Source organism: Callospermophilus lateralis, chromosome 11 (assembly GCF_048772815.1).
Source record: "Callospermophilus lateralis isolate mCalLat2 chromosome 11, mCalLat2.hap1, whole genome shotgun sequence".
NCBI classification, from domain to species: Eukaryota; Metazoa; Chordata; class Mammalia; order Rodentia; family Sciuridae; genus Callospermophilus; species Callospermophilus lateralis.
In genome coordinates, this window is record NC_135315.1 from 35,942,374 (window position 1) to 36,519,089 (window position 576,716).

General features: G+C 39.1%; 7 protein-coding genes, 1 non-coding gene and 2 pseudogenes across 37 annotated transcripts; 3 read left to right on the top strand and 7 right to left on the bottom strand.

Annotated features, from left to right (window-relative positions):
* Positions 1–14,817: 14,817 nt before the first annotated feature.
* Acaca (acetyl-CoA carboxylase alpha) lies at positions 14,818–285,926 on the bottom strand. 6 transcript variants are annotated; one of them, XM_076871147.1, is made up of 56 exons: positions 285,672–285,926; positions 232,166–232,212; positions 229,769–230,021; positions 198,613–198,745; positions 196,624–196,762; positions 188,421–188,530; positions 187,110–187,191; positions 186,078–186,176; positions 184,702–184,808; positions 181,378–181,488; positions 175,135–175,344; positions 170,595–170,765; positions 169,174–169,335; positions 168,714–168,877; positions 164,913–165,063; positions 163,935–164,038; positions 160,774–160,855; positions 160,155–160,300; positions 159,063–159,213; positions 157,631–157,765; positions 157,187–157,333; positions 156,236–156,424; positions 155,447–155,547; positions 154,518–154,606; positions 150,407–150,531; positions 143,616–143,729; positions 142,288–142,401; positions 141,175–141,264; positions 139,451–139,569; positions 129,195–129,218; positions 126,420–126,563; positions 125,534–125,630; positions 124,280–124,387; positions 119,716–119,772; positions 119,402–119,446; positions 112,554–112,595; positions 111,102–111,317; positions 110,181–110,336; positions 107,208–107,411; positions 101,958–102,113; positions 100,023–100,169; positions 84,198–84,467; positions 81,734–81,831; positions 77,075–77,195; positions 76,300–76,410; positions 58,079–58,222; positions 57,386–57,506; positions 54,338–54,434; positions 50,947–51,043; positions 48,649–48,784; positions 41,651–41,828; positions 39,776–39,888; positions 27,925–28,079; positions 27,109–27,279; positions 19,337–19,473; positions 14,818–17,126 (listed from the first exon to the last, which is right to left on the bottom strand). In XM_076871147.1, the coding sequence occupies exons 1-56, from the start codon at positions 285,707–285,709 to the stop codon at positions 17,003–17,005; spliced, it is 7,152 nt and encodes a 2,383-aa protein (XP_076727262.1). In that variant the 5' UTR covers positions 285,710–285,926; the 3' UTR covers positions 14,818–17,002. The 6 variants fall into 6 exon arrangements, with proteins under 6 accessions (XP_076727262.1, XP_076727266.1, XP_076727265.1 ...); XM_076871151.1 differs by lacking the exon at positions 285,672–285,926 and adding an exon at positions 245,784–245,867; XM_076871150.1 differs by lacking the exon at positions 285,672–285,926 and adding an exon at positions 239,716–239,794.
* Positions 257,251–270,021, top strand: C11H17orf78 (chromosome 11 C17orf78 homolog). 3 transcript variants are annotated; one of them, XM_076871755.1, is made up of 7 exons: positions 257,251–257,308; positions 258,456–258,526; positions 258,991–259,255; positions 264,870–265,022; positions 266,263–266,387; positions 267,290–267,412; positions 269,944–270,021. In XM_076871755.1, the coding sequence occupies exons 1-7, from the start codon at positions 257,251–257,253 to the stop codon at positions 270,019–270,021; spliced, it is 873 nt and encodes a 290-aa protein (XP_076727870.1). The 3 variants fall into 3 exon arrangements, with proteins under 3 accessions (XP_076727870.1, XP_076727871.1, XP_076727872.1); XM_076871756.1 differs by having other exon boundaries at positions 258,456–258,518; positions 258,980–259,249; XM_076871757.1 differs by lacking the exons at positions 264,870–265,022; positions 266,263–266,387; positions 269,944–270,021 and having other exon boundaries at positions 267,290–267,378.
* A 403-nt stretch (positions 285,927–286,329) lies between the features above and the next one.
* On the top strand, positions 286,330–346,950 carry Tada2a (transcriptional adaptor 2A). 2 transcript variants are annotated; one of them, XM_076869759.1, is made up of 16 exons: positions 286,330–286,425; positions 289,222–289,347; positions 296,378–296,484; positions 297,402–297,461; positions 305,575–305,666; positions 307,850–308,007; positions 309,860–309,948; positions 311,242–311,314; positions 321,819–321,882; positions 323,949–323,992; positions 328,390–328,500; positions 330,074–330,145; positions 332,369–332,501; positions 333,448–333,491; positions 335,957–336,030; positions 345,924–346,950. In XM_076869759.1, exons 2-16 carry the CDS (start codon positions 289,323–289,325, stop codon positions 345,960–345,962), a joined length of 1,185 nt encoding a protein of 394 aa, XP_076725874.1. In that variant the 5' UTR covers positions 286,330–286,425; positions 289,222–289,322; the 3' UTR covers positions 345,963–346,950. The 2 variants fall into 2 exon arrangements, with proteins under 2 accessions (XP_076725874.1, XP_076725873.1); XM_076869758.1 differs by lacking the exon at positions 345,924–346,950 and adding an exon at positions 338,448–339,313.
* A 5,419-nt stretch (positions 346,951–352,369) lies between these two features.
* On the top strand, positions 352,370–371,444 carry Dusp14 (dual specificity phosphatase 14). 7 transcript variants are annotated; one of them, XM_076869662.1, is made up of 5 exons: positions 353,974–354,062; positions 362,765–362,872; positions 363,508–363,573; positions 369,042–369,133; positions 370,153–371,444. In XM_076869662.1, exon 5 carries the CDS (start codon positions 370,244–370,246, stop codon positions 370,838–370,840), a length of 597 nt encoding a protein of 198 aa, XP_076725777.1. In that variant the 5' UTR covers positions 353,974–354,062; positions 362,765–362,872; positions 363,508–363,573; positions 369,042–369,133; positions 370,153–370,243; the 3' UTR covers positions 370,841–371,444. The 7 variants fall into 7 exon arrangements, with proteins under 7 accessions (XP_076725775.1, XP_076725776.1, XP_076725777.1 ...); XM_076869664.1 differs by lacking the exon at positions 363,508–363,573; XM_076869665.1 differs by lacking the exon at positions 362,765–362,872 and having other exon boundaries at positions 354,045–354,062.
* A 3,434-nt stretch (positions 371,445–374,878) lies between these two features.
* Positions 374,879–445,366, bottom strand: Synrg (synergin gamma). 10 transcript variants are annotated; one of them, XM_076869653.1, is made up of 23 exons: positions 445,275–445,366; positions 438,522–438,562; positions 434,626–434,744; positions 431,399–431,529; positions 430,452–430,557; positions 429,315–429,426; positions 425,924–426,133; positions 424,699–424,932; positions 423,206–423,283; positions 420,023–420,219; positions 419,014–419,262; positions 415,446–415,579; positions 412,555–412,673; positions 412,071–412,133; positions 405,977–406,924; positions 395,240–395,833; positions 393,546–393,709; positions 392,211–392,264; positions 391,603–391,699; positions 389,196–389,344; positions 378,440–378,550; positions 378,066–378,101; positions 374,879–376,580 (listed from the first exon to the last, which is right to left on the bottom strand). In XM_076869653.1, exons 1-23 carry the CDS (start codon positions 445,349–445,351, stop codon positions 376,449–376,451), a joined length of 4,155 nt encoding a protein of 1,384 aa, XP_076725768.1. In that variant the 5' UTR covers positions 445,352–445,366; the 3' UTR covers positions 374,879–376,448. The 10 variants fall into 10 exon arrangements, with proteins under 10 accessions (XP_076725768.1, XP_076725765.1, XP_076725767.1 ...); XM_076869650.1 differs by having other exon boundaries at positions 425,831–426,133; XM_076869652.1 differs by having other exon boundaries at positions 434,626–434,747.
* LOC143411125 (U2 spliceosomal RNA) lies at positions 385,065–385,245 on the bottom strand (annotated as a pseudogene).
* Positions 417,004–418,208, bottom strand: LOC143410431 (glycosaminoglycan xylosylkinase pseudogene; annotated as a pseudogene).
* Positions 445,367–448,146: 2,780 nt separating the features above from the next.
* On the bottom strand, positions 448,147–471,040 carry Ddx52 (DExD-box helicase 52). Of its 2 annotated transcripts, none has more exons than XM_076869977.1 (15): positions 470,932–471,040; positions 469,653–469,851; positions 464,370–464,500; positions 463,169–463,354; positions 461,596–461,739; positions 460,804–460,915; positions 459,422–459,494; positions 458,714–458,917; positions 457,313–457,403; positions 455,243–455,365; positions 454,980–455,130; positions 454,751–454,826; positions 453,996–454,067; positions 451,738–451,830; positions 448,147–448,589 (listed from the first exon to the last, which is right to left on the bottom strand). In XM_076869977.1, exons 1-15 carry the CDS (start codon positions 471,016–471,018, stop codon positions 448,529–448,531), a joined length of 1,803 nt encoding a protein of 600 aa, XP_076726092.1. In that variant the 5' UTR covers positions 471,019–471,040; the 3' UTR covers positions 448,147–448,528. The 2 variants fall into 2 exon arrangements, with proteins under 2 accessions (XP_076726092.1, XP_076726093.1); XM_076869978.1 differs by having other exon boundaries at positions 469,653–469,817; positions 470,932–471,033.
* Positions 471,041–501,777: 30,737 nt separating this feature from the next.
* LOC143411150 (U5 spliceosomal RNA) lies at positions 501,778–501,897 on the bottom strand. The gene has a single exon (XR_013092842.1). It is a non-coding gene; the product is annotated as a U5 spliceosomal RNA (small nuclear RNA).
* A 9,501-nt stretch (positions 501,898–511,398) lies between these two features.
* On the bottom strand, positions 511,399–562,666 carry Hnf1b (HNF1 homeobox B). Of its 6 annotated transcripts, none has more exons than XM_076870364.1 (9): positions 562,323–562,666; positions 557,554–557,753; positions 552,302–552,488; positions 550,637–550,872; positions 531,851–532,011; positions 526,574–526,706; positions 522,690–522,884; positions 519,868–519,986; positions 511,491–511,511 (listed from the first exon to the last, which is right to left on the bottom strand). In XM_076870364.1, exons 1-9 carry the CDS (start codon positions 562,664–562,666, stop codon positions 511,491–511,493), a joined length of 1,596 nt encoding a protein of 531 aa, XP_076726479.1. The 6 variants fall into 6 exon arrangements, with proteins under 6 accessions (XP_076726477.1, XP_076726480.1, XP_076726479.1 ...); XM_076870363.1 differs by having other exon boundaries at positions 526,574–526,709; XM_076870361.1 differs by having other exon boundaries at positions 552,302–552,566.
* Between the last annotated feature and the right edge of the window lie 14,050 nt (positions 562,667–576,716).

The following is a 576,716-nucleotide window of genomic DNA, read 5'->3' on the forward strand; positions in this document are numbered from 1 at the left end:
TCACTTAGCCTAAGGATGTTGGGACACACACAAAACAGCCAGCAAGTAACTCTTCACGTGGAACTTTCTGGGAGCCTGATGCACACCCACATTTCCAAAAGACAGAAGTCGCTCTCCATCTGATGGGGGAAAGGCTTGAACAGGTACTTCAAAATATGTGAAGTCCAGCAAGTTTAATTAAAATGAGTTAAAAACAGGAGAGATGAAAAAGAAGAACTGACAGGCTTTCACTGAAGGGAGCTTGCATTTTAAAATGCAGAGGGCCACCCTCCTTCCAGCCAAGAATAAATTGGAAACTATTTTAATTGACACGGATACTGCAATTCAACTGTTACTAGAAAGACAGATTAGTTGATTGATTTGCATTTTAATAAAACTAATACTTTACATTTTGGTAGCTAATGCTGATTTTTAAATGAGTTGAGAACAGTTATCAAGAGTTTCAATCCTGAGCCTTTTTTCAGTGTTGACTGAAGCATTCCTCTCTTTTGTGTGGAGTTTGCTGATTTTATTTTTGCCCAGCTGACTGCTTCACACACCCTGCTCAAACCACAGGCCTCTAAGATCTACAGGGACAGGGGCTACCCTCAGCCGAGTCGGGGACCCAGCTGAAGGATGCGCCATGCGACACAGGCGAGGCAGAAAGGCTGGCTTCTTGTCTTACTTTATTTTTACCTTAAAAATCACAGACAGGTGGAAAAAAAACAAAAATAATCCCACCACCCTGAAACGACCACTTATTATTCTCCTTTTAGTGCTTCACCATCCTCTGCCAGGTATAGGTACCATCAGAGCAGACAGTCCTGGTGAGTCCCGTGGGGAGAAGACGGGGAGCAGTTAGGTAGAGGCTGGGGGGCTCGTTGATGGTTATGGGTGGTTTTGAAGGCTGGGACTGAACCCAGGGCCTTGCATGCTGGCATGCACTCCACCCCCCCCACTGTAACTCCCAGCCCCCAAACTTGGTTTTCACTTTTGGCTTTTTTGAAAAATTTGAACTACCCTTTTAGAAACAATAAAAACAGAATAACACATGTCTGGGGCTCCATGTTTAGCATGCAAAAGGCCCTGGGGTCAGTCCCAGCACTGCGAAAACTAAGAAATCATAAAAACAAAATACCCTTGCAGCCATGCCTGCCCCTCCCACTCTCACTCCCGTCACACACATGGCACATGGGTGCTGCCAATGGACATGGCACTCTATGGTTTAATATCAGTAGCACAGTGAAAGACAAACCACGAGGCAGACATACCAGATACACTGTGTACAGACACCATCTTGCAATTGCTAATAATTCCACTCAGAGGACATATCACCAATGTTTAACCAAATTCCCCTGTTGCTGAACATTTGAATTATTTTCAGATTTTTGCTGTTATCATTAATGCTACAAGGAAACATTTGTGCATTAAAGCTTATTTATTGCATTTGTTGAAATTTGGTGGGTGTGTACATATACCACTGGGGATTGAACCCAGGGGTGCTCTACCATGAATATGTTTCCAGCCCTTTTTTTAATTTTTTTTTTTTTTAATTTTGAGATGGGACTGGCCTTAAACTTGGGATCCTTTGCCTTAACCTCCCAAGTAGCTGGGATTATAGGTGTGCACTACAGTGCCTGACTTTTGGGTGGGGGGGAACTTTTGGTTTTCTTGGTATATTTTAGGAGTCAAGTGAACCAAGTGAAAGCGTTTAGATATTTTTTTTAACATTTATTTTTTAGTTGTAGTTGGACACAATATCTTTATTTTATTGATTTATATGTGGTGCTGAGGATCGAACCCAGGGCCCCGCACGTGCTAGGCAAGCACTCTACTGCTCAGCCCCAGCCCCAGCCCCAGCCCCATATATATTCTTTTTAAAAAATATATTTTTAGTTGTGGGCTAGGGTTGTGGCTCAGTGGTAGAGCGCTCACCTAGCATGTGCGCAGCCCTGGGTTCGATCTTCAGCACCACATATAAATCAATAAAATAAAGATACTGTGTCCAACTACAACTAAAAATTTTTTTTTAATAAAAATAAAATAAATGTTTTTAGTTGTACACGGACATAATATCTTTATTTCTTTATTTTCATGTGGTGCTGGGGTTGAACCCAGTGCTCCACATGTGCTAGGCAAGTGCTCCACCACTGAGCTACAGCCCCTGCCCGAGTCTCAATATTCCTAAGGCCCATATCATCGCGCTTGTTCTGGTTCTCCTCTGCATTTGCCTGGGCAGGCGGCTCTGCAACCGAGGTTGTCAGGAAGCAGAGAGGAGACGGGTCTGGGTTTTGATCCAAGGGTTTATTTCTTGCTCCCCAGGGAACCCTTCAAATCAGCATCCTCCTGTGGGAGGATTAAAGAGCTGCCTGTGCTGAGCTTTGAGATGCTCCACTGAGAGAAGGTGGATAAATGGAAAGTGACACCATCATCCCCGTCCCCGGCCCCCAGACTTCCGGCTGCTAGATCGCCTATAATTTGCTTTCCTTTCCATTCTCTGGTTTTAACACCTCCGTCCTGGGGATTCCCAGGCAGGTTTTCCTCATCCCAGAGGACTTAAGAGTTCCTCTGGGTGGTTCTGTGCTTTGCATTTGGTGTATAGACATTTCTGTCAAGGACACCATCCGGGATCCATTATTGAACATCATTTGGAAGGCCTACGTGTCAGTAGAGGTCCCTGGGAAAGCGAGTAGCCACCGGCCTAGCAGACTGGCATCCCCAGTTTAGAAAAACGACTTCCCTCCCAGGATACACAGGGGGACCCTGCAGGATGCTGGAACGGGGCAGGAGCGTGTGGTGAGACCCCCAAAGTAAGGAAGCAAAAGCAAAAGTAGACAAATGGATTAAACTGAAAAGCTTCTGCACAGCAAAGGAAACAACAGGGTGAAGAGACAACCTGGAGGGGTTGGTTTGGTTGGTTTTGAGATGGGGTTTCACCATGGTCTTAACTCCTGGGCCCAAGTGATCTCCTTCCTCCCAAGTAGCTGGGACTGGGGGAACAAACCAACACATGCCACCAGGGCTCAATATCTAGAATACATAAGGCACTTAATAGCAATAATTATGATCCGATTGAAAAATGGGTGTGTGTAGCTCTGTGGTAGAGCAAGGGCTTAGCATGTCTGAGGCCCTGGGTTCAATCCACAACACACACAGGCAAAATGAAGGCAGTAGACCTCAGCAGGCATTTCTCAAGGGAGAACATGCAGATGGCCAACAGTCATGAATAATGCTCAACTCAGCAGGGAAGTGCAAACCAAAACCGCCATGAGATGCCGCCTCCTCCATGCAGAACTGTTAGAAAGAGGTGACAGTGCTGGTGTGGATGTGGAGAAAGGGAGCCCTGGCCTCTAGCTGGGGAGAATGAAATCAGGATGCCACTGTAGAAAAGTATGGAGCTTCCTTTAAAAATGGAAAATAAAACCCCCATCTGGTGTACATCCAAAGGAGGGGAAAGCAGCATCCAGGAAGCCAGCTGCCCTCCGGGTTCCTCGCCGCTCTACTCAGCTAACTGTGGAAACGTAAGGGTCCATCAACAGAAGAGTGGTGGACAATGTGTTGGAGTCCAGTGGAACACTATTCAGTCATAAAAAGGACAAAACCCTGTCACTTGTGACAACATGGATGAAGCTGAAGGCCATTGTGTTAAGTAAAATTAGCCAGACACAGAAACACAAGGACCACGTGACCTCTCTCAGGGAATCTGTCAAAGCGGACCCCATGGAAGCTGGGGACAGAAGCTGGCTGAAGAGGCTGGAAGGGGAGGGGGGAAGGAGGGACAGAGAGAGGTTCCAGCAACAGATGCCAAGTCACAGGAGCAAGAAACTCCCGTGTGCTCTTGCTCTGGAGGGTCACTGGTGATGACGGGAGGGCACTGTGGATGGCAAAAAGCCACAAGGATTTTGAATGTTTTCACCACAAAGAAATGAGGCACGTTTGAGAAGAGAGTTGTTCCCCGATTTGAAAGTTCCACAGGCACCGCACCCGTGCACAGAAGCACCTCACGAGGCCCCGCGGGTGTGGACAACTCCTCTGTGTCAATGGAGAGAAAGGTCAATTAAAGCAGAATCACCGAAAGGTACAAAAAGAAGTTTCCTTTTCGAGGTGGAGGCTCCCGGGTCACACGCCCGCTGGCCCTCCCCGACGCTGCTGCCCTTCCTGTGGCCGTTTCACGCAGAGGAAGCTGAGCGGGGCTCGGGATTAAGCCGAATGTGACGCTCCTTATGGGCCTTGGTGCTGTTCCCCAGGACGGAGCAGTCACTCTGTATGTGGAACGTTGATGCCAAGATCGGTGTCACCCCTGGGCCAGGCTCAGCCTGGGAGACTGGTCCAGCCTCATCCCAAACCATGAGCCTCTTTCCCGCGTCTCGGTCGGTGCCTCTGCTGTCGCACGCCCGGGGTGGGGGTGGGGTGGGGTGCTGCCGGAATTCAACGGAGCTGGTCCCCGTGAGCCGGGACGTTTGTTTCTAAACCTCCCTCCTCCTTCTCTGCCTCGTCTTACTTCCTCTTTCTCCCTCACATTCCAAAAATAATTGCCACTGATCCGCCGAGTCCATTAACTCATTGTCCCCTCGGCGCGGGTCCGGGCCGCGGCACATGCGCACAGGTCAACGTGTCCGGCGGCTCCTGGCCCCGCGCCCGCCCGCCGCGGCCCTGACCTGGCCCCTGCGCCCAGGTGTCTGTGGATTTCCTTTGCCTTCCTCGCGGGTGCGTGGGGCTTCCCAGCGGGTCACTGCCTCAGCGGCATTTACATTCCTGCGGAGTTGCCTGGGTTTATTCCCCTGGTTCGGGGTCCTCGGAGTTCACTTGCTGAGGTCAAGGACACTGAATTCTCAGGAAAGAAAATTTAAAAGAATGTGGGAGGAAAACAAGAAAGCCCATCCCAATCACTGATAGGATAGGAGAAGAATGTAAGGTCCCCAGCAGACAATGGGACAGTGACACAGAAAGCTGCGGCCTTCCACCCTCTTTATGACGGGATTGGAAACGAGTGTCACACCCCCTGCCCCCGCAGGCCCGCAGCAGAGCCGCAGCTGCTTCTCTTTGCGATTTGCCTTTCCCAAGTTAGGTAGGTGCCGTGTGATCCAGGGCCAGGTTCTGCTAGTCCTGGACAGGCCTCGAGACATCTGGGTAGAGGACAGGAGTGAATGAAAGGCAGAGAAGTAGAGACAATAAACCTGCTAGGGTGTCACCTTAGGGTCCTCTTTAGGAACTGAGCTAACCCAGTTTGGGGGTTACCCCTCCTCAACAGCTATTTCTAGGCAAAGGCAGCTTCTGAGACTTGAGTTTAGCCCAGGTGTGAACTATTTGCCTGTTACTTACCCCTGCTACTTGACAGGCGCAGGCTGAGGCCTAGCGCAGGACTGTTGGGCAGGTGACCCAGTCTCTAGGATGGCTGCTGCTGCCCTCCTCCTCCTCTGCAGGTTCCTGTGTACTCTAACCTGGGTCTCCCCGAAGCCATTGGAGTTGCCCCTGTTAGTCCTACTGCTACTCCCGGGGACTGTGTGATTTTGTTGCTGTTCTTGTTTCGCAGGGCTGGGAACTGAGCCCAGGACACCTCGCATGCAAGGCAAGTCCTCTACTACTGAGCTACAGTTCCTATTTTTATTTTGGGTCTTTCTATGTTGCTGAGGCTGACCTTGAACTTGACCAGGTCCTTCTGCCTCAGCCTCCAGAGTCATTGGGATTATAGGAGTGAGCCCCGGTGCCTGACTCTGGAAGCCCAGTTCTAAACCTGTTTTCAGATGTGGCATAACCTTCGCAAGGTTCTGGTTCCCCAAGGCAAGAGCTCGGCCTGGCAGGACAGCAGCGGCCCTGGTGCTCTGGGCACCCGTCCTGGGCTTTCAGCTCTGGCTCTGAGAGACCAGCCTCCAGGAATGCCAGATGCATTAGCATGTCGCTGTCCTGGTACCCAGCACGAAGCAATTAGCCTGCTGCTCTAGTTTCCGTCTTTCCATGAAGAGTGCAGCTCTAAGTCTTGGTTCCTTTGCCCGTGTGGCCAGTCACCTTCCTTTGTCCTGGGGGAGACCAGGGGAGGCCGGGAGGCACTTCTTCTAACATGAGGGGCATAAGGACATCCAGACCAGAGCTCTCCCAGGGAACTTTCCAGGATGCTGGGATTGTGATCCTGTCGTTCTGGGCTACCCCATATGGCAGTCAGTAGCCAGGTGGGGCTTTCAGGCCCTTGCAGTGGCTAGTAGCTACGGTGCTGGACAGTTCAGCTCCATCTGGCTACTGCCTAACCTTCTGCAAGGCAGAGTGAACGTCACAGTCAAAACCAGGGTAAACCATCAACAGATGGGGGAGTAGGACTCCAGCTGCCCCTGGGCTGCAGGTCCCTGCTGTTGCGCTCCTGTGCTGTCCCAGCAGGCTCTGCTTTTGACCGAGATGGACCTGCATGTAACTTGTCCCCACCGGCTTCTCAGCCCCAAGGCCTGGGGTAAGTGAAGGAGCCCTGACCTTCTCCTGAGGGATTAGGCTGGGAACTGACTCCCTGGTGGCGTGAAATTGTTTTCCAGTTTGACTCTTGTGTCCTTTAAAGTTGTAGCTCTGCACTTGGTTTGAAGAGCTAAATGTAAGGCTAATAGGGAACACTCTAAATGTGATAACTCCAAGTTCATATTGTTTGAAGAGATAAGCAGAAAGGGGCAGGTGCTTTTGAATCCACTTATCAGTGTGTTAGCAGCCTCCTCGCCCGGCCCCCCACCCAGGTGCTGTGATGTTCCCTGAGGATCTTGGAATTGGAGGCTCCCAGGCTGTGGGCCACGCTTTCATCTGCTCACCTTGCTAAGGAGGTCAGGGCTTTGTTCCCTGCGGGAGCACGGGGAGGAAAGGGGACGCCCGCCGGGCTGGGCAGGGGGGCTGGTCTGGTGGGCAAGTCCCCCATGTTTGGAGGCCTCAATCCTTTGGAGTCCTGTGGAGAGTTTATGTTTTAAGGTCACATCCCAATCTTCAAGGAGGAGGGTGAGGGGACGAATAGAAGCCCTAGTTCTCGGTTATATAATTAAACCAAGATTTTCCTTCCTGGAGGAACAAAAAGAGGCCAAGGACGGCCTAATTGAAACCTCAGGATTGCTTCTCTGCGTGGCCTGAGCAAGTGGGCCAGCTCCAGCCCCCAGGAGCCAGAGGCCCCTGGTTTGGTCTCTGAGGGCCACAGGCTGGCGGGTCTGTCTGGCAGGGAGCCTTTGGGTGCCTGTCTTTAGGGCAAACTCTTGTTCTCTGGTCCAAAGTCAGGCCCAGACGTGGCCTCGTCTCTGTCACTGCCCACTCCTGTGGTCCTCACAGTTCTGTCTCCTCCAAGAAAACAGCAGTGCCCGCAGCTCACACGGACTGCTCTCAAGTGCCGCCCAAAGTGTGCGTCTCTTTATTTACAAGGATGTGAGCCAGGCTGCCTCTTCTGAAGTCGTTCATTACAAATAAGTGATGATAAAACAGTGATGCTTTATTAATTGCGGATATGGCTGCTAATTAGAACCCAGGCGCGCGTTCTTTATACCTGTTTGTACACTTGCTCCCGAGCAAAGGGCTTCTCATCTCTCCTTGCCTCCTCCCCAACCCCAGAAGAGAATTTCAACTTTAAGACAAACAACTTCATTTACAAGTGTGTCTCTAATTAGCTGCAGAATTAGGAAAGCTGAGTTTTCCCCCATAGATCGGCTAAACCCTCGAGGGAGACTGGTGGAATAGAGAGAATCGCATTTCCAATTATTTTGTTGAATTGCTAATTTAGTTATTGTGCCTGGTGTAATTGTGATGGGTATTGGGTGTGCAATTCAATTTGTTTTAAATATTTGTGGGAAGGCTGATCAGTAATGGAGCTGACCTATTTTATGGCCCAAATTGAGAAAAAAAGACTAAAACACAACAGCCATAAAGATATAGTTTGTTTCCATTTTTATTTTGATCTCTCTCATCCCTCTTAAGACCATTGATGCAACAAAAGGATTAAATTAAAAGATGACAGCCCTTTGATCTTCTCCCTTTGAAAGCTTCTCGGTCCTTGGTAGTTTAATATGCAGATGTTTTAGGGTAGGGTTTCCATGCATTGCTGGGGGTAAGTTTCTGCCTCCCAAAATTGCATATTTGGTTGCGCCTAGGAGTGACCTGGGGTGCTGGGCTTGCAGCAGTTTGTGAAGCAGCAGGGGCAGCCTCTTCAGCACAGGGTGCATGGTCCTCGCAGCCACGGAAGATGTCGGAGCCCAGGACCTGTGTGAAGAGGCATTGTTCCTCCAAGTGACTCCTCACACAGGGGTGGGTGACCAGCTGAGCGGGGTTTCTGTACAAATGTCTGCTCCTTGTTGGGTTGAGCCTGCAAAGTTGTGACTAGGGTTAGGCATGAGGGTCCCTCCCTGCCAGCTACTCCAGCTACTCTAGCTACTCCAGCTGGAAGCTGAGCAGGAATTTCCCTCTTCAGCCAGTGTCTGCCTGGAGGGAGGATTCAGTTGACATTCCTACTATGGGTCTGGGCTTGGGGCAGGCCTGTGGCTTCCAGGAAGAGGAAGGGACAGGGCTCCACTGGGACTTGAAGTCATAGAAGTAGAGTACTCGGTTATTGTGAAACATGTGCGAGTGCCAGGAGTCGTCATGGTCAAGGTTGCTTGCGGGTGTCCTGAGCCCTTCAATTTCAGCGCATCCCTGGGCCCTGCCCAGCCTCTTAGACATGCCCAGGCTGGGTTGGGCTGGATCAGAGGGTGGCAGAGCAGATTTTGAGGAAAAGGTAATAATAAAAATGGATCAGAGGAGCAGCTGTTGTCCTGAATTTGATCCTAAGAGGATTCCTTTTGTAACTCGATTAGCTTACAAAGGTGCCAGGGTCAATTTCTGTACTTGACTGCTGAGTGGAAATGTAAGCTTCATTATTCTCAGGTAAGCAGTCAGCGGGGCCTGCAGGAGGATCTTCAGACAGGAAGATCTTCTCCTTTAGCCAGCTTTTCAAGACAACTGGGAGGGAGCATTTGAGGGACACACTCCTGGTGCTGAGGAGAAGGCCCTGGAGAGGAGCTGGGTGTGGAAGGAAGAGGCGGAGCTGGTGGATGGGGCACTGCAGGGCGTTGGCCTTGGCCTTGGTAGGTCGTTGTCCTGCCCCTTGCATTTATATTTGACAGCTTCAGCTTCGTTACTGAGGTATAATTTACATACCATAAAATTCACCACCATAAACACACAGTTTGGCGCTTTTCAGCACATTTGTGGAGTGGTGCTGCCAGCAGGGCGCTGCACCTGTAGGACAGTCCGTCACCTGGAGTTCGACCGCTGGTTTGCAGTAAATCTCACTTCCAGGCCTGGGTTGTAACTTACCTGCTTCCTGTACTTGTAGATTTGCTCTTTTTTTTTTTTTTTTTTTTTAAATAACTTTATTTTGTTTATTATTATTTTTTAATGTGGTGCTGGGGATCGAACCCATTGCTTCAGACATAGGAGGCAGTGTTCTACCATTGAGCCACAACCCCAGCCCTAGATTTGCTTTTTCTCAATGTTTCATATAAAAATCGTACAATATGTTGTCTTTGTGCCTGGCTTTAGTTTCAGATGAGGCTCGTCTGTGTTCCAGCATGTTTCTGGTAGTTGGGTCCCTTTTATTGCAGATGAGTCTCCCATCGCGTGGGTGATGCCCTGCTGCGTTCCTCACAGATGGACAAGTTATTGGATTTCTTCCGAATTGTGGCCATGATGTATAAAGCTGATAGAGTCTTCGTGAAACATGTTTGCAATTCTCTTGGATACATACGTTGGCATGGGACTGCTGGATATGTAAGTTAATGGCATTAAAATTTCTAAGAAATTGTGGAATGTAGCTGGGACCAGTGACTCACACCTGTAATTCCAGCAGCTCAGGAGGCTGAATAGGAGGATGGCAAGTTTGAGGCCAGCCTCGACAACTTGGTGAGGTCTTATACAACTTAGTGAGATCCTGTCTCAAAAAGGGCTGGGGATGTGGCTTAATAAGTAAGCCTGGGTTCAATTCCTTGTACAAAAAAAAAAAAAAAGAAAGAAAGAAGGAAAAAAGAAATTGCCAAATGTGCCACTGGCAATTGAGGTTCCGGTTTCTCCACATCCCTCCTAATACTTCTTGTCGTCTGTCTTCTGATGATAGCCATCCAGGTGGGGAATCTCATTGTGCCTTCAATTCCCATTTCCCCGATGACTAATGATGCTGAACATCTGCATCGTGTTGGATTTCCAGACACTTTTTATGCTACTGTTGAGATGATCATGTGGGTTTTATCCCTTACTCTATTAATATGGTGTATTCCATTAATTGATTTTGGATGTTAAACTAACTTTGTACTCTGGGGACAAATCCCTCTGGCTATGGTGTAATCTTATTTATTTATTTATTTTTTATGTTGCTGGATTCCATTTGCTAATATTTGCTAAGGATTTTTGCATCTATGTTCATGAGAGATTCTGGTCTGTAGTTCTGTGATGTCTTTGTCTTTTGTATCAGGATAACACCGGCCTCATGGAATGGACCGAGTGTTCCCTCCCTGTCTCCTGAGCTGTGAAGAATGGTTTTTCTTCTTTCAGTATTTGACAGGGTGGTCAACGGTGAAGCTTTCTGGGACCTGCCTTTTCTTCATGGGAAGATTTTTAATGTTAATTTAACTTAATTTAACGGTTTGGGTCTATATTTAACAGTTTGAGTCTATTCAGATTTTGTTTCTTCTTGATTGAGTTTTGGTAAATTTGTGTCTTTCTAGAAACTTCTTCTATCTAAGTTGTAATCTGGTAGTATAAGGTGGCTCCTCATAATCTTTATCAGGTTGTTCCTTTGTAATCCTTTTACTTTTGGTAGGGTCACTAGTGTTTTCTTTTTCATTCCTGACTTTGGGAATTTGGGTCTTCTCCCTTTTCTGCTTGTTTGTTGACTCTGTTGATCTTTTTTAAAGAGATAACTTTTGGTTTTATCAACATTTCTCTATTGTTTACTGTTTTCTCTTTCATTAGTTTCCACTCTAATCTTTGTATTTTCCTTCCTTCTGCTTGCTTTGGGTTGTTTGTTCTTTTTGTATCTTAGGGTAGAAATTTAAATTACTGATCCAGGTCCAGGCCAGTTATTATTGAACCTAGTTCTCCTTTCTATTGTCAATTTTTGCTTTGTGTATTTTGGGGATCTGTTGTTGGATGTGTGTACATTTATAATTGATATAGCTTTTATCATTATAAATGTTCCTCTTTGTCTCTAGTGATATTTAACATTTTTCCAATATCAATATAGCCCCTCCAACTCTTTTGGTTACAGTTTGCATGGTATTTGGTTTTCTGTACTTTTATTTTTATGTATTTTTTTTTCTTGTACTTTATCTTTTAACCCATTTGTGTCTTTGAATTTAAAGTGTGTTTCTTGTAGACAGAATATGGTTGGATTTTCTTTTTTTTTTCATCTAGTCTGACAGTCTCTGCCTATTCATTGGAATTAGTCATTTCAAATTTAACAAATGTATTTTCATTTGTTTGGTGCTGGGGATTGAACCCCGGGGTACTCTGTCACTGAGGTACATCCCCAGCCCTAGTTTTTAATTTTGAGATAGGATCTCATTAAGTTGCTGAGGCTGGGCTTGAACTTGGGATCCTCCTGCCTCGGCCTCCTGATCACTGGGATTACAGGTGTGCCTGGCTTGGCTCTTACTTTTTATGGGTCTTCTTGCTTTTCCTCTTCATGTGCTCAGGGGTTCACAATTTGTGAGGGTTGAGAGCTCAGTAAAACCCTCTGTGGCTTTCTCACTTCTTATTTCTGCTAACTTTCTGGGTAGGCTGCTGGTTTGTTGCTTAAGCCAGCCCCGATCACCACAGCAGGCTGGCTGGGCCTCCCTGGGTGCTTGCCGCTGAGCTATTAGTTACTCCTAAGCATTGGGCATGGGATGTTGCTATCGATTCTGTTTCATCCGGGATCCCAGATTATAATTTTTTTTTAGAGCTAGAAGAGAGTTTCGGAGTCTTCTCCTTCTGCGCTTGGTAACCTCCCAGGGAAAGCAGGATTCCAGAAAGCCCTTGAGTTCCTCAGGTCCCCAGCAGGACAGGTTTGGAGGGCAGCCTTCTCAGCTGGCTGTTGCCCCCCAGTGGCATTTGTGTTTAGTGACCTTGTTAACTCAAGGCCTAGACAAGGCCTAGACCCTGCCCTCACCACTGGAAGGTTCTCTGACAACCCCCTGTGACAAAGGTACACCCGGGTGAGAATAGGTCCCCAGTAAGGAAGGACAAAGCATGCAGAGAACTGCGATGGGTTGAGGACTTGCTGGTTACACCTGGCACTTGATTCATGCCAACTAATGTGATTTTTCAAAAAGCCCCATAGTGGTTTCTTAATTATCCACATTTCACAGAGGAGGAGTCAGGAACTTCCCCCAGGACAAGAGAGACCGGAGTAAGGGGCAGGAGAGCCCAGCTCAGACTTGCTCCGAGGTCTGCCCTTTGAAGTGCCCATTAAAGGGCCTGTTAGGATGGGCAAGTTGCACTTGGTTCCTCCTGACTTGAGGCCTGGACTTCTATGATGGCTTCCATCTCTCCTCACCCGCAATCCTTACTGCTTACTTTAGAACAGTCATTATTGAATCAGGATGTTTGGGACTCATTCAGTCCCCTCTGAGCTGCGGTCTGTCCCATCTCCTTATAGTTCCTAGTGGGCTAAGCCCACTGTGTTCCCAAGTCCTCAGGGACAGAGGCTCCACTGTCTAACCCCAGAGAGTCCTTATTTGGAGCTGTCCTATAGCCATTCTTATTAGCTGCCCCCTGGAGCTGTTTCTGGCCATCAAAAGGAGCCAGTCACTTCTGGAGTTAGTGACATGAAGACAGCAGCATGGTGAGCTCTTGTCACCTGACTGACAGGATTTCTGGAGTATTGAAAGTAGCTGATAATCACCCTCCATTATTTCTATGCTTCCTGTGGGTGGCCAGGACCTACTGGTTGACTGCCCCAACTTTGGGACAATACACATGTAAGAGAGCTGAGCTTGGACCCAGGCTTCTTAGCACCCAATGTGGATGGTGTTCTTTTTCTGTAATCAGGCTGCAACCTACATCTCAGTACAGTGCCTCCCCATCCATGCCCACAAATCATGAGAGGTCTCTCGCTCTGCGGGACAAACCCCTCTCCTTGACTGGCATTTAAGGATCTTCATGGGATCACTGATGCTGATGAGTCTGTCACTCCTCCAAATGGCTGCTCTGCTCCCATTCAATACCCCAGGGGCCCTTGACTCCCTGCAGATGCCAGCTCCCGGGCCTGGAGCCTGCTGGCCGCCACTTCTGATAACTGCAGCCCTCGGCTCTCTGTGCTACTCAGTGGGCCTCAGTGCATCCTGCTTCCTGTGGACCCGGCAGCATTGGCCCTCTGATGCCAGGTCCCGAGAAACCAGCTGCTGGGCTTCCCTCCCAGATTAGCGCCTCTCAGCCTCAGAGAGCCCTCCCTGGATGGCCACTAGCTGTTTGCATTCATCACAGTGCTCTTGGTTTCTGGTTAGGGAACTAGAGTTGTCTAGGACTGGATCCCTGAACCCTCGGGCTTTCCTTTATTGCCCCAAAGGAGTGCCAATGGGAATTTTAATTTCCTTATTTTAAAAACTGGAGAAGCTGGGCACGGTGGCACATGTCTGTAATTCCATCAGCTCAGGAGACTGAGGCAGGAGGATTGAGAGTTCAAAGCCAGCCTCAGCAAAGCGAAGTGCTAAGCAACTTGGTGAGACCCTGTCTTTAAATAAAAATACAAAAAAGGGCTGGGGAAGTGGCTCAGGGGTTAAGTGCCCCTGGGTTCAATCCTAGTACAAAACAAAAACAAAATGAAGCAAAAACTGGTGCAGTGTCACTTCCTAGCAGAAGAAAGCACTATCCCTGTCGGTCAAACAAGTTCCTAAGAGCCCAGGCCTGTGGTGTGGTCTGGTTCTCGCTTGGCTGGGGGAGGAGGCCAAGGCCTCTCTGCTGGCCAGGACTCCTGCCCTGTCTACTGAGTGCAGCAGCTGGAGGCAGAGAAACAGTGTCCCTGTGTCTGCCTTTTAAAGAATAGCTGACTTACAGTGATTCAACCTGATACTTTCGAAACTTCAACATCTCATTTCATCTTGGAAGAAGCCATTCTCTGCTTTACTACACATTCCAAAGACAGAGACAAACAGGGCACTGAGTTTAATAATCAGCCAGGGCCAGTGATCCCCCCAGCTTTCTCGTGGCATGTACCTTTCTTTGCAGATGTTCAGGGATTGATGCTCATTCCTGCTTCAACTATACGGACTCACAGCATTTACAGAGGGAACCGAGACCGAAGGCCGAAGGCACAGTTGAGTGTTCTGCTCCCGGTGCCCCAAGTGCCTAGACTTCAAAATCCAATAAGTTCTCCAGTACTAAGAAAACTTAAAACCTCTCCTTCCGAGTCTCTAACAAGGGCCAAGAAGCCCAGACTTTACAACAGACTGTTTCAAAAGACCCAACTTCCTGCCTGTTAGGACGGGAGTTCTAGGGACTGGGCTCCAGGCCCAAAGGCTCTTGGGCTGCGGTGGGCTCTGGAGCGGTTATCCTCACTGCACAGGCCAAGCGCCTTCTTCCCTGCCCTCAGCTGATTCTCTTTTGGGGGGGACCCCCACCGAGGCCCCTGTCCAGCTCTCAGCAGGCAGGGTTTTCTATGGAAACTAAAGAGCTGCTTCTCAGCTGGGCATTGGCGGCCTGGCGGATTCTACCTTCATTCAGGCAGAGACAGGTGGCAAGGCCAGCCCTTTGTGGCCTCCCCTGTTCATCCTTGTGTAAGGCTGGAGACAAAGGGTGTTGGGCGTCGCACCCCATCACTGAGCCCCCGTTACAGCCCTGCTGGAGGTGGAACATATGGGTGGCTGGGCGTGGATTGAAATGACAAACTGTGGCTCTTCTACAAATGTTGAAGGTTTATTTCAACAAAATGTGAAAAGAGTTCATTTGACTGAAGCTCCTCACGTGGCGGCGGTGTGTCCACCGACTCCTCGCCAAGAGGGGAGCAGGCTGCATTGTGAACAGAGAAAGGTAACACGGCAAGCTCGGTTCCAGCGAGTCCTGGTCACTACATCATTTTTTCTCCTGCCTCAGTAACCCCTCGTATCATGGGCTGTGGGAACATCCGACTGCTCACTTCTGCCTCTCCAAACAGACAATCCCTGTCCTGGGGAAGGGGGAGTAGGCACTACAGAGTTCTGGAGAGGAACCTTGTTCATTAAATGTGTCATAATCGGGTGGGACAAGGGGTGCTCAATGAGCACAACCCATGCCCACCCCCCACAGGACAGGCATCCAGGGGAGGAAACGATTTTCTCTCACCTGTGGGCATGTGGGATTTGACTTATTACAGAAAAGTGCAGAGGGATAATCTGGTCAGAGATGAATCCAGTTCTTACTTACAAGTGAGCAAATAACTAGCAAAAGTGCAAGCTTCTTCCTGGACTGGGAATTATCCTCCATTTTTTTCCTGCCCTTCTTGGAAAGTACCAAACACCTATACCTTCAGCCGAGCAGCCTGAGGCCGACTCTTGGAGGGGGCCCACTGCTATCCAGCCCTGTAGTGTTCCTCAGCAATCTAGAATTGCTACGTTCCACCGTCTCTGTGTACAAGGAGAAGAGGGGGGAGGCGGAACCCTTTCTTGTGTGTGAATTACAGGGTTAAGGCTCAAAACTGTAGCTTGTTCAGAAGTATTCATATCCCTGCTTCTACTGCATCTTAGTGATTTCCTCCTTGGTCGTCAGTGACAAATGCAATTAGCTGAGCTGTAGGAAGTGATGCCACCCCAGCCCTGATCACCTGCCACTCTTGCTTTAGGAAAACCAATGGGGGAATCAGTAAGCTCTTTTCTTGGATAAACTGGTTGTTGAAAATATGTTCTCTCTGCCACCCCTGTGGAGGCCCCTGCTGCTGGCTGGGGAAGGACCAGAAAGCCTGGGGGACAGCAGCACCATGAGTGAGTTGTGAGGGATCTTAAGGTCTTGTGGAGTCCGTGTTCCCTGGAAGCCTTCAAACACCAGGAAGGCCAGTGCCTGGTGCTGGGAGCACAGCTGCCCCCGGGGCCTCCCAGCATCTGTGGGAAGGCCTGCTGCTGTGTACATTCAGGGAAGGAGACGAGGCCCAGGGAGGACAGAAATGTCAGCTGCTAGGAGAGATGCCCCAGAAATAGGGATGAGCAGTGCTACAGGCACCACGGTGAGCTTCTTGCAACTGTCAAAGCTCCAGGCTTAACAGTGACAACCTTCCAGGTCCTAAGGAGAGCGACGTCTCCCTTCATGGCTACTCTTCCTGCAGCATGAGTGTGCATCGGGCAGAGGCTGGGCCTTTCACACCCTGACCTCACAGCTCCTAGGTACATGAGCTAGGTGAGAGGTGGCAGGTCAGCCACCGTCCATGTGTACTAAGAGAAGTTAATTTAGGGGCCTCAACCTTAGGTTAAGATTCACCATCTTGTCTATTTTCTTTTGCTCTTGGATCATGGTTTCCCCTCATCTTTGAGTTCTGATAAAGCTTGAAGCAATTTCATGCTCTGGCCTTTCTCCATAAGCAGAAATCTTGGTGTAGTTAAATGGGGACTGGTTCCTCTCCAGTGCCTACTGTGTGCTGGGCAGAATGTGGGGTGATAAACAATGGACTTGAGGTTTCCTTCTCTCCTGGGCCCCAGCCCTCCTCTGCTGCCTGTGGCTGAGGCTCATGAGGCTGGGGGACTGCTAACTGCCTGAAAACTCCTCATACATCCCTGTGCTGGGGTCAAGGGGCTATCGGGGCAGTGTAGTAAGAGCTCATGGTACCTGCTGTACCCTTCATTGCCTTCTGAGTCCTGTGCAGGGAGAGAGGACTGTTGACACAGCTGGGGTAATAAATACTGAACGGCGGGGTGGTTGTGACTGGGCTTTGTGATCCTATATCCCAGATGTCATGCATAACCTGAAACATTCAAGGGGAAGCAAAATGCCACTTTGTCTCCAGTGCTGGGTCTCCTGTGCCTTCTCATTACAGTGGATTCAGTTGTAAGAGGCAGCTGTAGCCCTTTTCTCCAGAGGCAGGGCAGGGATGGGCAGGAAGCTCTTCCTACGTGGAAGGGGAATCCATCGTGGAGAGGATCCGTACGACTTCTGCTCGCTGAGTAGGTGAGATGTGCTGGGTCATGTGGACGATGGAATCCATGGCAACCTCGGGATTGGCCTGTACCAAGCTGAAGCAGATTGAGGACGGTGAAAAGTGTCTCAACTGGGGCAGCTTTAGAACTGTCAGGCAAACATGCTAACATGGCCCACTGGCTTGCTTTCCTACATTAAAATGTCCTCAACAAGTCCAGCAACTTGGAAGGCTGAGGTAGGAGGATTGCAAATTCAAGGCCAGCCTTAGCAACTTAGCAAGACACTGTCTGAAAATGAAAAGGGCTGGGGTATATATAGAGCACCCCTAGGTTCAATCCCCAGTAATGACAAAAAACAAAAACAAAAACAAAAACACAAACAAACAAAAAACAAACCCATCAAAACAAAAACAGAACAAAAAACAAAAACCCTCCAACTCTGGGCTGGGGCTGTAGCTCAGTGGCAGAGTGCTTGCCTAGCACACGTAAGGCACTGGACTCAATCCTCAGCACCACATAAAAATAAAATAAAGGCATCTGTCCATCTACAACCATAAAACAACAAGTAGAGCACTTGCCTAGTAGGTATGAGGTCCTGAGTTCTATTTCTAATACCACAAACCAAACCCAAACCACCAGTATTGACAGAAATCTACATGAAAGGGGTGCCCTGGCTAAATCAGGGACAATATGGCAGCAAAACAAATACAGTGATAAATTAGTGAAAACACAAATTATTTTCTCTATACCAATAATGAATTTCTTTATAAAAATCTGAGTGCTGACTCATCATTGGGAAGGGTGGCTGACACTGGAAAGTTATCATTTTGCAACTTCATTGTAAAGACTGGTTCATGCAAGAATCACCAGTGGACATTAAGTCTAAGGGAAAATTTTGATGGGGAGCAAGACATTTGTATGACCTTCAAAAGTGTCTTTCCATAGACTGCTCATTAAGTGCAAGGAGGGAAAATCAGTAATTATACAGTGGAGAAATTGAGTAAGATCTTGACCAGGTGATGGAAATCAAATCAAATCAGGAGTGGCAGATGAACACTGTGTGCCTCCAGATGGGGACTCTGTGAAGGCCACATCACATAACCACATTAGGCAATCTCAAAATGAGCAATGGACTACAAATGGTAAATTTCTTTTCAATGCTGGAGATGAAATCCAGGACTATGCACCTGCTGGGCCAGAACCCTCCCACCACACATCCCAGCTCAGATGGCAGGCTGAAGATAAAGTTTTTAAATTAATGTCAAATTTTCTATACCTATGTACAAGAATATCTCAGCTAGGCACGGTAGCACATGCCTGTAATCCCAGTGGCTCCTGAGGCTGAGGCAGGATTGCAAGTTCAAAGCCAGTCTCAGCAACTTAGTGAGACTCTGTCTCAAAATAAACAAAAACGGGGTGTGTGTGTGGGGGGGTGGATGGTGTTTGGATCGTGGCTCAGTAGTAAAGCACTTGACTAGCTTGTGTGAGGCACTGGGTTAGATGCTCAGCACCATGTATAATAAATAAAAATAAATCTCTATCAACAACTAAAGGAAAAAAAAAAAAAAAAAAAAAAACGGCTGGTTAAGGGGTTAAGTGGCCCTGGGCTCAATTCCTGGTACCAAACAAACAAAACTCTATTGTTAGCACACAAATGATAAAAGCAAATGGGGCAATGTAAGTTATAGGTAAATTTAGGAGCAGATATATAGAGGGGTGTTTTCTAAAACTAAGAACAGTTTGGTAACTTTTCCACAATTAAATATTTCCAAATATTATGAAAATGCCCAAGTAGGTACCATACAGTTAGCTTTCCTTCCTCCCAAAATTTTTATCTGGTTCGAGTCTGTGTATTCAGAACTAACAGGTGTGTGCAACCAAACTAAGCTTTTATCCAGTTGAGATTACTAAGTGCCCCTGGGAACCAGAGAAAGAAATGTGCCTCAGGGCTGTATTGTATAGCAGTCTCCAACATCAAGAGGCCACAAAAATCGGGACATCATGTCATGATTTGTTCTGAACTTTCTATTCCAAAGAAACTAGTCCCTCTAGTGGGGCACTGTGGTGCATGCCTGTAATCCCAGCGGCTTAGGAGGCTGAGGCAGGAGGATTGCAAGTTCAAAACCAGACTCAGCAACCTAGTGAGGTCCTAAGCAATTCAGTGAGACCCTATCTCTAAATAAAAATTTAAAAAGGGCTGGGGATGTGGCCCAGTTTTTAAACGCCCCTGTGTTCAATCCCCCACTGAAAAAAGGAAAAAAAAAATAGCCCTTGTAGTTCAGGTAAGTCTCCCTTGCTGGTCTCACCTGCGGATCTGCTTGAGCACGTAGTCTCTGCTGATGTATTTGATGTTTTCCTCTATCACTGATCGAACACCATCTTCTTCGGTCAGTTGTTTCTCCAGCCATTCCACCAGGTCCTTATTATTGTCCCACACATAAGCCTGCAAACAGTGACTCTTAGTGAAACACTGGGATCAGGCCAGGCCCCATCACCTGATCTGTTACTGGAAAGTTTACTCCTAAAGCTTGCTTAGTGTAAAAAATGCTGGCCATTGTAATAGGAGGAGACAGGGGAGTTGCACTTCCTGTTTCTCTCCTGTGAGCTGCACAGACACATTCAGATCCTCCAGCTGGGCTCTCCCAGGGCATCAGGATTCACCCCACACTGTTGCCAGATTTAGGGTAGCTACCTATGCTACAAAGGCTAAGAGATTCAATAACCTGACAGGTTTGAGAGAAATAGTTAATAGCTCACATGGCTTAGTAAAGTGTGACTGAGAAGTTAGGGTAGTTTGGTTAATTTTTTTTTTCTTTTGGAGAAACTGAAACATAGTTCCCAAAGTGTGTCTCGGGTCCCATTGAGGCCTGGCAAGTGAGGCCCTGAACTGTGCCTTGGTCCTGCTATGGAAGCCTCCTGCAGTCCAGCCACTGTTTCACTGAGACCCTGGAGGAAGTCTCACTGCTACAGAAGAGCCACCAGGACAGAAACCTGCCCCCATCTTACTAGCTATGAGAGTATGAAAAAGGGTTAGGAAGTCTACAACCCTGAAAGACTCAGTAAACCACTGCCTGTCTCCTGTTTTTCAAGATCATTTAGCTGAGTATTTCCTAGGTAGTTGACTACATAATAATTCAGGAGTGTGTTGGAAGCCTAATAGCCTTCTCCTTGCTCTCTTCTCCTCTCATTTTCTTTACAAATCATTTAGGAATCGTTTTGTTAATGGTTTCCGGAAAACCAAGTACCACCATTAGGGCTCATTCATATTTATGTCATTTTGTTTGGGTAATTAAACACAAAGCTCGTCATTTAAAGGTGCGCTATCCTTCTCTGTTATCACTAACGAAGTCAAAGTCAGAATGACAATGAGTTTTGCTGTAATTTAATAGGTGGGTACAGTGGAAACTAGAGGCTTCTTCGGGGATTGCCATGTGACGAGAGGAAACCTGGACACAGGCAAGGACACAAGAGGCACCACTGCAACCAGAGGGCCTGTGAAGACACCGAGGGAACATTCCCATCACACCCTCCAAGAGGCCTCCGCAGCAGGAAAGTGGGCACTGGGCTGTTTTCAACCTGGTTCATGCCTTTAAAAACATGGTGTTAACCGTCTGTGGTGGCGCACACCTGTAATATCAGCTACTGGGGAAGCTGAGGCAGGAGGATCCCAAGTTGGAGGCCAGCCTGGACAATTGGCAAGGCCTCATTTCAAAATAAAATGACAAGGGCTGAGGACATGGCCCAGTGGTGGAGCACTTGCCTAGCATGCATGAGGCCCTTGGTTCAATCCCCGGCATGGCAAAACAAATGAACAAACGAAAAACCCTAAAAAATGTAGTTCTTTTCAGACTCTCACTTCCTAGTCCTAACAGCTGGCAAGTTAGCTGTGATTGGTTATTATGTGCCACTTCACTGACTTTGGTGTCTCTAAAAACCTGTAAGGAATCCTTTACACATGAAGGATGCACTCCCAGGACTAGACACCAGCAGTGAGCTTTTTCTTGCGCTCTGTCCATTTCCTTTTCTGGCTCCAGATCTGCCCATCTCTACCTGTCATCACTGACAGATCAGCTCTTCTTCAGCTGGGATGGTGCCTCGTGACAGTGTGAACCTGAGGGAGCCAGACCACTTCTCTATGCCTCACAAAGGACTGAAGGTGTTTTGTTTGTTGGTGTGTGTGTGTGTGTGTGTGTGTGTGTGTGTGTGTGTACTGGGGATTGAACCCAGCCCTTTTTTTATTTTGAGGCAGGGCCTTGCTAAATTGCTGAGGCTGGCTGGGATTACAGGAATGGGCCATGGTGCCCTGTTCAACAGCATCTCTTGAGGCTCAGTGGCAGGGAAGTGTTTTGCTCCTAAGGAAAGGAAGTGCCACATCAATTACTACTACCAAGGGGGAGATGGGTAGCACTGTTTCCCCCATGTGTGGTTGTCTTAACTCATGAGTTCTGGGATAAGGAGCCATATGGGGACAGACACACCTGGAGTCCAGACTCCAATCACTGCCATCTAAACTTCCACATTTCCATTTTTTTTTTTTTTTTTTTTTTTTTTTGGTGCTGGGGTTTTGAACCCAGGGCCTTGTGCTTGTGAGGCAAGCACTCTACCAACTGAGCTATATCCCCAGCCCTTCCACATTTCCATTTCTATCACTGGTAAAGTAGATTTCTCCATAGTTCCAAGATTTATACCTTCCCCTACTTAAAACGATTTGCGGGGAGGGAAAAATAAAACAATGGATGCTTCTTGGATTTCAGGATGGGGGAAAAAAAACCAACTAGATTTACCCAAGAATCCCAAAGCCTTTAGTTTAGGAGAATATTTAATACTCTTATTAATCATTTTTAATCCGTTTGCTTTTAATTAAGAAACAGCATGATGCTTTCCTATCAACATATGCCAGGGAGCAGATTAATTGTGGCTTAAGATAACTCTCCTTGATTGGTGTAATGTATTAGCTAACGAGATGCCTGCTTCTAACGATGCTCAGACACTACTTTGGAAAGCCAGCTACCCTCTAGAGAAAACTCTTCTGCCTTCCCCTCCTGCAGCCACAGAATATGCTAGGTGTTTAAACACTTAAGAAAGTTCCCAGACAAGATTAGAGCAGCACATTCTAAGTTTTACAGTTGCTTGAAAATATGGGCCCTATATATGGAACTGCTGTTCATGTAAATAGGTTCACTGGATGATAGCTGCCAAGCCCTAACCCCGATAAAATGTAGGTCACAGCCCAGAGTGCACAAAGGCAAAAGGGCTGCAAGTCCTAATCCATGTGTTTAGTACGAATAAACGAATGCACCTCCATGCACCTCCATGGCACTGGTTTTCAGACCTGGGAGGGCTTCATATGCTGTTGTGAGCTAACATGTCCCAGCTGGGTTCTCTGTGGAGTTTACAACTCCTTGTCTGGCCTCTTTAGAATGTCTTAAGACATTCTAGCCATCTAGGACAGGGATTCCAGTTCCAGGAAAAAAGCTATCATCACTTCTCTCTTTAGAATTAGGAAAATGTGACTGATATTCCCAGTATTTCAGTGTTATTTTTTAGTTATAGGTAAACACAATATCTTTATTTTATTTTATTTTTACAAGGTGCTGAGGATTGAACCCAGTGCCTCACACATGCTAGGTGAGCACTCTACCACTGAGCCGCAACTCGAGCCCTCAGTGTGGATTTTAAATAAATGTGAAATGATGGGTGGCTAACCTTATGATGGGCCTGCACTTATATGTCACCTGCCTGATATGCCAATCAGACATTTTAATACCAATAAAGACACTTTCTGTCTGAAACAATGGAGGAGTATCTTAGGCTCTACTTAGCCTCACTATTATATGTAATAATCTAGCTTACAAAAATCTACATAACCTGTTTGGAAAGTTTGGTTTCTAAAAGCTGTTACGCCTGATGTCCGCAATGGTATAGCAGGGCCAAGGAGTGAGCCCTGATCACTACACACTACAAAGAACTCACCTTGTGAGCTTTTTAGAGACACCTCCAGCTGGGGAAGTTCCTTGCAGTTCTCACCTAGATTCACCTAGGAGCCACCCAGTGCAGTGGGGTGCGATGACACACACATCCCTGAGCAAGTGCATATTTTGGAAAGACATTTCAATATGCCTCAACTTATAAGCCTTACCTATACAAGAAGCAACGTGATTTTTTCAGAGGCTCTGGAGTACAGCAGCAAAAGGCCACATGGGCCAGAGTGGCTTGCTGGACTCCCATCTCCTGAGAGCCACCTTGCCCCAGGCCCATGATAGGGCCAAAGCAGCACTTTCCTGGTTGTGCCTTACCTCCTCCCTTTCTGCTCCTACACAAAAAGTATGATTAAGTGACTCTATCAATGGTGCTTTTTCCTGTTATCCTCACAAAGGCTACCTATCTGGAGCTCTGGAATATGGGTAAGTGAGTAGCCATCTGGAAAGTAACAGTACCTGAAGGCACTAAGCTGTGGGAACATGACAGCCAGCCAAATCAGAGTTTTCACCCAGCATCCCTACTGCCCATTAACACTGTGAAGTCACACACCTCTGTTGTTACTTTCAGCTTCTAATACACTGTGCTGAGGCCACTGTGCTCTGTGCTTATGTAGTCTGAACTTACTGAGCCTTGTGAATCGTGAATGTCACTCCCATTTTACATATGAGGAAATGGAGATTCAAATAATATGCCTAGCAGTAAATGGCAAAGCTGTGTTCCCAAAGGTTTGTAAGATTCCAAAACCCACATTCTTCTCCTTGTTCTAATCCCAATTTCTACTACTGAAGGGGAGGACCAATCAGCCTGTTTGAAAAACTATGTACCTCAAATTGTGAAAGTAAGAAATCAAGACAGAAAACATGCCCTTGAAACAAATGTGCACCACACACTTACAAACCAATTTAAACCACTGTTCTTGTTTTCAGGGAGCTGTAGTGGTGCTTTGCTTCCGCCTGCAGTGAACCATAAACTTTACCGTTTCCTACAATAGGACTGTCCCAGTGGATCCAAACAGAATCCTATAATTCATGGTAACGGATACCTCTAAGAGAAACAAAAGAATCACACTTCTCAGTTATATAACATCAGTGTCTTTAATTTTTTGTCCTCGAATCTCCTTTTTCAGGATTAAGATTAAAAAAACAAATTCTCTAGGAAAAAAGAACACACGGCATGGCTAGTAGATGCCTATCACTACATGTCCTTCCCCACCGGTCACCACAGTAAGGATTAGAGGGTCACTTCTTGGTGCAAAGCGAGGGTCTAGACTTAGACACTTTCTGCACTTGAGAGACACAGCATATTAGACACTTTCTGCAACTTGAGAGACACAGTATATAAAATCTGTCACTGTTTGAAGAACCAAAAAAAAAAAAAAAAAAAAAGGTCTTAAGCGATTTCCTAACAAGAAGCAGATTCTACAGCAGCCCTTCAGAGGCGGCCTGGTGGCTTCTGAACACTGCAACACTCTCTTCTCTCAAGGGCGCTGCAGATTTTATCACCCACCCCACACTAAACTAGGTCCTGCTGAGCCTGCAGAATATGGAAGGAGGTTTCAAAGCCATATGCCCTGACTTCAGAGGATCACCCGTCCTTACTGTCTCTCCTTGCTGTCCCCTGGATGGAGAATTCTGGAGGATGCTGTCTTTTGTACACTGGAACAAGAATTGAGAAATTGTCTCAATTCTTGGTATGATTGGTTCCCAGTGCTCAGCCTCTTCTGGGCTATGAGACTGGAGGTGTCTCCTGTACTTGTTCTAGCCGGGAGCCTGTGCACATATAGTCAACTGTTCTCTCCACTGGTAAGAGATGGCAATGACCTGTTTCTTCAGACACACTATCCCCTGGGAGCAGGATGCTAAGGAGCAAGCGAGGGGCCTATCTACTCACTTCACGCTTGGGGGGGGAAACTATTCCTTCTCCTCATCCTTGTGCCTACTGAGGCTGTGCACGTCCATTAGTGACTAATGCGGTAGGAAGCGACTCGGGCCTCTCCTGGCCACACACACACACACTCCATTTACCTAGCCGGCCACTCTTAACTGGAGAACAACCTCTTATTTTACACTTGCGTGACTTTCAATGCCAACTTCCACTAGAAACTGCCAGTAGCCACTGACAAAATTGTCTCACTCAATTATGATGCCACAGGCTGACCTTAACCTGAACCAAATGTCGGAGAAGGCTGCGCTCCCCTGCTGCGTATCTGAAATATTTATCCAAAGAAGCTTTTCAGTCGTAAAGAAATAGGCAGACTTAACACAAAGGTGAATCTTAGAAGCACCCTACTGCACTGGCTTTAAAACCAACAGTGAATCCTGGAGTTCCTTGCTGAGAATGATTAGCAGATGCTTCAGGCGACATTTTCCAGAAAGAAGCCAGAGTGCCCCTTTTTGTAGGCCAAAACCCTTCAAGCCACCACCCTCGGGCAGCCAGCCCTCCATCAATGCTCTAACCTGGTAGTCACCAAAGGTTTTGATTACAGAGCTAACAGAAAGATAGAAAAGTATATTTTGAGCACATACTATCAATATTCTGATAAAATATATACCAACACAATTTAATCCATATACTAACTGTTAGCTGCTAATAAAGGTTAACTTTTTTTTGTGTGCGGTGTTGGGGAATAAACACAGGGCCTTGTGTATGCTAGGCAAGCAATAGACCACTGAGCTACAACTGCAGTCCCCACTTTCTTTTCTTTTTTTGGTACTGGGATTGAACCCAGGGGTGCTTAACCACTGAGTCACATCCCTACCCCTTTATAATAATTTTTTGAGATAGGGCCTTATTAAGTTGCTACTGCTGGCTTTGAACTTGCAATCCTCCTGCTTCAGCCTTAAGTCACTGGGATTACAGGTGTGCACCACTGTACCCAGATTTAGCTTTTTATTCCCATCCTATTGTGCCCTATCTTACACACATTGTTATTCCAGGGCCAAATGCAAGTGTGTCTGCTATGTCATCCTGGCCTCCAACCTGTCCCATCCCTAATCACGAGACAAGAGCACCAGGAATGCCATCCCAGGGGCCTGCTTTATGGCATGCATACTTCCTATGGAATCACCCTGAGAAGATGCTAGATTCCCAGTTCCTTACATGCAGGCTGGACATTCCCTCCCATCTCTCACTTAATCAGATCTTTCCTTGTAGTCTGTAGCATCTCCTCCTATCACATTCTATTAGCCTTCCTGCTTCTACCCCTCTTCTATTCCATCCTCCACAGCTCCCCAAGTAGTGTTTCTAAAACAGAAATCAGAGCATATCATTCTGCTGCTTAAAATATCTTAGTAGCTTCCCACAGACCTCAGGATAAAGTCTAGATTCCTCAATAGTATTCAGGGCCTTGTGATCAGCACCCTAACCCCAACCCTTCTTATCCAGCACTTGATCTCTGAACCATACTGAAATATTTGCTGTATGCATGCATACTGCTTTTGCTATCATGCACTGGAACATTCTTTTCCTACCCCACCCCCGCCACCAATCCAACCTCTCCCTCTGGTCCATTCCCACTTTATTTTTGAGTCTCTCCTGAGATATTACTTTCTCCAGAAGTATTCTCTGTCTCTCCTCCTTCCCCAAGGTTGGATGTCTTCTCTTTGACTATGCTATCTGCTGTGTTTAGTGCAGGACCTCTTGACTCATCTGACTCCCCCAAGAGAGAAGATCTGTGTGGGACTTGGGGATATAGCTCAGTTGATAGAGTGCTTGCCTCACATGCACAAGGCCCTGGGTTCTCAAGCCCCAGCACCAACAAAAAAATAACAATAAAAACAAGGCCCTGGGTTCAATCCCTAGCACAAACAACAACAAAAAAAACTGGTGTGGACAGGGTCCTACTGGTGTCTAGGAATGTTGTGAGTGTTCATAAAGATTTGCTGAATGACTGCATGAGCTGCAAAATATGTCCTCTCACCTCTTCTAATAAGATGTCAGGAATGTTATTGGCTATGTGTGTATGGGAAAAAGGACTTAGGCCTCTAGGATTCCTTTCCATTCCTGCCCTTCAAAGCCTATAGATTCTTACATGAAGAGCCTGCAACCCTCACGTGGGGATGAGAAGCACATGAAGGCTCCTCTGGTGACCACCTACCTTCACTGTTCCTTCCACTTCCACAAACCAACGCCTTAACATGGCCTGAATCTGGCCATCGGTTAGCTCAGGGTTGGCATTGTGGATTTTCTTCTTGACCAGGTCCTCCAACAGGAGACGTCTCAGCCGCCAGTAAAAGAAGGTTCGGGATGTTTTCCAATCCAGGATATCCTATATACAGATAAGAGTAAGCTTACTCAACACAACCCTAATCTCTGTTCAGCACTCGGTCTAGAGGGAACACCAAGAGGCATAAAAACCTACTCTTGGGCTGGGATGTAGCTCAGTGGCAAAGCATCTGTCTTGCATTCACAAAGCCCTGGGTTCGCCCTGCTGACTGCAGCATGGTACACAGCTTTGGGCCTGGCAACTGCTCAGCCCACACATCACTGAGAGGTTCTGGGGAAAAGACTGGAAATTCCCAGATAGCCAGAGAGAGAGAAACTGGTTTTGAGAAAACTGCTCAGATGACTTGCATGCACCTCAAAGATGAATTAACTGCTGTGGAAACCTGATTCTATAGTAACCCATAGCCAGAGGACCATAGGTAACTGTCACCAGTGAAGGCACACGTGCCTCAGTTTCCCACCAGTGAAATGAACCTGGCGACCTGAGGAATCCATGGAAACCTAAATCATACTTTGCTTTGGGATGACAATAGAAAAAGGAAAAGTTAAAAAAAAAAAAAAAAGGAACTCATTTGCACAAGCTCTTTTAGTCTGGCCCTAACAGCTCCCTGCTTGCGGGCCTGGGAGCATGGCACACTTACTTGTGGGTCTCTGACAAATAGGGAGAAGTGGCAACCATTGTACTTACGTTAATAACACCCTTCTCCTGCATCCGGCCTGGTGTGTCGTGCAAGTCAGCAAACTGCACGGCTACCTGGTGGTAAATGGGAATCAGGAATTCCTCCCGCTCCTTCAACTTGTTTTCCAGCTCCTTCCGCTCAGCTGGGCTTAGCTCGGGGGTGCCTGCAATTAGAGAAACCTGCCTGTCACACTCTGTGGTGATCAGGAATCTGCACAGAAGCAGCCGCAGTCCTGGGAAGCTCAACGTCACCCTGCCTTCTTTCCTCTGGGATCTGGCTCTCCACTGTCTTCATGACCTCTTTGCTGTATAACATGACTCTATAAGATGCCTGCCCTGTCTTTACTTTGCCACAGGAAGCCCAAATGCCACCTTTTCTCTATGGAGGTCACAAGTATGAAAGCAGTGATGGCAGCCTGGTTCCCAGGCCTCTCTCTGAGCAGGTGCAAACAACCACAAAGAGGCCTGCACCTCTCATCAGCTCGCTGACTAGCAGCCAGGCCCCTCCATCCCCCACAGGCCACGACCTCACCTATCCTTGCTGACCAGTGTCAGAGCAGACAGACTATTCTGATTGTGGGGTGTGACAAGACAGCTCTCCCAGTGTTCAGAGCATAAACCAGCAGCTCTAGTTTTCCCACGTCCACACTGGTAAGTAACTGAATAACTGCTGAAGTTGTAAGCTACAGCATCCTACAGTTTCTAATCTTAGGTTTGGAATGCTTAACCTCAAATTAGTAAAATCCAATCTAATTAGAGCCAGATCCGTGTGTCTTGGGTCAGTTCAGTGGATTAGCCTCTGGCCTCCCACCTGGACTGCTACTGACTGAGACAACCCCTGACCAGAGTGACAAAGACATTAGTTCTTGGGTTAAAAAAGAAGGAAGAGGAAAAAACAAAAAGGCAGTTCACAAACCCCAGTTGGATTACTGAGCATATAAATCCATAGTCCCCTCACTTAACAGAGAGGAGACTAGAATTCCTTATAACAAGGAGACCACCCCCTCCAATCAATAGTGTCCTAGTAGAGGTGTTGCTATGTTGGACTTTTCTTCCTAATTACTTTCAGAATGGGATTTGCAATCAATACTGAAAATTTAGCTGCCTGCCTAGTAAGGAGGAGTAAGTCTAGCTGAAGGAGCAATAGGTGACAGCCCCTGGTGTTGGGGACAACCTGATGTGCTTTGTCACAAAAGCTGACAACTACATGAGCACAGGTGACGTGATGCAGAAGAGAAAGGTCTATTGCAAGCATGCCTGTTTCAGAACAGGCCTTGTTTTTAATGCTACCATGAATCATAAGCCATAAACAGCCTTGGGCCGCTGAGTGCGCCGTAAGTATTCTACATGAACGGTGCTAACAGAACAGGGATGTACTCATAGCTTCTTTTTATGAATTTTTTGGATGCTCAATTCTCCCTCCTCTCCCCTTTTAAAAACCCATTAGTATTTTAAAACTATCAAAGGGGGGCTGGGGATATAGCTCAGTTGGTAGAGTGTTTGCCTCGCATGCACAAGGCCCTGGATTCAATTCCTAGTACCACTACCAAAAAACAAAACAAAACAAAAAAACTGTGATGAAGGGTTGAAGGGTGCCAGAAAACTATCTTTTCTTCAGCTTTCACACAATGGATACTTCAAAAGCCTTCCTTTCAAAACAGGTAAATAGAATGACCACACTGAGCTCCACACCACAGGTTAACACCATGACCATTCATTCCAGTGTGGCCCTGCCTGGAGAGCTGACTGGAAGTGGGTGACAGGTGTCTTCTGAGATGAGCCTTTCTTAGTTAGAATGCCCTTGATAGGGAAGCAAATGTGTTTCCTTCTCCACTGAGAAGAACCAAGACCTCATTGGAGAAATGGCTGATTACAGGGCTGCAGCAGGAAAAATATGAGCCCAGAACATGTGTCAAAAAGCAAGGAAGCAGTTGGTTGAGAAATGTAAGAAGGATGCAGATGCCAGTTTGAATATGTTCTGCTGGCTAAATCAGATGGTTTGAACACTAAAATAATAATAATTGTGAGAATATCTATGAAGTAAGAATCTTCATATAAATAATTAAATGGTGGAGAAAGGAAGAGGAATGTTCTCCCTTTCAGTAGAATAATAATTAAAACAGAAGGAATGATGAAATTAGAAAATTACCACTTTATAACCATCATAGTAATTGATTCTGCTAAGACTCATCAATGGATACTAAAACTAGTGAGGGACAGTTTGATGAGGAACAGAGTCTTCATAAAGTCTTAAAGTATCTCTTTACAAATCACTTATTAAGAAAAGGAAAATGGGCTGGGAGAATGGCGCATGCCTGTAATCTCAGTAACTCAGGAGGCTAAGACAGGAGGATTGCAAGTTTGAGGCCAGTCTCAGCAACTTAGTGGGAAAGCTGGTAAAATTTTAATATGAATCATGGATTAGATAATAGTATGGTATCAATGTTTATAGTTCCTGATTTTGATAAATGCATTACAGCTATGTAAGAGAAAGTTGTGTTCTTAGAAACACACACTAAATACTTATGGATAAAGGAACATGAGGTCTACAGATTATTCTGTAATGTTTCAAAGAAAATGTGTGTGACAAGTGAGAGTGAACACATGCACATGCTCATGAGCATGCACAAGTGATAAAGTGAATGGGGCAAGATGTTAAAAATAGGTGGATTTGAGAAAGACACCAGAAGTTGCTCTGTATTATTCTTGTCACTTATGAAATTCTATCAAATGAAAAGTTCTAAAAAATCAGCAAAGCTTGGGGAGAGGGGCAGTTCCTAGCTGTTTAATGCAGATAATCAATAATCAAAGTTAGAGACCTGAGGATGTGGCTCAGTGGTAGAGCATCTGTCTGGCATATGCAAGTCCCCAGGTTCAATCTTCAGCACTTAAAAAAAAAATATTTGCAGGGTACTAGACAACATTGTACATACTTTAAATCTGTTAGCTCATTTAATTGTCACAATAATTTTATGGGATTGGCATTCTCATTGTCCCCATCTTACAGATGAAAAAACAGGCACTGAGAATTTATGTAACCTGCCAAGGTCACAAAGCGAGAAGTGACAGAGCCAGGACTCAAATGAAGTTTGGCCCCCAAAGTTTTTCAACATCATATCACGATCTCTACTTGCTCACTTGCGGTGGAAGAACAGCACTGCAGGAGTAGCACCCTTTCCATTTCAGAAAAGGCTTAATGATGCTGGCCAGACTCCTGTCTGATAAAGCTGACTCTCCATCTTAGTCCCATTCCATAAAGGAGGCCAGGACAATATCTCCAATAATTCCCACCCTCTTGGTAGGTCAGATGCAATGCTCTATGCAGGCCTTAGACTTAAGTAGCTTCTCTTATTACTGCAGATTAAGAATTAATACAACAGCAGCCTTGCTGGGGGCCAAGAGATGGCAGTATGAGGGTCATGGCGAAACAGGGAGTTTCAAGCCTTTTCAGCATTCTTGCTCTGCATAAACAATTGACACTGAGCTTAAAGGCACATATATATGTATGTAGATTAGATATAGCACCATTTATTGAATGTTTACTGTATTGCATTCAAATCTTTCAGGAACACATATATCTCATTAGTTACAACACACAATTCAGACCTAGGTCTGGTCACCTGTTAACATTGTCTTCAAGCTAGACATCTCAATATAACTAAACATGTTCCATGTTGCTACACATGTCATCTGTGATCCTGATAAGAACCTAATCGTATGAGGTATCTATTTTACAAGCAAGAAAATGGAGGCACTGAAATGTACAGTGACTCCCAGAGACATGTGCCACATGCCTATAATCTCAGTGACTTGGAAGGCTGAGGTAGGAGAGTTGCAAGTTCAAGACTAGCCTCAGTAATTTAGTGAGGCTCTCAGCAACTTAGTGAGACCCTGACTTAAAAGGACTGGGAGTATGCGGTAAAGTACCCCTGGGTTCAATCCCCAGTATTGCAAAAAAAATAAATAAATAAAAATAAAAATAATAATAACAACAACAACAACAACAACAAACTATATTAAAACTTTGAAAGAATAACAAACACCTCTAATGCTCTGGCCCACTTTACTATTATTTTTTTAGTTGTCGACAGACCTTCATTTTGTTTATTTATTTATTTACATATATGCAATGCCGAGAATCGAACCCAGTGCCTCATACATGCTAGGCAAGCACTCTGCCGCTGAGCCATACCCCCAGCCTGCTCTGGCCCTCTTGAAACTAGGAAGATCACAGAGCATTTCCCAAAGGCTACCTTGTTTATTTCTTTCAGAGATGCCTCTGATCACAGCTGAAGACCTACCTCAGACAGCAGAATAAAGCAAAGACAGAAGTAGAAAATGTATGTGTTTCAAAATGTATATAAGAAAGCCAAGAATTTGTGTGCTTTGTTTTAGGGGAAAAATGGTTTTTTAAAAATTTTTGTTTTCTAAAAACAAAAGGCTGCTCTTCAGCTAGCTAGTTATACCCTCGTGTTGCGCACTGAGGGCCCCTCTCTCCTTGTACAGCAAAGCAGCCAGCCCCGGTAATGATTTAGGGGAGATTAACAAATATGTCAATGTCTATTTTCTGCTTAATTTAAAAGCGGCGTCTATAAAGATTTTTGACTTCTGAACCCTGTTCTCCTGAAAGAAAGAAGGTAAGAATGAGGAGGGGGATAAAGAGTGATTATCCTATCATTGATCGTTTGTCAGGAGCATTTCTTATTCACTGGACTATTGTAAAAAGCTAAGCTCTCGATCAATCCTGTAAGCTCCCTGTACAATTAAATATCTTGGAATGGTTTTCTTTCTTTTCCAGCCAGATTGCAGGGCCTCAGGGTTTTTAGGAAACCAAGTCGGTGTGTATGCCTGTGTGTGTGTGTGTGTGTGTGTGCGCACGCGCGCGCACATATGTGTAAGAATATGCTACAGAGAGGAAAAGCCATTCTTCCCTAGAATCCTACTTCAGGCAAAGGCTAAAATGAGAGAAGAAAGGTGGATTGCTCCTATCCTTTCCTATCAACATAAGAAGTCACCATGAAATCCTCAAAATGAAAACCTATCATTAAAATTTTTTAAATGTAAAGAGCTAAACACAGAAGAGGCATCCATCACAAAGCTGATCAAGTATGATGAGCCAACACTGAGATATTACTATGCTGGTACTTTAGTACTTTTCATCTTATTTAATCCTCACATCAACCTTAAAGATCACTACCTTATAGATGAGGAAACAGACACAAAAAAGTACTTTGTCCAAGGCCATGAAGCCAGGAAGTGTAGAGCTGGGACTTGGGCCTAGGTAGTCTGGTTTAAGAGCCCAGGTTCCTTAAACAAAACTTCTTAAACTGACCTGCAAGTCCCCCAAACACAGCAGCCCAGTTAGGTGTGCCTTGAGTCAGAATATAAGGCAGAGCCAAATCTCCTCCATGGGGTCAAAGCTGGAGAAGAAATTCCTGGAGTAGCTGATTTCCACAATAGGAGGTGTTTTTACCAGCCCTGAAACTGAGGGAGGGGAGGGAGCCACCCCAACCTACATACAAGCAGACCTTGTCCTAGGGAGCAGCATCTAAGGGAGGTGAAACTTAAAATAAAAATCAGACTGGTAAACTAAAATTCTCAGTTCAGTCAAAGGCACTAGGTGACCTTGTAAGTATCTTTCCTTCTCTGAGCTCAGTTCTTCATTTATGTAACAACAATCCTAATCTAGCAAACAGGGAAAAGGTTTTATAAAAAAAAAAAAAAAGTAACATTAAAGTGTTTTTAAAACCATTCTTAACTTTTCTTTAAGTTAAACTATGAAGCCTATGTAAATTTAAACCTAATTTTAACTTTTATGGGCCCTTCTTCTTTCCCTTAAAAAAGCGATTTGCTTTGATTAGTTAAATATATATGACACTAGAGCTAAGAATTAGACCACCTTCTGCATAAAGCACCCAAATGTCTCAGATATTAAAACATACATCCATACCTCAACCTTCAGACTGAAAAATCAACATAAAAAAAGACTGGAATCTTATTAAGATTCAAAAGTACAAACATAAGTAGCTGTTTAAAAGATCTATGTAATCACATTTTCTATGTTGAAAGAAATTTCTCTACAAAGATAGTAAGAGTGTAAAAAAAAATCCTGCAAAACTACTTCTATATCCATAACAGGTGTGCCTTTCTTTACACAAAAGCATTCTTGAAAAACTGCGTAAATCAGATCCTGTTTTAAATGCCTTAAGGGAGCTATTTAGAAGGGACCCTGCAGTGAATCCTTTGGTAAAGCAAATAATCCTTTTGTAATGGGAATAATTTCTCCCAATGTATCTAGTTTTTTTCAAATCCCATTTTCATATATCTGCTTTTCTTCAAAGGGGGCCATACCTATCTAAATACAACTGCATTTGCATATTGATTTTAACAGCAATCTTCTTGAGGGATGTTTAACTCTAAAGTTCCTTGCAATATTGTTAGTGCTTTGCTGTTCATATTTAAAAAATCATTACAGTAAACCCGGAGATTTCCAACTAGAAATAAAAACATTCATTACTCCCTCTTCATTCTTACCCCTGTGCCCTCACACAAACATATCCATACAAAGAACTCAGAAACAGCACAGGATTCTCTAAGTTCTGGAAGAGACCTGCCTCTACAATCTTTATTATTTCCCTTCCCTAATTTGCTCTCCCTAAATGTGACAGATAAGAATACAGGTATCTGAGTCAGTTGAGATTGAGTGGGGAATAGGGTCTCAGACATTTTCTGACGATAGCTTTCAGGCAGGGAGAAACTTGGGTTCACTCTAACAAAATGCTTGCCAAGTCTGGGGCCTAACACAATTGGGAATCACTGCTTCCTGGAAGGGACATGCCCAGGTGCTTTTATAAATACAATCAGATTAAGGGATCCGACTCCAAAGACCACTGTCTTCTTCCTAGAAAATGTTGTCACCATCACACTAAATTACCTCAAGCAAAAGAGCTTTTGAATTTAAGTGAGGAGGTGGGTTTTCAGCTGTTGCCAACTTAGGGCAGGAGGCAGGATCCCCCACCTACCCTCATGAGAAAACTTATGTTGTTTTTCATCAGCTTCCTAGCCACAGAGGCCACAGTGGCAGTTAGGACACCGCAAAGTAGGTGAGAGGCCACTTTCAAGGCATGTATATTGGAACTTCTTTCTGTCCTCATCTCAGCTTTCCATGCAAGGGCACCACTTTTTGCCCCAAACAAAATGGCTCTTTTTAACTTATACCTTGAATATGGATGCAAGAGATGGAAAAACATTCATGGTTCAGTTGAACCCCCTGAGTCTTCGGCCTCACATATGCTAGGTAAGCGCTCTACTGCTGAGCCACAACCCCAGCTCCCCAATAGTCCTTTCTTAACTGCTAAAAAGAAGGCCTATAAGGAAGATTTTTACAGACATGTGTGTCCCCATCTGCTGCCACAAACTCCATCTGTGCCCAGGCAAGGACCAAATAAGGGCCAACAGCAGTGCTCAGCTGGTACTGCTGTGGCTTGCATCACCATCAGGGCTGGTTCTGTGTGGCCATAGTTGAGGAACTACATGGTGGGCTGCCCAGCTGTCCATGATGGAGAAAAGGTTCCCCTAACAGACTCTTTTGCCAGGTCCTCTCTGTATTGAGGGAGAGGGACAGTGGGGAAGTTAAAACTGTTCCATTCTCCTCTCCATCTAAATTGATTTATCATTTCTCTCTGAACACAAGAGGAGGGTAAAGATCCAGGAGAGGAGCTGGGGTCAGGCACTCGAGAGGCCAGACTAGCACAGCAGTCCTTTTCCATAGCCATCCCCCTGCTCTGGGCACTGTGAGAAGTAGAAGGATTATAGTGAGAATACAAAAAGGCCTTGGAGGGCTAGGGCTTTATTTCCAGGAAGGAATTTAATTTCCTTAAGGCAACCAAAATAGTGGGATTGTAACCTCTCTGTAATGACTCTACCAAGTCCTGATTCTGAGAATCCAGTCAGAACCAGTTGAGCTCTGGAGCGTGGACTTAGTTTACTTGTCTTTTTGAAGTAATTCTTCCCTTTAATGTCAATCAAAAACCAACGTAGGGGCTGGGGATGTGGCTCATATGGTGGTGCGCTCGCCTGGCATGCGTGCGGCCCGGGTTCGATCCTCAGCACCACATACAAAGAAGGATGTTGTATCTGCCGAAAACTAAAAAATAAATAATAGAATTTTCTCTCTCTTTAAAAAACAAAAAACAAAAAACAAACAACAACAACAAAAAACAATGTATGGGGCTGGGGCTGCATCTCAGTGGCATAGTGCTCGCCTAGCATGCGTGGGGCACTGGGTTTGATCCTCAGCATCAAAATAAAATAAAATAAAGGAATTGTGTAAAAAATAAATATTAAAAAAAGAAACCAATGTATGCACTATTTTCACACTGTTAAAATCACAGACCTTTCACACTGTTAAAATCACAGACCTGCAAACTAGTAATTTACCACCTTTTTACCCAAACCAGGCACACAAAATGGCAAAAGGTCATTTTAAAAAATGTATAGGAGGGGCTGGGGATATGGCTCAAGCGGTAGCGCGCTCGCCTGGCATGCGTGCGGCCCGGGTTCGATCCTCAGCACCACATACAAACAAAGATGTTGTATCCGCCGATGACTAAAAAATAAATATTAAAATTGTCTCTCTCTCTCTCTCCTCTCTCACTCTCTCTTTAAAAAAAAAAATGTACAGTAGGTGGTGGAGCTATAGCTCAGTGGTAGAGCGCTTGCTTTGCATGTGTGAGGCACTGGGTTTGATCCTCAACACCACATAAACAAATAAAATAAAGTCACACTGTCTATCTATAACTAGCTCCCCCCCAAAAAAAAAATTTAAATGTGCAGAACCAAAATAAACAAATAAGTAATAAGTAAATAAAAATTCTGGAAGAAATGAAGATAACTGTTCAGAAATTAAATATTATTCACTATCCTTAGAGAAAAAAATCATAATTATGTTTTTGAACACAATCAGTTATGTACTGGTTTGTCAAAGAGATCGGTGAGTGCTCCCCAGCGTAGAGGTTGATTTGGGAAGAGATCAGGAATATAAGATAAAATCCACTTCTACAGGCTTTCTCCTTAAATCAGATTTTCTCAGTGCAATTGGCTTTAGATCACAAAGGGAAAAAATCCCCATTTAATTTAGATCAGGCTCAGTATTCAGCTGAGGTAAAATCTGAGGAAATCTTGAGAAGAGCAGAACATAGGGAAAGAGAATTTTATTCTGGGATTTTATATGTCTTTATTTTATTTCTTGGAAAATTCATTTAACCTCTCTTTTGCCTCAATTTCCCAATTTTGAAAATAAAGTCATTTTCTCCCACTTTGTGAAAAGGCATTTTGACAGTCTTTGGTTACAGGCATCGTGAAAGGAGATAAAAATCATTGTGAACCCCAAAAGAACTGAGTTCATAGTATGTTCTGGTGCATGTGTGCTAATCTGCTCTGTCATCAACATACCTTGGTGTATGATTCCTCAAAAACTGCAAATGCCAGAGAGTTGGACCCACTTTTGTATTTTTTAATGTGGGCCCAAGCCACAGAGAATTTTTAATACCAAATACGGCCATCACTGTTCCTTATTATGATTGAAAAGAAATAATGCCAACCTCCATGTTTGAAAAATGCTTTGAGATTCAAAGCAAAGGCACATTCATCTGATCCTCACATTAGCTAGGTGGGAGTGTTATCCCCACTTTATAGATGAAGAAACTGATATTCAGAGAAGTTCAACAATTTTCCTGCAAGCAACATATCCAAGACTTGCACATAGTTATTTCTATTCCAAATCCAATGCTCATGTTCCCAAGCTGCCCTGGGCCAAAGCCTGCTTCGCTTTCGAAGACTACAGATTCCTTCTTGAGTACCACTTTGGTCAAGGTTAAACAAATATGATTTTCTTTAGTGTGGATAAGAAATTGATAATGAGATGATTTGTAACAAATGATTAAATGGCCATCACTTGGGAATCTCCTCCCTCTCCCCTTTGTGTGCCTCAAAAGTTAAGAGGTGCTGGGTGAAGATGGGAGCAATATCACTTCACTTGAAGAGAAAGAAGCTTCAGCCCCACACCCCTCACAGTTCAGTTGTTCTGCAAACAGATGTAGAAAGGATCCCTCTTCCCACCACCCAGTTACTCTGAAGGGATGATAACAGCCATTGGGGGGTTAAAAAGAGGCAGTGAACCCCCAGTTAATGAGTAGGAATTCAGCAGGCAGTGTAAGATAAATGGAGCTCTCTCTGCTTCTGCTAGAGTCAGCATGAACTGCGGCCCTGCGGCTTGTTTGTGGCAAATGGAGTGCGCGAAATATCAAAGGGCAGTGATCCAGAAGAAGACCGACTTTGACAAATTTTAAATTGGCCAGAAAGAAAACCAGGAGAAAAAAAAAAGGAAAAAAAAAACAGAAAGAAAGAAAGAAAAAAAGAAAAGAAATTCTGTAATTCACTGTGTCCTGCAATTGCGGCACTGCTGTCTTTGTACAGAATTAGTGGTAGAAACAGCAGCAACGATCGCTGGATGCTGGGAGCAATTATGAGCCATCTAAGTGAGATGCTTATCAGTGGCTGAAGCTTTTAGAGCTCTCTCTATGTACAGTTGTAAGTAACTTGCTCTGGAGCTGCAGTTACTTTAATTAAAGTGTATGGGGTTGGTCAGAAGTAATTATCCTGTTTGGAAAAGAAAGGGGAAAAAAAAAAAACACCTCAACAATTCTGGGTGGCAATAGATTTTCGAAACAACTTTGCCAATTTCTTCTTGTATGTGTGCATTTCCCATAAACGGATCAAGCTGCAGTAGGTTAGAGTTACTGGTGGCAGTTACCTAAAGGCAAACAATGGGGCAGAAACAGAATTTATTGTAACCCAAGTCACCATGTTAGGCAAGCAGCCTGGCTCCAGGTTCCAACTGCCTGGACAGGCAGTCTTCACACTACAGGCAAACATGGCAGTTTTTTCTGTCCCTAGATGGGGAGACATGGAGTCCACCAATAGTATTTAGTAATTAAATTACTCTTTGGAACAAAAATGAGCTAACATCTCTCTTTTGCTCCTTGTATTCACTGAGATTCACTATATTTTAAAGGTACTCTTTCTGTTCCTTTAGAAAAACCAAACCCAAACAGCCAACAAAAGAACCCTAAGCGATTACCTTTACTACCATAGCAAGGGGCACAATGGGAGACCTGAGCAGAAAAGCAGTTTTTTATACTCGTTTAGACTCTAGACTCAACGTAGGGTTCCCATAGTTTAGTCCTATTGAAGTCACGAGTGCCTTCTAAAATCTCTGAAAATAAACAAACACAGAGTAATGTCTGGAAGCATCAAGTGCGGACACTCCCGGGGTGATAGCTATGGCAGTCACTGTTTGGAAGCACACAGTGCACAACCTTTACTTCCATTTCTCTAGCCCAGGATGACCCCAGAACATTGCCTAAGTAGAGACTCCAGCTTTTCTATACATGACACTGACTCTCACATCCCTCAAAAAAGAGACAGGCTGTCCAAAGAGTCAAGCAGACCAGGACATATTTAAATCCCACATATTCTCTGCCTGATTAGCCTGCCCCCAACAGCAACAGCTAGCTGGGCATTCTCAGTAAGAATGTCCTAGAAAGGTGGGCTACTTGTAACTGTGAGAAAATATCGAAAAGAAAAATCGTGTGACTTTTGCTTTTTTTAGAGCCCACTTTCCCTCCTATTACACACACTATTTCATTCTACCAGGGTTCTTACCATATAGAGGACAGTAAATAAAGATTATCATGAATTTGATCAAATGCTTCAGTGCCTCCTCCCCTGGCCTATGAATGCACTCATTACAAATCAGCTGAATGGCTCATTGATTTGCCAGGAGGACAAGCAGACATACCCAATCGCTCAGCCAAGCGGATGTAGACTGGGTCCACCCTACGCATGGTTTTCACCAGATCCTTTTTGCGGAATTTGATTTCTACTGTCCCTTCTGGCTCCAGAACTGATCCCCTGGATCAGAAAGAAAGAAAACAAAACAGAAATAGAGGCACTTTAAAGGAAAGACACAACAGAATGAGGCCAGTTACAATTTGTGGACCAGGAAATAGCTTCATTATGGTTTTGCCCACCCATGGTTCACAAAAGTCACTCCAGGGAGAAAGGAAAGCACCAGAGAAGTATCTAAGTGAGGTATGAGGAAGGCCTGGCAAAAAAGCAATTAAAATAATTCTCAATAGCTGCAAGTTGACTTCCATTTTAAAAGGAGAATACAGATTCCACCAACGATAGCTGATAAGGGTGACAGGAATCACAGTATTTTCAAGGGTGGGGGGTGGGGAGATGCTGTAGGCACAGAGGTAGGGCAACCACTTCCAGCACTTAGGCTGAATAAGTTAGGGGTTGATGTTGATCACCCTACACCACAGCTGTCAGTCTGCTAGTAGGACTTGGATCAGACAGTAGGCCAGGCAAAGCAGTAGGTAAAACATTCTTCCCACTGCTATGAGAATGTGCAAAGTGAAAGGTCTCAGGGTTGCCTTTAGTGAATACCAGTGGGAATACTAACGGTGTTCTATCACCAGTAACTTTGTTCTAAACACCTTTAAAAAAGAGATTTTAATATTTTATAAAAAATTAGAGCCGATGCCTTCTATGCATGGCATAGTTCTAAGTGCTTATCTATAAATCCTCACAATATTTTGCTTAGTGAATATCCACTGTGATGTAAGATGTTGCTATTATTCGCCTTTTACAGGTGAGAAAACTATAGTACAGGAAGTTAAGAGACTTGCCTAAACCTGGAAAGTGAAAGGATTGGACTCTCTAGAGTCTGAAGAACAACTATCTCTGATCTGAGATCTGATTAGGGCCTAGCTTAGGCTGTAAAAATAAACCCCTCAATGTAGAACACTAGCCTAAGGATTTGATGATAAAACTACTGGTATTTTCCTAAACAGCTTTTGAATTAGAAGGCTGAATTTTTTAGAAAAAGGGAGTAAGAGATGCTCTAATAAAATGATTGGATGTAATAATGCACATAGAAAATGTAAAGGAGATGGGCTGTGGAATTCACCTCCTTAAGAAAGGGTTGAGAACACATTATGAAAGGATGCTGGGTTTGATCTGTTTTACTTAAATAGTTTCAGGAACTACCTCTCAACAAACTTGGGCTTCTCTCTTGAAGTTTTTTGGGTGCTACAAATACTGTGTTCTCCAGCCTTCTGGAATGCCAGAGCAGAGACTTAGGCTCCAAAGGAATGAAGAAGCTTTGGTTTGGAATCATAGATGAGGGTGCTGTGGTGCACATCAGTGACCAGCCAGCTCATTCAACAGATAATGAGAAACAGCCCAGGAAGTGTGAAGACTGCTCTGTTTCCTGATCGTCAACCCCTAGAACTTCAGATTTACAGGCCAGTCTTTCCAGGTCAACTCACTCTAAGTCCCCTCTGCCACACACCTAAAAAAGAGACGGTGAGTAGGCACATCTGAATAACAAGTGGGAGGAGAAATTTCTCTGAGTTTGGAGGTGCTGGAAGGGAGGACTAAGTAAAAGAATCTGGGATGGGGGGATTATACTGAGAAAGCCTGACTCTAGCCTGGTTTCCTTCTCATGCCAGCAAACACTATTTAGAAAGCCTATTTTTCTGTCCTTGGAGTCCTTTGGGAATGGACAGATTCAATGAAGTTTCCTTGGTTATAATTTTCTTCAGGAGGAAGCCAACAGCTAGAGGATCCTGAGAGAAAGTGAATAGAAATCAGGAAGGCACACTACCTGCTTTCTCGGTCAGCATACATCTCCATGTGCCGGGGGTTGATGGTGGGGTCAATCACAACCCAAGAGCCACCCCGCAGCTCGGCCTGGGGAGGAATGTAAACCATCACAGGTTGGGAGCACTCCCGCAAGCTGTCCACGATGTAAGCGCCAAACTTCAGCACTTGATCGTACATATCTGCAGAGAATGAGACAAATTAGAAATCATGAAACTTATCTTCCCCAAAGTAGTGCTGCCAAACGTAGTTCACACCATGGTATGTGCAGAAAAAAAAAAAATTGTTACTGCACACTGTGTCTCTAAGAGAGGCTGCTCACTGCTGGAGGTGACAGGTTCCAGACACCTCATGTCCTGTGTGGCCACCTTGAAGACTAACGGGATTGGTTTCTTTCCCTGTATCCCTCTGGAGGATCCTCCAAAGTATAAGAGAGAATTGTACTGTTTTTCATAAGACAGTGTACAAGCCCTCCAGACAGCATATCCATTTTACATCATCCCTGAATTTCTGTTCTCAGGTTTCACCACATTAATTCATACTTGCTCTACAAACGTTGAGTATTTTTCATGTCAATATGTGATCTCTCCCACTACATTAAGTTTTCTGAAGGAAGGAACTATTCTAGCTCTTTTCAATTCCTCTCATGATTCTTAGCATACGATGAGCTCTTAAAATGTGCAGCTAGTGGAAATGGATCCTTCAAAAATTTATCTTTGAAAACTATTTTTCATCTTTGTATCCCCAGTATCCTACCCAGTGCCTAGAACACAGTTAGTGCTCAATAAGTACCTGCTGAATGAATAAGGGAATGAATAAGCATATAACATACTCTGGAAAAAATGTAACAAGAAAGAAAAACAAATTAATTCTTTAATAGTTGAATTTTTATAGCATATCAATGAGAGAAAATTAAATATAAATGTATAGAAAATATCACACAGCCACATAAAGTGCCTAGTTAACTCTTCATTCTGCTAAAGAATACTTTAAAATCTCCCGAAGGCCAATAGCAGCCTGAAGAAAAGGACTGCTAGTGCATAAATAAAGTGAGCCCTTGGAAAGCTGGATGCGCTTATTTATTACCCAAACTTTTTCTTTTGGAAGGCAATTAGGATTGAACCCAGGGTCTCACACATGCTACGCAAGTGCTCTACCACTGAACTACATCCCCAACCCTTTTATATTTTTTGAGACAAGGTCTCACTAAATTGACTAGGCTGGCTTGGAACTTGTGATCCTCCTGCCTCAGTTTACCGAATAGCTGGGATTACAGACGTGCCACTATGTCTGGCTTATTTCCCAACTTTTTTATGGACCACTATCCATTTCCCAGTTCCCTAAAGTATTGCTAAAGTCTTAGGTTTATGATTCCAGGTGTTTAATGGGTATTTCAGTAGAGCCACAATGGATCTTTTCTAAACACCAAATAACAGGTTTAACTGAATTCAAACTTTCCTATCAAAGAGAGGATCTCAATTTGGAATAAATCAATTCTGGAAATCCAAGGCAAAGAAGCATTTTTCAGGAAGTTAAGAGCAAGCCAAATAGAAATTGCTTTCATTGTAGTTACTGGCAAATTAAACTGCCACCTTCCCCAAAGTAAAAATGACTCTATATACAAACTATCAATGTGCACAGTCCACTCCATGGCACATGCCTTTCTCCATTACCCCAATCTGGGTTGTAAAGGCTCCAGAAATTTCAAGTTGCCCAGGAAACATACCCTACTCTACATGGAATGTGTATGGTTATATACTCTGTATATATGATCAGAGCAAAGACATTTATTCCTTTGGGAGGAAAGTAAAGACCAAAAAAATTTATTGCTAATTATACAACTGCTGTATGAAGAGCAGGGAATAAAGGACTTTAAGCGCTTTACGCTAATTCTGTGGTTATGAAAATAATTGCTCAGTTCAAATTATTTTAACTAAATTAATTCTTTAGTGGATATTTTAACCAGTGCTACATAATAAAATAATTGTCTAATTAGCAGTACATTTTTCAGTGCTGCCAAGAGTACAGTTTCAGAACAAGTAACAGAAAGGAGTGGCCCTTGTCAGTATTGTGCAGAGAAGAAATGGAAGGTGTAGATAAAAGGTGAAAACAAAATAATAGAAGAAGATTGCACAAAAAGTCATTCTACCTGCAAAAGGAAGAAAAAAAAGTTACAAGTAAACGAAGACAAAGCTTCCAGCCTCTTTATTCATTTATGTTTGTTAAAAACATATCTAGCTGGCATGGTGGCACATGTCTCTAATCCCAGTAACTCTAATCCCAGTAACTCGAGAGGCTGAGACAGGAGGATTATAAATTCAAAGGGCCAGCCTCAACAATTTGGGGAGGCCCAAACAACTGAGTGTGATCCTATTTCAAAAAATGAAAAAGAGCTGGGGATGTAGCTCAGTAACTAAGTGTACCAGGTTCAATCCCCAGTACCAAAAAACAAACATATCTATACTAAAATTTATCTCTGTATTGTGTTGAACAGATCTAACTCCTAAAAGGGGAAGACTTTTCTTAAAATTTATTTTCCTTTCTTCCCTCCCCATCCCTGCCTTTTTTTTTTGGGGGGGGGGGGGATACTGGGGATTAACCTAGGAGTGCTCTACCAATGAGCTATCTCCCCAGTCTTTTTTTTTTTTTTTTTTAAATTGAGATAGGATTTCACTAGCTAGCCTAGACTGGCCTCCAATTTCAGATCTTCCTGCCTTAGCCTCCTGAGTAGCTGGGATTACAGGCTCATTCACTTAATTAAAAAAATAAAGAAAGAAAGAAACCCAGTTGATTTCATGCTATATGGAAATAGTTTAGAATGAAGTTGAATGTATGTATATTTTTCGTTTGTGTGTAATGATTTTGGTTCCTCTTTTTTGACATCATAGCTAGCTTACTGTGTACCAGGGATCATGACGGCACATACACATATGAATCATTCAGTCATAAGAACATCATCTAATTTATATATCCAAATTATAGGTGAGTAAATGGAAGCTTAGTTAAATAAGAGTTATGTGGCAGAGAGAAGACTGAAACTCAGGTCTTTCTGGTTCTAAAGTCCACATTCTACTACCTAATTTTTACTCAGGTTCTTATTGTTAGGAAAAGAGCACCAGGTTGATCTCACCTGGAACACCAACAGACCCACAATGCAAACATCAACACCTGCATCAACATAAAGCAGGCTATTAAAATATAAACAAACAAACTCTACAAATCAATACGCTTACACTGAACTCCAGGTATCCCAAACCACATATTTTGAAAGGCAGGTTGAAATACTTGGTAACAATCTGACATAAAATTGTCTAAAATCCCTTCCTATTTAACAGACAGAGTGAAGACACAGTCAAGAGTAGCAGGGGAGGGGATCCCCAAGGGTTTACACTAGAAATCAATCTAGGGAATTTCAAAGCTATGCATATGTTGTCAGTTCTCAGGCCCTGAGAAATGCAACTGGAATGGAATATACTGATAGGTTCTTCACCAGAGAGGCAGGAGCTTAGAGTTTTCTAGCATTCTGGGTAAATAAAGCACATTTGCATGAATGGTGATCACAAATAGCCTTTGGAGCATGTTCTCAGCATCCAGGCACCAAACCTGCCTAAGGCTTTCATTGTTACACAACATGGATAAACTGTGGCAGCCACATGTACCAAACAAGGAAGCAGAGTGGACTGAAAATGCTTCCACAGTGCCCCACACTCTCAAAACTGGAATAGATCTTGTTGGTTTGGGCAAGATTATCTGTTAGAAGCTGAAGGTAAATAGTAGGCATACACAAGCTGAATATACATAATGTCTCTCACGAGTTCATTATGGCCAGCAGACACTGTATTTCAACATCCAAATAATCAGAGACTTTAAAATAGACTTCATTCCAGTTAAAGTTTTCAATAAATGTGTTTTTTTATTGTTATTTATAACCTGTCCCAGGAAAAAAATAATAAGTATAACATGAAAAGCCAACTGAGAGTGACCCTGTAGCACCAGCAGTGAGGCGGCTTAATATCACTGGGATTTGCATCCTATCAAGCTATTCATGCTGAGGCTGGGACCCTGGTGCTAATTTCTAGTAAATTTCACGCTTGATGTCTCCCTGTTGTGGGTCATTGCCGGTTCGTCTAAATAAACTGCTTCCAAATGGCTCTTCCATCTAAATATTCAGCCAGTTTTTATAATTTAATTTTGCATTATGCTGAATAGCCTTCCGGCCAGATAGAGCTCATTGGAAAAAAAGCACCAATACCATCTTGACAAGCTTTTATTTATTTATTTATATTTTTACTGCTCGAATTAGACCTCCTAGGCCGACTAGTAAAGAGTTTTTTTTTTCCCCTCCACTAATGTCAATTTTCAGCATAGCAAGAGCTGTCTCTAATCTTTTCCTACTCATTACACACAATTTTGGAGTCATTTTACCCACAGTGCAGTCGGCTCCTGGCTGTGTGTTTGTGTGCACTGAGGGATGGCATAATTGTTTATTTTCCCTCCCTGCATAATCCCTAGCCAGTATTGAAACCAAAACTGCAAACATCTCCCCAAGGGATGTGGAGAATGACAAGAGGCTCTCAGTTTAGGTCCCTTTACATGAGATAATATGCAGGAAACATCCTGACCTGTATGTAAATATGAACGGTGCTGTCCTCCCCCTCCTACTTCCACATAGATCTCTATCTTCCCTAAAGCTTATCTGTCTTATGTGATGTGTAAACAGACTCATTAGTACCAAAATTCAGAAGACAAAACTGGTCCTGCTCTATATTAAGCCAAGAACTCATTTCTGACCAAGGGCAGGAAAGAAAAGGGAACAGGCACTTGTTATTTAACAGGTACAGAGTGTAAGTTGGGGATGATTAAAAAGTTTAGGATATACTAATGCTGGTTACACAATCTTGTGAATGTATTTAATGCTACTGAACTGCATACTTACAAATGGTAAATTGATAAATATTATGCAATATATATTTTACCACAATAAAATATAATATTTCTGAGCTCTTGAAATTTCTTTTCACAATAATCAAGGATATCCCCAAAGGAAGGGGGAAGCAGGTGGGTCATAACTTTCTCCAGAATGTTCTAGGATCTGGTTCTGGTTCTGGGCTTGCAGATCAGCCAACTGAGTTTTAAGAAGTAGTCTACAATACTACATCACTATATTACTCTCCCAAGTGTCACTGTTTAGCTAAACCATCTTGGGAAATTCACTTACCCTCCATCCCAATTTATGTAAAACATGGATAACAATATAAGTTACCCCTTAGCAGTGCTGGTTGTGATGACCGTGCCCCATGCATGCTAGGCAAGTGCTCCACCTCTGAGCCACAACTCCAGCCCCACTCAGTGAATCTTAATTGTTGTTGTTCTTATTGTCACAGGGCTAGCAGCCAATCTGGGCCTGAGCCAAAAGATGTAGCAGAGTTGAAGCTTTTCCTAGAAGTGACACTTCTGAAACTTTTGAACTCTGAACTCTAGTTAGCATATCATCTCCAGGCTGACTCATCAAGATTGCATTTTCAGCACTGCTTCCCGGTCAGGGCTTAACATACATCTTACAGTCAAGGAAGTGGAGATGGAGTGAAATCTGACACTATGTGAACCTCAAATATAGCAATGAAAGGGGTGTTAGGTCTCCCTCCCACTGGCTTCCACATGGTATTATCCCCTTTTGAACACCCTGCCATTGTGTTTATAGTTATCACTTTGCCATTCTGCCCAGGACATTTTTCCTGACTTCTTGAGGTAAAATCTGTTTCTTACTTATTTTTGTTAGCTCTGAGGAGGTTGACATAGTTCCTTGCACTCAGAAACTCAGTAAAGATATGTAGGATTGACTTGTTTAACCTACACTCTCAATGTCTCACAGTATTTCCACTGATTTATTATCTTGGTCAAAAAAATAATTCACCTTCACAGTTTAAAAAAGTACACAATTTATATGTATAGTCAAATCTCCCCCAAGAAAAGCACAAAAACACAAAATGTGGTAGTTCTCTAGCAAATAAGAATTTTTTCAAATTAAAATCAACCAAACAAAAATTAACCTAGTCTACATTTTACGAGGCAAGCCTGATCATACAGGGCTCTTTCCTAGCCAGGCAAGGGAAAATCACTGGGAAAATGATAAATACCTCTAACCACATGGCTGATGATCTATAAAAGGGGAACTTCCCTAGGTGTGTCAGCTCCTTCCTCCCATTCTCCTAATCCTTCTACTATTTCTGAATCTTGAGATGAATGAGATTTGTACCCATCAGCATACTCTCTCAGCCTCCAGATGTATATAGAGTCTGCCCTTAGCCAGGCCATGGATCTCTGCATTGGAGAGGACACTTTACCACTATAAGAGATGGAGTGTTTTCTTTGGCCCTCCATGTACTGTCCATAGTGGCTTTGCTCATTGGAAGTTTCTCATTTAATGGTGATATGGACTTCCTAATCACTAAGCAATTCCCATAGCACAGAGTAGAGCCTTTATAATAATGGTCTAATCTGCTAGAGCCACTGGCCCAGGGCTGTTGGTGGATAATAATAAAATGTATCACAAATTACCACAAAGAACAGCCTCTGGTACAGAATTTGTTCATTTTCTTCTAGTTTGTGCTAATTTCAGTATCTATCTTAGTCAGTATACAACATTAGAAAGTAATATGAATGAAGAACATGCCCAGAAAGAGGGACAGGGACAAGTACAATCCTACTTTCTAGGACCATCAGAACGGTACAATATCTACCTATGAAAGCAAAATCTACAACAGTAGCCCACCTTGGTAACTAACAGATTATTCTGTAATTTGGTAAGGAACAATAAAACATACCATATTTTTCCATTTGAATTGCAATTCAGAAGGTATCTTAGAGTAGCATAATCCCTCAAAAGCCTAGGATGATGGGCTGTCACCATACCCCCAGAATCTGCAGAATCTACTCCCTCCCCATGTCACGTGGTATCCAGTAATCAGTGTTGTCCCTCTAGCCCACAACCAAGTTAGTCACCTTTCATTCCACCAGAGAAGCCTCTCCAGTTGGCAAAGACCATCAAGGGCAGCCCTTCGCGGTTGAAGTCCTTGATAGCCTGATAGGTCTTAAACGCAGAATCTGGGAACCAAACCTGGCCAGCTTGCTGAATTATCTATTGGGGAAAGTCAAAAAAAGAACATGAAATTAACAACAGGGCTGGGGTTGTAGCTCAGTGGTAGAGCACTTGCCTGGCATGTGTGAGGCCCTGGGTTTGATCCTCAGCACCACATATAAATAAATAAACAAAAGATTCATTGACAACTTAAAAAAAATTAATAACAGAGCTTAAAGGAGAACTTCTCCAAGGTGAACAAGATTTTATGTATTAAAAAATGAAAAGTCAAGCTGAATGGGGTGGCATATGCCTGTAATTCCAGCTATTTGGAAGGATGAGGCAACAAGATCACAAATTCGAGGCTAGCCTTGGCAATTGAGTGAGACCCTGTCTCAAAATAAAATAAAAAATGAGGATGCTGGGAATATAGCTCAGAGGTAGAACACATGTGCAAGGTCCTGGATTCAAACTCAGCACTGCAAAATAAACAAACCTGAAAATTCAATCAAACCAAATGAAAACTAGTTTATTGGGGCTGGGGATGTGGCTCAAGTGGTAGTGCACTTGCCTGGCACGTGTGCGGCCCGGGTTCGATCCTCAGCACCACATACAAAACAAAGATGTTGTGCCCGCCGAAAACTAAAAAATAAATATATATAAAAAAAATTCTCTCTCTCTTAAAAAAAAAAAAAAAAAAAAAGAAAACTAGTTTATCAAGATCATTTTTTTGGGGGGTGGGGGTGTATTATAGATTGAACCCAGGGGTGTCAAACACTGAGCCACATTCCCAGCCCTTTTTATTTTTTGAGACAGGGTCTCGCTGAGTGGCTTAGGTCTTCAATAAGTTGCTGAGGCTGGCCTTTAAACTTGAGATCCTCTTGCCTCAGCTTCCCAAGTCACTGGGATTATAGGCATGCACCATCTCTTCAGTCTCAACATTAACAGAGTAGTATTTACTTAAGTAAGAAGAGAAGAACTCCCACAATACAGGAGGGGAACTGATAGCAGTATACCCACAAGACCACTTTTGAAGAGAAAAAGAAAGGATCCTGGACCTTTTAAATATTCTTCTTTTTGAGTGTTCCTTAGAAAAAAGGGGGAAACCTAACTTTTACTAATGAGAGAATATAGGCCTAGGAACCAACCCCCATTCATATTTCTGTTATTTATTTATTTTTTAAGGCAGATCTGGTAATGGAACCCAAGGTCTCATGCATGCTACGTAAGTGCTCTACCACTGAGCCACATCCCTAGCGCTCATTCAATCTTCTTGAAGGCAACTTGAAATTGGGCACCATGGCACATGCCTGTAATCACAGAGACTCAGGAAGTTGAGGCAAGAGGATCCTAATTTCAAGGCCTCAGCAACTCAACAAGATCCTATATCAAAATAAAAAATAATTAAAAAATGGACTGGGGATGCAGCTGAGTGGTTAAAAAAAAAGAGGGGTAGTGAGTGGGGGGGTTGTGGTGTCCATGCCTGGAGATAGGGCAGACTGCATTATCAGTTCTAATTGTAGCTCTTCCATGTGTGTGTTCAGAGAATCTACAACAGATGAGCTTCAGTGCTATCTCAGTTGCCTTTCTGTAACAGCATCTCTCCAACAAAATCAGAACATTTTCTGATTTCGGTAAGAACAATGTAAAGGCCTATTTCATTTGGGGGACAGAACTTGGCTTGTTGTCTATCTAGAGTCATCTTAAAAGTGAACACACGAGGGCTGGGGGTATGGCTCAGTTGGTAGAGTGCTTGCCTTGCATGTACAAGGCCCTGAGTTTGATCCCCAGCACTTAAAAAAAAAAAAAAAAAGTGAACACATGAGTCAGGCATAGGAATGCACACCGATAATCCTGGCAATTTGGGAGGCTGAGGCAGGAGGATTGCAAGTTCAATGCTAGCCTCGGCAACTCAGTGAAGTCCTAAGCAACTCAGCAAGACCTTGACTCAAAAAACAAAAAGGGCTGGGGATTTGGGTTAATTATTAAGCACCCTTGGGTTCAGTCTCCAATACCAAAAAAAAAAAAAAAAAAAAAAAAAAAAAAAAAAAAAAAAACCCAAAAAAGAAACACACACACACACACACACAAACACATGATGGTCTAAAATCATTCAAGGCTGCTGCTGCCCTTTCCCTTTAAAATTGTCCCTAGTGTATCCACAGGCACTGAAGAGAAACAAGATCTAAGCACAGGCACACAATGTACTCTAGGTGACCCACCTTGGCTTCAGAATCCAGGTTTGCAGGATCAGCTGGGATACTTAGTTCTACTGTTCGAGTTTCTACGGCAACTACTCCCACAGGTATTCCTCCTAGCCTGGTAAAAAATGAGCCACATCAGAACCCAATGCATGTCGAGATTATAGCTAGTCGTTTGTTTATTTTCCAATCCCACATCATCACTGGGACTAAAACTAGAAGCAAATCAGACGGCAGAGGGAATCTAACTTCTAGGGGCTAAATGTGAGAATATGGATTTAGTATTTATTCTGTAAATATGGTGGGAAACTATCCTTGGAATCACTACTATTCTGGATAGCCCCAACAGGGTTGTAACAAGGGGATCTTCTATATTTAGACTCATTTCAGTGCACATACAAATTTACCTCTGTGGTTACCAAATGAAGTTTCTCTATTCACTCTAAAGCATCTCTTGGTGAATATGGAGGGAAATGGTCTGGAAGGTAGTAGGAATCTGAAACTTTTGGTAACTTTTCATGAGTCCTGGTCCTGTGAAAATACAACTATAGTTTTCTTTTCTTTTTTTGGTGGTACTTGACCCCCAGGGCCTTGTACATGCTAGGCAACTACTCTGTCCCTGAGCTACATCTGAAGCTCTTTTAATTTTTGTTTTGAGATGGGGCCTCACAAAATTGCCCAGGTTCACCTTGAACTCATGATTCTCCTGCTTCAGCCCCCTGAGTAACTGGGATTACAGGTATGTACCACCATGGCTGGTAGAGCTGTAGTTTTTATGGAATATGAATAATGAGGGTGCAAGATTTGAGGGTACAGAAGGTTTTACCACTGGGTGTGTCAGTGGGGATTATGTGTAGATGTGTCATGAGAATGATGAAAAATATGTACAAAGAGTAGGGAAGTGGTTTAAATGGGCCCTTAAGTTTTTCTTTCACGGGAAAAGAACAATGGGACAGGGACAATTTCAGAAATCATTCTGAATCTACACTGGAGACATATATTTAATCTCAAAGCTAAGTTAATTAAAAACCTGTTCAGGTACTCAATGTTTCTACATTTATACTCCATGAGATGCTCTAAACTTAGTCTTCATAAAGATTTCCTAGGAAAATCAGAGAGCAGGAGAGGAGAGGGGCAGAGATAGGGGAAGGAAGAGAGATTGAGGGAAGGGAGAATACAGAAATGCAAAGACAGGGTGAGTCTTTACTCTGGAAAATGTGATTCAATCTTCACTCTCAGTTGCATTACTTGGGCCTAGGGCTGGGATGGGCTAGTCTCTTGTTCCCCACACCATCTCCATAACAAACTTTTCCATGAAGGATGGTCTTGGGTTGTTACATTGGCTACTGGAAATGGATTCTCGTCATCACAACAGGCCTAATGGGGGACTGAGTGGAGACCACCCACCCCCTTGTCACTTGCCCGCACTGAATCAGAATCAAAAGCCCTCTAGACAACCAGACAACGAGCAGGAGGTACACAGGAGGGCTTAGAAATATTTCTGCTCACAATGATTAACAATCCAACTGGAAACTTGTAATTGCAAAAGCCACCCTAAATCGGTAACTTATAACTTATATATTAGGGCCCATGTGACCTAATAAAGAACATCTTTATCCGAGTATTACAGTTATTTATTGAACTTGAAAACAGCTCAGAACAACTTCTGTTTTCTATTATACTTCATATAAATTTTATCAGGCTAGCACATGAAGATGCTACATCTTGTTTTATAGTGTGTCCCTGGACAAGGTGCCATGGAATAATAAAAGACAATTTACAGCCAATAGCACACGTATTCCAAACATACATACCAAAGATGAGTTTTGGCAGCACTTACAGTAACAATCCCAGAAGAATACATTTATATTTATTTCTCGAAATGCCATTGCTTTTGAAAGAAGCTAGCTGTACTTGTGTTTTATATACTTGTGAGTATGTGCATGTTTGGAGTAAGAAACCCAAAACTCATCAGATGGAAAGAAAGGAAGAAGTCAGAGGCAGTGTCAGAATAAACAATGGCAGAGTTAACCACAGCCAAGCTTGACTGATCTTGGTTGCAGAATGATTCCCATTCTTCCAATCATAAGTGTAAAGCATTGTTCTCTTATTTCCCAAGGGAAAATCTTAAAGACCTTAACAAAGGCTTGATTTTGTGAGGCTTACAATCTGTCATGTTTTCAATAGATAGGAAAACTGAAGCAGAACAGATAAGAGACAAATTCTCAAAAAAGTTGGCCCTAGTGTGACATGAGGACTCTTTGTAATGAGCTGATAGGTCCTGGGTAGTAGGACACAAACTCTCATGCATGCCCCACAACTGCCTCCCCAGTGGGAATTTTAATGGCACAGAAAATAATCCTCACTGGGACCCAGAAGCCCAGGGTGTGGTAAAAGACCTGAGATGCAAAAGAAAACGAACGGCTAGTTTCTGTGAGTTTCCATCTGAGCTAACTCAGACCCGAATCCTATTCAGAGTCACAGTGGAAGACCCTGTCTGTGGGATTTGCCATCTGATGGCTCCCTGTCACTGGCAGCATGAGGCGTGCTGACCTGCTGTACTAAGCAAACCACAAAGCCTAGAATTATTTTCAAGGCTAGAATCTAAATCTCAACCCAATGTGGCATGTTTGAGAATCTTGAGCAGGTGCCACTTTTCACCAAGATAAGGAAAACTGATTGCCCCCGAGAGGAAGGTGAGCTCCAGATGCAGGTCCCTCGGGCAGCATGTCTCCACAGTGCAGAACTAGATTAAGATCAGCCTTGGCAGGTGCTCGTTATACTGAGAGCTGCAGATTATTTCACACAGAGCTTGCTGTTGAGTGAAGCACTTCTTAGAGTGGGTATTAAAATTTAATAGAAACTTCAATTTCCCACTTATAAAACCTGGGTATTCCAGCAATCTATACCAGCTTATTTTACTCATTCCTGTTTCAGGTAAACTTTTTTTTGAGGGGGGAGGGGGTACAATTCAAATCTGATTATAATCCAATATAGTACATAAGTCACTTAAGTAATCTTGATGCCATGATGGAACTTCTCTCAGGTTACATAAGAAGCAGATGAGTCTCTGATTCACTTGTCACCTGTTCCTAAAAGAAAGTAGTCTATGGGGGAGGGGAAGACATTGGTAGGCTATGGCTATTGTAGTTGGGCATTACACCCCCCAAAGAGTTTTCCTTGCCATCATTATTAAAAGGAAATATTGTCAGAATCAGCCTTTATATTAAATGCATCACTGGAGTGACACTCTAGAGCCAGTTAGAATACTTTGGGCCTGGTTATAATCCAATATTCTTAGAAAGTTTTGATGAAGAGAACATTACTGATAAAAATCTATATGGCCATGGCCCTTTTGTTTCTTATTTTCAGTTGGAAGAAAAGAGAGCTTCCAAAATAAAAGAGCTCTTACCTGGCTCTACCAACCACCACAGTCTGTGCCCATGGCTGCATAATCTCTGAGAAAGATCCATAGTCAAAAAATCCACTCAACCACTGACCCTTCTGGGCTACAGAAGGAAAAAAAAGAATAAAGACAGTCAATCCATTGACAGTGCGCTGGAACTGATGAATTTAAGGTGGGATCTGGGGGATTATTTGGGGAAGTTTGTTGTTGTTTCTAACCATATTATAATAGATGGAAGCATTAGGCAGCCGAATGTTCATCTGCCTTCAGACATCATCTCCTATTTCATTTGCTAGTCTGCATAAAAAGAATCATTTATCAGCAAAAGCACCATTTATTGTTAAACGATGGGGTTCAGCTAGCACAGAGAGTTTACATGCTTTTAAATAAATAACTTGGCTTTTTTTAAGATACCACAAGCATTTGTCAAAAGGCAGCCAAATCATTAAAGATGTTTTAAAAAATGTCTATTTCTATTTTGAAACTCGTCTTACAATTTTGTTTGATTCCATTGACTTTCTTTTAATGGAAAGATGAAAGCAGTCGAATAAGTATTAATGATCAGATGAGGACCCAAATTTGAGGAAAAGAAAAGGGATTCAGTGTTTCTGCTAGAAAAGTAAGACAGATCCAAAGTATAATTTTTCTACAAGAAAGGGTCATGACCACATACTCTTGACAGAGCAAAAACATAATGGTTCAGATGCATAATGCTTAATGCCATTAACCTCCCTTGCACAGAAAATTCCCTTCATTGGCAAGACATGTACTTTCAATATCCTAGTTTAAAAACTTTCGTTCCACAGGTATAAATGTTTGACCAAGGCCCTAGGAAAGCTTCTGCAAATAACTGTTTCCTAGTTTGCCCTCTCAGCTCATGGTTTCTCTGTGATTCTTCTAATTTGAACACAGCCCTCCACCCTGTAAAAACCCAAGTCCAAAACCAATTAAAAGTGAAGATCCGAGCAAGCTAACCTCTGCTGACTTAAACAGGATGGAGAGTGTTTTATCAAGACTAAACTTGTAATTACTGTGTTCTACATTCCTTGCCTCTATGGCCCCAGTGTAAAATGTGATCATCCATTTCAAAATTATCTCTCCATCGTGAGCCCAAAGCCGATCGTTTAGATTCTGGTCTCGTGTTGGGCGTCAGTTTGAAGAATATCATGGCACTATCTTCTCTAATAAATGACTTTAACTTTTCACCTAGAAGATATCTGCTTTAACTTATCACAGAGAATCATCTGCTTTCTTTAACGCTTCCACTAAATTAAAATCTGAAGTCACTCGATTTGGGAGCGAGTGTTAGCTACACAGAGACAGCAGGATGAATTACTGGGGAGTCGATGAAAAAATATTATACAAAAAAATAGAAAACTTAGTTTATCACAAATTTCATTTTATTCTCTGGTTCTCATTAATAATGACGGGGATAACCCCTATCTACACCCACACTTCTGTTCACACCATGAATGAGGGGAATGATGAAGGTTCTAATCCAAATTTTAACTTTACATGCCCAGATCATTTTATAATTCTTACTTTAATAATGATTAGGAAGTACAGAATTAATTTCAAGTGAAAAAATCTGCAACTTCCCCTCCCTTCTTTGATATTGAGGATTGAACCCAGGGGTGTTGTAGAACATTTTACCTCTCTAGCCCTTTTCATTTTGAGATGGAATCTCATTAAATTACTGATGTTGTCATTGAACTTGAGATCTTCCTGTCACAGCCTTCACTGGAATTACAGGCATGTGCCACCATGCCTGGTTGAAAATGTTTACTTTTTAAAATAAACCTTCTTGCCTAATCATAGCAACAAAAAAGCTGACTAAAACACCTGAAAATGCTAATCTATTGTTCCTATTTCAACCTCCCAATATAATTTTCTGTCATTATTTATCTTTATTTTTAAACATGTTGCAGCTCTTTATATTTTTATTTTTTATTTTTTTGGTACTGGGGATTGAACTCAGGGGCACTCGACCACTGAGCCACATCCCCAGCCCTATTTTGTATTTTATTTAGAGACAGGGTCTCACTGAATTGCTTAGTGCCTCTCTGTTTCTGAGGCTGGCTTTGAACTCACGATCCTCCTGCCTCAGCCTCCAGAGTCGCTGGGATTACAGGCATGCGCCACTGCACCAGGCTTAAACTTTATTTTAATTACTATAAAAATAAAATAAAAAACCCTCTTGCCTTATATGTTGATTAGGGTAGAGTGAACTCTTGGTTATTGTAGTTGGGCTTCACAGTCCCCACAGTGCAGATAAGACAGTCAGACATAGAACTTCGAAGCCTGTTAAGATGGTTCCCTTGATTTCTCAGGAGAACTTTTGCTGAGACTTGTTCTGATTTTCAGGAGAAAAGAGGCTCACCTCATTTCCATAAAAGTCCTGAATTTTAAGGCTGATAGGTGTGCTAGGCACATACTTCTTATCATAATCATGTATAAAAATAAGAGGCAAGGAGAAAACTACTATAGTGATTTTTCTGCCAGTGTAAGAAATTTTTTATTAAGATTAATAAGAAAAGGCATTGAAATCAACATTAACTGTTGATTTTTCTAGAATATCTACAGTCAGGTGTAAGATGAAGCCTGAGCTCTAAAGTAATAGCTGTGTGGCCTTATACAGATCATTCAACTTCTCTGAGATTGTAAAATGGTGAACTTTCATTCTCATTCTCTCTCAAATAATGTATACATGAATTTCTTTCTATCTGATCCAGCTTTAGTGTGTACTCTTTCTCCTTCCTTCCTTCCTCTTTTCTTTTTTGCAGTACTGGGGACTGAACCAAGGGATGCTCTACTACTGAGCTACATCCCCAGCCCTTACTAGTTTCTGACACGAGGTCACTAAATTGCTGAGGCTGGCCTCAGACTTGCAATTCTTTGGCCTCAGCCTCTCTAGTAGCAGGGATTACAGGTGTGTGCTACTGCACCTGGCTTGGCTGCTTTCTTAGTCACATGCTTTTGTGTAGGAATTGTGATTGAAAGAAGATTAAAAGTTTGAGAGCCAGGGCACCACAGAGTCTTCAAACATATACATACTTGGGTGAGGACGACCTGCTAACATCCATCGAGGATCATATGGAGCCTTTGTGGGAACAAACTCAATGATTCTATCTATAGGATCCTTGGAGTTCAGGAGAGGAACTGAACTGTGCACGCTCTAAAGGGAGATTGGGAGAGAAAGAGCACAGCCATCAGTGAAAAACCATCTTATGCTCCAACTCAGCAACAGCTACAGACAAAAGATAGCAGGTTCCACATTCAGAAATTAGACGCATTGGTCCCAATCACCATCCAGAAGCATCCTAGTTATGTGCCAGGCACAGAGGAACATGCACAGGTCTTAATCTCATTTAGAAGTCTGGCACAAAGTGGTGCATTTTGACTCTTGATTTCAGTGTGCCCACGCTTTCTGGGAAGCTCTCCAGAGAATGAATGACTATTACAAAAGGAGAAAACCCAACAATGAGTAGGAAACCTTAATATGCTGGAATCTGAGTCTAGAAAGGACATGAAGGCATTCTTGGCTGGAAAATACCAGAAACAGGCCTAATGAAATCCAGAGACATTTTAAAGGTAGAAGGCAAAAGATGTGTTTGAGAAAAAGAAATCAAGAGCTCTCAGAGAAATATTTCATAATAAAAAATTCCTCTGCCTTAAAGACGAGACTTCAAACATAGAGACAATGAGCCATGTTAGAAATGGCAGGTTCTGCTAGAAGGAAGGACTCACCTTGGGCATGTATGACAGCCAGTGCAGGACAGTGAAAACTCCTTCAAAGTCATCACAAACGGTACAGTGGGTTACCCCGTTGTTGTGCATGATCTGGATGCCCCCAAGCTGGTTATTGGAGGTGTAAACTTCTCGTCCAAGGACCTGGAGAAATGAACAAGAGAAAGGACATTTGTCTCTAAAAAAGTAAAGACATAGTTTATTTCATAATTCTCACTGAAATAGGTTCTTTTCATCACAAGACAGAGATCCCAGACTCTGTGAGTTGTTCTGAGTGACTACCAGGATCTTCTTCCTAAAAAGAAAACTCAGAAAACAAAAAAGAGTTTTAAACAATCACATGTACGGTTGCAATTTAAAATTCAGCAAGCTTTTCTCTCTATCAGCGACCATAGACAGGTAGAAGGCAAAAGATGTCTTTGAGAAAAATAAATAGCATTCTTGGAGTCTGACTTGAAACTGCAGTGATGGGTAGGCTGGGACCCTGAGGCACAGGCCATGTGTAGGTCTGGCAGAGTTGTTATGCACATAAACAAAAAAGATAGCATGCCTGTCTTTTGACAAGCCGCAGTTAAAGAAACCCTATGGGGGTCTGGGTTCCTCATTTGTTTCCTAAAGGATTACCTTTTTCTTCACATTTGATTTTGTTTTTTTCTTTTTCTTCTTTCCCTAGTGCTGAATATTGAACCCAGGAACCTTGTACATGCTAGGCAAGTGCTCTATCAACAAACTACATCACCAGTTCCCTTGTGTTTGATTTTTAAAGCAGGTTCCCACTGAAAAGCCCTAAAGGGGGCAAAAATCCTGAAGCAACCAATGATACAAACACAAACCCCTGAGTTTCAAATCCTCTTTGTGTGCTGGGTGCAGGACTATGATTTATTCCCAAGCCTGCTTCCCCTCTGCCTTTCCCTTCCAAGGCTGTAGGAAATTCTGGGCCTCATTCTCTGTCTCTCTGGAGGAGTTTAACCCTTGTCAGGTCAAAGGGCACCTGCAATTGCAAACCACAAAGTTTCCTTTAAAGAAGAAAAAGGGGAAAAAAATTCTTGGACTTAGAAATTGTAGGGTTCTTTTCTCCTTGAAGATCGGTTAATAATTTCTTTCAGGGAGGGAGGTTTTCTGACCCAGCAGATGGAAGCTGGGCGGCCTGATCACTGACTATTGCAAACTGCTCAGTGTATAGTAATTGCCAGTCATCTAGGGTAGCCCTGGAGAGCTCTAAACAGTTGTGGAGCACTTACTGTATTTTCCCTTTTCTTTTCCCTTTCTCCTCCTCCTTTAAAAAATAACGACAACACAAAATTTCTTCCTTACTAACTTTTATTCATTTTCAGTCTCTGGGGAGAACCTAATAAATTGAGGGCTGGCAAATTGTACCTGTATATTCCCAATTGGCCCCTTCTTGTTAGGAGCTTTGAGAGGTTCCACTGCGTGCTGGGTCAGCCCCTATATCAAGACCTTCCCAAGGCTGTGGAAGTTGGTGACCAAAGTAATAACCTCACTGTGACCCAGCTGGCCTTGCTTCCATTTAACTTCAGCTAGGAAGGGCATTAGAGACTTTTCTGAAAGGAATATGGAAAGCAAAATTGCTCTCAGATTACTGCTTTCCTTGATAAGGAAGCACAGAGAACAAGCCTTTACAGGCAGCCCCAAGCTGAGCAAGCTGCTGGCAGCTCCTTTGAAGGAGCCCCATGAACAGGGGAGAACATATCTGACCACTGGGCTCCCATCCTCCCCTCAGTCCATCTTTAATCTCAGCCCAGGCGCTGCGGCTCTTTTCTCATTCTCCTGCTGTCTCTTTCCATTTGCCCTCTCTCTGACTGATACACTGATCTCTCGGTCACTCGGCTTTCTGCTCCACTGAGTCCATATTACTAATAACACCTCCGCCACGGCCAGTTTACCTCATGAAGGCAGGAGCACATCATTACAAAATAAACTCATAACTTTGACATTCTAGCAAATACACGCCGTTTGTTATTTTTATGGCTTTAGTCTTTCTAACAGGCAGAGGGCATTACATACCTGTTTCATTTATATCTTTAAATGTGCGCACACATGCACACTCACACATGCATCAGGAAACAAAACAGAAGAGAAAAATCAAACAAAACAAATATCCAAAGCAGTCAGTTGATGGGAGATCTTGGTGGAGGCAGAAAACCTGTCACTCAGGGAGGCCACGCTCTGATCTGGCTCTAGTTTTATGGTCGTCATAAACCCGATGGCCCACAACTGGTCCTTCTGGGACAGACTGCCTCTCTGCTAGAAGTCATTCAGTGTGATCAGCAGTATTTTTAATTATTAAAATAAAATTGGAAAGGGGGAAAAGGAATAAAAAGGAGACACTGTACTGACCCTGAATATCTGATATTCACAATCTATGTCAGGAGCCAACTACTCCTTGTTGCCTGTAAGAGAGGTGCCATTTTCTGCTAAGAAACACTATTTTCTGTCCAATCTCTAGTATTTGATAATGTCCAATCAGTAATGGGCCAGCGAAGGACAAAGCTTAGAAAAAAGGACTGAAGCAGACCAAGAGCTGCTTCATGGTTTAAATGCACCATTCTCAGACATCTTGGCCCCCTCACTTCAAACGATAGGAAAGCATTCAGAACCAGGCTACTCCCAGAGACCTTCTGCCACTTATCCATTCTACTGCTGAGTTACACTCCCAGCAACTCTATCTTATGTTTTTACAACAGGAGACAAACTTGAAACAGCAAGATTCAATAACATAGCACATCTTCCTTTAGCAAGCTAAAACTCAAGCTGATGCTTTGGCATTGTTCTGAAAAAGCAGCGGTATTTCTGTTTCTTCTCCTCCGGGTTCTGAAGAAACCCAACTAGGGTTTAACACAACCAAGAACATTAATTCTGGGCTAAAGAAATATTTGCCATGTGTGAAGATTCATTTAATTTGGAAATGAAAGAGAAAAACTATAGGATAGAGTAACAGACTATCTAATAGCTCTCTGACCAGCCTTATTTAGGAAAACGAAGGTGGGGTGGAGAACAACACACAGAAATGAAATCTGTCCACTTACAAATGCCAACAATCACAGATACTTAACAATCAGCAAGGGGAAAGCAGTGCCGAGGGCTCATCTTCAAAGGCTGGAGGTTTTGGAGTACGCACAGTAGGATGAGAGTGCACACAATGGCTCCTGATTTATAGGGGTCGTTGCTGACTCAAGTGGTTTTAATGATTTTAGAATACCTCACAACAAAAGCTCCTACCAAGGAAGCAGAATCTGGGCTAGGACAAAATTCATTCTGCCTAACTCTGAAATGATGATGCCAGAACAGTCACGCAGACCCTAATCGACACCCAGGAAGATAAGGTGGCCCAACACAAAGAACCACTGTTTTATTCCTCAGTAAGTTGTCTTACCAACCATCTACAGAATAATCTGGGGTCAACAGCCCACATCACATTTTCATGAACTAGGTGGGTTTCATTTGTCACTCTTTTAAACTTTGACATAGACATTTCTATATTAGTTGAGTTGCTTGCCGGAGTTTTCAAATTATTCCTCTCATATTTTCTATTTGAAATAAATTTTAATTTATCTGCCCCCAAGCATCACTATTAAACATAGGAGCCATTCAAACAGAGGAGATGCTCCCAAGGCCCTCTTTGTTCCCTTCCTGATCTAAGTGGAAGAAAACACCATCTTGAGGTTCTCTGCTAAAGGGTACCCAGGCCACAGAACTGATACGGGCTGAACTTGAGAGAAGAAAAGATCTTTACCCAGCCTCTCCATAAATGTAAGCCTCATCCAGTGTTTCATTCATTGCAGCTGGCAGACTTGAGAATTAAGGGCACCACATAAAAGCTACTGATTAGCCGAGAGGCAATTGTTAAAGGCTCCACCAAAGATGCCACAGAGCCTTTAGAAATGTTCAGATGTGTAAAAGGTACAAATGAATGCAGTCATACACACATGCTAAGACCTCTGCTGCTGTTGCTGCTTATCTAGAGACATTGCAGACAGCTCAGGTTTACCACAGCTGACAGGCAATGAAAACAGTCTAATATACCGCCTGCTCTCGCCCTTAAATCCCTTTTTGGAGATCAAGATAAACATGTTCTTCCCTTCCCCAGTACTCCAGACATTTGACTGAAGTGGCGAAGCATTGTGAGGTTTTGTGCAAATGAAATCACTATGTCACTGAATGAGCGTAGTATTTACTTGTCAGGATATTTGTCAGCACAGGCATTGAGATACACGAGTTTCAAAGATGCAACTTAGCTCAATCTTTAAAAAATTGCTCTTATCCTGATACACACATTAAGACCTTTAGACTTATATACAAATATTTGCAATCATGTGCTAAGATGTGAAAAATAATGATGTATAAACAATGGAATAAAAGAGAAAAGCTACTGCTGCTTTCCCCTCTTTTAAACAACCTCAGTGGGTTAGAACATCTTGTATTTAAAGAATCAGAGCACAAAATTCCTCCTGCACCCGTGAATTCAGCTATGCAAGCTTTGCTGCAATCCTCATTAGGACACTTCCATTCTCAAGAGAATTTCAGGAGGGTTTTTTGGTAAATTTGCTGAGTTATCATCACTGGACTTCATCCAGGATTCTAGGTATTAAAGTCACTCTGAGATCCATCAGGTTATTGATAAAGGTTTGGCTAAGGCAAACAGAGAGATAGACAATGAGAAAGAATGGGTGGAAGTAGGGGAAAAGTGATAAGATGGGAACAAAAGAGGTGGAAGAATGAAGTGTGGGGGGAGGAAGGGGAAGGGAAAAAAATGTAACAGCTCATCTACTCAGTGCTGCTAACATCCTCTTCCTTGACCTGAGAGGACTACATTTTTAAAAGCTGACAAGTAATTCAATCTCCAATTAACAATTTTAAATGGTGTAGCACATACTGTGTAAATGTTTCACCAGGAATACATCTAAGGGTGAATGGAATTAAATCTCCAGGGAAACGGGACCAGTGCCTTCATGATCAAAAATATTTGGGTGTTCCAAAATACAAAGCCATAGGGTTACAACTTTTTCTCCCTTCTTTATTACTACTGCTGTCAATGGCAAACTGGAGCATCGGTTGGCAGTTGGTAAATTAGACTTGGGGATATAGAAAAGGCTTAGTGCCATTCGTTGGCAGAGGAGGGAAAAGTCCCTGACTTGAGCCACAGTTGGATTCAAGATCATCCTACAAGACCAAAAATCTTTCTATAAGTAGTATATTACGAAGCAATCAGATTTGCTGAAGAATATATTGGGTCAAAGGGACTGTGCTACCACTGTAGGGAAAAAAAAATTTTTAGCCAAAAAGAGAATGAGATATAAGCCAGAAATAACACTGGATGACCTCTGTTTACTGAAGTGTAGGCCTCATTGGAGAACAAAGGAATGAGTTAGATGGCAGAAGGATGATGGGCATTGAAGGTAGAGTGGGTAAGGAACAGAGACTCATTTTTAATGTAAAGAGGAAGGGAAGAGCCACATGATAGTTTGCTTGTCAAATGTAGGAGAAAAACATGTAGGCTTCTGTAGAAAAAGCCAAATGCCAAAAGCAATCACTAATCACATCCTGAGATCCATCAACTGCTAATTTAGCTAGGAACTTGGAAATACTGATAATAAATGAATTCCAAATATAGAAATATTTAACATTTTAAATAGTTTGGTTTGCTGAGGTATAATCTACATATAGCAAAAATGTCCACTTCAAGGTTTATGGTTCCATAAATGCTGAAAACACATATAATCATATGTCAACCACCACAATCAAGACAACATCTTCATCATCCCCCAAAGTTCCCTATGTTCCTTTGTAATCCATCCTTTCCTTCTACTCTAACAACCACATATCTGCTTCTGGCCCCAACAACTTTACCTTTCTAGAATGTCACATAAGATGTAGACTTCTAAGTTTAGCTCATTTAGTTAACACAATGCATCAGATCTTTTCACACTGATGCAAGTGTCAGAAGTTCCTTTTTTATTGCTAAGTAGTGTTGCATTTTATGGAAATACCACAGTGCACTCACCTGTTAGGGAATATATGGAGGGATTATGAAGAAAGCTGATATAGACATTCATATACAGGTATTTATTGAGGGGGGCAATGCTGGGGACTGAACCCAGGAGCTCTCTACCACTGAGGTATATCACCAGCTCTTTTTTTTTTTTTTTAATTTTGAGACAGGTTCTCGCTGAGTTGCCAGGCTGGTCTTGAATCTGCAATCCTCCTGCCTCAGCCTCCTGATTAGATGGGATTACAGGTGCGGGTCACCGCACCAAGCTCATGTACAGGTTGTATAGATGTATATTACTATTTCTTTTTTTAAATGTTATTTTTAGTTATAAATGACAGTAGAATATATTTTGAAGTATAACTTCTCATTCTTGAGGTTGAACATGATGTGATTTTCACTGGTTTTGTACTCATAAATGAATATAGGAAAGTTATGCCTGATTCATTCTACTGTGTTTCCTATTCCCATCCTCCCTTTCTCCCCTTTATTCCCCTTTGACATTGTCATTTCTATTGGGTAAATATATAGGAATAGAATTACCAGGTTAAATGATAAGCAAAAATCTAACTCCATAAAAGACTCCCTGTCCCCCAAAAAAGAACACATCCTTTTGAAGTGGCTGTACCATTCTGGATTCCTACCAATAATGTGGGAGAGTTCTGGCTGCCCTGAATCCTCATCAGCACATGGAATTTTTCAGTTAAAAATGAATGAATGAATAAATAAATAAATAAATATTTAGGGCTGGATATGTAGCTCAGTGGAAGAATGCTTGCCTTGCATGAATCCAACCCCCAGCATTGCAAAACAACAACAAAAAAACAAACAAAAACCTGTAATAATTTGCTTGAAAAAAATTCTAGTGGTATCAAACTGATTTTTTCATTTGCATTTCCCTAATGAATGATGATAAATATCTTCTCATTTGCTTATTTACTATCCTTATATCTTCTTTTGTGAAGTGTCTTCAAATTTCTTGCCCAAGTTTCTAATTATTGAATTTTTTCTTATTGAATTCTGCATGTATTCTGAATACGTCTTTTTATCAAATGTTTTCTAAAGATAGAAATTTTAAAAAGAAATTCCTGTTTTCAGTCATTTCCCTATTATTTTTTCTAAATAGGTTGGTGGTGGAGGTGGGTAGCTGTGTGAGTGGTCAGGCACCAGAGTTCAGAGCTTGCTGGGGCTTGGCTTCTTGGCAAGTAGCTCTGATCCTTCATCTCTGTGCCCTTCTTGTGTTTTCTCTTTTATATCTGGTGGGCAGCAGTTTTTCCCCTTAAATTTTAAGCTCCATGAAAGCAGGAATTATCTTTTTATCTCTATAACATAAGAACAGATTTACATATGACAGGTATGCAGTAAATGCATGTGAATTACCACAGATTTTAAAACTGGTAGTTAATATGCTCTCTAAAAACTCAACTTTGACTTATATTTTCAGCAAGTTGAATTACCATAAACAAAGAATCCTTCATATTAGTGTTACAATGTGTATCAGCGTACTTAAGAAAAACAAGTGGTTTAAGACGGGTGTTTTGTTTGCTTTTTTTTACTTGGGCTACAATTAAGATTGTAACTCTATGTACTCTGAAGTCACATTATATTAGGGCTGCTCTACTGAGCTGCGTAAACTTGCTTTATCTGTGGAAAAGGGGTATATCAATGGGTCAGATAAAAATGAAGATATTCATAAATCGATTATCCCAATGATTTTGACTTCTCATCTTATGCTGTTGGTTAAATTTGGGTGGGTTCTTTTTCTTAATAACACTGATATCTCAATTTCTCAGGTATGCATACCATTTTAAAGGGCTTAAATCCTAGACACTGAGACATTATTAAAATTAGGAGCCAGTCAAGAATCTACCAGAAAAACTTTAAGCCTAGGCATGCTAGGTAATCTGTAGTTCAATCTAAAAAGCTCTTAAAGCTTCTCCTTTCATAATTCAACACTCCTGACTGTGTACATTAGCTGATTAGTCTGTGTGAGCATGGCCACTCTGAATGAGAGGGGACACAGCTAGATTTGGATCCATGCACAGGGGACCTTTCCTAGAATGATGAACAGCCAGGAGTCAGGTTTCTAAACAGACTCGTTTCCTGAGCCTTTATCATATTCACACAGCAGTCTGCAAAGCGAGGGCCCAGGACTGTCTTCCTCCTAGAAGAGACTGGAGTCCTTGCATTTCTAATCTACCAACGTGTGCAGTTCTTGCACTTTTAATTTATGAGAGTTTAGGGGGGACCTCTCTGACTTGGGAACATATTGGCTTGGTCTAATGCTTGGAGATTATTAAACTTGGAGCTATGCTCCACTATCAAGTCTACAGATCTTTTATTTAGAAGATATGGTGCTCTAAATGCACAAAGAGCTCCCTGTCACCTTCACATTAAAGCCCCTAGTGCCTGGTAAATGGAATTATATAGCTGTCATCTCCTTTCCCCAAAGTTTTAAGAGTACAATGGGCTCATTTTTTCACACTCCATCCCAGCTTCAGAACTAAGAGACCTACTTTGTATTGATTTAAGGTCTCAGAAATAAATAAACCTGCTTCACTGCTGTGATTCACAACAAATTCATGATACACTATTGCATGATATATTTCAAGCTCTTGCTCTGGCTCTCTTTTTCCTCTGGTGAGTGATGGGGGAGGTGGGAGGTAGTAGGGAGCTGCAAAGCTGACAGCCTGATGGTTATTGGAGATGGCTGCTGACTGCAAATCTAAGGGCAGACACTGTTGGAGGAGTATGGGAATTTTTTTTTTTTTTTTAAACTGGGGATCAGGGGTGAGAAGCTAATTCACTTGAGTTTCAGGCTGGGGCTGGGGAAGAAGAAAGATTGAAGGGAGAAGAGAGGGTTGATGGAGTAGCAAGCTTCAAGTCAACACTGATCTGCAAAGACAGAGTTATGAACATGTGTAGAAAGAGAAAAGTGAAGGAAATCCACCATATGAAGGCACAACATATGACCGACTGGAAAATGAAGAAGCTGAGGAAATAGATCTGCTAAGGCACCATGCTCACATAACTAAGTGGGCACTTAGCTTGAGTTCAGGGACAATGCTTCAGTAGAGGAACAAAGTGCAGAGACCCTGTGTGCCACAGAATGTATGAGGTAGAGACATTTCTTCATTCTAATATTCAAGACACCTCAGAATCCTGCAGGTTTACATAGATACTCTGGAGAAAGGGTACAGATATATTGGAGTTCACACAGAGGAGTGAGCCAGAGGCAGCTCACTAAGATGACAGGGTAATGAATTCTAGCAGTTTAGCTTCTGTTTGTGTAACCCTCAGAGCTTTAGTACCTTTGGTGATTCTTCCAAATTTTGGGCCCAATGAGTTTCAGCTGGTACTCCAAAAGACCTATCATTCCACCATATTATCAGGATCCTAACTTTGGACAAGGCAGGTGATGGAAAAGCAGCAGATAATTGGCCTTAAAGAGTTTTGCATAAGGCTGGGACTATGGCTCAGCAGTAGTATACTTGCCTTGCATGTGTGAGGCACTGGGTTCAATTCTCAGCACCATGTATAAATAAATAAAATAAAGATCTATAAACAACTAAGGGAAAAATAGTAAAAAAAAAAAAAAAAGGTTTTGCATAATCCTGTATAGCGGACCCCTACGGTTCCATAACATATTTCAAAGTAGAACTAAGGACTGGGAATGCAGCTCAGTGACAGAGTGCTTGCCTAGCATGAGTAAGGGCTGGTACCCACAAAATCCCCAGTACCACAAAAACAAAAAACACAAAACTAAGTTTTAACTGTTTTTCTTTTAACTTCTACTTAGTTTATACTTTTAACTAGCAAGAATGTCATTTATAACTCTAATCTCTTTTCTAGCTTGAATAGCATTTTCATTTTAACTACTTTAAAAAAAATTTTTTTAGTTGTTAATTGACCTTTATTTACTTATATGTAGTGTTAAGAATCAAATCCAGTGCCTCACACATGCTAGGCATCCAACTGAGCCACAACCTTAGCCCTTAACTACATCTGTTTTTAGTTTTGCTGGGTGTGGTGGCAAATACTTGTAATCCCAGTGATTCGGGAGGCTGAGGCAGAAGAATCACAAGTTTGAGGCCAGCCATAGCAACTTAGTGAGGCCCTAAGCAACTAAGTGAGACATTGTCTCAAAATAAAAAAAAATAAAAAGGACTGGGGATGTGGGGATGTAATTTAGGGGTAAAATACCCCTGGGTTCAATCCCTAGTACAAAAAAAAAAAAAAAAAAGATAAAACCAGATCAGTCTCTGGAGGTAAAAGTACATGGGAGAGACTCTGGTTCCATTCAATTTCCTATAGGTTATGTCATAAAATTAGGGGTTCTTTTTTGATTTTGAACACTATTTATAGGAGCAATCAGTCTGGCTGTACAGTAAAATAGACTTTGGCCAAATATAAGGAAGAATTTTATATATAAGAAAGGGATAAATTTACTTAAGAAGTCCTGAACTCCTCTGTAGCCAAGTTTTACAAGCATGATAGAATGAATATTTGACAATAGTGTCAGAGAAAATTTAAGAAATGGTTGGAAGTTAGACTTTTGAGCATTCTTATACTCTCCATAATTACAATTCTATCTTCATTTGCATTGTGAACAACATATAGCATTTATTCTTCTGTAATCTGGATTAAAAAAAAAAGATAAATTTTATTTTATTATGCTCTGCAGCTTCCATTCCTAATCTCACTAATACGCAACAATTTCACATATAGCTATATGTAACACTGCCAATATATTAACACCATAATATGTACTATCTTTTTTTTTTTTTTTAAACTCCCCTCCCTCAATTTATCCTCTCTGTGCCCCAGCCCAACATGGTTCCCTGGCTATAGATCAATACACACTTCAGAGGAACTAGAAATTAAAGAGAGTTTAAGATTAAGAGATCCTCTCGTCTTCCATTTTAAGGCAGGAAATGTATTATGCTTCCCATTTTACACAGAGAAAACTGACACCTAAACAGACTAAAGCCCAAAATTGCTTACCTAGTAAATGGCAAGGAGGAGATTGATCAAGTTTATTGTTGTTGCTTTTTTTTTTTTTTAACCTAAAGATTCTTTAACTTTAAAAAGTTTGAGAACATTTATAATAGGTCATCCAACCTGATCATTCCTGAGTGTATTCAATACCCCAAGCAGAGCCTCCAGAGCTTTCACTTTATCTAGGAGCCATGAACTGGAACATGTAGGTTCTCCCAAGACTTCAGGCTCTAAGCCATTACAGTGGCCACTGCCACCACTGCCACCACCACCACCATCACCACCAACACACACACACACACACACACACACACACACACACACACACACACTCTGCTCTCTTCATGTCAGATGCAACTTCTATAATTGAGCTATGAATGGCAATGCCACCTTGCAAGATCTCCAAACCAGCACACTCAGGACCAGGCTGCTGGCACATCACCAACACTCACTAACAGAATCAAACATACCCTGTATGGTTTTCTGCTGAATCTGAAGAATATCAAATGAAAAACAAATACAACCTCCAAATGGGGTCAGATTTACCCATATTTTATATATGTGTGTGTGTAGGGGGGTGGTGATGCTTGAAAACTAAGGAGATCTGCTCACTGCAATTTTTTCTGAGAATTCATTCATACTGTTAAAGCATTCTTACTCAGAAGGGAAGTTAAAAGGCCCTCTTTAGAAAGAAAAGTGATCCCATCTGGAGCTACGGGAGTACAGGGACTGTCTATTGCGAAAATAGGTAGTTAGGGACTTTTAAAAATGCAAATTGCTGGACTGATCCTTAGAGTGATTATGGGCTATTGTATCAACAAGTCCTTGGGGACTCTTGTAGACAGATGACTGACACATATACTACCCTATCATGACCGAACATGGTGCCTCTTACATTAATGTGTGTTGATTGTCTTTAGATAACATCTATTGGGAAAGTCAATACATGAATGTACTGCTACAGTGAAGGCTGCCATCTAACATTTTCTTGAAGGAATTTTTGCCTTCAGAGAGTCAGTAAGTATATAGAATATTGTGTTTTTATTTCTTTTCCAGGACCTGGATAATGAAGTCCAATGAGAAAGGACCCTAATGTACTTCAGAGAAGACTACAACAGTGTCAGTGTTTTCCTATATTGACTCATTTAATCTCCACTCTAATCCTTGTAGATAGATATTATTATCACATCCCCCCTTCCACAATCATTTTATAGTTACTAAACTGCAACCCACAGAGGTTAAGTAAACTGACCAAGATTATACAATTGGTAGGTCACACAGCCAGGAACTAAACCCAGCAGCCTGGCTGTAGAGTCCAGGCTTTCAACCTCCTTAAGTAACATGAAAGTGAGAGTGTTGCCCACCCCATGTGAGAGCTGGGTAAACTCCCCTTCCCTTCTTGAGTCCCTTACATGTGTGGCACAGAGTCAAGGGTGAACACAGGGACTGTACAGTAGAAGCCCCTGGTGTAACAAAAGGACCCACTCATGGAGTAACTCTGGTACCATCCCTGATAGAGTAAAATGTGACAACTTCATAGTTCATGTTACACAGCTACATATAAATATGTCCATGGAAGCCAAGAAGGATTGAGAGAGACGTGACTTCCTTGTGTTAAGTCTCGAAAGCCAGGTTAGCAGAATTAGACCCCTTAAAGGACTAAGAGCCCTAGCCGAATCCAGCACGTAACTTCTTTTTTTCCTGGCAGATTCAGTGAAAACAGAAGCCTGATCTCATTAAAGGGGATGGGATCATAGGATCACACCCCCCTTCACAAAAAGAGAAGCTTCTGTTTCTCTTTAAAATGTTTACCACAAGGAAGTCACATATCACCTCCTAGCACCCACATCATATCAGTCACTGGCAGAAGCCTTACATTCATAAGCAGTTATTGTCCATAGAATACGCATAAACTGCAAATTCTGATTTCTGTATACAGGGAGTGGGCTCTCAAGAAGTCTGGTGCAATGGCTGAGAGCCAGAAGCTCTAGTCTGTAACAGTGTTCCCGTACAACACAGGACTTTCCAGTCTCATTGCCACCTGACACTATGCTAAACATATAAAATAGAAAGTGAGGAGGTGGAGTGGTACCCTGATTTAAGAATTTATGACTCTGCAAAGGACCTCATCTTCTTAAGGACCCATCTTATCAATACCCTGAGTACATAGGTTACTGTCTTTGTGAGGCCAGAATGACTCCTTACACACAGGGCAATTTGCCACACCCATAAGTTCTATTCTTTCACTCTGTGAGGCATTCTGAGAACTCTGTCACCTGCATATAGTTCTGGAGTTAGAAACCTATGGTCTACTTCCTTGAGAGGCATGAACAGCAAGCCCTTAGAAACTTCACTCTCACGACATATTTTTTTCCCTTATTACATTTGGTCAAAAAGAAAATGACCACATTGTCTTCTCGCTGTAGACTTTGTGAACCCTAAGAGCCCTTTCTGCCATAAAACTTAGGGATATTATTCATGTTCTGACTCTGATCTTGTCTCTGTCAATTCTGTTTTACTCTTCATGTCTATAAAATGGCTCTGATACAACTGGCTTAACCCAGAAGATAACAAGGAATCAGACAAATAGTCTTGATTTTGAGGCTATTATAAAGCTTTGGGAGGCCTCTAATGCCCAGCCACTGCCTTTAGTTTCAATCTCAAATCTGCATGACATCATTCAAGAAAATCCAGAAACTGTACTTCTCCTCCAGTTGGAAATATTCTGGACTTTACAAATAACTACAGGCAACAAAGGAAGACAGATGCAAAAAGAAAATATAAATACTGAAATCAGGAAGGGAGAGGGATAAAAATACAAATGTGGGAAGCACTTTCTACTTTTGGAACAAAGGATATAGTGCCCATAAAGAAAACATGTATAGTAAAACTGCTGAGAGTTGGGGGAAAATCCAGGGAACTATTGCAATATGTATATTTTATGTGTAGATTACTAATAGTGGCTATAAAAAAAAAAAGGAAGGAAGTTTTTAAAAAATAAGTTCTTGAAAGCAAAAGGGAGGACAATGTAAACTGATTAAAACCAGGTAACCTTAATCATGCATGTGCTGAGATACAATGTAGCCATAAAAGCTTGAAGAGCACATGTGATGTACTAAGTAGGGAATGTGTGTCTTTTCAGCTTCATATTAAAGGAACAAACAATTTACATGTTGTTACATTAGGTGAGTATGATATGTGGAGTGTCAATCCTTTCTCTTCAAATCAAATTAGGCTAAGTCAGACCAGTGATGAGGTTGGAGGGTGTGGGGAGGGTTAGGGAAGAGTAGGGAGAAAGAAAGTTTTTAAAAAAATCTCTGCCTCAGCAAAAGTTTTCATTAAAATTTTAGACAAATGATCCCTGTGTCCTTCTCTCTTGCTGCCTGGGGCTCCATGCTATTTCTATGCAAATAACAACCTCGTGGTTTATATCTTATTATTTCCACCGGAGCTGCAGCGACATGACCTGAGACGTGTAAGAGGTGGGATTGTGGGGTGGGGGGGAAATTGGAGAGGAGACAGGAAGAGAAAGAGAGAGAGAGAGAGGGAGAAAGGGAGAGAGAGATGAAGTGGGTGTTCACTCAAGTGTGAAAAAATATTGTCAGGAGTGAGCGTCAAGAACAAAAAAAATTGCAGGGATAACGTGTTTATTTCAGTCCTCCCACCCCCAGCCTCCCACCCCCCCCCTTGCAAACCAGCACCTTTTAAAATTCATTGGGCATCAGGCGATCATGCACAATCCATCTGCTTTCACTTTATCATTTGCATTTCATGCCTCCTGGCTTTTGATGTGCTGATACTTTGATGCAGTCAGGAGACGCGCATTATCATTATTTCAATTTTCAAAGGGGTCAACGGGATCGGCACTTGCACACACAAGATTTTTTTTCCTACAACCTCTGTGCACTCCCCCCTTCTTATTCTTCACCTCAATGTTTAACATAAAGGATGAAGACTCAAAAAGGTGGGGGTCAAATGTTTACAGTCTGAGACCATATATAAGCTTGCATGCACTGCATACATTTCCACTTTACACAGGTACACACATACTATGAGCAAAATGATCAAGTCTAAGAAAGGAGCCTCTACAGTATTTCAAACACACAAAGACTTTCTCACACATGGACATTCAGGGAGGAACATAGAGAAAGAGAGGAATCTATAAGCAAGACACAGAAACAAAGAGAGAGATCAGCACTTACACAGAAAGGCGTGCACTCAGAGGGACTTGCACACACTCACAGTAAGCGAGACAGATAACTACAGAAAGAAAGGCAAAGAGACTACAAAGACATCAGCACATATGAAAACAGAATATGCACAAGTGGTGAGTCAGAGGAAGCAATCTCAGCATGGTAGCTCCCAAATAGTTTCCTTTTTCATACAAGGTAATAAGCAAAGGGGCTGAATGGATATTCCTTAGTGAATCTGCATAAAATCAGTGTCTTCTAACAACATGACTATACTTAAGAGGTGCTGACATGAGACAGTGAAGCAGGCAAAGCAAGATTAGGTAACCTCTACTAGTGATCACTCCCTTCAGCTAAAAATGATCATGTCCTTCTGAAAATGAGCACTGTTTGGTAAGTTACAACAGCAGCTTTACTTGTCTTTCTCTTTGCAACAAGGCAAGCATGCCTGTAGGCGAGGAAGAAGGTGAATATGTTGAATTTGATCAGAACAATCCAACCAGATTTTATGGGCAAAACAAAACAAAACCTAATACTTTTCTTTAAACCACAACTGGCAATTTTTTAGACCAAAAACAAAACCAAAAATCCCAAAACAAAACCCAACAACTTTTACTTTTTGTAATATTCCTTGTACAAAACATAGAATCTGGGTGTGTGTGTGGGGGGGAGGGGGGACAATGTAATGATATATATTTTAGAGATTAACACTCTTTATGAAAACATCATGGAAATACAGGTGTCATTTGAAAATCCTATCCTCATAGGTAATGGTACCTAAAGCTCTCTTCAACATTTATCAATATCTCATGCTAAGAAGGTATCCGAAAGAGCAACTTAAAAAAAAATTCGAGATTCTCAGCACTTTTCCTCACTGCAATAATCTTTAGTAGTGGCAGTTTATAATCTTCATTTCTAGGATAGAATCCAAAAAGAGGAAGATGGCCAAGTACACTATTATTAGCACTACTCTGCCTTTCCTTGGAGAGAAATGCAAACTCAAAGAATCAGAGTTCATATGACAGCAGAGAACAACAAGATGATCATATCAAACAATTCTGCTAATTTCTGACATATCCAAAATTTAATTGGACTAATGGAATTATCAACTATTCTAAATGGATATGATAGGACAGGATACTTAGTCCCTATCTTTCCTCTTGAAACTCAGGGCTTGATAAAAGTTCCTGTAAGCCTGATTAAACACAATATTCAACATAATTTAGTATGTGTATAATATCTACAAACTCAATCACCAAACCATGTGAGAGGGGACAGGGAAATGAAATTTCAATGAGGACCAACAAGCCAGGTACAGTGGCACATGCCTGTAATCTATAATCCCAGTTACAAAGTAGGCTGAGCTGGGAGGATCATGAGTTCAAGGCCTGTCTGGGCAATTCAATAAGAATTTGTCTAAAAAACCCCCAAAACCAGGACCAATACTTTGTGCTAATTTTATTAAGTACTTTTACTTGTGTATTCTCATTTGAGCACTACAACATTACTTTTTTTGATACTAGGGTCTGAACGGTAGCTTTACTACTAAGTTATATCCCTGGTCCTTCTTACTTTTTATTTTGAGACACAGTCTCGCTAAAATGCTGAGGCTGTCCTTGAACATTTATTCCTCCTGCCTCAGCCTTCTGAGTTGCTGGGATTACAAATCTGCTCCACCTTGCCCAGCTTCTACTACATTACTTAAAGTTATAAATTATAATTTGCCTCCTTTTGTTTTGTATAGCACTAAGGCTTGAAAGTGGGGGTGCTCTACCTCTGAGCTATACTCCTAGTCCTTTTTTTTTGAGGCAGGGTAATACTAAGTTGCCAAGACTGGTTTGAAACTTATGATTCTCCTGCCTTAGTCTCCTAAAAAATTGGGATTACAAGAATGAGCCACCATACTTGGCTTTATAATACCTCTTTGACAGCTAATAAAGAAAGCTAAGGAGCTAAAAGTTTATATAAGTTGCATGAGAACAACAAGCCTCTCACTATTTCATTATGCATTTTTAGTTCTCAAAAGAAAACAAGTTTTCTATGCCTACAAAGAAGTAAGAACTGCATTGTCCCTTGTATATTCAGATCATCTCAGACAATTTTCACTTTTGCAAGCAGCAGTCTCATCATCCATTTTTTTTTTTTTTTTTTTTTTTCTGCCTTTAGAAAAGTCCCTGTGAGCTTGGTTTAAAAATACAAAGTCTTTCTTTGGAAGGAAAGATAAATGTCTACGTTATATCCTTTCCCAGCAACCCATCCACCTATCTTCCCACTCAATATTTACTGAGTACTTACTTTATATACAAGAGAACACTATAAGTGCCCTCTTTTTCTTTTTTAGAGGTTTATCGACAGATTTCTCAAACCATTAGAATTAGATATCCTAAACACCTAGGCCAGTGCCTAGTCCACACTATAGACCTGAAATGGGAACAAATACAACTAGAACTAAAGATAGCTCCATGCATGAGAATAGTTCCCACATGCCTTATTCGTAGTAACATAGGTAAGAAGAAGTAAGGGGCTGTGGGCCAGAAGAAAAGCATTCAATTAATTCTGTCTTTCTAGAGACAGACTAGAATGTAAGTTCTTTGAAACAGAGGTTATACAGTTAGGCTGGAACAATGCTTGAAAGACAGTAGCTACTCAAAGTATCTGTTAAATGAAATGAATGAATAAAAAAGCAAGCAAGTCAATGGGTAAGTATAATGGAGGAAGATATAAACTAAGGAATTCATGAATAGAATGACCCCATTAATAAAGATGATGATGATGATGATGATGATGATGATGATGATATATTTTTTGTGGTACTGCTGGGGATTGCACCCAGGGATACTCTACCACTTTCTTATTTTGAGACAGAGTCTCACTAAGTTGCTGAGACTGGCCTCAAATTTGAGATCTTTTTGCCTCAGTCTCCTGAGTAGCTGGGATTATAGGCATGTGCTCAATAAAGGTCTGGAATTTTGAATTCATGATAAGCTTCAAACTTCATATACTCCTCCCAAGCCCTAGAAACTTACTTTGTTGAGGGCACTAGCTCCTGTCAGAATTAAGTGAGAATTCTCAACCTGGATGGTTCTCTGTCCCAGCCGTACAAGATAAGCACCAATCCCAATGGCCCGGCATGTCACCTTAAAAAAGAATAAATTATGCATGTCACATATTTATGTCCTATCCCAAGCTTTAAGAACTAAGGAAAAGATAAAATGTGTAAAATCCACATGAACAGAAATAAAGGTTGCATTTTATGAAGTCTGTTTGACTAATAATACAAAAAACACACTTTCAATCAAAGAAGAGACAAAATCAATTCAATATTTCAAATATTAGAAACTTTAAGGATCATAGTATCTTGCCCATTTCAGAGATGTCTGGCATCTCCACTACAGGTATGAGCAAAAAAAGTACAAGGAAGAGAAGAAATTTAAGTTGTTAAAAGTCTGACAGGATATTTAGAGAAATAAGAACTTAAACTAAAGGCTAAAATAAACCTAGGTTTACTTGGGAAATAATTTATATTATTTCATTAATTTACATTATCCTAAGTTCCCATTATTTTGCATAATTAAAATAACATTTGCAAGCAATGCTTTTATCTGGGACTGAATAGTAGTAATGGGGCACAAATAACCTAACTACCCAGTGAGTTTTTTAAAAATTTCATATTCTGTGGGGTAGGGATATAGCTAAGCTGGAAAGCACTTGTCTATCATTCTGGAGGCCCTGAGTTCAATTCCTAGCACCATAAATAAATAAATAAACTAATTAATTAATTTACATTCTGTGAGGATTTACCAGGCTGATGGTGATGATCTCATCGTAGGCCAATGAGGATTCTCCAGCAATCATTCCAGATCCTCGAAGGTTCTCTGCTCCAAGTCCCTCTTCTTTCCCAATAATATCTGTTATCTTATACCTAGTAGATAAGAGTCATGCCAATGTATTAAGATTAAACATAGTAACACAACCTATTAAACAAATATTACCATTAAAAGGCTGATAAAAGCATATTGAAAATTTATATTTAACACAAGACCTTTATACACTTTCTTTTATATTCTTCATATGTTTTTCCTTCTTAGCTTGGTTCTTATCTTATTGGAAGCAGTATGGTAGAATATAAAACACAAAATCTGGAATTAAGCAGATAGATGCAAATTCTTGCTCTGATAGAGTGGTATGCCTCAGGATAATAGTAACTTCTGTAAAATGGGGACAGTAGTACCTATCCCTAAGGGTTGACAACAAGAAAAGGGCTTGACACATGGTGATAATCTCATTAAAGGCCAATAATGACTCTCCAATCATTCCAGAACCTCAAAGGTTCACTGCTGAAAGAACATTCAAAAGCTACAAGATGGCCCTCAGATTTTAAAGCCCTTTCTTTCTTTAAAGCAGGGTCAATGTATATCTCTAACTGTCCTCAAATCAACAATTTTACATAAGAATTAAAAAATTAAGCCAGGCATGTTAGCACATGCCTATTATCCCAGCAACTCTGGAGGCTGAGGCAGGAGTATCACACGTTCAAGACCAGTCTGGGCTACTTAGTGAGACCCTATCTCAAAATTAAAAAAAAAAAAATGAAAAGGGCTGGGGATATAGCTCAGTAGAGTACCCTTGGGTTCAATCCCCAGTACCACCACCACCACCAAAAAAAAAAAAAAAAAATCCAAATAGAGGGGTATGAGAATGCTTGAGCTAGTTTCTCAAATCAAAACTCCTTTTCTTTTCCAAGATAGGGATGCAAGGAAAGACCAAAACAGCATACTCCCATTCCTGCTCATTCTCAATACCAAGTGCATATGTAAGAGTTCCTGGCTATAGTTCTCCAGGGGGGAAGGCAGAATACAAGTAGAAGTGAAATGCTGTCCCAGTTGTCCAGAAAGCATCCTATGGATCTTTCCATAGGAAGATGGCCAAGTTGTCCAGAAAGCATCCTATGGATCTACTGGGAATACTCATTTGTCTTTCTTCCTGGTAGGGGGAAGTCCCAGTTGTCCAGAAAGCATCCTATGGATCTACTGGGAATACTCATTTGTCTTTCTTCCTGGTAGGGGATTAGGAGTGATACTTAATAATGGGAAATGCAACTAATAAAGGAAAGGAAAAATACAAAGTTGGAAGTAGAGACGGGCATGTGTTATTTACTATTCCACATCTATCCAGAGGCTTGGCAAAATTTTTTAAATGGAAATAATAAATAAATATTCCATAGTGATTCTTAAACTACTTTCCCCCATTGCCATATTCCTCTGCTCTCTTTTTTTCTGTCTGCCCTCCATCAATTCTCTTCCTTTGCTCTTATTGTTCATCTATGATGCTGCAGCTCTGCTTTCCAGATTTCTCTAGTTTTTTATTTTTAGCTTCTCCTATTTCAATAATTCCCCAATTCTTCCTTTTGTTCTTTATCTAGACCATGGATTCTAGAGTTATATAACAGATGAAGCTAATCTTCCTTAAGAGGCCAATGAACCACATTAATTTGAGGAAGGAGTAATACATTCTTTTTTAAGGTCCACATGCCATATAGTCATCAAGTACTGATGGGCCCAGTCAGCCCTTCCTGTGAAGCATATCCTCTCATAAGGGCTGCATATTGCTTCACAAGTATTCATGATGTGATAAGTGGCATCTTCTTCTACTACATTATGAGAAAAAAAGAATATACACTTCCCAGTTTCTGCTCTCTGACCTGAGTCTTCTACCATCTAGGGCTACCATTCTTTAAAGTATTACTAAATTTTAATGTTATAATAAAAAACTTTGTATAACAGTGTTTTATAATTAACAAAACATTCATATGATTTTTGATCCTCACAACAGTCCAGTGTGACAGGTAATATCACTGCCATTATTACAGATAATGATGATGATGATGATGATAATAATAATAATAATAATAACAACAACAACCCACAATAACAACAACAACAACCCACCACTAACACCACCACCAGGATTTTTGATTGATTACTATATGCTCAGCACTGAGCTAAGGGCCTTAGTTTACCTGATCTTCCTTTTTCAGATGAGGAATCCCAGAATAAAGTAATGACTTGTTTTGTAACAAAAGCAATGTACAAAACAAACAGCTTTCATTAGGCATGGAGGTGCACACCTATAATTCCAGTGGCTTGGGAGGCTGAGGCAGGAGGATCACAAGCTCAAAGGCCAGCCTCAGCAACTTAGTGAGGCCCTAAGCAACTCAGTGAGACTCTGTCTCTAAATAAAATACAACAATAACAAAAAAGGGCTGGGGATGTGGCTCAGTGATTAAGTGCCCCTAGGTTCAATCCTTGGCACCAAAATAAATAAATAAAATAAACACGAAGAAACTGGCCACATGTGTCCCAAGATGGCCAAGCCACCATAGTGAACCTCTAGGGGCACTGAAGAATATTTTCAATTTGAGAGAAACACGTGATATTTGTCAGATCCCACATGAATAACTAGCTTTAGGTTGTTTGCAATTTAACACCAAATAGTGCTAAATTTCTTTTGACAATGTCCTATCTTTACAAAGCCAGGTTTTTGCAGTTTCTGTGGGAAAAGCAAGCTCTACACAAAAGTCAATGAAGAATAAGAAAAGTGAGTGGCTATAGCTAAGCTGACTCTAAGGTTTGAGATATAATACAGACACAAATATCCTATAGTAAGTAAATGGTTTAAAAATGAAGTAATTTTTTCAATTCATGTGTATTATTTTATTCAAATTATTATTAAGTTGTTAGGACAGGAACACTTATGAAGTTGTTAGGGTTTAACTAGAAATATTTATTTAACAGAAATATTATGTGTATCTTTTAGATTAGGGGTGATGTGAAAAAATTACTGAGATGCAAAGGGTGCCATGAACCAGGAAAGCTTGGGAACTTCTGGAATAAATTATATGAAAACTATAAACCTTTTGAAAATACACTTGAATAAATGAAAAAAATATACCATACTTCTTTTTTGGTTAGAGTTAATACTGAGGATGTCGCCTTCACAAATTAGTGTGTGGACCTAATGCAATCTGAATTAAAATCATTATGGAAAGATTTGGGGAATTAAAAAAAATAATAAAGAAGGAAAAGAGGACTAGGTGTGTAGTTCAGTGGTGGACCAGTGCTTGCCTCTTGTGCATGAGGTACTAGGTTCAATCCCCAGCAAAACACACACACACACACACACACACACACACACACGAGTCTACATTTAAAAGGCAAAAACAGATAATATGATTTGAGAAAGTGTGTAAGTATGAGGAAATATGTGCCACTAGAATAGTTAAAACAGTATGGCATTAACCCAAGAGTAAACAGAACAAAAAATAAGAACACATAAATTATTCAATAAATAGTATTGGAGCAATTAACATTCTAGAAAATACTTGCAGAGAGATTATAAAAATGTTCAGCTTCACTGGTAATTAAAACTACAAGTTAAAATAACAATTGGTGTTTTTATCCTACTTTATTAATTGACAGTAATCAATGCTGGCAAGGGCAGAGAAAAATTAAAAGAAAGAAAACAGAGGAAACAAGCACTATCACATACTGCTGATTAGGAATTCAGATCTTGGAAGGGCAATCGGAGATTATTTTTAAAAACCCTTAAAGATGGAGATTTTTTATTTTATTTTTCTTTTAATGTACTAGGGATTAAACCCAGGACCGTGCACATGCTGCTAGGGAGGCACTCTGCCACAGAGCTACATCCCCAGCTCCAAAATGGACTTTTTGACCAGTAATTCCATTTCTAGAAATTAATCCAAAAAGAACAATTGGAGATATCCCTAAGTTAATATTAAAAAATTTTCAGCCTAAGGATATAATTGTGAAAAATTAGAAATAGCTTGAATTTTCAAATATGATTTGTTCATTGTGATGAAATACTATGCAACCATGAAATTTCATATTTTCAAATAATATTTTAAGAATGTAAGAAATTTCCCCCAAATAACTTTTTAGTGAAAAGAGTTTAAAAGAAACTCCTATTATAATCCCAATTACATAGAAAAAAAGGTAGAGATGTAAAATGACAGTAAAAATATAACAAATTCAAAGTTGTGGTCTCAGGGTATGATTGTGTCTACTTTTCATTTTTTTCTTCCTGTTTCCATGTTTCAATTTTTTTAAATGAATAGGTATTGTAAATAACATTTCCAAACCTCAAACAATAACAAGGTCTGTCAGCTAGTAAGTGGTAGAGCCAGGATTCAAACCTATGACATCTAGGTTGTTTAAAAGGTATTTTTCAGGGCTGGGGTTGTAGCTCAGGTATAGCGCTTGCCTAGCATGTGTGAGTCACTGGGTTCAATACTCGGCACAACATTCAAAAAAAAAAAAAAAAAGCATTATTCAGTGCTCAGTGCTCTCCAAGGTCACGACTACCAGAACAATAAGGAAAAATTATCATATTCTCCTTTCTTTAGTCATGACCAAATTATTCTGATACATAAATACCTACCTGGATTCTCCTTCATCCTCCACATGTTCACAATGGACAGAGTTGAGAGCACTGACTCTCTTATAATCTTGAGGGGTCAGATATAAATACTTGTATCCCTGTAAAGCACAAGTAGTTTTAAACTCATTATTTGCCACTGTGACACAACCAGAAGATACAGCAAAGTGTGCATAATGAGCTTGTTCCAAAGGTAACTTTGAATTGCTACATCACTTCTTGGAGTTACTGTCTGATTTGATGCCAGCCACAGATGGTTCTTTGAAAGACGAAAGTGCCTATTTTTTTATTCACTGTCCTGAAACAAGATACTCCCTTACTGCAACTCCATGTATATTTTATTTTCAACAGGCTAATAGGTAATTTTTGGATCTTCAGTGATACCTTTATTAAAGATATCAATATAAAGTTAAAGAATTATGCGAACTACTATTCTTCACTCTCTCAACTCCATGGTATCATCAAAATATATGAGATCACAGATCTAAGAGATTCAGAATTAAAATCAGAAGCTTATGTGGTACTAATGGTGAACACTGAACACATGCCTCCTGCTTTTTTCAATAACTCCAAATTCCTATTTACATTTAAAAAATTAACATTTTATAATTGATTTATTTGTATACATACATATATACACTCACATACAAAGCAGAGACGTGGCATGTGTTTAACATGCCATGTGTGTACAATTCAGTAGTTTTTAGTATATTCATACATTATGCAACCATCACCATAATTTTCAGAATACTTTCACCACCACCACCCCTAAAACCCATAACTGTTGGTGGTCACTACCAATTTCCCTCCATTCTTAAAACAAATTTAATTGAACTATATTTTTTAAGCAATAAAATCTGTCAACTGTTCCACAATCAAAATACAGAATACTTTCATTATTCTCTGAAACAGTTAAAGGTAAACAGGTAAAGATATGAAAGGCAGCAAAGGAAACTGAAAGAGGAGGCAGGAAGGTAGAAAGACAAAAAGGGGACTCAGGGATACTGGAAGCAGAGAAGAAAGTATTTCAAGAATGAAAGAGAAACCAACTGTGTCACATGCTGCTGAATCATCAAATAACTAAGATGAGGACAACGAATTCACTGAAGAATTCAGCAATATGCAATCACGGGTGACCTTGATAAAAGCAGCTACAGTAGAATGGTGAGGGGCAATGGTCACTAAAGAAGGAACAAGAGAAGAGTATATGGAAAACTCTTAAAAAGTGCTGCTCTAAAGGGAAGGAGAAAATGAAGTAGGGATAGTCAGTGGAAGGATAAGTATCTGTATGCTAAAGGGGTAGATCCAGTAGAGAAGGAAAGTGGGGATGCAGGGGAGAGGCATGAGACGTGCTTATTAACATCCTTAAGTTGGCAAGAAGGGACATCAAGGGTACAAGAGGAAGGAAGGTCCTAGATTAGAGCAGGGATTTTTCTTTTTTTTGTTCAATCCTCAGTACCAGGAAGAAAAAAAAAAAAAAAAAGAATGAAAGGAGGATAAAGAACAGAAAAAATGGTGGTAGGTCCTGGTGGGTTTAAAGGATTGTTGGACTCAAGAGAACTAGAGAAAGTGAGTTGGAAAGAAAGAATGAGGGTGGAAAACAAAGTGATGCTTGAAACTGAAATTATGGGGAATGAGAGGCTGAACTAGGGTGGAGGAGAGGAACCAGAGAAGGAGAGAAACTCTAGGATCCAAGGAGCCAGATTATAGGAAGGACTGTCTACGTAGATAGAGCAATCACCAAGAATTATCACATGACTAAAGTACTGGAGAAAGCAACAATAAGCCAGGAACTAAAACATATAAAGAATGAGAGGCTGTGACGAAAGGGTGGAGAAACACTGTAATAAGGAGCAGTGATAGTATGGCATAGTCTGATGTCGTGAGACTCAAAGTGGAGAGTTTTCCTGGAAAAAGGAGAATAAAAGGACTCAAAATAGCAATGAGGATCAAAGAAGACAGTATTCCCCCTCCAGGCTCAGTAGCAGAGTAGAGAGAAATCAGTCAGTACTTAAGAAGGTTATAGGGGAAGTGGTATCTTTAGAAAAGAAATAGGTTTCAAGTAGAACCAGGGAGGTTAGAGAAGAAGCTGAAGGTATAATGAATTTTGTTCATGACTGGCTGTAAGTCCTAAAAACCACAGTGGAATAGTTTTAAGATGTATGTTTTGGGTTTGGCATGTCTCATGCTAAATGCATTCCAATGATCTCATCTAATGTTCAAGCAACAGCAATCTGTTTTAAAGCTGAAGGAAAAACCAGGTGAGCATACTGAAAACACAGTTAGACACAACGTCCTAATATGGTATCTTAAGGAATTTTCATCAGTAATTTTGTTTATATTTAGTCATCATCATAAGTACAGACTTTCAAACTTAAACCATTTCCTTTCCCCTACCCCTCACATGTACTCACACATGTGCATAACAATACAGTATTTTGAAATATTATCTCTTCTTAGTCCGTACCTTATAAGGATCCTCAGGGTCTACCCAGGCCACATGAAACATATGACGAATTTCTTCTGCCAATCCAATTCTTGCTCCACTATTGGCTGCTACAAAGATGCGTGGGATACCCTCTGCCCTGGCAAGTTCAGAAGCTCTTAGAAATAGCAAGTCCTCCTGGGGCCCAAAGGACCCAATTCGGTATGTAATGTCATTGCCAATAACAATAATATCCCTGCCTTCTGGATATTCAGGACTTTTAAGGCTCATTTTCCAAGCTACCATGCCAATCTGCAAAGATATAAACAAATAAATAAACACAAGCTTCTTACATGCAGAATTTTTTCTCAGGTTCCTTGAAGGTATGACAGTATACCTAGGACTCATCCTTCATGTAAAAATAGGCAGTGCTAAAGAGCCAAACTCCCTGTTGAAAGCCAGAAAAAAAATTAAAAAAAAAAAAAAAAAATCCTCCAGTATACTACTCCCTATAGACTTTGCTAGGAATGGGTGGTTTATAATTTATTCCAAAGTGGTCTCAATTCCTTCTTTGGGCCTACTCAAAGGTAGAAAAAAACAAAGTCTACCTACACTCAAGATACGTGTGGAAGAATGTCTTGGCAGTGGTAATTAAATCCAGAATTCCCATTTTACTAACTTGTGTACTGAGCCATTGTTTCTAGTTTTAGTGAGATTCATTCCAAGAAACCTTTAACTCATGAAGGGAGCAGAAGGAGAACCACCTCTCATGGACTGTACAACTTTTGTGTCCTTTTACTGTCCTCTACCATTTGACAGGAATAGAAACATTCCTTATTGGCTTATTCCAGGTAGGCACCGTTTCTGCAAGAATTTACTGTGACTCAGCAATGTATTCTTAAGAGCAATTCTTGTTGCTTTATTCCAATATCAGAAAACTAAAGGATGCACAGAACTAATCTCTTGCTATACTATGATACATGTAAATCTCTGTTCTGTTTAGTAGCATCTGATCACCACACAATAAGTGATAATGGCTTAAAAGGCAGAGTGACATGTCTCTTCCCAAACCCTCACCACCCTCTCCTTTTTCAATCCCTTCCTATATGAGAACTAGTCAATCCTTCTACTTGTTATCTGCTAGTTCCATTTCTTTGCTATTCACTTACAATCCAGTTACAGCTGCTGTTTTTCATGTCTGCCTGTCTGTTTCCCATATACCTGGATAAATAACGCTTTTCATCCCTCCCCCTTTCTAGCTCATGCTTCCTTCCCTGCCCCCAACACTCACCCCCCAAAACAAAGCCAACCAGATGAGTATTCCTGGTCCTGCCTAATGGAGCCCAGCCACATCTGCAGCCTTGGTCCCTCATCCCCAGGCTGCTGCATATCACCTCATTGGGGAGCTGGCCATCAAGAAGGGCCATTAACAGATGTAAATAGCAGCATCCCTGGAAAGCCACATGCATCACCCAGACTCAACCGGGCCAGTGATCATAAGCTCTGAGTACACATTTCTCAATCCAATTGCACATCCACGGTAATCAGGCTGGTTGAAGCTTTCCACACAGCTATTTGTGATTCTCAGCATTAAGAAATATATATGTGAAACACCCACAGATAAATATAAGCTATTTAATATATCATACCATTGGCCAAACACAAATCAAAATGGATATAATACACCGGAAAAAATCCAATCGCCTTCTGAGATATTACTCTATCTGCTCATTAAAGACAGATAAGGGAAGGAGAAACACATCACCCAAAAGATAGCACAGAGAAACCCCAAATATCAGGATAATTTTGGCTGTGGTTCTTAAGAAGATAGTTAATACAATGACTGTATGGAGAGGAATATTTTCTCTGCTTTCTACGTGTGCTGCTTTAGCCCAACCACTCTTTTGTTTTTCAAGAAAGAAAAGCTATTTTCTGTCTATTTTCCTCTAAATGCATTTGTAGTTAGGAAGATTGGGTTTTACACCAAATTTTGTGATATATTACCCTTAGCCACCTAGGCCAGAAGCAGCTTAGATGCAAGCCCTAAAGAATCTACTTCAGCATTTGCGTGCTAATGTAAATACTGTGACAATGTGGCATTGGGCAGGCAAATAATACTCTTATCTTTCGTTATTATCTGGGGACTCTAACTGTGTCACTTGGGCAGTCAGTTCAGCAATTGGCCAGGTCATTATGCTTACAATATTGACTTCTAATTAGGTGTCAACATAGCAGCACCAAGAACACACTATTCTTTATCAATGTCTTTCTGAAGTATGTTCTTTATCATCCCCCTGCCCCCACTGCCTTAAAAAGCACTATTATAGAATGGATACTATTATCCCAATCTTTGTACAGCAAGATTCCTTACTAGAAGAGATTCAGTTTTGAGCCAGCACAACGGATAAACATCTAAGAAAGAATCTGTTGTTCAATTTACATTAAAATTTGGATTTCACTGCTAATTGAACAGTAAGGCATATAATGATGAATATGGGCTTTGGAGTCAACCAAACTTAGATCTAAATCTAAGCTCTATTGCTTATTAACTCTGACACCTGGGAACATTATTTAACTTTTATTGAACTTCAATGTCCTCGGATGCAAAGTAAAGGAAATAATACCCATGGGTTTGATAAACAGACTATCAGAAACAGAATTCTATTATATTAACTTTAACATAAAGTTTACCCTTTTTTCTCCTCTCAACCTGTCCATATTCTATCTAATCCAAAAGGTTGGTTCAAATCCCAATTCCTCAGTAAAGCTTCCCAAGCACAAAGTAACCTTTCTCTTTTCCAGTCTCTTAAACTAAGACCTTCATGCAGAGAACCCATTTGATAATTAATTCATATACTACCTAGGACTTCTGTTAGCTCATCATCTTGAACCCTTATATCTCCTCCTCTAGTGCCTTGCAGGATCCCTGAACGTAATGTGGGAGTAATGAACACTGCATCTATGACTGATATCTGGAGATATAGTATCACAGTCCTAAATATCATTAAACTTTTTTTCTTTACTAGCTATTATTAACTGAACATCTATTATATGCTACACTGTACTACAAGTTGACAATACTGAGAGTGGTTAAGAGTTTCAGTAGAGGAGTCAAACTGTCTGGCATAAATCCGTTTTATGCTAGCTGTAAAATTTTAGTCAAGTCAATCTTTAATAACCTCACTTTTCCCAATTATAAAATGGAGATGGTAATACCTTTCTGAAGGGACTATTGTGACAAACACCACATTAAATTATATAAAACCCTATTATTGGGCTGGGGTTGTAGCTTAGTGGTAGAGCACTTGTCTAGCATGTGTGAGGCACTGGGTTCAATTCTCAGCACCATGTATAAATAAATGCAATAAGGTTCATTGACAACAAAAATGTTTTCTTTTTTTTTTGACCCTATTATTATTGCCGGGTGCAGTGGTGCACACCTGTAAACCCAGTGGCTCAGGAGGCCGAGGCAGGAGGATTGTGAGCTCAAAACCAGCCCTAGCAACAGGGAGGTGCTAAGCAACTCACTGAGACCCTGTCTCTAAATAAAATACCAAAAAAAAGGGCTGGGGATGTGGTTCAGTGGTTGAGTGCCCCTGTGTTTAATCCCCAGCACCACCACTGCAGAAAAAAACCCCTATTATCTTAAAGGTAGTTGTTATTGCCATGAGGAAATTGAGGCACTGGGTAATTAAGTAACTTGTTCTTATAGCTAGTATGAGTTGCATATAATGGTGAATGTGGGCTTTGGAAACATTCCTTATTGCCTTATTCCAGGTAGGCACTGTTTCTGCAAGAATTTATTGAACTGCATCCACAGAAGGAACCCCACCCCCACCTTCTTTTTGAAATAGGGTCTTGCTAAGTTGCTCAGGTTGGCTGGCCTTGAACTTGCAATCTGTCTGCCATCCTCCTGCCTCAGTAGTTGGGATTACAGGTTGTGCACACCTGTGCCTATGCCTGTGCCTGAATTGTTCATTTTTTAAAGTAAAGTTCACAGAAAAAGAAGTGATATTTCTTTACTAGTTAAGGAAATATTTTCCAGACTAGTGCTACTGCCTTTAGCTAAACACAATATGGAAGGTGAACATCAATTATAGCACCATACAAATGTCATGATAACCACATTTTTGGAAGGAAGTAAATGGGATAGTGAGTCACTGTAGTGTCTATATAGTCTTACAAAGTGATGGCTGTGAATAGCATTCTAACACATCAAACTGTAATACTGAATTAGAAGATGTAATACTGAATTAGAAGAAGGAGGACACAAAATTGCATGCAAAATTGTGAGAGGCAAAATAGTCTTGTAGTACAGAGTACAGACTCTGGAGCCAGATTCTGAGATTCTCAGTCTGAATCTAATAAAACAGTGAGTCAGTCAGTTACTAGTCATATAACCCTAGATAAGATACTAACCTTTCTGTGCTTCAGTTTCTTCAAAATGAGGTAATAACAATTTTCTATATAAGTTTGGTGTGAGGATTAAATGTATACTAAGTCCAAGAATGGCAAACACACATAGTAAATGCACAGTATGTTTTAAAAACTTTATCTAAAAACATGCTAGTGCGTACTAGTAAAATGAGATAATAGTTATTCAGATGATAAAATTGTGTATGTTTTTCATTTTCCAAACTTTCTCTAATGTGTTTATATTGCATTGATGACATCAATGGTTTTTTCCCTCTACTAAACTACATTCCCATCCTCTTTTTTTTATATTTTATTCTCAGACAGGGGTCTCACTAAGTTGCTGAGGCTGACCTTGAACTTACAATCTTTCTCATCTACTTTTTTTTTTTTTAAGTTGTAGATGAACACAATACCTTCAATTATTTTATTTGATTATTTTTTTTGTGGTGCCAGGGATCAAATCCAGTACCTCACGCATACTAGGCAAGCAGTCTACCACTGAGCCACAACTCTGGCCCCCCTCTCATTTACTTTTTTTTTTTTTTAAAGAACCATTTTTCTTCAGTTGTTGATGAATGCTTATTTTATTTACTTATTCATATGTGGTACTGAGAATCAAACCTAGTGCCTCACACATACAAGGCAAGTGCTCTACCACTGAGCTACAACTCCAGCCCCTTTCTCATTTAGTTTTTAATTCACAAAAATTTAAAGTGAGACAGGCATGGTGACTTACACCTGCAACCCCAGAAACTTGGGAAGCTGAGGCAGGATCACAAATTTGAAGCCAGCCTCAAGAACTAGTGAGAGCCGATTCTCAAAAATAAAACATAAAAAAGGGCTGAGGATATAGCTCAAGCAGTAGAGCATCCCTAGGTTCCATCCCTAGTAACACACCCACACACACACACAGTGTGAAAATATTACCAAGTACCTTTTCACTGAATGACAGGTACCTGGTAGTTTATATTATTAATCCTACTTTGGTACATATTTGAGTATTTCCACAATAAAAAAACATTTTTGCTGGGCATGGTGGCACATGCTTATAATCTCAGTGACTTGGGAGGCTGAGGTAGGAAGATTCCAAGTTTAAGGTCAGCCTCATTAACTGATTGAGACCCTATCTCAAAATAAACAATAAAAAGGACTGAAGATGTAGCTCAGTGGTAATATGCAGCTGGGTTCAATCCTCAGTAGCAAAAAAAAAAGTATTTTTAAGGGGGGAAAAAATCTCATCAGCTTAAGGAATTTCCTATGTTTAATTCTCAATTTTAGTTATCATATGTATGTCAAAAAGAGAAAAATAAATATATGAAAATTAAAAGAATACCAATAACTATCTTAAGGGAATGCACAGCGACACACACTTGTAATACTAGCTACTTGGAGGCTTAGGTAGGAGAATGCAAGTTCAAGGTCAGCTTTAGTAACTTAGTGAGATCTTTGTTTCAAAATAAAATATATTTTTAAAAGTAAGAGCATTTAGCTTAGTGATAAAGTGTCCCCACCCCCACCCTACCCCAGCTTTAATCTCTAGTACGAGGAAAAGAAAAAGAAAAAGAAAATGACTATCTTAGGGCTCAGAGTGTAGCTCAGTGGTAGAATGCTTGCCTTGCATATACAAAGCCCTGGGTTCATTCTCTAGCACTGGGGGAGAAACAAAAAAACTATCTTAGTATGTTGGGCTATCATTTCATTTTTTAAAAAGAAATGCTCTGCAATGATGTGGTAGAATGTATATATAGGTTTATACAATATTAATATCCTTACCTGAGAAGTAACTGCTTCAGTGTTTTTCTGCTCTGATGGTTAAATACATATTTATACTTTTTAAGTCAATATTTGTACAATAGACAAGAACAGTGCCTATCAGCTAAATACATATTTAGGACTGTACCACATGTATTACAAACATGTACTAAAATCGAAAGCTTATATTTATACAGAGCCTTTCATGTTGAAGGGGGCTAAAGAGCTTTACAAACATATGTACATAAAGGACGTTTGCACTGATAGGCAGGCAAGGTATCAATTCGTCCACTCCCCTATTTCTTCCAGCAGTCCTCTATAGGAACACATGGTGTCAACAGATGCTGGTCTATAACAGCTGCAAAGACACGTAACACAATAATCCAGTTGCGATGCACAGTCACTGAAAGGAGGATTGCAACTTTGGAATAGCAACTGCTCTCCTCCAATGCAGAAGCACCACAGCCATTTCCAGCTTTGTGTTTTTAAATTATTCTCTACCAAATTCAACTAATCACTTGACAAAATTGAATTTGATACTGGAAGTGGTTTCTGAATGCAAAACACTTTCTGCCTGATGATGAACACTAGGTTGAAAAAATACTCCCCCCGGCCCTTGTTAGATTTAGGGGGAAAAAAGGGCAGGGGTGGGATCACAACATTCAGGATCAGAATATTCAAAATATTCTAAGAATAGCTTTGTTTCAGAGGATTTGGTATTACTTCGAAGACAGGCATATTTCTTCCCCCTCCATCTAATTAGGACACCATAAGTTTTTCAGTCAAATTATATAGAGGAGTCTATGTTATATAAACAATGAAGATTTTATATTGCAAAAATTCTGCAATCACTATAAAAGTATAGTGTCACAAGTGTGACAATGTGATTAGGAATGTGACATTCATTGATTTCACCTAAGCCCAAGCTGCCTTGTATAGTAACTGAAGAATAACAACCAAGGGAAATCCCTTCATTGAATTCCGTTTTTTCTGTCTTCTCTTTCCTGCCCACATTTCTACTCAAATGAAACCTGATAAAAATGACACTCCACTACTCAGGGATAAGGACTGACCAGCTAAGGAAGCAACAAAAGGGCAATCTGTAGCCTGTCTGAGCTAGTGGGTGGGTTTGTGATCTACTGAGTTTCAGACTCGGGTTTCTTGATACTGGCAGCACCAGAATCTTCCCTGATCACTTTCTCTCATTAGAACTGACTATCCCAGTGGTCCTTTCAGTAAGTACTTACTGAAAACTGTCTTTGCATTAATATTGTCATGGATAAGTTTTAAAATATTTTATTTCAGATAAATTTTCATAACAGGTCATTTCAACTCACAGGTTTCTTAAGGGGTATCAAGCTAAGTTAATTGTTTTAAAGTGAAAAAGGGAAGAGAAAAAAGCTACAGTGATCAAACTAAGGATTAGAAGAAATAAGTATTTGTTTTCCTTATACAAGTACTGAGAAAAAAAATATTTCTCTGGCCACATTCCAATCCTGGAATAAATACACTCAAGTGAGGGAGGTGGGAGGAGGGAGGAGAAAGCAAGCAGAAGAGAACAGTCTTATTTAACTGTTTTTATGTGGGTAAAATGATTTGTGCCACAGTATTTCCATAAGAAGTGGGACCATTATTTTCCTGTAGAAACACATTTGGTTTGAAAAGTATCACTGGACAGGACGTGAAAATCAAACCAAATGAATTATTCACAACCTCCGATCAGAGGTGATCATTATTTCTGATGCTCCAAACAGTGATTAGGATTCTGCCCTGAGATGTCATTTTCTCGCTGAGTAACACCAGCGATACAGAAAGGCATTATCTATCTATCCATATATGTATTTTTTCTCCTGGGAGGACCTTGGTTTAATGTTACTATAACAGACACTAAAAACATGATAATATTAACATTTATTCTGGTGGTACCCATAAATGCCATTAGTCTGACACAAAGTGTCAACACTAATCATGACCCAAAATTAACACCAAAATTGACATCAACATTAATTGTACTATCGGTGTGAATAGAATGCGCAAGCACCACAGGAACTTTGTGGATTCAGTTGCTATAAAATAAAATAACAACGTTAAGCTCAACAAGGAAATTTGAAGGGAAAGCTAAGGGGCAACACATGACTGGATTTTGTTTTTTGTGGGTGTAAGATGCATCCATGGACTCTAGCGATGCTGTAGAAGAGAACATCATTGCCACAGTTGCCTTTCTTCTATCTCCACAATGTAAATTCTATCTCCACACTGTAAGTTCTGTCAGTAGCAACAAATGTCTTTCCATACAGATTTAAATACAGGGTAGACTGTGGCTGAAATGTTATTTTCTATGCTAAAAGTCTAAAACTTGAGTGATTTTTGGCAAAGCCTTCAGTAGCTATTGTTCTAATTCTGCTAATGCCAAGAAGATGACCACCCTAAAGAGCCCTGGGGCAGCAATACAAAAAAATTCTAGTATGTCATAACTGAAATGGATTTAGGTATTATTTGCAACATAAAAATGAGAAAACTAAAACCCACAGAACAAAATGTGACTTTTTCCCCCTTTTGTATTTTGTATGGAATATTAAATCTTCACAAAACTATAAAAAAATAATTGCCATAGAAATTTTAACTCATGTTAGTCTCATAATAAAACATACAATGAAATACCATAAAATACTGTATAGGTTTTAAAAGATAAATTTTTAAGCCATAAGGTAATGTAACATTTAACTTCATGTGTTCTATTTGCGAAAACCAGGTTGAAAAAAATACCAACACCTTTGTATACTACACTATCTGTCAGATAGAGCATGTTCCATTACCTAGTGCTATATAATCACACAAAAGAGCTCAAAACAATTTTCTTCTTCTTCTTTTTTTTTTTAGTTGTCAATGAACTTTATTCATATGCGGTGCTGAGAATTGAACCCAGTGCCTCATACATGCTAGGTAAGCCCTCTACCACTGAGCCACAACCCTAGTCCCAAACAATTTTCTTTTCTTTTTAAATATTTATTTATTTATTTTAGGTGTAAATGAACACAACACAATACCTTTATTTTTATGTGGTGCTGAGGGATCAAACCCGGGTCCCACCTGCGCTAGGCGAGCGCTCTATCACTAAGCCACAATCCCAGCCCCCAAAACAATTTTCTTAATCATCGAAAAAACTTTTTGTCATGCTGGGGTGATTAAAAAATGGCTGAAGAGACTTAGCCCCTCTAAGATATGGTAAGAGGGTAAGAAAAGTATAATTTTTAGAACAAAAAAAGAATTTATTCTGGTGGTAATTTTTGCCAACATTACCAAAGATTAGAAATAATAATTTTGAAATAATGATTATTCCTGAACACCCAGTAATTTAATAAGCATACCAATTATTATTATTATTTTTTAAACATGCACACAGAAGCCAGTGGTATTTGTGAAATGAGACACAGGATTAATTTGTTGATCTGGAAATTAACCAAGTTGGCCTACATAGTTCTAGAGCCTTGCCCATTAATCATATGAAGGAATGTTGAACTCTGGTGCTCCACGCTACACCTCATCCTCTGGTGTCATCTATTGTTGTCCTGATGTTCATTATTGCTTCTACTTGGAGCTGTAAAGTTTTTTGACATAGGGTACTATGTCACATCCTTTTCCAGTAAAACCTTAAAGCTTAAGACATGTATGAAAATGCTGGCAAGTACATTCTTTATTTAAGGGTTATTTCTAGGACTTGTTTTTTGGGAAAAAAAAAATAGGAGTCCTCCACAAGGACTACTCTAGTGAGCCAATGGACAATTTCAGATTTTCAAAATTGATCAAGTTCACTGAAGCTTAGTTGCTAACAATGAAGTGAGTCAAAACCAACTAATCAACCTGATGAGAAATCTCCAACAGTAATAACAGTCATTCAGAAAGAATTCTGAGAAGACCATATGCATCCCAAAAGAACAGTGTTAGAATTTCATGAGAAGCAATTCCATGGTAGGAAGACATATTTTTTCAAAATTAGCTTCAAAATTTCATCTCCTGCATGCTAGGCAGATACTCTATCACTGAGCCACATTCCTAGCCCTTTTTTGTTTGTATATTTTCTTTAGCCTCAAAATTTTTCTAATGAAGGATCCAAATGAAAGATAACTTCAGACAATTACTTGTAATCAAATATACTAACTCAGAATGAGGCTAAAATAAAAAAACAGTATAATGTCTTTAAAAAAAAATCTCATCATAATACTGCATATCTTTCTCTATACTTAGAATTCCTATCTTGCTATGCCTAAAAAGATTCAAAATTGTTTTTTTGAAGCCCTTAATGAACAATAAGGCAAGCACAAATTATGACTGTTTATGTATAACTAGTGGTATGGGACCCTTTTCTGCTGAGGAACTCAAAGCACTTACAAACTTCCTCCTGTCTTCAAGGATAGACTGGTGGCTGTTAGACGGTCCCTGATCAGTGCATAGATTGTGCTCATCTTTTTTTAGACCTGCTTTTCTTAGATCTATTTCAGAGCTCACCTTCAGCATACTATAATTCAAATATGCTGCTTTTCTAACACATATCTGAAAAGATTGACACTGACTTAATTTTCATACCTAGCACAAGAAGTTAAACTAATTTCAAAAGAATGAAACAAAAGCCCAGTAAAACACATCCAAATTAGCTTCACATTTATGAAGCTATTTTGGGGTTAAGCTGAGTAAAACAATGTTCAAAAAATCTAGTGTTCAGCTAGAAAAATATTTGGTCCTATGTTCATGAGCAATAGTCAACCCTTTCTTTGCTCAAACCCACAAGCATATACATGTTCTCTCCAGGCAGTTTTAGACCATAATGGGTTCCACTAGGATCCGAGTCCAGGATAACCTATGCAATTCCTCTGAGAGTATGGAAAATGTCAACCAAGTGAATTAAGACAGAGGGTTATGGTGGTTTTTCTAAAATAAGAGGTCCTTTGGGTTAAGAGGTCCAGCCTAAGAACTGTCAGAATAGATCTACTAATTAATTTCTTCTAATCTTTTAGGCTTATTTAAGCTTAACAACTTCCTTTCCCTACCCAATTTCTAAATTTTTTTCACTCAATTAAAAATTTCAAAGGATTATAGCAACATGTAAGTGAGAAGCACAGTAAGATTTGTTCAAGCTGGTCGCTGATGTAGAGGTATTTGTCATATCTCTTTTTATTTTTCTGTATTGTTTAAAATATCTTATAATCAAAAAATAAATAGACATGATGCTTCAATGGTACCAGACACTGTGAACAATTGAACAACAATTAAATATAGTTACTGGTAGGGTTGACCAGTTCCAGAACTGAATTCCTAATCCCTACTATCCCCGCAATTTCATCCCCGAGAAAATAAAGCAGAACTGAAACCAACAGTCATGATGGCAGCTAGTCTTTAAACTTAAATTTACACTACTTTATTTCCTCTTCTTAAAAGAATGTTTAAAGTCCTGATGTTGGTTCAACACATCTCCAACTAAAGAGGTAAAACTGCAATTATATACTGTAGGAACATTTGGAAAAGCCTACCATGCCAAGTGAAAGAAAAGGAAAGACACAAGTGGCTTTGCTTCACCAAACAGGGCGATTCAAGAGGCTTGTTTGAATGCTAAATTGCTGAGAAGGAAAAACCCTGACACCTAGTGCCCAGATGAAAAAAATGAAGCCTCCGAGCCACCACAGTTCTTAAGTGTGGTAGTGCGTAATGCCGAGGGAACCATCAAATTGCATTCAATTTGGAATATACTTTCCTCCCAGAAAAATTTTCTGAAAAAAATTTTTATGCCACATGAGAGTTCCAATCTCTGACTTCCTTTTTTGGAAATATATACTGTACCAATTATTATAACTGCTTCTAAACACTACGTTTTCTCATCTCAGTTTTTCATTATGACAGAAGTGATAGGAGGGAATGATAAAAAGCCAATGTTCTGAAATGGTAAGGAAAACAGGGATCTAATTTCTACAAGTACTAAAATACTATCAAATCTACCTCTCTATCATATCTTTCATCATTGCCTGATTTAGATTCCTGATATAGTTCACAGAGCTGCTACACAAATATAAAATAACAAAGTGCTAATAACTTACTTGCATAAGAATGCAAACTCAAAAAAGAATTTTCTTTATCTCACCAGGCAAAGTTAAGTTGTTCTCTGTCAAGTCCGTTACAGCCCTTGGCTTGATCTCAGCCTGAGCTTTTTAATAACAGGATTTGGTGCGAAGAGCAGCTACACTGGATTGCGAACTGTTACTCAAAATGTTCCCACCTACAATTATAGCTTCCACCAAATGATCAAAACAGGTTAGCAAACTGGCAGGAAAATGAAAACAACTCCTCCGAAATAGAGAAGCAGTAACGTAGAATTGTTGGATAGCTACATTTTTTTCTGAATCCAGGCTCAACAACACACATTCATCTATAAATAATGCTATTACTATACATCAATAGCAGGTAGAAACAAAATCAGTTTAGTCTACATTGCAGTCACATTTTCCTCTTTAAACTATTATGAAAATTCTGGCAACTCATCTTTAGAACTCTAATTTAATAGCTTTGGTTGAAAATTATTTTTTATTCCTATCCCAAATTCATACTAAATGTAATGCCATTCAAATATGGCAATGAGAAAGATGTATTCTCCTATGTATTTTGTCATGCATTAGGCAGCATTCCTTTAGTCACATCTTACTTTATGGGGAAAGGAGTACTAGGAAAATAGAAAGAAAGCTAACATGAGATCAGAAAAGCTCTCTTTCTCCTGCTTCTAACACAGGCTCCAATGTTCAAAATGCAGGTCACATCGCTGCTGAAATAGCCAATATTCTTCCTCAAATGGCAAACAAGTTACCTAAAACTAAATGGAACTGAATTGGTCCAAATCCTGGTCCCATCACCATTTCACCTATTTACTGTCCTGGAACAAAAAATAGGGAAGAAAGCATTTCATTTCATGGAGAAACTCTGCAAGAATCTCTTGTTTTACCCTTATTCCTTATATCCATGCACTAGCTTTTAAACTCAGAAACTCCCATCCTTCAAGGTAATACAATACCACCCACAGTGATGACCTGGTAGAGCCATCACCTTTGGAGAACACCACATTATCATGATTTAATGTCTATGTAGCATCAATGCATTTACATTGAGCCTTGGCTCTCAGAACATTAACAGGTCAATTTTTTATTCCTTTTTTAATAAAACTATTTCTCAAGGCTCTGTTCAGATGCCCATTCTCTTTGGGACAGGACAGATTTGCTCCAAATCTCATCAGCATGAGCTCTTTTAGTTCCCCTCACATCATTCTTGGGGTAATATGTAGAGTGCCAGACTCATGACAAACTTGTCTCTTTGGCCAAAGAAAATTAAACTGCAATGGCTGAAAGTCAACGTGCTTTGATAAAACTGGGCTCAGTATGAGGAAATACATCCTATTGACACCTCGTCATTTCTTAGGCACAGCTGTCCCTCAGAGTTCTGACTGCTGAAACTCCATCCTTAGATTGGTCAGTCTCTCAGTGGACAAGCTCCATTGTATGCTCAAGCTATTGGTAGCAGAGTCTGATACTAATACCCTAACCTCATTCCTGTCGTGCAGTGCCCTATAATCTAGCTAAGGCAACTGACTTCACCAGCCATCCTGGGCATTAGTCACTAACTGCTTACAAAAGAACACCAGTCTTACTCCTCCTGAGCTCAAAGGCTCAGAAACAGCAAGCTAACACTCAGCCTCAATCCTAGTCAATCATTTGAAGAAAAGGAAAAGAGAACAAAGAAAATAGGCAACTAAGGAGAGAAAGTATAAAATAAGAAGAAAGTGAGAGCCGACCAAAAAAAAAAAAAAAAAAAAAAGCAAAACAACATTTGAACAAACAATATTAAAGCACTGGGCAAAGGAAAGAAAGTGATGGCTATACTAGATTAATACTTATAGCCATAGTACCATGTAGCTGTTTAAGGCATAGGCAGCCCTTTAACATCAAGGTTTGTTAGGTCTTAAAAGGGTTAAAACAAACCTTTAATTTTTTTTTTATTCGTGTGTGTGTGTGTGTGTGTGTGTGTGTATGTGTGAGTGTGTGTGTGTGGTCTTTGGGTACAGAGTCCCGTATAATAAGACTATTTGTATTCATACTGGCAGAGTAAACACTACATGTTCATGCCCAGGCAGCTCTGTGCTTGTAATTTCAGCAAGAACAGAGCTCTGTCCCTCTGGGACTTCACTATTCCCCCAGTCTCCATTCGCTCAAACACAGAATGAGAGCAGAGAGAAAGCAGGAGAGAAAGATCATGGCAAGAGGTTTCACATAGCACTGCAGCTAGCTTTCACGTGGCCAAAAATCTCATTTTGTGTTTTAATTACATTAGTTAAAACCGTTTTGCTTCCAGCCCCATGTTCACAAGGGTGCCTTCCATTCCTGAACAGCGATTCAGTGAATCGGAATTTACGTCTGGCACAATGAAGCTTTTCTTTGCTGCTGAAAGGCTCACTGGGCAGATGCTACACATAGTAGCACAAATCTCTGCTTCAACTTTGTTTGTTGATGAGTATATATCTATTCTTATCAAAATTCTATGCATCCTCTCTCCCCATCCTCTTGTCTTTGCTATCTGTCGAGGTACTAGATCAGTAGAACTCCTAAAAGCCTAATATTCTGCATCTGGTCCAATGCTTAACACTAAATCATCTGATCATGGCTGTTCCTAGTATACTACTGAAAGAATCAAACACTTCATAAATAGAGGGCAAAAATTTTTTAAAGATTCTGAATAAAATGGAAAAAAGGTCTGCATATTATCTCCAGTGGTCTACCCAGTCTGTCTATGGCAGACACCCAGGTAAAGTGTACTTTTTCTAAGGAATGAGACTTATCTATGAATTATATCTAAAGCTGAAATAAAAATATCTCCATTTTTATGTTTGTTACTATTTTTATAATTGCTACAACTGTGCTTTAGAAGCATAGTTAAAACTGGAGGAATATCAACACATAGAGAAAGGCATAAAGGTATAAGGCAGAATATGACTTTACATCATTATTAAAATGTCACTATACAAGAAAGGAAGCCAAGGCTAGAAAACACATCTTAGATTAACTATCAATAAATGGGTTCTATGTTTCTTTTACGTTTAAATCCCTGGTTCTGACCAAGCCCCTTTAAGAAGAACATATTTGTTATGCTCATAACAGCACCAGACCAAATAAGCTGAGCATGGAAAAAATGCATAATTATTATGCAAATAAGTAAAAAATAAGGCAAAACAATATTTAAATGTTTTTGTTACAAAACAAACTCAAAATACAAATATTTATAAAGGGAAAGTAATCTCTTTTTATGTACCTATCACCTAATTTCAATTATCAACTCGTGACCAATCTTATTTCATCTATACTCCCACCTGCATCTCTCTTCATTTTAAATCAAATCCTGGACATCAGATCACTTCACCGGTAAATATTTTAGCATGTATGTCTAGCAGGAAGTAATACTCTTTTTAAAAAACCAAAATTGTAATAATGTTATCATACCCAATAATTTAATAATTCCTTGACATCTATCTAGTGTTCTCTCGCTAAAAAAACGTACCAGGACAACTAGGTTGCCTACACTGGTTGGATCTTAATACCATATAATGATCACTCCCATGAAAAGCTGGTACTAGTGGGCACAGATATAGAAAAGGAGAAGGTTTCAACTACTTGCCTCATTTCCTCCTGGAAGCCTGTTCATGTGGACCAGCTGACCTTGATCATCCAACACCAGTTCAGTATACGTCAGCATGTCAGAAGGCAGAGGAGGTGATGGGAGGAATGCTTGAGTGGACATGGACTCCCAGAGTTTGATCAGGGACTGGCAGAGGAGAGAAGTTTGATAATAATAACATTAACCTTTCAATATGGACAAAAATAATTATTAAGATGTCATCAATCTGGTTTCATTTTCTTTTCCAAGTGTTTTGCAGAGACTCTAAACATCAGACTAAACCTTCCAGCTCCCATTCTCAGTCAATATAGATTTATATAATTGTTTTTTACATAATACTTTTTACATGTCAAAAGTCAGGAACTTTTCAACAAATTCAAACTATTGAGCAAATCTGAATCAGTAATAAAGCATTAATACACGTAAAAGACCTGACACTACCCAGGAAAATTAAAATAAAAACTAAGTTGCATTGCTACCTTTAAAAAAAGGTGGGGGAAGAATGCTAGAGAAACCTGGAAATAGAAGAATATCCATGAAAGCAGGACATGATGCTCAGCTAAAACGAACAAAATCCAGGGAAGTCAGAGTAAGGTTTCCACTAGAGGTTCAGTAGAAACCTCTTTATAATATTTTTCATAGCTACAGGTCCCTACACAGGAATTAGCTCACTAAGACATGCATGGCTTTTTGTAAGTGTACAGATCAACAGTGCTCAAATTTGAGAAAACAAACACAATTATCCCTTTAAAAACAATTATGATTTTCATTTCCATCTTCCTATACAAATAAAACAAATCCTTTATGAAGTGAGAACCAGGTTAGTTCTTTCTTTGCTTGCCTCAAAGCAATAACTAAGGCCCAAATGACTCATATATACCTACATGTCCTAATCATTATGCTGATGTCTATCATATAGGAAAAATTACACAGAATAAGATTTCTATTTATAGCACTGATGTTGGGAAACAGAACCAACACTCAGCTTTCAAGCTAACAATGCTACAAAAGGAAAATAATGAGCGAAGGTAGCTATGTTTCAAGAGATAGGGCTTGTACACAAATGGTTGCATAAAGGTAATCTCTTCTATTTGTGAATAATACAGGAATTATAGACAGACTATTTACCAAGTCTACATATATTACTTTGTTAAAACTCAAATGTGGCGATACTGGTAGTATTGACTAGGAGACTTGGAAATCTATATTCATAGAATTTTTTTTTTTTTAAAGACAAATTCAGTATTCTTTTGAAACCTTATTCTTTATCTGTTGCATTTTCTGCTGGTGATATACTTTTCTTGCCTTCTATTGATGGAAGAAAAATCTGCAGCATAGAAGTGATTCACCATACAGATCAAGGGAATTTATTTTCATATAGAGGATGAAATTCATAATGTCATATTTTCTCATGCTAGTTTTTATTCAGCTATAATAAATCTCCCACAAAAGAACTTATAAACTGTGTACCATGAACTCTATATCCACTTGTCTATGCTATCTATATTGATTCTCATCATATTAGCTTAGGCTATCAGCTAGGGACCTGAGTTATCCTGGAAAATAGGAAAATGAGAACTAGAGTTCCATACCTCTTTTTTAATATCCCTAATTTGAACACAGACTTAGGAAATACATATGTAACTTCTCACACAGGTCACTGTAAACTATCATCACAGTCCTGTGGTCTTGGTTCACTCTCTTCTATCCAAGAGAGACTTCTATTCACATCATTCTTCCTGTTAATTCATAAAGAATCATCCAAAATCTGAGTTGGCAGTCACTGAATTTCAAATGAGATAGAAATGAGAAGTGTCAAGATATTTCCTGCTCTTTGAGAGTGTTCTTTTCTAGTCAAAGTTGCATCTGATGGAAATTCAGGAAAACCTTGCCTTTTGGAACATGTCATAACCCCATCCCTTTAGCCACCTTTACCTGCCGAAACATCTCTGGGATATCATAAATATATGTTGTTCCTAAGGACTGAGCCTGAAACCTCTTTGATTGAAGCAGGTCTTTGGTCACATATGGAGTATTGATTAACATTCCATGTAGTGGTCCCTGTTTGTCTCCATATGCCTGAAACATGATCTGCAAGAAAAAACAGAATGGCATCGCAGGTTAAAAGACAGAGGGAAAAGAAAAAAAGAAATCAAATAGCTGCCTAGAGGGTTTTTCCCCACAAATATTATTTCTTGAAAAACATTTTTGGTGGGCTGAGCACCTGAGACATGTCTCTTAACATTGGGTACTTGGTGTTCCCAATTCTCTACAGGTTAACTAACTCCAAAAAAGTTAATATATAATAGGCTACTACTCTTGTTTTTGGATTATTTGAAATCAATAAGAAAACACAGCATAAATTTCACATCTCAGAGACAGACTGATGAAGCTTGCCTTCTGAAGTGATTTGAATCCCATATGCTCAGAAATGAAGTAATTAGTAAGTAGTCTGAGCAATTCTAGTATTTAAGTTGAAAAGCAGCTATGCACTGAAGATAATTCTTATTATTAGGCCAGATCAAGGTTCTACCAATTCATTGTACTTTAGTCCATTTGATTAGAAGGTGCTTCATAAGTACTATTGGCCACACAAAAGCTTCAAAGATTTCTGCCAGAAGTGGATTTCACCCATCTAGATAGTTAATTCTTGTTAGCCCATATAATAAAATAACTATTTTAAACTATATATATAATTTCTCCCCAGTATACTGTCTATCACTAGTAACTCTTACAATATCTATATTGTCACATAATGAAACCACCACAGCAGTTTTTAATCATTTTAACTCAAATATTTCTAGAAGAGTACTCCATACTCTATATTTAGCTAGTTTTATTTGCTTATGAATATTTATAAGGGTTGTCATTATTTCAATTCAATTAATATTTATTGAGTGCTCATAGATTGTATAACACTGAACTAGGCACTTTATATATGAATTTGTACATATATAGATTCCCAATCCAATGAATACCAATGGAGACTGAGATGAAAGGGTATGTATACACCCACATATGCATCGGGGCCTTAAGGAAGAGCACAAGTCTACTAATGAATAGATTTGTGGACCTGATATACAAGTATAGGAATGGAATTAAGTACTTTCTAAAACCCTAGGGATAATGATTCCATAGTCCCTTACGTCAGAGGAACAGGAATGCTCTGCTGACTTATCCATTAGGTCCTGTTTTGGGCAAAACTTGTCTCAGGGTGCTTAACGGCTCTCAGACAAGCTCCCAGTCCTTTTCCACAAATTGATGGGAAAAGTCACCATGTGAGAAAAAGAATTAATAATGTCTTAGGAATTTAAGAGTAGAAATAGTAAAATTTTAAAAGATTCAAACTTAAGTAAGGCTAGATTCAGAGGCAGTCAGTCAAATCAAAATAAGAAAAAGGAATTTTTGTAACTAAATTTCTTGTCTATTAAGAGAGACAAGACCTCAGGATTTGAGACTCAGCTTTTTCCATGTTCTGGGATAAAGTTAGATTGGCCACAGGTAAGCAACAGAACTTTGCACTGAGGAAGGGAGCTAGAGAAAGCTACTGCTACAAATTTAAAATGGTAAAACCACTTTGGCAGTTTGTCAGTTTCTTATAATGTTAAGTATAAACTTACTATGAATAGCAATTATACTCATATATTTACCTAAGAGAAAGTTACACAAAAATTTATAAATTAATGTTCGTAGCAGCTTTATTGCTTGAAGTGCATTTCATCCTTTTATAATTGGGAAATAAAACTTCATATATCCTTCCACAGTGGAGAATAGATAAAAAAAATTCTTTGTAGATCCACAAAATGGAATACTACTCAGCAATGAAAAGGAACATGCATATAATCCAGGTAACACCAATGAATCTCAAAAACATTATGCTGAGCACAAGAATCCAGACACAAAATAGCAGATTTTGTCTGATTTCATTTTTATGAAATTCTAGGACAGGCAAAACGAATCTATAATAATGGAAAGCAGATCAGTGGTTACTAAGGCTGCAATTGGTACTCTACCTTTGACTGCAAAGGATAATTAGAGAACTCTGTGAGATAAGGAAATGGTCTCTATAATGACTGTGATGGCATCACACAAGTGTATACAACTATTGGAATGAACTGAATTGTACATAAAAAATGAGTCTGTCACATTATATGTAAATTATACCTCATAACATGGTTTCAAAATGTTATTTCTTCTCTTATGCAACACATTAGGAATCAATTCACTTATGCAATGGATTACCCAAATCTCTTTTCCCTACTATGACTACATGGCATCATTATTCATTACAACCTATACCACAAAGACTATACAAGAGAAGTGAAACAAAATGAAACAAGTAAGTCAGCCTTACTTCTTAATGGAAAAATGAGTAAATGATGTGCTAGGGCCAGAGGATGATCATAATGGATAGTAATGGAAGACTCTAAATGACCAGCTATTTACGCTAGTTTATTTTTTACTATAATGAACCCGGTAATTAAAACTTGGTAAAGAGTATGTTTTACAAGTTCACAAAAAATATGTATACATTTTACATAAAATACATCTTTCACCAGAGGGCATCAATGGGCTTCTCTTAGCTGGGTGTGGTAGTGAATGCCTGTAAACCCAGCAACTTGGGAGGTGAAGCAGAATGAACACAGTTTTAAGTAAAACCCTGTTGTAAAATAAAATTAACCAGAAAAGGGCTGGGCACAGGGCAGGGTGTTGGGTGGAGGCATGGCCTGGGGATGTACCTCAGCGGTAGAGCGCCTTTGATTTCGATCCCCAGTACTGCAAATAAAAAAGAGAGAGAAACAAAAATTGAAAGGTAAAAAAATCAGTGGCCAGATGCAATGGTGCACAACTGTAATCCAGTGGCCTGGGGACCTGAGATAGGAGGATCACAAGTTCAAAGCCAGCCTCACCAAATTAGCAAGGTCCTAAAGCAACTCAGTGAGACTGTCTCTAAATAAAATATAAATAAAAGTCTGGGGACGTGGCTCACTGGTTAAGCACCACTGGGTTCAATCCCTGGTATCCCCTCCCCGCCAAAAAATCAGTAATCCCAGCTACAAGAGGCCGAGGCAGGAGGATTGCAAGTTCAAGACCAACCTGGAATAGCTAGCTTATCTATCTATCTATCTATCCATTTATTTTTGTATTTATCTATTTAGGTGCCAGGGATTGAACCCAGGGACACTTAACTACTGAACCATACCCCAGCCCTTTCTATTTTTTATTTTGAGACGGAATCTTGCTGAGTTGCTTAGGGCCTTAGTAAATTACTGAGGCTGGCCTCAAATTTGCAATCCTCCTGCCTCAGTTTCCAGAGCTGCTGGGATTATAGGCATGTACCACCGTGTACAGTTTCAACTTGGGCAATTTAGTAAGAATAAAAAAGGGGCTAGGATGTAGTGTAGTAGGTAGAATATTTACCTCGTGAGGCTCTGGGTTCAAGCCCCAGTGATACAAAAGGAAAGGAAAAGGGTTTGGCAATAAGCACCAACTAGGCACTTGGGAGCACTGGAACTGGGTGAAGGCTGCTCCTTCTGTCAGTTCCTACCTCCAGCTTTGGGCTCACAAACTGGTACAAATGACACAGTGATTCTTGAACTTTCAACTGAAGAACCTGATAAAGACCTCTTTCTTCAGGGCTTCTTAAATATGCAGGGCCCCTGATAAAAGGGCTCTCCTCTCAAGTTGAGGGAGTCAACTCATTCTTTCAGATGCCTAGCAAGTGCTTACTTTGTGCCTGATATAACACCATGCCCTGATTGAAGACATCAGTACCTTTCATGATCCTGTGTTGCCACTAACCAGCTTAAGGGAAATCTAAAAGCTTTCTAATAAAATAAAGGGGAAAAAAGTAGTTATGAAGAACAAACATATTTATCAAAACATTAAAATCTCAAGTGGCCATCTTATTCTTCATAAGAATAGGCCTGCCTCAAAGCCACTGTAGAAGTTAATTAAAAATATCCTGCCCATGGAAAGCTTTGACTGAAAATGTCCTTAAGGTTGTCCTGAAAAACATCAAATGCAGCAAAAATCACTGAATACTCTTTCTCTTGCTCACCCCTTGTGCTCTTGTGCACTCTGTTTTAACTGTTCACTTCTCACAGGATAGATTTCTCTGGTCATCTAACTGGGAATCAAAGAACAACATGAAAGGTCACTATAAAAATTGTCGAAACTGAGATTTTAAAAATGCATCTTGAAAAGACTGGCAAAAAATGTCTTTTCCTACCTCTATTCCCAGTTTGAAAAGGACATAGATAAAAACATAATCTCTTCCAAGCACCCAAATACATAGAACAGACTAAAGCCCTGTTTATATATTCTGTAGCAAGTTCATCCTTTTATTAGAAGGAATCTACTTCCCAAGTTCAGGCCAAAGCCCTAAAAATAATGTCCTAGTTCTTAAGAAGATGTGAGCAATAGTGAAGCTACCTACACCCAATATCATAGAAAATGGCCCAAATATTTAGAAACTAAACAGTTCAAACAATTCAAGTGAATTCTTTGTTACCACATAATCAGTCTGCATTACATTCCACTTCTGCATTTTCAATTTTTCAATCTGAAAAAAATGGTTTAAAGTTTGATACTTTGTTCCTATATAGATATATAACACTCTGAACTCTTGAAGGAAAAAATGTGTGTGTGTGTGTGTGTGTGTGTGTGTGTGTATAAGCGGAATAATATAATGGATAAATAAAGTTAATACTTAATACTATTCATGTTATTTTACTAAATTGAAATTTTTCTTCCATAAGATAGGAGAAGTGGGTGACATTCTCACAATTCTCCTTTCCTCAGTTGTCAATAAGCGGTCTAACTACATAGGAAACAGGAAGTTCAAATTAGACCAGAGAAGACTAGATTGCTAAAGTAGCTTAAGAGCCCTTTAAAAAAACAGAGCTCTAAACTGAAGAATTATGCCTGGAGTCAGGTCCACTTGGCATATTTGTGCTCACCAATATGTGACAAAGGGTTGAGGGCTTTATAATATCCTTGACTGAGAACAGGGGCACTTCGTATAAGGCAAATATTTTCCAAATTTCACAACAGTTAAGCTAAAGAGAATAACTCCATTGATAAACCAATGGGGTTTGTGAGCTTGAGTCTTCTATTACAAGAACAAGTGGCTCATTTGTAGGACCAAATCAAAACTCAGAGAAGCCTGCTTGACTACTGTACCTGTGCTGTCCTGGAGTCAGTCACTTCCTTGTATAGGCTGATGTCCAAGTAATAGCCAGATTCGTTTGTCAGGAAGAGGCGGATGGGAATTGCTTTTCCAGTTGGTGTCAGGCGAATGTTGATTTTCAGTTCTGCCTGGAGGACGCGCAATTTCCACAGCCGACTTCCATAGCGCATTACCATGCTCCGCACAGATTCCTCAATCTGACACAGATACATCACCAAGAACAAAACTTAAATACCTTGTAACTAAGAACCTGTTTCAGGTCTGTCCGTCTTTCGGAAAGGAGGAATGGAAAAAAGATGCTGTTTTATGGAGATCTGTATACCATATACATTTCTTACACAAAGTGGGCAGATGTTTCTCCCTAAAAACTATTCTTGCTTAGAACAAGACAGGGACAATTTCATGCTGGTCTGGGATGAGAGCGGTTTTCTCTAACTCACGCCATCCAAATCAGTATAACTCCTTCCCCTTTTCCAATTATATTCGTACTCTATATCTAAGATCTGCAATATCTAAAATTAAAAGCTACAGGATTTAAGAGAAAGCACCAAATAAGAATAAAATCCCTAGTTAAATAGCTATTAAGTAGCATTTATATGCATGGTAACTATGTTTCATTGCACTTACAGGACCTTAAATCAACATAGCAATTACCACCATGAGCTTTTTTCCATACAATTTTATTAAACTTTATAATATATGTCTCTTGCTAAATTGCAGAAATTAAAGAAAGGCAATTTGTAGGTGGTGCTAGAATGTTCTCTCCTAAACATTAGAGCTCTGAAGTTTGGTCACTGTCAAGTCCAACTGGGATTTAAGGAGAAGGGACAAATGTTTCTTAGTTTTTCTAAACTTTAAACCAAGGCAGCTTAACACTTAGTTTTCATAGTTACAAGAGTTATTTTAACTGAATGGACTTAAAGGCAATTTTGTTATTGACACGCTAATGCAAAACTTTGTTTCCAATAGGCAATAGGCTCTTTCCTAGCAAGCAGCTAGGCCAGACTACTCAAATTTAATCTTTTCTTAACTATCTTTCTAAAATGCTTTATCAACATCCTAGAACAGCTCAAGATTATCTCACATCTCCCTTCTCTTGTGGTAGACTTAGGTAGTATGTGCTATCCTACAGCTTATTTCTCTAACACAGAATTTTAACTCAAAATAGATTTTAAGAAGTTAACTTCTCATCCTCACACTTGTTTGCTAACCAAGAGATATTTATCCATTATTTTCTTTAGGGAACAAAAGCCAACAATCTCTATGTACAAAAAATTGACAGCTATCTGATTAGAAAAGCAGAGCTGGGGCATATGGGTGTTAAGAGTTAGAGGCTGAAAAGTAAATATTAAAAATTCATTGAGAAAAGTCAAGCAAAATCTAAAAATATATATAGTTACCCAGTATCCAGGTCATGATGAAGCATTCTGGCTTCATCAGTCCCAAAATACTTAGGGCAAATATATACATATATTAGAGGAATACATAAATATACATATATTAGGAGAAATAATAATAATTATATATATTACTATATATATATATATATATATATATATATTTTTTTTTTTCCCCCCCAGTGGCTAAGTGCCCCATGGGTTCAATTTCCCCAGTGGGAGGGTGTGTGTGTGTGTGTGTGTGTGTGTGTGTGTGTGTATACACATACACCATGGGGCACTGAACCACAGAGCCACATCTCCAGCCCTTTATTTTTAGACAGGGTCTTACTAAGTTGCTTATGGCCTCACTAAATGGCTGAGTCTAGCTTTGAACTTGCAAACTTCCTGCCTCAGGCTCCAGAGCTCCTGGGATTTTTAGGCATGTGCCACCATGCCTGGCCTAGGAGAAATTCTGCTTAAACTACATGATGAGGTTTGAGCCCTATCGTTGGCTTTCCTAACAGAAAATAGTAACCCGTTGTTAGCTTCAAGTTTTCAAGAAAAAAAGTAAAGAATTGTTTCTCAGTTCTTAGATAATAAGTTCAAAACCAAAAGTTCGGCTGGGGTTGTGGTTCAGTGGTAGAGCACTTATTTAGTATGCATGAGGCATTGGGTTGCATCCTTGGCACCACATAAAAATAAACAAATAAAATAAAGGTAAAAAAAGCAAAAGTCTATGCCTATAATTGGCCTTGAGAAAGGAGATACTTGGTTATCCTATCCGAATTTCAGTCTCATACAGAGTCAGAGGGAGCAAAATAGAGAGCAGTCTGTCTTACACACCTAGGATAAAAAGGTCAAGTACAGAACTGTCTTGTTTTCTTTCCTTAAATTATACTGAATGCATTTTAGAATAGAGCCTTGGGGAAGAAACTAGACATAATATATATATAATACATGTGAAATTTCTTTCTTCTTTTTTTTTTTTTTGTTAGGGACACGATATCTTTATTTATTTTTAAGTGGTACTGAGGATCGAACCCAGTGCCTCTCATGTGTGAGACAAGCGCTCTACCACTGAGCTACAGCCCCAGCCCCTACATGTGATATTTCTTATCAGCCAAATTCTCCTGTGGTAAACTACTAAAGAGAAATAGGTTAGCTATTTTGGGAAGGTGTCTTATCCTGGTAAGGCCACTAGGTAAGTATGTTAAACCACAGAAACAGTGCACTAAATGTCTAATAATAGCAAAATTATTTCACACGAGAAATTCTAGAAGATACTATAAAATAGAACTACTATCACAGAAAATATAAAACTTGTCCTAATAGAGGAAAAGAATTTTCATACTTTTATAAATGATAAGCAAGCAAACACCATGCCACCTTCAATACTGAGGGTTTTCTTAATGCCTATAGCAAAATTTTGCCACTGTCTTGGAAACTTAGTCTTTCAAGTAGTGTGTAAACTTAAAAGGCTCAAACCACTGAACAAGAACACCTGTTTCCAAGTCCAAGGAAGATATATATGAATGAATCTTTTTGCTTATGTTCGGAGTCCTGGCAGAGAAGCTATGAGAAACGTACCTTTGACGGGTCCATGATGACTGTAGGCACAAAGTTGAGGAAGATGTGGTTACAGTCTGTGCGAACATTTGTATTGTTAAAAGCAACTTCCAACTCATCCATGGCTTCCAGGAGCAGACGCTCCCCTTCATTTTGTAGATACTCAAAAGAAGCTTCCTATACAGAAAGAAAATCACCATCATTAATGTGTTTTCAAAGAAACAACAAATAAATGGCTATTATAACTACTTAACAGCAGTATGTCATAAATCATAAGGCTCAAGGTGAAGACATTATTTGTTTTTCTCCCTAGAGTCCATCTAGTGATCATAGGCAGCAGGGGCATGCAAAGGCCACAGAGTCCTTGCCAGCACTTTCTCTTGCCTCTTAGTGTATCGTTTCCTTCCAACACGTGGAAATGCTGGGCACCCCCAGAGCTGTAACACCAACAGGATTATAATTCATACATGTCAAACAAATTGTTTAGAACAGAAATCTGCTTAGAAATGAGAAGCTGAAGAAAACTCATGGCTATGCAATACAATAATAACTACACACCAGGAAGTCCTTGCTATATTAGACACTACCCATTCTGCTAGACAGGTTTATGGTGGGATTACTTCTTTACTAACTCTTGTCCTTATTCTCTATTATCACTCAACTCTCCCTTTGATTTTTCTCTTAGCACACTTTTCTTTTTCTCAAGTGAGTGCTATCATGTTTCCATTACCAAGAAAAATCAGATTAAATAAAAATAAGCCTTTATTATTTGTAATATTTACTTTTGTGAAAGAAATGACTCTCAGACACCTGCTGGTTATTGGAGAGTGAAAGGAAATAGAACAAGAGCCTGATTCAAACAATGAAAACATGATTTTGAACCTTTCTTATTTCTCTACCCCTTCCCTCAGGGATAACTTCCCATTGAAGTACAGCACCTACCTTGGTGACCAGATCGGAATGTCTGATGATTGCACGAACAAAGAACCTGTAATCTGTCACTTCTGTGCCAACTTCTACCTTAGCTGCCCCAAGATATAGGTGCATCTTGTGGTTAGCACATGGAATGGCAGTGAGGTCAAAATTTCTCATCCGGTTCAGCTCTAACTGGAAAGCTAGAGCAGGTTCCAGGTGACGATAGATTCGGTCCTCCTCAAACTGATCACAAGAATCAGACAAAAAATAGCTCACAAGAGGTAGTTATAAGATTATGATTACATAGGTAAAAGAGATGCTTGAAAATAGCAATGAAGGTATGATGCGCTAATAAGCAAAAGAAAATGAGCTACATACAAGGTATTGCTAAGGTTACTGCTGTAGCTTAGGTAAGATTAGGCACTAAGGTACCCATGCACTTAACTTTTCAACATATATGCTTTTACAAGTGGTGATGCTCCCCATTAAAAACAAAGACACTGGGCATATTGGTCATGTATATAATCCCAGCAACTTGAGAGCCTGAGGTAGAAGGATTGAAAACTCATGGCCAGCCTCAGCAACTTAGCAAGGCCCTAAGCAACTTAATGAGACCTTGTCTCAAAATAAAAAATAAAAAGCTGAAGATGTGGCTCAGTGGTTAAGGACTCGTATGTTCACTCCCAGGTACTAAAGAACCCAAAATGAACAAACAAAAAGTTACAAACAAGCAAAAATTTCAATTCCCTTGGAACTCCTATGGCATTTAATGTTATAACTCATTTTTTAACCTTAACTACAAACTGCTTCACATTAACATTTATTCACATGCTGATGTTTTAGGTTTACCCAAAAAGTCTAAAATGCTAAAGGACAGAACTTAAATCTTACCATTTATGACACACTACAACGAACACAGTAAATGCTCAATAAATAAACATCATTTTTCAAAAAAGGTATTTGGCTTTGGAACCTAATATATCCACAGATATATAATTATGCATCTTTTTCAAAAGTTTTATTAGTACATTTACTGTGTGTTTGCTTGAAACTAAATTGTTTTTCCAGAGTACATGTCAACTGAGTGAACAGTGAGCCAGCACCAAAAATATAGGCTGGTAACAAGAAGAAACCTACATAGTATGAACTACTATACTTTAAAATTGAAAAACAAATGCATGGGAACAAGAGTTGAACATAAGTTGTGACAAGAATAATTCTACAATGCAGTATTATTTAATATCACATCGTTAGGATTGTTTTGAAGGATAGGGATGATTTTGAAAGTTATTGTTTTCTTTGGGTAGCTCAACACATTTGATTGTTTTCTAAATCAAACTCTTTCTGAAGGGAGTGTGCTTTAGTTCTAAAACACATGTAAACAAAGAGAAACACAAGTTCAATCAGAGAAAGAATAGGAAAGATAAGAAAACAGGAAAAAAAAATTCAAAGGGTAGGAATCTAGCAATCAGTCCTTACCTTATCCCTTGCTCGGAATGTGAAAAACTTAGGGAATTCTCTCTGTTAAAGAAGTGGGTAAAATGTGTCAGTCCTTCATAGATGTGGCCCTCCAGAAACAAACAGTATAGAAGAAGCTGGGCATCTAGAACAGTTTTCCAGAAAACGTGCTCCTCATCTAAGCCTAGTCCACAGAATGTGAATAGTCCTCTGAGTAATCATCACTTTGACCTCACTTTCAAATTTGAGAATTACCACATTACCTAAGTTTAGATATCTAAAGTATCTCCTGTCTCCAAAGTAAAAAATTTATAATGTTTTCATGTCTCAAACTAAAACTTTCTGGGTGTTGTCTTGGCAAAATCTGGCAAATAAAACCAACATTATCCTTATGCTGCAGACACTGCAATAATAGTTACTAGAATGATTTCCCATGTTTCTCCTAAACAAACTCTTAAAGCAAACTAGCCAGACAGCATAGAATCTTCAGTCCGTGGTGTTTTTTTCCCCCTACATTCATTCTCAAGTCAATAATGTCAAGAGTATGAAAAATATTTCAAGACAAAGAAAACCATTAGATACTACTTTGGACACTACCACTCTATAGGAAAGAAAGGGTAGAACTAGTGAACTTATAATCATTAGGTCTTAACGCTCTTTTGCAGAGCATTACAAAAGAAAGCAACCAATTTACTAGAACCTTATTAATTAACAAAGATGAATTCAATTAGTAGAGTTCATTAGTTTCTGAAATTTAACTTATTAACACCAAATACCCCTGTTTCTCGGATGGAAAGCTCTACTAGCAGTGTTGGAATCAAGTCGTTACTATTTGCCTCGATAGGAGGTTTCATTAGGCATCTTCTTCATTATGAGTGCAATATAATCAAACACTTATTGGTACAAGGCAAAGAGACCAGGACTAGCTGCCTACATATCCTTCAGTGGGCTTTAGGAGCCATGAAGAAAAGATGTACTGAAAATCTTCTAGATGGCAGTCACTCTCATATGTTATCCCAGTGAATGTTTACAACAACCTCAAGGGAGTCTTTATGACCCCCATTTTACAGATGAGCAAGTATTGGTTTAAGTGATATGCCCAGGATCATAGAACATAAACTTGGGTCTCTCTGATGCAACAGCCATACCCTTCCACCTCTCAAGTGCAGGGCATCATTACTCTATTCTTCTTATAATCCAAACATCTCCTTAGAAGATTTAGCTTCATGAGACAACAAAACAAAACAACAGAACAACAAAAAGACCCCCTAGAAAACTCAGTCTTTGTTTGGTGGAGAGGAGGCAGAAAACAAACAAACAAAGCAAAACTTGTGCTAAAAACTTGTGGTTTATGAATTTACTGAAAACTTGAATACTTTCCACAGGTATTACACTGTATCCTTACCTTGCACAGTTAATACTCCTTTTCATATTTTTCTCGGTGTTTTAACTATAAAAGTGATTTTAACATACTTCTACAAGTGCATTTACTATGCCCAGGGATATCACTTGTCCAGAGTTGGGTCTTTAAAAGCCCTTTGAAGGTGGATTTTACACAGAACTGATCTTTTACTAATGACATTTTGTTCTAAATAATTCTCTGATGTTCTCCCCTCCCCCTGCCCCAGTGACAGTGAAGCACATGGGGATAACTTCAAGGTGAAGCAGGAATACATTCAGCTGAGTTGTCAGTAGATTTCATGCTCATGGATTTATATAATCTAATTTTGGCTTTATTCTAGTGAAGTTTAGCTTTCAGTGTATTACCTAGAAAGTAACACATGTCAAAAAGGATGGGTAACAAAATCTTTCCATGGAACCAACTCCCTGAAAGAAAAGTCATCAAGGAGAGTGACAATATAATTTTTAAGTATATATTTTTCTATTCTGCCTGAACTATTATTAGCTAATTAAAATATTTATTTAGTATATCATTTATCCAATTGTACACATTATTACATTTTCCTTCAAACACAAAACCATTTTCCTTCAGAAACAATACCAATAAAAAATGCTTTCTTTTCCACTAAACAAATTAAGAAAATTTATAGTAAATAGCAGGCACAAAAGCAAATGGTTTGAATGGAAATACTTTTATTGCAAATAATGAAAGAAAATGATTTTGGTGGAGGATGAACTATGTGTAGGTGACAAGACTGAGCAAATGTTTAAAAAAAACAATTTCATTAAAGTTAGCTAAAAAAAAAGACATCATGAGATGATATAAAAGCAAACTTTTTTTTTTTTCAAACATGTGAGCAAATTTTTAGCTCCACAGTAAATTTAAATATTGAACATTCAAAAAGGGGTGTGGTAAGAACTTTCATGTAATGGGAAAGCAGGACTATTGAGAAATTCTTTGGGAGACCAGAAGTCTGAAGACTTTTATAGAAAGTCACTCAAAACAAAACAAAACAAAAACAACAAAACAAAACAACAACAAAAAAAACCACCACCACAGAACCACAGAAAAGAAATCCAAAATTCTGATCCTTCATCTCACCTCATCTTCATACTGCCAATTTTTCCACTAACAGCACTCATGCTTATTCCATCACTAATGTAATTGCTTTGCAGGCATTCTACTAGTGTTATGGGCAAATATTATAATTGAATGTACACAAAGAAAAACCCTCTTAGTGTTCTGGTACCAAAAACAAAAGAATGCAACATTTCTCAGGAAGAAATTATACCCCTGCTGTGTTCTAATCAGCCAACCATCATCAAGACAATCAAAATAATTTGCCTAAATTAGCCAATCAAGACACCCTGCAAATCAGAGAATGTGAAAACCTGCAACAGAAAACATCATAGCTGATTATGATACTAATAATCGTGTTAAAAACCTAATGAGATGAAGAAATTGGGAGCTTGCTGGTGCAATTCTCTTTTACCTCAACATGCTGAGAACTAATTATATAGACTGTAATTAAAACAAAAACCCATACCAAACCCTCTGAAAACTCATAGTTGGTCCACTAGCAAACAGAACTACCTTTTTGGAAAGAAAGGTTAAAAGGAAGGAAAGAAGGAAGAACAGACAGACATATACACATAAATACATGAATTATGAAACTTGACAACTGTTCGTGAGCTCATCCCTCAAAACTTAAATAATCCAAAACATTTAATTTTAAAGTGGGAGTCACTCATATAACAATCATGAAACTACAATTATTTCTTGGGAGATGCGCAACAATTTAAAAAATCTCATGAAATCTTACATGTAAGAAAGGGAAAAAAAAAACCATTTTATTAACAGATGCAAAACTGCTTGATTAGAATCTTTTCACAATTTTTGGACATAATGTTTTGATTTAAGTCGCAAAGGAAAGGAAGAAATCCTGAAAATATGCATTTTAGTCTCCTTAAAAAGCACTTTGCTGGAGCTGAGGATGTAGTTCAGTGATACAGCACCTGCCTAGCACAGTGAGGCACTGGGTTTGATTCGTAGCACCACATAAAAATAAATAAATAAAATAAAGGCATTGTGTCCAAAGCACTTTGCTAATTTGTAGCCAAGCATATTCCACCATGCAGTAGTGCATGCCTATAATCCCAGCAATTGGGAGGCTGAGGCAGGAGGGCCACAAGTTCAAGGCCAGCCTGGGTGATTTAGCAAGAACCTGTCTCAATATAAAAATTAAAAAAGGGATGGGGAATGTAGCTCAGTGGTAAAGAGCCCAAGGATTTAAAAAAAAAAAAATTATATCTCTCCCCCAAAAACATGATATCTCCCAAATTTGTACCCTCTGCTACACTTTTTAGAATTCCAGACCAGAAATGTGAGTGAAACTAACAGAGAGTGAGTTGGTGAATTTTAACTAACAACACTGTAGAGCTACATTTTAGACAGCTGCAGAAAATAGCTACAAAAATTCAAGGAGCCTCTTTTGCTTTGAAGGATACTTCTTTACTTCTTTTTAATACAATAATTTATATATATATGAATAGAGTTAAAACTTTCTGTTTAAATATCCATTTTAAGCAGCTATGTTTTAAAGTCCCATTACGAGTATTTGATTCAATTAGGTGGTTATGGAAATGGACTGACACTGAACTTCCTTATAGCCGGTGAGCACTGCCATCTCAGAACAAGTCCCCACTTAGAGTAAAGCTAGCTAGAGTGGCTGGCTTTCTGGGGACTATGGTGACTATACAGTACTAGAAATGCTTAGAGACAGCACTGATATCTGAATAAACATCTCAAAATATACACACTCTCCAGGAACTTCTCTTCTGGTCCTCGTTTGCCTTGTTCTAGTTCTGAAGCAGTCTGAAAGACCATGACTATGAAACAGCATAGCTTGCTTCATTCCATAACAACATTGAACAAAACTTGGTAACCTTCCTTCTCTCCTTGCCCCCTCACGTGTGCATTCTCTCTTCTCTTCAATAATATAGGGATTTCACAGTGTAGAACAGGTAGGCTGCATACATCACAGTGGATTACCAAGAAGCCAGAGAGATCAAGGGATTCATTTCTAACACTCCTGGAAAGCTTCCTATTTTTCACACTACACTAACTATGGCCAAGCACATATCAAATGACATGACAGAGGCTAAGCATCCTTCATGAATGGCAAGCTACCACCAACAGACAAATTCACAGGAGCACTATGATAGCAAGCCCTGGATTTGTACAGTTTCTGCCAAGGCTTCCTGGCCATTGTAGAACCTGGATAGAGTTCAGTAATAATTGCCCTTGTCCCCTGTGAAATCACTAACCATTTCTAAGGAACATAACATAAAGCACCCCAACTACTCGAACATTCAATTCTTTAAAGCAAATCTAGTCTACACTTAAACCTTAATGTTCTCTATGCTCTAAAGCAGACTTTCCTACACTCAGGACAAATCAAGTCACTTGATAATTTCACTGATTTCCCACTCAATGCCACTATAAATAGGAACAGTGATTGCCAGGCAAGACCTCCTGCTGATCTCATTTCCTAACAGATTTTGCCTAAACATGTCCCCATTGAACAGAAATCCAGAAATATTAGGACACTGGGGAGGAAACGTCTTAGAGCTGTTAAACATACTCTAGGACATGACATAGATTCAGAAAGATAAGATTCAGTTTTTATTTTGTGTGTTTCACACCTAAAATAATTTTTTAAAATGTTAGTGAGAACGAGTAATTTTAAGTTAAAAAATTTAGTGAACTGTTGTAACTGATCATGGAATGCTTATTATAGGAAACCAGTTAGTATACTAGAGACATGAAGACTCCATCTGCACTATTAACAAAAAGGAAAAGAATTTTACAAATTCAGCATCATTCCCCAAAATAATATGCTATTATTCCAAACTCAGTGATAAAAAGAAAAAGCACACTAACATTTAAGAACCTTGATCGATACTTTTCCAAAATCCAGGGATGACTATGGTATGTTTATCTTAGCTCTGACCAGTCACAGTGTTTATTCATGGGCTTTCATATTCTGTCCTCAAATATCAATTTTATTTTCTAAGCTCCTGATTTTTCTTCCTAAAGCCCCAGGGTTCTCTTTAAGCTCCTCATACTTCTCCAGTGACTTCAGTTTCCTATCTAAAGTTATTGATTGATATATATCTGCACTCTTCTTGATTTCCTGACATCAATAACACAAGGGAGCTGTATAGTCCACAACATTTCCTAAAGCATTTCAGAAAATCCTAGCTCTTTAGTTTGCAGGGTAGGCTCTCTTGGTTCTCTACAGACTAGTTCAGCAAGGTGAATTGTAAGAGGAGAAACAAAATGTCAAGTGTTAGAGACTTAATAAACAAAAGGGCAATAAAAGCAATCACACATAGGTCCTTGAATTTAGAAAGTCTTTTCAAGAATCTCAAATGTTATCTTCATTATTACAAATGAGTAGGGCTTGAAAACTAGATTATCTTAATTGCTAAAACAAAACAAACAGAAAAGCAAAATGAAATAAAATTTTTCATCAGGAAAATTGAGACTTCCTAACATCCTCTGGAATCTTTCTTAGCTACATTAGAATTAACTTTTAGTGAGATATTTTGACTATAATTAGTCATTTTGAGAATGACATCTTGACTGTGAACTAGATCTTTCACTTTACTGCTGTTATCATACTAGGTTTGATCACATGGGTATACTACAGTTGAGATACCAGGCTATTAATTTAGTTGTCTTTCACATAAAACTTTAATTTCATAAATATTAAAAGTCAATTCAAGGGCTGGGACTGTAGCTCAGTGGCACAGCACCGCATAGAATTTATGAGGCCCTGGTTTGATCCTTAGCACCACATAAAAATCAAACAATAAAGAAATGCTGTCCATCTACAACTACAAAGAAAAAATTTTTTTAAAGTCAATTCAGTTAAATGGAACTATAAACAAAAGAATACTTAATTTTTATTTATTTCCTATTCTTAGAATTAACATAAGATAAAAATAAAAACTTTGGCTCTGCTACAGCATTTTTAATAATAAATCACTATTCTTCAGAAGTGAGATTTCTTGATAATAGAACTTGAATCCATATTTGGTAGAAGCCAAAATCTCAAAGTACAACCGATTATTTTTGATTATTGATTCACTATGTGCACAGAAGAAATTATTAGTTCCTACTTCTACCTTATTCATCTGAAGAAAATCATACGCTCATCCTTAACTATTTCTCAGAGATACATTAAGAATTCATTATAAGATGTTTTAAAAAAAGGAAAAAAACTTTTGCTGGAACACTTGATAGAAGGATTGAATATTCATCATAATACTTTCTAAATGAAGAAAGACCAAACATCAGCAGTCTAAACCCTTCTAAATAACTCAGATATATTCTGTTTCAGTTATTGGTGGCAAACAGATAAAACAGTAAGTTGTCTTTCATAATTGTTCCTTTTACTTACATGAAATCTCTGATCCACCTCACAGTTGACCTGCTTTCTAAAATCCTTTCAAGTAAGACAGAAAGAAAAAAAACAATAGAAACCACCAATTAGTAATAACATTTTAAATGAACTGAGTAATAAGTAATGAGTTAGAAAGTCCTTCCCAGAATCTCAAATGTTTTGTCTAATGTTTATTAAAATTTAAATTTATATGAAAAGTTATTTCTCTGCATAAATTCTGTAAGTAAGCATATTACTACAATCCCACTTTATTTTAAAAATTATGGTAAGAGCACAAGAAATACACATACAATTTCCATGTCAATCAATACCTTTTGTGCAACCAGAAAAGTAAGGCGTCGGATTCCATGCTCAACCAAGGTAGCTTTCTATGAACAAACACATAAAATAAGATAGATGACATCTCCATTCAACCTAAATTTTACCCTGTTCAATTCTTGTAACACTCTGTTTGGGTTAAGCACCCTATTTGGATATTTGTAATCTCAGCTCTGAATCTTCAAACTTGCAAATAAACAGATTTTAACATGGCTCCTGTGGCTAAGTCTTAAGGAATAGGTTTTATATTGATTTGCAAAAAAATTGAAAGAAAACTTTGTGGAAGAGAAAAGGTTATATGAAGTCACCTAAGTTCTGTCAGAATTGCTTCACACCAAAATAAGCCTACAATTCATGTTTTTAGAAATTAAAGTACTGGTTGTGTATTTAAATGTGAAGATTAATACTACTGATGTATAAGCTAAATGAAATCAAGTAGATGAAAATAAAGAACTTTCTATGAAACAGAAAATAGGTTCTAAACTTTTATTTAGAATATAGATATTACCTACCATTAGATATAGCATTTCTAGAATCTAACAAATCCTAACCTTTCAGTTCTTCTACAACAATTCCCCCTTACTTTACATGGAGTGATTTTTTTTTAAAGGTTATCTTTAAAATTTATTGAAAACAATGTTTAACAGGCTTTTAAATTTAAGGAGCATTCATATCTCCACTTGGCATAGGCAAATGGTATATTAGGAGTAAACAAAGACTAGAAATTTCAAGATAGCCTCTTAAGAGAGTCTTGGACCTCTGGAAATTAGCCTCTCTCTATCCTTTACTATTCACTTACCTCAAAAAGGAAAGAAACAGAGTATGAATTAAATGAAAGACATGCTTTTAAGAGTACTAAAAAGGGGCTACATGGCAACATATAGAAAAAACGATCCCACCAATTGAATGACTTGAGAGAATATATTAATAGTACAAACAGAAAAATACATGGCCTTTTACAACCTACATCCAGACTTAAGTTTGATAACATTTCTTGCTATAACTCTAACCAAGAGATATGTTCAAAAGCCAATTATTTTTTTTAATTTGTTCTAATTAGTTATACATGACAGTAGAATGTGTTTTGACAAGTCAATTCTTAATTTTCATTTTTTTTTTAAAATCCAAATTTGCTTCCCCCCCGCTTTTTTTTAAATCCAAATTTGCTTCCCCTTATAAAGAAGCATGTTTCTGGGTCATTTTCTCGTATTTCTCTATTTCTTCTACGGTATTGCTGAGTAATAAAATTGACTTTACTAACAGTACAAGCAAAAAATACAGGAAAAATAAATTTTATATATATAAATTCTAACAATAAATTCCTAGGTCAAATATAAGTTTTGATCCAACCACACTTAAAAATATTCCATACTGTCATCATACTCCTTAGCATAAATAACCAAATACTGACACTACAATAAGGAAAAAACTGTGTAGAAAGAAAAGGGGTGTGGTGGTAACCAGGTACAGAAGCATTCCTTCTGACACCAACAAAGAATTCCACTATAGTCAGGTCCTTCAAAGGCAAGCATCAATAGCTATGTTCTGGCAAGGGAAGAAAATAACTTTAATAATGCCATGATTTAAAATCAAAATTGTTATTGCTTTTAAAATTCCACAAGTGGCTGACAATAACAGCAGAGCAACAGGATTCTGATTACATTGTAATAATGTGGGTCTCACAGCAAGTCCACAGCTATTACCCAGCGATTAGGCGTCAGCACCTGGAGAAACTCCATTTACACTGACTGCTTCAATCTCCTCCACAAGTCATTTACAAATATATGATCCTAATTTCTATGAGAGAAAAAAGGACATGCTGGGACTAGAAGATTATTTGGACAATTTGGATCAACCTATTTGATAGTTTAATGCGTACGTTAAAAAAAAAAAACTTTCTAAACTGCTATGAGCATGATCATGAAGTGAAAAACAAAACTAGTTATCACTTCAGCTTTCTTTTCTTAAATTGCTTTTCCTTCCCTTTCTTCTTTCATATATATATTTTAAATAAGAAGATGAAAATGCCAAATATTTCTAGATAAACACAATACCTGATGCAGTTAATAGCTTCTCTTGGCCTGGAATGTCAGCACAGTCTGACCCTTCTGAATAACCTTAGGCAAAGACTAGATTTCTCTGTGTCACAGCTTATAAGTCAAATAAAGGAAAAAATAATCCCTTATTGCCTATTCATGTTAAATAAATCTGTATATTTTATAAATAATTAAATAAAGACACTACCTCTTTAAATCTGTGTGATGACATACAATATTTAGATCTGAAGGTGATAAATAATCTAAAGTTGTGGTCAATTATGGAAAAAAATCAAATACAGGCAATCAGTGCTTCAAAACCTGGGAAGAAATTTTCATAGATTTATTTCATGAAGCAGTAGTGGCAGCCACCATATACAACTTTGGATTCTTCCACTAAAGGTCACTGGCCTCACTGGCCTTATGTGGTCACTGACCAAGAACAAGAAGGAAGGTAAATTGCTCTTCTAAAGAAAAATTCCCAGGCATGTCACCTACTTTTCTTTCTCTGAAAGTACCTTTTACTCATGTCAGCCACTGCAATCCTTGATAGCATAGCTAGTCTATGTGCCCTGAGAGTATTATGGAGTAAATGCTGATGCATGTTAATTACAAAGTTTCCATCTTTTCCCTAGGTATCTACCATTAGAATTACATGATTTGAATGCCAGTGGCACTAATTGTTTATACTGCTGAATTAAGTTTTAAAAACATCTATTGAATTTTTTCTCTAAAACAAGCACTGTAGACTAAGTGCTATCCATTCAAAGAGAACACATGGGTCCGGCCATTAAAGGCAGTTTTGTATTTGTTTTTTTTGCAGTACTGGGGGTTGAATAAGGGCCTCACGCATGCTAGACAAAACAGTTTACCACCGAGCTACACCAAACTAAAGGCAATTTAAGAGGGTGCTTTGGCATTTATGACATACCATAACGAAATGTTAACTGTAGGGAGTGGGGTGTATGTAGTTCAGTAGTAGAACATTTGCCTACTATGTGTGAAATTCTAGGTTTAATCCTCAGCACCATACAACAAAATTAACTACAGATTATCGTTTTCAGCATGCCTATCCTGTCCCCTCAATTTCACTATAAGAATCTTTATAGATAAAAACCATTCTTATTTATTTATTTATTTTTTAGTTGTAGATGGACACAATACCTTTTATGAATTTATTTTTATGTGGTGCTGAGGATCGATCCTAGGGTCTCGCATGTGCTAGATGAGTGCTCTACCACTGAGCTACCACCCAAGCCCAAATAAAAACTATTCTTATTGCTAATAAATATATGGTAATGAGTAATTCAAGGAGTTACTCAGAGTTAATGAGTTATTCAGAAGTCCTCACCAAAGAGGTAAAATTTGAGACAGTTCTTATGCAGAAGGGAGAAAGGGAGGAAAAAACTTTCTAGGTGAGAGGTGAAGGAAAATAATGAGACTTTAAGTTCAGACTATGGAGTTTATAAATGTGAGATATCAAACTGATATAAATTGAAAGGAGGATGGAAGCATAACCAATATTTTTGAAGGAAAGAAGAGAAAGACAGAGAAGGGATTTGTGTTGTGTTTGGGCTTACACATGTGGAATTAGGAAACAAAAGAGGCTGGGCATGGTGGCACATGCCTATAATCCTAGCTGCTTGGGAGGCTGAGGCAGGAGGATCATGAGTTCAAAGCCAGCATCAGCAAAAAGTTAGGCACTAAGCAACTGGGTTAGATCATGTCTCTAAATAAAATACAAAACAGGACTGGAGATGAAGCTCAGTGGTTGAGAGCCCCCCGAGTTCAATCCCCAGTACCTGCACCCCAAAAAATGTACTTAAAAAAAAAAAGACATAAAATATTAAGGAGGTGACTGGAATTTTAAGACTAGAAAGCTTAAATTTTAGGAACATAATTTTCCTTAAAAACATTTCAAATATTTGTTGACACAAAAAGATATTCATAGCCATAGCCAGGTGCAGTGGTGCACACCTGTAATCCCTGCAGCTTGGGAGCCTGAGGCAGGAGGATAGCGAGTTCAAAGCCAGCCTCAGCAAAAACGAGGTGCTGAGCAACTCAGTGAGACCCTGTTTCTTAATAAAATACAAAATAGGGCTGCAGATGTGGCTCAATGGCTGAGTACCCCTGAGTTCAATCCCCAGTCCCCCCACCCTCCAAATTTCTTTAGAATTTTATCCTTATAGGCAGAACTAGCCACAATTCTGATGGTTATGATAAAAGATATAGCCATTATAAATGATAAACCTTACAAGTAGCAACGGATAAAAGGATGGTTTTTGTCAGGCACAGTGTTGCACACTCATAATTCCAGTAAATAATGAGGAGTTTGAGGTCAGTCTTAGCAATTTAGTGCCACCCTATCTTTAAAAACTAAAAAAAAAAAGGTTCAGAGGTAGAACACTTGCCTAGCATGTGCTAGGCCCTAGGTTCAATCCCCATTCTGGTGCGGGGTGGGGGATGCCTTTGACAACCAGCAGGAAGGGCCACCACCAGCTTTGCTTAATCAAGGACTTACATTTTGTTGGGTAAACTCTCTGAACATGGCTGCCAGCCTGTCGTCCTCAATATCACCATCAGTCTTGATAGCCACATTCAAAATGTGAATTGGTTCATCCCTGGGGACCTGGAACCCAAGAACACAAACAAAAGAAATGACGACACTAACAGAGAAGCAGGAATAAGTTATAGTACCTGGCAGAATAACATAAAAAGAAGTCCACCTCCACAGGTTGTTCTGGTTTTCTAATCAGTAGGAATAAGCAAACAGAAGTACTGCCTAACAGCCACAGAAGAAACTAAATAAAACACATAAAAGATAAGCCAGCAAAGGTATTAGCTTGAATTAGCTTTATCTTGACTTGACATGAACTTGAAGATCACCATGTCTCAACTTTTTCACTACTAAAATGGGAGTTAAACCATTTTATTTGCCACCATTCTTCAATGAATGTGAAGAGAAATGAGTGAAAGAAACCATCTGACCATATTCTCACATAAAATATCTCCTTATGGTTCATCCAACACTGGAAGTATCAAACTATGGGAAAACAATGTTGTAGGTGAAGAACAGAACAATGTGTTTACTAAGAAATGAAAAGAAGAGATTTCATCAAAGTACAAAGTTTTAAACAAATATCTATTTTTCTGCAGTCTAAAAATCTACTATTCCCTGAGGACTATAATAACACCAAGATGAAAAGATACAAACCATAACTGAGTAAAAATTCAGCAATCAAGGTTCAAATCTTTAAAACAACATGCAGAGACCGAGAGGCAGCTGCAATGGACATAGCTGAGTCCATTCGACACTCTGGGTTCTAAGATTAATTAGTATTTCTTTAAATTAAGAATTTAGCCAGGCACAGTAATACATGCCAGTAACTGCAGTTAATACAGAGGATGAGGCAGGTGGATTGAAAGTTTGAGGCCAACCTGAAGAACTTAGAGAGATCCTGTCTCAAAAACAAAAAGGGCTGGGGAAGTAGTTCAGTAGTGAGCACCCCTGGGTTCAATCCCCAGTACCACAAAAAAAGGAAAAAAAAAAAATCATGACCTGTTTCCAAAAATACTTCAATGAGGCATATTAAATTAAAAAATGTAAAGTAGGGTTAAAAAGTAAGTTCTTCTCTATTATATCCCAAAGTCAGAAAGATAGTACACAGTACAAGTCCTGTGTCTCCATATGTTCCAAAGTCAGAAAGATAGTATATAGTACAAGTCCTGTGTCTGAAAGAACAAAGCAGTCTCCCAAAGGGGTTACTCACTGTACCTTGTCTTCATCATATAGAGATGTATGGCCTGCCTCTGGGAATGTGGGACTTTGGGGTGGGGAGTCGGAGAAGCAGCCCATCACATCATCAAATATTCTGAAAAATACAGAGAAACACCCACCATGAAAATCTGAGTGGCAGAAAACCTAAGTGGCAGGAAACTAATGCTACCATTGGCAGCTCAGTCTAAAAGAATAATCTATGCTGCCCTGTGCTCAATAGTCAACTGAATAGAATCACCAGTGGCTAGAGATGACATGCAAAATTTCACCAAGTGGCAGAAATTAGGAGGATAGATTGTTTAAACTTTAATAAACCATATATATATTTTCTTTTTAAAAAAGAAAGATCTAGTGCTTTTTTGGTTTTGTTTTGTTTTGTTTTTGTTTCGCTATATGTAAGATATGAGCACTGCTGTCATCATCAGTCTTAAAGTAACAGAAAGAGCCTGGGACTAGAGCAGTGACAGACCAATGTAATTACCCCTCCCCCTAGGGTAATGCATCAGTATACATCAAGAGATAGATGCTGAATGCATTTAATCAAAAGATGTATCGTCTCTGGTGGGGCTCACTCTAGTGTTGTGTTTAATTTCTCCTGACATTTCACTCATCACAGAGCAGACAGCTTCTTCTGTTAGCTTCTAAGGAAAAGATGATTTTTGTTTGTTTCTTTTTCTTCTTTTCTGACCAGGCTCATACTACAAGCAGAGGCTTGTAGAGTCTGAATGAGAGATGGAAATGAAAGGATATATATTTCTCTGAAGGCATATACAATAAGGGTGATACCTCTTTAACTAGTTCAGGCCATTCTGAGGAAGGTGAGACCCCAAAATAGACAGATTCATGGCTCCCCTTATACAAACACAGTTCCACAATATCTTACCTGACAAAATCTTCAAAAGTCCGAAAAGAGACCATTCCACCCATCCGCTGACATGGTGGTGTGAAAGAGTTGTCCAACAGCACATCGCTGACACTAGCTACATGAGTCATGCCATAGTGGTTGAGGTTGGAGGAGAAGGACATTCTAAATGGCAATTCAATTGAGTTCATTAGACAAGGAGGGTAGGAATGGGATTGGGAGGTAACAACAGGGAAAAGAAGATAGGAGAAAACTCTGAAGTAGGGTCAGGTTGCAGAGCAGATATGGTTTTTTGCCCACTATAGACAAGGTTGTTTTGTTAGATTCATGTTTCATTTGAATTTCCCCAAACAAACTAAATTTTCATCATTCAAAGTTTCTTTAAATAGAAATGTTAAGTCGTGTCAGGAATTTCACAGCATGACATGTCTGATGAATGAATACCACATAGGGGTTAAAAACCATCCTGCATCTTCCCCCTCCCCAAACATTCCCTCCATTAAAAGGAAATATGCAAACTGAGTAATTATGCAACACTTAAGGCATTTTTTTCTCTAGGAACTGTGATAGGTTAAGTATTCACAGATGTATAGATAGGTAAACACATGTATATAAAATAAGAATTCTAATTAAGAAGAATAAAATGGTTTAGTAAATCATTACAAAAAAGCATTATTTATGGTACAGAAACACGTCTGTCTATAAAATGAACTTTACTGAGGTATTTACCTTTTACTTTAATGGGCTGATAGGGATAGTTAGAATTATAGTCCTCTCTTTTTAAAAGAGAGACATTTTTTAACCCCAAATTGCAAAATTTCCTTTTTATATTTAAACAATTCTATACCAAAGCAAAAATATCTTCATTGAGAGCTCTTAATAATTTCCAGCAAGATAAGAAAAGCAGAGCATGGGTCTCAAAGTGTGTGTAAGCATGACAAATAGTTGCTAAATGAAGATGCTTGAAGAGAACTGAACTGATTTGTTCAATCTAAACTGTAATGAATCTGAATATTCCTTGATGCACCTCAGAAGTATGCACTGATAAATAATACTGCAAGGTATTTCTGAATGCCCAGTCAATCAGGACAGCCTGTTAGGAAGAACCAAGCTAAAGGATGCCTCCAGGATTTGCCTGACATGTTACTGACATACTGATCTGAAGCAAGTTCAGAGTGAGGCCATGGCACCTGTACTGTGGGGAACTGCCCCAAATCTCCTTAAAGTATACCACCTGCAGTGCTGCAGGAGGAAGAAAGCCAGCAACGTGAGCTTGAGACCTGGGTATTTACTGCACCCTATTGCAAATCATACTTGTAAAAGGCAATGGAATTCTTTATAGGATGGAAATGCTGCTCACACAGACTATAGAGACTGACACTCCTGGCTTTCATTCCTTTGGTAAATGATGACTACGGAAAGGTATGTCATCTTTTGACAATACTAGGGAATAGAAAGGCAGAGTGGGAGAGGAAACCATGGATACCATGAGTGAAACAAACAAATGAAACACACATCAAGCAAGTCTTACACATGGCACTCACTAGAAACTGGGATTATGAGCTGTATTAACCCAGAAATGCTATCATTCTGTTCTTTTCTAGGATCACCAAATATATTTACTAAAGGAGCAACTTTCTGAGGTATTTTTCTACCTGTGTGGTATTAGACAGAAAAGATATAAGGGTTCCCGATAACATTTAAATGGAATGCCCTCTACAAAATCAACAGGCTGTGTTTGTAGCAAACATAGGGTTAATATCTTTTACCCTAGACTGAACCCCATGGGAAATATATACTATTCAGTTTCCCTTCACTACTATGCTCCTGGGCCAGCACAGCTAAGGGCAGGCAGAATGAACCAAGTTCACTCTCTAAGGGGAGACTGGAGGATCCTATAAAAACACTGCCTTTCTTCTCCACATCTCAACTGAACTCTAAAAGCTATGATCAGTTTTGATTACTTAGTATTCTAAAGGGAGAGGTACAAAATAAATGTAAACCTATAATTATTTTCACATCTAACATTATCTACAAAGAGTTCACTGCCTTCGCACTTTGTAGATTCAACTCCAAGCAGAACTGCTATTCTCTCAAACTTGCATTGTGTTACCTTGCTTGGCTCAAAAGGCAGGAGGAACACAAAGTAAACACTAAAGTCACTTGTGTTATATTGGCCTGGAAACCTCTTCACAGGGCTGAACATATCAAAACCTAAATATATTTTTCCAATGTTCATCTTATTATAGGTTTAAAATTAAAACTTGACTTTCAAATCATTATAAAACTAATATTTCAGAAAATATTAGCTAACAAACTCATAAAACATGAAATCAACTATATCTAGATTTGTAATCCTCTTAAAGGAGGAACAAATTAGAGCAACTAAAAATTGAAAAGACTGTGAACAATTTGCAGATAGGAGTACCCTTAATGGTTTCTCCTCAAAGTCCCAACTAGACAGAGAATTCAGCAAAAGATGTTTTCAGTAAAGCTGAACATCAGGCAGACAAACTCCCTATCACATACAGTTAAATAGGAGTTTTTCCATACTGATGCATTCAAGTATTGCTTTTAGAACAGCTGAAGAAAAGCTGAAGACATGTTTTCCAAACAGAAATAGTAATTTAGTCTGTCCAAAGGGGAGCTCAGGACTCTCTAGCAGAAGATAACACATTAACTTGTCAAGTGTAGCATTATTTTTCCTGGTTTCGCTTTCTAAGTTATAAGAAAAAAAAAAAAAAAAGAGAGAGAGAGAGGTGCTTTTAATTGGAAAAGAAACTAAACATACGGTACCTGTTTAGCGTGGGGATGTTCCCTCTGTAATTAAACAACCACAGTTAGTTACTGATAGGTTAGTGAAAGCCATAATAAAAGAATTGTCAGAGTAGATACAGACCAGTCACAAGGAGCTCCGGTTTGGCAGCTCTAGCATTCAGCAGACATAATTAAGTGCTCATTACCCTTCAACCCCCAGGGTGCCTCCAAAGAGGCATGCCTCCTGACCTACCTCTCCACAGCAGCTGTTGAGGAAAGGGTCAAAATGTATTTGCCATGGAGTTTTCAAAATAACTCTATTATAAAACAATCATTCATAGTATTGGTAAAACACAGACTAATGAAAATTAATTCAAGCTATATGATATGGTATGTTGTCTTAAGCTGCAACATGAAATACAATTCTTGACAAGATTCTTAAAGACTCATTTCTTGTTTCTATTATTAAAGGTGTAATAAGAGAAGTTGATTACACAGTTTCTCCTACACCTTAATTGTTTTTCTACAATTTGTAATGGACCTACAAATGCTCTTCTAAAGAAAAGAATCCAGTGATCTGAGTTTCCAGTTTTTCAGTCATATTCTTAATTCTGTGGGGAGAGGAATGGAGGGTACCCTGTGCCATAGGAGCTTAAACTGAAAATCATGATAAGTGATTCTATCACTAGAGTGGTATAATTGGTTAAAATTAATTAATACTTTTTAATTAAATGAATTTAGGGTAATAATTATTTTTAAAAAAATATTAGCTTAAGAACTCTAGGACTCTTCGTAAATAAAACCCTACTGAAAATTGACTAGTCCTAGAACTTTCTCATAAAGAATAAGCCAAAATCATCAAAGAAGGACTAGAATAAGAATGGGAAATAAGGCAAGTCTCTCGTGTTCTCTTTGCCACTATTTCTTAAAATCTTAATGTCAGTCATTTCCCCAACTGATAAAGAATCAAATAAAAATACTTATTTTCAATGTTAAATGGGCAAAGTTATACTTACCACCCACAATTTCGGGGCAATAAAAAGTGGTTGATTGGTTGCTATCTTAACCTTACATTCTTTGATCAGCATTTAATCATTGTTGGAGTTTTCTGGCACACAGAGGACTTAATGGGCAGAACATAGTGGGTGGTGCTGATGATATGTGGGAAGGAGGATAGAGGGAGGAAAGTGATGCACTTGCCATGGCAGTGAAAGGAGCAGAACAGACTGAGCTGGCTATATAAATAAAATGCTGTGACATATCACTGCACACAAACTGTATACCTCATGTGATTTGTGGGTAGCAATGCTCTTTGCATCAAACCTGTTATCACAGAGTGAATTCATAAGGCAGCAAGAGCAAACTCCCAAGTACAAAAACCTGAACCTCTCCTACCTGGATTCCTTGAGCTTCACTCAGGAGAATGGGTCTTATTTTATAAGAAATTCTTAGTCATCATAACACACTGGGCCCTCATAAATACAAGAAAAGTATGCAAAGATTCTAGATGAAAGGGAGGTGTAACTGAACAAAAAACTAAAACTGCAGGTGGTAATGAGACTATAGAAAAGTGTTCCTTTTAAGATGCAAAAGATTCTAAATAATGGGGCTATTTGCACAGTCTCTTACCATGAACCTCAGTTCAGAAAGAACCCTACAACCAAAGCAATTTCAGGGAACATTCATGCAGGTTTCTGGAGTTTAGAAACCAGTAGCATCTCAACTGCTAACCAATTTCTTAAACTAATAAAAAGGTCTTACTGCTTCTATAGCTACATTTTAATTCCTTTGGGAGTCTTCACAGGATGATGGCCAAGTTTTCCTGAGAAAAGGGCCTAAATTGAAAAGAACACCACCAAGAAAAAGCCAGCCCTTCTACATCATCAAGTATCCAGCTCTCAGAGGGAGCCCCCTGCTGCTTTGTTATAGGAATTATGCACCATACACACAGTATGAGGTTAAAAAAAAAAAAAAAAAAACAACTACTAAAACGCCTAGTATCTACAATCTTTAAAGGGATGGCCTCAAAATCAATCATGTAAGAGGTAAATTTAGAGCTGGCTTATCCTCTTTGGTAGAATGAAAATTAGTGTGGTCAGAGCAGAGATGACTAGAGAAGGAAGGATAAACTGTTTATATAACAGGTAAATGCTTAACTGTGTCCATATTGCTCACTTATATATTTTATTATCCTACACAGGCAATTTTTTTTTCCACCTACACTGGCTCTTTTATCATTTTAACAATATGACAAATTCAGCACACTGCATACTACGGTATTACATCAGAAGGGTAGATCCATAGTTTGTGCAAAGATGAGTAAAATATTCCATTTATGTGGCTAAAAATAAAATAAAATCTACCATGTTTCACAGTATACTCCTCATGCAAAAGCAGCAAAAGTGCTCCATCTCTATTAGGCAATCAACTGTATTTTTAAGTATTTAAATGAAATATAAATTCACTTCCCAAATCTGCTATTTGGATTATTTAAAGCACTTATTATGATGAATCTTCTCATGTTTTAAAATATTGCAATCACTTTCCTTCTAGTAAATTAGCTCCATTTTACAGATATGATAACTGAGAAATCAAAGTGAATGCTTTCCAAGGACATGTTCAACATGGTGTCAACAAACCAGCACCTAGACCTGGCATTTTCTCATCCCTGCTCCTGAAGTTAGCATTCCACATCAATATGGACTTTAAAGAAGGACAAGAGAAATCCTTTGAATTCTAAGGTTCTTGGCATTAAGTCACCTCTGATTTTATTGATCTGCCTTGCCCAGCATGGCTAGAAAGCCTGCTTCAATATGAATGCAAAGTCGGAGTTGCAGCCTGCTAGCTGAACCTTCTTTAATTTAAGAAACACTGACTTCTCTGGCAGTCACAAGTTCTCTGAGCCTTTTTACCATCCCTTCCAACTGAATTTCATTTTGCTTGAGTCTAGCTGGCCCTACATAAATCTTTTATTATATAAAAATGCTCCCTATTCTTTTGCCTTCTAACTTGAAGAAGAAAAAAAGAGACCTATATGAAAATGATGAGGATGCATGCAAACAAGCAGTGGTTACATCAAGCTGTGACTGAGAGCCAGTATAGGGCAAATCTTTTGAAATCAGGCAGCAAAGCAGAATCAGAAGAGGTCGGCTGAATAACCTACTAGCAGTTACTAACAGCAGTACCATAGGAGAAAGAGCAATTTGACTGGCTGTGACCAGTGGTGGTCTCCTTGTGTGACTGTATCTGCAGGAGAATCCAAATCAAGAGCTGTAAAACACATCTGAAACATGTATTTCTATTGGCACACCCCCATCCCCATATACACTTGAAGTTCAGATGCCCAGATTCTGCTGCAAAGTATTAGTTTACAATAAAATGATTGTTGCTTCATTCATTTGCAGCCCCTACAAAGCCCCCCTCTTTGCTCTGCTGGAAGATTTCGCTCTTTCTGAAATAAGCACGCCAACAGGGTTACAGCATATTACGGCTGCCTGCCGTATAATTAGCTACAAACCCACAGCACAAAACTACAGGGATTTACAGGTGCCCTGGATTCTGCTTTTCCTTCCCCCCTGGAATCAGCTAGTCTTCCTTGACAAGAAGGGACCTTGGGCTACCCTAATGATATATTGAGAGTTTTAAACTCAACTCTCCAATCTTACAAGTCTAAAGTGCCAAAATAACACAGCAGAGACTAGAGGCTGAGCCATGGATCCAGGAAAGCACTTTGGTAAGCACTTAAACCTGCTGAGAATCTTCTCTTCTGCCAGATGTTTGCATCTTATCAGCAGACTACCCTGAATCACAGAAGCAAACACTGTAGGACTTTATTTATTTATAGCTCATTCTGCCCAGCTAACTACAACCAAGTGTTCCCATTGCTTAAAAAAATAAAAAATTGCTACAAGTTGGATGACTTTTGAGTGTCTTAGTACTATCCAAAGAAGGGTCTAATCTCTGGATGTCAAAGATTATCAGAATTCTCAAGAATGGCAGCAGGCTGCTGATTAGTCATGTGAAAGGCTTCTGATTTCTAACCTTCCTCACAAATGAAAAGAAGGTCTAGAGGCCATCCACCGACAGCTGAACACTGAAAATGCCAGGCAGCCTAAATCCAGCCATGACCAAAATATGTGTTATCAGGGGAGAACACAGGCAACCTCTTCTGGATAAAAGGCAAGAGAAAAGGAAAGTACTTGAATTAAAACATAAAACAGAAGGCCAAATTCTCAAGGAGCAAATAGCAAAGAAGGTACAATGCAATCCAACATAACCAAAGTGTGGATTTCCATCTAAGAAGTGGAAATGAACACCAACAGATCCTTACCCATTATATATGTACAGAAATGTACAACAACATATTCTTCCCATCTCCTGCATCAATTTTGACGTTCCTTATTTGAATCATACATTCAAAGTTTTTTTTAAATAACCCATGTTTGTTAGTTTGTGTTACACATAAAAATCATTTGGAGTATTAAATTTTTTACTCCCAGACTCTCAAAATACACAGAGCCATATGCATAGCCACAGTGTTTATGGGGCAATTTACCTTACATGTTTGTATAAAACAGCTATATTTTAGAGTGCTAAATTCATAGGATGACTGAAATACTTATTTGTTTCCAGATTATTCTGAGGCATTTAATATGCCCAAAGCTAAGTGAAATCCTGAATGTCAAATGATTCAGTAAACTGTCAAAAACAAAGGCATTCAGGATGCTGCCTCAGTGTAACAAGCTTTTGCCTTTCTAGCATCAGTGAGTAATACTAGGGGGAAAAAGACACAACATACCCTGGGTTCTAAACCCTGAGACTCACTATTAAAGGAAAGAGAAAAGGGAATGTTGAATCATATAATTTAACCTTCAGGATTAATCCATAAAAAACTAGCTGAACTCACTAAAGAGTTGGGCTTATGGAATCTTAGACAAGAGAATTAGGTCCTAGAAGTAGACAAGTTGTCCTGAATGTTCCTGCACCAAGAAAATGACTGAAGAAACTTACATGTCTCCTTAAAGAACAATTGCTAACTGGCTATAAGTCATCTTACAAAAAAAAAAAAACATCCTCTCCCTTCAAAAGATTTCATGTATAATAGAACATAACTTTTAAATGCTAAGAAGGTAAAAAAGGAAACACATAAAAATATACACATGTGTCACACATATATACAGGCTTCTAACTAATATTATTCTTTTTAAAAAAATATTTATTTTTTGGTTAGACACAATACCTTTATTTTGTTTATTTATTTATTTTTATGTGGTGTTAAGGATCCAACCCAGGGCCTCATGCATGCTAGGCGAGCGCTCTACCGCTGAGCCACAACCCCAGTCCATATTATTCTTTCTCTTTCAGACAGGAGCTAAGAATGTAACCCAAGGCTTCACACATGCTAGGCAAGTGCTCTACCACTGAGCTATACCACCAGCCCAGGTTTCTAACTATTCTTAAACTGCTGTTCAAGTGAAGGGAATTTAGGAAGAGGTGGATAAATCCAGACCAGGAGCTTCCCTGAGTGAAGTTCTGATAGGATCCTCTGATGAAGAACACCCAGGAATACCAAATAAGTTATAACTACAGTTCCCAGAAAAAAATTTAAAGTCTTGGGGTAGAAGGTCAAGAAGATAACATACTCTGACAGAAGAATGCCTAGCAAGAAGAAGAAGGAAGAGGAGGAGGAGGAGGAAGAAGAGGAGAAGGAGGAGGAGGGATTTATGGAGATTAAAAATAAGCTAATAATCAGTCTTTTAAGAAAATATTGAGAGAAATGCTAGAAAAAAATACAAAGTATACAAAAAAAATATAAAGTAACATAAAGTCCTACCATAGATTATTAAAATAAAAAGTTACCAAACATGCTGGCTACACAGTAATTGCCTGAATGTGCTAAAAGGAGGTTGGTTATCTTCTACCTTCTTAGAGCTGCCATACTCATTTGCAAATGTATTTTGACTACTTCTTTAAAAATTGAAACAAGTACTAATGAGATATAGGTCTTTTGTCCAAAAGGCATCTAATCTACAAAACAGATTATAGTATTTTTCTCAGTTGGAGTTAACAGACCAAACATTCTTTGGAAAGAATACAATTTTTTAACCAACTTTTTAGCATCATCCTTTCTGGCAGTTGATCTTCACATTCCTAGCTAGGTGTTCATTTGAAGTAGACGAAATTTGTCATTAGAAGTATCTTTGTAAGCTGTAATGTGAAAGCAAGATGACAATCTCTTACTGTGTATGGGGTCACCTGGTGGAATTCCAGTTTTGTCATTTGTTTTTGGCTAGTTATTTGATCCCCATGGGTTGGGATGAAATATAGCTTTCTATCTGCAAATTGACAGGAGCAGAGTATTTTTTCAGGAAAATTCTTTAGATGCTTGTTCTCTTATTCTCACAGAATAATTTTTAAAACATGCAGTATAGTAACTAATAGTATTAGGTTGGATAATTCCTATAACTACCAAGACAAGCAAGAATAAGAGGGTTTTTTATTTGTTTGTTTTTCCCCTCTTCTACCATTAACAAAACAGAAGACTCAATGTGATTGCCCTAATTAATTTTTGGTCTAGATTTGAGCAGAGCAACATGGCAATAACTAGCCATGTGACTAGTCTGTACTGAGATATGCTATAAATTATGTATAAAATATCTCATTGATCATTTTTACTTTATACTGAAATGGTGTTTTGCAAATATTGGGTTAAATAAATGCTATTAAAATTAATGATGTTTCTTTTACTCTTTTAAATGTGGTCAATAGAAAATTTAAAATTACATATGTGGCTTGCATTAGATTTCTACTGGACAGTGTTGGTCTAGAAGTAGTGAATTCTCAATTACAGTGTTATCAAAATTATTAAAGGTGTTCTGCAAAAAAGTGGTCACATGGACTCTAATACAAAATGAATCAGATTTTGGCAGCCAGGACCCTAATACATGTATTTTCAAAATACTCTTCAAATAATTTCGAGACTCATTAGAATAGAAAGGAATAAAAAAAAAAAAAAATGGAGTTGGCATATGTGGGAGCTAAAGAGGAAAAAGGAAAAGAAATGTGGGGGAATCTTATGAAAATCAAAGAAAGAGCAGTAGAACAGAGGAAAAGAATAGGAGTAGGAGGTGGGGAGGGAGGAGGGAAGTGCTAGGGAGCCAAACTGGCCAAATTCTATTGTTAAGTTGTGTGCACATACTAATATGTAATAACAAATCCCACAATTATGTCCAACTGTAATGCACCAATAAAAAAGGTGGAAAAAATGGAGTTGTAAAAATAGAAAAGTACTTTATTCAAAAGTAACTAAACCTTTTTTAAAGTGAGTAGATCCATTTATATGATAAGGAATTTGGTCTTTTTCCTTGGTTACTGGGAGAGAGACTCTAAACACTTAGAATTTCTAAGTGTCTTTGTTATCCATGAGCTTCTTGGAATCACACATGAGTATATGCTAACAGATGAGATCAGCTCACCCAGAATGGTAGCTGGTCACTAGAAAGACCAACTATGTGATTAGAGGGTTGGGACTTTGAGTCAGTCTGACCTCTGGGAGGGGAGATTTGAGTTTAATCATGTAGACCATGACTTAATCAATCATGCCTATGAAACTAAACCTTGATAAAAACTTGACATTGAATTTCCACAGAGGTTCTTCGTCAGTGAACACATAGATGTACTGAGAAGGTGATGCATTCTGATTCCATAAAGAACAAGGAGGCTGTGTTTGAGGATCCCCCCAACCCAGACTTCCTCCTGTGTATCTCTTCATTCATTTGGTCCTGAACTATATAATCTCCATAATAAAATGATAAGGCTTAAAGTTATGTTATTCTAGGGAATTACTGAATTGGGGGGATTATGGGAACCTCCATCTTTGTAGCCAGTTGGTTAAAAGTGCAGGTGACTAGGGAACTCAACTTGTGGATCCTTTGAACTTTGGGCAGTTTTGTAGAAACTGAGCCCTTAACTTGTGGCATGTGATCTAACTCTAAATTATATTTGCAAGCAAATACAGAGTCTTAGAAAACTAAATTCAAGCAGCAAATCTGTACTAACTGTCTGAATAAACTATCTTTTAAAACTGGATATATATATATTTGGGGGGAAGGGTACTGGGGAATTGAACTCAGGGATGCTTTACCACCAAGCCACATCACATTCCCCAGCCCTTTTTATGTTTTAATTTTGAGACAGAGTCTTGCTAAGTTGCTGAGGGCCTCACTTAATTGCTGAGGCTGGCTTTGAACCTGTGATCTTCCTGCTGTAATCTCCCAATGGGGTATATTATTTTCTGATCAAATCTGATTATCTAATCCTAAATTACCAAAAATACTATAGATCTTAAAAAACAAAACAAAAAAAATAGGATTAAAGCAATTTTAGATTTTTCTGGCTTTCAAAAAGATTATTTTACCTTTTCTTATTTTGCATTCATCTTTACCTTCACACCTACATAAATAATAATGATAATGATAATATTCCAGCAGCTTTAAAATTACTAACATTTGCCAGTGGGAGGCTGATGCAGGAGAATTACAAGTTCAAGGTCAGCTTCAGTAATTTAGTGAGATCCTGTCTTAAAATTAAAAAATAAAATAAAGCTGGAGATGTAGATCAGTGGTAAAGCACCCCTGGGTTCAATCCCCAGTACCCTTCCCTCAAAAAAGAAAAATAAAATTACAAAACTAACCAGAGAAGACTTTAGAGACTACAGAAAACAGGATTGATTAAGTCTGGTCTTTATCTATAAGGGTGTGTACATCTCAGATGTGAGGGATGAGGATATATGTTTTGAAACCATATCAGGATGAAATTCATACTCTTGATATGCAAAGATAAGACTTTTTTTTAACAAAGCACTTAAGAATTTCCTTCATTTTTTTTAGTCAACTTTTCCTCACCAAGCTGGACACACAGTCTCAAATAAAAAAAAAATTAAGACAGGGAGTACAATTCAGAAAGACAGGGGAGCAATGAGGAGGGAAGGAAATCAGAGGCGGCCCTGCAGGCTGACTACAAATCACTGCCCAAAGGGAAGAGGCAATAGAAAGCAGGAAGAAAGGGAGATTGTCTTGAGAATTATAAAGAGCATTAGTATAGCATGTAGTTCTCTACAATTATTCAAGGAATGCAGGAAAAGAAAGAAGACTGAGTGCTGAGCCCATGTGTGCCATGAGTACTTCCCGGCTCGCTGAAGGACAACCATTCGTTTCTAGAAAATGAGATTCTGAAATCCATGGAGGCAAAAATGTACCGAGAGATGCTTGCTAAATCAAGGATATATGCTTTTCTCTGCCAGTCATCAGGCATTTCTGAGGTAGAGAAGTAAAAGGATCTTCTGAGACAAAGAAGAGAGATACTTTTCTGAAGATGCCTCTGCTCATCTGCTGATCTCTGCTGGATCAACAGTGGCATCCAGTGGCCAAAAGTCTCAGCACAGACTTCTTTGTCTCCAGAAAGGCTCTATTGCTTTGGGTGAAGTGGCAATTCAGAACAAAACCATTTCTGGTGTCTATAACTAAGGATCCCCAAAGACATCGTACTTTGTAATACCAAGCGAAGAACCAAAGGCCATAAAGAAGAAATGAAGAGGGGCAGGTTAAGATTGGCTGTGTATTTATATTTCCTGTGGCATTACTGAAAAAAAAAAAAAAAAAGAAAAGAAATTATAGGAAGGGATAAGCATATATATGTGGAGTTAAAAATATCTAGGTATAGTTTTTAAGAATGAGGGATAAGACAAATAAGTATTTTAATTTTAAAAACAAAGCAATACCAAAACAAATGTTCATATGTACATTTTAAAGGTCTTCAGAAGGGAAGAGTAACAGAATTAGCATGGCCAATTAAGTTTGGTTCTGAAGTGTGATTTCTTTAAAAAACTGATGGGATTACAACTGCTAAATTCAAGTATTTTTAGGGGATAAAATAAAACTGGCTCTTGTACAACTTTGACCCATAGCAAACATATAAAAAGGCAAAGCAATTCCACTCAAGGTATATTTTTGTGATTTTTCTGGAAAAGCTCCAACAAGAAATATACTAGTAAAAAGAAAAAGAAAAAAAAAAAAGGAAGAAATTATTTCTTCAATGACATAATACAAGCAAGAATGAATGGAGTAATCCTAAACTTTTATCTTAACTAGAATAGGCAACAAATCTGTTCAAATCTGTTCATTTTTCACTCTAAATTTCTGGCTAAAAAACACAATGGAACTGCCATACTCATTGCTCCTCTAACTCTCCTGATAGGCCTCCGGCTGGCTTAGGCACACATACCAACTCAAACTCACCTGTTTGGATGTGATGTGGGCAGCATGAATTGAAACTCCACCACACAGGTGTTGTCCTTAAGCTGGCGGTGTTGTACGCTGTTAAGTTCATAGGCAATGTAAGCCCTTCGAACATACACCTGGCAAAAAGTAATCCTCTGTAAATAAACTTCAAAAATAGAAATAAAGAGAATGGCTAAGCCAAAAAAAAAGAGAGTCTTGAAAAAGAAGAAGGTTATGAAGAACGTGGTGGCCTGTGGCGAGACAGGTCCAAAGAGTCTATACAAACATACTTGCTTTAATTAATAAAGATGGAATTTTAAAACTATATCCATGAATATAAATGAAAATAAAAGTTGGTTGCCTCTGCTGGACACCTCTAAGTGCCTGGTAAACCTTTCACACTAACCTAAATTCTGGAGAAGGCTTGATCTTTAAGAGCATTATAGAATCATGACCACTGATTTATTAAGCATGATCATTTCAACAGAAGACAAAAGCAAGCAGTGAGAAAAATAAGAGGTGTTCATTCTGTGCTACTTAGGAGTGAAGACAGAAGATGGAAGCAGGTGCAGTACAGCTCAACTCTTTTACTATCAAATATCTTGTTTTTTGTTTGTTTGTTTGTTTTGTTTTGTTTTACCCTACTGCCCCAAATCAATTTTGGATTATTTAGATTCTCAACTTTAGGCAAAAGCAATGAGGTATAATTTGACATTTAATATCTCAAACACACTAACTTAAGAGTTAAAGAAACTGCAACAGACTACATCTCAGCAAAAACAGTCCATCCTCATGTACATTCAATTTGCCATGCACATAAAATGCTACATGGGATTCTGTCATCATCTGAGGCATGAAAGGAGGTTTCTCATTAAGTGATATGAAAGCCCTGAAAAAAACACTTAGATATTTCAAGTCTCTTTTATTTACTGAGTAGTAGAGTTTACATTTTACCCTCAATACAAATAAAAAGAGCTAGTAACACTCTATGATGATGTTTTATTACATAAAATCATCTAAAATGCTCCTTTTCCCAGCTTAAAAATATCCACTTGGAAATTTTAAGGTAGTATTCAGAGCTTGCAATTTTTGTACTTAATGAGGTAGAAGTGTACTCTAGTGGAAACAGAAAAGTGTGTGGAGTCAGATTGACCTGAGTTCAAATGCACACGCCTCCACTTGTGATTTTTGGACAAGTCACATAACCTCTCAGAATTTCACTTTGTTTTATTTCATAAATGTAAATGAGAAAAAAATAAAATACATTACACTCTATTAAATGCTATTTCTTTCTTTTCTATGAGGCAATATTTTATAAGAGCTGCTAAATAATTAAAAATATAACTCAATGCATTTTAATTTGGTTCAAATCACAAAATGATAAAGTTAACACATTTTGATCAGCCACATATATTCTTTCACTTATTGTGTTATGGGGAATCCTAATTCATTATGAAATGTGAGAATTCAAATACCTGGAAAATAAAGACTACTAAAAAGTGCTGGCAGATATTTTCCCGTGGCTGGAAATCACCAGAAACAGGTGATTAGTTCAGATGAAATACTTGAGCAACAAGTACTTTTTTCAGAGGAAAAGAGGACCCTTAAGAACCAACCCTATGAAGTGGGAATGTAGCTCAGTGGTAGGGAAAGTGAAAAAGAACTGTCGTGATAGTCAAACAAACAGAAGACATCAGCTAGAAACCAAGGAGGAGATCTGTCAAAGGACCATGAACACTCACCTCCAGAGCTGCCATCCTCACTACCTGGTTGCTATGATAGAAGAAGTTTGGTAGGACATCAAAAATAGATGTTTCAGATAGGATGAGTTTCTAGAAGGTACAAAGACATGCTTAACCCCTTACATCCAAAAGTGAACAATTTCAGTAAACAATATTTAGCATTTGAAGCATTTAGTGAAACCTAAAAATTCTGTCTATGAATGAATGCTATGTATGAATATAAACCTCTCTGAGTTTCAGTTTCCTCAGGGACAAAATGAGAAAAATACTACTTATCCTTATAGGGCTGTTGAGAACATTATATGGGTTAACATATATGAAACTCTTAGAATAATATACTAAAAGCATTAGTTGTAAGATAATATAGGTGTTTATAACTATTACTATTCTTTCTGACACATATCTATCTGTATTTCACTTCCTAAATATTGTGTCAATGCCTCACTATGGTAAAGCCTAAATTTGAACACCATTGAAACCCTAGATTTCAACTATGAATCAAATAGGAAAACAATCTTTTTCTTCTCTAGGTTCTCCAGGAAGAAATCTTACACAAATTCTAAAGATTCCTTTGATCAGATATAATTTAAAAGTATCTTAGCTTCTAAGTAGAAAAATAGAAGTCACTCCAGGAAAAATGATGTTGTTTAAAAAATAGTAAAGGCCTTCCAATTAGTAGTAAAATTAGCCAATAATCTCTTACAAAATTGGCTCTTTATATAGCTTAATGGTAAGCATTAAAATAAAATTAAAATTAAATGATATTTAAATAGCTTTGTCTCTAGAGTAACAACCATCTATGTATACATATGACTCAAATATCAGAAATCAAACAATGTTACCACTTAATTCTGACCTAGAATACTTTCTAGGTAAAAGGACAAGAGATAAAGATTTTAATAGGACACAAGGCAGGCCTATTAAGCTAAACCATTTTTAATCTAATGGCATTTTTATGAAAAAATATTTATAAGTATAAATGATTTTTAAAAGTCAAGGTATGAAATTTCATTACATAGAAAATCAAAATTGATTGATCCATTACTTAATTGAACTATGCTTGTGAATAAAGGGGACAAGAGTGCAGAGTGGTAAGAAAGTTATTATATATACCTGCAGGTTCTCAATGCAAAACTGATGTCCATACATGTCAATAGCCGATAAGAAGATAGACTCTACTTGGTTATGGCGAAGTTCATATGATGGCAAATGGGAGGCAATAAGAACCTTGAGTGAGAACAAAATAAGAGGCATAAGTTCCTGAGGGAGTGATTATTCTAGGCTCCTATTAGGTAGCTCTGATACAAAAGCAATAAATATAAATCTAAGTGCAGGCATCAAAGATAAAACAGAGACTGAGTAAAACAACTTCTAGGTCCTGTAACATAAAGTCAATGCCACCAAATACTGAATCTTAGTTGACTCTCACCATGATTTGCGTTGTGGGCAATTTCCCATGGGGGGTCGGGGGAAGGGAGAGAAAACAGCTTCAATCAAGTTCCATCAGTGCATGTGATTTACCATTGCAAAGCTGCTAGTCCTGGGGACTGCATGACTAGCTGTTAATTGGGAATCAGGTCTGGCAGGGAGCAGCTGTGGGGAAGGTAGATGCAGCATATCTAGCCTTTAGCAACTCGAAGCAGAAAGACTAGGAAAAGCTGCTTTGACAGCCCCAGGTACTCAGCACCAAGGAGAAGGTATCAGGAAGTAACACCAATGCATGTGACGGGCAGAGAGAGTGAAAGCAGTGTCACAAACAAGCAGGGACACGGTAGGACCTGAATACCCTCAGCAGGTCACTGAGAGGTTCAATAACTTTGAGTAGTTCAGTGACATGGATACAATTGTAGAGAAAGCAGAAGGTCACTGAACAGCTTCAAATGCTGCTTCCTTGTCAATGCCCATGCAATGAAACACAAAAGGGAGCACCAACTCTCTGCTTCCCCGCTGAAACCTTTTGGAATGGAAATGAACACTACAGGGTGAAGCTAACTGGACTTCTCTGGGGTTGTTCTGATTGCTGGTGCCTAAGATTCATTTCATTATCTTTCTGCTTTCCACACTTGATTATTTCTTATGCTCTTAAAAGTTCTCATCTGCTTCTAAGCTCCCTTTGGGAAGTAAGAAATATTGATTTCCTTCCCCCAGTTTCTTTCTCTCCTCCTGACCCTGGTTTACTATCATAGGGCTACTAGGGAGGTGGGGAACAACACCAGGATTTTATAATGGGAAAAGGAATCCTATTTTAGACAGTCAACATAAATCCTTTCCTTTCTCTTTAAAAAAACATATACCACATGAAAACATTGGTCTAAGGGCATGTGACATACACAGAAAATTGCATGATCTTTGTAAGTTACTGAGTAAAAGCTAATTGTGTCTAGAACTGCCCAAACTATGAAAACTATCCCTCCTTTAAGATAAACCACAATTGTCCTTACCTGGCGTGCCCGAAGTGCTACTTTAGCATTGGTGGTCTTACTCAGTTGAGTTAACTCTGTGAGGATATTCAGCAGCTCATCAGTGAGAGTAGGGTCCCGGCCACACAACTGATCCTAATTATTAATGTAAAAAAGAACATGAACATCTACATTAAATAAAAAAGGAACCTCAATGGACAGGACTTTGAAATAAAGGAATGAAAACAAAATAAACAAAATTGGATTAATAAAATGCAAACTCCCTATTATTTTTATCCTAAATAATGTGGTAAAAATTAACCCAAAGGAAGTTGCTCCTAAGGAGAAGCAATCCAAATCTCACAATCATTCAGATTCAAAATTCTTAATGTATTTCTTTATAAATTAACATCATAATTTTAATATGCAGAAGAAATCATCAGAGACCACTCAAAGAGGTCAAGGGGATTCTGAATAAGAAATAACAAATGATGTCTCAAAGTTTCAAGAGGTTTTAAATAATGTAGAGACTAAAGACCTTTCTATTTCCTCTCTCATTTTGGAAAAGAAGGTAGGATAAAGCAAAAGGAACCATCCTGGTAGTTCTAATTCCACAAACCAAATGTTCAGCCCCTTGCCCCCATCCCAAGGATGCAAAACAGAAACACAAGAACAAATTATTCATTTATAAACACATGCTAACTAAAAACACCATCTCATATTCTGGCAATTCTGCATTCAAAATCAGGTATCCTGTTCTTGAACCAATAATCATTCCATGAATTTAAATATGGTGAATTCTTAGCTGGACTAGATTCAGTTTATTTGGTATAGGATCCTCCCCTCTAAAAATTATAAAAGGTTAAGAAAAAAATCCCTATTATATTCTGAAATATTTCCACTGGAAACCAGTAGAATATCAGTTTATTCCCCAAATTCATCCATTATCCATGTTATTTTCATCAAAGCTGAAAAAACTAAGGATGCTGCTTTTATAAATGTCTGCCTTTTGGATTTTACAAAATTATGGGTGTAGCATTTCTTAATACAACACATATAAGTATTGTTCCTTCTGCGTGGACTTTAAAGTGATTACATTTATGTTTTAGAACTCTTCTACTACTATCAAGGAGACATGAAAGACTTTTTTTTTTCTTCCTTCAGAGCTGGGAATTAATTCAGGGCCTTGTGCAAGTGCCTACTACTGGGACATTCCCCATCCTGTTACTGGTTTTTCCTCCCTCTGCCACCTCCCATCATCCCTTTTCTTCAAGAATCTCTATTTCATATCCATCCTTCCCCACCTTAGGGGTATTCTGATTAGTACTTTATCACAACAGTATAAAAAAAAGCATAGAACTTTGGCCTTTGGGGCAGACATGCATGTCCCAAAATTTTCCAAAAACTCTATTATGTTTTACATAATGAAAAAGATACTTTCGGAATACTTAACCCTATTATGCTGAGAAGATTTCTCCAACTTTTTGTGTGTGTGTGAAAAAAAATGATTCCAAACATGGAATTCTCCTTCCTCAAATAATTAACCAGAGATCTGCTCCAACTGTCCAGGGTCATAAAACCCATGATTTATAGTTAAGGAAGTTCAAATATTGTTTTTTATCCACATAAGTGTGAAAAACAAAAACTGCTATTAAAGATAAGTCCAGGATTCAGTTGAACATACTAAAGGACTTGTTTCACCTATCCTAGATAGGCATAAAAGCAAGAAGTGGGGAGAAAATGTAACAAAGTCTTATCTTTTGCTGAGAACAAAATAGAATTTCAAGGGAATATATATAAATGGCCAGAGACAAGACCATAAACAGACAGAAGGAAAGAACAGATAGATAACAACGGATACAGAAACCATTTACCTATTCAAATCCTCCTTTCTTATTATTCCTAATAGAGAAACATTATCCTTTCTGAGGTACTTTCTTCATTGATCAGAATGACTCAGGAGATCTCAAAACATGTATGTCCTGGGCAATACCAAAACCCAGCTAACTCTGCAAATAGCCAGACCAAAGTTTCAACATTAATAACCAAAGCCAATGTGGCAAAATAAGAACACTATAGTTACCTTTCAACCTGTATCAGACTTGATAGAAATGAGTTTCCATTGAAGGAAATCTGGGTTGAACTTTAAAGACTAACTAAAATAAAGGGGAAAAAATGAAGTTGTCCTCTTACTTAACTATTGATCATGTTCCAACTTTAAAAAAAAAATTTTTTTTTTTTTTTTTTAAAAGATGCAGTGGTACACATCTGTTATCACAGTTACTTGGGAGTCTGAGTGAGGAGGATTGCAAGCTTTAGCAATTTAGTGAGACCCTGTCTCAAAATAAAAAATTAAAAAGGGTTGAGAATGTAGCTCAGTGGTAAAACTTCCCTGGATTCAATCCCCCATACAAAAAAAAAAGTAAAACATACAAAATCATTTTCTCATTTCATCTTTCCATTATGAAAAAAAGAAAGTAAGAAAGGATAGGGAAAAAGAAAGTATCTATAAGAAAAGTGAACAATGGAGATTAGGAAAAATTGAAAGTAAAGTCATTACTCATTCATGACGACAGGCTGACAATCTTCCTGGGCTTCTTGTGATAAAGCAGAGAAACCAGACCTTTCTGGGATGTGTGAAAAAAATCAACACAATATGAATAAACCACTACTTACATTAATTCATCCAGACTTCGAAGTTTTCCGTTCAAATATGATTTTTCTCCACTGTCATCATTAATACTCAGAAAAAGACTGGTGCCTGAACACTATATGTAAAATAACTTTCTCAACTGTCCAAAGACTTGTCCTTGACCTTTCTTTTCTAAAAAGAAACCACCAGTGTTCACAACTACTCATCCTCAGGGAGCTCATGACCCTCTATCCTAGACAAAGGGTTCCTGTGGGCAACTGAACAAATCAACATCACCATGTAATCCTGGTAAACATTTTGTAACACTACCAAAGCACAATTATATCAGCAGATGTGTTTCCTCAAAATAAAATATATCATTTAAAGAACCAACCCGCTGATTTGGGGGTTATACCTCATTTGCAAAAATCTGTAGAACAAAGTGAAAATTACTATTCAGCAAGAGTTAAGACTGGTACAACACAGATATTTCTTATTTTTATTCTCATTGTCATTGGTTGCTAACTATGGGGAATATGCTGGATTTGCAAAAATATAATAGATATGCTTAACTATCAAAACCAGTCAGTTATTCAGATTGACAGAAAAGCCCAAATGAGCCTAACTTGATCTTAGCATCTTAGACATTAAATACTTCTGAGGAAGTATTTTCAAAATGGGAAGAACGTGACCTTACATGTAATACCCAAGACATAAACTACTGCCCTAATTCCAACATCAACAAGCAACTGGTAACTTCTTCCAATCACGATTGAACTTTTTGACATTCTAAAGATGTTATAGGATAGGTTTAACAATAAATTGTTAGCTACATCCTTATTCAGTAAACTTGATTGAGACCACTGAGAATTTTTTTTCTTACTTACACATTGGATATATTATACATAGCCATGATATGAGAAATAAGAAAAGGCACTGATCTTTGCTTCTTGTCTAAACCAAATCAGTTTCATATGCATGGCATTAGTCATATGGAAGCATGTTTATGTGGCCCAGATCAGAAATAAGACATAAGCATTAACGGAAAGACAATCTTCCTGGGCTTCTAAATTTAAGAAATAGAGCGTTCAAAAAGTTAATTTACTACTAGGCACAGTAATGCCCATTTGTAATCCCAGCAACTTGGGTGACTAAGGCAGGAGGATCCCGAGTTTAAGGACAGCCTGGGCAACTTGGCAAGATCCTGTCTCAAAATAAAAAAATAAAGAAGGCTAGGGCTATAGCTCAGTGATGGAGAACCCTGGGTTCAATATCCAGTACCAGGGGTGGGAAAAAAAAAGTTAAAAAAAAATTTACTGTTTGTCTTTCAGACTTTGCTTTCATATTTGGTACAAGGATCCAAAGGAAATTGGACAGAATTTTACCCTTTTACTTGATATTTTTACTTTCCAGATAGGGTGAAAGATTAGAAGAAATTTGGTCAAGATGCCATGGAACAAGTTACCACTAGACAACTTATGCTAATACCTAGAAAGGATAAAGGCCCCTCTTCACTGGAGCAGCCTGATTTCTTGATCTTTTTCTGTAGGTTCAAAGGCCCCAGAAATCATCATCTAGCTCAGCAAAGCACACCATCAGCATTCCTATTTCTAGAAAGCAGAGATTGGAATGCTGGGGCACATAATCATCAATCAGGAAGCCAAGGTAAGCAAAGAAAGGAAAACTAGCAGAGAACACAAGCTAGGGGAATTGAAATGCTACCATGTTCCAGTGACATCTGTAAAAGACAATAAGACCTTCAGAAAGAATAATCCTAACAACTAAAAGAACTCTTACCAGCTATTACCATCAATGCAGATGGAGTGGGGGTAGGGTCACTGGCCATTGTCAATGAAGAAAAAAGAAAGACATGCCTGGCATTCAGTAATATCGGATCAGAAAGGAACACCATCTGAGCTTTTATCCCTGATCCATAAGTCACTGCTAGCTGGCCTTGAGCTCAATCATATCAATTAACTTCTTTATTTTCAAATCTCTGACATTGGGCAAAAGCAACAAATATATGAAAGGAAATTAATGATATATAAGCCTACAGATCCTATTATGCTTACTGAGTCCTGTTTTATTTTTAAAGAAAAATGTGAAGATGTCAAAACAGAGAAAAGACAAATCCAGCTTCCCGCTTCACAAACATCTCCTTTTTCTCCTCTGCCCTATCATCTAAACCCAGATGCTCTGAAATATCTCTTTTCTCCAAAGAGCTCAGTCTGTTAGAAAGAAAGTTTGGGTACTATCCCTGCAGGTGAGAAGTAATCAGATGCCAAGGTGTGGGTAAAAAGAACAACAGCAAGCCAGAGTCCCATTGGCTTCTGCCTGTCCTGACTGGCAAAAGCAAAAAGCAAAGCCTCAAACCAGTTCTCTGACAGGGCCCAACGCCTCTGCAGCACCCCCCGTGTAATTACACACTTGAGTGACTGGACTCTGAAGAAAATTGAAGGCCTGAGCTCCGAACAGCTGCCATTTTCTCTCTCCATCACACCAGCGTGATTACTTGAGAAATGAACAGCCCCAGCTCAAAGCTACTCCAGAATTCTCAGAGGAAATATGGCTCCGTGTTCCAATAATGAGATTCTTAAGGCAAGCGTTACTTACAATCACTCCGCAAAAGGAGCGAGCCGAGCCCCTATATCTTACAAATTAGAATTTAAGAAACCCAGCGACAGTCTTGGACGATCATTACTCTTCTGCTGCTCCAAGGATTCTGGGCTTTGGTCTATTTTTAGTGCAGAAAACTGTTACGTTCTTAAAAAGGTAATCATAATAAGATGAAAAATTCACCATAATTAGCTTCATTTAAAGGCAAATTCTACCCCATTTTAGGTCCAAACTGACAGATTCTTCTATCCTCTCATCATTATCCCTTGCCTCTAGAAATTCTTGGCCTTATGCAAGTGAGAATTAACATTCCTTGCATTAAAATTTGAAGGAAAAAAAGTCAGATTTCTTCCCTCTTTTGATTGAGAAAAAAAATATTAGCAAGTTGCTGGTATAATGTCTTTGTTGAAAGCTGTCATTTGGAAAAAATAAAATATTACGTAGTGATATGTATTTTCAAATGCACCTTCTGAGTGCCTCATCACCTAGCTATTCTAGGGTAGCAAAAGTAACAAACTCTCCCTATAATAATACACTTTTAAAAAGTAGCTATTCTAAAAAATCTTATATCCTTTAGAGTTAATCAGCTAGGCAGATGGCTGAATGAGTCACAACGCTGTTTACCAGAGATGTAAGGAAGATGGTTTCCCTTCATTCTCAAGTATAAAATAAAAAATGGCAGTCAAGATTTATTGGGTTGTGTTGCCCTTCCAGGAAGAAATGATGGAATTAAAGTACCAAGAATGCCCATTCCCAGGGACAAAAACAGAATTCAAGGAAGTGAAGAGGTCTATAGTCCCCAAAACAAACAAGTAAGAGCAAGGCAACTGTTCAGGACCTTGGGGTGAGAACTCTTTAAGAGTTGTCCTCTTCTCAGTCGACTTCTCCTAAAATTAACTCAACTGGAAAGATCTATGAATTAAGGACTTGCAAAGCATCTTTAAAAATTCTCAAGTCCAAAAAACTTCTTTCCCCTGGTCAAGTGTACATTAGTCCTATTCACATTTGCCAGTCTCATCCCTTATTCCCACTTACTAATTCCTATATTCCTAGGATGGGGGACAAAATAATGTGTACTACCAATACAATAATCTCAGCTTAGATTCTTAACAAAAATAAAACAAAAAGGGAACAAAGAAGATGCAGAAAAAAATTTCAATTTCTTTGGTGGGAGAGCCAGTACTGAATTTCTAACTTTTTTTTTTAAGGTCTCAACATTAGAACCATTGCTTACATCTAATGAACAAATAGAATTAAAATGAGTGTACATTGGTTAGAGAAGACTAGATTTTAAAGCTACTGTCATAATGACAACAGAAATGGAAAAGCACAAGGCACTTTTAAATAGAGATGTGAATTTTTATGCACATAATATGCATAATAACCAGGACAATCCTTTCCTAAATAGCAGGTTCCTTCAGATCAAGGATAAAGGTAGAGATGAGAAATTATTAATCTACAACCCAAGCTCCATTCATTCCATAATTATAGAAGACAGTATCTTTTCCTCTGACCATAGCTACTAGAAGAAAAAAATATTTTTTTCCAAATTATCAACCATCAGATTGTAAAAAATGATACTCACAATAAGCATTGTGACCAGAAGATTCTTCTTGGTGACTTGAGCATGAGAAAAAATGTAGTTCAATACAGTGTTCATGTCACTTTTGTTCTCTTCCCGAAGGGCGAACACACATTTGTCATAGTGACCTGCAAGCAGCAAAAAGAATTGGTCCTCACCCATGTTTAAAGGCTCACGTTTACATGCCATTTGTTTATTTCTTAATGTCCATAATTCAGCTGATACGTGTGAAAAGAAACATCTTAACAATTTTTGAAATGGATTTGTATAGAACTGGCAGTGTGGGTTAGCAAAAGGACCACTAGACTAGAGTCAGGAGAAGCTGCACATAAGTCCTGAGATCAAGGCCTACCTATTATCAATTCACTATTGCTCTTGGGCAAATCATTTGATCTCTCTGGGTCTCATTACATTTATAAATTGGAGTGAGAGATAAGTTTTAAAGACTGGGGGTTTGGCAATAAATCCAACTCCACACTTACTCTAAACTCTTATTTGGCTTCCTGGAATGAATTCCTTAGAAGAAATGGCTCTAGCTGGGCATGGTGGCACACACTAATAATTCCTATTCCTCAAAAGGCTGAGGCAGGAGGATCTCAAGTTCAAGGCCACCCTTGACAACTTAGTAAGACCCTGTCTCAAAATAAAATGTTTTTAAAAAGGGAGGTAGCTCAGAGGCAGAATGTTATTGAGTTCAATTAAAAAAGAAAAAAAAAAAAAGTCTTTGCTGCTTAAAAACAAATTTGAAACACTAATGATCTTTAAGGCTTGTTTTCCCCAGTTTGAGATTCTGGTTCATCTATAACTCACTAAAAATGTTTCACTCTAATTGCTAGGAAAAACTTAACAATGCTTAGGAATTCCATAAACCAAGGTATAGATTAAGGAGAACCTTGCATTAAGTCAAAAGGTCTGTAGGGGTTGGGGTTGTGGCTCAGTGGTGGAGTGCTTGCCTCATATGTGTGAGGCACTAGATTCAATTCTCAACATCACATATAAATAAATGAATAAAATAAAGGTCCTTCAACAACTAAAAAAATATTTTAAAAAACGGTCTGTAGGGAGACTACAATTAGGTATATTTTCACAGGCCTTTCATAAGGCCACCAGGGAAATGCTAGTTCTGGATAAGAAAGCTGTATATTGTAACAGAAAAATAAGTTTCTGGTATACTACAGTAATATCAACAATGGGATATAAGTAATATTTAGTTCATCAGAAAATGGCTTACCTTAGAATTAAATATCTAAGTAAAGAAGAATTAGTATTTAAATATTCTCTAGGGTCAGAATTTTATAAAACAATCAAAATACTAAAGGATTATCACTTTAGTTGAGATTTTGTGTTGGGTTATAAACTAGAACAGTAATGTTCAAACTGCATTACCATGGTTTCCTAGAATACTGACATTTGACTGGGGCAACTCTAGTTAATCTGTTTTAAATATCAGAGATGGACATCAGCATTTTTTTTTTCAAAATAAAATTAAAATATATTTGAAAAAACAGGAGACTGCAATACCTACAGAGCTTTCAATTTCATAAAAGATTCAAAAAGAAAAATGGAAGCTGTTTAAAAATTGTTTTTTGGTGGAGCAAGAGATGTTGCTTACTGGTAGAGAACTTGCCTAGCATGTGCAAGGCCCTGAATGATCCCCAGCACCATATTTAAAAAAATTTTTTTTGGTTGTCCTATCTCTCTCTCTCTCTCTCTCTCTCTCTCTCTCTCTATATATATATATATATATATATATATATATATATAGATATAGATATAGATAGATAGATAGATAGATAGAGATATTCTTCCCTAGTGAGACATTGCTTTGAAGTGACAAAAGAAACATATTGTGGTGGTAGGAATTATTTGGAACAGGGAAAATTAGAAAGAATACATTTACATGGGATGGGGGAAGACACTAATAGAAAGAAAACAATAAATGTTCCCTTCTTAAAAACTATTAATTGTGATATACACACAGAAAAATATATAAAATCTATAGTAACAGTTGAAATAAATACCCATGTGTTATTTCAGAGCTACTAAATCTTAATAGAACTTCTTTGGTATATTTGAATACCCGTTTGTTTCTTCTTAAAAATAATTACTAAGCTGAATTTCATTTTAATTATTCTTTTGCTTTACTTTACATTTACCACCAATGTATGTACAGTTTAATTTTCCTATTTTTGAGCTTTGTAAAAAATGGAATCACTGCCAATTAATTCTTATATAACTTATTTCCTTCCTTCAACATTATATTTTTGAGATTCATCCTTTTGTCTACATGTGTCCCCTGGTTCATCCATTTTCACTGCTGTATAATAATCTATTGTAGGAACATTGTAAAATGCAATAATCTATTCTACATGGGTATATTGAGATTGTTTTGTCTTTTTTGTTACTATGAAAAGTGCTGACACAAACAATCCTGTTTATGTCTTCTAATAAACCAGCATAAGAGTTGCTCTACTAAAAAAAAAAAAAAAAAATGCAATTGAATTTTATGTTGACTTTTGTATTTAGCAGCTTTGTTAGGTTTTAAATAATTTAATAGTAAAATTGTGGATTCTTTGCACCTTCCAAGTAGACATCATAGCATATCTATTAAAGGCAGATCTACTTCCTTATTCCTCTTCAGTCCTTATACCTTTTGATTACTTTTCTGATCTTTCTGCACTGGCTGAGACATAATGCTGAACATAAGTAGCAATAGCAAATCTTTGTCTTATTCTTTTTTTGTTGAGGGGGCAGGGTACTGGGGATTGAATTCAGGGACACTCAACCACTGAGCCACATCCCCAGTCCTATTTTGTGTTTTATTTATAAACAAGTTCTCACTTAGTTGCTGAACACCTCGCTTTTGCTGTGGCTGGCTCTGTGCCACTCCCACCTCCACCCCCACTTGCTGGGATTACAGGCATGTGTTACTGTGCCTGGGATATCCTGTAAATTTTGTGTGGTGTCACCCTCACTTTCTTGTGGTACTGGGAACTGAATCCTGTGATGTTCTACCACTGAGCTACATCTCCAGTCTTCCCCTGCCCCACCCTTTTATTTATTTGGAGACAGGGCCTCACTAAGTTGCTGAGGCTGACCTAGAACTTGCAATCCTCCTGCCTTAGTCTCCTGAAGAGCTGAGATTTCAGGCATATGCCACCATGCCCAACTGTAGGTCCTCACAAAAAATTAAAATGTCTAATTTCATTCCTAGTTTCTCAGTGTTATCATGAATGAATGTTAAACCTTGTTAAATGCTTTTCTCCCCATATCCTGAGATGATGACTATGTTTTTTCCTCTTTTAATCTATTAACACATGAAAATTACATTAATTATCCACCAAATTAATCAATTTTGAATTAGTGGGATATAGCCAACTTGGTTGTGATATATTATTTCACACATTGCTGGGTTAAGTGTGCTAATGTCTACTTGGAGAATTTTGCTAGTCATGAGTGGCACATGACCATCTTTTTAAAGAATGCAAATGAGAGCAGAACAGATAAAAGAAAATTTTAGGTAACATTTTAAATTCTGTGTGGTTTCACTGCCATCTTGTGGTAGAAAGCAATATCAGCGGTACATAGCTTTAAAGTCTTAACCAAAGTATTTTATGCTTAAAAACTTCTTCATTTAGTGAAGCTCTTCAGAGAAAGCCAAGGATAAATTCCACCTAAATGGCACATGAAAAAGTAGTGGAAAATCTGACCCTTTCCTATATGCCTGTAGTTCAATCCATAGATGAGCTGCTGACAGGCAAGCTCTTCAGATGGGGAATTTCAATTTCAGCCTGGACATGACTCAACCAACTCTCACTATACAAGGTCAAGAAGATGTCAACAGGGAATGCTAATCTCTACTAGAAAAGTAATCTCAGTCCTTTCTCGGAAGCACACTAGATTCACAATTTCATCAAGCTGTGTTGTTGTTCTTTCTTTGGTGTTAGTGGGATATGAGATTTCCATTTTTAAGGGAAAAGGAATAAGTTTGTTAATGGGAAGTGTTGGTGACAAGATGAACTGGCTTAGCTCTTACAGTCCTATAGGGATAGTTTGGTCTAGACATCAGAATTAGAAACATTGTTAGAAAGAGAGTCCTCAGGAGAAAGCTTACCATTCTGGAATTGTGTCTCTACTCGAAGATACTGCCGGAGCAGATCCATCACCACAGCCTTCATGTGGCCTCGGATGCCACTTCGGTACCTGAGCAGATAGAAAAAAATCTCCACTGAAAAACCTGAAGGCCAATACTATGGAATGAAAAACCTAGAAGCCAAATTTACTTTCTAAATTTTCCACTGAAAATCCCTTTAAATATAGGGCAGGACAGGGGTCAGCCTACAATTAACCAACCAGATTAATTTAAATTCCAAGCCTAAAAAGTCATCTCACTATATAGAGACATGATCTTTTATAAAGAAAAATAAAAACAAAACTAAAAAATCTTCATAGCCTTTATCCAATGACATTGTGACTCAGTTCCTACTGCTGAGCAGAAAATGTTACCATGTATTTGAAATTATAAGGGGATTTCTGAAAAATCTGTAAGTATTTTAGAGTTGAAAATAAATGTCATACTGGGTTCCATGCCAGAAGAAAAATTAGGGTCTTCATCAAAATGGCAAGGAAAACGAAAAACACAATTTCTGTGACTCAATAATTGACAAAGAATATTAAGATGGGCTGGGGATGTGGCTCAAGTGGTAGCACGCTCGCCTGGCATGCGTGCGGCCCGAGTTCGATCCTCAGCACCACATACAAAGATGTTGTGTCCGCCGAAAACTAAAAATAAATATTAAAAAATTCTCTCTAAAAAAATAAAAAATTAAAAAAAAAATAGAATATTAAGAAGTTACCAGAAATATTGAGAATGAGAGTTAGGTCACAATTCTAAGACAGTTAGAAGACATAAGGAACTTTGTGAGATATAAATTGCTAGCTATTTTTACTCAAAGCCAGGTCTGAGGTAAATCTCTTTAAGACCATTTAAAAGAAAGCATGGGAGTGGATTGGTGTTGAAAATCTGGAATTATATGTAATTACCTTTGTACCAGTTGGACAATGCTCTGAGTGTTCATAAAGAAGACTTCTCGTTCAGATTTCCGATTCAATGTAGCTGCATGACTATCTAGGATGTTGGCAATCTAAGGCATAAAAAAGGGGGGGGGGGGGAAGAATCTAACAAAGGAACCCAAAGCATTAACCTCCAGAGCGCCACACTAGGAAATCTTGTTAGTTATAACACAATTCCTTTATGACTTATCAGCCACAGCTGGAAGTTACTGGACATAATGTAGGGCCTATGCTAAATAAGCAAGCAACTTTTGTCTCTTTTTGCCCTTTTACAGATGTAATAATGATGACATTAAAAATTACCATCTACTCAGAAGGTCTCACATGAACGATCTGTTTTAAAGTCAAGATGTAAATGTACTCCTTTCTTGCTCAGCTTTACTCCCTACATAAAGTTACTTTATAGATGAAGGGCAAGGATGCTGCTGAGGTAGTAAGGAAGTATTTGATAATAAAACTACCAATATCCTTCACTTTAAATTTATGAAAATACTTCCAAATAGGGACTAGCCCTCAAAAACAAAGCTATGTGGGGTACATAGCCAAAGCATGTTTCTCTCATAACCAAGGACCTTTTACATTTCACATGCAGTATTTTCATTACTGGACTTATATTCTGAGGCAGTTTTGTGGAAAGTACAGCGCTTAAAACTATAAAAGCACACCATCGAGACAATAGGGACGATCCAAACAGAAAGCTGCAGCCTGAACTCCAGTGGTAGCCAGTGGAAAATAATGATAATATTACCCTATAAATACCTGCTGGCTGGGAAACTGACAGAGGACTGATGTGATGTTGCTAGCATACTGAGCCATTTCCTTTTTGATAGACTTCTCCACATTGAGGGGAATACGACCAGAGACACTGGTCATGATATCCTGCAATTCTAGAAGAGGCAGAGAGGGATCTCTGAGGGTCTTCATCAACCGCTCTACCCAGTCTTTCACCTGAGAAGAAGAAATAATAAAACAGGATCCAAAGTTAACACAATCCCCAAAATAAAATGAGATATTTAATCAGGTGCAGTGGTACACACCTGAAATCCCAACAACTTGGGAGGGTGAGGTAGATGGATTGCAACTTAGAGGCCAGCCTTACCAACTTAGCAAGACCCTATCCCCAAATAAAAATAAAAATGACTATGGATAAAGCTAAATGGTAAAACACCCCTAGATTCAATCTCCAGTACTCCCACTTCCTGGAATTGTGTCTCTACTCGCAGATACTGCCGGAGAAGATCCATCACCACAGCCTTCCTTAGCATCTAAATTGGGCTATATTTATTTCAACCCAGAAAAATGGGTGTCTATCAAAATCTCCTGTGGACCGATGAGGCAAGCAAATAGAAAATTTTTCAGGGCCTAGCTTTGAGGATTTGTAAAAAACAAACAAACAAACAAAAAACCTATAAAATAAAATGAGAGATCTGAATTCACTGTCATATAGTATTTATTTTTAAATTTCAGTGTAAGCATCAATTATTGCCCCTATTCTCTGGTTTAAAAAGGAATAATCTCGACTAAAGGTGAAATACATGACAAAGCTAAAAAGCAAGGATTTAAAGACTTCAAATCTAACAACCAAAGGAGAGAGCATTCCAGGCCAACTGGCTTTCTTTCTCTCCCTCTAGAAAATCTCATGAGATTTTAAATTATTTTGATATTGTTCCCCGTTTGTACATTCTTTTCCCCAAGATAGGTGATTCATACCCTGCTGCTAAAGAAAGGATCTGGAAGGCAGTATCCGTTCATTACATTGACCAGATTATCCAGGACATAGTGGAACACTCGATGGAGCTTCTCGCCTCTGAGTGCTGTGCTCTGGATCTGTGGCAGACTACCCGTGTGAAGTTCAGCCTGTCAACCCCAATGAGAGACTGTCATTCATTAATTTCTATTCAGGGCACAAACACAACTGCAATTCAGTATCATCATTCAAAATCCAGATATCTCTTCCCTGAATCCAGTTACCAGGAGAGAAATCAGTGGAGGAAACATCATGAGGAAATTACAGAATCTTAGTATTGTATTGACTCTTGAAAACTCTAGTTCCACAATATCACGGGCACAGATACAAGGCATATCACATCAAGGGGAAAAACAGCTTAAGGAAACATTGGCAAACCAAGCAATTAAGAGTACATTCCTCCATACCTGCTGAACCTTGCTGGGGTTGTCCAACTGCATTTTGGCTATTACACAGCCAGGATCAAGAGCTGCTCCAGGTCGCTTGACATAATGAATACAGCCAGATTCTGCAGCTGTTAAGGTCATCACCATCTTCATCACCTATAGTAAAAATTAAATAACTTGTAGTCTGATTTCTTTTCATACAGATGAATGTTTTAGGGACATCAGTTTTTCCTTAGCATCTAAGTTGAACTACATTTATTTCAACCCAGAAAAATGGGTGTCTACCAAAATCTCCTGTGGATTGATGAAGCAAGCAAGTAGAAAATCTTTCAGGACCTAGCTTTAAGGATTTATAATAATTACTGATATTTCCTCTGTTTCTATCCATTTTGCTACAATTTGTGATAATATTTGTTTTGTATTTAGAAGTGATGAACAACTTGGTCTCTTTATACCAGTAAATTTGCGTGTTCACTCTCAGTTTGCCTACTGAAGATATTCAGGAGGCCAAAAACTAGGGGTTATTTTTCACTCCTTTTCCTCCTCTATCTACCAATTACCAACCCAAATCAAGTACATCTTCTCTCAAAAATGTTCCTTCTCTTGCCATGTCTTTGGTGTAGGCCCTTCTCATTTCTAGCCTAGAGTACTTCAAAAACCTCTAAAAGATTTTCCTATCAGCTATATACCTTCAACAAGGTTCCCCAAAAAAACAGTAATTCTGGAGCCCAAATCTCTCTTTTCCACTTAAAATCCTTCAATGATTCCTCACTGTCTTCAATGTAAGTGGAAACTTACTAGCATGGTGAATAAGGTCTTTTATGACCTTACATTTAAGATCTCACACTACACTAGTTCTTTAGCATGTTTGCTTACCACATTCCATTTGACCTTAGCCTATTCTCAAGCAATACTAATATATACTGATGGTCCCTAAATACTATCATAGTATCTTGCTTCTGGGCCTTCATGGTATTCCCTCAACTTTACACATTCTCCCTTACCCTTCTTCACCTTATCTAGTACTACCTTTAAAAACTAATATAATGTCCCCTCTTTTAGAATGTCTTCCCTTACTATGCACCCTTACTATGATTTGGGTTATGTGGTCCTCTGCACTCTGTACTTAGATCTCTCTCAGAATTCATCATATTTCATTACTTGTCTATTTTGTGTCCCAACTTCTATCATATTTTCTCTGTACAGCCAGTAGTTAACGCAACACCTAACAGTAGGTGCTACTGCCTACCATCTATTTTTAAAGCCAGAGTTCCTTTACCTGAAAAACAGCAAACATTTTGCTTTTAAAATCTTAAGGTTCACAATCCCAATTAAACCTACTAATGTCTTTATTTTTTATTTCCTTTCTGTTATTTTTCAGCTCTAGTCCATTCCAGCTAACTCTTTTCTTAATTTCCCTCCCATGACCCAACAACCTATTCACTACCCTGACCTCAATCTCAGCATAGCACTGGCCAGCAAACACATGGCCTCCATCCTCCACAATGTACTGGATTAACTTCCCAGCAGATGGTGAACGCATCACAGATGGGTCATTTTCCTTCTCAAACACACAGGTTTTATTGCCAATCGTGATTCGATATCTAGGAGGTAAGTTGAAGTATGTAAGCCAAAAAAGCACTTCAGGAGTAAAGGGAAATGGCAGAAGGTATCAATGTAAAAACTCAGAAACTTTATTCTATAAACAAACACAAACACATAGAGAACATTCATTGCATCTTTGTTTATAATTCTAAATAACAATTTCCCTCAATAAGGGTCAGATTAAATAAACTATGGTATTCTCACATAATGGAATAGTGCAAGACCATTAAAAAGAAGGGGCACCTCTATAAAACACAAACATACAAAAATAATGATGATCTAATAATAATGATAATGGCCTAAACCCTAACTATGCCACAGGCAAAATTTTAAGCACTTTAAGTGTGTTAATTCATTAAATTCTCAGAACACTTATGAATAGTATTGCACAGTCTACAATATATGTTAAAAGAAAAAAACTAAGATACTAATAGTATTTAAAGGATATTTTTATTTGTGAATATCTTTAAAGGAAAAATATAGTATACACATATATGTAACTTGTATATACATTATAAAAGTTCTACAAAAATGTACAAGAAACTTTTAACAGTTCTTTATAAAGAAAAAAAACTTCTTTTCATTCTCTACCCACACCAGAGTGGTTGGGAGATAGGTCTTTTTTCTTTTCTCTTCAGTATATTCTTAAGAGACAGGGTCTCACTGTATTGTCCAGGCTGGCCTTGAACTCCTGGGCTCAAGCAATCCCACTGCTTCAGACTCCTGAGCCACTGGAGCTATATGCACATGCCACTGCACCTGGCTTCAGACATGTTTTTAACTATAAACAATTCTGCTTTCTTGAAATTTTTGTTAGTGCATGTACCGTCATTGTTTTTAACTAAAAATGAGCATACCAAAAAAGGCCTGGAAACGTCCCAAGAGCTAGTGACTAATAAAAGAAAAAGGTCCAACAAATGGACATTGAACAGCCACTCACCTATCTACTTCTTCCTTCATGTACGTAGTATAACTACTACCATCATAGGACAAAAGCAGTCCTCCGTCACTCAACCGATGCACATCCACTTCCACACATGAGCCATTCATGATCACCACATAGGAGTTGGGAGACTGTCGAGTCACCTGCAGTGAAAAAAAACCAGAAAAGACAAGTTAGTATGCACCTTTCAGAGAGAGTCACAGACAAAATTTAAATGTTTCAAAGATTCTGTTTAAAAAAAAAAAAAGCTGTCAGGAAAAAGGAAATTAATGGCATTGGTCACTGGGGTCACTGGTGCTGTTTGCATCAATGTTTATGAAAATGGCTCAGTCCTGCTGCAAGCAAATAAAGCTACTTTAGTTATTCCTCTCTATTCCAGTTGTTCCCTGTCTCCCCTTCATCTCTTGGCTATAATGTGAAGTTAAGTAACAACTAAAATAATTTCCATAGAATCATCAAATACTGCTGACAAAAATAATGACTAATTTTACTAATCCCCCATCCCTGCACTAAATCAAACTTTTCCATCTCTTGACCTAAAGAGAACTAGCTAACAAAGAGAGACCCCAAAAATAAATAAATAAATAAGGTGCAGGCTTCAATGGGGTTCACATACCTTAAGTACATATTTGACTCCTTCATAGATAAGCTCAACATCTACCGTGTTCAGAAGTGTATGAGCAGGAAGGACTTGACCCCTGAAAGAACACCAATAGAAGAGACATTTACTGGCAGAAAGCTTTAATAGTTTATAAAGAAATCGGGCTGGGATTGTGGCTCAGTGGTCAAGTGCTTGCCTGGTGCACGTGAGGCACTGGGTTTGATTCTCAGCACCACATAAAAATAAAATAGATATGTATCCACCTAAAACTAAAAAATAAATACTTTAAAAAATAAATCTCTAAAATTATTAATTGTGGTATTTTCTGAAATAGCATAAGATTAGAAACAACCCAAATGATCATCTATCTGTAAGGGACTGATCATATAAATTATTATTATTATTATTATTATTATTTTATTAATAATTATTATTATTATTATTTTTATTTTTTGTAGTTGTAGGGACAATATGCCTTTATTTGTTTATTTTTATATGGTGCTAAGGATTGAACCCAGTGCCTAACACATGCTATGCAAGTGCTCTGCCACTGAGGCCCAGCCCCAGCCCACATAAATTATTTTTAAAAATTAAATTTCTATTTTTAATTGTGATAAAATACATATAACATGGAATTTACTATCTTAACCATTTTTTAATGCATAGCCCTATAATGTTAATTATTTTTACAATATTGTGCAATCAATTTCCAGAACCTTCTCATCTGGCAAAAACAGAATCCGATTGTCATTAAACAACTCCCCTTTTATCCCTCCCCCAGTCCCTGGCATTTTCTATTTCTGAGTTTGACTACTCTTGATACCTCATGTAAGTGAGATCTTATAGTATTTGTCTTTTTTGTGAGTGGCTTATTTCACAAATCATCTATGATTTAGCATGTGTCAGATGTCCTTTCTTCCTTTTTTAATTTGGAACTGGGGATTGAAACCACTACTGAGCCATATCCTTAGCTCTGTCCCATTTTATTACTCTTTTTTAAAAATAGGGTCTCACTAAGTTGCTGAGGCTGGCCTTAAATTTACGATCCTCCTGCCTTAGCCTCCACAGTTGCTGGGATTACACACATGAGCCACTATGCATGGCTGAATGTCCTTCCTTTTTAAGGCTAGATAATATTTCATTGTTATGTCTATATAACATTTTGTTTATTCATTCATTCTCCAATAGATATTTTGGTTGTTTCTGCCTTTTAGCCTTTATGAATAATCCTGCTATGTACACGGAAATCTCTCTTTAAGACTCTGCTTTTAATTCTTTCAGAATAATCAAATGTGGTATTGCTGGATCATGTGGTAATTCGCATTTTAATTTTCTGTGGAATTTTAAATCTGTATTCCATGGTGGCTGTACTGTTTTACATTCCCACTTATAAAATGCACAAGGGTCATGATTTCTCCACATCCTTGCCTACACCTATTTTCTGGTTTTGACTATAGGTATCCTAATGGATATGAGATGATTTCTAATAATGGTCTTTTTCTTTTCTTTTCTTTTGGTGTGTGTGTGTGTATGTGTGTGTGTGTGTGGTACTGGGGATTGAACTCAGGACTGTGCATGTGAGGCATACACTGTACCAACTGAGCTATATCCCCAGCCCTCATAATGGTCTTGATTTACATCTTCCTGATGATTAGCAATGTTAAGCACCTTCTCATACATATAACAAAATATTATACAGCCATTAAAAATAAAAGACATCTTTTATATACAAAATTTACATATTCCAAATATACCATTATACAAATATAGTTTCAGAATAGACTGTCATTTGTATCTTTAAAAAAAAGAGAGAGAAAAAATAAATATTACATGTATATGCTTATTTTAGTGCAAGACATCTCTAGAGGACTACGGAAGAAACCAGTAACATGGTGGTCAAGGAACAGAGGTAAAAAGGAGACTTTAAATACGTATATTTTTGTGCCTTTTAAATTTTAAACCATGTGAATCTATTACTCATTCTTAAAAATAAATAAAACCAAATTTTTAAAAATAGAGAGAGAGCAATAAACCAAATATGGAAAGTTGTTAATAACTGATAAATCTAAGTGAGGAATATATGGAAGTTATCTGTTCTCTTCATGCAAATCTTAAAAAGTCAGATATTATTTCAAAATTTAAGTTTTAAAAATAAATGAAGGGGCTAGGGTTGTAGCTCAGTAGTAGGAGCACTTGCCTGGCACTTGTAAGGCACTGGGTTTGATCCTCAGCACTACGTAAAATAAATAAATAAAATAAAGTTATAGAAAATATATTAAAAAAATGAAAAATAAGAACACTAAATCGGGAACACTCATAAAGGAGATTGTGAAACCTTTATGCACCAGTGGGGAAACTATTTATAGAGATTGTATATTGAAGAACTTTTGCCAAAAAGGGACAATATATTCAGTCACACTAAGGGACTTAGATTTGATACAGAAAGAAAATGTAAGCTGCTCAAGGTTTTAGTGCATGGAGTAACACTGTGAAAGATATTTATCATAGAGCTGAATCACTGAAATCTCAGTTCAATTTTCAAAATTTTACTTCTTTTCTTCCTTTCAGACACTTCAAAAGAGAGTTGATATATAAATCTAACAACACAGAAGGAAATAAAATACCTGTGATTAAAAGTGATTAGCCTTTTGGTCCATTCCTCGGGGGACTCAAAGGCAGAGCTTAGTCTCCAGAATCAGTGTTAGAAATTAGTTCAGACCCACACATGCCTGACCCTTTACTTGAAAGACTTATGAGGTCATCCTGAGTATCAGCCTCAATTATTAATTCCTAAAAGGTGGTACAGGTAATACAAGAAATACTTAAGGTTCAGTGCTAGGAAAAAATGTGAGATCTTTGTCACGAGGGTTTGGGGAGATTTGATGCTTGCACAGCATGAAATGTTTACTACAGCTGGATTTCAATTTTTAAAAAAGGAACCTGTTCTAATTGCAGTATAAACTAATTTCTACAATCCATAGTAGAGTCCTAAAATGATTTGCCATAAATTGCTACCTTCCCCGATCTCCTTTACCACCACAGCCTGTGAATAACAAGTAGCACCTGCAAGTCGCCAGGAAGGGACCAAAAAAAAAAAAAATGAATGGGTCTTTCAGTTGCAATCCTAAACCCAGGACCACTGGTTAGCTTGCACAGTCACAAAAAACAAAGCCTACCTTTCTAAGGAGTGAAGGAAGTTAGAGATGCTATTTCGAAGGCTCACATCTGCCACGTGAAGAGCCCCACACACAACTCCTAACATAGTGTCAGGTCGCTCCGCCTGAAAGGAAGAAAAAGAGGGCAGATCAAAAGCATGGTCCCTTGGCACCTAGGCCCCTCAAGTGAAATGAGGCTCAAATTTGTTGTGAAGACACAGTGAGCAATGAAAATCTCCACTCTTATTGCCTGGCTGATTTTTGAGATAAAATAAAATACATTTACTTTTAGAATTTGAATAGAAGCATCATGTGAATAGAGATGAAAAACAACCTTCCACCCACTCTCGATAAGACTTCCACTAAGTCAATCAAAAAGAAGCTCAAAAATAGACTTTTGTTAGAAATAAATTTAAAAAGACTTGGCTATTGATAATCTCAAAGAAAATGGCATACAGCCAAAAAGTGGACCTTTAGACAATTTAGATGAATCTAATTATTTTATACAACATTTTGGGTAATTTAGAATAGACCAGAAGTTAGCTCAAGAACAAGAGTTGAGTGTTGATTTAAATGAGACTCTCTTATCAGCACTTAAAGATATAAAAGGAGGTACCTCTGAATCAAATGAAAAAAGGCAAAGTAGTATTTCAAACTCTGCATGCCTCTCTTCAAATATACCGCAGGAAGTAATATTAGAACACATGAAATGACTGCATAGCATAGGCACAAAAACTTTTTTTTTTTTTTTTGTAGTGATAGAGATTGAATCCAGGGCCTTGCACATGCTGGCAAGCATTTTACCACTGAGCTACATCCCAAACCAAGCACAAGAATGCTTAGAGTGCTAAAACTACTCTGATTCCTAGATTTCCCCAAGTAGATCAAGAACCATTTACATTAGAATCAAATAAATGCCATCAAATGAAAGGCACTGATCACACTACAAGCCCATTAAAATCCAATCCCAGAGGCTACTTATGCAAGAGAAATACACACCTGTACTTTTTCTGCTATCAGTCTGTCCAGCCAACCAGTGTCAATTCTATTCAACTGAAAGCTTTCAGTCTCTAACAGTTTGATCAGGTATTCAACTGTAGTTCGAAAGTCACCCCGAATAGATAGCTCCTTCAAAGCCACCACCATATTTCTAGGGAAAGAGCAGAAGACAATCTGTTTCAGCAACATATGTTGTAGTGTTTTTCAATCATTTTAAAGAACTGTTTCATTCCTTTGGAGTTCTGGAGGGAAGGGCAGAGGGAGAGAGTTCTAATGAGGGCATACGTTAAGTACACTCAGTAAGGAATGTTCCAGATAAGAGAATTTGGGTGAAATAAGCTTACAGATTCTAACTGATATTACCATCATGAGTATCAGCAAACCACACACATTTTATTACACATAGTACAGAAATAATTATACAAATCACCCTCAGCTTTCATTTGTTAGGTTTCCATCACCCCATTCATTTACTACTGACTAGACTAGAATTAGGACATTAATTTTCCTCATCTTTACATCTTATTTATTAATAAGTATGTTATTCTTAAACCTTGTTTATTTTATGTATAATTTACATGCAAGAAAATATACTTATTTTAAGTATACAGTTCAACGAATTTTGACAAATGTTAATACTTTAAAGATTTCCCTACAATCAGACAACTGGCTTGATACTGTCAGATATCCACCTGATACTGCATATGAGAGTGTTTTTTAAAATGAATTTTGGACATCTGGACAATGACTTACTCACTACTAAATAACTTTACAATTACATATAAAATGATTAAATTTTAACAGAGTATCAAATACTATGGGAATATATATAATAAAAATATATAATAAAAATATATAATATTTTTATTCCCAGGGTCTATTCTTCATAGGGACAGAACTTTCTTCAACAACTACTATGTATTCATATGCTCAAGACATATACCAGACTTGTTAAGGAAAAATACACAGATATGATAATTGTGCTCAAAATACATAGAAGACTATCATAAATACCAGCAGAAAGACTAAAGCCAAGTATAAGAGAGGTTCTAAGACGGGAGAAAATACGGTGTCATGAAGAATGTGGGATTTGATATGGGCTTGAAAAACTAACAGTTGAGAGGAACAGTATTCAGATGGCATTCTCTCAGCCTAGGACATTCATTCTGTTTCCCTCCTCCATCCTCCTGTCTGTGTCCTCCTTCACCTTAGTCCTATATACTCTTCAAGTATTGGTCTCGAAATCACTTCCTTCTGCGAAGCCTTCACTGACACTCTGTAGGTTGAGCTGACTCAGCTATATCCTCCTATAATGCCCTTCTATAATCCCACTACCATCATACTTACTACATTATGTTTTAATTGCTTGTCTTTCTTCCTCTGGATTTTAAATTTCCATGAGGACAGAAACCCTATTTGGTCTTGACTATATTGCCAGAACCAGTACATAACATATACTCAGTAAATATCTGTTGAGTGTGATCAATGAATAAATGAATAGAGGGAATAGTGAAAAAAAGAAAAAGAAAATATGGGAAGTGTTCAGGGAATGTTATGATCAAAGCAGAGAGTATGAGGACAGGGCGTAGTGGCAATTTCATTCATTCCACAAATATTTTCTGAATGCTTATTATGTTCAGGGGATACTGCAGGAAACAACATAGATGTGGTTCTGTTCTCATGGTTTCTACATTATGATGTAAGGGAAATAATATTGGAAATATGGACTGGGACTATTATGGAAAACAAGAGTCTAAACGTCAAACTGTCTAACTGTAATGAAGAAAAAACAAAGAAAACTCCAAGTCAAAGAATGAACTTTTGACATAGTATCAGAAAGCAAATTTATTGTAGAGATAACAGTTTGAATACGCCAAAAGACATCCTAGTTAGCTTTATACTATAACAAAATATACAGAGATCAGAAATAAGGATCAAGGCTTCTGTAGTAGGTCACTGGACATATCCAACAGGAAATACACAGAGGTCAGCCTAATCAAGACTACACCTAAATGCCAATAGAAGCCAGTGTGGGAATATAAATGAGTGAGGCAAATTGGATGAATTGAATGGGGAAAAAGAGGTATTGTGTTTCGAGTATCATCTAAAAGGAAGAGCCACAAAAAAACTTGACTTAACTTTTACCAAGAGGAATATAAAACGAACATTGTCATCATCCCATTTTTAAGAAAAAACAGAAATCCATATTTTTATTATAATCTCCCCAATTTTTAAATATTCACAAGTTAAAAAAAAAAAAATAAAAGCTCCATGAGCCAATCAAAACACATTTGAAAACTAACACCGGCCACAAAGCTGTCCATTGGCAAGCTCTAGGGTGAACCTTCTTCACTTTGACAGAATAGGATATGACAATGAAAGAAAAAGCAGGAAAAAAAAAACCAACTTTATAACAATATTTTTGTTTCTCATAGCAGGGCTGTAATTTTGAAAAATTTCAATTTATAGTGTTGAATAAATGGAGAAGAACTATAAAGGACTTCTGGAAACATTATTAAAAACTAATAATACTAATAAATACTTGATTATTACTCTGTGTACAGTTCAAAGATCAAAAAAATGGCATTAAATATCTGATATAAAGCAATAAACAATTAAAAAATAGCATGTTCAAGGTCCTCAGTTTGATCACCAGCCCCCAAAAAAGAGAACAAACTAGCTCAATTTTAGAGAGATATTTTAAAATATATAAGCTGTCAAACTTGTGTCCTAAAGGCCTGCTTTTTAAGATAAACAAACTGCTGTTAATTTGATATTTAATGCTTATGACTAATAAAATATTAACTAACATTTATGATATACCAGTTATATTTATATAAACCTATGCATACTTTATAGCATACTAAAGTTTCTTATACATGCAAGGTAGGAATTCTTTTATGCCCTTTCTCTAAAATGAAAAGAATAATTTTATTATTTTAAATGACTAGAAGAGCCAGGCACAGTGGTGCACGCCTATAATCCCAGTGGCTCAGGAGGGTGAGGCAGGAGGATCATGAGTTCAGTGAGACCCTATCTCTAAATAAAATACAAAAAAGCGCTGGGGATGTGGCTCAGTGGTCAAGTGCACCTGAGTTCAATCCCCAGGACCCTCCTTCCCAAAAAAGACTAGAAGAGTATATCAGTTAATAGTATATATTGTATGCTTGAAAATTGGTAGAACAGTGATTTAAAGTGTTCTTGCCATTAAAAAAATGATAAGTATATAAGATAATGCAAACAAACTGCTTGATTTAGTCACTTCCCAAAGTATACAAATAGCAAAGGTCACGTGGTATGACACAAATATGTGTGACATTTACTTGTCAAATAAAAATTTTAAATGACTCAGATTTACAGCTATATCTTGAGGCCCTGGGTTTGGATCCCAGTACTGCAAAAACAAACAAGTGCAACAATACATTTATTTTAATGAAAAATACAGATCTTATCTATGATTATTTGATACTAAGCTCTTGGTCAAGAATCTGCCTCCCCCAATAACAATACAATTTCTGTGAAAAAGCATGATAACTTTAAAGCAACTAACTTCATAAGTTTATCAAAATTTTTTTGAAAGCAGAAATACTTGAAAAGGCTCAGACAACAAAGAGAAAAATATCTGTCAAATACTACATAATTTAATACAACTGAATACAAATACAAATAAAGATATATTTTTTTAAAAAAGGCTATCTGTAGAAATATTTTCATAGCATATAAATGATTCCCATGCTCATACCTCACTGAAAATTAACAAAAATTTATCTGTAATATGCAATCAAATGCTATTTTACTCACGAAATTGCTTCTTCTCTGTTTTCTCCCCAGGAAAAGCAGTGACCAAACTGAGAATCAGCAAATTCATGAAGTCCCCCTGCAGCAGCGACACTGAAATAACCCCAAACATTCTTATTGCTGCGAAAATTTAGTTCCTGAACTGTTCCTGAGCTGGGCTTAAAACCCTGTTAGAGAATGAAGAATATGAGAGATCTTATTATATTTCAAAAGAAGAAAACACTGACATACTCAATATTTAGGCTCTGTGTTAATCACACACAGTTGCAGAAATGATGCACAAAAATCATAAAGGCCAAGACCCAGTGCTACATACCCACTGAGTAATCTGCTCTGAGGAACCTCTATAAACTTCCCTCTCCAGAGGGAGTTCAGAGATTTCATTAGTATATCCTCAGATACTATCTCAATATTAAAGTTCACAAGGGAAAAAGAAACTTAAACCTTTTAAGTAATGGATTACCTCATCTGGATTTTCACTTGTGATCCTAGCAGCAATAACATGGCCCCTTGGGCAAGGAACATGAGCAGAATTCTCGAAATCAATGGGAGCATCACCCCAGGGAGATACCCCATACATCATACGGATATCCTTGATTCTAAACAGAGGAATCCCCATGGCAATCTGAAAGGTAATAAAATACACTTCATTCATATTCCATGGTTACCTTCCTTCAAGTGTGGAGGCTCAGATTACCTAAGAAAGTTTTCATTTGAGGAGTCATTTTTATAGTCTATTCTACAATCATAAATTATAAGTTACTTGAAATAGAATATATCACTACAGATAAGTTGCTAGAATATTCCCCACTCCTAAAAATGACCCTAAATTCCTAATGCAACAGACATGAGTTTCTCTGTGTTGTCGTTTCTCCATGAAGGGAAGAAAATAAAAATATCAATGGAAAAGTCAGTGTCTGAAACCACAAATGAAATTAAAATAGCTACAAAGTTTATTTTTCATTTTTTTAGTCTTAGATGGACACAATACCTTTATTTTATTTACTTTATCTATTTTTTTTTAATGTGGTGCTGATGATCAAACCCAGTGCCTCACTCATGCTACGAAAGCTCTCCACACTGAGCCACAAACCCAGCCCAGCTGCAAAGTTTTAATATTATAATTATCTCTTCCATCCCACAAACCATTGGGAGAAGTAAATCAATCTCTAGTTTTTAATAGAAACTTACAAGGTGTTCCTTGGATGGGCAAAGAATACGTTAGATTAAAAATAATATTAAGGGGCTGGAGTTGTGGCTCAGCAGTAGAGCGCTCATCTCGCAATGGGAGACCCTGGGTTCGATCCTCAGCACCCCATAAAAACAAATAAGTGAAATAAAGGTATCGTGTCCAACTGCAACTAAAAAATAATGTTTAAAAAAATATAATATCAAACCTTATTAGCTATTACTGCTTCCCATAGTATTTGTTTCCTGGGCTGAGAAAAGATAATAATATTGATAGCTATCACTTTATACATTATTAAAATAAATGTATGCTACCACATTGCCAGGGAAAATGTCAAACACCACTCTGATATAGAGTTACTTCAATAAAGAACACAGGAGGAAGGGCTAATTACAAAGTTGTCAAGTTTACTATAATTAAATATTTAAAGCATACTGTCTTTAAAGTTTATTTCTAAAATGTAACAGTTTATATCAGATGTATCTAGCTAGAAAATTCAGTAATACTGCTATGTTTGTACCACATCTGGGAAACCAACCATACATCAAAAAAACATAAGAGAAATGAACATTAGATGAGACTCGGATAGGAGGTCCTTTTCTCTTATCAGACACAGGATAAACCAGTTTTTCAGGCATCTGTGACATTCCCAACTTCTCTAGGCTCTAACTTGGACCCAGATAAGGGTGACTCACCTGGAGTTGTGCTGCAGGGAGATTGACATCAGCCACCATCTCTGTACAAGGGTGCTCCACCTGTAGCCGAGGGTTCAGTTCAAGAAAGTAAAAGCTGCCATCCTGGCTGTACAGGTATTCCACAGTCCCAGCACTCACATAACCAACCATTTTGGCAAGTTTCACCGCACACTCAAAGAAAGATAAGCAAATGTAAGTATGTCATCTTGTACAGGGCTTGAATCACTATGACTACCTACAGCTTTTTGCTGATTCAATTATCCAGTGTTTTTAAGAGCCACTAGTGTGCTTAGCCATATCAGAGCAAATTTCACCTTCTGATTATACACAATATACCTGAACACGGAAGACAAGCTCAATTGAAAAGCTAGGAAGAAAGACTTTTTCACTTCAGATTACAAACAATTTCATCCCAACAGACATAAGGGCATGCAGAGGGGGGAAAAAAAAAAAAAAACATGGCAGTAGACTCTTCATTGTTCCCTAATTTTGAGTATTCTCAGTATGCTTTCCTTCCTAGAAACATAACTATTTCAGATAAGCACTTGATTCTCCAACCTCTTTTTTTTTTGCAGGGGAGAGGGATTGGACAGTATCCAAGGATTGAATTCAGGGGCACACAACCACTGCACCATATCCCTAGCCCTTTTTTTTTTGTATTTTATTTAGAGACAGGGTCTCACTGAGTTGCTTAGCGCCTCCTGTTGCTGATGCTGGCTTTGAACTTGTGATCCTCCTGTCTCAGGCCCCTGAATCACTAGCTTTCCAACCTGTCTTAAATTTTTTTTTTTTAGTTATAGAAGGAAACAATATCTACCTTTATTTATTTATTTTTATGTGGTGCTGAGGAACAATCCCAGGCCTCACACCTGCAAGGCAAGTACTCTACCACTGAGCTACAGCCCCAGCCCTAATCATAACTAATTTTCGTCCAACCAAGCCTTGTGAGTGATATGCAAAAAAACCTAATCATATTTTTCCTTATTTTGTTTATCAAAATCATATTTTGAAAAGAAATTGCTTATCCTTTATTTCTGGTTTCCACGTCTTATGCACTGGAACATGGTCATGACAGTGTAAGCCAGTTTTAACCATGCCAATGAGAACACAATAAAAGTGGCAAAGCAAAACAAAAAAAACCTGAATCCCAAGATGGCCTCATAGAATACAACTGTCCCATTAGTAAAACTCACCTCAGCCTATAATGGGAAAGAAAAATAAATTCTATCTCATTTAGTTCACTGTGATTTGGATGTTTTTATTATAGTAATTTAATCTGTATCCTAATCAGTATAGATATTTTTAATTGCAGGTAGGATTCAGTTATTTAAAAGAATTAAAATATGGCTTAACAAGAAGGTAGTAGGTAGAAAAGAAACAGGCACCGCAGGCTGGGCAGTGGCCTCCTTGTTACAGCATGACACTACATTTAGTAAACTATTTCCTATAATATTGGAACACTATCCACACATCAACTGAGTCTTAAAAAAAACTAATTGAGCTGGGTGAGGTAGCACATGCTCAGTGGCACAGGAGGCTGAGGCAGGAGGATCACAAGTTCAAAGCCAGCCTCGGCAACTTAGCGAGGCTCTAAGCAACTTAGCAAGACCGTGTCTCTAAATAAAATACAAAAAGGGCTGGGAATGTGGCTCAGTGCTTAAGCACCCCTGTGTTCAAACCCCAGTACCAAAATTTTAAAAAAAGAAAGAAAGAAAACTGTTTTGTTTTGTTTTGTTTTTTGTAGTAGCCCAACAAAAGATTCTTACCCTGAAGCAACTCAGTGTCAAAGATCAGATTAAGGGAGTGCTTTAATTTCAGAGGCCTCAAAGTGGCCAATGTTAGAAACTGAGAAAGGAGAGATGGGCTAAGCTGAAAAGCCAGCAGATTAAAAAAAAGAAAAGTTTCTGTATCTAGAAGAAATCTCTGGGTATGTTTACTCCAACCTAAACTGAGTAGCAAATAGCCTACAAACTTATGAAGTTATTGAGAGAACTGTATTTCTTCAACAAATCATGATCTGGCCTACAATAGCCTACAATGGTTAACTAGAATAGTATTCATCCCCAATACTGTACCAGCAGGAAGTGGGCTACAAAAGTTCCACCAAAGCAGGCACAATCTGCAAAGCCTAATTCACAATGAAAACTCAATAAGAGGGGAATGGGGATGTGGCTCAAGCGGTAGCACGCTCTCCTGGCATGCGTGCGGCCCGGGTTCAATCCTCAGCACCACATACAAACAAAGATGTTGTGTCCGCCGAAAACTAAAGAATAAATATTAAGGAATTCTTTCTCTCTCTCTCTCTCTAAAAAAAACACCTCAATAAGAAAGAATTACCCAGAGAACAAAGTTAGGCGTCTTATAGGACAATGGACAAAGGACTTACTCCCAAGGAGCAGAACCAGGGTCTAATTAAGTGAAGTAATACTCTACTATATAGCAGGGAATCAACATAATTTCAGAAAGATTTGTTAAGTGCTGTGGACCAATGATTGCTGTGTATTTTTCATTTTCCCAAATAAGAGTCATCCTACTCATATTTCACTACTGTATTATGGGTATATACTGGGTTGGGGTGGGAGAGTGGCGAGGAATAAAACTAGTCTTTTAGGTCACTGGCCTATGAAAAACCACATACACACCTAATGGAGAAGAATATACATCAAGAGAATTTGAATGATCCAGATTTGTTCCCCACCCCTTTGTTTAAATAATATTTTTAGTTGTAGATGAACGCAGTAACTTTATTTTGTTTATTTATTTTTTTATGTGGTGCTGAGGATCGAACCCAGCACCTCATGCATGCTAGGCAAGTGCTCTACCAGTGAGCCACAATCCCAACCCCTGTTTTCCCCTCCTTTTTTTTTGGTGCATTATAGTTGTACATAATGGTGGGATTATTACATTTTCAAATGTGCACACAATACAATGATAAGAATTTCTGCCCCCAGCCCTTGCAATATAGGGGATCAAACCCAAGGCTTTGTACATGCTAGGCAAATCCTCTACCACAGAGCTGCCTGTTCTGATCTCATGTATATCTTGGATCTCTAGGTGATGTAGCAACTGTAATACATAGTAAGAACTTCTTCTGGCTCTCCTCCATGGGAAAGGCTAAGTATGTTCTTTGCTTTAACCAAGATAAAGGACAATGGGCAGCCAGAAAAGCAGACTGGCACATAGGTTACTAAATGCCCTTCAGCAACTTTTCTTCATATTCATAGGAAAAGAATCTCCTGAATTTTAGCTGAGCACATGGTCAGCCTGCTAAAGACTATAATTCCCAATATCCCTTGAGCTGGGTATGACTGAATTTTATCCAATGGAATGTGAGAAGTGTGATATGTGTTTTTTATCCACTTGCCCTCCACGTCTTCCCTCTTTCTATCCCATTAGCTTCAATGAGTTAAGTCACTTAATTGTGTAGGTGATAACACCACCAAAGGGCATTTTCAGTAAAGATCCAGATAGTAATTTTTTCAACTTTGTGGGCCATATATTCACAACTCCTTATCTCTGCCATTATAGCAATAAAACAGACATAAATAATACATAAATAAAAGAACATGGTTGTTTTCAGTAAAACTTCATTTTTAAAAATTGGCAACAGATTGGATTGGCCCATGAGCTGTAGCTTGCTAAACCCTGTCCTAGGAAATGGCAGAGCTATATAACCCTAGGTATCTTGCACCAGCTCAGCTCTGAACTATGATGAAGAGACAAATAGAAATCTACACCTTGTATAAACCCCCTATATTTTGGAGGTAACTGTATTACAGCAGTTTGAGAGTACTTCCTAATATACACATATGCCATAGGAATTAAACTTCCATCATAGGCAAATTCTTATTTAGCTATTTGGAAGTTCAGTAAAAAGTGGAAAACAAATTTTCAATAATTTAGAGACTGAGTCATGACTCCAAAAAGATTACATTAAAGACCTCTAAACTACATCTACTTCCAAGACATGTTTCATGACTCAGAAATTCTTTCTATACAAAAATACAGAGTATGTAAACTTTAAAGATATTTAAATAAAAGATAATGAATATTTGAATTTTTAAAAATGTTTCTAGTTGTTGATATACCTTTATTTTTATTTATTTATGTGATATGCTGAGAATTGAACCTAGTGCCTCACACATGCCAGGCAAGCACGCTATTGCTGAGCCACAGCTCCAGCCCCTGAATATTCGAATGTGAATGATATCTGAATTAAAGATAATGGATCTGAAGATGTGATGACCTCCAATCCCAAAAATGGAACTACTTGCTTATCGTGAACTTGTTAAAAATCCAAATCTTTCTTTTCTTAATCTCTCCTCAAAATAGCACAGTGGTTTTTTTTTTTGTTTTTTTTTTAATGTTAACTACTTTTAGAGCTTAAAATGTTCTTTGACAATTTTCCTAATGGGAAAAGGACAAGAAAGACAAAACACTATCAATTATCCAGAATCATGGCTTGAAATTCCACTATTTTCAAGTCAGTACAGGAACTAAAGGAGAAGTGGTTCTGTGTGAGAATATTTAACAGACACACCTGTTCCATATGTTCAAATACTGCTGGAGTAGCAATAGCAGCAGGTGCCTCTTCAATAATCTTCTGATGCCTGCGCTGTACAGAACAGTCACGGCCAAACAAAGAGATGGCATTGCCATATTGATCTGCTAGGATCTGTACCTCCAGATGACGAGATTGTTTGGCTAGTCTCATCACAAATATAGGTGATCCAGGGACTTCAGCTTGAACCTATGTTAGAAAAAGAAAGAAAACAAAATCTTAAGTGGTAAATTTTTGTTGTTGTTGTTCTGCTAAACTGTTTTGATTTCAACAAGCAGAAGCCTTGAAGTGTAGAACTATGTTAATCAATAGACATACAGAATGAATAAAATAGAGTCCATGCCTTGCCTCTCTTTAACATTTTGCATTCTTAGTCATATAACCAATATTAATGAAAATGAAAACATAAAACATCCAGTATGTTACAAAGGTAAACAGCAAAATATTTGAAAACACACACATACAAACCCCACAACAGGGCAAAATATTGCCATCTACTCCATACAGCCAAATATATGACGTGCTCAAGACTATGCATTCATTCCTGGTTCACATTATTTCACACGTGGTGTTTTTGCAAATAAAAGACTTCCATCTTTGGTTTTAAAAAATTTTGTCATGGGTACAGAATCCTACAATGGTAATTAACTTTTTCCAGCACTTAAGAGATATCCCAAAGTGTTCTGGTTTCCACCGTCTCTACTGACATTTCAAGTTAATTTTGTTACTCCTTTGAAAAAAATCCTTTTTCTCCAGTTGCTTTAAGATGTTTCTTTTTTTCTTTCTTCTTCCTTCCTTTCTTTTTTTTTTTTTTTGGAGGTGGGGTGGGGAATGGCAGATTTATTCTCCTTGGGGCTCATAGTGTTTTTGGAATCTGTACTTCGTATCTTTTACCAGTTTAAGGAAATTCTTAGCCATTATCTTTTCAAATATGGCTTTTTGTTTCATTACTTCTTTAAATGTTACTTCTGTTCCATTTTCTTCTCTGAGACTTAAAAGTACATGATGTTAGATCATTTCATTATATCCCATGTCTTTCATGTTCTATACCTCTTTTGTTCTGTTTTGCTAAATAACAAGTCACTTCAAAACTCAGTTGCTTGTTTAAAACATCAATACTTTATTTGCTCATGATGTTATGCTGAATAATTCTTCTGGTCTTGCAATTGTGTGCATATCATTATCTGGTGGCTTGAGACGGGCTGAATGGACTCACTCACATGTCTTGTTGGCTGGTAGGTCTAAGGAGCTTTCATCCTCCAGTTGGTTAAACCAGGCTTCTTTAATGCAGTGATCCTGTAGAGTGAGGGTATAAGTTGCAAGGCCTCTGGAGGTCTAGGCTCTAGAACTTACATATCACTTTGGTCACCTTTTAATAATGGTCTAAGCAAGTCACAAGGTCAGCTACAATTCAAGGACTGGGGAAAGAGATGCCACCTCTTGAAGGGAAGAACAGCAAAGTCACATTGCAAAGGGTGCACATACAGGAATGGGAGGAGTTATTGTGGCCATCTGTGCAAACAATCTACTATAGTCCCCCTATGGCCACAATAATTCACATACCTCCCTCATGCAAAATAGACTCACCCCCTCCCAAGACCCCCAAAGTCTCATCCAATCATGGCATCAGGCTTGATGTCCACTTTTCTCATGACTCATGTCCTTGGGTGCAGCTCCGCATGTACAGTTTCTCTTGATGCAAAGACCTGGGAACTAAAAAGACAAGTTATCTGCCCCAACACACCCAACATCTAATTAAAAGACTGGGAGAAAGAACTTCAAAAGATACTCCCATTCAAAGAAGAGAGGATGGGAAGTACATAGTGGTCACTGGTTTGTAGCAATTTCGAAATCCAGGTGGGTACATGTTGCCAGGATCTCCTACCCAGGGATTTTTTTTTTTTTTTTTTTTTGGCGGGGGGGGGGGGGGGGGGGAATCTGGTTCTATTCCTTAAAAGTGTGTCTCTAATCCATGGCATCCCTCTGCCCTCTCCACTGAAAAAACCTTTTATTAGAAATAACTAATGTTGGCCTGGGAAGATAGCTCAGTGGTAAAGTGCCTGCCTAGCACTTTACCACTGAGCTATCAGAGGTCCTGAATTCAATCCCCATCACCACATAAAAAATAAACAACAATAAAAATGATATGAAAAAAAAAGAAATAACTAATGTTTACAGCTGAATAGTTTTCCTCAGTCTGCTTCCTGTCCACAAAAATGTGAAGATCCAAAGGCCTCTTTTCATTATGAACTGTTTCTGTCCATTTTAGTTCCTTTGGTGCATTCATCAATACAAGTCTCTTGATAATTTTGTGGGTTTTCTATGGATCATAATGATTCACTGCTTATCTCAAAAGCCACAACCATAAATCATTTCTGCATAGACTTTTCTATACTTTGAGCAAATCAAACTGTGTTGAGGCAATGCCCTTAATATTATTAGAAGCATGTTTGTCTAGCTAAGAAGGTCATTTATCAGATACTGCTGTAAATATTGAGTTCTTAAAGTCCAATTCTTGACTTGATCTTTACTGAGACTTTTTTTTTTTTTTTGACTTCACAAATTTTTTAGTAGCTAAAGAGACTGGGAATGAGAAACAATTATATTTTCAACCCCAACAAGTTCTAGGCTCTTCTGATTTCCTTTGGGTGTTAGCACGCAAAATTCTGCTAGCAAACAAAACATCATCTTTAACCCATCTTTCTTCTACAGCTCCTTAGGATAAGCAAGTAGAAACACTCTACTTTTAACACTTGGTCCCCAGAGATCTCCTTAACCAGATTATTTTATTTTTTTTTTTTTTATAAAGAAAGAGTGAGGGAGAGGAGAGAGAGGGAGAGAGAACTTTAATATTTATTTTTTAGTATTTGGCAGACACAACATCTTTGTCTGTATGTGGTGCTGAGGATCGAACCCGGGCCGCACACATGCCAGGCGAACGCGCTACCGCTTGAGCCACGTCCCCAGCCCTTAACCAGATTCTTGACTTCTTTAAACACATAATCTTTCAAGTTACTTCAGAAAACATTTTCTGTCAATTTTTCCACCATTATAAAACATGCGGTTATCTTTTTTCCAGACTCCAATGACAAGTATTTCACTACTTCTTCAGCCTCCACTAAGAGTTTGCTCATCATTCCCCCAACTTCATTAATATCTTCCTCATCATTTTTCCAGCTTCTACCTATGAGCCAATTTCAAAAACAATGCCTTGTTTTTCACTGTGATAGTATTTTAACTTTAGATATTAATTACTGTGTCAGTTATCCATCGATACCTAACAAACTTCAAAAATTTAATGATTTGGGACAGCAATGCTTTTACTTACTTATGAGTTTATAGGACCAGGAAGCCTTAGATGGGATGATTTACTTGTGCTTCACTTGGCCTTTCTCTAGTAAGCTACAATTGGCTCTTTACGTGGCAATCTGAGGGCTCATTCCAAGAGCGAAAGGGCAAAAACTATAAAACCCACTTGAAGTTTAGGTTCAAAATTTGTACACCATTTCTGTCACGTTCTATTGGTCAAAACAAGTCATAAGGTCAGTTGAAATTCTCAAGGTAGAAAAGAGCAATATCATATTTTATAGGGGGATACAGAGAGGGGAGGAGTTATCACAGTCATCCTTGCAAAGTACTATCTCACATTGCTCTTTTCTGTATTTTTCATCCTTTTGTCTCTCTTCATACTTCAGTCCAAGATTTCTTCTCATCTATTTTTCAGTGACTAATTCTCTTTTCAACTGCACCTATATGCTATTAAATTCCTATACTAACTTCTTAATTTTAGTTATTGCCTTTTCAGTCTTAGGATTTTCATTTGTTTCTTCTTTTTGGTTTTTCAGTTCTCTGCCAAAATTCTCAATCTTATCTTTAATTTCCTCAGATATGTTAAGTACAATTACTTTAAAGCCCTTGTCTGATTAATTTTATATTTAAATCCACTGTGGATTTTGTTTCTGTTGACTTTTCTTCTTGATTTTTCAATCATGGCATTTTATGACTGCTTATTTTTAATTGGGGGCTTAATATACCATACAAAAATTAATAGAAAAAATTGAGATTCTGGGTATTATCTTTCTCTGGAGTAGATTCATATTTGCTTCCTGTGGTGGCTATGAGCAGTAATAATCATAAAGTATATTGCTTGAATCAATGTTGAGTACTTTGAATCTGAGATTTAGTCCCTGAGAGAGTTTGTCTATTTCCAGTTCATCCTTTCTCCTGTGGTATAGTCCTTCAGAACCTCAACCTAAAATGTGGGAGTTTTCCCTGGGCACCCATTCTCAGCAAGCCCTGAAGTCTATATTTTGGCCTTTTAGTCTCTTAAGACTGTTGAAAACTCCAGCTTTTCAGCTACTTCTTCTAGAATATTTCTTTATGGAAAGAGTAGCCTTGAATTCTATGTTCACCTCTCTTTTTCTTCTTCGCCATAATTCTTCTCTGTCTTGAAAGGTCTTTAATGCCTTAAGACAGAGTTTGTTTGTTTAATCATTTGGTTTTTAGTTTCTTCTCAGTGGGAGGACTAGTTTGAGTAATTTAGCTAACCATTATTGAAATTTAAGGATTTTCACATAAAATGACTCACTCCTTAGTGTCCTAGACTCTTCAACCATTGAATTCCACAATAATAAACAGTTTTGAAGTGTTTATAGGAGTTACCATTACCATGTTTTCTGTTTTGTTTCTAAGAGCAAAGGCCTTCTCTCTAGACTCCATGAAGCAGTGACCTATCTCTAAAATCAAAATTTATAGAAGGAATGTAATGAAAAAAAACTGAGGTAATATTCAACTTCTTACACTCAAAATAAGATAATGTAGTAAGACAATATTTTTACCATTTTCTTTATCTAGTTCAAATCATGGAAGAACCAGGTCATAGAGCTTCTCCCTTTAGCCCTTGAAAGTGAAGCAAAAAAAAATTGCTGATGAAAGATTTTGAAAAAGAAGGAGTGAAAGCAAATAAATGGTTGCTAGGGTCGAGAATGGTAGCAGATACCTATATTCACAGCTACTGGAGAGGCTGAGTGAGGCAAGAGAATCACAAAGTCAAGACCAGTCTGGACAACTTAGCAGGACACTGTCTCAAAATAAAAAATAAAAAGAGCTGGTAGAGTGCCCCCCAAAACCAAACAAAACATTGTTAAGGACATAATAAAAGATGGTACAAAATAGAAGATGCTAGGAAAACTAAGAAAAAGTGGAAAGCTAAGAGAGTGATAAGGCCAAACTTGTACCCCATTTTCCTTTTTTCTGACATCTTTTCTGGGTATTAGTGGGAGAGAAAGAGGTAAGTTAAGTACATGAGGCTAACTGTGAGGGCAGAGCAAAGGTTTAAGATTCTGAAAAGATACAACAATGTCACCAGGTGTGGTGGTGCTGAGGCAGGAGGATCGCAAGTTCAAAGCCAGCCTCAGCAACCTACTGAGGGCCTAAGCAACTTAGCATGATCCTGTCTCAAAATGAAACATTAAAAAAAAGGAGGGGGGCAGCTGAAGACGTGACTCAGTGGTTAAATGCCCCTGGGTTCAATCCTTGGTTCCCAAAATCCGACCCCCATGGCCACACTAACTTAACTACGAAGCAGAGGGTAAGACAGAGAGACACTAGGATGAGCTTTGCTGAGCCACCCTCAGTTCTACATAATGTTGGCCTGTCTTAGGGATCCTGTGCTGAGCATATGACAGCCATACAGCACAGGCTAAGGCACAGACTGCTGGGCCAACAGGATACATGGGACACATGGTAGAAACACAGGGGCCTGCAGAAAATTTGAAATGAAGTAAGGAAAGCCAATGAGCAAGTCTGGGTCTGACCAATGCTGGAGCAACTAGATAAATATCATATCAGCATACCTAACGCTGATTTATGTCAGCAGACCAGGGGTAAAAAATACAGAAAGACACTGATTTTTTTTCCTTGTCACTATGAGATTCTGTGAGTCACATGTGCCATGCAGGGAAGAACTACCTTCCTATATAAGAAAGAATAACTCTACTGTTTGAATTACCTAAATGAATAAAACTTAAACTGATTTGGACATTTCACTAACTTTATTTTCCCTGTTGATAAGCAGGTGGAAGGCTAGGAAGAAAGACTAGATTAGATATAGGCAAAGATAAAAATTAAGTATTTTTTGGACATCCAAATATCAGTATAGTTAAATTGTGTATCTCTGATGTACACGTCAGCTCAAATAAACAATAAGAACTTGCACTGTACCTGTCTGAAGAGGTTAGGGAAGTCATCTGCATTGTTGACTTTTCTGATTCCCTTTCCTCCTCCTCCTTCTGAGGCCTTGATCATTACTGGATATCCAACTTCCTCTGCTGCCTTTAAGAAGAATGAGGAAAATGGAAGAGTAGTATTTAGTAGAGTAGAAGAAAACTGGCATTTTCTCCTTTAATAATACAATTATTTAGTAGATCTAGAAGTACTAAAATAGAAAGAACCTCAAGATATACCAAGGTAAAAAACTAACAGAATAATATTTGTAGTATTAGGTTAAACCAAAAGAAATAATCTTTTTTGTAGATTAAAAAAATACTGGAATATTGGCAATTTTATATGGTTCAGTCTAGGAAAATCCATAATAGAAGTCAAAACCAAAATGGAAATATATATTTATGTATGATTGTATATAAATTAATATATCCACATATATAAATGCAAATAAATGAATTCTAGAATACATAGAATTGTATAAATGGAAGATGAGTAGAAATGAATTTGTATCAAATATATTGTTGGAGTACCTTCCTTATAGTATGCAGGTATTTACACATTACCCATAATTTTTTTTTTAAGTATTTAATATAAGTTGATGTCTCAGCATAGCTTCTAACCACACATTTAAAAAAAATCTAAGTCAGAACTCTCAAGTATTCAAAAACTTTTTCTCATACAACTTTTTATAAAATATAAATAACAAGATCTCAAAATAATAAAATTAGAAAACTAATTTTTCAACACATGCTCTAAATGTGCTTTTCACATTTATATAGTAGGCTGATCAGGTGACAGTTCAAAAATTTTTTGAAAAGTATATTATCTATCCATCAAATAAGGAAATAGTTAAAACTAGATATATCATACACTATGTAGAATACTATGTAATTATCAGAAGGAATGAGGTTACTTTTATATGTAATGATATAGAAGATAACTGAATTGTACTGTTTAGGCAAAAAGTAAATTGGGGGAAAGTTAACCAAAATCTTTATATAACTAAGTCATTCCTTTGTAAAATTATTCTTGGCTTTTAAGGTTTTGCTACATTATGAAGATAATGTAAATTATATCTCTAAACTGTATCATCAGAAAAAAAAACATTTTAAATTTTGTGTCGGATTAGTGATAAAAACCCATCTCTTCCAAAGTTTAATTAGCTCTATTCTTTCCTATGCTGATATAAAGAGAATTAGTGGGATTAACTCAAATCACTCAATGATAGGTGATCAACGAAATAGCACAAATGTTAAAAAGACATTAGAAAGGGAAGAGGGTATCCCACAGGAAGTCAATAAGAAGATAGGCCTGTTAAAATATAAGAAAGTTCTAGCCACAGTTCACCCATTAAAAATATTCTAGAATCTTGCTGGGCAAGGCTGGGCAAAGTGGCGCATGCCCCTAATCACAGTGGCTTGGAAGGCTGAGACAGGAGGATCACAAGTTCAAGGCCAGCCTCAGCAATTTAGTGAGACCATAAGCAACTTATCAAGACCCTGTCTCTAAATAAAACATTAAAAAAAGAGCTGGGTAAAGCATTCCTAGGTTCAATCCCCAATATCAACATAATAATAATTTTGTTGGGTATGGTGGCACATGCTATAATTTCAGCATCTCCAGAGCCTGAGGCAGAAGGATTGCGAATTCAAAGTCAGCCTCAGCAACTAAGCAAAACCATAAACAACTTAACAAGAAACCCTGCCTCAAAATAAAAAGTGCCGAGGATGATGCTCAGTGGTAAAATACCCCTGATTTAATACACAGTGTGTGTGTACATACACAGAATTTTAGAATTTTAATGCTATGGGGGAAATGTTTATATATAAAATTAAGTAGAAAAAAATACCAGAATTACCAAACAATATATATTGTAAGACCCTAATTTTTTAATTATTGGAATTTATTAATAAAGATTATATAAATATATGAATTAACCAACAAGCTGGAAGAAAATACATGGATATTACATAATTATGTTAATAGGCATTATCTTTGGATGGTAGCTTTATGGGTAGTTTTATTATCATCTCTGGCTTTCCAAATTTTCTACCAGAAATTTCTGTTTATAGGTCCGGGGCTATAGCTCAGTGGCAGAGCACTTGCCTAGCATGTGGGAGGTACTGGGTTCAATTCTTAGCACCACATAAAAATAAACAAATAAAATAAAGGCATGCTGTCCATGTACCAACACAAAAAAAAAAAAGAAGAAGAAGAAAAAGAAAATTCTGCTTACATTTTAAAATCAGGAAAAAAAAAAGAAAAAAGGACTTCTATTATTTTACAAATTATAGCAAATAGAATAAAGCATTTGTAATTCAATAAGAAATAGTAACTTTTCTTATTATGGAGATTATGGGATATTTAACTTGAACTGCACACAACAGAGCAAAATTAACTGAACATTTTGCATTCCTCTTGAATTTATAACTCACAAGTCAAACTCAAGCAATGTGCTTTTCTAAAATGGCCTCTTCCATCATCTACCTAGAGGCATAACTGATACTTTCATTTAGCTAAAAAGTTCATAAGGAACAAACTGGAGAGAACTATAAGGAAAGAAAAGGTTGGAGAAAGGATCTCTCTCCTTTTGCCTGGGTTCACCTTTCTATGTCAAAGGATAACAGAGTAATACTTACAGTCTCTCTTGGCTCCCTCCCTCACTCCTTCCCAAGGGAAAAAGCTAAATTATGTGACTGGTCAATTTAGAAGGAGAACTAAATATGCACTGCTTAGTCTCTTCCCTTTTGAGATAAGTCCACTGCACAAATATATGCTTTTGTTCGGCTCTCAGCCATATAATAATCTAAATGATAAAAATGGCATCTCTATAGAAGGAAGCCTGAGGTTATTCAGCACTGCAAGTTACCAGTGAGGCAGTAAACCTGGTTAAATTTGGCATTCAGTTTGTAAATTTCATTGCTGTTACACACTGAAGTCATTTTTATCAAGTGTATTATAACACAGTTGAAACTTTGACCTGACTTAGCCATCTAAACTTTATCTTGGTTCTGAACTCAAGAAGAAAAGAAGTGTGTGGCTTGCTGATTCCCCTCACATCTAACAGGTGGTAGAATGAGGAAGAAACAGTACTTCCTTAAAAATACCAATTTAATTGCCTAAGCAATGTTCTGTCCAAATGAATAGCATGCTTAAAACTAACCTAAATTTAAGTTTAAAGTCATTTCCTCACTCTACACTTTATAAACTATACAGCCTGGTCTTACAACCCTCATACCACCAAGGATACACACCATAAACCATATTTGTGACTATAATCAATCAGTTGAAAGGCATCAATCCCTGGAGTTAGGAACCCACCTTCAGCCCATCATCCACATCCTTCACATAACCTTTTTCATACAGTTCCTGTGGAACATTTAAGATACGTTTTGCAAAATCATTTTCCTGCCAGTCCACACGAAGACCTGCAATAGACAAGTGACTTGAGAGAGTAACTATAAGAATTCATGTCAATTTTCTGCTACATATTCTTTAAATGCTATGATATTTATCCTAAATTGAAAGCAGATGTGAAGAAAAAAAAGGACATAACACTGTGATCAGTCCGTGTAGGTAAAAGTATGTATCCACAGCATGAGGTGGCAATTTGGGTTCTTATGCTGGAAGAAACCAGGAGAGCTAAAGGGGACCAACTTATAAAAATGCAACAACAACAAAAAAGCATAACAGACTTTTCACAGCAACCCGACAATACCTTCAATCTGTGTGTTCAGGCCTGCTCTAGGGCCAGAGGTCTGAGAAATAATTCAATCTTTATGAGCCCTTGGAAATGGAAATGGCGGTTTTATTGGCCTCAGCAGAGTCATGATTTCATGCTCCCTGAATGTTCCTGTACTTAGCCACAAGGGGAACACTATAGACTCTCCATTCAAACAAGAACAAATTCAAGCTTTTATTTTAAACTATTTGACCTAGCAGGTCTGGAGAGGATATGGCAATCCCCCTGGAGAGCCAGAATAACAAGGGTTCAAATCTCCTGGCTTCAAGACAATGGTCATTCCAATTTAAAAGAGGTTTTAATGTATGTCTGCTCCCAGAGGGTGAGTACTAAAAAAAAGGGAAGTTCGTTTTGTCATCAGCTGTAATAATTTACATGGCACTCTTTATAGGATTTGTCAAGAATAATTTTTATTTTAATTTTCTTTCTCTACATGCATGAAAGAAAGGTTGACTATTGACCTCATTTTCTGCATCAAGGGCAACTGAGGTTGAATGGTATTTTGCAAAGCAAATCACCCATAGATTATGGGCTGACATCAGAAAAGAACTGATAGGTAAACATTTGAGTAAGAGGGCTTTAGGTTTTTCCTGGGGACCGCGGCCACCGCCCACATGGTCCAAAAGTATAATTACACTTAAGAAGCCAGCCTCTAAGGAAGATTCTAGCCTACCCTGAATAGATTTGAACCCCCAGAACATGTGTTTCCCAGAGTTTCTTCAAATTAAGTCTCAAGATCATTCTAGACCAACTTATCATCTGTGCACCTCATCTAAGTTTAAATTTCTAAGACATGACAAAAAATACATGACAGATGAATTAAGCTAGGAGATAAAGATATTTCTTATCAAGAACCCCAATATACTTTAAACAAACTAAGCCCCCTGCTATTATCCCAAATAATCTACTAAGCTTTTCTGCACTTCAAAAATCCAACCAAGAAACAATTTCTTACCACTGCCACTCCAGGGAAGAGTTGGGATACCTGCAGTCTGAGCCACTATGGAAGATGCAATCTTATCCCCCAAAGCCCACATGGCCTGGCTTGGAGGACCTAAAAACAAAACAAAAAAATGTAACATTTTTGACTCATTTTTATAGCACATGTATTTTGCCCAGTATTTTAATTATTTTTGTATTTGTCTTGTCCCTATCCCCATTACATGTCATGGAGATCATAAATTTGATTATGGGGACTGCTATGTTTTTGACTCATGTTTGTACCCTTTAGAGAATTTAATATAGTAAGCTTTTTGCACACAGTGAGAGCTCAATATACACAAATATATGCTGGATTAAATTCCTAATAAACCAAATTTATCATCTTTTATGATTCATCTTTACTGATTAACAAAAAAACAAAAAAAGAAAAAAAAAAAAAAAGAACCTATATCCTAAAATAAAGATGGTAAAGTTTTGGGGTTCAAATCTGATACATTATAGTATCTTTGGTCTTAGGTGAACCCAAAGTAGAGATCTATCTGCAATAATGTTTACAAAGCATATTCAGTATTATGAAAATTCTCTTGAGACAGAGAGAAACTATTTGAGCCATAAAACCTCTCCTGGAAGAAAATGCCTCTTATCCATAGGAATATAGTCTATAATCTTAAATGCAAAGGTGTTGATTCATATTAAAGGGCACACATTCTTCACTATTCAAAAATGGGTCCTTCCCTTCACATGTTTTTCTAAGGTTAGTGGGAACGTTTTAAAAATGTGCTTTGGAAAGCACGGTCTTTTTCATACCTCAAGGAAAAGAACTCAGGGACAGAAAACACAAACGGGATGAAATGAGCTAAGCAGGGTATAAAAAATGAAGAATGGGGAATAAAGAAATAAAAAGGGTTATTCTGAGCATCACTGATTGAATAAAAAACAAAAGGCTGAGTACATTGTCAAACAGAAGAAAATAAGAGTAAAATATGGACAAAATTAATAAAAGGAAACCGAAAGACAGGAACAGTAGTACATCACAAAGGGTTACCCATGAAGGCGATGCCATTTTTTAAGAGAAGCTCCGGGAGCTTGGGGTTCTCAGAAGCATGACCCCAGCCAGCCCATACTGCCTACAAGAAAACACAACATGATTCATTCTTAAAATTCATACCAAACAAACAAAGAACAATAACAACAAAAACCACAAACTACATTATTCTCTATTAAGACTAGCTCTACTGCAAAAACTACAATAGCTTTATAGCAGACTTATGCTTAATTCAGGTTCTATGCTTGATTGTTGGCAAACTTTTTACACAACAACAATAAGCAGTCCATTGTAACAAAACCTCTGAAGAGGTAAAAAAACAAGTTGAGATTGATATTACAATCCAATTAGTCTTGTTGGTCTTTAGGAAACTCAATTCATAGCCTTTCAGCTAGGCTCTATAGAACCTTTTCTAGAAATAATGATAAATTTCAAATATTCAATTACTTTGGCCACCCCAATTCCATCTTTGTTCCATATAAGCCTAGAATTTTTTCCTCAATGGGCATTCAGGTATTTACCCCAAATTTCCTAACACAACATGATAAGGTAGAAACAATCTTCTTCTAAAACACCATCATAATCTAGGCTGAGCATAATGCATAGGATATTCTTAGCTAACTTGTACTTACTTGGGATGACTTGAAGGTGAGATGTATAGAATAACAAAGTCTCTGAAAGACCCTTGCAAACTTTCTATTTGTATTATGTTTATTTTTAAACATTCCCTTCTTTCCATCTCTCCTTGTCTGTTTTAGTTATTCCATATCAAAGTACATAAGAATTTTCAAAAAAGATGCTTTATATAAAAGTTCCTCAACGCATGCTGTCCATCTACAACTACCAAAAAAAAAAAGTTCTTTGTATAAAAAAATTCTTTAAAAGTTCTAATGAGCTGAGATGGTAGCTCAGTGGTGTAGAGCTTGCCTCACATGGCTGAGGCACTAGGTTTGATCCTTAACACCATGTAAAAAATAAATAAAATAATAAAAGGTATTGTATCCATCTACACCTAAATTTTTTTTTTAAATTTTTTTTCTTATAAAAGTGCCACACGTTGGTAGTACATGCCTATAACCCCAGTGACTTGGGAGGCTGAAGCAGGAGAATTGCAAGTTTGAGCCCAGTCTCAGTAACTTAGTGAGGTCCTACACAACTTAGCAAGACCCCATCTCAAAAAATAAAAAGGGCTGGGGATGTAGCTCGATGATTTAAGTACCCCTGGGTTCAATCCCTGGTATATATGTAAAAAAAAGTTCTTAAAAAAGTTTTTTATTATAAAAGAAATTTGCTTTTAAAAGACTCTCTTACTTGTACCGGGATCCTTTTGGCAATATCAAGAATTAATTCCACATTTGCATAGTTGTTGTTGTTTGGTCCTCCAGGCACTGGTACATAGTGATCCGCCATCTTAATGTATTCTGAAATGTAAACAAATAAATACACAATACATAATTTGTTTTCAAAAATGTAATGGTATAGCAAAACTGTGTAAAGGACAGGGACTATCATAAGTAACCATAGAACAAACAGCATTAATGGGACAATTTAATTGGAGGCTCTGAGTTTGTCATACACTTAGGAATCTCTCATACTCAAAACAGCAGTTCTTGGGGCTGGGGATGTGGCTCAAGCGGTAGCGCGCTCGCCTGGCATGTGTACGGCCCAGGTTCGATCCTCAGCACCACATACAAACAAAGATGTTGTGTCCACCGAAAACTAAAAAATAAATATTAAAAAAATTCTCTCTCTCTCTCTCTTTAAAAAAAAAAAAAAAAAACAGCAGTTCTCAAACATTTCACTTTAGAGGGTTTTTGTAAGCTCTGTATCAAGGTTGAATGGGTCAGTGGCCCATGTAAAATTACTCTATTCTAAGAAAAAGTTTTAGTCCTTCAACTTGCATGGTACCACAAGAAAGTCCTTCCCCTAGGGTAGTACTTACTGTACAGAATGGGAAGAGAATAGAACTTGAAAGGTTTGCTAATTAACTCAACAGGGAAAGTTAGTTAGAGGAATCTGATTAGTGCCTGAAAAAGGTTTATCTGGAATTTGGAGGCAGTTAGTATTTGAAAGAAATTTTTCTTTAGTTTTGTCCCCTAACGTCTCTCTATTCCTATACTGGCAAAAAAAACTATAGCAGAGCAACTACCATTTCCAGGAACAATATTAAGCCCTTTATATACAAATTCTCTCAGCAATCCTATATATAAGTATTTTTAGCACCCACCTTACAGGAAATTCTGGCTCGGAATTGTTAAGTAACTTGTTTAAAGTTCATCTTTACCATATTTATTAACATTCCTTGTACCTTGTTCTTAACATTAAAATAATTTAATTTCTTCTATAAAAATTCAACTAAAAACAACATTCCACTAAAATTAAGATATAGGGTCCTATAGATTGCATAAAATTAAAATAAGTTCATTCTTTTTTCATTATAGAAAAAGAAGCAGGAAATTTACTTGAAAATTTAGGTAATGTCAGGATATAATAACATATTTTTAAAAATCAAAACCACCCTTTATCTCATCTCAGAAACAACCAGTTCATATTCTGTTATTCATGTAACCACAGTTAGCCAATTTAACAATATGTTGTGATATCAATCCACATAATGACATAGAGATATATGTAATTATATGTGTACATATATTGAATATTGGATATTTTAATGATTAATATTTGAATAGTCAATCATGCATTTACATACTAAATTATTGATAAAATATAGGTTATTAGAAATTTGAAAAAAATGTTAAAATAATGTATATCCTTATACTGCTATCCAATTATGCCCTCAGGATATTTCCTAGAAGTAAAACTATTAAGTTAAAGGTTATTCACATTTTTCGATTTTTGCTAGTAATATGGGTGCCAATTTGCCCCACCTATATTATGAAAAATCTTTTTAATTTTAGCAGTTTAAAAAAACAAAAAAACCTCTACATACCACTGTTTTGATTTGCTTTATTTGGTTACCACTGATTCCGAATCTCTTTTTCACATGTTTGTTGCTTTTCCTTAATCTTCCTTTTTTTTTTTTTGTTGCCTAGGCTGGCCCTGAATTCCTGGGCTCAAGTAATCCTCATACCTCTGCACCCCAAGTAGCTGGGACTATAAGCACACACTACTGCACCTGGCTTATTTCTTCTTTTATGGACTACCTGTTCATGTTTTTTGCTCATTTTCTATTGAAAAGTAACTTTTTCTTACATTGTTGCCAATGTTTTTCCAGATTATAATTTATCTTCAACTTTTTCTTTATTTGCTAAATACTAAATTATGTAGACAAATCTATCCAACTTTTCCACTATTATTTAGTCTTTTCTGTACTTCAAGAGTCCTAAATAGAGAAAAACATTGCTAACCTATATCCTTTACAAAAATACACACAATCTGCAAAGGTATTGTTGCTGCCAACTAACAAAAGTTCAGAGTTCTACACCAATAAACTTCTTACTGCCATTACACTAAGGAAAAAAAAGGTTATGGAGATAGAAAAAGAAAGCTCATACTAATTATATAACCTGTATCTCTCTATCGTCTACTCATTCCCACAACTACAATCACAGGTGTTATCCCAGAATATATTCACAAATAATTAAAAACTATCCCCCAAAGAGACCACAGTGGGCACTCCATATCTGCAGGTTCTGCATCTGTGGATCCACAATGGGCTGCAAATAAAACATTTTGGAGGGCTGGGAATGTAGCTCAGTGGTAGAGTATCCTTGGGCTCAATTCTAGTACCAAAAAGAAAATAAAAACATTTTGGCGAAAAAGAAAAATTGCATCTGTACTGAAAGGTAGAAACTTTGTTCCCTATCATTAATTCCTAAATGATATTAATATAACAACTATTTACGTAGTATTTACACTGTATTAGGTGTTATTGGTAATCTAGATATAGGGGAGGATGTGGTTAGGTCATAAGCAAATATTATTTTATATGAGGGACTTGAATATCTGCAGTCTTTGGAATTAGCAGAGGAATGTGGCACCAATCCCCTACATACCTGAGGGATGACTAAACTCAATTCCTTACTATGGTTTTCATTAATCATTCATCTTTCTATCTTTTCCAGTAATTATCATGAAATTAAACTATGCAAATGGGTTAAGTATTACCATCCTTAACCTGTCAATTTTGCCTGTTCCCATCCAGTCTCAGAGGATGAAGTCCTCTCTTCTATCTATAGTTCCCTTTTACAATTTTTTAAATCATAAAAGTAATTTGTATCTTAAACTGGATTATAGCAATGACTGCACAATGGTATAAATGTTAAAACTCACATACCTAATAACACTAAATTATACTCATTGAAGCTGTTAAACAATAATTAACATAATAGAAAGGTCAGGGGGAAAAGGAAAAATCACCCATAATACTAACTCCTTCTTTAATACCAGTCCTTTCTAGCATTTTGTTTTTTAAATAACCTTTTAAAAGTATAAAAAGAATACACTCCATGTTACAATGTTGGGTCCAAGCAGAAAAATAAAGAAATAAAAACTTCAAAACTCTACCTTTAGAGAAAAAGACTATTATTGCTTTGGTATATATTGTTATACCCTTTTTCTATGACTACATACAATGTATTTTTTCCTATTATTTCATGCTATCAATTTCCTTTTACAGGCAACATTTTCCTTAGCAAACATGGTAGACAGATACTAAGGAGTTATCATGATCTCAACCTCCCAGATTTTTGCTTATGTACCTCTTCCCCTTGGGCACAGAAAGAATCTATGACTTGCTTCTGGGCAAGAAAATATGGATTCAGGTGATGAGTTATCACTTCCATGATAACATTACATAAGAATATAACCCATCTTACTAGGAGATCCTCTCCCTAGCTGACTTTGAGGAAGTGAGAAGTCATTCTGGGATGGTCTATGTGACAGGGAGCCAAGAATGGACTATAGTCAACAATCAGACATTCAAGCCCTCAGCATGATAGCTAACAAAAGAACTGAATGTTGACAACAACCACGTGAGGTGGAAGCTACATTCATTCTAAGTTCGGCTTCAGATGAGACCTTAACCCCAGCTGACAACTGACTAAAATCTTGTGAGTACTTGAAACAGCCCTCTGAAATGTTTTATCTGCATCCTATTGGATCCACAGATGCAGACTCATACCCTGACTTATAGAAACTATGAGATACTAAATGTCAATTGTTTTCAGCTGCTAAATTTGTGATATTACTATTACATAGTAATAATATAGCAATTTTAAAATTTTATTTTGGGGGGTACTAGGGATTGAACAAAGGACACTCAACCACTGAGCCACATCCCCAGCCCTATTTTGTATTTTATTTAGAGATAGGGTCTCACTGAGTTACTTGGCAGTTTACTATTGCTGAGGATGGCTTTGAATCCACAATCCTTCTGTTTCAGCCTTGAGAGTTGCTGGGATTACAGGCATGCGCCACTATGATATAGCAATTTATCCAAATAGTCTTATACTAATAAATGTCATTCAGAAAAATTGGGGGGTTTTAAAAAAAATAAATGACAGCAGAATGCATTACAATTCTTATTACACTTATACAGCACAATTTTTCATATCTCTGGCTGTATATAAAGTATGTTGACACCAATTTGTGTCTTCATACATGTACTTTGGATAATGATGTCTATCCACATTCCACCATCCTTGCTAATCCCCTGCTCCCTCCTTGTCCCTCCCACCCCTCTGCCCTATCTAGTATTCATCTATTCCTCCCATGCTCCCCCTCCCTACCCCACTATGAGTCAGCCTCCTTATATCAGAGAAAACATTTGGCATTTGATTTTTTGGGATTGGCTAACTTCACTAAATGTTTTTTAATGACTACATGGTATTTCACAGAATTGGGATGGAAAATTTTAATTAACTAATTGGTTTAATACCTTTAACTAATTTGCTAATATTTAACAATTAATTCAGTTTCTCACTATTTAAAATAACGAACAATGAATATATGATATCCTTGTACAAATGAATTTGCCCTCACTACTGATTTCTTCCCCCTGAGAATACTAGTAGATTTCTTGATCAAAAGAAATGCATATAATTGACCACTTGTGCCCTTGATCCTTTCCCATTCCTTTTCTTAGAGGTCTGTAATGTACTTTAGGTCTCTCATACTTTAATTCTCCTCTCAGAATGAAAATATCCCCAAATTTCTTTCATTCTGAAAATTTTAAAAAAACCTCACTTTACCATGAATTTTGTTTTAGTTACTGCCTTTTCTTTTGCTCCCTCATACAAAATTCTTAAAAAAAAAAAAATAATAAAACTAGTCCTTACCAGTTATCTCCATATTACTTCTAACATTCCTTAACATCCTATATTAGTTTGCATACTCTTATATTATTACTCTGAAATTATTCTTGCAAAAGTAATTAATAATTTATTAATTGCTGCATGGTTTCTGGTCCTAATTTTGGACTGTTGACACATTTAATACTTCCATATGGAAATTTCTTTGTGTTTCTCTGTTTCTTTTCCAATCTCTTTGATCATTTCTCAGCTTTATTTATAAGCCTATTTACCTTAGTTTATCCCTAATTTTTAGTCTTCCATAAATTCTCATACTTGGCTCTCTTTATCTCTTCTTTTGGAAAGTATTGTTAACATGCCACATATTTGCCAATAATAAACACATCTTAACCTTTAGCTCTCATTGTTTCTTAATTCTAGGATATAGCCAACTTTTTATAGGATTAATAGAATTTTGCCAAAGCCACAGGTACTCCACACTAAATCCATATCACCACACACACACACACACACACACACACACACAAAATGCTCTTCTAGCTATATAACGTATTTTAGTTGGTGGTGTGAGCATCTGCCTAGTCAACTAAATTACAAACCCAATGATCAACAATGACTTTTTGCTGGGGATGTGGCTCAAGCGGTAGCGCGCTCGCCTGGCATGCGTGCCGCCGGAGTTCGATCCTCAGCACCACATACAAACAAAGATGTGTGTCCGCCGAAAACTAAAAAATAAATATTAAAAATTTCGGGGCTGGGGATGTGGCTCAAGTGGTAGCTCATTCGCCTGGCATGCATGCGGCCCGGGTTCGATCCTGAGTACCACATACAAAAACAAAGATGTTGTATCTGAAGAAAACTAAAAAATAAATATTAAAAAAATTCTCTCTCTCTCTCTTTAAAAAAAAAAAAAAAAATGACTTTTCCTTTATTACTGTCTTCCTCAAATAGATCTTTAAAGATGCTAATGGAATAATCCAAATTTTTAAAAGAACGTTTTAGAGGTACATACTGAAATAACATGATATCTAGAATTTGCTTCGAAATAATTGGGAAAATGGGCTGGGGTTTGGTTCAGTGGTGAAGCGCTTGCCTTGTGCCTGCAAGGTACTGGGTTTGATCCTCAGCACCACATAAAAATAAATAAAATAAAGGTATTGTGTCCATCTACAACTAAAACAAAAAATATACATATTTTTAAAAAATAATTGGGTAAATGAGTAGCAGCGGTGAGAATATAGATGAAACTAGAGCAGTCTGACTTGACTTTACTCTAAAATTCTCTAGAATTAAATATAATTCATAAGGGAAATAGTATTTCCTTTCAATTTTCCTTCATATTGGAAAATAAGTATAAGAGGAGGGGTTCATTATATTCTTCTACTTTGGTATAGTTAAAGACAAAACAAAACAAAAAAAGCTTGGGCAAAGAGTGTAGCTCAGTGGTGAAGCACTTTCCTAACTGGCCTAGCATGCACAAATTTCCAGTACTGCCAATAAAAAAAAAAGATTTTAAATGCAAATCCTTTAGGTCCAACACTCACTCACACTACACACAATCACACTACACATACCCTCCAAAAAAAGAGAAAGTCTGACCTCTGAGGATAGGAAACAAGGCTCTCCTTGTTACTATTTTATTACTATTTTAATTAAATTACTATATTTTATTTTGTACTTTAATAAGCTACCTATAATTTTTCAAAAGGTCGCTTGTGTTGACCCTTATGCATTTGCAGATGCTGTTTTTTCTGCCTGGTATACCCTTCACACTCCCCTAACTGCTTTATTGACTTTTTAAATTATTTATTCTTGGCTAGGCATAATCTCTTCCAGAAAGTTTCCTATTGCTGGTTGTGGTAGAACACGCCTGTAATCCCAGTGGCTGATGAGTTCAAAGCCAGCCTCAGCAGTTTAGCTAGCCCCTAAGCAACTCAGCAAGACTTTGTCTCTAAATAAAACATAAAAGGGACTGAAGATATGGCTCAGAGGTTCAATCCCTAGTGCCAAAGAGAGAGAGAGAGAGAGAGAGAGAGAGAAAACTTTCTGTTTACCCTGACCCCAAGTGTTAAATGTCTCATTTCTGTGTTCTCATAGTACCCTCTGTATGTTTCCACTGTAGTGCTGTAGTGCTTACTTCATTGTGTTGAAGTTATTTGTTTCCTAGAACAAGACCACATCTTATTCAAATATGGGTCTGGTCTCCATGTTCATGAGTGAATGAATAAATGAATTAATAGGAGTAGCAGGTAAAATGGATGGGGAAAAAAAACCATGTAAGGTAATTTACATTTTTCTATAGATGATCTCATCCTTAAAACTCCTCAAGGAAAAATAAATTAAGATCTTTCTTTTATAGGCACAAAAATTATAGTTCAGATATATTAAAAGGTACATCTAAAAAGTTTCACATAATAATACATGCTTTCCAATACATTAGTGACTTCACTGTTTATAGATGCCATAATAACCTTTAATCCTTAGAAATAGTCAGTCTTAATATCATTACCTCAAGATGGAAACAACATATAGTGACCCAAATGGGTTTAAAAGAATAGCTCTTTAAAGAACTAAAATTATCTGTAGATACTCTATCTTAAGAGATTATTTACACCTTAGTGATACAAAGTATGAAGGAGAAAGATCAGCCACACCTCAGTTATACCAATAGACTTTACCCACAGCTCTCAGAGGACCATCTAAGAAGACAGAGTATACAAAAGCATTTACATAGTGAAAACCATTTGGATCCCAGGACCTCTCTCTTTCACAAGGACAAAAAAAAAGAAACTTTACTCTAAAATTCTCTGGAATTCAATATAATTCATCAGGGAAATAGCATTTCCTTCCAAACTTTTCTACTTACACATACTAAAGAATGTGCCACAGAAAATATTTAATACTGAAAAAGACATATACCTGAAAGCCTGAATCAATTCCTGTGCTAAATGTTTACTATTTACCTTAGAATATAGGAATGTGTGCTATGGTTAATTATAGTATAATTTCTCTCCCTTTGCTCCCCTGCCCCCAACTGTGACTCCAATTTCCTTTATCCTTCTGTGTTAGCCTATAATCACTCTTATATGGCTATTATTGACACTTTTTAAAGAGGAAAGTCTTTGAATAGGATTTTACTGGAACTCCTAAATATGGGGATACTCCTAAACTAGCATTTTCCTACTGAAAGGCTGGGCTATTCAATGTTTGAGGGTGATACTTTTGTAAATCTAATGACTCACCTGCATTGGCTTTAAGGTCTTCAGGTGTGACCATGACAACAAATCGAATTGCACGCTCATTTCGAAACATTTCATAAGACCACCGGCGAATGGATCGCATGCATTTCACTGCTGCAATGCCATTATTAGCAATAAGAACCTAGGAGAGAGGAGAATGGGATTTGGAAGAAAATACAGAAAAAAAAGGGAATGACAGAGGAATGAAGATGGGAAATTTTTATCTGGGGAAAAAAAATCAGAATTTCAACCAGAAATTCTTGAAATTCTTGCTAGTCTAGACTATTAGGAACCAGAACCCATGTGATCAAGCAATATTTTTTAATGTTTGCTAAGCAAAAATATAAAAAATATATGAAGGTAGAATTTACTGCACTTTAACTTTTCTTGGAGAAAAAGCAAAGTCATGATTACTCATACACTGTGAATCATTCTCCCATACCTATTACTAGGCAATAGAGGAAAACAAACTTCAGAGAAATGATGCATTATCAAATAAGAAATGGGAGAAGACTAAACTGTGCAGTGTCGTGCACTATTCCCTGTTGTAATAAAACAGGACAAAGAGCCCTGAAAATGTATAAAAATCCTAACATCAATTGCTTCTCTCCAAAATGCTGAATCCCAAGTCCTTAGTATTGTAGAGACTGTGTCAGAAAGAATGGTCACAATCAAATGATCTTGACACTTTTCTGTAAATAAAACATTCATCTCCTTACCTGTGTTGCAATCATGCCCCTAAGAATAATATAGGCTAATAAATACATAATCCATGCTTATTGAAATAGAAGGACATGGCTGAAGCTATACTTTTAGGAGTACAAATACAAGGTTCCTATCCTGTAATCTTTTAATCACTATAAACTATTTCAACTAAGTCATTCATCTCTGACATGGTTGGGACAGTAACATAGGCTGGGTACAGTGAGGCACTTGCCTATAATCCCAGCTACTTGGGAAACTACGATAGATGTATTGCATGTTTGAGGCCAGCCTGGGCAAATTAGCATGAGGCAATAACTCAAAATAAAGTAAAAAGGGCTGGAGATGTAACTCAGGGTGGAGCACTTGTCTAGCATGCACAGGGCACTGGTTTTAATTTCTAGTAGCACCCCTCCCCCCAAAAAAAGTGACACAGAATTACTCACAACATTTCAAAATACCTGAAATCTCAAATATTTCATATGACATATCTCCTCTAAACATCTCAAATACTTGGTGGAAGCCAAGTCAGTTTATTAAATTGTTTAAGTCTTCTGTTCTGAAACTCTCTCTATATCTAACACTGTTGCATTCCATAACTTAATAAATTCCTCCTACCCTGTCAGATCAGTACAGACTCATCCTGCAAAACTGTAAGACCTTTCAAAAAGAACTTTTTTAAATATATTTTTAGTTGTAGATGGACATAATACTTTATTTATTTTTCTGTGGTGCTGAGGATGGAACCCAGTACCTCACACGTGTTAGGCAAGCAATCTACCCACTGAGCTATAGCTGCAGCCCCTCAAAATAACCTTATGAATACTGTTTCATCTCCTCAATTAGTTGTGATTAAATTATCAGTGGTAAATACATATTACAGAAAATAGTGAAATTACACAATGATGCCAGGCAGGGCAATTCCACAAAAGTGGTAAAGTCCCTGAAAAATATAACTATCAATTTTGATTCTAGGCATTAATTGCATTTACTCCCCCCACCTCTATGCTGAAGATGGTCGACCCAGGGCTTTACACAAGTTAGGCAAGCATAATCCCAGCCCCTCATGTACCTTTTTTTTTGCTACTGGGGATTCAGCCCAGGGGCACTTTACAACTGAGCTACATCCCTAACCCTTTTTAAATTTTGAGACAGGGTCTTGCTAAGTTGTTGAGGCTGGCCTTGAACTTGTGATCCTCAGCCTCTTGAGTCACTGGTATTACAGACAGGTGTCACCACTCACAGCCCTCATGTACTTTGACAAAAAGAATTTAGCAAGTTATAACTTACCTTCTCAATCACTTTATTCCCCCCAAAACGAGTAACAAATTCTGCAGGAGAAGCCACAGTGAAATCTCGCTGCGAGTCTACTTTCTTTCGGTCTCGACATTGTTTTACTAGGTGCAAGCCAGACATGCTAGACCTATAAAAATGAGAAACCATCAGAGTGAATAGATGAGATTTCTTCACACTATCCATATCCTCTGGAAACCCACTTTTCACTACCATACTCATAACAACTATATCTATGTGGAGTCTATACTGGCAGACCACATACTTTAAATCATTAAATAGAAGACAGAAAAGAAAATCTTTCCTTGGGAAATTTTAGGGGAAAAAAAAAGTGGTCCTGAATAACAAAAAACAATATCAGATTTACCAACAGATGCCATCATAAAAAGGTAGGGAAAGGACAGAATGAAAAGAAATAGTATAAATAGTAGACTAACATAAAAAACAGTGAAGCTGTTTCTGAATCATGACTCTGCCATGAAGATGACCTTCACCTCTACATCTCTAGCTTCCGTCTTTCTTATGAGCTATAACTACATTTCAAACTGTCCACTAAATGTTTGATCCACAGGCATCTCAAAATCAACAATTCCAAAACCAGATTCTCTTTTATTTTGGGGGGGAAGGGTATCAAAGATTAAACCCAGGGGTACTCAACCATTGAGCAAGATCCTCATCTCATTATGTATTTTATTTAAAGACAGAGTCTCGCGGAGTTGCTCAGGGCTTCACTAAAATGCTGAGGCTGGCTTTGAACTCACGATCCTCGTGCCTCAGCCTCCCTAGCTGGTGGGATTAAGGTGTGCACAACGGCATCCAGCCAAAACCAAATTCTTTTTTTTTTTTTTTTTTTTTAGAGAGAGAGAGAGAGAGAGAATTTTAATATTCATTTTTCAGTTTTCAGCGGACACCACATTCTTTGTTTGTATGTGGTGCTTGAGGATCAAACCTGGGCCAAACACATGCCAGGCGAGCGTGCCACCGCTTGAGCCACACCCCCAGCCCAAAACCAAATTCTTTATACAGCAACATCACATACCATAATTCAATTATAAGTAGGGAACTTATAATTGATGTCTTTTTAAATTGACATTATTTTCCTAGAGATACATAAAATAATGGTGCTTCTAACAACCAATGATGTCTTAGATCAGATGGAATATAGTAGAACCAGCAAAGGCCTAGGTTTAAATTCCAGACCTGTCCATTTAATAACTCCAGTGATCTCTGGCAAATAATTTAACCTTTTTCAGATTCAGATTTCTCTTCATAAAAAATACATGATATTCAGTGTCTGTTATTTACTTATTTTCCCTCAGCAATAAATCCACCCCTTTTTGCTCTGTGACAATGCAACTATGAGGGCAAACTTCATTTCAAAACTGTCTTTTTTTTTTTTTAAAGTTGTAGTTGGACACAATACCTTTATTTTATTTTTATGTGATGCTGAGGATCGAAACCAGTGTCTCACACATCCTAGGCGAGCGCTCTACCTCTGAGCCACAACCCCAGCCCTTAAGACTCCTTTGATAGCTCTCTTCTGTTCATTTCTGCCAATGGGAAAGCATAAAGGATTTTAAAAAGGGACTTCGTTCTTTCCTTTTTCCAGATCTTATCAGTGTTATTCCCACAATAAGGGTTCATTACCGCATCTAGTTTCTTTCAACATTCCCAAGAAAAGTCTACAATATCTAGAGCAGTGGATCGTGTCTACTTGGCAGTCAGAGTACTAGCCTTGCCCTGCTCACTCATCCTCTGAATTGTGCTACCTGAGTCTAGTACCACCCGTCAGGCCAAGCTTCCAACCTTAGGGATTTGAGCACCATTTACTCAAAAGTTACCCCAGAGGTCTAAGTATCAGCCCCCAAGGCCCTCCTCCAAAGTCTTAGGTTCTGGCAACACTATAAGCTCTTCACTTTTGTGCTCCCAGCCCTAGTAGTGAAAACTGCTTCCTGTAGTTATTAACTCTAGCACACTTTTTTTGTTATTTTATTATTCTAATACCTAAGTAAACTGTGAGGATGACCTTAGGCCTGAGCCTAAGCAACTCCATTTTAAAAACTCCAGTTTGAAACCTGCAGTCTTACCAGGCATACCCACAGATCTCTCCAGTATAGCCTCAAACAATTTACTTCCCCTCACCCTGATAAACAGAGTGGAGTCCCTGGCAGGCTGCCCTCGCCTGATGAGGGAAAGGTGAGAAGATCAGGGTGGAGACCACCAGACCATTAGCTGATAAGGATTGAGGGGGGGGGGTCAAAAGTCCCAAAATTTAGTATAAATAATAGAGCAAATGAACAGGGATTCAGCCAGCTGAAACAAGGATGCACTAGGGCTGGAGAGCCTGATGAGGACCTGTCATCCTATCACTTGTCATTGTTCCTGGGCCTTTGCATGATCCTCATGGCTCTCAAACTGGACCTTGGTGAGAGCTGCAACTTCTCCCTATGACCCTTTCCTCAACAGGTCATCCACTCCATGCCAGGAAAAGCCTGCCATGGTTCCAGACCTGATCACCGCGGTCTGAGTGTGTGTGCATCTGCTGGACATAAAGCCTAAGGCTTAAGACTTTTGATCTGACATTTGAACTTAGCATATAGAGGGAATGTCTGTCATAAGCCTGTCATGATTAAGTGTGTTTTGTAGTACTTAGAATTAATCTAGAATTGTTTGCTGTGAATTAATTAATCTAGAATTGTTTGCTGTGAATTGATTATGTCTATTGCAGTGCCTAGCATTAAGGATTGTCATTTTCTTGATTAAGAACCTATAGAGTGAAATTGTATTGAGTAATTTGAGTGAATAAAGCATTGAAAGAGGCAGAAGCGCAGGGACATTCTTTATTTCTCCCTTCAACTGCATACGTCGCAATTTTGCCCCCTCACGACAATAATCAATTCTCACTGTTGAACACCCTCTGTTCATAATACCACGTATGTACAATATGTCAAAATATACTCTACTGTCAGGTATATATAAAAAGAACAAAATAATAACAATAATAATACCTGATGCAGTTTTTCTTTCTGTAACTAGACCTTGACAGACTCTGAACTTTCAAGGGCAATTATCATCCAAACTTTCAGACAACAGAAAAAGAAGAAAAACTCCCAAGCTAGAATAACAATGAAACCAAAACCAGACAAAAGTGTTACATGAAGGGAAAATTCTAGGTCCATCTTACTCATGACTATAGATGCAAACTTCCTAAACAAATATCTTTAAGAAGTATGGTATTGGTGCAAAGCCATCTTAGCCATTTTTTAGTCAAAAACATGTTACTCCAGGGCTGGTGTTGTACCTCAGTGGTAACGCACTTGACTAGCACATGTGAGGAACTGGGTTTGATCGTCAGCACCATATAAAAATAAATAAATAAAAAATTACAGATATTGTGTCCATCTACAACTAAAATAAATAAATAAATGGAAATGTTATTCCACAACCAAGTTGAATTTGTGCAAGGTATGTAAGGATGGTTTAATTTTAGAAAACTTTATGGAAAACTCTCTGTGTAATGGAAAAAAATAGAGTAAGATTGCAAAGGAGGAATTAAACTGGCATTATTTGTGAACGATAAACCTGTTTACATAGAAAACACAAAAGATTATACACAACAAATTATCAGAGTTAGGAGACCTTAATCAGACATTTAAAAAAACAACAGTTTTTCTCCTACTCTACTCTGTGTGATCATATATGTGGGAGGTTTTCCACACACACCAAGCAGTTCTGCAACAGACATTGGGTGGGTATCCTTTAATTCAACTCAATTCTGATCCTATTTTCCTGAAGATGGCAGCAGATTCCTCAAGCTAAAGACAATCCTTTGAAATTACACCCTGCTACAGATGTGACCTGTACTTCTGACCCACAGGCTATAAATCAAGGTTCTCGTGCCCTCCTCCTAGGTTTAGATAAAATTTGCTAGAGCATCTCACAGAACACAGGGAAATACTTTCCTTACAGTTATTATAAAGGATATTATAAAAAATACAAACGGAAAAATGGAACACAAATATTGGGTAAGGCATGTGGGAAGGGGCACAAAGGTTCCATATCCTCTTCAGGCACACCACACTCCAGGCACCTCCACTACCCTTCAGGTAACTCCATATGTTCAGTCATCTAGAAGCTCTTTAAACCCTACAGTTCAGGGATTTTTATAGAAGCTTCATTATGGGAGCATAATTGATTACATCACTGGTAACTGCTGATCAACTCAACATTCAGCCCCTCTGCCCTCTCTGGAGATAAGGGAGAGAGGCAGCCAGTCCCCATCCGAGGCTATTGAGGAGCCCCCAGGCATCAATTATTGCATTAATATACAAAAGGCATTTATCACCTAAGACATATCAAAGGCTTAGGAGCTATGTGCCAGGAAATGGACAAGTGCAAATAGAAATTTCACAGTATCATATCTAGACATGTCTAACATACAAAAAGTCCAAAAACGTTATATACAGTAGATTAAACGGATTATAAGGGGCTGGGGATGTGGCTCAAGCGGTAGCGCGCTCGCCTGGCTTGCGTGCAGCCCGGGTTCGATCCTCAGCACCACATACAAACAAAGATGTTGTGTCCGCCAAGAACTAAAAAATAAATATTAAAAATTCTCTCTCTCTCCCCCCCCTTAAAAAAAAAAAAACAGATTATAAAAATAAATTATAAAGTTTAAAATGTAAATATTTTTAAGAGACACACATAAATATGACAAAACTATATAAAGAAAACTATACAGAGAAAAAGTAATAGACATATGATTAAGGAAAATGGTTATCTAGGTAGGGGGAGGTAGATAGAAGGGTTGAGAAGAGGCCATATGGCTAAATACTAGTTATTGCTAAGGACCCACCTTTGGTTTAGGTGGGAAGGTCAAATTCTTTTTACGTCAATTTTTTAAGTAACTAACTAGACAAATAAATAGAATGGGCCACATGTAGACCCATGATAAGCATTTCATAAACCAAGGATTATGTCATTCTCCACCTAAAGCTACACATGCACATATAAACATAGATCTCTATCTAGAGAGAGTGAAGTATAGAGAAGACATACAACTAAGAGCAGTAATAAGGCAGGGAAAGGGATTGATAATGAGATTTAATCAATGGTATAGAGATACTAAAGGAATACTCTTAAAGGTCACTTGTAATTAAAGAGGAGAGAAAAACAAATCTTACTTTTAGTGATGTGACCTTTTCTATAGCCATAGTCAAATTACTATTGGCAATTATTCCCAAACTTTGGTAAAAGTTTAAAATACAAACCAAAGAATGCTATGTGCCAATGTCTGAAAGACAGCTGATTTTTTCCAACCCATCAATCAACTGTTATACTTCATAGTATACTCTAATACTGTACTTAACTTACTTTTAACTGCTCAGGAAGATAATACTACAAAAATCAAATGGGAATGACATATTGGGTCATCAGTTGATACTAAAAATAATGCAGCAGAAAACTATTCTGCACCTGGGGGTGGTGGCACATGCTTTTAATCCCAGTTACTATCAGTGAGGCCATAAGCAACTTAGTGAAATCCTGTCTCAAAAAAAAAAAAAAAAAAAAGGAGCTGGGGAGATGTAGGATGTAGCTCAGTGGTAAAGTGCCCCTTGGGTTTAATCCCCAGTACAAGGAAGGAAGGAAGGAAGGAAGGAAGGAAAGAAGGAAGGAAAGAAGAAAGGAAGAAAACAAACTACCCTGCAGCAGGCTTAAAGGTATCCAAAATAGATCTAAATGAGAAATACATAAATAGATTTAAATAGGGGAGCACAAAAAAAATTCAGTAATTGGGGCTGGGGTATGGCTCAGCGGCAGAGCGCTCACCTCACACGTGCAAGGCCCTGGGTTCGATCCTCAGCACCACATTAAAAAATAAATAAATAGAAAGGTATTTTCAAGCTGGTCAATCTAAAATTCTCTTTATCTTTGCCTACCAATTATCTAATTATTGTATATCTAGATTGGAACTTTAAAGTTAAAAGGGATATGTTAGTTAGATTTAATTGTTGTGAAAATTAAAAATTCAGTAATTAAGAAATACTTAAGAATTTTAAAACTCCGCTTTCCTCACCAGCTACAATTTGACTTCTTCCAACACACAGAAATAAAACAATAAATCAAAGAAAAAAATACCAGGAGAACAAGGCAGGAGTGGGGACATGTTTATCAGCAGGTACGAAATTATGGACAGCAGGAATAAGTTCTAATGTTCTGTGTTCTGTTGTACAATAAGGTGAACAAAGTTAACAATAACATTGCATATTCAGAATAGCTAAAAGAATTTTGAATGTTCTCACCACAAAGAAATAATGTTTGAGGTGGTAGAAAAACTACTCAAATTTGATCATTACACACTGTATACATGTATTAAAACATCACATTGTACCCCATAATATGCACAATTATCGTGTCAATTAAAAACTTAATTTTAAAAACTAAGCATATACCATTACCATGCCAACCCCATATTGGAGCCTAGAGCAAGAGAAAAAAAAAATCAGTATTTCAATCCCATCTTTATTCAAAATGTTGACGTTTTGTTCATCATGAATTTTTTACATTGATTTTGATTTTAAAACTATTTTATCAAAATATGATTTATATTGAGGGAATAGCATTAAAATAAAAAGATTCACAGTGGCATTCTTCTGTTTCTTATTTCAAATTTTTAAGTACAATTTTCTGCATGTGGCTCCAATTTTAAAGTGTAAATGTTCCTTTCCTGACTCCTTTAGAACGCAGGTCTTCCTAAAGAGAAGCACCAAACCTTACAAGGTTGTCTCTTCTATAACCCAGCATACTATTTCACTTTATATATACCTATAGTTTCATATACATTTAAGAAAATCAGATTAATCTTTCTTAACTTAGTGCCTCTGTCAAAACTCAAGTGAGTAGGCTCTTCCTTTACACTTTACATGACTTAAGGTGGCTCTTCTTAACTTGCAAAACCAACACTTACAGGGGCATAGCAAGAAGGGATAGTTCAGAGACTATGGCAACTTAATGTACCAGACTTAAAGATAACAGTCACAAGGAAGGCTATACATCTCTGCTGTGACTAAGTGTATAAGTTTGCTAATGGATGCCAAAGCACTTTCTAACCCAAGATACTGACACTTCAAGCTGGTCAATCTAAAATTCTCTTTATCTTTGTCTACCAATTATCTAATTATTGTATATCTAGATTGGAATTTTAAAGTTAAAAGGGATATGTTAGTTAGATTTAATTGCTGTGAAAAATACTTGACAAGAACAACTTAGGGTGGGGCTGGGATTGTGGCTCAGTGGTAGAGCACTCACCTAGCATGTGTGAGGCACTGGGTTTGATCCTCAGCACCACATATAAATGAAATAAAGATAGTGTATCAACCTACAACTAAAAAATATATATATATTAAAAAAAAAACTTAGGGGAGGAAAAGTTTATTTGGGCTCAGAGGTTCAGTCAATAGTTGACCAACTCTACTGCTCTGGGCCCCAGGCAAGGTAGAGCACTATGGCAGGAAGGTGTGGCAGAGAAGCACTGCTCTGCTCATGGCAGCCAGGAAGCAGAGAAAGAAAAGAAAAGTGGTTACTGGGAAGATGCACCCTTCCAAGGCACCTCCAGAGACTTACTTCCTCCAATAAGATTCCACCTGCCTATAGTTACCATCCAGTCAGTCCGTTCAAACTAGGATGGACTGATTACGTTACAGCTATCTTAATCTAACCATTCACTTCTGAATTCCTGCATCAACACAGGAGCTTTCAAGGGATACTGCATATCTAAACTGTAACAAGGGGCCTTAAATAAAATAAGCTCTACTTATGGGCTAGTTCTTTTGTCTAATATCACAAAAGAAGTTTATAGCATAGACAAATAAGAAACCAGGTTTCCTGAATCTCATTTCAGTGTTCTTCCAACTATACCATGCAACATCTAAGATTATAACAAATAATACTGGGCTGGAAACAGTGTGTGTGTAGTGTGTGTGTGTGTGTGTGTGTGTGTGTGTGTGTGTGACCAGGGATTAAACCCAGGGGTGCTTAACCACTGAACCACATCACCAGCACCTTTTGAGATAGGGTCTCACTAAGTTGCTTAGAGCCTTACTAAATTGCTGAGACTGGCTTTGAACTCACAATTGTCCTGCCTCAGCTTCCCTAGCTACTGGGATTATAGGCACGTGCCACTGCACCTGGCCAGGGCACATATTTAAAAAAATAATAATAATAAAATCATTTTGTCTATAATTTTACTATAATTTCATTTCTTTCAGGCCCCAAGTCTACGGATTATTATCAATTTATCACACTGAGTAATAACATGAATGAATCTCAGCAACACCATGTTTAGAGAAAGAAACAAGACACTAAAGAGCATATACTGGCAACCTCAGATTGATGAGTTGGCCTGGCCCTCAAGTGTGTACTATCTGGCTCCTCCAGTCCCACCACTATGAAGACAGTGGTTTAGCAGCTCCAGCTGGAGCACAGGCTTAGCCACATTAAGATTTCCCAAGCAACTGCAAATCTGAAACAATTCTGGTGCAGAATGTTCAACATGATCCCCTGTCAATTGGAGCACAAATCCCAACAGACTCCTGAAAGTCTATTCCTTTTTGTAGTCAAATAAATCTTTCAGAGGTTTCCCAAACCACTTCTCATAAACCAGTGAATATTCAAGACAGTTAAATCTGAAGCCTGTACAAAAGCCTCTCTATAATTCATGTGCGATAACAAACTTCTACTTTTGTCCTTAACATCTACCTCTCTGAATTTTAATGAATTTCTATTTCACAAGGGTAATTATTTTATATATACTAGCAGCAGCATACAATAAAATAAGTAGTATTTTTTAAAAAGAGCTCAGACTATATGACTTCATATAGACATTCTGAGTCATGGAAAACTAACTTATAATGCAGAAAGCTCAACAGTGTACTGGGTTGGGGAAAATTACTGCAAGGGGGTGTGAAGATGATGAAAATGTTCTATATCTTGATCCTGATTGTGATGGTGGCTGGTGGCTACTCAGATAGATAACATGTCAAAACCATAAAATTGTAATTTTTTTTATAACAGGAATTGAACCCAGAAGCGCTCTACCACTAAGCTACACCCCCACAGCCCTTTGTATTTTTAAAAAAATATTTTTTAGTTATTGATGGACTTTTATTTAATTAATTTTTTTATATGCAGTGCTGAGAATCAAACACAGTGCTTCACATATGCTAGGCAAGCACTCTACCACTGAGCTACAACCCTAGAACCAGCCCTTTGTATTTTAAGATAGGGTCTTGGGGCTGGGGATGTGGCTCAAACATAGCGCGTTCACCTGGCATGCGCAGGGCGCTGGGTTCAATCCTCAGCACCACATAAAAATAAAATAAAGATGTTGTGTCCACCGAAAACTAAAAAATAAATATTAAAAAAATTCTTTCTCTCTCTCTCTGAAAAAAAAAAAAAAAAAAAAGACAGGGTCTTGCTAAGTTGGTTAAGGCCTTGCTAATTTGCTGAGGCTGGTCTTGAACTTATAATCTTCCTGTTTTAGCCTCCCAAGTCACTGTCCAGCTAAAACTATAATTTTCAAAAAGGTGAACTTTATCATAGGTAAACTGTATCTTAACCTGATTTAAAATCTCATTGCAATGTCCATGTAAAACAAGTACATTTGATTGACTGTAAATTATACTTCAACAAAGTTCACTTTTAAAAAACTGTCACTGCTTCTTTTCAGGGAAAACACCAAAAAGTTGATGACACCAGAGCAGCAGGAGGATCCAGAGCTCTGCGCATGGGATGCCAAGGGGTTCACAGGAGCAAGGTCAAAGAGGGATACTGGTTACCAGGCTGGGCTGCCTGGTACTCCCTACCCATCAAGGAGTCTGAGATCACTGACTTTTTCCTGAGGGCATCCCTCAAAAATGAGGTTTTGAATTCTTGCTAATGCAAAAGCAGACCTGCGCTGGCCAGCAGACCAAATTTGTGGTATTTATCACCTTCAACAACAACCTACAACAATCACATCATCTGGATGGTAAGTGCTCCAGGGAAGTAGTCACCACCATCTGTGGAGCCATCATCCTGACCAAGCTCTTCGTTGTTCCTATGCAGAGCTACTGGGGAAACAAGATTAGCAGGTCCCACATGTCCATCAAATCTCTCTCAGGAATTCACTGACCATTTTGTAAGAACTCATCAGATTCTAGTGTGGAGGACTGAGGCTCCATTTGTGACTAGTCACAGGGTTTTTAATACAAGAAAAATAAAGTGAATTAACCTGTGTAAAAAAATAATAATAATGAATAAACAAAAACTTTTAAAAACCATTACTAATGATATGGAAAGGCAACAAAGAGGAATAATGCTCCAGAGGTACCCACACCTTGAAATCAAGGTCTACAAGTATGACATCCAACATTTCTCTACCTGTCCTCATTGTATCTTCAACACTTTAGGCACCTTCACTTCATGTTCCATAGTTATTTAAAAATCTGAGAACACAACTGTTAAGCAAAACACACATTGGGACTGATTTTGGGAACTTTCATTTTTCTACTACTCCTACATATATTTAAATACCTAACCAGCACCACATGTTCTTTAGAAGAAACATAAGAGGGGCTGGGGTTGTGGCTCAGTGGTAGAGTGCTTTTCTCATGTGAGGCACTAGGTTCAATTCTCAGCACCATATATAGATAAATGAATAAAATAAAGGTCCATCAACACTAAAAAATATTAAAAAAAGAAAGAAAGAAACATAAGAGGATGGCAGAGTGGAAGCAGTTCTAATCTATTACAACTTGGCTTTTTCAGCAACAGGAACTCACCAGTATATTATAATATTTCCCCCTGCCTACTTACACACCAGCCTTTTATAAATACAACAACTGCTTAGAACTTAAAGGAGGTTACATTTTAAGAGTCCCAAAATAATTGTTTGAATGGCAAATATATCCATCTGCCCTCCATGAGTCAAACTGACAGATACAGAGTAGTGAAGCAGAAAGATGATGAAGGAAATCAGAACATGTGAATCAGCAACTTAAACCCCACAAAAGTTGGACTAGAACTTTTATAAATGTAAATTCTATTCTTCCTGTATGAGAAATGAATGTGCATGGCCCTTTATTCCCTCTTATGGTTTCTAAAACATACCATGCTATTGTCAGCCTCTGGTTTCACACTGCTTATTCTCTGTCAGGAATATCCTTTCCTTCCTTGTGTGCCACTACTACTCCAGTTCATCCTTCAACATGAACTAAACTGGTTGGGGATACAGCTCAGAAAGCACTTGCCTAGCGTATACTGGACCCTGGATTTAGGCCCCCAGCACTGCAAAACAAACAAAAAAAGCAACAGTCAATTCTCCCAGTGAGCTCCTTTGGCTCACACTGATTCTCCAGCTTCACCCTTAATGAGGGTGAGCCCCCTTTGTGCCACACCAGAACCTACACATACATCTTTCCTACTAATCACACCGGACTATTACATGAGTTTACACAACTGCCTTCCTTGATAGTGAGTCCTTTGAGGTCAGAGACTTTTACTGATCCTTTGAGGATGAGAATTCCTATTCATTCTATATATCTCCTGCACCAAAGAGTTATTGGCATATATAAAATTTGCTCAAACATTTCTGAATGATGATGATTAGTAATTATTGAAAACTAAATAAAAATAACCACCACCATTTCTGACTACTTGCTATGGGACAGACACTGTGCTAAGCTCTCACATGCACTGGCATATTAATCCTCACAATAATGATAATGATATTTGAGCACCATTTTACAAGTTAGGAAAATAAGGCTTAGAGAAATTGTGTAACTTGCCCATGATCAGAGAGAGTAGAAGTTACAAAAATGAGATCTAAATTTAGCCTGACTCCAGAGCCCCTGAGCTTGACAACTCTACAGTACTACATTTAGTTAAACTGCATTGAATATATGGTCACAGTATAACTCATGTGAAGATTAGGCCTTTAAAGCAAATACCAAGTGGTTGGGTTTGTTGGTGTTCTTGTTTTTTGTTTGTTTGTTTTGTTTTAAAAATATTTTTGTAGTTGTCCACGGTCCTTTAGTTTATTTCTTTATACGTGGTGCTGAGAATCAAACCCAGTGCCTCACACATGCTATGCAAGCACTCTATCACTGAGCCACAACCCCAGCCCTGTGGGGGTTTTTAGTTCTTTTGTTTTTTGGTACCAGGGACTAAACTCAGAGGCACTCTACTGCTATATCCCTAGTTCTTTTTATTTTTTGTTTTGAGACAGGGTCTTGGCAAGTTAATAAAGATGGCCTCAAACTCGCAATCCTCATGCCTCAGCCTCTAGAGTTGCTAGGATAATAGGGTACATCATCATGCCCAGCTATGGTTTTTTAACAGATGGTTTTGTAGAACAGACTACTTACATCGTTCCTTCTCACATATTCTAATGTCCATATAAGTCCCAAATATTTCCATGCCATACTAATCATTACAAATCCAAGTTCCCTTAAGGACTGAAAGAATGGCTAATATTATAAATAAGTGAAATGATTTACTGACCTGAAAGGACATATAAATAGGCATTATCTTAAAGTTAAAAAATAAATAAATTTGGACAGTGAGGAACAAGCATGCATAAAAGACAACACCTTTTAGGAGAATTTTTTCTTTTTTATTCAACTGTAAAACTTTCAAAATACTGTTATCTTTCTATAAGAAAGCAAGTTATAGGGCTGGGGTTGTGGCCAGGGGCACAGTGTTTGCCTACCACATACAAGGCCCTGGGTTCAATCCTCAACACACCACATATAAATAAGTAAATAAAGGTATTGTGTCCAACTACAACTGAAAAGTAAATATGAAAAAAAAAAGAAAGAAAGTTATAAAAGTCACCTAAAACTTAAGCAGTTTAGTGAGACCCCCATCTCAAAATAAAAATTAAAAAGTGGAGGAGGCTGGGCAGGTAGCACAGTGGTAGAGCTCTTGCTTTGCTTAGCATGCCCAAAGCCCTAGGTTTAATCCATAGTAACCCCCCCCCCAAACAAATCTTATGCCTTTAATAAGCAAAGTTGAACTATCTTCAAAAAAAAAATAATAATAGGCAATTTTATTTTTTATTGATGCATTAAAATTATACTTAAATAATAAGTAAGTTTAAAGAAAGGGCTACAGAACATGTATAATGTCCTTAACTGCAAAATACCACACAAATTTAAGTTTCTTTGGTGAATATAGTTTAAACTTGCTAACACAAAGTCAGGCAAACAGGGGCAGAATTAAACTAAAAGCAGAACTGACTGGAGGGCTTTAAGAAGCAGCACTTGCAAAAGAACATTACAGATTCTTAGACTCCCTCCATGTTCTCACACAGTAGCACAATTATTCTTTCTCTATCCCAGGCTAGCAATTAAATTTTACTGGATTTACTCTCTGAAGTGGTGAGATCACAGAGGGCCTAGTTAAAGTAGGGACTGGGCATGATAGATAGCACAGAGAAAAATGAGACACCATGATGAAAACAAGGGGATCAACTGTAAAGGTAAATTTTCACTCCTCACCTACCTTTTCTAAGGCAGCTATTATACACTGTTGTCTTCCAAAAGGATGGAGTAAACCAAGAAAAAGGGACAAGGCAATAGAGGATCCAACATGGAAGAAGTCCCAAGATGACTGTAAAAATTGTAAAAGGATAAACTGCTCCAAGAAGGATACCTCCTTGGAAAAAATATATACAAATTACCTGTCTGATGTATTTAACGATAGTGTTAGACAAAAATTATCAGAGGTCATCGTTACGGACTAAGCTCCTGCACTAGGCTCCAATAGACCAAGCTAAAAATCAAGATGGAGTCATTTACACTAAAGTTCTTTGTCATCAAATTGAAATTAAGCCGTTTATCTGACTTTCCAGAGAAATCAGGGATAGTGAGTGAACACCCAAATTTTCCAAATACACCAGTATTTAATGGCATATACTCTTAATTACCTCTGCTTAATTCCTTCATACAAAAAAAAAGAACACCTAAAGTAACCTGATGTTAACCAGGTATTTTTCTGTTGTTCTGTCTCCTTGTCTATGAAAAGTAACGGTGAAAGATCAATCAGGTTTTTGTTTTTGTTTTCTTCAATCTTTTTCTGTCTATAAAACCAAACTCCTCTGCTTGGTTCATGGGAATATTTATTATTTATGCAATGAAGTGTCACCATATTCTAGAATTTAAAATAAAGCCAATTCAGATCTTGAAACTAAATCACTGCAACTTTGTTCATTGACAATAGAAAATCTAACACACATACACTCTCTTTCTCTCTCTCTCTCTCTCTCTCTCTCTCTCTCTCTCTCTCTCTCTCTCACACACACACACACACACAAACTTAGTCCCTTTAAGCTGTTATAACAGAATACCATAAACTGGGTGGCTTTTAAGCAACAGAAATTTATTTTTACAGTTCTGCATACTGGGAAATCTATGATTAAGTCACTGGCAAATTCAGATATGGTATTTTCTTACTATGTTCTCACATGGAGGAAGGGAAAGGCAGTTCTCTGAGGACTATTTTATAAGGGCACTAATCCCAAATCCCATCATCACCTCCCAAACATTCTACCTTCTAACAGGAGAATACATAAACATTCAAATACTATATACACACAAACTCAAACATACATATTTTGTTTATATATATATATATATATATATATTCATTTCAAATATATAAAACAATGTTTGCTTTGCATATATAAATATAAAATGTTATATATAAAACAACCATTTTAATATATTTAAAATATTTGTATATATTTTAAAACCTCTTTATATACTTGTGTGTGTATATATATATATGATATATATATTTTATATTCAATACCTCAGGTTTTATTTCTTTGACTCACAAATTTTGTTTGGTTTTTCCCCAAAAGGGAGAAGAGGTGGTTAAAAGAAAAGAATGATTATTCTGAAGACAAATTTTTCAGTGTTTTTTGTTTCTTTTCTGATTTTGCCAAATTCCCGTTTAATTTTCAGATAATTTTGTTCAAAATAAAAACTACAGATGAAAAAACAAACGAACAAAGAGATAATGGAGGGGCTGGGGTTGTGGCTCAATGGTGGAGTACTCGCCTAGCATACATGAGGCACTGGGTTCAATCTTCAGCACCACATAAAAATAAAGATATTGTGTCCACCTAAAAAAAAACTGAAAAATAAATATATTGGAAAAAAAAAAAGATAATGGAGGGACCCTTAATGAGTATTGTGGAGCCAATCATTCTTTTTGTCAATCCTCTGCTGGGGAGGCACAGACCTGTTAGAGGAATGAAGAAGGCCTGTGAAAGCACCACTCACTTCCTCCTCAGCCTGAGAGTTTTGATAAACCCAGCCTAATTCCCTCTTAAGATTGAGAGCCATCTTATCACAAAGGCATGAAAAGTTAGTTTTGGCTTTACTATAAATTACTGTGATTTCTAAACTTGCTGGGAATGCCTGCCTGTGCCTTGAACTCACCCATATCTGGCTTTCCCTGACCAGATAACAACCCTCTCTGAAACTCTAGTGGCGCCTCATAAATTCTGATGTTGGGATCTAAATTTACTCCGTAAGTGCTGGACCATTAACCTACAACCTTCCTTTGTATTATGCTTGTCAAAATCCAGTTATCTGTGAGCTCTTAAGACACCCCGCTTTTTGTAACTTTCTGTGCTATAAAGCTGTGCTCCTAGAGAGCTAAGGGGCTGTCTTCTGTTCCCATGAGTTTCGGGAGAGACAGCCCCAGCTGGCCGGAATTACAAGCTTGCTTTAATTTGATTTAAATTGGAGTCAGTGGTCTTTTCTTTGTGTCATGGTTTAACAAGTTTGACATCCTCAACCACTCCAGTCTGGATACATGCCAAGACAGATACAGTAGGCACCTTTTCCAGTCCAGACACATATTCTAAAAAGGTTTTCAGCAAAACTATCTTCAACAGGATGCAATGTATACAAAATATAAAAACTAACAATAAACAATATCCTCTCTTCACACAAGTTGAAGAGACTTCACTCATGAAATATTAGCCAAATCCAGTGAACAAATTTGGCACAGACTGAACTCCCTTAATGAAGTAACAGCACCACAAGGCCCATGCAGGGGTGTTATTTCCAGAATAACTACAATGTCACACATGGGTTCATATAGCTTCCTATCGAATTCTGAATGTAAAATAAAGGTTTAGAAATTCAGAACAAATATGCTAGTTTTCATTTATGTCCTTAAAAAATAGCCTTCTTTTTCATACACACACACACACACACACAAAAATCATCCAATCAAATTTCCCATAAACTCTAGGGCTTATCTGTCAGTACATTCTGTTTTTAAAAGAATGGCTCCTACCTGTGAAGCATGTAATATCTCATTTCCTTATTTTCCTCTGCAGAACCCTCCATATAAAGATGGCAAAGGAATGGAATCTTTTTCTTCAGATTTTGGCCTTGTAAACAAAAGTCACAGTTCTTCCTGTTGCAGCTGCTGAAAACCCACAAGGACAAGAGATACTATGCCTTCCTGGCCCTGCTTCAACCAGACTAGAGTATTCTTGATGGTCTCAAACTACAGGATTTTGCCTACTTGGTCCCCAATTTCCCCACCTTTCCTCCTTCTTGCATTTTCCCCCTCACTTGGTTCACACACAGAATTAGTTGACTTTCCAAGGGGGTTGAGAGGATAGGGGGAGAAATCTTGTACAATTGGAAAACAGCAGTACTGTTTTAGCTGCAACAGACATGTTTAACTCAACTTTCTTCTGACAGTTACCAGAAAAAAGCTCCACTGCCTCTCCTGACTACCAGGAGCACATGACAGGAGGCCCCAGGGCAAAAAAGAAGGCAAAATTTACAAAGACAACTAAACCAAGAAAATAATGGGGTCATGAGGGAGGAAGACAGCACAGCCTAAAGGTAATTTCTGAGATCCAATCAAAATAAATACTGATTATCACATTCCAAGAAGGTGAAAGCAGGTACAGAGGAAAAGAAAGCCAAGTAGAAAGGAAATGTGCCACTAAAGTAGGAGTCATTTTCAGGACAACACAGTGATACTTACAAATGCACAAAAATTTTAGTCACCAAAATTTCAGAATGAGAATGAAGCTAATGCAAAATAAAAGATGTGGATAAAATCTTTAAAGAACAAAGGGGCCTGGACAAATATTTTGGACAAAGAGGTCTAATCTAGTTTGTGCAGAGAAGAAAAATCCTGCCTCAAAATAACACTGGGACATATATATCACTATGACAACAAATTTGCAGTAGAAAATTTTAAAAATAAACAATGACTGAACATTATACAGAAACACCTTCCTGTTTTAGCTTTGAATTAAGTAGATGCTCTTATTATATTGCTCTCTTGTAATGCGAGGAAAAACAATAGCAAAAGACTCTGAAAGCTTAGAACCTATAGAAAGACAACTTCCTAAGACAATTCCTCAGGATTGTTATAATTCACTGGGGTCTTATTTAATCTGAATCATACACCATTAGAAAAAAATTCCCCACCAAAGTGCTGGATAGAAATAGTTGATAATCTGATGTCAATCACACTGAGGGCTTATTAACCTTCCAGAGACTCTCGAAACAGAAGTATACAAATGACTAAAGCACAGAAGATTGATGATCAAAAATCTTAATCTTAATATATCCAGATGACCCAAATTGAAAATAATCAATCAGGCCATCTAATGTGACCACCAGTCATAATAAAATAAGAAAGTCCCTAATTGTTCTCTTGTCTGTACCACTTTATACCATCCCTCTACACCATGCTAGTGCCTGATGGTAATAGCCAAGTTTACTTGTTCCTTTAGAGAAAGAAGCTGCCACAGAGGAGCCCTTCTGTCTTTACATGTCTTCAGGATAAAACATCTCAAAAGTAGAGCACTGAAGCTTTTGATCAGGAGAATTACAGCAGCCACAATTGTAGGAGCAGCTCAATGTCACACACATCTAAACATCTATAAACGCAGACAGTTAACAAAAAAGAACCATTCTTTGCCTTTGTTATAAAGTTTGATATTCAAAAAGCAAATAAAGCACTGAGTATAGAATAAGACAGCCTGTATGGCAATAGACTACATCTGAAAAATAAACAGAAGAAGGCACATTCAGTAACCAAGTTTATGCGAATCTTTCTACAACAATCAAACACATACAGCATACCAAGATAAAAAGCAAAACTAGAGTTCCAACTCTTTTGTGGATACTACCTACAATGTTTCTGTAATATTAGAAGACAAAAATAAAAAAAAAATATTCACTTCAACAAATTTGAAGAATTTTAATCTACCATGAATAGTGTCTCTAAGGTGGACACATACCTGGCACAAAATCCAACTAGAAGCCCACACTGATCCCAGCATTGTAACATGCCAAGGACCAAGAATGATGTAGTAATTTATTCTGCAGACAATGATGCATTCGCTGGCTTGATTGCAATGCAGTCTGAGTTATACTGCAGCACACCCAGAGGGACTGTTTTATATCAGGGTTTTTATAAGTAGAGAAATCTTGGATTAAAAGTATATCTTTATTGAAAATCAAATGACGTGTATAACAGTTTCTTTGTGGACTCTAAATTCTGTTTCACTGATAAATATGCATAGCCTTGCAGCAATGCCTCATGGTCTTTATAAGTGTGGCTTTATACTAAGTTTTGAAATCAGGTAGTGTAATTCTTTTAACTTTCCTCTCTGTTTTCAAAATTGGCTATTATGGTCCTTTGGTTTTTCTTGTAAATTTTAGGATCAGTTTGTCAAATTCTAGAAAGAAAAAAAAAAAGGCTGCAAGGTTTTGATATTGACTGAATTTATAGATAAATTTAAGGAGAATTACCATCTATCTTCACAATATTGAATCTTCAAAGTCCTGAACATGCACTGCCTCTCTTTTTATTTTGGTCTTTTTAAATTTCAATCAGCAATATTCTATAATTTTTAGCATACAAGTCTGTTATTTTTTCTGAAAACTTTATTCCTATTTTATCCTTTTTGATGCTACTGTGAATAAAGGTATTTTATTTTATTTTCAGATTGTTGATTTCTAGCTAGCATATAGAAATGTGGTGGACCTTTGTATATTGATCTTATAGCCTGTGACCTTGCTAAGTTAATAGATAAACTCATTTAAAAATTTTGTCAACAATTTTGAGAAATAATTCACATAACATACATTTTACCCTTTTAAAGTGTATAATTCAATGTTCTTAACCTATTCATATAGCCTATTCATATATAGCAATCACAATCAATTTTAGAACATTTTTATTACCCTAACAAGAAACCCCATAATCAGTAACAAGTCATTCCTCATTTCACTAACACCCTTCCCCAGTACTAGGCAATCACTACTTTCTATCCCTGTAGATTTGCCTATTATAGACTTTACATATAAATAAAAATATGATCTTCTATGACTGGCTTCTTTTGCTTAGCATATTTTCAATGGTGTAGAATGTATCAGTAGTACCTTATAACTTTTTATGATGAACTAGTATTCCATTATATGAATATATCATATCCTCAAGTGTCCTGAAATTAACCAACATGCTTCTAAATGATTAGGGCTGGGTTGTGGCTTAGTGGTAGAGTGCTTGCCTAGCACATGTGAGGTGCTGGGTTCGATCCTCGGCACCACATAAAAATTAATAAATAAAATAAAGGTATTGTGTCCAACTACAACTAAAAAAATTTTTTAAATAATTTATAGGTTAAAAAATCACAATGAAAATAATATTTAAAATGGAATGATAACAAACTTGGAACATGGAATGATATCAAAACTTGAGAGCTATAATAAGATAAACTGTGGATACAAAGAGAGAAATTAATAGATATATGATAAAGAAAGTATAGAAAAAAATTTAATAGCAGAATCTAATAGTGAGTACAAAAGTATTCTCTGTAAAACACTCTCAATTTTGCTGGGTGATTGCAATGTAGCAGTTGTTATTGTTTTTGTTTTGTTTTGATAGAACCCAGGGAGCTTTACTGATGACTGATCTACATCCCCAGACCTTTTCTAATTTTTTATTTTGAGACAGGGTCTCTCTAAGTTGCTGAAATTTGCCCCAAACTGTGGTCCTCCTGTCTTAGCTTCTCAAGTTGCTAGGATTATAGGTATGTGCCGGCTGACTGCAATTTTTTATGGCAAAATATTGAGGGAAGGGCTGGGGTTGTGGCTCAGCGGTAGAGCACTCACCTAGCATATGCAAGGTGATAGGGTTGATGCTCAGCACCACATAAAATAAAATAAAGGTATTGTGTTCAACTATAACTAAAAAAAAATTTTTTTTTTAAATGTTGAGGGGGATAAAAAAAACTTGTGGGATAAAGCTCACACTCGGCTTACAGGAAAGTGTAGTTTTTAGAAATAGAAAAGAAAGAACCCAAAATCAATGATTTAGGCAACTGAAAAGGTTTTTTTTTTTTGTTTTTTTTTTTTTCTGGTTTCCACCATTTAATTGTATTTTATTCACATGGTATTAGGGGAAATAACAAGCTTTCCTGCTCCAACACATTAAAAGAAATATCAGGAGACCTTTTAAAAGAACAACATCCATTCCATGGCTAAAAGCTAATGCTTTGACAGCTTAAAGAGTTTTCACTATATGTTTAAAATTAATCTTTGAATGAAAAAAGTTAAATTCAAGGGGCTTGGGTTGTGGCTCAGTGGCAGAGCACTTGCCTTGTACATGTGAGGCACTGGGTTCGATCCTTAGCACCACATAAAAATAAATAAACAAAATAAAGATATTGTGTCCATGTATAATTTTTTTAAAAAAGTTAAATTGTATGACATGTCCTCAATGCCTGAAAAAGCTTTTACATGGGGAAAACAGGGCTTAAAATTTTCCTTCTAGTTTTATTCTTGAATTCTCCAATTTTTTTAAATATTATTATTGCCTTTTGTGACTGTCTTTGATCAATTCTTAGGCAAGTGCTCTATCACTGAGCTCCATCCACAACATTTGATCAACCTTTCTCTCTCTCATTTCTTCAACAAATATTTATTGACTATTATAAACTATAGAAAGTACTGGATGTACAATAGTAAACAAAACATGCGATCTTTGCCCATGTGTTACAATATAGTGGAGATAAGAATCAAATAAATAGGTTAACAAGAATATTATAAATTGTGATAAATGCTATGACAGTAGGGGAGAAGGGAATATAATGAGCAATAGCAAGCCTCTTGGAGCAAATGAAACCTAAAAGATTTAAGTAATCTGGCTGGGTGTGGTGGTACACTCCTGTAATCCCAGCAGCTCACAGGATGAGACAGGAAGTTTATGACCCTAACAAGACCCTAAGCAACTTAGTAAGACCCTATCTCTAAATAAAATATTTTTAAAAAGCTAGTGGTATGGCTCAGTGGTTAAGCACCTCTGGGTTCAATCTCCAGTTCAAAATAAATAAAATGATTTTAAGTAATCACCGAGAGAATGAAAGAGAAGTCTAGGCAGAAGGACTGGTGCATGTGGCCCTGAGATAGGTAAATGACTGGCCCACTAAAGGAACTGAAAGACCAGTATAATTGAAGCATTGTTAGCAAATGGAAGTTGAAAGAAGTCAAACCACTCATAAGAATTTTATATCTTATGCTATGTGCAACAAGAACCCAGAAAGCCAGAGTGTAGAGCTAGGAGTATACCTAGTGGGGTGCTTGCTAGTTTACTTGAGGCCCTGGGCTTAACCCCAGTACCACCCAAGAAAAAAAGGAGTAATATAAGCAAGGAATCCAATTAGGTGACTATTCAAGTAGTCCAGGCAAGAGTTGATGGATCAAAGTTCTAATAAAGTGATAGCAAATAAATATACTGAGATAAATATGTGGAGATAGAATCAATAGAACTGAAGAAGGATTCCCCACAATTGTGACATGAACCAAGTAGCTGAATGTGCTATTTAATAGGGTGGGACAGATGAGGTAAGGAACAAACTTATGGAGAAGGGTAGGGAAAATCAAAAGTTCAAAGACTTTAGGATACTCAAGTGAAATTTCATATAAATAGGCAAAGAGCAAGTGATCTCAGATGATAGGTATATGAGGAGTATTATAAATTTGGGAGTCAAGAGAATATGAGCAGTAGCAAAGGAATGAGATTGAACAGAGATAAAATATATATCAAGGGAAAACAGAAGGTCCAGGTTTGAGCAATGAAAAAAAGCCAACATTTCAAGGTTACATGAAAGAGGACAAGTTTGCAAAGGAGACCTGAAAAAGTAGTATGGAGACAGGAGAAAAGCAAAGAAAGTGTTATCTTTTTTTTAAATATTGTTTTTTAGTTGTAAATGGACACAATACCTTTATTTTATTTGTTTATTTTTATGTGGGGGATCAAACCCAGTGCCTCACGCATGTAGGCAAGTGCTCTACCACTGAGCCACAACTCCGTTCCAGAAAATGCTACCATTTTTAACAGAAAAGACAAGACTGTGTTTTAAGTTCTATTTAATAGAACTGTTGAAAGGCTCAAAAGAATGAGAACTGAAAAACATCCACTGGATTTAGTAATATGTAGTCATTAGTGATTTTATAAGAGCAGTTTCACCATGGTTAGACTGAGACCAAACTAGAATAGCTTGAAGAATGAATGGAAAATGTGGCAGTAGAGAAAGCACTTCTGAAATTTTGGCCATGAAGTGAGGCAAAGAGGGCAGTAATCCAAAGGGAATGTGGCCATCAAAGAAGGGTTTCATAAAGATGGGAGAGAGCAGAACACAGCGAAACAAAGAGGAATGATCACCAACAGGCATGATCTAGCAGAAAAAAGGGATATTTAAAATATAAAGAAGAAAAGGATGGCCAAAGGAGGGAGAGCACTGAGTGCTTGTAACAAAAAGGAAAAATGAGAATGGGAATAGAGATACAAGTAAGTTTGAGATGAAGTGTTAGAAAGGGAAATCTTTGGCCTAATAGTTTCTATTTTTTTCTTAATGAAATAGATGGCCAAGTAATAAAAGTATACAGGGAACAGACAAAGGGGAGGCTAATGGCTTAAGGATAATGATGAAGGAATGAAATTGTTACAGTGGAAAACAGAAGGCCAAATTACCAGGGAGGGAAAAAGGCAAATGAACAAGAAAAATTTCATAGCACAAGCAGAATTTGAGAAGAATGATGATCTGAAGAGGTAAATGCAGTCAAACACGGTAGCACGTGACTATAATCCCAGCGACTTGGGAGACTTAGGCAGGAGGACTGCCAAATTCAAGGCCAGCCTTAGCAACTTAATGAGACCCTGTCTCAAAATTAAAATTAAAATAAAGGGCTGGGGGTGTAGCCAGTGGTAGAGAACCCCTAGGTTAAACCTCTAATGTATACCCCCTATAAACACATAGGCAATGTAACTTCAACAGTCAGGGAAAGGAAGTGTCAATAAGAAAACATGACAATGAGAGTCCAAAATAAGAGACCAAGCCAAAAACAGAAGGAGCAAAGGACACAAAGATGGAATGAATGTATGGGGTGCGTTGAAGAAGAGTCAAAAATCTAGTGTAACTGAAATAAGGAAAGAACACTAAGTACATAGAGAAACAAGACTAGAAAAATATCAGTTGTGGCCAGATTGTAAAAGAATCTGAACGCTATGACTGAATGCCTCTCAGTCATTATTAGGTTGGTAAATTATGTAATCTGAATTTGTATCCTAATCTGTAAAATGCAGGTAATTAGCACTCACTCTACAGGACTGTTTGGTTAAATGAGATAAATATTTAAGTACTTAGCACAGTGTCTGCCCTATATTAAGTGCTCAAAAACTGGCAGTAAAGGTTGAGGTTGACATATGAGACCCTCAATGACCTAACCTCTATCTTATCAGCCTCTTCTTCCATTCCACTAACCACACTATCTCCCTTAACATCCAAGTAATACTCAATGATTTGTAATTGCCTTAACATACTAAATGTTTCGCTGGCAACTCTGCTCATGTTGTCTACCCTTCCTGCTATACAGACACCTCTCTCTATAAGCTTGTCTTTTTACTGTTTATCATTAAAATCCCAATATAAATATCTCTGAGACCTTATCAGATTCCTAGATATCTCATCAAACCTACCATAATAATAATTAGAGCTGTTATAAGTATCCAGAAAAAGATAAGCCAGTGAAGTCTTGTATGACTATAGTCCCAATTATTCAGAAGGCTGAGGCAGGAGGATTGCGTTGGGAGGTGAGGTGCTAAGCAACTCTGTGAGACCCTATCTCTAAATAAAATATAAAATAGGGCTGAAGTTGTGAGGCTCAGTGTTCCACTGCCTCCGAGTTCAATCCCCAGTACCAAAAAAAGAAAAAAAAAAGTCTATAGTTTACTTGAAAGCACTATACCAATGTTAATTACGTGTGTGTGTTTGTATTTTAGTTGTTGATTTATGTATTTATATGCAGTGCTGAGAACTGAACCCAGAGCCTCACACATGGGAGGCAAATGCTCTACCACTGAGCCACAACCCCAGTTCTAATTACTTAGTTTTAATAAATGCTAAGTAAGGGTTCTCAGATAAAATATAAGATGCCCACTTAAGTTTGAATTTCACATAAGCAAGTTTTTATATAGATATTTCTATGCATTATTTGGGACAACTTATACTGAAAAATTATTCTTTGTGCATCTGAAATTCAAAATTAACTGGGCATCCTGTGTTTTATTTGCTTTACCGGGAAACTCTACATTAATGTACTATGGCTATAAAGGATGTAAACATTAGGTGAAATGGAATAAAGAATACACAGAAATTTTGTGCTATCTTCACAATTTTTCTGTAAGTCTAAAATTATTTTAAAATAAAAAAAATTTTAAATTAAACCTAAAAGATTTTTAATAAGGTAAGAAGATGTTATATGGAAAAAAGCAAGAAAAGTGAACTATGTATTCATAGAACTATATATTCATTATCATCATTATTACACTCCCTTCCCGGCCCCTGCCATTTTTCCATCTTTTTTTTTTAATATTTATTCATGAGTTTTAGATGGACACAATATCTTTATTTTACATTTATGTGGTGCTGAGGATCAAACCCAGTGCCTCATGCATGCTAGGCAAGCACTCTACCACTGAGCCACAACCCCAGTACCCCCCTTTTTTTTGGCACTGGGAATTGAACTCAGGTGCACTCTACCACTGAGCTACACCCCCATCCCTTTTGATTTTTTATTTTGAGACAAGGTCTTGTTAAATTGTCCAGGCTGGCTTCCAATTTGCAATTCTCCTGTCTCAGCTTCCTAAGTCACTGAATAACAGACTTATGCTACCCGTGTCTGGCTTCATTATAATATAATTTTTTTAATTAAATTTATTAAGGGATAAAAACCACTGGAAAAAAAATATTATGTAGTAGTTACCAACAGATGATTAATTTCATGTCCTTTATTATACTTTCTAGATTTCTAACTTTTCTACTGTAAACACATATTACTTCTAATAACTTAAAAATATAAAGCACTTGTGCTGGGCACAGTGGCACATGCCTATAATCCTAAGGACTTGGGAAGCTAAGGCAGGAAGATTCCAAATTCAAGGTCAGCCTCAGCAACTTGGTGAGACCCTGTCTCAATATAAAAAATAAAAGGGCTGGGGTGCGGGAGTTGTGGCTCAGTGGTAGAGCACTTGCCTTGCATGTGTAAGGCACTGGGTTCTCAGCACCGCATATAAATAAATGAATAAAATAAAGGTCCATCAACATCTAATAAATAAATAAATAAAAGGGCTGGGGATGTGGCTCAGTGGTTAAGAACCCCAAACCAAAAAAAGAAGAAGAAAGTGGGGGTGGGAACAGTAAATATATGCATTACAATAGAAGTAACAGAAGCAAGAAACATTATTAAATGGTTGTCCTGAGCCCTACTTACAGCATTCATAATTAATCAAGTTTATAGAATAAACTCCTGGGACAAACACATACATAGAAATAGCGCCTATTTTCTGAATGGCAAGAAAGGAAGGTGGAAGATGAAGAGAAGATACTACTGCCCTCAGCCAAAGAGTACTAAGTTGCAGATCTCATAATAAACTTTGCCGAGTACTCAGCAATAAGGTACCACGGCAACTGGGAACCTCAAGAATATCAAGGAAGGAGCACCGAAAAAAATTTGGAGAGCTATGGCAGGAAGAAGAAAGCTCAGGAAAGCTAAATGAGAAATGCTAAAAAATCAAAATATAAGAATCCTTTTACAAGCCTATCTATAAGCAAAGCTATAACAGACACTCAAAACTAGAACCAGTTTCCTTATTTATCATATTGATAGAAATGAGCCAAAAGATAGAAAGAATGAAATTTCAATAATGGTTGTTCTCAACAACTGTAACATTGACAGTTTATGTTTGATATCATCAAAAGCCTTCAAGCCTAATTTCCAAGTTTTAAGCACTAGTGTGGAAAAGACTTAAAGAAGCTCTTCATATCAAAAAAAAAATTTAATCTTATAAAAGAGCTATTTGGTAATAATAAATAATGCCACATAATATCTGTATGCCACATTTTATTTCTCCAAAACCTTTTGCAGTTAATTTTATTTCCATGTCTACAGTTAAATGAAGTCATTTCAAACTCAAATATTTTAAAATAAATGATTAAAAAGAGGGAATCATTATTTCTTTCATATAACAATTAGAGATTGTTCTCAGATAAAGTCACTAACTAAACATGTTTGCTAAGCATGAAATGTGGTTGTTCAATATTTTGAGCATATTTTTTAAGACCAAATAGAGGAAATTGAGATGGAGTTTTAAATACTAATATATGAACTACCAGATTAAAAAAAGGTTTAAAGAAATTACACTAAGCTAAGAGGGAAAAGACCTAAATGTAGGGATAAAATGTTTCCAACTTGAACTCAACCAGGAATTCAGCATACTAGTTGACAAAACTGATTATAATCCTGTGTGATTAATAACATGGATTGATATCAAGTGGTACATATTATATATGCAGAACAATCTAACCTCAAGCTGCATTCCATAAGGAGCTTTTAGAAACTGGCAGTACCCACACAAATAAATGCCTTTATTATGTGCCACCAAATCAGACAATAGTTATAAAAAAGAAATAATATTTTTTCTGCTACTAGGGATTGAACCCAGGGGTGGTCTATCACTGGACAACATCCCTAGTCCTTTTTAGTTTTTGATAGGGCCTTGCTAAGGTGCTTAGGACTGGCCACAAACTTGCGATCCTCCTGTCTTAGGCTCTGGAGTTGCTGGGATTACAGAAGTGCACGACCAAACCCAGCAGTTATAAATTTCCACAGTCAGGGGCTGGGGTTGTAGCTCAGTGGTAGAGAGTTTGCCTAGCACGTATGAGTCACTGGGTTCAATCCTCAGCAATACATAAAAATAAATGAATAAAATAAAGGTATTGTGTCTATCTATAACTAAAAATATTTTTTTAAATATTTATTTTTTTTAGTTTTAGATGGACAAAATATCATTACTTTTTATTTTTATGTGGTGCTAAGGATCGAACCCAGTGCCTCATGCATGCTGGGTGTACACTCTACCACTAAGCCACAACCCTAGCCCCTACAGCTAAAAATATTAAATAAAAACAAAACAAAAAAAACTACATCTTACATGAAGTTCAAAACCAGCAAAAAAGATTTCCACAGTCTTTTAAGAGTCATCTTAAATATTCAATAAATATAAATGAGATTCAGAACTGTTTCAGCCCTCCAGTTCATTATTATCTTATCCAAAAATAAAAAGCCAAAACAATTGTCTTCAATGAAGCCTGTATATTCCCACCAAGCTATAACTACTTTCGTAAGGCCAATCTTCAAATATTTGGGTCACAAAGCTTAGAAAGTACTTCTAGTGTTTCTTTGGATTCTGGAAAAGCAAGATGTAAGTCATCTCCACCCCTGGAAAAGTCTATTTCCTAATCCTGTTCATCCTTCATACCATAAAATTTCTCATTTAGCACCTAAAAATCAGACCCTAAACTTGAGAGAAACCCAATCTCATCTATATTATGGCAATACTTCACTTGGGATCAGATGATTTCTTATTAATATTCTGAGGATTGTACCTACCCCTGAATCTACACCATCTGTGAGAGATTAGGCTATTCATTCTAGAAGCTGATCTTTAAACACCAGAGGTCTCTATTTAGAGTTCAAAGAGTAAAAAGGAAGGGTACAAGGGCGTGTGACTTTATCACAGTGACTGGAGGCTGAGGCAGGAGAATCCCAGATCTGAGGCCAGCCTTGGCAATTTAGCAAGACCCTAACTCAGTAAGGGGATGTAGGTGGGTGGTAGAGCCCTCAAATTCAATCCCCAGTACGGGGGGGAAAAAGAATATCCAAATCAATATCTGTTTTTACAGAGATGAAAATGAGTCCAAGGAAAAATATGAACTGTCAATGGTCACATATCTAATTAGTTGCAGAAGTCAGAGAAGTCTTTCTATTATCAAATGAATTTGACAGAATTACCCTCAATGACACCTATCCACAGGTGACCTAATTAAAAGATGGATCAAGGGAGAACTTTGTCCTATTTTGGAATATTAGTTAGGTGAGAAGCAGAGGAAACTGGAAACTGTCCCCTTCCCAGACTGCTGATCACACTTCTATCCAGAACTCCTCCACTGGCACCTGTCCCCTTTCCAGGCTGCTGATCACATTTCTGTCCAGGACTCCTCCACTGGCACCTGTCCCCTTTCCAGGCTGCTGATCACACTTCTGTCCATGACTCTTCCACGAGCTACCAGCATGAGTTTTGCCAACAGTAAGGCATGCAAAGAACTAAGCACACAGTCTGCATAATAGCCATGAACTTGGAATGACTTTGCAACTACAAACTGCCTTGTAATATCATTAGTTGAGTTTCCTATAATGGTAATTATCTCACCATTGCCAAACTCAGTTTCCTCAGCAAATGGACATTATGTTTCACATAGTTTTAAGTTCTCATGGAGCTGTGAGACTTCAAGGAGTCAGTTAATCCAGTCTTTCTCGATGGCCGGCGGCGGGGCGGGGGAGGGGGGGGGGGAATGTCACTATAACATTTTGAGAAGAACAATTCCTGGCTACTACATTGCAGAAGGTTTAGTATCACTGATCATCTGTCCTTTAAATGTAAGTAGTCCCACCTGTCACAACTCCATACACTTCCAAGTGAACTCAAGAAAGAAGATATCACCACCAGTATTAACCTTAAGGTTAACCTTAAGTGAACTATAAACTAATAAAACATTTTACATAAAGATAAAAACCTAACCCCTTTTCTCTGCCACTAATTCCTCATTTTTTACCCAGAGATTAGATATAATACATTGTTCATTCACTCCATAAGACCAACTTTGTCTGAATTTATTATATAATTAAGATACTTATATGCTCTGGGAAATAGAACAGAAAAGGTACTGAAATGGAATCAAGACATCCAGTTTGAAATTCAGTTTTCTGGCTATTCAACCTTACTCAAGTTATTTCCTCTCAATACACCTTGATTTCCTCATCTATTAAAACAAAAAAATTATGTTAAATTATCTCTCTGGCTCACTTAAGTTCTAGGAATCCACAAAGTAAATCATAAATAACTTGCTTTATTCTTTTTTTCTGACCTCCCTATAGCTATATGGGGGTGACTGCTAACATGTACCACCTCATCTCACAGAAGCCAGGATCACAAGCCTGTGGGATGACAATAAGACAGAACCATCATATTCAGCTAGATCCAGTACAGTATTTTTTGGTAGAGTAGTATCTTGATGTATAGAAAGGAGCTGAATTGCTTTATAATCCATTAATAAAAGAAGTACCAAGGTAATAGCAGCAGCAATAGCCACTCTAACTTATGTTTATCTAGATTAGGCCTATAACCTTAATGCTGCTTGTGCAGTAGAATCACCTGGATAGCTTCTTTTTTTTTTTTTTTTTTTTAATGCCCCAGTTCCAAGCTAAGCCAATACCAAATGATACCAGAATCTCTAGGAAGAGGACATTTTCTTTAACTCTTTAACCCTCACCTACCCAGGAGATACTGATGAGCAGTGAGAACTAACTATTGATACAGACCCTTTCATCCCAAAATTGCCAAGCAAATGACCAAAGGTATAGGCTCACACACTGATTATATAATCAAACATCAATAAACAAGAATATTCCAAGGGAAAGAGTTATGGTTCAGTGGTAGAACGACTGCCTAGCATGCATGAGGCTCTGGATTCAATCCTCAGTACCACATATAAATAAATGAATAAAAAAAAAAAGGTCCATCAACAATTCAAAAAATACTTGAAAAAAAAAGAATATTCCAGTGGTACTATTAACATTCTCAATTACAGATTGTGTTTGTAGAGAAAAAAGAGGGCTCTGTGGGAATCCCTTGTTTATATCACAATGATTTATTGAGGATTAACTGTGCTAGAAACAATATAATTTCATGACATGAGTAAGAAGTTTAAAGAAAGATTACTACAAATTTGCCCATCCCTGCAGAATTCCTATCAAGCATCAAGAGAGTTAAAACTATGTTAATAAAGCAGTACAAAGGCTGAAATTCCTCAAACCAACTCTCACTTGCTAGGTCTCACCTAAAAGATCTAGTATGCATGAAGGATAGGAAAAAGTTGAGGGGAACATTTAGAAAAAGACAATTCTTTCTTTTCTTTTTTTTTTTTCTTTTTTGGTACTGGGGATTAAACCCAGGTGCACTTTACCACTAAGCCACATCCCCAGCCCTTTATTTTGTATTTTATTTAGAGACAGGATCTCACTGAGTTGTTTAGGGCCTCGCTAACTTGCTAAGGCTGGCTTTGAACTCACGATCCTCCTGCATCAGCATCCAAGCAACTAGAATTACAGGCATGTGCCACCATGCCCAGACAGGAAAAGACAATTCTAAGATACAACATTTCAGGGCTGAGATTCTGGCTCTGTGGTAGAACGCTTGCCTAGCATGTGTTAGGCACTGGGTTCAATCCTCAGCACCACATATAAATAAATGAATAAAATAAAGATCCATCAACAACTAAATAAAATAAAATAAAATAAAAATAACATCTCCCACTTAACTCATCAAAACCATGAGTCCAGTGACATGGGAAGAAGTACAGCAATCTTAGCTTTCAAAGCATAATCAACAAAACTAATTAGGTTAAATAAGATAACCATTAAACCTCTCTCTCTCTTACCTTATGTGTAAGGCCAAGCCATCCTGTAAGCTAGAGATCCCCAAATCAGAAAGTGTATCTGAGCTGACAGAAGCTGGTGACAAAGAGCCCTCCTTCTCTTCCAGGAGGTCCAGCTTCACCAGGTTGCTGATCTCATCTTCTGAGTTATCTTCAGACACAGAACCAATTATGAATCGAGAATGCTGGTTCAGCTCCAGAGGTTTGGCCAAGGGAGATGGTTCATCCATTATTCTTTCAAAATAAGCTCTCAGAGCTATGGAGAAAATAGGTGAGAAAAGCAAGTTATGGATAACACTCTGACAACATTCACAGAGTATACCTAATGAACCACAGCTGGCTCTTGGGAGCAAGACAAGAGTTAGACACTTAGTTTTCCTGGCTACTCTATTTCAGAGAGCCTTTGATTCCTACAAAGCAGGAAAAGTGAGATCATAGTAACTATGCCTATAAATTAAAATCAATTCCCTTTTCCCTAAAAAAATCTTTCTCAAAAAGCCATAGGCCATCCATAATCTCTTTATCAATTAAATGAAATCTAAGAGATAATTATGATCAATAGGAAAACCTTGGTAGAATATGAATACTAACTGTTGTGGGGCTGCAACTTCATTGTTAGTATTAGTGGTAATGAATGGTAAGGGTTAGGGAAAATTGGTGGTTGTTTGAATCTTGCTGTTAAGAGAAAATTATAAGAATTGTTATGCAAAAAAAAAAGAGTTCATGTATTATGGCATAATTTGGCGTGAACATACTTTATATACAGAGTTACGAAAAATTGTGCTGTACATGGGTAATAATGAGTGTAATGCATTCCACTATTGTCGTGTATTTAAAAAAAAAAAAAAAAGAGTAAATTATAAAATAATCATCTGGTTCCAAAACTATACATTGAGAGGTTGTGAAATCTTATATAAGTGCATACTTTTAAAGAAAATCCCAAGTTGGTATTTTTTTTTAATTAAAACAAAAACAAACAAAAAAGTTTATTACTGAATAAAACAGTAATAACAAATCGCCAGGAATGAAAAAAACTACAAACATTTCCTAAATGTTAGTTAGAGATTACTTAAGTTAACTTCTATTAACTCAAGTCAAATATTGGTCTGGGGATAGCCCTGGGTTCAATGTTCATCATCAAAAAGTTTGATGTTCTAAATTTACTACAGATCTCTCAGCTATAATATTAGACTCTTTTTTGTTGTAGTTGTTCTAATTAGTTATACATGATAGTTGAATGCATTTTGACACATCACACATAAATGTAGTATAACTTCTCATTCTTCTGGTTGTACATGATATAGAGTTATACAGGTTGTGTAATCATATATGCTCATAGGGTAATAATGTCCAATTCATTCTACTACCGTTCCTTCCCCATTCTCCCTCCCCTCCCTTCACTCCCCTCTGTCTAATGCAAAGTACCTCTATTCTTGCCCCCCTTATTATGAATTATTAGATTCTTTAAAATGTCTCTCAAGAGCTTTGTAATGTTTTGAACAACCAATAAAATAAAATAAAATAAAATGTCTCCAAATTTTATGAAGAAGTTTATACTAGAAGCCTAAAAGAAAACCAAATCATTTAAAAAGGAAGAAAGGAAAAACGGAGTAAGGAAAGAAAAGGGAGAGAAAGGAAAAGTTCCAACAGACTGACCAATCTGAGGAACTTCAAAAGATGCAGTTGCAAAAAGCCTCTTTCACATTTATAAACTTTATAGTTAAATTTAAAAATAACAGTAGATCCAAAAAATAAAATTCCTTTCCACTAAGAAAAAATAATGACTGCCTTCCTCTAAGAGAAATAAGAAGTAAGGCACTCAGGTGCAGATTCATACAGTCTGAATGAAGTTTGATGACCACACACAAAAAATCAAAACCATGAGAAAGGACTGATTTCTTTTTTATTCTATGAGAGAAGTAAAAGTTAGCAAAATATGGTCCCTGGGCTAATAAATGAAAGGCCTAGTTTTCCTTTCCAAGATCGTGAAGGCAGCCTTCTCTAAAGGGTTGCACAGACTGGAAGCAGCTCAGGGTTAACAGCTAAAGGGCCGGTCCAGCCACCAACACTTGTACAGAAAAAGTCTTCCCAGGCACAAGCATGCAAACTACCAGAAAAGAGAGGTCATGTATGGAAAATCACTGAGCAGCTATCCAGACACTGTAGAAGCTACCTCACCACGTGTCCCATTTCCACTGCTTCTAGTCCTGAATTAGAAGGTACAACACTATCATCGTGTGACTCCTTGTTCACTTTAGGCTTTCTACCCTAGGTTTGCCTACATTTTTTTGTAGAAGACAACTTTTAACAATGACAACAACAAAAACTCAAATTTATTTAAGCACATGAACAAAATCTTTATTACATTATAAATATCAAAGAGCATTATTTGTAACTGACCTCTTATAATTCTTACTGTCTGAGCAGTTATCCGCTTCCAAAAAGAACTAAAGAAAGAAAGAGAAATTTGAAGATTTTTTTAAAGAACTCCAAATTTTTGTCAATTCCTATTTTGTTCAGCATAATACAAAATTGATATTATTCAAAGTATCACTTTTTTATGGTCTAATCTATTACTTAACTTGAATCACAAAGTTCAGTAGTTTTTTATTTGTTCAATTCCATAAGTCATACACATTACAAACACAGACTTGATTATTTATGACAGTAATAAATAAGAGTCAAAACTTACCATTTCATAAAGTGACTTTTCCAGAAATGTTGTATACTCAATGTATGCATTCCAATCCTTATCATTTCATTAAAAATGAGGCAGTTAGGCTCTGATTATATTCCCTAGTGGCTATACTTACTCATGCAGGCCAGGAGCCAGGGAGAAGGCAATGCTCTATTTTACTAAGTTTCTAAGGTCCAAAGGACTACCAAAAAGTCTCTACTCTCCACATCCTAGGTTTCCTTCTAAGATAACAATTTAAATGTATCTAGGATAGAAATTCTGGATTTATATATGAGAATTACCTGGGAGCTTTTAAAAACTACCCATATCTACATTTTCCCCCAAACCTACTGAATCAAAACTGCAACTAGAGGGGGGCCCAGGAACCTGAATTTTAAGTTCCACATCTGGTTGCACTGATGTAAAGCCAGACTTAAGAAACACTGGTCTAAGGCAGAGAATGAAACAAATGGGAAGATCCCATTACTTTGATAGGAAAATCCAGAACTTCTAAGAGAGGATCCCCAAATGACAGAGGACAAGATTTGCAGTAGTGTAGGTACATTAATTAGGGAATTATGATTTATCTAATTACGTAGTCTAAACTATTATTATCCCTACAACTGTGTCAGGGAAAGGAATAAGAAGGCAAAAGTAAGTATTTTGAATCAGGTAACCAAAGATTCATTGGACCTGGAGTCAAAACCTATATAACCTGTCCAGCCTATAATCCCAGCAATTTGGAAGAACAAAGCAAGAGGATTGCAAGTTCCAGGCCAGACTGGGCAACTTAGTAAGATTTCTCTCAAAATAAAAAATAAAAAGGGACTGGGGATGAAGTTCAGTTTAGGGTACCCTGGGTTCAGTGCTCAGTACCAGAACAAAACAAAACAAAAAAAGGAACCAGGTTGAAACTCTGACTCTGTAAAGTATTGACAGTGGAAACAAGCAAGTTACTTAACATTGCAGAGCTACTTTATGTGTAAAAATTAAAAGATCATATTTACTTCATGGGACTGCTATGAAGACAGAGTATGTGAAAGTGTTCTGTAAACTGTAATATAGTAGGCCAGTGTTTTTCAAAGATTGGATCATCACCCAGCAGAGTATTAATAAATCAACCTGATGATTTACAATCAATATTTTTCTAAATGAAATAAAAGAGAAAATGTTAAAAGTGAATCATATTTTATGAAGGTATCTATAGTTCTGCAAATTTTTGTTTCAGTTACACATGACCTATACATAGGTCATGATGTAATTGACATTTCACTGTAAACTATATCCAAAAATCTTAAAGTTACAACTAATTCTTACTCTCCCATCCCTTCCACTTTATGCCTTTACTACAAAGCAAACACAGTAAGTATCTAAATCAATGGTTTCTAAACCCTGTTAGGTCAAGACGCTTTAGGAAATCTGATAAAAGCTATGGACCTTTTCCTGACAAAATATATATCCTCCTACACATTTTTCCCTACCTACTAGTTTGGGATTCCTAAAGCCTTGCCATGAATTAGGTTAACACTTCTCTAGAAAGAGAACAAAGAATGGAGTTTACTTTTGGGTAAGCCTCATACAGTTGCTGTCTTATCACCTCCAAAGAGCCCTTTTTTTTTTGGTTACAGGATAGTCTGCCTATCCACATAAAAATTATTTTCTTCAGTATACAAATTGTTCACAATGTCAAATTTTCTTTTTTTTTAAAGTTCTTGGACTTTTATTTGGGGACTCTTGAAAATATTTGGGGCTCAGTGGTGGAGCACTTACCTAGCAAACCTAAGACCTTGGATTTAATTCCAAGAACGACAAAAGAGGAAAAAATAAGCCAGGCACAGTAGCTCAGGAGGCTGAGGCAGGAGGATTTTGAGTTCAAAGCCAACCTCAGCAACGGCAATGCGCTAAGCAACTCAGTGAGACCCTATCTCTAAATAAAATACAACATAGAGCTGGGGATGTGGCTCAGTGATCCAGGGCCCCAAGAGCCCCTGAGTTCAACCCCCAGTACCAAAAAAGAGGGGAGGGGGCAGGAATAAAATAAAATTTTTGCAAAAGGCTTTGGAACTGTGCATTTTGTTTCTGAAAATGAAATTACACTAATTATAGCTAATGTGCCTATTTAAAAGTCTAAATGAATTTCTTTCACAGATATTTCTCTAAGTAAGTACATCAGACTTTACCAAACTTATCATGTTCTCCTTGAACTCAAATGACACTTTATTTTCCAAGCAATTCTAATAAACAGGCAGCAATAAACTCTCTTCTATTCTTTCCTTCTTTCCACTCCTCCCCCGATTTCCTTTCTTCCTTACTTAGGAATTGAACCCAGGGGTGCTCTCCCACAGAGTTACATCCCATTTTATTTTGATACAGAGTCTTGCTAAATTGCTCAGGCTGGCCTCAAACTTGCCATCCTCCTGCCTCAATCTCCCAAAACACTGGGATTATAAGCAGGAGCCACCATACTGGGCATCAATTTGTTTTTATAGCTATTGATAAAAGTATCCAAGCCTATTACAACATGTCCTTGTCTTTCAAACTACAGTAAATTCATTTTTTTTCCATAAATAACTGAATTGGCCTTTTTTCATTTGGTCATTTTATTGATGATGTTTTAATGGACTTCGGTATTAACTCCGTGTTATAGAGGGTTACAAAGAATTTTTTTTTAAATATATTTTTTTTAAGTGAGAGAGGAGAGAGGAGAGAGGAGAGAGGGGAGAGAGAGAGAGATAGAGAGAGAGAGAGAGAGAGAGAGAGAGAGAGAGAATTTTTTAATATTTATTTTTTAGTTATCGGCGGACACAACATCTTTGTTTGTACGTGGTGCTGAGAATCGAACCCGGGCCGCACGCATGCCAGGCGAGCGCGCTACCACTTGAGCCACATCCCCAGCCCACAAAGAATTTTTAAAACCATTTTTTATTTTCTTGCAAGTTTTAAATATGAAAATAAAAGCTCGTGATCCAAATAGTGTGGCAGATGCTATGTATTCAAAAATACATAAAGTTTAATCCTAGGCTGAGTGGCTGTGACACTCAGAAACACAATTACAGTAATATAATAAATGCTAGGTGGAAACATAGAAGGGTATTTTATCCAAACTTGAAGGAGTTAATGATGAGGAAAGGGATCAAATCAAGAAAGACTTTCTGGGGGTAGGAAGACATTAGGGATAAAAAATTAGGGGAAAAATCCAAAAGGGGGGTAAACGTATAAGTCCATGTAGAAAGAAAATCTAAATCAAATCCAGATGGTAGAATCTGATGACTTATGAGCAACACTAGATCTGAATGATCACAACAGTTTGAGATAATTTCCTTCAAGAGCAGCTAGAGACTTTTTGGGGGGCGTAAGGGAGGGGGGTAAACGAAGAGAGTATTTCTTTAGGGTATAGCAGTCAGAGAAAATAAAACTAATGTAATTATCTGTCCTAATTCCCATGTCTTAGTCCAGGGATAAGAAATATTTTTTAAGGATTAAGCTAGTGCAAGCTTCTGCATTTTTCAAGAAATCTCTAAAGAAGTCTTCCAAAACTATTGAATAAATATGAATTTAACACATATCTACATTTTTCTTCCTGAAAGTCCACTGAAACAAAAGTAAAAAGTTTTATGGTTGTTGTTGTTGTTGCTATATAAAATATTAACATTTTGTATTTATTTTAAGGTATAAGCCACAAAGAAAGACTTTTAAAAGCAAACCAAAAGCAAACAAACAAACAACAATAAAAAAAAAAAAATGAAGGGAGACAAGAGCAAGATCATTTCCTTGGAAAGCAACTGGACAAACTGAAGAAAACTGAATTAACTGAATTATCACTCATTTGTGTAAAACTAAGAATAAATAAAATTTATATCACATGATCTCCAAAACATTTCACCTGTGAAGGTGAAAGAGTTAAATAAAATGAAGATTGGTTGAAATTGTTTCAGAAGCTTCACATCATTAGTCCCCCCCCCCCGCCCCCCAACTAATGAAGCCAGGTGCCTGCTATTCTCGGACTGAAGGTGGGAGAGGGAGAGGGAAATATTTTTAAAAAATAAATAAAAGAAGAAGAAGGTTTACTCTCTGGAAATAAGTTTTTCTAGACTGGGGGATATACTAGTAATAGTAGAGGGCAGGCAGGAGACCTTATTGAAAATGGATAAATTAAATAAACATATTGGGTAAGACTTTCCAGAATCCTTCCTTGTAGAATATTACCAGCCAGGAAACAAAACAAAACAAAAACAAACCCTGAAATTAGTAACACTGAAGTTCCCTAATTAAGTTGCCTAACCAGATCATTCAGCCCCACTCATTTTCTAGTCACCTTTTCAATCCCCCTACCAAAAAAATATGAGCAGAAAATAAGGATTATCAGATGTCTGAGAAAGATATCCAACATGAAAGAATCATAAACAAATAATTGCCAGTCACAGTGGTGTAGTCTCAGCAACTCAGGAAGCTGAGGCAGGAGGATCACAAATTGGAGACCAACCTCAGCAACCTAGTGAGACTCTCAGCAATTTAGCAAGACCCTGCCTCAAAATTTTAAAAATGGACTGGAGTTAAATCCAAGTGTGTCTCTGTGTTAAATCCCCAGTACCACAAAAATTAACAAATAACAACAACAAAACAAATAACTGCTTATAGAAAAAGAAAATGCAATGTGGTATCCTGGTTTAGATAATAGAACATAAAAACATATCAGGGGGGAAAAAAGTGGGCAAATCTGAATAAGGTCTATAATTTAGGTACTACTATTGTACCAATGTAAATTTTTCTTCCTTTCTTTTTCTTTTTTTGCAGTGCTGGGTATTGAACCCAGTGCTTCCTGCATGCTAGGCAAGTACTCTATATCTGAGCTACACCCCTAGCCCTCAGTATTAATATCTTAGCTGTGATAAGGATACTGTAGCTATATAAAATATTAACATTTAGTGAAGCTTGGTCAAGGGTATGTGGGAACTCTAAGCACTACATTTACAACTTTCCTTTAAGTCTAAAATTACTATCTTAAAAACATCTGGAGTCTGAAGAACTATCATTATTATTCTAAAAGAGCTAAGACAAGATATTACATACATAAAACATAATGGCATTTAAAAAAATTTTTTTAGTTGTAGATCGACAGAATATTGTGGTGCTAAGGATTGAGCCCAGTGTCTCACATATGCTAGGCGAGCACTCTTCCACTGAGCCACAACCCCAGACCCTGAATGGCATATTTTCAAAAACATTCAAGACAAAAATTCTTTCTCTCTCTCTCCTTTTATTTTTTTTGTTTTGTTGTTATTGATTTGCATATTTTCTGAGTTACAAGTCTCACTATGTTGCCAGGTTGGTTTTAAACTCCTGGGCTCAAGTGATCTTTCTGAGACTATGGGCACAGGCCACTGCATCCCACTAAGAAATAATTCTTAAAAGTTAAAAATCTAATCAAAGAAAATTTTAAAACCAAGTGGAAAGATAAAATTGAGGAAAGAGTTTTTATGAATCAAAATTAAGAAGTCAGATTAAATAACAGGAAAGAAAAAATAAGAAAATTAGAGAACCTGTTTAGATGGTCCAAATATGAAGAAGAACCACTGCCAAAACTGAGAACAAAATAAAGAGCAAAATGTAATTAATGTAACAATTCAATAAAACATCTGAGGATTAAAGGGCTTGATTGCCAGACTTTAAGAGTCCACTAATTGTCTGTGTGGTAGAGTGTTTGCTTAGCATGCTCCAGGCCCTTGGTTTAATCCAGAGCACCTCATTAAAAAAGAAAAAAAAAAGTCCCTACCACAATGAATTAAAAACACATAACAAACGGGCTGGGGATGTGGCTCGGGCGGTAGCGCGCTCGCCTGGCATGCATGCGGCCTGGGGTTCGATCCTCAGCACCACATACAAACAAAGATGTTGTGTCCGCCGATAAATAAAATAAATATTAAAAAAAAAAACCCACATAACAAGGCACATTAGTTATAAATATCAAAAACCGAGCACAAAGGAAGATCCTACAAGCTTCTAGAGAGGAAAAAAAAAAAAAGTTGGCATATAAGAATGCCTTTCAGACTCATCAGCAATAATACTGGAAACTTGAAGGTAATTAAATAATAGCTTCAAATTCTGAAGGAAAATTATTTCCAACTTAGACCCAATCACTTCCTGTTCTACTGTAAGGACAGAATAAAGATACAACCAAACAGCAAACTCTTAAAATAATTACCTCCTAGAATACATATTTCATTTTATAGTCACCAATGCAAAAATTGATATTGGAAAGCATCATGGATATATGTTAAAACCATTGGGTAAAAGGATATTGGAAAACAAGATGTTCTTAGTCTTAAAATAAATCACTTCACAAATTATACACTAATTATTAGGGGGAAATGTACTTTTACACCATCTTAACTAAGTATTCAAACAAACATCACTATTAGGACAAAATGACATTCTATGTCTCCTGATGTGATGTAAATGGAAGTATGCAATGCTATATATGTAGGTTTTTGTTTTCATTTTTTGTTCTCGTGTTGGGGATTGAACCAAGGGCCTGGTTCATTCTACATGAGCTACACCCCAAGCCTATAAAAGGGCTAATTTGAATCTAATCAAGATGAAACAATCAGATGAATTCAGATTGCAGGACACTTCCGTGCATGAAGTACTGGGTTCTCTCTTCAGCACCACATAAATGTAAAATAATAAAAGATATTGTGTCCACCTAAAATTAAAAAATAAAATTTTAAAAAAAAATGTCAGTGAGGGGCTGGGGTTGTTCAGTGGTAGAACACTTGCCTGCATGTGTGAGGCACTGGGTTCACTTCTCAACACCACATAAAAACAAAATAAAGGTCCATCGACAACTAAAAAAAAAATATTTAAAAAAAGTGGCAATGAAAGACAAATGCCACAAAAGACAAAAAGGATAAGATGATTGTTCTGGATTAAGACTAAAAACACTTGAGAATAAATGTGTAGCCTGATTCTTGACTGTATCATGAATTTAAAAATAGTTATAAAGATATTACTAGGAAAAGGGGGAAAACTTAATAATACTTAGGAGAAACAAATAGTTAGGGGTAAGGTGTCATGAAGTTTTTCAATTTACCTTGAAGTGATTCATAAAAAAATACTTACATATAAGCATATACATGAGAGAGAAAAAGGGGTAAAGCAAATGTGGCAAAATGTTAAAACCTGGTGAATTTACATTAGGGGTAAATGATATTCACTGTACTTTTCTTTGCATGTTTAAAATTTTTGGAAATAAAGAGTTAAAAAAAGTATTTACCTCCTCTGTATTCTTTCTCAGGATGGCACTAGAGGATATTCCCCATCACCATGAGGGAAATAAACCAAGAATATGGAGACATGGAAAGTAATTTCTCCACAGCAGAAGAGAAGTGAGGAGAATCTCCAGGATGATAGTGAAGAATGAGTCCAATGAGTACAGCTGTGTGTCAGATGCAGAGGGCAAGCAATTTAGGTTGGAGTCAGTCAGAAGAGTCTGAGATTTACAGAAATTAAGAATTAACAAAATTCTGGCACATCTCAATGTCCTGAGAAATTTAGAAAACTAGTACAGAGTGAAAAAATGATAAATACATACAAATTAAACAAAAATGAAGATTGTTATTAATTCCAGAGAAAGAATTGTGCAGAAAAAAAGGGATAATATACAACTAAATCCTGCATAGGATTTACACATTTATACTGTAAAATTATTGACAGAATCAAGGTTATAATATGATTCAAGCAGATAGTTAGCTGTCAGGGATGGAAAGGTAAAAGTGAATAGTAAGGGTAACGAGCAAAAAGAGAGGTGAATCCTCATTTTCCATATCTGGGAATCAGTAGACAATGCTTAACAGTGAAAACTCAAGATGTAGCAAGAAAAGTATGTTATTTACAAACAAAAGGGTATATAACAAATATATGAGTTAAAAGAAATGAAATTAAGAAGGAGCTGAGGATCATTGGTTTTTTATAATCACCTTAGTGAAATTATCACTTTTTAAACTATGTATAAGTTATGAAAATTAAAATATAAAAAGTCTTCCTATAATGTTAAATTAAGAAACCAAAAGTGAAGAATAATGTATAAAGTATTCACAATTTGTCTAAGTGGGTATGTTGGGGGAAGAATATACCAGCATTTGCTTAAAAATGCATAAAATCTCTGGACGTTATTAAGAAATTAATAACATTAAGGCCAGACATGGTGGCACATGCCTACCAGTGACTCTGAAGCCTGAGGTAGGTGGATGGCAAGTTCAAGGTCAGCCTCAGTAACTTAGCAAGACCCTGTCTCAAAGTATAAAGTAAGTAACAAAGGATGGAAGATGTAGCTCAGAACATCCCTGGGTTCAATCCCCAGTATCACACACACACACCAAAAAAAAAGAAAAAGACAAAGAAAAACTGCTCAATTTTTTTAATCCCCAAGTCTTCTGGATATTTTATGGCATCATACTTTACATTAGCAGGTGGACAGTCAAAGTTGGAGAAATTTACAGGTTAAGGAAGCAATTCCTGGGACTGGGGTTGTGGCTCAGCCGTAGAGCGCTTGCCTCGCACGTGCAAGGTCCTGGGTTCGATCCTCAGCACCACATAAAAATAAATAAATAGGGCTGGGGATGTGGCTCAAGCGGTAGCGCGCTCGCCTGGCATGCGTGAGGCCCGGGTTCGATCCTCAGCACCACATACAAACAAAGATGTTGTGTGCGCCGAAAACTAAAAAATAAATATTAAAAATTCTCTCTCTCTCTCTCTCTCTCTCTCTCTCTCTCTCTCTCTCTCTCTCCTCTCTCACTCTCTCTTAAAAAAAATTAAAAATAAATAAATAAATAAAATAAAGTTATAAAAAAGAAAGAAAGAAAAATTACCTTAAAAAAAAAAAGAAGCAATTGCAGTTTTAAAGAGAATTTTAAGTTGAAAACAATGAAGAACTTCTGGTTTGGGGCGTCTCTGAGTAGTAAAGCACAGGCTGAGCATGCACAAGACCCTGGGTTCAATTTATAACATTAAAAAAAAAGTTGTTGACCCATGAATGATGTATTCATGGTGAAATGGATACAGCTGGAAGTTTTCCACAGTAATATGGGATAAAAAAAAATATTCTCAGTGGGGCACAGTGGCACAAGCCTGTAATCCCAGTGGCTCACGAGGCTAAGGCAGGAGGATTGAGTTCAAAATCAGCCTCAGCAATTTAGTGAGGCCCTAAGCAATTTAGTGAGACCCCGTCTTTAAAAAAGACATTTAAAAAAGGCCCCAGGGACAGGAGGGCAGAGGGACAGGGATGTAACTCAGTGGTTAATTGCCCCTGGGTTCAGGTGCCGTTACAAAAAATAAAAATAAAAAAACTCTCACAATAAGTGCCATACTGGACTAGAAACTTTCTTAGGTATTAAATTGGGTGTAGTGGCACATGCCTGTAATCCCAGTGACTTGGGTGGCTGAGGTAGGTGGATCCCAAGTTTGAGGCCAGCCTGGGCAATTTAGCAAGACCCTATCTCAAAATAAAAAAGGAATGGGAATATAGCTTGGTGGTAGAGAGCCCCTGGATTTGATCCCCAGTACCACACACAGACTCAGTTTTATAATAATAATAATAATAATAATAATAATAATAAATGCTCTTTTAAATTATTGAGCTTTATGAGATAAAATAGAAATAGTTTGTCTAGCCATAGCCAGGAATACCACTAAATACTGAAGCAAACAACCCAGCTATCCATCATCTTCTTGCTCATTTACTGATATTCTTAATGAACCTGAGAACTAATCAAGCTCCTATCAACCTACTTATCACCCACCTAGTGTGTGTGTGAATATATACATACAGGTATGCAAATCTGAATGATTAACAATAGATCTGAAAGCTGTCTACAAAAGCAGACTATAATTTTTAGGAACTTCACTAGTGAGTCTATTCAATTTCCATCATAGGAAATAGCCAATTACTCATTTGAGATTGAGTCCCCCAAACCGATTCTATTTTTCAAATTTAACTTCTTGAGTTCATTCAGAATTTTCAAACTGTGTGTTATCATTTCAAAGAAAATCATTATACAGCTTATTCTATCTAAAGTGACTACTTCGTAACTAGAATAGCCATGCAATTTCAGTTTCCAATGTCACGGGGAAGGTAATATTATGGTTCCTGTATAAAGATGTGGGTTTGAGGCCAGTCTCAGCAACTTAGAGAGGCCCTAAGCAACTTAGTGAAACACCATTGCAAAATAAAAAATAAAAAGGGTTGGAGGATGTGGCTCAGACGTAAACCACCCCTGCGTTCAATCCCCACTACCAAAAAAATAAATAAATAAATAAATATGGGGGTAGGGTGGGATTTTGCTCATTGGTAGAGCACTTTCCTAACACATGAAAGGCTCTGAGTTAGATCCCAAAAAGGGGGTTGGTGGGGGGTGGACACAGAAAGTTGAGGAGTATGGCATGCTAGAAAGATGAAATGAGCTTAAGTCACAAATAACACCACTGGAAGCTGAGATCAACTGAGGTCACCAACTCTGGGTAGGGCTCTTAACATCCCTTATTGTTGAAGCCACTTTTTACTTGCCTCCTTAAACATCATGAGCTTAAATAAGTAACAAATTGTTAAGAAAACCAAATCATTTGAGCACAGTTAACTTTAAGATTATCTGGCAGAACAATTCATAAGAACTTCAGCCAATTCATCAGAAACACTCTGTGTGTAAGTGCAATATCCGTGTAGCACTATTTGTTAGTTTCCCAACCACTTAATACCACTATCAAATAGTCCACTAGATTCAAGTAGTGAATACTCACTAAAGTTTCATAAAATTAAAGAAACAAAAACTACTGAGGCAATGATCTGTTTAAGTGGAAGATCAATGAAGACTATCGGAAAATGGTAATCAACTAGTTATCAAGACTTTTTTCAGCCAGTGAAAAAAGTATTTATTCCCTTTTTTTCCCCCTAGTACTGGGGATTGAACTGAGGGCCTCAAACATGCTAGGCAAGTACTCTAAAACTCAGTTATATCCCCAGTCCAAATAACTTCTTTATCTTATTATATTAAGGGTTTGGAAAGATGCTTGAGGCACAGCTCATACAATTATTAATCTTTAAAAACATGTTAGATAATGATATAACAACTCCTGCCCCACCCCCACTGCAAAAAGATTCTCCTCTCCTCCCTAGCTGGAAATAATAAATTCCAATGTATTATTTCACAAAATTTATATATTTATTCTTTTTGAGGGAGGAAGGAGACTGGGGAGCCTGGGGGATTGAACACAGGGGTGGCTCTACCACTCAGCTACATCCTCAGCCATTTTTATTTTTTGAGACAGGGTCTCAGGAAGTTGCCCAGGCCAGTCTCAAACTTGCAATCCTCCTGCCTTAGCCTCCCAGTCACTAGGATTACAGGTGTGCACCACTGCACCTGTCTATAATTTTTATTTTTATTGACTTCTTTCTTCAATCAAGACTGTGAGGATATTGGTTTTTGTTCATTTGTTTGTTTTTGTTTGCAGTGCTGGGGATTGAACCCAGGGCCTTGTGCACGCAAGGCAAGTACTCTACTAAATTATATCCCCAGCCCCAAGACTATGAGGATATTAATCATCCCCCCAAAAAAGTAAAGAAAAGCACTAGCCCCGGACCTGTTAAACCAGTATGTGTAACAGGTTAAAAAAAAAAAAAAATTCCTAGTCATTGACTGAAAAGAAAATAATGTAGAGTGTTACACAGTGCACTATACTTGAACTTGCTCATGGCACTTTAGAGAAGTCAACATCAAATGAGAGTTCTCTGAGATTGGCTTTTAAAATGCCAGTTCTTTGACATTACCTAATCATTGTCTGAAGTATAAATTCATTAAGTGAAATTCCCAACTTTTCCTTCCTTTTTGGGAACAATTTAATCTATATTTGATGAATTTCTATTTGCACTGATAAAATAAAACTTCTACAACACTAATAAACATAGATGGCTTCATAAATTAATACTTAACCTTTCCTTTAACATCTTTCATATGCCCACTTTACAATGTATGTTATGTATTCTTGGGTTCACATCAGTCCTTTTCTTATGTATAAAGTAGTATTTAGAAATAAAGAAACTGAGGCAAGAGAAGTGAAAAGAGACTTGCTACTTTGTAGCAAGTAGGCACCCATCTGGACCCTGCTTAAGGTAGTCTTGCTATACTAGACAACATTTTCCTGAACAGTGCGTCCAATGGGCAGCACAGAAATCCTCAACACAGATGTCCAAAGCCTCCCCATCAAGGAGCTAGAGACAAATCAAAATACTTTTACCCACGAAGGGAAAAGAAACAGCATGCTTTTCATAAGAACTTTGGATTAGGAAAAAATAAATAGAAAAAAGAACCAGAGAGAAAATCAGAGACAAATTTCTGAGAAGGAAGACCAAGATACTAGGTTTATTCTGCACATTAAGAGACTTCTAAAAACACTGCTTAAGAAGACTCGGAAAAGTCCTAGAGTCTTTTGATTTTAATCCTAAATCTCAAACAAAAACATCTGAAATTATTTCTCCAATCTGTTAGGGTCCCATAAGCTTCTATAAAACATACAAGGCCTACATAAAATCCCTGATTTTTAGAGCTTATTTCAAGCGTCCACTAGTGGCCACTTGCCGGTCGCCAAATCCAAAAATAATGTTGGCCCAGACCCGGGCAGGACTTTCACTCACATTTCCTCTGAAATCTTTAGCCTCACATCCCTTCCTACGTCCCATCTCCAACAGCTGCACTTAATCAATACAGCAAATGCGAAGGAGTAACTACAGGCACCTACTTTTACTACGTTCCTCACTGAAAACCTAAAATCCTGCGAGCAGGAACTGGCAAGGAACAGCCCGCCTGGCCCGGGCTTTCACCACGATACAAAGACACAGTCGGAGCAACAGCAGCCCGTGTCTGTGCACCCCACACCTCACTCTGCGAGAAAGGAAGACTTTGAATGAAACCAGACCCAACCCTCAACATCCACTCCCACGTGGTCGTCTTCGCCCAGGCCCTCAGTCGGACTCAGGGATCAGGTAGGAATCAGACCACGCTGGGGCGGGAGAAGGCGAGCTCCAGGCTAAGATCCTAGTCCCTTCCTAGGCTGCACGCCTCCCAATTCCGGGGCCTAATCCCCCACCCCGAGACTCCAGACCCCCCACACACATGGCAGTCGGGAGGGGACCTAAAGGCCCCAAAGCTGCCGAGCTGCCCGGCACCAGGTCTGGATGGAGCCCGCGCCGCGTGCCGGCGGAGGCTGAGAAGCGGCCCCGGCCGGCCACCGCCCCTCCCCAGCCCCAGCTTCTCCAGCTCAATATCCCAGGCTCTGAGGCGGGCCTCACCTCACCTCAGGCTGGCAGCGTCCGCGGCCCGGCAATCCCGGATCCCCGCGCGGAGGCAGTGCTGGGCGGGAGGAGATGCCCGCAGCTCGGGCGATGGCTGACAGGCTCGCTGCACAGGCCGGCCGGGCGCACCGGGAGGGGAGGAGGGGAGGGCGGGGCTCCACAGGAGCCGCCCCGCCCCCGGCCCGCCCCCTCCGCCCACCTCAGCCCATGAGCCCCATGAGGTGACTACGTCCGGGGTTACTCGAGGCCGTTCACCTCCGACCCCGCTCCGGGCTGTCGCGCGGTCTGGGCGGCTGGCGGTGGGGTGCGGGGGTGGGGGTGATCCTCGGGCCGGAGGGCGGCGAGAGCCAATGGGAGGGCGGCGCTGGGCGGGGCGACGTGAGGCGATGCCGATGGTCCGAGTGCGGCTCTGCCATTCGGGGCCCAGAGGCGCGAGGGCGGGCCCCGCGTGGCCCCGGCGCCCCTTCGGCTCCGGCGGTTGCTGGGCCAGCCAGTCGGCTCCCTCTCCTGGCAGAGAGGGAAGAGGATGAAATCCTCCCACTTGCACCTCCCATCAAGGATAGAGGCGTCCCGGGCCGCGGAAAGTAAAGGCCTGGGACTTGCCGGTTCTGGTCTCCACTTATAACGCCGGGAGTGGAGATCAGAACCGGGGCCGGCTAAAAGGGATAGGCAGTGAGCCGGCCTCGTGTGGACCTTAGAGTATTTAATCTTATCACCCTGAAGAGGTGGCTATTGTGTCCATCAATTGCACACAGGTTGGATTCCAAGTTAGTGCAAGCTAACTAATCCCTATTCTGGAACTTCCTTTGCTTGCTCCTCAGCCCCAAGCAGCCTACCCCAAAGGAGTTGTAGGTACTGAATCTTGGAGAATTGAGGGGAGACTTAGTAAAGGATGTTAAGTGAGAAGGACAGTGTTGCAAAGGACAACAGTCCTGCCTGCCCTCAGCAGGGAAAGTAGGTGCCAGTGAGTTCCTGATTTCTCAGCGTGTCTTCCATCCTTCGCTGGGGTTACACCAAGCCTTTGAGGTGAACTCAACCAACTCTTCTAGTTTTGTCAGTTAAGTTCATAGCAAGACTTTAGTTTAATAGTGGCTCTCTGTTGAAAATTAGTAGTAATTGGAAGGAGTCCCAACAGAGTACATCCTCTGAGCAAGGATGTACACAATGAAAATTGGAGAAAATAATACTTGACAAGAATGGAGTGAATTCTAACCCCTGCAGAAATTCAGTGAAACATTCAGACTATTTTCCCAATCCTAACACAAGAAGGCCAAGAGAAGTGCAGAAGGTGACAATTTGATGTGAAGAAGTTCTATGCCAGAGGGTAAAAATCAAATATGGTGGAGGGGCTGGGACTGTAGCATTTGCCTTGCATGTGTGAGGTACTGGATTCGATCTTCAGCACCACATAAAAATAAATAAATAAAGATATTGTACCAACTACAACTAAAAAAAATTTTTAAAAAGTCAAATAGGGTGGAAATATATACCTCAGGTTAAGTTCTTAAATGGAAGCTGAGGGAGGAAGATAGGAAGATTGATCAATAAAGAACAAAATCTTGGATCCCTCATGCTTCTCTAAGAGTTTACCCTCCTGCTTTTGAAATACTAGGGATTGGACACATAATTTGGGAAAAAGATATGGATTTTACAAACAATAACCCATATTTTACAGCAACTGTGTCATTATGATAAATGGCAGTTGGACAAATGTGGAATACTCAAAACTTGAAAAAAAGGAAAAGGATAATTGTCCAAGACATCCTGGTTTAACAAGATATTTGATTTGACTGACTGAAAACATTAACTGGGAACAGGGAGGCTTTGCCTGTCTATAACAGTACTCTTCAAAGCTGGTAGGAAGGAGTGACTTTGGAAAGACAAATCTTGAGGTTGTCTCTTTGATTTTTCTTTTGCCTTTCCTAAACCCTGTTAAGGCTCTCTTTCCACGGGATTCTAAGATTTACCTGCAAAAAACTGTCCTTATAAGAATCTTCATCATGTCCTGCTTTTGACCTCACTGGGTATTTAAAGTTATTGAGCTCTCTAAAAAAACTAACCAAGGACACTTTAAAAAAAAAATAGAATCTTTGTGGGGAAACTGCCTCTAAAACCCTCTCATATAGAGACAGCTTTGACTTCAGGGTACTTTCTTCTTCAGAATGTTGTTAACTATGGTTAAAATGCAATAGGAAAACTATTTTCTTAATGTGATGTAATAGGCACAGCCACTGCCTGCTGTATTCTGGCTGGACTCCAGGTACACTCTAACTTAAGAAATATACCTATGCAGGGAGAAAAAAAATTAGCCAAGGATGGGCCTAATAAAAGAGCTACAGAGAAAGAAAAGAAAGTTTGAATTGGGATACTCCAGACTACTTGAAGATCTAAATGCTATCACCAAATGTTAAAGCAACTGGGCTGAAAATAAGCAAAGAGCTATGCTTGCAGACAGAGTACTAGAATTTCAACCCCTAAGTTTTGTGTTGTTTGTTGCATGCCAAAACCTGCCCATCCCTACCATAGGTTTTTTAGAACTGCTTCATGAATTCTTGCCACATAAGACATTATGTCTGTAAGAGGTGGAGGAGAGCCAAAGGAGATTACTTCCTACACAAGACTAGCAGGTGGAAAAGAAGGGGGTGAGTGATTTCTAAAAGCTGAAACTATAAAGGTCTATTATGGGCTGAATTGTATCCCAAATTCCTATGTTGAACTCCTAATGCCCAGTACTTCAAAATATGAGTATATTTGGAAATAGGGTCTTTAAAGATGAAATTAAATGAAAACAAGATCATTAGGGTAGACCCTAATAAAATGTGACTGGTGTCTTTATAAGGAGATTAAGACACAGGCACACACAGAAGATCCTGTAAAGACAAAGAAGATGGCCATCTACAAACCAAGGAGAAAAGTCTCAGAAGACATTTTGCCAATACCTTGATCTTGGACTTCTAGCTTCCAGAAATTAATTTCTCCTATTTAAGCCATTTCTGTTGTTTCTTGTGATGTTGTATTTTGTGACAGCAGCCCTACAAAAACTAATAAAAGGTCCCAAATATCAAATGGCTACCAAGGTTTTCAAGAAAGTTGTATAAAGGTATCAGGGATTTATCCTGAGCATCCTAGCTACTTTTCAACCTTAAAGTTGGTCTATTTCCCTACTGTGGGTAAAATCAGAATAAGTTTGAGAGATCCTTCCTTGTTTTTTAGATGGTTACAATCCACTCAGACAAAACTAACACACTAAAACAGACTATCTATGTCTCACTCCTTACATGATAGCCATGTGAATTTGCAAAAGCCAGAGATGAGAGAGGATAAATTTGTCACTGTCCAGGCATCTCCATTTGACACTTTATTGTCAATTCTACTTTAAGACAGTGTTTCTCAAAGTGTTCCACCTAAAACAGAAACACTAGGGAGCTTGTTAAAATAGGTGCTGGGTTTGATCCCCAGCACTGGGGCAGGCTTGGGGGGCAGTGCAAATTCTCAGTCCATTTGCAGACTTTTTTTTTTTTTAAGCACCCCTGGTAATTGTTCACCCTTACATTTGAGAACACTAGTTTAAGATTTAGCATTATTATTTCACCATTTGTTGCAAGAATGTCTTGTTGAACAACAATGCCTCCTACACTGCTATTTCCAAAATGGGAAAGTCTATCAGGTCAGGTTTGAGTTGAATCAAGAGAAGAGAGAAAATTTCCCTTAATAGAAAATGGACATAAAGAGCTTCCCTGGCCTGGTGACTGTCTGACCATGGTTCCAAATTTCACAGGGTACCAAGGTCAGAGATTGGCTTTTTTGTTAAGATAAAGAAATTATTGGGATATTATTTCCCATTGACCCCCAATATTCATATATTAATCTGGCTTTTACCACTTGCTATGCTTATACTTATCCTCTTGCCTCAGCCTCTGGAGCACTGGAATTACTGATGGACACCATCATGCCTAGCCCTAGCCCCTTTTAAATTTTATTTTTTCCCACATTTTTTACTGGTGCATTACAGTTGTACATATTGATGGAATTTATTATTACATATTCATACATGCACAAAATATGACAATATAATCTTACCAGTATCACTTCCCAGCACTTCCTAAATTTTAATTTGATATAGGTAATAGCTAAATTGTTGAGACTGGCCTCAAACTTGTGATCCTCCTGCTTTAACCTCCTAAATTGCTGAGTTACAGGTGTGTACTACCACATGTGGCTCTTCTCTAAATTCTTATAGCAGTATGGTTACTACCACATAACTCAGCATTTTAGGCTATAATTTTGTGTATGTTTATTTTTTTAGCGCTCCATTTTTTTTTTTTTTTTTTTTTTTTTTTTGGTACCAGGGATTGAATTCAAGGGCACTCAATCACTGAGCCACATACCACATAAATAAAATATTTTGTATTTTATTTAGAGACAACTGAGTTTCTTAGCACCTTGCTGTTGCTGAGGTTGGCTTTGAACTTGTGATCCTCCTGTCTCAGCCTCCTGAGCCACTGGGATTACAGGCCTGTGCCACCATACCCAACTTCCATATAAATTTTAACAAGCTGAAAAGCAGAGAGCATTTCTTACAGTTTAGCACTCCCCCACTCACAAATAGCTTTTATTAGAGTAGGAGTGGATATAGGTATTAGTAAATGCTTCATTGACTGAAATAAAGATTAGGTCTGTACCAGAGAGGTCATTCTGCTCCTGATGCCTGCACCTTCATGTTGCCTCTGGGAGGAAAAGCCTCCAGTAGGATACTTAGCTACTTTACAGATGGTCGGATTCATCAAGAAAGTCAGTGCCTTGCCAAGAATTGTGGCTCCAGTTGTGAGATAAAAAGAAAAAAATACAAAGGCCTTATCTGAACACTGAGTCCCTTGCTTTGTCAACCATTCAGGTCTGTCCAGAGTTAAGAACCTGAAGGAACTTCACACCATAAGGTCAGAAAATATCCTCAGGGAGGCCACTTTATAAATCTGCTCCTGATGATGAAAGGTAGGATTGCATAATGAAGAACAGTGTTTATACTGGAGCCTGCTCATGATGTTTTCACATGTACACCAGGCTGTTCACAGGGGTACTTGGGTTTTCACATGGCATTTCACCTCTGTCTCCCCACTTTATTATCCAATCCTAAACACTTCCATTCCCTTAGCTACCCTTTGGACAGTCACCAAATCAATCTTTCCTTCCTTCCTTCCTTCCTTCCTTACCAAATCTTTCCTTCCTTTCTTCCTTCCTTCCTTCCTTCCTTACCAAATCCATCCATCTATCCTTCCTTCCTTCCTTCCTTCCTTTCTTCCCTCCCTCCCTCCCTCCCTTCCTCCCTCCCTCCTTCCTTCCTTCCTTCTCCACACTCCCCCAAACCCACCAGTACTATGGATTGAACCCAGGGGCACTCTACCACTGAACTATATCCCCAGATTCCCCAGTCCTTTATATTTTTATGATAGGGTCTTGCTAGAGCTTGAAGTCTTCCTGCCTCAGCCTCTAAGTAACTGGGATTACAGGCATGCACCACCATGTCCTGCTAATAATCTAAGTCTTATATACCTCACAATAAAATACCTGGAAAAAAAGAAAAAACCTAGGAGAAAGTTTTAATGGCCTTTTCTTTTTCTCTATTCCCCTGCCCCCCCCCCCACCAACACACACACCTTTTTCTCCCCCAGTATGGGGATTGAATCCAGGGCATAGTGCATGCTAAGCAAGTACTACACAACTAAGCCATACTCATGGTCTTATTTTTATTTATTTACTTCTTTGCTTATTAACTTATTTATTTATTTTTGGTACTGAGGATTGAAACCAGGGTTGTTTTACCACTGAGCTCTTTTAAATTTCTTATTTTGAGACAGATCTCAGCAAGTTGCTTAGGAACTTGCTAAATTACTGAGGTTGCCCTGGAACTTAGAATCCTCCTGCCTCAGCCTCCCAAGTTACTGTATGTAGCCCGCACCTGGATTCCCTTTTTATTTTTTATTTTGAGGCAAGGTGTTGCTAAATTGTTCAATCTAGCTTTGGACTTGTGGTTTTCTTGCCTCAGCCTCCCCAGTAACCTAGGATAAGAGGCGTGTGCCATCATGCCTGGTGCCTTTTTCTTTAAAGGCAGGAAAATGTATAGGATGACTCATTTAGTTCTTGCCTGCTCCTGGATTCTGACATTTTATTTGCTCAGCTTTACAATCTACTCAGCTCTGACTTTACTCTTCTCCACACCTATGGAAGCCCTCCTGTTCAGTTTACTTTCTGCCCCTGTCCTTACCTTCTCTTCAGATTTCCAGTATCTCTGTTACTCCTGTATCAGACTCCGGTTTTTCCTGCTGCATGGTTAGGCCTCCACTTGCCTTCCTTAATATCCTCATTCCCCATTGTTATTATATGTGAAACAAATAATAAAATGTAACATTAATCATTTTATCATCAAGGAAAATTGAGCCATTATCTTTTTTATTCTTTCAGTCTTAAAATTTTGCTATATCATATTTTGAAGCAAAAGATTTCACAATGTCCCCCTTTTAAAAAAATCTATCCATCTATCTACCCATCTACCTACCTACCTACTTTATTTTGTGGTACTAGAGATTGAACCCAGTAGCACTTTACTACTAAGCTTTATCCACAGTCCTTTAAAAAAAATTAAAAAAAAAAAAATATATATATATATATATATATATATATATATATATATATATATATATATATATATATATATTTTAGTTTTAGGTGGACACAATATCTTTATTTTATTTTTATGTGGTGTTGAGAATCAAACCCAGTGCCTCATGCATGCTAAGCGAGTGTACTACCACTTGAGCCACATCCACAGCCCCTCACAGTTCTTTTTACTTTTTGAGACGGGGTCTCTAAATTGCTCAGGCTGGTCTTGAACTTGTGATCCTCCTGCTTCAGTTTCCAGAATTTCTGGGATTATACGCATGCACCACCATGCCTGACCTGTTTCTTATCTTAAAAATAGACAAAACTCATTTGTGGTGCTAAGAGTCTGAATGGTAGGCAGTGTCTGGGATAGGAGAAAAAGGCCATTTCAGCTTTACAATCTATTCAGCTCTGACTTTACTCTTCTCCATTGTTATTAACTGGAGATAATAACTGGTTAACTAGGCATATTCACTGATTATACATAATAATAAATTTTCTTTAAAATACATAGGGAGGGTTGGGGCTGTAGCTTAGTGGTAGAGCGCTTGCCCAGCATATGTGAGGCACTGGGTTTGATAGTTAGCACCACATAGAAATAAATAAATAAAGGTATTGTGTGTATCTACAACTAAAAAAAAGTTAAAAAAAAAATACATAAGGAAAAACCAGGAATGGTGGTGGCACATGCTTGTAATTCAAGTGACTCAGGAGGCTGAGGCAGGAAGATTGCAAATTCTAGGCCAGCCTCAACAATTTAGTGAGGAAAATAATAATAATAATAACAATAATAATAATAATAATGGAAGCAAGGGACAGAGAGAGGACAATTAATGGTTTCAGGAGAGCAGTTGGATATGATATTCTATAGTACAGTAGAATAACTACAGTTGATACAATTGAATATTTCAAAATAGCTAGTAGTGGGGCTGGGGGTATAGCTCAGTGGTAGAACACTTGCATGCCATGTATGGGGCCCCAGATTCCCTTCCCAGCATTGCAAAAACAAACAAAAATAGTAGAGAGAATTTTGAATGTTCCTAAAATAAAGAAATGATAAAACATCTGAGGTGACGGATATGCCAATTGCCCTGATCTGATTATTACACATTGTGTACATGTATTGAAATGTTATACTGTACCCCATAAATATGTACAGCTAATATGTGTTAATTAAAAATAAAAATGTTTGAAAAAATCAGATAAAATAAAGAGTAGTACATAATCTTCAAAAGCAGACATTATTATTATTATTATTATTATTATTTAAAATATACAATATTTTTGGTGATGCATAGATAGTGATAGTTAAGTATTTTTATAAAGCATGAAAAAGACAAGATTGAGAAAAAGATAAGAGTGTGAACAAAGGGACAGGCATATAAAGAGCCTCTAAGATGTTAGCAATGTTCAATTTCTTTCTTTGTTTTCTTTCTTTCTTTCTTTCTTTTTTTTTTTTTTGGTTTTTTTATTATATTGGGCATTGAACCCAGGGGCACTTTACCACTGAGCTACATTCCCAGGTCTTTGTTTTGTTTTGAGTTGCTGAGGCTGGCATCATCGAACTTGCAATCGTCCTATCTCAGCCTTCAGAGTCGCTGGGATTACATTTATTTGCCACTGTACCCAGCATGCAATGTTCAGTTTCTTAATAATGATGAATACATGGTGTTTAACTTATCAGTACCATTATTATTATTTAAAATATACTTGTTCTATAAATATTCTACCGTTAATTTTTTTTAATAAAAATAAATAAATAAAACAGAAGGCACACACCCTTAAAAGAAAGAGTAGGTAAGGTAAGTGAACCAAGATAATTTTAGAGCTGGAAGAGAGTTCTAGGAAGCCATTTTTTCCCAACCAACTCATTTTTTAAAAAAATAGTTTTAATATTTATTTTTTAGTTTTCAGTGGGCACAACATCTTTTTTTGTATGTGGTGCTGAGGATTAAACCCCGGGCCGCACGCAGGCCAGGCGAGCGCGCTACCGCTTGAGCCACATCCCCAGCCCCCAACCAACTCATTAAAGAAAATGAAACAAAAGCCAGAGAGTTTAAGTGACTTGTTCAAGTGACTTAGTTTATTACTGAATCTAAACTAGAACTTAGATGGGCCTTCTTCCTATCAGGGGTTCCTCCTCCAGACTCACTCTGACATTCAGCCTTAGTTTTCTACTCTCTTCCAGCAGTCACATCTCTGGACTGCATACATCACACATCATAAAACTCACTTGCTATATGTTTGTTTTCTTCCAAATTTGATGTGTTTCTTTCTCTTTCTTTCTTTCTTTTTATGTGTATGTGTGTGTAGGAGATCAGAATTGATATCCTCTCCTTCACAGACATATCAAACACTTAAAAAATCAGCTGAGCCTGGCTGGTGTGGTGGCACATACATGTAATCCTAGCAGCCTGGGAGGCTGAGGCAGGAGGATCTGAAGTTTAAAGCCAGCCTCTGCAAAAAGAGACTCTAAGCAACTCAGTGAGACCCTACTTCTAAATTAAAAAAAAGAAAAAAGAAAAAAAAAAAGAAAGAAAGAAAGAAAAAGAAAAAGAAAAAAAGAAAAGAAAAAAGTAGAGCTGGGGATGTGACTCAGTGGTCGAGTGCCCCTGAGTTCAATCCTTGTTTCCCACCCCCCACCAAAAAAAAAAAAAAAAATTGTAGAGAAGTAGTTCTGGATCTAGTTCTCTACCACTATTGATATCCTGATTCTCTGTTCCTCACAGTATGACATGCTTCAATATGCAGGCCACCTTTTGGGCCTCCAAATTACAAAAGGAAGAGTTAGGATCTGAGAGTTGATAAAAGAAAACTACTTTATTTTCCCCCAAGCATAAGGTCTCTTTTGGTAAAAGTGAGCTCTTCTGCCACCCTGTGTCACAGGTGAGAATATCAAGCCCTCAGATCATTCCTACCACAACTACAAGGTGGCAGTACTGCAATGTGGCATCTAGGGACTAATCTACAGAAAATTTCAAATAGAACAGTCGGGTCAATACCACAAAGGAGTAGAGAACCATGTAATCATGTTAAGAAAACAGTAAAGAAAAACCATAAAACCCAAGAAAGGCAATGGATCCCTTTATTTTGCCCTAGTCACCTCCTGTGCTAAGAGTATCAGGCAACTGTAGCAGGAAAAAAGGGAACAATACTAATAAATATTTGCTCTGGTTGGGTGTGGCGGAACACAGCTGTAATCCCAGCTGAGGCAGGAGGACTGAAAGTTTGAGGCCAGCCTCAGCAATTTAGTGAAGCCATGTCTCAGAAAAATAAAAAGGGGGCTGTGACTATGGCTCAGAAGTGGAGTGCTCGCCTCCCACGTGTGAGGTCCTGGGAAAGAAAGGAAGAAAGGAAGGAAGAAAGAAAGAAAGAAAGGAAGAAAGAAAGACAGACATTGTGTCCATCTACAACTAAAAACATTTTAAAAAGGGTGAGGGGACTGGGGATGTAGTTCAGCAGTAAATTTCTTGCCTAGAAAGCCTAGGCCCTGGGTTCAATCCATAGTACTGGGGAGAAGGAAGGGAGTGGCTTACTATGTGTCTGGATGCCCACCACTTCCTCTTCTTCCACTTTCAGCTAAAATGTCCTTCAGTAACATTTCTTCCCTTTAGTTTTCCCCACCAAGACTTCTGTGATGCTCATTTTAGCCAGATTTCAAGCTGTATTAAAGTGTCATGAGACAGGGTGGTATTTAAATGAAATTTGATTGAAATCTCATAAGGCCCCTCCTGGAAAGTCTTTTGCACCAAGCTCCCTTTATAACTGTACCAATCAGTTTCAGCCTCCAAAGCCTCTCATATCCGGTTAAACCCATGTTGGCTCCATTGGAGGACATTTACAGTGGGTAGAAAGTCTGCAGAGGCTATGGAGTTCGGCAAGTATCTGAGTAATTTCTCCTTTCTGATCTACTTAGCTACACCATCAAAAAGTCTTTAAAGTATTACATTAAGTGTATACTCTTTGTTAAAAGATGCAATTTTGGAAAAATCTTCAACATCACTTACTTGTCTAGGAAAACTTTTCCAAACTGCAAACTATATCACTCACCTATTGTATTTAGCTCTTCTTCACCTCTTATCCCATTAATCATAGGAATGTTAACCTATACTTACTTCACTATTTAGTAGTGTGACAATATGCAAAACTTGATAGCTACATCTGTGTTCTTGAGTTTATGTGTATAACTGTGAATGAATTCTAGAGATATTTTTGTTTGGACTCTCCATTTATATAAGAGAAAATTTAAATCCTAAGAATTTAATTAATCTTCCTAATGTGATATAGTTAATAACAGAGCCCTAGAACCCAGTTATATTGATTCCTATTCCAGTTCTCTCTCCAGTGTAAGTCACTGAGTCATTCTGTCCTACTTTCTTGTTCTCTTTAGAAATTGCATTCCTTAATAGAAATCTCCACATCCTTTTATGTTGGTGTATCTTTGTGCCTGTATCAGTGGGCATGTATTGAATGTGTACGTGTCTATCTGCAAGTGTCAGTGAACATATCACTTGGTGTTTATACCCTTTATACTAGGGAAACCTCTAGGTAATTACAGTTCTCTGTGTCAGCACCCAGCAGTAAAGTCAGGGGAAGACCTTCCAAGTCAATCATTAATAAACAGACTTGACTCTTTCTCCAATCAGCTCTATTCCTGGGTCTTCAGGAAATAAGACAAAATAATTAGGGTGGAACTAGACTCTCACAAGGTGAAACCTGGTTTCAGGGCAAGTGAAAGCAACTACAGCAAGACTATAAGGGGCAATGACAGATTAACAGTGGACTATCTTTGTCATGAGTGCTCAAGCTAACATGGATACCATCTTAGTCTTCAGCCTAATCATTGTATCCTATGATTCCAACAAGAAAGGTAAGTACTTGTGTAGGATAATATCATGGAAAAGAGAGGCTTAAGAAACATTTTGAGTCTCTTCCACCAGAAGGGAAATAGCCAATACCCAGCAAGTGATACTTTCCAGAAGTTATACCATACGTCCTCTTGCCTCTAAGCAGGATTGCAACTTACTCAACTTATTTATGATGTGAATGTAATGCGTTCTCCTGTGTGGCTCATGTAATTAACATTAAAAGTTCTTTCACTGTTATCTTTCTTTATGAAAGCGTGCTGTCACAGTTTCCATATTGTCCCCACCTAAGATACCCAAATTCATAACTCCTTGTAAGACGTTGTCTTCATTTAAAAAAAAATGTAGTTGTAGATGGACAGCATGCCTTTATTTTATTTATTTATTTTTATGTGGTGCTGAGGATCGAACCCAGTGCCTCACACGTGCAAGGCAAGTGCTCTACCACTGAGCTATAGCCCCAGCTCATGTTGCCTTCATTTTTAAGGTGGCATGTCCACATATTTAGACAGGGTGCTGTGGGTAGGGAGAGCTGAGGGAAAAGTTATTGTGAGGGTGGAATGAAACTATATGCTGTTCTTTGGTAACTTTATTTAAAATATGGCTTTTCAGCATTTCCTAAACATTTCATCTCTAAAATTAGCTATTTAGAGTTAAGGAAAATATTAGAAGGTGCAGTAGCTACCAAATATAACAAATTATGAAAATTCCTATACCCTGTAAATCACATGTGTGCCAAAATGCACAGATAACTATGATCTATGAGTCTGTGAAAATCCATAGAGATAAAATGTCCAAGGAAATACTTAATAAACTTCCAAATGTGCTCTTTAATACAGTTGGCAGAAGAAGAGGGAAAAGAGAAATCATCATTCTTCCTTTAGGGAATAGGTTAGTTACTCTTTCATTAACTTGGTAACTTTATTTCACTTTTCTTTGTCCTAACAGCAGTAGATTGGTATTCAGTTTTCTTTATAATAGGCTAATTCTTACTTGTATGCATTTGTGTGTTTTAAAGTCTTTTTATAGGAAGTATTTAATCTCCCTGGCTGCAAGTTTTATGAGTAGGAACTTTATTCTTTTGTTTCCCTCTCCTATGCCCAGAATTCCAACAAGTAAGTACCAATAAATTCTGACCTTTTTTCCCCCTAGACCTCAGAGAAAGCAGCTGCCAAGTGGAACAGTTCCCTGGGCTCTTCCCAAAGGATGTGAAAAGCATAAGGTAGGAAACAAGGCCCTATCTAGAAAAACACTTTTCTGTACCAAGAAATTTTTGTCTTTAAAAGGTGCCTTGTCTCCTTCCTTCTTAGCCCAGATCTCAAATATACTATTTTAAAGATATGTATCCCCTCCCCCTGGAGACTTTCTGAAAACTAATCTTTAAATTAACTTAGTACTTAAGGCATGCCTATATAAATCAAAGATGGGGACAAAGAAAGATGAGACAGCACCTGTTCATTGCATTAAAGAAAACAATCTATGAACATTTCTCTGTGCTGAATTTACAGCAGTCACCTATCTTTATGAAACCTATAGCAGAATGGAAGAAAAGCAGGACTTGCATTATTTAGTGTCATAAATACATACTGAGAAAGAGGTGAAAGTGCAGCAATGGAGTTTAACAGGGGTCACGAATGGAACTGAGTTAGCTGGGCACTGTTCATATTTTTAAAAAGCTTCATTGTTCTCTCTGGCTCTTCCTTCAGAAACTCCCACAGAAGCCAAAAGGGCCACATTCATCCAAAATCAGACTATGGCTACCCTGCAGTGCCTTGGCTCTAGGAGCAAAGTGAAAGTCAACCTTCTATACCTCGAGGGTAGGCCAGAAGTCAAACCTGTTCTGAAGAACCTAAGAGTCATTGCTTCTCCCCATGGAAACAGCTCTGCTTCCCCAAGCTGTAACCTAATCCCCACATCCAAGTTCCAGACTGGATCCATTCTAACAGGCAAAGGTGAGACTGGAAGAGATGGATGTATGCACTTTTAATTGATATAGCAGCTGGTGCTTAGTAGCAGCTAAAGAAAGCCACAAGGAAATAGATTATCCTCCCCTTAGGTGAATCTTTATTTTCTCTGAGAACCAATTTTCTAATCCCAAAGATCCCTTCTGGCCCTGGTATCCTATGTTTTTTTCAAATGATCTTCATTTCTTATGTCTTCTTTGACAATATTTTTAATTTTTAATTTATTTTGGATACACACAGTAAAATATTCACACAGCACACTGCAGTGAAAAGTAAGTCTCCCTTCTATTCCTTTCTCTTATTCCTCCAGTTCTCTATCCCTGAGGAAACCACATACTCAACCTATTCTATTTCCTCCCAGAGATGCTCTAAGCATGTATAGGTATACATAAATGTACATAATGTACATAATAATAATGTACATAAATGGTTGCACACAATTCATACTGTTCTATGCCTTGTTTTTTCAACTTAACAATACATCTTATAGTTTGTTCCATGTCATTATATCTGCTTTTTTTTTGTGTGTGTGTGCTGGACATTGTACTATTGTTCCCAGGGCCAAGCCAGGTAAATGCTGAGCACAAGGCTATCACCGAGCTACACTCCCAGTCCTGCCTCCCTGCCTCATTCTTTGTGTGTGTGTTTGTGGGGCGGGGGGTTCCTGGTGATTGAACCCAGGGGTACTCTATACCACTGAGCTACATTCCCAGGCCTTTTTTACTTTGAGCAGGGTCTTGCTAAGTTGCTGAGGCTTTCCTAGACTTGGGATCTTTCTGCCTCAACCTCCAGAGTTGTGAGATTACAGGAGTATGCCACCACACCTGGCTCCTGCCTCGTTCTTTTTAGCAGTTGTACAGTATTGTGTCGCTGTACCATGACTTATTCTACCAGTCCTCTATGAATGAATATGTTGGTTTTTCCAGTCTTTTGCCATTATAAACAATGCTGTAGGCCATGACAGTGTACACTCTTCTTTTGTATTTGCCATTTAGCAAGAAGATAAATTCCAAGAAGCAGAATTGCTGCACCAAAGGTTTCATAGAAAAGAAAATTTAAAAAAAATTATAAGATTTTGCTAAGTTCTTCTCACTACTTCTCAGACGTGGTCCTATTTTGCATTCCCACCTACACTGTGTGAGAATACTTGTTTCCCCTCATTTACTCAGCAGGGTTTTTGTTGTTGTTGTTGTGTTGTGGCTTTGTTTTTGTTGTTGTTTTTTTTTTTTTTTTTTTTTTTTTTTTTTTGGTACTGAGGTTTGAACCTAGGTGTACCCACTGAGCCACATCCACAGCCTTTTTTTAAAAAAATATATATTTTATTTAGAGACAGGGTCTCGCTGAGTTGTGTAGGGCTTTGTCAAGTTGCTGAGGCTGGCTTTGAACTCACAATCCTCCTGCCTCAACCTCTCAAGCAGGTGGGATTATAGATGTGTGCCACACCACGTCCAGCCTGGGCAGTGGTTCGTGACCTCAGTCTTCAGTTTCTCTGCTTTTGCTCTCCTTTCTTTTTTCTACCCATTCTTTTGGTCAAGTAGTTTCTCACCAAGAGATATTCTCACTAAGACAGTTCCCCCCTTTATATACAGGCCATCCCTTAGAGGCTGCTGCTATACTGCTGAAAAAATAAAACTTGACATTTTTAGAGAAACTGAAGGGTTCACAAGTAAAATAATATGGAAAATATGGAAACAAGTTTAAAAACTAGAGATTGGGATGTAAGTGGATAGACTCACAGGATATGACCTAGCTATGGTAAATTATATATCCTCACATGACTTGAATGTTACATTCACTTTTATTATACTTTCTAAAATTCTACCAGTGTTGACTGTATGAAGAAAAAAATAAACTCTTAAAAACTCAAAACCCTTTAGCAGGATTTTAGACTTTCTGTTATTCAACATCAATTCAATCAGATTGTGTTCCTCTTAACATGTGACACCCTGCTTGATTCCATGGTAGTAATGATGGAGAATTAGTGGGCCTATGTCATTTTGGAGTCTACAGGGCTTGGGTAGAATAAACATAATATTATGCATTGTGGAGCTCTGGGAAATTAAAGACATTAGTTCTTAGAAATTCTAGACAAGGAAATCTGGGAGGTTAAGGAAAAGGAGAGATGCCAAAGATCAACCTGACCTAATTAGAAAATTTGCCCTGAACAAGCCTCCCAACCTTCCTTCATGAGGGTGGTTGGTTTTGGGATTCACAATTTAAAGTATACCCTATATTATTTGAGTCATGTGAAGAGACTTAATGGAGGAGTAGTCTGAGAACCTAATCATCATTCACCATATATTTCTATAAAACTATAATGATGAATCCCAAACAATGTAAAACAAGAGTTTTAGAAAGTATAAACAACTTTGAATCATAACCTTTTTTATAAGTTTGAAACTGCTTCTTCTGAATTTACACCAATTTGATTACCAGTATGTGACAAATCTCAAATAGGATAGAAATAAAAATTAGGTAAATACAAATTTACAAGGGTCATAAAAGAGATGTACTCTGAATGACTGCACTGTGATGAGATAAGTCTACATAGGGGGATGTTCAAGATAGTTCATGAAAATATCCTCAGATAAAACAAGAATTTGAAGCCATAAGGATGGGAATATTCTGCAATGTTATCAGAAGACATGGGTGGACAAAGAATGAAAAAACAGAAAGAAGGAGACAGTTGCTGTTTATAGAATTTAGTCAAAGGAAAGACCCTCTTACAAATATTCTGAAATTTCCTTCTTGTGGAGAAAAATTACTCACTATGTCTTTATCACTGATGACAGAGTCTATATTTCCTAGTTCCTTATTGTTTAGATTCTACATTAATTAAGAGGAGAAACTTTCCAGTCAGGAAAGTGGTGGTACATGACTATAATCCCAGCTACTTGGGAGGGAAAGGCAGGAGGATCACAAGTTCTAGACCAACATGGGCAACTCAAAGAAATCTTGTCTCAAAATAAAATGAAAAGGGCTGGGATCCAGGGATGGTGGCACATGCCTGTAATCCCAGCAACTTGGGAGGCTGAGGCAAGAGGATGGCAAGTTTGAGACCAGCCCCAGCAATTAAGTGAGACCTTGTCTCCAAATGAAAAGTAAAAAAAAAAAAAAAAAAAAAAGTTCTGGAGATGTGGTTAAGCACCCCTAGGTTAGATCCCCAGTATAGAGGATGGGGAGGGGGAACTAATATTGCAATTCCATCATCACTGGGAATAAAGTGTTTTTATTTACAAACTCCCTGCTCTACTTTGGTGCTATAACCTAACAGATGAGACCTGAAAGAGATGAGCTGCCAATGGACTTTCATTTAGAAGGTAGGCTGAAAATACACTGACAGATGAAGCCTATTTAGTAGAATTTGAAGCAGTGGTTCCCAGGAGGAAGGAACATCTGCCACAATGAAATCCATTATCCCTGTGGTTAGAAAGCAGAATTCTTCCACTTAAAGAGACAATCTCTAGGTTTTCCTTCTTCTTTCAATCATAATATCACTCAATTTGCAAAGTGTTTTTATACCCACTTTCTCATTTTTATTTGTTTCTAATCTTTATAACTTCCTTGAGAAACAAGTATACGAAGTATTATTTGTACCATTTTCAGATTAAGAAAACCAAAACTCAGAGAATTTATGTACCTTGTCCAAAGTGAGATAAATTACTTATTTTCATCTGGGGTTTGAACCCAGGGCCTTGTGCATGCGAGGCAAGCACTCTACCAACTGAGCTCTATCCCCAGCCATCATCTCTCTTATAAACATTTATGTTATCACTTCATAATTTCTTTCATTTTTTTCCTTTGAACCTGTTGATTTTTAAGTCTATCTCTACCTCTCTGCCCACACTGTCTTCCTAATTCAACTGAAATCAGGAACTATTACTTGCCTGGTCTATGGCCACCAGCCTCTGAAGAACTATCATTTTCACATGAACTTAATTAGGACATGTGAGAGTAATTTAGAAAAGTCACATCGAATTTACAGACTTTAATAAGCAATTATATAAGACCATCAAAATGGACAAGAATCACTATCTGATTTGGATTAGGTCAATTCTGAAGGCACATGAAGCTATTAGTTCCAGATTACAGCCAGAATCCTTCTGCTCCTCATCACTTCCACTCCTAGACTGGATCACATCACCCCTCATTTGAATTTCTTTGACAGCCTCCTAGCAGGTTATCCAGCTTCTACCCTTGCCCCCCACAGACCATTTCCAACACAGCAGTCTAGTGATCAAAACAAACTTCTGTCATTCTTCTGCCCCAAATCTTACCCATAGATCTTATTTTTTTTTTTTTTTGTTTTTGTTTTTGAGACAAAGTCTCACCAATTTGCTTAGGGCCTCTGAGTTGCTGAGGCTGGCTTAGTGAGAGAGGAGAGAGAGAGAGAGAGAATTTTTTGATATTTATTTTTTAGTTCTCGGCGGACACAACATCTTTGTTTGTACGTGGTGCTGAGAATCGAACCTGGGCCGCACGCATGCCAGGCGAGTGCGCTACCGCTTGAGCCACATCCCCAGCCCCCCCATAGATCTTATTTCAATCAAATAAAAACCAAGATCCTTAAACCAGCTTATGAGTCCGTAAGTGATATTAACCCTTTTCTTGTGGAGCAATTGTCCCCCTTGCTGAATCTATGCCATCTCACTGGTCTTCTTGCTCTGCCTCTAAAACTGTAACATGCCAGGCACATTCTGCCTTGGGGCCTTTTCTCTCATTTCCCATATGCTTGGTTACTACTTCCCCAGGCATCTGTTCAGTGGATCCCCTCAACTCCTTCAAATCTTGGCTCAATTCTCAATTTCTTAAAGAAACAGTCTAGAATGCAGATTGCCCACCTATTGCCCATTTGCATCCTTCGAGCTTTGTTTTACGTGTTTTTTTTTTTTTTTTTTGGTAGCACTTATAGCCTCTTAACATACTATAATGTGTGTTATATTCATTGTTATCTGCTTCCCCCATCCCACCCCACAACCCTCCCTCCTCTTTGTTTGCTCTCTTGCTAGAATGCATCCAACAATATATAGAAAATACTGAAACAGTGCCTGGCACATAATAGATATTCATTTTTGGACATCTGCTGAATAAATGATTGAGAAGTATGTGAACCTGGGTGGACTTTCCATCTTCCCATTCCTTTTGCTTTCCCAATTCCCTCTTATAGTAGTAAACCAAGAATGCACTAAACAGATTTTCAGCAGCCATTCAGGAAATTATAATATTGCACATCTTTGAACTTTGGAGCCACTTTTATTAAAGAAGAAAACTTCCAATACTGTTACACCCTCCATATTTATTATTATTACAGCTTTAAGAATGATAGGCAAATATGATATGGCTTACTCTTTTACTCTGATCCTGTGTTAGTCAAAGGCCCCATAGGGACTTAATCCATATCTCTTCTTATCCAAATTCATAATCCTCATTTATTCTTGGCATTATTTTATACTCACACCCTAAACCTATGGACAGACAGATCAATAGGGCCACAGTTAGAAGTTTATCAGGTGATTAGAACAAGGGTTTTGTCAGGTAATATCAAGGGTAAATAAAATTTTCTCTAAAAGTTGTCCTTTCATTGTTTCTTTTTGTTTTATAGCTTTTTTGCCAGGGATCTCCCAATGTAAGTTCTACCCCATGATGAAGACGTCATTAGAGACTTTTCCCATCACTACCACCTCCACAACTTCTGGGAATAAAGAAGAAGAGAAAACTACAAGTACTGATGATTTTTCTAGCCCTTTGACACAAGGTACAGAATAAGCAGAAATATAAAACAAGAACGAAAGAAATACTTTTAGCCTCAACATCAGTATGGGTTCGTGAGATTTTCCTGGAGTTTGAGAAGTTAGACTTTACATTTAAAAATCATTCAATTTTTTAATGTAAAAATTAGCTTCTCTATAAAGAAGGTCCCAGAAATGTTTGTAGTTCGACGCCATCAATGAACCTTTACCTCCACACAAATGAGCTCATCTTGTAGCTAGCGTTGGGGATAGAGTAAGTTCTGTTCATGTGGTGGATAATGCTAGTCACGGCATGCATAGGTGGATAATATTTAAATACTAAGCAATTATTTCAGTGGTGATACCAACCAACTGCATGTTTTCATCCTCATTGTTTTTAGAAACAACTCTCCCAGCCATGTGTGTTGGTGCACATCTGTAATCCCAACTGATTCGGAAGACTGAGGCAGGAGGATCATAATTTTGAGGCCAGCCTTAGCAATTTAGGGAGACCCTATCTCAAAATAAAAAAATAAAAGGGGATGTGGATGTACGTCAATGATAGAGTGCCCCTGGGTTCAACCCTCATCACCACACACACACATACATATACACACTTGAAATAAAGAAAGAAGGGAGGAAGGGAGGGAGGAGGAAAATAAATAGGAAAAAAAAAAAAGAAAGTCCTCTCTAAATTGTCTAGCACTCAAGTTTTGTAAGATTTGAATTCTGTAAATCTGAATTACATCTAGATTCTACCAAAGGAAAAGTAAATATGAGATTAGAAATAATAAAATGCACACGAGCCATTTACCCCAGATTTGGTTTATTATCCAGAAGCAATGCCAATTCACCTTTGTTCCTCCTATAACCCACAAAAACCAAGAGAAGCACAGAAAAAAGGTGATTTTCTAATCCCACACAATGTGTCAGAGAAAGTGGGTAGGAACTCTGAGAAGACTTGAGATGGAAAGGTAAAGCTTAGAACTCCTTGTGCATTCAAGCCTTCTCTTCCTCTTAGAATGCAAGAATCAGCCCTACATGATATGGAATCCCAAATACAGAGAAATGATTCGTTGGGTGTATGTTGCAAAAGAGGTTAGAGAAGAGACTATCGTGCCCATCCCACTCCTGATTCTGAGTCTAAAATGGAAATACAGCCTCTGCTTCTGAGTCAGGCTGGGTCCTTCTTAGTCTGGGAGCCAGGAGAACTTCAAGTCAAAGGGTCAATCTACTCCCTTACTCAAATTCTCTCTCTCCATTTAGTCACAGATGAGGACCTAGCAAAAAGGCAGAAATGGAGTATTGTGGTCACATTTCTGATTGCTGTCACCCTGTTGGTCACTGGAGTTGCCATTATGATATTTGTCATTTTTGAAGTCCCATTCCCTGTAAGTTTGCTGGTATACTGGGTCCTGGGACTTGATCTTTAAAGACCTCCTTCTGTTCCAAAGGCAGCTTGGTTTAGTGAGGAAAGCAGACGTTGGGGTTTTGATAAATCTGTCACTCACATTCATTAGCCAAGTGGTTTGGTTAAAGTTGATTGACTTTTCCTACTATAGTTGCCTCATCTGCAAAATGGGACTCATTTTCCTTTTTTTTTTTTTTTTTTTTTAAAGAGAGAGTGAGAAAGAGGGAGAGGGAGAGAGAATTTTAATATTTATTTTTTAGTATTTGGCGGACACAACATCTTTGTCTGTATGTGGTGCTGAGGATCGAACCCGGGCCGCATGCATGCCAGGCGAGCGTGGTACCGCTTGAGCCACATCTCCAGCCCACTCATTTTCCTTGCATGCAGTTATTCATGTTATTAGAGCTCCTGTGTGAGAGGCACTTGACACATAGGAGGCACTCACTCCATGTGAGTTCCTTTGACTACTGCAAGACATTCTCTAGGAAGGGTAGTTCTAACACAATGCTGGTATATACCGTAACCCCAGCAACTCAGGGGGCTGAGGCAGGAAAATTGTAAATTAGAGGCTAGCCTCAGCAATTTAACGAGAACCTGTCTTAAAATAAAAAATAAGAAGAACTGGGAGCTCAGTGGTAGAGCACTAGTACTACAAAAAAGAAAAAGAGAGAAAAAAAGATGATTTCCTTTAAATGTTCTGGCATAAGGTTTGGAAGATAATCAAATGTTTATCAGCCATCTAACCAAAGTTGATACCAGAGGTGCTGGGGATATAGCTCAGTTAGTTGAGTGCTTGCCTTGCATGCACAAGGCCCTGGGTTCAATCCTTAGCAGCACAAAAAAAGAAAAAGAAAGTTGATACCAGTCATTTTTCTCCTTCAGAGTCGATGCCTAGGAGCCAGAAGACTGTGCCAATGCCAGCAGTTGTGGAGAAGGCAAAAGAAGGGAGACCAGCACCCTGGGGCAGCTGAATCCCAGGCAGATTCTCAGCCTGAGAAGGGAGGTGTTCACTGTGTGGTTTATGTCACTTGTTTAGAGAAAACAGGATTAACATATAAGTGCAGGGAGGTTGGGAACTGCTTTCGTTATAAAGCAAATGTGGGTAATTTTTCTATATGTCAGATATCTGTACTGCTATTTTCCTAACATCAGTCCACTCATAATCCAATGAGATATTGAAAATACATACTTCTGGGGACTGATAAACTGAATCACAATGTCTAGTGGAGCCAGGAATCTTATTGTCTTTTTCTTTTCTTTTCTTTTCTTTTCTTTTTTTTTTTTTTTTGAGACGAGATCTTGCTGTGTTGTCCAGGATGGTCTCAAAATCCTGGATTTGACAGGCATGGTGGTGCATGCCTGTAATCCCAGCAGCTTGGGAGGCTGAGGCAGAAGGATAGCGAATTCAAAGCCAGCCTCAGCAAAAGCAAGACGCTAAGCAACTCAGATAGACCCTGTCTCTAAATAAAACACAACAAATAGGGCTGGGGATGTGGCTCTGTAGTTGAATGTCTCTGAGTTCAATCTCCAGTACCAAAAATTAAAAATAAAAAAAATCCTAGATTAAAGCCATCCTCCTGCCTCAACTTCCTGAGTAGCTAGGACCATAGGGCTATGCCTAGCTTATTTTTAAGATTTTTTAAAAAGTTCCCTAAGTATAGGTGGATTTACTGTGAAATAAATGAAGCTTATGCTTCAGGACCCATGGACCCTGTTCAAAGCCATGCATCCGATTATGTACTTTTAAAATTTGTATTGTTCTTCTTTAAGAAGGCTCTCCCAAATTGTAAAATCTTTAGAATTCACAGATGTATTCATCCTGTCCTTAGGTAACTCTTCTTTTTTTCCTTATGGTATTGGGGATTGAACCCAGGGTCCACGTATGCTAGATAAGAGCTCTATCAGTGAGCTATATCCCCAGCCCCAGGTGATTCTTATGTAAAGCAAAATTTAGGTACCACCACTCTTGAACACAGTTTGAAGACTTGGCATTGCAACTTTGTTTTTTTCTTGTCTCTGGGTTTCCTGACACAATTATAAATTAATAGTGCCCTTTGGTTGAAACAGACACCATACCACTGGCTCAGCATGGAAACTTTTAAATATATTTCCTACCAGGAGTAGACTTGGCCTTTCAATATGAGATATTGCTGGGCACCTTCTTCAAGATAAATAATGTTCCCTAAGGCAAACAGGCTTTAAACACTATTTTATTCACTTATTTTTATGTGGTGCTGAGGATTGAACCCAGGGTTTCACATGTGCGAGGCGAGCACTCTACCACTGAGCCACAACTCAGCCCCCTAGACTTTAAAAATTAAACAAGGCTTTAAAAATTAAACTTTTGTAGAATTACAGCATTGATAATAGTCTCAAAGATTATCTAGTTCAGGATGGTACACATACTGCTACTCTTCCATTCTACATCAAGTGCATATGTCAATAATCAAGCACCGCACTCTTTCCACTCAGACCTGGCATTACAGTCTTCCTTATCACAGTGCTACAGGCACCCACTGCCAATTTCTTCGTGAACTCTTGCCTAGGTTAATATTTTCTCCTAATATTAGGTGATAATCCTATACAAATAGCATGATTTTATAATATGGTATAGCTTAGTTCTTTACTCCACATTATCATTTCTACTGAATATCGGCAGAAATAGGCTTGAAGAGGACAACAACATCCAGCTCAGAATTAGAGGTAATCATGTAGCAGCTACTTGGATTGAACTTCTATGAACGTAATAGGCTACTGAATGAAAACAGGATGAAAACAGTAATAAGGTAGCAATTTTATACACATAATTTCATTTGTTTCTCACAAAAATTCTGGGAGGTAGCCAGGGTAGGTAGCTGCGTTGTACTGATACTTAATTAGAAGGTTAGAGAGGATATGTGACTTTCTCAAGGTCACACACACTGGTAGAAACAGAACTAGAATCCATGTTTTTTTAATTGCTACACTAATATTTATTAAATCCTTCATCTAGTCCACAAAATTTTATTGAAAACCTGAGTGTCTGCTTCCTGTTTTAAAGATGTTTACAATCAAATTGGAAAGAAAAATCTTTGATTCAAAAATCATAACTATGTTCATAACAGCATAATAGGCACTTAGAAAACTTGATGGCACTTGGGGTCAGCTATGGTGAGTGTGGAATGAGATTATTAAAAATATTTGGCCAGACCCAAAAATCTCTTTTCAAATCTCTGCCTCTTTTCAAAACAAAGTGAGATTTGTTTGGGCCTGATTCAGGAATGAAGCAGAATCCCTGAAGCATCTTGGATCCAACCCAGTTGCATACTCAGGGCCTTTTCCATTCAAGGCAAACAGATCAAGAAAGGGGTGAATGGCATTTTGCTAGTAGGCTATAATTCTCATTCATATGTGCACCTTCTTCATACTTTCTATGTAATTATTGGGTAACGAAGAGGCAAAATGAAGTGTACTTGGAATTATATGGGGTTTTGTACTTAGCAATCCCTTTGTTGACATATCTTTCATTATCCTTTATATTTCACTTCAATCTTTAGGTTGGACAAGACATTCCTAACTCATCAAATGCAAAGAAAACTACAGGAATTACTATTATCCACCAGACATACTTTTGAAAAATTCCGTTCTGAATGAATACACTGTTTCTTCTCCACTGTTTCCTCCCTATTATTAGTCAATATGGGCAAATTCTTGCCAGTGTTACATTTATATCTTCATGGGGTGGTGGGGCATTATCGTCAGTACTGCCAGATCAGGGAAGGAAGAGCCTGGACTGAGCTGTTACCCTCATGACACTGTTACTGACGTTGCCACAAGCCTCTTGATTCACTTTGGATGTCCATGAAAATGGATATCTTTCCATTCCATCAAATGAAAACAAAGGCCTTCCCTCTAAGTACTATGAATGGATCTTATTGCTCTCTTTGACAAAAGACTTAAACACAGCCTCCAAGAAACTGGACAAGGCAGCTGGTAGTGTGGCACACATCCCAACTCCTCTGTTATCCTCACAGCTGACTTCCTGCTCACTGGCTGTCATTGATCTTACAAACTAATGTCCTGGTCTTCCAGAATATTGTCCACAGGTTTTATGATTTACCCTCTGCCACTGTATATGGCTATCAACACACTGGTGAAGGGAACTTGACCCTACTCATTCCAAAAGCCCTCCTCATAAATCATTCCCAAGGGGCTTAGAGACTGCAGACTCAAGTGAAGTCTCCTCACAATCCAGAATTCCTAAAGTGGGTCTGATATATATTTTATTTTAGTAGTGTGCTACATACAGTTTGGATAAGGATTCCAGAGCAGAATGATTATGACGACGATAGAGGCGCAGCTGTGAGTGGAGTCTGACCTGCCTAAGCAAGAGTTTGGTGAGAAAGTGGAAACAGCTGATCTTAAAGAAGTGTTTAAGTGGAAAAGGGAATGGTGGATGTTAGCCTGCTTCTTTTCAGAAGATTGTGAAACCATTTCATTTTGGTGATATGTGCCTGCTTCTATGTAAATCTGTTTTCTTAGTTCTCTGGTGGAAGCCATACATACATTGTATTCTTCTTTCTTTCACTTCAAATACTGTCCAAAAAATGATTCTCAAAACTGTACTATAATAGCAGAGGAACAAGCTGAACCTGGAAGAGACAGAAGAGACAAAAGCATGGGTGATGTCATGTTTTGGTGAAACACTAAAGAATCTCTGAAGATCCACAGAGCACACTTGGAACATTTGGCAGACAGAAAGGACAGAATACTGGTGTGGCCTTCGGATAAATACATTACTCCCTGCCACTGAATCACAATATCACCTTAAGTTTATCCTGCCATCTCTTATTATTTAGTTTGACCATAAAATAGGAGGAAAGTGGGGCTGGGGATGTGGCTCAAGCAGTAGCGCATTCGCCTGGCATGCGTGCGGCCCAGGTTCGAACCTCAGCACCACATACAAACAAAGATGTTGTGTCCGCCGAAAAAAACTAAAAAACAACAACAATAAAAAAATATTAAAAAAAATAGGAGGAAAGTGCCTGCTTTTCCTGGGACCAATTGGGAGGATTATTAAAAACATGTTCTTAGAAGCTCTTGGTCTAGAATTAATGTCTGCATTCATCCCCACATGTCCCTGCCTTTTCTACCACAACTGAATGTCTCTTAATCTGGAAACATGAAATTTCCCAGAAGATGAAACCTGTAGCAAAGTCCATGCCTATCAACTCTTCTGCAAGAGTATAATTTGGACATTTGTATTGATTTTCTTTATAAAAATTCACTGAGTCAAAATTATGTATTTTGCTTTGGGAACATCTGTTTCCCATGGCAAAGCAAGATCTCCCTGTGGATTTTCTAACTCCCTAGTCACTTAACAACTTTGAATCCTATATTCCCTCACTAGTGGAGATTCTTGAAAAGTAAGAGATCAAAGAGATGGCAGTTCAGAAGGAGAACTCCTATGGGGACTCTGGGATGTGGACTTTAGTCTCAGATTGCTTCAGAGCCAGGCACAGTTCTCTGTGTCACCATTACAGATGCAACTTGATAAAACATTTCTATGTAAGTGCAAATTACTCCTCTGCAAAGTGTATGGTTCTTATTGCAAATTATTTCTTACAAAGTTGTCATACTTTGTTTTTCTGATTATTAAAGTACATTCTCATTTTTAAAAATTTTGAAAATAATGGAAAGTATAAAGAATAAAAGATTAAAAGTTATACCTAATCTCTCCTTCTAGAGATAACCACTGTTGACAGTGATATATCTCTTTACAGAAAGTTTATAAATACATATAGATATGATAAAAAGACACATATATTAGACAATATCACACTTCTCTTACTACTTTTAACCTGATCCCCCTTTCCAGTTAATGTATTGTTACATATTTCCAATTGGTATATTTATTGTGTTTATATTCAAGTTTTCGAAGTTCCTAGAAGTCCTTCCAACTTTTCAAAGTGTCTATGTCACCTCAATACTTTTTTAAAAATATCTATTTTTTAGTTGTAGTTGAACACAATATCTTTATTTTATTTATGTACTTTTATGTGGTGCTGAGGATCGAACCCAGGGCTTTGCATGTGTGAGGTGAACACTCTACTGCTGAGTCACAACCCCAGCGCCCCACAATACTTTTTTGATCGGTCCAAAGATTAAGGTATATATTTGCTTCAGCAAAGAAGGCACATTCACAAACCCTCTAGTTTAAACTTTGAAGTTAGTGCTGAATGACATTAATGGCCATGATAGTATGGTTGTTTTAAAAGCATTCCTTGATTTAAAAAATACTTAAAATATTCAACAATTTTATATATTTTGCCATTCTTCATTCTATAACTGTGATCTCAAAAATCAGAATGACCTAGGATTCTGGAAAGTGCTGAGTAGGCACTTAGTGTCCTTCCTTTTCTGTTTCCTTAGGTTAGTGCAAGCAAGGATAGGCTCAGAGGTGCCATCAGCCCTAATCATTCTCCACCCTTAACCACCCCTTCTTATTTTAGACCCCATTTAAATACTGTCCATCATATTCTGACCTAGACCATTTCCCTTTGTGTCATTTTCCAAGGAAGAGTTGCTTTATGTATTTGTGACTAGGAGACAAAGAGAGTCCTATGGTCCTCCTTTCCCCTCCCACTCTCCAAAGGGATTTCATTTCCTGAATATACACAATGGCCCTCATGTTGCTTTGAGTTGCTATTCATTTTTTAGGCATACTTTCCACGAAGCTGTAGTGTCTATATTAATTTGTCTATATTACTTTCTATGAACAAAGTATCATGTTAATAGTAGACACTTAAATTATGATGATGTCACAACATCAAATGGTAGCTAAGGATAGCATAATGATTTTTCTATAAGAGAATGAAGTAATTTCTATTTTCAGATAAAAGCTGCCATGGGTTGCTAGGAAGATGGAAATCAACGTGGACCCATACAGCAATTATTGACCCATATTGTAACACTTGAATGTGTCTCTCTAGATTTACGTTCTTGTCTCTTAGGCTTTATATCTCTTCTTCTTTCTCTTCTCCCTTATTATTCCAACACTTTTTTCCCCTATCTTTTTCTTTCCCTTACTCAATGACTTGACTTACCAATCATCCAATCTATGGAAATTGATCCATTTTACATTGAAACTTCAGGTCCAAAAAGATTTTTCTTTTCTTCTTTTTGGCACTGGGGATTGATTCCAGGGTTGCTTAACTACTAAGCCACATCCTCAGCTTTTTTTTTTTTTTATTTTATGTTTTTTAATTTTGAGAAAGGGCCATGCTACTTAGGGCCTTGCTAAATTGCTGAGCCTCCCGAGTTGCTGGGATTACAGGCATGCATCATTGCTGGAATTATATTGTGCCTGACCCAAAAAGTCTTTTCTTCTACTTAGCCCTCCTTCCTTTGGTACAATTTAGCAATAGGTGCAACTTGGGAAGTTAGGAACTTTCCCTGGACTCATGAATTTGCGCCACCCAGTGGTTTAATCTGATAACTGCATTCTCTGAAAAATCAGTAGTGGGAATTAATAAATGCAGCATAAATAAATCATGACAAATATAAAGCCTGAATTACTGCATCATGGGAAAAATTCATAATAAGAAAATTTCATTATATTTTTAAATCCCATTTACTAAAACTTAGGATGGAAATGCTATGTTTAGTGGCTTGATGTTATGGTCTCCACTGAACAAGATGATAAATAAACAGTTCAGGCTATAGAGTAAAGCCCTTACTGCCTCTAGAAGAACCAAACATTCTATGGAAGAGACACATAATTTGAAGACTCATCAATTGCATATATGATAGTATCAGATAATAGTTTATTTTTCTACAATGAATATTCTTGGATGTATTTATGTCTAGAACATATGCCAAGGAGTTAATGGGTTGTAGGATATATAAATGTGTGTGTGTGCGTGTATGTGTATACACACACACACACACATATTCACCTTCACTAGATTGCAATTGGCTTTCCAAAGTGGTTGTACCAAATACAGAACCACTAGCAATAAAGAAATTGCCCATATTCCACATTCTCCCTAATTTGAAGATCTCAGACTTAATTTTTTCTCCCAATCTGATGGCTTTGAAGTCCTGTCATTGTTCTTACATTAATTTTCTTCCTTGATGGTGAATTTGAGTACCTTTGCATATATTTATTTGATGTTAGACTTTTTTCTTGCTTATAACCACTCCCTATTTTTCTACTGAGATATCTTTTGTTAATTAAATTTTTTTAGATATACATGATAGTACTGTGTACTTTGACATATTATACATACATGGAGTATGACTTATTCTAACTAGGATCCCATTCTTGTGGTTGTACATGATGTGGATTTTCACTGGTAGTGCATTCATCTATGAACGTAGGAAAGTTATGTCCAATTCATTCTATTGTCTTTCCTATTCCCATCCCGCCAACCTTCTCTTCATTCATTCCCCTTTGTCTAATCCATGAACTTCTAGTCTTCTCTGACCCCCTGTGTGTTAGTATCCTCATATCAGAGAGAACATTCTGCCTCTGTTTTTGGGGGGGATTGGCTTATTTCACTTAGTATGAAGTTTCCAGATCCATCCATTTACTGGAAAAAGTCATAAAGTCATTCTTTTATTATGGCTGGATAATATTCCACTGTATACATATACCACATTTTCTTTATCCATTCATCTGTTGCAGAGCATCTATGTTGATTCCATAGCTTAGCTATAACGAATTGAGCTGCTATAAACATTGTTGTGGCTGCGTCACTCTAGTTATGCTGATTTTAAGTCCTTTGGGTATATACTGAGGAGTGGGATAACTGGATCAAATTTTGGTTTCTTTCCAAGTTTTCTGAGGAATCTCCATACTTCTTTCCAGAGTGGTTGCACCAATTTGCTGTCCCACCAGCAATGTGAGAGTGTGCCTTTTTCTCATATTCTCTCCAACATTTATTGTTACTTGTATGCTTGATAATTGCCATTCTGACTAGACTGAAATGAAACCTCAGTGTAGTTTTAATTTGCATTTCTCTAATTGCTAGAGATGTTGAATGAGTTGTTAGTCTTTTTCTTGTAGAAGTCTTATAATCCTGAATATACTCCTGAACAGTAATCCTTTGTTTGTGAAATATGTTACAATCTAAAGTATATTCCTAACACTCTTTCTCAACCTGTGGATTTACAATGAAATAAAAACTTGTCAGGCTCTAAGGTTATGGGAGTACCACAGGCTCCACAAATTTGTTTTCATTTTGATTTCTATGGTTGCATTTAAAAAAAAAAAAAACTATTGATTGCTATGTCTAAAAATCCTACAAAACCAAACATAAACTGGGGCACAAAGGCACACACCTGTAATCTCAATGACTGTGGAGGTTGCAGGTTTGAGACCAGGCTGAGCAATTTAGTGGGACCTTGTCTCAAAATAAAAAATAAAAAGGGATAGGGATGTAGCTCAGTGGCACAGTGCCCTGGCTTCAATAACTAGTACTGCAAGCAAGCGAACAAACAAAAGACTCCCATAAACCAGGCAGGGTGATGCAGCCTGTAATCCCAGTTACTTGGAAAGCTGAGGTAAGAGGATCACAAGTTCAAAATCACAAGTTCATGACAATTTAGTAAATACCCCATCTCAAATAAAGTAAAAAGTACTGGGGATGTGGCTCAGTAGCAGAGTATTTGCCTACCATGCAGGAGGCCCTGGGTTCAATCCCCAGCACTATAAAATATAAAACATATTTCTTAAGAAAACTTCAAGGACTTCCAGTTTGTTTTTATTTTTATTTTTAATTGACATATAAAAATGTACATATTTATGGGATACATTATGATATTTTGTTATATTATACAATGTATAATGATCAAATAAGGATACTTAGGATTTCTATCACCTTTCCATTGACTTTTTTTGTGTGTATAGGGAAGGTTCAAAATTCTCTTTTAGCTACTTTGAAATACAGTAATTTGTTAACTATAGCCATCCCACTATGCTATCGAATACTAGAACTTATTCTTCCTAACAGTAATTTGATTCCTAAAATCCATCCTTTTCCTTTCCCTCTTTTCCCTATCCTTTCAAATTTCTGTGATCTCTGTTCTACTCTCTACTTCTATAAGATCAACTTTTTTTTTTTTTAGCTTCTATATATAAGTGAAAGTCTCCCATCTTGAGGAATTCTGCTTTGTCAATATATACATGACAAAATGAGAGAGTTGGGTTGCCATCACATTCAAACCGTATTCAATTCTTTTTTTGGTGGCGTAACTGATGGGAATTGAACCCAGGTGTGTGCGTGTGTGTGGTGTAATATATATATAATATATATATTTAGATGTTGATGGACCTTCATTTTATTTATTTATATGCAGTTCTGAGAATTGAACCCAGTACCTCATATGTGTGAGGCAAGCATCCTACCACTGAGCCACAACTCCAGCTCTTTGAATTTTTTACTTTGAGACAGAGTTTCACTAAGTTGTCCAGGATGGTCTCAAACTTGTAATCCTCCCACCTCAGTCTCCCAAATTACTGGGATTACAGGTGTACATCACTGAACCTAGCCTATTCTATTCTTTATAGAAGCAAGAGAAAAAAGCAGTTGTCAAAAATTACTACTATCTTCCAGGCATGGTGATGCATAACTGTAATCCAACAACTCAGGAGGCTGAGGCAGGAGAACTGCAAGCTCAAGGCCAGCCTCAACAATTTAGTGGGGCCCTAGGCAAAAAACAAACAAACAAACAAACAAAAAAAAAAAACTAGTGTCTGTCATTGTCTTACTTGGAAATTAAGTTCAGTTTCAGAACAATTTATTTAGATACTCTTTTCCTAGACATCTATGAATACTCCATAGTGTTAAAAAGAATTGCAAGATGCAGCAATGTCTGCATCCTTGGCACTATCCCAAAGCAATGAGAGCTGGGTAAGGTGGTGCATGCCTGTAATCCTAGAGGCTCCTGAGGCTGAGACAGGAGGAGCAAGAGTTCAAAGCCAGCCTCAGCAACAGTGAGGTACGAAGCAACTCAGTGAGACCCTGTCTCTAAATAAAAAATATGAAATAGGGCTGGAGATGTGGCTCAGTGGTCTAGTGCCCCTGAGTTCAATCTCTGGTACAAAAAAAAAAGGCTGAATTCATTTATTAGTTCTAGTAGTTTTTTTGTAGACCCTTTTGGGTCTTCTAGGTATAGAATCATGTCACCCACAAATAGTGATAATTTAAGTTCTTCTTTTCCTATTTTTATGCCTTTAATTTCTTTCGTCTAATTGCTCTGGCCAGTGTTTCGAGAACTATATTGAATAGCAGTGGTGATAGAGGGCATCTCTGTCTTGTTGGTACTTTTTCTTTTTTTCCAATTAAATACTTTTATTAATTAATTATTTTTTTGCAGTTTTGGGATTGAACCCAGAGCCTCTTGCATGCTAGTTGAGCAGTCTATCTTTGAGCTTTAATTCCAACCCCATAATAACTACTTTTTTTATCTTTGACATTTGTAGTATTTGGCACTATTAACCAATCCATTTTCATATATTCTCAGTGCTAGATTACTAAGTAAAATAAATATGTATTTTATCAAAATGGATGTATCAAAATAATGATAAGGATAATATAATCAAGGAGATCACCAGAGGAAAATCACCTTTGCTATACTTCCCTTACACCTATTTTATAGCTTATAATATTTTTATTTTAAATTTCATAGGAAGCACTATTTATTTGTTTTTGCAGTGTGGGCAGTTGAACTCAGGGCTTGTGCATGAGAAGCTTGCATTCTATCACTGAGCAACAACTTTGACCCTACCATATTTTTTATTATTTAGAGCCTAAAGGTCTTAATAATGCCCTGTTTGATCAGAGCATCAAAATCATGCTCATCTTCATAATCATCTCTGCTGCCTGTCTCCTGCCTCCCACCTTTATTGCCATTTCTCTCAAACCTACTTCCCTTTTGAACTGTGGGCTCTTCCTGTATGTCTTACCTGTTATCATGCAATTTTCTATTCTTTACTCTTCTTTCACCTTCTTCCACTTAACAAGCTCAGCCAATCTCATACTCTGTTGTGGCTTCAGATTTTCTATCAACTTGTTGCTTACTATAATCTCTGACCTAGACATCTCTCTTGGTGTTTAAACATCACCTGTATAACCTACATGCACCTTAAACTCAACATACCCACAACAAAATTTGCTCTTTTCCACTCAAGTGTGGTCTTTGCCTTATGTCCCCTCTCTGGGTAAATAGCATTATTATCCACCCTGTCAACCAAGATGAATTGAAAATTATCCTTAATCCTAATATATTACTTTTCTCCCCATAATAAATTTTTTCTTCCTTTTTTTTTTTCTTTTTCTTTCCAGTACTGTGGAATGAACCCAGAGTACTTTACCACTAAGCTACATCTCCAGGCTATTTTTTTTTTTTTTTTTTTTGAGACAGGGTCTCACTAAATTTCTGAGGCTGGCCTCAGACTTGCAATCCTCCTGCCTAAGCCTCCTGAGTTGCTGGGACCACAACCGTGCCCATCATGTCCAGCTAATTACTTCTTCAAACACTTTAAATGCATTTCTTCTTCCCACCTCATTCCAACAGTGTTAGTTTTGAGACTTCATTTATCTCTTATCTGGACTTCTATAGCCCCTGCCATTTCATTTTTCCATATGTTAGTTCACATCACCACTGATCACTGACAGAGGTAGTTCTTCTTTTTTTTTTTGGTACCGTGAATTGACCCCAGGGGCACTTAACCACTGAGTCACATCCCCAGATCTCTCTTTTTTTTTTTTTAATTTTATTTAGGGACAGGGTCTCACTAAGTTGCTTAGGGCCTCACTAAGTTGCTGAAGCTAGCTTTGAACTTGCAGTCTTCTTGCCTTAGTCTCCAGAACTGCTGGGATTACAGGTGTGCTCCACTTCTGTCAGAGGTAGTTCTAAAGCCCATGTTAGTGATATCACACTCCAATTCAATGTTTCACTGGCTCCCTATGCAAAGCCCTCTTTGCTCTGATCTTTACCTGTGCTATTTCATGTATAGTAACTTTCCTTGCTCTTTTTTTCTGTTCTTCAACCACAAAGATCAAAATAACCATGCCATTTTATGCTTTTGGGTCTTTGATTAATTTGTTATTTCTGCTTGGAATTTCCTTCCCATATTCTCCAAGACTTAACTTCTTACTTCCCAGAGGCTTACCGTTTAGTTCCCGCTAAAATTAACTAATCCCTTCTTGAAGCCCTCAGTGTCTCTATAACATGTATTATCTTATATTGTAATTACTTATCCTCATCTATTTCTGCCATTGGAGTGAGCATCAGTAAAATGAGAGTAACACTACTCCTTTAAAGGAAGTTTTAAGGACTAAAATGGGGGAATATATACAAAGGACCTGAATGTTAACTATTTCTAGCACCAAATTGGGAAGGGAAATCTGCTGTGTCATTTTGAAGAGTATTTGTATAAGTTCATGATTAAATAGTAAAGGGTTTCTAAAAAAAAAAAAATATTGTCCTTGGCATGATTATAGATTCTAGAAAATTAATAAAATGAATACACAAGTACTAAAAATGTGTTTGGTTGTGCAAAAATAACCAATTATAGTCATTTATTTAAACAGCTTAACATTTAAGGCCTAATTATCATGAAGCACCATAACAATTATACATATCATTAAATATGCATCAGATTAACCTTGTTGTAAATTTTGATTATAATAGTATTCTGTACTCCAAGAGCAGTCTTATAGTTAATTGCTCATAATCCATAAGTCTGTTCACTATTTACGTTAATTAAATGGAGCACTGCTCCTGAGTTTTTCTCCTCTGGAGGCAAAGCTATCTTATCCATTCTAGATTGCAACTACACATTTGTCCTGTGACCTGTGAGTTAATGTACATTTTGTTTTCTGTAGTGAGAAAGAAGCTAAAGAAGAAAACAGCTAAAGAAATTCTGTTTAGGGGCTGGGGATATAGCTCAGTTGGTAGAGTGTTTGCCTCACATGCACAAGGCCCTGGGTTCAATTCCTAGCACCACAAAAAAAAAAAAAAGGGGGGGGGGTGGTTTCCAGGTAGGAGTTCCTGATTCAAGAAATGAAAAACTGCTAATGCTGAGCACTTTTCAACCTATCCTAGAACAATCTCTATAAAAGCCCCACAAGTGTGGAGCACTTCAAGAATTAAAATTAAAATAATTATTTGTTTTAAATATTTAAAAAATTGCATTTTATTTATTTCTTATTTTTTGCAGTGCTAGGAATCAAACCAAGGACCTTGTATATAAAAGGAACAACTGAGCTGCATCCCCAGCCCCCATCTTTTTAAGTACTTTTATTACTTTAATAGTTTGACTCCCACTATGAACTAGAAACTATACATACATAATCACATCTTTACAAACTCTTAGGTATTATTTTCATTTTACATATGATGAGAAAAAAGAAAGATAATAACTTGCCTAAATTACTGAGAGTGGTAAGGAGTGAAGACAGGGCTCTAATCTAGGAAAGCCTCAAAGCCCATGCTTTTGCAATTACATTAAACTAGGCCAGTTTCTTTACAAATATTTCAAACATTTATTGGGCACTTATTAGTTGCAAAAGATTATAGACTGTCACCAAATGATGCAAAATACTTTGGGAGCCTGTCACAAGGTGGAGGCCCTATACAGCAGGCTGAAAAGTATGCAGCTAAGCTTCTGAGCAGGCATGTTTAAATTTTCTGATAAAACAGATCCATTCAGAGCTAAAACACTTTTAGTTCAACTAGATTTTTAGATTCTACCCAAAGTCTGGGAACCCATTAGACTGATCTCCTGTGCTTTTATGTGAATGAGAAAGATGTCAGTGAACTAAGGAAGAAGCAGAAGAAATAGGAAACAAAGACCTGGATTTATGAAAGCTGTGTTTAATAAGGCCACGACATTATGAAAATCCTAATATCTGCTAACTGTTTAGTTTCAAAAGTGAGAGGAAGTTTACTAGATATATTTGGGCAGATCTTTTTTTTATTTTATTTTTTTTTTTGCTTTTTACATTTTACATTCTTTAAAAATATTTGTTTACTTATGAACTTATGGTATGTTTATTAAAAAATTTATTTTTAAACTGACAAAAATTATATATATATATATATACACACACACACACACACACATATAATACACAACACAATGTTTTGATTATATGTATACATTGTGGCATAGTTAAACCAACATATTAACACATCCATTACCTCACCACTTCATTTTTGGTGGCTGTGAGAACATTTAAAATCTACTCAGTAATTTTCAACAAAATGATTTGTTATTATTTGATGCATAACAGAACCTCTGAATTCATTTCTCTTGTCTAAATAAAAATTTGATCCCTTGGGGCTGCAAATGTAGCTCAGTGATAGAGCATTTGCCTAGCATGTGTGAGGCACTGGGTTTAATCCTTAGCACCACATATAAATAAATAAAATGAAGGTATTGTGTCCATCTTCATTAAAAAAAAAAATTGATCACTTTGGCCAATATCTCCTCAATCTCTGCTCCCTCAGCCCTTGGTAATCACCTTTCTACTCTGCATCTAAGAGTTTGACTTTTTTAGATTTCACATACCAGTGAGATCATACAGTATTTGTCTTTCTGTTCCTGACCTGTTTCACTTAGCATAATGTCCTCCAGGGTGAGCTATGTTGTTAGAAATTACAGGATTTCCTTTTTAAGGCTAAATAGTATTTGTGTGTGTGTGTGTGTGGGGGGGACATTTTCTTTATCTTTTCATCTGCTGACACTTAGGATGTTTCCATGTCTTGATTATTCTGAATAATGCCTCAATGAACTTTAGAGTGCAAATATCTCAAAATACTGATTTCATTTCCTTTGGATATACACTCAGAAGTGGGTCTGTTGGATCATATAGTAGTTCGATTTTTAATTTTTAAAGAACCTCCAGGCCAGTGAGGTGGCACATGCCTATAATCCCAGCGGCGTGGGAGGCTGAGGCAGGAGGATTTCAAGTTCAAAGCCAGCCTCAGCAACAACAAGGCACTAAGCAACTCAGTGAGACCCTGTCTCTAAATAAAAAAAAAAAAAAAACAGAGGGCTAGGATGTAGCTCAGTGGTTAAGTGCCCTGAGTTCAATCCCTAGTACCAAAAAATAAAAAAAATAAAAAAACAGAAACTCCATACTAATTTCCATAATGGCTGAACGAATTTATATGCCAACCAACAGTACAAAAGAGATTCCTTTATCTCCAGATACTCACCAATGCTACTTCTTTATTTTTTTAACCGATAACCACTCTAACAGGTATCATATCTAACAGGTATTATATTTCATTGTAATTTGTGTTTCCCTGACAATTAGTAATGTCATTTTTTATATTTTTTCACATGGTGCTGGGGGTCCTCCTGAACTCTGGAATTACAGGCGTGTGCCACCATGCCTGGCTGATTTGGATATTCTTTTTTTTTTTTTTTTTTTTTAAATGTTTTTTTCTTTTTTAAAAGAGAGAGAGAATTTTTTTAATATTTATTTTTTAGTTTTTTTTTTCAGCGGATACAACATCTTTGTTTGTATGTGGTGCTGAGGATCAAACCCAGGCCACACACATGCCAGGTGACTGTGCTACCACTTGAGCCACATCCCTAGCCCCTGATTTGGATATTCTTAAAGTAAATTTTTGGCTTGAAAAGGGCAAAAGGTGTTTTTTCAGGTTTCCTTATAAAGATGTTTAGCTAGGGAACAGAAACTTAGTCATTTTGACTATGACAGATTAAATAGGGTGCACTGGAAGCATGTAAGAGATCTACTTAACTCAGACTTTGGGAGGTGGGTCAGAAGAGGTGTTCCAAAGGAAGTGATAGCCAAGTTGAGGTAGGCAAAAGAAGTTTGGAAATAAGAGTGCAAAGGAGAAAGGGAGCAAGTTAAGCCTAGCTGGAGAATGGAGTATAAGAGAGTAGTGATGAGAAGGAAAAATGAAGAAGGTAGAGCCTTAAGGACCTTTTATAAAGAACAACACAAAAATGTATTGTGCAAACTGAGGCACTTTTAAGAGTGAGTCAAGGAAATATTAATAATTATATAGATACCGATGAGGTGTAAACAAGGAAATGCCTAAGCAAATCAGGTATTATGGTCACGTGCAGGTGCTTGGACCTCCAGAGAAAGTAGAGTGCATAACTTCTCTTCTATGCATCTTGCCTAAGTGACTTCATCTATACCTTTGCGTTTATCTATTCATTTCACAAATATTTGTTGAAGATTCATTTCTGGGTACTGAGATTACTAAGAAAAGACACTGTCCCCAGGCTCTGTTTAGGGAAGACACAAAGAAACTATTCTATATATTTTTTTTTTGAATTTTTAAATATTTATTTATTTTTTTAGTTTTCGGCGGATACATCTTTGTTTGTATGTGGTGCTGAGGATCGAACCCAGGCCACACGCATGCCAGGTGAGCACGCTACCACTTGAGCCACATCCCCAGCCCCAGAAACTATTCTATATTTATGTAGGTTTAGCCCTTACCTCTCCACTGAGCTACAGTCTCATTTGTCATTTCCAGTTTGAAGGCAAAACACAGATCCAAAAATAGAACTTTAATTCATTTCGCCTCCAAATCTCTTTCTTCAGCTGGCCTTTCCCATTCCCCTCACCTGGTCTAGTAAGTGATGCAACTATCACTCCATTGCTTAAGGCAAAAATTCAAAAAAGCACTACCTCAATACGTGTTATTCTCCCTCTTAGTGTGCATTTTAATTTCTCCACATCTTTCTTAAGAACACTGACTAAATTGTGCTTAGAATTAATTCTAAGGAGGACTTAAAATCAACTGAAGAGGGAGGGTAATTTCCAAGCATTTGAATTCTACGTTTTTAATGAACAGATTGGGATATTATGTGGGACTGTTTATTCCATAACAGTACAACATTGATGCCTTCAGTTAGTTAATAGTCATGACATGCAGATCTGGGCATATGCCCCAGCCAGACTAAAAAAAAAAAAAAAAATCTGTTTATGTGATACACACACACAAACATGTTTAAGTAATTGACTCTAACTCTACTTTCAGAAAAAACTGAGAGTAGATGTAAAGGTATAGGTAAACCATCAGTATTAACAAGTTATTTTTTAATTAGCTGCTGTGTAAAAGGACAATTGATGCTTTACAAGGCAATTTCTATGTTTCTACCATCCATTCTCCACAACACTGCCAGAGTGATCCTTTTAAAGTAAATCTGATTATTCCTTTGGTCTCACTCTTCATGGCAACACATAAAATCCAAAGTCCAATCATGGCTTACCAGATGGTACATAATCTAGCTCCTTGGCTGTGTTTTTCATCTTATTTGTCTAATTTCTATGCCACTCTGATCTCTTTGCTTCTCCATTCCAAACAAATCCCTATGTCAAGGCACTGCATTTACTGTTTCTTTTCTAGAATAGTTTCCCTCTAGAAATTCACTTAGCTTCCTTTCTCATTAAATGATTATGTTTTTGCTTATGTGCTGCTTCTGTTAAGAGGCCTTTCTTGTCCACCCTAACTAAAAGAGAATCTCTGCATTACTCTTATCCCTTTATCCTGATTTATTTTTCCATAAAAACCACATAAACTGGCATTATTATTTAGGAATATGTGTATTACTTGTCAATCTTCCCCCAAATAATACGAGCTCTATGAAATAGCACCTTTGCTTCGCTCACTACTGAATTCCCAGCACCTAGTATAGTGTCTGCTCATTAAATATTTGTCAAATGAGCAAATAAGTATATTTTCAGGATACATCAAATATTAAATATTGCATATTTATTTAAATGATGCATAGGAAAATGAATGGAATGGTATAAGTCAAAATTTAACTATTTAATATGGTCAGGTGGTTTTTGCAACTTTTGCTCATGAATTTTCTTTCTTTTTTAACAAGCAACTTGTATTACATATAAAAAAAGAAGAAGAAGAAGAAGAAAAGTGATTATAGGGGCCTATAGGTAGAAGTGTAATTGAATTCTAAGAGGTTGGGCGAATGTATCAGAGACATACTTCTGAATAAATAGTATTTGGTTAAGATAAACCATGGTTGGAAGCCCCTGTGCCAACACTTCCTAGCAGTGTGATTCCAAGTTACAAATATGCCAGTGCCTGATTATCTTCACCTGGAAAATAGGGAAAATAATGCCTACATCATAAAGTTGCTTTAAATGAGACCATATATGTAACCTGCTTTGTATAAATGCCTGGCATGCAATAAATCCTCAACAAATAGTAGTTACTATAATAACCACTGGTAGTAGTAATAAGAGATGTTGGGACATACCTAGCCCTCAAGATTGACATCAGAGTGGACCACCACATCCTCTCATCATTGCACCTCCATTTGGGCCTCTGAATCCCAAAGAGGGGATGGTTCTTTCCAAAGAAGACAATTTCGACGTTGCAGAAGCATCTAAAGGAAACGTGCCCTCTTCACCCCTGGAGCCATTCAGTCTGATCAATCCAAGAGCTGCACTGAGGGGCTGGGACTGGAGTGGCGGCCCGCTTCGCGGTCCTGGAGCCCGGTGCCTCAGCCTCAATTTCCTAGGCTGCAACTGGGGTGGGAGTGGGAACGTTAACACAAAACCCAGACTGCACCAGTCGGGCCTGTCTCTCCCCGCTTCGGAGGGGACCAAACGGCACCACGAACAGGAAGCCTCTGGTGACGGGCCACGCGCCACTCGGGAAAAGTGATTATTGCTCAGATTCAACAGTCAGGCAAACATCTCAGCCCCATCTTCCCAGTCCTCAAGCACCCGAACGGCAGCGGGGGCCGGGCGGGGCAGGGGGAAGGGACACAAGGGGAGAGGGGCAGAGCAGTGGCGGGCGGGGCCGCCGTGGCCAGAGAGAGGGAGGGGAAGGAGGCGTCGGGGGTGTAGCAGGAGGCGGGCTCGAGCCTGCGCAGCCCGGGACCGCGCACGCAAACCCGGGCAGTGCACGCCCAGTCGAGCGCGCACGCAAGCCCGAGTAAGGCACGCCACCGCTGGCAGCGCGCGCGACTGGTGGCTCCTCGGAGACGAAGTTGCAGACGCGGTGAGGTGAGGCGCGGGGCAAGCTTGTGGCAGGGCGCGAACCCCTCTGGCAAGACCTAGGGGGACGCAGGGTTGCGAGGTACGGACTGCGGCGGCGAGGGGAGCCTCGCATGGCGCGGCGTTTGGCCACGCCGCACTGTGGGGGAGGGCGGCGCGCGGCTGGGCCTGACCCCGCTGGAGCCCCGCCCCGCGCTTGGGCGGCCCGGCAGTGTCCCAGCCTTGGTGTATCGTTCCCTGCAATGGAGCCCATAATCACTCCTATATCAGTGCTGTTCGAGATGCCCTTGATCGACGTTACCAAGTGAAATTTCCAAGTAGGCCTTTGTAAGTAGGTGCGTTAGCACCATTTTGGAGCAAAGAGAAAAAAAATGACTTGCAGCTAATAGAGACGAAGTAAGTTGGCTGCAAAACTGTAAAACCTGCGTCTCCTCTGCACCATGCGGAATCGCTTTTCACAGCGCCTTTCTTCCACATTCCAATATCTAATTTGAATTTAACCAGTGTTCCTGTGGAGCTGGCGCCTATCCTCTCATGTTAGTGTCACAGTTCGGTCTTCTATGAGATGGAGAGAATGGGAGATTCTGCATACTGCAGTTTTGTGTTTTCTGACGTGGGGTGTTTATCAAATTATTCTAAACATCCTTTATTTGACCATCTATATCACTTCTGTTGAAATGGCACAGCTGTTCACTACCAGAAAGACATTGTGCAAGCACTCTAAATCTTTCAGAGCTTTTTTTTGGGGGGGGGGTGGCGTACTGGGTATTGAACTCTGGGGCACTTGCCCACTGAGCCACATTCCCAGCCCTGTTTCTTTTGTATTTTATTTAGAGACTGGGTCTTACTCATTTGCTTAGCTTTTGTTGAGGCTGGCTTTGAACTCATGATTCTCCTGCCGCAGCCTCCCAAGGTGCTGGGATTACAGGCGTGCACCACCACCCCCGGCAGAGCTTTATGAAAAAGGAGCTTGTCGGGAGGATCGCAAGTTCGAGACCAACCTCAGCAACTTAGCTAGGACTTTTTAAAAAAAAAAAAAAAATTAAAAGGGGTGGAGAGGACACAGGGGGATGTGGCCCAGTGGTTAAACAACCCTGGGTTCGATTAAAAACAGGCGGTGGGCAACTGTACCCAGAGGCTGAAGCAGGAGAACCCCAAATTCCAGGCCAGCCTCAGCAACTAAGCAGGCCCTAAGCAACTTGGTGAGACCGCGATGCAAAATAAAGAAAAGGATAGAGATGTGGCTCAATAGTTAAGTGCCTGTGGGTTTAGTCCCCAGTATTAAAAAATAAAAAGTAGCTCACCCCAGAAGGTAGTGAGGATTCAGAGATCATCTGCATGGATGGTTAACAATCAGTACCTAGCATATGGGACAAGTTCAATAAATGTTGACCATTATTTTATTACTGGATATATAATATGCCCTTGCTAACCTCATTTTTTGTCAAAAAACAACTACACTTGGGACTTTGTCCAAGGAGGCTCCACTCCAAAAACGAGAAAGTTGATCGACAGCCTTATTATGGGTAATGATTTGAGCATTTTGTGCATTTGATTTATCAAAGTGAAAAAAGTCACTCCAGGAAAACTAAAGATGAATTCATTAAAAAAAAATAAATAAATCTGGAATTGGGGCTGGGGTTGTGGCTCAGTGGTAGAGTGCTCGTGCGAGGCGCTGGTTCGACCTTCAGCACCACATAAAAATAAATAAAGGCATTGTGTCCAACTAAAAAGACATTTTTAAAAAATCTGGAATTTATTCAGTAGCCCAAGTAGAACTAACTTTTGTGATTATTTAGTGAACTTAATGAATTCTATGGATTTAGTACAAATTTAGCATATAAATTTGTATTGAATGTAGTCCCTGTTTTTGTTTAGTCTTAAAGTGAGAAAAGGTGTGCAGTTAGAAGTAATCTTCATAAAATATATGAGGAAAATTCTAGAAAAAGGATGGAAAACTCTGGTGTATAGAAGAAAGAGGATGTTTCTTGCTTTAATGTGAAATAAGATTTCATTTCTGCCTTCAAAGAAGGTATTTTGTTGAAAGAGTAAATTAGTTAACTATGTGTTTTATAGATAGGATTTTTGGGTTTTAGTAATAGAAAATCATTCTGATGAAAGTTTTTATTGGAAAGACAGAGAAATTAGAGCCGGTCACCTTCGGGGATATGGACCCAATAGCCAGAACTTATTGACTAAATTATTTGACTAGAGAATAAGCTCTGATTACCTTCTATCCTGGAGCAATGGCTTAACTTAAGATCCAGATTTCTGAAAAAAAAAAAAAAAGAAATCTTTGGTGTAGCTTCTGTGGAGGTGGAGATTTTGAGTATTGATTGGTACCTCTACCAGTACCATATAAAATATTAAAGGGTCAGTTCCCCAAAAGACAGAGGCCTCAAGAGAGAAGGGTAGAGAAAGCTGGGTAGAGAAAGGCAACAGTTACTATTAGAAATAGCATTTAGGGAGGGACGATATAGCTCAGTCATAGAGTGATTGCATAGCATAGCATGCATGAGTTTTTTAAGTTTGATCCCCAGCACCAAAAACAAAACAACAAGAACAAAAAAAAAAAACCCTTTATATCTATCTATATAATTTATAGAGGACTTGCTCTGGGCCAGATGTTTGATTATGATGACATTCTCAGAACAACCCTGGGAGGTAGATATTATATCATACCAGTTAGACATAATAGAGGTAAACTAATTTGCTCAGTATTACAATGGTAGAACTGAATATGTTGTGTATTTTCCTATCTCTGAATGATTTTCTGATCCATGTGCCACTTTTGTTTGTTCCTAGGGGGACATCAAGCTTTGGCGTATATGCTGGCCAGTTCTGAGATCTTGAGGTAGCTCTGCACAAAGGAAGATTAAAAAGCAGCGATCTTTGCCAATTAGGGAATGGACCGTTTGGGTTCCTTTAGCAGTAAGTATAGTAGAAATGAGTCTCAGGTGAATATTAACAGCAAAATGAAATGGAAATTTATCAAGGAAGAAAAATAAGCCCTTTGAAGTTAAGCAATAGTGCCCTGTAGATCTGAGCCTAAAGAAATTATAAAAGTATCAAATCAAAATCAACCAATAGGTATTGATTACCTACTGAAAACTTGATAAAATATATCACCCTAGATCCTAGAAGAAAATGAAGCTAAATGGATCAGGCTTAGTATGTTTAACCTGCAATTAAAAGCAGTGGGGTTGGATAAGAGGAATAACTTCTAATGTTCTGGTGCATGATAGGATAACTATGATTAACAACAATTAATTGTATAATTGAAAATAGCTAGTGGTGACTATTTTGAATGTTCCCAAAGCATTGATAAATGTCCAAAGTGATGGATATGCCAGTTGTCCTGATCTGATCATTACACCTTGTATACATGTATCAAAATGTCATACTGTATCCCATAAATATATGTAATTATGTGTCAATTAAAAATAAAAAAACTTAAAAATAAAATATTTTTGTTTAACAAAAAAGCAGTGGGATTTCTCTTTAGAACTAATAACTTGTATCAGGCACCTTTATAGTGTTAATTTTGGATAAAGAAAATATTCCCTTTTCCCTCCTTGTAAGTGGAACTTGTGTTCTAAGAGTAAACTGCAGTATGATAATGATGTAGAGAATTACGGTGTGAAATAAATTGAAGATGCCACAATTATGGAGACTTATTTTGCTACATTGTGAAGAAATCAAATTTTCCAGAAATGGCAATCCCATTATCAGATATTTAGTAGTGTTCCAGTGAGAAGATCAGGTACTTTGGGGTTTTGTTTCTTTAGCAACTTTTTTAAAAATAGTTTTAGATGGACACAACACCTTTATTTTATGTATTTATTTTTGTGTGGTGTTGAGGATCAAACCCAGTTCCTCATATGTGGTAGGCAGTTGTTCTACTACTAAGCTACAACCCCAAACCTCTTCAGCAGTTTCTTAAAGGAGCTCTAATTTACTCTTTTACCACACTTCCTATATATTCAGAAGCATCTTGTTCTACCCTTTCATTTTACATTTGGAGAAAGAATCTAAATTGTTCCAGTGCTAGAAGCATAAGCTGAAACTATTCCCCCCCCATCTTTGAAAATATAATTGTTAAAACATGTTATTTGGAAATAATTTCAAACTTACAGAAAGTTGCAGTAAAGTTGTATGAGAATACACAGCATACCCACATATCTTTTGTATGATTTCTGTTTTTTCCCTTGTTATAATAAGCAATGCAAAGGGAAATAGTTTGAGGTTAAAAAAAAAATACAGGGCTGGTATTGTGGCTCAGTGGTAGAACGTTTGCCTCGCATGTGTGAGGTACTGGGTTTGATCCTCAGCACCACGTAAAAATAAATAAAGATATTGTGTCTGTCTACAACTAAAAAAAAAAATTTAAATGCAGTTTTTAATTAGAATTTCTCCCATGATTTTGTATCTTCTGATTTTTGCTTGATCAAGTCTTTAGTATGATGGTTGCAAAAAAACATATTTGAAGAAATGCCACTCCCTTTTATATCTCTTCCACTACACTCCAGTCTCCCTTTAACCCCTTGTAATTATACAGCTTGCTTGTTTTCTGGTTTATCTGCCCTTTATTTCTTTTTGCAGAGATAAAAGGATGTGTTGGGCTGGGGCTGAGGCTCAGTGGTAGGGCACTTGCCTCGTGTATGTGGGGTGCTGGATTCCATCCTCAGCACCACAAAAATAAATAAAGATATTGTGTGTCCATGTATAACAAGAAAAATATTTTTTTAAAAAAGAGATATGTGTTTTACTTCCTTATAATTAAAAATTTTTTACCTGCAATACTGGGGATTGAACCCAGGGCCTTGCACATGTTAGGCAAGCACTCTACCACTGAGTTTCATTCTCAGCTCCCCCCCGATTTTTTTAAATACATATTTTTTAGTAGTAGTTGGACACAATACCTTTATTTCACTTATTTATTTTTATGTGGTGCTGAGGATTGAACCCAGGGTCTCTCACACATGTGCCAGGCGAGCACTCTATCGCTGAACCACAACCCCAGCTCCTTAGCCCTTTTTTTTTTTTTTAATTTATTTTGAGTCCAGGTGCAGTGGCACTATAATCCCAATAACTTGGGGGAGGTTAAGGCAGAAGGATTGCAAATTTGACACCAGCTTTGACAACGTATCAAGATCCTGTCTCAAAAAAAAAAATTTTTAAAGGCCTGGGGATGTACTTTAGTGGTAGAGCACTCCTGGGTTTAATCTCTAATACTTTAAAAAAAAAAGATTTTAAAAATTATGAGACAGGGTCTCACCTCCAACTTGCAATCCTCCTGCCTCAGCTTCCCAAGTAACTGGGATTACAGGTTTGTACCACCATGCCTGGCTTTCTGTAATTTCTTATTAGAAAGATAGCATACTAAGTATTTTTTTTGTGTGTGTACTTTTTTTTTCTACTTAATAGTACTTTCTGGAAATATTAGTTTATAGAAATTGTTCTCATTCTCTTTGTGTGAAATGCTGGGGATCTAACCCAGGATCTTGTATGTGTTAGGCAAATACTCTTACACTGAGCTATACCCCCCAACGCTTAATTTTTTATAGTGGCAGAGTGCTTCATTGTGTGGAGATAGCACTGATTTATTAAAATAAACTAGTGCTTGGACATCTTCATAGTTTTTCATACTTAAAAATAATCATATAAAATCTTGGGCATATGTATGTATTCTTGGAGATATATATTCAGGGTAAATTCCTGGAAATGAGATTGCTGGCTCAAAAAATAAAAAGATGCATAATTTTGTTTAGATACTGTGTATTCTGCTCTACAGGAGTTGTACTCTTGCATTCCCACCAACTACATATGAATTCCTATTTCCCCATTCTCCTAAGAAACTACTATTAAGCTTTGGAATCTCTGTTAATCTGATACATAAGAAATTATATCTGAGTGTAGTTCTGATTTTTATTTCTCTTATAAGTAAAACTATATAATTTTTTCATATGATTAAGGCCATTTTTTAAACTTTCTTAGATTGATTAGTTTGCCTTAATTATTTTATTTTAGTTTTGTGGTGCTGGGGATTGAACCCAGGGCCTTGTGCATGAAAGGGAAGCACTCTACCAACTGAGCTATATATCCCCAGCCCAATTAAGGCTGTTTTTGTTTCTCCTTTTCCCCTAATTTTTTTTTCCAGTACTGAAAATTGAACCCAGTGCCCCACACATGCTAGGCAGGCACTCTACCACTGAGCTACATCCCCAGCCTTTTTATTTTTTGAGATGTCCCTAAGTTGGTAAGGCGGGCCTTGAATTTGCGATCCTCTTGCCTCCTGTGTCATCCTCCCAAATCCTATGAGTACAGATGTATACCACAATGCCCAGCCCTCAGCCCTTTTTGAATTTTATTTTGACACTTGATCCTGCTGCCTCAGCCTGCTGAGTAGCTAGGATTACAGGTATCCACCACCGTGCCTGACTTTTTTTTTTTTTTTAGTGGGGTTGGGGTAATGGTTTCTCGATATGTTGCCCAGGCTGGTCTCCATCTCTAACTCTTGGACTCGGGTGATTCACAATTCTTTTTTGGCCTCCAAAGTAGTTGAAACTATAGCCAGGTGCAATCATGCCTGGCTTTTTTTTTTTAATGTTAGAGATCAAACCCAGGGCCTCACATATGCTAGACAAGTTCTTTTTATATTAAGAATTTCAGCCCTTTATCTGTCATAAGTTTGCAAATATTTTTTGTTCAGTTCATTTGCTTTTTACTTTGTTCATGGTGTTTTTGCCAAAAATAGTTGTTATTTTGTTTATGTAGTCTAATTAGCTTTTTATTGCCTCATTATTGGATGATGTTAAAAATGCCTTTCTCTGCTTCTAAATTACAGAAATATTTTAGAATACTTTTTTGGAAGATAGTTTGACTATGTGTATCAAAAAATCTCAAAACCCTCAATCTGTACCCTCTCTAATTCTAGGAAAATATTTATTCTGCGGATAAATATAAAATGTGATACATACGAGGATATAGATCTCAGCATTCTTTGTAATAGTGAAAAATTAGAAACAACATAAATGCATAAATGCCCACCCCACCAGTGGAGAACTGGTTAGATTAGTTGTTTGTTATCAATCATATTAGCCCAGTGATTTCTTTTTTATGATTTTTTCCTCTTTTAAAAAAAATATTTTTATTTTGAGGTCTCACCAAATTACTGAGGGACTTGCTAATTTGCTGAGGCTGCCCTTTAACTTGCCATCCTCCTGTCTCAGCCTCCTGAGTCGATGCACCCAGCTACTTTTTATGATATTTTCAAGATCCCTTTTACTAATTGCTAACGAAATATAGATATGTAGATACTGTATTTACACATATGGTTTCAAGAAATAAAAATAATGATCTACTATAATAAGGGACAAAGTAAAGGAGATGACAAAGTAAGGCAACTTACTATATATCTGAATATTCTTAGACATAATAAAAAACAACAACATGAGTAGGTAGTCAGGTACCCATATGTTGAATCACTGAGCATCTTACACTACAAATGAAGAATGATTCAGGTGTATTAGTGAATAAGAAATAGCATAAGCCTGAATAACTCCTGATAAGATTTCAAACAAAACAATAATGTACACACATACACACAGCATATTTTTTATATATATAATATTTTGCTTTATATGTAATATGGAATTAGGTTCTAGATCATCTCTAAGTATGAGATTTCTCATCTACTTGAATGGTGGCACATTTGAAAGTTAAGCAGGATGTAGGTCAGTATTTTCCTAGTGTAGGAATGTCATAAGCACTGCAGGGTATCTAGAATCCTGGTTTCTTGTCTTCAAAATGCCAGTAGTGCTCCCTAGTCATCTGGGAACCGAAAAAAAGCACCTCCTCAGATTTCTAAAATGTCTTCTTAAGGGGTAGTTGAGAATATCAGTTTAGATAATTGATACATTAGAATATCATTCATCCATTAAAGAGGACAAAGGGAGAAGAAAAACCAAGAAGATCTATGTGTACTATCATTAAAAAAATGACTGCAAGTGTATTGTTAAGAGAAAAAAAACAGGCAAAGCATGATTAGTATTCCACTTTTGTGAAAATAAATAGTAAGATACATGTAAGTAGAACAAAGTTCAGAGAAATATTTTTCAAAATGTTAATAGTGGATGATAATTCATACTTTGTGTAAAATTTTAAGATGGATTGCTGTTACAGAATAATTGCTTCTTAAAATAAGGGTTTAAAAACTCTACTTTGGTCAGTAGCTAATCTTTTTTTCTCAGGAAAGTTTGAAGAAAGACAACCTTAAATATTAAGATAGTAGATTGCTGGTTATGGTAGTGCATACCTGTAGTCTCTGCTACTCTGGAGGCTGAGGCAAAGGAATTGCTTGAGCCTAGTAGTTCAGGGCCAGCCTGGGCAATGTAATGAGACCCCGTCCCTTTTGTTTTGTTTTATTTTTTAATTAAAAAATTTTTTTGATACTGAGGATTAAACCCAGGGGTGTTTTACCACTGAGCTACATCCCCAATCTTTTTTTTTTAAATATTTTTTTCAGTTATAGATTTGGACACAATACCTTTTGTTTTTATGTGGTACTGAGACTCGATCCCAGTGCCTCACAGTGCTAGGCAAGTGCTATACTTCAGCTACAACCCCCACACTCCAATCCATTTTATTTTTATTTTGAGATGGGGCCTCATTAAGTTCCTGAAGCTGGCCTCAAATTTGTAGTCATTCTGCCTCAGCCTCCAGAGTAGCTGGGATTAAGGCATGTGCTATCTTGCCTAGCCCTCCCTTTAAAAAAAAAAAAGAAACGAAGTGAGAGAAGGTAATTTGGTAAAAATTTGCATCTAGCACTTAATATATAATAACTTTGTTTTTCCATGTTATAATTTAAAATCGGTAAAATGGGAGAAATTGAGTAGTTGATATTCCATGTAACTAATTTTAAACTACAACTAGGAGTATGTTTCTTTTGTTGTTTTCCTTCATGTCTTCATTTAGAAATAAAAGAACAATATTCGCCATTTAGAGGAGAGCAAGGTGCCTTGAGGAATATTTCTTGGACTAAGGAAAGTGCCATTAAAGAATTTAAGAAATCTTGGGCTGGGGTTGAGTGCTTGCCTAGCATGTATGAGGCCCTGAGTTCAATTCTCAGCGCCACATAAAAATAAATGAATAAAATAAAGGTATTATGCTCATCTACAATGACCAAATATTTAAAAAAAAAAAAAAAGTTTGAGAAATCTTGCCAAGACTAAAAAAAAAATCTCTTCATCTACTTTCAAGGTCTTATTTCTTCTCTCCTGTGGTTGATCAGAACATAGTTTTGCTGGGTTGCCCAGATTCCAGAGAAGCAGAATTTGAGGCCACTGAGGACGCATATGTCTGCATTTATGACTTTAAAGAGTTGAGGTCATACTCCTTGTCTTAATATTTTAGAGATACATTACTGTCATGGAAGTGGAAAAAAGTTGGCTGTGCTCTGTGCTTACCACAGCAGAAAGGGAGGAAGCGTTCTTGAGTTTAAATCTCAACTCATATGAAGTTTAAACCTCAAGACGTATTTAAAGATTTTTGTCCTTCCTACTGTTAAAAGAACGGTAGAGTGTTTACTTATGTGCCTGTTACTTCAGCTGTTAACATTTTGTCAGATATGCTTTATCTGTAAGTATTGTGTAGGTATGTTCTTTTTCCACTATCGATTTATGAGACTTTGTTTAAAATCTGTGTATACTTTTCTCTGCAGGGGGCCATGTCTACCTAACTACTGTTTGAAACCATAGGTACGCAAAGCTTCCCTAAAGTTAAAAAAGGAGGATACTTTTTTTTGTTTTTGCTTGTTTGAAATGAGCTCATCTTGTCTCCCATGTACTTTTCAGCCCAGCTCACTTTCTATGTAGTCATTTGCAATTTTTCACCTTTTTGCACTTATGATATAATCATGAGGTGTTTTAAAGCTTGTGTATTTTCTTTTTCTTTGTTCTAGGTGATCCCTCTGATAAGCCACCTTGCAGAGGCTGTTCTTCCTACCTTATGGAGCCTTATATTAAGTGTGCTGAATGTGGGCCACCTCCTTTTTTTCTCTGCTTGCAGGTAACTCACTAAGGAGAGGCTTGGCTGATTATGGATATAGTAATTCAGAGATTACAGTAGATTGCTTAGGATATACCTTATTATAGCAACTCCTTCTAGTTAGTCTTTCAGACCAGATGGTTGAGGCTGACTGTTGACTGTTCCACAAGGCATATCAGTCTAATGCTTAAAAGTTTTTCCAAATAGATTAAAGTAATGGGATTAAAGGAATCAGAACTGGAAAATTTGATGACACTGTTTATTGTCTTGTTGAAGACTGATCTTTGTAGAGGTGACAAAGAGAACAAACTATTGTGTGGGTTGTAATGGTAGCAACAATATTAATTATAAGTGATTCCTGTGTGTCAGGCACTATTTTGAGTTTTTACATGGATTAACCCTTAAATCATCTCTAAAATCTTATGAAGTAAAAGTATCCTCACTTAATAGATGAAACTCAGGCAAAGAGAAGTTAAGTAACTTGTTCAAGGAAATACCATGTTTTATCAGATTCAAAAACACTTGATTTTTAAAAAATCCCAATTTCAGAAATACTAAAATGTAAAAATGGGTGATTAAAATTCTCATATACTTTAAATTACAAGGTGAATCCAAATTTTAGACTGTAAAATATGAAAAAAGAATTGTTAAAGCATGGTTAAGTACGGAGCCAGGGTTCAAATTTAGGCCATCTGATTTCAGGACTCATGCTTTGATTGAGGGAGGAATCATACTATAAAAAAGCCTTTTTTCTCCATAAGGGCCACTGAAAAACGATGACTGTAAATATAACATCCTATTGTAGCTGCACAGAGGATTAAATTAACTTTCTTAAAAACTTCATCATAAGCTAGGGCATCCACAAACCATCTTCTATCCTTTAAGAAAGAATTTTTGGAAAGTAGATTTTTGGTAACTTAATTTTTCTTTCTTTACAGTGTTTCACTCGAGGATTTGAGTACAAGAAACATCAAAGTGATCATACTTATGAAATAATGGTAATGTTGAAGTTGCTGGGATTTTCCATTCATTTTTCAAGCATTCGATTGGGAATTAGTTCTCTTTAAATATCTCTTTCTTTTTTTCTCTTCTGAATTTGATCATCATTATTGAGTAAGTTTTTTAGAATTTTGTGAACCTACATTTTTTTTTTTTTGAATGTGTGGACCTGGGGATCAAATCCAGGGCCTCACACATGCTAGGCAAGTACTCTAAAAAACAAGTATTATTGTTATACTCAGATTTTTGTTTCAAACTTAGAAGGTGTTTAAAGGAGATACATTTCAAGATTCTCTGATATGAGGATAAAAGGTATGTTGCTTTTTAGGTTTGCTGATAAACATATAGTCAGTGTGTTGTCACTTTGTGCTAACAGCATTTGGGGGTGAATATTAGGGATTGAACCCAGGAGTGCTTAACCACTGTCACTGGCCACATCCCCAGGCCTTTTTTTTTTTTTTCCAATTTTTTATTTTGAGATAGGGTCTTGCTAAGTTGCTTAGGGCCTTGTAAGTTGCTGAGTCTGCCCTGAAATTTGTGATCTTCTTTCCTCAGCCTCCTAAGCCTCTGGGATACAGCAGTGAACCACCATGTCCAGCTTGCTAAAGATGTTTTTATATGGTTCCTGTTGGTGATGGTGAAGTTCATGTCTAGCGCTCCATTCCTCTGCCTTGTGAAAATTAATTATCCTCTGAGAGTTACATCATAAATGAACACAGAGCAAATAAGTTACTACTCTACATAAAAATAACATTGAAGAGGCAAACTGGTTTATAGGCCAGACTATGACTTTGCTCTGTTTGATTGATTCTATTGCCACCTTTAAAGAAAAAAAATGAGAATGCCGCTAAGTGCCCCCTCCAAACCCTGGCTGGGAGAATGGGTGGTTTAGTAAGCCAAAGTGAATACCCAGTCTAGTCAACACATATGTATAACAGATACTTTTGTAAAAATAGTTTTGAGAGCATATTGAGCATCTAACTAAATCTCCAATTTCAACAAGCAGTTTTTGACACTTGGCCTTCTCTGTAGTTTTTCTTATGGAAATAATGCTGGTTGGCTGGAAAGTAATAATTTCACTTTGTAGTTTAATCATTTAGCACTATGTCACTGTAACAAATAACCAAAATTAAGTAGCTTAAGACTGCACAGATTTATTATCTCCCAGTTTTGTAAATCAGGAGACCATTAGGCACACCTGGTTTGCTACAGGTCCCATAAAATTGAAATCAAGGTGTTGGTGGCCTAAGCTTTCATTTGGACGCAAATTCGAGGCGCTAAGCAAATCAGTGAGACCTTTCTCTAAATAAAATACAAAATAGGGTTGGGGATGTGGCTCAGTGGGCAAGTGCCCCGGAGTTCAATCCTTGGTACCAAAAAATAAGAATGAGCCCATTTCTGGGCTCATTTAGTCTGTTGGCAGAATTTCATTGCATTAAGGTAGGACTGATGCTACTGTTTGCTAACAGGCTGTTGCTCAGAGCTTATCAGCTTCTAGAGGCTGCTCACATTCCCTGGTTCCTGGCTCCCTTTTGTCATGTTCAAAGCCATCGGGAGTCCTGGAGGGTTATTGATGAAATGCTAGGAACCTCTGCCCTCCTGCTATCCTTCCTGAGCAGTATTTCTACCTCTTCTGCACCCCTCCCCCAAACACACTTTTAAAAAATTTAATTAATTAATCCTTTTAAGGGCTCATATAGACTACTTTGAGCCCATTTGGATAAACCAGGATAATCTCCCTACTTTAAGATCAGCTGATTAATAAACTTAATTCAGTCTACACAGTCCCTTCACAGCAGTACCTAGTGTTTGAATAATCTTGGGAGCAGGAGAAACTACCACAGAATTCATAGTATTTTACTTCAGTCTCTTAAAAGTTTAGTGTGAGCTGGGTGAAGTGGCGCATACCTATAATCCCACTGGCTCCGGAGGGTGAGGCAGGAGGATCACGAGTTCAAAGCCAGCCTCAGCAAATGCAAGGCACTAAGCAAATCAGTGAGACCTTGTCTCTAAATAAAACACAAAATAGGCCTGGGGATGTGGCTCAGTAGGCAAGTGCCCCGGATTTCAATCCTTGGTTCCAAAAAATAAGAAAAAAGGCTGGGATTGTGGCTCAGCGGTAGAGTGCTTGTCTTGCACACGCGGGACCCTGGATTCAATCCTCAGCACTATGTAAAAAATAAATGAGTGAAATAAAGGTATTGTGTCCAACTATAAAATAAATGTCAAAAAATAAATTAAGTTAAAAAAAGTTTAGTGTGAATCAACATCTCAGTAAGAGTTCTTGGGAGCCAACTGGCTAGTTTTCATCTACCTCTTTCAAAATACCTTCAATCTTATAAATAGTCTATTCATTAATTATAGGACTTAGGATAATTTTTTTTCCATTTTAATTGCAAAATGAATGAAGGGCTGAAGACTGTGGCCACAGTAGCTGTGACTTTTGAGTTCCTTTTATCAAAGTTGTCAAATCTTCAGAAAGCTGATTATTTTCCCCAGATTCACACAAGAATGCCTAGAGTCAGACTACAGATTTCTTCTTCTGCTCTTCCTCTCCTTTCCCCTCATCCCCTGTCTCTTTCTACTCCTCCTGTCCAGGGCCTCACATATTCTGCCACTGAGCTACATCCCCAATCCCCCAATTTTTTAATTTAAGATGGTGAAATAATTCCTTAAAAAATAATTCAGTATAGCTTGGGTAGGTTGATAGTCATGCTTTTTCACTGGAGAAAAATTGACCATGAGCTATTCTGGGTACCTCATCTTCTGCTTAATGCTGAAAATACTGTTTCGTTCCAAGTTCACTTAATTCTGATTACATCATCCTTTTCTCATGTTTTCAGCACCCATACACACACATTTCAGAGTTCTCTACTTTCCTTTGGGGAGCTTTTGAGGATTACTAATACTCTCTCTTTTTTTTGGCCAATCTTATTTATTCCAGTGAATCTTTTCTTCTGTGGGAATGATGACCAAATTTTGGTTTTCTATATGTGAAGCTGCTAAAAATTCGATTTTTTGCATATGAAGCTTCAAATAACTTTAAATGATTTTTAGTACTTTTGTCATCTCACAGTGCTGTATTTTGGGGAGTTACTCATGCTGTGGTGGGTGGTGCATTAATCAAGATTTCTGAGTTCTATACTTTTTGTCTTGTAATTCTCAGAACCTTGAACAAGTAAAGGCAGCTCTTTCTACCACACCCTTTATATCCGTGATTTTTAAACTTTAGTGCATAAGAATCATCTGGAATCTTCTTAGAAATGTAGATGTCTAGTCCCTACTGTTGGAGATTCTAGTTCAAAAGGTCTGAGTTTGGGTCCACTAGTTAAATAACATTGATACAACATCAAGAAAAACTGCCTTTAGCTGTTTTTTTCTTTTTCAACCTGTAGGTAAAATTTTTTTATTGTTTATCTCTCAGTGAAGTTGGTAAGGAGTAATTAATATTTCAAAATACAGTTTTAGAACTGGCTCTTCAACTAATGTGTGAGTTGTCATATTTACATATCATTATGGTACTTGCCAGATTGAGAATGATTAATATGAATTTAATATAAACATAGCCTCCAAGTCCACCATGTGGCCAGCGCAGTGGTTTCATTAATGAGGTTCTTGGCATAAAAGTTAGCTAGCAGAGATCGAAATAAACACACAGACTCAGTTACCTTTTTCTATGACCAGGTCCTAGACGGCTCCCCTCTCTGGTTTCTATGTGTAACCGCCCTGTAGGGCAGCAAGGATTACTCAGGGCTAGCAGGAGAGAGAGAGAGTGAACACGCCAGGGAGTAGCCTTTTATTGGGGAACAAGAAATTCAGGGGAAAATTCCATCCAATGAAGGTTGAAGGGGGGCCGCACTCCAAGGTCAGGGTCAGTGATTGGGCCCCCGGGGTCAGTGGTCAGTCACACCCCCACACGGACGGGTTCTTTCATCAGGAGAGGGCCCGGAAAGCTCCGACACAGCCAAAGCACCTCAGACCCAAACTGGGAGTCGCCCAGTCACGTGTGAGAATGGCTCCCGACATCCAAGGAGTGTTTCTTGGATCTCATAATAGCGCATATGTTAGGCATATATTCATAGTATGTAGTTAGATCAAAATGTGTTGCTTATTGGTTGTATAATTTTGTTAATCATGACAGATTTTTTACTAACAAAAAATGTAAGATGTTTCTAAATATCTGTTATCTGGAGACCTATTGTATCACTTTATGAAGCTTCTTATGGAATAATTCAAACAGACATTAGAGAGAATGGTGTTTGAGTATCTGTTGCTACATAGCTACTTCCTCAAAATTTGTGACTTAAAGTAACAACCAGGGGCTGGGGGTGTGGCTCAGTGGTAGAATGCTTACCTAGCATGCACAAGACAGTGGGTTCGATCCTTAGCACCACATAAATGTAAAATAAAGATATTGTGTTCACCTAAAACTTAACAATAAATATTTTAAAAAAATAAAGTAACAACCATTTAATTATCTTTCACAAATAGAGTAGCCCTTAGCTCAATATGAGGTACTGGGGTTAGAGAAGTACACCAGACTTTCTTCATAGACCTCTGGCACCTCATTAGGATAGCTTGAATTGATTGGGGGTTAGCTAAAACCTCTTAACTGAGGCCTTGGTTCTCCACGTGGTCTCAGGGTCATTTCTACATATGGCCTCTCCAGATGGTCTTTCCAGCAAGAGGGTTAGATTTTTTTATTTGGTGTCTTAGGAGTGCAAAAGTGGAAGCTGCTAGGTCTTCCAAAGAGCAAGTCACAGGTCCAAGCCCATATTAAATGAAAATTCTAAGAGAAATTCATCAGGGGCCACTACTGTAACCAGCTACCACATATAGAAAAATAAATTTCCATATACCCACCCTAGCTCTTAAAATGATCAATTTATGGCTGATCTTGTTTGATTGAAACCCTCACCCTTCTGCATTATTTTGAAGCAAATCCTCCCAGACATTATAGTATTTAAATGTTTCATTTAGGTCTCTTAAGTAATTCTGTTCAATTTCCAGTCATCTCATAAAGTCTTTATTTTTAAAATCCTATCTACTTCTCCACCTATGAAGTTATCACTGTTCTGATTTTTATCAACATAGTCAGTTTTGCATATTGCAGAACTGCATATAAATGGAATTCTACTGTGTGTGCCTTTGTTTCTAGTTTCTTTCACTCGGCATGTTTTTGAGATGTATTTATTTATGTGTATATTAGTAGTCATTCCTTATAATTACTGAGTGATATGTTATTGTGTGAATATATGGAATTTATTTATCCATTCTCTCTCTTTAATTTTGTTGTTGTTGTTACTGGTTTAGTACTTTACCATTGAACTACACCCCCACCCTTTATATTTCTCTCTCTCTCTCTCTCTCTTTTTTTTTTTTTTAAATTTTCTTTTAGTTGTAGATGGACACGATACCTTTATTTTATTTATTTATTTTTATGTGGTGCTAAGGATCGAACCCAATACTTCACACTTGTGAGGCAAGCGCTCTATTACTGAGCTATATAACCTCAGCCCCTATGTTTCTCTTATTTTGAGACTGATTCTCCCTGAGTTGTTGAGGCTGGCTTTGAACTTGGGATTCTCCTGCCCCAGCCTCTAGAGTCGCTGGGATTACAGGCATATGTCACTGTGCCAATTTATTTAATGTTTAAAAACTGGGTTGTTCACCTTATAGGTGTTAGTACAGTCTGGGTTTTGCTTATTAACCTGTTCTTCCATCTTTTGTGTTTACTGGAAATTACGTTCACTGGCTACATCAAATTCATTTATAATCATTGTCTAGATCTGTTAATTGGTCAGGAGTTACAAAATAGTGATCTTTTAATTTTTATTTATTTATTTATTTTTTATTGTGATGCTAGGGATCGAACCCAGGGCCTTGTGTGTGTGAGTCAAGCACTCCACTCCACCAACTGAGCTGTATCACCAGCCTGTGATCTTTTAATTTATGAGTTGGAATAATTTTGTAAAGAAAGTTCTTATCATTATCTATGTGGTCATCCTGAATAAAGTTTGTATAGGAAAGGCAGGATAAATGCTAATTTCTAGTTTTGAAAGTTGGTTACCTAGCATCATTCGAATATTTAAAATATTTGGTGTGTTTTAGTCTTTTGAGGTTGTCCTTATTGATGCTCACAGTACTCCTTTTTTGGTTAGTAGGAGCTTCTACAAGTTGTCTCTTGAATCCTTTTGATATGACCCTTTTAGTCTTTGAGAGCTGCTTTGCTTCTCAGTATGACAGTGTGTTTCAATCTGGTCTTGTTCATTTCCTGACCCAGACTTGGCGACAGCCTTTTCTTTAAGGAACCCTAGTTCCTTTTAGTGGAAAGTAGTATTTAAAGACTGTCAACTGGGTACTAGAAGTACTCATACTGCTGGGTTGGTTGTCATTTAAGATAAAATATATCTTATGTGTAAATACATATGGCTTGGTATATAGCTCATTGGTAGATATCTTGCCTAGCATATGCAAGGCCCTATGTTCAATCCCTAGCACTGTGAAAACAAACAAAAAACCCAAAACATTCATACTAAAACTTTCTATTTTATAACACTTTTTAGTTAAATTTATTTCAATTGGTACTTAAAACATAAAAGTTGTATATATTAATGGTATAACATTTTTAGTATCACCAAAAAATGAGTTGTTATTTAAAAAAATGTTTAAACAAAAGTAATTTTGATTAGAGTACATTTAGAATCCCAATTTCTTTTGTACAATTGATGTTTTTGAAACATACACTCTAAAAAAAAGTCCATTTGGAATAGATCAAAATGGTCTGTTCTTTCTTTCTTTATTTATTTATTAGTTGTAGATAGACACAATGCCTTTATTTTATTTATTTATTTTTTATGTAGTGTTGAGGATCAAACCCAGTGCATCACACATGCTAGGCGAGCGCTCTACCACAAAGCCAAAACCTCAGGCTCACTTTATTAATTCTTAAACATATCATTATATTTAACAAAAATTTTACCTGATTACACAAAAACATTAAAGTTGTACATATTAACGGATTACTGTGTAATGTTGGATGCATTTATGCATTGGGTAGTGTTTTAATCAGGTTAAACATATTTATCTCCTCATTTTATCAATTCTTGGAAATGAAAACTCAAAATCCTTTCTTCTAGCATTTGAAATGTACAGTATATACTGTTCAGTAGTGCTCCAGAGCTTCTTGCTCCTATTTAACTATAACTTAGGACCCGTTAACTTTATATATCATTCCCTTGTAGTAAAACTTTCAGTTCAAATACAAAATTACTACTTTTCTATTTCTTCCTTGATCTCTTCTTTTTCCCAGGCCCAAACTCCCAGTTTCCAATGATGATAACATAATTACTGATTTGGTTTACCCCATAAAACATGTATATACAGTCTCAGAAAAATTATCAACACTAAAGAAAACAGCCGGGTGCGGTGGCGCACACCAGCGGCTTGGGAGGCTGAGACAGGAGAATTGTGAGTTCAAAGCCAGCGTCAGCAATTGCGAGGCACTAAGCAACTCAGTGAGACCCTGTCTCTAAATAAACCACAAAACAATACTGGGGATGTGGCTCAGGGGTCTAGTGCCCCGGAGTTCAATCCCTGGTACCAAAATCCCCCCAAAAAATAGCAGTTTAAGATTTTCTTTTGTTTGGTTGATTTGTTTTTCTGTTTTCAAGGTATAGCCTACTGTAGATATAGTCAGTTTATAGTGTTTTAAAATCACTTAGTTCCTTTCTGTATGATTATGCCTTCAAGTTGATTTGCATGTTTGTTACATTTTTTTCTTTTGATTCTTACAGTTTTGAAATTTGAAATTTAAAATTTGGTTTTAAAATTTTAAGTTTAAAACTTCTCACTTTTTTAGCTAAATGGGAGCATAACTTATATCTCTACCTCTGTGCCAAGTTTGAAATGTATTGCAGTTATGGGTGAGAATATTTATTAGAACCTTTGTAGCTAGTGGTGAATATAGAGGTGGACAACTAATAAGAATGTACTTTAGTTGTTTCTCAATAACATGAGATTGAAAACCATTTAACTATAGTACTTACTATAGTTGGGATTCCTTGAGTTTCATTTCTATCAGTGTTCTTAGTCAAAACTTTTTTCTCTTAGACTTCAGACTTTCCAGTTCTTGATCCCAGCTGGACTGCTCAAGAAGAAATGGCCCTTTTAGAAGCTGTGATGGACTGTGGCTTTGGAAATTGGTAAGATCTTGGTATTAAGAGTGGTCCTTCCCTAGTGGACTCAAGAGAAGAAGTCACTGTTGAAGGGTGAAGGGAGGAGCTTCAAAAAGAGGAAAACTATGCTGCTCTCCTATTGATTCAGGACTCAGAGACAAGTTCTCTTCCTCTTTGCACATTATTTTCCAGGCCTGAAATGCTTCACAGGAATGTGGGATGTTTAGTGGTCCATGACTGAGCAGCTCTAAAAGGCTACTTTGGAAATATCAACACTGGGAAGGTTTGTTGTTCCTTTCTGAATAGTGGAGAAGTTTTACACTTATTAGTTATTGCTCCCTTATGATTTTATTTTTATTGGCTATAGATGCCCGTGTCATTTAAGTGAGTCAGACCTGAGGTAGATGATCATAGCTTATGAACTTCAAGTCATCCTAATAGCACTCTTTGGTTTTTGCTGTCAAACTGCCTTAGTCCAAGCTGGGCAGAACTGAATTGCATTCACTATACTGTTTTGCCCTAAGTAAGCACTTACTTAAAAATACCGTCACTTGCTGGGCATGGTAACACACTCCTGTAATCCCAGTAGCTCAGAAAGCTGAGGCAGGAGGATTGTGAGTTCAGACCCAGCCTCAGCAACTTAGCAATACCCTGTCCCTAAAATATTTTTTAAAAGCTGGGGATGTGGCTCAGTGGTTAAGTAAATGCCCCTGGGTTCAATCCCTGGTGCCCAAAAACCCCACCACTTTCATTTTTTACCTTTTGGGAGCTCTTTCATACCATTGATTTTGTTTTGTGAAACAGAAAGTATATGCATTATTAACTATGTTTTGTTTCTGAAGAATCTGAAGCTTAGTTAAAAACTATTTTTTATTATCATATGGTTTATTAATGAAGGACTCTTAACTAGATCCTCCCTATCCTGACTTGCTAGTATATATAATTTTTCCTGGTATTCATCAGAATAATCCATGCTGCCTCCCTATGTCTAGAGTCCTGAAGAAGGAGCCCTGAGTTCAATTCATTTATTCAGCATTAAACATCAAAAAATATTTTGTACTGTGGACAATACCAAAGAAGATAAAAAACTGATCACTTGTGAGGAGTTTACTAGTCATCTTTGGCCTAGGTTTTCAGTTTTTGCTTGCCATTCTAATTCTAAAATGGGCTAAACCTTTCCCCCTTGTCCTCCTTCCCTCTTAATAAAGGCCACAAAAAAGACTATCACCTCTCTAGGGCTGGGGGATATAGCTCAATGGTCACATGCTTGTGGGAGGCTCTGGGTTTGATCTTCAGCACTGCATGCACACAGAACAGAGACTTGCTTCTCTGTTCACTGTGGGTAAGACACTAAGGTTGGTGGTGAGGGCGCTAGAGCTAAGAATTAAGATATGTATCTTGCCCTCAAGAAACTCGTAGTCTAGTAGAAGAATCAAAACTGTATATATAGATGATTGAAGTACAAAACAGATCATAATGATGCTTAGAAGAAGGAAGTGGAGTGCTCTGGTGAAGCACTAGGGAAGTACTCTGGAAGAGTGAGCTTGAGGAGGGCACTTTGAGAGATTTTACTATCATTAGAAGTCTGTAAATTTTGGCTTTGTCACGTAGGAGCTTTATATTCTTGAGCAGGTTTATTAATCTCATTGAGTTTTATTTTTTCTTCTCTGAAGTTGAGATGATAATAATATACCACAGAGTTCATACTAGGAATAATTTAAATAATTTTATGAATTTTCTAACTCAATGTCTGGCATATTGTAGGAGCTGTAGTTGAGAAATGTTTGTTCGTGTGAAGTGTTTTGTATATTGTAAAAACATTATGCAAAAATAAAACTATACTTGAGTACATTGTGCATGTTCTTATAATGCTATAAATAATAGTGGCTTATTATTTATAGCATCCCTGGGGTCTAGCTCAGAAGGAAATTTACAGATTATTCTAGTCATCTTTCTCTTGGCAAGAAAGGACTTCTTAGTTATTGTTTCTACATCTTTAAGTAGTAGGATTTAGAACATCAGATTAAACTAAGATTAGGCTTGTATTCTTCTCATAGTTCAGCTGATATCTCCATGATATCTGTTTGGAGGTATTAGATTATTGATGCTATATGGATTTACTTAAACATGGAAAGAAGAAATCATGTTTTTAGAATTACGTATACATGGAAAAATTACTCCCCTTCCTTTTTTTGCCCACACTTCTCTAGGCAGGATGTAGCTAATCAGATGTGCACCAAGACCAAGGAGGAGTGTGAGAAACACTACATGAAGCATTTCATCAATAATCCTCTGTTTGCATCTACCCTGCTAAACCTGAAACAAGCAGAGGAGGCAAAAACTGCTGATACAGCCATTCCATTTCACTGTAAGTTCCTCCCTAATTTGGTAAGAGATACTTAGTTCATTTTGGAACCCTGTTTCAGTTGCAGATAAATAATGGTTTGATGACTTGGATAGATAAAGAGCTTATGGAAAATAGGAGGAGTTGGAATGAAGCTGTTGAGAGTTAGGGTTATAAATGGCAAAAAGGGGTCAGTTTTATAATGGACATCTGGATCCTTTAAGCCAACATGTAATTCTACCCACTCAGAGTGAATATATCAGTTAACTTTAATGCATGTTTCTATAGATGAAGTGTCAAAAAGGGATCAACCTGTCCATGCTTTTATGAGTACAGGCCCTGTAATCCAAGGGTTTGTCATCATAGATAGAAGTTGCTTAACAGGGTCCAGTATTATCTTATTATCATTAATTGCCCCAATGTCAAGTCCAAGGAGCAGTTTGTTATTTTTGTTTACTTGGTTGTGGCAGTGAAGGCAAACATTTTAATCTTATGTGCCCCTGGGATTAATGGGTCTTTTTAAAAAATCAACCAAAAACATGATGAATTATAATAGACACCTTTTCTGAATGACATTCAAAGTACAAGTAATGAGATATTAATGTTTTCTCTCCTCCCCTTTTCTCATACTTCCTAGAAACAGTTTTTTTTTTTTTAATATTTATTTTTTAGGTTTTTTAGGTGGACACAATATCTTTATTTTTTTAATGTGGTGCTGAGAATCGAACCCAGTGCCTCATGCATGCTAGGCAAGTGCTGTACCACTTGAGCCACATCCCCAGCCCCTAGAAACAGTTTTTATAGTTGACTAATTCAGAGGCTGGTGATACCTCGTATTTGAATAATATTTTGGATTTTAGCACTTTATTCTAAAATTTATTAGACCATTTGTTCCTCTAGTAACCCAATGAAATAAATAAAACAGGTGCTTTCATTTTACGCATTGAGGTAACTTAGATTCAGAAAGTTAATTATTTAATGATAATTATTATATAATTATTATAATATTTGTTGTATAATAATTATAGTAATTTAGATAAATATTAATTAATTTAGATTAATTGTTAGATAATTTGCATAAGGTCACAGAACTGCTGTATATTGGAGCTGGGATTCACCTTCAGCTAACATCAAATGTAATGTGCTTTTGCTTCTCAGTTGGATGAGATTTGTAAATTGAGATTGACCCTAAGGGGTAAGAGAACCGAAACTGATAGGATAAATACTTTGGTTCTATAATGTTAAAATAGAATTCTTGCTGGGCACAGTAGTGCATGCATGTAATGTAGCAGCGTCAGAGGCTGAAGCCTGAGGATCACAGGTTTGAGGCCAGCCTTAGCAATTTAGCAAGGCCCTAAGCAACTTAGTGAGAACCTGTCTATAAGTAAATTTTATTTATTTATTTATTTATTTTTTGAGAAACCTTGTAAGTTTCTTTTTTTCTTTTTTTTTTTTGAATATTTATTTTTTTTTAGTTTTCGGCGGACACAACATCTTTTGTATGTGGTGCTGAGGATCGAACCCGGGCTGCACACATGCCAGGAGAGCGTGCTACCGCTTGAGCCATATCCCCAGCCCTATAAATAAATTTTTTTAAAAAATTTAAAGACTGGTTTCCTTTCATTTCAGAAAAGCAAAAATCAGAGGGGATTTTCCTATTTTAGAGAATCCCTTATTCTTGGTTTTCTTTTTTTAAGAAATCAGTCTGTTTCTGTAATGCTTCATCTTTTTCATAAAAACATTTATTCTCCCCCACACTTTTTATTTATTTATTCTCTCCAACACAAACAAAAATATTTCCATGTTAATAAGAAATTTTTTGTGTGACTTCTTTGTGCTAATATTTTATTAACTGAGGAAAACTTAATTCTTCCAGCTGCAGATGATCCTCCTCGACCTACCTTTGACTCCTTGCTTTCTCGGGACATGGCAGGATACATGCCAGCTCGAGCAGATTTCATTGAGGTAGGAGAAACTTATTGTTTTTAGCTATAAGTTAGGGAAAACTTGTTTTTGTTTCTGATAAGGCTTCTATCTGCTACCCATGCCACTGAAAGTAGATTTTCAAATCACTGTCATTTGTGGGTCCTTTATGCAGCCACTCTCTTCCATTTGAGTTCCTTTTCTCATTTGTAAACATTTCCACTTATGAAACAAGAATCTACTATTGAAGTTGCATCGCTGCTGGCTTTTATTTTCTTTTAGTATGGTATTTTTACAGCCTGGTTCTCATTTCACATCTATGAGGCTTCAAATTTGAGCTAAATCAGGGCTTGGGCCTCTTATTAAGGACCAGATAGTAAATATTTTAAGTTTTCCATGTCATAAAGTTCTGGTTTAAATTAAACTTTGCCATTATTGGGCGAAAGTAGCATACATAATACATAAACAAATGTATACCTGTGTTCCAGTAGAATCATATGTAAAAAACCAGATAGTGGGTGGGACAGTTACCTGCCTATTCCCATAACTGCATTCACCAGTATATAAAGAATGATGAGTGTATATAAAAACCATGTTCCCCATTCAGCAATGGAATTAAAATCCATGTGAATGTAGCCACAAGTGTCTTATTTATTATTGATCAACACAATAGTGCTTCTGGAGGCAGCTTAAAAGTTTAACAAACTGTAAACAATTTTGATACCCAAGTCCACATTTTGTTCACGGCAGTGATATTGTAAACCTACACAATAGAGACTACCTTGATAATTTTTACTCATTGAATAGAATGTGAACAAATCTACATATAAGTATAATATTAACTAATTATTAATATTAATTATTAACTAACTGTAGAATGTGAACAAATCTACATATAAAACTAATTATTAATATTAATTATTAACTAACTGTATAAGCAATATTATTAACTACATAGAGTCTTCAAAAGAATATAAAAGTTAAATAAATTAGTACAGATAGTTTTTCTTACCTAATATTTGAAGGCCTAGTCAAAGTTCAATTTTCTTGATAATGAATAGAGTGTTTAAAAATTTTAGAATAGTGGATCTGGCTTCATTCCTAGACTCCTACAACTATTCTAATTTTTTGTTTTTGCTACTACCTGAAAGCTTCACAGATTTTCACCATGATTTCCTATTACTTGTGGCAGAATCCTGGCTTTTTATCACATTTAGTATTTTTTAACAAATGATGGTTTGTGTATTTTTTGTTTCTTCTAAAGCATGGCTACTGTAAAGGCATTATTCAAAGCTGATGGGTTTGGGGTTGGGGGGGTTTCTTTTCCCCTAACAGGAGTTTGACAATTATGCAGAATGGGACTTGAGAGACATTGATTTTGTTGAAGATGACTCAGACATTTTACATGGTAACATTTTATTTTATCAAATGTTCATTGAATACAAATATGAGATGACACTTGTTTTGGACGTTGGGAATATAAGAATAAATAAAACGTGCACCTTGCCCTAGTGGAATTCAAAATCTAGTGGTGGGGGCTGGGGATATAGCTCAGTGGTTGAGTGATGGCCTCATGTGCATGAGCCCCTTGGTTCTGTCTCTAGCACTACTATGCGCGTGCGCACACACAAACACACCCCTTATGATTCAGTTTCTGAATGTATCCTGTTGTTTGGTTTTGACTATATCAAATACATTTGTGATGATGGTGAAAATATTGATCGTGTAAGAATAGTTGGGAATATCCCATCCCTTGGGCTGTGTGATCTTTCTTTTGACTGAGGTAAGCCTATTTTGAGGTAATTGGTTAAGTAGCCCTCATTTCTCCTTAGAAGAAAGGGAAATGGTGTTCAGTCCTTGAGATTTCATTAATGCTGATACTGAATGTTCACTATAATTTATCCCCCCCAAATTGCCAATAGCAAAGAAAAAGAATGGAAAAATTTCAAGGGTTTTTAGACCAAAATTGGGAATTTCTTGCTTCTTAAAACTGTTGGAAGTTTTAGCACTTCTGAATCCTAACCTTAGATTAGATCTCTCTAAGTTTTTATGATAACTCTTCTGTTATAATTTAAGTGCTGAATGCCACAGAGTTACTGAAAGTGGGTAGTCAGTAGCATATGAAGCTTTAGGTTCTATTCCCAGTACTTTGCATCCTCCCCACAAAATGGTTGAGCTTTCATTGAGTCCCTTTTCCTCTCCATTTTCAGTGAACTGTCTACCAAAATAGCCCTCGATCTTCTCTTTCATTTCAGTCCAAAATTGATTACGATACAATAGATCAGTAATGCTCTGTTGGGGTCTGTATTCCTCAGTTTTCATTATTTCTTTTAAATCTATATCCTAGATGGGAAAGGCAGGTAGGATACTTGTTGAATTATAAATCAACACTGTCACTAGAAGAAGAACATGATTCCTCTCTCTGTGGAAGAGCTGCATGAGTATTTGTCCTCAAACCAGGGACCAATACAAAAATTTTACCTTTGGGCTGGAGTTGTAGCTCAGAGGTAGAGTGCTTGCCTAGCATATGTGACACTGGATTCACTTCTCAGCAACACATATAAATAAATAAAATATATGTCCATCAACAATTAAAATTTTTTTTAAAAAATTTTATTTGAAGTTTTTATCTGTATACATTTTTTGAGCAATTTTTTTTCTATTTTGCAGAATTTGATTCCTCTTCTTTTCTCCCACACAAGTTTAATGAAAGTCAAAGTGACGCAGATTGAACTAAAAGAGGAAAACTTGAAAGCAGACTACCTTGGCACTTACTAGATCCATTGTATTTGTTAGGTCTTTTGTGTCAATCTCTTCTCTTCAATTCCAGTGACTCATGCTGTCTTTTCTCATCTCATGGGCTGTTCCCTTTAAGGTGGTGTGCAGATTGCCATTCAGTCTTTCTCTACAGGCACTTTCTTTACATACATACCTTTAATTAAAAAGGTATTGTTTCCTGGCTTGTATCTTTCTTATCCAAACACCAGGCTCTATATGCAAAAAGGGCAGCTTCATAAATATCATCCTTTTAGATATTAAAATTTATTGCCAGATGTGGTGGCACACATCTGAAATCCCAGTGGCTCCAGAGGCTGAGGCAGGAGGATTGTGAGTTCAAAGCCAGCCTCAGCAAAAGCAAGGCACTAAGCAACTCAGTGAGACCCTGTCTCTAAATACAAAATAGGCTGGGAATGTGGCTCAGTGGTCGAGTACTCCTGAGTTCAATCCCCGGTACCAAAAAAAACCTCTTAAAAGTCAAAAATCAAAATCTCTAATGTCAATAATGGCTCAGCTATGCAAGGGACTTGCTGAATCACTTCTCTAGGCTTTAATCCAAAGTCTTCATTCTTACATTTCAACATTATTAAGAAAACTGTAGTAGGGGCTGGGATTGTGACTTAGTTTTAAAGGGATTGCCTAGCATTCATGAGGCACTGTGTTTGATTCTCAGTACCACACATAAATAAATGAATAAAATAAAAGTCTGTCAACAACTAAAATTTTAAAAAGGTGGGGATGGGGGAGCTCAGTGGTAAAGCGCCACTGGGTTCAATTTCTAAAATAAAATAAAACTGTAGTAGTGGTTGGCATTAGTTTTTCTCTTCATTCTTTGTAGAAGCAGGATTTTTACCTTTTTCTGATGCATTTGTGGTTCTTTCTATAATTAAGGGAAGACAAAAAGAAAAATCAAAAAGAAGCAGTTGATTAGTGATATTTAGCTTAGCTAGCTTTTCACACCTGTAACATAAGTTATTTGTGCTCTTTCTACAGTTTCAACAACCTTGTAAATCACTGATTTTCATTTGTACTAGAACAGAAGCACTAGTTTTTAGTTCTTATAAATAAGTGACTTTAATATAACATGAATAATAATCTTCCCCAGCCCAATAGTGAACTATAAAATTTTTAGGTAAGTACCTTTTATTTACTTATTTTTTAAAATGTATTTAGTTGTAAACAAACACACAGTATCTTTATTTATTTTTATGTGGTGCTGAGGATCAAACCCAGTGCCTCATATATTCAAGGCAAGCGCTTTACCACTGAGCTACAGCCTCAACCCCATATTTACTTATTTTTTGGTACTAAGATATAGCCCAGGGGTACTTTACCATTGAGCTACATTCCCAACCCTTTTTAACTTTATTTTGAGACAGGGTCTCACTAAGTCACTTAGGATGGTCTCAAACTTGGAATCTTCATGCCTCAGCCTCTCCTGAGTCACTGGGATTACAGGAATGAGCCACCATGCCTGGCTAGATAGGTACTTTTAAAAAGATAACATTTTAAAGAGGTTTGGCAGCACTGGAAGTCAAAGGGTTGCCTTGGTGGTGGTACCACATAGATGATTTGTTTATGATTCTGCATTCTTAGGTATCTAATATAGTAGCATGACCCATGTGTGGGGCATGTTGCCCTTGAGCAGTCTCTCCCAGAAAAGGGACTAAGAGCCCAAGGAGACTCAGGAAGCCATGAGAAGGAGTTATTAAGTGTGCCTGGCTCACAGAGATGGGCACAGATATAGTGAAAATCAGGACACTGAATCAACCTCAGACTTGTTTCTGAGTTACAAGTGGTCAAGTCCTTGGAGTCTTGATTGATGTTTTTTCTGTGTCTCCTGCCAGTAAAGAAGAGGTGACACTGATTAGTCAGAGTGTAAATGGCTCCAATGAAAGATGGTACACAATTCAGGTTGGTGTTATTACCATTCCATTATACAATTATACTCCTAATATTACTGAACATTAACATTCCTTTTATGTTCCTTCACTTATAAGTACTAGAAGGAAGCAGAGTGGCTGGTTTTTGTATTTGGAACCCATCTAGAATATCACCTGGTGCCACCAAGCCATTTTCCTCACCTGAAGGCTTTTGCTTTGATTTCTGAAACTTGCCTAATAAAATTGGCTTGTATAGTCCATAATAGAGGCCTGGGATACAATGGAGGAATAATTAATTGGCATTCCAGCTATAACAGGAGGCTTTCAGAATGGGTCCAGAAAGAGTTCTATAAGTGAAGACACATCTGAGGAAAAAAAGGAAATGCTGAAATCCCTAAATGTCATCTTCTCCTATTTTATTGACATAGGAAAAATTATTGGTTCAGAAAGAGATGCAAAAGACTCATAACTTGGATCCTTTAATGTCTCATGTATGTTGTGGGAGCTCAGTGCAGATGCTTAGTATAGTTCTGTCATCTCTTTCTGCTGACATCTCTTTCCCCGTCTTGTGAAAAACTCTCCTAAATCTGTGTACTCCTCTTTTCTTGAGTTCCTCAGTGTTCCTAAATTATGGATTCAGCATCCTTCTAGTCATTGTTGTCTCGCAACCCAGGCAACCTAGAAACATTATGAACTTCTGTTATGTGTTGGGTCTGTGTTTTCAACATAGGGTTGCACATTAGTAAGTTTACATTTCCTCTATTTGGAAAGCTTATTTCATCAAGGTTTCTCTTCTAGGCATGGAGCCTCTTTCCTTTTTCAGATTGTATTTCTTTGGCCCATATTCTTCGCCCATATCCTTTGACAGTTCGTAGATCAGAGATCCAGCTTCGTTTCCATGTGCATTCACCTGTTTGGGAGTGCCCTACATTTAAGTGATCTAGATGGTTTCTGCATAAGACAGTTTTAAACATAAATATTATTAATAATAGGGTTGAGGTTATGGGTCAGTGGTGGAGCGCTTGCCTAGCACATGTGAGGCACTGGGTTCAATTCTTAGCACCACATAAAAAATAAGTAAAATACAGATAGCATGTCCATCTAAAGCTGAAAAATACTTTTAAAATATTATTAATAATATTAGCCAATATATATATAACACTTTCGTTTGCCACATACATGAAGTCATTTAATCCTCACAAAAGCACGCCTGTAACCCCAGCTACATGAAGCTTGAGTCAGGAAGATTGTAAGTTCGAGACTAGCCTCAGACCCTGTTTCAAAATAAAAAATAAAAGTTCTGTCCATTTGTGTTTCAGTTTGTCAGGATGAACCGAACTGCTCTGTATAACCATAAAGCTCTTAGTAAAAAAGTAAAAAGAAGGGCTGGAGTTGTGGTTCAGTGGTAGAACGCTTGCCTAGCATGCATGAGGCACTAGGTTCAATCCCCAACACCACATTTTTTTTAAAAAACTAAATAAAAAAATGAGCAAAGGATTTGAATAGTTACTTCCTTTTTTTTTCACATGTGGTGCTAGGGGTTGAACCCAGGGCCTTATGCATGCAAGGCAAGCGCTCTACCAACTGAGCTATATTCCCAGCCCTTCAATAGTTATTTCTTAAAAAATAAAAAATGTAAAAAGAAAACTGCTAGAAGATAGCTCAGTAATAGAATGCTCGCCTACCATGTGGAGGGGCCTGGTTTCAATCCCCAGTACAACAGAAACAAACAAAAAACCTCATGAGTTGAGTGTTATTATTGTTCCCATTTTATAGATGAGAAATTGAAATATGGAAAGATCTAGTAACTTGTCTGCGATCATATAAATGGCAAGAGGCAGTGCCATCTCCAGAGTCTATGTTAATACTGTATCATATCCACTGTCTTTACATTTTTGAATTTTTGTTGCTTTAAAAAAATTTTTTTTTTTAATGTGGTTTCTGGTTTGTTATGGCTTCATCACATTGTTGAGAAGTAGGAGTAGATATTTTCCCATTTTACATTCAGAGAAATGTGCAAAGAGGTTAAGTAATTTATCTAAGGTTTTTTTAAATATATTTTTTTAGTTGTTGATGGACCTTTATTTATTCATTTATATGAGGTGCTGAGAATTGAATCCAGTGCCTCATACATGTGAGGCAAATGCTCTACCACTGAGCCATAACCCCAGCCCTATCTAAGGTTTTCTACTTGCTGACTTTAATCATTAGGTCACATAGTCTTCCCCTCACAGAATTATTTGTGTGTGTCTTGGCTAAAAGCTCAGAGAATAATGACTTTTCTTTAAAAGCTTTGCTTCTGGGGAATACCTGAGTCACAGGTTTGTGCTTATGTGGTTGCAATTAGGATTTTGATTGGTCTTCCTGAAGTTAAAGCCTCTGAGTCGATTTTCTTGCCAAGCAAGCAGTAAGTGCCTTCTGTCAAGAAAACAGAAACATGTTGCCAGCTATTTTGAACAATGTTAGAAATACATTGCAGTGGGAAGGAGCTGCCTCTGTCTTCTGCCCACTTCTTGAAATATTTTAAGGCCAGCCGTTGGGAAACTATCAGTCCTCAGTGTAATCACAGAGAGACTGTTCTTCCCCCAAAGCTGAGATTTCAGAGGCCTTCTATCAGTGGATAGGTTATGGGTAGTTTTGGTTGTTCATGTTTAATGATCTTTGTTTTTTATTTGCCAGCTTGTATTGGAGCTTCCAGTCACTTTAAGCGAACATGAACCAATCCCTGATTCTCATTCTTAGTTTGCTTTCTTGCTTCTATTCTGCCTACTGTGCTGAGGTCCTCCCTGGATTATTTATGCAGCCAAGATTTTGAAATCAGTTGCTGCTATCTGAGTGTGCTTTATAAAGAAAAGAGAATTTCAAATATGAATTTTTTTCTGGGAGAATTTCAGTTTCCCTCCCATTTGTCTCTATGCATTTTTTCCCACCTTTTGTCTTCTAAAGCCAATTGAACAAGTTTAAACTACTGATGTGATCAAGCAGTAAAACTAATCATTGGCAATATTTATTTATGATTTTTTTTTGTGTGTGTGGTAATATAGTCACTTTGGTTTTTTTCTTTTTTAATTAAGCCATTCCCACACAAATCTCAGGAAGCAACATGGTAAAGTTAGTGTCTTAGAAAAATTGTAGAAATTAAACAAAATGTTTTAGCAAAATTAGCAGTAATTCTCACTGAATCTTTAGACATTTCTTTTCTATTGAATTTATTTTATTGAGCAGACAAATAAGGTATATAAAGAGCCTAAAACATCAGGCTGGGGTTGTGACTCAGTGGTAGAATGCTTGCCTAGCATGTGTGAGGTACTGGGTTCAATTCTCGGCACTGCATATAAATAATTAAAGTCCACTGACAACTAAAAATCTATTTTTTAAAAAAAGCCTAAGAAGTTCTCCGCTATTTTAGTTAATACTACTATGTTTGTTTTCCTTCCTGCCTTGAACTGTTGACTTCCCAATTCTTCCCTTTTAGTAAGAAAGAAAGTCTATAAAATTTGTATTTGGTTATAATGTTTGTTAGAGACTCTTTTACTGTTCACTTTTCCACCATGGTGGCACATAAAGTACATCTCCATTCCACAGCAATTGTTTTGTAAAACAGGTAGAACATAGGGCATTCTGTGGTATCAGGAGTTTTATATGGAACAACTCCATAATCAAGAAAGATGTCCTATGGCCTGGCATGGTGGTGGCACATGCCTGTCCAGCTACTCAGGAGGCTGAGACAGGAGGCTAGTAAGTTTGGGGCCAGCTTGGCCAACTTAGCCAGACTCTGCCTCAAAAAAAAAAAAAAGAAAAAAAGAAAGAAAGAAAGATATCATTTGTAGAAGGAGTTTATTACCTGAAAAAGAGTTTGAAAACCATTACCTTAAATCTTAAGTTTGATAACATTGAATTATTTTTCATTTGTAGGCACTTATGAGGAAAAATCAACCATTGTGGTTTAAATCTTTGAACTTGTTAGAAACAAAGAAAAAGAATCCATGGTAGCTCTTTTTTTTTTTTTTTTTTTAATACTTAAACTTTTTTTTTTTAAAGTTGCATTCACTCATCTCTTCAGATTATCCTGCTAAGATTTAGGTTATTTTTTAAAATTTTTTAAAAATCTCAGACCCACAGGAGAATGGCCTAGATACAAGTATTCCTGGACATCTTTCAGTGATTGAAGCTACATTTATATATAGCAGATTCCCTCACAGCCCAGCATGTAAGATTTGGGTATGAAACTTTCTAATCTAAGAATATTTCCAGGGCAGGTAGCAGCAAGATGCACAGTAAAATATTTATATGGATTATCCAGAATTTATTTCTGTTATCTTGCCAGGGTACCGTATTGACAGCCTTTGAGAATTGTACATGTGTAACAACTTTGTTCATTTTCATATAATAAAATATATAATAAAAGAAATAGGTGGGTTTTTTTGTTTTTTTTGCACCAAGCACCAAGGATTGAAGTGAGGGGCACTTGGCCACAGAGCCACATCCCAAACCCTATCTTGTATTTATTTAGAGTCAGGGTCTCACTGAGTTGCTTAGTGCCTCACTTTTGCTGCGGCTTGCTTTGAACTTGCAATCCCCTTGACTCAGCCTCCCAAGTTGCTGGAATTTACAGGCATGTACTTCTACGCCAGGCGAAACTGTGATTCTTACAAGCCATTGTATCTTGTTCTCTTAATTAGAGCCCTCTCCCCTTTTTCCTCCCTACCCTAAAGTCTGATTCCAGTAGGGACTTCTGCTAGTCAAGATAGTTGGGGCTAGAGTAAAAGATCTAGCAACAGTAGATCTGACTTAGTAGTCCACATAATGTTTTGTTTGAAAACAATGTTTAAAACTTATTGTCATAGAATATGACTCATGGCATCCACTGGACTGTACTTGAACTTGAATTTCTGTACTCTTTAGAGCAGGATGAGATTTCATTATTGTTTGAGTTATCAGCATTTCAGAGGCTTTAGGCTATAATTTGAAAAGAAGCTTGCTATCTTGAAAGAAGTGATTCTCATACACAGCCAAATTCTTTGCTACAAAGTCTGATTTTTTTTTAGAAATTATATTACCTAATATTTGGATAATGTGTTGTGCTCTAGGATCTTTCTTCTGTGAATACAATCAGTAATAAAAATGAAATGCCAAACTCTCAATTTATACAAACCTTAAGGAAACAGGAAGTTGTTAATATAGTTCCAGAATCTTCTAAAAATTCATTAAATCTTAACATGCTTTCAGAATCCATAGATGAGATAAATGGTTTAATGTACCATAGTACAGTACTCAAAATTTCTTCAGGAGTTGTTAATAATTGGTCTTCACTTTTTTAAGCCTAGAAGTCCTTTGATTATAAACGGCCTGTGGTAATTTTCTGCCTCTCAAGTTTTTGTTTTTTTTAATATATATTTTATTTTTAGTCAGTGCAGAGCTAGAATGTGGGACGAATATGGAGAAAGTAAGCCCACTAAAAGTAAACATACTGGGGCAATTTCTTTTTTCCTACTCACAGCCTTGGAACCAGGCCATCCAATTTATTTGAACTCAGTAGCCATGTGATCTTGGCCTGGTGTTTTTGTGTGCGTGGTGTATAGGGCCTATGAGGGAATGGTAGGAAACAAGACTGGTAAAGGTAGGCAGTATTGAGACAGTAAAAGGCCTTGTATAATATGTAAGAGTTTGAACTCTTGAAGTGGATGGGTAGCCACTAGAGAATTTCAAGCAGGGAAATTGCACCATAGATTGTGCTGTAAAATATTACTCTGGCACCATTTGGAGGGGGTGAGTTAGAATAAAGCAGGAACAAAGTGTTATAATGCCTCTCCTACAAGATGGCATCAGGATGACAAGAGAAAAGAGGCCTGAGTTAAAGCATGGGATTAAGAGTGAAGAAATGAATTTGAGAGAGACAAATATTTAGATAAAATTGACCATATATGAAGAGAGGGGGAAGGAAGAGTCTATGTTGATTTTTGGCTTAGACAACCAAGGTAAGAGGATGGGCAAGGGGTGAATACAAATTTGCAACTAGAAGTATCCAATAAGATCTAATATCCAATAAGCTTCAAATAGATACTGAGTTTGAGAGCATATGATTCTAGGAACCATAGAAATATAAGAATAAAGTGAAAAGAGAAATTAGGATAGAAGAAAAAAATGGACAGGGTAAGGAAAAACTGTAACTATTGTATTGATTAAAACTTACCATATCCACAGCCTCTTTTCCACTTCTGAGGCTAAAAGCAGGAAAGGATTGGAAATGGGTAACCAAGTAGGGCATGGCTTTCACATTGATTAGGCTACTTTAAAAAATTTTTTTTCTTCTTAATTATACATAACAGTAGAGTATATTTTGACCTATTTATACAAACATTAAGTATGTCTTATTCTAATTAGGGTTCCAGTCTTGTGGATGTACATTATGTGGAGATGCACTGTGATTAGGCTACTTAATGTATCTTTTCATTACAGAAAGCAGAACCTTACCACCCTAAACAGTTGCTACTACTCTGGAAAATGTCTGTACTGAACATTAGTTCTGTCTTAACATTGTCTCTTGAGCTTATTCCTGTACAGTTAAAACCACAATCCATTAATATTCATTTTTAGATTGGGGAATGTAACTTAGTGGAAGAGCACTTGCTTAGCATTTGTGAGATCCTAGGTTCCCAAGATTACTCTTATTGATGTAATTTCTAGCCCATATACTGCCGTAATTTTAACATTTCACTGTATATAGTAATATACATAATAAATGTCCAAAAGAGGTATGTTTGTATTTTTGTGTGTGGTACTGGGGATTAAACCTAGTGTTCTCTGCCACTGAGCTGCATCCCTAGCCCTTCTCTTATTTTATTATTTTGAGGTACAGTCTTGCTAAGTTGTTTAGGCTGGCCTCAAATTTGTGTTCCTCCTGCCTCAGCCTGCTGAGTAGCTGGGATTATAGGCATGTGCCACTATACCTAGCAAAAGAGATGTGTAGTGGAAAGGAGAAAATGTAGTCTACAGAGTACTGCCATATACTAAATACATAGGGAAAAAGAACTTCTTCATAATTTATCATTAGAGAATTTCAGAATGCTAGGATATTTTTGTGCTTTTAGTGGACATATTTCCAAACTAGTGAGTATGGAATTGTTAGAAATTTCAGGTTTACAGTTTGGGTAAAAGATTAATTTTTTATAACTTATATAATTTTTATTATGTATGTATATATATATATATATATATTTATCTATCAATTTTTTATTTATTTATTTATAGCTCTGAAGATGGCTGTGGTGGATATCTATCATTCGAGGTTAAAGGAGAGACAGAGACGGAAAAAGTAAGTACAGAAAACCATCCTGCCTTCTTTCAGCTTTGGATTGTTTGATTGCATATGGTCTATAAGAATGCTTCACTGTGGCTCATCTTGTGACCTTGGGGAAGAAATTTATTCTCCTTGAGCCTCAATTTTTCATTTGTCAGATGGAGATAGTATCTGTCTTATTTTTATATCTTCCTTTGTTGATGTTAGGATAAAACATGAATAATGTGGTTACAGGGTTTTAAGCTCTTTGGAAAAAAAGAACAATATCAATTCGAAGTGTTTAGTCATTATATTCTTTTTAATGCCCTCATTCTTACTACTGTAATTTTATGAGAAGTCTTTCATTTAAAAGGATACAAAGATGGGGCTGGGGTTGTGGCTCAGTGGTAGAACAATTGCCTCGCAGGTGTGAAGCATTGGGTTCGATTCTCAGCACCACATATAAATAAATAAAGGTCCATCAACAACTAATAAAATATTAAAAAAAAAAAAAAATAAGGATACAAAGAAGTTCCGAACAAGTTTCAGGCACCCTGGTTTTCCTTCCCTTCACAGTATGTCAAAAATATACATTCAGGGGTTGGGATTGAAGCTCAGTTGGTAGAGCCTTTGCCATTGTGAGGCACTGGTTTCAATCCTCAGAACCACATAAAAATAAATAAATAAAATAAAAGTATTGTGTTTGTCTACAACTAAAAAAATAGTTAAAACACACACACACACATATTCAGGCCAAACATGGTGACGCATGCCTGTAATCCTTGTGATTGGAGAGACTGAGGCAGGAGGATCACGAGTTCAGAGCTAGCCTTAGCAACTTAGCAAGACCGTAAGCAATTCAGTGAGACCTTGTCTCTAAATAAAATATATAAAGTTCTAGGAATGTGGCTCAGTGGTTAAGCACCCAGAGTTCAATCCCCAGTACAAAAAACATATATATAAATATACATATAGATATGTATTTATATAAATATGCAATATAAATATATAAATATAAATTACATATTTTTATATATTTACACATTCAGCCAGGCATGGTGATACATACCTGTACCAATGACTTGCCAGGAGGATTGAAAATTCTAGGCCAGCCTTAACAACTTAGCGATACTCTGTCTCAAAATAAAAAATTAAAAAGGACTGGGGATGTAGTTTAGTGGTAAAGCACTCCCTAAACTAAAAATATACACATACATACACACATTCAGATTAGAAATTATGGATCCCTGATGCTTGTTGGATTACAGAGACTTACCAGTTCTGAGAGGGATTTGCAGAGGGTGTGAGTGTGCAGGTATGTGTATATGTGAAGGCATGTATGTTGAGATATTACTAAGTATAAACATAGTGGTATTAGCAATAAAAGTGTGAGGGAGTAGTTGGAGGCACTCCTGAGAGACCTGATGTGATGTAAAGTGAAGTTTACTCTCTGCCTGGCTGGAGTCAGCTTCCAAGAAGTACTGAAGAAGCTTACCCAGCTGCTTCCATGAGATGTTTCATTGCTAGTCATGAATTCTTCCAGAAGAATAACCCTGTGTGGTTTACTTAAATTCTCCTTTGCTTAAAACACATAATTAGACCTAGAGAGTATTGAAGAACTCAATTGTTGAGAGGTGCTATTAGATCTTATGTTTTATGATGCCCTTCCATTAAAGATGCACAATATATACTTATTTCAAATAGCTTCAAAGTGTTGTTATGAATGCACAGTTGTAAATGTTGAATGTGTGATCATGGTGCCTTTTTATGGTTAGCAGGTTTCCCTTGAATGAGTATTCTCAATTAACATTTCCACAATCTGAATAAATTAATTGTATAATGTGGACACAGATTTCCTTCTGTTCATCTTAAGTGACAGACACTTTTAGAATCTCCAACGCCCAAGAAGAGGGAAAATGTATGATGCTGGAGAGCCTAAAATTGTGTTAATGATTCACTGATTGTAGAATTTTGTGGGAAACGACTCTTGGACCTCCATATTCTACCTCAGAGTGTTTTAAGATGTCTAACAAAAGCTGCATATGAAAAACATTAAATGTGAAACTTATTCTAAAAGAGATTATTATGGTTTTTTATTCTAGAATTATAAGAGATCATGGATTAATCAACCTTAGAAAATTTCAATGTAAGTATTGGCTATTTTTTCTAATTTCTTCTAATATTACTGAATAGCTTTAACAAATCATTTAACAAATAATTATACCAAATTATAATAGATCATTTATAGCACTAGTTCTTAATTCAAGTTGCATGTTAGCATCACCTAGGACGATTTTTAAAATTCTGATACAGGACTGGTGGTAGAGCACTTGCCTAGCATGTGCAAGGTCTTGTATTCAATTTCTAGCACCAAAAGAAATATAAAAGTCTTCAAGGCCATTTTAATCTATAGTGATAATAAAGAACTATTAATTTATAATCAAAACATTAACATGAGAATTTTTTACACTAGTATAGTAATTACAGCATGGAAAAATGATTATTTTCTAGATTTGTCATGTTTTGAAACAATGTGTTAAACATAAAATAACCTTTATCCTCAGGTTATAAAATTATTTTTATAGAAACATCAATAGAAAGTGATGCTTTCATTTTGCATGGTGGTATATAAAAAAGATATTTAACATTGTGTGATGATGATAGTAAACAAAGGCTTTTTAAATGAATTGCTAACTTCAATTTTACAGTTTTAAATAATGGAGGAACTTAAACTGGCAGAAAAAGCCTCAGTACTTTTTTTTCTATATCATAGAGTCTGTTCAGGAAATAATAATACTTTCATAATAATAATTGTAGTGTTCAAAATGTTTATAATGCTTATGTGTCATAATACTCTTTTTGTAAAAGTCTTATTTGGTAGAATCTTCAATGGGTGTCTCTTGGACACTGTGGCACTGTAAGGGTCAAGTTAGCCAGTCAGATAGGTTGATTTTTCAAGTTATTATGGTGTTTTATTTACTTTACATAGTCAGAATATGTTGTATATAAAGTAATACAATTGTGTGTTTAATCACTTATTTCTAAATGTTTAGCTTGTTTTCACATTTTTTGAATCATTACATAAATAATGCTATGATGAACTTATTTGTTCTCTGTCTAGGTTTTTCTTTTTTCTTTTTTGAACCAGGGGTTGAATTCCAGGGATGCTGTACCTCTGAGCTGCAACCCCCAGCCCTTTTTAAATTTTCAGACACTCTTGTCAAGTTGCTGAGGCTGGCCTCTCACTTAATAATCTTTCTGCCTCAACCTCCTGAGGCACTGGGATTACAGGCTTGTGCCACTGTGTCTGGCTCTATTTATGAATGTTTAATGGTTTTTTTAGTTTAGTTTAGTTTTTTTTTTTTTTTTTTTTTTTGCACTGCTAGGGATCTAACCCAGGACCTCATGCATGCTAGGCATATACTGCACACTGAGCTATAGTATCCCCAGCCCTATTATTAAAGGTAGATTCCTAAAAGTAGAATTAATAGGTCACAAAATAGAATCATTAAAAATTCTTGGTCTGGGGTTGTAGCTCAGTGGTAGAGCACTTACCTTACACATGTGAGGCATTGGGTTTGATCTTCAGTGCCACATAAAAATAAGTAAATAAAATAAAGGTATTATGACAATTTACAACTGAAAATTAAAAAGAAAAAAAATCTTGGTGCATGTTGCCAGATTGCTTTCAAAAGAAGTTATATCAATTTATATTCTTCTTGTAGTATTAGATTGCTTATTTAATTCCATCCTCATCAAGACCTATGGATTTACATTCCAATGTGGTGGCACAAGCCTGTAATCCCAGTAGCTTGGAAGGCTGAGGCAGGAAATCCCAAATTTGAAGCCAGCCCCAGCAATTTAGCAAGACTCTAAACAACTTAGTGAGACCCTATCTTTTTTTTTTTTTTTTTTTTTTTGGCAGGGTGGGAGTACTGGGGATTGAACTCGGGCACTAGGCCACTGCGCCACATCCTTGGCCCCATTTTGTATTTATTTAGAGACAGGGTCTCACTGAGTTGCTTAGTGCCTCACTTTTGCTGAGACTGGCTTTGAACATATGATCCTCTTGCCTCAGCCTCCCACGTGGCTGGAATTCCAGGAATGCACCACTGCACCTGGTGTAAGACCCCATTTAAAAGTGAAAAATAAAAAAGTCTGGGGATGTAACTTCATGCTAAATGTGCCTTTGGCTCAGTCTCCAGCCCCCCTGTATCCCCCTCCAAAACAAGAACTGTGGATTTGCAAAAATAATTCAGGATCAGATTTCCCATGCTTTTTCTATAGACAATAATTATCTGTGTTCTGGTAGACACAATAATGAGTTCCTCTATCTGAATTACTGGTTTTTTTATATAGATCAGTTAAGTTTTGACTTTTACTCATGGTAGAAATTTCCTGTTACATAAATCTAATTTTAACTGGTGGACAGGTCAGTTTGGATTTATTGTTCTGTTACTATAGTTTTTCCAGGAATAAGACCAAGGGGAAGCTGATTCTGAGCATTTAGAAGTAGCATGTGTTTTGTGGTTTCAGAGGTAGCCAGTTGCTGTTCTGTTGAATATACAAGTGACCTTAGTATGATGGGTAAGGTTCTTTCCCTTCAGGTCTTAAAGATTTACTCCAGCTGGACAAAGTGGTGCACAACTGTAATCCTAGCTACTTGGAAAACAGACAGAAGGAACACAAAAAAAAAGACCTATTCCAAAATAAAATAAAAAGCACTGGGGATATAACTCAGTGGTAGCGCACTTGCCTAGCATGCGTAAAGCCTGGTTTTCAATCCCAGTACTGGAGGAAAAAAAATCTAACACTGTCTCTGCTCCCCTTTATTATTATGAAATTAATTTGGAACTGTCAGAGCAAGAGAAAGGAGGTTAAAAAAGCCTAATGGCCTCCCCCCACCCCCAGAAAAAAATGATAGCTTGGTAGTTTTTCTCCCTACTTTTTATTATGGGCGTTTTCAAATATACACAGAAGTAAAGGTAAAACAAAAAAAAGTTATTTTTCCAATTTCATTTCAGATTCTTTGTTGTTATCCTTGTTATGAGTTGGGATTTCTGTTTTGTTTTTGTTTGGTAGTAAGAAAGAAATAATCAGTCTGTATTTATTCATTCAGCTCCTAGTCCAGGCATGGTGGTGCACACCTACCTAGCTGCTTGGGAGGCTAAGGATGGAGGATTGAAAGTTTGAGGACAGCCTCGGCAATGTAGTGAGACCTTGTCCCAAAATAAAAATTAATAAGATGGAAGGCTGGAGCTGGCGCTCCATGGTGGAGTGCTTGCATAGCAAGCATGAAGCCCTGGGTTCAGTCCCTAGTATCACCAAAAAGAAAAAAAAAAAAAATTAAAACCAACTCCTGTGGGGCTGGGGATGTGGCTCAAGCGGTAGTGCGTTCGCCTGGCATGCGTGCGGCCCAGGTTCGATCCTCAGCACCACATACAAACAAAGATGTTGTGTCCACCGATGATAACTAAAAAATAAAATTCTCTTTAAAAAAAAAAAAAAACCAACTCCTGGAATTAGTAGATAAGAATGTCTCTTCTAAGTGAAGTAGATAAGAATGTGTCTTCTAAGTGAAGAAATTCATCTAAAATAAAGGCAATTTAAATAACTGTCATATGTGAAAAATTATCTTTACTTCAAGAGTAGACTGAACTAGGCTGGGGATACAGCTGTGCTGGTAGCGATTGCCTTGCACGCACAAGGCCCTGGATCAATTCTTAGCACAAGAGAGAGAGAGAGCCAGCGAGTGCTGACCTAGTTACTACTGAATATGGTTAAAATCACTGAAAAGCAATCAGAGCTCCTGGCCACATCAACTTACCAGTTGTTGATTGGTTTTACTCCTCATCTTCTTTGTAAATATTACTCTTTTGATTAGAGATTTGATCAAAAGAGATCCCCAGAGTTGCTGCTCCTGGCTCTGTTGGATATATGACCATTTATTTGCATGATAATTGTCAAAATATAACTTCATTGGTTAATTAAGTTGAACTAGTTAATTTGGTCTGGAGAAAGGCAAAGTAACCCCTATGGGCAATGAAGAAATATATACCTCACCTGAATATTTGTAGACAGGGAGATTTCACAAGGGTCATGTGAGCAAGCACATACTTTTCTAGGCTAATCTATATCCTGTAGATAGATTCTGTGTCTGTAATTTCCTAGTTATCCTGTGGGTAGTAATACCAGAAATTTTGGCCAACATGTTTCAGAGAATGCAAGATCTACCATTAATCTTTTCCCATTACTATAGCATTGCCTGTGCAGATAAAAGACAGTGAGGTGGGGAAGTCACTAGTGCTTACTGATGGCGATGATCTCCAGTGATAATCCTTATGGAGATGCTGTGAAGCAGTCACTATGATTAGTATTTTGCATTCTTAGCTTTCCTGTTTGCTTCCTGTCATGGGTAAATTAGTCATATGAGGTCAGGAATAATGTTCTTCCATTTCACTTCTGTGAGGAGGAGAAAAATGTGGCCAACTTGGGAATCCTTACATTCTCCAATGACACGGTTATGTTTTACTTTCTCTGTAGTAATGGAACGGCGTTATCCCAAGGAGGTTCAAGACCTTTATGAAACAATGAGGCGATTTGCAAGGATTGTGGGTCCAGTGGAACATGATAAGTTCATTGAAAGCCATGCATGTAGGTGGTTTTTGAGCCTTAATGAACAAGTGTGTGTGTGTGTGTGTGTTTTATGTGAGGTAAATAACATGGATATGTCTGTTTCTACTCCCCTTTATTATTATTGAAATAAATTTGGAACTGTGAGAGCAAGAAAAGGGATGTTAAGGGGCTGGAATTGTGGCTCAGCGGTAGAGCGCTCACCTAGCACAGGCGGGACCTGAGTTCAGTCCTCAGCACCACATAAAAATAAATAAATAAATAAATAAATAAATAAATAAAGGTATTGTGTCCAACTACAACTAAGAAAATAAATAAACATTAAAAAAAAAAAAAAAGTAGTTTTAAAAATGGGAGGCTGAAGCCGGGCGTGGTGGCGCACGCCTGTACTCCTAGTAGCTTGGGAGGCTGAGGCAGGAGGATCCCAAGTTCAAAGCCAGTCTCAGCAACTTAGGGAGACCCTGTCTCTAAATGAAAATTTTTAAAAAGGGCTAGGGTTGTTGCTCATTGGTTAATAACCAGCCCCTGGGTTCAATCCCCAGTACCAAAAATGGGAACAGAGTTGGATGACTCATGGAAATTGTACTTCCATCATTCTCTTGCCTTTCTTTGGTATTCTGGAGGGAGGTCATCCATTTTATATTTTGATTTTTTACTAAAAAAAATTTGAAGTGAAGTCAGTAAGGCCTAACCTAAGACAGAATGGACTGGCTGACTTTTCTACACTTTTTATTATGAAATCTATTTGGCCCTTTAGTTTTGTTCTGGGTGGTTCTTTGCCAGGGCTCTTACCCTGTTTCATGCAAATATTTCTTAGGAAGCATCACAGGCATTTATCTGAGCCAGGTTGATTGTCCTCAGCAAACACCTTGTTTGGTTGGCATTCTGAGTGACTGATCTTTTACTTCCTGTCCCAGTTTGTGTCATCCCTGGTTTATGTGTCACTCCAAAGAACTACACCCCATGGATTGTCCAGGCTTTTCCTTCATCCTCTGTTTCAAAAGCACCCAAGTTTGAATGCCCTTTCACATAATAACCTGAGCAGTGCAACCTGATCTGTGTTCTCAGAGGAGGCAGAAATCTTTGGTTTATGGAAAACACAGTGCTCTTTTGTCCCTATAGGAGAAAAGCTGTAAAGAAACTAACTGGGACTTGAGTAGAGAACTTTTGTTCTTCTTTTGCATTAGGGCAACATCAAGTAATACCAGAGATGGGTTTCACAAACTTGGTTGTATGAGTAAAAATTTTGAGAGAGAATAGATAGACCAGGAAAGGTTGGTTATTTAACAAATTATATTCATTACTTTGGGGGACACATGAATTCAGCCAATTTAAGTTTTCTAGGAGATTAAAAAAAAAAAAAATTCCAGCTACTGCATTTGGAGATGGCAGCTGGAGACATTTAGAGTAGGCTTTTCTCAGCTTTTGGGTAAATTTCTAATAAAAGATTATCAATAAAAAGGATTCCCTAGATGAAATTGCCCAATCTTTTATGTAAGACAAGAATTACTGAAAACGCTTAGCAGCAGAAGTACTTATTGATGTTGATTTTGTTTTTAAATTTTTTTTTCCTTTGTTCTTTTGGGGAAAACAGTGGAATTTGAACTTCGAAGGGAAATCAAGCGGCTCCAGGAATATAGGACAGCAGGCATTACCAATTTTTGTAGTAAGTATATAAAAGGGGATCTTTATATGCAGGGATTCTCAAAGGGGTTGTGATTTTTTTAAATTAAGCTTTTATTTTTCAGAATGAATTTTCAATCTTTCTAGAAAAGTTTCATCTGTTAAATCCCTATAAATATCATTATATAGATTATCTGAGGTAGCATAAAAGTCATAACACATAGAAAAGAGAGTGGTGCTTTAGATGTAGGATTCTGCTGTAGCTCTTGTTTCCAATTCCAGGTTTTAATTTTACCCTTTTTAAATTTAGTTATTCATGGACTGATTGTTTTTATTTACCAAGCTTTAGCTGACTCTAGGTACATGTGCCCATTTACTTAAGGTCCTGTCATAATTATATTAATGCACCAGGCCCTATGAGAACTTGTTCAAACTTGCATCATGTCATTTAATGTCTCATGACAAACTTATGGGGTACTGTTACTTCTGTTTAATGAAGAAACTAAAGTTTCAAGATCAAGTTAACATTAAAGCCAGGTCGTATGGGAAGGCAGTGTATTACTGCAGTTAAAACCATACAGCTTACGCCTGGAGATATAACTCAGATAATTTGGTGATAGAGTGCTTGCCTAGCCTGTGTGATGCTCTGGGTTTGATCCCCAGCACAGAAAAAAAAAACAAAAACTAGTCAGGTTAGGTTTAGATTCTGACTCCACTGTTTACTGACTCTGTAATTCTGTTCAAGTTTTCATTTTCTGAGTCTCTTAGAATGAAGACTAAATTAGAGATTGTGTGCCTGGGCAAGGTGGCACATGCCTGTGATCCCAGTGACTTAGGAGGCTGAGGCAGGAGGATCACAAGTTCAAAGCCAGCCTCAGCAATTTAGCTAGGCCCTGTCTCAAAAAATTAAAAAAGGGCTGGGGATGTGGCTTGGTGGCTAAGTGCCCCTGGGTTTAATCCCTTTACAAGAGAGAGAGAGAGAGAGAGAGAGAGAGAAAGAGAAAGATTGTATGGAAAAACATAGCACCTGGCACACAGCAAATCCTTAATAAAGACTATTTTCTTTTTTTTTTTTTTAATATTTTTATTTGTAGATGGACACAATGCCTTTATTTTGTTTAGTTTTTTTTTTTTTTTTTTTGTTGTTGTTGTTGTTGTTTTTTATGTGGTGCTGGGGATTGAACCCGGTGCCTCACGCTTGGCAAACACTCTACCACTGAGCCACAACTCCAGCACATATACAGGCTGTTTTCTGTTGTTTTACTATTGCTGTTGGAGTGATCTATAGCATTCATTTCTTCTGCATATTTGAAGTTTCTGTGGTAGTTAAAAGATATCATCCACTACACACAAGAAGTAGCTATGGCCCAGTACAGTGGCGCATGCCTGTAATACCAGCAACTCAGAAGACTGAGACAAGAGGATCATAAATTCAAGGCCAGTCTCAGCAGCTTAGCAACACCCTGTCTCAAAAAATAAAAAGTAGCTGGCTGAGGCTGTAGCTCAGTGGCAGAGCACTCACCTAGCATGTGGGAGGCCCTGGGTTTGATCCTCAGCTCACATAAAAATAAATAAAATAAAGGACTAAAAAATAAATATTTAAATAAATAAAAATAAAAAGTAGTTAGCTTCTTAACATAGCTCTATGGATATAAGTTCAAGTGTAATAGTCTTTATTTTTAACAACAGAAACCATTTTGGAAATGTAAAATTAGCCAGGCACGGTGGTACATGATACTTAGGAGGCCGAGGCAGAAAGATTGCAAGTTCAAGGCCAGACTCAGCAACTTTAGTGAGGCCCTATTGTCAAAATAACAAATAAAAAGGATTAGGCGGGGCGGGGGTTGTGGCTCACTGGCAGAGAGCCTGCCTCACACGTGAGAGGCACTGGGTTTAATCCTTAGCACCACATAAAATTAAACAAAATAAAGATATTGTGTCCATGTATAACTCAAAAATATTTTTTTAAAAAGGACTGGGGGTGGTAGTGCTGAGGGTGTGGCTCAGTGGTAGAGCCCAGCACATGTGAGGCCCTGGGTTGATCCCCAGCACCATATAAAAATAAATAAAAGTATTATGTTCATAATAAAGGACTGGGGATATAGCTCAGTGGTAAAATGACCATGTGTTTAATCCCCAGTTCAATAATAATAAAAATAGTGAATGCAGTTTTGCAGAAAAAAGACAAACTGTTTGCTGATTGGTTAAGAGGCCCTTGCATTCTGCTGCATTGTTGTTGTGGTCATGGTGTTTTCTACACCTCCAGGTGCCAGAACGTATGATCACCTAAAGAAGACGAGAGAAGAAGAACGCCTTAAACGCACCATGCTCTCTGAAGTTCTCCAGTACATCCAGGACAGTAGTGCCTGCCAACAGTGGCTCCGTCGGCAAGCTGACATGTGAGCAATTCAAGACCTGGATGGGGAAGCACTCCTTCTGGGACACTTTAGCTTCACATGTGTTTCAGACTCTGTGGGCACCTGAGATGGCTAAGTAATAAAATCTGGTGGCTAGAAGAATTCAGAAAGATACTAGGGAATGATATTAGCCAAATTATATTGTTATATTGTGTGTATGTACAGATATGTAATGACAGGTCCCATAATTAAAAAAAAAAAAAATTCAGCTGGGTCTAGTGGTGTACCCCTGTAATCTCAATGATTTGAGAGGCTGAGGCAGGAGGATCACAAGTTTGAGGCCCTAAGCAACTTAGTGAGACCCTATCTCAAGATAAAAAACCAAAAACCTTCTTTGTTTTACCAGTGTTCATAGTCTGTTTACTGTTGTGGATGTTCTGTTTATTTACTGGAGATATGGCTCAATAGTAAAGTGCCTCTGGATTCAATCCCCAGTACCCTCCTGCTCCCCAATTGTTTTCAAAAAGATTTTAGAAGTTCATCTCAGAAATAGTACAGCACTGACAATTAAGAAACAACTGGCCTCCTGCAATCCTACTTTCCTATTGTAATCTTATTTTTTAAAATTAGTATGTTCTGCCTAGCCTTCCACCTGTGCCTTTTTTTCGCCCCCCCCTTGTCTTCTGGTATGATTTGCATTGAAAATCACATTCCTTTCTCTTCCCCATGAATGCTGTTGGGATGTTCCATGCTAAGATCTCTTATTTCACACAAACTAACAAACTTTCCTTAGCCAATCCAAGGAATTTTTTTCCCCTCAGAAGAGATTTTCTTTCCTGGTCAGTATAGTAAGGTATCCTGTAAAACATTATGCAGTTTATCTTATTATATCTCTTCAAAGTGACTTTCCTGATAAAGTCCCATAGGGACTTTTGGAAATTGCCTTCTTTGATATGACCTAAGCTTAAATTCCTTTTCTTTGTTTTAGTGATTCTGGGCTGACTCCTTCCATTCCGATGGCTTCGAATTCAGGTAATTATTTCCCAGGCAAGTCTTTTTTGTATGTTTGGTGCTGGGGATGAAACTCAGGGCTCTGTGGGTGATAAGCAAGCTCTCTACCACTTAGCAGCCTCCAGCCCCAGGTAAGTCTTGATTGTGAAGTTTGTATTTGAGAGGTGATCCAGTAGTCCTCCTCTTCTCAGTGGATTAATAGTAATCAAATGTTAGGCTAACTTATAACCAGAGTATGAAGACAGGTGAAGAAAGGATTCTAGAACGGTAGCTTCTTTGATTTACTAGTTTTCACAGTCTGTTTACTGCTGTTATATCTGCCACAGATTCTGAGATGCATCTCATACAAGATAAGTTAAAAATCTTTCTGATATGGGGAAAGAAACATGTTACTTGCCAGAAACTTCAGGCTTTTTATAAGTGGTAGACTTTATGTATTTCTATTTCTAAACTTTAACTCTTTGGGTATGTCCTATTTTTGAGATTAGTTTTACAAAGCAAGATTAAGCCATATGCTGTCTGATGCTCTTGGTGATTGGAAATCAATGACTAGGGATTTGGGAAGGTATTACTTGTGCTGCTCTGAATCAAGATTGTGGTGTTTCTTTGCCTGTTTTCCTAGTTATCATCTCCCTGTACTCCATATGAATAGATAGCCATTTCTCCTAATAAGAATATACAGACCATTCCACTGAGTAGGAATAGAGTAGTCAAAAAGCAATTCATGGAGCTGGGGATATAGCTCAGGTTGGTAGAGTGCTTGCCTCGAATGCACAAGGCCCCCAGCACCAAAAATAATAATAATAATAATAATAATAATTTGCTCTTTTACCATTGTTTGAAGGCTCTGAACAATAGACTCTGCTAAATTATTTATGACATTCAGGATCTAGATAGGGCTCAGATAAGGCTCTTTGATGAATAATATCCCCCTCCCCCCTTTGTTTTAAGTAAATTATTTCTGAATACTTAAAAGAGGAAAAGAAGCCATTTAGGGAGTTGTCAAGACAATGAAATCCATGTTTTATTTTCTGATTTTCTTACTTCCAGTCCTTCCATGCAATCTAAATACAGAATATTTAATACTGGCTAATTAAAATGAATGAACTGGCTAACATGATTACACAGCTTTGGTATTTGTGGGGTTTTTTGACCACATGCACTCACTTATTCACTGTTTTTTTGTTTTTGTTTTTAGGCTAGCGTTAGTTTTCCTCACCCCTTATATTTAGGTTGAGGAGACCCTGCTTTCTTACTGCTGGGAGTTGCTCTTTAGGTAATGAAAGGTTGAAAGCCTGGCATCACTGCTTGTAGCCAGCCTCTGGTGACTTGTGAGATGCCATATGATTTTTATCTTCTTTTTTGAGCATTTAGGGTAAGCCCTTATTTGATATTATAGAGGAGCCTCTTTTCCAATAGAGCGGTTTAAAATAGTCCCTTCTCTTTCTGTAAAAGGTGTTCCCCATAAAACTTGTTAATATAGTATTCTATATTTTCTTTTGCTTAACTCACTCCATTCACCCCTAGAACATTAATCTCAAATATACATTCAAAATACACCCACCCCCCACCCCCGCCTTCCCCGCCGCTGCCACCCCAAACTTGCACCTCAAACTTCCCATCCTGGCCTGGCCAGTGATCTCCTGTTTGGATTTCTTTCTCAGGTATGTGAGTTGACCTTAGTTCCTGCTTTGCCATATAATGGCTTATTGTTCCTGTGTGTGTATCTTTTAGGTAAACAGGGCTCCTTTGAAAGGAACAGATATTCTCTCACATATTAATAAGAAGGGCCTTTTGCTGGCCTAACAGTTTGCCTTTGATCTGAAGGCACATGGTATTTGGTTAATTACCATGTTTACCTTGTCTTGCTGGCAGAGTTGGGAGGATTAGGAATGTCTCTCCTGCAGAGTTGTTATTTCCATTCATCAGTTGTCAAGTTAGGCAGTGATGTCCTTTCTTTACTGAATGACATCTGAGCTTCGGATTTTAGTCTCCTATGTGGTAGGAAGAAGTGGATGATAACTGCTGTGATGAGCAGTCATATTACATGCTAAGATATATGAGATTGTGTACTTTGGCAGAGCAAAGGACACGTGAATTATCATTTTTACTTTATTTTTTTTTAAGAGAAAGAGAGAGGAGAGAATTTTTTAATATTTTTTAGTTTTTCAGTGGATACAACATCTTTATTTTTATTTTTATGTGGTGCTGAGGATCGAACCCAGCACCCCGCACATGCCAGGCGAGTGCGTTACCACTTGAGCCACATCTCCAGCCCCTCCCTCATTTTTATTTTCAAGTGAATTTTGGGATGTGCATGTTTCTAGCTAAACAGGCCTGAGGGGCAGGTTGAGTGTTTCTGCAGATTGATGTATTGATCCTACACCTAACTGGTCTGTGCTTCGAACTTCGTTACACTTTATACAGGAGCAGTTGTTGCTCCTATGAAATACATGTGGTTTTTTTTCCCTGCGTGTGTCTTGTAGGTAGACGGAGTGCACCACCCTTGAATCTCACTGGCCTCCCTGGCACAGAAAAGCTGAATGAAAAAGAAAAGGAGGTAACAAAAAGAAGGGGACTTTGGGGAAGAGAATACGGGCTGATTATTCATTTACTTTTTATGAGAAGCCCATTAAAAGCTGGGCATGGTGGTACCCTTGTCTGTAATCTCAATTACTTAGGAGCCTGGGGAACTATCTCAAATATAAAAGACTAGGGGCTGGGGTTGTGGCTCAGCAGTAGAGTGTTCGCCTAGCACATGTGAGATGCTGGATTCAGTTCTCAGCACCACATAACAAAAAATAAAATAAAGGCATGTGTCCAACTACAACTAAAAAAATATTGAAAAAAATATATATATATATAAATAAAGGACTGGGGATGTAGTTAAACCCCAGTACCACATATACAAAAAAAAAAAAAAAAAAACATTACAGTATCAAGCCTATTTTGCTCTGCTCATCTAACATGTACACAGGTCTAGTGTGTCCCAGTAGTCTAGGAGCTATCCTTGGTAGGTTTCAGAAAGCTCTTTTCTTGCCAGGCATGGTGGTGCATACCCATAATCCCAAGGACTTGGGAGGCTGAGGCAGGAGGATTGCAAGTTCAAGACCAGTCTCAGCTGGGCATGGTAGTGCACACCTGTAATCCCAGCAGCTTGGGAGCCTGAGGCAGGAGGATCACAAGTTCAAAACCAGCCTCAGCAACTTAGCCAGGCTTTAAGCAACTCAGTGAGACCCTGTTTGTAAGTAAAATATAAAAAAGAGAAGGGATGTGGCTCAATAGTTGAGTGCCCCTGGATTCAATCCCCCTTATCCAAAAAAAAAAAAGCACTCTTAGAAAATTAGTGAGGTCCCAAGCAGCTTAGCAAGATGCTGTATCAAAATAAAAAATAAAATGGACTGGAGATGTGGTGGTAAAACATCCCTGGGTTCAGTCCTTAGTGCCAAATATAAACAACAACAAAAAAACTTTCTTTGCCCTGCTACCATTCCTCTTTGGGGGGAAGTTCATGTGATAATGTCAATTAAATAATAATGATTCTTATTTACTGAGCATTTATTTTGTTTCAGATGGTAGGTACTTTATGTAAATGAAGTTTTTTTTATAAACTTAAAATAACTTAAATGAAAATAGGTATTTCCTATGAGATTGGTCACTTTGAGAAGTTCTGTACTTATTCCAACGATGTAACCTTCACTTAAAACATTTTTGGACTGTCTCTAACCACTTTTTATAGTGACAAAATAACTTTTATTCATTTGTTTTGTGGTGCTGATAATTGAACCCAGAACTTTGCACATGCTATGTAAGGATTCTGCCACTAGCTATGTCCCTAGCCCTAGTCACACATTAATTTTTATATATATAGTGGGACTGGGAATGTAACTCGGTTATAGAGTACTTGCCTAGCATACCTGAGGTCCTGGGTTCTATCCCCAGCATATTTCTCTCTCTCTCTCTTTCATATCTCTCTCTCTCGCTCTCTCACGCTCTCGCTCTCTCTCTCTCGCTGTCTCTCTCTTTATCTCTCTCTCTCTCTCTCTCTCACACACACACACACACATACACACACACACTGCCCTTGTCAGATTTTCAACAGGATATGTCTGAGACATGAAGTCCGTATTTCAACAGAGAAGCATCCTCTCTGCTCCTCACGTACCCCTTTTACAGTTCCCCAGATCAGTCCCCTACCTGCCATTCTGTGGCATTAGCTCATGTCACAAGGAACCATTGTAGTGTGGTTCTGTTTTATCCATCAGGAATGGTAAAGATTATTTTGGAGGTAGAAGGAGGTACATATTATATCTACATGTTGCTTAAGAAAGTCACAGGCCAATCTGATTCAAATTTTGAATGGCCTGGAAATATTTTTATCCTTAGCCACATAATGGTGACCTCAGACTACTCATTGCTAGACAATGGCAGGTGAACTGGAATTGAGCAACCTTTCTAGATTTTTAGCAGTTAAAGTGGCCTCTTCTCCAGAGTAGGAAATGTAATCACAAAAACAGGGACTACTCCTTAATGACAGTACTAACAATAATGTGATTCACACTTGAGAATCTAAGCACCTATACTCTGTGTCCCTACTGTGGCCTGTGGCTCTTCCTGGACAGAGTGTTGGGATGGTGTTGGGCCTCCACCCAGGCATTTAATGCTCCACTCCTGAGTGAGCCAGGCTCCTCAGGAACACATACATGTATTTCCTAACAGAACCAGGCCCCTGAGCCAGCCTGCACGTGCTATAGGCTCTCTTAGCATCACACCCTGATTTTTTCTTCCTGGGTGTCTATCCTTAGGTAGTGTTGGTCTCTAGATAGGAACAGACTAAGTGGAATGTGGTCCAGCCACTCAACAGCTCCTGTAAATAGTTTGAAGTTGATGTCACTTTTTTGTTTTTTGCTGTACCTGCTGGATTAAATTATGAGAAAGACAGATGTTAATGTTTATTAAATTTGCTGTGTCTTGCAGCTCTGTCAGATGGTGAGGTTGGTCCCTGGAGCCTATTTAGAATACAAATCTGCTCTTTTGAACGAATGTAACAAGCAAGGAGGCTTGAGACTGGCACAGGCAAGAGCACTCATCAAGATAGACGTGAACAAAACCCGGAAAATCTATGATTTCCTCATCCGAGAAGGATATATCACTAAAGCCTGAGGCTCCAAGGGCTTGGGATCACAAGTCAGAAGTTTGGAATGTGATGGGTCAAAGGACAGTGTAAGCATTCTGAAGAGTTTGATTTTCATCCAAATTATCATTGTAAAAAGAGGGGAAGGACAAAGGAAACCTTCAGTTGTATTAATGTCTGCTTTCTTCTTTATCCTGCTTTAAAGCACTCCTATGTTGGTATTGTGCTGCAGAGTTGTGTGCTAGATAAGCTATTATTAAATGTGAGTGGGCATTTATTCCTAACACCTCTTGTAACTAAAACAAGAACCATAGTACCTCACATCACAGTGTTGGTAGAAATAGAACCAAACCAAACCACAGTGTTTATTCCCAGGAGTTTAGCTCAGATCCTTGTACTTGAGAGCTATTTGCTGATTATCTGTTTTGCCTTCAGACATTGCAGAGAGATTTAGAATAAAAGAGAAAGGTTTGAGAACATGAGAAAGGCTCTCTTCTAAGGATATTTTAAGCTGAAACTTATGTTTATAAGCAAAGAGGAGGAATATCCCCCTGTGATGTTCTTGTCCCAAACTGCATCTCTGATGTCTGACTTTGTACTTTGCAGTGTGGCTGTCTGATCTGTAGTAGACTTTTGAGGAGGTGGCACCGGATATAAAATGTCTCTGTTATTTTTAGAATTAATGGATTAAAGTGTTTTTGCTATTTAATTTGTGGGTGTGTCAAATATTCTGGTAACTAAAGCACACTTAGGGTGTTGGATGCCCGCCCCGTCACGCTGTACCATCTCTCCTAACATGTGTGTCCTGGACTCACCCTGTTCTTACCCAGGGTTTCCCAGGATACCAGGTCCCTGAGGATGGAGATGATGCAACTAACCTCAGCTTTGCTTGGACTGAGACCTGAACCCTAATTTCTTATGGTGAAAGGCTAGCCTGCAATAAAAGCTGCTTTTAAAACAGAAGTAAAACAGCTTCATATACAAGACTCACTAGATATGGGGTGAGTAGCACCACCACAACTGAAACTTGGACCTCAAACCTTTCTGCAAAATAAGAAGCCAAATTCATGGATATTTCTGCTAGAAGCAAAATGTATATAGAAATTTATGCAGAATCTGCACAGATCACTTCCAATAGCCAATGATTCTTCAGTTCCTTTAACATTCAAACATGTGAGTAGTATGTGGTTCTTGGGAGCATCAGTGCAAAGTTTTGACTGATGTAAATATGCTTGCAGTTTGCTAGTAGACATCATATAGGGGATGAAAAGTGAAAAGGATACTTTTTAGAGAATTTAAATAGAAGAATTCCATTATTTGAAAAGGGTGGTTTGTGGAAATGGTTTTCTTTTTTTGCATAGTTTTATCTCTAGAAAACATATTCCATCACCACCATCACCCTGGTTAGTTATGAAGGAATTGCCTCTTATCCAAGAAACATACTTCATGTTTTGAAAATTTGGGACACAGTAGCCATCAGTGCAGAATCCTTCATCTTGATTAAGGGAGGCTTCTTGGGAGAGGTGGGTTTTGAGGCAATGGTAAGATCAAGAGGCAAGAGAAAAATGGCAGATGGAAGTGGGAGACTGTTCTAGACATAGGAGGTGGGGGATGGTGTGGGGGCAGCAGTGGGAATAAGGAAAATGGTGCCAAGAGATGTCTTTGGCTAGAACACAAGGGGCAGCTGTGGTAGTTAGGAGTGGGAGGTTAGTAGGACAGACTGATAGAAACCTCAGAACCAAATGAGTGCTGAAAAAATGGGTGGGGAATCAGTAAATTTGAGGAGGAGAAAAACATGGTTGAAAATAATGATAGAAAAATAAAGTTGCAATAACAAATGACTAGATTTTAGAAAGTAGGATTATTATTGTTTTGGTAAACCCAGCTTTGCAAAATTTAAGACTTAGTATCCCTAGTGGGTTTCTCAAAGGTCTAGCCTTATTTTGGGTGAGGAGTACTCTTGAAAGGAGTCCTTATTTTTTTGCATTTATAATAAAAGAGCACTTACTGGTATCCGATGTGACTATCTTAAATACATTATTTCCTTCTGTGTCATCACCTAGAGAAGGCCACTTCTTAGTTTTAAAAAACCGGAGCTGGCAAGGGTCTTTCCAAGAACATTGGATCTCCTTCTTTGCTTTTAGGCAGGGTTGGCCATAAACCAACTCCACTGATGAGATGTCACTCCTAGTCCAGATCAGCTCAAAAGAGGGAGAGTTTACTCTGGAAACTCAGCAGTATAAATAAAGAACAGGATCACAGAGCTCAAGAATTTTTATTCCAATTTAACAATAAAGATTTCTGGTGTGGGGCTGGGGATGTGGCTCAAGTGGTAGTGTGCTCGCCAGGCATGCATGAGGCACTGGGTTCGATCCTCAGCACCACATAAAAATAAAATAAAGATATTATGTCCACCTAAAACTAAAAAATATTTAAAAAAATGATTTCTGGTGGAGTTTTATCCATATTTTTCTCTCCCAGTGGTAGAAAACAGAAAACAAATTTCTTTCCATGTAATGAATCTCTCCTGTACTCAAAGACCAAGACTGTTTCTTGAGATCAGTTAATATGAAATATTTACAGATTATTTTTCCTGGGTTCCAGTTTCTATCCTCCTCATTTACCTTTCTCCCCACCCTTTTTAAAATCTGAACTTCAATTAAGCAAACCAGTCATTGAAATCTTCTTCAGCTGGTCAGTTAGTTGGAAAATTAGGAAGATTGATAGTATTCATCAGTAAAAACACAATCCCAATTGATAAGTTATTCTAATTTAGGAAATATGTAATCAGAGAACTAAAATCTCTGCTGTGAAGAATCAGAGGCCCAGGGCTGGGGACATGGCTTAGTGGTAGAGCACTTGTCTAGCATGCATGAGGCCTTGGGTTCCAACTTCAGTATTGCAGAAACAAAAGAATCTGAGGCCCAAATTACACATTCCCTATTTACATCAAAAAAACACTTTTCTACCCATCTCTAGGCAGGAGAGTGATCTGTGTTCTAAACAACATTCTGCAACATCATCCATCCATTTTTAAGTATGTCTTTGTGGATGCTTTCTGGTTTTTTGTTTTGTTTTTTTTTTAACTTGTTTGAATTACTGAACTGGGAGCTTTGCTTTCCTTTCCAATGTGCTTAGCTAGATGCAGCTCACCTTTCTCAGATCTGCCAAAAAAAAAAAAAAAAATCTCTGGGACAATGGGATACTGCCATTTCTGTGGTCTTTTTTGATTTTTCTGATACTAGAAATTGAGCCCAGGGGCACTTTACTAATGAGCTACATCCCCAATTCTTTTTATCTTTTACTTTGAGGTAGTTGCTTAGGCTGAGGCTGTCCTTAAACTTACCATTCTCCTGTCTCAGCCTCCAGAGTTGCTGGGATTATAGGTGTGCCCCACTGTACCTGGCTCATTTTTGTTGGTCTTGTGTAGAAAAGGTGGCCCAACTAAGATAAATGATCCCTCTTTGATCAGACATAATAATTAGCCCTTTTGAGTGAAATTGAACAGGATCTCAGAACTCAAGAAGGATTAGAGCAGCCTGTATGGTCAAAGTTATGTTGCCATAGGACTTTTAGGAGTGGAAGAATAGTAAAGAACATTTAATTGGGGGGATTTTAGAACCTAAGTAGCCTGTCCTGGAAACAGGCATCAGCACTGAAGTCTTAGTGTGCTGCCTTTGAGGAGGGGATAGAGTGGACAGTTTCCATATATAATGGAAGGAAGTTCTTTTTCTATTCATCGTTTGCCTGCTCTCCTGGCTTCCAGCAGTTGAGGTATATACTACAGTGAAAGAGTATCAGCTGCCCTTTGATTTGATCAGCCAAGCTTATAAATCAAAAACATAGGTATTTGAGGGAAGGATGAATGTTTCGCTCTGGCATTAAAATTGCTTTGTCACAATGAGTTACTTGCTTGTTACCCATCACATGCTAGGCCCTTTCCTTGTTGAGATGGTAATAAAGTGGGGATAAGAATAGATAGTGCTGATCGAGGTGGCACATGCCTGAAATGCCAGCGACTCAGGAGGCTGAGGCAGGAGGATCTCAAGTTCAAAGCCAGCCTCAGCAACTTAGCAAGGCTGCAAGCAACTAGGTGAGACCCTGTCTCTAAATATAAAAAAGGGCTGGGGATATGGCTGAGTTTGATTAAGCACACTTGGGTTCAATCTCTGGTTACTCCCCCCTCCCAAAAAAAAGAGAGAGAATATGGATAGTGAAGATTAAAGGCTTAAAACCAAGAGGAAAAAAAAAAAAAAAACTTCAAGGTCACTGCCCTTGTCTTTGAAAACACAGTGCTTAAACTTTGCTAGCCCAGAATTGTTCTATATCTTTTAGGGCTGAATAATTGAATTTGATGCATTCATTATCTACTTTGGAGCACAGGGGGTGGGTTTCTGTGGCACCAGACTAATCTTTCCTTCCTTCCTTCCTTTTTTTTTAAATTTCTCTGTGCTACTTGGTTGAACCCAGGGTTACTCTACCACTGAGCTATATCCCCAGCCCTTTTTATTTTTTATTTTGAGATAGGATCTCATTGAATTGCACAGGCTGGCCTTGAATTTAGGATCCTCCTGCCTCAGCCTCTGGAGTCACTGAGATTACAGGTGTGCACACCACACCCATCAAAGCAATGATTTTTCATCTAGTATGATCACTCCTGAGGTCTTATGTAGGGGGGAAAAAATTCCAGATGGCTTACTGCCTTGGTTCAGAATTACGTTGACTAGAATCAACATCTTAGGAAATATAGAAAGAAGACCTCATAATCATTTTAAGCAACCAGCACTTTCTTAGATTGAAATGTTGTCATCTTATCACCTCTTATTCAGTGAACTGACAGCTAAGTTCCAATTCATGACACTTCAAATGCAGTTCCCTTTTGTTAGAAGAGCTCTCTCTCCCAAGGGTACTTCCATTTTCAATTGTTTGAAATGACCTAGCCTCTCATTTCTCCCACTGAACAATAGAAAAACTGATTTGCTCCCCCCACTCCATTATCACCCTTCATGTAGGGAATTTCTTGAAAACAGAAATGTTTTAAGAAATAAAAATGTAATGGATTCTGGGATGTGGAACTTATTTATTTATTGTTTTGGTACTGGGCTTGGAACCTGGGACCTTGCATGTGCTAGGCAAATACACTACCACTGAGCTACAGCCACAGCCCCCCTCCCCCGCCTTTTTTTTAATCAATCATTGTAATTTATTCATTAACCATTGATTAAACTCGCTCTCGCTCGTGCTCTCTCTTTCTCTCTTGCGTGCGTGTTCTCTCTCTCTCTCTCTCTCTCTCTCTCTCTCTCTCTCTCTCTCTCTCTGTCTCTCTCTCTTTCCTTTCTTTCTTCTTTTGTGGTGCTGGGGCCACAGCTCTTTTTGAGACATGGTCTTGCTAAGTTGTCCTTGCCTAGGCTGGTCTTGACTTATCATGTTCCTCCCTTGGCCTTTTGAGTATCTGGGATCACATTGTTGTGCCTATTCCCAGTAAGAAAAGTGATTTTGAATTGGAGCTAAGATATCTTTTTTCCCCTCCAGTTTCTGATGTTAGAAAGTTGTCAAAGGTGAAATAGACAACATTCAGGGTAATTGAATAGTTTCTCCCAAAAATTATTGAAAAGGAGTGTACAAAAAGTTCAGATATGCCTTGAAGGCACTGGCTGCCAAGTATCAAGGATTGGTGGGCTGATGTGAATCTTCTGTGACTGAGGGCAGCAGTGTTCTGACCCTGATAACATAGGCATTTGCTGTTGAAGAGATGGGAAACAGCTCTTCCACCTGTTATCACCTTGTCCCATGTTAGAATCCTCTTTTTAATCAAGAGCAATCTGCAGCAGATAAAGCTACTCTGCCAGGGGATAGGAGCCAGAGCCCCCGTGTACCTAAACTGCAGCCAGACAGCTGAGAGCAATGTCAACTTTTCCTTGATCCCCCCACTCCCCTCCCCCGAAAATAATAATCTTCTCCTAGTTCTGAGTGTACACAGCTTCAGATTCAGGACACCTGTCAGATCTAAGTCAGGGCCTGAATTTTAACTTCATGATGTAAAGCAAAAAACGCTTTTGAGAGCACAGTCTCCCAGGAGTGCCTCCGCCCCCAGCAACTGCAGAAAGAAGGCGTCTGTCTGTGGGAGAGAAGGGTGGCTATAGACGTCATTGCATCATCCAGATCCCAGCTGTGACCTGGCTCAGAGTTTTCCAGTTAAAAATAACCATGGCTAAGATTTGGGGGAAAAAAGTAAATTGTTGGGTCTCCATGGAAACTAGGAAGAGGAAAGACAAAGCATGGGATTTCCAGCACAGGTGGCAAGATTGGGAGGATATAGGAGCCCTAAGCTTAGAGGCCCTCTGATGAAAAGGGATACCCCTAATTAGCATCCAGGATATAGCCAGACACTGCCCCAGGGCTCTGGAGACTCACAATGCAGAGGGTATGTTTACAGGGAAGTATGCTTCTTGAGTCTGGTGAAGAATTATTTGAGGTTACTGACTTTCTGTTACAAATTTGCTACTATTTAGCAAAGCAAGAGCAGATGGGCAACTCAGGAGGTTAGATGTTGCCTTTTAACCCATCTGGGAACCTTTGCTGCTCTACTATCACATTCCACTTCATCATTTGCATACTCAGCGGCTTTGGATGTTATGGGTAGCATTCCATAACCAGAGGGAAGTCTCCAAGCTTTTGGGCTGACGTGTACATGTACTTCCCTTTTGTAGGACCAGGTTTTTCCTCTTTGGTGTGGTAGGAAGTTATGCAAAGCAGCATTAATTACGTTGGGTGTCTTTAAAAGCATGTCTTTTACCTTTTATGGTGGTGGTATCATCACTACAGGTAACTAACTCTTGGGGGAGGGGAATATTTTCTTTCTTCACTCTACTTAAAAAAATTTTTTTTTAGTTGTAGATGGACACAATACCTTTATTTATTTATATATGATTCTGACAATGGAACTCAGTGCCTCACATGTGCTATGCAAGCACTGTACCACTGAGCCACAACCTCAGCCCTCTTTGTTCTACTATTTTTTTAAAATTTAATTTACTTTTTAGTTGTAGTTGGACACAATACCTTTTATTGTGTTTATTTATTTTTATGTGGTGCTGAGGCTCAAACCCAGCACCTAGCACACTGCTGAGCCACAACCCCAGCCCTTCGTTCTACTTTTTAAAGATTTTTAAAAAATATTTTTTCCTTTCAAGAAATACTAGAATACATTCTAGTTATTAAAAAAAAAAAAAAAAAGTACCAGTGCCATGAAGGGGGGTGGGGGGCACTTAACTCCTGAGCCACATTCCCAGCCCTTTTTATTTTTTATTTTGAGACAGGGTTTCACTAAGTTGCTTAGAGTCTTGCTAAGTTGCTGAGGCTGGCATTAAACTTGTGATCCTCCTGCCTCAGGCTCCTGAGCTGCTAGGATTAAAGGTATGCTCCACCCTGCCTGGCTTAAACACTCACTTTCGTTTTGTGTGGGGTTTTTTGGTGGTGCTACTAGGGATTGAACCCAGGGCCTTGTGCATTCAAGGTAAGCACTCTACCAACTGGGGTATATCCCTAGCCCTCTTAAACACTCACTTTTAAATGAAGGGTTTATGCAAGAAATAATTGAGGAAAAAGTACGAATTTTTTACTTTTTTGACATTACTGACCTTATACGGATACATGATCTCTTGTTTACCTGCCTGGTGTGTTAGAAAAATCTTGAGTACTAATCCTTGTTCTGCTATTTAGTCATATGCAACCTTGGGCAAGTTTCTTAACCCTCCTGTCTAAAGTGTGGTTGATAATCCCTACCTGACTGGGTTTGGTGAAGATTAAATGGGATAAATAAAGCTGAGGGATGTGATCAGTGCTGGAGCATCTGCCTAGCAAGTGTGAGGCCCTGGGTTCCACTCACAAGTACTGCAAAAGAAAAAGATGAACGGAGGGGGGATAGGGTATATATCACATAAGGTATACAACACAACTGGCATCTCCCTTTCTTTCCCTTTGAGCCTTTGCTAGTTCCGTTTAACTGCATTCAGGTTGTACCACATCATTCACATCATGCTAAAGTCACACGGAAGGACACTGAAATCTTGAGCCACAGAATATAAAAAGAGGCAGATGTGTATTGTGCATGGATGCTGTTTATCTTCAAATTCGCATCACTGCATCATTGCCGTAGCCCTGGTGTTGAATTAAAGGTAGAAAATTTCAGAGACAGATTTCAAATTACCTAGTTATCCTTGACATGTTGTAATGTTCCCTTATGTAATGCCTAGTCCAAGAAACTTGATGTTGGTTACAGAACTATATATTATGATTGTAACTGTGTAAAGAAAACTAAAAAATCTTTCATAGAAAAAAAGACAAATTCAGGTGCTAATCACTGTTTTGTTAATAAAGTGATGGTGATGCTTTTTCTCTTATTTTCCTTTTTTCGTTTGTAATATGACATTTCTTTATTACTAGAAAATTAATTTTATGAGAACTATGAAACTAAAAATAGAAGATTAAAGCATTTTTTCATGTAATAAAACCTAGTTAGTCCTTATATAGGTGTTCTTACATCTTCTGAAATAGCACACGCCTTAGGCAAACCTCTGTAGTAGATGAAATGTATCTTAAGACTTCTGTCCTGCTAATTCTTTTATTTTTCCCACATGCATAGAGTTTTCTCCCAGGTACCTGGTGACCACTGTTCCTCTCAAACCTGTTGAAGGACAGTAGTTTTAAAAATGTTTGCTTCTCTTAGGGTATTTGCATCTTTATAGAAATCAGTGGCATACATATAAACTGTAATTACAGTCACTAGTGAGCAGGCTTTGAAATACCTGTGAGGCACAAGACCTAATGGCTCCCTGAAACCAAACTTCTGTAGACTGGAGTGTCCTGATCACTGCTCTTATCCAATTCTGACAGGTAAATCAAAGCTGTTGCCAGGTTTTGTTTTTGTTTTTGTTTTTTGGTATTGAATCCAGGGGTATGTACCACTGACATCCCCACCCCCCTTTTTAAATTTTTTTGTCGTTTTGTTTTTGTACAGGGGATTGTACCCCAAAGCTGCTTAACTGCTGAGTCTCATTACCTGTACTTAATTTTTTTTTTATTTTGCTGGGTGTGGTGGCGCACACCTGTAACCCCAGTGCCTTGGGAGGCAGAGGCAGGAGGATTGCAAGTTCAAAGCCAGCCTCAGCAAGAGGCACTAAGGAACTCAGTGAGACCCCGTCTCTAAATAAAACACAAAATAGGACTGGGGATGTGGCTCAGTGGTCAGGTGCCCCTGAGTTCAATCCTCAGTACCCCAAACAAAATTTTTAAATTTTTTTTTATTTTAAGTGTATCACTAAAAGGCTTACAGCCTCGCTAAGTTGCTGGTGCTGTCCTCAAACTTGGAGTACTCCTGTCTCAGCCTCCTGAGAATTTTAGGTATACACCACCACACCCAACTTTTTAATGTTTTATTTTGAGACAGGGTCTAACTAAATTCTCAGGCTGGCCTTGAACTTGCCATCCTCCTGTCTGAGCCTCTTAAGTAAGTAGCTGGGATTACAGGTGGGTGCCCTATGCTCAGTTTACTGCCAGTTTGTTAGCAAGAGGCAATGATATGAATGGAAGATGCAACCATTCTTTCTCAGGGACCCATAAAAGTGTATTCTAAGTAGCCCATTGCCCAACCAGTGAGAATATGTTCAGAAAAAAAGACATTAGGGCTAGGGATATAGCTCAGTTGATAGAGTGCTTTCCTCGCATGCACAACACCCTGGGTTCAATCCTCAGTACCAAAAAAAAAAAAAAGAAAGAAAGAAGACATCAGAAGCTAATTGGAGAAGAAGTCTCCACTCTTTATTTGCTTACTCAAATCAATTCTCATCTAGCACAGATGCTGCAGTGCTCTAAAGAACTGTTTATTTCGTTGTAGTCAGGAAGACCCAAACTCTTGCTGGGCCCAAATCATACTTTTGTAGGAGATGACCCCTAAAATAATTGACACCCATAAACTCACATATTTATATTCTAGAAAGTGCTGTCCAGACCAGGTGCAGTAGTGCATGCCTATAATCCCAGTGACTTGAGAATCTAAGGCTGAAAGATCAAAAGTTTGAGGCCAGATTCAATTATTCAGCAAAAACCTAAACAATTTAGTGAGATCATGCCTCAAAAAAGTAAAGGGGCTAGGATGTAACTCAGTGATAAAGCACCTTGGGGTTTAATTCCCGGTACCAAACCAAATCAACCAAAGCTGGGCCCCATCATGCACACCTGTAGTCCCAGAGGCTCGGGAGACTGAGGCAGGAGGATGCAAGTCCAAAGCTAGCCTCAGCAATGTAGCGAGGTCCTAAAGCAACTCAGCAAGACCCTGTCTCTAAATAAAATATAAAAAAGGGCTGGAGTTTAGGGCTTCATCATGTCTTTTGGGGGGAACACAATTCAGTCAATAACAGGGAGATAATGTTTTGCTTAATTGGTGTTCAAGGTGAGTGCTCCCTATCAAATTGATCACAAACATTCATCTGTAAGAAAAACATTCTCAACTTTGGTCATACATACATAGGCAGTGCTCAGATTTGGCTTGTGGGCCATAGTTTGCTGACCCCTGGTTAAGATATAGATATACAGATAGTAGAAATGATTTAAACAACAGCAGCAACAAGGGAAGAATGATAATATTTAAGGTAGTTTTTACTTGTGAGGTGGGACAAGGAAGGAGGATAGAGTGGAGAGGAATAGACAAGTGGCTTCTAGGGTGGTGGCAATATTTTATTTCTTGGTTATACCACCGTTCATTTTGTGGCTCAGTGGTTAATCGCCCCTGGGTTCAATCCCTGGTGCCACCCCTCCCCCCCAAAAAATAGTGTTGTCCAGTAAGATTTAAATTTGAACTGATTAAAATAGAATAAAATAACAAATTTAGTTCCTTGCTCACCCTAACTACACTTAAAGTGCTCAGTAGCTCCCTAAGGCTAGTGGGGCTACTATATTGATACTGTATTGGACAATGAAGATGTTGGTGGTCACACCAAGTTCTATTGGACAGTGCTAGTCTGGAACCGCATACTTTACAGACCCTTTTTTTGGCAGAGGCAAACACGAGTCCACACTTCCTCATTCTGTAAAGACAGAAAGCATCTCCCTCCCCATAGGCATATGTACAATCATTACATGGTTATTACTTGACTTCAGCACTTCTTCTTACTTTTCTTAATCTCGCCATCTTTAAGTCAACAGCACACTCCACATGTACTCTATTTTAGCCCATCTCCCTCCTCTTCACTGATGATGATTCTTCATGCTAGGTTTAGTTCCCATAGTCCATGAAATACCTAACTCCTTGTCACTACTTAGAGATTGTTTTGAAAACCTATGTTAACAAACAAGCTGGAATCTGATGGGCGATATGACTCTTTGTCCTGCTGAGTCATTAAATTGGCTGAAGGAAGGACTGTAGGGAGAAAAGCTGCATACAATCATTTCTGTTAGAGAGTTTGCTATTTTGGTATTGGCATGTCAAAAATAAAGTCACTATATGAACTGCTGGAACAATTTGCCTAATTTTAAAGCTTTGATTTTTTTTTTTTTTTTTTTTTTTTTTTTTGAGAAAAAGGAAAAAGGTTTAGGTTTATTGCTTTGCTAGCAAAGGAGAAACACAGGGAACTCCTGTCCCAAAGGCTGTGATTCTGCCTATCCATAGGGATACAGTCAAAGCATCAAGGGAACCCCTATCACAAAATCAAACTCATGGCATTAAAAAAAAAATTGTAAGATATGAAAAATTTAGTTTCTATCAAAATAGGTTCCTGCTCTCATAATGTCAGGTTAAAAAAGTATAAATTTACTGGAATTTTAAACAAGAAACTGACTGGGCCTCTGTGATTCCAGAGGTTGATGCAGGAGAATTGCAAGTTCAAATTGAGGCTCAGCAATTTAGCAAGGCCCTGAGTAACTTAATCAGACCCTGTCTCTAAATAAAAATATTTAAAAAGGGCTGGGGATGTGGCTCAGTGGTTAAGTGCCCCTGGGTTCAATACCCAATACCAAAAACAACAACAAAACAAAGGCAGAGCTGCATGTGCCCATCCACCTCTCTAATCCCAGAAATTTAGGTGGTTAAGGTAGGAGGAGGATCACCTGTTTGAGGCCAGCCTCAGGTAATTTAATGAGACCCTCTCTCTCAAAAAAAAAAAAAAAAAAAAAATCAAAAGGGCACGGGTGTAGCTCAGTGGTATATGATACCTCTGGATTTAATTCCCAGTAACACAGAAAACTGAAATAACAACAAAAAGCACCAGACGCAGAGAAGATTTGTCAACACAGAGAAGGCAGTGTTGTTGATGAAAGCTTGGTCCTGGTCCCCGATGCCAATCCAATAACAAGGACACCGTTTTGAGAAAAAGGAAAAAGACGGGTTATTGCTTTGCTAGCAAAGGAGAAACACAGGGGACTCCTTTCCCAAAGACTGCGGTTCTAGCTTTTTATGGAGGCAAAAATAAATCTCTACCATCTAGGCCTTTTTCGCTTTCCCAGGATTATCACTAAAATGTCTTTGATGTTATATTTTTATCTGGGAAGCAGACAAAACTTCTAGATATTCCAGCACCCACAGGATGAGTCTGAATCTGGTTGGCCAATGGCGATCAGGAAGAGCATTTAAAAAGCCTCAAAGCTTTTGCTTCAAGCTGTAGAGAGATGTAAACCCAAGCGCGGTTTATGCTCCCCCTTTAACCCCTCCCCCCAAACCTATGACTACTCGTTTGACTGTTCAGCAATTCTGATGCCAACGATTTACAACGGTGAGGAGCTGGGTCTGGTGAGTACAGGACTGGGCATGGAGTTGGCACTCTGGTGTCTGACTCACTGCAGAGCTTGAGGAAGTCGCTCATACCTCCCCTGTGTTGCCCTTCACCTGCTGGGGGTGGGAAGGCGGGGAGGGTTGTGCTGAAGAAAGTCCTTTTTGCATTTACTCACGCTACGGATGGGCAGACCTAAATAAAAAAGGACCCCCCCCCCCCGCCCCCGGAGAGTGTCACAACAAATAAACCTTCAATGAATCCATGTGTCCAGCCTGAACTCCTGAGACCCTACCTGCCCACTCTAGGAGCACTGATGGGCACTGGCGCTGTGGGGCCGGTGGTTTGGGCGTCTTGGAGCAGGCAGAAGATCATACCTTTACCTCCGTTTGAGTCTCGGATAAGATAGCTTTCCACAACAGTTACTAGAAACTGCCCACACCTGTCCAAGCAAAATTCACCCAACAGTTGCCATGAGACTTATTTTGCCTTCAACCTTCCATCCTAACTCCTGGGTTCTCCCGCGCCGCAAGGAAGGTGGGGGTGGGGAGAGAGGCGGTGATTAGTCACTCTCTGCGGTGCTCGCACCTTTTTATATTTGTATTGTTTTGTTGCCTTTAATACTCTCACATCCAGAAAGTAGTACCCAAGTACACTACCCCTGCACCCCTTCTCAAAATCAGCTGGTGGGCAAACGCCTAAGTGGGATGGAGGGGGGGTCTATGTGTGAGAGACAGGTGACAAAACTACACCTGACGCCCCTAGACTGAAGCGGAGGAGCTGCTGACTCCTGAGTCCTAGGGAGCGACCCGCCGCAACGCTAGGCGCGGAGACTCAGCGCGCACGCGCAGTGACGGACGCCCCGCGCGTCCACCTCGGGCTCCCCCCGCCCATACCACTCCTCCCCCGCCCCGGGTTCGCCCCCTCGGGAGAGGGCGACGGGGCGCAGGGAGCGTGCGCGCGGCCCGCCCCGGGCGCGGGCGGAGAGGAGAAGGAGGGGCGCGCGCGGCTCCCAGCCCGCAGAAGCCGGGAGCCGCGCAGGAGGACGGAGCGTCAGCAGCGAGCCGCGCCGCGCCGGTAGGGGGCCCTGAGGCCCGGGGGGTGGGGGCTGTGCGGGTGGGCGGTGCGGAACTTCGCGCCTACCGGGCCCGGGTCCTGGCGAGACTAGGGGCCCGGGACCCGCTCGACCCTCGTCTCTGGAAACTTTGTGCCGGCGAACCTACCTTCTCCCGGGCGGTCTGGCGTCCTGGAGGCAGTGTGGAGTGGAGGGGGGACCCGGAGCCCTCCGCCGCTCCCCCTCCTCCCGGGACGTCGGCGCGCACCCCTGTGGCTCAAGCAGCTGCCGCCGATGCGCCAGCCCTGGGACCCCGGCCCTTTTCGCTATGCCACCAGCATCCTGGTCTGCTTCTCCCCTCTGACCCCTCTCCTCGCCAGCCCCGCCATGGCCTTTCTACCTCCTCACCCCACCGTGAGCATCCACTTGCGGCGGATCTTCAGGAGCCGCGGAGGCTTTTTGCATCTTCCAAAGGTTTCTAGTGCATTGGTAGAAACAACTTGACTTTCAGCGATGCCAAGTATTCAACTTGAGTATTTTTCTGGTGTGCACGACGCCAATAAATAGCTTTTAAAATTTCTCCTAAGTACCCTTGCTCCGGAGCGAAGTTGAGTTGTGTGAGGTGGGGGTGGGGGAAATGAGTGCTGTAGCCACCTTAAGTGGATTGTATAACTATATTTTATTTAGGTGGATGTTGCCAATGGTATCAGCCAGTGTTATGGTAACTGGGCATCCCGGAGGCAAGGGAAGGAGGAGTGACTTAACCATACAGTTTTACTGTGTAGGGATTTTTTTTTTTAACCACCTTGTACTTTCCACCCAGCAGGACCTTAAGGCATTTGGCATGTGTTAACTCGTTAGCTGTTCATTATAGTTTATAAGAGGAGAGCATTACCTTCCCGTTTTACAGGTGCAAAAACGGAGGCAAAGAGCAAACTTCTGATTCTTGACTGGCCTTAGAGGAATAATGGACCGTAAGATTTAACCCAGAGTTTGCTGGAATTCCTCCCCCTAAATAGCCACTCCGAAGTATAAATGGAACGTTGAAAAGTCTTCCCTTGAGATTGAACATTTCAGTGAAAAAAGAGGCCAGTGACTAGCAGCCCCGTGAATGCTACTGCTACAAAGTTAAGTGACATCTGACAAGTCACAACTTCTCTGTTAATTTCCTGCTCTTTAAATGAAGGAAGCACGAGTACTGTATTCTTTGTAAAGTTGTGTGTGTGCGGGCTCCATTCCCTGGAGCTGAGTTTGGTTATTGTTACTTGTAGACTCATAAAGGTCCCCAGTCTGGGCTCCCTTGAGAAACGCAGGGAATGAGGCACTCGCAGAATGAATTACCACCTCTTCTTCGCCAGAGACATCTTGAGAATTCCCATCAGGCTGGGTGAGAGCTGCGAATTGAGAATTCCCGGGAGGAGGCAGGAAGGAGCCCTACACAGGCGGCTTGACACATGGGCCCCATTCCTGCCTCCAGCTCTGACTCACCTTCTGACGCTTGGGGGAGGAGAGAGAGCTGCTTGGTATTTTTGGCTTTCCCCCATAAAACAGGAGACAGTTTCCTTCATTTCAAGCCATAACATCAGTGTAGAAGGTGTCCCTGCTGAGTTCTCTCTGAAATCTTTCATATTGGTTGACTACAGGTATGAATTCTGTGATGTTCTTTAATAGAATGTCATATATATGTGTGTGTGTGTATTTATATAATATCATTTAAAAAATTAGCCAGATACACAAGTACAGCAAATCCTTTAAGATCTTAGCATAAAAACTAGCATTTTAAAAAGATGGGCATTAGGAAGGGAACTGTTTGATGGATTCTTTTACAATAGGGATTTTGTTCTAAGGCAAGGTGGATTAAAAATGTTTTTCCAATATCACAAGAAATGCTTTAATTATTCTCTGTGTAAAAATTGAAAGTTTACCAATAGGTTATAGCTTTCTTTTGGACATCTTTCTCAAAAGTAACAGCTGTGTCTGTCTGTATTGGTTTGTGTTATCCTTCAGACTTTTCTCAGCATCTTCATAAATGTCTGTTTGCACAAAGTGATTTTCTAGCTGAAATTAATTATTTTAGAGTTGTCTGGTTCTGTTTATAGAGATTTTATTTCAGTCCAGAATAAGCAGCGTGCCTTTTTTTTTTTTTAGTTTTAGATGGACACACTATATTTATTTATTTATTTTTATGTAGTGCTGAGGATCAAACCCAGCACCACATAAAAATAAATAAATATAGGGCCTCACACCTGCGAGGCAAGCGCTCTCCCACTGAAGTACCGCCCCAGCCCCAAGCAGCATGCTTTTTAAGTACAACTGATTGTAAAGTTTTATTAACCCTGATGGCATGGTGGTATTTCTGAAGGCAGTAGGTAAATGATCTCTTTATAAACAACTTTAAAGTAATTGAATCATTATGATCCTTACTTTACTCCCAGATGCAAATGAAAACTTTCCCATAAAAAGAAATCTAAGACTAGGGTGTTCATCATCTCTTTGCTTAAAGGAGGCACAAAAGGTAGTGGAAGGCAGGGAGAGTTGCTAAAGCAACAAGGTGTAAACTTACAGAGCTAACATTTAAGGTGGTAGCTTTATTATTTATGAAAGCTTCAGGGGGTGAAGACAAAGGAAAGTGTTAATGGTTGTACAGTTCAAGTAGGTAATTTCAAGAAATGAGTGAGTTAAGTTCATATCAGCAGTTTATGCACTTATGAAAGAAATATTTTTTGAACTTTTACCATGCCAAAGGTACTGTGATGAATACCAGGGTAAAAGGCAAATAAGGTCCCTGGCATTATGAAGCTGATAGGCTCGTAGTAACATTCAGAGAGGAAGTAGTCTTTCCAGACTGGCCAGAGTTGTAATGGTTCTGAATTTTTGGAAATCAACATTATATTTATTTAATCTTTTAAATTGTGAATTATAACATGAAGAAGAAGGAGGTATAAAACAAATGGGTAAATTGATAAATTATTTTAAAGAAAACTCAAGTGTTTAATCATCTTGCAAGTCGAGAAGCGTCCTCTCCTTGTTCTTTCCTAAGGACAATAGGTAACCTAGCCAGTGACTACCCTGGTTTTTATGAAAATAATATCCTTTCTTTTCTATAGTTTTTGTCTTCTAAATAGCATAGTTGTTTTTGCTTGTTTTTCACCTCTATGAAATAAAATCGAGTGAGTAGTCTTTTGGATTTTTTTTCTTTTGGTTAATATATAATGCTGTAAAAAGTGTGTGTGTGTGTGTGTGTGTGTGTGTGTGTGTGTGTATACATATATTTGCTGCAGCATGCTCTTTTTAAAAATTCATCCACATTGTTGCCTGTGACTCTAATTCGTTTATTTTTGTATGACCTCCCACAAATTGTCTGTCTATTATTGAGGGACATCTGGATTGTTTCTGATCTTGGGCAATTATGTCAGGTGTGCATATTTTTAGCTTTACTAATTGATGCTTTTTGCCCAAAGTAATTGTACCAATTTTCATTCTTGCATTGGTGTCTGCCTTGAATCTATGATCCAGTATATTTGCTGTTTAACCTCAATATGCTTGCATACTTCTTAAATGAATAAATAAATGACACTTGTGTAGTCTGCATTGCGTTTATATTTACTTCTGTTTAGTTACATAGTTTGGACTAACATACTGCCCAAATCCTAGAAGTGTTTTTCCGTTGTGTTTGGTTGACAGATGCCCAATAGAATCCATCCATTGATTTTTTTTTTTTTTTTTTTTTTTTTAAGATAGATGACTAGTTATAGAAAATTGAACTACGCAAAATGCAGTACTGGAAATAAGTGTCTAGTACCTTGAAACCTTTTAAAGGTCTTGAGTGAATCCTACTGGTGAATGCTTGCCTGAGCCCAGCTCTGAATATAGAACAGTGAGTGTATCATGGGTGGGTGCAGGAGCTTGGGCCTATCCTTATTAAAAGTACCTTGAGGACAGGGACTCACACATTGTGTGTATACACACATTCCCTACGGGGCAGGGGGGATAGATTATTAAATTCAGGTACTTGTCCTTTCTTTCCTATGAGCAGAATGTTATATACATCTGTAGGTTTTTATTAGTTGCTCTGGGGTAGGGGAGGATGATGGAAGAGCCCAAAGGACCTGAGATTTATAGTTCCTTTTTATTTCTTTTTCTTTTCAGTGTTTGTTTACATAGATCACAATTTTTTTTGTTTGTTTACTAAAGTTGTTTTTTTTTCCCCAGATACTCCAATCATAATGTAAAAAACCACATACATATAAATTGGAATTTTTTAAGAAAAGATGATGGGAGGTGGATTAAAAAGCATTGTTGGAACCTTTTAATTTGAGTGATGAAGGAAGAGGTCCTGCTTGTGTGCTTTGATATCCCCTTGGCCTTCCAGAGGCTGCTCAGGTCACTGCCAGGGACCTGCTCAAGTCACTGCTAGGCATCCCATCCAGCTCACCTGGACACTTGGAATTCTTGCTCATAACTTAAACTAACATAGAGCAACTTCTTATCTCCTTTGGTCAGCTTTTGCATTCCCCTTGCCTGTATTGAAGTCTCAAGACTTCAGCTGATACAAGGGCTCTTTTGAAATTCATAGTTAACTACTGGGCTGGCTTCTGCCTTTGTCCTGTTTCATCATGGATGGTCCTGGCATGTTTTCTTTTTTACTTCTTAGGTCATTAAGTTTGTGTGTACATATGATAATACTCTTTTTGTTTGGTTTTGAGATGCTGGGGATTGAACCCAGGACCTTCAATGTACTAGGCAAATGCTCTACTACTGAGCTATACACCCCAAGCACAAGAAAACTTTTTTTTCTTAGGCAAAAAAGAAAACTTTTTTTTTGTTTTGTTTTTGTTGGTGCTGGGAATTGAACCCAGAGCCTTGTGCATGCAAGGCAAGCACTCTACCAACTAAGCTATATCCCCAGCTCTTTAGTTATAGTTGGACACAATACCTTTATTTTTATGTGTGCTGAGGATTGAATCCAGCGCTCCGCAAGTGCTAGGTGAGTGCTCTACTGCTGAGCTACAACCCCATCCTCAAGAATATTTTTTTTTTTTTTTTAAACCAGAAAATTTTGTTCCCTTTGACTGGTAGAAATTTGTGTGGCCAAGAGAATGTGTGAAGTTCTGGCCTTTCTTAGTTGGAAGATGACCTTTCTGGAAGTTCACGGAAGCACTGGTGAAAAGAAAGGCAGGAAGAATACTGTGAATACACAAGTTACATACAAGCTAGAAATCAGATTTTTTTTTTTTTTTTTTTTTTTTTATCTTACTATGGTTTGAACCCAGGGCCTCTCATGTGCTAGGCAAGCACTCTAGTACTGAGCTGCCTCTCCATTAACTTTTTAAATTTTATTTTGAGACAGAGTCTTGCCAAATTAGGTTGGTGATGAATTTGTTATTCTCTTATCTCAGTGCTGTGGGCCCCCTTCCCCCTTAGTAGCTGGGACTATAGTTATGTGTGCCCAGTGAAACCAAGATTTTTAATTAAGAATTTTGCTGATGTAGCTGTTGGGGCATGCTAGTATCTTTGACAGATTTTCTCACTAAACAACTTGTTATTCTATTCCCATGTGAAGAGTACTTCCATGTGCAGGCCAGAGACTGGAAGCGGGTTTGGATGGACAGCTATTCCTAGTAGTTCATTTTCTTCTATTAAAAGTAATTTTGGAAGCCAGGCATGGTGGAGCATGCCTATGATCCCAGCAGCTTGGGAGACTGAGGAAAGAAGATCGTAAATTCAAAACCATCCTCACAATTGTGAGGCACTAAGCAACTCGTGAGACTCTGTCTCTAAATAAAATACAAAACAGGACTGGGGATGTGGCTCATTTGTCGAGTGCCCCTGAGTTCAATCCCTAGTACCAAAAAAAAAGAAAGAAAAGAAAAAAGAATAGTAATAATAGTTAATAATTAATAATTTTGCATCCTGGGAATGTTGCTCAGCTTGCCTAACATGTGCAAGACCCTTGGTTCAGTCCCTAGCACCACAAAAAAGATGGACAGGGATGGAGCTCTGGTAGAGCTCTTGGCTTACATATTGGAGATCCTTAATATTATTTTCGGAGTGTTAACATGCTAGAAATACAGAATCCTAGACCTTCATCTCCCCTTCCCCAAATTCTGATTAATTAGATCCCGAGTGGAGTCTAGGAGTCTGCAGTCTAACAAGCAGGTGATTTTGATGTAGGGCATCTTAGCACCACACTTTGAGCAATACAGTTTACCATACCATGATGGTTTTATAATGTACTAATTTCAACCAGGTTTGGTAGCCTTCTTCTGTAAAAGGCCTCCTAATAAATATTTAGCTTGAGAGCCATGGTGGTTTTTGTTGCAGCTACTTAACTCTGCCATTGTAGTCAGAAAACAGCCGCAGTTAATATGTAACAAATGAGTGTGGCTATGTTCCAATAGAACATAATTCGTGAATGCTGAAATTTGAATTTCATGGAATTTTTATGTGCCAAAGTACTGTTCTTTTGATGTTTTTTTCCCCAACCAACTAGAAAATGACTAAATGATTCTTAAATCATGAGTGATACAAAAACAAGTGGTGGACCCAGGCTATTCTTGGTTGACACCTGATTGGAACAAGAGTAAAGTTCAGATGCCATTGCATCCTCTTAAAGAATGTGAATAGCAATATAGAAAAATTTTTAACATTTAATAAAACAGTCTTCTAATGGGGCCCGTGTATAGGTATTTTTAATTCTTTTTAGATATACATGACAGTAGAGTGTATTTTGACATATTATACATTCATGGAATATCACTTCCCATTCTTGTGGTTGTGCATGATGTGGAGTTACACGGTCGTGTATTCATATATAAACATAGGAAAGTTATGTCTTATTCATTCTACTGCCTTCCCTATTGCCATCCCTCTCCCTTCCCTTCATTTCCTTCGTCTAATCCATTGAATTTTTCTCCCCCATCTGTGCATTATCTTTTTTACCTTTTTTTTTCATTTGTATTATTTTGTTAAGACATTATTTTTTCAGGAGATTGTTAAGACCACTGGAATAATCAGGATCCTCTGCCTTTTCACTCCTGTTCAGCTTAAAATTCAGTTCTTCCCTTTGCTGTATATTGGTTCAGATACCCAGTTGCCTTCAGAGGGCTACTGGTCTGTTGTCTCTCAGTATGAGAGACTTTATTTATTTTGGTACTCAGGATGGAACCCAGGGGCACTCTACTACTGATCTACATCCTCACCCTTTTTATTTTATTTATTTTTGTTATTATTATTTGTTCTACTTGTACATGACAGCTGAATGCATTTCAATTCATCATACACAAATGGAATGCAACATTTCAATTCTCTGGTTGTACCCAATGTAGATGCACCATTTGTGCAATCATACATGTACCTAGGGTAATGATGTCCATATCATTCCTCCATCTTTCGTACCCCCATAACCCCTCCCCACCCGCCCCTTTGCCCAATCCAAAGTTCCTCCATTCTTTCCATGCCCCCCACCCCCATCATAGATCAGCATCCACTCATCAGAGAAAACATTCATCCTTTAGTTTTTTGGGATTGGCTTACTTTGCTTAGCATAATATTCTCCAATTCCATCCATTTACCTGCAAATGCCATAATTTTATTCTTTTTTAATGCTGAGTAATATTCCATTGTGTATATATACCAGTTTCTTTATCCATTCATCTATTGATGGACATCTGGTTGGTTCCACAGTTTAGCTATTATGAATTCAGCTGCTATAAACATCGGTGTGGCTGTGTCGCTATAGTGTGCTGATTTTTAAGTGCTTTGGGTATATTGATTGGGTTGTTTTTTTGGGTTTTTTTTGATATTAAGTCTTTTGAGTTCTTTATATTTAATCGTGGAGATTAGTGCTCTGAGATGCATGTGTTAAAAATTTGCTCCCATACCATAGGCTCTCTCTTTTCCTTTGCTGAGAAGAAGCTTTTTAGTATGAATCCATCCCATTTCTTGATTCTTGATTTTATTTCTTGTGCTTTAGGAATCTTGTTAAGGAAGTTGGGACCTAATCTGACATGATGAAGATTTGGGCCTACTTTTTCTTCTGTTAGGCGCAGGGTCTGGTCTAATTCCTAGGTCTTTGATCCATTTTGAGTTGAGTTTTGTGCATGATGAGAGATGGAGGTTTAATTTCATTTTGCTACATATGGACTTCCGGTTTTCCCAGCACCATTTGTTGAAGAGGCTGTCCTTTTTCTCCAATGTATGTTTTTGGTGCCTTTTTCTCATGTAACTATATTCATGTGGGTTGGTATCTGTGTCTTCTATTCTGAGAAATGGTCTTGCTTAGTTGCTCAGGTTGGCCTCTTAAGTTGCTATCCTCCTGCCTCAGCTTCTTGAGTTTTAGGGATTATAGGCATGTGCCACCATACCTGGCAAGACTGCACTGTTTTTATCTCGTCCTTCTCAAAAATTCTTATGGGTTTAATGCTTTTGATTTTTAAAGGAAAAATGGGAAATTAATGTATCAGTATTTCATATGTTATTAATTTAGCATAAAATCACACACACAAAGTGGAATTGGACCAGATGCATGATGAAGAAGTGCTTGTAGGGAAATGGGTGAAGCTCACTGCTGGAGTGTTGAGAATTTGATATGTCCTATGAGATATCAAAGGGTAAGGTGATCAAGGGTGATTATTAACTCAGATCTTCTCCTGTGAACTTAATTCTAATTGGTAAATTCCTTTTTTGTTTTCTTTAAAATAATGAACTTTTAAGAATTGAGATCTTTTTTTAAAAAAAAAAAAGTTTTTATTTATTTTTATGCAGTGCAAGTATCAAACCCAGTGCCTCACACATGCTAGGCAAGTAAGTGCTCCTTACAAAAATATCTGAGACCTTACAAAAGTATCTGCGTTTTTTTTTTTTTTAAAGAGAGAGAGAGAGAGAATTTTTTTTTTAATATTTATTTTTTTTTTTAGTTTTCGGTGGACACAACATCTTTGTATGTGGTGCTGAGGATCCAACCCGGGCCGCACGCATGCCAGGCGAGCGCGCTACCGCTTGAGCCACATCCCCAGCCCAGTATCTGCATTTTCTGGTCCTGCTTCTCGGAGGTCACTAATGACTTTGGCAATTTTTTTGCTGATTTGTGATTTTTTTTTTTAGGTACTTTGCCTCTCAGGATTCTGACTTATAAAAATCAAAGTTATCCAAGTGTCTATGATTCACTTTTAATTTTTACCTCTTACTCCTCTAAGATTTTAAAATACTATTTGTGTAAGTGGTTGCACAAATTGGTTTGTGGTTATCATTAAGCAAGGGTAATGTAAGTAATGTAATTGTAGACTTTTGCAGGCATTTTCTTGGTTCAGTTTTATCAGATTTTTTTTTTTAAAACAATTGACTTTATTTATTTATTTTTTAATATTTGGCAGACACAACATCTTTGTTTGTATGTGGTGCTGAGAATCAAACCCGGGCCGCACGCATGCCAGGCGAGCGCGATACCGCTTGAGCCACATCTCCAGCCCCAGATTTTTTTTTTTTTTAACTTAAAAATCATCTCATAGCACCAGCAGTTTAGGATTTGGGGAGATTAATTCCTAGATTATAGATAAAGCACAGACTGACCTTATGTTCCTTAATTCGTTTCTCTTTGCAGTTTTTTCTTGTTTTCCCCAAGAAAATGTACATTTCTGTAGTCTTCAGTTTGTGGTCTGTTGTGGTCAGGTTGTATGATTGATCAACCATGGACAGCTCATGGAAGAAGGGTTCTGGTCCCGGAGGGGCTACTAATTTTCTGTCTAGAGTCTAGGAAAGCCTCTTAACCTCCATTTACCTCTGATACCTTATCTGGGAGCGAAGACAGCAGAATGATACTAGTCTGGGAAAAGCTCAGCAGGCTCATGTAGCTTAAAAAGGGCAGGTGCTCTAGCTTGCGTCAGGAAGTTCCTTGAGATAGTGAGGTAGATGAATGAGTGGCACTGGTCACTTTACTGTGTATACAGTGACTTGGGATCTTGTTCTGTAGGTTTTGGGATGGTCCCTGAAATTCTTTCTATCAATGCTGTTAGGCCTTTGGTCACCTCTTTTGAGTAGTGCAGGCAGAAATGGATTGGAGAAAAACCTGCTAATCTAAAGACACCTATGGTTTGAGTGTCTCTCTCAGAGGTTTATGTGCTGGAGGGTTGGTCCTTAGTGTGGTACTGTTGAAGCAGTGGAGTCTTTGAGAGGTTGGGTCTATTGCAAGGTAATTGGGTCATGAGGGCATTGCCCTGGGAAGGATTAGGGATTAATGCTGGTCTTGGAGTGAGTTCTCATGAGAGCAAATTTTATAAAAAGCAACACTTGACCCTTCCTGGTGTCTAGCTTCCTGTTTTGCCATGTGATTTCTCTCCCTCTCCAGTGCTCCCACCATGAGGCCATTGTCATGTTGTCATATAGCCCCAGGAGCCCTCAACAGAGGCTGAACAGATGGAGCTGCCCAATATTGGACTTTTTGTCCTCCAAATCTGTGAGCTAAATAAATCTTTTCTGGGGAATGGGGACAGATATGAAGAGAATGTTTTGGGATTGAATGCAGGGCCTCTTGCATGCTAGACAAGAGTTCTGCCACTGAGATAATACCCCCAGTCACCCCTGCTCCTTTTTTTTCAGTACTAGGGATTAAACTGAGGGTCTCATGAATGCTACACAAGTGCTGTACTACTTAGTACATTCCCATCCTATTTTGAGACAGTCTCACTAAGTTGCCCAGGTTGGCCTCAAACTTGCCATCTTCCTGCCTCAGCCTCCAGGTAGCTGGGATTATAGTCACTTGCCACTGTGCATGGTGCACCGTCTCTTTAAGATAATCAAATTAGCAGTGTTATATCTTGTTACTTTTATGTTCCCTGTTCTACTTTGTGTTGCTGTGTAACATAATCCCAGAACTCAGTGGTATGAAATAACTCTGTATTCTCACAGATTCCTATAGGTCAGGAATTTGAACCTTATAGGGTGGGGACAGTTTGGTGGCTGGCTGCTTGCATGTCAATGAAGTGTCTTTACTCACATATATCTTGGCTATCACCAGGGCTATTGATTGGATCACCCACATATGGCTTTTCCATGCATAGCTCTGTTGGGCTAATTTGGTTTTCCTCACAGCATGGCAGTTGAGTTGCAAGAGCAGATCTCAAGAGAACAAGGTAGAAAGAAGTATGTGGCATGTTAGTAAGTATCATTTCTACTGTTTTCTTTTGGCTCAGGCAGTTGGGAAGGTTTCTCCAGGTTCAAGGGCAGGAGATACCATCTAACATTGGATAGGAGGAATGTCAAGATTATACTGTAAGAACTTCTGTGTAGGGCAGGGCATGGAGGTACACGCCTGTAATGCCAGTGTCTTGGACTTGGAAAGTGGAAGCAGGAGGATTGCAAGTTTGAGGATAGCCTCAGCAATTTAGTGAGACCTCAGGCAACTTAGCAAGACTCTGTCTTAGAATAAAAAATAAATGAACAAAAGGGACTGGAAATATAGTTCAGTGGTAAAGCACCCCTGGTTTTAATCCTCAGGACCAATAAAATGTCTTGTAGGATGGATATTGTTGTGTCCATCTCGGCAAATACATTTTGCAGCAGTCTGCAACAACGTTTAGTATTGAACACGGCACAGATTCAGCAAACACTGTTGTATGGATGAGCGATGAATAATTTAAACATTTAGTTGGGCAAGGAACAAATTTAAAATTGCAATTCCAGATGTGAACAGATTATGGTACCCAAATGCCTTCATCTTTAATAGTTATTGATAGTGTCTTTGCCATACTCATTCTATTCCAACATGGAAGATACATGAATTTATCATGTGGAACTAAGTTCTTAAAATCCTGCCTTGGCATTTTTTTTTTTTTTTTTTTTAAATTTCTCCTGTGCTCATGAAGTGTCCAGCCTGTCTCCTCCTTACAATGATGGGCTTTTGTTAAGTTTAGTAAGTGCCATGTTAAGGGGCTAGAGTCCACTTGTGGTCATTGAGATGGGCAGGTTAGTCACCACTACATAGGCAGTTGCTTGGTAGCTGTGTGTCACACTGGGGGAGGATGTGGCTAAACAAAAATGGTACTCTTCAGTCTTTAGCTTTATGTGTATGATGTGTATTTAACTTCATGTCCAAACACTAACATATCAATTAATTAATCTGATGGGTGACCTTGTCTTCAAATATAAGATGTTGTGCTGCTTCAGCCAACTGCTGAGGCTTTTCAGGTGCCTGAGGACAATTGGTGAATATCTTTTACTTTGACATGAATATTACTCAATATTTGTTTGACTTTTTTTCCTATATTTTTTAGTTGTAAATGAATCTTTTATTTTATTTATTTATTTATTTATTTATATGCGGTGCTAAGGATCGAACCCAGAGCCTCACACATGCCAGGCAAGTGCTTTACCATTGAGCCACAACTCCAGCCCTGAATTTTATTCTTAATGTTATATCAGAAAGTTACTTTTCTTTAATGAAAGATTGCCACATTGTGATTTTATTTATAAGAGTGAATATCTTAACTCTTCCCCCAGTGGAATACATTTCTGATTTAATAATGACAATGAATTAAAAAGTAATATTAGGACAGTGCAGGCTAAAATGTTTCTTTTTTAAAAAGAATGACTTCAAGGTGTTTATTTTTTTATGCATGCCATATTGGAGGCTGAAGCAGGGGTGCTGTACCACTAAGCTACATCCTAAGTCCTTTTTATTTTTGAGACAGGGTCTTGCAAAGTTGCCTAGGCTGACCTTGAACTTGTGATCCTCCTGCCTCAGCCTCCTGAGTAGCTGGGGTTACAGATGTGTGCCACCATGTAGTTTGTGTGTTTTTTTAAAAAAGAATTATGCATTAAGGGAAGGAGAATATGTGATTTTGTGAGATTTTTTCAGTATAAAATAGTGACGGTGTAAACCTATAGTGTGTATTCTGACCCTCTGAAATTCCTAAAGCCAAAAATATTTTAGATAATTTTATATTCTCTGGCACCATTGTGACCATTTTCTGCTTGTTCAACATGAGAAGAGAAAGCAGTAAGTAGAATTTTACTACTTTAACTGCTGATTCTAGTGGTGGTTATCTAGAGAAAGAGAAGGAAAAGTAGCCCCTGATGGCACTGGGGTGGATGCTGTGAATAAGCTGGGACCCCAGAGAGCACTTCCCAGAGGCACCATCAGTGTGGATGCTGGTGCTAACCTCAGGATTGGTGCTCTTGTACCAAAGAGAGCAAGCAGCTGGTAGGTTATGGATTATTGAGATTATAGGTGGCTGGGCAGATACTAATTCTATACTTTGGTTAGCATTTAATGCTTGATGCTTATTATTCTAAGAGTTCAGCATCATTTTTAAAAAAAGTATTTTTTAATTATAAACAGACACAGTAACTTTATTTTATTTATTTATATGGTGCTGAGTATAACTCAGTGCCTCACACATGCCAGGCAAGCACTCTACCACTGAGTCACAATACCAGTCCTCAGCATCATTTTGACAAGACATTTCTTATAGCTTGTTAAAAAAAAAAATCCAAAAAGCAATAATTAAAAATCCCCCTAACCTTCTGGGGTTGGTGTAGGACAGCTCTTCCTTTCTGTGTTTAATACTACCTCACCTCCATCCTCCTGGCTAGGAAAGCATTTTTCCCTCCAAGAAGTGAATGCAGTTGAACACCTTGGAGCTGCATGGATGTTCTGTGTCCTCTGACCACCCTCATCCCAGACACCATTGTGCTGTAGCACGAGTGTCATGTTCTCTCAGAGCACCATGCCATCTTCGATCTCTCAGATATGGGCCAAACTCTCCTAATAGATCTCCTTTCTCTGTCTTCTGGTACACATTTACTAAGTTGATTTTGATGCAACTGTGATGTAATACCCATGGGTTTTTTTTTAAAGAAATTTCTTTATGATCAAGTTCTGTTAATCTTAGAAATGGACCAAACTAGGGCTTCTTGTTGTGACCATCCTGGGACTGTTCCTGGACTCCTCCTCTGCTGTGAGGAAGTCTGTCTGTGACCAAAAGGTGGCTGTGGCAGCTCTCTGTTTTGGACACTAGATAAAACTGAAACAGCTCTGCCCATCTGGGCCTAGTCTTTTTTCTGTAAGTAGCATTTAAACATGTTCTTAGGCAGGTACAAGACCCCTCTGTGGCACTGCAGGTGCTGACTGGTGGTGTTAGAACCCTGTAAGCTGGGTAATGAGGGCACAGCTGCCTCACACCATCCACAGAGAAGATGTGTGGTCTAGAGCTAGAAACTGAGCACCTTGGATCTTTTCCTGGCTTTTTAAAAACTTGTCTTCTCCAAGTTGCAGTCATCTTGCTGTTTCTCACCTGGTATTGTCCAGTCTGTAAAGGGGGTCAAGAGGATCTGTCAGAGGACCATCTGCCCTCTGAGTGCTCTCTGGCAGAAGTTGTTTTTCTGAAACTGTGGACCAGCTTTGGCATGTTAAGCAGATTTGTTGGCACCAGATTGACTAGCAGCAGCAGGGATGGAGCATCTTGTCTGTCTCACTTGGATTCTGCCCTAAGGACTCACAATCTGTTTTCCCTGCAGCACCAAATACCCTATCACTGTTCAACGAATGAGGTAACTGAAGCAGCCAGGCTTCCAGCCCTCCATTGCACAGCCATGTTCCCTCATGAAGCCCTTTCTACGGAAAAGGCCAGTGAGCCTGGGCACCCAGCTCAGGAGGGCAGGTGACTTCCAGTCGGTATAATTATCTGGGAGGACATGGAACCAAGTCCTTCCTAATTAGAAAACCAAATAACCTACTTGAATGTTTGATTAGCATCTTCCAGATTTTCCACAGTGAGGAGAGAGTCCCCAGCAGTTTGAAGGCCTAATTTTGTGTTTGTTATCACAGTGACTTTGCTTTTTAAACTGCCAGGAAAGAGTGTTCTGCTGTAGGGAAGCATGTACTCACCTAAGTTACTGTCCTGTTCATGTTTTACACCAAACACACCTTTCCTTATGTGACTACCTCCTTGTGCCTCCTCATGATGCAGTTTTACCTACAGCCCTGGTTGTACCCCTGTGCATGAATTAGTCATCTGGTGAGGGCCCCCACAGAGGGGTGTAACCTTGGGTGAGCCAGCACTGATACTAGGAGCTGTCAGATACAGCACTGTAATGCCTCAGTCTTGAATAGGGGATCTTGCAGCGCCCCACCCCAGCTACTTCTGCAGTGGTTCTCAGAGTGTGTCACTAGCCAGTAGCTTCAGCATTACCTGGGTATTGCAGATTCTTGAGCCCCACTCTGGATGTACTGGATCAGATTGGGGCAGGGCCCAGTGACCTGTGTTTTAACAAGCCCTCCAGGTGATTTTGATAGTTTGAAGATTGCATTATAACAATATAACCATGTTTTGATATTTTTTTTTTTAAATCTTTGGGGCCTAATGTGTGCTAGTAAGCACACTACTGCTGAGCTAAGCCCCAGCCCTTCAGGTTTTCTTTTAACCTATTGTTTTTTTGAGGTGGGGTCGAGAGTCTAGAAAATGCAAACTGTAGTAACAGATCAAAAGTTGCTTGAAAATGAGGGAAAGGGCAAGGGAGTGAATTATAAAGGAATATGAACTTGGGGGGGGGATTATTTTGAGATCACAGTGTCTTGAGTATATCTATATGTCAAAACTCAGCAAGTTGATTAAATCACATAGCAGTCTGTTATTTACACCTCCACAAAGCTATAAAAAAATTTAAAGTGATACTTACCTGGGAAAGGCAAGGGACCAGGTGAGAAGAACACATTTTTTATGATGTTCACAGGTTCTCATCATATTGTTACATAAATGAGTAAAATAAGAAGGCTAACATGAAAAACAAAATGGAATTTGCTCTCCTGAACACCACCATTGCTTGCAGCTGGCATTGGTGGCTAAAGCCCTGCTGCTGTGAAACTGTCCTCAGTGCCGTGTTCAAAGACAACACTCCTGGCCATCCCCCTCCTCCCCCATCTTAGATCTCCCTGTACTGTCCTGCACTGTTAGTCACATGTCTGCTCATCTTTCCTTGCATCTTGCATAGCCTTTCTACCCGCTGTGGTATCCAGCCCAGATCCTCACTCTCCTGGGTTAGTTGAGGGTACCAGGAAGAAACTCTGGATCAATTTTGCATCTTTTAGAGACCTAGTGAAAGGGGCATTCTGCAGTGTTTTACATTTCATTGATATGGTCTCTGAATTATTGTATTAAATATTTATACACCATGGTTACTAATAAAAAGCTGAGACTTAGGTTGACTTTTTTGGGGATTGAACCCAGGGGTCCTTTACTGCTGAGTTACATTCCCAGCTCATATGTTGAGACAGTCTTGCTATTTGCTGAGGCTGGTGTCAAACTTGTGATCCTCCTGCCTCAGCCTCCCAAGCAGCTGGGATTATAGGCTTGCACCATTGCACCTGGCTTTAGATTGATATTTGTTAGCAGTGCATTCTTTGGATGCAATATTTAGGAGGCCTTCTGCTTCCTAAATTTATTCCAGTCAAACTAGATTTAGTAGTAAAAACCCAGGGGGAATTTTTCCCCCTCAATATGGGGATTGAACCCAAGACCTCACACATACTAAGCTAAGCCTTTACCACTGAGCTCCATTCCTAGCCCCAGGGGGAATTCTGTGAACTTCCTGACAGGCTGTGTCCTTGCTTCCTTGTCTTCCTGCAGATCTGAATTTTATCCACTGTAATCAGCACTGCTCACCTAAGAATTTCTGGATCCAGACCAAGGGCTCCAGCATTCACTGGATTCTGCAGCAAGTGAGTGGCCGCAGCATTACCTCTGTAGAACCTGGGGATGCTTTTGTCATTGAGCACTATAGTCTTCCTGTGGTATCTAGGTGTGCATAATATACTTCCCAGTGGGCAGACTATAAAGCATTGTGACTTTGCAATGAGAGAAACTGATTAATCCAAAATCTCAAGAAACTAATAGTTTTCTTTTCTGTGATTATTAATACTCTTTATAGTAAGCATGTACTCATGAGCGTGAACTATATTAATTTTAGTTCCAATATATTTGAAGCCAATAGGATTCACTTGAGAGCTTAGAATTGGCCGAGGAAGGTAAAGTTACCATTTAGCTCTACCCAGGATCAGGTCAGGTGCCCATTTAATTTATAGGAATGAACTTTTAAGACCATGGCCTTCAGATTTGCCTAGGATTATTTCCATGGAAATGCCACAGCACATTACCCAAATTTAATTGGATTTCCAGTGTGTTCATGTGTCACAAATATGATAGGAAATAGTTGTTTTTAATAATAAAGGAATGAGGTGATCTGGCTTTTCTGTTTTGATCCAATTCAGTATCTTTTTAGTCTATAAAGGTGGTTCACTAAATACTTAATCTGAGGTCCATTTTTGCTTTTGTAAGATCTCTGGGTCTGGAATTAGGAAAATACAGCCACCATAGCTGCGGTAGTAGGCAAAGTATGAGAACTTGACTATCGGGAGATGAAAATTTCTGATTTCTAATCAATGTGGAATGCCATTCCCTTTAGTAGGGGCAGGGCCCTGCAAGATGGTTCTTCAGGAACTAGTTGGTCATATTTCTTCTGTCTTTAGGATGACTAGTTCCACTTAGAGCTGAGTTTTATGTTGATTTTACATATTGGGGTCTTAGGCTACCTGTTAATCAATAGAAAATGATTTTTCTTCATTCTGTTATAGAAAATAACTATTTTTCACCCTTTCCCCTTCCTACTTCACGAAACACTGCAGAAGGCTGTGATACATCAATAGCTTTTGAAGTACTGACAGATACCTGTATTTTGCAGGAAGGATATTGTGACTTAGGATTCCCTGGTGGAAGACAACCACACACTCTGGTCTTACCCCGACGATGCAAGTGTGACTGCTGGCATCTTCATGAGCTCCAGAGGTCACAGCACACTACCACGGACTCTCATGGCTCCTCGGATGATTTCCGAGGGAGATGTAGGAGGCATTGCTCAAATCACCTCCTCTCTCTTCCTGGGCAGAGGCAGTGTGGCCTCCAACCGGCACCTCCTCCAGGCTCGTGGCATCACCTGCATTGTTAATGCTACCATTGAGATCCCCAATTTCAACTGGCCCCAATTTGAATACGTCAAAGTGCCTCTGGCTGACATGCCTCATGCCCCCATCGGACTGTACTTTGACACTGTGGCTGACAAGATCCACAGTGTGAGCAGGAAGCATGGGGCTACCTTGGTGCACTGTGCTGCAGGGGTGAGCCGCTCGGCCACTCTCTGCATTGCCTACCTGATGAAGTTCCACAACGTGTGCCTGCTGGAGGCGTACAACTGGGTGAAAGCCCGGAGGCCTGTCATACGGCCCAACGTGGGTTTCTGGAGGCAGCTGATAGACTACGAGCGACAGCTCTTTGGGAAGTCTACAGTTAAGATGGTACAGACACCTTACGGCATAGTTCCAGACGTTTATGAGAAAGAGTCCCGACACCTGATGCCTTACTGGGGGATTTAATGCCACCAAAGCCTGCATCGGCAGCCCCCGAGCAGTACCAGCATCTGCTACATACTGTCTGCTCCCCTCTTCATCTTTCTTTTCAAATTGTTGACTTTTGGTTCCCCCTTAAAAGAGTTTTTAAATTGGGTGTGAAGTTTAAGAGATAGGGAGGGGACATAGGGGAATGCATACGTTGCTAGTAACATTTTTAAAACTAGCATTTTGAAATAGTGTTTATGAAAATCTTTAACTGGCTTTTAATCATTTTTAACAATTTGAACAGTTTAATAAGCTGTTTGGTTCTGCTTTTGGCACCATGGCAGGTGCAGGAACAACTCAGTGCAAACATCACTGTGGGTCCTGACCAACCCTTTAGACAGGCTTTGCCCATGGCTGCCCACCAAACAGATGCTTAGAGAAGACTGATACCAGCTTCAGTCTCTAATGGATTAGCTCTACTCTTTTCTTTCTCATTATTTAGTAACTCTGTAAGTTAAAATAACCTAACCTTTATTATTTAGTTGATAAGTATAATGAAATCTGCTGCAAAAACCCTCTTGAAAATCAATGTGCCCAGGATTATATTAGCATTATTTTTAATAAATATATCTGCTTAACAGAAGTTTTACTAATTTGGGGGTGTGTATGTATGTGCATGTGTTGACAGTGGAAGATGATATCCAATAACTGCTAACCTATGGCTCTAATGACAACTATGAACACTACTTGAAATAGATCTCCCAGTCATGTCAGTGTTACATGTCCTTGTGGACGGCAGATATTAATATTCATGTTGGAACAGTGGAAAGTTTTTGTACTGGGGAATTTACCTAGGATGCTTTACCTTTGGGTCAACCTAAATTACTTAGGACCTAAGTTGCTGAAGTTAGCCTCAAACTGTGTTCCTCCTGCCTCAGCCTCAAGTCATGGCTAGAGTGTTATGTTCTGATAAATGATCTGGCTTTCTGCTTTCTCTTGGTATATGGAGTGCACCAAAGGATTGAGTCCTTCATCAAAGAAATCAGTGTCGTCCCCCCTGTACCCGGGATTGAACTCAGGGGCATCTGACCTGACCTAAGCCACATCGCCAGCCCTATTTGTGTGTGTGTGTGTGTGTGTGTGTGTGTGTGAATGGACCTTTATTTTGTGGTGCTGATAACTGAACCCAGTGCCTCACACATGCTAGGTAAGCACTCTACCACTGAGCCACATCCCCAGCCCTATTGTATTTTATTTAAAGACAGGGTCTCACCGAGTTCTTTAGTCCTCACTTTTGCTGAGGCTGGCTTTGAACTCATGATCCTGTCTTAGCTTCCGGAGCCAATGGTGTTACAGGTGTGCATCACCATGCCTGGCTAAAGAAATCAGTTCTTAACAGTCAAGCAGACACATACCTTTTGTTAACACAAAAATGCTCTAAACCAAACCTTAAGTATAAATGATAAGCAAATAATGGCTTCCTTTAACTTTAGATATGTCACCCAGTTTCCTGCTCCCAATAAATTCGATAACACAATCTATGAGAGTTGGGATAGAAGTTTAATGACCAGGTTGCCCCTTGTTTTGAATGAGAGAGTCATCCAGAAATCTGTACCACACAGCAGGAAAGTCCCATCACTGCCTCATTTTACTTGGTCTGTTTTGGCAGGAAGCTACTGACAGGCCAGCAGGTAGGCACATGTTTAGACAAACAAAAAAGTCAAAGATAAAATTTCCTGATTTCACCTGCTTTGTGGCAATGGTTTTCCATCTAAAAATTCTACCTTGTTTTATACCATTTGCCCACTCTTATAAAAGTACATCATTCTTGCCTAAACAGGAAAATTAAAGTTTATATGGAAACTCAAAGGAACACAAATGTAACATTAGCACATGATCAAAGATAAAATCCAGGGATTGATTCTATTAGGAAGCCCAGTTTGAGAACTGATAGTCTTTGAGTAAGAGCTCAAAAATAATCACTGTACTATGAGGAAAACAGCTGGTCACAGGTATTATTAAAGAAAATTTCCTGTAGAAATCCCAGCAAACTCCACTACTGAGCTGTGGCTAAGAGCTTTGCATTCGGGAAGCCTGATAACCTAAGTGCTTTGGCCTTAATTCATTTTGCTTGCTTTGCGTGTGCACGCTATTGGGGATTAAACCCAGGGGTGCTCTCCCTCTGAGCTGCCTCTCCAGCCTTTTTTATTTTGAGAGGGTCTCACTGAGTTTCACAGGCTGGTCCAGAACTTGGAGTCCTGCCTCCGCCTCCTGAGAAGCTAGGATTACAGGTATGTGCCTCCACACCTGTTAGAAAAGACCAAAAGACTAGTAGCTTGAGATTTTTCTACAGTTGGCTTTTCTGTTAGAGAAGCTTAATTAACACATGCTTAATTCAGAACAAACCCTGACAATCTTACAGAGATCAATCTTTATAATGTCTAAACATGGCAGTTAGGGCAATTGTTTATTAAAATGTAAGTAAAAGGAAAAAGCCATACCATCTTTTAAAATACAGGACCAAATTCCAAATCACACCCAACTCATTTCACTATGGATGTACAGCACTGGTTAATATGGCCACCACTACAAAATAATGAGATGCATCCCCGTAAATGCTTTTAAAAAAAAAAAAAAAAAAAAAAAAACCCACTTTCTTACACATCAACATGAAGAATGGAATTAAGTAAAAATTTTGATATATTTTGTTAGAAAGGTATTTGTAAAGTGGCATTTTTCACCCTAGGGCTATTTAAGATTTATTTTTTTTTTCAGCTTGACCTGAGGGCTTTTCAATATTTTTATTTGGCCCATACTTCTCCAAAGAAATACTCCCCAACCTCCCCAACAAAATAGGCTAAATTCATCCTGCCCTGCATTCTAACATTTGCCAGAATGGTCTACAACAGACTATAGTGCTCCCTTCTAAATGGGAAATATCTTTGAAAATGTCTGTTTATTATCTGTTCACACAAAGTAATGTGTTTGACCTAGAAGGTATAAAGGGGAATTTTCATAGTGGTCCCAGTACAGAGCAAGCATTTCAAATGTATAGGTCATATAGCTCCTCATAATCTTTTTATAGTTTTAGGAACATACTAATTAAATAGGAAAGTAGAACATATCTTTAACAAATCAGACCAAAAAACAAAACACCCAAAGTGCCCACAATATGTGTATATACACAAAATATTCAAATAATTTAGAATATGCAACCCATATACAATGTTAACTAGCAACCATAGGAAAAACATGGAAACTGTCCTAGTATACCTTGTACCTTTTCTATCTCAAGCGTGTCCAGACAAAAATTAAATTACACAATAAGCCATAGAAATTTTAAAGCTAAAATGCAATGCCAAAAAGAAAAGTGCTTATTAATCACCATTCAAGCAGTGGGGAGAAGCTGCCCGACACAATACACAGTATGGAAATAAGTAACCTTGGTTACTGTTTCCAAGGACACTGGGCTCTTGGCTAACAGGAGCCGAGGTGAGGCTGAACGCAATGATGAGTCATTTTAACAAACATGTACAAAGAAAAATCAGCCTGATGGTATTCCACACTTAGCGAATCCTTATTGGTGGCAGGTAACTAAACATTTCAAGTATTAAGCAGATATTAAAAGTAGTGAACACTTTTCATCACAAAAGGTTTTTGTTGACATCTACTGAATTTTCTTCTGGCACCTCCCAAAGAGTCACTGAACCTATCACACTTGATAAACACAGCTGTGATTACATGCAGGAATTTAATCTGATGCATTCTGGAGTCAATCTAGGAAAGGGAACCAATCTAGTGAACAGGTACTTTAAAAAATATCATTGGCATAGGCCACTGTGTCCATACAGCCTTCCCCCAAAAGTACTTCAGCAATATAAATTCCATCAAACTGGGAGACATTCTTGCTAAGGTAGATTCTATTATGGAATCTGCAAGACAGTTAAGCCTGCCTGTTATTTTAGTGCCATAATGAAAACTATTGCAGTCCAGGATGAAGTGGGGCAGAGACCTCAGGAAGTCTGCTAAACACCAGCCCACCTGTCCCGTTACAAACACCACATTCACCTTGTCTCTAGGTGACAATTCAGACAGCCATCTCAGTCATAAATAGCTGGAGATGGCGTCATTCAGAGCAAATGAGAAAAATAGACTTATCAACACTTCTCTGTGTACCCTGGTATACAGTAGGGTAAAGCAGAAGCTACATCAACAGCTGTTTAAAATGTTCTACAACTTTCTTAAAGAATATGTAAAAGGTGTAAGATGAAACAGCACAATTCCTCCAAGTTTTATCCCCAAAAGGGAAAACAATTATGTAAAAACAGCAGATATCCAGACAAAAAATTGCAACCTTCTCAAAGTTTACAAATAAAAAACAAGCCTAGGTCAGAAAGCCTAAGTCATACAAAGTGAAACATACTAGATCCAAAATATTTTCATGAAGCACAAAAGCAACAGAGAAATATGTGTCCTAGATTGGTCCATTCTTCCTAGAAATAACAGTCTTTAACATTTGGCTCTGGGTCCTCTGATTTTATGCATTCGGTATAAGTGACAAAAAAAAAATCTTACACCAGAGAACATGAGCCTCTTCCTTCTAAAATTTAGTGAGGTTGATGAACAGTTTCCTTCCATGCTTCTACAGCATGTATCTCTACCATAAATAGACATGTATCTTACTATCCTGCTCACTAGGCTGGGAGTTCCCCTCTCACCCTGAGTTAATTTTCAGATCTCTCACAGATATGCAGTCGGGCACTGCTGGCCCCTATGCAGTCATCTTTGGAAATGTGGAGAGCTGCCACTGCAGAGAGATTTTGTTTCACAGCCTTTCCAGATCTTGTCTGGAAAAATAACTAGCCTTTTTGTGGGGCAAAAATGGTTTTCAGTGAAGGGTTCAAAGGGGAAGCATATTCATCCTGATGTGCAGGTTTTGGGCCTCTGTCAGAAGTGGATGCTCCTCTCCACTGCAAAGGACTCAGGCATGTTTTGGGAAAGAGTTTTCTTGAAAGGTGACAAGGGTCAGAGGTTCAGGTGTGACAACAAAGATGGTACATCTGCCTTCACTGCCCGCTACTGTCCAATGGAGATGAGCAAAGTTTTTTTCTTTAAGAACATAGAGTATCAGTTTAATCACAATTTCCAGTTTATTCATTACAGATATTTACAAACTAAGTGCAGAGAAATGCATTCTACTTCACAGGACCATGTGTTCTAGACATAAAATAAGCACTGGCTTGAACAGTCCTGCCAATACCAGTACCACAATAATAAGTTATTTTTCTTCAAATGTCGAATTCTTCACAGTTTCAGTACTGCAGCAGCAAAACATTCTTTAAAGAAAACTGTGGTCCATATTTTCAAACATCTTTAAGAGAACTAGAAATAAGTGCGTGAACTTCTGTTGTCACATGTAGTTTAGGTAGGCAATTTTATCTCAAATCCAAGAGATTGGCAGTAGGAATCAGAGATCAAAGGTGGTCTATAGGAATGACGGGGAACTTCCACTGCATTTTTTTTACCTCTTGGGGAATTCATAGATCCATGCAGGTGAACCTTGCAGTACTCATATTCTGTTTATTCACCCTGTCACCCTCAGAGGTGTGACAGAAAAAAACAAAATAGTGCTTCCTAAAGGACCTTTTCAGAGCAAGTCAGGCAGGATGAGACCAGGAGGCTTTGGTTCAACACAGTTGATCCAGAAGTTTGCACAGCTGGCGTGATACTGGTGCCCTCCGTAGGCCAGCTTGAAACTGTCTGTTTCTGAGTTGAACGCCTGCCGGAAATAGAGATGTGGGGCAAGTCAGGTGTTTTCTGCTCCCAAGTGCTTATCAGCAACCAACACATACACCTCACCAGGTGTCACAGAGGCTGAGGCCTGAATGGCACACACACAAAAGCTGAGTAAGTAGCTAGGGGAATTCAAGTAACAAAGTTGTTTACTGCTAAAGGTGGAAAGATTGTTACTATTCAACCTAGTTTCAGCAAAAGAAGGCCAAGTCTTTCCTAGAAAAGGCAGACAGAGGCTGTGGGGATTGGGGAGAGATCATGACACGGAACTAAAATTGCCAACGGCCACAGATAATTGCCATCCCTTACTGTGCTGAAGGATGCCCTCTAATTGTAACCCCTTAAAATTCTGGGGCTGATTACAGTCCATTTATGGCAGAAAAATTATAGGAGAGTTAGAAAAGAATCAACAACTCTTAGGTCTAATGCCAATAGGAACAGTCCCTCTTATTTGCAGTTCTGCATTTTGCAGTTTCCGTTATCCACAGTGAACTGTGGTTCCACAATATGAACACCCATCCTTACTCTTTTGAGAGACCGAAACCACATTCACCTAACTTTTATTATAGTGTATTGCTATAATTATTTTGTTACTGTAACTATTCTCTTACGTTAAACTTTATCATAGGTATGTGCATATAGAAAAAAACATGGCATATGTCGGGCTCAGTACTATCTGAGGTTTCAGGTATCCCCTGGGTGTCTTGGAACATATTCCTTTAGGACAAGGGGAGACTACTGTAGTTAAAAAGTCCCAACAGGTATAGGGGTTATAAAAAATAATGAACTTCAGGGCTGGGGATGTGGCTCAAGCGGTAGCGCGCTCGCCTGGCATGCATGCGGCCCGGGTTCGATCCTCAGCACCACATACAAACAAAGATGTTGTGTCCGCCAAAAACTGAAAATATTAAAAATTCTCTCTTTCCCTCTCTCTCTCTCTCTCACACCTCTTTCTTTAAAAAAAAAATAATGAACTTCAAACTCACAAGACTTATTTCCAGATTAGTAATTTCTAAAGGTAGGTTACAGTCAACTGGGGAAAAGTAGTACCAACCTGGACCACTTCCTGTGATTAGTTTCCTAAAATGCTAAAAGTAAGTAAATAAAACTCTAAAACCCAACGGATTTGTTTTCGTCTGTTAACAGCTAATTCCTGAAGCTCTCTGATCTTATTCTGTGTGTCACTACAACTTCCAGTCTTCCAGAAGTTGCTCATTCTGTTACCCTGTTCACTGCAGAGAAAAATAGCTATAACACCAGAAGCCAATTATGAGACACAAGCATGCAAACAAGACAGCAGTGGTCCACACAGATATGTTAGTTGATTCAATCAAACATTATGGGAACAGCGATGACTCAGTAAAGGACCATGATTGGAACGGTCCAGGATGGCAACAGAATCGTCTGTTTGCCTTCCACACTCAATAAAATTAAGATGGACACGCTAAGATAATGTGTAACTGGTTCATACTTTTTTAGGATGTTCTTCTGCAGGCTTCTCTTCTTTCTGAAATAATGTTGAAACCATAAGGTCAAAAAAAACAAAAACCCAAAACAGGGCTTCTTGCCTCCACATAAATCCTCATAGGAAACCTTTCCTTCTTTCCACCCCAGGGTGCAATGCAGACAGCATGCTTATTAGAAAGGGAAGGACCACATCTGCTCCTTCAACAGCACCCCCAACTGCCCCTGGAAAGAAAGGTATTCCCTACTACCTCGGCTTTCACGATTTTTTCAAATCCCCACCTGTAGTCACAAACCTTGCGCTGAAGCATACTACATGATGTTGTCACCCAGGTCAAGTTAGGGAAGCACTCTGCCCTCTTTGGAAGGCATACGACTTACCCGGCTCCTAGAATCCACATTTAAGAGGCACACCCCACAAGCAAGTTCCTGAGCATTTTTAATCCCAGGTCGCAGCATACAAGAAGAAAAATCCAGGGAATTTTCATCTGGCTGTAAGTGACAAGACAAATGGGTATGAGTCCAGGAATTTCAAATGCTGTTTGCTTCACTCCCTGATCATTCATCCTCCGGAGGTCTGGCAGCAAATTAAGCCAAGTCTCTAATACCATCATAGTTCCCCCCCCCCCCAAGCACTTGACAAATACCTGCTATATTCCAGGTAGTAGGGATGCCACCACAAATAAAAAAATGCTCCCTGTACTTTGAGGACTCATGGTCTACAGAGGGGTCAGGTGGGTATCAGGCAGTTCAGGGTCATAATTGTAGCCAGTGCTTACTCAGAGGCAAGCACTGAGTACCAGGACAAGGGGAGGGGCACCTCACTCAACCTCAGGAGAAGGAGCCTGAGGTCAGGCAATGCTTCCTAGAACTTGGAATCATCTTAGCAAAGTACAGATGGGATGTGTTGGGTGAGGTAGGGGAGCAAAGGGTATTAAATGTATTAAGTGGCACAAGGCAAAGACCTCTAAGCATGGATGTGGGCAAGAAGCTAGAGGGTGGGAGTCATGCTTATGAAAGGCGGGAGGAGGTGAGGCTAGAACACGAAGGGCCTTCAAAGGGATGTAAGGAGCACTCTAACCAGATCACAGCAGGATCCTTCTCGCTGCATGGTAGGCAATGAGTTGGGGGTGGCCACCCTCAAGGTATAGCCTGTTAGAAGGCTGCTGTAGCAATCCAGGGGACATACTAAAGGTTAGAGCTATGGCAGCAACAGTGGGGAAGAGAAGAGAATGGACACATGGAAAAGCTTTGAAGGCAGTGGAATCAAGGACTGAGCGATCTGTTGGATGTGAGAGGAGGATCAGGCTTGAAGGTAGAGGGTGGGAGAAGAGTTCAGTTTGGTACAGCTGAGCTGAAGCTGGAGTTGCTGTGGGACAGCTAAGGTCAGGTGCTCTGTGTGCAAGTGGCTGGCTGGCTGGGCCTAGTCCTGAGAATGAGATTTGAAAAGTCAGCAGCTGGAGGTCAGTACTCCAAGATCTGAAAGTCAAGCCTTGTTTTTTTCTTTTTGTACCAGTGATTGAACTCAGAGGCACTTGACCACTAAGCCCCACCCCCAGCCCTATTTTGTATTTTATTTAGAAACAGGGTCTCAGCCTCCAAAGCTGCTGGGATTATAGGCATGCGCCCCATGCCCAGCTATTATGCTCACTCTTTATAGGAGTTATCTAATGCACTCCTCCAAAATAAATCTATGAAATATGGAATATAGTGATTAAAAGGGCAAGGTCTGTATTTTGGAAAGCTGTCAATTTCTTTCCTTTTTTGGTACTCAGGATTGAACCCAGGGACTCTTAACCCCTGAACTACATCCTTAGCCATTCTTATTTTTTCAGATTAGGTCTAAATTATTGAGGCTGGCCTTGAATTTGAGTTCCTCCTGCCTTAGCCTCCTGAGCCTCTGGGATTACAGGCATGCGCCACCATACCCAGTTAGAAGTGTTGGACCCTTAATGTGAAGAAGTTTGATTCTTTTAAATATTTTTTTTAGATGTTGATAGACCTTTACTTTATTCATTTATTTATGTGAGGTAGTGACAATCTAACCCTCACACATGCTAGACAAGAACTCTACCACCGAGCCACACGCTAAGCCCTGAAGAAGTTTTTAAAATATCTAAAGCAATTTATTTTCTGACATTTTAGGCTGGATAATCGTTTGTTGCAGGGGCTCTGCCCTGCATGGTAGGGTGTTCAGCAGCATCCTTGGCTTCCTTAGAAGCAAAATCGTCCCATTCCCTGCCATCAAGAACTGATCTTCCAACAAAAAAATAGCATGCATACAAACACTCACAATTTACTATAAACTTAACTGCCATAAAGGGTATGCAGCAAATAGTTTACAAATAATAAAATATATAATCATCTTTATTGTAAATTCCATCAGTCAATTGATTCTCATGGAATGTTTTCTTTGATTTTGCCAACTCTTGGATTCATAGTCACTCTTTGGTTACTTTCACAAATGTGTAGTTTTGAAGTAAATACTGGTTGATATTTTCATGTTAAAGACTAAGACTAAAGTGAAACAACAAAGACATTATCTCAGAACTTCACTCCTCTGTCAAAGACTGAGTAACTTCTTTGCTGAACACTGGGGAATATTTTCTCAACTTTGTGGTATTCACAATACAATCCTTATACACATAGCATGCTTAAATTTAATGCACGTTAATTTTTTTTTTTTGATTTTTGGTACAGGGATTGAACCCAGAGGTGCTTAACCCCTAAGCCATAACCCCAGCCCTTTTTATTTGTTGAGACAGGGTCTTATGAAATTGCTTAGGGCCTTGATAAATTGCTGAGGCTGGCCTTGAATTTGTGATCCTCCTGCCTTAGCAAGAGGATTACAGGCATGTAAACCTCTGGGATTACAGACATGTGCCACCATACTGGGCTTCTCTGACACCTTTTTAAATCTAAATAATCAGAAAAAAAAAAAAAAAAAAGCAACCCTGATATAAATCATTTGCAGGTTTCCATGATACAAATACGCCCACCATGGCTGATTTCAAGCTTTTAAAAGTGATGTCAATAAACAAGGAATTGGGAAGAGATGTACAATCACATCATTACCTAGTATCTGCATCATGTTATACAATATTCTGTGGTGACTAACTGTCTTGGTTTGTGGAAGACTGTTCTGGTTTTAGCACTGAAGAAATTCCTTAGTCCTGAGCAAACAGAGACAGTTGGTTGTCCTATGACGAACATAAATAACCCACAAAGCTAGATAATAGTAAAATATAATAAAAGAACTAGAGAGTCTTGAGTATTTGTCTTTTTTTTTTAGTACTTTTTAAACCTCTGTTCTTACTTTTTAACTGCAAATTTATATAATTTTTAATAATGGTTGTGCTTAACAACTGACTTACAAAATTCCTGAAAATATAACAATCAGTTCTTTTTTTTTTATTTTTTTTTTATTTTTTTTAGTTTTTCGGCAGACACAACATCTTTGTATGTGGTGCTGAGGATCGAACCCGGGCCACACGCGTGCCAGGCGAGCGCACTACCACTTGAACCACATCCCCAGCCCCAACAATCAGTTCTTAAAAGCTGGGAAGAGTTGGTTCCAACACACCACTGCAATGGGAGGAAACTCAGAGGGCCTGTCCTCTCTCTATAGGAGGTGGTGAGACTATCAATAGCATATAAATGGCAGTGGCCTTAAGAACTGATCAAGGGCAGCAAACTTCGGTGGTGGGAGTCCCTGTACCAGCAGTGGGTCAAACTGGCTGTGAGAAGGAAAATGGCAGCACATATCTGGGCTGGCTGTCTGATGAGCCTGACTGAAGGGAGGGAGTCAAGCACACAGGGATTAAGCAGGTGGGAAAGGAAGTGAAGACAGACAGGAGTTGAAAGGAACAAAGTAAATAGTCCAGGCAGTGTCCTGTCCCAAGAACCAAGAACAAGGGCAGTGCAGGTGGAGTGTGGGGAGAGTGGAGGCTTGCCAGCGTGGCTGGGCTGAGAAAGTCAGCTGTCTGAACTGAGGACTGCAGACGCACTGCAGTCTGACACGGGAACACAGTCCCCAGGGATCATGCACACAGATGAAGGCAGCAAGTGGACACAAGGGCCCTGCGTTCAAGTGGTCAAGGACCTGGGAACCTGGCACAGCGTTGGTTTATCCTCATGGACACTGAGGTGATCCGGGATGATGGCAAACTCCTACCAAAGTAGTAGCTACCTTTTCTGAAGTTACTCTAGGTTGAACCACAGAGGGTTACCAGACTCTTTTTGAACAACAAAGGAAAGCTGTATTATATACTTTTAGTTTTCTTCCCTAGAGAAAAAAAAAAAAAAAACAAAAAAAATCAGCTTCTTCCTAGAAAAATGTGTGAACTACGTATCATGTTTCTCCATCCCTTTCTATTCTGAAATAACAAAGTATTAAGTAGTTTCACAAATTTTTCTTAAACTCCAGGTAGGACAGGAAAAATGTGTGTGTGTGTGTGTGTGTGTGTGTGTGTGGTATTTCAATTATATTCGGAGGATTCTGCAGTAAATTCACATGGCCTTAGCCAAGTCAGAGGATAAATTTTCTTCTCTCCCTTTCCTTTTTTAGTGTAATCATGGGCACTTTGGTCAAATGTCGAGCGACTGGTACTGTTACTTGTTTGTTCTCCAGTTCTATCATCTGCAAATGGTAATAATTTCACTTGCACTAGCTTGCTTCCTTAGTCGGTGTTGAGACTCTCAGAGATATTGAAAAATGTACTTTGAAGGATTCGATTCCCAGCACCACACCAAAAACAATCAACCAAACAACAACAGACCAAAAAATAAAACTCTCTGGAAAGTAAAAAATAGTCTAAATGATTATCACAATCATTCACTTTGATAAACTAAAGCTTTCCAAAGAAGTTAAAAATACATTACCATCTCCATCATCTACATTACAGACATTCATCATCTTACTGAATCAGGACTATTTGAGAAATAATTAGAATCTGGGAAAACTGTGAATTTGAAATCAAATTAATAAAAGCCCTTTAATATCTGTTTACTGAGGGCATTAGAAAAGTGGAGGGAAAGGTCATACTGTAATCTCCAATGAAAATCATAAGGCTCTGCATAAATTACCCTGTGATCAAATTAATCTTTCAAACGACAAAATTAACCTTCCTAAATACACCTCTATAAGCAGGGGATTATTGTAGTGAATGTAGCAGTTTGACACCAATCAGTAGCTGAAGTTATGCTTTCAACAGGCCACCATGATTATTTACTTTAATTAGAAGATGTTTCATGTATTTAGCAAGGATTTTTAAAAAACATATTATATATGACCTGCTTATACTGACAAGTCCCAGAGTTAGACTGAGATACACAGTATTGAATCCTTAGCTAGTAATGACCTGCTAAAATGGTGTCCAAGAAAATCATTATTAAGGAAGAAGAGTTTGGTGGTAATTAGTATTCCTTACCAATATTCTCAGTCTCCTTTTCTGGAAAAGTGATACCCTGATCTTCTCTGTTTCCTTGAAATTAGGCATGGCCATGTAACTTGCCAAGGTCAACAGACCATAAGTCACATGTATCACCTCTGATGCCTTTAAGACCAATGTGCTATTTGTCAGGTTAGGTCCTAGACCCTTCCTGTTTCACATGGTGGAGGTTCTGTCTACCAGGGTCTCTGAGTGAGAAGAATGTGGCACAGAGCCCCCTCGAACTTGAGATGAACACACAGCATGAGCAAGAAAAAAAAGTGTGGTTGCAGTATATTGCTAAGATTGGCAAGGGGGTGTTTGTTACTACAGCATAACCTGGTCTAAGTTGATATGAAGAATGATCTACACACATTTCAAAAGCAATTCTAGACTTTTGGATATTGGTTTCATTACAAGGTTTTGTGTAATACTCTCCTAGTCTTCTGTGACAAACTAGTACAAATTTAAAGGCTTAAGAGATAAATTTACCCTCTTACAGTTCTGGAGGTCAGAGTCTAAGATGGCTTGGAAGAGATGCCTTCCTTCTGGAAGTTTTAGGGAAGAATCTCTTTCTTTGCCTTTTCTAGCTTCTAGAAACTGCCTGTGCATTCTTTGGCTCTGGGTCCTATCTCCAAAACCAGTAGGATAACACCTGCCAATTTCTCTCTGCTTCTGTTGTTACATGACTTTTTCCTTCCTCTTACTCTCCTACCTTCCTTCTATAAAGATGCTTGGGATGACACTAGGCCCAACCAGATAATCCAGGATCATTTCCCCACCCAAAGCTACTTAACTTATCGCCATCTGCAAAGTTACTATTACTAGTAACATCTTCACAGGTACCAGGGATGGGGGCATTTTTGTGGGGTCATTATTCTGTCTACCACTGCCACCTACTGTCAGCTGAGGATTGCCATCCAGAGACATGGTAAAGATGTTTTCTCTAAAACACTGCACATACTGGCAAGAGAAAAAAATGCTATCATTAAACTGTTCTCTTGATATGCCACAGCAATCAGAAATGAATCTGAAATTCACTGCTTAGTTTACACTGAAAGGCATTATCAAACAAACAGCCTGTATCATACTCACCATAGCAGTGAGATCAAAGAGGCTGAGTGATTTCTAGTTGACTACAGGTATGAGGAAAAGAGTCCTTTCTCTTCTTATAGATTTTATATGGCAAAATTGATTGGTTTGTTTTCCAGGATTGAAGTTTTTTTGTTCCAAACCTACTGAACTTCAACCCACATCCATGAGATAAAAGCTTAGGTAACTTTTCTCTTTTGTATCAGTTCCTTCTTGGTCTGAGTGCTCAGAGGGGAAAGTGCTTCTACCAATGGGGAGTCTCAGTTCACAGGCAGAGGAAGTATTTAAGGGAATTGGGGATGGGGGGATGCAAGCACCCTTTTGCCTCATCAACATTCAGCTTAAATACCAAGGAGTCCCAATTTGAAATTTAAGATTGTGTATCCCGCTTTTCTTAGCCAAGAATCCCTACCTACTGTGAAGCATACTATACCTGGGACTTTTTTCCATTTCTTTTTAAAAAAATTTTTTTGATGTTCTCTTGAAGGGGTTGCACCATTTCTACAGGTACTATGATATTAGATGGATGTGTGGAGCTGGGTCCTACTCCATCTCCCTCCTCCAAAAATCCATTTAACATTTTGTTCTTGGACAGAGGACATATCATATATTAAACTGAAATAACAGATACTACACTTGATCTTAGGCAAAAGTCCAAAAAGCGACCTAGGGGACTTTTTCAGTGGAGGAAAACAGTGAAGATTTTTTTTTTTTTTTTTTTTTTAGCACTGGGGAATTGAATCCTGCTTATGCTAAACACATGCTCTACCACTGAGCTCCACCCTGGCCCTGCTGCAGCCGTCTTTCAAAGGGAACAGTCCCATGTAATCTTCACAGCAGAAACAAGTCTATTTCAGCATCTTGCAAGCTAGAAATAACATAGCAGGAAGAAATAATTTCAAAACGATGTGGATTCAAATCCCAGATTTGTCAGTTTCAGTCAGGTTTTATCTTCTCTGAGCCCTAATTTCTTCACCTGTAAAAATAGGGTTTAGGGGGGCAGGGGATATAGCTCACTTGGCAAAGTGCTTGCCTTGCATGCACAAGGCCCTGAATTCAATCCCCAGCACCAGGCACACACACAAAAAAGGGTTTATGCTAATGACCTTTAGGGTTGTTACCAGGATTAAATGTGAATGGATGTCAAGATCATAGCACAATGCCCAGCAGGTCAGGTCTAGGTACAGAACAAATGGCAACTCTTTGCTGGTAGCAGTATTAAATTCAAAGCACCTCACCATGGCAGTGTGGTCCATGAGGAGCTTATTTACCTAAAATGAAGAAATGGTATAAAGAGCAAAAAGTTTCCTATACAACCTCCATGAGGATACTGTAAGAAACTACTGAATGAAACATATTATTTTATTTATTGAAAGGGTATTTTTTGAAGATAATGTTGGTTACATTAGTTTCCTTTTGTTGCTGTTATTTCTGGAAGTTTTCTCCTAATGAGAATTTACAAAAGAAATTACTTTCTGATATTAATGCCAGCAGTAATTATGCTGCTTCTGAGTATTAAGTTATGAATGCAGTGAATCATGGAACTGGCCATGTTTTATAAAATCCTAGAACACATAATGTTACTGTACAGCTCACCAATAATAAATACAAACACTTTAAGCACACATTTTTGTACAATTAACTTCATTCTTGGCTTTATCTTATCTTCCCTATTTGTTTCATTTTTCCCTTTCATTTCCTTTATCCATTTACTAAAACAAAAAAGTCCCATCAAACATTGTGTCAGAATACCAATAAAGAAATAAAAGACAGTCCTCTTTTTAAGGAATTGACAAGCTAGGGGTCAAATGACAAGAAAACACACAATTATCAATAAGCACAGTAAATGCTATGAGAATTGAGAGAAATGTGCTAAGGATACACACAGGAAGGGCTCTTGGAACACCTTTTGGGGAAAGGCAGCCAAACAGTGAGGCAAGTGCAGTCCAACGACAGGAAGATCTTCACTGAGCTAAGAAATTTGAACTTGATCCTGAAGACCATGGTGAGCTCACTACAGGATTTTAAATGGAATTTAAATGGCATAATCAGATCTGCATCTTGGAAAGAACAGTCTAGTAATGGTACAGAAAAGAGATTGAGATGGAATTTTAAAATGGAATCAGTTTCCTTAACTATAAGGTCAGAAGTTCAGTTGTGACGAGGGACTGAATGATTTAATACTTAAAAAAAGATTTTCCACTTTCATTGTATTTTCCAGCTCTTGTTAATTTGTAGGAACACTATGATTTTTAAAATTATTTTTATGGTACTGGGGAGTTGAACCACTGAGCTACGTCACGAGCCCTTTTTATTTCTTGAGATAGTCTCATTAAGTTGCCCAGGCTGGCCTTGAACTTGTGATCCTCCTGCCTCAGCTCCCCAATTAGGTGGGATGGCAAGAGTGTGCCACAAAGCTCAGCTGGAATGCTATGAGTTTTTGTTAATTTATACATTTAACCTCTAGAAGAATTCCATATTACCAAATGAACATACTTTCATGACTTCTTTCCAAATGTTTGCATTCCATTTCTTATTGTATTATCTAGGAGAGTTATCTATTTTTTTTAATAACCCAAGTTGTACAATTTTAGGTTATAAATTGAAAAATCATTCTAAAGAACAAAATAGAGATTTTGGAAACTATGTAAACTCTTTAAGAACTTAATATTGTAATCCAGAAGCAACATAACAATGGTGAGAAGATTTAATATTTAAGACATGTTGTTGGGACAACTGGGTTCTCAGTTCAAAGCAGTAAGAATTGCTTCCTACCACTGCTGCAAGCTGCAATCCTTTTCAGATGGGTCACAAAATTAAATATAAAAAAAGAAGAAGAAATAGCATATTTATTCCAGCTGTAGAAGGAAGATAACTTTCTGACTATTGTGAAATAAAAAATATCCTAAGAGACAAATTGAATATGAATACATAAACATAAAATACTTTTGCACAATGAAATTAAAAAGATGACAGTAATAAAGGAGGAAAAAAACTGATAAAAGTTTACTAGCCTATATATATGTACATAAATCTATCACAAATATGAAATGTGTAAGGTCAATAACCAATATATTTTCTCAGTTTATACATGATGGAAATAAAAACAGCAAATTATTATTTTGCAAAGCCTCTTACAAAATTAAATGCTATCTGGAAAATCATCTAAAATAATGCAACAGCAGCTGTAAATGCTGCATGCATATACACATGCAGGCCCACACTCTGGCCTCTTAAGTGCACTTCGAGGAACTTTATCACAGAAAGAACTAATCATTTGTTTATTTGGAACAGAACTACTCGTAACAGGAAAAAATGAAAATAACTCAAGAATCTAAGAACTATAGTAAACTATAAGACAGCAACATGACATTTATCTATCACATAGCTTTTTAGAAGGACACAAATAATTAGAAGTGCAAAGGGAGCTATTCAAACCAATGCTTTTTTGCAAAATTTGCATATATGTATGTGAATTAAGAAGGATGTAGATAGAGTAAATGTCCTTTACCCCACTTTTAAATTTTTCCTAATTAGTTATACATGACAACAAAATGCATTTCATTTCATTGTACACAAATGGAGCACAATTTTTCATTTCTCTGGTTGTACACAATGTAGAGTCGCACTTGTGCAAACATACATATGCGTAGGGTAATGATGCCCTTCTCATTCTACCACCTTCCTACCCCCATACCCCTTCCTCCCCCTCCTTCCCCTTTGCCCAACCCAAAGTTCCTCCATTCTTCCCATACCCGCTCCCCCATTATGGATCAGCATCCACTTATCAGAACATTTCAGCCTTTGTTTTTTTGGGATTGGCTTACTTTGCTTAGCACAATATTTTCAAACTCCACCCATTTACCTACAAATGCCATAATTTTATTCATTTTTAATGCTGAGTAATATTCCATTGTGTATATATACCACAGCTTCTTTATCCATTCATCTATTGAAGGGTATCTAGGTTGGTTCCACTGTTTAGCTATTGTGAATTGAGCTGCAATGAACATTGGTGTGACTACATCACTATAGTATGCTGATTTTAAGTCCTTTGGTATAAACCAAGGAGTGAGATAGCTGGGTCAAATTATGGTTCTATTCCAAGTTTTCTAAGTAATTTCCATACTGCTTTCCAGAGTAGTTACACCATTTTGCTGTGCCACCAGCAATGTATGAGTGTATCTTTTCCCCACATCCTCACCAACACTTACTGTTGCTTGTATTCTTTTTTTTTTTTTAGTTGTATATGGACACAATACCTTTATTTTGTTTTTTTATTTTTATTCGGTGCCAGGAATCGAACCCAGTCCCTCACGCATGCTAGGCAAGCACTCTACCACTGAGCCACAGCCCTGGCCCTGTTGCTTGTAATCTTGATAACTGCCATTCTGACTGGAGTGAGATGAAATCTTAGAGTAGTTTTGATTTGCATTTCTCTACTAACTAGATATCCTTTACTCTCGTTTTATCACAAATTCTTTCCTCCTTTAACCTGATGGGATCCAGTGGGCACCTTCATCCTCCTGTAAGTGCCAGCATAGGAATATATTTGCTGCTGTGCAACGTAGGTTTCTGGAAAGAAAAGCAATTACTGAATTGTTCACCAGGCTTACTGTGAGTGTGGCGAGGGACATGAAGCCCATGAGGTTATTCCATACTTTATCAATGTCCTTCAGCAACTGCTGCAGTTTCTCACTGCACACTGCAGTGGCTTTTATTCCCAGCTCCACTCGCTTGGTTACTCTGTACACTTCAACAACACCTGACCGGCAAGAGAGGAGAGAGTCAAGAGTTGCAAGTGCAGAAAAAGACATGAGCAAGATAGGGCAGCCCTGCTGTTTGCTGGCACACTGGCTGGAATTAAGAAATGTATCTAGACAGAGGGGAGCCTACTATTCTTAGGGACCAATCCACCTCTCAGTGCTGCAGGACAGTTTACTGGTAAAAATAGACACTCTAAGGTGACACTGCTTGGGTTCATCCTTATTCTGTCCTTTATTAGGCATGTAACCTTGAGCAAGTCATATAAATTGCTTTCTGCCTCAGTTTCCTCATCTATAAAATTGGGATAATAATGATATCTCCTCCAAGGATGGTTGAAAGGATGAAATGAGTTAATGTTCTAAAATAGAGCCTAGAATAGTGCCTGGAGAACAACATGCATTAGGCAAGTTATTAGCTTTATTTTCCCCTTCCAGGTTTATGAGTTTCTGTTTGAATCTAGGAAATTCCATTAAATTGACTGAAAATAGGAATAATAAAAGTTTAAAAGAATCTAAATGTTAATATCATCATAGAGTAATTAAAGAAATATCTCACCCCTCTGAATCCTCACGGATTTACAAACTCACTGGCTTCATGTATCTTTTATATATATATATATATATATATATATATATATATATATATATATATATATATATATTTTAGTTATAGGTAGACACAATATCTTATTTTATTTTTATGTGGTTCTGAGGATCGAACCCAGTGCCTCAGGCATGGCACTTTACCACTGAACCACAACCCCAGCCCTTCATGTATCTTTTATACATTTAATAGGATGCAGAATGGTTCTTTTCCTTCTAACCCTGCTTTGGGCTGAAATCTTCAAGTAAGGATGAGAGGTGCCAAATACCTCCACATTCTAAAGACAGCTACCAGGCATACCTGGACTCCTACAATGTGACAGTCACTAGATAGATTATCCCAGCCTCTAAGTGAATGCTGGAGAATCCGGGGTGGGGGGGCGGGGGCAACAGCCTTGTGTACAACACTATGGCTTTTCCTCTTCTTTCCCCAAGGGAAAGGGAGAAATTATGTCTACTCTAAAAAGTGAGTGGGCTTTTAAGAGAATATTCCACTACTAGAGGGAAAGACAGGTACCCCGTTTCCTGGTGGATATCTGCTAATACTGTAGAATTATGCCTATCTGAGTAGGAAAAGGGGAACTAGAGCGAGGTGTCAAGAGTCTGGCAGAGACTCCAGCCCTTCACTATCTACTTGTCCAGCAAGTCCTTTGAGTGACTTCCATGTGTCAGGTACTAGATGAGATGTTGGGGGCACAGCAGTGAACAAAACATACCCAAATCCCTGCCTTCACGGAGGTTCATCCTAGCAAAGGGAGACAGACAGTAAAACAAGGATATAAAATATATAAGATATTAAAGGTGACAGGATTAGGTTCGATGCTCAGCAACACAGGGGGAAAATATGGATAAGGCTAAGGAGAAAACCAAACAGAGACGGGGCACAAGGATAGGAGTGCTAGAGGCAGGAGAAGAGATACCATTTTGAGAAAGAATACAGAGAAACCTCAGTGAGAAGGTGACATTTAAGTGAAGATTTGAAAATGATTATTAGACTAGTACATGTGGCCCTGGCCACAGATCAGGTATGAACTTGGGGAGGGGAGGAACACTGAACTGGACAGAGACTGAGGTTTCAAGTTGAGTTGGAACGTTTAAAAGTTGAAAATGACCAGGAAGTTAAGGAAATCTGTTTATGCCATTAAGGGGTAGGGAGGAAGAACCTACTGAGTATGGTAAGGAACTGATAAGAAATATATTTTTTCAATATGGGAGATTGAACCAGGGGGTGCCTTACCCTTGAGCTACTCCCCCAGTTTTAAATTGAGACAGATTCTCACTAAGTTGCCCAGCTGGAGCCTTGAACTTGTGATCCTCCTGCCTTAGCCTCTCAAGTTCCTGGGATTATAGGCATGCACCAATGCGCCTGGCTAATAATTTCATTTTAATGCCTCATTAATACAAACTCTTGGATAAACTAGTTAAATAGGTATAATTTATATTGTTATTATATATATAAAACAAAGACTTAAAACTTGGCCCTAGAGACAAAGTTACTGCCTATGAATTAAGTGTTTTACATACAAATGCAGATGCCACTTAGTGAAGTTGTATATGGCTTGAGAGATCCAGCTTCAAAATACTTAACATAAGCGAAAACCGATAATAATGCATTGTCATGATTTCAAATAAGTAAAATACAAAACGAAGATACCTAATAAATATTCCATGCCTTGAGCTGACTGAATAACTTCTGTGCAAACAGCACTACTACTAATTCCATTTAAGGTGTCATTTGCCTTCTTAATGACCTACAAGAAATGAAATCACATTACATTATGTAACAAAAAAAGGTCACTGCAAATCAATTTATTATTAGTAGAAAATCCAACCAGGAAGTGTGAAAAACCATGACTGACTGGTATATGTATAGACTGAAACACATCTGAGAATTTAAGTTTAAAGTTTAAAGAAATTTAAGTTTAAAGAAACCATCCTCCGTTACATTGGCAGAGAAAAGATTGAGGTTCTTTAGTTTAAATATTATTTTGATTTAGGCAGAGGTAATGATATCACTTTGTTATTTCTCAAACATAGTGACAGTCAAAGAGACAGCTGACAGGTGAGCCAGCATTTTAAATAATTTTTGCCATATGAACATGAAGGAAGTCTTACTTATGACCTATGACTTTCACATTCTAAGGGCCATGGGAGTAAGGCTCCCCTCAAGTTTTCCTCTGTTGGTTCAAAGGAACCAAGAAGAAGGCAAAATGATACAAAAGAACACTTATGTTTGTTTGAACACAAAGGTGACATACTCACATCCAGGGCACTCCCTAGGCATCTCTGCCATTCATACGCGTATCTCTCATTTTCCTGTGAATTTTTGTAGAAAGAACTAGGTTATAAGACAAGCCTAGGATCCTGTAATTAATAACTTCTGTCAAAAAAAAGGAGCTTTTAAGACTTTTTATAAAAATCATTTTTGTAAAAGCAGTTTACCCATGTGTGTGTGTATTTGTTTTTTTTATTCTAGTCCTGGTGATTGAACCAGAGTGTTCTACCCCTGAGCTATGTTCTCAGCCCTTTTTATTTATTTATTTTTAACTTTTAAAAAATATTTATTTTGGGGCTGGGGATATGGCTCAAGTATAGTGCGCTCACCTGGCATGCGTGAGGTACTGGGTTCGATTCTCAGTACCACATAAAAATAAAGATATTGTGTCAACCTAAAGCTAAAAAATAAATATTTAAAAAATATTTATTTCTTTTAGTTGTACACAATATCTTTGTTTTTATTTATTTATTTTTATGTGGTGCTGAGGATCGAACCCAGTGCCTCACGTGTGCTAGGCAAGTGCTCCACCACTGAGCCACAACCCCAGGCCCTGAAGCAAATTTCTGAGGCTGGCCTTGAATATGTCAACCTTCTGCCTCAGCCTCCCCAGTTGCTGGTATTACAGACATGTGCCACTGCATCCAACAATAATTATTTTAAATTATTAATAAATGTAACTTCCGAGCACATGACTTGTGGATCTGAGGCAAATGTTTAATAGCAGCTTCCCTCTACAAATGCTGCCTCATTTGTTTTAGTAACAGTGTAGGCCTTTTTCAAAGGTACTCACCTTGGAGGTTTCTAGTGTGAGAGTTCATGTCAAATCACTGACTTCCACTTCAGTCACAGTGCTGTGAGAGAGTGTGTGTGTGTGTGTGTGTGTGTGTGTACGTGGAGCAGAGAGAGTTAAATGTGTTGGTCACAGGAGGAAGACAGCATGAGACTAAGAAGCAGTAAACAGAAGACTCAGAATATTTCCCTTCTCTCCTCTATTTTGACATTTTAAAATTCAGTAGGATGATATATAACTATGAACTCAAAATTTAAGTCCCAAGAATTTCCCTCCTTGTAAAGTCCCCCAAATAATTTCAGTTTTAGGGTCTCTGACTATTTCCAGTGGATGCCACATCTAGGAGGTATTTCACCCAGGCAGGGCCATGTTCCAGTGTCTCACTTTAATTATGTATTTTATGTGTGGTGCCTTGTGTCTTTCTCCCCCCCTCATATTCCTAGGTGAAAGCTGAAAGGACTCTTTTCCTGGAGTTCTTAGGGCTCAGCTACTCTTTTATTTGTTCCTCTGCAGAAACTACCCCACTCACCTCCACCTCTCCGGTCAGATCTTTGTACTTATCACGAATGACAGGCAGAGCAGGCTTCTCACTCAGAGTATTGGAACGGTCTCTGAAAGGTTGCTCCAGGGCTGGAGAAGGAGAGGACCGGCTTATTTCTTTATCACCAAGGCTCAAGCTCCTCTTGTGTGATCCTGGGAGAAGTGGATGGTACAGTTGGACCTTTTGATTACTCAGTTTAGCTCAAGCAGAGGCTCCTGCCTGTTAACAAGACTCTCCTTTTCAGATGGTTATGTTATGAGGCATTTAGAAAAAACAATCTCATTAATTCTTTCTAGAAAGCTACTTGTTGGATCCCTTTTACTGTTTTTTCTTGCTTGGTTTCCCTGCACTGGTTTTCTTCGTTACTCTGATCTATTGTAGCTCTTCTATAACTCTAAGTGCAGAATCATCAGAGTCTAGAGGACCGAAGTGCATTTCTAAATATCAGTGCACATGAGCTGTGCTGCTTTTCCACTTACTGGTCATGGATTTGTACCTGAGCTCCTACATGCTCTCTCAATCCAACTGAAGTCAAAAATCTCATTAGGATGGGATTAAAGCAGAAGAGGTAAATTTGAATGTCATCTGAAACAGGCAAACAGTATGAGGCAGAAAGTGGGGGGACAATCACAAATTGGGAGAATTACCTATGTGGGGTAATGCTAATCACCTACAGCTGATTGTCAAGACATGGGAATGCAGGCCTAGTTTTGCCAGATAATATGACTTTTCAAGAAAAGCTAGAAATAGAGATTGTGAAATCTCATAATTTTTAAATACTGGCAATTGCTTCCTACTTTATGGATTAACCAAAACAGATCTGCAAATTAAAGGCAGATCCACAGCCACCATATTGAAGCTTCTGGGTTAAAAGACACTGTAGCCAGGGAACAAGAGCAAAGCTAACCTGTCCACGAGTGAAGCAAATCCATTTCTCTAGCTATTTTAAACAGCATACCACTTCAGGGGCTGAGACTGTGGCTCAGTGGTAGAGAGCTCGCCTGGCGTCTGTGAGGTACTGGGTTTGATTCTCAGCACCGTATATAATAAAAGTCTATCAACAACTTAAAACAAAACAACAACAAAAAAATATATATATGTATGTATATATATATATATATATATATATATATATATATATACACACACACACACACACACACATATATATATATATATTTTTTTTTTTTAATTAAAGAAAAAAAACCCAGCATACCACTTCATTAACAAACAACAGATACTTGTGTTTCATACAAAAGCGGTTAAAATATTCTAACAATAATGTCAATTCAGTTTCAGGGAAAACTTTATTAGAGCTATCTATAATTGACCTGATTTCAAAAGTTGAAAAATGTATTTCTTGCTAAACCCAAAACTTTCTTTTTCTTTTCTCTTTTTTTAAAATTATTTTTTGATATGGGGGATTGAACCCAGGGGTACTTAACCACTAAGCTACATCCCCAGCCCTTTCTTTATTTTTTGTTTTTAGACAGGGTCTCATTAGGTTGATTAAGGGCCTTACTAGTTGCTAAGTCTGATCTTGAACTTGGGATCTTCCTGCCTCAGGAAGGATTATAGGTGTGCTGGACCACATCTGGTAGAACACTATTTCTAAGAAAGGTTATCTAAACATCTCAGTGGAATAAACCCACAATAATAAAATCTACCTTGAAGTTACTTACCTTGAACAGAAAGGTCAAAGGTGGCCAGCTCACTTTTGATCATTTCTTCACTGGATTTCATTTTGCTTTGCGAATTGGCTAGTAGAAAGTCAAATTTGCTGATTTTGGGCTTTTCACTTTGAAACTCTCCAAAGTCATCTGAACATTCTTTGGGGGTTTCATGAGAGGCGCCACTGGAAGCTGGGCTTGAGCATGTGGCCTCTTGGCTCTGTTCAGCTATAGATAGGTCTTGTCTTATAAAATTCTTATAGTCCCCACTTTCGTATTCCTTTTGCTCACTGGTCTGGGGAATCATGTCTTTAAAACTGGCAAAAGCTGGGAAGGTAGTTTCTGGAAGAGCATCTTCACTTGCAAAAGTCGTTACTTTGGAGAGAGAGGTCATGGTGATGTTTTCAGTACTGCCAAATGATGTCTCTTTCTTTTGAAGAATTGAGGCAGCTGAGGAGGGTCCACTTCCTGCTGAGAGGACAAATGGAGAGAGTTTTCTGCCCTGAGATGCATCATCCCTGTCTGACCAGTCATAGCTTGTAAGGGTGCTCATTGTAAAAGTGCTACTGTAGCTCCCAAAAGCAGCATATTTTAAGTCCTCTATATCTGAAAGGGAAATAAGACCCCACAATTAGAGGCAAACTCACAATTTGGGCAAAATGCCCTGAACTCTGCAGAAGGAAAATGCTTAGCACATTTGACTAGTTTTCTACTATGTTGAAGAATAAATAAATTTAGAGCTTCTACTAAAGGAGTTGGGCTGTAATATCTGATCTGATCTTTAAAAAAACCTGCAATAGTTTTGAGTTGGTATTTACATTTAGTTTAAAGGGATCATTTTGTCTCGTTATAAAAGTTACTAAAAATGATGAGAGGTTCATCTATTAGGGTACATACTGTTGAATATAAGATTAAAGTAATTTAATACATTGTCTATTTCCTTATAAACTTTAAAATGTATAACATATTCCCTGCTTAAAATATGTCTTCCTCTGGATTTTGTTGGAAAATATTCCCCAAAGACATGGTCATATAAAATGTACATGGCAAACTGGTTAAAAGTTAACAGTTTCTCAAAACGAAAGTGAAAGTAGTATCACCTCACTTTAATAAGTTAGGAATTTCTGTCTCAGGTAAGGCCAAATATGAGATTTAAATTAAGCAATTACTTACCTAATTGTTATTTTGGTCAATGTGGACGTCATATTGCTGTGGTAGATTATGAGGAAAGAAAAATCAATCTAATCTACTTTGGCCCTTAGAAAATGAAATCAAAGATCTGGGTTCTATTGGGCTCTCATGTCAGCTTTAGTTATGTATCTACTCCCCCCACCCCTCCAACCATTGGAAAAAAAAAGAAAAAAAATGATGGGGCATAAGACTTATTATATGAAACATTCTTAATATGTGTTTAAATAATTTAAGAGGAGCATAAGTAACAGAAAGAATGTAGGATTTTTTTAATTTAGAGAGACCTGAGTTCAACTCTGTCACCTACTTACTTGGTCACTAAGCAAATCACTTCACATTTCTGAATCTTGGTTTGCTGATCTTTCAAATTAGGAGAAAACCATGTACTTGGACGGACTGTGTCCAGGATGACCAATTGTGATAATGTATGTGGAAGGCCAGTGCAGGGCCTGGCGAGTAATACATAACAGCTAGTGGTTGTTCAGCATAGCTGCCACCACTCAATTTGGCATTTAGTTACTAGTTTATGGCCTAAGATGAAATTATTTCAAACTAAAAATTAAAAGTCAATTTGTCATGTTAGGGAAAATTTCTTGCTGTTTCAAAAAGCACAATCAGCTGAGGCTGAACATGGCTGGTGTGGAAAAGCCACTTTCACAGCTGTGCTGTCCAATCTGTCAGGCTAAGCAGTGTTGGTTTTCATTTTAGACACGGGTCCAAGGCAAGCTAAATGCCCCTCTGAAAACCACGTATGTGATTTTCAAGGAAAATGTTCGAAAGTTTTGTGACCCAGATTTTCACAATTAAGTCAAAACACTGGGTCATTTCTTTTACAACAAATCTATTTTACAAGGTGAAGGGCTCCTAACATTTCCCAAACTCTCCAACAGCTCTTTTAAGGAAAAAGTACAAAATTAATAATAAAAGTGCTAGAAAAAGTCAACCACTGAGCTGGGACTGTGGCTCAGTGGTAGAGCACTCACATAGCATGTGTGAGGCACTAGGTTCGATTCTCAGCACTGCAGACAAATAAATAAAAATAAAGGACCATCAACAACTTAAAAAAATAATTACTAAAAAACATCAACCAGTGATAAAAAAAAAATAGGTACTTTTAAATTGTGTAATGCAAATGGTACCCTTCAAATATGACTTATTAAACAGAAGGAAAAAATATTCAGGCAAAAAAAATGTATAGTTTATAATGAATGAAACGAGCCTTTAGACAAAATGCTTTCCTAGTCTCTTGCTATAGTGATTTTCTCTCACTATTTAAAGAAGTCAGAAAGTACCCAGACTCAAATGAGGTGAAATTCAATCAGGAGGCAGATACAATTAAACCTGTCTAGTCTTCAAGGGATTTAGCAGAATGTTTCATAGTACAGATTTTTAAATTGTTATTGTTATTGTCATTATTATTAGAGCCTACCAGAAAGTTCTTTGGGGGGAACTATATGAGGAACAGCTTTTAGAATCTCATCTATTAACGGGAAGCAATTTTTCTAGAGACCAAAGGTAAATTTAACGAACAAGGCTCCAGTTCAAACACTGCAACAGTTGCTATGGTAATAAAAAGATCATTTTGTGTAATTATGTGACAAGAAGATTTTTCTTTTTCTTTTTTTAATTAGAAATGACTAAAAAAAAAAAAAAAGAAAGAAAGAAATGACTCATCAGATTAAAGGCTTTATAAGCAACAGGGACTACCTTAGCTGAAGAACTTTTAAGTATTTTTATAACTATATAGGTCTTTAATAAATCTTATTTTTTAAAAAGTGACATGCATATAACATTTTGCCTTCTGGGGCAACTCACAAAAGTAAGCAAATAAGGGCAAGAGGTATAGGCTCAGTGGTAGAGTGCTTACCCAGCATTTGTGAGGGCCTGGGTTTGATGCCTAGCACCAAAAAAGAAGAGACTAAAAAACCAAATGAAAGACTGAAAAGGAAATATAAAAGATTCACTAAAGTCAAGCCTCAAAGTTGAGTTTTAAATTTACTTTTGCTTAAATATACTGGCTACAATGGGGTCAAAAAGTAATTCACTAAGGTGCAAATACTTTGAACAAATAAGTACTAAACTGAACATTATATAAGCGATATAGGACAGAACATTGACATAACACTTATCTTTAACCTTTAGCATTTATCAACAATATGGTAGTATTTCCTGGCATAATGAAACTTATAAACCATTTTCTAAGAAAAATGTGATACATCAGTTCATTGAAGGTAGATAAAAGAAAAAAAAAATTCCTCATTTCCTGTGTTATTAGTTCTACAGTTTCTAAGCAGTCCTGCTATACATTATTATTGTATAATGGCTTTAAAAATATTAGAGATTATGTAAAGCTTACACTATAAGTGCTAGAAACCTTGTCTGGAAAAATGATGTGGAACAACCCACACTTTATTTTGTAATCACTGAAATTACTATAGATGGGTTTTCAATTTGATAGCTGAATTCTGAAAATTGTCAAGAGAAAAAGGAGAAAAGAAAATGGAGAATGAATGCCACAAAATGAACAGAGAATCACTACTATATTTCCAATTCTCCTGGAGGAGAACTGCCAGGCTGTACTAGGTTGAGCCGCAATTGCACACAGATAATACACCAAATTGTGTGCTTTAATACAACTATTTGTTTGCAGCCAGGAAAGTCCTCTTACAAAGGGTAAAGGAATAAACTATACAATCTGCTTTCCATCATGGATCTCAAATCAAGACATAGATTTCTTGTGCATTCTGGCAAGTAACCCTATCAGTCTCTTCTGTAACCTCTATTCAAATCCTTTTTGAATGGAGGTTGTACATGAAAACAAGGTATTTCCAGGAACGTGAGCTGGCACTATAGGACACAGAAGGCCATATCCAGTCCTATGGACATTTTCTAAAGTTGTGAACACAGGCCTGGGGGATTAAGAGTTACTAGCTTTTGAGGAAGGAATTTAGAGAAAGAAGAAAGACAGCACATGCTCAAATTCCACTATTTTTGAAGGGATTTTTTTTTATAGCAATAACAATGTTCATTGGACTAAGGAAGAAACATCTTTTAACTTCCCATACTGATTTAATTCAGATTTCACCAAATGCAAATTATGAAATATTTATATATTTCAGTTTCTCTTTACTCCAGGCTCTATTCTACCCTAGAAAATATTCTGCATAATTATAAAACTTGGTCTCAGTGTGTCCTGTTAAGTCTCTTCTGCAACACCCAGATTTATACACTTAAGATCATTTTCTTTCAAATTTTTAGCATAACATGTAATAATTAAAACATAATGCATTTATACAGGGTTTTCTGAAACCAAGTATTATTCCACTTGCTCTGGAAAACACCCAGACAGGTGTCGCAGAAGAAAACTGGGAACAAAAAAAATCATAGTACAAGCATGACAAGCTATCAAACGCTGCTATATAACTGCCTTCCAGTATTGTCTAATCTGCGTGAAAACCTCCAATTCTTTCTTGGTGCTGACTTCCCTAACACTATGGTTTAAATTATATCCACACCGTCTATAAGCACCTTTAGGTTTTTACATCAGTGTTTTAAGTTCAGTAAAGAAAAATGGCGGGGCTGGGGTTGTGGCTCAGTGGTAGAGTACTCGCCTAGCATGCATGAGGCACTGGGTTCCATCCTCAGCACTACATAAAAATAAAATAAAGAGAAGTAAATGAAGGTAAAATAAGATGTTTTAAAAAAAGAAAGAAAAGAAAAGAGAAGAAAAATGGCAGTCTTGTAGATATTTTAAGTCAGAGGAGGTTAAAAGGCCAAGGAATACTATCAAGATACACAGTGGTCATCAATAAAAATCTTATCAATATGATACCAAATGAAGCTGAGTGTGGTAGCACACACCTATAACCTCACAGGGGTTTATAGGGAGGTTGAGGCAGGAGGATTGCAAGTTTAAGGCCAGTCTCTGCAATTTAGTGATACCCTGTATCAAAATTAAAAATAAGAGCTGATGTAGGTCAGTGGTAGAGTGACCCTGTGTCCAGTCACCAGTACTAAAAAATAACACAGAAGATGGCAACTGGAATTGAGTTTGGGGGCCATGCAAGCGAGAGGGCAACACTTAGGAGATCCTTCTGTGTATACAAGCCTCTTATGCTCTCAAGAGTTATTGAGCCAACACTTTACAAAACAACTTATAAAAAGTACTCAGTGCAAAAATATGGAAGGAGCTAAAAGCAACTATTTTTTTGGGTAGAGGGGTTACCGGGGATTGAACTCAGGGATGCTCGACCACTGAGCCACATCCCTAGCCCTATTTTGTATTTTATTTAGAGGCAGGGTCTCACTGAGTTGCTTAGCACCGTTGCTGAGGCTGGCTTTGAATTTGCGATCCTCCTGCCTCAGCCTCCCAAGCTTCTAGGATTAGAGATGTGTGCCACTGCACCCAGCAAAAGCAACTCTTTTAAAAAAACAAAATAATTCAGACTTGGAGTGTAGCTCAGTGGTATAGCACATGCCCAGCACACACAAGGCACTGGGTTCAATCGTCAGCATGGCAGTGACTAAATAAATATCTCCAGGTGCAGTGGTGCACACCCGTAGTACCATCTACTTGGGAGACTGAGGACTATTTGAGCCTAGGAGTTCAAGACCAGCCTGGGCAACATAGTGAGACTGGATCAAGTAAAACAAATAAATACATAACAAGATTAAAATAATTTCGTTCTTTGAATTATTTTAGGATTTAACACATTTCTTTGATATTGTGTTTCCTTCCTGTTCATTGCTATGTCTAAAAATCAGGGATTTTAACGTGAACAATAAAGTAACTGCAGCACAGAAATATATAGGGAGGCTAAAGCAGGAGGATTGCAAGTTTAAGGCCAGCCTCCACAATTTAGTGATATAATTGCCCCAAATTTTTACATCATTGTAGTACATTATTAAAACTGCCTCCCTAAAAAGTAATATTCTACTTAGGAAAAATTAACTGTTAAATGTGTGAATGTATGCTTCAAAGTTACAGTCAGTTACTTCTGCTCTGAAAGAAGTTAAAACGAAGCAGTCCCAAATGACCCACCCTAAAACTGGAGAATTCCACTGACAAAGGAATTCCTCAAAGCCACCCTGAAGCAGATACATGGCATGGGAAACTCCTACAGGGCAGCTGGTATTGTCAATAGATGAAGGCTACACTTAAGGTCATTTTCTGGACGGGGGTTGTGGCTCAGTGGCAGAGCACTTGCCTAGCATGTGCGAGGCACTGGGTTCGATTCTCAGCACCATGTATCAATAAATAAAATAAAGGTCCATTGACAACTTAAAAAGAGATCATTTTCTTTCAAATTTTTAGCAGCTCATTTAATAATTAAAACATAATCCATTTATACAAGGTTTTTTGAAACCAAGTATTATTCAACTTGCTCTTGGAAACACTATTTTCAATGCAGGCCTAGCTTTTCTTAGGGTTAATTTAAAGCCTAACAAGCAACTTTTGTCTTTCTCAAGTGGTATATTTCAGATACGACAATGATCTCTCAGAAATCCAACTCAGAATCCTCATCTTCAATGGTTTCATTTCCTTTTTTCCTCAAATTCTAAAAAAGAACAAAGAACTAAAAACCTCAAAACACATGAATAAAGAGTTTAAACCACTGAAATAACTCTTTTGACCAAGTTTTTATTTGGTTTGGGTGTCTGACATGAAAAATAATACTATTCCCAAGGTTTATCACTATTATTATACCCTAAAATGCTGAAAATACTTTTGTTTATCCTATTCATTGCTAACTTTCATTTGCCTTTCAAGAAATGATTATCTTAAAAATGAAAAAAGCGTAAAGATTACTTTGTCTGATATATCCCTTAATTTTTTTTTCTTTTTTTTTTGGTGGTGCTGAGGATTTGATGGTGCCTTGTACATGTAAGGCAAGCACTCTACCAACTGAGCTATATCTCCAGCCCCTTCCCTAAAGTTGTTTTAAAAATCTGTTTGATGTACTCTGAGTGAAAAAAGACAGAGTCTCACTTCACACTATATTTTGAAATTGGAAAGAAAGGTAATGCCCTGTCATTAGAGGGTGAAGTACCCAGTTTCACTTGAGAATCAAACTCAGTCCTGGGGGCTTCCTTGCATCAACCATGAATATTTCTAGTACATAGATTGGCAACTGAAATCCTGTTTAGATTTGCGGTACTCAGTCCATCTCAATACCTTTTGATGATTTTAAATCAAGCTTATGTTGGGCTGAGGATGCAGCTTAGTGGTAGAGTGTTTGTCTAGCATGTGCGAGGCCCTGCAATAGATCTCCATCACAAGAAGAAAAAAAGTTAATTTAAGCTTATAAATAACTAGTTTTTCAGTGTCTTTTTTCCCAACACTTAATTCTTACATTCTCTTTCTCACCTCCCCTTTGTCTCACAATGTAACTCCTAGTAGACAGGTGCTCTGCTAGAATATACTCCAGTTTCATCTAGTAAAGGAAAATTTCTCTTTCCCTATCATATGGTGTAAGGTTTAAACTTTTTAAAACAAGTTTTAATATATATGTGTGTGTGTGTGTGTGTATGTGTGTGTATGATATATACATGAAACAACATGTAAAACAATTAAATAAATATACAATATTTATAATATATATATATATATATATATATATATATATATATATATATATATATATATATATATATATCATCTATATGGCTGGTCCCCAATGCTGGGAATCAAACCCAGGGCCTAAGCAAGTGCTCTACCACTGAACTACATCCCTAGCCCTATAGTTATATTTAAACCCAATGCCAGATTAAGAACATACATCAATGATATTTATAAGGGGCAAAGGCTAAAATGTACCAGTATTCTTTTAGGAAACAGATGTTTGAGGAAACAAAACAAAAGGGAAAAAATGGTCTAATCTCAAGGGATACTGCTGCTTTAAACTTGATACCAGCCAGGTATTTCTTTGGTCTAACCCTGAAAAAATACAAATTACACACATCCCCACACTTTCAAAATATGCCAAAGAATTATTTATTAACACAGGACTTACAGATCACAAAAGATAGTGGTACAGAAGAGCTGGAAAAGAAGTCATCAGAATAAGCATGCAGATCAGTATTTGCAGAGGAATATACTAAAGCAAGTTCAAGAAGGCACATTCACACAGAAAAATGTCTAAATTGAAAAAAAGACATTAGAAAAGCGGCCAAAAAAAATTAAGGCGCTGATTAAAATACAAAGATTTTCAATGTTAAAGAAGAGCTACTTTACAGGTAGGTAGCTACAGAAGTCTTACTAACCCTTTGAGGATGTCACAAATAAGAGTAAGCTCTTGCTGCCAACAAAACCCAATGATCTTAATGACTGAACATCAAGATGCTTCAGTGCCAGAGAGATTAAATTTAGTGGGGGAAAGAAGCAGCCTAGTTGAAATTATATGCAGCAAGGGCTCAAAGGGTTAAATGTAATAATATGCAGAGAAATCAGGCAATGTTATTAGTATTATCTACCTTCCATACAAAGAATTATAGCAGGAGTTAAAAAGAGACAGTATCCCCTTCAGAGTTAAGTTAGGGTTTCTAAATAGAATTAAGGTTCACAGTTCAATCTACTAGGTTTTATTCACTTCATCAGCCCCCTTTTAATTTCTCCAATAGGATATACCCTTAACCCTCACACTAAGAGAGCAGGAGATACTGTGGTGAATAGAAGTATCTATTGATACATCACATTGAAGAAAGCTCTGCCATTTACCCTCTCTGATATATTTATGTAGCAAACTTGCTCAACAACAGTACAGACATCCTTGGTCAGACATCAACCCTTTTAACAACCGCTCTAAAGGGATACTGCACCTTTCCAACAGGAGGTTTACAGATCAATGGGAGGAAACAATCTGCTTTTCAGAGTATCCTCACACTAAAGAGAGGTGGCTTGAACATGACAGGTTCCAATCTGGGAATGTTCCAAACATACATAAAGAACATGAGCACAGATTATTTTAACAGGTTCATCAGAAGAAGCTCAATCAAAAACCCAACCTCCCCTCCCCAAATAAAAAGAGGGAGGAGAAGACACCCCAAACCCAGATTAGACTCGTTTCATAAAGACATCTAGCTTGGCACTGTGAAAGAATATAGATTCATTTTCAGAAAAATAGCTTCTAATTATAACTCCAGAGTCCAAAGGCTAGTAGTATACATGTTATGAGTCAAATATTGTTGTTTAGAAAACAGAGCACTTTGCAACCAACTGCTGTGGCTCAAGCAGCTCATACAAAAGAGAAAAACAAAATCACCCTATCAAACAAACAGCAGCAAGAAAAAAAAAAAAAAAAGAAAAAAGAAAACTTGCAAGAAAAGTACCAAAAACTCAACAAAAATGAAAGAAAAATAGCCAAGGGCACAAGGAGCTCTTCAGACAGCCCACTGCACTGGCAAAGTACCTTCGCAAGTAGCAACACTAGACATAAGGTCTCTGCTAACTTGCTCCCAATTCAGCACCCAGCTTAAGAAAACCTCCAACATTTCAATAACCAAAGGACAGGTACAATTTTGTTTTCTGACTTAGCAATCTGATATATGCAAAAGCTATAGTACTTTACAATTTCTGTCTGAACCTGTAAACTTGGAAGTTGTCTAACGTGTCTCTCTCAGGTTAAAGGAAAAACAAACCCTTCATTTGCCGAATACATTTTCCAGAATACAGTAATACTGAGATGTTCTCATTATTAAAGGCCACAAAATAGGTTTATCTTATTATATACATATCAAAAAAAAACAAAAAAACAAAAACTAGGACACTTGGGAATCTAGTTTTTATGATAGGAAGTTGGACTAGAGAATAAACTGCTACACGTAATTCCACACAGAATTTAAAGAGGGTTCCATAATAATGTTTTCAAATATTCTATCAGAAAATCAGTAGTCACCTGATCCTAGCATCTACATATTTGTTAAAACGTAATACTTCCAGTAATAGAGCTCACACTGAAAACAGTACCTGGATTCCACTAACACAGGCCCTCTTCCTTGCCAGACAGTGCCACACAGACATCCATAAATAAGCTCTTTCCCTCTTCTTCTCTTGAAGGGTTGTGGCACACTGAAGTATAACTCATTAGAATTTTTTTTTTTAAATTTTCTTAGGCTAATAAGAGTCAGTTTCTGTAAATCAAACAGAATACTACATTGGCAGCTTCTAAATATACCCAAGAGAAGAAAAAAGGAGAGGAAAACACTGATTTCGCTCACAGAAATGAAGACTGCTGACACTGCAAAAATCTATAAAATTTCTGGCAATGTAGGGTTCATTTAGCAGTGGGTTTTTATGTGCCTCTGATGCCAAGAGAGTATTTGATTTCAAAATTAAAATATTTTAGCTATCCAATCTAGTTTCAGAGTAATCACAGTATCCATATATTCAAGGATCCATAGAATCAAATTTAACACTGCTTCCAGGAGACTGACAACAAGGAGGCAAATTATCAGAAATTCATGTAGGGCCAGAGCCTCACTCTTCTGTAAATCAACACCCACAAGATCACTTTTGAGATCTACATTACCATCACCAGAGCAATCTCACCAATTCCTCACCTGCAGCAGGAGGATGCTGGCCACTAACTGTTGGTAAATCCAAAGAGCTATCAGACATGACATGCTTAAGATCTCCTCCCACATCAGCCAATTTCATGTCAAACTGAACAGAGAGTGCATCTTCAGAGTCCTCCTTGCCGACGCTGCTGCCACCAATGGAAGGGAGATCCAAGGACTTCACTGACGCTGAGTCTTCTTTGGTGTGTCTGAAAGCCACTGCTTTCTCTCCCAGGGATTTGTCCGAGTTCATGGAAGAAAATTTACTGGAGTGGAAGTCAGCAAAATCATCATCACTTTTTCCAGAAGGAGTGTTATCTTTTAATTCTTCCACACCTAGTCCAGCTCCTTCTAGAGAAAGCTGTTTGAAGACATCGTACTTGGTGGATAAAGCAGGTGGGTTTTGCGCACTCTTCACTGTGCAGCCCGTGTTGCTGGTTAGAGGAACAGGACTAGCTTCCTCCTTAAGGACATCGTATTTGTCTTCTGCCTTTTGCTCAGATGGAATAGAGCTATTACTGAAAGCCATAAAATCTGCGAAGTCATCCTGCTCCCCAATAGATGCTGGACTAGAATATTCCCCAAAAAGGTTGAATTCTCCAAAATCATCAGCCAAACTAGAAGTTTTAGTTGATGCCAGTGCTGTCATCGTTGTGCCTGAACCTGCTGGCTGAGGTCGTGTGGAAACGGGTTTTGATGTGCTAAATGCAGCTGAAAAAGACAAGGGCTTCTCGCTGCTGCAATTAACCGAAGAAAACATATCTAGGTCTGCCAGGTTCAGAGGATTTTTCATGTGTGTTTGCTGTTTCTGTTGTACAGTTCCTGAGGGGAAGGGTGCTGGAAAAGTTTTGTCTTTTGTGGGTGGCTCTAGTGGTGATATACTATCTGCTGTTTTAAAATCGGTGAAACCATCATCAGTTCCTGTAGATCTGAATTCTGCAAAGCTCTCTCCTGAAAGAAAAAACACCGACAAATAAACAAGAATGCTAAACTGAAAAACCACATAGGGCACAGCATATTAAACTGCAAGTGTAACTTTATAGGGTTCCCCCCACTGGTTTGATGTTAATCATAGTTTGAACTTTATCAAACTGTGTATTTGTTTCCACACTGAAGCCTAGTGATGAGGAAGTAGGCACTGTTCTCAGAGACTTTTTCTTGCTTTGGCCAGCCAGTTGAGCATTCAACAGAACAGAAACAGGTACTGGAGGTTCCTGAGAGAGGCATATTGAAATAGTAGCCCTTTAAAGATAAAACATGTTACACGGTTAAAAAAAAAAATTCCCCAGAGGTATCAACAAAGTATTAAGAGCAATCCTGCATCTAATATTCAGGTCACACAACACTTTGAACAACTCGACATCTTTAGAATCATTAGAAGCTGGGGATGTAGAACAGTGGTATACCTTGTGTAGCAAGCACAAGGTCCTGGGTTCAATGCATAGCACCAAAGTGGGGGGCGGGGGGATACTATGTGATCTTGCTCAAGTATAAAGAGGCATTATTAATTTGAGGAAAACTGTGGTGAAAATTTTTGAAAAGGTAGCTAGTTATCTGCCAGAGTCTGGCACATTTTAAAGCAGCTCCTCCCCATACTCTCTAACAAATAAATTGAATCTCACAGAAAAAAATCTGTGATCCAGTGACCTTTCTTGAAATCAGCCATCTCACTGTACTTATGAACACTTATTTTTTTTTATAATTTTTTTAAAAGAGAGAGTGAGAGAAGAGAGAGAGAGAGAGAGAGAGAGAGAGAGAGAGAGAGAGAGAGAGAGAGAGAGAGAACTTTTAATATTTATTTTTTAGTTATCGGCGGATACAACATCTTTTGTTTGTATGTGGTGCTGAGGATCGAACCCGGGCCCCACGCATGCCAGGCGAGCACGCTACCGCTTGAGCCACATCCCCAGTCCCATGAACACTTATTCTTAACAATGGGCCCATGAGTCTTTATAGGGTCTGTATTCATTATTTCTTATATTAATGTTATCACTCACAGGTATGATGTTAGGATACAGATGATCTCAGTTTTCTAGAAGCACCTCAAAGTCTACCATAAAATCCACTAGGAAACACCAGGTAATGAAAATCAGAGATAAGCTAAATATGAATATAGAAATTCCAAGCACTATTTTTACTGTCATTTCTGGAGGTTTACAAATTAAAATAACAAACTTTAATTTCCTTACCTAATTTTTAAATATCCTATTTTCCCCCCAAAATGAGACACAGAAGCATATGAACTATAAAATATTTTAAAAACCAAATCCAATTCTTAAAATTGGCATATAAAATGTAGGCTTTAAATATATTCTTAACACAATATATACTTTGATATATCAAATGAAAATAATAGAAGCTGATTTTTCCTTCTAACATGTTATTCAACTTACTAGCGAAATTCATCAACACAAATCTGTTTAATATTAGGAAAATTTTAGAAACAGGAACAGCATTCAGATTTTCTGTGATTTTTTTAAGACATACAATTAATAAAACTCAAGTGAATTTCACAAATTGATAGGAGACACAGATAAAACTTACAAAAATCACCTCAGAATTTTAGACAAGCATATCACTGATTATATTTGTGTTATTTCTATAAAAGAAAAAGTAATGACCACCAATTTTCTCACAGCTTAAATTTTTGATGTGTTGCTCTGATTATTTGTGAAATTGACAAGTTTTGCTTGGTTATTTTTATAAAGAAATCACCACAACAAACTAAACTTACTGATGAATTGTAAACTTTTCCATCAGAAATGGAAGCCGGGTGAAGGTTAAAAGAAAATAAAAATGGGTGGATTTATAAATTCAAAGGAAAATTTCCTGGCAAATAAATTAATTGCAATATTTGGATTTTGCATTTTAAATGGCATACTGAACATTATTTTGTAGGTAGCTTTTGGGTTAACTTGTGAATTAAGTTTTCCTCTCTAATTTGTCACTTTTGGGCCCTAAAAATCTCAAAAAAGAACGATTTTGTTAAAACTTCAATAAGAAGTATCCCTTCTATATATAGAACATTTTCTTCATCTATATCAATTCATGGCTCTAATTGCACAGGTAGAATTAAGGAAATACAAAACTGTCATTTATTAACATAAGAAATTCACAACTCTAATGTAATACTGTAAGATTCTTTATAAATTCCAAGACACTAATATACTTTGTTGAAGTTAAGCCATATAACTATATAAAAAAAGATAATAAGCAAACAAAAATGACAACAATTTGGGACTTTGTTAAGGACTGAAAAAGCAGGACTAAGGTTCTGTTTACATTTTGGTGGCACCGCTGTATTTCCCTTTTGTCTTGAAAAGGAATACCGTATATATCATGATCATTAACATCAAATTACACAAAGAACTTAGATGTTTTAAACCAGTGGTCTTTAATCCAAACTTGCCTTGGCTCAAGAGCTGAAGAAAGCATTGCTAGGAGTAAATGAAACATGTCAAAAGTTCCTCTAAGGTTCATCTTTGTACTCCTAGTACCTAATACAGACACTGGGGAAGAAATAGTTAGTACGCCCTAAATGTTTGGACCAAAACAAGGAAATACCTCTGGAACCTAGGAGCTATAAGGGATTGGATATTCTTCTAAGAAGTGGCTTTAACTTTTTATATGTACTGGGGATTGAACCCAGGGATACTTTACTACTGGGCTTCATTCCCAGTCCTTTTTATTTTCTATTGAGATAGAGTCTCACTAAGTTGCTGAGGCTGGCCTTGAACTTGTGGTTCTCCTGTCTCTGCCTCCCAAGTTCCTGGGATTACAGGCATGTGGCTGGCTTTCCCCTTTTAGAGATGTTCAAACAGTATAGCATGTACCGTATCTACCTTACTGCTATAAAATCTTCCCATCCCAAACGGAAGGGTGGAAATAATTGTTGAAGGATGTCCCAAGTTTTGAGCATTTAGTATATAAAGGTAAATATTGTACTGTTTCTAGAAGGAAGTCCTCATTAGAGCATATATATTCCATAACATACACAGTTAAATTGTGGAGGACACAATTTGACCTATAGATTACCTAAACTCTACATATACATCATGTTTATCACAGGATTTAGCCATAAATATTAGCTTTCAGTTTTTACATGTGGTTCTCAAATGATCATTCAATATTCTCTTTTTTACTCTTTTTTAAACCTTTCTATCAGAGATAGTAAAGACACATGAATATAACCTCTTCTCTCATCTTTCTCATAAATTCATAGTCAACCTTGAAAATCTTGAATAGTGATGACTGAGTCAAACACAAAAAAAGGACAGTAAGTGACCTCCCCTTCTTCCTTTATGAGTGAGAGGACAACTAAATTTTATTGTTATATTTGATTTTTTGCAGTGCTGGGGATGGAACACAGGGCCTCATGCATGCTAGACAAGTGCTCTAATACTGAGCTACATCACCAGCCCAGAATAATTAAATACTGATGTTAGCATCCATAGAAATAGCCACTAGGCACTGTTCAGCTACTGCTTCTGTTGAAATGATGCTGTGTTCTGATTGTGGCCTCAGATGCTAGAAATGCTCCCCTTTCTTCCATGGAGCTCTCACCATTCAAACATGGCAGATTTAGCAAACAGTAGTTAGGCCGAGCCTTGCTTACCTGCACCTGGTCATCTTTATATGAACCCAATGTTTTTTTTATTGTTGTTGTTTTTAAATGATTTTTAGCTCATGTTCTTGAAGAATAGTGAATACTTAGAACTGTGCTACTACGAAAAGAAATTCTAAGAGACACATTTCTTTAGCAAAGCTGACATACAATACTTTGGGCCCTCTGTGAGAAAAGTAGATTAAGTCTCAATACCTTCTAATTATATCCTCTTGCGTTAAAGATGCACTATATCATACCTCTGTGAATGTAAAATATCTTGTATCTACTTTATAATATGTAATAGTGACTGCTTTATCAGAGTTTTTTTTTTTGGAGGAGGTGGGTATTGGGGATTGAACCCAGGGATATTTTTACCACTAAGATACATCCCAGCCCTTTTTATCTTTTATTATGAGACAGGGTTTTACTAAGTTGCTGAGGGCCTCACTAAGCTGCTGAGGCAGGCCTCAAAATTGCAATCCTTCTGCCTCAGCCTCCCAAGTCAATGGGATTACAGAGGTACACCACTGAACTTAACTTCAGAGCTGTTTTTAATAAAGCTATTCTAGAATGTTTTCTTTCCAGATGATGATTTAGAAATTAATGTACACACATGGGTGTGCACACATACGTACGTGCCAGGTACTAAAAAAGTAACAGAAAAAAACCTTGAAAAGTAAAAGACTGGTGGATAACTTTTGCACAGTCCACATGCACTGTGAACAGTTCAAGTCTTCTCGAACATAATCATAAACTAAAGTGGTCACAGCTGACCTTTTGAGACAGGCTTCCAACTTGGCTTGCAGACTTCCAGTGAAAGAGAATATACTGTCTTCAGATGAAAGAGCAGTGATTTGAGCTTTGCTCTTAATTTTAGAAAAGAATTCCCAATAACTGAGCCACATTTGCCTCTTTTATTTATTTTTTTTATCTTTTTTTTCCCTTAGAGATTGAACCCAGGGGTACTTAATCACTGAGTCACATCCCTACCCTACCTTCCCCTTTTTTAAAAAAATATTTTTTAGTTGTGGATGGACAATACCTTTATTTTATTTAGAGATAGGGTCTGGTTGAGTTGCTTAGGGCTTTGATAAGTTGCTGAGGCTGGCTTTGACTCATGACTTTCCTGCCTAAGCTTCCTAAGCTGCTGGGATTACAGGTATGCACCACTGTGTCCACCTTTGATTTTCAAAATCACAACATTAAAAGGAATGTCCCTCTTCCACAAGATAATTCCCTACCCATACTCTATCACAACATTTATTAAACATGGTAGATAGTCATTGAAGGTTTCTGAATTAAAATATTTCTAGCTTAAATATCTATCCCCAAAATCACTACTACACCATATTGTTTTACCTAGCCAGTTTTTTTTTCCCCAAAACATACATACAATGATGTTCAGAAGTGAGAAGTGTTACTGAAAGAAACATCAAAATTCTATTCATCAACCATAGAAACAATATCTCCTTTAGGGATTCAAAAACTTACCTAAAGATTTACTCTCTGATGTCTGTTCCAGTTCTCTGAAAGCACTATACTTATCACCAGGCTCTATAATAGAAAGACAGTAGCTCAATTATGGAAAGGAAACTTGAGATCACATCTCAAGGAAATAAGGCAGATTGGGTTAACCAAATATACTTAACACGTGATGCAAGCATTTTACATATGTGTATATATACACACATTTGCATCCATACATGTATGTTTACACATATGTAAAATGCTTGTATCATATATTATAAATATATACGTACGCATACATGTGTGTGTGGGTTTGTATGTGTATTTTTTTGGTGCTGTAGATAGGACCCAGGGGCTTATACATGCTAGGCAAGCTAGGCAAGCACTCTACCACTGAGCCACATCATAACCCACATTTTATGTATTTAACATAAAAGGTCACCATTTAAAGATTCATATAATTTAAATGTTACATTCAAAGATTTATGAATTTACAAACTATTTTTACCTCCAAATGGAACAGTATTTTCAGAGGACTTGTCAGCAACAATTCCTTTAAATACTGCATATTTATCCGTTGAAGCCATTGTTTTAGTTCCAGGTACTGGCATCAACAGAGATGGAGTACTAAAAGGAAAAAAGAAAATGTCTTAATGACCAGAACATTCAATCCTTCTCTTGTTATCAAATAGGAGCTTAGAATTAAAATGGCAAGCAAATTACCTAGTTACAACTCATGGCTCTCTGGTTTAAAAGCCAGAAACTATATATACATACCACAAATGACTAAAAATAATGTTTTTCTTGAAAAAAATAACACAGTTTTTTTTTTCTTGATTAACTGAAGAGGGGTCAAATCTACATTGAACATCTAAGCATCTCTTTAAAGCATAATAATGATTTGAATGGCAAGGGAAATAGATTATTAAAGAATAGCCATCTTCCACAATGTTTACTTAAGGTCCATAAATCTATGAAAGTCAACTGCTCAAAATAGGTATACCCAATATCTTAAAGTAAATTCTGTTAAGCTCAATATAAATTATTCTCTAAAAGAGATTCAGAGTGCAGAGGTGGAATAGTTAAGATATAAATCTATTTATGAAATGTTGTTTAAGCCAACATGTAAATTGTTCTTCTTTTGATCACACTGCATTGCTTTCTGGCAGAAGTTCATACATCTGATAAGCAGCAGCAGAGTTAATACAATTTGCATTTTTACAAGGATCACATCAGCAGTTCCAGAAGCTATCTTTGTGGCAAAACAACAATCACTTCAAAATTAGATAAAGATACTTCTGCCTGTGGTCGTATTTTTCCCTGGCTGGAAAAATAATGTAATGAGTAGTATCTGGGTGGGTAATTCTTGGAAGGCTTAAACATATACTATAAAAGCACTGCTTTTTTCCCCCCCTTATCAGACTCAGGCAGCTCCCTGGAAGAACAACCTTTACATATGAATGACTACATTCCACCACCAGTTTGTGTCATTCAATACCACACATGCAAGGTATATAAATGGATTTCTATTGAATTCTTTGCCCTAGGGCAAAAATCTTTCCACAGTCATTTAAATCTTCTTATCAGTGGCCTACAAGCAAGGTAAAAACCAGGCTTTTGCTCATGCATGCTAATAGGGGTCCACAGTGCTTTAGGACTTAGTGCCATCAAATATTAAAATTTCACATCACTACCAAACAGCTGCTACATATCTGATCTTGAAAAATATAATGGGCTATCATCTATACTTTAGGTGGATTTTTAAGTTTCATAAGTAATTAAACTACAGCTCACTGCACAGAATGTTACATAGGAATAAAAGTAATTAGTGTCTTAAAAAAAAAAAAAAAACCCACAAAGTTGGATGATCTATTTGTTTTTCATGATCCTCCAATTTTAGCTATGGTCATTTAAAGCTCATCAGTAAAATCTTTCTACTAATTGTGATATTTAATTGAATATATTTTAAAACTATATCCACATAATTGGAAAAAAAGAGGATCGACAGGGTAATGAAGTACTGCTGATTGAAATCAACAAAATAAAATTCTAGCCAAGAAGGGTTTGACTCAGACTATAATTTTGTGCATGCTGCAAATGAATGTTTCATTTCAGTTCTTTCTCTGAAGTTATTAAAAAAGACTAATCACCATGAGCATGTTTATGCCAGTTATATATAGTAGTTATTATCTGTCTTAAACATGAAAACAGTTCTCTCTACTTTCTTTTTAAATATTGTTTTTGTTATAATTGGACACAATACCTTTATTTTACTTATTTATTTTTATGCGATGCTGAGGATCACCCCAGTGCTTCACACGTGCTAGGCTAGCGCTTTACCACTGAGCCACAACCCCAGCCCCCTTCTACTCTTTAACTCTAATGAAAGTATTCAAGTGAGAGAGGCACATTGTTTTAAAATTTAAGAACCTGCATTCCACTGGATGGTAAAGCTAAATATTTGGCCCTGAAAACCTGTTTTGCTTTTTCTTTAGTGAATCCATTTGTTGTGTAATCACTCTACCTGGTTGTGGTACATAGCTTCTCTTAGTTGCTCACTCTACTAAATACAAACATCTAAAAGAAATATTTTGATCTCTACAAAATAAAACAAACCCCAGACCTTAATCTTTTTGAATTTTTCTATCATCAATGCCCCGTGTCTGCTTTGTTGATTATTCTAAGCCCTCTAGTGCCTGGCACACAGTATGTTCTGAATGGTCAGCTGTCTTCCAAAAGTCTTCTGTCTTAGGAGAAGGCTCAATTGCTCTCTCTCCTCTGATTCTGATATCCAGTTCAACATGGAGTAGAACCAGGTCCTCAGGTAGAAACTGTTCAGTGTCTAACTCTAAGCTCTAGGGTATCTCTCATAATCTCACAGCAGGATTATCGCCACAGGTGAAGGGATATCCTACAGCAGCTGAAAATCCCTCTCACTGTGCCACTTCTTCTTTTTTTTTTTTTTTTAAGTTGTAGATGAACACAATACCTTTATTGCAAGCGCTCTACCACTGAACTGAGCTACAACCCCAGCCCTCATTCTGCCACTTCTTATTCCTAAGATGCTCTATGAATCATAAGGCTTCCCATAACTGGGGCTGCTCTTAACTAAGAACATTTTCTGACTGATTAACGTTTTCTATCCCAGTCTACTTCTAACACTTTACATTTTTTAAGACAAATAATGTCCATTTCATATGTAAAAATACTGCCAAAGTGGTTGCTAAAGCTTAAGGTGGACAAAGAGCAGTGAAGTTCAAAGAGTAAAAGTATGAATAAAGAAGGAATAATCAAGTAAAGTATTAGAGCAAGTCACCTTAGCTGTTCTTACTTAGGCTTGCTATTGTGGATGCCTCTTTAATGATGAAATACAATGAAATATATTCAGCTCCTTTTTACCTGTTTCCATGTTGGGAATTGCTTGGTTTTGAAGAAGTAGGTACCTCTTGGAAATCAGTGAATGAGTCATCAAGGGATCCTGACTTAGAAGCATCTTGAAAATCCTGGAAGTCATCTTCTTCTGGCTTTCCCACCTAGATTTAGAAAGGACATTTAAATAGAAAGCATCAAATTGATAAAATAAGTAAACAATAAATCTCCAACTGTCAACCTCAAAAAATGTGACTTAAATTTCCCAATTTATAGAAAGAAGACCAGTAGAGTAGAAAAAGGGGATTAGGGAGGGAGGGGGCAGGAGAAGTACTTAGAAATGGAATTGACAAAATCTTGTTATATGCATGTATGGACATGTTATAATGAATTCCACTATTATTTATAATTATAATGCACCAACTTTAAAAAAATTTAAAAAAATTTCTGTATTTATAACTACCTAATTTTAGAAGAGCATTTTGTGTGTGTGTGTGTGTGTTTGTGGTGTTAGGGATCACATGTTAGGCAAAGCACTCTACCAATGAACTATACCTCTAGCTCAGTAGAATACATTTTAGATATAACATCAACTCAAGTGCTTAAGGCAGGAATCCTATTTTGTATTATTAGATACTTTCTAGTATAAATGGTAGAAGATTGACCAAAAAACCTAATCTATACATTTTTTTAAAAAGCCTAATCATGGGGCTGGGGTTGTGGCTCAGTGGTGAAGCACTTGACTGGCATGTGAGAGGCACTGGATTTGATTCTCAGTACCACATATAAATAAGTGAATAAAATAAAGGTCCATCAACAACTAAAAAAATTAAAAAATAGCCTAATCAAACTTATTTGGGTTACTGAGAGGCTGTCATCTTTAAAAAACATTTTATGCATATTAAATTATAATAGCGATGCAAATATGGCATAACCCGTCACATAAATTTATAAAGTAAACTGTAAACACTGGCTCCTCAGCATACATTCCAGTAAAAAGTACTGTTAGAAGTCCTTTTATTTTATAGAACAATAGGCTTATATGGTTCTATACTTTAAAAAAAATAATAATTATATAACACAGACAACCTTCCATGCATATCTTTCATTTATTTTTAAATAATTAACTTGAGGCAGTAAGTTTTCAAATTAGACTAGTCTTGGTAAAAAAGATACAAGAGATCGTATAGTATTTCCACAAAATTCACAGGTGTGGAAAAAGGACTGCAAAGTTCACCTCAAAACACACACTCGGGAAGCAATCCCAGCATTCACTTATCCAAATGTCACACCTGTTTGTCCTTTGGTATGAGAACACAGACTGACCAATGCTGATGACCATTGCTAGAAATGAGTAACTGCTGAGGACGCTAGAAGGTGTTTCTGCAGGATCATCCAAGCTCTTAACACTTGTGATCTTTGCTTTAGCTTCCACTACAGAAAAAAGCAAAGACACTGAAGGCCATCCTGTCCTCCACCACCAGAACCTGCTGCTGGCCACTTCCAAAGCCATCTCATACCATTTGGAATTGATTGTGCTGTCTCTCTATCTTTGAAAAAATAAGTTTCACTTATTTTCTGTTGAAAGTTACAAGTGAGACAGAGGCATCCTGTCTTCTACCAGCACAGTGTCCATCCCAAACTGGTCAGTGCACTGCTTCACGGTGGCTAGTACATTCAGGAGCCGCTGGTCCACAGCGTCCAGGTGAGGATCAGAGAGCATGGGGGAGACGGGATCATGGGCCATGGCGGATTTGAAGGTAGACTTTAGCACTCCATTCTTTAGGTAGTTCAGTCTGTTCTAGGTAGAAACCCTAATGACGCAGCACTGATAGAAAGGGGTGAGGATATTTCTCTCATCCAGCAAGGGGTTCCGAGAGCTTCTGGCATTATCAAGAAGGATGAGCATACTAGTGACTTCACCATCTTGAAAGCTCTCATAGTGATTGGCATTGCCAATCAGGTAATCAAAGACAGAGGTGTCAATGATGTCCAAGAGGCATGGGACTGAGTCATATGGGGACGTTTTCTTCACAGTAACACAGTAGCTCTCATCCTACTCCCACCTGGCCAATTTGCCTTATTGGTAAGTCCTGCTCCAGGAGTGTCAGTGTTTCTGCAGAGGCCACACATCTGAAAGCCAAAGTGTGACAGATCCCTCCATTGTGTCTTCATCTTCACAAACTGGCTCTGTTTCTCGGCAGTAGTAGCACTTCCCATAGAAACAAGTATTGTTTCCTACAGCTAGGAAGGTGCTCAACAGCTGCTCCATAGCAACAGGCTTGATCTCTGTCCGTAGATTAACAAACTGCCAACCACCAAGGAGGCTTGGCAGAAACCCCGAATCCTGTCTAAATGAAAGGCTGCTACCTCTGCATTGTGTCTATCATAACCAGCATATGGATCCCCTTCCACCACATAGTCTCGCCTACACCGCTTAGGTTTGAAGACAACTTTCTGTCCTCCTTCAAGTATCAGTAAGGCTTTCAGCTTTGTCCCTTTATAACCTACATCGGCTTTAATGATTTTCTTGGTGGCCATGGCATGCATGATTGCTCCCAGCTCTGGTGTCTCTTCAGGGAACACTTTTCAGGGTACCAGCCCCTGGGCTGCAATCTCCCTGGTGACTGCAAAGTGTGGTCCAGCTTGGGTGCCAGCCATCATTCGGTGAAAAGCCCTCTGGTCCTCCTGGTTGGCAACTGATGTATCTAAGTTGTCTATCAGGAAAACTTTGGTGAAGATAAAGATGACAAGGAGTATTGCTAAGAGCATGACTCGCTGCTTAAGTTTCATGGTGACCCTTTTCTTCCTCCCCTAACCCACTCTCTGGCTTATTAAGGAGAGCAGGTGGTGATGGTCAGCAAGGAGATTCCATGATTACACACACTCATCCATTTCTTCACTGGAGTGCCTCCTGTCAATTCCCGTCAAGCCCTACGCTCACTCCATGGTCGCCTGCGCGATGCGGTGCAGTGCAGTGAAGTGTGTGCAGTGTGGCCTAGCTGTCCCTGCCAGGGAGGGGCAGCACACGCAGCTTTCACTGCCCCCAGCCGCTGCCAGCACTGTGGCTCCTTGGACAGTCAGCTTTTCTACTGTTTTATTCTAACAATATTATAACAAATATCCCTTTACTCATAACTCAAAAAACCCTTGTAATATCAGTGACTTGACAGGAGGATCTCAAGTTCAAGGCCAGTGTCAGTAACTTAATGAGACTTTCAGTAACTTAGCAAGACAATGTCTCAAAATAAAAAGGACTAGAGATATATCCCAGTTTTGATAGAGATATATCCCAGTTTTTATACCCCAGGTTTGATCCCCTGTACCAAAAACAAGTGAACAAGGGCTGGGGTTGTGGCTCAGTGGTAGAGTGCTTATCTAGCATGTGTGAGGCACTGGGTTCAACTCTCAGCAGCACATATAAAAACAGACATCAACAACTAAAAAAAATTCAAAAAAAAAAAAAGTGAACAAGCAAAACAAAACTCAAACATCTTAATGCTTAATAATTTTCCTTGTGGTTTTAAATAATGAAAAGTTAAAACCTGTCTAGATGTACTTTCTGTGATTATTTGGAATACACAGCTTCTTCACTTACCTGATTTGCTGAGTAAGTTGGCATGAAGCCACTAGGAGCCGGGGCTGCAGCTCCACCCACTGGTCCAACAAGGTTAATACCCATGACTGGCTGTCCAAGGCTGAGGGGCATGGAGCCAGCAGGGCCTGCAGGTAGCACAGTTGGTTGACTCACCGGGGTAGGCAGTGTCATAGGAAAACCACTTAAAGTTGGAATAGGAGCAGCTGGGAACTGATTTAAAGTATCAGGACTCAGGGCAGGAACACCCCTCTATATGGAACAGGAGGAAAAGGGACACATTTTAGGAGATTACAAACCACAATTTATATTTGGTAAAGAGAGACCTAAAGGTAAAACCTGAAGTCTTGGGCTGGGGTTGTGGCTCAGTAGTAGAGCACTTGCCTAGCAAGTGCGAGGCACTGGTTTGATCCTCAGCACCACATAAAAATAAATATTGTGTTCATCTACAACAACAACAACAACAAAAAAAACCCTGAAGTCTTCATATTGTTTTCATTCTCTTTTTCTGATTCCCAAAACTCATGAATTCGATACAAGAAAATAAGTAACAAGGGTAATGTAAACCTAATATTCAGCAAAAAAATGGCTAACACCCATCAATTCCAATATTTTCCCTTTCTGACAAGTTCAGTTAATTTGCTATCATCAAATAATTTAAAATAATTTTATAAGAAAAACCGTTACCAGACTTAGACTACTTTATCTGTACCAAAGGAATTTTGTAAAAAGACTTTGAAGGACAGAGAGAGTAATTTGTCCACTTATTACCAACTTTCAAGTTTAAAAGGAATAGAGTGAGACCAGAGAGTATTCATACATTACATAGTCCTTAAACAAAAGATTATGCTAATATGTGCACCACATGAACTGAACATTTTTGAAGTATTGTACATTAAAAGTGATCTACATTTTAGTGTACAAGGAGTTCTACAAGGATAGTTAAAAAGGATTAATATTTTTTCAATTTATATTTACGTTTATTTGAGCTATCTTAAGAAACATCACCTACCTGTGTTACTGCTATCATGGCGAGAACAGTATAAAGTTCTTCTTTAGTAAGTTTGCCAGGTGTGGTTCGATTAGCTAAGGCCCATATCTGTCCAAGAGTTTCCCTGGGAAGTCCAGATGACATCAGAATGGGATAAAGTTTAGCAGTATCTATTCCAGTTGGAGTCATTGTGGTTTCTAAAATTTTCTTATAGGCATCTAGTAGAGGAAAAAACAGATTATAAATGTAAACATATTGTAAGTGGCCAATCCTTTTTTTGTCATTGTTGGTGTATAATAATAATCTTAAATCAAACTGTTGAGCTCAGAAGAAATGAGGCTTGGTTCCAAAGCTAAAAATTTAGGGCTGAAGGTAACAAAACATCTCATAATTTAGTAGAAGACTGTAACAATGTTTTTGTATTTTTCTGGATAAAAACAACATACAAAGATGAATGTGCTATAACAGATGCTTTGGACTTCAAAAAAGAAGAATCTGTAAGTGATGCTGGTGGAAACAGTTTAAACATAGCAATGGGAAAAAAGAATAACACCAACACCACCTTTCTCCTGGCCCAGTGAATCAGAGGCTATGAAAGAAACACCACTGGAGAAGATGCTCTGGAAATACAGCCATCAAGGAAAAAACCCAGTTGTAGTTAAAGTGATAAAACAGAACCAGTGTTTGAAAAAAGGGAGAGACTGCTGATGAGTTTTTCACAATCACATGGGTTTTTCAAAGAACAAAGTAGAAAAGGCCTTTAGAGATAGGGTGACCAATCAAGGATAAAGAATACCAACACTGGCCAGGTATGGTGGTACACACCTGCCGCAGTCTCTGGCTGGGCACAAATCATGAGTCACCACACAGCTTGTAGATTCAAACAGCAATTCTTTATTCCCGATCCCACACCGGCCGTCTACAAACACATTCTGGGGAAATCCACGTTCTCTGCCCAAATCCACACTCTGCCCAAAAATTCACTCCTCCTGGGCTTCTGTCTCCCAAAATATATACTGTCTGACCCTAAGAACTCAAGAGGAACTCAGCAGCAGGATACGCCCTATTCTAAAGGGGGAACACCCTAATCTCCTATTATGCTAAACCGGGGACACCCTAAACACGGATCCGCCCTGGTCCTTGAGCAAGGTCACCTTTCAAGAGTCCTTCCACTAGACAGCATGGGAGTAGCTGGCAAGGAAATTGTCATACCTACTTGGCTGAAGGCTCCTAGCACACACCTATAATCCCAGTGACTTCAGAGACTGAGGTAGGAGGATTGCAAGTTTGAGGCCAGCCTCAGTAACTTAACAGCAAATTAACAAGGGTCTAAGCTACTTAGTAAGATTCTGTCTCAAAATAAAAAAGAAATAAGGGCTCAGTGGTTAGCAGCCTGGGGTTGATCAGTACCAAAAAAAGAAAAAAAAAAGGCAATATTACATGGGACATACTAACACTAAACAATTATTTGCTGTATATCTGAAATTCAAATTTAACCAGGCATCCTATATGTTGTATGTTAAATCTGGCAGGCCTAGTTAGAGGAATTGATGGAAATGAAAGTCAGTAGGGCTAAGAGAGACAGAGAAAAATGTTTAAAACAAAACTTTACACCTAGGATCATAAATATGAATATGGGGGGCTGGGACTATAGTGGAAGAGCGCTTGCCTTGCATATTTTGCACTGGGTTTGATCCTTAGCATCACATAAAAATATACAAATAAAATAAAGGCATGCTGCCCATCTACAACAACAACAAAAATTTTTTTTCGAAAAATGGATATGGATTACAAGTTAGTAGATTGGCAATAAAACCACATATTTTGGGGCTGGGGTTGTGGCTCAGTGGCATAGTACTTGCCTAGCATGTGTGAGACACTGGGTTCGATCCTTAGCACCACATAAAAAAATAAACAAAATTAAGGTATTATCTACAACTAAAAAAATTTTTTAAAAAAACACATTTTAACTAAGAAAGTATGTGTATATGTTTGGAAGGAGGAGGAAAAAAGAAATAAGCTGGCAGAAAATGGATAAAACTAAAAAATATTCAAAATCTCATTGCTTTTTGGGGGGAGGGCTTAAAGAAAGAGGAAGAGAAAAAGACACAAAATGGGTAATTGAAAGAAAACATCATTTTTATGTAAAATTGAGACCCCATTTTTAAAATAATTAACCTTTTAATTTTTGATTATGTCATTGTAATATAGACATTACCAAATTTCTTGCAAAAAGAAGTTCAGCTACAGAACTCTTGCATGAATTTTATTTATTTATTTATTTTAATTTATTTTTTATTTTTTTTAAAGAGAGAGGTGAGAGAGACAGGGAGAGACAGAAAGACAGAGAGAATTTTTTTTAATATTTATTTTTCAGTTTTTGGCGGACACAACATCTTTGTTTGTATGTGGTGCTGAGGATCGAACCCGGGCCGCACGCATGCCAGGCGAGCGCGCTACCGCTTGAGCCACATCCCCAGCCCCTATGAATTTTATTTAATCAAATGAAGAACAACTTTAGCCAACCCAGAAAACTTAAGATCTAATGAAAGCTATCTTTAGCTTTCAAGGTGTTGGCAAAATAAAGTAATTTCAACAAGTTACAGTGTATTAGGATTAACATATGCTGCTGTAATAGTCATTAATTTATGCATATCAGTCATGGCTAAAAATGACCATTTCCTTATTTCAATTGAGTACTACTACAACATGCACTTTAGTAGGCCTTTTTTTTTTAATGCTAAGCAGTAATAATACACAAAAAGGAAAAAGTAAACAGCAATATAAAAGAGATGCCACCTGGTCTTTTACTTCATATAGTATCACATAACAAAGAATATTTTAAAATATTAACTAATCACTGAGAATTCAGAATATGACATTAAACATATTCGTGTAGTTCTTGGTAAGTTATTGATAACCTCTGAAATAAATATTTGACAATGTCTTTAAAAGATAATTAAAGAAAGATTTTAGAAATAAAAGTATATTATAAAGTCAATAAAATATTAAAAAGCAAAATATTTCTCTTTCATTTATATAATTACTCTATCAGTCTAAAACACTTGGTCTACTGAATTTTCTATACTCTTTCTTGAAAAAAAAAAGAAAAGTGACAACTCCTTTTGCATATTTTGCAAATACTTACAACTACATCTATGATATTTAAAGCAAAATATTCAGATGGTAAAGAGGCTTTTTTACCTGGGACCAAACTCTCATTGTAAATCCAAGGAGGCATTCTGGGCTGAACAGGATCCTGTGAAGGAAACACTCCCACACCTAGAAAATAAGGAACATTAATGTATATAATGGTCCATGAGAAGGTGGGAAAATGACATTGAGTGATGACTTTTTATAAAGAACACTGTCTGGAGACACTAGAAAAAAGTCACCAATACAACTGAAGTATTTGGTTTCTTTTGTTTTTTCTTTTCTTTTTTGTACTGGGGATGGAACCCAGGGGCACTCTATCGCTGAGCTGTATACCCCAGCCCTTTTCATTTTTAAACAGGATCTCACTAAGTTGCTAAGGCTAGTCTTAAACTTGCAATCCTCCTGTCTCAGCCTCCCAAGTCACTGGGATTACAAGCATGCACCACTGTGTCCAGCAAGTGTTTGGTTTCTAAACAACTCTTACACAAAAACTGCATCCTAAAGAGTAAATTAAAGAAAAGCTAACATGTACTGAATCAATATTCTAAATCATGAGGCTTGAACCATTTCATATTTTTATAACTTACAGGAAAAAATGATTGATGATAGTTTAAAATTATATATGTAAAAATTTAATTGCCTAAGTTTACTTGCAGCTTTTTATAACATATAAGTATGACTTTTTTTTTTTTTTAATGATTACTGATGATTGAACCTAGGGGCTCCCTGCCAAGGAGCCCTTCTTGTTTACTGAAACAGGGTTGTGTTAAGTTGTTTAGGTGCGTTTTGAATTTGCAATCCTTCTGTTTCAGCCTCCTAAGTAGCTGGGATTATAGGTGAATGCCACTGTGCCCAACCTGATTTTTTAAAACCTGAATACAACATTGCTGCATTAGATATATAGGATTTGGAGATATTTATACTATTCAATAAAGTATCCTCTAAAAGTCTGCTTTCAGGGCTGCACATTCTAATTTATCTCTGAAGATTAAATGAAAAAAATTTTAATTTCTCTCTGTGTGTGTGTGTGTGTGCGTGTGTGTGTGTGTGTGAACATACTGGGGATAGACTGAACTCAAGGTATTGTGCATACTAGTCAAGTGCTCTACTACTGAGTTATATCCCCAGTCTCCAAATTTAGATCTTTTAGGCAGCAATGCATATAATTTCAAGGAACACAAAACTATATTTTCATTGGTGACTTTTCCAGTTCCAACTCTTTGATCTTTGTGGAAGAACAGAAATTGTAAAGGGAAAAAAGGAGAATTTCTGTCAGACAAAAGGAAAGGAAATTTTAACAGGAATGATTCAGATTAAGAAAACCGGTTATCAAAATCATTTTTTGAAAAGGAATAATACAATGTGTTGAAAGAATTCAGAGCAAAAACTTAGGGGTTAATTGAAGAAAGGATTGCATTAAATATATTTTAAGCAAACTTTTAATTGGCAAAATCAAGCAGCATTCATTTTAAGATTAATGCTTAAGGTGTTAGCAGCTGAGCGACATTTGGTTAAACAATTTTCTTGCTTTGTGAGCTCACCACTTTCGTCAATTGACAGGTTTTGGTCTGAAGTCTTTTCTGCCTCTGTAGTGGTGGTACCACTTACATATCCATCTACAGCACCCCCGTTATTGGCTGTTAAACTGGAATGGTTCTTACTGGAACCTGGGCCTACAGCTTTGTGCCCAACTTCAGAAGTATTTAATTTAATTTGTTCCTGCTCAGGTGTACTTATATCACAAGATATTAGGAGCTTCTCCTCCAAGGAAGGGCCTAAACAAACAGCATGAAGGATTATTTGCACAGACCTGCATATTTCTCATCTTTTCAATCATCCCTTTCCACCCCACTATTCTAAAGGGAAAACCCTGCCACATACAAAGTAAACTTAGACATAATTCAATAGCCACCCATTTGTATAGGACTTGAGAGACTAGAGATTTTAGAAAACTTAAACATAGTTATCTAATCTGATTCTCAAGAATTCTGAGATAGTAGGTAAACAGTGTAGCAGAAGCCACTACTTAGAAATCTGGCAACCTACAAGACATAGACACTTTCACTAACTACTGGGAAGGTCTCAAGCTGGGAGCATCATCTCCAGGTCTGTTTTCCTATCTGTCAAATGAGAAAGTCTGGACCAAGTACATGCTTGCCAAGATTCCTCCCAGCACTATACCATTACAGGACAGAGTGCGTAGCTACCCCCTTTATTTCATAGGTGATAAAAACTGAGGTGCAGACTCTTTAAAGACTTGTCTAAGGACAAACTGATAGTAAATGAACAAACACCCCAAGCCTCTGCCTCCAGTGCTGTCACTGAACCAGAAAGAGCACTTTCTAAAGTAGTGTTCCCAAACTCATGATCTTAAGACAATGATATTGATGATTTTCCCAAACAAAAGAGTAATGCTAAGAAATGAACTTGTTTTTAAAGTTTTAAGGTGGTTTAAACTTTTTCTACTTTAGTAGCAAATGTTTTAAATTACTTTTCTGGCATGTAAAGACACTAGAACTAAAAATCAAGACTCTTATTTTAGTGAATTTCAACAGTACTCATAGATTTGTGTACATGTCTCTTTGCCAACACCACTGTATCATTATACTGTAATAGAAACAAATTATCCTAGAATAGCTTAAGAATATTTTCATTAATACTGCTAGGAGTTACCTGCTTTCTGCACATTGTGTGAGGCTGAAGCAGTAGAGAAAAAAGGAATTTGCCCAGGGACACCATGTAAGGCAAAAGACACTGGAATCTGACCTGGAGGGAGAGGCTGTGCCCCGGCCTTCTGAGTAAGCAACTGGGCAAGTGGGGTGGTGGGATGTAAAGACTGAAAGGGCTGGGCTGCGGAAGAAGGCCCACATGTGGGAACTTCAACCGGTCCCTGCATAAAGTCACTGAATTCTTCTTCATCAAGAAAGGCAGGTGATGGGGAGACAGTTTTAGTAGAATGAGATGAGGTGGGACAATCTGCAAAATGGAAAATGGCAATGAAATGCACAGATATGAAAATCCACAGAAAAAGAAATTAAGGTGTAGTACAATTCCAAAAGAATGCAATGAAATATGAATAGTGGAGGTGAATAAAAAATAACAAGTAGTAACAGTCAAGTGGAACTATACAACACATGCAAAACACTTTGATGTCTATGCACAATTTGTCTTTTTAAAAGGAAGTTTTATAGCTAACTTGCATTTTGTTCAAAAATGGAAAAAAATTAAAACTCAAAATGTCCTTCTTTCATTAGGTGAGTACTAATTGCTTTTGCTTAACCAAGACCACTAGTAAATTTACATCAAAGTGGTAAATACTTTTGAAATCCAAATGATCTATTTATCAAACCAATGTATATCATATATCAGAAAAAACCTACCTATACCCTGCCAAAAACATTCTGATGTTTACATTTTGTTATTTAGAAAGAAATTCAGTAATAATCACACAATACAAACTTGTAATTTTTATATCATGCCTGATCTATACTTTGCAAAGATCACATTTCAGTAAAATGATCATATGAGAAATGAATATTACAGAAGCCAAGAACACTAAACACATTATTAAGGTGATATTTCCTTAAATATCACCTTAAAAAGCATTAAAACTTAGATACCACAAAGTATTGAATGAAACAACAGTCAACTTAGAAAGTAAACTTTGATTGAGGTCTATATTTAAAAGATCTTTGAAACTAAAGGACAAAAACATTACTGTGGCTTTTTATCACTAAATGTGACATTTCAACTTAGGGAATAAATCAGCTCTACAGGGGCTACGTTTAACCTAACGCTCATAAATAATACTATTTTAATTTTGCTTCACCTTTTTTTTTTTTTTTCCTGGTACCAGGGATTGAATCCAAGAGCACTTAATAAATGAGCCACATCTTCAGCCCTTTTTTAAAAATTTTATTTAAAGACAGGGTCTCGCTAAGTTGCCTAGGGCTTTGCTAATTTGCTGAGCCTGGCTTTGAACTTATAATCCTCCTGCCTCAGCCTACTGAGCCACTGGGATTACAGGCGAGCACCACAGTGCCCAGGAGTTGCTTCATATTTTTAAACACTTTTAGTAAATATTTTAATTATTACTAAATATTAAAGCAATTACTTATAATCTTTTTTTTAATGGCTCTCATCTGAAATATGGGGACATTAAATGATTACTCCCTCTCTTTAGGGTCAATCTGGAAGCACTGAAGGTTCTATGAAAGATGCAAAATGAATATGCAAAATTACTGCCATACATAACCAATTTTGTCTAAAAAAAAAAAAAAAAGCCACACATTGAATCCCAGTCTTCCCAACAATGGTTATCAAGAATATGGATTTAGAGTCTCAATTTAGGTTCTCAGCTACTTTGAATATTTTTTAAATGTACCCTAGCTATTTACTAGCGATATGCATAGAAGGCTAAACCAGTGTTTCTATGCATTTGGTTGCAATTATGTTAATTACTGTAGATATTTTGGCTCATAAAATTAGGCAGCTATATATATATTATTAATAAGAATTATTAAAAGTTTCATGATATAGTAGGTTTATTCAATATTTTAAGTTAAAAAGTCTATGGGGAAAAAATTAAAAGATGGCTTTGGTGGTAAAACAGTTGGAACTCTCTCTTATATACTTTAGTCCTAGTTTTAAAACCCTAACTTGAGAAGTTTTGGAATCTCCCTGGGCTTGCTTCAGAATACTCTTTTTCCAGTGAACTAGAAATTGTTAATGGCAAATATGTTGACAGAATCCAGAGATTTGAACAGCAAAACACCAATTTATTACTTAACAATGAGCCTTCCTCTTTGTCAATACTTATAGTTAAAACTATAGCTGGATGCTGAAAATGGCATTTTATATGGACAGCACATTGTTAACCTAACAGCTATCATTCCTCTCTGCCTGCCTTTCTTTTATCCAAGTTCAGTGCCATGTCCAGTTTTTAGTATTAATTTCTGATGTCTGTTTTGTTTCAGTGCTATGCCAAGGTCTATTTCTAAACTACTTCTTACTGATATATTTGGCTTTTTAAGTTATGGTTTCCTTTGCGAATCTCAATCTGATTGCTAATACCTATCCTCTTTTGAATCTTGGTGTATAAGTTTATATAGGGACATATTTTTGCAACAGAATCTAGGCACATACTGTAACCCATGAAATTAGTAGAAAGAGTAAAAGCTGTCCCGGAAAACCAAGAATTGAAAGCAATGCTGATATCAGATTATTCTCTCTTGATACCCCATATAAGAGGTACCATAATATAAGGGGTTAAGATAAAATTTAATAATCCTTAACACTTTAAAATAATACTTCCTTGGTTGGCTGAATGGTTTTATGAAAACTCTTCACCTATTAATGATATGTTATTTTTGAAATTAGCAGATGTCAAAATATTGTATTTTTAATACAATATTATAAAAGGCTGTAATGACAATTATGCACAGAAAAGACTCATTTCAACTGCTAAATGTTCAAAGCAATAACAAAAAACCAAAAGCATCTTTTTAACCTGTTCTAAATAGGTACTTTTTTGCTTATCTAATGATAAAAACTTCAGGGAAATTTACTAAAGAAATCTTTCATAAGGAGTACCATTAAACTCATGACTTTTTAAAAAATGGAGCATTTGAAGAATTTGCAATCTGCAACTCTGAACATAAATTCTGAACTAGCTCATAAAAAGTAAAATTGTAGTAAAACAATGAGGATGAAAGTGTAAACTTTATTACATTTGCTTTGAGTGAATAGATTTTGCTAGTGTTAACATATTCATTCATATATAAAAGATCTGATTTACAATAAAGTTGTCATATTGACATTTAACTAGAAGACAAAAAGGTTTTTATTCCTCCCAAGACAGCTGTTATCTAGATTGAATCCCTTAAGCCACTGTAAAGTTTTCTTCCTTTCTTTTTTCTTTTCTTTCTTTTTGGCAGTGCTACGGATCAAATTGAGGGCCTTGCAAATGGTAGATTAACTCTCTGCTACTGAGCTACATTTCCAGCCCAAGGCAGCGTGGACACTAAAACATCCACATCTGTACTTAGTTTGAAGGCAAAGACTAGCATTCGCTTCACACATACATAATAGTCAATTAAATACAGAGGGACTCTAAGTTTTTTCCAAGAAAGAAAATGTTAATGCTTCTTAAAACTACCTGGTTTCTTGGGGTGCGATGCTGGAGTAGGATGCATCTTAGCATCTCTGGAAAACCCATCTAAGTTTCCTTTTATGGCTTCCAAAGCATCATCTCTACTCTTCTCTCCTGTCTAAGAGACAACAAATGTACGTTATTTCTTCACTTATCTCTCTTTGCCTAAATCCTCGAAGAGTAAAGGAAAAAACAGATATTAGTCTATTTTCAATATTCTTTTTTTTTTAAAAGAGAGAATTTTAATATTTATTTTTTAGTTATCGGCGGACACAACATCTTTGTATGTGGTGCCGAGGATCGAACCCGGGGCGCACGCATGCCAGGCAAGCGCGCCACCGCTTGAGCCACATCTCCAGCCCTCAATATTCTTTTTTTAAAAAAATATTTATTTTTAGTCAGACTCAATACCTTTATTTCACTTATTTATTTATTTTTATGTGGTGCTGAGGATCAAACCAAGGGTCTCACGTGTGTGAGGCAAGCGCTCTACCACTGAGCCACAACCCCAGCCCCTATTTTCAATATTCTTAATACCTATTTCTAATAACAAATTCTCCAAGTTAGAAAGACACTGATATGTTCATAAAACAAAGGCATAAAATGACATTCCACAGAATATAAAAATATTAAAGGCCCATTCATAAATGCTTTAGGATAGTGCTCTTAGACATTAAGTTTTCTGTGAGGTCCTAACAGAAACCCATTTCATATCACTAAGATATGATCGGTCCCATTGGTATCCCTGCCTAGAAGAAACAGACAAAGGCTTAAAAAATATATATTCTTTCCTTTTAATTATCACAAAGAAAAATGTAACCTGCACAAATTCTTTAACATTTACTAATATTTATTTAACATTACTAAGATTAATACTTCCTAAACTAAAAAGATTAGAAACATTACCAAGGTAGTAAGAGAGAATTGAGAAGATAATGACTGAAATTCTATTCTTATCAACAAGAGCATATTTACAGAAAAAGAGAAATCCTTTACTTTAGGATTTAGGTAAATTGAAGTGGAAGGAATCAATCAGAGCTTCAGTTTGAGTTGGTGCCTCAGTAACAAAATCCACCAAACAGGTGAGAGGAGACACATTGGGGATGTGTATGTCTGGGGAGGGAGAAATGGTAAATATTTTACCTTGGGTTTCACACTACTCAGTAGTCTGAGCTTTTGCTTTTGCTCTTCAAACTGGCGCCTTTTTCTTTCTTCTTCTAGGAGTTTTTGCTGCTGTTCAAATCGTTTTCTGAAGGAAAAACAATCTAATAAATATCCATCTTTGGGATTATTAACTATGTTATAGTCAGATTTTTATTTTTGTACCAGGGATTGAACCCGGGGAGGTTTAACCTTTGAGCCACATCCCCAAACCTTTTTATTTTTTGAGACAGGGTCTCACTAAGTTGCTGAGGGCCTTGCTAAATTACTGAGGCTGGTTTTGAACTTGCAATCCTCCTGCCTCAGCCTCCCGAGCCACTGGGATTATAGGCATGCACCACCGTGCCCAGCTTATAATCAGATTTTTACTAACAACTGTAGCAATATTATATTTTTAGAACTATAATTTTCACTCCAATTATATCTAATTTTTCTATGACATGTTTGCTCACTATATTTATTCTAAAATATTTGAAATGAATCTAAAAATGGCTTAAATTAGGTATATATGTATTTGATTTAATTTGCATCTTTGCATATAAAAGTAATCTCTCAGAACTAGAGGTAGATAAACATAAAACCATCTGCTCTGCATAAAACCATCTCCTTCCTTCAGAAGGCAGCATCAAAAGTAGAAAGAGATTCAGTGGCCTGCATCTGGGCTCGGGCTTTGCTGGTAATTATAAACTGGACTGATGCATCATTTCATTTCTTTGGACTTCACTTCCCATACATATAAATCAAGAGCCTTAAACTGGAGGATCTCTAAAGTCCCTTTTGACTCCAAATGTCTAATAAAAGTATTTTGAAATGTTTCAAAGGCAACTTTACTATTTTAGCTTCAACTATGCTCTACAGAACATCTGACAATTTATAAAAAAGCTGCTATTATGTATCTTTGTTAGCCTTGAATCCTGGAATTCTCTTACTGCTGCTCTTCAGCAAACTGCTTCTGCATGTCTGGAGTGTATTGTGGACCTGGAGGACGCATGCCCAGGAATGGTGCTTGTCCTAGGTAAGGCATTCCCGCTGCTGGCATCGGTCCCATTGGTATCCCTGCCTAGAAGAAACAGACAAAGGCTTAAAAAATATATATTCTTTCCTTTTGATTATCACAAAGAAAAATGTAACCTACACAAATTCTTTAACATTTACTAATATTTATTTAACATTACTAAACTATAAAATATACTCAAAGATTCAAAGCAGTAGGCTAAAAAGCATCTCCATTCCCTTCAGTGTCTCAGAGGTGACCACTGCCAATTGTGTGTGTAAAATCCTTCAGGGAGGGTATGGAAGCCCCTACACAGTTATATTCCTGAGAGTTTATTAATCCACACATTTTGAGATGAGGCATCTCATCAAGCTTGTCTCCGTATTTCCAGTCTTAGATAAGAGCCTGAAACATGGTAGTAATTCTACAAATAAATTAAACCTGATTTCCCAATATTTACGATAATATCTTGATGTTCATTATAACAGGCCTGATATCCAAACTTTTATAGGAAATATATTTAATCAATAGTAGATGATGTATCAATGCAACAGTAAAACGTTTATTAAAGTATCAGAAGTAAGAGTACAATAACATAACAAGTAATCACAAAATCTAATATTAAAAATTATGGTGACATTGATAATAATGGCTAATTTTCACTGAGTGAAAACTCTTCTACTTCTTAATCTTCTCCCTTTTGCCCTAACTGAAACCTGGTTTTCTCTGAAGCCCTCTCATTTGGAGATTGCTGCTTCTACACTTCTGTAAGTGGGGAATATTCCTTCTCGACTCTTGTAAACCTTTCCTCTTCTTTAAAAAGTTGAATTCAAGGGCTGGGGTTGTGGCTCAGTGGTAGAGCGCTTGCCTAACATGTGTGAGGAACTGGGTTCGATTCTCAGCACTGCATGTAATTGAATAAATAAAAAAATAAAGATCCGCCAACAAAAAAAATTTTTAAAAGTTGAATAAATTTTAATTCCCTGCCACCCGACTTCATCATTTACTATAATAACTTGTTCCTGTCATCTGTTCACCCCTGACTTTCTCACTTTTCAATTGAAGACTTTAGAACTCTGTTATCTTCCATTCTATCCACAAACTACTGGAATATTCATATAGATGACTCGTCTAACACTGTGGCCTTTCAGCTCTCTGATCTCCTCACCTCAGTCATGTTCAACATACCATTCTATTTTCCCATTTCATGATCATATCCTTGATTAATCAGCATCAATAACATCATCTTCAAATTCTTGATTTTAAGCATCCCAACATTTGACCATTTCCTATCCTTTCAGTTCATCTACAACCATCAATTCTCTTCTCATTAACACTTGCCATCTGTTCATTTTCCCACATTTCCCACTAGCCTTCATCTTCATCATCATGGCCTCACTTTTCTTCCTGCTCAGCTTAGATCCTAAGGTTTGATACTAAATGGCTTTTTAAACAGCCTTAACTCCCTTAATTGTCAATTTCTTAGTATGGTCTCCTAGTTTCTCCATGATATGTCTGCATCTGAGGACTTGGGGGTGGTACCAGGGGTTGAATGCAAGAGTATTTAACTACTGAATCACATCCCCAGGCCTTTTTGTTTTTATTTTGAGACAGGTCTCACTAAATTGCTTAGGGCCTCACTAAGTTGCTGAGGCTGGCTTTGAACTTAGATCCCCTGCCTCAGCCTCCCTACTCGCTGGATTACAGGCGTGCACCACTGCACCCAGATTGCTTGAGAGGATTTCATTTTGCCTTCATTCTAGACAGCTTCTCCGGACCTATTGTCAGTTCACTAATTCTTTCTTTAGACATTTCTAAATTTGCTATTGAACTATTCATAGAACTCTTCTTTTGGTTAATGTATTTTTCAATTCCCAAATTTTAAAATATGCTATCAGTTTTTATAATTTGAGTCTCCTGCCAACATTTTTCACTTCAGATTTTATTTCTTAGACAGAAAATGCAGTTCCAGTCTATTCTGCTAGTTCTAATAATTCACATTTTCATCATTTTTAGAGTATTTGATAAGCATGCTTAAGGACCTGTCAGGCCCCTGCACTGGGGGTTGGGGATAAAGATAGTGTGACATAGGAGGCCTGAGTCCAAGAGTTCAAGGCCAGTATGGGCAACATGGCAAGACCTCAGACCCTGTCTTAAAAAAAAAAAAGTAACCTTGAGGCTGGGGTTGTGGCTCAGAGGTAGAGCGCTTGCCTAGCATGCGTGAGGCACTGGGTTCAATCCTCAGCACCACATAAAAATAAAGATATTGTGTCCACTTACAACTGAAACATAAATATTAAAAAAAAAGTAACCTTTGTTTTTACAGTACTGGGGATTGAACCCAGGGCCTACATATGCTGTGTAAGAGTTCTATCACTGAGCTTCATTCCCAACCCTGTTTATTTATTTTGAGAGAGGGTCTTCCAGGCTGTCCTTGAACTTGCTATTCTCTTGCCTCAGTTTTCTGAGTAGCTGGAATTACAGGTGTGTGCCACCAAACCTGGCCAAAAGCTTATATTGGTAAGCTCGTAAAAATACAGTTCTTTTGACCAGTAGAATAGAAGAAGGGGGCTAGGGGAAGGGAAGGGAGGGAAAAGGGAGGTACTGGAAATAAAATTGATCAAATTATATGGTTTTATTGTGTGCTTATATGAATATATTACAACAAATCCCACTGTTATGTATAATTATAACATGCCAATAAAAAGGAGAAAAAAATACAGCTTTTATTCAGCCATGGAGAAGAATGAAATGATGTCATTAGCAGGAAAATGGATGAAACTTGAGAACATTATGTTGAGCAAAACAAAACAAACTCAAAGTCAAGGTTGTATGTTTTCTCTCATATGTTGAGGGTAGAGAGGCAAAAGGAAAAGCAACTGTGTATGTGTGGAATCTCACAAAAATCAAAGAGATCGGCAGAGTAAAAGAAAGGGGAGGGAGGAGGAGAGGGAAAGGGGAAATAGTGAGAAATGATATAGGCCAAATTATATTGTTATATTATGTGCATGTACAAATATATGACAACAAATCCCACTGTTACGTATACTTATAATGCACCAGTAAAAACAACAACAACAACAACAAAAAACCAGCTCTTGGTGTGCTTGCATCTAACAAAAAACAATAACTTTATAAACAATCAACCAAAGAGGCAAGTACCTGCATAGCGATGGGTCCTTGGGACATTTGGGAGCTGTAATTCATTCCCATCATGCCTTGCATATTAGGCTGCATGACAGAGACCATAGGGAATCCTTGTTGCTGCATTGGCATCAGGCCTGCTGGAAAACACCAAGGCAAAATTAAAGTCAAGATGTTTTAAAGTTTATTTTCTTAAATACTTGTTAATTAGAAGACTACACAGTATAGTGGGAAAAGCACAGGTTCCTAATTAGACAGACTTGAATATGAATTCCAATTCCATCATTTATCTAGTTGTGTGTATAACCTATAAAACCTGATCAGTGTAATGAAGATAACAATATCTGTTCCACAGAATTTGTATGCATATTAAAAAATGGACAGTATGGGCTCGTTGTAGTATTTCTACCTCCTGGTATTCATATGCTTGCATCATTCCCTCCCACAATGAACTAGTCCAACCAATTGGATATTGTGGAAACAGCAGTATGTAACTCCCAAGGCTAGTTGTCAAAAGACACTGTAGCTTCCTCCTACAAGCAAGCTACTACTGTGTCATGGGAATGCTCAAGCTGTCCTACAGAGAATCCACGTGGTGTTGAACTGAGGCCTCCTGCCCAAAGGAAGTGAGCGTTTGCCACCTATGTGAATGAGCATCCTGGAAACAGATCATCCAGCTCCATGAAACCTTCAGACTACTACAGTTCTGACTGCCATCTTTACCACAATCTCATGAGAGGCCTCAAGCCAGAATCCCTAACAAAGTTACTCAGATTCCTGACCTATAGGCACATAAAGTTTTGAGGTAATTTGTTGTGCAGCAGCAGATAGCTAATATAGTAACAGTTAAAAGCATACGCTCTGGAAGCCAACTAGAAGTGTCACTTACTAGCTTTGGGACCTTGGGCAATTTGCTTAACTTCTTTCTATGTCTTGTTTTCTCAAATGCAAAACTGTATAATACTTAATATGTAAAGAAATTTTGTTGTTCTTCCTTTTCTTAGGTGATATTATTATAACATTTATCACAAAACAGCCTTTGACATGCAAACTCTAAAGGCAGAGAAAGGAAAACTACTGTGAAAGTATGATTTAGACTATTATCTCCCAAACTTTTCCAATGAAGCATTTCCAAGATCAGAAGAAAATAAAAATATATCCCTTTAGGGATTTAAATAAATACTAAATGCATAATGTTAAGGCACAGTTACATATGCTTGGTGTATAACACTGAATAAAACAAAATCCCTATATAACTTGCGTGTACATTTCACTCTAAGTTTGCATTTACCACAATACAGTCATGTTGGTTCTACTAGGTGGTTTTTTCTTTCTTTTTTTAAAAAATATATACTTTTTAGTTTTTTTTAGGTGGACACAACATCTTTATTTTTATTTGGTGCTGAGGATCAAACCCAGTGCCTCATGCATGCCAGGCGAGTGCACTACCACTTGAGCCACATCCCCAACCCGGTTTTTTCTTTTAACCAAATTTTCAATTTAAAAAAGTAAAGGGGTTGTGGCTCAGTGGTAGAGTGCTTGCCTAGCATGTGTAAGGCACTGGGTTCAATCCCTAGCACCACGTAAAAAAACTAACAAAATAAAGGTATTGTGTCCATATTCTAAAAATATTCTTAAGAAGAGTAAAGGTCTAGTAAAGGTTATCAATGTTTAACTTGTCACTGTTTACTACCCAGTTTGCTATTAGTATTATTTTTAATGCTTTTGGTATTAGGTATCTAACCCGGGGTGCTTTACCATTGAGCCACATCGCCAGTCCTTTTTAATTTTTATTTTTAGACAGGGCCTCAGTAGGTTGCTGAGGCTGGCCTCAAACTTAGAACCCTCCTGGGTCAGTGATATTACAGGAGTACACCACTGTGTCTGGTTTACCCAGCATATTTATACATAGTTTAATTTCAGAAGCATGAACATGTACATTTGTAGGTAATAACTATTAGAGACAGAGTAGTCCTTTATTCAGTGGATCATTCATACAGATATTTAAGGGACTACTCTATGTCAGGCACAATTCTATAAACACAGCAATGAACAAATCAGATCTACACCTTCATGGAACTTACATTGTAACTGAAGGAGACAGACAACAATAAAAAAAAAAAAAAATCCCAAAAACCTATGTATCAGGTAGTGGTAAGACTAGAGAAAAAAATAAAGCAGAGGAAGGGGAAAGAGGAGAGTCAGAGAATGGAGTGGCTGCTCCTTCACACAGAATAGTCAGAACAAGTTTCCACAACAGAGTGGCATTTGAGCAAAGACCTGAGGAAAGGAAGTAAGCCATGCAGCTATTAAAAGGAATATTTCAAAACAGAGGAACATCAAGTGCAAAGATCTTGAGGTGTCATGGAGAATTAGAATGAACAGATTAAAAAAAGTCATCATAAGATATTATTCCTCTTATCCTTTGACCTGAAGTTTTATGAATTTTAATTAATTTTATTTTTGAATGGGTAACTCAGATGTTTGATATCACATTTAAAAGAATAAAAGTGAAAAATAAATTTTCTCTCCCAGCTTCTGTTGAGGTACACATGATCTTGTGGCCACCCCCACTGGTTTCTTGTGCTTTTAAAAACAATTTGTGCATAGTTTAAAGCCTTTGAGTGATCAAAAAGCCCATTGCAACATATTTTATTAAAAAAAAAAACAAAAAAAAACACCTCCCAAACCATTACAAATTTAGAAGAAATAAGTGTCAGGAAACCTTTGGGATCTCTCCTTGTTCAGTTTCTTTGATCCATATGTAGATTTTTACTTGCAAGTTTGTGAAAATACAAAGTAATAAACCACACATGATAATGAACATGTAACTCAGTAACACCTACTTAAGGAACAAAGGTCTCAAAACCATTTGATCTAAATCTGGGACACACCTTAATACAGGTACCTTCAATAATGTATAAATGTGAATACAATGAAAAGAATACAACTGACCCCTGGAAAATTTTACCTGAAACTCAATCTTCACCACTGATTATAAACAGAGACAAAGTCAGAATGAGCTACTGACCACCTGCTACTAAGTTGCTCTTTATCTTTCATCTCTTTTGGTGACCTGGAAGTCTCTGTTTCCCTAGCAAGTCTACCACAACCAGTCAACACTGGAGAGCCAGTTTTCAGAAGCAGCTTGACATGGGTGAGATGGAGACAGGAATATGCTGGAGTGGAAGAAGTGAGCAGAAAGAAGAGAAGGGTAGAGACATTTATCTCTCAATATTGTGTCCCTGTTGTACAGAAGCAGGGGTCAAGATTATGTCCCTTCACTACTACTTCCTTGAAGTCAGAGCTAGAATTGATATTAGTGGGCCCTGGTTCTAAAATCAGAGGGGGTACATCTAGTAGAGAAATTTCTAGGAATAAAACTGAGACTTGAATACTTTAAACTATATATCTTTTACGTACAAGATCATATACAGAACTAAAGAAGTTCTTTTATTCATTGAATAAACATCTATAGGGAACCTACTACATACTATCAGCACATTGGGTGCTGGAGATACTGATGAACAAAGATAGTCGTAGCTCTGATTGTATGGCACTAACAGTCTTCTATTTAGAAGACTAACTAGAAGGAGGAAAATATCTTTAAGAGAATTACAGGTCATTTCAATTTTATTACCTTTTCTTAATAGTCTTGCCCTGAAAGTCTCCTTCATCTCTGAGATGAAAAATCAATCTCTTGACGTAATGTTTAAGTAAGTTTGGTAGAAATGAGGAGTGATTTAAATAATTTTGAAAAATCTTAGAGTAAGTTATCTTAGAGGTTCAATAATATAAGAAAACTTTACTCTATTTGGCAGCAATATAACTTATTTTCTACTTTGCTTTTTTATCCCTAGTTTCAAAAATATAATAATAAAAAACAAAAGTTAAAAACTCAAGTATTCACATACCTTGGGGGGCTCTTATTCCACCTGCAACAGGAAACATGAAGCTGAAAACAGAATACAAATATATCACGATCATCATATATACAAAGATTTCAAACAAAACATGAATGTCTTTACATGAATGAAAGAATCACAGGCAGGGCCTGATGTTTGTTCAGCAACACAATACTGAATTGCTCAACATTAATATACATATAAGAAAACTCCATAGGATGCATGAGCCTCAGCATATTAGTATAGAGCGAAAGAATTTTAAAAAGACCTGAAACTAGTCCTGGCTCTGTCACTTGGTGACTTCCCTGGATTCCATCCATAAAATGAGAAGGTTGGATTAGTTTCAACTTGGTGAACATTTATTGAGTGTCTACTACAACAAAGTACTGACATAGCTCGTGATCTTGAAGACACCGATGCAGGCAAATAATTATATCACTGGATAAATGTGCTAACTGCTATAAGCAAAAGACTAATAGGGATGAGAAGTCAAAGATTAATTTTAATGGGTTACATCTTGGAAAGTTTTATGGAATTAGCTTTTGAGCTAAATCTTAAACAGAAAGAGAGGCACACTACATAGCCTGGGCAAAAGATCTGAGACCAGAGATGCAAGGATATTCAGCAAAATAACTTAAGGGTAAATATAAAATATATGATTATAAAGCAACCAGATTGTAGAGGGTCTTTAAAGTGTTTAATGTTGATTTTAATATTATATATTTCCAATGGGTTCTTTTGTGGTTATGTCTTCATTTTAGTCATTTTAAAGTGTATAATTCAGTAGCATTAAGGGCATTTAAATGTTATACCACTATCCTTTTCTAGAACTTTTCTTTCCTCTCAAGTAGAAACACACCCATTGAAAAAAATGAATCCTCACTGATTCACCCTCTCGCATCCCACTCCTGGTAACTACTATTCTACTTTTGGTCTCTATGAATTTGCCAATTCCAGGCACCACATATAAATGGCATCATATAATATTTGCCCTTTTGTTTATTTTACTTAGGGAAACATTTTCAAGGTTCATCTATATTGTACCACTTTATTAAAATTTCTGTCCTTTTTATGGCTAAATAACACTCCACGTATGTATATAGCACATTTTATTTATCCAATGATTTCTTGATGAATACTCAGGTTCTTTCTACCTTTTGACTGATGTGAATAATGCTGCCATGTGTAAGTATCTTTGAGTCTCTCTTTCAATTCTTTTGGCTACATACTAGGAGTGAAATTGCTAAGTCATATAATAATTCTCTATGTATTTTTTGAGAAACCACCAAACTTTTTCACAGCAACTGCATCATTTCACATTTCACCAGCAATGCATGGGGTTCCAATTTCTCTACATCCTCCACAACACTTCTTATTTCCTGTTTTTTGTTTTAAATGAGAGCCATCATAATGGGTATGAAGTAGTATCTACTGGTGGTTTTTATGTGATTTTCCTAATGTCAGAGATTTTTTTTTATATTTATTTTTTAGTTTTCTGTGGACACAACATCTTTATTTTATTTTTATGTGGTGCTGAGGATCGAACCCAGCGCCCCGTGCATGCCAGGCAAGTGTGCTACCGCTTGAGCCACATCCCCAAGCCCATGTCAGAGACTTTTAAGAAGATTGATAAGATCAGAAATGTGCTTTAGGTTACTCTGTTAACAGAATATGGCAGAGAAGAAGTAAAAAGAATTAGCTAAGAATTTTTTTTTTTTTCCCCTGGACACAGGGTCTCAACTGTGTTGCCCAGGCTGGACTTGAAGTCCTGGGCTCAAGTGATCCTCCCATTTTAGCTTCCTAAGTAGCTGGGATCACAAGACCACACCACTGTGCCCAATTTCCATTATAATAAGAGATGAAAAGGTTCATAATTAAAGTAGCAGGGATGGGAAAGAAGTAGAGAGTAAAAGATATTTAAAAGGAAGAATCAACAGGATCTGGCAGTTACCAGGATAGAGAACAGCAGTGGAAAAGGAGAGGGAGCAGATGCTGCTAAGACACCGAGTGAGTCTAGGAAACTGCAAGGATGAGGATGCTGACTGCTGGAAACAGGAACCTGTCATGGGTAGATTTGGGGAGAAAGGTGGGAGGAATGCCTTCACAAGGAGCAATCTAGCTAGCAATCAGAAAAGTAACTCAGGCTCAGGAGAATGATCCAGATAAGTCTAAGGAGGATCTTTCAAATGAAGATTAAAAACAACAGCAAAACCTGACTGCAAATGAAATGTTCCTACCTAGTGAGAAGATGACAATTAATGACAATCTTGGGAGAATTCTCACAGTGAAAACTGAGGAGGGAATGGTCACTGAGAATCAAAGGAGCTGCTTATAACTGAGGAAGAACCGTATTTCAGAAGAAAGTAATTACCAATATTTAATATTATAAAAAAAGGTGGTCAGAATGAGGATTAAGAAAAAAAAAAAGAAAAAGAAAAAAATCACTGCTTTGAAAATGATCATCTTTGGGCAGTTTTAATAAAGGAAAAGGAAGACATTGCTGAGAAGACAAAAAGATATACTTAGCGATTGTAAAACAAGGTTTCCGAAGGAATGGAATTAACATAGCAAGGCAGCAAAAGAGGTCTGCTTTGAAAAGGAAGGGGCACTTCATTCTTTGAGATTAGAGGAAAAAACAAAGAAGAGAAACTCTTGAGTGGGAAAAGTTCTTAATTTTGGAGTCACAACTCTGAAGAAGCAATTTCTAGATAGTCTTTAGAGAATCTAGTGAAATCCAGGATTGGGACATGTCAAATTTATTAACCCTTGCACTTTGCTATTATAAAGCCCTCTTCCCCAAGAAAAAGGTTATAAACTGAACTCCAAAGTGTTTAAGACTGTGGAAAGATGCGTAATGTGACTGCTAGCTGGGCATCCATCTAGTTGTTACTTACAGCCTTGTAGATCATTGGGATCATGAGCAAATTCTGCTGCTTACAAGCAGGCCTGAGCTGAGGGAGGCCTGAAGAGTGAACAGCTTTTTTGAACTGTAATAGCTAAATAATGTGCTAAATGGATAAAAGGTTTAAACTGAAGGTGAAATATAGTGGTACTCTGTGTTTAGAGAAATCACTCATATCCTAAGATTGATAACATTTGGGCACAATGAGTGCATTTAAGTAATCAAACTGTCAAAAATTTTTCAAAATTATCTTTAAAGATAAAATTACCAGTGTGGCTTAGCAGCTCAGTAAACACTGGACACACTTGAGTTATTCTTTTTCTTCTGGCTCTGCCATAAGGTAACTGTGAAGCTCTGTGCAATCCCTTCACCACTATCTGCCTTCCCCTCTGTCAGAAGAGGACACAGAACTGAAAGTCTGCCAAAGTTCCAACTATGACAAGCACACAGATGATAATGTTACCTACCAATGCATAAAGGTTATTTCAAAAAATAAAACAGAGATAAAAACAAATTTAAGAACGCTACTGATAGTGTCTTATTTTAGTAAAAACTTAGCAAACTGAACTGCTTCAAGATCCATGTGCCATTCACATTGATTTTCGGAATCTTTATCTAATATAGACTATATACTCTAATGTCAATATGCTTAAAGACTGGTTAAGCCAGCAGCTAAGTAAGACTATAATTCAGCAAAAGCTTGGCAAAAAGCTAGGGAGCAGGGTGACCTACAATTTGATTTCCAAGGTAAAAGCACTAATTCATGTATTGCTAATGTCCCAGTGGGAAAGAGATCTGTGAGTTTTGTCTCATTCCTATCTCCTTCATCTTTTCTTTTCTTCCGGATACCTCTGTTGGTAACCTAGATTCCCTCCTATCCTCATTTCTCAGGCCTGGACTCCTTAAGATTTCCTAATGGATTGCCACACCTCCAGACTTTGTGGTTTCTAATTCATCTAACGCAGCACAGGAGAGATGCTTATTCCTAATGGACCATTTAATAATGACTCCTTTAGGAAGATGCACATCTGGGGTTAAAACTATGTAATGATTGCCCGGGAAAATTGAATTCCCTTAGTTTAGCTTCAAGGCCTTCTCCAGTTTGAGCACAACTTCTTTTTTGCAGTTTTCTCTCACAAAACTCTTCTCTCCACTCAGGACCACGGCCCATCTGGCACTGCAGAAGAGTTATTCACATTGTTCCTGTATTTATCTCTTGATCCCTTCCTCTTTCTGCAGCTGAGGGGTGCAGCTGAAACAAAACAGCTTTATTTTCAATACAGGTGGAATCCTCAAATATTTACCAAAAAATTTTTTATGTGCCCAAATGGGCCAGAAATGGTGGAAGATAGAATGTAAGCCCTCAAAGAGTATACAAGACCAGGAAAAAACAGAAGAGCTCACAAATTAGAATATCCCCAAAGGATGTGATCTCTTTGTTTTCCTTTCCTTAGTGCTACAATTATTTTATATACTTTCCTAGGATAGGAACCTTGTCTTGGATATCTCTTAAATTCAACAAAACCAGTACCTTACACACATAGGTATTCAATGACTAGCAGTTGAACAATTACACTAATCCAGATCTTCAACTCTTTCGCTGCTTTACTTCATTTAAAAAAATAAAAAATAAAAACCTATACTTCTCCATTCTTGGGTAAATTTTGCCCTTTATACATTATCTACCATTTATTCTAAAGTTATCCTTTCAGGATACCAATCAAAAGCAGACAATTGTTAAAGTTGGAAAATGCCACTGGTTTTTACTTAGAACATCTCTCTATCCCAAAAACCTAAGAAATATGATCGTTCCTAATTCATAAATATTCCCCACTAAAATCTTAGGGGGACAAGGGGAGTTGTTTAGAGAGGTTGCTTGTTTCTTTTTCATAAAACATAGTTAGGTATGCCCCTTACTATTGCCCTCTGAAAACTATAATGTTCTTTACCGAGCACATAGCTTCTCAATTCAGAAAGTTTCCAATATATGTAGCAAACTTGCCATAGAGTTTTTGAGAATGCAGACATTACTATGTTTACAGCACGGTATTTTTTTTTAATGAGTCATTCTAATTTCTATCAAAATTCAGGCCACAGTTAAAAAAAAAAGATCTGTATCCTTGGATCAATGATATTAAAATACTATAAACCAAAGTTAAAAAACAACGACAAAACAAAATAATCCTCTTAACTTTCTGCACATGAGATCCTTTCCAAATAATTTTTTAAAAAATTGAAATTTGGGCCAGGTATGGTGGTGCACACCTGTAATCCCAGCAACTAGGAAGACTGAGGCAGGAGAATCACAAGTTCAAAGTCAGCCTGAGACCCTGGCCCAAAATAAAACAATAAAAGGGCTGGGGATGTGGATCAGTGGTTAAGCACACCTGGGTTCAATATCTAGTACCACTTTCCCCTGCCCCCTGGCAAAAATATAAAAATAAATATTTAGGCCTAGAACATGAAATTCTTTTGATATTTTCCAGAACTTGGTGCTATTAATCATATACTGCCTTTTTGCTGCCTTACTTGATTTAAAAAAAAATTATACTTCTCAAGTCTTGGGCAAATTTTGCCCTTTATAAATTATCTACCATTTATTCTAAAGTCATCCTTTCAGGATACCAATCAAAAGGAGACTAATGTTAGAGTTGGTCAAATTAATGTCACAAACATTTTAGAAAACTGTCATCATACATAAAAATAAATAGATTGAATTTTTCTTTAGAAATTGATTTATACCAAGTATTCACAAAAAGCTCTAATGAAACAAAGAAGAAGAAAAAGGAAGAAGCAAAAAGTTTTATATTTGAAGTCAAAGATGTCTGCAGAGGAAATGAAAAATGGGGCTGCACACAGGTGGTTTCAACAGAGACTTGCTTTTCCCCCTAGCATACAGTAAGCACCTGCAAGAGGGGATAATATTAAAAGGTTTCACTTTGTAGTGTTCATGACTTCACAAACTATCCGTAAAAACCGAATACTTTATTTTCCAAGACAATTTAGGTTATTAAAGATAAAAAGCTAATTTTACTTACAAATGTGTGTGTAGTAATGTGTTAGTTAATAAAACTAACTCAGACTAGGTAATTGTACCTCTCCCCTTACAGTTCTGGGTATAAGAACTGCAGCCATCTATTACCTGAAACATGACAATAGGCAGATTTTTAAAGGGCTAAGTCAAAGTCTGGAAGCTTTGTTCTAATAAATGCATAACTGTTGTTTAACAATGAATTTTCTTTGTTTTTAAATGCCTTTTTGAAAAAGAGACACATGAGTCTTAATCTTTAAGAGCACTATTTCAAGCCAATCACTAATTCAAAGGTCTTCAGATTCTCCTGATTGTCGTGTGTCAAGAAAATAAACAAAAAGGAGGACAAGACACAGTAAAGGGAGAAAAGACAAATGGAAAACACACACATCTCGGCAACAGCTTTGTGTTCAGATTTTTCAAAGCTTGCCCTACAACACCTTGGTCAGCCCAGGAAAGCCCTGTAAAAGGGAAGACCCCGGTCGCTTCAGATGCAGGGGGACTGGAGGCGAGGAGTCGGGGTTCCTGGTGGCCCAACCCGCCGAGCGGACCCTTCCTTTCTCTGTCTCCCCTCCCCGCACCCGAGCTCGCGCTCGCTCTCCCGCGTCGTCCCAGGCTGCGATGCCCCTGAGCCTGGGACACTAGCGCCAGGCGCCGCGTCCCTGGAGACGACCCTTTTCCCGCAGCCCAGCCGAAAGGAAAGGGGTCGGAGCTGGCGAAAACCGCCATAACCGCCAAGCACTCCTTGCTCCGGCGAGGCCAGCACCGCTGGGCGGCGGCGGCGGTCTGGGGGTTGCCCGTCGGCCCCCACTCAGCTCTTCACACTCACCTGCCTCCCCCGGCGGCCCCCGCGCCAGGTCCCGCGGTCCCGCCGCCGCCAGCTCCGGCTCCCGGCCGCAGCGCCATCTTGCTCCGGGGCCGCCGCCGTGCCAGCAGCTGTCAGCTGAAGACAGCCACTTCCGGGGCAAACGCCAGGCCCCACCTCGCCGCGGCCGGGCGACGAGGCGGGGCCGCGTGACACCCCCTTCCCCCGCCCGCCCTCGGGGAGGTGCGGCAGCCCTCGTCACTTGGCCTGGCGCCGCCGGGAGGCCTCCAGGTGCAAAGCTGGCTCTGGACTGGCCGGGCTCCCCTTCGAGGGAGCTGATTCATCCTCCCGGGGGCCCGCAGCTAGGGCCCAGCTGACTCGGTCTTTCGCGTTTGCAAACCTGCAATTCCATTAGTGGAAAGCAGGTCGAATCGTAATTCTGAAACTGGATGATAGGTACACGGATTTCATTGTTACTTTGCACATAAAGAATAGATGAAGGAGGGCACGCATGAGGTGCCGGGTTCGATCCTCAGCACCACATAAAGTAAAATAAAGATATTGTGTCCACCAAAAACTAAAAAATATTAAAAAAAAAAAAAAGAAGAATGTATGTATGTAGGGCTGGGGTTGCGGCTCAGAGGTAGAGCGCTCGCCTAGCATGCCTCAGCACCACATAAAGTAAATGAGTGGATGGATCCCAGCTGGCCCTTTGATAGCTTCACAGTGCTGAACACTGATGAGCTCTCTCCCTGATACTCAGCAGTTTCCTTTCAGCATTCGAGACACCTAATGTATTTAAAATTTACTTTAGTAAAAAACCAAAACCAATCCACATAAAAAACCTCCAAGGTGCACAAGTCTTGTATTTGAGTCTACCATGGTGCCACTTAGTGCCCTCCTGACCTCCACCCCATTCTTGCAGGCAGAGGCAGCAGTGGTGTTAGGAAAGCAGTTAATTGCTCTAAATATATTTGGGCATGTTTTTCCTGTCATTTCCCCCTCCCTAAACAAACTACTAATCTGTAAAGTTTTTAAGCCCTTGAGTAATAGATTAATTAGAATAAACCTATTCACTCTTGCCTTAGGACTGAGAAATAATTTGTAATAAGTTTTTAGTTATTGGGCACAAACCACTAGTCAGGAACTTTAGGTGCATTTACGAGTCCGGTGTACCTGTGGAAAAAAATTATTTTAAAAAGTCAACATACCCTGATCATACAGCTATAGCAGTATGACCAAAATTCAAACCCAGGTCAGTTTGATTCCAGTCCTCGCTGCTTTTAACTAGGGGCAGCTATTCAATTTTATGTACTGTCTTTTCACTAAATTTCACTCCTCCCCTTCCTTGGACAATGGTGAAATTTATGTAGCAGATAGCTCCAACTGATATAAAGGAGTTAAAATCCAGTATTAATCTATCAACAAACCAATTTGATACAGATTTCTAAAGACACTTTGTGGACTGGATGTGCGCAAAGGAGGGTATACTTAAAAATGAGAAAATAAAGTAGCATAGATCGAGGATTACAGATGTGATCTCTGTGTCTGGTACACTTTGTTCCTCTTCACTGCCTATTAATTTCTGTATCTGCAGGACTCAACTCCGATGCCAACCTTCCAAGGCATTCCCAATCTGGGCTAGATGGCCCCTGATTATGCTTCAGCATCATGGCCTTACATCTAACAAAGCATTTGTACTTTCACTTATCTCCTTCAGTAATTTTAAGAGCAGGGATTGTGCTATGCAGCCAATCTTAATGTTTGTTGAAGGTATATTAATTATGAGTTTAACTTGAGACACAGAGTTTCATAAATGAAAAAAATTGAAGCTCTAAGAAAAAACATTCAAAGCCATACAGTTCACAAATGGCTTTGGACCAACACACCTACCTTCAGAATATAGAATCAGGACCTGTTTGCAAGAACAAACAAACATAAAATAATATGCTATCAGTATTTTTTGCATCCTGTGGCAATAGGTCCCATTTAAATAAATTCCAATGAATAATTCTGCCCCATGTAAAACATTCAAGACAGCGTTAACCTGTGTTGACTCTAGAATAAAAGGCTGAATGAGTAAATTTAATTTAAAAGTTGCTGATAACTTTTTATAACCAAGTCATTCTAAGATGTCACTCTAAGTGCCATACTTGTGGTTTTTTTTTTAATTCCACTGTACAAAAAAACTAGTTATTGAAAAATATCTGCTCATAGCAAATAGCCTCATTCACTATGTGATCATGATCCTTTATCTCTGACAGAGACTTGCTTACTCAATATATGAAGGGCCATCAGATCTCAGGAAAGATAAGCTGTAGGAGAATGAAACCAGAGTATATCAAGTAACAACATTCTTCCTTATTGGGATAAACTTAATGGGTTCAAGCAAACCGATATTAAATAGAAAAGAGCATGGTTAAATGATGGAGAATGAAGTAAAGGGAGAGGCTGATCATAATCTTGCCATTGCAACATTACAACAGCTAAATACAAGCTACCTTACTAATGAGGTGTAAGAATACTAAGGGTACTTAAACTGAGCACAACTTCAAATCCTAAGAAACTTGAGTAACCAGCCACAGAATAAGCATCTCTTTAGTGTGACCCACATCACAAAAGATCATCAAGAAACTGAGAAATATTGGGGCTGGGGTTGTAGCTCAGTGGTAGAGCACTTGTCTACAATGTGTGAGGCACTGGGTTTGATCCTCAGCACCATATAAATATAAGCAAATAAAATAAAAGTATTGTGCCATCTACAACTAAAAGCATTTTTAAAAAAATTAATATTAATAGAACAATAGTTTTCTTTTTGGTAGATAATCTGTGCTGCCTCCCTCCCCCCCCCCCAAAAAAAAAGCATGTGGAAGGGGCATTCAATCTCAAGGCTTTATTTTAAAATTTAATTCCAGATGCCTCTTTATAGCATACATCACACTTTCCTTCAAACTTGAAGGGAAAAATCCATAAGAGTTCACCACATTTGGATGTTATTTTTTAGCATAAACATTTGTTCTTCTATAAGAAGTATCTCTCTGGATTCAAACCACAAAAATAACAATGAATGTTACATTCATTGTGTGATTTTAACCTACAAATTAAAATTTGGCATGCTGCATTGATAGTTTATGATCATTTTTCAGTCACATGTAGTTGTAGTTGATTTCAAATGTTTGGTAGAGGTGATATTAAAACTTGAAGCATTCCAAGAAAACACCATTCATGCTGGTATCATATAATTATATTTCTGGGTTAGTCTTTTACAAAGTCTCTTTTTAACTTTTATCTTCAAGAGCTACCTTCTTTTTTGCTGTTCCGACTGGTGTGACCTTTTTCCTATGAAAAGGAAAGAGAAATTCAATCAGAAATTCTATATATATTGACTTTTCATAACTCTGAGGGTTTAATAAACACTGAAACTTGCTGAATATCAAAATATAAGAGGCACAGGAACACAAAGATGCATTAAACATGGTCTCTGCCCTATAGAAAATCATTATCACATAAAGGAGACAGAAACATCACAACAAACTACACTAATACAGTCTTTGATCACTTTCATACTTATAAGAAAGACAGATTCTAATACTAACTTAATAATAGAAGTTCACATTGATTCACTGCTTATTAAATACTAGACACTGTTACAAAGTATTTTACATGCATTAACCCAGGTAATCTTACTAACAACTTAGAGGATTCTATTATCCTCATTTTATAGATACAGAAAATGAGACAGAGTGGTACAGTAACTTTCCAATTATCTTACACTAGTAATAAATGTCAGATATGAACTAATCTGATACTATGGCCTAGTAACTGATGAATGTCATTAACTAAATGGTAACACAGCAAAAGGAAAAATTTTTGAAAAAATGTTTGCATACTATATTATAGTAATACAAAGTTCTATAGTATATATTAACTTTTCCAATCTTCCAAGACTGAGCAACACAGTTTGTATTATTTTTATTACTGGTACTAGGGATTGAACCCAGGGGCACTTAACCACTGAGCCACATCCCTAGCCCTTTATTGTATTTTATTTAGAGACAGGATCTCACTGAGTTGCTTAGGGCCTTACTAAGTAGCTGAGGCTGACTTTGAACTCACAATCCTCCTGCCTCTGCCTTCCTAAGGCATTCGGATCACAGGTATGCCACTGCTCCTGGCCAGCATTTGTATTATTTATATAATTATTTCCACTATATATAGGAGTAAAAAGATTTGGGTGAAGTGACTTGAACAAAGTCACAAAGGAAAGTAGGTATTAGAATTAGTTTTCTGGCTCCAAATTCGGTTTTTCCCTCTATTACACCAGATGGAGGGCTGAGGATACAGCTCAGTTGGCAGAGTGCTTGCCTTGCATGCACAATGCCCCGGGTTCAATCCCTGGCACCACAAAAACAAAACAAAACAAAAAAACAGAAAAGTCCTGGGTCTAATCCCAGTTACCATATAAAGAGCATACACCAGGTGGAGTTTATAGTGCCTAGGTAGCAAGATTCAGGTTTGTAGCCCACTGGGGAAGCTGGGCTAAAGGCATGAACTTAAAAAAGTTACCAGTCCTGTGAGGTAATGCATGCCTGTACTCCAGGTTACTTAGAGGGCGGAAGCAGGAGGATTCCAAGTTCAAGGTCAGCCTTAGAAACTTAGCAAGACCCTGTCTCAAGATAAGGACTGAGGATGTAGCTCAGTGGCTCAGTGGTACAGTGCCCCTGGGTTCAATCTCCAGTACTACAAAAAACAAAACAAGAATTATCAACAGAGCTATGTGCTAGAGCTACAGGCATGGAAGAGATCATTAATAGAACATCTACAGTGGAAAGGTAAGCAAGAACCAGATCAGATTGGGTCTTGTTTGTATGCTGCATTAAGAAATATGGTCTTCAAATGTATGAATTGCCAGATCATTGTAATGTCATGTGTAGCTAATAAAAAATAAATAAAATTTAAAAAAAAAGAAAGAAATATGGTCTTTAGGGCTGGGGTTATATCTCCAGCCCTATACCCACTTTAAGAAACAGTGGTAGAGAGCTTGCCTGGCAGGTGTGAGGCACTGGGATCAATCCTCAGCACCACATAAAAATAAATAAATAAATAAAGGTATCGTGCCCATCTAAAACTGAAAATAACTAAAATTTAAAAGAATAGAAAAGAAATATGGTCTTTAATAAGGAAGTGGAAAGAAAACCAAAGCAGGTGATATGACAAGATTTATACCAAGTATCATCAAAGTCTTTGCGCAGCTATTTTAATAACCCCTAGAGTATAAATGCTACAGACATAAAAATATTTAAGGTATAATTATTTAAAATGCTAATGTAGCTTATTAAAATTTGATATAGCCACTATCTTATGCTCTAGCTGATTTTTTCAGTTTTCATAAACACTGGTCAGTTGCTGCTCAGTGCCTTCAAAGATTGCATATGTAATCCTAACTTTGAGATCATACAAAGAATAAGGTTTGTACCAGTTCTGATATGACTACTTTCCTCCATACATAATAAAGAAATTATTAGAATCAAGCAACTTTATTAGAGCATATATCAACCTATTACTGGAACTTAAAGACTGCCATTTTTCTTAAATAGTAGAAAGAATAAGACTGCTCATTATTTTGGCCTACTCCTACCAAAACATGTACAATACATATTCTATGCTTTAAGGGAAAAAAAAAGAACACTAGACTAAGTTCCTATAAAATATATCCATGTAATACTTTTTAGAGCTTACAATATGCTTCAGCAAAAACCTAGGATTATATTGAAATTCTACCCAGAAAATAAAGCTGGTCCTAAATATTGGCTTCAGTTGTACATTGTGATGCAGACTGTGTGGAGAAGGTGGGCAATATCATTCTAATTCGAAGTGAAATGAACCCATTAAGAAAAAAAATTATTTAGTTGTAAATGAACACACAGTATCTTAATTTATTTTTATGTGATGCTGAGGATTGAACCCAGTGCCTCACACACCACTGAGCTAACTACACAAAGAACAATCTTAGCCCCCCATATTTTCTTTTTCTTTTTTTTTTTGGCACTGGGGATTGAACCCAGGGGCACTTACACATGGAACTACACGCCCAGACATTTAATTCTTATTTTGAGACAGGGTCTTGCTAATTTGCTTAGGGCCTCACTAAGTTACTGAAGCTGGCTTTGAACTCCTGCCTCAGCATCCCAAGTTTCTGGGATTACATGCCTATGTGCCACCACATCTGGCTTGAATCCGTATTTTCAAATATGGAAAAACCCAGGTCATTAATGTACATATATAGAAAAAAATTCAATATCAAATCATCTTACTTCCCAAATCACAGGCAACCTGAGATATTATTTTTATCACATTTTATAATGGACCATAGATCTATTAATTCTACCTCTAAAACTGTACCCTACAGAAAAATAATGCCTACCCTAACTATATGATTGAGTCAAACAGCAGCTTTTTTTTTTTTTTTTTTACCATATATACTTACCGTTTGTCTTTAGATTTCTCTAAAAAATATTTTGGAGTTGTACTAATACTTTCCCTTTCCAGTGGTTTCTTAATCATCTTTTTCTTTTGTTTGCTGAAAGTTACAATGTGGGAAAGGAAATAAATTAAGTGCAACTTCATTCAGAAAAACAGAAAAACAAGAGCTAAAATTCATTTTTGTGGAATGTATAAATATCGCTCCGGTCCTACAATAAATGGTTCCCACTCCTGCTGTATCAATCTACACAAGTTGTTCGTCACCCCCCGGTTATTCAATATTCCACACAGCTTATCTAATTAACATAAACTAGATACAGCAGTCAACCAATAAGGAATCTCCACACTTAATGGCTGTCTGGCCTTACTTTACAAACCACTCCCTCTGGCATTTTGCCAGGCGCCATCCAGACTTGTTTACAGACTCTAACACATTTTGATTCTTGATCACACAATTCATTTTTTAACTACTTACAGGTTTAAGGTGGGCTACATCCACTTTAATAAACTAGCATTTACAGAGTATCTCAAAGATACGATATATTCAACTCGACTTTTTAAAAAGGCACTGACTGATTAAAATAGGCAACTTTATACCCTTTATCAACAAGCATTAGAATCTGATTTTGGTCAGTTAACTGTTTTATATGATTTTATGAACTAAAATAACTCTAAGTATACTTCACTCACATTGAATAATTTTTTAAAAGTCTGAATAATTAAAATTTCAAGGATGAGAAAACTGGCAAGGAAAGAAAACAGCATTTACAATTATTTAGAAGCAATGTTTTTATCTTAAATGCCCTGAAAGTAGCAGTACTATTAGAATTAGAATGTCAAAAGATGGTACAAATCAATACTGTAGGAAAATAGTCTCGAAGACATATGTACACCCATGTTCTCAGCAGCTAAAATGTAGAAACAACCAAAGTGTGCATCAACAGATAAATGGATAAATAAAATGTGGTACATGCATACAGTGGAATACTATTCAGCCTTAAAAAGGAAGGAAATTTTCATTATATTGTATAGGGGAACTTTGAGGAAATTAAAATTATGGTAGATGAAATAAGCCTATCACAAAAAGATAAATACTGTATGATTCTATTTAGAGTAGACAAAATCAGAGACACATAATAGAATGGTAGATGCTGGAGCCTAAGGATGGGAAAATGGGGAGTTACTGTGTAATGAATATAGAATTCCAGTTTTTTAAGAGGAAAAGAATTGTGGAGATGGATGGTGGTAATGCCTACATAACATAATGAATGTATTTAACATCGGTGAACTGTACACTAAATGGCTAAGATGGTAAATTTTAATGTATATGTATGAGTATGCAAAATGAATCCCACTAATATGTATAATTATAATGCTCCAATAAAAAATTTTTAAAGATGATAAATTTGGGGGCTGGGTAGTAGCTCAGTGGTAGAGAAAGAACCTGCCTAGCATGTATGAGGCACTGAGTTTGATTCTCAGCACTACATAAAAAAATAAATAAAGTAAAGGTATTTTGTCCATTTACAACTGGAAAAAAAAAAAAGGTGATAAAATTTTATTATGTAGTTTACCCCATACTCAAAAAATAATAATAAAATAAGGGCTGGAAGTGTAGCTTAGGGGTAAGAGTGCTTGCCAATCATTAATGAGGCCTTGGTTTTGATCCCAGGTACCACAAAATACACTAATTAATTAATTAAAAATTAATTTTTAAAAAACCCCACACAATAAAAAAACTGAATGTTGAGCAAGAAACAAAGTAAAAGGACATATCTAGTTTGACACCATTTACAGGAGATCCCTGACAAAGATGGGTTGACTTGCAATTTGTAAAGCTTTATGATAATGCTAAAATGACACACATTCAGTAGAATCTATATTTTGAATTTTAACTATTCCTGACTAGCACTATGCAGTACAATATTCTCTTGCAATGCTGGTGACAGCAGAAAACCAAAGCTCCTAGGAAACCACTCAATCATGAGGTAAACAACTGATACTCAACAGAGTAGCTAAGCTATGATGTTCAGTAGGGGAGTAGATTAAATGCATTTTTGACTTACAATCTTTTCAATTTATAGTGGGTTTATCAGGATGAAACCCCACTGTAAGTAAAGGAGCATCTATGTATAAGATCAAAACCACTTAAAACTAAACAATATACTGTTGAAGATATATACTTATATTATGAAATAAAAGGCAAAAAAACAAAAAGTAACAATGTATATGCAAACAGAGAAGATAAATTCAAGATTATACCTTAGTAGTTTCTGGAAACCTTTTATGTACTCTGGTACTGGACATCCAGCCTGCTGTATAACATTGGCAACACTGAAAAGGAACCCCATAAACATAAACCTGTATCTTGTCAAAGTACAACATAAAAGGAACTATAACTACACAAAGTACTCCAGTAAAGTGTTCTAATATACAACAATGTGGATTACTGAGAAAACCATCTACTGGACTGAAATCATGTACTGATGAGTAACTTTAGACAGCAACCATTTTAACATTAATCAAGCCCTAAAAAACTACTAGGCCAAATCATGGAGGAAACACTGAATGAAGCCAGTATCATGCTTAAATTTATTAAGTGGTAGTATTTACTATGGAGTTGCATTAAACTTTTCACATATAGTAACTTATTCACTCCTCACAAGAACCCTAAATACTATTGTTATCCCTATTTCGTAGATAGAAAACTGAGGTGCATAGTTACACTATGTTGGGGTTGCTAAGGAGAACTCAGGTGGATCCAAAGCTGTTGGAATACACCCCCTACACAAGCATATGTGAAAGGCGCTCAAAGCAATACTACTTCCAAGTTCTAATAATAGAAGGAAAGATAAGACTATTCATTTTTCCTTTTTCCATGGCTAAAATTTAGCTGCTTAACACCATTAGCAGAATTTGGGACATAGCTATTTTGTAGTTATCTGTTAAAAAAAATACATACAAAAATAATGAGACAATTTTGCCAATTGGATACTAAGGTACTTTTCCTAATTTACCTTCTTAATAATGGTTTATCATCTTCAGTGAAAAATGTAATGGCTTTCCCCTTATGCCCTGCTCTTCCAGTTCGACCTAAGAGAAATCAGACCATAAAAAATTTTTTTGGAAGTTTCAAAGGGGACTCTCGAGGTTCACATAAAGAGTGATGGGTTTCATAGCATTAAAAAGTGAGTATTTCTAAAGAATAGATGAAGCACAGAGGAAGAAAAAATAAAGAGAACTTACCTATCCTGTGGATATATTCTACTGAGCTGGTCGGAAAGTCATAATTGATCACCAAATTCACACCTTTAAAATCAATCCCTCTTGCAAGCAAGGCTGTACAAATAAGAACCCAGATTTTTCCTGCTCTAAAACTGTGGACTGTATTATCTCTCTGTTTAAGAAAATAAATATTAAATGCTGTAGTACCAAGCTAGAAATGAAAAATGGGCACTTCATATATTTAATGCCAGTATTTCTTTAAGGTTTTGAAAGTACACATTTACCTGTTGTTGTGTTCTTTCTGCATGAATAACATCCACATTAATACCCTCATATATGAGCTCATGAAAAAGTTCTTTAGCCCTTTCAATGGACTGAACAAAAACAAGAACAGGTGGACTGAAACCCTTTTAAAAGAAAAGCAAAAGTTAGTATACATAACTCATAAGCAATAATACAACCAGACATATATCATAATATGATTTTAGTTCACAAAAGAACCAAATTCAATTTATTGTACTTTCACTGCCAAATGCCTCAGGCCAGTGGTCTAAATCTGCCTTCATCTTCCTCACCATCTATTCTCCACTTAATTTGAACTATATTATTCATCATGCTAATTTAAATAAACTTATCAATTACTTTTTAGTCACAATACTGGATGTCCATTCTGAAACAATCATTTCTTGGTTTATATGCCTCAGAATTTCGATTCTGCTTGTAATGTAAAAACTTGTTTCTTTAATTGTTATCTTAGTCTTTGGTTTTAAGTTCTAATATAATTTCTATCTTATTATATAAAATAAAATCTCAGTATCAACCTCTAAGCAGATTACTTTTATATTTATATCATTGAACCATTGAACCCTGCCTCTTTCAAACCAAGTTTCTGTATCTTCAAATGCCCATATTAGTACTTCTTAGCCTTTTTATTTTGGTTTACACACTCCTTTTGGCATCTAATGAAAGTGATGAGGCTTTCTAACTGGCAACCACTTATTCACACAATCTGACATACAATTCACAGACTTCCCAAAGTTCATACATTGCTAAAACAAACAAACAAACAAACAAAAAACCCAAAAAACAAGAATCTCTGCTGTATTATGTCTATATGATTATCTTTGAAAACCTTAAAATTTTCTTGCGGCAAGTGATACCTTTAAGAATGTTGATAAAATGAACACATATAGAATTTATTATGTGCCAAGCACCATTTTAAGTACTATGTTTATATTAACTCAAATACTATTAATAGTTCTATGAGGTAGATATTATTATCCCACCTTACAGATGAAGAAACTGGAACAGAGGGGAGTTAAATTGCATCAAAGTACAATGTTGGAGCTATAATCTTAATCCAGGTAGTCTGGCTCCAGAGTTCATGCTCTTAACCTCTAAAGCATACCACTTATATCATTGACAATTACTTACAAACACCTTATCAGCTGCCACACTTGTTTATTTTCTCCTTATCTCTGCTCAGTCTAATTTAACGGCCTAGTAATTATTTTCCTCACTTTCAGCCTTTTTCTTTACACCCCGTCTTACATACTCTTGTTTGACTAATTTTCCTTAAAAATTATGTGGCCACATTCTTCAGAAATGTCCAGGGGTCTCTCTCAACCTGACCCTAACTTCACTGTCCAACCTAATCCTTAAATTCCCACCATACACCCTGCCTTAGACGTGTTACCTCTTCATTAGTCTCCAAACATATAGTATGCACTGCCACCTCTTCAAGTTTTATTCAGGCTGCTCTCTGAGCTGGGAACACTTTCCCCCTCCACCATTTGTCCTATAGACCCTCTTTCAGGGCTCTGATTAGCAGGATACCTTGTATAAGACTTTCTCCAACCAAATGAGCTTACCCCAATAGTCCATTATGACTCTTTGGATGCTTTTGCCTTTTATGGCATTTTATCACAAACTATATTATATAAGTATACTTAACTTTATCCCTTAATTAAGACAAAATTTCAGGGTGCAGAATTTATATTTCTTTTTGCTTAGTATATATGACCCACAGTACTTAATTTTTAAAATTATGGCTTCTACTTGGCACTTACCAAGGTACAACAAAAGAAACCCCCACTCAGTCTCTAACTCATTCTATAATGCCCCAGTTCTTATGTAACGAACCAGCAAAAGGATGTGGGGATGAATGGGACATATATACATAGGGGAAAAATACGCTTTTAATAGCATCAGGTGGGTCTTCTCCTAGCCAACTCTGAGGCAGGAGAGACAGACTCACCACCACTGGACCACTAAGTAAGAGGCAGTATGATGATGAGGTATTGCGGAACCTCCCACCAGGTAAGACTTGGTAAACCTTACCAAAACCCACATACCTTTTTAACAAGTTCTCTCATGGCCAAAAGTTTTCCAGTCTCAGACCCAACAAAGAGAAGTTCTTGTTCTACTGTCTCTACTGCAGAATTCCTGAGGAGAAAATATATCTAGTAGTTCATGAGAGCCACTTTTTGCTTTCACAACTGAACTCTAAAATAATAATCAACAGTTTTACACAGAACTCCATAAAATCAACTTTTCTACCGTCAACATAAGTAAATATTTATACATTAATTTGAAAGTAGAATTGTTATTTTAAAATGTTTTGTTCTACTTATAAAAATGTTAACTTTTGAGGAAATTTTTAGGAAATATTCAAGTTATATAAGCCAGGCACAGTGGAACATGTCTATAATCCCAGCTACCCTAGAGGTTGAGGTTGGAGGATCACGAGTTTGAGGCAGCCTGGGCAACATGGCATATCTCCATCTCAAAACAAAACAAAACATACAACAACCATAAAATAACAATATATATTATAAAAAAATAAATAAATTACCTACAATTCTACCATTTTAGAATGAATTTTTATGTTTTATTGTATTCTAGTCACAATTTTTCTGTGATTATTTGTTAAAAATTCTAAAAATAAAATTACTGGGTAAAATAATGAGAACATTTTCAAGGTTGTTATTCTGTATGGCTAAACTTTCTTCTTAATGATTAGAGGTAGGTTAAATATATAATGACGATTAGAGGGAGAGGTATTAAAGCTTCATTTTTTCCCATTCTGTTGACTGCCTTTAAATTATACTTATGGTAAATTGGCTCTGCTTTCTTTTTATGAATTTTAAGTTTAAAGCAGACAGTGTATTCTTTATTGTCCCATTTTGCTTCTTTTTTTGGCGGGGTCGGGGGGATGGAGTCTCACTATGTTGCCCAGGTTGACCTTGAACTCCTAAGCTCAAGTGATCTTCCTAACTCAACCTCCCAAGTAGTTAGAACTACAGGTGCATACCACTACATCCAGTTTTCTCTTCCATTTAATATGATGTCACAAGAAATTTTTAAATATAGCTACAGTCTTTATACTTATTGTTTCATTGTTGTATAATATTCTGTTTGATCACAGTATAATTTCCCTATACTGCTTTTTACCACGATATATTTATTTAATATAAAATGCTCTCCTAAATTAACTTCTGCCTCCCTTCTTCCTTCCTTTTTTCTTTTTTGGTGCTATGGATTAAAGCCAGGGCTTCACACATGATAGGCTCTACCACTGAGCTACAATGCCAGACTCTACCAAATTATTTTTAAAAAGGAATTATAAATCAATCAATTATGATTTAACAACAACAACAAAAATTTCTTTAAGTAAAACTCAATCTCCTTGAGTCTAAGAATCACGTGTATTTGAAAATAAATCAGTGGGATAATGTGCAACAACAATTAGTTACCTTGCTCCAATGGATATAGTAATAATATTGTCCAAGTTGAGTCTGCACCACTGTTCAACATCATATGCAAAGGTTGCACTGAACATAGCTCTTCTGACCTTGTGGGATGTGCAGGCCAGGAAAATGAAAGCCAGTTGGTCTCTAAACCCAGTTTTGCCATCTTCAAACAGTTTGTCTGATTCATCTACTACCAGCCACTCAACACTAAGAAATAACAGAACAATTTGTAAACATTAAACTATAAGATCCAAGATACTTCATTAAACTGTGGGGACACATGAGGAAGTCAAACCATGATTCTGCTTTTCAGATCCACTTTTTTATGTTAGAAAAAGGTATCATACCAGAAAAAGATATATAAGAAAAATAAGCATGAAAAATGTAAAAATGTAAAATAAACCTAACTCAACAAACCTATTAGGTTCAAAAATGAGGTTCCATTACAACAGAGTTTTACATAAATCTCACGAACGTCATCATTTTGCTGAAAGATAAGCAAAGGTCTAGGGCAATCAAAATGCTTATCAAAATGTTCTTCCAGACTAGATAGTTATTTTCTCTGAGTTTAATGAAAACTATTATTCTCTACATCAACAATGATTTAAGTTAGCAGATAAGCTCCAAAGGGAAGTAATACAAGTAATTGAGAATAAAATATAACCAACTAATGAAAAACACACATGAAGGACATTAAAATATTATCTGTACCTTGTTAGGTCTATTCCTGGTGGATCTTGCTTCAATAAATAGATAAGTCGATTTGGAGTAGTCACAAGAATATCTACAGGAAACAAATGGTAAAAATTGCAAAAAATAAGTCACATCACTTTTGTGTGTGGGGGGTGGGCAGGGGATGGAGTATAGTACTGGGGCCTGAACCCAGGGGTGCTTTTCATTTTGAGTCAGGGTCTTGCTAAGTTGTTGAGGCTAGCCTAGGACTCAGGAGCTTCTGGCCTTAGCTTCTTGAATCATTGGGATCACAGGCCCACACCAACACTGGCTAGGTATATCCCTCTTTAAAGAAATTAAGCCCTCTGAATCTCAAGTCAATAACGTTTCATTGGAAGGGGACAGAAAAGTTACTGACATAAAAGTTCTTCCTTATTAGAAAGCCAATAAACATTTTTTTTCCATGATAGCATAAACTACTGTATCTCTTTTATTTATTTGGACAGTCTTCTCAACTTCTAAGAGGCAAGAATAATATACAATCAACAATTTGATTTTCAAAATCCCTCCCCCCACACAGAAAAATCCTTTTTTTTTTAATATTTATTTTTTAGTTGAAGTTGCACACAATATCTTTATTTTATTCATTTATTTTTATGTGGTGCTGAGGATCGAACCCAGGGTTTCGCGCATGCGAGGAGCGCACTCTACTGCTAAGCTACAACCCCAGCCCTGTAAAATTCTTTCTTTAAATGAAATTTTACTCAAAACTTAAAGGTGAAAGACAAAATCTGATTATCTGGCTGCTGTAAGGACAAGGAGGTAATCCATTCTTACCTGCAAGAGTATTTTCATGGCAGATTAAAAATCAGTACTATAAAGCAGGGTTTCTCAGCCTCAGCACTGTTAACATTTTAGGTCTGATAACTTTTTTTTTTTTTTTGAATTTTTTAATATTTCTTTTTCTTTAGTTTTTGGCGGACACAAGATCTTTATTTGTATGTGGTGCTGAGGATCGAACCCAGCACTGCGCGCATGCCAGGCCAGCGCGCTACCGCTTGAGTCACATCCCCAGCCCTCAGATAACTCTTTTGTAGAGGTCTACTGGGTATTATATAATATTTAACAATATCCCTGGCCTCTACCCACTATTAGCTATTGGATTCCCTTCCAGTTGCAACAATTAAAAATGTCTACAGATATTCACAAATGTCCCCAAGGTGAACAGAGATAGGAAAAATCATCTCACCATTGGTATATATTTATATTGCCATTGAGTGGAATAGGGAGGACATCTCTTTAGTTTCTTTAAAAATAACACTAATTACATACATGGCTTTTAACAACTCTTATGTGGTAATTAGGATATTTACAACTTCCAAATCCCTGCTTGCTCTATATCCCAAGCATGAATTTCTTACCAAACTTCTTAGATGATTTAGGTCCAAATTTCTTGGCTGCTACTGCTGCTTTGTGGATCATGTGTATCCTAAATCCTGTTCCCTCAGAGATTTTAATTAACTCTCGATGAATCTAAAACATAAAATGATAAAGAGATGAGGTGCTACTTGGACAGGGTGGATATGCTTTACATTATTAATAAATTTATCAACTCATGAATACCTCAAATTAAACCTATAATGTGCTGATTAACCTAGCATATCAGCATTTTAGAATTTCAAGACCAAAGAGGATTCAGTGGTTTTTTTCCAAGACCTAATAAACTAGTTTCAAGAGATAAAACTAATATTCCTTCAATCTGTTAACATATTGTTCTTTTTAGAATACAGAGTATTATAAGACTATTTCATACTTTGTATGTGTCTTATATTAAGCAAATTGATAGGGTGGAACAGCTCATAGTTTTACTTTCTCAAAAACTAAGATAAGGTTTCATTTTTTCTAAGTAGAAAAATAAAATTTTAGAAATATATCACAGGAGCTTTTCAATTTCAAGCATCTTAAAACATTTACTTTTTCAAAGTATAAATGATAAAATCATCATGTTTTAGAAAATTATAAGAAGTCTTAAAAGACTGGTCCATATGCAGTAATATACAGAACACTCTATACAGAATATTTGACTATGACAAAAGACATGGGTCTTATTATTTTTTTTAATGGGCCTTATTCTTTTGAGATCCTTTTAATTAACCTTGCTAAAACCAATGAAGCAAACACAAATGCATTCACTCAAAAGCTGTAAATCATACCTGGCTGGCAAGTTCTCGTGTTGGGGATATAATTAGGGCTCTGAAGCCTTTATTTGCAGGTTGTTTCAGCTGCATTAAAATGGGAATGCTAAAAGCTAAAGTCTTCCCAGATCCTGTTGGAGCAGAAGCCAGAAGTTCCCGACCCTGAAAATGTAAAATAAGTACAAGGAAAAGTACATAAAAATTCCAGAGCCTGATCAAATTATTCTATCAGTCATAAAAACAACAAAATTAAATTAAATGATCCAGTTGTTCAAGTCCTATTCACTTTCCTATCTTTTTCCATATTTGCTTTTCTATCACTCTCCATTCTTGTTATCACCACCCCAATAGTCTCTGAGCATTGGTGTTTAAGTCCATTTGAGTGAGTGGACAATGCGAACAACTAAAATCCAAAGAGAATTACATCCACTATTTCCAATTTTTCTTCCCCACTGGACTTTTTCATAAAAGCAAAATCACAGAATCAACTTACTATCCTCACATCTGTACTGCTCAATCCTTAAGGAGAATTCTATTAAATAATTAGGTTAGAAATCAAAAGTGGCAATGACCTGACAGAGGAACTTATAAGTAACAATGCATTGTTGAAATTCACTAAACTGTGCACTTAAAATCTATGCATTTTATTATACATGTATTTAAGTAATCAAAAGTATGGAAAAAGAAACTAAGTTGGGTTATGTACAAGAATTTTAGAAGGCATTTGTTTCTGAAATAGCTTCTGGACATTAAAAACCCAATTAACAATGTAAAGATAAACATACTCCCTATCCTCAGAAGATTCAAATGTTTCAAGAAAAAGAACAAGCACTCTCTCTACTTCCTGGCTGCCATGAGCTAAGTAGCTTTCCTCAGCCATGCCCCTTCAGCCACGATGTTCCACCCCACCTTGCGCCCAGAGCATTGGAGTCAGCTAACCATGGACTGAACCTCTGAAACCTGCTTAAGTTGTTTTTCAGGAAAAGCTTCCAAAATCCACTCAAGGATGGTATGAAACCAGCTTTTCAAGAATGGATGTGCATAGAAGAAGGCAGATCACCCAGCCCTTTGATGTTTTAAGCTCAAAATCCCCCATCAGATGATGATACCTTCTGCCAAACAAATGTGAACTGTGAAGAAGCATGATAATTATCTATACTGGTACAAAAGAACCCTAAAAATTTCCCTTCCTACCATCCCACTAACAATCAGTTTCTCCCTTCTCCCTTCCTTTTAAATTTCTCTAATACTAACTAATCAGGGAAGCAGATCTGAGCTTCTGGTCTTTTAGCCCAGTGACACACACTGAGCAAAACACACACACATACAGAAGAAAACGAACACACTAAAACCATGGAGAATTGAGGTTGGGCTGAAGAGGCAAATGGTATTGATAAAGGAAAAAGATCACATCTAACTATAGTGATCAGGACAAGTTTTACGGAGGCACAGGCATTTAAAATGGACCTTAAAATCAAGTGAAGGATTTTAACAGGGCAGATAAGGCAGAAAGGATTTCAAGGAGAGGGAAGAGAATGAGCAAACACACAGACAAAGGAACGTTACAGGCATCTTAGACCTTCATACTCACATGCAGCATAACTGGAATAGCTTGCATTTGAATTGGTGTAGGTGTTTGGAAGCCTGCATCTAGAATGTTCTGAAGCAATCGAGAATTTATTTTATATTCCTGCTCCAGCTGCTGAAATGTAGTAATTGGGTCAGGAAGATCGGTTCCTTGGATATGAATCTTGTGTTTATTCCGGAAGAAGTTTATCTGAAAAGTAAAGCAAAGGGGCCACCATTGATATTGTCAAATAAATACATTCTCAGATATTGTAAAACAACAGTAAATGTTTCTGGGATAAGCTTCGGCGGCACATGAAACTTTCTGATTAAATCCAAGTCTCAAAGCAACATAGATGGTAGGTATATTTCATAGACAGAAGACCTTCCTAATAAAAGTACCTATGCTTTCTTCTTATTAATGTGTTACTGCCATAGTCATACTTATACTCTTACATAACTTCTACAAGGTAAGCACTGAATCCATCTATTTTCTTTATAGTATACAAATGCCAATGTTTTTCAATAAAATGCTTTTTACAACTCTCTTAAAAAAACTCTATTTATTAAAACTGAATGCCAAAAGTGGAGTTTAGAGGTATTTATTTGGTATGTGTCCTCATTCTCCGTCTCAAAGACAGCCAAATTCTAGTTTCTAGAGTGAAGCAGGCTGCAGTGATCCCTATAGTTAGCTAGCTATACATACATCTCCATCAGCAACATGGCAAGTGTATAGCAGACGCAACAATGATATATTTGATGTTTCTTCTATATCCCACTTCCTTTATTCTGTCCCTATAGAACAAGTTTCTCAAGAAATCTAACCTCTTAATCCCTGTCTGAGGAAATCTTTCTAAATCAGTGAACTCAATATAGAAAGAGAGCCAAATTTTGTTTATCAAACAGGGTTAAGAAATTTGAGAAATTTAATTCTAAAAATACTAGTAATCTTAAAATTTGAGCAGATCAAGAATTGCTAAACACACATATCTATACCTATCTAAATAGAAAATCTTCAATTACAACTTTAAGCTTTTAATTTTTTCCACAATAGTACAAATATCTATTTGCTTTAATTTATCATTAAAATAAAACCTAAACCTAAAAAAATATAATTATTCTTCGATTTTAACATTTCCTTTTACCAGAAGAAATAACCCAACTTTAGTGAAAAAGTTCCTGCCTCAGAAAAACATAAACTTTAAGGGCTAAGACATTTTTCTAACCTTTTCCTTTCTGAGATGTTCCAACTTTCCCGAAGTTAGTTTATTCTCTCCTTTAACTTTTTTATCTTCAATCTTTGCTTCCACAGATGATACCCACTGTATACTATTATCTTCTTCTTGAGAAATAATTTCTAAAACACATTTTTAAAATTAAAAGATTTTAAGTACAACCGTCTTAGAGGTAGCAAACAGGTCATACTTTCACCTGAACAAGAAAAAATAACAGCTGTGCAACTAGATAAGAGAAAGTAATAGGCAAGTTGTGTTGATAATCAGAGCTCTGAAGCTCACTCTCTTTTCTTTGTTGGTTGCTTCAGCTGCATAATATGTAAGTGAGATGACTGCATACTTGAAAAGAGAGAATTCACTGAAAAAAACTACATGATCAGTAAGGCAACCAGATTCTTTATATCCAACAACCAGCTAGAAAGAGGATAAAAGAAAGATTTCACTTACAATAACAATGAACACAACAAAATACTTAGGACTACTCAATATTGTAAAGAGAGCAATTCTCCATGTATCTATAAATAACACAGGTTTAATTAAAAAGTAGATAGGATTGTTTTGGTGACTGGACTAGATGACTATCATTAACATGGGGGAACAAATAACGTAATAGTAACGTAAGAGAAACCTCAAAAACTTTAGGAATAATGAGCAACATGTCCCACTGGAATTTTATTTAAAAAATATTTTTTAGTTGTAGATGAATACAACAGCTCCTTTATTTATTTATTCTTATGCAGTGCTGAGGGTGGAACCCAGTGCCTCATGCATGCTAGGCGAGTGCTCTACCACTGAAACACAGCCCCAGCCCTCCACTGGAATATTTGTTTTTCCACTCCACTGAACTTAAGTGACATATAATAAACTGCATATATTTTAAAGTGTATTTTGGGACTGGGAATGTAGCTCAGTGACAGAGTGCTTGCCTAGCATGTATGAGGCCCTGGATTCAATCCCCAGCACCATACACATATAAGCATATAATTTGATGGGTTTTGATATAAATTAATTAAGCACTCAACACATTCATGGTTACTTTCATCAGTCCAAAAATTTCCTCATGGCCTCCTGTAATCCACTGCTCCATCCCTAGACAACTTCCAATTTAATTCCTGTCACTACAGATTAGTTTGCCATTTTTAGAATTTTATATAGTTGGAATCATGTAATATGTACTAATTTTAGTCTAGCTTATTTTATTTGGGATGGTTATTTTGAGATTCATTTATGTTAAAGAAGGTATCACTAACTTAACATGTAATTACTAGGTAGTATTCCATTACTGGACATACAATTTGTTTATTCTTCCTCTGCTGAAGGACATATAGATCATTTCCAGTTTGGGACTATTACAAATGAAGCTGCTATGAACATTTGTATACAAATCTTCCTGAGGACACTTTTTTCCTTTCTCTTGGGTAAATATCTATGAATGGAATAGCTGGGTCATATGATAGGTACACATTTAACTTAAAAAAAAAAAATCCCTGTTTTACAAAGTAATTGTATTATTAGCAACAGTGTGAGAGTTTATTTCTGTACATTCTTGCCTACATTTGGTATAGTCTGTCTCTTATTTCAGCCATTCTAATGGGTATGCATTAGTATTGCATTTCATTTAAATTTGCCTGATAACTAATGATTTTGGATATTCATCTTTTATATACTTATTGCCACGGGGATATAATCTTTGATTAGTGAATACAAGTTTTTTGTTTGATATACATGTTGCAAATATTTTACTCCCTATGGCTTGACTTTTCATTTTCTTAATGCCCTCTACTGATGAGCAAAAATGTTTAATGTCCAATGTATTGATTTTTGCTTTATGGTTTGTGCTTTGGGTGTTCTAAGAAACCTCCACATACCTCAAGGTAACAAAGATAGTTTTCCTATTTTCTTCTAGAATCTATCTTCTATAGATTTTGCATTTCAATCTGAGTTATTTCAAGTTAAATTTTGCATATAGTCTGAAATAAGGGATGACATCGACTTTTCTCCATACCAATCCTACAAAATTTGTCAAAAAGACTTTCCTTTCCCAACTGAATTGCCTTAGCATCTTTGTTGAAATCTAACTGATTATATATATATACTCTCTACTCTGTTTGATCTATTTATTTCTTTGGTAATATCAACTACCTTGATTTGTAGTTAGTTAATTTTATATTAAGTCCTGAAATGAGATAGGGTTAAGTCTTCCAACTTTATCTTTTTAAAAACTACATTGGTTATATGAAGTCTTTTGATAATTTCTACAAAAAAGTGCTGCAATTTTAATTGAGACTATACTAATTCTATAGATCACTTCAGGGAGAAAATAGTTTCCCAGTCAAAAACATGATATGCCTTGCTGCTCTACTGGATTTTTATTTTCTTTTTCAAATATATTATAAGGTCACAGTGATAAAATCAAGCCGATATTGGTGTACAAACACAGAAATACCAATGGAAGAGGAACAAAGCCTAGAATAGACCTGAATATTAATTAAAGTTGAATATAACAAAAGATGTATTAAAATACAATAGGGAAAATATAGATTATCAAGTACTTTATCACAGGATCAAAGATTTCAATACAACAAAATGAAACTACAAACAAGAAAGCAAGAGAGAATTAAAAAAATAATAAACTTAAATGTCAGAACTTCCCCTACCCCTGCCCAAGACATAAAAGAGAAGATAACTTTAACCCATAAAATGGAGGAAAAAGTAATAATAATAAAGGGCACATGAAAAACTGGAAACACATTAACATATTAGTTTTAATAAATTGATAAATGAATGAATAACCTGGCACAAAAAAGGCCAAAATACATGAAGAGAAAATTCATAGAAAGAGAAAATTCTCATATATTGCTGGTGTCTCTCATGATAAATAATTTTTTAAAAGTATACTCCTGGGGTTGGGGTTGTGGCTCAATGGTAGAGCGCTCACCTAGCATGTGTGAGGCACTGGGTTTGATCCTCAGCACCACATAAAAAAATAAATGAATAACATAAAGGTATTGTGTCCAACTACGACTAAAAAATTTTTTTTAAAAAGTATATTCTTTAACAGTTGGCATTTACATACCCAAATCATTACCAATTCATAAGATCTTGAATTTTCCAATTAAAAATACATATATGCACAGGTTGTGTGGTAGACTCCTGTAATTCCAACAACTTGGGAGGGTGAGGGAGGAGGATCACAAGTTTGAGGCCAGCATGGGAAACTTGACGAGACTATGTCTCAAAATAAAGAATAGAGGACTGAAGGGGCTGGGTTGTGGCTCAGCAATACAGTTCTCACCTAACACAAGTGGGGCACTGGGTTCAATCCTCAGCACCACAGATAAATAAATAAAATAAAGGTATTGTGTCCACCTACAATTAAAAAAAATATTAAAAAGAGGACTGGGGATATAGTTCAGTGGTAAAGTACCCTGGTTTAACCCCCAGTACTGCTATATAAATAAAACAAAATTTTAAAAATAGATATATGTCTATATATTTTATCATACATCAATGTTCTATATATATTTGATGCTAAATGGTTCTAGTATCTACTTGTATTTCTGGCTACCTAACACTTAAATCCTTTTTCCCAAGTTTCTTGCATGTTTTTCTTATTAATAGTGGGGAAAGGTTTTATCAAACCTCCTTGCAGCCACTGCAATGACTACAAAATGACATTTATATGATAACAGTAAATTTCTGAGAATACAATAAATATCTATCACAAGGGAACTTGCCAAATCAATTATGGGCCAACCCTACAATATATATATGATAGGATACTACACTGTGTTACTATAAACAAAATGGTATACTTCCTACTGACAAAATGTTTCTGATGAATAATTCTATAATTTAAAGTAGAACATTTCTGGTAACACTGCAACAACAAAAATGTAGAAGTGACCTAAATATCCATCACAAAGGAATCTGTTAGATTCTGTTGGGTGAGATACTGGGGACTGAACCCAAGGCCTCACACATGCTAAGCGTGTGCTCTATCACTAAGCTACAACTCCAGTCCCTTAAATCAGTTCTTAAGACAATTCTGGAATGCACAATGAGATACTGTGCTGTGTTAAAAATTAACAAAGAGGACATTTCCTATTGATTCCAAACAATTTCCAAGATACTTTTTTTTTTTTTAAAGGCTGGTCACCATGGCATGCACCTGTAACTGGTGAGGCTAAAGCAAGAAGAGTGAGAGTTCAAGACCAGACTGGACAACATACAGACTGTCTCCACACAAAAAAAACAAAAAAATAGGGGGATAGGAGGGAGGGAGGTTCATATTACAATTTATATATAGACTATTCATGTTTATAGACTATATCAACATGTAAATAGAAGATTCATATTTTTAAGGAATACATTAATATATATGAATAAAATATCTCTAAAAATACACAAAAGAAATTGATTAGCAGTGGTTATCCCCAGAGAAATACAGGACTGGAGATAAAGCGAGAAGAAAATTTACTTAAGTTATACAACTTAAAGTATCTACTTCAAAAAAAAAACAGTACAGGGCCAGAAAACAATAGATGTAATAGAAAAAGAAAAGTACTCCTACAGTATGAGACAGAGGGTGGAAATCCTATGAAAAAATAGGTGAATAGTAAGACCTCCCAAGTCAGAAATTTTGAAATGTAAATGTCCAGTAAAGCATATGAAAAGATGCTGAACCCCACCAGTAATCAAGAAAATATAAATAAAAAAGTTTTATTCATTAGATTGGCAAAAACTTTAATCCAATAATATTCAGCATTAACAAAGGTGTGGGAAATCATTTTGTAATGTATGTTGAAAGGAGTGTAAATACCGTTTCACCAAGTGCTTCCACTTTGGGGATATTATTCTACAGAAATAAAAGCACATATGCAAAAGGATATATGTATGAATACTTTTACTATAGCAATCTTTATCATAGCAACTACATGGAAACAACCTGAATGTCAACAACTGAAGAATGGATATATATTGTTTGACTTATAAGCATACATCTTTAGTTTGTGCGTGTGTGTGTTACTGAGGATTGATCCCAAGGCCTCAAGCATGCTAGGCTAGCACTTTACCACTGAGCTATATCCCCAGGCATTTTTATTTTGAGAGGATCTCACCAACTTCCCAAGGTTAGTTCCCAACTTTCAATCCTCCTGCCTCAGCCTCCTGAGTATCTGGATTACAGATGTGAGTCACCCCACCCAGCTAGTATGTACTATATTATATCTGAAAAAAATTCAATAGAAAAAAACACTGAAATCCAACACTAACCTGAAATCTGCTTCCTCCTCTTTTTCTTGTTTGGCTCCCTCTTCTTTTCAGTTAGGCCCTCTTCTTTTTTCTCTTCATTTTGGAGTTCCTGGTGTGTTTGTGATACTTCACAATCACCTAAGACAGACTTCTTGTTTCCAAAGAAGTCCAGTCCCTGCATCGCTTCTGAAGAATCAAAGTCATATTTCCTTTTCCCAACCTAAAACCCCCAAAAATTTAAATGAAACCTGACAGAATAGTATTGCTTTCATCCAAGAAGGATTTGCAATAAGAACATAAAACAAATGACTTCCCAACTTTTTTATTCTTTCACCAAATATTTGTGGAGCTAATGAGTATGTTTGGGCAAAAGGAATCTAAAAAGACTCCTTTTTTTGACTTTATAATAGTAACAATAATCATAATAACATGAACTCTTACATATATTTACTCTATGTCAAGCAGATTTCTAAGCATTTTATATATATTAAATTACTTCATTCTCACAATAACTCTATGTATAGCAAAAAAGAGCAGTATTACAGATGCAAAAAGCAAGGCATTACGAAGTAACTTGACCAAGGTCTAGAAACTATTAAATGGCATTTGAACCCAATACATATTACTCAAGAACAAATATAGATCCAGCATTCGGACCCAGAAGATGTGGCTGAAGAACTACAGTAAACTGCAATCAAAAGAAACACACATGTTGCACGGGGCGGGGGTGGGGTGGAAGTCTGGGGTGGTGTCTCTATTCCCTTATAGGGAGGTTGACATTCAAAAGCTTTTCCACACCGGATCTCAAATGATTTTTCTCAATTGTCACTACTTTCCCTATGTAAGTTCTCTTACTCCTAACTTACTCTTCTCATTGGTCACTTAAGGTGCCGCGGGTTGGAGCAATTAAAAGAACCACGTCCGATACAGCTATATGCATATCAAGCCAAACCTGGTCGACTATAATGGAAAAAAAATTGTTTTTGAAATTCCTTTCCACCCGTTTTGGGAAAAGTTCCTTTTAAAAGGAATTCCGATTTTGTTTTGAATAAGAAGTAGGGAAAGAGTTTCTGCATCAGGATCAACCAAGTCTACCAAAGGCTCTAAAAATATTCATTCGGAAGCGAGAACTGGCTAGGCCTGCGAGTAAGCTGAATTCCCAAAAGAGGAAAAATGCCCCACGGAGGGGCAGGGCCAGAACATGGGGTCTCCGGGTGCGTCGGCTCCCTCCGCAGCGGGTTTATTCTCACACTCCTGCTTCTTCTCAGTCACTCCGGCCTCGGTCCCCTACGCACAGTACCTGGAATCGAGCTGCGTCTGCTGAGAAGCGTTTCACGTCGAATTTGGCTCCCGCGCCTAGACGGCGAAAGAGATCGTGGACATCCATTCTTTACCCAGAAAGCTTCGCGAGCTCATTGCGTCTGCGCAGTCGACTTCCTTTTCCGGACGGCCTTGCTTCCGGCGGAAGTGGCTCCGGGGGCGGAGCCTGCCTGTGATTGTGGGCTGGGTGGTATATCGTCGCGTAGTCCGTCGCTACTTATAAATCCCCTCAAAAAAATGTTAGTATCTTCTTATGCCCAGGCCCTGTTTAGATTTTTTGGGGAAAGTCTGGTGAAAAACATCTCAAGATTCCTGTCCTAAGGGAGCTTACATTTTAGCGGAGACAGAAGATACTGTTAACAAATTAACAAGACAACCTAATTTTGGTTATAGTTCACTACAGTTTCCCTCTATAGTCTACCAGGTTTGGCTTGATATGCATATAGCTGTATTGGACGTGGTTCTTTTAATTGCTCCAACCCGCGGCACGTTAAGCAAATCGAAAGGTGTAATTGGTAGAGAAGAGTGTGGAGGATTGCTTATAGCTAGAGTAATCAACTCGTAAGTAGTGATATTTGAGCTGAGAGAAGGCATCCCAGATAGAGGAAATACGTGTTGGAAGAAGGAAAAAGATTTGGAACTGTGGGAATAGAAGATCAGGGTGACTGGAGCCAAGCTGCAGTGAGAGAGTGTTACAGATAGAGTTGGAAGGATAAGTAAACTAGATCTCAAAAAATTTTGTAACCAGATCATGATAAGGAATTTGAATTTTAATGTAAACATGCTAAGAAACTATTGAAAATTTCTATATAGAGAGCAACATGATTTAGTTTATCATTTTATTTTTTATTTTATTCATTGCATTTGTGGTATGTAAAATTGCTTACTTCAGTATAGCCTCTCTTCTGGAAGTCATGAACTCGGGGATCTGTTTGCTTCTGTGTTCTGTCTCCAGTTTCTGGGCACGTTCCCATCCAACTACTTACCAGGCTTGATTCTGCTTAGCTTCCAAGATCAGGTGCATTCAGGGTGGTACATCTATAGATAGTTCCTGTGTGCTCTCAAAAAAAAAAAAAATTTGAGGAATGAATAAGTGAATGCTTGTAAAAAGATTACTCTGGCTATTTGGAGAAAGAACCATAAAAGGGCCAAGAGTAGAAACAAACTAGTCAAAATAGGAGTGATGGTGGTAACTTGTTCTATGATAATATTTGTGTAAATGGATAGATTTTGGTTACAGTTAAGTGGGTAGAACTTAATGTAACTATTGAATTTCACGTAGAGGTGAGGGAAAAGGAGGAATCAAAGATCATCCCTAGGCTTTTGGCTGGATATATGATGTGCCATTTACTGAGCTAAGAAAGACTAAAGAAAAACAACTTTTGGTGGAGTTAAGAAATAAAGGGTGGAATTGTTAATTTTTGCACACAGTAAGCCGTCTAGTCGATTATAGTGAAAACATTCAGCCAGGTAAGTAGTTGGTTCTATAAGTTTGAAGTTCAGGAAAAAAGATCAGGACTGGAAAAATAAATTTGAGAGTCAACATATAAATGGTACAATGGAGTCACATCCTACAATCATTTAACTTCTTAAAATTTAGTTGTATTCATCAAATAGTGTGAGTGATTCCCTTACATCTGAGGAGAGCAGGTGTGAGTGAGTGTGAGGTGAGAGAACAGCAAACCTGCTGTTCCCTCGGGTGGATTCAGTCCCTGAATCACTCTTACAGCAGAAATACCTTGCTATTCCAAGTATGTCTACTCCCTAAAAATAGGAATTTTCCAAGCACATTATTTATAAATAATAGATAAGTAGAAACAATTTGCTTGTTAAAAACAGTTTGTTTCAACATAGAGGAAAAAAATCAATTGTTCAGGCTTATTAGGAAATGGACTGTTGATCTTCAGTTTGGCATGTAAATATGATCACAGCCATGTATATAATCAAGATGCATGAAATCACAACCACTGTACCTTATGGGTAATTAAAAGAATTTTTAAGAAAAAAATCAAATTCATGAGATTTTTTTTCTCCATGAACTAATTTATAACCTTATCCCTGTACAAGTAGTGACAAGCTTATATCCAAAAGCATGAATATGAATGTGGTCACTGAAAAAGTGTAAGAAAAAGGAACCCAGGACTTACCCTTCTTGTGCTCCAACATTTTGAGATCAGGTAGAGGAGGACATGTCTGTGTTACTTCTGAATCCCAAATGAGATCACGCTTCTCTGCTTAAAAATTGTGTGAGTCTGTGTGGTCCATTGAATGTGGTCTGAGTTCCTATAATTTATATGGAAAGTCCTATGGGGTGGTTCTGAAACTTTTTTGTGCTTCATAATTGTGATGCTTCCTTGAGTAACTTCAGATTGGGTTCATCTCTCAGCCCTATCACTTATCTGCTGTGAGACCTTGGACAAGTCACTTATCCTTGCTAAAAGTTCAGTTTTCTCATCTCACTTCAGCTTCGTTTCTTCTAACTCTCAATTTGTACATATTTTTCTTTCTTTTTGGAATATTCTTTCTCCTTTTCTTCATTGGCAAACTCCTTATATTTTTCAAAACCCAATTTACATGCCTTATTATACTGAATGTCTCCTGCCTGACACAATTCATCTTTCTTTGAGTTTTCATGTCACATTTCTAAGTACATCTATTTTAGCTCTTTTCCTGTTACATAGTAATTTTATTTCCACATTTGTCTGCAGACTTTGAGCTTTTCAGGGGCTAGGCCTGCGTTTCATTTAATTGATTTCTTAGCGTGGAGTCTGTTTCATAGTAAGTGGCCAGTAAATTTTGTTGAATTCATGAAGTGAGGTAAAGACTCTAACACCGAAAACCTTGTGAATTTAGGAATAGATCTATATGTCTTTTGCTTGGTGCTTTGTAATACATTTGGTTAAGTGAATGAATGGAAGCTGTCAGACTTATACCATTTCTTGCCTTAACAAAGTACAGCTGAGTCATCAAGAGACCATTTCCTCTTGGGGACAAAAACAAAACTATTTAAAAACATCATCAATAAAAGTGGTGAGGAAATTGAATCATGGTTTTGTGTAACTGGAATTTCTCCAAAAACTAGTATGGTCTGACTGGTAGACACACATGGTTTCTCAACTGTAGCAAGTGAGAACACAAAGTCTGTATAACACTACAGTGCTGGCTAGGTTGGCCTAGCTTGTTATTATGAACAGAATGAACATTCCTTGCCCAAAAAGTGTGTTTTGGAAAAATTTTTTTCTCCTCTACTTCCTGCCTATCATTCAACAAACTTTTGGTGGTGTTTTTACAGCAAGTCCATCATAGACAAGGGCCTAATTTAACAATGAATTAGTCAAGAGTCCTTGCTCTCAAGCAGCTTAGAGTCTACTAGGGATAAAGAGTTGTTTTCCAACAAAGCAAGAAAATTCACTAGGTCCAGCAGTATAAGTTACAGGAAGTAAGGGAATAGTCACTCTGTAGTGGCAGAATGGGCTGGGTTTGTGGGAAGCTAGGAAAGGCTCTGAAGATACAGTTGGCAAAGCTTTAAAAAAAAAAGATGTTAACCAATAGTCAAAGCACTTAAATACAACAGCAGTAATGAATGTAAGGATGCAGAAACAGCCTGTTGTGTCTGAGAATCTGCTAGTGATTCAACAAATCTGGAGACAAGAATGCAGCCAAGAGTGGAGCTGGACAGGTGGGTAGGGACTCGCCCATGAAGGGCCTGTGTACTGAGGCTCTGAGAGCTGTTCAAGGATGTTAAGCCAGTGATATCAACACTTTGTAATTTTAAAAGAGCACAGCAACATGGAAGGGAGGCAAGTCCAGAATCAAGAAGTCCAGAAGAATAGTACAGTAGCATTCTAGTGAGGAAAGAAGGCAGGGGCATTGGGAAGTGGAGAAAGGAGCAGGCCTAAGTCACATTAAGGACATATGTGATTGGATGTAGGAGGACAAAGGGACAAGAATCTGAAATTACTTCCAGGTCTCCAACTTAGGTGATGGAATGAGGGTGGGTCTGTTCATGGGGAATGTAGGTAGAAAAGATATGAAGTTTATATTGTGTGAGGACAGTAAAATAAGCTTAATTCTGAATAGGTTGAGTTTGGGATTTCTGTGGGATACTCGAGTGCAGTTTCTGATGGTCATTTGGAAAAAGGAATTATTATTTCTTTCCAAAGAGAGCTAGAAACTTCTGAACCATAGCTTTGGGGCTCTAATTAAAATCTAAGCCAAGAAGAGGATGATTGGCTGTGGGTAATACAGTGAGAAAAAAACCTCACTTTGTGTGGAGCTGAGTTTTTTTTTTTTAATATTTATTTTTTAGTTTTAGATGGACCCAATGTCTTTATTTTATTTTATTTTTTTATGTGGTGCTGAGAATCAAACCCAGTGCCTCACGCATGCTAGGCAAGCATGCTTCCACTTGAGCCACATCCCCAGCCCAGGGCTGAGTTTTAAATTTCAAATTCTCAAGATACATCAATACTTTAGTACTTAAGAGACCCAATCAAGTGCTTAAGAAATTCAAATTATTCTATGTATTTTTAAAAACTTTTTCTTTTTTGCCATCGAGAGCCAATGGAGTGTACTTTGCAGTCTTTACTGTAAGTAAAATCAATGTAAATGTTACTGTTCAGCCTTGTAGTGAGGACAGAGTTCAAGGAAATATCGCCAACACCAAAGCTGACCTCAGGGTGGCACTCCAATCTTGTCTGAAAAAGAACTCTGGACTCATCTTACTGATACTATGTACACAGACCACATGGAAGTAAGGAGTTGACATGAACTCTGGGTCCATAGAACCCACAGTTTACTTGGCAGAGAAATTAAGTGCATAAATATACTTTTTTGTTTGCAAATCAGCTTGGATTGGCAATAAGGTATATGATGTGGCAGAATGTCCCCACTCCCCCTGGCCCCCCCCCCCCCCAAATTTCATCAGGGTTCAAAACTAACCAAAACAACATTTTCATTGTTATTAACAGCTGCCAGGTATTGAGTGCCTCATGTGTGCCGCATAGAATTCCAGGTGCTTTTCAGATCTTATGCACTCATTGAACTGCCACAACAGCTCTGTGAGGTTGGCATTATTCCCAGTTTTTATATAGGTGGTAAGTAGCCATGTTGGATTTTAAATCTGATTTGCATGATATCAGAGCTCCAGCTCTAAAAAAAGGTTGTATTGCTTCATGTTGTTGATGCCAAGATCAAAGTAGTAGCTAATGAAACTTGATGTTCTCCTGTATGGGCTGTTGCATTAAGTGGTTTAAATAATACCATACTTAAAGAGATCTAGTGAGGTTCCCTTTTGTGAATTTAAGGCATCTTCATAAAACTTTGCCACGTATAAGAAATGGGATATTTACATAGTCCCAAAGTATGTCCCACAAAGTATTTATTAATTACAAAGAGAAAAATAATCAATTTACAGTGGAGAAACCTGGCAGACACCATGTGAAGGATATGATCAAAGCCTATATAAATAAGACAAACATGGTAAAGTATTTGGGCCATAAAGAGATTCTTTTGTTTTTACAGTAGAAAAGACATAAGGGACAAGGGAGGATTTGTTGACATAATTGGTCAGCAGTGGAATAGAGGACTGATTCCTATCTTTGATCTCGGTCTGTAATATCCCACGTTGCACAGAGATGTCCAAATGAAACATGAAGCTTTCTAAGGGGTGGAGAATTATTGGTGAATCCCACTCTGTATGAGGGAGGCCTCCCGAAAGAAGACACAAATAATAAAACCCCAAAATAATGTTATTGTACTGAGCATAGACTATGTGTTTGTGTAGGGGGTTAGTTATCTTTGCTCCTAGAATGCTTAATCAAGAGTGTCAAATCATAATTATAAAGCATTTTTTAAATGCCTTACCAACATCAAAGCCACCAAGCTTCTCTGTATCTCTAGAGGTTAGTATCAGCATTTTGCATATTCTCAGCCTGAGATAATTACCAATCTGCCTATTTTTTTTAAAGAACTGTTCTTTTATTGAGAAGGAGATGATGTCTGGAGAAGCTTTTTGTTCCACCTGTCCTTGTTTGCATGATTTACAGTATAATTAACCAGCCTGGAACAACAGCAGACTGGCTCCCTTCACTATTCATCATGTTTCCAGCAACTTCAGATCAACATCTCTGCTGGGAGGAAATGCCTCCTCCTTAGAGATACAAAAATATTATGTCCCTGATTATTCCCACAGGCAGAATGTGATCTATTTGTACATATCTGTGTCTCAGATATAAAGGATCTCCCACCTCCATTATTTTTGTTCAGCATTTATTACTCTTGGAGCTGATATATAATTAAACAAACATGAAATCTAGATCTACTTAGGAAGAGTTTTGTTATTCAATTGCATACCATCAGCAGAACACATTTGTTAAGGTATGTTTGTGCAGTATAAAAAACACATAAAGTCTGGTGACTCAAAAATCTAGAACAGAATCATCTTTCTGGACAAATATGTACTGAAAATAATCACAAAATAACTTTAAATCTATTAAAACTTTATTTAGTATCTAAAAACATTTCAAATGAGTTTATTTTGGGCCTACTAATCCTTCTCAGAATTTACCCTGGACATATACCTTCAACAATATGAAAATACATGCACATGAGGTTATTTATTGCAGCATTGTTTGTATGTAAAATAGTGGATATGTTCTAATTGCCCATATAGAGAAGAGTGGTTGAATAAAATATGCTACAAGCAAATCAGAAGAGTAGTATACATCTATAAAAAAGAATAAGGAAGATATCTGTGAACCGACAGGGAATGATTTCTAGGACAAATTGTTTAGTGAAAAAAGCAAAGTATAAAAGAGTATCTATAATATACTATTTTGGGAGGTAAGAAAAAAAATGGAAGTAAGAAAATATACATATGTCCACTTGTTTGGCCAAGAAGAAAAAAGGAAAGACAAATCAGAAATTAATGAGATGAGTGACCCAGAAGAGGTGGGTGAGAATGAGGTAAAAAGGATAAAGGGTCTAGAGACTGAGTGGAAGGAATGGGAAGTGATATTTGACAGGGTCTCACTATGTTGTCTAAGCTGATCTTGAACTCTTGGGTTCAAATGATCTTCCTGCCGCAGCCTCCTGAGTCACTGGAACCACAGGTATGTGCCACTGTTCCTGGCATATGGGTATTTCTTTTGTACAGTTCTACTTTCTGGAAACCTATTAATGTTCATATGCTACAAAAAGCAAAACAAAACAAAAACAACAGTCCCCTCCAAATTTGGGGAAAATCCTAAAATGGAAGACAATCAAATCACATAACAGTTTTAAATGAACAATCTAATCACACTAAAAAGCAGGTATGTATATGGTAGGGCACTGACACATCCAAGGAGCTCTGGAATACAATTTTCAATTATGTATTTGCAGTATTGGGGATTAAACCCAGGGCCTCAAGTATGCTAGGTTGATACCCTAGTGCTGAGCTACACTCCTAGCCCTTTTAAAATTTTATTTTGATACCAGGTCTCACTTGCCCAGACTGGTCTCAACTTGCAATCTTCCTGCCTCTGCTGCTCAGTTAGCTAGGATTACAGGCATGCTCCACTGTGCCAACTAGAATACAATTTTTTAAATTATAAGAAATAAAGAACCATAAGTGAATATTTTAGTTTGTTTTCTCATAATAGTGGATTTTCTTTCTATTCTTTTATTTCTTTCTCTGTGTGTGTGTGTGTGTGTGTGTGTGTGTGTGTGGGTGGTAGTGATTCTAAAACTATTTTCTGTATATTTTGGGATTGAACAAATAAGAAAATATTTTATGAATAATGGGGTTTCAGTTTCCTCATTGAGAGAGAGTTACAAATATGGAAAAGAATGGATCCTGAATCCTGCAGTGTTGGGTTAGAACTGAAGAGGACAAAAAAAAAAAAAAAAAAAAAGGGATTGGACGGGACACTACAAACTTATGGGTTTTAGTATAGATAAACATGAATGTGTGTGTTTCTGCTTTTTTGAGTCCATTCATTGAGAAAGATAAGAAGCAATGATACCCCAGGATTAGTGAGCATACCCACGTAGATCTTGGTTTCTAAATTATTTGCTATTAAAAAGAAGCAGAGATTCTTAAATTGGCTGATTATAGGGGTAGGGCTGGGAACATACAATATGAACCTTGAGCATGTTATTAAGCTAGTAAATTAGAAAGTGCTCAAAAAATATGGGACACGTCAAAATGAACAAGTGTCATTCTGAAGGGTTTCTTGCTGGCCAAGTCTGGGGCAATTATACATAAAAATAAATAATAAACATAATGCACCATATCCCATTGAATAAAATATATAAACATAAGTAAAAAAATAAGGAAATAAATGTGGAAGAAAGGCAAGTGAGTCTCAGTAGACCATCAAGTAATAAATGTAAAAGGAATGATGGAATCAGAATCACTATTTGGCAACCATGGTAGTAGTGATAATTGAGTCATCAGTGAATGATACAATGGGTGGGTGAAGTTTGGATTAGAGACAGAATATTTACATCGTCACAAAATATGTTCTTAGAAACTAAATAATAAAGATAAAAATTGTAAATTTAGAGTGGAGACATCTGTCAGACACTATGTTTATGAAATGATCAAAATATATTTGATAAAACAAATGTAAAATATCAGTATTTAAGAAATCTGGGTAAGGCATATGTGGGATTTTTTTGTACATTTTACAACTTTTCCATAAGTCTAAAGTTATATCAAAATCAAAAATTAAGAAGAAAAAAGTAAAGCACTTCTGAGCTCAGTTATTAGCTGAGTTATGTTAAGCTATAGCAAGACAAAGTATATCAAAGTATATCAAAGTATCAGTATATATAAAAAGTTAGTTCTCCCACCTCCTTAGCAGAGCAGCTATGGAAACCCAGAGTTGGGGGGTGGGGCCTGGAAACAGGTCAAAGTATCATTAGATTTTTCTGAGAACACAATAAAACACATGTTTTGTTTTTGAAATGACATAAACTTATTGCAAAAGAGTTTTTGATAGCTATTTTTAAAACTCTTATGTATCAGCAACTGTTTCTGATAGTTAAACAGTATCAGAAGACTTAAAAATCAAAGAAATGAAAAATAAAGAAATGAAGTGACTTTTGTTCTTTTTCTAGATGGTAACTTTAAGTAGAAACTTCTGAGAATGATGGGGGTTTAAAGTTTTATTGTTACTCATATAGACAAGTGCTAAAATTCTTTTGTTCTTCCACATCGAATGAGTGTAGAATTGTTGAAGAGAACTGTCCTAGGTAATGAGGTGGTAAAATACCTTGATTGCTACAACAAGGTGCCTGATACTATTCTAAATATTTAAAAAAAATTTTTTTTTAGTTTTTGATGTACACAATATCTTTATTTTATTTATTTATTTTTATGTGGTGCAGAGGATCGAACACAGTGCCTCATACATGTGAGGCAAGCGCTCAAACACTGAGCTACAGCCCCAGCCTCTCTATATACTTTTTGTATAGGGTTTTTAAATATATCTTTGGAAAAGTATACAATGCTATTTTTAAAAATATTTTTAGTTGTAGACACAATACCTTTATTTTATTTATTTATTTTTATGTGGTGCTAAGGATCAAATCCTGTGTCTCACGTGTTAGGCAAGCACTCTACCACTAAACTACAACTCCAACAAGGTATTAGTGTGTTAATTCATTTAATCTCATTTCAACCCTAAGTTGTTGTATTATTACATTCAGTTTACAGTTGAGAAATCCTAGGTTCCCAAACTTTCTTGATTAACTGTGCTTATGGTGTCTCAGTCATTTTCTTTCTTTCTTTTTTTTGGGAGGGGAGGCCAGGATTGAATTTAGGGTCACTCGACCACTGAGCCACATCCCAGCCCTATTTTGTATTTTATGTAGAGACAGGGTCTTACTAAGTTGCTTAGCATCTCATTTTTGCTGAGGCTGGCTTTGAACTCCTGATCCCCCTGTCTTAGTGTTCCGAGCCTGTGGCATTACAGGCGTGTGCCACTGCGCCCTGCTCAGTCATTTTTTAATAGCAACTCAGGCTAAAAAAATACCTAATGATTCCATTTACTAAATTGTTAGGTCCAAATATTTTAACATATATTTATAATATCACAACTTAGTAGTCACTTGAAAAAATAATAGATATAATTTAAAAGAAAAATAAGTATTTAAATTTCATTTTGAAATAAGTACACTTACCTGGTGATGGGATGTATGAGTATGTTGGGTGTGGCACAATCTTTCGGACCTTGAGCTCAAGTTGGGCATCGCATGTTCATTTCCTACTCTGCATTGGTTTTCACAGTACTTGCCTTTCATCTTGGCAACTGCACAAATCTCAGCTTTGTAAAGATCTGACATTATCAAAAGGATAACACAATAGCCAGGCATGGTAGCAGACACCTGTAATCCCAGCAGCTTGGGAGGCTGAGGCAGGAGGATTCAAAGTCAGCCTCAGCAACTTAGTGAGGTCCTAAGCAACTCAGCAAGACCCTGTTTCTAAATAAAATATTTAAAAAGGCTGGGGATGTGGCTCAGTGGCTAAATACCCCTGGGTTCAATCTCCAGTACAGAAGAGATCTACCTCAGACTAGTAATTTATATGATTTCTCACAGATGTTGAGTATCACTGTGTTGCCCTTAAAGTTTTAAAATCTACATTGCTAGTTGGGCATGGTGGCTCACACATGTAATCCCAGTGGCTCAGGAGTCTGAGGCAGGAGGATCACAAGTTCGAGGCCAACCTCAGCAACTTAGCAAGGCCCTAAACAATTTAGCAAGATCCTATCTCAAAATAAACAATAAAAAGGGCTAAGGATGTGGCTCAGTAGTTAAGTGCCCCTGGGTTCAATCTCCAGTACCAAAATAAAATAAAAGTTGCAGAATATGTAATGACTTATTGCTGAACCATGGCTCTACCACAGAATTGTTAATTTGGAGGACAAAATTCTTGAAAAAAAATACAAACTAGGTTGTCATAATTAGTGTGAATGCTAGCAAATTATATGAAGATATACTATTTAAAAAATCTAGCTCTCCTTGTGCCTTTTTAATGCACGCCTTTTATTTTATCTAATTGCTTTGGGATAGACTTCTATTTTACAGACAACAAAAGAGAAAAAGAATCATTTGGAATGAACAATAAAATGTTAACATCATATAGGTCAAAGGTAAAAGGTTGCATTTAAGGAGTGGGAAGCTAGAACAACAGTACATGACAATATTTCAGCTGATAATATATGCAATAAAAATATTTTATGCCAACAACTGCCTAGGGTGAACTTATATAACTTTGTAGGTTAAATTTAATCTCTTAAATTTATTACTTGAAAAATTGAATGTTCTGAACTAGTATTTAAGGGAGATCAATTGCTTTACAAAAGAATATTACCTGAAATTCTTTAGTACATTTAACGTGAAGTATGGTTCACTAAAATTGAGATGTATGCCCAATTTTTGAACATGTTATTTTATAAAATGTCTCTTTGTTGTTTTATGTTGTTTTGAGTCTCCTCAAACATTCATCTGCTAATTGTTTACAAAGGAAAAATGAGATGTAGAGAGAAGCAGTGAGTTTATTCAGTATCACACAGTAGAAACTTAGAAGGTATCATCTATTCTTCTGAGTTACAAAAATTCATGTTATCAGTATCAAACAGCTGTAGTTATTTCACAATAAGGCAATAGTATATAATAATAAATAAAATCAAAAGTGGCCATTTTTATATGATCTGATGCTAAACTCAGCATATGTGATTATTGCTGAAAAACCTATCAGTTCTACTGACTGTACTGATAAAGTTGGTACTGGCAGCACATACAGCATCCCACGTGTGATGTGGTTGAAATAGGTTTAATAACAAATGGAAGGAGACACTTTTGTTTTACTCCTATGTCTCTGATTTGTTTAATGTCAAGTTACATCAGTGGCATGAAGAATCAACAACACTTCACCCTGGGACTTGGTGCTTAACTACGTCGTTGAGAGCTTGCCAGTATGCATGAGGTCCTCGTTCCATCCCCAGCACCCTGTTTCACTCATTTTCCATCATTGTTTGGATAGTAAGTTGAGCAACAGAGCTGGGATTCCTAGAGCATTAAGTACAAAAACTCAGGTATCTTTGCAAACTTACTCTGCAACCTAGGCTGGAAGACCAAGATCATATTTTCCCTAGGGCTGCTGTTATTTAAATTACAGAGCAATTACTGAGCTTCCCCTGGCATGCCCGTTAGATGCATGTTGCTCCCTTTCTTTTCACTGCTCAGATTGAGTACCTGGGTCCCAGAGAAAAGCAGAAAAATCTAGGAAAATCCTAATGGAGAGGTGGTCTATTTTAGATATGAATACTAGAAGTGCCCCGAACAATTGTCTTCAGGGCTATAAATCACAGTTTACTATCCGAAGTTGCATTTCAATATCACATGACTTGGCTGCAGAAAGAGGATGGGGAGGAATGTGAAAAGATTTGGATAACAAAGAACCATAAATCATCTCTGGTACAGTGGCCCCCATCACTCAGTCTGTGGGCTTTGTCAGAGGAGCTTCAGGGAGAAAGATGAGAGGGAAAGGGGTCTTCAAGCTTTGGGACTGCAGCAATCTCAAGTCCCTTCAGAGAGATTGTTTACTTACTCATTTTGGAAATATCTGTCAAGAGCCTACTATGTGCCAGGCACCATTCTGGAGCTCTTAGGGTAGGAAGAGAAAGGGGAAGGAGGTAGCACCAGGTGAGTAAGATACAGTACCTGCCTTACTGTTTATTAGGCATGTCCGTGACAAGAAGCTGGCTTCATTAGCACCACCACAGGTACATAACAAAGGTGTGCCTAACTTTATTAAACAAATGTATTTCTGAGCCTTTATGGCATTAAAATAAATTTTCATCAAGTGAGTTTCTGTTTTCCATAAAGCTGTCCCTGTTATCATCAATTGGAATGAATTTCTTCTGTCCCTCTGTTTCTGTTACCCTTTCTTTGCGTGTATACCATCTTCCTGGGTAGGTCTTTTTGAGGCGATTGTCATGGAGTAGGAAGTGGAAAGATCATGGGCTCTGGAGTCAAACAGGTTTAAATTAGAATCCCAGTTATTTCCTCAACTTCTAATCCTTTTCCTTCTCTGTAAAATGGGGATCATAGTTCCTATTTACTAGGATTTTGTGAGGATTAAATGAAATAAGGCATGTCAGTGTCCAGAAAAATGCCCAGAATAAGTAAGCATTCAGTTGTTCGTCATTGATGTTATGTGCTTTACAGATGATCATTTCACAGGGAAGGAAACCAAAACTCATAAAGGTTAATTAGCTTCAGTACTTTAAGTTGGAGGAAGCAGAGCTCTGGACTTAAGAACTCAGGAGTCACACATGCCTTGTTCACTTTCCTTTCTGCCCTTTACCACTTATATAACCCTAAGCCAATAACAATTTCATTTCTCTTGGCCTTCATTCCTTTATGTGTAAAATGAAGATGAAAATTGATCATAACATCTAACACACTGCTTATTATAAGTGAGGATGTGTATAAAGTGCTCGGCACATAGGACACACTCAGAAAATGGGAGTCACTATTATTACCAGAAGTCACCCACTTGACAAGTGGCAGGTCTTTGGATTTAAGCCCAGTGGGTCTGATGCCAAAGCACTTTCCTTTTCTGATAAAAGGGGACCACCAACTCCTTTTCTCTCCAAGCTGGCACTCCAAAGAATTAGCTAATGCTATCAACACTTGAAAGGCTTTTCTTTCAAGTATAGTAAAATTAATGAGTAGATTACTTTTCTTCTTTGGATGATTGCTTTAATATTTGTACACAAATATATACTCACCCATAGTCTTGAACTAGCTTTTCCCCCTCAATCAACAGACTATATATACATATATGTATTTACATATGTATGTGTGCATGTGTTTCCCACCTCACAGAACTAGCCAACATCTTAAATGAACATACTGATGATGTCACCCGCGTGGACTTTTCAAAACACTTGTTTTTCAAAGAAGTCATCATCCCAGGGAAAGCATTCCAGGACACTCTTGCAGAAGGATCGATGCTTGTTTGTGGAATGAAACCCAAGTGGAAAGGGAAAGCAGAGCTTGCCTTCTTCCTCCCAGCAAGCCCTGCCTTGGAGTACTGATTCTCCCCAGCCCCAGGAGGGGCAAGAGCAGTAGGGTCAAGGAGTGGTGATCAGGTTAGCAACAAGGGCAACAGAGGGAGGAGACAAAAGAGCAAAAGTGGAAGCTGCTGGCCCAGTGCCTGAGCATGTCTCTTTACTGAAAGAGAATGGTAGGACAACAGCTCAAATGCAGAGAGAGGAGGGTGGAAGGGGATGAAGACAGCTAATGGATGAGGTGGCCCAGCAGGGGTCAGAGGTCATAAGGGCACCGCAGTGAACTAATTGGCCACTCTGCATATTCACTTTCTGGTTCTAGCCTACAGCTGGGTCCAGAGAGGAAAGTGTGGGGCAACGCTGGCTTTATTTATGTTTGCCCCAGATTTAAGGCCAAATCAACTGGTGTATAGCAACTGAAACTGAAAAAGGTGACAGGAACCCTCTTTGCTCCTTTCAGAACATCTAACCAGGGGCAGCTATCTGTGAGGGTAATATTAAAGATTCTACTTCTTTAATTCATTCATCCAAGCATTCATCCATCATCCTCATTATCATCTCCACATGCTAATTAGATGCCCACAGAAATGTGGGTGAGGCACACTCCAGATAGGGAAGGATGATTGACAACTTTAGCTTGGAACATAGATTCCCAAAGTTAGACTTGGGCCTTGTAACTATCTAGTTCAGCTCTCTTGTTTCCTACTTAGGGAAATGAGAAAAGCAGTTTGTTTGAGCTCACAGAGAAAGTAATAGAAGAGGAATAAGAACTCAGCCTTTCTCCCAGTTCAAAGTTGTTTTATTTAATTTTATTTATTTTTTGTTTTTTCCTATAAAACACATCTCAGAAACATATTGACTTTGAAAACTTGTGCAGAATGCTATGGCTAACAGCTCAGCCTCTGGGTCAGACACCCTGGGCTAGAAAGCTATCCACTATCTCTGTGACCTTAACATAGTTACTTAATCTTTGAAAGTGCCTCACTGTTGCTGGGGCTGGCTTTGGACTCTCAATTCTCCTGCCTCAACCTCCCAGCCACTGGGATTACAGGCCTGTGCCACTGTGCCTGGCTTATCTGGCTTCTTTTGTTAAACATGTTTTTGAGAAAAGATTCATTCATATTGTTGCAGATACAACAGTAGTTTTTCCTTTTTATTCAGTTCTGTGAGGAATAAATGCTTATTGATAAAGGCACTCAGTCTATGGTATTTTTTTTTGGTAGCAACCTGACCTGAGACAGAACAACCTGTGACTTCCCAGCTGTTCCCACTTCTAGGCTGGATCTAGCTTTCTTAGGTTTATTGGGTCAGTAGCTTTCAAAATTTTGTTGCTATACACTTCTCTCTCTTTCTCTTTAGTCATTATGAGTTTATGATTTTCATAAAAATAATCACTAAAATATGAGGTCTTTAGAAGAGAAAGCTGTATGTACAATCTGCTATTTTCCTAGGAATCTCTCTAGTGATTTTTTTGTTTTTGTTTTGTACAACTGGGGGCTCTTTACCACTGAGCCACATCCCCAGCCTTGTATTTTTTATTTTTTGAGACAGGTCTCATTAAGTTGCTGAGACTGGCCTCAAACTTGGTATCCTTCTGACTAAGGCCTCGGAGTCGCTGGGATTGTAGGTGTGCACCACCACATCCAGCTCCCTTTTGTAGTTTGAAGTTGTAATTCTTTAAGTAGTGGTGAGGCCAAGTATTTTTAAAAGATACATTTTTTGGCCATTGGGTTTGCTTTCCTGTTCATATTCTTTTCACATTTTTCTCTTATTTATTTACTAGCACTCCTTTTTATTAAAGTTTAAAATTTAGGAATTGTTTATTTCTGGAATTTGAAATGTTTCTAAACTGCAGTTGACCATAGGAAACTCAAGCTATGTAAAGCAAAACCACAGATCAAGGCGGGGCTACTTATATCTCAGGTATGACTTCAAAGCCCAATCTTAACTATAGAACTGAAGTGCCTGCTTCTCCTCTCCCCAATTTGACATAGCTTCAGCATTTGCAAGAACATTAACAGTAATAGATACACCAAGATTTATTTCCCTATTCTCCCATTATTAGTTAGCTATGTATGTGAATTGCTGTTATAAATAACTCCATTTTATATGTGTGTGTATGTATATATTGTTATTGAAGATGATTGAACCCAGGGTTTCACATATGCTAAACACATGCTTTACCACTGGGCCATAACCTCCATCCCACAATTTATTTTTTAAATCTGTCCCTATTTGTTTTTTTGTTTTTGTGAGGCTGAGAACACATGTTAGGCAAACACTCTACCACTGAGCAACTTCCCCAGTCTGGTTTCTACTTTGGACAATCACCTTATTGCCAAAATGTATTTAAAAATAAGTAGGGAAAATGGGCTTGCACATACAAAACTTATGAGTAGCTGATAAATATTTCAATGCAGCTTTTATCTACATTTCTTACTTTTTTTTTTGGAGATAGGCTAGCCTTGAACTTGAAATCTTCCTGGCTCAGCCTCCTGGGTAGCATGCACCACTCTATCTGACTTTCTTTCATACAGAATGAACAGTTATTGGTTGGGGTTGTGGCTCAGTGGTAGAGCACTCACCTACCATGTGTGAGGCACTGGGTTCTATTCTCAGCACCTCATGTTAATTAATTAATCAAAGGTCCATTGACAACTAAAAAAAATTTGAAAAGAAAAAGAATGGACAATTACAGGGCTAAAGATGTAGCTCAGTGGTAGAACACTCTTGCCCAGCATGCTGGCTCTGAGTTCAATCCCCAGTGCTGCAAAAACAAACAAAAACAATTACAAACGTAGGCTGAAAGGGAACAAAGGGATTACTCAAATACCACAGGGACAGCCAAAAACCGCATTTGAAGACAAGCTTCTGCTTCTCAACTTTACCAGGCAGAAGGAATAGGGGGAAAAAAATAAATAAAAGTGAGGCCACCACAGAATAGCTAGGTTTTATGAGAGATTACACATCATATATCAATGGTCTTGCCATCTGTAATCAACACTTCCAAAACTGAAAGTTATATATATGCATATATGCATATATGTGTAAATATGAATTATATAATAGAAATATTTTGCCTGTTCTTTAATTTCTAAAGCATACTCACTCATTCAGACAGTGACTGAAATACATAGAAACATTCTTTCACAACAGGCCAGAATATCTATATTATCTCAACTATAAAAAAAGAAATCAGGTCCAAAATAGTGTTAAGGGACTTCCTTAACAAAATTACTACAAAATTAAGTGTATATATTTTTAAGTCCCTTCATTCTCATTTCATTCTTTTGGCTAAATTTTATAAAGATAATATCTGCTTTTATGTTTTCCATTCATATTAAAGGTATCACTACCCAGTCACTCAAGCCAAACCTCCTTGTCCTTTACCAGCCCTCCTCCTGTAATCATCAAGTGATAACAAGCCATCTTCTTAAATTTCTTAGGAACTTATCTCTTCATTAGAGCTCCCTCTTGCCAGTCCATTTCTTCATGAGTCTGGCATGTGAGATTTTAATTACTCTGTCACAGTTTTCTCCTCTTGAGTCAGTGTTGACAGTTCCAGGCCTGTTTGCTTTTGTAGTTCTTATATCATGGTCATAGTCTTATTCAAAGTATCATAAGTGTGACTCTTAGTCTCTTTCTGCTCAACAACATCTGGTTTAAAACATGCATATAGAGCTGGGGTTGTGGCTCAAGTGGTAGAGCGCTTGCCTAGCATGCATGAGGCACTGGGTTTGATCCTCAGCACCACATAAATATAAAATAAGGATATTGTGTCCACCTAAAACTAAAAAGTAAATACTAAAAAAAAAGTGCATATGAAGACTTTATCACTGATAGTTCCTTTAAGACTGTAACTGGATTTTTCATCAGTGTGAGCTTATTGACCTCTGCCTCCATGTTGACTAGTTGACCTAGCACTCCTTTTATAATTGGAACTTAACCATTTTTTAGTAATACTCATTGTAAAGATTTCCTCCCATTTGGTGGTTTGACTTTTAAGTTTGTTTGTGGTGACTTTTTTCCATTTTAATGTAGTTAGCATATTTAATAATGTATTGAATTTTTGTTTAAATACAGTGAAATTTATTCTTTCTGATATTGTACTTTTTGGATCCTATCTAAGAAATCCTACCCTACCTGAGGGGAACAAAACTATTCTCCAAATTTTTCTTTTAGAGCACTAAATTTTTCATGCCATGCTATTGTACATATAAACCATATGAAGTAGGATTCTAATTTTATTTTCTTATATTGATAATCAGGAGTTCTAGCACCATTTATTAAACTGTCCATCCTTTCTCTGGTAATCTGTGATGCCATCTCTGTAATAACATTAATTTCTATTTTATTTTATTGGGGTAAGAACACATAACATGAGATCTACCTTTTGAACAAAATTTTAAGTGTACAATATATTATATTGACTGTAGGTCAATAGGTACAATGTTGTACTGCAGATATCAGGGGCTTAATCATCTTGCTTGAGTGAATGAAACTGTATGCCTGTTGATTATGACTACCCATTTCCCACTTCCCCTGGCCCTGTTAACCACCATTCTACCCTTAAAGTCTATGTATGTAACTATTTTAAATACCTTATATAAGTGAAATCTTATGCTAACTTTCTTTGACTGGCTTATTTCACTTAGCATAATGTCCTCAAGGTTCATCCATCTTGTCACACATTGCAGAATTTCCTTTTTTTTTTTTAAAGTTGTATAGTATTCTATTGTATACATATGCCACATTGTCTTGATCCATTCATCCATGGACATTTAGGTTGTTTCCACATTTTGGTTCTTGTGACTAGTTCTACAATGAACATAGTGTTTAATACTCTTCGAGATCCTGATTTAAATTCATTTGGATAAATACCCAGCAGTGAAATTGCTGGAATCTGGTAGTTCTATTTTTAATATACCAAGTTATTTTATTTGGGGGCCTGTTTGAGAACTTGCATCTTCATTCTGTTAGAGTTATTTATTGCTGTATCTGCCAATACCATATTGTTGTAATTAATATAGTTGTATCATAAATTTTGACATACAGTTAGCTGAAGTCCTCCTTCTCTTCTTTTTCAAAGCCATCTTGGTTATTCTTGGATATTTTCTACTTCATATTTTAAGATCAACAAGTTTATTTATACATAGATATAACTAACTCAGGATTTTTATTGGAATTATATTAAACTTATAGATTTATTTGGGGGGGAAATTGACTGTTTTATAATATTGAGTATTCCCTTCCACACACATGGTATATTGCTCCATTTATTTAGGACTTTTTAATGTCCTTCAATAAAGTTCTATAATTCTTTCCATTGGGTTAACACTTCTTTTAGTAGATCCATTGTTAATATCTTAATTTTTTTAGGCTGGAAATATAGCTCAGTTGGTAGAGTGCTTGACTCACATGCACAAGGCCCTGGGTTCAATCCCCATCCAGCACCACACACACACATAAAAAAAACTTTTTTAATTTTTGTATATATGGTGACAGCAACTCCTAACAATTACATTTTCTCCTTAGTTTTGCAGCTGTATAGGAATGCCTTTGATTTTTTTGTAAGTTGATTCTGAATGTAGCAACCTTGTGTTCTTCTTTTAATAGTACTGATAGTTTACCCTATACATCCTCTTAGATTCTCTCTCTATATAATCATATCGTCAGCAAATAGTAGCAATATTTTTCCATTTTCAACCTCTATACCTTTTTTCTTTTCTTTCTTTTTTTTGGGGATGGGACCAGGGATTGAACTCAGGGCCACTTGGCCACTGAGCCACATCCCGAGCCCTTTTTTGTATTTTATTTAGAGATGGTCTCACTGAGTTGTTTAACGCCTCACTTTTGCTGAAGCTGACTTTGAACTTGCAATCCTTCTGCCTCAGCCTCCCGCCCTACACCTTTTGTTTCCTTCCTGGCCTTATTGCATTGGTTAGAGAAACCAGTAAATTGCTGAATGGAAGTGATGAAAGTTCATAGCTGTTAGTTAAAGGGACATGCCATCCTAGATGTTTCCAGAACTGTTGGGTCTAGAGCTGCACAGTGCCTTACCTACCAGATCTGTGCCAACAAAATGTATAGGCCTTCAGTGTTTGAGAATAGATATTTTTTAAAAAAAATTTTTTTAGTTGTTGATGGACGTTTATTTTATTAATTTATTTATATATGGTGCTGAGAATCGAACACAGTGCCTCACACATGCTAGCAAGTGCTCTATCACTGAGCCACAACTCCAGCCCCCAGAAAATAGATGTTATTATTCTCATTTAATAATGAAGAAACTCAAAGAGCTAAATAACTTGCCTAAGATCACACAGTTAGTAAGTGGGAGATTCAAACCCAAATCTTATTCCCAATTGATTGCCATTCCCATGATTCCACACTTTCCTCCAGCTAGTTTTTGAATAAATTACCTATTTGTGCTAAAGTGCTACTCTTCCCAGATAACTTACTGCATTTGAAAAGAGAGACTAGAAAAAAAATTATTTTAACCCATTTAAATGACTCCAACAGTGGCAGTTTTAGGCAGGCATCCTGTTTTTGCCTATTTATAAATTCTTTTATTGATTCATAGACTCTTATAGTTGAATGGAATCTTATCCAACCTGCTATTTGAGGTAGTTATCTATGTAACAGCATGCCTTTCCGATCATCCTCCAGCATCTACCAACTACCAGGGTTAAGTTCATTGACAAGTAGTCCAGTAAATTTTCCAGTTGTCTGCCCACTGGTCCAGAGACTGGTATGTCCTTTCCCTGGCATAGCTGCTCTGCCTTCATTTGTTCTCCTTCGGCCCTCCCTTCTGAGATCACCTATCTCTAGAATATTTGGTTATTGTTGAGTGAGGTAGTCCCAGACTTCTTGCTATTTTGGTCATTCTCCTGATTGACCAGAGAGCCTTTAGAAAATGATGCCCAGATTTTAAGTTATAGTCTGATCGCAAACAAAATGAGACTCTGATGTCACATGACCTGGACACAGTTACTTGTGTTAATACAGTCTAGATTTTTGTCTTTTTAGCAAGACATTGCTGACTTGTGTTTAGGGTTAACTATGTTCCCCATATATTTTTCACTTGAACTGTAGTGCTGAAAATGTAATATTTGTCTTTAAGAACAGAGAAGATGCTGGCCATGATGGAGCATGCCTGTAATCCCAGTGACTCCGGAGGCTGAGGCAGGAGGATCAAAAGTTCAAAGCCAGCCTCAGCAACTTAGTGAGATCCTAAGCAACTTATTTAGACCCTGCCTCAAAATAAAAAATAAAAAAGGGCCGGGATGTGGCTCAGTGGTGAAGTACCCTGGGTTCAGTCCCTGGTATAAATAAATAAATACAGAGAAGAAAAAAACCCTGAAGACAAGAAAACACACACACACACACACACACACACACACACACACACACACACGCGCGCGCGCGCGCGCGCGCGATTTCATAATATATGTTCCCACCTCTATATGTGTGATAAAGCCTGCCTTTGTGGAGGGAGTTGGGCTTGGGGAATGCAAGAGGAGATTGTCCTGCATTGCTTAATCACTAAAGACAGAAGCCATGGTGGCATATTGGTTTTGTTTTTCTTTTAAAATTTCTCACATCTTCGGAAAGCTCCCGCCATCCCAACCTGCAGTACCCGCAGGCGCCCCCAGCGGGGACGCCCCAACCAGACGGTCAGCTCAGCTGGGCTGCAGGAGCGGTGAAGGAGGGGCCCGGGCGGAGGTTGTCGGCTAAACCTGATCCAGCGAAAGTGGACACCAAGCCCAGGCAGGCGGAGGGAAAGGAGAAATTTTCAGACAAAAATTGCAAACAAAGCGGGAAGAGAGCAGAGGGAAAATAGGCTGAAGTGGCTAGCCAAGAAGCTGAAGGTTTGCCTGCAGAAAAGGGGAAAACTAGAAACGGGGCTCGTCCAGCCTCTGATGAAGTAGAAGAAGCTGTAAGATTAATCATTCGCCGCGACTCATCAGTGGTCTCCCTTCTTGTACAACACAGAGGAACACTTTTATCAACTATTTTGCAAATGCAATTAAAAAAATATATTTCTAGCTCTAGAAACTTACTTTTTTTGGGAGGGAGGGGTGGGTACTAGGTATTGAACATAGGGGCATTTACCCACTGAGCCACATCTCCAGTGCTCCCCACCCCCATTTTTTGTATTTTATTTAAAGACAGTATCTCACTGAGTTGCTTAGGACCTTACAAAGTTGCTGAGGCTGGCTTTGAATTCGTGATCCTTCTGCCTCAGCCTCTCCAGCCACTGGGATTATAGGTGTGCCACCACTCCCAGCTAGAAACTTGCATTAAAAAAAAAAAAAAAATTTTTTTTGAAAAAGTTGTAGATGGATACATTACCTTTATTTCATTTATTTTTTAATGTGATGCTGAGGATTGATCCCAGTGCCTCACACATGCTGGGGGAGTGCTCCACCATTGAGTCCCAGCCTCAGCCCTAGAAACATTTTTTAAAAGGAGAAAATCCTCCCTTATTCCATTTTTTAAAGTGTAAATGATTTTGTTTTAAAAAGAAGTGAAACCCTAGCAACTCTGGAGGCTGAGGCAGGAGGATCATAACTTCACAGGCAGTCTCAGAAAATTAGAGGCCCTAAACAATTTAGTGAGACCTTGTCTCAAAATAAAAATAAAAAGGGCTGAGGGGTGGGGATGTGGTTAAGTGCCCCTGGGTTCAATCCACAGTAACCACCATGCCCCTCCAAAAGAAGTGAAGTTATCTATTTTGGGGGTACAACTAGAAAATAGTGGGATATTGTATTGTGGGAGACTTCCACTGTCCTAGGTGTCAGCTTAAACATTTCATAAGCAGGGGTTAGTTTTATATCCCACAATACAAAGCATGTTAAATGACAGTTTAGAGTCACAGTCCTGCATTTATTGTGTTGAATGTTTTAAGTTACTTCTATTCCTATGTTTTCTAGTAAAATTGTTTTCTAAAGAAGACCACTCCTGGATTGTTGCCCAGGCAGAACCATGTATACTCTGTAACATCTTTAGTGGCAAAAATTCAATAATTATAAATATATTATTTAAAAAATATATTTTTATGTGGTGCTGAAGATTGAACCCAATGTCTCACACATGCTAGGCAAGTGCTCTACCACTGAGCCCCAACCCCAACCCTTAATAATTTTTTTAATGTGCTGTGATGGAAAATTTGAGTAGTAGTTTATATGAATGACCTCATTGTGAATGAATGGGACCTATGTGACAGTGTAGCAGCATTGAAAGATACTGGTTCTTGATATTCTCTTAAGGAGAAAAGTTGCCTTCAAATTTGAACCTGGAAAGTCAATGAAATAACTGAAAAAGAATCACACTATAAGATTGTTTAGATTTTTGGTACATGCATTAAGAATTGTTTATAAAGTGAAATGTCTGTGTACCGATCCTCAATGCGACCAATAAAATATCGATTATGAAACAAAAAAATTCCATTCCCTTTACCCGTTTTTACTATAGCGCTTGGGAGCTCTCTAGGTCAGGATGAGGTCTGTGGGGAAGCAACCAGAACAGTGGTAGCATCTATTCTGGGGTAGTGTCTATAGTTTGGTGGCTGCCAACAGGTTACAGGAAATATCTGCTTGGTCGGGGGCAGGGATGAGGTTAGTAGGACTGCTGTTCCAAGACAGGACGAAACACTGTCCTCCAATTTTAGAACACTGGTACTGTGGAATTTTTGCTGTAGAGTTGAAATTAAATGTTTTACATGAAACCAAAAATGTCATGATTTCTTTTTAAACCTTAATTGATGATGGAAGAGTCACAGGTAGGGAAGGAGCATCAGGAGAAAAAAGCTCTGTTCAGCTTAGCTCTAGACCCCGTCGTTTAGGAATTTAGTAGGATTGCCTTTTGCCCTTCACTGGACTAGCACAAATCAACTTCAGGGGATGTCTTTGAGACTGAAATTCTAGTTACCCAATCTCCCTCGCCCCTGCCCTTCTCACAAATCCACACACACTTGCAGATGCATCAAGATGCCCTCACCCCAACAAGTCCTCATATTCACCCTGTATAGTATCTACAAGGGCAGTGTTGGGTGTATCTAGTATTGGAAATGTAATAAGTTACAAACATGCATGTGCTACTGTGTGCTGCCCATTGTTCTAGGTACTTTATATACATTCATTCATTTCATTCTATCCACAGTTCTTTGGGTAGATACTATTGTAATCTTTGTTTTACAGATAATTAAGAAACCAAGGCACAGAGATTAATGCTTACTGAAAGTTACAAGTGACAGAGTGTGATTGGACCCCTGATAGTCCAGCTCTACCATCTGGGCTCCTAACCACTGTGTTACACTTTCTTTCTATGCTGGAAAGGGAATAGCATTGGGCATGTGCAGTCTGCAGCCCTGGACCTGGGTTACTGCCTAAGAGCTAATTTTTTTTTTTACAAATTATTTCACTTTATAATCACCAAGAGTATTACTTTCTTTCATTGTTGTTTTGTTTTCAGGACTAGAAAATTGAACATTATGCTCAGCTTTCTTTCTTTTTTTAAGTCTCACTAAGTTACCCAGCCTGGCCTCAAACTCATGATCATCCTGTTTCAGCCTCCCAAATAGATGGAATCACTGATGTGTGCCAGTATGCCTGGTAAAGAACTTTGCTTTCTTAAGGCAGGATCTTCCAGAAGATTTTAAACCTTTACAGATGAAGACATACAATATTCTCAGGAAAATAATGTTCTTGCGGTCATATAGAGAATAAGTTGCAACTTTGGGTGATCTTGGGTCCATATACCTCTCCCTACCCTACACTGCATCTGTTGCAGGGCCTTGTCTTCATAAAGAGCAGGGACACTCTCCATACTGTTTTTTGCATGGGGTGGAGAATGCACAGGGGCTCTTCTAAACGGAAAAATCATTATTGTAACTATTACTCCCAAATCTTATGGAAGGTCTGATTGGTTGCAGGATGCTGCAATTGGGAGCACTTTTCAAATCTCAAAGTGAGTCCCAAAAGGATGTGTGTTGCAGAAGTAAGCTGAAGGGAAAATAAGGCTCCAGCCCTGAGAGAGGTTCCTCTGACTCTTGAGCTGACAGGTTGTACTGCTTTCCTATGCTGTTCTTTGGCCCTTGCTTTTAGATCAAGCATAAATATTTGCTTTCAGAATATGAGTCAAGGGTGTAGTTTGAGAGCTCCAAGTGGTGTTGCTAGGGATCACTGGGATATGCACACTCCTGTGTACACACACAAATATGACACACATATTTCTGGCATAGACAAGCATCACACCATCACATTTGTAATGAGAGGTCCCTGCACACAAAGAGGAGCAAAAAGTGCCTGGTGTTGTGGTCTCCATTCCTAGTGCATGGATGTGGCCAGTCATGCCCTGCTTTGGGGTGGGACTGTGGAGAAGCCTATCTTTTCTATCCTGAGACCTGATCAGTCTTTTTTTTTTTGGTACTAGGAATTGAACCCAGCAACACTTTACCACTGAGCTACATCCCCAGTCCTTTTTAATGTTTTTTTTTTTTTTTTTAAATCAGGTATCACTAAGTTTTGAAGCTGACCTCAAACTTGTGATCCTCCTGCCTCAGCCTCTAGGGTCACTGGGATTTCAGGTGTGTGCCACTGCACCCAGTTGAGAAAGTCTTTATAGAGTTGTAGGGACACAATTCCTATTAGGCCTGCTCAACACATTCCCTTGGTCTTAGATCAACCATGCAGGCTGGCAGGAATACCCACATCAGAGCCTGAGCAGGATTCCATGCATAAGTAGGCCTCCTGGCCAGTAGTTGTCTAGCAATGATGCCAGGGATGCTTTCTTAGGTCAAAAGGGAAAGCATTGTTGCTGCCCTGTGTTCCCTAAGCATTGTTGTTCCTCAGGCAAACAAGCTGCTGGCTTTGAAGTCACAGCGGGGATTTGCTCAGGCTGGAGTTGGGAGTCTGAGGGAGAGGACTGGGGACCTCCCCCAGCCTTGCTGTGTTTGTTAACTCCGCCCTGCCTGCCCAGGCCTGGTGCGTTTGATGTCTCTGGAGAAGCAGGAGGTGAGAGACACACCCTGGGGGTCCTCCAAGGGACATCTCCCAAATCCTGCTGAGCCTGCAGTCCCACCCAGGAGCAGGACATAGACTAGGTCCACATCCTGAAGGGCTGATGACCGGCCTGCTGTGGAAAGAACACTTGATCCCTTCCTTCAAGGTGGTCTGCAGGGTATGATCCAGGGCACAAGGGAGGTTTGCTGCTTGCCTTGGATACTGCTTTTATTTAGGCAGCATCAGGTGAGAGTCAGGGGAAGACTTAAAGGAAGAAAGAGGCATCCAGAGACAGGAGCCAAGGACAAGTATATGTGCTTTGCCTTGAGGTCGACTCACTCTCTTCTCCCTTCTTACCCTCCATCCATGGCCTCCCTGACTGCAGCACGAGGCCCCACCCCTTTTCTCCCAAGCCAAAGCAGCATGGGCAAACAACTTGCCATTTCCCAGGGACAGCTCTGCTGAATTCCTGCTTCCAAAGCTTTAGATTATGACCAGAGATACTGCCACCTGCCTTCTACCCACAACCAATAAAATGAACTGGAGAGAAGTCCTGTAGGGGCTGGGGAGAAATTCTGTGAGAGCAGGGACCTGGGTGAGATCCTGTTCTCATGAGGCTGGCTCCTTGGGCTTGCTCCAGGATTTCACCATGTTCCAAAGCATGGTGACTGGACATAGGAATGGGACAAGTAAAACCTTATTATTAACCAGTTCAATGTCCCATATGACAGTGAGCCATGAACAGCTTTACTTCTCTCTCTCTCTCTCTCTCTCTCTCTCTCTCTCTCTCTCCTGCCATATCCTACCCTGCACATGGTTTGTAGATTCTCACCCCCACCCCCATCCCCTCTCTCCAGCTTTCCCTATCTGTCTATTCCCCTTACCCAGACATGTTGCAATTGAGAAAGAGCTTGTTTATGATAAGACCTTGAAATCTGGAGTTATAAATCCTGCCTAGGATGACTGCCTATCTCTGTGCTAATGCTTGTGGTGCCAAAAGGAGGCTCACCTGGTTGTGACCCATTCACTCTTACTGCCTGGAGCTCCTCGCTCCTCCTCTGCAAATACAGGACAATGGGCAAATAAGAGTTACCTGTCTCAACAGGTGTTAGCTGGGCCTCACTTTCCTACAGGGTGATGGGGAGGTCACCCTCAGCCCACCCACTCTGGGCATTCCTGTGATTGTGAAAACCCACCTTCAAAGTTGACCCTTCCTCTGCCCCTCATGACTTCAGCCACCTTGATGGCTTCTGGGTCCACCCACTATTAGGAGGCAGGACCTGCACTGTTTGGAAGGCCCTGGTGTTATCCCTTTTATTTTTGGACATGCCTCTCTTGTGGTACTTATACAATGGGTACTGGGTCATGTCCACTACACTGGGCATTTTCTGCATTAGCCTTCTCTATTAAGCTATGAGTTTCTTGAGGGAAGGAATATTTTTTTCCTTGCTTTCATTTTTTTTTTTTAATTTTTGGCAGCTCTGGTGATTAGACCCAGGACATCATACACACAAGGCAAGTGCTCTACCACTGAGCCACATCCCCAGCCCAAAACTATTTTCTATTCTTATGCCCAGTGTAGACAGCACAGAATATAAATATTTGTTACGACTAGGTGATTGCAGTTGTCTCAGTACAAGCAAATATTTATTGAGGGCATCATATGTGTAGTGACTTCACTAAGCAGTAGGGGCACATTGATTAATGAGACACTGTTCCCACTCTAAGGGACTTGTGCTGGAGTCAAGGAGGTGTAGGGAAATTTCTCTTGCCTGGGGGCCCTGAGGGCCCTGGGGGCCAGAGGAGGGAGATAGGTTATGGGGACCCTAGGGAACCTGCTTTGACAAATTGGAAATCTGAGGTCTTAAGAAAGTTTGCCCAGGGGCTGGGAATGTGCCTCAAGCAGTAGCATGCTTGCCTGGCACGCATGCAGCCCGGGTTAGACCCTCAGCACCACATATAAACAAAGATGTTGTGTCCGCTGAAAAACTAACTAAATAAATAAATATTGAAAAAAAAAACCTTTTAAAAAAAAAAGAAAGTTTGCCCAGAAGGAACTTAGAGATTACCAGATGCCCCAGACCCAGGTAGATACCCATTCACCCTCAACCTCAGTACATTTCAGAATTGCCCTGTTAACTCACCAACCTGCTGCAGGTCTAGCTGCTCCCTGTGATTTTAGTATCCTCTCAAAAATGTGGATCAAAGTTTTTTCTTGTGTCTCTACTTGGAAAAATTTTTTTTCAGCCCATTAGCCCTAGGACAAAAAGAAGTGAAATTTGTCCCCACTGGGCCCCAGCTGGAGCTGCATTTGAGAGCTGTGCCCATGCTGCCCTGTGCGCTCCCTGTGGATTCAGTATCAGAGCTGCCTCTGACCTCAGGAGGAAGGAAGAAGAAGACTGTCGCATCTGCCCAGAACTCAGTTCATCCCCATACATGTTTATGGAGTGTCTCACCTGTGCCAAATGCTGTCATGGCCAACTGAAGCAGAGAGAATAATAACAGGGGCATACACAGGACTCGTATCTGAGAACCTGGGAGAAGAACAAGTTGATCTCTTGGAACCAAGGGTCAGACCAGGTGATAGAGAAGTTGTTGCAGTACCAATGTCATTGTTGCATGGAGGGGACTTTTACTGCCTGGGATGAGGGTCCAGCAACACGCATGGACAGTGTCCTGTATGCACAGTATTTCCTGCATGGCTCCCTCTGGAATTTCTTGACTGAAGTACCACTAGTGGCAGAGAAGCAGGGATGAATGTTTCTCAAAGGGGTCTGGATTTTAGAGCACTGCAAACATGAAATTTCTTTGAAGCTTCATATTTTATCTTAAAATGCATTTAAATTATGTTTCCTACCGCAATGTATGAACTTGCTTTTATATATAAATGCAGTTAAGTCAGGTGTTGGTAATATATAATCCCAGTGATTTAGAGGCTGAGGCAGGAGGATAGCGAGTTCAAGGTCAGCCTTTGCAACTTAGAAAGACCCTAAGCCCTTCTCTTTTAGTGAGATATTGTTTCAAAATTAAAAAAATAAAAAGGACTGAGGATGTGGTTCAGTGGTTAGGCACCCCTGGGTTCCATTCCAGGTACCAGAGGCTGAGCTGTTTCTCCTGTGGCTTAATAAACTTGCCTTTTAGGATAGAGGGCCCAGATACATGTACTACATTTCAGAGAGCCACTCCAATGTGGGCCTCTAATACAGTAGCACAGCTCTTGCCCTTGATACCAAATTACTCCTCCAAATTTGTCCTATGCCACCCTGGTCACACACTCCTCCAGTCTGATAACTGAATGATTGTCCCTCTACCTCTGGGCTTATCCTGGTCCCTCTAGAAGGGTTTGGAGTTTATGGATCCTGCAATCCTATTCCCCAAGTATCTGGGTCAGTGGCTCTAAACATTTTTCCAAGTCAAGTGTAGTGGTGCACACCTGCAATCCCAGCTTCTAAGGAGGCCGAGCAGGAAGATCACTTGAGGTAAGAGTTTGAGGCCAGTCTGAGTAACAAAGGAAGATCCTGTCTTTACAGTTTTTTTAGAGAAAAAGAGCAGGTCAGGGGTAGCAGTGAGTTTGGGACCCCGAGGGGAGTTTAAAACTAATAATCTGGACTAGGGATTGTCCTTGTATGACCTTTGGGATAATGCCCCACTTTGATTTTCCTGACAGGACTGCTTTATCTGTTCAAGGAAACTAGAAATCCAGACTGCCTGCTTATCTGATGATGTAGAAGTAAGGCCTTCCAAAGTCCATAGTAGGTTTGTTATGGAGTCACTATATCAGCATTTTTCACATTTTAAAAGAAGTGCAACCCAGTTATTGATTGATTGATGCCCTCATGCCCATGCTTATTCATTCAGCAACTCTTTTTAGAGAACTTACTATGTAGCGGACACTGTGTGAGGTGCTGATGAGAGGGTGGGGAGCGAGAATGAGTGCCCTTAGAGCTGGCAAATGGGCATCAAATCAAACAGCCTCTAGGGAATCAAACCAAACAAGTCCAGGTGGGGTAAGCCCAGGGTTTTCTGTCGACAATTTTCCTCCCTCTGGGTGTTCTGCTTGTGTAAAGATACAGCTGGTAGGTCCCAGTCTAAATCAGAGGTAATGAGGAATTGTCTGTGATCTCTCATATGAAGGTTGAAAAATCATAAAATGAAATTCTCCTCCAAGTCCCTCCACCTGCTCCACGGCCCCAGAGACCATGCATCAAACCCTGTGCATAAACACTTGAGAATGAGGAAATCCATTGCTTCATTTCATTCTCACCTTAGAACTGGGAGGTTAGTGACCTGGTGCTGCCCATTGCACAGATCAAGAACCCAAGATCTTAGAGAAGTGAGGCAGCCTGCCAAAGCCCAGGGCCAGGCCAGGACTGAGATGAGGTTTACGAATGAGACTGGAGGGAGTGGGCCCAGGGCGTGACTTTTTTTTTTTTTTTGCTACCAGAGATTGAACCCAAGGGTACTGAGCCACATCCCCAGCCCCATTCCCCCACCCCTTTTTTTTAATGTATTGGGGATTGAACTCAGGGGCACTTGCCCACTGAGCCACATTCCCTGCTCTATTTTTTTGTGTTTTATTGAGAGACGGGGTCTCACTGAGTTGCTTAGTGCCTTGTTTTTGCTGAGGCTGGCTTTGAATTTATAATCCTCCTGTCTCAGCCTCCTGAGCTGCTGGGATTACAGGTATTCACCACTGCGCCTGCCTCCCCAGCACTTTTTTATTTTATTTTTTAATCTTTGCACACCTTTATCAGCCCTGCAAATGCAAGGCCTCAAAAATTTGGGCTAAGTCTCAGAATTGTTCCCCACAGAAATTGTTTCCCCACGGTAAAAGGCAAAAGAGTTATACAATCTTAAGAGAAACCAGAGTATCCCTAGCCCTTTTTAAAAAATGTTTTATTAGAGACAGGGTTTCACTGAGTTGCTGGGGTCCTCACTAAATTGCTGTGGCTGGGCTTGAACTTGCGATCCTCTTTCCTCAGCCTCAGGAGTTGCTGGGATTACAAGTGTGGGCCACCACACCTGGCCAGGGTGTGACTCTTGATTCTTCTCAACAGTGCTGGGCAGGCAGCCGCCAATGACTTGCTAGACAGACCCCCATGGATCTGGAGACTCTAACCGCTGCCCTTTATCTCTTCTCCCGATGGTGCACACAGATTGGATGGCTCTAGGCAGCAAGATCTCTGGACTCTAGAACACAGCTAAGGACGTGCACAGCTGGTGGGACAATGGAAACACCGGCTTTGAAACATATTCAAACAAACCACACCCCGCACCCTCCTCTGCCAAAACTGACCAATGACCCCAGAACTGGGACTGGATTGTTCCTGAGAAACCTGGCACGGCTTTGGCAATTGCCTGACAAAGGTTTGCAGCTCTTTGCCACCATTCATCTTTAGAGTATCTTCATCTAAGCCTTTACTGCCATAAAGGAAAAGTCAGCTGCATTTGGAGTGAGTGGGATTGTTCAGCTAGTCGTGTTTAGAGTCACCTTTCTATGACATTAAGATCTCGAGGAGAGTCACTGGAAAGTCTGTGAGGCCAGCTAATTCCACTGCAAGTGAGGAATGTGTTTATTCTTCCAAGGGGCAAAGATCCCCCACTCAAAGTGACGCTGCTACATTGTGTAACCAGGAACACGGGTTGTTGCTGATGTAAACAAATAGCCAGGGCAGAGCTGCCAGGAGCCTGGGTCTCCTTTTCCCAGAGGTGTTTCTTATGAATGGTTGTGCCCAGTGAAGCAATTTCCTGCCTTCTAAACTTCTGCCTACCAAACCACATCTCCTATCTATCACTGCCTGGCTCTGGGTCATAAAGCAATTCACCCCAAGCCAATCAGAGCCTGGGCAGAAGTCCTTGAGTAACAGGAAAATTACCCTCCACCTGCAGACACTTTGCAAGCTAGTGGCTTTGCAGTTTCTGAACGTAAATATCACGTGCCTTACCCCATGGCCTACCTCTGCTCATGGGAGATGTGGGGCCCACAGATTTGATTCTCAGTCCCTGGTTCACTCTGTCCAGGTACTGGTTGGCTAGTGACCCATCACCTTGACCTGGGGACCCTACAGCCTGAAGAATATTTTTCACTGTGTCAGATACTGATTTATAGGGCCAGGGCAAGGAAAGTTCAGACAGGGTCCCAGGCATGCAGACCTGGTGGATAAAATCAGTGAGGACAGAAGAAAAAATTGGACAAAAGCAATTCCAGGAACTCTTTGATTTAGACAGTCATTTTGAATTTGTGGTTCTTTAATCTGGAATGCCTCCTCCACCCACCCCTAACCCCTAATCTGCCTGGTTAACTGTCACTCCTTTTTCACCACAGCATTCATGTATCTACCAAGGAAGCTTCTCTGATTTCCACCCAAGCAGAATTCCCTCCGTTGTTCTACCACTATACTTTCTAACACATACATATTGTATTGAAATCACTTGCTAATTTGTTTGTCTCCCCAGCTGGGCTGGGATCCTCTTCAGGGCACTTTAGAATCTCCAGCTACTACCACAGCTCCTGGCCCAAAGTTGGTGTATAAAACAGGTACTTTTGAATAAGAAAAACTTTCCCCTTCCACACTAGGTGCTTTGCTTATTGAAAGTGAATGGGGAATATACTGCAGACCGAAGTTTGAAGATCTAGTTAAGCTGGTAAATAAGGCATAACAGAGGTTCTCTGCCTTAAAGTTTGTAATCTGAAATCTGATGAATGGTAGGCATATTTGCAAATGGGGTATAGAGATTGGACCTATGGATAGATGGAAGTGGTTTTTAATTTTTCCCCCTTTTTTTGGGTGTCAACTTAGAAGCTGAAATGAATTAGAGAAGAGGCCTGTTTCTCATTTAGCTCTTTCAATTCTTTTAACTTTCACTTGTAGGAAAGCATTAAACAAGCTGCAGGTCTAACTTGCCAGAGTCCTCATGAGCTATAAAGTTCCACCCTGAACAGTCTTTTTTTTTTTCTCTGCTTTCTCTTCATCCCCATCTATAAAAGTAGCACCAATGACTCACTCGTTTCTTTGAATCTCAGAGGTGCTCAGAGAACGGTGGGGGTAGTGGTGGGGATAGGTGTGTACTTGGGTCATTGTCCAAACATAAACTGGTGAAGTCCATAACGTGCATACATATATTCATTAAGAAAAACAATTATTGGGTGCTTCATATGTGCCAAGTGCCAGATGGGGACAGACCAGCGAATAAAATGCTGTGTCCCTGCTCTAACAGAACTTACATTCTAGAAGAGGGAGACATTTGATGACCAAAGGAGGGAGCCCATCTTGCTATATCATGTTGTCCTCCTCGTAGGGCTAGATCACATTTACCTGGCACTTTCTCATGTACAAGGCAAAGGACTTTATGCATTTTTTTCTCATTTAATCCCTAGCCAACCCCATTTTCAGAGATGTTAAAAAGGCTTCCACCTGGGTGTGGTGGTGCACACCTGTAATCCCAGCAACTCAAGAGGTTGAAGCAGGAGGATCACAAATTCAGAGTCAGTCTCAGCAATTTAGCAAGGCCCTAAGCAACTTTGTGAGACCCTGTCTCTAAATAAAACACAAAAAGGGCTGGGGAAGTGGCTCAGTGGTTAAGTGCCCTGAGTTTAATCCCTGGTACCAAAAAAAAAAAAAAAAAAAAAAGTCAACTATCATGTGGCTTGTAGGTGGTAGAGTCAGGATTTGAACTCAGATTCGAATGACTCCTTAGCTGAGCTCTTAACCACAACTCTTTATGGCAGCAGTAAATATTTACTAAATGGACAAATGAGTAGATGAATGGTTAACCCTAATTACGGTGGCAGCCTGTTGTTTTGTCACCGCGATACAAACATGAGCAACATGTTTAAGTTTATCATTTACCTATTGATTCGGGTTGTCCCAAATCATGGCTCCTGTTAAGATTTTTTATAAAGATTAAGGAACAAGTATCTTTCTTGTTACTAGCTATGTTTCCTGGACAAGACAAGCTATTTTATAAAAATAATGATGAATTAGAATGGAAAGGGCTGTAAAAAAATAAATGATCACCTTGTCTTTCTGGGTTTGAATTTCTGCGTTGGCTGTAAAGTCTCTGTACTAGGCTGGGCAATGACCCCCTAGAAGTATCAGGTCCTACTCCCTTGAACCTGCAAACGTTACCTTAAAAGGAAAAAGGGTCTTTGCAGAGGTGTTTAAGGAAGAGAATTCCACAGAACACAGGCGAGAACTAAATACAATCTCATGTATTCTTATAAAAGGGAGGAAGAGAAAGGTTTGACACAGAAGAGAAAGCAAAATGACCACACAGGCAGAGATTGGAATTATGTGGCCAAAGGCCAAGGAATGCTGACAGCTACTAAAAATATTCTCCTTTTGAGCCTTGGGAGGAAGTATAATCCAACTGACAACCTGATTTGGGCCCAGCAATGATGATTTTGGATTTGTGGCTTCCAGAACTGGGAGAGAACACATATATTGTTGTAAGCCACCAAATTTTTGGTCATTTGGTCATTTGATTTGTTTTTGGTACCAGGGATTGAATCCAGGGCTACTTAACCACTGAGTCCTCTCCACTCCTTTTTATGTTTTATTTTGTGACAGGGTCTTACTAAATCCTTAGGCCTCACTAAGTTTCTGAGGTTGGCCTTGAATTTGCAATCCTCTGGCCTCAACCTTCTGAGGCACTGGTATTAACAGGTGTGCACCACGGCACTCATTTGGTCATTTATTATAGCAACTAAAGGGAAATAATGGAGTCTCTCTTTTTTTTTAATATTTATTTTTTAGTTGTAGTTGGACACAATATCTTTATTTATTTATTTTTATGTGGTGCTGAGGACGAGACCCAGGGCCTCACCAGTGCTAGGCAAGCGCTCCACTGCTGAGTCACAACCCCAGTCCCTAATGGAGTCTCTTAGCGGAGGTGGCAGCAGGGGAAATAAGTCCTCAACTACCAGTGCACCCCCACCTCCTCTCTCCTCTTTCTCTGCTTTTTTCCCCCCTTGTATGTATTAGCAGTCAACACCTTTGTATATTTAGTACAAATTTAGTATATGCTATTCAGTTATTGCTGACTCCTTCCCAGTAGAATGTAAGCTCCATGAAGAAGTCACCTTTCAAAAGCTGTATTTCTTCCCATGCTTAGAAGATGAAGTAGCACATAGCTTCAGTAAGCATTTGTTGAGTGAATGTCATGTTACTGGAGAACCTGACATCTTAGTATAGATTCAGTAATCAGTCATCACGGCATGACATGCTGCAGGGCATTCCCTAAGGTGCCACTCTAGAGAATAACCAAGCTAGAGCCCATGCTCAGTTAACAGTTTTTCATTCCCTACTTTCTATTTCCTACTTTGTTTAGAGCCCAAACCAATACTGAAATTAGTTTTGATGCCTCTTGTTATGACTTGGGATATGAGATATTCCTCAAATGTCCTGTTAATGCAGGAATGTTCAGAGGTAAAATGATTAGACTATGGGGGCTGGAACCCAATCAGTCCATCCCAGTTTGAATGGACTACTGGGCTGGGTGGTTACTCTGGGCCAGCAGGGTGGGGTCAGAGGAGCTGGATCACGGGGGGGCCTTGGAATGGTTTATCTTCCCTTTGGACCCCTCCCCTTTTTCTGCTTTCTGACTGCCACAAGGTGAGCAGCTTCCTTCAGCCATACCCTTCCACCATGATGCTCTGCCTCATCTTGGGTGGGCCCAGAGCAATGGACTTGGCCGACTATGAACTAAACCTGTGAAACTGTGAACCAAAGAGAGGGGAGTAATGAAAACTTACCTTATTGCCACTAAGTTGTTCTTGTTGAGTGTTTTGGTCACAGCAATGAAAATTAACCTTCCTCTCTTTCTTCATGTTTAAGCCATCAGGAAATCCTGCTATCTTCAAATATTCTTATCACCTCTATTACCTAGGTCTGGGGATGTAGCTCAGTGTTACATTGCCCTGGGTTCAATCCCTAGTACCAAGACAAAACAAAACAAAACCCTGAAAAAACAGCTTTATCTATTTATCCCTTTCATAATTTATTTGGATTAACAATCTATCAGTTTATTAAGGATGTCAAGACAATAGATTCCAGGAAAGAAATCTTCCTTTTGGGATTACAACAGTATATATATGATGAGAAAATAAAATAGGTGCAAAGGAAATACCTCGTATTTGTGTTGTGTGATCTGTTGACATAAATGTACACATAAGGCCACATGAAACTTGCTTTGATGATTCCTGCCTTTGATATTGCTTGCTCCATGTTTGCTTTGCTTGGTCTCCATTAGAAAGTGTTTCTTCTATATACATACACCCAGGAAAAAGAAAGTTCATCCCAGTGTGTGCAAAGTCCTGCACACCCGAGATTCATTTATAAAAGAGTCATGTTGTAAATCTCAGCAGGCAATCCAGTATTTGCCTAGCCACAATGACCTCTGCACCCAAGAGGGAAGGAGGGAGGGGAAGGGAGCAGGAGAGAGGAAGGGAGGGAGGGAAGGCGGAATCTTATAGGCACTTGGTTCAGCTCATTGCAATTTCTCATAAGTATTCAGCCTATGTGATGGGTAAGAAGTATAAATACATGTCTTATTCCATTGCACCATCCATTTCTGACAATTGCCATTTTTTCCAGAGTAGTTATTGATGGGCATTTGTTTGAATTCATTCCTAATTCAAAGGGGACCCAAGGTCCCTGTTCATCCTTGGGCAAAAATTAGCTTCTGCCTTTTCCAGAACTTAACCTTCCTGGCTCCCCATATTCTAAACCAACCTTTGTAGGAGCAGGAAGCCAGTTTTAGCCCCAGCTTCAGGGTATGCTCTATGGCCCTCTACTCCTCATGCTGTGTCTTCTTCTTTCCCTAAGACAAGGCCTCACCCCAGTCAAGCCACTCCCCTATCCTTGGGCCTCTCTGACTCAGCTTTGTTTGCCATAGAAACAAACAAAAGCATTTTACCAATTATTGGCAGTTTTCTTTACCAAAGCATCAAACTGGTGATGAGGTTATTTGGAAATATTGCCCAAGCCCAGAAGACTCCATGAAAGGGTGCTCTGGGATGAGAGAGTCCTCACTAACACGTGGTACTCATGGTACAGCCAGAGTTCTAAGTATTTAACATGTATTCACTTTTTAACTCCTCAATGGTCTTTTAAAAAAAATTTTTTTAGTTGTCAATGGATGTTTGTTTTTATTTATTTATATGTGGTGCTAAGAATTGAACCCAGTGCCTCATACATGCTAGGCAAGTTCTCTACCATTGTTCTAAGACCCCAGCCCACTTCAAGGGACTTTATGAAGTAGGTACTAGTATTACCATCCCAATTGTACACAGGGACCAGAGAGGTTAAGTGGTAGGGTTGTTGATTCTAATCAAGGCATTCTGGCTTCAAAAAGAGTATCAAAGGACTGCCCCCAACTGTGGGCCAGGAGCTCAGACTCCTTGACTGTCTGCATTGTATTCTTATCTATCTGAATTCAGCAGTGAACAGGGTATTTATCTGTGTCTTTGGAGGGAATACCCCACGACTGTTTGGCATGAAACAATTTAATATTATTTAAAGTAGGTTTTTCATTACTGATTTCATTTCCTATCCATGGATGTTTGAAGGAAGTCTGACTCCCCCAGTGCTCACCCTAGAACATGACAGCGGGTCCTGGAACATCTATCCATCTGTTAGCCTGGACTCAGTGTGTACAGATAGACACAGGACCCCCCATGTCTGGACAGAGTGGATACCCTTTCCTCTCTTTTAGTTAATTGATTGGTTTAGAAAGCTGCTGCTATGAGGCTACAGGTTGAGGCAGGGGTGCTGCTTAGCAAAGGCTCTGGGTTCAAACCTCAGCACCACAAAGAAACCAAAACCAAAACAAAAACCTGCTGAATTTTCTAGGGATTCTCAGTTGCCAGGGTCATTTTTTTACATGTCTTGGTTCAAATAGGGTTTGATTAGGAAAAATCCCCACAGACTTCTATGACCTTCTGAAGATTATTACACCAATGAAAGTTCTAGTTCTAAAATCTGCTAAATGTAGACACTTGTTGTTCCTGCGATAATGTGATCCAGATATGGGGTTCCAATATGGGGTTCTAGGCTAGGGCTGATGCCTATATTCCCTTCCTCTTCCTGGAACTTGAGATGTTTTTTGGATCATCTCAGTTCGTAAAAGGGGTCTTGTCATCTTTCCACATAGAGTGCTTGGTGCTGTGCTTGGCCATGTCCTTAACCCTTTTCAACCCCACCCATGAACTTTCTCGCAATCACTTCATCCCAGGGGACCGAGGAACCAATGGAGGCCAGTATTCCATACCTGTAAGTATGGAATATCAAAGGACTGCCTCCAGCTGTGGGCCAGGAGCTCAGACTCCTTGGCTGTCTGCATTGTATTCTTATCTACCTGAATTCAGCACTGAACAGGGTGTTTATCTGTGCCTTTGGAGGGAATACCTCACAACTGTTTGGCATGAAACAATTTAATAGGATTTAAGGTAGGTTTTCATTACTGATTTCATTTTCTATCTATGAATGTTCAAAGGTAGTCTGCCTGCCTGCCTGCCTGCCTGCTGTAGGTATTTCACTTCACTGGATTTTTTTTTTCTGGTACCCAGAATTAAACCCAGGGGCAATTAACCACTGAGCCACATCCTAGCCCTTTTTATTTTTTATTTTGAGACAGGATGGCTAAGTTACCTAGGGTCTCACTAAGATGCTGAGGTTGGCTTTGTATCTACAATACTCCTGCCTCAGCCTCTTGAGTTGCTGGGATTATAGGAGTGTGCCACCATGTCTGGCTCCATTGGGATTTTGAAAAACCTGTCCTTCAGTGCCTGGTCAGGCCTGGTCAGCACAGTCTCCTTGCTCATACCTTCCTAGGAAATGCACCCTTAGAAGTAGAGAAAGCACAGGCCAGCAGGCCCAGTTATGCAGAAAAGGAGATAGCAAAGGAACACGCCCCTCCCCCTTATCTTGGAGTTGGGTTCTTGGTAGTCAAGTCCTTGCTGAGAGCGTCTCCAGCCCTTTGGCTTTTCACCTTTTGGACTATTTGGGTTCATCAGCATCCTCACTTGGGGAGAGGATCTGGGTAAGTGGTGACATCCACAGGAGCCCGTTCTCCTAGTCCCTTGCAGCCCTACAGAAGGAAGAGAAGGTGGGAAGGCTGGCTGGAATGAATGCTTAAAAGGAGGCTGGAACAAGTTACCCACTGCATTTTCAGTCTTCCTGCCTTTTGCCTGTTTCTATGCCCCCGAGAACCGGCTCCACAGCTTTGCCTCTGTGAGCTGCAGGGAAGGCGGCCATGCTGGCTCCTGCTCCAGCCAGACCCCTTCACAGGAGGCGGACTGGGGGAACCAAAGCTCCCCTACTTTGAATAGCAGGCAAGCTGACACAAAGACTCCAGGGATAGGACAGCAGGTACAGGCTCCTCCACATCCCAGGGGACACAGGCTTCGATCCCTAGGGTAAGTGGAAAACCCCAAGGAGACCAGGGCCAGAGGCTCTGGGTGGAACCATGGCAGGGGAGGTGTCTGAGACAGAAATATGAGACTCTGGGCAGTGATAAAATAAAATGTTTTAATAGGAGGCTTCCTGAGATGGCCACTTTTTTTCTTTCTTCTTTCTTTTTTTTTGCTATCAGCCAGTCAGTGTCCCTGCCCTGAGGTTTCTTGGGTGTGCCCTGGCTGAACTCCTGGCCCCACTGGAAGCCAGGATGTAACTCTGACATCTCCAGCCCCTCCAGGCATCCAGAGGTGTGTGTCTTAACATTGGGAGATGGGTGTTAGCTGGTGGTCAGTCCAAAGGATGCTGTCCTTCTGTGTGTCCAGGCCAGAGGGAGGTGGGTGAAGGGCTTCACTTCCCATTTGGGGTGTTTCTCCATGGGGAAGAGAGAGGTGGCAAATCACTTTTGAAAGTTCAACTCTGACCTTTACAAAGAAAACTAATAGGCACTTTAGTATTATATACAGGGTAGAGGGAGACGATGCGGAGGGGAAATTGCACTTAATTACAGTAGTTTATAGTTTACACCCATTGGACAAATTTACTTCTTTAAAAGAAATCTCAAGATCATTTGGGCTGGGGGTGGGGAGAGGGATTTGCTGATATTTACAGTGGGTTTGGCTCAGTTCAACAGTGCGTGTCCTCCTCTCCTTGTTTCAGTAACAGATTCAAGTTTTCACATCAGTTTGTTCGATGAAGGGTCACAACACAGGCTTTACCGTTTTCCCTCTGCCTCCTGCGCGGTTTCATGTGGCCCACCTCTAGGATGGACAGGAGCACTCGACATCTTGGGAGAGGCATCATGACAATACTGCATAGAAGGGAAGCTGGGCTTCAGACTGCACCTCCCGAGAGCGGATTGTCTGAGGTGCCAGCAGGATGTCAGCTAAGCAGGGACCTCTCACAGGTGCTTGTCCGGTCACTGGGCTTTTCCATGACAGCTGCCCAAAGGGTGACGGTGTAGAAAACAGAGTCCTTGTTGCTGTGCACCAAGTAAGTGATATGTGGGCATCACCAGGCTTGCAGTGGACACTGCAGAGAGAGAGGAGAGACAGCTCAGCTGTGTGCATTAGGCAGGGACATTAGTTTGGCTTCTCCAAGGGAGCTGACACCTGGCTCAGCTGGAGAGAGCTGGGGGTGGGGACTGGGCATCTAGGGCTAGGCAGTTCTACAGTGTTGGTTCTGAAGCACACTTCCTTGGAGCTGGCTTTTCTGGCCACTTCAGTGGAGAGAAGTGAATTGCTGGGGATCTTGTAATAGTCCTAACATGCTGACCTTAACCCTGAAATTGAGCTCCTCTTTTTGTGAGAGTGGTATTTATACAACACTCAGGCCAGTGGCAAAGGCAATTGGGTGGGTTGACTCTTATGGAAGTGTTTCTTCCGAAGATCTCTAAGCACAGGGATGCCCTAGATCACTGCTTCTCAAACTTTAATGGCCCTACCAGTACAGAAAGCCCATTAGAACATAGACTCCGGTTCTACTCTGATTCTCAGACCGGGTGGGCCTAGGAATCTGCATTTCTAAGAATTTCCCAGGGTGTTCCCATGCGCTGATCTACATGGAGCAGAGAGGCCATAAGGCATGTGAGAAAATGACCCCTTACTCAAACTTTCCATCCAGGAAGGAACTTTAGAAATTGCAAAGTGCTTTCTCAAGATTTGTTACTATTAGGACAAGAAACTTGAAGGTCTAGGGAAAGGATTCAAGGGATGAAGCCTCTGATGCTGTGCTTCTTGGGGGCTGGAAAAGGAGACCCCAGAATGGTTGGAGCAGCCCTCTGAGAGGAGTTACTCCACCTGTGTGGGGCAGCTCCCCCTTCCAGAGCACTGGATCTCCTTTAATTAAACTGTTTAACATCCTCCTCTCCTTTTCCTTTTCTATTTCTTCCTCCTCTTTCACTTTTTTTCGCATCCAGGGTTCCGCCTTTTGGCTTAGTGGCTTATTCTCTCAAGACTCCCTGCCCACAGCACACATGTGTATACACACACACACACACACACATACACACACACACACACATCTACCATGACTACCAGAGGCCTATCATTCCATTATTATCTCATAAATCAAAGTTCCTAACCACAACCCCATATGGGGTTACCATTTTTGTCTACTTTACAGATTAGAAAAACAAGGCTTAAAGAGAGCTAATGATTATGAAAATAGGAGAGTGTGCAGAGACTCAGATGGGTTTGGGATGATCTCCCAATGTGAGATTTTTTTTTTTTTTTTTTTGTGTGTGTGTGTGTGTGTGTGTGCTGGGGATTGAACCCAGGGCCTTTGCATGCAAGGCAAGCACTCTACCAACTGAGCTATACCCCCAGTCCCAGTGTGAGATCTTTATGGGACTAGGAGTCTTTTACTTACTTATACTGTGCTTTGGCTAAGTTACTCCCTCTCTGCCTCAATTTCTTCCCATATAAATGAAGGCTGTGGTGGGTTTGGATGGGTTGATATAGCTGAAGTCCTCTAAATGGTGCTTGGCACAATCCTGCACAGGGGGCTTCTCTCCATGCTGCTCTTGAGGCCTCTTAGAGTGGGCCTGAGCTGTGTATTCATGTAAGGAGACAGGTTTCTGTCCCTCCTACATTCTTGAGGGCGTGGTCAGGGTTCTCTTCATACCCTTTGCCTTCTCTTTCTCCCTCTGCCCACCCCCACTCTTGAGTTTCTTTACTTCTCACTATCAGCCTTTTTCCAATTTTCAGATTTCAGGTAGAGGAGAGGGAAAATGGCTTGTGACCCTGCAGGTTTCAATAGAAGAGCAAACAAGAAGGGCAGATAAGGAGACGCCAGTGAGATTCTATGACCTGTCATTAGGGATGGGCTTCCCAGCTATCAAATGTTTGCTCACATAATAAAATGGTGGCAGAGCCCTAAATGTTGTCAAAGGAACTAGAGTTATTTGCCCCCTTCAGAGTCTAAACACAAACATCTGATAAGGGGTGCACTGTGGTCCCTTAGTACTAGAGGCCCAGCATACCCAGCCCCCCAGGAGCCTCCCTATAAGATCCCTGAGTGACCATCCACCCGGGATGGGGTAGCAGTGGCCCTCATCTTGAGAGGGTTCATTGCATGATGGTAACAGCTACACAGACTGTGGTCCTTCCTTGTGCCGGGAGCCACACTCAGGGCTTCATATACATCCTTGCAATTATTTCTTCCATCGTGGGCTGGGGGTGTAGCCCAAGGGTAGAATACTAGTCCAAGCATGATTGAACTCTAGGCTTGATTCCCAACATTGCAAAGTAGCTCTCCCATCAACCCTCTGAAGTAGGTGCTTGCCATTCATTCACTGGACACATTGTTGGGTGCCCGCCATGGACTTGCACTTTTAGGGGTCAGGCGATGCAGCTGTGGACAAGGTCTGCCCACAACCTCACAGAATTTCTGTTCTAATGGGAGTTTTGAATGACAAACAAGTAAATGCATATACACATCTTCCTATACAATCAACTTTAAGTGGAGATAAGTGCTTTGTTGGAAAATAAGCGTGGTGGGAGGTTAAGGTGGTTTGAGGGAAAAGGGAATAATTTAGGGGAGGGGGTTAAGGTGATTTGAGGGAAAAGGGAATAATTTAGGGGAGGGGGTTAGGAAAGGCCTCTTCAAGTTGATGACATTTGAGCTGAATGGAGGAGCAAGCACATAAAGATGCACATTAAAGAGTGAGATCACTTCAGCCTGGTACCCTTGAAGCTGAGGGAGAGAGAATGGGGATACCAGCAGTGGTCTGACCATGCAGAGCCTTGTAAGTCTTCATTTTAGTTTGTGTTGTAATGGAAAGCTATTGGGGAGCTTTGACAGGGGAGGGACATGCTTGATTTCTCTTTTTAAGAGACCACTCTGAGCTGGGTGCGGTGGCACATGCCTGTAATCCCAGTGATTTGGGAGGCAGAGGAAGGAGGATCGTAAGTTCAAAGCCAGCCTCAGCAAAAGCAAGGCCTTAAGTAACTTAGTGAGACCCTGTCTCTAAAAAGAACATAAAATAGGGCTGGGGAGGTGGCTCAGTGGTTGAGTGCCTCTGAGTTCAATCCGTGGTACCCTCCCCGCCCCCCAAAAAGACAGAGATCACTCTGGCTACTGATGGGGCCTCTGAGGGGATTAGTTGGAGACAAGGAGTGCCTGAACTAGGACTAGAATGGTACCAATGGGAATGGCGGGAAGTGGCCAGATTTAGGATGCATTCTGAAGGATTCCCAGCAACACTTGTTGATGGACCAGATGTGTGGCATGGAGAAAAGAATCAATAGTATTCTCAGGTATCTTACGTAAACAAATGGTACAATTTTTGGAAACGGAGAAGCCCAAGGAGGAAGAAATTTGGGTGGGGACCAATAGGGGTAAAATGGAGAGTTCCTATTTTAGGTATGTTCATTTTGAGAGGCATATCAGATATATTAGGCATGTTCATGTCCCTGTCAAAGGTACTGCATTTGTCTAGGGGCCCTCTGTGGGCAGAACTGAATTAGAGGACCTGTCAGTGTGTGCACTTGATCCAAAGTTCTGGGATTGGAGGACACTCAGGTGTGGGCGTAGACAAGAAAGAGGCTGAAGAAAGAGCCCTGTTCTCTTCAACATATGAGTCGCTAGTTAAGGAGATGAGAAGGAGCTGTAGGAGGAGAACCAGAAAGATGGCACCCTAAAATCCAGGGAAAAGGAGGGCAGTGATTAGCTGTGTCAAAGGTATTGAAAAGTAACTGCTGGACTTAGCAACATGGCGGTGTGAGCGCACAGTACACAGGGGAACATGGGGTCAAAAGCCAGTCTGTAATGGGCTCTAGAGAGAATAGAGGATGAGGAAGGAGAGAAGGCTAACACAGATAACTCACTTCTATCATTATTAACTTATAAGTGTTGCTCAATTAATTGAAAGTAAAAACTATAATTCCAATTTTACAGAGGTACAGCCCAAAGAGATTGTAAGTACCTGTGCCCAGATTCTCACAACAGCTAAGCTTGTGCTCCTAACCATTATATAAGACCATCTCCTTCTATCTTCTGGGTGGCACCAGGGATAAAAATGCCCTTTGCCATTTAAAAACCTCCTTCCCAAGCTCTGGAAATCCTCAGGGTCACCATGGGGGGAATCCAAGTGTGACCCAGCTTCCATGAACTGGCTGTTTCCTTTGGGCCAGGCACCAAGTGACAAGCGTTACAAGTCCTCTTACAACCAGTCCTTTCAATGATCCCATGAGAGAGGTGTCATTTCCTTCATTTTATAGGTGAGGTTCAGAGAGGCTAACCCATTTCCCTGAGGTCACACAAGTAGAAAGTGATAGAATTTGGAGCCTGGATCTGCTTAACTCTGGGGCTGGTGCCTAGCCCTCAGACTATTGTGCCCCACCCCACCGCAGTGAAGAGAGTTGGGAGGGAGGATACAGCCACAGAGGTTTTATGGTGAAGCTGCCCACTTCTTTCTTGTCAGCACCCCTGACTAGTGACTGCTCTGGGGGCCTCTCTTGCCCTCCCTATAAAGTAGGAAGCGAAGTAGCGGGTAGAGAAAGTTGTGGAAACAAGTGTCAGCTTACAGCCTGCCCACACTTGTCCTAACCAAGGTCAGTGCTTGCTTCGGTCTTATTTCCAGACCATTGGGGCATTGTTATGCAAGAGCTCAGGCACAAACCCACTCAGAAAGCAACTTGCCAGCACCCACCACTTGAGGAGGAGGGGGAGACATATGCTTTGGGAAGGACAGATGGCAGTAGCTGCAGAAGGATTCTTGGCAGAAGAAAGTGCCAGCCTGGGGTTCCTGAAACGTGATCCCCAAGGCCCCTGGGGCATGCCTGTCTTCACAACAGGAAGTACTGGGGGTCAGACAGACAAAAGTTCACAGACTGGTTTTAGCTTTATACTTGCATAATCTTGGGTCTTGAGTATGGGTGCTTAAAAATGGACATTGGAAAGTGAATGTTGTTAATGGATTTGGAATGAGAAGTCCAACTCTGGAATTTATAATCTGTGTAAACTTGTCCAGAACCCTCCCCATCTCAGAACCTCAATTTTCTGCTCTGTAAATCAGGCATACAAATATTTACTTTGCAGGAAGAGTAGGGGTTTAGCCAGACAAGGTAAGATAGAAAAGTGCCTGGAGGGATGCTTGGAAAGTGGAAGGTATTCAAAATATGCTAATTCAGAATCCATCCACCCATCCACCCATCCATCCATCCATCCATCCATCCATCCATCCATCCATCATCCATCATCCATCCATATTTACTGAATATCTACTTTAGCCCAGGCAGTTAGGTGAACACAAAGGGCTTGGGTGCTTTGAGTAGCCCTTGTGTTTTTCCAGGAGCTGGTGGAGAGGGGACCTGTGTGTCAGCAGAATGGGAAACAGGGATCAGGAGCCCAGGTCCAGGATCTGGGTTGTTACTGTCAGAACTCCTCTGACCACATAGACCAAGCACTGAGTGCAATATTGAAGAAATGGTGCAAGGAAAGACACCAGTCTTCAGAAGGCATCACAGACAGACAGGAGAGGAATTGGGAAGGAGCTCCACTTTGAATATTTTGTGAGATGGGATTAGGATTTCCTCCCATTTATACATGAGGAAATTGAGTCTTACACTGGGCAATTAACTGCCCAAGGTCACATAGCAGAGGGGGACAAAGCTGGGATTAATTTAGGTCTCTCAGCTTTTCCTACCACTGCACATGCCTCTAAAATAGCATTGCCCAGAGTGTGTCCCTGTGACCTGAGCACAGTGCACACTAATGACCCACTTCTACACTCAAGCGAAATGTTCCAAGAAGCCCTGCCTGGGGTGTTTAACTATGTTTAATCCAGAAGTTCTCCCAACACATTTTAACAAGAAAAACTCTCTCCCCTCACCTCATATGCCTCCTGACACCTAGCAATGGTTTTAAAATCCCTCTTGGAAAAAAATAGTTTTAAAAAAAGAAAAATTGCTACCAGGACTCTTTGGCAACTCACTTGTGACGTTTTTGCCCTAGGAACAGAGTTTATAAAAACTGTCTTCACCTTGGATATTTTGTGCTGTCAGGAGGTAGCACTTGAACCTCATTTTATTTCATTCTGCTTTTCTTTTCTTCCTTATCCTTTGGTTTGAAAGAAGAAATTTATCTGATTGGAACTTAGCTTAATTTTTTACTTGGTTCCTGACCACCACAGACAACAGAACAAGTAACAATTACCATGGAAATTTTAGAGGGATATTGGGTTGGGTGTGGTGGCACACACCTGTAATCCCAATGACTTGGGAGGCTGAGGCAGAAGGATTGCAAGTTCGAGGCCAGTCTCAGCAATTTAGCAAGCCTCCACTAAGCATCTTGGAGAAACCCTGTTTCAAAATAAAACATTAAAAGGGCTAGGGATATGGCTCAGTGGAAGAGTTGCACTGGGTTCAACAGGGCAGGTTAAAAAAAAAAAAAAAAAGAAAAGAAAAAGATGAGTATTGGAAGGCAAATGTTGTTTAAATGGAAGGAGTCCAGGATTTGGAGTCAAAGACCAAAGTCCAGAGGTCAAGCTCTAGAATTTACAATCTGTGTGTGACCTTGGGCAGGTCACTCTATCTCTGAGCTTTGGTTTCTTTGTACTTAGATTGCAATAAAAAGAAAATGATGATATAGTGGTCATGAGAAATATAAAGTTCTACATGAGGGTTTTTTTCCTCCTTACTGAGTATAATAATCATCTGCATAATTGCAAAACGAGTCTCTTGCCAGACTCCTGAACTATCTGAGGATGCAGAGACAAGTTCATAGTACATTAACAGGCGGCTCACACAGTGTCAAGGGTGGCTGGCTACTGTGTCCAATAGAGGAGAGAAGCCACTTGGGCGCTGGTAGCAGCATATCGGGGAGCATCTTAAAGCATTCTGATTAAGAGACCATTTCCTGGATTCATAGGACTCGTTTCAACAAGCAAGCATCAAAGTCAACTTGGGAAAGACAGGAATAATTAATCACGGTCCTGTTTAGGGCTGACCAAGCGGCAGATGGATTGATAAACCTTTCAAAGGGGAAGGTATTCCCAAGGAGGGCTGCTGCGCCTGGCTGCCCTCCTGATTGAGATTTGTGAACACAGATAAATGTTTTCCCTGCTCACTACAAAGAGTGGGAAATCGCACGGGAGTCGAAGGGCAGGGCAACGGGGTGGGGTGGGGGTTGTCCTTTCATCTTCTATTGGGTGAGAGAAGAGTGGCAAAGCAGGTCCCACACCCCTCTCCCTCCACTCCCAATGCCAGAGCCCAGCTGCCCAGGCCATGTGTCTATTTCAGCACTTAAGATGTGCCAGGCACTAAATCTACGAGACCTCACTGAATCCTTGGAACAAGAGGATGTTACAATCATCAACATTTTAAAGATGAAGACTGAAGGCTCAGGGAGGTCAAGTTCACAGGTGTAGTTAATGGCAGAATGAGAAATAGAACCCACCTGCTCCACTTTACTCTAGGCCTAGAAGATGGGGGCACTGTAAAGAGCAAGGACTGCTGAGCTCTTGAAAGAATCTCAGAAGCACAAGGTAGTGGATGAGGTATGATTTGCAGGGCTCAGATGGAAAAAGACCATCAACTAGACAGAATCCTGCAGAGTCCCTCTGACATGAAGTTCAAGGTTGTCGCCTCCTTATCTAGTAATCAATAAAGGCCAAACAGTTCCCACACTGCTCAGACCCCAGGTACTAAAAGACCTTATTGTGTTACTCTGGACTCATCATCTGTGTGCAGACATGGCATCTTGTTTTTTAACCCACAAGGCCCTGCTGCAGTCCAGCTATCTGAGCTGCAGCCATGAGCCTTGCTGTTGATTGCTTGTCTTTACTAGTCCGTCTCCTCTGTGGGGAAGTGGCAATTACTCATCAACTGGAGCAGTGACTAAGCCTCTGGATCCCCCACTTTTAGCACACCAGGAAGTAGATTCTAAGTTTCTCAATAAAATACCAACTGAATGCAGACCCCTGAAATGGCCACACTGTCTCCTGGGGGAGTCTCTATGGGATGGCAGAATTGGGTCATTCCCTGGAGCTTCCAGTGTCTGTGTCTAATGTGGATCCTGGCCTGGGGGGATGAGCTTCAGGATTCCTGATGCACCACACACCTTCCCCACTGACCACTTTTGCAAAGTAAGAAACTCAACAAATGATTTGACCATCTCCTGAGTCCTGCATGGAAACACCTTTTCTATGACCCTCTGCCATTCCACTGCAGAGTGCTCAATCTCAAGGCCTAATGGCTCTGTGTGATTCAGGCTCCAGTGACCTGGCAAACTTCAGTCCTCATTTAGTGCTCTTGTTAGGGATGCTGGGGGAGCATAAGCCCCTTTGGCCTGTGACCTCAGAAATTCTTTTAGCAAGTAACTAAAGGAGCCTCGGAAGTGGCTGAATCCGCACCGCCCCATGCCCGCCCCATCCCGCAGGCATTACCTGTTTACTGGAAGACATGTTGGTGAGTGTACTGATGCTGCTGGTGTCTGTGACCACCATCGCAGATGGAAACCGGGAGGTGTGGGAATACTGGGGGGGCTCCTGCTTGTGTGCATACACTGCAGAGAGAGGGAAAACAAAATCAAAGTGTAGATGTAGTTACATATGCAGCTACAGACATCCACATTCCATGGTATAGCTCCTGTTTCCCTGGGCAGATAAAAGAGGGTTGTGGTTATGTTTGGAAAGAATGCAATGTGGCAAAGACCTGACTCCTTCATTGAGTTATATAACCTTAGTTTCTTCACCTGTAAAAAGGGGCTGATAGCTATTGTAGGTGAGGAGATATCATGAACAGCCTTGCACAGTGTCTTGTATACAGTAGTACTTTGGAACACTTCTGTTCCTCTGACTTTCGATAAAATAATAGGTGCCTGGCTATCAGCAAGTGATCCTTAATTATTTGTGGCACAACTAAGATTTTAAGTCAAAAAATGTTCTAGCCAGGTACATTGGCAGGAGGATCACAAATTTGAGTCCAGCCTCAGCAACTCAGTGAAACTCTGTCTCAAAATAAAATAATAAAAAGGCCTGGCAATGTAGCTCAGTGGGAAATGTAGCTCAGTTCTCAAAAAAGAAAAAAAAAATTCTAAGTAGCCAGCCAACATGAAGCACATGGCCAAGCACAGGTTTGTTCTTTCAGCCATGACTCAAAACACCAGGTATTCTGCCAGAGTTGTAGACTGATTGACAACTGCAATTAGACACATGTGCAATTAATTGTATTATTCTGGGCTATTCTAGTTGGCACTGAAATGATGTCATAGCTTTATGACATCATAGACATAGAAAGGATAAACCAAAGGAGACCAGATTCAAATAAAACTTTCAGGAGCACGTGACTCAACGTTCTGTTTTACCAGTACTTGTCTACCACATCTGGAACATTTTGATTCAGGTTAGTTATCAATAATAATAATCTAGGGGGGAGGGAAGAACAGAAGTTCATTGGATTAGACAAAGGGGGATGAAGGGAAGGGAGGGAGGATGAGAATAGGAAAGACAGTAAAATGAATCAGACATAACTTTTCTATGTTCATATAGGAACACACGACCAGTAAAACTATACCACGTACAACTGCAAGAATGGGATACTAGTTAGAATAAGTTATACTCCCCGTCGGTATAATATGTCAAAATACACTCTACTTTCATGAATATCTAAAAATAACAAATACAAGTTTTTTAAAAAAGAATAATCTAAATTCAAGGTCACATGAACAACTAATGAAAACATGCAGATGCTTGGCTATAAGGGAGGGAGGGACAAGCCTGTTGTCAGAAGATGGAGCCTATCAAGGAGTCTTCCAGTGGGGAATGGGGGTGAAGGTCACATGCTGCCTCAATTTGCCCTTCTTATGCAGGGAGGTTGTTGGGTTCTCTCTTTGTGGCTAGCCAGGCCTGCTGGGCCTCGGCAACCCACAGGTCACTGATGACCACTCTGACTGTCCCAGGCTTGGCCATGAAAGGAGCCTGCCCAGACAAGAAGGGGGTAGGAGCAATGAAGGAGCATATCACCTAGCTCTGGGGGAGAGAAGTGAGCCACTTGTGGTCTGAGACTCTGCTACAGGATGTGGCAGATTTTTAGAAGTCACGAATATGTGATTGGAATGTGAGATGGTGCCCAGAAACCAGCTCTGCCGGCCCGAGTAGGGACTGAGCCTCTGAGGATAGAAGGCTGAACTTGGCTGTTCTCTTTCAGACCTACAGCTTTGTTCAGGAGTTTCCAGGGGAGAAACTCAAATCCCCTTTTCCATCCTTGCCCTCTGAGAGTCCCTTAGTAAGCAATCACTTGCAGTTCTAATACTCTTTATGCTTAGTAGACTCTTTATGCAATTCATCCCTATTTTTATTTAATTTTCATAACCACTCTATAAAGCATACTATTCCCATTTTATCCAGGGAGAAACAGAATCGGCATAGGTAAGTAATCTGCCAGTTGCTGCATAGCTGTTAAGAGTCAGAGCCAGGATTCAAATCCAGGTCTGTCTGACTTAGGATGAGTCTACACTGGACACTTTCCTGGTGTTTCTGAAGTGGGGACACCATCCATTCTTTCATGACTCCTCCCAAACTCAGAGTCCAGGAGCCATAGGCAGACCTGGCCAGAGGCCTGGAGGCCTGAAGGTCTGTCTCAGGATGGAAGACAGAGATAGGCAAACTTAGGGGAGGTATAGAAAAACTGGATGTGGGGTCTCCTCTGTGTGAAGGGTATAAACTCTGACACTCATTTGGATTGGTGTGCAGGTGATAGTTTCCACCTTTGTTTGTGTTTTTTTGATTAGAAATATCTAGGGCCTATAAATTGAGGGTGTAGGGACTCCAGAAGATTCTTTTATTTCAGAGAGACAAACAAGATAAACATTATATGCCTCCTCGAATTATTTGGTAATGGCTGCTTGGAATCTTGGAATGAAGAGCCTAAGTTGAGCCTCCCTGGGAAAGTGCCACAGCTGATCAGTGGTTCCTTTCCCACAGGTACTGGAATGGGAAATTGTGCTGTGTGCTCCACATCCCATCTCCAACTCCCCTTTACACGGAGGCCTAAGCCGTTCTTCACACACCTAACCCTGGGAATCTTGTGTGTAGGTAAGAGGACTGAAAAAGGAAGAGCAAGACATGATAAAGAGTTGTGTTTGATAAATCATTTTGATTGATTATAGGTAAGGAAAAGTGCCCAAGCCAATAACCTTCCAAGAAAGTCACGACCCAAAGAGGAAAGTGATTGAGGTGCCTCCTCCCCATCACTCTTGTTTCCTTACTGTGTGAGTTCTGCAGCTGAGTCACAGCAGCCATGAAAGGTTGCTGGGCCATGTGGCTGCCGGGGCTCTGCTGCATGAGGGGCTGCTGGTGAGGGCTGTGCAGCTGCTGGGAGAACTGGACGGGCTGCAGGGCTGCCAGGCTGCTGGCCACACTGTTGATGACTGGGACGCTCTGTGCTTGGGAGGTGTTGAGGCCTGTGGGGGCAAGAGAGAAAGGTCAGAGATGGCTTCAGGGATGAGAAGAGGTGACCGCATGACAACCATCATTGAGGGAACTCCTGCTCAATGTATGCAGGATGAGCCTGTTAGGTAAGAGACTGCATGGGAGGCGACTTTGTGGACAAGGAAACAGACTTGGAGAGATGATTTTCCTGGTTCAAATTCCATAGTGGGTTGTGGAATGAAGACATGCATGAAACCAATCTGACTGGAGCTGGAGAAACTCCCAAAATTCTGTGAAACTCCCCAACTCAGCTCCCTTGAAATTATCAGAAACCCAGGAAAGCTGACTCTACTTGCCTGTTCCACCCACGCTGGACTGTGAAAAAAATGCTTGTCTTGGTGCCCTTGGCAAAGTTATAGGTGTTCATTCTAGATCATGGATTATTGCCCAGGTTTATCTTTCCAGTAGAGGGCAGTGGTGTACAGGGACCCACGTTTTGATTCAAAACAAAATAAAGGTCTGAAGACCCTATATATCAGACTATGCAAAGACCCCGAGGGAGGTTAAGTGACAATTCTTTTGACTATAGCAGAGCTGGAGGAAAGCACTAGAACTCAGTGGGTCTATGAAATAGGTATATCCTAACTGTCTGCACAGGGCTTGAGGTATCAAAAGTTGCAGGTTTGGGAAGGAGGAAGTATTAAGTCAAAGGTCAGCCCTCACAGTGACAGTGGGTCTTGCCATCTTTCTGTTCTGGGGGTAGGAGGGCCTCTGTGGCTTGGGACTGTGTCTATATCCTGAGACCTCTTTAGGACCTGGAGCAGGACTGGGTCCCCTGGTATGCACTCTGTAGCTACTCCCTGGGCAGGACTCTGGGGAAGACAGCTGAGGCAGGGCTAGAGTGGGGACAAGAGAAGACGCACAAATCTCTTTCTTGGATTAAAGCTCCTTTGTTCATGCTTTCAGTGAAGTAAGGGGAAGAATGGGATTGAAGAAAGAAATCCAGAAAAAAGGTCTAGATTCAGAAAGGACACCTAGAGAGCCTTTCCTGAATCAGAGATGGTTTCATAAGTAGCCTTGTGGGAAGTCCTCCGTGGAGATAGCACAAAGTCCTCAACAATTGCTTACTCAGAGCTTTAGCTGATATTGTTATCAGAAACCTAAAAGCTAAGACCCCTGAACAGAAAGGAAGAGGGAGTAATCTTCCTCTTGACTCTCCTGGGTGGAGGTGGGGGTGGGACCCTCTGATCATCATCAGAATAGCACCATCTCCAATTGACTGGGGCAGGGTCGGTTTCTCCCCAAGCCAGCCTATCACCTGAAACTCTGATATCTTTTTTTCACTATGCCACCCCCTACTTGTGGTCTCAGTCTCCTAGGAAGCCCCACAGATTGGCTATTTTTCCAGGAGTCCATGGCCACTGCTCTTGTGGGAGGAAATCTCTGGCCAGAAAAAGCAAATTCATCTGTTTATTATGGTTGATATTTGAGGGCATAGTTCTAAAACTTTCCTGAGCTTCAGAGCCTTTTGGGGGCACTCTTTTAAGAAATATACCTTCTAGGAGTTGGAGAAGTAGGTCAATGGTACAGCACTTGCTTAGCATGTGTGAGCCCCCCACCCCCACCCCCCACCGCCAGAACTGCAAAAGGAAAAAAAAGAAAAAAAAAAGGGGGGGGGGGAAAAGAAATATACATTCCTGAGCCCTGCCCAAGCTTAATGACTCAGAACCTTCAGAGGTGGGGCCTAGGAATCTTATTTTCCACAGAGTCTGCGATCCTGATGTGCCTCAGTTCCAGGATGGAGAGCCTCTGATGTCATTCTAGTTCCTGCAGTGTGACTCTTGATATTTTCATCCATTTTCTGGGCACAGATTCCTGCTTAAGCAGCTTCTGCTGGAGGCAGTACAGTGGACGAATAGAGAATGAGGAGTTGGCATGGACAGATCCTGTATCCTGAGTCCTCTTATCCCCAGACACAGCCTCCGTACTCAACAACATTTGAGTGTTGGCTCAATGAGAATTTCTGCAACCGGCTCTTCATCTGATACTCCTTGGGGTGGGACCATTGTGTCTCTGCAGAAGTCCGCTGCTGATCCTCGCCATTCTTCACACTGAGTGCCCCGAGTACACATGCACACCCACCCATCTAATATACCTTCTAGTGCTTCCCACCTGCTATCAGAGGCCAATGTGGGAAGACAGAGAAGTATGGCAGAGGAGATTTAGAAGAACAAAATTGAAAAATATGCAATGGCTCTATAGAAAACTTTAGTTCAGATTGTACCCAAAATAATATATACAACTATGTATGTCAGCCAAAGCTTGACATGGGAAGAAGGAAGGCAAGTGGAACACTGGTGTATTATTTTGGTTATAGAAGTATGGAAGTACGTATCTTACCCATGGGTTTTTTTAGTTAAATCTTTAAGAGGGCAAGAAAGCTGGTTTCAGGTATCCTATCTCATTCTCAATCCAAACCCTGGTGTTTATTTGGTTATTATTGTCCACGCACATACCAGAGGGTTTGTGAAAAGAGAGTAAATTTTAAATAATTTTTTAGTTTGCAAGTTTTCTAAAGGCTTCTCCATTCCCATTCTCCTTCTGCATAAATCAACACAGAATGTATTGATTTCCCAGCAGTCAAACTCAGTCAATAAATCTATGTGCCTCCTGAGGGCCCTGTTATGCCCTCAAAGGACATGTAAGTCATTCCCTTAGGAAGTGATCCCAGTTCCGAGTGATCCTAAAATCTGAAAGCCATTTTAGGGAGAGACGAGGGAAGGAAAGAAAAATTCAGGAAGAAAATAAAGAGGTGGTTCACATGGACAATAGACATAAGATTGGCCAAAAGGACTCAGGGCAATGCAGAGTGAAGTAAAAGATGACCAATGTGTCACCGTTAGATCTCTCCTGAGTCATCTCAGAATACTTCTAAGGGTCACCATGGTGGTTTTGAGAATCAGTGCTTGCCCTGAGCTGTCCCAGTGAGTCTACGAATACATAGAACACTTGTCAACATGAAAACTCTTCAGAGATATCCACAGCCACAGCCTGCTTCCAACTCCCTATGGACAAGAATGGCTGGTCTGTGATGGGAAGCAGCCTGTATTAGAACGGGAGCCTCCTGGTGCTGAAAGGAACTGATACATTTCTCTGTCTTTAGGCATGTACCTAAATTATCTATTTCTCCTTAAAGTTTCCAAAGCTCAGACACACTGTGACAGTGTCCCTCTGGATCCTCCCCATGTATTTTCACCTTTAGTTATAAAGAGGTCTTGGCTCCACATAAAATTTCCTATTCAGAAGAAAACCCAATATGTCTTGCTCCATCCCCACCAACACAAAGAACTGCATGAAAAATATGCCACATACATAAGCTGTGACATTATATATATTCATGCTTTATAGATTTACAAGCATGTCTGCATTCACTGCCATTTGATGGCTTCAACAACTCACTTTATAGATGAGGAAATTGAACCTCATAAAGCGCAATGATTTGACCTGTGCCGTCCAGCTAGTGAACAGGATTCAAATCCATTCCAAAATTTTCCTCTCACTTTGAACTAAACAATATGAATATTGTTAAGGAGAGAGAAAAGGAACTAAAGAAGTTAGATACAAAGGGGAGTGCCTATGGTCCTTTTTAAAAATCATGTTGATTTGCTTCCCATTCTTCTTCTCCCTGGCCCCAAGATTTCTGACCAAGAAGAGAACTTACTTTGTGCAATGGCCATGACTCCGGACAGGGGGGTCATGATGAGGTTTTGAGATTGCTGGGGATTGTGGTGGGACAGGCTGTGGATGTTCGTCAAGGTGCTGACCGGGGGCAAACCTCCTCCTGAGACTGCTATCTGCTGGAGAGGATAAACAAGAGTAGCATGAGTGCAACTGGAAATACCGAGGGCAGTTTCCAGAATGACAGGACTTAGCAATTCCTTGGCACAGCTAACTTGCTCATTCATTCATTCACTCAATGAGTATGAAGCACCTACTGTAGGACAGATACTCTAGGGGCTGAGAATAGGGCAGCAAGTAAAACCGGCAAGGCTGCTGCCCTCGTGGGGCTTGCATTTGTTGATGTCTTTGCACCTTACCTTTGTTTCAGAATCCTGCTTATGTGTCCCCAGCTCACTTTGTATGCACCCTTTGTTCTGCCTTCTGCCTTCTACATTATGGGTTTAGAGACACGACCGCCAAAAACAGCTCAAGAAATGCCCTGGGGTTTCCTGGAGAGAGTATTCAGGAACCAGGCAGGAGCACAGGGAAACTGTCCCTGAGTCCAGACCCCACTACAATCCTAGGAGGATACTTCTGTCCTTCCCATTTCATGGATGAAAAATCGAGACTCAGAGTAGATATGTATCTTGTTAAGATTCTGTAACTAGTAAACAGCACCCCTTTTATTCAAGCCCAGGTCTGTCTGACCCTAAAACCCAAGTTCTTATCTGTTATGTGGGGCACCCCTCCCCCTCCCCCCATAATTATTACTAAGGGTTAGGGGAGCTAAAACATTACTGGATAATTCTGTTTTTTTTTTCATCCCAACTCTTCACTATACATTTTTTTTTCTTCCTTCCTTTCTTTCTTCCCTCCTGTCAAGTGGCTAATATTGTAATGACATCTACTAAGCAAGCTCCCCATTTTGTTTCTCCATTATATTCTGATGACAGTAAGGAAAATCTACTCTGATTCTTGCTTGTTTACTTTAATCTCAGCCACTTAATTGAATCCTTTTACTTGTTCCTACCAATATTTTTCCCTCATATTTTTTTTCCAAGTGTATAATTGCATCACAAGCACAAAATGTTAACAGAGAGGGCTGGGGTTGTAGCTCTAGTGGTAGAGCAATTGCCTAGCATCTGTGAGGCACTGGGTTCAGTCCTCAGCACTATATAAAAATAAATAAATAAGTAAAGAAAGAAAGAAAGGCATTGTTTCATCTAGAAGTAAAACAAGAAGAAGAAGAAGAAGAAAAAATCAATAAAAAATGTTAACAGAGGCTCTTCCTTGCTAGAACAAACGCGTCTACATGTCTGTCGGTTAGAACTTCCTGAAAAGTATTAAACAAAAACAACTGTAATAGGTGTGCTTGTTTTGATCCTGATGTTATCAGATATGTTTTTAATGTTCCCATTAATTATAATTAGAATGGAGTTATCAGTTTAATACACACACTTTTTTCATGATAGTTTGCTATTTATAGTTTTAAAATATTTTCTAAATTTGTTATTAGGAAAGGACTGTTTCCCCTCATTCTGAACAAGCTCAGATGTTGTGAAGAGCGACAGGAACCCTGGGAGATGCTTTAGGGTTAGGATACATCATGTGTCTGAGCAATTTAGCTTCCCTTCTTCCTTCTTTTTCTACCCAGAGCTCTTCAGATTATGGGTCTCAAATCAGTGCTCAGGTAAGACGAGATCTCTGGCCCTGCCCTTCTGGTCAAATCCATAGTTTCCAAGGTTAATTTTAAAAAAGAATGAAAAAACCCAAACAGGTTTGTTTGTGTTTTTAAAATGAGCATCAAGAAATGAGTTAGAAGTCACATGACCAAGAAGGAATTCCAACCACATCAAACAAGAGAGAACCAGCCTGTTTGCTGGACTTGTTTTTCAAAATGTCAGAGTCATTAAAAAAAAAAAAAAAAAAAAAAAAAATTGGTAACCTGCTCTCAGACTCAATCCCTTGGGTAATATAGTCCATTGGAGAAAGTCAATGAAGTGACAGTCATCTTACTGCCATTTCAACATTTGGTTTAGATGGTGCAACAGTGGAGTGGATGCCAAAGATTAAAAACAATTTAAATATGTATAGCTTTAGAGCTTGTTAATTGCTTTCACTTGTTGTTCTCAATAGATAGTGACCCAAGCATTATTATTATTGTCCCTGCCTTACAGATCAAGAAACAGATCCTCAGAAGAGTTGAGACTAATTCTATGTCACCTGATAAGTAAGAGAGGAAGCCAGAATTTAAACCTAGTTTTGCTGGAGTTTGAATCCTTTCCACTCACTATTGTTTGGGTAACCTTGGTTAAGTTACTTCTTACTCTAAAAGGTGACTACTACTTTTCATTTGCTCAAAGACTGAGAGAAGCCAGAGAACTGCCAAGGATATCATGGTGACTCTAACATGACAATTCGGAGAGCTGAGTTATATAATGTTGCCATTGACAGTCCTTTCCCTGAGCCAATTTCTTCACATGCCTACCACCTATGTGGGTGGTATTATTACCCCTATATTGTAGACAAGGAAATTGAGGTTTAGAGAAGTTAAGAAATGTGCCCAAGTGGGTAGAATGGGGTTGAAAGCAGATAATCTGCCTCTCAGGCCTGACCTTTTCAACCTTGGGCCATATTGCCTGATACTGTGAAAGTATCCAGTATGTGCTTTTTTTTTTTTTTTTTTTAAGTTCAACATACACAGATTTCAACCCTAAACCTGGCCAGCTTTTTGTCAGTGCATATCATTTTGGTAAGAAGGTGTTGGGGGCCAACAATGCAAAAGAAAGCTCAAATAGATCGCATTATTTCTAAAACCAATCTCTGGGGGCAGATTTGAAAGGCGTGTCCTATTGAAAGTTAGCACACAGAAACTGTCATTCCTAGAACAGAGCTGTAAGCAATCTTTGCACCAACCCTATGACGTAGGCCCTTTTATCCCACATTTAACAGATGAAGAAACTGAGGTTAAGCACTTTTCCACCCTTCTGCTGGTACATGAGAGACAAGACTTGGACATGTGGGTCCCCTTACCTGTGTTCCTTTTAAACCATATTCTTTTTTTTTTTTTAGAAATTTTTTTTTTTTAATATTTATTTTTTAGTTTTCGGCGGACACAACATCTTTGTTTGTATGTGGTGCTGAGGATCGAACCCGGGCCGCACGCATGCCAGGCGAGCGCGCTACCACTTGAGCCACATCCCCTCTTGCTTTGGTGGGCCAAGATCTGTGATGGACTTGTTATATATTAACAGGGAACAGGTTCTTGATTTGGGGTGTCCAGTGATAGTGACATAGCATAAGAGCCAGAGTGCTGGAGACAGGGGAAAATCTGGTCCCTGCCAACAAGCTTCCAGATGTTTGCTAACAGTGTGGAGCGCTATCTTGGTCAATCATCAATCCAATAATACACTGCCCAGTGGGGCACATGGAACAGAAAGGGAAGAAAAAGTGTCTGCCGGCTGCATTTGGAGCAGCCTGGACCTGGGCGAGGTAGCTGGCCTCTTAGAAGAGTGAAGAGTGGGAGAGCTCCCAGGGAAACCCCAAGGACTTTTAAGCTGTGAGAGCCGAGACTTGGTTTTTCTTTTCTTTTGGTGGTGCTGGGGATTGGTGGAGCCCCACGCTTCTCACCACCAAGCAAGCGCTATACCCCAGAACTGCATCCCCAGCCTGGGCCTTGGAAGAGTTTATCCACTGAAAAGTGAAGACCTCTTCCTTTTTCTAGGGAAGCCTGGGTAATGCTTAACTCTAATTTGTTTGGGTCTTGACGTGACTCTTGAGAAATCATAAAGACTTTCCCGTGTCTCTCATGAGGTGGCCAACACAAATTGTTCTTCAGGAAGAAGGATCTTTCTTAAGGGATCGGGGAAGGGCAAGAGGGCTGCAAAATGCCTCCCACTTGGGTGTCCTTTCCTTTTTTGGTTTGCAAGGATCCCATCCCCTCCCCACTGCCCTTCACCAGGGAGACCAGCTCAGGTCCCCTGAAACTGGAGTTGGCTGGGCCAGCTCTCCCCCAGAAACTACACTTTGTTTTTCCTCCAGGGAGCTGGGACTTGATCACCTGTGACTCACTATTCCTGTGTTGCCTACACAGCACCCACGTCAAGGTCTAAAATGGCATCTGCTCCCTGTTGCCCTCTCCCCGTTCAGGCCCCCACTGGCCTCCAGGTCAGATGTCTTGCGGGAATGTGTGCAGCTCCACCTCCCCCGGGGAAGTCAGGAACCTGCAGCTCCTCCCTCCCCGAAACACAGAGCATGACCCAAAGAATAGAGTTTTCCACTTCCTACCCTCACTAGTGTCGAAATACCTCTGTTGTCTCACAAGTCGCTCTCCCCTGCCCTGTGTTGCCACAGGATTAGAACCTTGAAAAATTCAAATTATCCATTCCTTTACCAAGTAGGCTGGTTGAACTTACATCTGGGTGTGGGGCTCTGGGTCTAGTTTTAGAAAATTTCATTTAATGAGAATAACATCAACCTTAACATTAACAGAAACACTGCCACTTATTAAATCTAGACTGTGTTGAATGCTGTTGCTAAATATTGCACGTGTTGTTATGCTCCCCACCAACAACCCTATTGCTATCGCCCCCATTTTATAGATGAGGAAAAGAGACTGAAGGTATAATTCAGTTAACCTCCCCAAGGCTACGCCACTATTAAGCGCTGGAACTAAATACAGGTAATTGTAACTTCAAAGTCCGCCTTTCTTGCTCCAAGTGACCGCCCCACCCCACCTGCCATTTTGTGCTTCCATCTTCATGGACACGACATGTGTGTCCTTCAGAATCTCAGTTCCAGAAACTTCTTCCATCTCCTGCTATTCACTAAATCCTGACTTGCTAATGATTCTTCTCACCAGTACCAAGGAGGTTGGTAAAGAGAGGGCTTGTTTCAAAGTGAGGTGCTTTCTGGGTTAAAACACTGGCGTTGGAGGCCTTGGAGGGGAGGGATGAATGAACATTTTATCAACACAAATGTCATTGGCAGCCCCAAAACAAACAGCGTCCCACCCGGCTTGCTCCTTTATGAGGCATTCAATCAATAAAATGAGAGCAGAGCTCTGTCAGATTTATTGGCTAGGTTCAAACCGAACACCTCTTCTACCGCCAAAGGCTAGGTCACCAGCTCTACCTTTCCGTTCCAGCTCTGGACAGCCCCCATTTTCCCCTGTGGGGTTACAATGGTTCATTGTTTGAGGCAGGCCTTGTGAGAAGTTGTGTTTGTTTTGCCTCTTATCTTATCAGCTCCAGAGCTACAATGGCCCAGGTGTACTCACCATTTTACCATCAGGTGAGAGGAGATTGTGGCTGGGGTCCAGGCTGGCTGGGGAGACTTGCTGTAAAACTGACTGGCTGGTCACCATGGCACTGTTGCCATGGTGACTGATTGTTGAAGAGGAAGTGACCTCATTGCTTCCCTGCTGGCTGTAGCGTACTCCTGCAAAACAACAACAGACCCAATAGGAAACATTAGTGTCACCAGGGGCCCCAGAATACTGGCTCAGCTCCCCTTATTTTCCGGGGTGGATGACAAGAAGTCAAAGTTGCCTTCTCCTCCTCTGTACACACACACACACACACACACATACACATACACACACACACCTACCAGTTGTCTTTGGAACAAGAACAGCATGCTTCTACTTTAATTCTAGAATGTAAGCTCCATGAGAATAGGATGTATACCCAGAGTCTTGCTACTTGGTAGCCATCTGTAAACTTCTGCTGAATGAATCAAAGACTGAATGAGTCCTGCTTGTTATTGCTTTAGCATAGTTTTTTGGTTTTTTTTGTTTGTTTGTTTGTTTGTTTTTTGTTTTGTTTGGATTTAGAGGCTGAGATCAGCCTTCTCATCCTGGCTGGAGTATTTCTTCTATTCTTCAATATACCTTCAAGAAATGCTTTCCTGGTGTCTCTTGGCTATATGGGATTGCAAAGTATGAGTAGACCATTTGACAAAGGAGAGGCACTTGTCCAGTGACCTCTATAGGAGCCACAGCTCAGGCATTGGTCTCTGTCTACCACTTTTTGGCTGAGCCCTAGAGACCAGGGGACACAGGAAGAGCAGGGCATGGATGGGGTTATAATTAGTCGTCTTTGGCCCTGGATCCCACATTCCTTTGATGGGTCCCCTTTGTCTGACTTCCAGGCCCCAGGGAAAGGTGTGTCTGCAGAGGTGAGGCAGGCAACACACATGGGCAGGAGGTGAACGCTTAGGAAACCACGGGAGAGTCAAGCGTATCTAACCCTCACTACTCTGACCCTCCTTAGGAATCAAAAAGGAGGTTTGCTCTCAGGAAAGGGCAAGTGCTGGACAGAGACCAGGCAACTGAAGGAAGCTGAAGGGCAAAGAACCCGGGGCCAGTTTGCAGAAGCAAGTCCTGCTTGAAGTCTCCATAAAATAGCCAAGGACAAGGTTGGGGGTCCTTGAGGGCATCTCTCCTCCAATGTCTCCCTCCCAGACAATGTACTTTGTATTTTGTTTTTGATTTGACGAAAAGGTTTGGGACGGAGGGGGGGGTCCTGTCTTGCAAGGGAGGGAGACCAAATGCTTTAGGCTTGGAATCATTTGAAGAAGTGGGCCAACTCTTGGGCCATCCTTTTCCTTGCCCAGTGTTCCAAGATGAACCATCCCTATATACAAATTCTGTGGCTGTTGACCCTGCCCTGCCTCTTGTCCCAAGCAGAGTCCCACCTTCCAGGGGAGGCTACTGAGTCCCCTCTGGCAAGCTGTCATAGCCAGTAGCCTTGAATTCACTAATCTAAAACTTAAGAAGAGACTCAAGCCAGTTTTCCCTGGATCCTCCTAAGGATATGACCTAAGGCTAGTTTGACCTAGAGTTTAAGAGGACTAGGGGAAACAAAAACAAAAACAAATGCTAGAGCATGTTCTAACCTTCCAGAGCAACTTGTTTGACTAGGAAGTGGCTTGATGCTTTGCTCTGCAGGCTTTTCCTATTGTTTTTTTCCCCCCTCATCTTTCAATTCAAAGGCCGCTATGGGGGTGAGTTTGGCACTAGAATGGCTTCTGGTCCAGGGCACTACACTTTTTCCCCCCTAAGAACAGGAGCCCTGAAGTTAAAAGGAGGAAAGGCTTCTATCCTCATCAACAGACCCTGCCTAGTCCTGTCTGTCTTCCTCTGTACCTGTCTGCAGTCCTCTAAGGATTCACCACCCTCGACTCCATCCCATTGGATTAAATTGGGTCCTTTTTCTCCACTCACATTGGTCACCCAGTTACCGGCAGGATTTGCCAACAGTTCAAAGAGTCATAGATAGAAAAAGAAAGAAATGTGAACCTCGTGAACACTGAAGATTTCCAACCCATAAAAAGACAGATTTTCTGGCAAGAAGGGTCAGTGGGAAGACTGTAGGTTCTGGAACTAGACCAACTCAGGTTCAAATCTTGCCTTTGCTCTTAATCACACATCTGTGTGATCATAGGAATATTGCTTTCCCTCTCCGTGTCTTAGCTTCCTTTCCTAAAATGAAGAGAATACTGCCTTAACAGAACTATTAAAATTAATTTTTTTAGATGTTGATGGACCTATGTTTTCTTTATTTATTTTATATGTGGTGCTGAGAATCGAACCCAGTGCCTCTCATAGACTAGGCAAGTGCTCTACCACTGAGCCACAACCCGCCCCCCCCCCCCCCAATGAACAGGGATATTTTGGGATTAGAGATAACATTTCTACAGCTCCTAGCTTAATCTCCAATTCATGGTAACTGGGGGTGGGGATGCTGGGGGAAGGGAGCTGGTATCAGGATGGACCTGACATTTGTCCTAAGAATCTAGAATTCTAGACAACATGGGGGCAGATTCTAAGTAGTGAATGCAACTGTCTCCCCCAGGGATCGTGCTTAGGCAGAATCACTGATGTCCTGCCCTGGAAGCAACTTGGGAGGAGGCCTGGCCTCTGCCCTGTTGTTCTTTTCTCTCAGAGGAACTGGAATTCACTGTGTTTCTCTCCTGACTCCCTGGCCAGCTATTTACCTCCCCAAGATGCTCTGCTCCCGAGAGAATGGTGATAACGCTGGGAGTCAGGTGTGCGTTCACCTCCCAGCCTGTCCCCGTCATCGATTTGGTCTCAAGTCAAACAGTCTCTGGATTTAGCCTATTTAATTTGGCTGAAGGAAAATGGCCAGTCCTCTGATGATCAAATATGGGTCAGAGTGAGGCTTCTCCCCTGCCACCATCTACACAATTATTTATTTAAAAATAATTAACCAAGGATATCTAGAGGAAACAAAAGCCTTCTTTAGAAGGGAGCATGGCAGGAGAGAGTCCAGAGCCATTTGTTAAGAGTCCAGGCAGCTCGGCCAAGGCTGCTTCAGTCTACATACTTTTTCTTCCCCAGTGGAATTTTGTTACACAAGCTACACAACCTGGGAGCAGCTCTGGGAGACTGATGTGCCTCTGAACCGTCCTTTGAAAATTTCTGGCTCAGGGCTAGAGTCTTGGCTGGGAATTAGGGGGGTCCCTGTTGGGATCACAGCTTTGTCACTTGTTCTGTGGGTGAGCTCCAGCTTCCTCACCAACAAGCCAGGGGAATGCCCACTGCAGGAAGGGGGCCACTGTCACTGCAGTAGTGGGAGATAGGTGGTGGGGGGAGTAGAGGAGCTGCTCCTCAACTCCAGATCTACCTGTATCCTTTTCTGCTGATGCTCCTCTTACAGGGATTTGGACCTCACTGGACCCTGAAAGTGCTGCTGCACCCAGCCAGTCATCTTTTTTAGTAGGGTGATGTAATAGAAATAGGTGCTCTTGTTAGAGGAAGGAGAAGCCAAGTAAAATTTCACAAATTCAGAAGAACCCTTGAAATGAGAATAAAAGTGGAGTGCACAGTGGAGCCAGGTGACCTGGGTTTAAATCCTGGCTCCATCATGTAATAGCTGTGTGACCTTGGGAAGGTTATTAAGCCTCCCTGAACTTCAGTTTTGTTACTGTCAACAACATCCACCCATGAGATCAACTGGGAAGAAGACAGAATTAATGAATGTGAAAGCATGCAGGCCATACTTGGCATATAATTGTTGCTGAAAACACAACAGATCCTCCTACTTTCAGGTTGTCTTTAAGACACTTTTTGGAAAGCTAGGGTCACAAAAGCTTACCCAGTGCCTGTCACGCAGGCACTGTGCTAAGAAGGGGAATGCCTCTTCCCTTCACCACGGCAAGCTCTGAAATTGAAGATATGACAGGGCTCTGGACCAGCCTCGACTTGCCAAAAATGCCAGGTAATCAGCCACAGAGCACCCGAAGGAAAAATGACCATGCCAGAGGGTGGCCTACAACCTCTATTCCCTCACTCAAGCCTCTAATTGCCCATGTCTCCAATGAACCACAGTAAGTGTGTCCAGAAGGAAAAGGCATCCTGGGTGGAGTACAGAGACTTTCCTGAGGCCCTGCTGAGGTCATCCACTTTCCCCTATTCCTGGGCCTCAGCTCCATGGGGGTTGAGTGGTTGCTAAATTCCTAATAGCAAAGGGGACAGACCCAATAAGACTGACCAGAAGTGTCAAAAGCACAGACCAAGCCTATGGTTCCAAAGAGCCAGCTTTCCCTGCATTGCCCTCCTGGGTCAGTACACATCTCCAGGATGCCCTTTACCCCATTATGGCCTGGGATTTCTTTCTGAAACAAAACCACACCAAGTCGCTGCTCTGCTTAGAAATCTAAAACTGGTGAAATCGGGACTTCACAACTTGTCTTACGTGCATCATCTCTTGCCACATCCCATACAGCCAAGAGAGGTCACCAGCCCCGCTTCAAATAGCCCTGCCTGCCCTGCCTCTGTGCTTTGCTTACACTCTTTGCTCTGCCTGAAAAGCTCTTCCCTTATCCACGTCTCATCCCAGAGAGGACTGTCGGCTCTCTGGGAAGCCCTTCTTGATTGGTCCTGGTGATTGTCTGCTCCATCCTTTGTATTTACTTGTGCAGGCGATTCGTCCCCTAGGACTGTGTTATCCTGAACCCTGATGTGTTTACTCCCCTCTCCTTAAAGGAGGAGAATGGCTTTTACTCCTTACCACATCCTCAGCCTCACACAGCACCTGCACTGTGATTATCTACTGAATGAAGGAATGAGACCCCAGCTACTCTGAGAACCCAGGTCCCAGAATAAAGGGCATTGCTTCTAGCAGGAGAAAATATGATCAGTTCTAATGTAGCAATTGTATTAAAAGTGTGAATCTGTTTCAATCCATTGCTGTTTTAGGGAATACTTTGAGAGTCACGTGAAATTCTTACAAAAAACACCAAGTGAATTCAGAAATTTGCATCCAGATGAATGGGGCCATGCAGGACTAAACCAAATCCACCTTTGTGTGCATGCATGTGCAAACACACACACGCACACACACATCCTGAACATCTGCCAGCCATCTCAGTCACTCTGTTGCCACAAGCTACATTCATGACCATCAAGAGTAACAACATGGGGCCAGGGATATAGCTCAGTTGGTAGAGTGCTTGCCTCACATGCACAAGGCCCCGGATTCAATCCCCAGCACCCTCCCCACCCCTAAAAAAAAAGGTAACAATGTTCTTCTGATTTCAGACATCCCTCTGTCTCTGACACCCATTTCCTTAAGCAAACGTCAGGAGTTTTTCAAGCTCAAGTACATATTTATGACTGCATAGCATTTATGTACTTCTTAACTATCAAGTGTAAAACTCTGCTAAAGTTTTTATTGGATTCTTATCTTTTTAAAATATGTCACTGATAAGGTTTTCAAGAATTGTGCCTTTAAACTTGATTTTCCCAACAGTGCTGTGGTTTTCCTTAGCAAAGCATGGTGATTTTTAGGTTATATAGAACCGACTGTGCAAATGTATTCAAAGACAGACACAACTGTCTTACAGGAGGACCCCAGGGAGCAGATGCTCAGAGGGTGACATTAACCATAGAAACCTGTGCTTCAGGGTTTATAACTGTAGCTCATAGAGCCCTAGATATATGATTCTCTAAGATCTTGGAAAAATGGTTGCAATCTCTATTCCACAATTCCAGAGATCAATAAGACACCTCTTTTTTTTTTTAATATTTATTTTTTAGTTCTCGGCGGACACATCTTTGTCTGTATGTGGTGCTGAGGATCGAACCCGGGCTGCACGCATGCCAGGCGAGCGCACTACCGCTTGAGCCACATCCCCAGCCCAACAAGACACCTCTTGATACTTTAAATCAGCTCTCTCTCTCTCAAAGATATGATGATTCTGGGTCAGCCAATCTGTAAAATGGGCCTACAGATTTCCTCTCCTCAGATGCTAGAATGATGAATAATATCAGAGAAGCTCTAGATTCTGCTGAGAGACAAAATGTTAGGCGAATCAAAGAGCAACATCAGCCAGGATCTCACATCCAGAATTGTTCTTTTATAAGAAGAGAGGAGGAAGTACGGACTCTCTTGCAATGTGGGGGCTCAGATTGTCCTCAAGTGGTCCTTGGCACTGAAGCCTGGGGGTTACCTTCACTGAAGTCTGCCAGCTGCACCCAGAACCTGGTGGGATGCCTTTCCCCCTTGACATTTCAAGCCAACCTCCCATCCCTGATAATGCAGGAATGTTCCTCTGGCTGGTGGACCTCTGCCAACAAGTGAGCGTCCCCGCCACCAACAGAGTAAACATTACTCAACTGGCCAGGGCTCTGTCACACACATTCTTCCCCTGTGTTCCTAACCTCATGCAGAGTGTGGCCCAGCCCCATTGGGTCTGGAAACTGGGAATTTAAACTCAGGCAGGAGGGAGCATGTGAAGGAGAAACTCTCCCAAAAGGAAATGTCCATGTCCATAAATTATGGGCAGACAGCTGTCTTTCCCACGAAACCACAACTTTGTGTAGCGGGGGGCGGGGGTTAGGCTAGTCTTGATGGCCTTTTACTGTGTCCTGATAACTCTAACCTCCCCCTACTCCAAGCACGAGTTGCTTCTCTTGGGGGCAGAGGAAGAAAGACAAATGATCCAGTCTGGTGAACTTGTGAGACACTCATCTGAGGTTAGAAGAATGTGAACAAATTCCCTGGCTTGAAACCCAGGAACCCTAGAAATGAAGGCTTTCAAATGAATCCGCATTGCTGCCTCGGTTTCCTCCTTTGTAACAGCACTTTTTGCCAATTCTTAATAATATTTCCTTCTAAGGAAAAAGATTAATGTTTGCAAAGAGTTTAGGAGATTAAAAATCTGAGAGCCTAGGAGGAAAAAAAGCTGGTGCGAGATGAAAGCAATTTAAACACTGGGCTAGTTTCCATTCCAGATCCTAAGGTGGCTTAGGTAGGAGCCCAGTTCATAAGAGAAGAAACACAGACAGACCTGTGGGGACGGTAAACATTCTTGACTCAAGGAGTAAAAAGTTGAGTGACACTTCAGGGAAGCCCACAAACTGGTTTTCTTATAAAAAATCAAAGCAAATGTAACCAAGAAAAAAAAAATCTTCCATTAAAAGCATCTTGGCTGAGATCAGGAGCTAGAAGTGCCCCGTGCACCTGAAAACATTGCACAGGGAGGAGGCAGAAGAACAACAGAAACAGTGTCTTCCCACTGGGTCTACCTGAGGTGCCCCGCCTCGTCCTTGCCACATTTGGCAGGCAAACATCAGGCAGCTTGCAATGATCACTTCAGCCTGGAGATGGCTGCTCCAGGCCCTTGAGAATTTGAGCAGTCTTCACCCTTGTGAATATTTCCCACTGTCTGCTTCTCAATGTGTCACGGATGACCACTTGGCAGAATGAACTGCTGAGGCTCAGAGAGGACAAGGTCATTTCCACTGCTTTTTCTCAGGGGACACTCAGCAAGTCTGTTATTTTGAACTTGACACTTTCCCCTCTTCCCCATAAGCCCCACATCAGCTTTAGATAAGTGGAGCCACCCATGATGACCCACTCATAGTTTGAACTGATTTTAAAGATTTGTTCCTTGGCTGCACCCTTCAGGGGAATGTAGGCCCCATGAGGGCAGGATCTTGTCTGTTTTCTCCTTAGCACCTTGCCCAGCCTGTGCCAGGCACTCAAATATGTATTAAATGAACAAATTAGGAATGAATGACTTATGCTTCAACTCTGATGGAGGGCTCCCACCTCCCTCAACTTGGAGTGGTGGAGAAGCTACAGTGGTATACATCTGTCCTCTAAATCTCCTGGGTTTTCTGTGGTAAGAAGAGGCAAATATTCTTTTTGAGGAGGAAAAATGGGAGAAAGAAAGGAGAGATTCAAATACAATCAAAATTGGAGAAATAGACTGCCAGTTTTGAGTGATTTCATGTCTGAAGGCACCAGGCAGGTCCATCAAGGGTGAGTGTGATGTGTTCTGTTAGAACCCATTCTGGGGGTCCATTGGGTTGATTTCAGAAGTAAGGAGTAAAGTCATCTAATGGGGATTTATTATGGCAACATAAGTAACTTAAATGCCTTTTTTCTGCAAAAAAACTGGGGCAAAATTAAGAAGGGTTAACCATGGGTGGTGTTAGATGTAAAGACTGTGGGGACAGACAGTGACCTGCTGCAGTCTGGCTCCTGGGGTCTGGTCTTTTCTGAGGCTGCCATTGCAGGCAGAGATAATATGGCTGCAACAAAGGCCCCTAGGCTTGGCTGTTGAGGAGAATGGTGATGCTCCTAGTGGGAGTGGGCAATGGGAGAAAGGCTATAAAGCCATCAGCAGACTGAGCCACTGGGTGTCCATACAAAGTAAGGTCCTATAAACAGACATCTGTATTGTGACTGAAGGGCTAATAAAATTGCCTTAGAAAAGAGAGATTTTCCACTGCAACCCATTCAGAAGCAATATCCTACTGGGAGGTGATACCCAGAGAGAAGGTCTTTTGAGGCCTGGCAAGTTTCAGAGATGTCTCATTATGTGGGTTTGCCTGGCCAGACCCCAGCCTCTTCATCACCATCACCATCAGCATCATCATCAGCATCATCATCATGATAGATAGCCACTGATCACCCAGCAGGCTTGTGGATGCTGGCCCCAAGGAGCACCAGGTGTTGGGTGCAGAGACCTTGGAAGGTGGATAACGACTAGCTTCTCTTCAGCTGGGAGAACAGAAGCACCAGTCAAGTGCTCAGGGAGCACCCTCAGAGAACTGATGTCTGCCCAGAGCCAGGCACTGTGGCTTCTGTCTCTCCAGATGTTTTGGATTTGCGTCTAGAACTCAGTTCACTCAGTGGAAACTCAGAAAGAGTAGTTCTCGGTCTCTTCTTGCCCTGGGGCTACTGGTAACAGATTATAAAAGGAACTTAACTGGGAGAACATTAAACTAACTAGTAGAATGAAACTAAATGGATTGACTAAACTAGCAAACTAGACTAGAGGAAATTAAGCTTCTGGAACATTAGGGAGAAAGTCATATTATATTCTTTGAAAACTTCCTGGTAGCATAAATGGTGATATTATTTTGTGAACTGTATACTTTAGGTAAACAGTGTTAACAGAGGTGGAGCTAGCTGACACTGTTTTTCGAAAAGGGAAGAGATGCTTTAAATAAGACACAGAGATGTTATATCAAACACACTGAATTTTATGCTCAGTTTAAAACTGAACACTAAACTTGCAAAATAGGGCATTTATGCATCATGCTTTTGGACAGAAAGCTCTCTGACAGATACCTTCATTCCACAAATATGTGGAGCATCTGCTATGTGCCAGGCCTGGCTGAAGAAATCCAGCTTTGGCTTTGATGTCAGTATAACCCACAATTCTCCCACCCAGAAAGCACACAGTGAGGTAGGTGTTTACAAACTCCAGGGACCTTCTTCATGGTAAGAATAGGATTATTTGTTTTTGGTTTTCTTTGGCAGGTAGGGATGCAAACCCTATAATTCACCTGGCAGTAGGATTCTAGACAGCAAAGAGGATGGGCTGTTCATTTCTATTTCCATCTATAAAACACCTAGAGATAAATGAAGCACTAACTTGGTGTCCAGTATGTAAACTGATATCACACAAAAAGGAGATGCTGTTTAGAGGGCTTCCACCCTTGCTGAACAAGGACTTGCTTGGATTTCACTATCAACCCAGTTCAGCAGGTGTTGACCTTGTGGGAGACAGGGCCAAAAAGCATGAGCACGCAGGCTGCCACTCAGGGGCCCTGAAAGCGTTAACCTCCAGCAGTTATAGATGTCTCATTTATACCCAGTATAAATCTGTTTATTGTGACTGGCCCCACCCGATCTGCTGGTGCTTGTAAAGCTCTAATGATCCCTAATAAAGGTGGAAGGCTTCTAACAGCACACAGTTCCTGAACTGGGGACAGAATGAGAGAGTGAGGGAGAGAAGGAGGAGGGAGGCAGATGATGAGCTCAATTCTAAAGTACCACAATGGCAAACCTCCCCCTGCACTTCATGCATCAGAGCTGTGGGCCCCAAGTCTGGAAGCTACACACAATCTCCAAAATAACCCGTCAGAGAGGAAAGGTCCTCATGCAACACCTTCATTTGCCAGAATCCTCAAGAAGTCAGAGGATTTGCCCAAGGTCACCCCTGCTCATTAGTGGCTCTGGTCTCCTGAATCCTCATTCAGGGCTTTTGATTCCAGCTGCCTCTCCTCTCCCACTTGAGCAAGGCACTATGAGGGTTATTGTCAACTCCTTCCAGAACTTTCCTGCTGTCTCTAGACTAGTAATCCTGGCTGTGGGTCCAACTCTCAAGACATTTGTTGCAACTTCCTATGCTGAAACAACCAGTTCTGATCCTAAAGTAGGTGGGTGGAACTTTTAAAGAGTTCCCTGGATGACCTTTATGTGGTCTGGGAGAGACTTGAGAATCACAGATCTTGACAATACTTGGTTTTCATGGTTTCTGATATCTCAAATGACAAAGCACATGGGAAGGAAAATCTTTCCAGAGTGAAACTGCAAAACCACATCCTTGCCAAGAACCCAGTGCTATCCACAGCCCCTCCCTGCTCTCAACACCCCAAAGGTTCCTGAGTCAGCCGTACTGCTCACCAAGGGCATCCAACCTTCCTTGTCAGGCACTGTGCTTGGCTCTAGGTGTGTTTTATCATATTTAAGCCTTACAACAGCCCTTAGAAGATAGGTGTCATGATTCCTATTTCCTAGACAAAGAAACTGAGGCTCAAAAATGCTAAAGAACTTGTTCAAGATGACACTGTCAGATAATGAGAGAAGCACAATTCAAGCCAAGTCTATTTTGAATGCTACACCTGACTTCCTGGATGCACATGCTCAGTCTGATCTTGAAAGAGGCAACCTGTGAGCAGCTCATCCCAGGACATGCAGACATCCCAGGTCACTAAATGCTAAAGACCATGTCCATCGTGTTCCCCCAACATGCAGAGTATGACTCCTGAGAGGACTCAGCTCTTGACCTCCCAAAAGTGTTAGAAAGGTGGCAGCCTCCCTTGCTGATTGGCTGCTTGGTGGCTGAAGTCACACAAGTGTGCTATTGCTGAGGCTGTTGAGTCAGTGCAGAGAGTAAGGCAAAGCATGCTATGGGGTGAGGCAAGTGGCTTCCAGAACATCAGCCCTCAGGAGCTTCTGAGGTTTCCTGGGCTCATTGCAGGTCTGTATTCACCTCCTCTTCTTACAGCTCCTTTGCCTGAAGTTTGAGGGAACTTCCCTTCTAAGAACAAAGAGCACTAAGCTCTTCAGAGGTGGCCTCCACCAGGAAAGAACCACACCCCCTCTAATTGGCAGGTTCCCAGGGCTAATTACTAACAAGCAATATACACAAGTGGGGTACTCACACTTCTATCCATTCACAGAGGAAAATTCCCTATTAGGTATAGGAAATTCATGGTCATCTTATGAACCTTGACCTCCTGTTCCATGTTCGTGAGCCCTCACCCCCAATGCCAATTCATGACCCTTTCTAACTTCCTCTTACTCTGTCTTATATTTGTACTAAAGGCCTCATGACCCTGGATACACCTTATGGTATCACAGAGCAGTTCTCTCAGGAGGAATGGGAAATTGCCAAGGTGCTACAAAGCTAGGCACAGTCTGTTGCAAACACCAAGATGAGTATCTAGTTGGAAATACTAAAGTTCTGTAAAAATCCAGATTGAAAACTAGGGATGCAGCTCTGTGTGAGGTGCTGGCCTGCTATGTTCAAGGCTGTGGCTTCAATCCTCAGCATCATCAAAAAACAAACAAACAAAACAAAACAAAACAAATAGGATTGAATGAAATCTTGAAGAGAGATGGGGAAAGGGAAAAACCCCAAAGAACAAAACAGAACATGAGCCTCAGCAAGAAATGATAACAGCTATCATCTATGATGGTCTGCTATGTCTGGGGTAATTTACATATACATATACACATACTTCATCCTATTAATCCTTTCATCATGTGCCCAAGTAGGTATTCCCACTTTATACATCAATAAACTGAGGCACAGAGATTTTGGAGACTTGTCCAGAGTCACACAGAAGTGGCCAAAGTAAGGTTGGATTTCCGATTTTGCCATGCCTACTGTATTTTTTAAGAGTCTTTCCCCCAGAATATCTTCAGTGCATATTAAATGTCAGAGTTGGTGATCATTTGGCAATGGTAGACTGGGAGACAAAGGGAGCTTAGTTGTTAATTGCCTACCTCCAAGATACTCACTACTCAAAGTGTGGACCCTGGAACACCCTCTTCAACAGCACCAAGATGCAGAAACTCAGACCTCACCCAATACCTACAGAATCAAAATCTGCATTTGAACACATGCCCAGTTGATAAGCAATGCATTGTAACACTGTGGGTTAAACTTGACTGCACATTGGGCTCACCTGGAAAATTTCAACAACTACTGATATCTAGTCCTACTCCCAGAGACTCTGATTTCACAGGGCTGCGTTGCAACCTAGGTACTGGGACTTTTAGAATGTCCCCAAGTGGTTCTAAAGATTGTCAAAGTGTATGAACCATTGTCCCAAAGTGGGCATGTGCTGGGGGAGGAGGGTGTCAGCAAACTGTAGTCTGCTGGTCAAAGCAGCCTGTTTTTATATAATGCATAAGCTAAGAATGGTTTTTCCATTTTTAAATGGATGAAAAAAAATCAAAAGAAGAATATATCATGATAGTTGAAAACTACATGCAATTAAAATTTCAGCTCCACAAAGTTGTACTAGAAGACAGCCACACTCATTTGTTTACATATAGTCTGTGGCTGCTTTTGTGCCACAAAGTCAGTTGAGTGGCTGTGACAGAGATAGCATGGCTTGAAAAGTCTAAAATATTTACTTTCTGGCTCTTTCCAAAGAAGTTTGCTGATCCCTATTCTAGAGTACTTGTGAATAGCCAGGATAATTACCAGGATAGAGAGCTTCACTGGACTTTATTTTATTTGGGGGGATATGTTTTATATGTAACTATATATTTACACACACAAATGCATGTGTGTACATTATGTACACATTTATATACATATATGTACCCATACACATATTCCCTCTCCTTCCTCATTTGTGTTTTTACTTCCCTTTGAAAAGTGAGTGGAGGCAAAAGGCCAGATCTTGTGCCTTCCCATTAAGCAGGTGGCTTCAAAGGTTTGCACAGATCTCTGCCTCTCTCTGCACCTCTAGTGCTTAATTCTCTCTAAGTTCCTGTCACTTCCCATCACACCTTTTACAAACAGGTCCTAAGAGCACTTCTGCCATAAGCTGCAGGCTGGTGCTCTGTGCTTGCAGGAAGTTTCCTTCCTCCTCAGAGCAGACTGGGGTTGGTGAGAAGTCCTTGAATCCTCTAAGGATCCTTCAGGGGGATTAGACATGGCCAGTGGGGTTGCCTTTGGTGATAGGAGTCCAGTATCTGCCGGCTTCTGTAAAGAGGTCAGAGCTCCACCAGCCCGGCAGCCTGGCTTCTTTGTATGCAGACCAGGGATAGTCCCCTATCAGGGGAGGCTGACAGCAGAATACATTGAAGGCTGGGCCTCTTAATCTCATTAATATCCCGATTGTCTTCTCCAATCTAGTGGGAGCCAATGGGGTGGCACCCGCAAGATAAAATGACCTTGGAATTCAAGAGATAAAATGGCAATCAGATAAAGTCCTTTAGCCGGAAAACACCGAAGCCATGTCCACCATGGAACCCCAAGTCAATATGAAAGTGTCTCCTACAGCAGCATGACCCATGACAGGATGTGTCCCTCTTCCAAACTGAAATAATCTGCAACTTAGGGACAATGGGTCTCATTTACTCTGAGAACCTTTGCTGCTGAATGAATATTTTTACAACTACCCTCATAAACTCCCTCCCCTTGTCTGCTGTCCAGGGAGGGGGCGGAGCTCCCAGAGGTGAGCTGAGGTGCCTGCACTGTCTCAGAGGCCCCATTAAGTTGTTAAGGCATTTAGTGCCCCAGACAGGCCCGAATGCAAGGGCAGTTCAAATCTCTACACATGTGAGGATGAGCTGTGGAAGAGGGGGCTTCAATTTCTTCCTACAGAATCCCCCAGGGGCAACAGTTGGGGAGGAAATAGTAAACTAGCCAGACTGGGGATCCGTACCATCTCTTTGGCCATATTCTCCCACAGCTCCTGTCATTCAAAGCAAAGAGAGATGGGCGGCGTATAACAGCTCAACACCTGCCTTTACCACTTACCAACTCTCTGAACTTGGGGAATTACACCCTAATCATCTTCTTCCCTTGAGTGCGAAATAGGGATACCAGTGCAGATGGTCTCTGCCCTGCAAGGCTGTGTAAAGCTTAAATAAGATGATGCATGTAGGTGCTCAGCCAGGGCCTGGTACCCAGGAAGCACTCAATCAACACTAGCTGATGGAATTCTTTACCATCTTGCCACTGGGTACTTTTGAGGTTTCCCTGGGTCTTGTATATTTCTGTGTCAGAGAGAACAACAGCATCCTCACAGGCAACCTAGCCCAGAGTCAGGGTTGTCTAAGACCCAAGGTCAGATTCCTGAAGGTCACTTGAGAGGAGGTATGAAGGAGGACGAGGGGAGGCAGGCACTGTTTTGCAAGTTCTGATTTCAAGTCAGGGAAGTCAAGTTGGTTGGGCTGGGAATGGGACAAATAGAGGTCAAAGGGAGGGAGAAGCAGCTGCAGAAACACCGTCTCCTCTTAGGGAAAGAGGCTGAGGTTCAGGATACCTCAGAGCTACCCTGGAGAGGTCCTGTCTTTTCCCTGTGCCTCATTTTCTTTCCAGGAGAATGGGCCCCCACCTCTCTACCCAAAGGTGAGGATAGGATGTATGGGTGAGTGAAGGATGATGATTTGTCCCACCCTTGTCTCCTTGAGGCAGTGGCCAGGTGACTTATCTGGGGACTGGAGCGAAATGTACAGTGAGCAAGGACACCCCAGATCATGCAGCAGATATTGCGGTTTGGGCCAAGGCTAGCCCAGCCTCCATCCCACTCCAACTTCCTCCTCCTCCTCCTCCTTCTCCTCAAGCCAATCAATACCAGCACCAGTCTCCAACCAGTCCTTTTTCTTGCCGCCGCCCTGCCCTCTGACCTTTTGGGGGCCTTTCCCTTGATTCAGCTCCAGAATGGAGGTAGAGGCCATCACTCCGAGTCTGCTCAATGGCCTCAGAATAGGCTGTCATGGGGCCTATAACCAGGGACAGCTCCTGCTGGCGAGAGCTGGGATGAGGGGGGAGCAGATAAAGGCCTTCCAGGCTCAAGATAAATGGCTGCCTGCAGCCTGCTACAGTAACTTCAGGCCCCCAAGAAGAGTAGACAAAGGGTGCCCCTGTGACACTCCCTGGAAAGATGAAGGCCCATCAGCGGCAGCCAGGCTGGTTCAAAGCCCCAACTTAATTGTCAATTAAGCATGCATAAGGGAGACAAAGCCATGACAACCCCTGGCTGCATGCTGGTGTGCGATTGTAAAGCCGAGGAGGGCCAACGCTGAAAACAGCTGATTCTGCTGACAATGTGTTTGTAGGGCACCTTGTAACCAATCAGCCGCTGACAGAGGCAAAGTGCTCCTCCTGCCACCCCTATTGTGCCGGACATTCCAGGACCAGGGTCACACTGTGGTCATCTTGGGCAAGTGGGCCACAAGGCAGTAAGCGTGGATGGGAGAGAAGGGCTCAGTAAGGGAAAGGATGCTCTGCCTCCCTAGGGGAAAGGTTTGTCTCCCGGCTCAGGTGCTGGTGTTTGCAGAGGAGACAGGGGGACTTAGAGGTTGCTAACACTGACTCTGGGTATTGGTCTTGCCTCAGGATCACAGAGTTCTTTTGGTATTCTGCATTCAGTTTTATGTTTTGGGCTTAGTTAGAGATCACACCTTAGCTGTGGGCACCGCCAAAGCCTTCTCTGAGCACTGGGCTCCAACCTGCTGTCCACCTACCCTGGGTCTATTACCCAGGAGCCCCATCGAAGCTCATGTGCCATCCCGGCAGCCTGAGATGGGGACACAGTGCTCTGATCCTGCACCATAAGCACTAGCATGGCAGATGCCTCTGCTTCAGTTCAGGGGCAGGATATATCTCATATATCTCATTATTAGAAATAATGTCCCAGCGTGTGAAAGTAAAAAACAAAACCAAACAAAAAACATAGTGTTCTGCTGCCTGGCATTCTTTCTTCGACTGCTTATTTAACCTTCTAGGAGTGATGATAAAAATTGTGCGGTCTTTTGGGGAAGGTGGCGTTCACACACTTGAAAACATTTAATCCTCATGCGGACTGTGAGGTACTATTTCTCTATTTTAAAGAGAGGAAACTCAGAGAAGTTACGTGAATTAGCCACATTTATAACCTGAGATTCAAAATTATACCTAGAGAATCCAGTCCCTGGACTGGGGAAAATGACTCCTGTGATAAGCCCCTAATTATGGCAGAGGGGAAGCAGCCATTGAAAATAGGAACAAAGTCCCAAAAATGTTGCTCCAGAAATAGCTGGAGGCTAGGTATGGTTGCACAAGCCTATAATCCCAGCGGCTTGGGAGGTTGAGGCAGGAGGACTGTGAGTTCAAAGCCAGGCTCAGCAAAAGCAAGGTGCTAAGCAACTCAGTGAGACCTTGTCTCGAAATAAAATACAAAATAGGGCTGGGGAGGTGGCTCAGTGGTTGAGTGCCCCTGAATTCAATCCATGGTACCCAAAAGAAAGGAAAATAAAATAAATAGCAGTAGGATTTTTCCCCCCCCTAGAATGAACCAGGAAGCCACCAAAGATAACACTGATCCCCAGCTGGTTGTGGGGATGCCATGCTGGTGTGATATCTTTCCTATGAACAAGTTCTGAGAGGGCAGGGCTGTGAGTTCCTGGCACTGTTGTGGGGACATGGTGTTAGCACGTGTGTGTTAAAGGGAAAGTATAGCATGAGGATCCGCAGACCTGAGATCCAGTCCTTGTTTGCTCTCATTGCTTGGTGGCTTGTCAAATCACTACCTCTTTCTGGGCCTCGGTTTCTCTCTTTTAAGTCCCTCTTGTTTCTATCATTCCTTGATTTATATAAAAGGTCCAGACTTCTGGGACATTCCAGAGAATCAGATTCCCATCCATGGGGTATCCAGGCTGTGTTTCCTGTGCACCTCCATCCCCCCATTCTGTTTCCAGTACCTGCTCCCTGTCCCTCCAGCCCTAGTTCTCCTTATCTCTCCTCAGGATACAGAAAGCCTAAGCTAACGACCCTATGGTGACCCCAGCACAACCCCAGCTTGTCAAAAAGCTGCTGGCCTTTGTTTGGCTTGCAGGCTCCCTGACTTTGGTGTGGAGATCACAGGTCCCAGCACAATGGCCATTGTCTTCTCAACAATGCTCCTCGCCCCAGCCACGCCCCCTGCAGCTCCCAGGCAGCCCTGTGGATCACCACAGTGGGCAAGTACTCCCATCCCTCTCCATGCAGGCCACACGCCATCTACCTGCCCTTTGAACCCTGCTTTAACCTGCCTTAAAGAGGCTAAGTTTCTTTGCCATGAGCCTGGCATTTTCCTGAGGGCTTCCCTGCCTCTCAAGAATAACCCAACTTTCTTCTGTATACCTGAGCCCTTCCTTTCTGTGGAAGCAGGAGCCAGAGAAACTCCAGATGAGGCTCCTATTTCACACTGGGAACTATCAGCTTCCCAGAGACCACTGAAGAGTCCATGCTATGGGTGTGGCACGCTCAGAACAAACGTTTGCATACTGCATATACCGCCCAGGGGGTGACTCTGAACCTGTCCCAGTGACATGGTCACCCCAACACTTGAGTCAGATCTCAGTTCTTAGGCTTTTCCCATCAGAAGGGCAACTAGCAAGCAAGAGAAGGAACAGGTTTCAGAACCACCTGAGTACAATCGGTTGCTGGCTTCCCTTCACAAGTCTTCACCAAGAGTAGGAAGCTATGCCACACTTGGTCAACACGTGTACCAAACAGACCCAAATAAGCACATCAGTTCTGGGAAGCCAGCTTTCCTGGAAGAATTAAAGTGCAGAAGGGCTGGACCCCCAGCTTGTGTCCAAGATAGCACTCACAGTATAGGGGTGCTTACCATACATAGTGAGGCTGTAAGGTTCCACTCTGACAAACCCAAACCCCACAGCAAGGACATCCTAATCCAGGCCTGGGCCTGGTACACAGTAGGAAGTCTGTTGGTTTTGGCCAACTCATCACTGAACAGATTTCAAGTGACTGACTCTGCCCTAACCATGACAGAGATTAAAAGCCCATAAGCAGATGTTGCCACTAAGAGATCCTTCCCTAAAGGCCACTGGGCTTCTCCTGCAGGAGCTAGAGAGAGTTCTAGCGTAGAGCATGACTGTGGATGGCAGAGGGTATCTAGGATGCCATTCTCTGTCACAGGGATTGGTGATGCACATCTGCAAATCCTCTGCCTGCAGCTTGGACCTGATACCAACAATGCAGCCTTTGGGGGGCAGAATCTGACCAGCTGAGTCAGCGGCCACACAGGGAGAAGAACAGGAATGGCGAATCGAGCAAAGGACTCCCTGAAGACCAAGCTATCCCTTACACCCAAAGCTTGAGTAAGGATTTGGAAGAAATCCAATCAGAGCCACATACCCTTTTCACAAGAATATTCTGGCAATGGGAGTCCAAAGGCCATCCTCAAATTTTACTTCTTGGGAAAAAATCTTGAACCAGATAAGACCAGTGGGGAGGACCAGGATGGTGAGGTCCGGTGCAGTGAGGCCCAAACCCTGCTTACCTGGCAGCTTGTTTGGAGGAGACGTGCTGGGCTGGTGGTGGGGGGAGCTGTGCGTGAGCAGGGGGTTCAGGCTGTGTGTCTGGTTGGAGCTATAGGCATCCATGGCCAACTTCTGCCGGAATGCCTCCTCCTTCCTACGGTTTGCAAACCAGTTGTAGACACGGACCTCAGTGACCAAGTTGGAGCCCAGGCCATGGGCTTTAGAGGGGGAGACGCCTCGCTGCAAACATTCTGCCCTGGAATGGACAGAGTGGGGATGGTGAGAATGGCAGTGGGTGGGAGGAAGGAGGGTTCCTAGTGTTAGCCAGACATACAACTGTAGGAGTCTTGGTTAGCAGTGTGTAGAGGTAGATGGCTGAATGGGGAGCTGGGAAAACCCTGTCCTGAAAAAAGGCCGATCCATGTAGTTATCTGATAGGATGATTGGGGGAGGCCTTAGCACACACAGAGTAGTAGGCTGTGCTGCCCCGGAAGGCAGGGGCTTGGATCTCTGGTGTGGCTCCTAATGAGAAGAGAGCTAGTTCAGGGAGGGGGCCATATAAGGTTTCCTGACACCTCCTTGTTCTGCCACTCTGACACAAAAGGCAAAGTCCCTTGGTGGCTCTGACTAAGTCTCTTCATAGAACTATGAGAGAACTTCTGGGCTTTTAGGGTTTGGACACCCCAAAAGTGTCAGGAAAGTCAGATTCCTTATTCATACCCAAGAACTTCCTGCAGAGGGAAGATTGGGTGGGATATAAAGGAGGGCAGCTGAAGATGGCCAGTCTCTAGTTTTATTAGTGATGATTAAACCCCAAACCCAGGTGTGAGTAATATTTTTATATACCACTAGATGATGGGGGAATTCTCAGCAGCACACCAGAGGGACCTGTGGCATGCACAGGTCCATTTCTCTGCCTCCCTGCTTCAAAGCCTGGGCTTCCTGGCCTCATTCTACCATTGCCAAAGCCAACCCAGCCCAGGGACAAAGAAAGGGCCCACAGGCTCTGGCCAGAGTCAAGAGAAGGTTTTTTAGAAAGTCAGTACTGGAGCCAGGGCGACTAGGGCAGGGATGAAACAAAAAGATATTCCAAGGATTTCCAAAAGTTCTTTCTTAAAAATACACATAGTTATTAAGACACAAAAAAAGAACTCTATTAGAGTCAATGTGGGCAGAGTGGAAAGAACACGTCCGAACAATTCTTAGGCTCCGGTCAAGTTTCCTTTTGGACCAATGGGTATACAACAATTGGTAGAGGCCAGAGTCAGAATCTGTGGCTCAGATATAGTTTTGCCCTGGCCTGTAAAAAGGTCAAAGAAACAATTTTTTTTTCACTTCACTGGCTGGCATCATATTTTATACCAGAATTCTCCAGAGTATCTTCTAGAATAAGAATTGATGGGAGTGTTGGACAGTATTCCATAGAAGAAAGATGCCACGGTTAACAACCAACAACACTCTGAGGGTTTCTTGGCTGGAGGATTTCTCAGAGCTATTCATATATTAACATATGCTGTGACTCTCTAAGTATCCAGATGATGTTTCTCAAACTTATTTCTCAATACATTGAAATGGGGGTTCTGGAACTCCCGCTTAGCCACACTTCTCTGGACCATCAGGGTCTCAATATCCCGGGACTGAGGGGATGGATCTTGGGTCCACAGGTGGGCTTCTGGTGGGGTTACCTGTTGCACTCCTCCACTAAGGCCTCCCTCTCTTCCTTGCTGGGGTTCTTTTGCCGGTCGTAGGCCTGGTACAAGATTTGCTGGGACGCGGGCCCCCATTTGAACCGGTTGCGTCGCATCTTCTTGTTGGTGGGCTCAGAGCAGGCGTCGTCGGACTGCCCAGGCCCCTGGCTCTGTTGACTGAACTCTGGAAAGAGAAACAGCAGCTGATCCTGACTGCTTTTGTCTGTCATATTTCCAGAGCTCTGGACTGTCTGGTTGAACTCTGAAAAGAGAAAGGAGTAGATTTGATAGGGGCGGTAGCCTTCACCCAGCAGACAGACAGACGGACGGACGGACAGACTGACGGACAAAGACCCCATAATTCCTCTCCCTTCTACTTTGCAAACTGCTGTGACTCCACGTGGGGCTCCTGAGGGGAGGCCTCGAGCCAGGCCGCTCACTGCCCACCTCAGTTGCTCCAGCAAAGCCACTCGGTTCCTTCATTCCCTGAAGGAGCTCAAACGTAGCCGGCCATTGTTTTGAGATTAATTTTTTTCCTTTGGTTCCCTGGCCCTCCGACAGGAAGCAACACTCTGCATCCTGAACTCTTGTATATGGATGGCAAGGGGTTGAACCCAGCCCAGTCTCAGGCCCAGGGGGAAACTGCTCAAAGGTGCAATTTACACTGACATAACACATTCAGAGACTGCAGATAGCTCTCCCCACCTTTCCTGTCTCCTCACATATTTTAGGCATTTGCATTCTATAAGTTCTTGGAAAAATACCAAGCCCAAAACCTTTTAAATGATGCTTTGAAATAAACATTCCTGGAGCTTTGTATTAAGAAGAGAAGATGCACTTTAGATTTCAAGTGTAATTTCAAAAGCAAAGGTATGTGTGTGAATGTATGTGTACATATGGGTGCCAGGGGTCAGTTTAAGACAAACCAAGATGGAAAAGTCTTACAGATTTGCTAATAAATCTAAAAAATGGCAAGTGCAGAGACTGAAATACAGGACCTTTCTAGGAATGAGGTTCAACAAGTTGGAGAAAGATATACACAGATGGAATGGTGTTCCCTGTCTGCTTCCAGGGCCCAGGCATACATATTTTTGTTGAGTGAATGAAAAAGATGGCAATTTGGTTCAGATTATGAAATTTTATATTCACTTTATGACAGCTTCAATAAGATTCAATATCTACTTTATTAAAAAGGTTTATGATGTCCTCTTCCTCGCTCCTACATGAAGCAGAGTTCATCAGGGGTAATTGATTCCTTTTTACAGATGAATAGACATTGAGGCCAAGCACTCTGTTGAGCAAGGACATATAATAAATTCATTTTCTAGCTCCTGATCCCCATGTTCTGGACCTTGCTGTTTTTCTTTCTCAATTCCGAGTAATTCCTGCAGGTCTCAGAGCATTGGTGGCCACAACCTCCAAAGCCCTATGGTAATGACTCAATGTACCATCATTTCTTTTTTCAGTACTGGAGAATGAACCTAGAGGCCTTCTGCCACTGAACTACACCCTCAGCCCTTTTTAAATTTTGAGACAGGATCTCACTAGGTTGTGCTGACCAGCCTTGAACTTATATGGTCCTTCTGTCTCACTCTCCTGAGTCGCTGGGATTACAGGCTTGTGATACCACACCTGGCTGTGCCATCATTTTAAAATGTTCTCTTTCCTGTTCCTCTGGACAACTAGACCCCAAATCCTTAAGGTTCAAAGGTCACTACTTCATAGCTGAACCCCCTCTACTGGGAGGACCCCCTTCCCAGTGTGGTCCTTCAGTCCACTTTCCTCCAGCAGTTGTGAACTCATTGCCTAAGAATCCATTTCCATCCCAGGGAAACAGTGGACTTCTAACCAACCTGGACCCAGTATCCCAGCTGCAGGTGGGTGGGCCTTGGCTTAAGCAGTAGCCAGATCATGAACTCTCCCCCTGGCAGATGGACTGAACTATCACTGGTGCCTTTGATTTGGGGCTCACCCACTTTTGGATGATTCTCAGGCCATCTTAGGATGGTTTTCTCTGGTGCCCAACGATGCCTTTAGAGATCTAAAATAGTCTCTGGTAAATTTAGAAGGAAGAAGTCACTGACTCCTTGTGATAATGTGGTATGCCAGATGAGTTGCTTAACTTCCTGGTCACTCAGCCTCCCCACTTATGGAATGGGACTGGGCTGAAAGCCAAAGGGGCACTAAACAGTCTTTAAGAACATTAACCCCTGGTCAGGACAACAACGATGACCCAAATTCCTTTGGTGGTCGTACTTTCCAAAGTGCTTTCACGCTGCTTGTGTTATTTGGTCTTCACGGCGCTCTCTGTGTGCAATTGCCTAAGGGATGATCAAAAAGGGAAAAGAGAAGTTGCCTGCACAAGACCAGGGTGTCTGCTCCATATTTTCTCTCCTTTCTGTGGTCTGGCAAGGCACCTGTTGAGTCACTCTTGAGACATAGCCAAAGCCCATGTAGATAATCCCAAGGACCTGGGATCAATGTAAGAGTTTTCATTTGAAGCGAACAGATGTTGTCATGGTGGACATGTAGTGAGCTAGTTCTATGGTGAGGTTTTGTACAACATCTTCTCACTGTATCCCTTCATCCCACCCATTGTCACAGCACTCTCTATGTGAAAATTCTTACTCTTTCCATTTTACAGATGAAGAAATTGAGGTTCAGAGTGGGTAAACAACTTGTCCCAAATCACATGGATGAGAGGTAAGAATCAAGATGCAAACTCAGCCTGGAGACTCTAGAGCTTCTAACCACCAGTTTATAAATCACATATGGCTAAAAAGAAAACCTAAATAATACACCCCCAAACACCTCAAGTCTGACTTCTGTGGAGGTGATAAAACTGACTCCTGAAGCTTTGTCTGTGGTCGGAGAGACACAGCCTCCCCTAGTGTGGGGGCTGCCTCAGTCATCTGCCCTCAGGAGGCTGCAGCCTGAATGGTGTTTGGCCCAGAGCATGCCTGGATCAGCTAGGGGGATTTGCCTGCAGGTGCAAGATCTACTGACCTCAGGGGCTTGAGGAACTAGATTCCCACTAGATCGCCTTCCAGCCACCTCCAATCCTCCATTTCCTTTTGGATTCATTGGGAGGGGGAGGGAGGTAGAAAATGTTCTTTACCCATAAAATTAACTTAGAGAGGTTGGTTTAAGCAATCTCTTTATAGGCTTGGAGGGTAGTTTAGACAAGGAGACTCTGTGTGCAGACAGGCCCATGAATATTACCATTTATTAGTTTTGTTTTTTTATGAAAATTTGTTCTCATCTATCATCTTCTTTTAAAAAAAATTTCCCTCTCTCTCTTTCCACTCACTCTATTCACTTGTGTTCTTCTTTTATTCATCTCCCTTCCTAATTCTGATCCCATGCTATGTGTCTTGTCTTCATCCTTCAAGATTTGATTCAAATGTCACCTCCACTAGGAATCCCTCCATGATGTCTCCAGGTGATTTAGTAATTTCCCTGCTGCCCCCTGTGTACACCTTTATAACAGCTCTTAGAGAGCAGCTGTCATTATTTACCCAAACACCTCAACTCCCTCAGTGGATTGTAAGTCCCTGCAGAAAAGGACCTGTGTGTCCACAGCCTGGCATAGTGTTGGGCACATATTAGGTGTGTGTATGATATTAACAGAGGAAAGGAATGTTTCTTAAGCTTTATGTCTCCTGTGACTTAAAAACAATAACAATGACAACAAAAAATCCCTTGCAAACACTACCATCAGCTTTTGTAAATCATTCCTTCTGGAGCATCTTAAGAATCTGGAACCTCTGCCATTTTAGAAGGCCCAGCCACCCTTTCCTGCCCCCTTGTCCTTTCTGAAGGAAACTCCCAGTGAACACAGAGAGGCAGCAAACCAGAGATGGTGCAGAGTGGGCCCCCAACAGTTCTCGGGCCTCTGGAGACTGTGGCTCCTGAGATTTTTCTTGGACTTTGTAAGAACTATTGAGTTGGTTCATGTCAGGAACACAAATTCTTCCAGAGCTAGTCATCATGGATGGGGGTCAACCTATAGTTTAAAAGGCCTCCCCTGCCAAGCCACAAATGGTTCTCAATTGGCTTCTTCCCATCATTCCATGTAACGCTTCCAACAAGAGAGCAAATCACTATGCACATGAGATAAATACCTAGAACCTTTCCTTCCATAGTGAAGGGCTTTCCAGCAGACACTGAGATCACAAAGATGGTCACCATTACTTCAGAGCAGTGTGTAGCATAAAAAAACTAGTGATTTTTCAAAGTGACTATCCAGCAAGGGGGCGGGGGAGAATGCCCTACCCAGAAAGTGGTGAAAGTAAACATCTTGACAAGGAGATACAGCCATGGCCCAGAGAATGGTGTGCTGCGAGAGACAAGTGTCAAAAAATTTTCCTAGGAGTAGTCCAGGTCAAACTCTATGAAAGTATGATGTCAAGGTTACTGTCCTAAAATTAAAAGACAATGTGCTATTTGTACCCCTGTTATTCCAATGCAGTGCAAGCTTCCCTAGAATTCAAACCAAAGACCTTCCAGTATCATTTCATAAAAGAAATGTTGAGACAGAAAGAAAATCTGGGGATAAGGGTGGGAATAACATGAATGGATGGGTCAAAGTTCCAAGCCTAGAAATTTTTATTGTGCCCTTCCTCAGTCATAAGTATAATCTTCATTAGACAGTCACCAGCTGAGGTCCCCAAACAACTGATGTTTGTAAATGTGCATCAGTACTTTAAATTGCTTCAGGATTCAATCCTACCACTTCCCCTCCCAAAGAACAGGGTCAAGTTCTGCATATATTTATCTACACAAACACCTTTATTTTTAAATACTTTTTTTCCAGCAGGGAGGAAAAGAATAGTTATTATGAATAATTGGAAGTTATTGACAGCTATGAAATATCTTCTGACCTGGGGCCATATATCAATGGGGGATGCTGGGTGTACTTGGTGGAAGATAGTCCACTCTTTTATCATTTGGTGTCAAAGAAAAGGAAATTGGAAAGAAGGACCAAATTATTCAAGGTACATGGCACACCGTGAAGGACCTGTCAGAGCAACTAGCTGGATGGTAAGGGGCTGGGAGAGATGAAAATGATACAAGTGAACCCACTGTGTATCAACTATGAAGGTCAAATGCACCTGCCATCTTCCTTATATTTGCCAAGTGCTCGAGATGGACCTCATGATGAAGGGGAAACTGAGGCAGCCCACAGAAGTCAGAGTGAGGACACAGATCACTCCAGATTGAGGCAGAGGCAGGCAAAGAACACTTACGTCGGAGGATCTCCCGTTGCTTCCTGACGTACCAGGTATACAGGGCGGCTCGCTTCTGGGTCTTCATAGGGGTGCCCTTGTTGAGGTGCTGAGAGAGGTGTGATTGGTTCAGACCGGTGACGTCAACCACTTCCCTCTGGGGGATGTTGTGTTGCTGCATATAGCCTTTGATCATTTTGGCAGCCCTCCAAGGGTCCTCACTAGACAGAGAAGCAGATGGTTAGGGTGCTATGGGAGATGTCTGGGGAGAAATATGCTCTTGCTAGGGTTCTACCTACACTCTATACAAAACCGGTCTTCATGGCCTTCTCCACCTGTTCAAGCTACAACCTTGAGAGAGGTGTGAGGTTAAAGTCAAATCTAATCAGAAGAGGAGCTACAGGCCCCTGAAAGGTACACTTTTTTCCTTCTGATGTCAGTAGAGAACAGATGACTGCTCATTTTCAGGAATGAGCAAGGACAACCAGCACTCTGTCTCAGTAAGCAGAAAGCAAACTCATGTTTTATTGTGCTTTCTCTCATTTTCCTGTAATTCAAGTGAGAGGCCCACTAGGAAGCTTGAGATGGGGCAGGCTGATCCTACAATGATAGGAGATTATGTCAGTTTCTAAATTCACTTAATTTCTGTCTAAACCTCCCTTGCACAGATTTCCTTCTAGAAGTCGGTCTTGGTCTCTTATGAAATAGGCGTGGATTGTCCAGCTCCTGAGAAGCAAAGAGGACTTCTTAGCCAAATATCAAATAACTTTCAGTGTTTTGGAAAAATTTTCACAAAATACCATGATTGAAGAATCACACCACTTGCAAGGCAAGTAAAGTTAAAAAAAAAAAATTATCCACAGCTGCACTTCCCAAATAAAGCTTAATGGGGAGGAATGATTTCAATTTTGGAGTAAAACATTAATGATCCCAAGTGCCTTGCTTTCCTGTATTTTTACATTTCTCTTCTGAGAGGGGAAGGGAACCTGGAAGGTAATGTTTCTTACAAATTTCAAGCATGAGCTAGGAATGTAGTGATACATTTCATTTCTCATAAACATAAGTGTGCAAAAAACTAGTATTTGACTTTGAGGTTTATTTATTTAAAATATTTTCAACTTTTCTAATATATTTTCTTGTTTATTGAATAGAAGATGTAAAAAGAGAAGATAATGCAGAGTACAGAATAAAATTATTCAAGAAGCAACTAATTCACATAGGTAATTTTAAAAAATGCAGCTACACAGTTAACTTAAAATTCCTTTAGTATATGTTGATATATATACATATCCTTTTGAGAGGACGTAAAAATAAAGGGAAAAATTAGTTTCAGATGAATCTATAAAAATAGGAGTTAAAGCAGAGGCCAAAATAGATATACTACTGTAATGCATAATCATTTATTTCCAATCGCTGCCTCTATGTCAAATAAATCTTGTTTAATGAATTAAAAGATCTCCAGTAATCAAACGGAGATATTTTATAAGCATTTGCATAATTGTGATTATTTTAGCAAGACCTTGATATTAAATATATGAGAATCCAGGCTTTGAAAGAGATGTTTCTGAGAAATGCAAACTTTCAGCTCAATCATATTTTAGTTAATAATGAATTTCTCAAGTATTTACAAAAGAATTTCCAAAGACTACAACATAATGAAGAAACAAGAACAAAAACAAATAAAATGTGTTCCAGTTTCAAACGTGGAGAATTCACTTTGAGTAAGAGAAAAACAAGGTAATAAGCAAAATTATGGACATTCATGTAAACATCAGGATCACTTAAAAACTTATTTCTGGCGAATATTTCCACAGATATTTTTAGGGTGGAAAACACTTTCAGCAGACAGGAACAATAGCTTCAAAACTTAGGGGGGAAAATATTTGGATTTTAAAAGTTAATACTGTATCGCTTTAACAGATTCTTTTGGTTGTTTTCCTTTTGTTTAAATTTCTTTACCTGTGCTCATTTTTGCGTGCCTAAGAAAATCTATCGAAATAGCCTAATGTTCTACCAAGTGCGAATGTTTCTGTGAAAAGAGGGAATTAGCTCAACGATCGGGATGATTAGATAAATAATAATATTTCAAAGCTCACAATAAACCTCATAAACTGAGGCCCAACCTTTAAGCACGAATTAGAAAACTAGAGTTGGTGGGTAAGATGGCGTAGTTATTATACCTTTATACCTCTCTGAGCCGAGAATTCACGTGCATTCACTGGGAAGAGCTCAGAGAGCTGGTTACTTTTTTTTTTTTTTTTGAAAAATAGAGCTCACTTTCAGGTATTCCGCACCCGGATAAATGCTCTGTTCCCTAGGAGCGCTCGCTCGCTCGCAGCCATTGTGTTCCAAGCGCAGGTGTCAAACGCCAGACCCGGCGCCCGCTTTGTCCGCACGACACACTTCTCAAACAATTACTTTGTTGCCCAGGAGCAGAAAAGACCTGGGGGGCCCCACTCCCGGTCGCCAGGCGTTCGTGAAGAAGCCCGGACTCCACTTCCTAGCCAGCACCCGGTTTCCCTAACGCAGCCCGCTCGACTGGGACCCGGGGACGGGGGAAGCGCGCAGCCCCCAACCTTTCCTTTCTGGCCTATCTCCTTTGTGGAGCGTCCAAGCTCCCCAAGCATCCAACCGCTCCCCCAAAGTGATCTTTTCTTTTCCTTCTTTTCTTTCCGCCTTGGATAACAGGGTGGGAGGAAAAATGCATTCGCCTGGCGCTCTGGAGCCAACTGTGCAATCACCTGGGAACCGCTAGCAATTTCTTGAAAAATTGCTTTAATAAAGTCGGCCACTCCCGGGGGCGGTGGAGAGAAGGCAGCGCTCGCCTGGGAAAGGGAGGCAAGCCTCGGGGTCTGTCCTGCGTCCCTACCTCAGCGAGAATCTCGGCCTCCCTAGCCCTCTTCCCCAACCCACTTTGGGGAGGAAAGCGGGCTGAGTCCCAAGACCCCGGACCGGCCTCGGCTCTGGGTCGGCTGGGCCCTGCGGGTGTCCGCGGCCTTGGAGTTCCGCGGGCTGCTGCAGAGATCAAGCCGGGCTGCTGCGGCGCTGGGGCGGCGCCGAGGCCTGGGGGGGCGCGCCCCGCAGCGCTGTGCGTGTGTCCTGGGGAGCAAGCCCGCGTCGGCGTTTTTATTTCCTTCCCTTTCTAAGCCGCGTTTACAACTTCACCAATGAATAACCCGCCTCTCGTTTCAACCTAATCACGGCTCTTTGTGTATCTTTCTGTTGATGATTTATAGAAATAAATTAATAACACCCCAACTCCACGTGCTACAGTTTATGTTACATCTCAGCCGCGTCCAGCCCCAAAAGAGACCGCGTGCGGAGGGGCGCCCCAGTTCTCCTCTGGTTTCCCCTGTTCCTCCCGGAGCCACGATAAGCAGCGGCCGCCCGAGGTCGGGCACAAACGGCCTAGGCTGGGATGGCAGGCGGCGGCAGCCCGGTTGGTCCACCAGGCCCTAAACACTTTCTGATCGCTCTGGCGCCCCAGGCTCTCCAGGGGTCTCCTCCTTCGACCCGTCTCAGCCTTCTCGACTCACACCTTCCTACTCCCTAACCCGGGTCGGGGAGAAATCACCACCAAGCGGGGAAAGGGCGAGGGAAGAACCTCCAGTCTACAAATTATAGCAAAACACTTTTTTCTTTCTTTCTTTTTTTTTTTTTTTTTTTTGGAGGGGGATCTGGAAGTCCCCTGGATAGCCTTGGCCAGAGGGCAAGTCGCCCGATTCTCAGAGCACAAATTCAAATGCAAGTTCATATCCCACCCCAAACTGGCGTTGCGGGAGTGCGACCGAGGCCGCTTGAATCCGGGCGCGATTTCTGCACTGGCTCCTGAAACCTTGGAACCCGCCGGGGCGGTTAAGTGTCTGAGGCCAAACAAGGGGTTCCTTCCTAAAGCTGAGTGGCCGGGGAGCGACGTGCAATCTAAGGGAACCGCTTGGCTCCTTGGATAATTAGTAACTAGCTGTCAAAGCGTAGGCCTGTTGGGGAAGACCAGCAAACGACCCCGGGCCTCCGGAGAGACCTCCAACCTGCCTGACTTCTCCTAGGGGCAGAACTGGTGGCGAGATATGTGCAAGCCCTGCTTTCTCAGATTGAGACCAAATCTTTGTGAAAGGGGTCTTATCCGAATTTACCCCACCCCATCTCGGCTTGCTTAGATTTGTGGTTTCTTATGCCCGGTGCGGGTCCAGTCTCATTCTACAAGCAAAAGTTCCCCTTTACAAATCTAAACAGGCGTGGGGATTCGAGAAAATCCCGACCCTTGCATAGTTGCTGTGGAGGGGACTGCCCACCAGAGAGCTGGCCTCCCAGATCCTAGCTCCAGTGCTGCCAGTCCCTTGGTAAAGAATGGCAGATCGCTGCTCTTCCAGAGGCCCGCCTGGCCAAGCCGGGAAAAATGAGTGGCCTGAGGTTTGTGGGGACGCAAGCCTCTGCTCCTGAGAAAAATCACTGCATCTACCTGCACCTTCAGTTTCAGGGTCAAACCTCCGGTCAAAAGGTTTCATACCTTGGGTTCTTTCAGGCCGAGTCCCAGTTCCACCGGGAAGGCCCATGGGTCTTTCCACTCTAGCCTGGGGGCCAAGAGAGATGAAGCCTTTGGCCCTAGGGTCACCTGGCTAAGGGACTGGGAAGGGTCCAGGTGTTGGAAGAGAAGCGGAGCATCCCGGGGCGGGGGCGGTTTCTCTGGTAGAAAACTGACCGAGAGAGTGGTCGACCCAGGCTCCTTCAAAGCACCAGGCACCAGGAGCCGGGGACGCCGGCAGGTACTCTGCACCTAGCTTGCTGCCTACCTGAGCATTCTGTCCACCTCCGCCCGCTGCTCCGCTGCTTCCTCGGTGTTGAGAGCCTGCAGCTCCTTGAGGATGGGAGGGGTGTCATAGTCGTCACCGTCTTCGGAGCCCTCGTCCCCGGACAAGCGGCCCTTGGTGTGACCGTTGGTGAGGGTATGGAAGACCGGCTTGGTGTCGGGATCTGTCCCGCTTCCAGGGGACAGGGGCAGCGTCTCCAGTTTCACCCCAAAGCTCGGAGATGGCAGCAACTCCTCCAAGGCCTGGATCAGCACCTCCTTGGTGACCCCGGAGCTCAGCAGGGCGTTCAGGAGTTCTTGCTGGAGCGATGTGAGCTTGGACACCATTTTCCAAGGACGGAAAAGAAGGGGGTTAGGGGGTGGGTGGGTGCAAGTGAGGAGGGTGGAGGGGAGTTCCACAAGCAAGCCCCAAGTTCTGGAACCCCTCCACCCTTCAGCCTCCAGACACCTGTTACTCCCCCGGGGTCCGGGAGTCTCCTCTGAGAGGAGTCAGAAAACTTCTAACTTGCCATGATCGCCACCATTAGGCCATATAAGATATGCAAATTAGTGGGAAGGGCCCAGCTTTCGGCAAGATGCAAATGGTGGTGGGGAGGGGGGGAACCGAGAGAGAGGGAGAGACTCAGGGGCAGTCGTGGGGAGCCGGAGTCCTGGACCAGGAGCTCGGTTTGCCAGAGCCCATTGTACTCACGCTGGGGGTCTGAAGACCTTCTTTTACTGGTTCTGTTTATCAGCCACACTTTAGTTGACCTTTGGACTTGTTAAACAAGTGGCCTGCAACCTAGGCGCGGGGGCTTTTCCACTGGCGGCAGGCTCGGCTTCAGCCCAGAAAGAAGAAAGTGAGCTTCGGGGGTTTCAGGTGAGAGCTGGATAAAGTTGGGGGACCCTTGGAAGAAGTGGATGGAGAGGATGCGAAGAGTACACAGCCTCCGCGATCTCTGGTGGTTTACCAGGAGAGCCAGCCGGTGGAGGAGGATCTGACCCCTTGGGAATGGGCGCAGAGCCCCGGGGGAAGTGGAGTGGCGTTGGGTCGGGGGGAGCGTGCCCCGGAGCGACCCCATTTATTTCTACCTCTGTTACTGCTCTCCAGGCCCCAGGCCCTCACCAGCCGGGTTTGGCCATTTGGATCTGTAGGACGGCCGGCCAGGACAACTTAGGGAAGGGGTGAAGGAAGCCGGGAGGAGGCTTGAAAAGCGGCACGGACTAATTTATGGCCAAGAGGGAGTAGCCAAAATGGAGCTTCCCCAGCAGCAGGCGCCCAGCCTGGTCAGGCCTGGGGGAGCTGGATGCGTGGGTGGTGCTGTCTGTTTAAAAGCGAAATATCAAAGCGCCTTTGCTATGGAGGCAAAACTAGGGTTGTGGGGACTCCTTTCTAGTAGTGAAAGCAAAGCTTGGCCGGCCGCTGGATGGTCAGATGGAGCAGCGTTTTCTCCCCATCCACTCATTTCTGGTTTGTTCTGTTCCAGGACAACCTCGGTGCCCGGGGCCAGAGACGCTCTCTGCAAATGCAAGGTCATTGTGGCAGCATGCCAAGTAGAGAAGGCACCCACAAGCCACTGAAAGAAGTTTTTTTCCACCCAGGCCTGGCCAGGAAGGAAGTCAACGGCCTTTCATTATTACAGGAGTTTCTGCCACATCTCCCTGAAAGGCTGAGGGGGAAAAGAGGGCCAAAGTAAGGGCTCCCAAACCTACAGGCTGGGACCTGACTTGCAGAAGAACAGGGGAGGGGCTTCTTATAATCCCACCTACTCTGGGGTAGAGGACACCGTTCCCCTCTTTGAGCTTCAGTTTCCTGTCTGTGAAAAGGGATACCAATAGCTAAGGTGCAGGGCAACTGTACCATTGAATGAGACCACCTGTGTAAACCCTTGGTCTAACAATGGTGCTCACACTTTCCTGACTGGGAAGGCAGGAGGCTTGTTCCCAGTAGTAAAATCTAGCCCTTCTGGAAGCTTAGAGTTCTCAGAATCAGGGACTTGGAGTGCTGGGTTTGGAGAAGCAAGGACATTAGGGACAAAAATTCAGAATCAGCAGGAAATTTGCAAAGGAACTTCTAGATACAGTCTCCTACCTCTCCCTCCTTTGAAGACAAGTAGGAGGAAATTAGGGTTAAGGTTAGGGATAGAGAAGAATTTCAGGATGAGGGGAAGGGTCCACCCGCTTTCATCTGCTAGGTACAGGCTCAGATCTGGGAAGGCTGGTGATGTGAGTGACCAAGGACAAGCTACTAGGGAGCTAGGATGCCACTTTTGAATATAGGCTGGGCTACGGGTGCTGGGTTTCTGTACTGGGAATCAGAAAGAAGAGAAAAGCTTATATATACATGGAACCCTGCAGAAGGTTTATCCCTATCTCTGACTTTTCCCTGAGAAAGGGGTAAGAAATTTATAGACATCAGGGCCTTTCATGTCACCTCCTTGTCTTCTAGTTTGTTGTGACATATGGCATATTCTTGAAATTCTTTCCACCCAGTAAAACTTTCTCTGCCTCCCCAACTCCCTTTAAGCGGGATAATGAAGTGGTCAAAGTAAATGTCCCTGGAGAGCAATCATTTTTTTCTGTTTCTTACAATCATGACAGAATCATCAAGTTTTTGTGTTAACCTGGGAAACCCCATTGAAAAGCCAGTCATCACTTCCCTTTGACAGCACAGCTTTGTATTTGCAACTGCTGTGTGCTCCATCAGACTGCCAGACAGGCCTCCTTCTCTCTCAAAATTCAGGTGCCTGCAAACCGGAACCCCAGTCACCTTAGCTGGATGCACAGGAAGTTGCACACAGAGTACAGGGAGAACTTCCTCTGAGTGTCCAGGTCTGTCTTCCAGGTAATCTGGCTACTCATATCCAGCAACTTCCTGCAGTCCTCTTGCCCACACCCACCTTGTATATGCCCCTTGGTGCAGTGTAGGTGCTCACCAAGGCATCACGACTAGAGATCTGTGAAGATTCAATACCTATCCCTTCCTATGGAGATTTAAAAAGACAAGTATAAATAGGACAGCAAATAGTTCTTCAGGATTCAGGTTGTAGATGCTAATTAAATGAGCTATCTCCTTCTGAAACCCTTCAGTGAAACTTCCCTCCTATAGAGGAAGACACAGTATGATTTGAATAATCTCTGCTTATGTTTCACATGGTATAAAGTAGTGATAGACTCAGATAGTAACTCCAAAATAAGACATGGGAGATTCTAAGGAGGTTGCTTGTAGCCACTGGAGTAAGTTAGTGGAAGGGCTGGGACCGGGGCTCCAGACTTCAGTGCAGGACTTTAGGGTGAAAGAGGAGGGTCTATGGCTTTCATTGTTTTGGGAGTTGAAAGGGAGATTCTATGGGAGTGAGGTGGAGGATACACAGAAAGAACTTTGGAGTTCAAGAGACCTATACATGCAAAAGGATAGTGATTCTGTATTATTTTTTATATACCTTTATTTTATTTATTTATTTATATGTGGTGCTGAGGATTGAACCCAGTACCCCACACATGCTAGGCGAGTGCTCTATAGCTGAGCCACAACCCCAGCCCTGTGTTGTGTTTTTGTAAAGATGAAATGAATTAACAACTGCATGCTCCTGGATTATGGCAGGCTTTCACATATTCAGAAAAAGAGAAACACCAGAAAAACGTGCTAAGTGAGGCAACTGACCTCTTTGGTTCCATATTTCTTTCTTTTTTCTTTTTGTTTGTTTTTAGTACCAGGGATTGAGCCCAGAGATGATTAACCTTTGAGCAACATCCCCATCCCTTTTTATTTTTTATTTTGAGACAGGGTCTTGCTTTGTTGTTTAGGGCTTTGCTAATTTACTGAGGCTGGCCTTGAACTTGGAATCATCCTGTCTTAGCCTTCCAAGTTGCTGGGATTTTAGCACGGTGTGCCACTGTGCCAGGCCTCCCAGATTGTTTTTAAGAGTTACTAAATTTAAAGGGATCATATTAGGTTATTTTACCAAATAATAAATTTGTAATTCAAATCCTAAGGTTTTCTATGGGAAATGGAATTCCTAGTGTAAAATCATTTAAAATCTAGTTAGGGGTTATTCTATGAATTTTTTTTTTTACTAAATGAACAGGTGATTGTCTCTGAATGATCCTGCTAAGGATGACTTTTTTTGGTGGGGGAGGCTGGGGATTGAACCCAGTGCCTTGTGCATGCTAGGCAAGCACTCTACCAATTGAGCTGTATCCCTAAGGATAACTTTTGTTCCTTATTTATTCAGATTTTCCCAACTTGTCAGCAAGGAAATTATAATCTAAAAATAAGTTTCCCAGACACAAAAGTGTCTATGCTATGTGATTCCATTTATATGAATTTAAAAAGTAGGAACACTAACCCATAGAGGTAGAAGTTTCTAGGGTGGTACAAAGATTCTGTGTGTGTGTGTGTGTGTGTGTTAATATTTATTTTTTAGTTTTTTAGGTGAACACAACATCTTTATTTTATTTGTATGTGGTGCTGAGGATGGAACCTAGTGTCTCACGTGTGCTAGGCGAGTACCCTACCACTTGAGCCACAACCCCAGCCCAAGATTCTGTGTTTTGATCAGGATGGTGGATACATCATCAGGTTACACCTGCAGGATTTGTGCATATTGCCATTATGTATGTTTGCAATATATAAATTATAACTCAGTAAAAAAATAAAACCCCCCAATTTTAAAGTATAAAATGTAAACAGTGGAAGTCACCTCCTTATCCCCTTCAAGTGTTTACAGGTAATGTGTGGCCCCTCCAGGATCTCTTTTGTTCACCAAGTATAGTCCCTCACCTTTAAAATATATAGACTAATATATTCTAGGAGTGGGCAAACTTCTTCCATAAAGGAATAGATAGTAAATATTTTAGGTTTTATGAGCCATGCAATCTTTGTCACAACTACTGAACTCTGTTGCTGCAGACAATACAAACAAGAATATGTGCAACTATGTTCTAATAAAACTTTATTTGAAAAAAAAATATTTGGCTGGCTGGATTTGACCCATGGACCACAGTTCACCAACTCATGCAGGTCAAAATCTGTTGAGCTGAAAGCAACCTTAGAAGTCATCTCACTTGAATTCTTCATGATGAGGAAGCAGATTTCTCATTTGGGAGGATAAATTACTTTCTCAAGAAATGTGACCTGGAGCCCAGCATGGTGACACATGCCTGTAATCTCAGTGACTCCGGAGGAGGCGAAGGAGGCAGGACGATCATGAGTTCGGCCCTAAGCAACTCAGCGAGAACTTGTCTCCTCTAGTAAAATATAGAAAAGGGCTGGGGGTGTGACTCAGGGGTTAAGCGTTCCTGGATTCAATCCCTGGTACCAGAAAAAAAAAAATGAAAAAAGAAAAGAAATATGACATGGAGCACTAAGGAAATCCTGCCTTTGTAGTCAGGTAGACCAGCTGCTGTCTGGGGATGAGGAGCATGACTTTGGGCATGTTACTTTATTTCTTTCGGTCTTTATATTATGACCGTGTACAAATCTTGACAACAGTGGAATGTATGCCTCATGTGGTGGTTGGAAGAATGAATTGAAGTGACACAGAGAAACACTTTGTATGGGGCTGGCACCGCAGAGCACAAATCAAGTGCTTGCTCAGTTACAGTGCCCGGCTCTGGGGCCCCCTCCCTTCCACCCTTCTCCCTCCCTTCCTTCTAAAATGCACAGCTGACAGACGGGGCAAATGCAAGGGTAACACTACCAAGTGTTCAGTGTGGAACGCCTTTGGAGAGTGCTGTAAGGAAATAACAAATAGGTGCAGGAAGGTTCCAGATCCCACCAATCCCAGTCACTGGTTTTCTTTTTAGAAATTCCTTCCAGGCCTGAGCTTTTACTTCCCAAACATGCTGCGAATAGGTCAGCCTTGCCAGGAAAACTCCTAAGGGTAGAGGCAATTTATCTTTTTTTGATTCAACAATGCACATATTTCTGCTGGGTCATTTTTTAGAAATAAGGTGTTCCCAGGAGCTTGTAAAAGATTAAATTAAAAACCAGTGAGCTGGTATGATATTAAACTAATAAATACTACACTTAATGTCAAGAGGCTTCATTCCAGAACAATAACCTACTCCTCCTTTTCATTCTGCAACACCCTTGAAAAACAAGGTTGGCAGTGGGCCCAGCACACACAGTAGGGGCTCTGTGAATAAATGCGGGTCCAGCACATAGTAGGAATTTTATGAATGTTTATTAGATAGACGATATGGGCTAGGCTGTAGCGATTAGGGGGAAAAAAAAATCCATAATCTTTATTAAAAGTTCTTGGAATCTGTTTTTTTGTTTGTTTTATTATTATTATTTTTTTAACCAGGGATTGAGCCCAGGGATGCTTTCCACTGAGGCACATCCGCAGCACTTTTTTAATATTTTGAGTCAGCGTCTCACTGAGTTGCTTAGGGCCTCACTAAGTTGCTGAGGCTGGCTTTGAACTCGCAATCCTCCTGCCTCAGCCTCCCAAGCCGCTGGGATTACACCTGATTTGGAATCTGTTTCACATGAATGTTCAGATAAGTGTCCACTGATATGCTTTCTTGCATTCTTGCCCCTTTCCCTCCTCACAAACCTACAGGGTAGGAAGTGTCATATGAGGAAATAGAAGTTCCAGAAGAGTAAGGACTGGCACGAAAACACAAATGGTTGGGATTGGAGCCTTGGACTTGGGCTGAGGGCCCTCAATCTCTTGTTAAGTGCCTCACATCTGCATTTTTGTACCTTTCGAGAGCCTTCTACCTAGTCAAACAGAGGGGACACCCATAAGTACCCTGCTTGGTCAGCACAGAGAGGAATCTGATACAGACAAAGAGACCTCAAGGTCTTTCCCTTCAAAGGAGGCACCTGACATGTGGAGAATTCTAATATTTACACAGTGGTTTGTGACATACAAAGAGCTTTCTCCTTTCATTGAATCCTCCAAAGAGTCCCATGAAGAAGGTAAGGCAGGTATTACTATTCACAATTAACAGATGAGGAAGCCGAGGCTCAGAGAGGAAGAATGACCTCTGATGGTTCCAGGATCACCACCTCCTGACCTTCTGCATCTAAAATCTGTGTTTTCCCCACGATGTTGGTTGGGTCATGGTAATATTGGCACAAAGCAGCCCAGGTACAGGCCTAAGACACAATAGGACACTCTAATTTCCACTCCCCAGGTCATGCTTGGGTGATAGAGAAGCTCTTTTCTCTTGGACCTCGTCCCCATCACTCCACTCCTCCTTATGAAAAGGTGCCCAGAAAGAGCCCACTCTAGAGTTAGGAACCTCCACCCACTTAATATTACCTTGTGTCTCCCCCACCGATGTCTCCTCTCCTCTAGTCCAAGGGTTAGAACAGTAGACCTTGCCCCAGCTCTGTGTGGTGTGCCTGGTCAGGAGCGCTGTCCAGGCCTTGGGCACAAGAGTGGCCCCTCAGCTTCACACTAAGAGATGACCAAGGTATCCTTTTATGCCCTGGTGACCAGACACAGGCTGCATACAGGGATGCTGAGGCAACAGCCAAGATTTATTGAGCATGCACTGTGTGCTGAGCCCTGTGGCGAGTTTCTGGCCCTGCTGGGATGAACGAGGCTCAGTTCCTGCTCTAAAGGAGTTGGTTAGATGAGGGGAGATGCAGACATGTATGCACTTATCTCTCTACTAGACACAACCGAGTAGGCTTTGTAGTAAGTGATGTGCTAATTGCCTTACATAGCATCTCATTCGCTCCTCGTGATTGTCCATGAGACAGGATTTTTTCCCCCAACTTTCTAGTTTTCATAGCTGATGCTCAGAGTGCTTGTTGCTGCTCATCCTGAGTTGAGATTCAAATGCAAATATTTTCTATACCAGCCAAGAGAGAGGTGTCATAGAAATGTCAGGAGTCTGATCTGTTTCTGAAATCTGTCTCTGCTGCTTCCTAAACGTAACCTCGGGCAAGTTGCTGCTCTGAACCATGGTTTCTTCATTTGTTAAAATTTGTCTAGAAATTGGCAGGACAGATAATTCATGCAAGGCACCTGGCACACTCAATAAATAGGAGCAAATCTTAATAGAAATAAAGGGACCAGCCAAGTTCTTTGGGAGCTCAGGGCCCTTGAAGGGTAAGTAGAATTTTTTTATTGAGGAAAAATCAGAGAGCATTTCAGACCGAAAGAATAGCTGAGCAAAAGCTTGAAGTCGCATGAAGAGAGGTAAAGTGGGTGGAGGGCAAGATGGGCTGTGTGGACCATTGAGGGATCTTACTAACAATGATGTTAGAAAATAGAGTCAGGCTGATGGCAACAGATGTTTAATGCCAGGCCTAGACCTCTGAACTTGTCTCCTTAGGTCAGGAGGAATCATCTCTGAAAGTTTTCAAGGAGGTATATACCATTATTTAACTTAATTTTTCAAAAGAATACTTATAACACCAATGACTACAGTGGTGCCTGTTTATTGGGTGCTTATATCCACTGCTAAGATTTACAGCATTTTATTTGATCCTTAAATTACCTGAAGTTACTCTTATTGTCTGCATTTTACAACACAGAGTGAAATGATTAACTGATTAAACGTTACCTGACTTTTCATCTTTGGGAAGTCTGCATTCAGACTGTGTGTAGGCAATTGATTAAAACTTTCTGTGTCTCAGTGTTCCCATCTTTAAAATGGGAATAGAGATCGCATCTATCTAACAGGGAAGTTGTAAAGAATAAATGAGTAAATATGAAAAGCAATTAGAAGATAAGCTGACAATAAGCTCTTCATGATTTCTAGCTATGAGGATGATGATTTCCCCAAGAGGCATAGTTAGAGAGAAAGTGACCCAGTGGGTTTTTTTGGTGGAGACCCCCACTGGTGGAGACTCTTGCGTTCTGCAGGCAGGATGTGGGGGAAGGTCTATTAGTAGGTCAGGAGCAGTTTAAAAAGAAAAGAAGTTTGAGCACCTCAATTCTATGATTTGCATTAATTATGACATGCATGTGCCCCCATAGTAATATTCTATGTGCATTATAAAACTAATGCAAAAATAAAAAGAGGGCATTAACATAGATATGAAAACTAGCTCTAAGGTTTTCCTTCTTCCTTTCCATGTATCATCTTGTGCACCCCCACCCGGAGACCCCTATTCTCAAGGAGAAAAATACTACATTTTATTTTACTTTTAGATAAACAAAAACCTGGTTAGAAGTTAGCAGATAGCTGTCTCTTGTGAATTTTTTAAGGTTCAGAAAAAAAATAAGAGGAAATTGATTAGAGGTGTAGGATGAGGGCAAGGGGAAAAGGAAGACAAGAAGAGGAAGAGAATGAGAGAGATAAGAGAAATAAGCTTTTGTAAAAGGTGAGAGATAAAAGGGAGGGAGAGAAGAAAGGAAAAAGAAATAAGTAAAAGGAAAGAAGAAAGACAGGGGGAGGGACGGAGGGAGGGAGAGAGGGAGATAGAGGCAGAAGATGAGAGTGAAGTGTCTCCAGATGCCACTGAGTCTGGTGGTGCCTGTGCCTCCAGCCGGCCTTTGCTCTGGACCCCTGTGCCCTGGAGGAATGTTCTGTCACAGTCTATAGGCTGGACCTTGGCCTCTCTCCACATGTTCAGAACCAGCAGCTAATGAAGTGGCTGTGGCTTTCTGGTCCATGTCTTTTAGCCTATAGCGGGTTCCCCTCCGAGGCCTCCCTTCCCGTGGTGTCCCGAGTGATGTAGAGCTTGACCTTTTCCCATCACCGTCCTGCACACCTCATTAACTTCTCCTTGCAGCTGGAGGTGGCCATGATGGAGCAGAAGAACTGCCAAGTTCTTCAGAGAGCAGAGCTGTGCCCAATTTCCCAGAAGCTTCTGACCCAGAGTTCTCCCCTGCAGGGCATGGGAGGTGACCTGGTTTACAGAGCCTTCAGAGGAAGTGGAGAAAAACGTGTTCCAAGCTCTTAGAGAACCCTGAGCACTCTTTTCTTTTTAGATCCTTGCTATTAAAGGAAAAGACTGAGCGCTGAGGCTAGGGGCTTCAATGTAGAACAAGTCAAAGGTTGCAAAATAAAGTAATACCCAAATATGATACAAAATAACACAAAATAAAAATGCAAGCGATACTTAACACTTACAAAATTTTTATTTTGCATTTGAACCGGACCTGGACCAAGAGGCACCGTGATATTGGTTGTTATTGGATGAATGAATGGTGACTTTTCACAATGATCTCATGAAAAGTGGGCAGGGGGCTGGGATTGTGGCTCAGCGGTAGAGCGCTCGCCTAGCACGGGCGGGACCCAGGTTCGATCCTCAGCACCACATAAAAATAAAGGGATTATGTTGTGTCCATCTACACCTAAAAAATAAATATTAAAAAAAAAAAAGAAAAAAAAAGTGGGCAGGGACTTCATGGAACTAAGGACACCAAGAAGTGAAGGGCCGAAGGTCATGCAGAGAGTGAGTGGCACTAACTCCTGTCCCCTGGGGTCACCCGGGCACTGCTTCCATGAGTCCTTTGGTTTCCTGAGGGAAGATCTGTCACTTGCCTGGGTGTTCTGGTGAAGTCATTCCTTTAGAACAGCGGGGTTTAGTTCAAGTACTCTGAGCACCTGCAAGAAGATAGGCCCAGTGTCGGGTGTGAGGTGGGTTGCAAACCACAAAGCTGGCCTCTGCCTCTAGAAATACACAACCTGACAGGCACCCTCCAGAACAGTGACAGCTGCAGTGACCTGCAAGCCAGTTGTTTTTTATCATTTGTTTCCTTGTCTCCTTATTGAATATTTTTCTAATCTATATAAGCATTCACCTAAAGAAAAAAGACATTTTTTTTTAAGTTACAAAACTAACAAACATAGAAGAGACGTTGACACATCCTTGTTTATAGCAATTTTATCCACAATAGCCAAAATGTGGAAGCCACTCAGATGTTCATTTTCTGACGAAAGGATGAACAAGATGTGGCCTACACACGCATTGGAATATTACTCAGCTTTATAGGGAATGAAATTCCCACACATGCTACAACACAGATGCCCTGTAAGAACATTATGCTAAGTGAAATAAATCCAAAAGGACAAACATTCTAAGATCCTACTCAGATTGGGGTAAGGCAAGGCAAAGTTCCCTGAGTTTCTAATCTCTGATTCCTGGCTACGTTTTCTTTTTGGTATAGACTTGAATGACTATTGCCAAGATTTCGTATGCCTTTCTTCCTTTCCTCGAAGAAATCTTTAGTGCTCCTGCCAGATGTGTGGGTAGATCATGCTTTCTTTTTTTTTTTTTTTCTCTGCCACGGTTGGGAAACTTATATAAACCATCTCATAATTCTGCAGCAAAAAATTCTTTTTCCATTTAATCCAATTCCAAAGTCTTTCTCCTGCCCCTTAATAAAATTACAATGTCGTCCATGCAACCTGGGCCCGAACAAGAGGCACACAATTTTTTGAAGTTTAAAAGTTATTTTTAAGACAACACTTACTACTGGGGAGAATTTCTTCTGTGTCTTGGAAAAGTTGTTCACACACACACACACACACACACACACACACACCTCTTCCCAACTTTCAATGAATTGTATAAATAACAAGTGTGACTTTAATCATGAAAGTGGGCCACTTTTTTAGGTTGTCTTTTTTTTTTTTTTTTTTCTAAAAAACTATCTCCGGGAGGCCAGTTTTGGTTTTGTTTTTCCTCCCGATCCCTGCTGACTGACCAAGGCCTTCAAGCTGTTTACACGGGAGAGCTTTAGATATGGTTATTTGTATGGCATTGTATCAAGGCCTTCAAATATTTGCCGGGAGGTTTGGTGGAAAATGTCTAGACCAGGGTAAACACTGCAGGCCCCAGAGGAATCCCTTGAGCTCAAGCGACCATTCAAGAACCCTGCTCTATCCTGTGGTCATCACAAGGAAACCCTCTGGACTTTTGTCAGGCTAGATGAACCCATCCAAGGGTCCAAGTCCATAAAAGATCTTGATCTCACTAAGATCAGTTCCTTCATTCTGTGTCTCGGAGAGGTAGGTGGGAAAGCCGTTGACTCAAGAGTCTAGGGCTTTAATACCAACCCTAGATCTGCTACTTGCTGGGTCACGCTGGCAAGTGAATGGTTCTCTCTGGGCTCTGGTTTTCTTAGTTTTAATTGAAGGGGGTTGAGCAAAATGATCTCTGAGATCCCTTTCTTGGATAGTTTGTCTGTCCCTTAAGTGAATCTCAGGTAGTGGTGGAATCAAGTCTGCAGCAGAAGGCACCCAAGAAAAGTTAAGATGAAGAGTCTCGTTTCAGGAAAGCTCGATTGCATGTTTAAACCTCATTATATTTCCAGCTCCTAGAAGTTTCCTAGGAGTTCATAATCTCTTGGAGTATGTAGGGTGACTGCAGGCAAATGGGTGATAAATCCTTTATGGATAACACATTATAGCCCAGGATGAAATAACATCACCTGTGTTTCCAGACTTGGAGGCCACCCTAAGTTTTTGTATAGGTGACCACACACTTCAAACAAATACACCATAATAAACCAGTTACTTTTATGTCTGACAAGAACTATAACATCTTGAGCTCCTACTGTATACTGAAACCTTTGCTAGATGATCTAAAAACCTTGAGAAGCCCCATTTGACACATGAAGGAACCAGATTCCAAGAGGCTGAGAAACATGCTCAATATCATGAAGCTCTTCAGAGTTTCCAAACTCAGCTTTTTTGTTTTCGACTTTGTTTTGTTCCGGAGCCTGGCCTTTCCCTGGACATCCCACCTCTGGGTGTGATGGTCTGCATTTTTCCAAAGCCTGTTAATACACCCAGAGTTTGAAGTTGGGTAGGTAGATGCACAGAGGGTGTAAGGGCTGAAGAAGGAGGCGTGGGCCTTGAAGCCAGGCGTCCCGTCAGAACACCGGGGCTTCTCCTGATCTTGCCACCATGCTCATGCCACATGCTTTGGCTGACACAGTTTTGTTTGTTTGTGGTGCTGGGGATCCAACCCAGGGACTCTGTCACATCCTCAGCCCTGCTGACCTGGTTTGTAAGATGTTTGGATGCCCCATGGGGCAGACGGGCCAACCCACTCCTGGCCCATTCTTTATATACAGCTTTCTATTTTCTTTTTCACACTCCTGCTTCTCCTGCCATCTCTCCTGTAAGGGGCAATTACATCTTTCCACATGTTCGTGCCTCCAAACAAGGACTCATGCTTTTCTCTTATACCTTCATCAACCTCTCTCGGTGCGTCGGTGACTTCTTCAATATTAATGCAGGATCTGCCCACTTCTTGGCCCCTCCATTGGCGTCCCCTCATGCATCTTTCCTATCTTTACATCTTGTCCCTCAGTTTCTTCCCTAGCCACACCCCCCGGAAGTCTATTCTCCCCACAGTAGCCAGAGGGATCCTGTTAATTCAGAAGTCAGATCATGCTCTTCTCTGCCGATAGACTCCAATGGCTTCCCACCTCACTCAGGGCAAAAGCCCTATGTGGGGGCTTCGCTGACTTCAGCCACATGGCCTTCTTGATATTCTTAGACCACTCCAGACCCATTCCTGCCCCAAGGCCTTTGCACTTGCTGTTTCCCTGCCCTGGGACTCTCTTCCCCAGATATCTGCATGGCTTGTTTCTCACCTCTCTCAAGTCTCTACTAATTTGTCATCTTCTCAGTGAGGATTTTCCTGCTTACCCAGCTCATCTCCTACTTGATGTCCCTTAGTCCCTGGCTTTTTTTTTTTGTTTTTAATCACCACTTGACAAACTATGTATTGAACCAATTAATTTTGTTTGTCATTTGTCTCCCCAATTGGAATGTAAGCCCCACAAAGGCAGGGGTTATTTTGTGGGAGAAGAGCCTGCAGTTCATTCACTGCTGTAACTCTAACACCTGGTGTTTCGGTGCTTAGTAGCTCTCCACAATATTTTTTTTTTTTTTTGGTACTGAGGATTGAACCCAGGGGCACTTAATCACCGACCCACATCCCCAGCCCCTCCCCTTTTTTTGGTGGTGCTGGGGAGTGAAACCAGGGCCTTGTGCATGCGAGGCAAGTACTCTACCAACTGAGCTATATTCCCAGACCCTCCCCAGCCCTTTAAAAAAATTTTATTTTGAAACTGGGTCTCACTAAGTTGCTTAGGGCTTGCTATGTTGCTGAGACTAGCTTTGAACTCATGGTCCTCCTGCCTTGGCCTCCAGAGCTGCTGGGATTATAGGCGTGCACCACCAGGCCTGGCCACAAGTGAATTTTATGAATGAATGATGAATGAAACTACCTTGTTCCCTGACAGGTGCCTGTCTCAGCCCTGAAGTGCCTCATCTCTTCCTGATCTGCAGAGCATATCATTTTTATCTCAGTCACATGATCACTTTTCCCAAGTGTGGTACCACCCCTCATTCATCACAGCTCTTCATCTGAGCCCAGTTTCCACCTAAGAAGTTCCCCCACAGCCAAAAGCTTGTGTGATGAGCTGCGGTTGAGCTCATCCTGTAATCTATGAATTAACAG

What these genes read in the sequence shown, in the direction of transcription:
- C11H17orf78 (XM_076871755.1), top strand. Translation starts at nt 257,251, where the DNA reads ATGGATACCATCTTAGTCTTCAGCCTAATCATTGTATCCTATGATTCC. An exon ending in CTATGATTCCAACAAGAAAG is followed by an intron (nt 257,309 to 258,455) that starts GTAAGTACTTGT and finishes TTTTCCCCCTAG; the next exon opens with ACCTCAGAGAAAGCAGCTGC. An exon ending in TTTTTGAAGTCCCATTCCCT is followed by an intron (nt 266,388 to 267,289) that starts GTAAGTTTGCTG and finishes TTTCTCCTTCAG; the next exon opens with AGTCGATGCCTAGGAGCCAG.
- Acaca (XM_076871147.1), bottom strand. Translation starts at nt 285,709, where the DNA reads ATGTGGTGGTCCACTCTGATGTCAATCTTGAGGGCTAG. An exon ending in AAATGGCATCGCCTTCATGG is followed by an intron (nt 186,177 to 187,109) that starts GTAACCCTTTGT and finishes TTTTGTTTTTAG; the next exon opens with GTCCTCCAAGCCAGGCCATG. An exon ending in ACCCCAGCAAGGTTCAGCAG is followed by an intron (nt 157,334 to 157,630) that starts GTATGGAGGAAT and finishes TGGGGTTGACAG; the next exon opens with GCTGAACTTCACACGGGTAG.
- Tada2a (XM_076869758.1), top strand. Translation starts at nt 289,323, where the DNA reads ATGGACCGTTTGGGTTCCTTTAGCA. An exon ending in TACAGCCATTCCATTTCACT is followed by an intron (nt 308,008 to 309,859) that starts GTAAGTTCCTCC and finishes TAATTCTTCCAG; the next exon opens with CTGCAGATGATCCTCCTCGA. An exon ending in TGAATGAAAAAGAAAAGGAG is followed by an intron (nt 336,031 to 338,447) that starts GTAACAAAAAGA and finishes TGTGTCTTGCAG; the next exon opens with CTCTGTCAGATGGTGAGGTT.
- Dusp14 (XM_076869660.1), top strand. Translation starts at nt 370,244, where the DNA reads ATGAGCTCCAGAGGTCACAGCACACTACCACGGACTCTCATGGCTCCT.
- Synrg (XM_076869649.1), bottom strand. Translation starts at nt 445,351, where the DNA reads ATGGCGCTGCGGCCGGGAGCCGGAGCTGGCGGCGGCGGGACCGCGGGA. An exon ending in AAATACTGTTCCATTTGGAG is followed by an intron (nt 412,134 to 412,554) that starts GTAAAAATAGTT and finishes TTTCTATTATAG; the next exon opens with AGCCTGGTGATAAGTATAGT. An exon ending in ATCAGAGAGTAAATCTTTAG is followed by an intron (nt 406,925 to 412,070) that starts GTAAGTTTTTGA and finishes TTTTTCTTTCAG; the next exon opens with GAGAGAGCTTTGCAGAATTC.
- Ddx52 (XM_076869977.1), bottom strand. Translation starts at nt 471,018, where the DNA reads ATGGATGTCCACGATCTCTTTCGCCGTCTAGGCGCGGGAGCCAAATTC. An exon ending in CAGACGCAGCTCGATTCCAG is followed by an intron (nt 469,852 to 470,931) that starts GTACTGTGCGTA and finishes TGGGGGTTTTAG; the next exon opens with GTTGGGAAAAGGAAATATGA. An exon ending in AACATCTCAGAAAGGAAAAG is followed by an intron (nt 463,355 to 464,369) that starts GTTAGAAAAATG and finishes TTTACTTTTCAG; the next exon opens with ATAAACTTCTTCCGGAATAA.
- Hnf1b (XM_076870360.1), bottom strand. Translation starts at nt 562,666, where the DNA reads ATGGTGTCCAAGCTCACATCGCTCCAGCAAGAACTCCTGAACGCCCTG. An exon ending in TCAGCTGCAGAACTCACACA is followed by an intron (nt 519,987 to 522,689) that starts GTAAGGAAACAA and finishes CTCTCTCTGCAG; the next exon opens with TGTATGCACACAAGCAGGAG. An exon ending in ACATGTCTTCCAGTAAACAG is followed by an intron (nt 511,512 to 519,867) that starts GTAATGCCTGCG and finishes CTCTCTCTGCAG; the next exon opens with TGTCCACTGCAAGCCTGGTG.